This window comes from Phalangium opilio, unplaced genomic scaffold (genome assembly GCF_054372755.1).
Source record: "Phalangium opilio isolate 3A_F unplaced genomic scaffold, DU_Popi_V2 ptg000077l_1, whole genome shotgun sequence".
NCBI classification, from domain to species: domain Eukaryota; kingdom Metazoa; phylum Arthropoda; class Arachnida; order Opiliones; family Phalangiidae; genus Phalangium; species Phalangium opilio.
Window position 1 is genome coordinate 218,125 of NW_028324185.1, and position 513,562 is coordinate 731,686.

The 513,562-nt window shown below is 39.1% G+C and overlaps 6 protein-coding genes, 4 long non-coding RNA genes, 612 other non-coding genes and 1 pseudogene across 623 annotated transcripts; 394 read left to right on the forward strand and 229 right to left on the reverse strand.

The window, feature by feature from the left end:
- Positions 1–5,931: 5,931 nt before the first annotated feature.
- On the reverse strand, positions 5,932–6,687 carry LOC149656070 (uncharacterized). The gene is made up of 2 exons (XR_016370009.1): positions 6,578–6,687; positions 5,932–6,252 (listed from the first exon to the last, which is right to left on the reverse strand). It is a non-coding gene; the product is annotated as an uncharacterized LOC149656070 (long non-coding RNA).
- Positions 6,688–7,144: 457 nt separating this feature from the next.
- LOC149656071 (ral GTPase-activating protein subunit alpha-1-like) lies at positions 7,145–7,773 on the reverse strand. Its single transcript, XM_089844775.1, has 4 exons — positions 7,657–7,773; positions 7,525–7,593; positions 7,332–7,439; positions 7,145–7,244 (listed from the first exon to the last, which is right to left on the reverse strand). Exons 1-4 carry the CDS (start codon positions 7,729–7,731, stop codon positions 7,194–7,196), a joined length of 303 nt encoding a protein of 100 aa, XP_089700901.1. The 5' UTR covers positions 7,732–7,773; the 3' UTR covers positions 7,145–7,193.
- Positions 7,774–34,446: 26,673 nt separating this feature from the next.
- LOC149656072 (uncharacterized) lies at positions 34,447–36,180 on the forward strand. The gene is made up of 2 exons (XR_016370010.1): positions 34,447–34,579; positions 35,001–36,180. It is a non-coding gene; the product is annotated as an uncharacterized LOC149656072 (long non-coding RNA).
- Positions 36,181–161,895: 125,715 nt separating this feature from the next.
- Positions 161,896–162,693, reverse strand: LOC149656073 (uncharacterized; annotated as a pseudogene).
- A 13,589-nt stretch (positions 162,694–176,282) lies between these two features.
- LOC149656074 (uncharacterized) lies at positions 176,283–176,902 on the forward strand. Its single transcript, XR_016370011.1, has 3 exons — positions 176,283–176,490; positions 176,555–176,779; positions 176,861–176,902. It is a non-coding gene; the product is annotated as an uncharacterized LOC149656074 (long non-coding RNA).
- A 460-nt stretch (positions 176,903–177,362) lies between these two features.
- LOC149656075 (uncharacterized) lies at positions 177,363–180,825 on the forward strand. The gene is made up of 8 exons (XM_089844496.1): positions 177,363–177,483; positions 177,949–178,004; positions 178,068–178,106; positions 178,283–178,509; positions 178,599–178,758; positions 179,680–179,784; positions 179,859–180,048; positions 180,741–180,825. Exons 2-8 carry the CDS (start codon positions 177,992–177,994, stop codon positions 180,823–180,825), a joined length of 819 nt encoding a protein of 272 aa, XP_089700622.1. The 5' UTR covers positions 177,363–177,483; positions 177,949–177,991.
- A 22,722-nt stretch (positions 180,826–203,547) lies between these two features.
- Positions 203,548–212,822, forward strand: LOC149656076 (uncharacterized). Of its 2 annotated transcripts, none has more exons than XM_089844515.1 (14): positions 203,548–203,953; positions 208,052–208,254; positions 208,690–208,890; positions 209,101–209,154; positions 209,461–209,538; positions 209,599–209,685; positions 209,835–209,900; positions 210,573–210,611; positions 210,670–210,735; positions 210,806–210,847; positions 210,900–210,950; positions 211,760–211,998; positions 212,405–212,564; positions 212,628–212,822. In XM_089844515.1, the coding sequence occupies exons 2-14, from the start codon at positions 208,056–208,058 to the stop codon at positions 212,774–212,776; spliced, it is 1,431 nt and encodes a 476-aa protein (XP_089700641.1). In that variant the 5' UTR covers positions 203,548–203,953; positions 208,052–208,055; the 3' UTR covers positions 212,777–212,822. The 2 variants fall into 2 exon arrangements, with proteins under 2 accessions (XP_089700641.1, XP_089700642.1); XM_089844516.1 differs by having other exon boundaries at positions 203,549–203,953; positions 210,909–210,950.
- On the forward strand, positions 203,971–207,960 carry LOC149656077 (uncharacterized). The gene has a single exon (XM_089844513.1). The coding sequence runs from the start codon at positions 205,338–205,340 to the stop codon at positions 207,516–207,518; it is 2,181 nt and encodes a 726-aa protein (XP_089700639.1). The 5' UTR covers positions 203,971–205,337; the 3' UTR covers positions 207,519–207,960.
- A 651-nt stretch (positions 212,823–213,473) lies between the features above and the next one.
- On the forward strand, positions 213,474–215,453 carry LOC149656078 (uncharacterized). Its single transcript, XR_016369957.1, has 2 exons — positions 213,474–213,581; positions 213,675–215,453. It is a non-coding gene; the product is annotated as an uncharacterized LOC149656078 (long non-coding RNA).
- A 14,848-nt stretch (positions 215,454–230,301) lies between these two features.
- Positions 230,302–230,928, reverse strand: LOC149656079 (uncharacterized). Its single transcript, XM_089844517.1, has one exon. It carries the CDS (start codon positions 230,926–230,928, stop codon positions 230,302–230,304), a length of 627 nt encoding a protein of 208 aa, XP_089700643.1.
- A 16,667-nt stretch (positions 230,929–247,595) lies between these two features.
- Positions 247,596–248,906, reverse strand: LOC149656080 (uncharacterized protein F54H12.2-like). Its single transcript, XM_089844519.1, has one exon. The coding sequence runs from the start codon at positions 248,904–248,906 to the stop codon at positions 247,596–247,598; it is 1,311 nt and encodes a 436-aa protein (XP_089700645.1).
- A 2,573-nt stretch (positions 248,907–251,479) lies between these two features.
- On the forward strand, positions 251,480–251,552 carry TRNAV-AAC (transfer RNA valine (anticodon AAC)). The gene has a single exon. It is a non-coding gene; the product is annotated as a tRNA-Val (tRNA).
- Positions 251,553–251,617: 65 nt separating this feature from the next.
- TRNAV-AAC (transfer RNA valine (anticodon AAC)) lies at positions 251,618–251,690 on the forward strand. The gene has a single exon. It is a non-coding gene; the product is annotated as a tRNA-Val (tRNA).
- Positions 251,691–252,188: 498 nt separating this feature from the next.
- On the forward strand, positions 252,189–252,261 carry TRNAF-AAA (transfer RNA phenylalanine (anticodon AAA)). Its single transcript has one exon. It is a non-coding gene; the product is annotated as a tRNA-Phe (tRNA).
- An 84-nt stretch (positions 252,262–252,345) lies between these two features.
- Positions 252,346–252,418, forward strand: TRNAV-AAC (transfer RNA valine (anticodon AAC)). Its single transcript has one exon. It is a non-coding gene; the product is annotated as a tRNA-Val (tRNA).
- Positions 252,419–252,483: 65 nt separating this feature from the next.
- On the forward strand, positions 252,484–252,556 carry TRNAV-AAC (transfer RNA valine (anticodon AAC)). Its single transcript has one exon. It is a non-coding gene; the product is annotated as a tRNA-Val (tRNA).
- A 65-nt stretch (positions 252,557–252,621) lies between these two features.
- On the forward strand, positions 252,622–252,694 carry TRNAV-CAC (transfer RNA valine (anticodon CAC)). The gene has a single exon. It is a non-coding gene; the product is annotated as a tRNA-Val (tRNA).
- A 517-nt stretch (positions 252,695–253,211) lies between these two features.
- Positions 253,212–253,284, forward strand: TRNAF-AAA (transfer RNA phenylalanine (anticodon AAA)). Its single transcript has one exon. It is a non-coding gene; the product is annotated as a tRNA-Phe (tRNA).
- A 91-nt stretch (positions 253,285–253,375) lies between these two features.
- Positions 253,376–253,448, forward strand: TRNAV-AAC (transfer RNA valine (anticodon AAC)). Its single transcript has one exon. It is a non-coding gene; the product is annotated as a tRNA-Val (tRNA).
- Positions 253,449–253,513: 65 nt separating this feature from the next.
- On the forward strand, positions 253,514–253,586 carry TRNAV-AAC (transfer RNA valine (anticodon AAC)). Its single transcript has one exon. It is a non-coding gene; the product is annotated as a tRNA-Val (tRNA).
- A 65-nt stretch (positions 253,587–253,651) lies between these two features.
- TRNAV-CAC (transfer RNA valine (anticodon CAC)) lies at positions 253,652–253,724 on the forward strand. The gene has a single exon. It is a non-coding gene; the product is annotated as a tRNA-Val (tRNA).
- A 655-nt stretch (positions 253,725–254,379) lies between these two features.
- Positions 254,380–254,452, forward strand: TRNAV-AAC (transfer RNA valine (anticodon AAC)). Its single transcript has one exon. It is a non-coding gene; the product is annotated as a tRNA-Val (tRNA).
- Positions 254,453–254,555: 103 nt separating this feature from the next.
- TRNAV-AAC (transfer RNA valine (anticodon AAC)) lies at positions 254,556–254,628 on the forward strand. The gene has a single exon. It is a non-coding gene; the product is annotated as a tRNA-Val (tRNA).
- A 65-nt stretch (positions 254,629–254,693) lies between these two features.
- TRNAV-CAC (transfer RNA valine (anticodon CAC)) lies at positions 254,694–254,766 on the forward strand. The gene has a single exon. It is a non-coding gene; the product is annotated as a tRNA-Val (tRNA).
- Positions 254,767–255,992: 1,226 nt separating this feature from the next.
- TRNAV-AAC (transfer RNA valine (anticodon AAC)) lies at positions 255,993–256,065 on the forward strand. Its single transcript has one exon. It is a non-coding gene; the product is annotated as a tRNA-Val (tRNA).
- Positions 256,066–256,168: 103 nt separating this feature from the next.
- Positions 256,169–256,241, forward strand: TRNAV-AAC (transfer RNA valine (anticodon AAC)). The gene has a single exon. It is a non-coding gene; the product is annotated as a tRNA-Val (tRNA).
- A 65-nt stretch (positions 256,242–256,306) lies between these two features.
- Positions 256,307–256,379, forward strand: TRNAV-CAC (transfer RNA valine (anticodon CAC)). The gene has a single exon. It is a non-coding gene; the product is annotated as a tRNA-Val (tRNA).
- A 222-nt stretch (positions 256,380–256,601) lies between these two features.
- On the forward strand, positions 256,602–256,674 carry TRNAV-AAC (transfer RNA valine (anticodon AAC)). Its single transcript has one exon. It is a non-coding gene; the product is annotated as a tRNA-Val (tRNA).
- Positions 256,675–256,739: 65 nt separating this feature from the next.
- TRNAV-AAC (transfer RNA valine (anticodon AAC)) lies at positions 256,740–256,812 on the forward strand. The gene has a single exon. It is a non-coding gene; the product is annotated as a tRNA-Val (tRNA).
- A 65-nt stretch (positions 256,813–256,877) lies between these two features.
- Positions 256,878–256,950, forward strand: TRNAV-CAC (transfer RNA valine (anticodon CAC)). The gene has a single exon. It is a non-coding gene; the product is annotated as a tRNA-Val (tRNA).
- Positions 256,951–257,172: 222 nt separating this feature from the next.
- Positions 257,173–257,245, forward strand: TRNAV-AAC (transfer RNA valine (anticodon AAC)). The gene has a single exon. It is a non-coding gene; the product is annotated as a tRNA-Val (tRNA).
- A 240-nt stretch (positions 257,246–257,485) lies between these two features.
- Positions 257,486–257,558, forward strand: TRNAV-AAC (transfer RNA valine (anticodon AAC)). The gene has a single exon. It is a non-coding gene; the product is annotated as a tRNA-Val (tRNA).
- Positions 257,559–257,623: 65 nt separating this feature from the next.
- Positions 257,624–257,696, forward strand: TRNAV-AAC (transfer RNA valine (anticodon AAC)). The gene has a single exon. It is a non-coding gene; the product is annotated as a tRNA-Val (tRNA).
- A 517-nt stretch (positions 257,697–258,213) lies between these two features.
- Positions 258,214–258,286, forward strand: TRNAF-AAA (transfer RNA phenylalanine (anticodon AAA)). The gene has a single exon. It is a non-coding gene; the product is annotated as a tRNA-Phe (tRNA).
- Positions 258,287–258,527: 241 nt separating this feature from the next.
- On the forward strand, positions 258,528–258,600 carry TRNAV-AAC (transfer RNA valine (anticodon AAC)). Its single transcript has one exon. It is a non-coding gene; the product is annotated as a tRNA-Val (tRNA).
- Positions 258,601–258,665: 65 nt separating this feature from the next.
- TRNAV-AAC (transfer RNA valine (anticodon AAC)) lies at positions 258,666–258,738 on the forward strand. The gene has a single exon. It is a non-coding gene; the product is annotated as a tRNA-Val (tRNA).
- Positions 258,739–258,822: 84 nt separating this feature from the next.
- TRNAV-AAC (transfer RNA valine (anticodon AAC)) lies at positions 258,823–258,895 on the forward strand. The gene has a single exon. It is a non-coding gene; the product is annotated as a tRNA-Val (tRNA).
- Positions 258,896–259,136: 241 nt separating this feature from the next.
- Positions 259,137–259,209, forward strand: TRNAV-AAC (transfer RNA valine (anticodon AAC)). Its single transcript has one exon. It is a non-coding gene; the product is annotated as a tRNA-Val (tRNA).
- Positions 259,210–259,274: 65 nt separating this feature from the next.
- Positions 259,275–259,347, forward strand: TRNAV-AAC (transfer RNA valine (anticodon AAC)). Its single transcript has one exon. It is a non-coding gene; the product is annotated as a tRNA-Val (tRNA).
- An 84-nt stretch (positions 259,348–259,431) lies between these two features.
- Positions 259,432–259,504, forward strand: TRNAV-AAC (transfer RNA valine (anticodon AAC)). The gene has a single exon. It is a non-coding gene; the product is annotated as a tRNA-Val (tRNA).
- Positions 259,505–259,745: 241 nt separating this feature from the next.
- Positions 259,746–259,818, forward strand: TRNAV-AAC (transfer RNA valine (anticodon AAC)). Its single transcript has one exon. It is a non-coding gene; the product is annotated as a tRNA-Val (tRNA).
- A 222-nt stretch (positions 259,819–260,040) lies between these two features.
- TRNAV-AAC (transfer RNA valine (anticodon AAC)) lies at positions 260,041–260,113 on the forward strand. The gene has a single exon. It is a non-coding gene; the product is annotated as a tRNA-Val (tRNA).
- A 103-nt stretch (positions 260,114–260,216) lies between these two features.
- Positions 260,217–260,289, forward strand: TRNAV-AAC (transfer RNA valine (anticodon AAC)). The gene has a single exon. It is a non-coding gene; the product is annotated as a tRNA-Val (tRNA).
- A 65-nt stretch (positions 260,290–260,354) lies between these two features.
- On the forward strand, positions 260,355–260,427 carry TRNAV-CAC (transfer RNA valine (anticodon CAC)). Its single transcript has one exon. It is a non-coding gene; the product is annotated as a tRNA-Val (tRNA).
- A 793-nt stretch (positions 260,428–261,220) lies between these two features.
- On the forward strand, positions 261,221–261,293 carry TRNAV-AAC (transfer RNA valine (anticodon AAC)). The gene has a single exon. It is a non-coding gene; the product is annotated as a tRNA-Val (tRNA).
- Positions 261,294–261,810: 517 nt separating this feature from the next.
- On the forward strand, positions 261,811–261,883 carry TRNAF-AAA (transfer RNA phenylalanine (anticodon AAA)). Its single transcript has one exon. It is a non-coding gene; the product is annotated as a tRNA-Phe (tRNA).
- A 241-nt stretch (positions 261,884–262,124) lies between these two features.
- TRNAV-AAC (transfer RNA valine (anticodon AAC)) lies at positions 262,125–262,197 on the forward strand. The gene has a single exon. It is a non-coding gene; the product is annotated as a tRNA-Val (tRNA).
- Positions 262,198–262,262: 65 nt separating this feature from the next.
- On the forward strand, positions 262,263–262,335 carry TRNAV-AAC (transfer RNA valine (anticodon AAC)). Its single transcript has one exon. It is a non-coding gene; the product is annotated as a tRNA-Val (tRNA).
- An 84-nt stretch (positions 262,336–262,419) lies between these two features.
- Positions 262,420–262,492, forward strand: TRNAV-AAC (transfer RNA valine (anticodon AAC)). Its single transcript has one exon. It is a non-coding gene; the product is annotated as a tRNA-Val (tRNA).
- A 241-nt stretch (positions 262,493–262,733) lies between these two features.
- TRNAV-AAC (transfer RNA valine (anticodon AAC)) lies at positions 262,734–262,806 on the forward strand. The gene has a single exon. It is a non-coding gene; the product is annotated as a tRNA-Val (tRNA).
- A 65-nt stretch (positions 262,807–262,871) lies between these two features.
- TRNAV-AAC (transfer RNA valine (anticodon AAC)) lies at positions 262,872–262,944 on the forward strand. Its single transcript has one exon. It is a non-coding gene; the product is annotated as a tRNA-Val (tRNA).
- An 84-nt stretch (positions 262,945–263,028) lies between these two features.
- TRNAV-AAC (transfer RNA valine (anticodon AAC)) lies at positions 263,029–263,101 on the forward strand. The gene has a single exon. It is a non-coding gene; the product is annotated as a tRNA-Val (tRNA).
- Positions 263,102–263,342: 241 nt separating this feature from the next.
- TRNAV-AAC (transfer RNA valine (anticodon AAC)) lies at positions 263,343–263,415 on the forward strand. Its single transcript has one exon. It is a non-coding gene; the product is annotated as a tRNA-Val (tRNA).
- A 222-nt stretch (positions 263,416–263,637) lies between these two features.
- Positions 263,638–263,710, forward strand: TRNAV-AAC (transfer RNA valine (anticodon AAC)). Its single transcript has one exon. It is a non-coding gene; the product is annotated as a tRNA-Val (tRNA).
- A 103-nt stretch (positions 263,711–263,813) lies between these two features.
- On the forward strand, positions 263,814–263,886 carry TRNAV-AAC (transfer RNA valine (anticodon AAC)). Its single transcript has one exon. It is a non-coding gene; the product is annotated as a tRNA-Val (tRNA).
- Positions 263,887–263,951: 65 nt separating this feature from the next.
- On the forward strand, positions 263,952–264,024 carry TRNAV-CAC (transfer RNA valine (anticodon CAC)). Its single transcript has one exon. It is a non-coding gene; the product is annotated as a tRNA-Val (tRNA).
- Positions 264,025–264,955: 931 nt separating this feature from the next.
- On the forward strand, positions 264,956–265,028 carry TRNAF-AAA (transfer RNA phenylalanine (anticodon AAA)). Its single transcript has one exon. It is a non-coding gene; the product is annotated as a tRNA-Phe (tRNA).
- Positions 265,029–265,112: 84 nt separating this feature from the next.
- TRNAV-AAC (transfer RNA valine (anticodon AAC)) lies at positions 265,113–265,185 on the forward strand. The gene has a single exon. It is a non-coding gene; the product is annotated as a tRNA-Val (tRNA).
- Positions 265,186–265,426: 241 nt separating this feature from the next.
- Positions 265,427–265,499, forward strand: TRNAV-AAC (transfer RNA valine (anticodon AAC)). The gene has a single exon. It is a non-coding gene; the product is annotated as a tRNA-Val (tRNA).
- Positions 265,500–265,564: 65 nt separating this feature from the next.
- Positions 265,565–265,637, forward strand: TRNAV-CAC (transfer RNA valine (anticodon CAC)). The gene has a single exon. It is a non-coding gene; the product is annotated as a tRNA-Val (tRNA).
- A 379-nt stretch (positions 265,638–266,016) lies between these two features.
- On the forward strand, positions 266,017–266,089 carry TRNAV-AAC (transfer RNA valine (anticodon AAC)). Its single transcript has one exon. It is a non-coding gene; the product is annotated as a tRNA-Val (tRNA).
- A 65-nt stretch (positions 266,090–266,154) lies between these two features.
- Positions 266,155–266,227, forward strand: TRNAV-AAC (transfer RNA valine (anticodon AAC)). The gene has a single exon. It is a non-coding gene; the product is annotated as a tRNA-Val (tRNA).
- Positions 266,228–266,292: 65 nt separating this feature from the next.
- TRNAV-CAC (transfer RNA valine (anticodon CAC)) lies at positions 266,293–266,365 on the forward strand. The gene has a single exon. It is a non-coding gene; the product is annotated as a tRNA-Val (tRNA).
- A 222-nt stretch (positions 266,366–266,587) lies between these two features.
- Positions 266,588–266,660, forward strand: TRNAV-AAC (transfer RNA valine (anticodon AAC)). Its single transcript has one exon. It is a non-coding gene; the product is annotated as a tRNA-Val (tRNA).
- Positions 266,661–266,900: 240 nt separating this feature from the next.
- TRNAV-AAC (transfer RNA valine (anticodon AAC)) lies at positions 266,901–266,973 on the forward strand. Its single transcript has one exon. It is a non-coding gene; the product is annotated as a tRNA-Val (tRNA).
- Positions 266,974–267,038: 65 nt separating this feature from the next.
- Positions 267,039–267,111, forward strand: TRNAV-AAC (transfer RNA valine (anticodon AAC)). The gene has a single exon. It is a non-coding gene; the product is annotated as a tRNA-Val (tRNA).
- Positions 267,112–267,176: 65 nt separating this feature from the next.
- TRNAV-CAC (transfer RNA valine (anticodon CAC)) lies at positions 267,177–267,249 on the forward strand. The gene has a single exon. It is a non-coding gene; the product is annotated as a tRNA-Val (tRNA).
- A 517-nt stretch (positions 267,250–267,766) lies between these two features.
- On the forward strand, positions 267,767–267,839 carry TRNAV-CAC (transfer RNA valine (anticodon CAC)). The gene has a single exon. It is a non-coding gene; the product is annotated as a tRNA-Val (tRNA).
- Positions 267,840–268,061: 222 nt separating this feature from the next.
- TRNAV-AAC (transfer RNA valine (anticodon AAC)) lies at positions 268,062–268,134 on the forward strand. Its single transcript has one exon. It is a non-coding gene; the product is annotated as a tRNA-Val (tRNA).
- A 240-nt stretch (positions 268,135–268,374) lies between these two features.
- On the forward strand, positions 268,375–268,447 carry TRNAV-AAC (transfer RNA valine (anticodon AAC)). The gene has a single exon. It is a non-coding gene; the product is annotated as a tRNA-Val (tRNA).
- A 65-nt stretch (positions 268,448–268,512) lies between these two features.
- On the forward strand, positions 268,513–268,585 carry TRNAV-AAC (transfer RNA valine (anticodon AAC)). The gene has a single exon. It is a non-coding gene; the product is annotated as a tRNA-Val (tRNA).
- Positions 268,586–268,650: 65 nt separating this feature from the next.
- Positions 268,651–268,723, forward strand: TRNAV-CAC (transfer RNA valine (anticodon CAC)). Its single transcript has one exon. It is a non-coding gene; the product is annotated as a tRNA-Val (tRNA).
- A 517-nt stretch (positions 268,724–269,240) lies between these two features.
- Positions 269,241–269,313, forward strand: TRNAF-AAA (transfer RNA phenylalanine (anticodon AAA)). Its single transcript has one exon. It is a non-coding gene; the product is annotated as a tRNA-Phe (tRNA).
- Positions 269,314–269,554: 241 nt separating this feature from the next.
- Positions 269,555–269,627, forward strand: TRNAV-AAC (transfer RNA valine (anticodon AAC)). The gene has a single exon. It is a non-coding gene; the product is annotated as a tRNA-Val (tRNA).
- A 65-nt stretch (positions 269,628–269,692) lies between these two features.
- TRNAV-AAC (transfer RNA valine (anticodon AAC)) lies at positions 269,693–269,765 on the forward strand. The gene has a single exon. It is a non-coding gene; the product is annotated as a tRNA-Val (tRNA).
- Positions 269,766–269,830: 65 nt separating this feature from the next.
- TRNAV-CAC (transfer RNA valine (anticodon CAC)) lies at positions 269,831–269,903 on the forward strand. The gene has a single exon. It is a non-coding gene; the product is annotated as a tRNA-Val (tRNA).
- A 222-nt stretch (positions 269,904–270,125) lies between these two features.
- Positions 270,126–270,198, forward strand: TRNAV-AAC (transfer RNA valine (anticodon AAC)). Its single transcript has one exon. It is a non-coding gene; the product is annotated as a tRNA-Val (tRNA).
- Positions 270,199–270,282: 84 nt separating this feature from the next.
- On the forward strand, positions 270,283–270,355 carry TRNAV-AAC (transfer RNA valine (anticodon AAC)). The gene has a single exon. It is a non-coding gene; the product is annotated as a tRNA-Val (tRNA).
- A 65-nt stretch (positions 270,356–270,420) lies between these two features.
- Positions 270,421–270,493, forward strand: TRNAV-AAC (transfer RNA valine (anticodon AAC)). The gene has a single exon. It is a non-coding gene; the product is annotated as a tRNA-Val (tRNA).
- Positions 270,494–270,558: 65 nt separating this feature from the next.
- TRNAV-CAC (transfer RNA valine (anticodon CAC)) lies at positions 270,559–270,631 on the forward strand. The gene has a single exon. It is a non-coding gene; the product is annotated as a tRNA-Val (tRNA).
- Positions 270,632–270,715: 84 nt separating this feature from the next.
- TRNAV-AAC (transfer RNA valine (anticodon AAC)) lies at positions 270,716–270,788 on the forward strand. The gene has a single exon. It is a non-coding gene; the product is annotated as a tRNA-Val (tRNA).
- A 65-nt stretch (positions 270,789–270,853) lies between these two features.
- TRNAV-AAC (transfer RNA valine (anticodon AAC)) lies at positions 270,854–270,926 on the forward strand. The gene has a single exon. It is a non-coding gene; the product is annotated as a tRNA-Val (tRNA).
- Positions 270,927–270,991: 65 nt separating this feature from the next.
- On the forward strand, positions 270,992–271,064 carry TRNAV-CAC (transfer RNA valine (anticodon CAC)). The gene has a single exon. It is a non-coding gene; the product is annotated as a tRNA-Val (tRNA).
- Positions 271,065–271,286: 222 nt separating this feature from the next.
- TRNAV-AAC (transfer RNA valine (anticodon AAC)) lies at positions 271,287–271,359 on the forward strand. Its single transcript has one exon. It is a non-coding gene; the product is annotated as a tRNA-Val (tRNA).
- A 498-nt stretch (positions 271,360–271,857) lies between these two features.
- Positions 271,858–271,930, forward strand: TRNAF-AAA (transfer RNA phenylalanine (anticodon AAA)). Its single transcript has one exon. It is a non-coding gene; the product is annotated as a tRNA-Phe (tRNA).
- Positions 271,931–272,447: 517 nt separating this feature from the next.
- TRNAF-AAA (transfer RNA phenylalanine (anticodon AAA)) lies at positions 272,448–272,520 on the forward strand. The gene has a single exon. It is a non-coding gene; the product is annotated as a tRNA-Phe (tRNA).
- A 222-nt stretch (positions 272,521–272,742) lies between these two features.
- TRNAV-AAC (transfer RNA valine (anticodon AAC)) lies at positions 272,743–272,815 on the forward strand. Its single transcript has one exon. It is a non-coding gene; the product is annotated as a tRNA-Val (tRNA).
- Positions 272,816–272,880: 65 nt separating this feature from the next.
- TRNAV-AAC (transfer RNA valine (anticodon AAC)) lies at positions 272,881–272,953 on the forward strand. Its single transcript has one exon. It is a non-coding gene; the product is annotated as a tRNA-Val (tRNA).
- Positions 272,954–273,018: 65 nt separating this feature from the next.
- TRNAV-CAC (transfer RNA valine (anticodon CAC)) lies at positions 273,019–273,091 on the forward strand. The gene has a single exon. It is a non-coding gene; the product is annotated as a tRNA-Val (tRNA).
- Positions 273,092–273,313: 222 nt separating this feature from the next.
- On the forward strand, positions 273,314–273,386 carry TRNAV-AAC (transfer RNA valine (anticodon AAC)). The gene has a single exon. It is a non-coding gene; the product is annotated as a tRNA-Val (tRNA).
- Positions 273,387–273,627: 241 nt separating this feature from the next.
- Positions 273,628–273,700, forward strand: TRNAV-AAC (transfer RNA valine (anticodon AAC)). The gene has a single exon. It is a non-coding gene; the product is annotated as a tRNA-Val (tRNA).
- Positions 273,701–273,765: 65 nt separating this feature from the next.
- Positions 273,766–273,838, forward strand: TRNAV-AAC (transfer RNA valine (anticodon AAC)). The gene has a single exon. It is a non-coding gene; the product is annotated as a tRNA-Val (tRNA).
- A 65-nt stretch (positions 273,839–273,903) lies between these two features.
- TRNAV-CAC (transfer RNA valine (anticodon CAC)) lies at positions 273,904–273,976 on the forward strand. Its single transcript has one exon. It is a non-coding gene; the product is annotated as a tRNA-Val (tRNA).
- Positions 273,977–274,060: 84 nt separating this feature from the next.
- TRNAV-AAC (transfer RNA valine (anticodon AAC)) lies at positions 274,061–274,133 on the forward strand. The gene has a single exon. It is a non-coding gene; the product is annotated as a tRNA-Val (tRNA).
- Positions 274,134–274,198: 65 nt separating this feature from the next.
- On the forward strand, positions 274,199–274,271 carry TRNAV-AAC (transfer RNA valine (anticodon AAC)). Its single transcript has one exon. It is a non-coding gene; the product is annotated as a tRNA-Val (tRNA).
- Positions 274,272–274,336: 65 nt separating this feature from the next.
- Positions 274,337–274,409, forward strand: TRNAV-CAC (transfer RNA valine (anticodon CAC)). The gene has a single exon. It is a non-coding gene; the product is annotated as a tRNA-Val (tRNA).
- A 636-nt stretch (positions 274,410–275,045) lies between these two features.
- On the forward strand, positions 275,046–275,118 carry TRNAV-CAC (transfer RNA valine (anticodon CAC)). The gene has a single exon. It is a non-coding gene; the product is annotated as a tRNA-Val (tRNA).
- Positions 275,119–275,183: 65 nt separating this feature from the next.
- TRNAV-CAC (transfer RNA valine (anticodon CAC)) lies at positions 275,184–275,256 on the forward strand. The gene has a single exon. It is a non-coding gene; the product is annotated as a tRNA-Val (tRNA).
- A 65-nt stretch (positions 275,257–275,321) lies between these two features.
- On the forward strand, positions 275,322–275,394 carry TRNAV-AAC (transfer RNA valine (anticodon AAC)). Its single transcript has one exon. It is a non-coding gene; the product is annotated as a tRNA-Val (tRNA).
- A 65-nt stretch (positions 275,395–275,459) lies between these two features.
- On the forward strand, positions 275,460–275,532 carry TRNAV-AAC (transfer RNA valine (anticodon AAC)). The gene has a single exon. It is a non-coding gene; the product is annotated as a tRNA-Val (tRNA).
- Positions 275,533–275,597: 65 nt separating this feature from the next.
- TRNAV-CAC (transfer RNA valine (anticodon CAC)) lies at positions 275,598–275,670 on the forward strand. The gene has a single exon. It is a non-coding gene; the product is annotated as a tRNA-Val (tRNA).
- Positions 275,671–275,754: 84 nt separating this feature from the next.
- Positions 275,755–275,827, forward strand: TRNAV-AAC (transfer RNA valine (anticodon AAC)). Its single transcript has one exon. It is a non-coding gene; the product is annotated as a tRNA-Val (tRNA).
- A 65-nt stretch (positions 275,828–275,892) lies between these two features.
- TRNAV-AAC (transfer RNA valine (anticodon AAC)) lies at positions 275,893–275,965 on the forward strand. Its single transcript has one exon. It is a non-coding gene; the product is annotated as a tRNA-Val (tRNA).
- A 65-nt stretch (positions 275,966–276,030) lies between these two features.
- Positions 276,031–276,103, forward strand: TRNAV-CAC (transfer RNA valine (anticodon CAC)). Its single transcript has one exon. It is a non-coding gene; the product is annotated as a tRNA-Val (tRNA).
- Positions 276,104–276,739: 636 nt separating this feature from the next.
- Positions 276,740–276,812, forward strand: TRNAV-CAC (transfer RNA valine (anticodon CAC)). Its single transcript has one exon. It is a non-coding gene; the product is annotated as a tRNA-Val (tRNA).
- Positions 276,813–282,137: 5,325 nt separating this feature from the next.
- On the forward strand, positions 282,138–282,210 carry TRNAV-AAC (transfer RNA valine (anticodon AAC)). Its single transcript has one exon. It is a non-coding gene; the product is annotated as a tRNA-Val (tRNA).
- A 65-nt stretch (positions 282,211–282,275) lies between these two features.
- On the forward strand, positions 282,276–282,348 carry TRNAV-AAC (transfer RNA valine (anticodon AAC)). The gene has a single exon. It is a non-coding gene; the product is annotated as a tRNA-Val (tRNA).
- Positions 282,349–282,413: 65 nt separating this feature from the next.
- TRNAV-CAC (transfer RNA valine (anticodon CAC)) lies at positions 282,414–282,486 on the forward strand. The gene has a single exon. It is a non-coding gene; the product is annotated as a tRNA-Val (tRNA).
- Positions 282,487–283,088: 602 nt separating this feature from the next.
- On the forward strand, positions 283,089–283,161 carry TRNAV-AAC (transfer RNA valine (anticodon AAC)). Its single transcript has one exon. It is a non-coding gene; the product is annotated as a tRNA-Val (tRNA).
- A 65-nt stretch (positions 283,162–283,226) lies between these two features.
- TRNAV-CAC (transfer RNA valine (anticodon CAC)) lies at positions 283,227–283,299 on the forward strand. The gene has a single exon. It is a non-coding gene; the product is annotated as a tRNA-Val (tRNA).
- Positions 283,300–284,092: 793 nt separating this feature from the next.
- TRNAV-AAC (transfer RNA valine (anticodon AAC)) lies at positions 284,093–284,165 on the forward strand. The gene has a single exon. It is a non-coding gene; the product is annotated as a tRNA-Val (tRNA).
- Positions 284,166–284,387: 222 nt separating this feature from the next.
- TRNAV-AAC (transfer RNA valine (anticodon AAC)) lies at positions 284,388–284,460 on the forward strand. Its single transcript has one exon. It is a non-coding gene; the product is annotated as a tRNA-Val (tRNA).
- Positions 284,461–284,525: 65 nt separating this feature from the next.
- On the forward strand, positions 284,526–284,598 carry TRNAV-CAC (transfer RNA valine (anticodon CAC)). Its single transcript has one exon. It is a non-coding gene; the product is annotated as a tRNA-Val (tRNA).
- An 84-nt stretch (positions 284,599–284,682) lies between these two features.
- Positions 284,683–284,755, forward strand: TRNAV-AAC (transfer RNA valine (anticodon AAC)). Its single transcript has one exon. It is a non-coding gene; the product is annotated as a tRNA-Val (tRNA).
- Positions 284,756–285,115: 360 nt separating this feature from the next.
- Positions 285,116–285,188, forward strand: TRNAV-AAC (transfer RNA valine (anticodon AAC)). The gene has a single exon. It is a non-coding gene; the product is annotated as a tRNA-Val (tRNA).
- Positions 285,189–285,253: 65 nt separating this feature from the next.
- Positions 285,254–285,326, forward strand: TRNAV-CAC (transfer RNA valine (anticodon CAC)). Its single transcript has one exon. It is a non-coding gene; the product is annotated as a tRNA-Val (tRNA).
- Positions 285,327–285,704: 378 nt separating this feature from the next.
- On the forward strand, positions 285,705–285,777 carry TRNAV-AAC (transfer RNA valine (anticodon AAC)). The gene has a single exon. It is a non-coding gene; the product is annotated as a tRNA-Val (tRNA).
- Positions 285,778–286,629: 852 nt separating this feature from the next.
- TRNAV-AAC (transfer RNA valine (anticodon AAC)) lies at positions 286,630–286,702 on the forward strand. Its single transcript has one exon. It is a non-coding gene; the product is annotated as a tRNA-Val (tRNA).
- Positions 286,703–286,767: 65 nt separating this feature from the next.
- TRNAV-AAC (transfer RNA valine (anticodon AAC)) lies at positions 286,768–286,840 on the forward strand. The gene has a single exon. It is a non-coding gene; the product is annotated as a tRNA-Val (tRNA).
- Positions 286,841–286,905: 65 nt separating this feature from the next.
- On the forward strand, positions 286,906–286,978 carry TRNAV-CAC (transfer RNA valine (anticodon CAC)). Its single transcript has one exon. It is a non-coding gene; the product is annotated as a tRNA-Val (tRNA).
- Positions 286,979–287,062: 84 nt separating this feature from the next.
- On the forward strand, positions 287,063–287,135 carry TRNAV-AAC (transfer RNA valine (anticodon AAC)). Its single transcript has one exon. It is a non-coding gene; the product is annotated as a tRNA-Val (tRNA).
- Positions 287,136–287,357: 222 nt separating this feature from the next.
- Positions 287,358–287,430, forward strand: TRNAV-AAC (transfer RNA valine (anticodon AAC)). The gene has a single exon. It is a non-coding gene; the product is annotated as a tRNA-Val (tRNA).
- Positions 287,431–287,495: 65 nt separating this feature from the next.
- Positions 287,496–287,568, forward strand: TRNAV-AAC (transfer RNA valine (anticodon AAC)). The gene has a single exon. It is a non-coding gene; the product is annotated as a tRNA-Val (tRNA).
- A 65-nt stretch (positions 287,569–287,633) lies between these two features.
- On the forward strand, positions 287,634–287,706 carry TRNAV-CAC (transfer RNA valine (anticodon CAC)). The gene has a single exon. It is a non-coding gene; the product is annotated as a tRNA-Val (tRNA).
- Positions 287,707–288,084: 378 nt separating this feature from the next.
- TRNAV-AAC (transfer RNA valine (anticodon AAC)) lies at positions 288,085–288,157 on the forward strand. Its single transcript has one exon. It is a non-coding gene; the product is annotated as a tRNA-Val (tRNA).
- An 852-nt stretch (positions 288,158–289,009) lies between these two features.
- On the forward strand, positions 289,010–289,082 carry TRNAV-AAC (transfer RNA valine (anticodon AAC)). Its single transcript has one exon. It is a non-coding gene; the product is annotated as a tRNA-Val (tRNA).
- A 65-nt stretch (positions 289,083–289,147) lies between these two features.
- TRNAV-AAC (transfer RNA valine (anticodon AAC)) lies at positions 289,148–289,220 on the forward strand. Its single transcript has one exon. It is a non-coding gene; the product is annotated as a tRNA-Val (tRNA).
- A 65-nt stretch (positions 289,221–289,285) lies between these two features.
- Positions 289,286–289,358, forward strand: TRNAV-CAC (transfer RNA valine (anticodon CAC)). Its single transcript has one exon. It is a non-coding gene; the product is annotated as a tRNA-Val (tRNA).
- Positions 289,359–289,442: 84 nt separating this feature from the next.
- Positions 289,443–289,515, forward strand: TRNAV-AAC (transfer RNA valine (anticodon AAC)). The gene has a single exon. It is a non-coding gene; the product is annotated as a tRNA-Val (tRNA).
- A 222-nt stretch (positions 289,516–289,737) lies between these two features.
- TRNAV-AAC (transfer RNA valine (anticodon AAC)) lies at positions 289,738–289,810 on the forward strand. The gene has a single exon. It is a non-coding gene; the product is annotated as a tRNA-Val (tRNA).
- A 65-nt stretch (positions 289,811–289,875) lies between these two features.
- Positions 289,876–289,948, forward strand: TRNAV-AAC (transfer RNA valine (anticodon AAC)). The gene has a single exon. It is a non-coding gene; the product is annotated as a tRNA-Val (tRNA).
- A 65-nt stretch (positions 289,949–290,013) lies between these two features.
- On the forward strand, positions 290,014–290,086 carry TRNAV-CAC (transfer RNA valine (anticodon CAC)). The gene has a single exon. It is a non-coding gene; the product is annotated as a tRNA-Val (tRNA).
- A 673-nt stretch (positions 290,087–290,759) lies between these two features.
- Positions 290,760–290,832, forward strand: TRNAV-AAC (transfer RNA valine (anticodon AAC)). The gene has a single exon. It is a non-coding gene; the product is annotated as a tRNA-Val (tRNA).
- A 222-nt stretch (positions 290,833–291,054) lies between these two features.
- On the forward strand, positions 291,055–291,127 carry TRNAV-AAC (transfer RNA valine (anticodon AAC)). Its single transcript has one exon. It is a non-coding gene; the product is annotated as a tRNA-Val (tRNA).
- A 65-nt stretch (positions 291,128–291,192) lies between these two features.
- Positions 291,193–291,265, forward strand: TRNAF-AAA (transfer RNA phenylalanine (anticodon AAA)). The gene has a single exon. It is a non-coding gene; the product is annotated as a tRNA-Phe (tRNA).
- Positions 291,266–291,939: 674 nt separating this feature from the next.
- Positions 291,940–292,012, forward strand: TRNAD-AUC (transfer RNA aspartic acid (anticodon AUC)). Its single transcript has one exon. It is a non-coding gene; the product is annotated as a tRNA-Asp (tRNA).
- Positions 292,013–292,549: 537 nt separating this feature from the next.
- On the forward strand, positions 292,550–292,622 carry TRNAV-AAC (transfer RNA valine (anticodon AAC)). Its single transcript has one exon. It is a non-coding gene; the product is annotated as a tRNA-Val (tRNA).
- A 65-nt stretch (positions 292,623–292,687) lies between these two features.
- On the forward strand, positions 292,688–292,760 carry TRNAV-AAC (transfer RNA valine (anticodon AAC)). Its single transcript has one exon. It is a non-coding gene; the product is annotated as a tRNA-Val (tRNA).
- Positions 292,761–292,825: 65 nt separating this feature from the next.
- TRNAV-CAC (transfer RNA valine (anticodon CAC)) lies at positions 292,826–292,898 on the forward strand. Its single transcript has one exon. It is a non-coding gene; the product is annotated as a tRNA-Val (tRNA).
- A 793-nt stretch (positions 292,899–293,691) lies between these two features.
- Positions 293,692–293,764, forward strand: TRNAV-AAC (transfer RNA valine (anticodon AAC)). Its single transcript has one exon. It is a non-coding gene; the product is annotated as a tRNA-Val (tRNA).
- Positions 293,765–293,986: 222 nt separating this feature from the next.
- Positions 293,987–294,059, forward strand: TRNAV-AAC (transfer RNA valine (anticodon AAC)). The gene has a single exon. It is a non-coding gene; the product is annotated as a tRNA-Val (tRNA).
- Positions 294,060–294,124: 65 nt separating this feature from the next.
- Positions 294,125–294,197, forward strand: TRNAV-CAC (transfer RNA valine (anticodon CAC)). The gene has a single exon. It is a non-coding gene; the product is annotated as a tRNA-Val (tRNA).
- A 398-nt stretch (positions 294,198–294,595) lies between these two features.
- On the forward strand, positions 294,596–294,668 carry TRNAV-AAC (transfer RNA valine (anticodon AAC)). Its single transcript has one exon. It is a non-coding gene; the product is annotated as a tRNA-Val (tRNA).
- A 65-nt stretch (positions 294,669–294,733) lies between these two features.
- Positions 294,734–294,806, forward strand: TRNAV-AAC (transfer RNA valine (anticodon AAC)). The gene has a single exon. It is a non-coding gene; the product is annotated as a tRNA-Val (tRNA).
- Positions 294,807–294,871: 65 nt separating this feature from the next.
- Positions 294,872–294,944, forward strand: TRNAV-CAC (transfer RNA valine (anticodon CAC)). The gene has a single exon. It is a non-coding gene; the product is annotated as a tRNA-Val (tRNA).
- Positions 294,945–295,322: 378 nt separating this feature from the next.
- On the forward strand, positions 295,323–295,395 carry TRNAV-AAC (transfer RNA valine (anticodon AAC)). The gene has a single exon. It is a non-coding gene; the product is annotated as a tRNA-Val (tRNA).
- Positions 295,396–296,680: 1,285 nt separating this feature from the next.
- On the forward strand, positions 296,681–296,753 carry TRNAV-AAC (transfer RNA valine (anticodon AAC)). The gene has a single exon. It is a non-coding gene; the product is annotated as a tRNA-Val (tRNA).
- A 65-nt stretch (positions 296,754–296,818) lies between these two features.
- TRNAV-CAC (transfer RNA valine (anticodon CAC)) lies at positions 296,819–296,891 on the forward strand. Its single transcript has one exon. It is a non-coding gene; the product is annotated as a tRNA-Val (tRNA).
- Positions 296,892–297,113: 222 nt separating this feature from the next.
- Positions 297,114–297,186, forward strand: TRNAV-AAC (transfer RNA valine (anticodon AAC)). Its single transcript has one exon. It is a non-coding gene; the product is annotated as a tRNA-Val (tRNA).
- A 65-nt stretch (positions 297,187–297,251) lies between these two features.
- Positions 297,252–297,324, forward strand: TRNAV-AAC (transfer RNA valine (anticodon AAC)). The gene has a single exon. It is a non-coding gene; the product is annotated as a tRNA-Val (tRNA).
- Positions 297,325–297,389: 65 nt separating this feature from the next.
- Positions 297,390–297,462, forward strand: TRNAV-CAC (transfer RNA valine (anticodon CAC)). Its single transcript has one exon. It is a non-coding gene; the product is annotated as a tRNA-Val (tRNA).
- A 379-nt stretch (positions 297,463–297,841) lies between these two features.
- TRNAV-AAC (transfer RNA valine (anticodon AAC)) lies at positions 297,842–297,914 on the forward strand. The gene has a single exon. It is a non-coding gene; the product is annotated as a tRNA-Val (tRNA).
- An 84-nt stretch (positions 297,915–297,998) lies between these two features.
- Positions 297,999–298,071, forward strand: TRNAV-AAC (transfer RNA valine (anticodon AAC)). The gene has a single exon. It is a non-coding gene; the product is annotated as a tRNA-Val (tRNA).
- Positions 298,072–298,136: 65 nt separating this feature from the next.
- TRNAV-AAC (transfer RNA valine (anticodon AAC)) lies at positions 298,137–298,209 on the forward strand. The gene has a single exon. It is a non-coding gene; the product is annotated as a tRNA-Val (tRNA).
- Positions 298,210–298,274: 65 nt separating this feature from the next.
- Positions 298,275–298,347, forward strand: TRNAV-CAC (transfer RNA valine (anticodon CAC)). The gene has a single exon. It is a non-coding gene; the product is annotated as a tRNA-Val (tRNA).
- Positions 298,348–299,021: 674 nt separating this feature from the next.
- Positions 299,022–299,094, forward strand: TRNAV-AAC (transfer RNA valine (anticodon AAC)). The gene has a single exon. It is a non-coding gene; the product is annotated as a tRNA-Val (tRNA).
- A 222-nt stretch (positions 299,095–299,316) lies between these two features.
- On the forward strand, positions 299,317–299,389 carry TRNAV-AAC (transfer RNA valine (anticodon AAC)). Its single transcript has one exon. It is a non-coding gene; the product is annotated as a tRNA-Val (tRNA).
- A 65-nt stretch (positions 299,390–299,454) lies between these two features.
- Positions 299,455–299,527, forward strand: TRNAF-AAA (transfer RNA phenylalanine (anticodon AAA)). Its single transcript has one exon. It is a non-coding gene; the product is annotated as a tRNA-Phe (tRNA).
- A 674-nt stretch (positions 299,528–300,201) lies between these two features.
- TRNAV-AAC (transfer RNA valine (anticodon AAC)) lies at positions 300,202–300,274 on the forward strand. Its single transcript has one exon. It is a non-coding gene; the product is annotated as a tRNA-Val (tRNA).
- Positions 300,275–300,495: 221 nt separating this feature from the next.
- TRNAV-AAC (transfer RNA valine (anticodon AAC)) lies at positions 300,496–300,568 on the forward strand. Its single transcript has one exon. It is a non-coding gene; the product is annotated as a tRNA-Val (tRNA).
- A 241-nt stretch (positions 300,569–300,809) lies between these two features.
- Positions 300,810–300,882, forward strand: TRNAV-AAC (transfer RNA valine (anticodon AAC)). The gene has a single exon. It is a non-coding gene; the product is annotated as a tRNA-Val (tRNA).
- Positions 300,883–301,261: 379 nt separating this feature from the next.
- Positions 301,262–301,334, forward strand: TRNAA-AGC (transfer RNA alanine (anticodon AGC)). Its single transcript has one exon. It is a non-coding gene; the product is annotated as a tRNA-Ala (tRNA).
- Positions 301,335–301,418: 84 nt separating this feature from the next.
- On the forward strand, positions 301,419–301,491 carry TRNAV-AAC (transfer RNA valine (anticodon AAC)). The gene has a single exon. It is a non-coding gene; the product is annotated as a tRNA-Val (tRNA).
- A 1,264-nt stretch (positions 301,492–302,755) lies between these two features.
- TRNAV-CAC (transfer RNA valine (anticodon CAC)) lies at positions 302,756–302,828 on the forward strand. The gene has a single exon. It is a non-coding gene; the product is annotated as a tRNA-Val (tRNA).
- A 1,226-nt stretch (positions 302,829–304,054) lies between these two features.
- On the forward strand, positions 304,055–304,127 carry TRNAV-CAC (transfer RNA valine (anticodon CAC)). The gene has a single exon. It is a non-coding gene; the product is annotated as a tRNA-Val (tRNA).
- Positions 304,128–305,058: 931 nt separating this feature from the next.
- Positions 305,059–305,131, forward strand: TRNAV-AAC (transfer RNA valine (anticodon AAC)). Its single transcript has one exon. It is a non-coding gene; the product is annotated as a tRNA-Val (tRNA).
- A 65-nt stretch (positions 305,132–305,196) lies between these two features.
- Positions 305,197–305,269, forward strand: TRNAV-CAC (transfer RNA valine (anticodon CAC)). The gene has a single exon. It is a non-coding gene; the product is annotated as a tRNA-Val (tRNA).
- Positions 305,270–306,062: 793 nt separating this feature from the next.
- On the forward strand, positions 306,063–306,135 carry TRNAV-AAC (transfer RNA valine (anticodon AAC)). The gene has a single exon. It is a non-coding gene; the product is annotated as a tRNA-Val (tRNA).
- A 222-nt stretch (positions 306,136–306,357) lies between these two features.
- TRNAV-AAC (transfer RNA valine (anticodon AAC)) lies at positions 306,358–306,430 on the forward strand. The gene has a single exon. It is a non-coding gene; the product is annotated as a tRNA-Val (tRNA).
- A 65-nt stretch (positions 306,431–306,495) lies between these two features.
- Positions 306,496–306,568, forward strand: TRNAV-CAC (transfer RNA valine (anticodon CAC)). Its single transcript has one exon. It is a non-coding gene; the product is annotated as a tRNA-Val (tRNA).
- Positions 306,569–306,652: 84 nt separating this feature from the next.
- On the forward strand, positions 306,653–306,725 carry TRNAV-AAC (transfer RNA valine (anticodon AAC)). The gene has a single exon. It is a non-coding gene; the product is annotated as a tRNA-Val (tRNA).
- A 241-nt stretch (positions 306,726–306,966) lies between these two features.
- On the forward strand, positions 306,967–307,039 carry TRNAV-AAC (transfer RNA valine (anticodon AAC)). The gene has a single exon. It is a non-coding gene; the product is annotated as a tRNA-Val (tRNA).
- A 65-nt stretch (positions 307,040–307,104) lies between these two features.
- Positions 307,105–307,177, forward strand: TRNAV-AAC (transfer RNA valine (anticodon AAC)). Its single transcript has one exon. It is a non-coding gene; the product is annotated as a tRNA-Val (tRNA).
- A 65-nt stretch (positions 307,178–307,242) lies between these two features.
- Positions 307,243–307,315, forward strand: TRNAV-CAC (transfer RNA valine (anticodon CAC)). The gene has a single exon. It is a non-coding gene; the product is annotated as a tRNA-Val (tRNA).
- Positions 307,316–308,579: 1,264 nt separating this feature from the next.
- On the forward strand, positions 308,580–308,652 carry TRNAV-CAC (transfer RNA valine (anticodon CAC)). Its single transcript has one exon. It is a non-coding gene; the product is annotated as a tRNA-Val (tRNA).
- Positions 308,653–309,878: 1,226 nt separating this feature from the next.
- On the forward strand, positions 309,879–309,951 carry TRNAV-CAC (transfer RNA valine (anticodon CAC)). Its single transcript has one exon. It is a non-coding gene; the product is annotated as a tRNA-Val (tRNA).
- Positions 309,952–310,882: 931 nt separating this feature from the next.
- On the forward strand, positions 310,883–310,955 carry TRNAV-AAC (transfer RNA valine (anticodon AAC)). Its single transcript has one exon. It is a non-coding gene; the product is annotated as a tRNA-Val (tRNA).
- A 65-nt stretch (positions 310,956–311,020) lies between these two features.
- Positions 311,021–311,093, forward strand: TRNAV-CAC (transfer RNA valine (anticodon CAC)). Its single transcript has one exon. It is a non-coding gene; the product is annotated as a tRNA-Val (tRNA).
- A 793-nt stretch (positions 311,094–311,886) lies between these two features.
- Positions 311,887–311,959, forward strand: TRNAV-AAC (transfer RNA valine (anticodon AAC)). The gene has a single exon. It is a non-coding gene; the product is annotated as a tRNA-Val (tRNA).
- Positions 311,960–312,181: 222 nt separating this feature from the next.
- On the forward strand, positions 312,182–312,254 carry TRNAV-AAC (transfer RNA valine (anticodon AAC)). The gene has a single exon. It is a non-coding gene; the product is annotated as a tRNA-Val (tRNA).
- A 65-nt stretch (positions 312,255–312,319) lies between these two features.
- On the forward strand, positions 312,320–312,392 carry TRNAV-CAC (transfer RNA valine (anticodon CAC)). Its single transcript has one exon. It is a non-coding gene; the product is annotated as a tRNA-Val (tRNA).
- An 84-nt stretch (positions 312,393–312,476) lies between these two features.
- On the forward strand, positions 312,477–312,549 carry TRNAV-AAC (transfer RNA valine (anticodon AAC)). The gene has a single exon. It is a non-coding gene; the product is annotated as a tRNA-Val (tRNA).
- A 241-nt stretch (positions 312,550–312,790) lies between these two features.
- On the forward strand, positions 312,791–312,863 carry TRNAV-AAC (transfer RNA valine (anticodon AAC)). The gene has a single exon. It is a non-coding gene; the product is annotated as a tRNA-Val (tRNA).
- Positions 312,864–312,928: 65 nt separating this feature from the next.
- Positions 312,929–313,001, forward strand: TRNAV-AAC (transfer RNA valine (anticodon AAC)). The gene has a single exon. It is a non-coding gene; the product is annotated as a tRNA-Val (tRNA).
- Positions 313,002–313,066: 65 nt separating this feature from the next.
- On the forward strand, positions 313,067–313,139 carry TRNAV-CAC (transfer RNA valine (anticodon CAC)). Its single transcript has one exon. It is a non-coding gene; the product is annotated as a tRNA-Val (tRNA).
- Positions 313,140–314,875: 1,736 nt separating this feature from the next.
- Positions 314,876–314,948, forward strand: TRNAV-AAC (transfer RNA valine (anticodon AAC)). Its single transcript has one exon. It is a non-coding gene; the product is annotated as a tRNA-Val (tRNA).
- A 65-nt stretch (positions 314,949–315,013) lies between these two features.
- TRNAV-CAC (transfer RNA valine (anticodon CAC)) lies at positions 315,014–315,086 on the forward strand. The gene has a single exon. It is a non-coding gene; the product is annotated as a tRNA-Val (tRNA).
- Positions 315,087–315,465: 379 nt separating this feature from the next.
- On the forward strand, positions 315,466–315,538 carry TRNAV-AAC (transfer RNA valine (anticodon AAC)). Its single transcript has one exon. It is a non-coding gene; the product is annotated as a tRNA-Val (tRNA).
- Positions 315,539–315,603: 65 nt separating this feature from the next.
- On the forward strand, positions 315,604–315,676 carry TRNAF-AAA (transfer RNA phenylalanine (anticodon AAA)). The gene has a single exon. It is a non-coding gene; the product is annotated as a tRNA-Phe (tRNA).
- Positions 315,677–316,350: 674 nt separating this feature from the next.
- Positions 316,351–316,423, forward strand: TRNAV-AAC (transfer RNA valine (anticodon AAC)). Its single transcript has one exon. It is a non-coding gene; the product is annotated as a tRNA-Val (tRNA).
- Positions 316,424–316,644: 221 nt separating this feature from the next.
- Positions 316,645–316,717, forward strand: TRNAV-AAC (transfer RNA valine (anticodon AAC)). The gene has a single exon. It is a non-coding gene; the product is annotated as a tRNA-Val (tRNA).
- A 241-nt stretch (positions 316,718–316,958) lies between these two features.
- Positions 316,959–317,031, forward strand: TRNAV-AAC (transfer RNA valine (anticodon AAC)). Its single transcript has one exon. It is a non-coding gene; the product is annotated as a tRNA-Val (tRNA).
- A 379-nt stretch (positions 317,032–317,410) lies between these two features.
- On the forward strand, positions 317,411–317,483 carry TRNAF-AAA (transfer RNA phenylalanine (anticodon AAA)). Its single transcript has one exon. It is a non-coding gene; the product is annotated as a tRNA-Phe (tRNA).
- Positions 317,484–318,157: 674 nt separating this feature from the next.
- Positions 318,158–318,230, forward strand: TRNAV-AAC (transfer RNA valine (anticodon AAC)). The gene has a single exon. It is a non-coding gene; the product is annotated as a tRNA-Val (tRNA).
- A 221-nt stretch (positions 318,231–318,451) lies between these two features.
- TRNAV-AAC (transfer RNA valine (anticodon AAC)) lies at positions 318,452–318,524 on the forward strand. Its single transcript has one exon. It is a non-coding gene; the product is annotated as a tRNA-Val (tRNA).
- A 241-nt stretch (positions 318,525–318,765) lies between these two features.
- Positions 318,766–318,838, forward strand: TRNAV-AAC (transfer RNA valine (anticodon AAC)). Its single transcript has one exon. It is a non-coding gene; the product is annotated as a tRNA-Val (tRNA).
- Positions 318,839–319,217: 379 nt separating this feature from the next.
- On the forward strand, positions 319,218–319,290 carry TRNAA-AGC (transfer RNA alanine (anticodon AGC)). The gene has a single exon. It is a non-coding gene; the product is annotated as a tRNA-Ala (tRNA).
- An 84-nt stretch (positions 319,291–319,374) lies between these two features.
- Positions 319,375–319,447, forward strand: TRNAV-AAC (transfer RNA valine (anticodon AAC)). Its single transcript has one exon. It is a non-coding gene; the product is annotated as a tRNA-Val (tRNA).
- Positions 319,448–320,692: 1,245 nt separating this feature from the next.
- Positions 320,693–320,765, forward strand: TRNAA-AGC (transfer RNA alanine (anticodon AGC)). The gene has a single exon. It is a non-coding gene; the product is annotated as a tRNA-Ala (tRNA).
- Positions 320,766–320,849: 84 nt separating this feature from the next.
- Positions 320,850–320,922, forward strand: TRNAV-AAC (transfer RNA valine (anticodon AAC)). Its single transcript has one exon. It is a non-coding gene; the product is annotated as a tRNA-Val (tRNA).
- Positions 320,923–322,186: 1,264 nt separating this feature from the next.
- On the forward strand, positions 322,187–322,259 carry TRNAV-CAC (transfer RNA valine (anticodon CAC)). The gene has a single exon. It is a non-coding gene; the product is annotated as a tRNA-Val (tRNA).
- A 1,697-nt stretch (positions 322,260–323,956) lies between these two features.
- On the forward strand, positions 323,957–324,029 carry TRNAF-AAA (transfer RNA phenylalanine (anticodon AAA)). The gene has a single exon. It is a non-coding gene; the product is annotated as a tRNA-Phe (tRNA).
- Positions 324,030–324,408: 379 nt separating this feature from the next.
- TRNAF-AAA (transfer RNA phenylalanine (anticodon AAA)) lies at positions 324,409–324,481 on the forward strand. Its single transcript has one exon. It is a non-coding gene; the product is annotated as a tRNA-Phe (tRNA).
- A 969-nt stretch (positions 324,482–325,450) lies between these two features.
- Positions 325,451–325,523, forward strand: TRNAV-AAC (transfer RNA valine (anticodon AAC)). Its single transcript has one exon. It is a non-coding gene; the product is annotated as a tRNA-Val (tRNA).
- Positions 325,524–325,607: 84 nt separating this feature from the next.
- TRNAF-AAA (transfer RNA phenylalanine (anticodon AAA)) lies at positions 325,608–325,680 on the forward strand. The gene has a single exon. It is a non-coding gene; the product is annotated as a tRNA-Phe (tRNA).
- Positions 325,681–325,902: 222 nt separating this feature from the next.
- Positions 325,903–325,975, forward strand: TRNAV-AAC (transfer RNA valine (anticodon AAC)). The gene has a single exon. It is a non-coding gene; the product is annotated as a tRNA-Val (tRNA).
- Positions 325,976–326,059: 84 nt separating this feature from the next.
- On the forward strand, positions 326,060–326,132 carry TRNAF-AAA (transfer RNA phenylalanine (anticodon AAA)). Its single transcript has one exon. It is a non-coding gene; the product is annotated as a tRNA-Phe (tRNA).
- Positions 326,133–326,511: 379 nt separating this feature from the next.
- Positions 326,512–326,584, forward strand: TRNAF-AAA (transfer RNA phenylalanine (anticodon AAA)). The gene has a single exon. It is a non-coding gene; the product is annotated as a tRNA-Phe (tRNA).
- A 2,425-nt stretch (positions 326,585–329,009) lies between these two features.
- TRNAF-AAA (transfer RNA phenylalanine (anticodon AAA)) lies at positions 329,010–329,082 on the forward strand. Its single transcript has one exon. It is a non-coding gene; the product is annotated as a tRNA-Phe (tRNA).
- Positions 329,083–329,461: 379 nt separating this feature from the next.
- TRNAF-AAA (transfer RNA phenylalanine (anticodon AAA)) lies at positions 329,462–329,534 on the forward strand. Its single transcript has one exon. It is a non-coding gene; the product is annotated as a tRNA-Phe (tRNA).
- A 1,126-nt stretch (positions 329,535–330,660) lies between these two features.
- On the forward strand, positions 330,661–330,733 carry TRNAV-CAC (transfer RNA valine (anticodon CAC)). Its single transcript has one exon. It is a non-coding gene; the product is annotated as a tRNA-Val (tRNA).
- Positions 330,734–331,288: 555 nt separating this feature from the next.
- Positions 331,289–331,361, forward strand: TRNAV-CAC (transfer RNA valine (anticodon CAC)). Its single transcript has one exon. It is a non-coding gene; the product is annotated as a tRNA-Val (tRNA).
- A 498-nt stretch (positions 331,362–331,859) lies between these two features.
- On the forward strand, positions 331,860–331,932 carry TRNAV-AAC (transfer RNA valine (anticodon AAC)). The gene has a single exon. It is a non-coding gene; the product is annotated as a tRNA-Val (tRNA).
- A 379-nt stretch (positions 331,933–332,311) lies between these two features.
- Positions 332,312–332,384, forward strand: TRNAV-CAC (transfer RNA valine (anticodon CAC)). The gene has a single exon. It is a non-coding gene; the product is annotated as a tRNA-Val (tRNA).
- A 103-nt stretch (positions 332,385–332,487) lies between these two features.
- On the forward strand, positions 332,488–332,560 carry TRNAV-CAC (transfer RNA valine (anticodon CAC)). Its single transcript has one exon. It is a non-coding gene; the product is annotated as a tRNA-Val (tRNA).
- Positions 332,561–333,214: 654 nt separating this feature from the next.
- Positions 333,215–333,287, forward strand: TRNAV-AAC (transfer RNA valine (anticodon AAC)). Its single transcript has one exon. It is a non-coding gene; the product is annotated as a tRNA-Val (tRNA).
- An 84-nt stretch (positions 333,288–333,371) lies between these two features.
- On the forward strand, positions 333,372–333,444 carry TRNAV-CAC (transfer RNA valine (anticodon CAC)). The gene has a single exon. It is a non-coding gene; the product is annotated as a tRNA-Val (tRNA).
- A 655-nt stretch (positions 333,445–334,099) lies between these two features.
- Positions 334,100–334,172, forward strand: TRNAV-AAC (transfer RNA valine (anticodon AAC)). The gene has a single exon. It is a non-coding gene; the product is annotated as a tRNA-Val (tRNA).
- A 239-nt stretch (positions 334,173–334,411) lies between these two features.
- On the forward strand, positions 334,412–334,484 carry TRNAV-CAC (transfer RNA valine (anticodon CAC)). Its single transcript has one exon. It is a non-coding gene; the product is annotated as a tRNA-Val (tRNA).
- Positions 334,485–335,001: 517 nt separating this feature from the next.
- Positions 335,002–335,074, forward strand: TRNAV-CAC (transfer RNA valine (anticodon CAC)). The gene has a single exon. It is a non-coding gene; the product is annotated as a tRNA-Val (tRNA).
- Positions 335,075–335,591: 517 nt separating this feature from the next.
- Positions 335,592–335,664, forward strand: TRNAV-AAC (transfer RNA valine (anticodon AAC)). Its single transcript has one exon. It is a non-coding gene; the product is annotated as a tRNA-Val (tRNA).
- Positions 335,665–335,903: 239 nt separating this feature from the next.
- TRNAV-CAC (transfer RNA valine (anticodon CAC)) lies at positions 335,904–335,976 on the forward strand. The gene has a single exon. It is a non-coding gene; the product is annotated as a tRNA-Val (tRNA).
- Positions 335,977–336,512: 536 nt separating this feature from the next.
- On the forward strand, positions 336,513–336,585 carry TRNAV-CAC (transfer RNA valine (anticodon CAC)). Its single transcript has one exon. It is a non-coding gene; the product is annotated as a tRNA-Val (tRNA).
- A 517-nt stretch (positions 336,586–337,102) lies between these two features.
- On the forward strand, positions 337,103–337,175 carry TRNAV-AAC (transfer RNA valine (anticodon AAC)). Its single transcript has one exon. It is a non-coding gene; the product is annotated as a tRNA-Val (tRNA).
- Positions 337,176–337,240: 65 nt separating this feature from the next.
- TRNAV-AAC (transfer RNA valine (anticodon AAC)) lies at positions 337,241–337,313 on the forward strand. The gene has a single exon. It is a non-coding gene; the product is annotated as a tRNA-Val (tRNA).
- A 1,087-nt stretch (positions 337,314–338,400) lies between these two features.
- On the forward strand, positions 338,401–338,473 carry TRNAV-AAC (transfer RNA valine (anticodon AAC)). The gene has a single exon. It is a non-coding gene; the product is annotated as a tRNA-Val (tRNA).
- Positions 338,474–338,712: 239 nt separating this feature from the next.
- Positions 338,713–338,785, forward strand: TRNAV-CAC (transfer RNA valine (anticodon CAC)). The gene has a single exon. It is a non-coding gene; the product is annotated as a tRNA-Val (tRNA).
- A 536-nt stretch (positions 338,786–339,321) lies between these two features.
- TRNAV-CAC (transfer RNA valine (anticodon CAC)) lies at positions 339,322–339,394 on the forward strand. Its single transcript has one exon. It is a non-coding gene; the product is annotated as a tRNA-Val (tRNA).
- A 517-nt stretch (positions 339,395–339,911) lies between these two features.
- Positions 339,912–339,984, forward strand: TRNAV-AAC (transfer RNA valine (anticodon AAC)). The gene has a single exon. It is a non-coding gene; the product is annotated as a tRNA-Val (tRNA).
- Positions 339,985–340,049: 65 nt separating this feature from the next.
- Positions 340,050–340,122, forward strand: TRNAV-AAC (transfer RNA valine (anticodon AAC)). The gene has a single exon. It is a non-coding gene; the product is annotated as a tRNA-Val (tRNA).
- A 654-nt stretch (positions 340,123–340,776) lies between these two features.
- Positions 340,777–340,849, forward strand: TRNAV-AAC (transfer RNA valine (anticodon AAC)). Its single transcript has one exon. It is a non-coding gene; the product is annotated as a tRNA-Val (tRNA).
- An 84-nt stretch (positions 340,850–340,933) lies between these two features.
- Positions 340,934–341,006, forward strand: TRNAV-CAC (transfer RNA valine (anticodon CAC)). Its single transcript has one exon. It is a non-coding gene; the product is annotated as a tRNA-Val (tRNA).
- Positions 341,007–341,523: 517 nt separating this feature from the next.
- On the forward strand, positions 341,524–341,596 carry TRNAV-AAC (transfer RNA valine (anticodon AAC)). The gene has a single exon. It is a non-coding gene; the product is annotated as a tRNA-Val (tRNA).
- A 258-nt stretch (positions 341,597–341,854) lies between these two features.
- TRNAV-CAC (transfer RNA valine (anticodon CAC)) lies at positions 341,855–341,927 on the forward strand. The gene has a single exon. It is a non-coding gene; the product is annotated as a tRNA-Val (tRNA).
- A 536-nt stretch (positions 341,928–342,463) lies between these two features.
- Positions 342,464–342,536, forward strand: TRNAV-CAC (transfer RNA valine (anticodon CAC)). The gene has a single exon. It is a non-coding gene; the product is annotated as a tRNA-Val (tRNA).
- Positions 342,537–343,053: 517 nt separating this feature from the next.
- TRNAV-AAC (transfer RNA valine (anticodon AAC)) lies at positions 343,054–343,126 on the forward strand. The gene has a single exon. It is a non-coding gene; the product is annotated as a tRNA-Val (tRNA).
- A 65-nt stretch (positions 343,127–343,191) lies between these two features.
- TRNAV-AAC (transfer RNA valine (anticodon AAC)) lies at positions 343,192–343,264 on the forward strand. Its single transcript has one exon. It is a non-coding gene; the product is annotated as a tRNA-Val (tRNA).
- Positions 343,265–343,643: 379 nt separating this feature from the next.
- On the forward strand, positions 343,644–343,716 carry TRNAV-CAC (transfer RNA valine (anticodon CAC)). Its single transcript has one exon. It is a non-coding gene; the product is annotated as a tRNA-Val (tRNA).
- A 103-nt stretch (positions 343,717–343,819) lies between these two features.
- TRNAV-CAC (transfer RNA valine (anticodon CAC)) lies at positions 343,820–343,892 on the forward strand. Its single transcript has one exon. It is a non-coding gene; the product is annotated as a tRNA-Val (tRNA).
- Positions 343,893–344,546: 654 nt separating this feature from the next.
- Positions 344,547–344,619, forward strand: TRNAV-AAC (transfer RNA valine (anticodon AAC)). The gene has a single exon. It is a non-coding gene; the product is annotated as a tRNA-Val (tRNA).
- Positions 344,620–345,293: 674 nt separating this feature from the next.
- Positions 345,294–345,366, forward strand: TRNAV-AAC (transfer RNA valine (anticodon AAC)). Its single transcript has one exon. It is a non-coding gene; the product is annotated as a tRNA-Val (tRNA).
- Positions 345,367–345,431: 65 nt separating this feature from the next.
- Positions 345,432–345,504, forward strand: TRNAV-AAC (transfer RNA valine (anticodon AAC)). The gene has a single exon. It is a non-coding gene; the product is annotated as a tRNA-Val (tRNA).
- A 360-nt stretch (positions 345,505–345,864) lies between these two features.
- On the forward strand, positions 345,865–345,937 carry TRNAV-CAC (transfer RNA valine (anticodon CAC)). Its single transcript has one exon. It is a non-coding gene; the product is annotated as a tRNA-Val (tRNA).
- A 103-nt stretch (positions 345,938–346,040) lies between these two features.
- TRNAV-CAC (transfer RNA valine (anticodon CAC)) lies at positions 346,041–346,113 on the forward strand. Its single transcript has one exon. It is a non-coding gene; the product is annotated as a tRNA-Val (tRNA).
- A 635-nt stretch (positions 346,114–346,748) lies between these two features.
- TRNAV-AAC (transfer RNA valine (anticodon AAC)) lies at positions 346,749–346,821 on the forward strand. Its single transcript has one exon. It is a non-coding gene; the product is annotated as a tRNA-Val (tRNA).
- Positions 346,822–346,905: 84 nt separating this feature from the next.
- Positions 346,906–346,978, forward strand: TRNAV-CAC (transfer RNA valine (anticodon CAC)). Its single transcript has one exon. It is a non-coding gene; the product is annotated as a tRNA-Val (tRNA).
- A 655-nt stretch (positions 346,979–347,633) lies between these two features.
- TRNAV-AAC (transfer RNA valine (anticodon AAC)) lies at positions 347,634–347,706 on the forward strand. The gene has a single exon. It is a non-coding gene; the product is annotated as a tRNA-Val (tRNA).
- A 258-nt stretch (positions 347,707–347,964) lies between these two features.
- TRNAV-CAC (transfer RNA valine (anticodon CAC)) lies at positions 347,965–348,037 on the forward strand. Its single transcript has one exon. It is a non-coding gene; the product is annotated as a tRNA-Val (tRNA).
- An 812-nt stretch (positions 348,038–348,849) lies between these two features.
- On the forward strand, positions 348,850–348,922 carry TRNAV-CAC (transfer RNA valine (anticodon CAC)). The gene has a single exon. It is a non-coding gene; the product is annotated as a tRNA-Val (tRNA).
- Positions 348,923–349,282: 360 nt separating this feature from the next.
- TRNAV-CAC (transfer RNA valine (anticodon CAC)) lies at positions 349,283–349,355 on the forward strand. Its single transcript has one exon. It is a non-coding gene; the product is annotated as a tRNA-Val (tRNA).
- A 360-nt stretch (positions 349,356–349,715) lies between these two features.
- Positions 349,716–349,788, forward strand: TRNAV-AAC (transfer RNA valine (anticodon AAC)). The gene has a single exon. It is a non-coding gene; the product is annotated as a tRNA-Val (tRNA).
- Positions 349,789–349,891: 103 nt separating this feature from the next.
- Positions 349,892–349,964, forward strand: TRNAV-CAC (transfer RNA valine (anticodon CAC)). Its single transcript has one exon. It is a non-coding gene; the product is annotated as a tRNA-Val (tRNA).
- A 398-nt stretch (positions 349,965–350,362) lies between these two features.
- On the forward strand, positions 350,363–350,435 carry TRNAV-CAC (transfer RNA valine (anticodon CAC)). The gene has a single exon. It is a non-coding gene; the product is annotated as a tRNA-Val (tRNA).
- A 2,342-nt stretch (positions 350,436–352,777) lies between these two features.
- Positions 352,778–352,850, forward strand: TRNAL-GAG (transfer RNA leucine (anticodon GAG)). Its single transcript has one exon. It is a non-coding gene; the product is annotated as a tRNA-Leu (tRNA).
- An 812-nt stretch (positions 352,851–353,662) lies between these two features.
- On the forward strand, positions 353,663–353,735 carry TRNAV-CAC (transfer RNA valine (anticodon CAC)). Its single transcript has one exon. It is a non-coding gene; the product is annotated as a tRNA-Val (tRNA).
- Positions 353,736–354,547: 812 nt separating this feature from the next.
- TRNAV-CAC (transfer RNA valine (anticodon CAC)) lies at positions 354,548–354,620 on the forward strand. The gene has a single exon. It is a non-coding gene; the product is annotated as a tRNA-Val (tRNA).
- Positions 354,621–355,137: 517 nt separating this feature from the next.
- Positions 355,138–355,210, forward strand: TRNAV-CAC (transfer RNA valine (anticodon CAC)). Its single transcript has one exon. It is a non-coding gene; the product is annotated as a tRNA-Val (tRNA).
- Positions 355,211–356,001: 791 nt separating this feature from the next.
- On the forward strand, positions 356,002–356,074 carry TRNAV-GAC (transfer RNA valine (anticodon GAC)). Its single transcript has one exon. It is a non-coding gene; the product is annotated as a tRNA-Val (tRNA).
- A 1,422-nt stretch (positions 356,075–357,496) lies between these two features.
- On the forward strand, positions 357,497–357,569 carry TRNAV-AAC (transfer RNA valine (anticodon AAC)). The gene has a single exon. It is a non-coding gene; the product is annotated as a tRNA-Val (tRNA).
- Positions 357,570–357,634: 65 nt separating this feature from the next.
- TRNAV-CAC (transfer RNA valine (anticodon CAC)) lies at positions 357,635–357,707 on the forward strand. Its single transcript has one exon. It is a non-coding gene; the product is annotated as a tRNA-Val (tRNA).
- A 241-nt stretch (positions 357,708–357,948) lies between these two features.
- Positions 357,949–358,021, forward strand: TRNAV-AAC (transfer RNA valine (anticodon AAC)). Its single transcript has one exon. It is a non-coding gene; the product is annotated as a tRNA-Val (tRNA).
- A 988-nt stretch (positions 358,022–359,009) lies between these two features.
- Positions 359,010–359,082, forward strand: TRNAV-CAC (transfer RNA valine (anticodon CAC)). The gene has a single exon. It is a non-coding gene; the product is annotated as a tRNA-Val (tRNA).
- Positions 359,083–359,360: 278 nt separating this feature from the next.
- On the forward strand, positions 359,361–359,433 carry TRNAV-CAC (transfer RNA valine (anticodon CAC)). Its single transcript has one exon. It is a non-coding gene; the product is annotated as a tRNA-Val (tRNA).
- Positions 359,434–360,162: 729 nt separating this feature from the next.
- On the forward strand, positions 360,163–360,235 carry TRNAV-AAC (transfer RNA valine (anticodon AAC)). Its single transcript has one exon. It is a non-coding gene; the product is annotated as a tRNA-Val (tRNA).
- An 84-nt stretch (positions 360,236–360,319) lies between these two features.
- Positions 360,320–360,392, forward strand: TRNAV-CAC (transfer RNA valine (anticodon CAC)). Its single transcript has one exon. It is a non-coding gene; the product is annotated as a tRNA-Val (tRNA).
- A 259-nt stretch (positions 360,393–360,651) lies between these two features.
- TRNAV-CAC (transfer RNA valine (anticodon CAC)) lies at positions 360,652–360,724 on the forward strand. Its single transcript has one exon. It is a non-coding gene; the product is annotated as a tRNA-Val (tRNA).
- Positions 360,725–360,807: 83 nt separating this feature from the next.
- Positions 360,808–360,880, forward strand: TRNAV-CAC (transfer RNA valine (anticodon CAC)). Its single transcript has one exon. It is a non-coding gene; the product is annotated as a tRNA-Val (tRNA).
- Positions 360,881–361,295: 415 nt separating this feature from the next.
- Positions 361,296–361,368, forward strand: TRNAL-CAA (transfer RNA leucine (anticodon CAA)). The gene has a single exon. It is a non-coding gene; the product is annotated as a tRNA-Leu (tRNA).
- Positions 361,369–361,783: 415 nt separating this feature from the next.
- TRNAV-CAC (transfer RNA valine (anticodon CAC)) lies at positions 361,784–361,856 on the forward strand. Its single transcript has one exon. It is a non-coding gene; the product is annotated as a tRNA-Val (tRNA).
- Positions 361,857–361,940: 84 nt separating this feature from the next.
- TRNAV-CAC (transfer RNA valine (anticodon CAC)) lies at positions 361,941–362,013 on the forward strand. Its single transcript has one exon. It is a non-coding gene; the product is annotated as a tRNA-Val (tRNA).
- An 83-nt stretch (positions 362,014–362,096) lies between these two features.
- TRNAV-CAC (transfer RNA valine (anticodon CAC)) lies at positions 362,097–362,169 on the forward strand. The gene has a single exon. It is a non-coding gene; the product is annotated as a tRNA-Val (tRNA).
- Positions 362,170–362,447: 278 nt separating this feature from the next.
- On the forward strand, positions 362,448–362,520 carry TRNAV-CAC (transfer RNA valine (anticodon CAC)). Its single transcript has one exon. It is a non-coding gene; the product is annotated as a tRNA-Val (tRNA).
- Positions 362,521–362,953: 433 nt separating this feature from the next.
- TRNAV-CAC (transfer RNA valine (anticodon CAC)) lies at positions 362,954–363,026 on the forward strand. Its single transcript has one exon. It is a non-coding gene; the product is annotated as a tRNA-Val (tRNA).
- Positions 363,027–363,109: 83 nt separating this feature from the next.
- TRNAV-CAC (transfer RNA valine (anticodon CAC)) lies at positions 363,110–363,182 on the forward strand. The gene has a single exon. It is a non-coding gene; the product is annotated as a tRNA-Val (tRNA).
- A 415-nt stretch (positions 363,183–363,597) lies between these two features.
- Positions 363,598–363,670, forward strand: TRNAL-CAA (transfer RNA leucine (anticodon CAA)). Its single transcript has one exon. It is a non-coding gene; the product is annotated as a tRNA-Leu (tRNA).
- A 415-nt stretch (positions 363,671–364,085) lies between these two features.
- On the forward strand, positions 364,086–364,158 carry TRNAV-CAC (transfer RNA valine (anticodon CAC)). Its single transcript has one exon. It is a non-coding gene; the product is annotated as a tRNA-Val (tRNA).
- An 84-nt stretch (positions 364,159–364,242) lies between these two features.
- Positions 364,243–364,315, forward strand: TRNAV-CAC (transfer RNA valine (anticodon CAC)). Its single transcript has one exon. It is a non-coding gene; the product is annotated as a tRNA-Val (tRNA).
- A 396-nt stretch (positions 364,316–364,711) lies between these two features.
- TRNAV-CAC (transfer RNA valine (anticodon CAC)) lies at positions 364,712–364,784 on the forward strand. Its single transcript has one exon. It is a non-coding gene; the product is annotated as a tRNA-Val (tRNA).
- An 83-nt stretch (positions 364,785–364,867) lies between these two features.
- TRNAV-CAC (transfer RNA valine (anticodon CAC)) lies at positions 364,868–364,940 on the forward strand. The gene has a single exon. It is a non-coding gene; the product is annotated as a tRNA-Val (tRNA).
- An 83-nt stretch (positions 364,941–365,023) lies between these two features.
- Positions 365,024–365,096, forward strand: TRNAV-CAC (transfer RNA valine (anticodon CAC)). The gene has a single exon. It is a non-coding gene; the product is annotated as a tRNA-Val (tRNA).
- Positions 365,097–365,493: 397 nt separating this feature from the next.
- On the forward strand, positions 365,494–365,566 carry TRNAV-CAC (transfer RNA valine (anticodon CAC)). Its single transcript has one exon. It is a non-coding gene; the product is annotated as a tRNA-Val (tRNA).
- An 84-nt stretch (positions 365,567–365,650) lies between these two features.
- On the forward strand, positions 365,651–365,723 carry TRNAV-UAC (transfer RNA valine (anticodon UAC)). The gene has a single exon. It is a non-coding gene; the product is annotated as a tRNA-Val (tRNA).
- Positions 365,724–366,119: 396 nt separating this feature from the next.
- Positions 366,120–366,192, forward strand: TRNAV-CAC (transfer RNA valine (anticodon CAC)). The gene has a single exon. It is a non-coding gene; the product is annotated as a tRNA-Val (tRNA).
- Positions 366,193–366,275: 83 nt separating this feature from the next.
- On the forward strand, positions 366,276–366,348 carry TRNAV-CAC (transfer RNA valine (anticodon CAC)). The gene has a single exon. It is a non-coding gene; the product is annotated as a tRNA-Val (tRNA).
- Positions 366,349–366,431: 83 nt separating this feature from the next.
- Positions 366,432–366,504, forward strand: TRNAV-CAC (transfer RNA valine (anticodon CAC)). Its single transcript has one exon. It is a non-coding gene; the product is annotated as a tRNA-Val (tRNA).
- A 397-nt stretch (positions 366,505–366,901) lies between these two features.
- On the forward strand, positions 366,902–366,974 carry TRNAV-CAC (transfer RNA valine (anticodon CAC)). Its single transcript has one exon. It is a non-coding gene; the product is annotated as a tRNA-Val (tRNA).
- An 84-nt stretch (positions 366,975–367,058) lies between these two features.
- Positions 367,059–367,131, forward strand: TRNAV-UAC (transfer RNA valine (anticodon UAC)). The gene has a single exon. It is a non-coding gene; the product is annotated as a tRNA-Val (tRNA).
- A 396-nt stretch (positions 367,132–367,527) lies between these two features.
- On the forward strand, positions 367,528–367,600 carry TRNAV-CAC (transfer RNA valine (anticodon CAC)). Its single transcript has one exon. It is a non-coding gene; the product is annotated as a tRNA-Val (tRNA).
- An 83-nt stretch (positions 367,601–367,683) lies between these two features.
- On the forward strand, positions 367,684–367,756 carry TRNAV-CAC (transfer RNA valine (anticodon CAC)). The gene has a single exon. It is a non-coding gene; the product is annotated as a tRNA-Val (tRNA).
- Positions 367,757–367,839: 83 nt separating this feature from the next.
- On the forward strand, positions 367,840–367,912 carry TRNAV-CAC (transfer RNA valine (anticodon CAC)). Its single transcript has one exon. It is a non-coding gene; the product is annotated as a tRNA-Val (tRNA).
- Positions 367,913–368,272: 360 nt separating this feature from the next.
- On the forward strand, positions 368,273–368,345 carry TRNAV-CAC (transfer RNA valine (anticodon CAC)). Its single transcript has one exon. It is a non-coding gene; the product is annotated as a tRNA-Val (tRNA).
- Positions 368,346–368,428: 83 nt separating this feature from the next.
- Positions 368,429–368,501, forward strand: TRNAV-CAC (transfer RNA valine (anticodon CAC)). The gene has a single exon. It is a non-coding gene; the product is annotated as a tRNA-Val (tRNA).
- Positions 368,502–368,585: 84 nt separating this feature from the next.
- TRNAL-CAA (transfer RNA leucine (anticodon CAA)) lies at positions 368,586–368,658 on the forward strand. The gene has a single exon. It is a non-coding gene; the product is annotated as a tRNA-Leu (tRNA).
- Positions 368,659–369,469: 811 nt separating this feature from the next.
- On the forward strand, positions 369,470–369,542 carry TRNAV-CAC (transfer RNA valine (anticodon CAC)). Its single transcript has one exon. It is a non-coding gene; the product is annotated as a tRNA-Val (tRNA).
- A 222-nt stretch (positions 369,543–369,764) lies between these two features.
- TRNAV-CAC (transfer RNA valine (anticodon CAC)) lies at positions 369,765–369,837 on the forward strand. Its single transcript has one exon. It is a non-coding gene; the product is annotated as a tRNA-Val (tRNA).
- An 83-nt stretch (positions 369,838–369,920) lies between these two features.
- TRNAV-CAC (transfer RNA valine (anticodon CAC)) lies at positions 369,921–369,993 on the forward strand. Its single transcript has one exon. It is a non-coding gene; the product is annotated as a tRNA-Val (tRNA).
- A 278-nt stretch (positions 369,994–370,271) lies between these two features.
- On the forward strand, positions 370,272–370,344 carry TRNAV-CAC (transfer RNA valine (anticodon CAC)). Its single transcript has one exon. It is a non-coding gene; the product is annotated as a tRNA-Val (tRNA).
- Positions 370,345–370,603: 259 nt separating this feature from the next.
- On the forward strand, positions 370,604–370,676 carry TRNAV-CAC (transfer RNA valine (anticodon CAC)). The gene has a single exon. It is a non-coding gene; the product is annotated as a tRNA-Val (tRNA).
- An 84-nt stretch (positions 370,677–370,760) lies between these two features.
- Positions 370,761–370,833, forward strand: TRNAV-CAC (transfer RNA valine (anticodon CAC)). Its single transcript has one exon. It is a non-coding gene; the product is annotated as a tRNA-Val (tRNA).
- A 396-nt stretch (positions 370,834–371,229) lies between these two features.
- TRNAL-CAA (transfer RNA leucine (anticodon CAA)) lies at positions 371,230–371,302 on the forward strand. Its single transcript has one exon. It is a non-coding gene; the product is annotated as a tRNA-Leu (tRNA).
- A 240-nt stretch (positions 371,303–371,542) lies between these two features.
- On the forward strand, positions 371,543–371,615 carry TRNAV-CAC (transfer RNA valine (anticodon CAC)). The gene has a single exon. It is a non-coding gene; the product is annotated as a tRNA-Val (tRNA).
- A 259-nt stretch (positions 371,616–371,874) lies between these two features.
- Positions 371,875–371,947, forward strand: TRNAV-CAC (transfer RNA valine (anticodon CAC)). Its single transcript has one exon. It is a non-coding gene; the product is annotated as a tRNA-Val (tRNA).
- Positions 371,948–372,031: 84 nt separating this feature from the next.
- TRNAV-CAC (transfer RNA valine (anticodon CAC)) lies at positions 372,032–372,104 on the forward strand. The gene has a single exon. It is a non-coding gene; the product is annotated as a tRNA-Val (tRNA).
- A 396-nt stretch (positions 372,105–372,500) lies between these two features.
- On the forward strand, positions 372,501–372,573 carry TRNAV-CAC (transfer RNA valine (anticodon CAC)). Its single transcript has one exon. It is a non-coding gene; the product is annotated as a tRNA-Val (tRNA).
- Positions 372,574–372,656: 83 nt separating this feature from the next.
- Positions 372,657–372,729, forward strand: TRNAV-CAC (transfer RNA valine (anticodon CAC)). The gene has a single exon. It is a non-coding gene; the product is annotated as a tRNA-Val (tRNA).
- A 278-nt stretch (positions 372,730–373,007) lies between these two features.
- On the forward strand, positions 373,008–373,080 carry TRNAV-CAC (transfer RNA valine (anticodon CAC)). Its single transcript has one exon. It is a non-coding gene; the product is annotated as a tRNA-Val (tRNA).
- A 259-nt stretch (positions 373,081–373,339) lies between these two features.
- TRNAV-CAC (transfer RNA valine (anticodon CAC)) lies at positions 373,340–373,412 on the forward strand. Its single transcript has one exon. It is a non-coding gene; the product is annotated as a tRNA-Val (tRNA).
- Positions 373,413–373,496: 84 nt separating this feature from the next.
- On the forward strand, positions 373,497–373,569 carry TRNAV-CAC (transfer RNA valine (anticodon CAC)). The gene has a single exon. It is a non-coding gene; the product is annotated as a tRNA-Val (tRNA).
- Positions 373,570–373,965: 396 nt separating this feature from the next.
- On the forward strand, positions 373,966–374,038 carry TRNAL-CAA (transfer RNA leucine (anticodon CAA)). The gene has a single exon. It is a non-coding gene; the product is annotated as a tRNA-Leu (tRNA).
- Positions 374,039–374,278: 240 nt separating this feature from the next.
- Positions 374,279–374,351, forward strand: TRNAV-CAC (transfer RNA valine (anticodon CAC)). The gene has a single exon. It is a non-coding gene; the product is annotated as a tRNA-Val (tRNA).
- Positions 374,352–374,629: 278 nt separating this feature from the next.
- TRNAV-CAC (transfer RNA valine (anticodon CAC)) lies at positions 374,630–374,702 on the forward strand. The gene has a single exon. It is a non-coding gene; the product is annotated as a tRNA-Val (tRNA).
- An 84-nt stretch (positions 374,703–374,786) lies between these two features.
- Positions 374,787–374,859, forward strand: TRNAV-CAC (transfer RNA valine (anticodon CAC)). The gene has a single exon. It is a non-coding gene; the product is annotated as a tRNA-Val (tRNA).
- A 396-nt stretch (positions 374,860–375,255) lies between these two features.
- TRNAL-CAA (transfer RNA leucine (anticodon CAA)) lies at positions 375,256–375,328 on the forward strand. The gene has a single exon. It is a non-coding gene; the product is annotated as a tRNA-Leu (tRNA).
- A 240-nt stretch (positions 375,329–375,568) lies between these two features.
- Positions 375,569–375,641, forward strand: TRNAV-CAC (transfer RNA valine (anticodon CAC)). Its single transcript has one exon. It is a non-coding gene; the product is annotated as a tRNA-Val (tRNA).
- An 84-nt stretch (positions 375,642–375,725) lies between these two features.
- On the forward strand, positions 375,726–375,798 carry TRNAV-CAC (transfer RNA valine (anticodon CAC)). The gene has a single exon. It is a non-coding gene; the product is annotated as a tRNA-Val (tRNA).
- Positions 375,799–376,353: 555 nt separating this feature from the next.
- On the forward strand, positions 376,354–376,426 carry TRNAV-CAC (transfer RNA valine (anticodon CAC)). Its single transcript has one exon. It is a non-coding gene; the product is annotated as a tRNA-Val (tRNA).
- Positions 376,427–376,704: 278 nt separating this feature from the next.
- On the forward strand, positions 376,705–376,777 carry TRNAV-CAC (transfer RNA valine (anticodon CAC)). Its single transcript has one exon. It is a non-coding gene; the product is annotated as a tRNA-Val (tRNA).
- An 84-nt stretch (positions 376,778–376,861) lies between these two features.
- TRNAV-CAC (transfer RNA valine (anticodon CAC)) lies at positions 376,862–376,934 on the forward strand. Its single transcript has one exon. It is a non-coding gene; the product is annotated as a tRNA-Val (tRNA).
- Positions 376,935–377,330: 396 nt separating this feature from the next.
- Positions 377,331–377,403, forward strand: TRNAL-CAA (transfer RNA leucine (anticodon CAA)). Its single transcript has one exon. It is a non-coding gene; the product is annotated as a tRNA-Leu (tRNA).
- A 240-nt stretch (positions 377,404–377,643) lies between these two features.
- Positions 377,644–377,716, forward strand: TRNAV-CAC (transfer RNA valine (anticodon CAC)). Its single transcript has one exon. It is a non-coding gene; the product is annotated as a tRNA-Val (tRNA).
- Positions 377,717–377,800: 84 nt separating this feature from the next.
- TRNAV-CAC (transfer RNA valine (anticodon CAC)) lies at positions 377,801–377,873 on the forward strand. The gene has a single exon. It is a non-coding gene; the product is annotated as a tRNA-Val (tRNA).
- Positions 377,874–378,252: 379 nt separating this feature from the next.
- TRNAV-CAC (transfer RNA valine (anticodon CAC)) lies at positions 378,253–378,325 on the forward strand. Its single transcript has one exon. It is a non-coding gene; the product is annotated as a tRNA-Val (tRNA).
- Positions 378,326–378,603: 278 nt separating this feature from the next.
- TRNAV-CAC (transfer RNA valine (anticodon CAC)) lies at positions 378,604–378,676 on the forward strand. The gene has a single exon. It is a non-coding gene; the product is annotated as a tRNA-Val (tRNA).
- Positions 378,677–379,072: 396 nt separating this feature from the next.
- On the forward strand, positions 379,073–379,145 carry TRNAL-CAA (transfer RNA leucine (anticodon CAA)). The gene has a single exon. It is a non-coding gene; the product is annotated as a tRNA-Leu (tRNA).
- Positions 379,146–379,385: 240 nt separating this feature from the next.
- Positions 379,386–379,458, forward strand: TRNAV-CAC (transfer RNA valine (anticodon CAC)). Its single transcript has one exon. It is a non-coding gene; the product is annotated as a tRNA-Val (tRNA).
- Positions 379,459–379,542: 84 nt separating this feature from the next.
- TRNAV-CAC (transfer RNA valine (anticodon CAC)) lies at positions 379,543–379,615 on the forward strand. The gene has a single exon. It is a non-coding gene; the product is annotated as a tRNA-Val (tRNA).
- Positions 379,616–379,994: 379 nt separating this feature from the next.
- On the forward strand, positions 379,995–380,067 carry TRNAV-CAC (transfer RNA valine (anticodon CAC)). Its single transcript has one exon. It is a non-coding gene; the product is annotated as a tRNA-Val (tRNA).
- Positions 380,068–380,482: 415 nt separating this feature from the next.
- On the forward strand, positions 380,483–380,555 carry TRNAV-CAC (transfer RNA valine (anticodon CAC)). Its single transcript has one exon. It is a non-coding gene; the product is annotated as a tRNA-Val (tRNA).
- Positions 380,556–381,008: 453 nt separating this feature from the next.
- TRNAV-CAC (transfer RNA valine (anticodon CAC)) lies at positions 381,009–381,081 on the forward strand. Its single transcript has one exon. It is a non-coding gene; the product is annotated as a tRNA-Val (tRNA).
- An 84-nt stretch (positions 381,082–381,165) lies between these two features.
- TRNAV-CAC (transfer RNA valine (anticodon CAC)) lies at positions 381,166–381,238 on the forward strand. Its single transcript has one exon. It is a non-coding gene; the product is annotated as a tRNA-Val (tRNA).
- Positions 381,239–381,653: 415 nt separating this feature from the next.
- Positions 381,654–381,726, forward strand: TRNAL-CAA (transfer RNA leucine (anticodon CAA)). The gene has a single exon. It is a non-coding gene; the product is annotated as a tRNA-Leu (tRNA).
- Positions 381,727–381,966: 240 nt separating this feature from the next.
- Positions 381,967–382,039, forward strand: TRNAV-CAC (transfer RNA valine (anticodon CAC)). The gene has a single exon. It is a non-coding gene; the product is annotated as a tRNA-Val (tRNA).
- Positions 382,040–382,123: 84 nt separating this feature from the next.
- On the forward strand, positions 382,124–382,196 carry TRNAV-CAC (transfer RNA valine (anticodon CAC)). Its single transcript has one exon. It is a non-coding gene; the product is annotated as a tRNA-Val (tRNA).
- Positions 382,197–382,436: 240 nt separating this feature from the next.
- Positions 382,437–382,509, forward strand: TRNAV-CAC (transfer RNA valine (anticodon CAC)). Its single transcript has one exon. It is a non-coding gene; the product is annotated as a tRNA-Val (tRNA).
- Positions 382,510–382,593: 84 nt separating this feature from the next.
- TRNAV-CAC (transfer RNA valine (anticodon CAC)) lies at positions 382,594–382,666 on the forward strand. Its single transcript has one exon. It is a non-coding gene; the product is annotated as a tRNA-Val (tRNA).
- Positions 382,667–383,045: 379 nt separating this feature from the next.
- On the forward strand, positions 383,046–383,118 carry TRNAV-CAC (transfer RNA valine (anticodon CAC)). Its single transcript has one exon. It is a non-coding gene; the product is annotated as a tRNA-Val (tRNA).
- A 278-nt stretch (positions 383,119–383,396) lies between these two features.
- Positions 383,397–383,469, forward strand: TRNAV-CAC (transfer RNA valine (anticodon CAC)). Its single transcript has one exon. It is a non-coding gene; the product is annotated as a tRNA-Val (tRNA).
- A 259-nt stretch (positions 383,470–383,728) lies between these two features.
- Positions 383,729–383,801, forward strand: TRNAV-CAC (transfer RNA valine (anticodon CAC)). The gene has a single exon. It is a non-coding gene; the product is annotated as a tRNA-Val (tRNA).
- A 415-nt stretch (positions 383,802–384,216) lies between these two features.
- TRNAL-CAA (transfer RNA leucine (anticodon CAA)) lies at positions 384,217–384,289 on the forward strand. The gene has a single exon. It is a non-coding gene; the product is annotated as a tRNA-Leu (tRNA).
- A 240-nt stretch (positions 384,290–384,529) lies between these two features.
- TRNAV-CAC (transfer RNA valine (anticodon CAC)) lies at positions 384,530–384,602 on the forward strand. The gene has a single exon. It is a non-coding gene; the product is annotated as a tRNA-Val (tRNA).
- An 84-nt stretch (positions 384,603–384,686) lies between these two features.
- Positions 384,687–384,759, forward strand: TRNAV-AAC (transfer RNA valine (anticodon AAC)). Its single transcript has one exon. It is a non-coding gene; the product is annotated as a tRNA-Val (tRNA).
- A 259-nt stretch (positions 384,760–385,018) lies between these two features.
- TRNAV-CAC (transfer RNA valine (anticodon CAC)) lies at positions 385,019–385,091 on the forward strand. The gene has a single exon. It is a non-coding gene; the product is annotated as a tRNA-Val (tRNA).
- Positions 385,092–385,175: 84 nt separating this feature from the next.
- TRNAV-CAC (transfer RNA valine (anticodon CAC)) lies at positions 385,176–385,249 on the forward strand. Its single transcript has one exon. It is a non-coding gene; the product is annotated as a tRNA-Val (tRNA).
- A 379-nt stretch (positions 385,250–385,628) lies between these two features.
- On the forward strand, positions 385,629–385,701 carry TRNAV-CAC (transfer RNA valine (anticodon CAC)). Its single transcript has one exon. It is a non-coding gene; the product is annotated as a tRNA-Val (tRNA).
- Positions 385,702–385,979: 278 nt separating this feature from the next.
- TRNAV-CAC (transfer RNA valine (anticodon CAC)) lies at positions 385,980–386,052 on the forward strand. The gene has a single exon. It is a non-coding gene; the product is annotated as a tRNA-Val (tRNA).
- Positions 386,053–386,311: 259 nt separating this feature from the next.
- On the forward strand, positions 386,312–386,384 carry TRNAV-CAC (transfer RNA valine (anticodon CAC)). The gene has a single exon. It is a non-coding gene; the product is annotated as a tRNA-Val (tRNA).
- Positions 386,385–386,468: 84 nt separating this feature from the next.
- On the forward strand, positions 386,469–386,541 carry TRNAV-CAC (transfer RNA valine (anticodon CAC)). The gene has a single exon. It is a non-coding gene; the product is annotated as a tRNA-Val (tRNA).
- A 415-nt stretch (positions 386,542–386,956) lies between these two features.
- TRNAL-CAA (transfer RNA leucine (anticodon CAA)) lies at positions 386,957–387,029 on the forward strand. Its single transcript has one exon. It is a non-coding gene; the product is annotated as a tRNA-Leu (tRNA).
- A 240-nt stretch (positions 387,030–387,269) lies between these two features.
- TRNAV-CAC (transfer RNA valine (anticodon CAC)) lies at positions 387,270–387,342 on the forward strand. Its single transcript has one exon. It is a non-coding gene; the product is annotated as a tRNA-Val (tRNA).
- An 84-nt stretch (positions 387,343–387,426) lies between these two features.
- On the forward strand, positions 387,427–387,499 carry TRNAV-AAC (transfer RNA valine (anticodon AAC)). The gene has a single exon. It is a non-coding gene; the product is annotated as a tRNA-Val (tRNA).
- Positions 387,500–387,896: 397 nt separating this feature from the next.
- TRNAV-CAC (transfer RNA valine (anticodon CAC)) lies at positions 387,897–387,969 on the forward strand. Its single transcript has one exon. It is a non-coding gene; the product is annotated as a tRNA-Val (tRNA).
- Positions 387,970–388,210: 241 nt separating this feature from the next.
- Positions 388,211–388,283, forward strand: TRNAV-AAC (transfer RNA valine (anticodon AAC)). The gene has a single exon. It is a non-coding gene; the product is annotated as a tRNA-Val (tRNA).
- Positions 388,284–388,348: 65 nt separating this feature from the next.
- On the forward strand, positions 388,349–388,421 carry TRNAV-CAC (transfer RNA valine (anticodon CAC)). Its single transcript has one exon. It is a non-coding gene; the product is annotated as a tRNA-Val (tRNA).
- A 241-nt stretch (positions 388,422–388,662) lies between these two features.
- On the forward strand, positions 388,663–388,735 carry TRNAV-AAC (transfer RNA valine (anticodon AAC)). The gene has a single exon. It is a non-coding gene; the product is annotated as a tRNA-Val (tRNA).
- An 84-nt stretch (positions 388,736–388,819) lies between these two features.
- On the forward strand, positions 388,820–388,892 carry TRNAV-CAC (transfer RNA valine (anticodon CAC)). The gene has a single exon. It is a non-coding gene; the product is annotated as a tRNA-Val (tRNA).
- A 278-nt stretch (positions 388,893–389,170) lies between these two features.
- Positions 389,171–389,243, forward strand: TRNAV-CAC (transfer RNA valine (anticodon CAC)). Its single transcript has one exon. It is a non-coding gene; the product is annotated as a tRNA-Val (tRNA).
- Positions 389,244–389,329: 86 nt separating this feature from the next.
- Positions 389,330–389,399, forward strand: TRNAV-CAC (transfer RNA valine (anticodon CAC)). Its single transcript has one exon. It is a non-coding gene; the product is annotated as a tRNA-Val (tRNA).
- Positions 389,400–389,638: 239 nt separating this feature from the next.
- TRNAL-CAA (transfer RNA leucine (anticodon CAA)) lies at positions 389,639–389,711 on the forward strand. The gene has a single exon. It is a non-coding gene; the product is annotated as a tRNA-Leu (tRNA).
- An 84-nt stretch (positions 389,712–389,795) lies between these two features.
- TRNAV-CAC (transfer RNA valine (anticodon CAC)) lies at positions 389,796–389,868 on the forward strand. The gene has a single exon. It is a non-coding gene; the product is annotated as a tRNA-Val (tRNA).
- A 535-nt stretch (positions 389,869–390,403) lies between these two features.
- TRNAV-CAC (transfer RNA valine (anticodon CAC)) lies at positions 390,404–390,476 on the forward strand. The gene has a single exon. It is a non-coding gene; the product is annotated as a tRNA-Val (tRNA).
- A 65-nt stretch (positions 390,477–390,541) lies between these two features.
- Positions 390,542–390,614, forward strand: TRNAV-CAC (transfer RNA valine (anticodon CAC)). The gene has a single exon. It is a non-coding gene; the product is annotated as a tRNA-Val (tRNA).
- An 83-nt stretch (positions 390,615–390,697) lies between these two features.
- On the forward strand, positions 390,698–390,770 carry TRNAV-CAC (transfer RNA valine (anticodon CAC)). The gene has a single exon. It is a non-coding gene; the product is annotated as a tRNA-Val (tRNA).
- A 65-nt stretch (positions 390,771–390,835) lies between these two features.
- Positions 390,836–390,908, forward strand: TRNAL-CAA (transfer RNA leucine (anticodon CAA)). The gene has a single exon. It is a non-coding gene; the product is annotated as a tRNA-Leu (tRNA).
- Positions 390,909–391,148: 240 nt separating this feature from the next.
- Positions 391,149–391,221, forward strand: TRNAV-CAC (transfer RNA valine (anticodon CAC)). Its single transcript has one exon. It is a non-coding gene; the product is annotated as a tRNA-Val (tRNA).
- A 559-nt stretch (positions 391,222–391,780) lies between these two features.
- On the forward strand, positions 391,781–391,853 carry TRNAL-CAA (transfer RNA leucine (anticodon CAA)). The gene has a single exon. It is a non-coding gene; the product is annotated as a tRNA-Leu (tRNA).
- Positions 391,854–392,093: 240 nt separating this feature from the next.
- On the forward strand, positions 392,094–392,166 carry TRNAV-CAC (transfer RNA valine (anticodon CAC)). The gene has a single exon. It is a non-coding gene; the product is annotated as a tRNA-Val (tRNA).
- Positions 392,167–392,250: 84 nt separating this feature from the next.
- Positions 392,251–392,323, forward strand: TRNAV-CAC (transfer RNA valine (anticodon CAC)). The gene has a single exon. It is a non-coding gene; the product is annotated as a tRNA-Val (tRNA).
- A 398-nt stretch (positions 392,324–392,721) lies between these two features.
- On the forward strand, positions 392,722–392,794 carry TRNAV-CAC (transfer RNA valine (anticodon CAC)). Its single transcript has one exon. It is a non-coding gene; the product is annotated as a tRNA-Val (tRNA).
- Positions 392,795–392,897: 103 nt separating this feature from the next.
- TRNAV-AAC (transfer RNA valine (anticodon AAC)) lies at positions 392,898–392,970 on the forward strand. Its single transcript has one exon. It is a non-coding gene; the product is annotated as a tRNA-Val (tRNA).
- Positions 392,971–393,073: 103 nt separating this feature from the next.
- On the forward strand, positions 393,074–393,146 carry TRNAV-CAC (transfer RNA valine (anticodon CAC)). Its single transcript has one exon. It is a non-coding gene; the product is annotated as a tRNA-Val (tRNA).
- An 83-nt stretch (positions 393,147–393,229) lies between these two features.
- Positions 393,230–393,302, forward strand: TRNAG-ACC (transfer RNA glycine (anticodon ACC)). Its single transcript has one exon. It is a non-coding gene; the product is annotated as a tRNA-Gly (tRNA).
- Positions 393,303–393,405: 103 nt separating this feature from the next.
- TRNAV-AAC (transfer RNA valine (anticodon AAC)) lies at positions 393,406–393,478 on the forward strand. The gene has a single exon. It is a non-coding gene; the product is annotated as a tRNA-Val (tRNA).
- A 240-nt stretch (positions 393,479–393,718) lies between these two features.
- On the forward strand, positions 393,719–393,791 carry TRNAV-CAC (transfer RNA valine (anticodon CAC)). The gene has a single exon. It is a non-coding gene; the product is annotated as a tRNA-Val (tRNA).
- An 83-nt stretch (positions 393,792–393,874) lies between these two features.
- TRNAV-CAC (transfer RNA valine (anticodon CAC)) lies at positions 393,875–393,947 on the forward strand. Its single transcript has one exon. It is a non-coding gene; the product is annotated as a tRNA-Val (tRNA).
- Positions 393,948–394,306: 359 nt separating this feature from the next.
- TRNAV-CAC (transfer RNA valine (anticodon CAC)) lies at positions 394,307–394,379 on the forward strand. Its single transcript has one exon. It is a non-coding gene; the product is annotated as a tRNA-Val (tRNA).
- Positions 394,380–394,462: 83 nt separating this feature from the next.
- On the forward strand, positions 394,463–394,535 carry TRNAV-CAC (transfer RNA valine (anticodon CAC)). The gene has a single exon. It is a non-coding gene; the product is annotated as a tRNA-Val (tRNA).
- An 829-nt stretch (positions 394,536–395,364) lies between these two features.
- Positions 395,365–395,437, forward strand: TRNAV-AAC (transfer RNA valine (anticodon AAC)). Its single transcript has one exon. It is a non-coding gene; the product is annotated as a tRNA-Val (tRNA).
- An 84-nt stretch (positions 395,438–395,521) lies between these two features.
- TRNAV-AAC (transfer RNA valine (anticodon AAC)) lies at positions 395,522–395,594 on the forward strand. The gene has a single exon. It is a non-coding gene; the product is annotated as a tRNA-Val (tRNA).
- A 1,107-nt stretch (positions 395,595–396,701) lies between these two features.
- TRNAV-AAC (transfer RNA valine (anticodon AAC)) lies at positions 396,702–396,774 on the forward strand. The gene has a single exon. It is a non-coding gene; the product is annotated as a tRNA-Val (tRNA).
- Positions 396,775–397,172: 398 nt separating this feature from the next.
- On the forward strand, positions 397,173–397,245 carry TRNAV-AAC (transfer RNA valine (anticodon AAC)). The gene has a single exon. It is a non-coding gene; the product is annotated as a tRNA-Val (tRNA).
- Positions 397,246–397,957: 712 nt separating this feature from the next.
- On the forward strand, positions 397,958–398,030 carry TRNAA-CGC (transfer RNA alanine (anticodon CGC)). Its single transcript has one exon. It is a non-coding gene; the product is annotated as a tRNA-Ala (tRNA).
- Positions 398,031–398,547: 517 nt separating this feature from the next.
- Positions 398,548–398,620, forward strand: TRNAV-AAC (transfer RNA valine (anticodon AAC)). Its single transcript has one exon. It is a non-coding gene; the product is annotated as a tRNA-Val (tRNA).
- Positions 398,621–399,765: 1,145 nt separating this feature from the next.
- Positions 399,766–399,838, forward strand: TRNAV-AAC (transfer RNA valine (anticodon AAC)). Its single transcript has one exon. It is a non-coding gene; the product is annotated as a tRNA-Val (tRNA).
- Positions 399,839–399,903: 65 nt separating this feature from the next.
- TRNAV-CAC (transfer RNA valine (anticodon CAC)) lies at positions 399,904–399,976 on the forward strand. Its single transcript has one exon. It is a non-coding gene; the product is annotated as a tRNA-Val (tRNA).
- Positions 399,977–400,493: 517 nt separating this feature from the next.
- Positions 400,494–400,566, forward strand: TRNAV-AAC (transfer RNA valine (anticodon AAC)). Its single transcript has one exon. It is a non-coding gene; the product is annotated as a tRNA-Val (tRNA).
- Positions 400,567–400,650: 84 nt separating this feature from the next.
- Positions 400,651–400,723, forward strand: TRNAV-AAC (transfer RNA valine (anticodon AAC)). Its single transcript has one exon. It is a non-coding gene; the product is annotated as a tRNA-Val (tRNA).
- A 65-nt stretch (positions 400,724–400,788) lies between these two features.
- Positions 400,789–400,861, forward strand: TRNAV-CAC (transfer RNA valine (anticodon CAC)). The gene has a single exon. It is a non-coding gene; the product is annotated as a tRNA-Val (tRNA).
- An 811-nt stretch (positions 400,862–401,672) lies between these two features.
- TRNAV-CAC (transfer RNA valine (anticodon CAC)) lies at positions 401,673–401,745 on the forward strand. Its single transcript has one exon. It is a non-coding gene; the product is annotated as a tRNA-Val (tRNA).
- Positions 401,746–401,829: 84 nt separating this feature from the next.
- TRNAF-AAA (transfer RNA phenylalanine (anticodon AAA)) lies at positions 401,830–401,902 on the forward strand. Its single transcript has one exon. It is a non-coding gene; the product is annotated as a tRNA-Phe (tRNA).
- A 359-nt stretch (positions 401,903–402,261) lies between these two features.
- Positions 402,262–402,334, forward strand: TRNAV-AAC (transfer RNA valine (anticodon AAC)). The gene has a single exon. It is a non-coding gene; the product is annotated as a tRNA-Val (tRNA).
- An 834-nt stretch (positions 402,335–403,168) lies between these two features.
- On the forward strand, positions 403,169–403,241 carry TRNAV-AAC (transfer RNA valine (anticodon AAC)). The gene has a single exon. It is a non-coding gene; the product is annotated as a tRNA-Val (tRNA).
- Positions 403,242–404,229: 988 nt separating this feature from the next.
- Positions 404,230–404,302, forward strand: TRNAV-AAC (transfer RNA valine (anticodon AAC)). Its single transcript has one exon. It is a non-coding gene; the product is annotated as a tRNA-Val (tRNA).
- Positions 404,303–404,386: 84 nt separating this feature from the next.
- TRNAV-AAC (transfer RNA valine (anticodon AAC)) lies at positions 404,387–404,459 on the forward strand. Its single transcript has one exon. It is a non-coding gene; the product is annotated as a tRNA-Val (tRNA).
- A 65-nt stretch (positions 404,460–404,524) lies between these two features.
- Positions 404,525–404,597, forward strand: TRNAV-CAC (transfer RNA valine (anticodon CAC)). The gene has a single exon. It is a non-coding gene; the product is annotated as a tRNA-Val (tRNA).
- Positions 404,598–405,114: 517 nt separating this feature from the next.
- On the forward strand, positions 405,115–405,187 carry TRNAV-AAC (transfer RNA valine (anticodon AAC)). The gene has a single exon. It is a non-coding gene; the product is annotated as a tRNA-Val (tRNA).
- Positions 405,188–405,271: 84 nt separating this feature from the next.
- Positions 405,272–405,344, forward strand: TRNAV-AAC (transfer RNA valine (anticodon AAC)). Its single transcript has one exon. It is a non-coding gene; the product is annotated as a tRNA-Val (tRNA).
- Positions 405,345–406,470: 1,126 nt separating this feature from the next.
- Positions 406,471–406,543, forward strand: TRNAV-CAC (transfer RNA valine (anticodon CAC)). The gene has a single exon. It is a non-coding gene; the product is annotated as a tRNA-Val (tRNA).
- A 360-nt stretch (positions 406,544–406,903) lies between these two features.
- On the forward strand, positions 406,904–406,976 carry TRNAV-AAC (transfer RNA valine (anticodon AAC)). Its single transcript has one exon. It is a non-coding gene; the product is annotated as a tRNA-Val (tRNA).
- A 1,302-nt stretch (positions 406,977–408,278) lies between these two features.
- TRNAV-CAC (transfer RNA valine (anticodon CAC)) lies at positions 408,279–408,351 on the forward strand. The gene has a single exon. It is a non-coding gene; the product is annotated as a tRNA-Val (tRNA).
- A 730-nt stretch (positions 408,352–409,081) lies between these two features.
- On the reverse strand, positions 409,082–409,154 carry TRNAR-GCG (transfer RNA arginine (anticodon GCG)). Its single transcript has one exon. It is a non-coding gene; the product is annotated as a tRNA-Arg (tRNA).
- An 86-nt stretch (positions 409,155–409,240) lies between these two features.
- TRNAR-UCG (transfer RNA arginine (anticodon UCG)) lies at positions 409,241–409,317 on the reverse strand. The gene has a single exon. It is a non-coding gene; the product is annotated as a tRNA-Arg (tRNA).
- Positions 409,318–409,892: 575 nt separating this feature from the next.
- On the reverse strand, positions 409,893–409,965 carry TRNAR-ACG (transfer RNA arginine (anticodon ACG)). Its single transcript has one exon. It is a non-coding gene; the product is annotated as a tRNA-Arg (tRNA).
- Positions 409,966–410,861: 896 nt separating this feature from the next.
- On the reverse strand, positions 410,862–410,934 carry TRNAR-ACG (transfer RNA arginine (anticodon ACG)). Its single transcript has one exon. It is a non-coding gene; the product is annotated as a tRNA-Arg (tRNA).
- Positions 410,935–411,024: 90 nt separating this feature from the next.
- TRNAR-UCG (transfer RNA arginine (anticodon UCG)) lies at positions 411,025–411,097 on the reverse strand. The gene has a single exon. It is a non-coding gene; the product is annotated as a tRNA-Arg (tRNA).
- An 86-nt stretch (positions 411,098–411,183) lies between these two features.
- On the reverse strand, positions 411,184–411,256 carry TRNAR-GCG (transfer RNA arginine (anticodon GCG)). Its single transcript has one exon. It is a non-coding gene; the product is annotated as a tRNA-Arg (tRNA).
- A 570-nt stretch (positions 411,257–411,826) lies between these two features.
- On the reverse strand, positions 411,827–411,899 carry TRNAR-UCG (transfer RNA arginine (anticodon UCG)). The gene has a single exon. It is a non-coding gene; the product is annotated as a tRNA-Arg (tRNA).
- Positions 411,900–412,153: 254 nt separating this feature from the next.
- On the reverse strand, positions 412,154–412,226 carry TRNAR-ACG (transfer RNA arginine (anticodon ACG)). The gene has a single exon. It is a non-coding gene; the product is annotated as a tRNA-Arg (tRNA).
- A 412-nt stretch (positions 412,227–412,638) lies between these two features.
- Positions 412,639–412,711, reverse strand: TRNAR-ACG (transfer RNA arginine (anticodon ACG)). The gene has a single exon. It is a non-coding gene; the product is annotated as a tRNA-Arg (tRNA).
- Positions 412,712–412,801: 90 nt separating this feature from the next.
- Positions 412,802–412,874, reverse strand: TRNAR-UCG (transfer RNA arginine (anticodon UCG)). Its single transcript has one exon. It is a non-coding gene; the product is annotated as a tRNA-Arg (tRNA).
- An 86-nt stretch (positions 412,875–412,960) lies between these two features.
- TRNAR-ACG (transfer RNA arginine (anticodon ACG)) lies at positions 412,961–413,033 on the reverse strand. Its single transcript has one exon. It is a non-coding gene; the product is annotated as a tRNA-Arg (tRNA).
- Positions 413,034–413,441: 408 nt separating this feature from the next.
- TRNAR-ACG (transfer RNA arginine (anticodon ACG)) lies at positions 413,442–413,514 on the reverse strand. The gene has a single exon. It is a non-coding gene; the product is annotated as a tRNA-Arg (tRNA).
- Positions 413,515–413,604: 90 nt separating this feature from the next.
- TRNAR-UCG (transfer RNA arginine (anticodon UCG)) lies at positions 413,605–413,677 on the reverse strand. The gene has a single exon. It is a non-coding gene; the product is annotated as a tRNA-Arg (tRNA).
- An 86-nt stretch (positions 413,678–413,763) lies between these two features.
- Positions 413,764–413,836, reverse strand: TRNAR-ACG (transfer RNA arginine (anticodon ACG)). The gene has a single exon. It is a non-coding gene; the product is annotated as a tRNA-Arg (tRNA).
- A 255-nt stretch (positions 413,837–414,091) lies between these two features.
- TRNAR-UCG (transfer RNA arginine (anticodon UCG)) lies at positions 414,092–414,164 on the reverse strand. The gene has a single exon. It is a non-coding gene; the product is annotated as a tRNA-Arg (tRNA).
- Positions 414,165–414,250: 86 nt separating this feature from the next.
- On the reverse strand, positions 414,251–414,323 carry TRNAR-UCG (transfer RNA arginine (anticodon UCG)). The gene has a single exon. It is a non-coding gene; the product is annotated as a tRNA-Arg (tRNA).
- An 86-nt stretch (positions 414,324–414,409) lies between these two features.
- Positions 414,410–414,482, reverse strand: TRNAR-UCG (transfer RNA arginine (anticodon UCG)). The gene has a single exon. It is a non-coding gene; the product is annotated as a tRNA-Arg (tRNA).
- A 904-nt stretch (positions 414,483–415,386) lies between these two features.
- On the reverse strand, positions 415,387–415,459 carry TRNAR-UCG (transfer RNA arginine (anticodon UCG)). Its single transcript has one exon. It is a non-coding gene; the product is annotated as a tRNA-Arg (tRNA).
- Positions 415,460–415,703: 244 nt separating this feature from the next.
- On the reverse strand, positions 415,704–415,776 carry TRNAR-ACG (transfer RNA arginine (anticodon ACG)). The gene has a single exon. It is a non-coding gene; the product is annotated as a tRNA-Arg (tRNA).
- A 91-nt stretch (positions 415,777–415,867) lies between these two features.
- TRNAR-ACG (transfer RNA arginine (anticodon ACG)) lies at positions 415,868–415,940 on the reverse strand. The gene has a single exon. It is a non-coding gene; the product is annotated as a tRNA-Arg (tRNA).
- A 570-nt stretch (positions 415,941–416,510) lies between these two features.
- TRNAR-ACG (transfer RNA arginine (anticodon ACG)) lies at positions 416,511–416,583 on the reverse strand. The gene has a single exon. It is a non-coding gene; the product is annotated as a tRNA-Arg (tRNA).
- Positions 416,584–416,673: 90 nt separating this feature from the next.
- Positions 416,674–416,746, reverse strand: TRNAR-UCG (transfer RNA arginine (anticodon UCG)). Its single transcript has one exon. It is a non-coding gene; the product is annotated as a tRNA-Arg (tRNA).
- A 244-nt stretch (positions 416,747–416,990) lies between these two features.
- Positions 416,991–417,063, reverse strand: TRNAR-ACG (transfer RNA arginine (anticodon ACG)). Its single transcript has one exon. It is a non-coding gene; the product is annotated as a tRNA-Arg (tRNA).
- A 91-nt stretch (positions 417,064–417,154) lies between these two features.
- On the reverse strand, positions 417,155–417,227 carry TRNAR-ACG (transfer RNA arginine (anticodon ACG)). Its single transcript has one exon. It is a non-coding gene; the product is annotated as a tRNA-Arg (tRNA).
- A 569-nt stretch (positions 417,228–417,796) lies between these two features.
- TRNAR-ACG (transfer RNA arginine (anticodon ACG)) lies at positions 417,797–417,869 on the reverse strand. Its single transcript has one exon. It is a non-coding gene; the product is annotated as a tRNA-Arg (tRNA).
- A 90-nt stretch (positions 417,870–417,959) lies between these two features.
- TRNAR-UCG (transfer RNA arginine (anticodon UCG)) lies at positions 417,960–418,032 on the reverse strand. Its single transcript has one exon. It is a non-coding gene; the product is annotated as a tRNA-Arg (tRNA).
- Positions 418,033–418,118: 86 nt separating this feature from the next.
- TRNAQ-UUG (transfer RNA glutamine (anticodon UUG)) lies at positions 418,119–418,191 on the reverse strand. Its single transcript has one exon. It is a non-coding gene; the product is annotated as a tRNA-Gln (tRNA).
- An 86-nt stretch (positions 418,192–418,277) lies between these two features.
- On the reverse strand, positions 418,278–418,350 carry TRNAR-ACG (transfer RNA arginine (anticodon ACG)). The gene has a single exon. It is a non-coding gene; the product is annotated as a tRNA-Arg (tRNA).
- A 248-nt stretch (positions 418,351–418,598) lies between these two features.
- Positions 418,599–418,671, reverse strand: TRNAR-ACG (transfer RNA arginine (anticodon ACG)). Its single transcript has one exon. It is a non-coding gene; the product is annotated as a tRNA-Arg (tRNA).
- A 90-nt stretch (positions 418,672–418,761) lies between these two features.
- TRNAR-UCG (transfer RNA arginine (anticodon UCG)) lies at positions 418,762–418,834 on the reverse strand. Its single transcript has one exon. It is a non-coding gene; the product is annotated as a tRNA-Arg (tRNA).
- Positions 418,835–418,919: 85 nt separating this feature from the next.
- On the reverse strand, positions 418,920–418,992 carry TRNAR-ACG (transfer RNA arginine (anticodon ACG)). The gene has a single exon. It is a non-coding gene; the product is annotated as a tRNA-Arg (tRNA).
- A 90-nt stretch (positions 418,993–419,082) lies between these two features.
- TRNAR-UCG (transfer RNA arginine (anticodon UCG)) lies at positions 419,083–419,155 on the reverse strand. Its single transcript has one exon. It is a non-coding gene; the product is annotated as a tRNA-Arg (tRNA).
- An 86-nt stretch (positions 419,156–419,241) lies between these two features.
- TRNAR-UCG (transfer RNA arginine (anticodon UCG)) lies at positions 419,242–419,314 on the reverse strand. Its single transcript has one exon. It is a non-coding gene; the product is annotated as a tRNA-Arg (tRNA).
- Positions 419,315–419,400: 86 nt separating this feature from the next.
- TRNAR-ACG (transfer RNA arginine (anticodon ACG)) lies at positions 419,401–419,473 on the reverse strand. Its single transcript has one exon. It is a non-coding gene; the product is annotated as a tRNA-Arg (tRNA).
- Positions 419,474–419,564: 91 nt separating this feature from the next.
- TRNAR-ACG (transfer RNA arginine (anticodon ACG)) lies at positions 419,565–419,637 on the reverse strand. The gene has a single exon. It is a non-coding gene; the product is annotated as a tRNA-Arg (tRNA).
- Positions 419,638–419,728: 91 nt separating this feature from the next.
- TRNAR-UCG (transfer RNA arginine (anticodon UCG)) lies at positions 419,729–419,801 on the reverse strand. Its single transcript has one exon. It is a non-coding gene; the product is annotated as a tRNA-Arg (tRNA).
- Positions 419,802–419,887: 86 nt separating this feature from the next.
- Positions 419,888–419,960, reverse strand: TRNAR-UCG (transfer RNA arginine (anticodon UCG)). The gene has a single exon. It is a non-coding gene; the product is annotated as a tRNA-Arg (tRNA).
- A 570-nt stretch (positions 419,961–420,530) lies between these two features.
- Positions 420,531–420,603, reverse strand: TRNAR-ACG (transfer RNA arginine (anticodon ACG)). The gene has a single exon. It is a non-coding gene; the product is annotated as a tRNA-Arg (tRNA).
- Positions 420,604–420,694: 91 nt separating this feature from the next.
- On the reverse strand, positions 420,695–420,767 carry TRNAR-ACG (transfer RNA arginine (anticodon ACG)). The gene has a single exon. It is a non-coding gene; the product is annotated as a tRNA-Arg (tRNA).
- A 91-nt stretch (positions 420,768–420,858) lies between these two features.
- On the reverse strand, positions 420,859–420,931 carry TRNAR-ACG (transfer RNA arginine (anticodon ACG)). Its single transcript has one exon. It is a non-coding gene; the product is annotated as a tRNA-Arg (tRNA).
- Positions 420,932–421,022: 91 nt separating this feature from the next.
- TRNAR-ACG (transfer RNA arginine (anticodon ACG)) lies at positions 421,023–421,095 on the reverse strand. Its single transcript has one exon. It is a non-coding gene; the product is annotated as a tRNA-Arg (tRNA).
- Positions 421,096–421,186: 91 nt separating this feature from the next.
- TRNAR-ACG (transfer RNA arginine (anticodon ACG)) lies at positions 421,187–421,259 on the reverse strand. Its single transcript has one exon. It is a non-coding gene; the product is annotated as a tRNA-Arg (tRNA).
- Positions 421,260–421,350: 91 nt separating this feature from the next.
- TRNAR-UCG (transfer RNA arginine (anticodon UCG)) lies at positions 421,351–421,423 on the reverse strand. Its single transcript has one exon. It is a non-coding gene; the product is annotated as a tRNA-Arg (tRNA).
- Positions 421,424–421,509: 86 nt separating this feature from the next.
- Positions 421,510–421,582, reverse strand: TRNAR-UCG (transfer RNA arginine (anticodon UCG)). The gene has a single exon. It is a non-coding gene; the product is annotated as a tRNA-Arg (tRNA).
- A 248-nt stretch (positions 421,583–421,830) lies between these two features.
- Positions 421,831–421,903, reverse strand: TRNAR-UCG (transfer RNA arginine (anticodon UCG)). The gene has a single exon. It is a non-coding gene; the product is annotated as a tRNA-Arg (tRNA).
- Positions 421,904–421,989: 86 nt separating this feature from the next.
- TRNAQ-UUG (transfer RNA glutamine (anticodon UUG)) lies at positions 421,990–422,062 on the reverse strand. The gene has a single exon. It is a non-coding gene; the product is annotated as a tRNA-Gln (tRNA).
- An 86-nt stretch (positions 422,063–422,148) lies between these two features.
- TRNAR-ACG (transfer RNA arginine (anticodon ACG)) lies at positions 422,149–422,221 on the reverse strand. Its single transcript has one exon. It is a non-coding gene; the product is annotated as a tRNA-Arg (tRNA).
- A 248-nt stretch (positions 422,222–422,469) lies between these two features.
- On the reverse strand, positions 422,470–422,542 carry TRNAR-ACG (transfer RNA arginine (anticodon ACG)). Its single transcript has one exon. It is a non-coding gene; the product is annotated as a tRNA-Arg (tRNA).
- Positions 422,543–422,632: 90 nt separating this feature from the next.
- Positions 422,633–422,705, reverse strand: TRNAR-UCG (transfer RNA arginine (anticodon UCG)). Its single transcript has one exon. It is a non-coding gene; the product is annotated as a tRNA-Arg (tRNA).
- Positions 422,706–422,790: 85 nt separating this feature from the next.
- On the reverse strand, positions 422,791–422,863 carry TRNAR-ACG (transfer RNA arginine (anticodon ACG)). The gene has a single exon. It is a non-coding gene; the product is annotated as a tRNA-Arg (tRNA).
- A 90-nt stretch (positions 422,864–422,953) lies between these two features.
- On the reverse strand, positions 422,954–423,026 carry TRNAR-UCG (transfer RNA arginine (anticodon UCG)). The gene has a single exon. It is a non-coding gene; the product is annotated as a tRNA-Arg (tRNA).
- Positions 423,027–423,112: 86 nt separating this feature from the next.
- TRNAR-UCG (transfer RNA arginine (anticodon UCG)) lies at positions 423,113–423,185 on the reverse strand. Its single transcript has one exon. It is a non-coding gene; the product is annotated as a tRNA-Arg (tRNA).
- Positions 423,186–423,271: 86 nt separating this feature from the next.
- On the reverse strand, positions 423,272–423,344 carry TRNAR-ACG (transfer RNA arginine (anticodon ACG)). Its single transcript has one exon. It is a non-coding gene; the product is annotated as a tRNA-Arg (tRNA).
- Positions 423,345–423,435: 91 nt separating this feature from the next.
- TRNAR-ACG (transfer RNA arginine (anticodon ACG)) lies at positions 423,436–423,508 on the reverse strand. Its single transcript has one exon. It is a non-coding gene; the product is annotated as a tRNA-Arg (tRNA).
- Positions 423,509–423,599: 91 nt separating this feature from the next.
- Positions 423,600–423,672, reverse strand: TRNAR-UCG (transfer RNA arginine (anticodon UCG)). The gene has a single exon. It is a non-coding gene; the product is annotated as a tRNA-Arg (tRNA).
- Positions 423,673–423,758: 86 nt separating this feature from the next.
- Positions 423,759–423,831, reverse strand: TRNAR-UCG (transfer RNA arginine (anticodon UCG)). The gene has a single exon. It is a non-coding gene; the product is annotated as a tRNA-Arg (tRNA).
- Positions 423,832–424,401: 570 nt separating this feature from the next.
- TRNAR-ACG (transfer RNA arginine (anticodon ACG)) lies at positions 424,402–424,474 on the reverse strand. The gene has a single exon. It is a non-coding gene; the product is annotated as a tRNA-Arg (tRNA).
- Positions 424,475–424,565: 91 nt separating this feature from the next.
- On the reverse strand, positions 424,566–424,638 carry TRNAR-ACG (transfer RNA arginine (anticodon ACG)). Its single transcript has one exon. It is a non-coding gene; the product is annotated as a tRNA-Arg (tRNA).
- Positions 424,639–424,729: 91 nt separating this feature from the next.
- TRNAR-ACG (transfer RNA arginine (anticodon ACG)) lies at positions 424,730–424,802 on the reverse strand. The gene has a single exon. It is a non-coding gene; the product is annotated as a tRNA-Arg (tRNA).
- A 91-nt stretch (positions 424,803–424,893) lies between these two features.
- Positions 424,894–424,966, reverse strand: TRNAR-ACG (transfer RNA arginine (anticodon ACG)). Its single transcript has one exon. It is a non-coding gene; the product is annotated as a tRNA-Arg (tRNA).
- Positions 424,967–425,057: 91 nt separating this feature from the next.
- TRNAR-ACG (transfer RNA arginine (anticodon ACG)) lies at positions 425,058–425,130 on the reverse strand. The gene has a single exon. It is a non-coding gene; the product is annotated as a tRNA-Arg (tRNA).
- Positions 425,131–425,221: 91 nt separating this feature from the next.
- On the reverse strand, positions 425,222–425,294 carry TRNAR-UCG (transfer RNA arginine (anticodon UCG)). Its single transcript has one exon. It is a non-coding gene; the product is annotated as a tRNA-Arg (tRNA).
- An 86-nt stretch (positions 425,295–425,380) lies between these two features.
- On the reverse strand, positions 425,381–425,453 carry TRNAR-UCG (transfer RNA arginine (anticodon UCG)). The gene has a single exon. It is a non-coding gene; the product is annotated as a tRNA-Arg (tRNA).
- A 569-nt stretch (positions 425,454–426,022) lies between these two features.
- TRNAR-ACG (transfer RNA arginine (anticodon ACG)) lies at positions 426,023–426,095 on the reverse strand. Its single transcript has one exon. It is a non-coding gene; the product is annotated as a tRNA-Arg (tRNA).
- A 91-nt stretch (positions 426,096–426,186) lies between these two features.
- On the reverse strand, positions 426,187–426,259 carry TRNAR-ACG (transfer RNA arginine (anticodon ACG)). The gene has a single exon. It is a non-coding gene; the product is annotated as a tRNA-Arg (tRNA).
- A 91-nt stretch (positions 426,260–426,350) lies between these two features.
- TRNAR-ACG (transfer RNA arginine (anticodon ACG)) lies at positions 426,351–426,423 on the reverse strand. The gene has a single exon. It is a non-coding gene; the product is annotated as a tRNA-Arg (tRNA).
- A 91-nt stretch (positions 426,424–426,514) lies between these two features.
- TRNAR-ACG (transfer RNA arginine (anticodon ACG)) lies at positions 426,515–426,587 on the reverse strand. The gene has a single exon. It is a non-coding gene; the product is annotated as a tRNA-Arg (tRNA).
- Positions 426,588–426,678: 91 nt separating this feature from the next.
- TRNAR-ACG (transfer RNA arginine (anticodon ACG)) lies at positions 426,679–426,751 on the reverse strand. The gene has a single exon. It is a non-coding gene; the product is annotated as a tRNA-Arg (tRNA).
- A 91-nt stretch (positions 426,752–426,842) lies between these two features.
- Positions 426,843–426,915, reverse strand: TRNAR-UCG (transfer RNA arginine (anticodon UCG)). The gene has a single exon. It is a non-coding gene; the product is annotated as a tRNA-Arg (tRNA).
- An 86-nt stretch (positions 426,916–427,001) lies between these two features.
- On the reverse strand, positions 427,002–427,074 carry TRNAR-UCG (transfer RNA arginine (anticodon UCG)). Its single transcript has one exon. It is a non-coding gene; the product is annotated as a tRNA-Arg (tRNA).
- A 570-nt stretch (positions 427,075–427,644) lies between these two features.
- Positions 427,645–427,717, reverse strand: TRNAR-ACG (transfer RNA arginine (anticodon ACG)). Its single transcript has one exon. It is a non-coding gene; the product is annotated as a tRNA-Arg (tRNA).
- A 91-nt stretch (positions 427,718–427,808) lies between these two features.
- On the reverse strand, positions 427,809–427,881 carry TRNAR-ACG (transfer RNA arginine (anticodon ACG)). The gene has a single exon. It is a non-coding gene; the product is annotated as a tRNA-Arg (tRNA).
- A 91-nt stretch (positions 427,882–427,972) lies between these two features.
- On the reverse strand, positions 427,973–428,045 carry TRNAR-ACG (transfer RNA arginine (anticodon ACG)). Its single transcript has one exon. It is a non-coding gene; the product is annotated as a tRNA-Arg (tRNA).
- Positions 428,046–428,136: 91 nt separating this feature from the next.
- TRNAR-ACG (transfer RNA arginine (anticodon ACG)) lies at positions 428,137–428,209 on the reverse strand. The gene has a single exon. It is a non-coding gene; the product is annotated as a tRNA-Arg (tRNA).
- Positions 428,210–428,300: 91 nt separating this feature from the next.
- On the reverse strand, positions 428,301–428,373 carry TRNAR-ACG (transfer RNA arginine (anticodon ACG)). Its single transcript has one exon. It is a non-coding gene; the product is annotated as a tRNA-Arg (tRNA).
- Positions 428,374–428,464: 91 nt separating this feature from the next.
- TRNAR-UCG (transfer RNA arginine (anticodon UCG)) lies at positions 428,465–428,537 on the reverse strand. Its single transcript has one exon. It is a non-coding gene; the product is annotated as a tRNA-Arg (tRNA).
- An 86-nt stretch (positions 428,538–428,623) lies between these two features.
- On the reverse strand, positions 428,624–428,696 carry TRNAR-UCG (transfer RNA arginine (anticodon UCG)). The gene has a single exon. It is a non-coding gene; the product is annotated as a tRNA-Arg (tRNA).
- An 85-nt stretch (positions 428,697–428,781) lies between these two features.
- TRNAR-ACG (transfer RNA arginine (anticodon ACG)) lies at positions 428,782–428,854 on the reverse strand. The gene has a single exon. It is a non-coding gene; the product is annotated as a tRNA-Arg (tRNA).
- Positions 428,855–429,266: 412 nt separating this feature from the next.
- Positions 429,267–429,339, reverse strand: TRNAR-ACG (transfer RNA arginine (anticodon ACG)). The gene has a single exon. It is a non-coding gene; the product is annotated as a tRNA-Arg (tRNA).
- Positions 429,340–429,430: 91 nt separating this feature from the next.
- Positions 429,431–429,503, reverse strand: TRNAR-ACG (transfer RNA arginine (anticodon ACG)). The gene has a single exon. It is a non-coding gene; the product is annotated as a tRNA-Arg (tRNA).
- A 91-nt stretch (positions 429,504–429,594) lies between these two features.
- Positions 429,595–429,667, reverse strand: TRNAR-ACG (transfer RNA arginine (anticodon ACG)). The gene has a single exon. It is a non-coding gene; the product is annotated as a tRNA-Arg (tRNA).
- A 91-nt stretch (positions 429,668–429,758) lies between these two features.
- TRNAR-ACG (transfer RNA arginine (anticodon ACG)) lies at positions 429,759–429,831 on the reverse strand. The gene has a single exon. It is a non-coding gene; the product is annotated as a tRNA-Arg (tRNA).
- A 91-nt stretch (positions 429,832–429,922) lies between these two features.
- Positions 429,923–429,995, reverse strand: TRNAR-ACG (transfer RNA arginine (anticodon ACG)). Its single transcript has one exon. It is a non-coding gene; the product is annotated as a tRNA-Arg (tRNA).
- Positions 429,996–430,086: 91 nt separating this feature from the next.
- TRNAR-UCG (transfer RNA arginine (anticodon UCG)) lies at positions 430,087–430,159 on the reverse strand. Its single transcript has one exon. It is a non-coding gene; the product is annotated as a tRNA-Arg (tRNA).
- Positions 430,160–430,245: 86 nt separating this feature from the next.
- TRNAR-UCG (transfer RNA arginine (anticodon UCG)) lies at positions 430,246–430,318 on the reverse strand. The gene has a single exon. It is a non-coding gene; the product is annotated as a tRNA-Arg (tRNA).
- Positions 430,319–430,403: 85 nt separating this feature from the next.
- Positions 430,404–430,476, reverse strand: TRNAR-ACG (transfer RNA arginine (anticodon ACG)). The gene has a single exon. It is a non-coding gene; the product is annotated as a tRNA-Arg (tRNA).
- Positions 430,477–430,888: 412 nt separating this feature from the next.
- On the reverse strand, positions 430,889–430,961 carry TRNAR-ACG (transfer RNA arginine (anticodon ACG)). The gene has a single exon. It is a non-coding gene; the product is annotated as a tRNA-Arg (tRNA).
- A 90-nt stretch (positions 430,962–431,051) lies between these two features.
- On the reverse strand, positions 431,052–431,124 carry TRNAR-UCG (transfer RNA arginine (anticodon UCG)). The gene has a single exon. It is a non-coding gene; the product is annotated as a tRNA-Arg (tRNA).
- A 250-nt stretch (positions 431,125–431,374) lies between these two features.
- On the reverse strand, positions 431,375–431,447 carry TRNAR-ACG (transfer RNA arginine (anticodon ACG)). Its single transcript has one exon. It is a non-coding gene; the product is annotated as a tRNA-Arg (tRNA).
- A 413-nt stretch (positions 431,448–431,860) lies between these two features.
- Positions 431,861–431,933, reverse strand: TRNAR-ACG (transfer RNA arginine (anticodon ACG)). The gene has a single exon. It is a non-coding gene; the product is annotated as a tRNA-Arg (tRNA).
- A 91-nt stretch (positions 431,934–432,024) lies between these two features.
- Positions 432,025–432,097, reverse strand: TRNAR-ACG (transfer RNA arginine (anticodon ACG)). Its single transcript has one exon. It is a non-coding gene; the product is annotated as a tRNA-Arg (tRNA).
- A 91-nt stretch (positions 432,098–432,188) lies between these two features.
- On the reverse strand, positions 432,189–432,261 carry TRNAR-ACG (transfer RNA arginine (anticodon ACG)). Its single transcript has one exon. It is a non-coding gene; the product is annotated as a tRNA-Arg (tRNA).
- A 91-nt stretch (positions 432,262–432,352) lies between these two features.
- On the reverse strand, positions 432,353–432,425 carry TRNAR-UCG (transfer RNA arginine (anticodon UCG)). The gene has a single exon. It is a non-coding gene; the product is annotated as a tRNA-Arg (tRNA).
- An 86-nt stretch (positions 432,426–432,511) lies between these two features.
- On the reverse strand, positions 432,512–432,584 carry TRNAR-UCG (transfer RNA arginine (anticodon UCG)). Its single transcript has one exon. It is a non-coding gene; the product is annotated as a tRNA-Arg (tRNA).
- An 85-nt stretch (positions 432,585–432,669) lies between these two features.
- Positions 432,670–432,742, reverse strand: TRNAR-ACG (transfer RNA arginine (anticodon ACG)). The gene has a single exon. It is a non-coding gene; the product is annotated as a tRNA-Arg (tRNA).
- Positions 432,743–433,154: 412 nt separating this feature from the next.
- TRNAR-ACG (transfer RNA arginine (anticodon ACG)) lies at positions 433,155–433,227 on the reverse strand. Its single transcript has one exon. It is a non-coding gene; the product is annotated as a tRNA-Arg (tRNA).
- Positions 433,228–433,317: 90 nt separating this feature from the next.
- TRNAR-UCG (transfer RNA arginine (anticodon UCG)) lies at positions 433,318–433,390 on the reverse strand. The gene has a single exon. It is a non-coding gene; the product is annotated as a tRNA-Arg (tRNA).
- Positions 433,391–433,640: 250 nt separating this feature from the next.
- On the reverse strand, positions 433,641–433,713 carry TRNAR-ACG (transfer RNA arginine (anticodon ACG)). The gene has a single exon. It is a non-coding gene; the product is annotated as a tRNA-Arg (tRNA).
- Positions 433,714–434,125: 412 nt separating this feature from the next.
- On the reverse strand, positions 434,126–434,198 carry TRNAR-UCG (transfer RNA arginine (anticodon UCG)). The gene has a single exon. It is a non-coding gene; the product is annotated as a tRNA-Arg (tRNA).
- An 86-nt stretch (positions 434,199–434,284) lies between these two features.
- TRNAR-ACG (transfer RNA arginine (anticodon ACG)) lies at positions 434,285–434,357 on the reverse strand. Its single transcript has one exon. It is a non-coding gene; the product is annotated as a tRNA-Arg (tRNA).
- A 91-nt stretch (positions 434,358–434,448) lies between these two features.
- TRNAR-UCG (transfer RNA arginine (anticodon UCG)) lies at positions 434,449–434,521 on the reverse strand. Its single transcript has one exon. It is a non-coding gene; the product is annotated as a tRNA-Arg (tRNA).
- An 86-nt stretch (positions 434,522–434,607) lies between these two features.
- On the reverse strand, positions 434,608–434,680 carry TRNAR-UCG (transfer RNA arginine (anticodon UCG)). Its single transcript has one exon. It is a non-coding gene; the product is annotated as a tRNA-Arg (tRNA).
- Positions 434,681–434,930: 250 nt separating this feature from the next.
- TRNAR-UCG (transfer RNA arginine (anticodon UCG)) lies at positions 434,931–435,003 on the reverse strand. The gene has a single exon. It is a non-coding gene; the product is annotated as a tRNA-Arg (tRNA).
- Positions 435,004–435,089: 86 nt separating this feature from the next.
- Positions 435,090–435,162, reverse strand: TRNAR-UCG (transfer RNA arginine (anticodon UCG)). Its single transcript has one exon. It is a non-coding gene; the product is annotated as a tRNA-Arg (tRNA).
- Positions 435,163–435,248: 86 nt separating this feature from the next.
- Positions 435,249–435,321, reverse strand: TRNAR-UCG (transfer RNA arginine (anticodon UCG)). The gene has a single exon. It is a non-coding gene; the product is annotated as a tRNA-Arg (tRNA).
- Positions 435,322–435,571: 250 nt separating this feature from the next.
- On the reverse strand, positions 435,572–435,644 carry TRNAR-UCG (transfer RNA arginine (anticodon UCG)). The gene has a single exon. It is a non-coding gene; the product is annotated as a tRNA-Arg (tRNA).
- Positions 435,645–435,730: 86 nt separating this feature from the next.
- TRNAR-UCG (transfer RNA arginine (anticodon UCG)) lies at positions 435,731–435,803 on the reverse strand. The gene has a single exon. It is a non-coding gene; the product is annotated as a tRNA-Arg (tRNA).
- Positions 435,804–436,375: 572 nt separating this feature from the next.
- Positions 436,376–436,448, reverse strand: TRNAR-UCG (transfer RNA arginine (anticodon UCG)). Its single transcript has one exon. It is a non-coding gene; the product is annotated as a tRNA-Arg (tRNA).
- Positions 436,449–436,534: 86 nt separating this feature from the next.
- On the reverse strand, positions 436,535–436,607 carry TRNAR-UCG (transfer RNA arginine (anticodon UCG)). Its single transcript has one exon. It is a non-coding gene; the product is annotated as a tRNA-Arg (tRNA).
- Positions 436,608–436,693: 86 nt separating this feature from the next.
- On the reverse strand, positions 436,694–436,766 carry TRNAR-GCG (transfer RNA arginine (anticodon GCG)). The gene has a single exon. It is a non-coding gene; the product is annotated as a tRNA-Arg (tRNA).
- Positions 436,767–436,857: 91 nt separating this feature from the next.
- On the reverse strand, positions 436,858–436,930 carry TRNAR-UCG (transfer RNA arginine (anticodon UCG)). Its single transcript has one exon. It is a non-coding gene; the product is annotated as a tRNA-Arg (tRNA).
- Positions 436,931–437,016: 86 nt separating this feature from the next.
- On the reverse strand, positions 437,017–437,089 carry TRNAR-UCG (transfer RNA arginine (anticodon UCG)). The gene has a single exon. It is a non-coding gene; the product is annotated as a tRNA-Arg (tRNA).
- Positions 437,090–437,175: 86 nt separating this feature from the next.
- TRNAR-ACG (transfer RNA arginine (anticodon ACG)) lies at positions 437,176–437,248 on the reverse strand. Its single transcript has one exon. It is a non-coding gene; the product is annotated as a tRNA-Arg (tRNA).
- Positions 437,249–437,334: 86 nt separating this feature from the next.
- On the reverse strand, positions 437,335–437,407 carry TRNAR-UCG (transfer RNA arginine (anticodon UCG)). The gene has a single exon. It is a non-coding gene; the product is annotated as a tRNA-Arg (tRNA).
- A 250-nt stretch (positions 437,408–437,657) lies between these two features.
- Positions 437,658–437,730, reverse strand: TRNAR-UCG (transfer RNA arginine (anticodon UCG)). Its single transcript has one exon. It is a non-coding gene; the product is annotated as a tRNA-Arg (tRNA).
- An 86-nt stretch (positions 437,731–437,816) lies between these two features.
- TRNAR-UCG (transfer RNA arginine (anticodon UCG)) lies at positions 437,817–437,889 on the reverse strand. The gene has a single exon. It is a non-coding gene; the product is annotated as a tRNA-Arg (tRNA).
- Positions 437,890–439,105: 1,216 nt separating this feature from the next.
- TRNAR-ACG (transfer RNA arginine (anticodon ACG)) lies at positions 439,106–439,178 on the reverse strand. Its single transcript has one exon. It is a non-coding gene; the product is annotated as a tRNA-Arg (tRNA).
- A 91-nt stretch (positions 439,179–439,269) lies between these two features.
- On the reverse strand, positions 439,270–439,342 carry TRNAR-ACG (transfer RNA arginine (anticodon ACG)). The gene has a single exon. It is a non-coding gene; the product is annotated as a tRNA-Arg (tRNA).
- Positions 439,343–439,593: 251 nt separating this feature from the next.
- TRNAQ-UUG (transfer RNA glutamine (anticodon UUG)) lies at positions 439,594–439,666 on the reverse strand. Its single transcript has one exon. It is a non-coding gene; the product is annotated as a tRNA-Gln (tRNA).
- Positions 439,667–439,752: 86 nt separating this feature from the next.
- TRNAR-ACG (transfer RNA arginine (anticodon ACG)) lies at positions 439,753–439,825 on the reverse strand. The gene has a single exon. It is a non-coding gene; the product is annotated as a tRNA-Arg (tRNA).
- Positions 439,826–440,074: 249 nt separating this feature from the next.
- On the reverse strand, positions 440,075–440,147 carry TRNAR-ACG (transfer RNA arginine (anticodon ACG)). The gene has a single exon. It is a non-coding gene; the product is annotated as a tRNA-Arg (tRNA).
- A 411-nt stretch (positions 440,148–440,558) lies between these two features.
- TRNAR-ACG (transfer RNA arginine (anticodon ACG)) lies at positions 440,559–440,631 on the reverse strand. The gene has a single exon. It is a non-coding gene; the product is annotated as a tRNA-Arg (tRNA).
- Positions 440,632–440,721: 90 nt separating this feature from the next.
- Positions 440,722–440,794, reverse strand: TRNAR-UCG (transfer RNA arginine (anticodon UCG)). The gene has a single exon. It is a non-coding gene; the product is annotated as a tRNA-Arg (tRNA).
- An 86-nt stretch (positions 440,795–440,880) lies between these two features.
- TRNAR-ACG (transfer RNA arginine (anticodon ACG)) lies at positions 440,881–440,953 on the reverse strand. Its single transcript has one exon. It is a non-coding gene; the product is annotated as a tRNA-Arg (tRNA).
- Positions 440,954–441,044: 91 nt separating this feature from the next.
- Positions 441,045–441,117, reverse strand: TRNAR-ACG (transfer RNA arginine (anticodon ACG)). The gene has a single exon. It is a non-coding gene; the product is annotated as a tRNA-Arg (tRNA).
- A 251-nt stretch (positions 441,118–441,368) lies between these two features.
- Positions 441,369–441,441, reverse strand: TRNAQ-UUG (transfer RNA glutamine (anticodon UUG)). The gene has a single exon. It is a non-coding gene; the product is annotated as a tRNA-Gln (tRNA).
- An 86-nt stretch (positions 441,442–441,527) lies between these two features.
- TRNAR-ACG (transfer RNA arginine (anticodon ACG)) lies at positions 441,528–441,600 on the reverse strand. Its single transcript has one exon. It is a non-coding gene; the product is annotated as a tRNA-Arg (tRNA).
- A 249-nt stretch (positions 441,601–441,849) lies between these two features.
- TRNAR-ACG (transfer RNA arginine (anticodon ACG)) lies at positions 441,850–441,922 on the reverse strand. Its single transcript has one exon. It is a non-coding gene; the product is annotated as a tRNA-Arg (tRNA).
- Positions 441,923–442,333: 411 nt separating this feature from the next.
- TRNAR-ACG (transfer RNA arginine (anticodon ACG)) lies at positions 442,334–442,406 on the reverse strand. Its single transcript has one exon. It is a non-coding gene; the product is annotated as a tRNA-Arg (tRNA).
- Positions 442,407–442,496: 90 nt separating this feature from the next.
- Positions 442,497–442,569, reverse strand: TRNAR-UCG (transfer RNA arginine (anticodon UCG)). Its single transcript has one exon. It is a non-coding gene; the product is annotated as a tRNA-Arg (tRNA).
- Positions 442,570–442,655: 86 nt separating this feature from the next.
- On the reverse strand, positions 442,656–442,728 carry TRNAR-ACG (transfer RNA arginine (anticodon ACG)). Its single transcript has one exon. It is a non-coding gene; the product is annotated as a tRNA-Arg (tRNA).
- Positions 442,729–442,819: 91 nt separating this feature from the next.
- TRNAR-ACG (transfer RNA arginine (anticodon ACG)) lies at positions 442,820–442,892 on the reverse strand. Its single transcript has one exon. It is a non-coding gene; the product is annotated as a tRNA-Arg (tRNA).
- Positions 442,893–443,141: 249 nt separating this feature from the next.
- TRNAQ-UUG (transfer RNA glutamine (anticodon UUG)) lies at positions 443,142–443,214 on the reverse strand. Its single transcript has one exon. It is a non-coding gene; the product is annotated as a tRNA-Gln (tRNA).
- Positions 443,215–443,300: 86 nt separating this feature from the next.
- On the reverse strand, positions 443,301–443,373 carry TRNAR-ACG (transfer RNA arginine (anticodon ACG)). Its single transcript has one exon. It is a non-coding gene; the product is annotated as a tRNA-Arg (tRNA).
- A 249-nt stretch (positions 443,374–443,622) lies between these two features.
- TRNAR-ACG (transfer RNA arginine (anticodon ACG)) lies at positions 443,623–443,695 on the reverse strand. The gene has a single exon. It is a non-coding gene; the product is annotated as a tRNA-Arg (tRNA).
- A 410-nt stretch (positions 443,696–444,105) lies between these two features.
- Positions 444,106–444,178, reverse strand: TRNAR-ACG (transfer RNA arginine (anticodon ACG)). The gene has a single exon. It is a non-coding gene; the product is annotated as a tRNA-Arg (tRNA).
- Positions 444,179–444,268: 90 nt separating this feature from the next.
- Positions 444,269–444,341, reverse strand: TRNAR-UCG (transfer RNA arginine (anticodon UCG)). The gene has a single exon. It is a non-coding gene; the product is annotated as a tRNA-Arg (tRNA).
- Positions 444,342–444,425: 84 nt separating this feature from the next.
- Positions 444,426–444,498, reverse strand: TRNAR-ACG (transfer RNA arginine (anticodon ACG)). The gene has a single exon. It is a non-coding gene; the product is annotated as a tRNA-Arg (tRNA).
- A 90-nt stretch (positions 444,499–444,588) lies between these two features.
- TRNAR-UCG (transfer RNA arginine (anticodon UCG)) lies at positions 444,589–444,661 on the reverse strand. The gene has a single exon. It is a non-coding gene; the product is annotated as a tRNA-Arg (tRNA).
- Positions 444,662–444,745: 84 nt separating this feature from the next.
- TRNAR-ACG (transfer RNA arginine (anticodon ACG)) lies at positions 444,746–444,818 on the reverse strand. The gene has a single exon. It is a non-coding gene; the product is annotated as a tRNA-Arg (tRNA).
- Positions 444,819–444,908: 90 nt separating this feature from the next.
- TRNAR-UCG (transfer RNA arginine (anticodon UCG)) lies at positions 444,909–444,981 on the reverse strand. Its single transcript has one exon. It is a non-coding gene; the product is annotated as a tRNA-Arg (tRNA).
- Positions 444,982–445,067: 86 nt separating this feature from the next.
- On the reverse strand, positions 445,068–445,140 carry TRNAR-UCG (transfer RNA arginine (anticodon UCG)). The gene has a single exon. It is a non-coding gene; the product is annotated as a tRNA-Arg (tRNA).
- Positions 445,141–445,226: 86 nt separating this feature from the next.
- Positions 445,227–445,299, reverse strand: TRNAR-ACG (transfer RNA arginine (anticodon ACG)). The gene has a single exon. It is a non-coding gene; the product is annotated as a tRNA-Arg (tRNA).
- A 91-nt stretch (positions 445,300–445,390) lies between these two features.
- On the reverse strand, positions 445,391–445,463 carry TRNAL-AAG (transfer RNA leucine (anticodon AAG)). Its single transcript has one exon. It is a non-coding gene; the product is annotated as a tRNA-Leu (tRNA).
- A 91-nt stretch (positions 445,464–445,554) lies between these two features.
- On the reverse strand, positions 445,555–445,627 carry TRNAR-UCG (transfer RNA arginine (anticodon UCG)). The gene has a single exon. It is a non-coding gene; the product is annotated as a tRNA-Arg (tRNA).
- An 86-nt stretch (positions 445,628–445,713) lies between these two features.
- TRNAR-UCG (transfer RNA arginine (anticodon UCG)) lies at positions 445,714–445,786 on the reverse strand. The gene has a single exon. It is a non-coding gene; the product is annotated as a tRNA-Arg (tRNA).
- An 85-nt stretch (positions 445,787–445,871) lies between these two features.
- TRNAR-ACG (transfer RNA arginine (anticodon ACG)) lies at positions 445,872–445,944 on the reverse strand. Its single transcript has one exon. It is a non-coding gene; the product is annotated as a tRNA-Arg (tRNA).
- A 90-nt stretch (positions 445,945–446,034) lies between these two features.
- On the reverse strand, positions 446,035–446,107 carry TRNAR-UCG (transfer RNA arginine (anticodon UCG)). The gene has a single exon. It is a non-coding gene; the product is annotated as a tRNA-Arg (tRNA).
- An 84-nt stretch (positions 446,108–446,191) lies between these two features.
- On the reverse strand, positions 446,192–446,264 carry TRNAR-ACG (transfer RNA arginine (anticodon ACG)). Its single transcript has one exon. It is a non-coding gene; the product is annotated as a tRNA-Arg (tRNA).
- A 90-nt stretch (positions 446,265–446,354) lies between these two features.
- On the reverse strand, positions 446,355–446,427 carry TRNAR-UCG (transfer RNA arginine (anticodon UCG)). The gene has a single exon. It is a non-coding gene; the product is annotated as a tRNA-Arg (tRNA).
- Positions 446,428–446,511: 84 nt separating this feature from the next.
- Positions 446,512–446,584, reverse strand: TRNAR-UCG (transfer RNA arginine (anticodon UCG)). Its single transcript has one exon. It is a non-coding gene; the product is annotated as a tRNA-Arg (tRNA).
- A 570-nt stretch (positions 446,585–447,154) lies between these two features.
- TRNAR-ACG (transfer RNA arginine (anticodon ACG)) lies at positions 447,155–447,227 on the reverse strand. The gene has a single exon. It is a non-coding gene; the product is annotated as a tRNA-Arg (tRNA).
- A 91-nt stretch (positions 447,228–447,318) lies between these two features.
- TRNAR-ACG (transfer RNA arginine (anticodon ACG)) lies at positions 447,319–447,391 on the reverse strand. The gene has a single exon. It is a non-coding gene; the product is annotated as a tRNA-Arg (tRNA).
- A 91-nt stretch (positions 447,392–447,482) lies between these two features.
- TRNAR-ACG (transfer RNA arginine (anticodon ACG)) lies at positions 447,483–447,555 on the reverse strand. The gene has a single exon. It is a non-coding gene; the product is annotated as a tRNA-Arg (tRNA).
- Positions 447,556–447,646: 91 nt separating this feature from the next.
- On the reverse strand, positions 447,647–447,719 carry TRNAR-ACG (transfer RNA arginine (anticodon ACG)). Its single transcript has one exon. It is a non-coding gene; the product is annotated as a tRNA-Arg (tRNA).
- Positions 447,720–447,810: 91 nt separating this feature from the next.
- Positions 447,811–447,883, reverse strand: TRNAR-ACG (transfer RNA arginine (anticodon ACG)). Its single transcript has one exon. It is a non-coding gene; the product is annotated as a tRNA-Arg (tRNA).
- A 91-nt stretch (positions 447,884–447,974) lies between these two features.
- TRNAR-UCG (transfer RNA arginine (anticodon UCG)) lies at positions 447,975–448,047 on the reverse strand. Its single transcript has one exon. It is a non-coding gene; the product is annotated as a tRNA-Arg (tRNA).
- Positions 448,048–448,133: 86 nt separating this feature from the next.
- On the reverse strand, positions 448,134–448,206 carry TRNAR-UCG (transfer RNA arginine (anticodon UCG)). Its single transcript has one exon. It is a non-coding gene; the product is annotated as a tRNA-Arg (tRNA).
- An 85-nt stretch (positions 448,207–448,291) lies between these two features.
- TRNAR-ACG (transfer RNA arginine (anticodon ACG)) lies at positions 448,292–448,364 on the reverse strand. The gene has a single exon. It is a non-coding gene; the product is annotated as a tRNA-Arg (tRNA).
- A 412-nt stretch (positions 448,365–448,776) lies between these two features.
- On the reverse strand, positions 448,777–448,849 carry TRNAR-UCG (transfer RNA arginine (anticodon UCG)). The gene has a single exon. It is a non-coding gene; the product is annotated as a tRNA-Arg (tRNA).
- Positions 448,850–448,935: 86 nt separating this feature from the next.
- Positions 448,936–449,008, reverse strand: TRNAR-ACG (transfer RNA arginine (anticodon ACG)). The gene has a single exon. It is a non-coding gene; the product is annotated as a tRNA-Arg (tRNA).
- A 90-nt stretch (positions 449,009–449,098) lies between these two features.
- On the reverse strand, positions 449,099–449,171 carry TRNAR-UCG (transfer RNA arginine (anticodon UCG)). The gene has a single exon. It is a non-coding gene; the product is annotated as a tRNA-Arg (tRNA).
- An 84-nt stretch (positions 449,172–449,255) lies between these two features.
- Positions 449,256–449,328, reverse strand: TRNAR-ACG (transfer RNA arginine (anticodon ACG)). The gene has a single exon. It is a non-coding gene; the product is annotated as a tRNA-Arg (tRNA).
- Positions 449,329–449,418: 90 nt separating this feature from the next.
- On the reverse strand, positions 449,419–449,491 carry TRNAR-UCG (transfer RNA arginine (anticodon UCG)). Its single transcript has one exon. It is a non-coding gene; the product is annotated as a tRNA-Arg (tRNA).
- An 86-nt stretch (positions 449,492–449,577) lies between these two features.
- On the reverse strand, positions 449,578–449,650 carry TRNAR-UCG (transfer RNA arginine (anticodon UCG)). Its single transcript has one exon. It is a non-coding gene; the product is annotated as a tRNA-Arg (tRNA).
- An 86-nt stretch (positions 449,651–449,736) lies between these two features.
- Positions 449,737–449,809, reverse strand: TRNAR-ACG (transfer RNA arginine (anticodon ACG)). The gene has a single exon. It is a non-coding gene; the product is annotated as a tRNA-Arg (tRNA).
- Positions 449,810–449,899: 90 nt separating this feature from the next.
- TRNAR-UCG (transfer RNA arginine (anticodon UCG)) lies at positions 449,900–449,972 on the reverse strand. Its single transcript has one exon. It is a non-coding gene; the product is annotated as a tRNA-Arg (tRNA).
- Positions 449,973–450,058: 86 nt separating this feature from the next.
- TRNAR-UCG (transfer RNA arginine (anticodon UCG)) lies at positions 450,059–450,131 on the reverse strand. The gene has a single exon. It is a non-coding gene; the product is annotated as a tRNA-Arg (tRNA).
- An 86-nt stretch (positions 450,132–450,217) lies between these two features.
- On the reverse strand, positions 450,218–450,290 carry TRNAR-ACG (transfer RNA arginine (anticodon ACG)). The gene has a single exon. It is a non-coding gene; the product is annotated as a tRNA-Arg (tRNA).
- Positions 450,291–450,381: 91 nt separating this feature from the next.
- Positions 450,382–450,454, reverse strand: TRNAL-AAG (transfer RNA leucine (anticodon AAG)). Its single transcript has one exon. It is a non-coding gene; the product is annotated as a tRNA-Leu (tRNA).
- A 91-nt stretch (positions 450,455–450,545) lies between these two features.
- TRNAR-UCG (transfer RNA arginine (anticodon UCG)) lies at positions 450,546–450,618 on the reverse strand. Its single transcript has one exon. It is a non-coding gene; the product is annotated as a tRNA-Arg (tRNA).
- Positions 450,619–450,704: 86 nt separating this feature from the next.
- On the reverse strand, positions 450,705–450,777 carry TRNAR-UCG (transfer RNA arginine (anticodon UCG)). Its single transcript has one exon. It is a non-coding gene; the product is annotated as a tRNA-Arg (tRNA).
- An 85-nt stretch (positions 450,778–450,862) lies between these two features.
- On the reverse strand, positions 450,863–450,935 carry TRNAR-ACG (transfer RNA arginine (anticodon ACG)). The gene has a single exon. It is a non-coding gene; the product is annotated as a tRNA-Arg (tRNA).
- Positions 450,936–451,025: 90 nt separating this feature from the next.
- Positions 451,026–451,098, reverse strand: TRNAR-UCG (transfer RNA arginine (anticodon UCG)). Its single transcript has one exon. It is a non-coding gene; the product is annotated as a tRNA-Arg (tRNA).
- Positions 451,099–451,182: 84 nt separating this feature from the next.
- Positions 451,183–451,255, reverse strand: TRNAR-ACG (transfer RNA arginine (anticodon ACG)). The gene has a single exon. It is a non-coding gene; the product is annotated as a tRNA-Arg (tRNA).
- A 90-nt stretch (positions 451,256–451,345) lies between these two features.
- TRNAR-UCG (transfer RNA arginine (anticodon UCG)) lies at positions 451,346–451,418 on the reverse strand. Its single transcript has one exon. It is a non-coding gene; the product is annotated as a tRNA-Arg (tRNA).
- Positions 451,419–451,504: 86 nt separating this feature from the next.
- TRNAR-UCG (transfer RNA arginine (anticodon UCG)) lies at positions 451,505–451,577 on the reverse strand. The gene has a single exon. It is a non-coding gene; the product is annotated as a tRNA-Arg (tRNA).
- Positions 451,578–451,663: 86 nt separating this feature from the next.
- On the reverse strand, positions 451,664–451,736 carry TRNAR-ACG (transfer RNA arginine (anticodon ACG)). Its single transcript has one exon. It is a non-coding gene; the product is annotated as a tRNA-Arg (tRNA).
- Positions 451,737–451,826: 90 nt separating this feature from the next.
- TRNAR-UCG (transfer RNA arginine (anticodon UCG)) lies at positions 451,827–451,899 on the reverse strand. The gene has a single exon. It is a non-coding gene; the product is annotated as a tRNA-Arg (tRNA).
- Positions 451,900–451,983: 84 nt separating this feature from the next.
- On the reverse strand, positions 451,984–452,056 carry TRNAR-UCG (transfer RNA arginine (anticodon UCG)). The gene has a single exon. It is a non-coding gene; the product is annotated as a tRNA-Arg (tRNA).
- Positions 452,057–452,626: 570 nt separating this feature from the next.
- On the reverse strand, positions 452,627–452,699 carry TRNAR-ACG (transfer RNA arginine (anticodon ACG)). The gene has a single exon. It is a non-coding gene; the product is annotated as a tRNA-Arg (tRNA).
- A 91-nt stretch (positions 452,700–452,790) lies between these two features.
- On the reverse strand, positions 452,791–452,863 carry TRNAR-ACG (transfer RNA arginine (anticodon ACG)). Its single transcript has one exon. It is a non-coding gene; the product is annotated as a tRNA-Arg (tRNA).
- Positions 452,864–452,954: 91 nt separating this feature from the next.
- Positions 452,955–453,027, reverse strand: TRNAR-ACG (transfer RNA arginine (anticodon ACG)). Its single transcript has one exon. It is a non-coding gene; the product is annotated as a tRNA-Arg (tRNA).
- Positions 453,028–453,118: 91 nt separating this feature from the next.
- TRNAR-ACG (transfer RNA arginine (anticodon ACG)) lies at positions 453,119–453,191 on the reverse strand. Its single transcript has one exon. It is a non-coding gene; the product is annotated as a tRNA-Arg (tRNA).
- Positions 453,192–453,282: 91 nt separating this feature from the next.
- Positions 453,283–453,355, reverse strand: TRNAR-UCG (transfer RNA arginine (anticodon UCG)). Its single transcript has one exon. It is a non-coding gene; the product is annotated as a tRNA-Arg (tRNA).
- Positions 453,356–453,441: 86 nt separating this feature from the next.
- TRNAR-UCG (transfer RNA arginine (anticodon UCG)) lies at positions 453,442–453,514 on the reverse strand. The gene has a single exon. It is a non-coding gene; the product is annotated as a tRNA-Arg (tRNA).
- Positions 453,515–453,599: 85 nt separating this feature from the next.
- TRNAR-ACG (transfer RNA arginine (anticodon ACG)) lies at positions 453,600–453,672 on the reverse strand. The gene has a single exon. It is a non-coding gene; the product is annotated as a tRNA-Arg (tRNA).
- Positions 453,673–454,084: 412 nt separating this feature from the next.
- TRNAR-UCG (transfer RNA arginine (anticodon UCG)) lies at positions 454,085–454,157 on the reverse strand. Its single transcript has one exon. It is a non-coding gene; the product is annotated as a tRNA-Arg (tRNA).
- An 86-nt stretch (positions 454,158–454,243) lies between these two features.
- On the reverse strand, positions 454,244–454,316 carry TRNAR-ACG (transfer RNA arginine (anticodon ACG)). Its single transcript has one exon. It is a non-coding gene; the product is annotated as a tRNA-Arg (tRNA).
- Positions 454,317–454,406: 90 nt separating this feature from the next.
- On the reverse strand, positions 454,407–454,485 carry TRNAR-UCG (transfer RNA arginine (anticodon UCG)). Its single transcript has one exon. It is a non-coding gene; the product is annotated as a tRNA-Arg (tRNA).
- Positions 454,486–454,563: 78 nt separating this feature from the next.
- On the reverse strand, positions 454,564–454,636 carry TRNAR-ACG (transfer RNA arginine (anticodon ACG)). The gene has a single exon. It is a non-coding gene; the product is annotated as a tRNA-Arg (tRNA).
- A 90-nt stretch (positions 454,637–454,726) lies between these two features.
- TRNAR-UCG (transfer RNA arginine (anticodon UCG)) lies at positions 454,727–454,799 on the reverse strand. Its single transcript has one exon. It is a non-coding gene; the product is annotated as a tRNA-Arg (tRNA).
- An 86-nt stretch (positions 454,800–454,885) lies between these two features.
- Positions 454,886–454,958, reverse strand: TRNAR-UCG (transfer RNA arginine (anticodon UCG)). The gene has a single exon. It is a non-coding gene; the product is annotated as a tRNA-Arg (tRNA).
- An 86-nt stretch (positions 454,959–455,044) lies between these two features.
- Positions 455,045–455,117, reverse strand: TRNAR-ACG (transfer RNA arginine (anticodon ACG)). Its single transcript has one exon. It is a non-coding gene; the product is annotated as a tRNA-Arg (tRNA).
- A 577-nt stretch (positions 455,118–455,694) lies between these two features.
- Positions 455,695–455,767, reverse strand: TRNAR-UCG (transfer RNA arginine (anticodon UCG)). The gene has a single exon. It is a non-coding gene; the product is annotated as a tRNA-Arg (tRNA).
- A 571-nt stretch (positions 455,768–456,338) lies between these two features.
- TRNAR-UCG (transfer RNA arginine (anticodon UCG)) lies at positions 456,339–456,411 on the reverse strand. Its single transcript has one exon. It is a non-coding gene; the product is annotated as a tRNA-Arg (tRNA).
- Positions 456,412–456,497: 86 nt separating this feature from the next.
- Positions 456,498–456,570, reverse strand: TRNAR-ACG (transfer RNA arginine (anticodon ACG)). Its single transcript has one exon. It is a non-coding gene; the product is annotated as a tRNA-Arg (tRNA).
- A 90-nt stretch (positions 456,571–456,660) lies between these two features.
- TRNAR-UCG (transfer RNA arginine (anticodon UCG)) lies at positions 456,661–456,739 on the reverse strand. Its single transcript has one exon. It is a non-coding gene; the product is annotated as a tRNA-Arg (tRNA).
- Positions 456,740–456,817: 78 nt separating this feature from the next.
- On the reverse strand, positions 456,818–456,890 carry TRNAR-ACG (transfer RNA arginine (anticodon ACG)). Its single transcript has one exon. It is a non-coding gene; the product is annotated as a tRNA-Arg (tRNA).
- Positions 456,891–456,980: 90 nt separating this feature from the next.
- On the reverse strand, positions 456,981–457,053 carry TRNAR-UCG (transfer RNA arginine (anticodon UCG)). The gene has a single exon. It is a non-coding gene; the product is annotated as a tRNA-Arg (tRNA).
- Positions 457,054–457,139: 86 nt separating this feature from the next.
- TRNAR-UCG (transfer RNA arginine (anticodon UCG)) lies at positions 457,140–457,212 on the reverse strand. The gene has a single exon. It is a non-coding gene; the product is annotated as a tRNA-Arg (tRNA).
- An 86-nt stretch (positions 457,213–457,298) lies between these two features.
- Positions 457,299–457,371, reverse strand: TRNAR-ACG (transfer RNA arginine (anticodon ACG)). Its single transcript has one exon. It is a non-coding gene; the product is annotated as a tRNA-Arg (tRNA).
- A 577-nt stretch (positions 457,372–457,948) lies between these two features.
- Positions 457,949–458,021, reverse strand: TRNAR-UCG (transfer RNA arginine (anticodon UCG)). The gene has a single exon. It is a non-coding gene; the product is annotated as a tRNA-Arg (tRNA).
- Positions 458,022–458,271: 250 nt separating this feature from the next.
- Positions 458,272–458,344, reverse strand: TRNAR-ACG (transfer RNA arginine (anticodon ACG)). The gene has a single exon. It is a non-coding gene; the product is annotated as a tRNA-Arg (tRNA).
- Positions 458,345–458,756: 412 nt separating this feature from the next.
- TRNAR-UCG (transfer RNA arginine (anticodon UCG)) lies at positions 458,757–458,830 on the reverse strand. Its single transcript has one exon. It is a non-coding gene; the product is annotated as a tRNA-Arg (tRNA).
- Positions 458,831–458,915: 85 nt separating this feature from the next.
- Positions 458,916–458,988, reverse strand: TRNAR-ACG (transfer RNA arginine (anticodon ACG)). Its single transcript has one exon. It is a non-coding gene; the product is annotated as a tRNA-Arg (tRNA).
- A 91-nt stretch (positions 458,989–459,079) lies between these two features.
- On the reverse strand, positions 459,080–459,152 carry TRNAR-UCG (transfer RNA arginine (anticodon UCG)). Its single transcript has one exon. It is a non-coding gene; the product is annotated as a tRNA-Arg (tRNA).
- Positions 459,153–459,239: 87 nt separating this feature from the next.
- TRNAR-UCG (transfer RNA arginine (anticodon UCG)) lies at positions 459,240–459,312 on the reverse strand. Its single transcript has one exon. It is a non-coding gene; the product is annotated as a tRNA-Arg (tRNA).
- A 409-nt stretch (positions 459,313–459,721) lies between these two features.
- TRNAR-UCG (transfer RNA arginine (anticodon UCG)) lies at positions 459,722–459,794 on the reverse strand. The gene has a single exon. It is a non-coding gene; the product is annotated as a tRNA-Arg (tRNA).
- An 86-nt stretch (positions 459,795–459,880) lies between these two features.
- On the reverse strand, positions 459,881–459,953 carry TRNAR-ACG (transfer RNA arginine (anticodon ACG)). The gene has a single exon. It is a non-coding gene; the product is annotated as a tRNA-Arg (tRNA).
- Positions 459,954–460,039: 86 nt separating this feature from the next.
- Positions 460,040–460,112, reverse strand: TRNAR-UCG (transfer RNA arginine (anticodon UCG)). The gene has a single exon. It is a non-coding gene; the product is annotated as a tRNA-Arg (tRNA).
- A 250-nt stretch (positions 460,113–460,362) lies between these two features.
- Positions 460,363–460,435, reverse strand: TRNAR-UCG (transfer RNA arginine (anticodon UCG)). Its single transcript has one exon. It is a non-coding gene; the product is annotated as a tRNA-Arg (tRNA).
- A 730-nt stretch (positions 460,436–461,165) lies between these two features.
- Positions 461,166–461,238, reverse strand: TRNAR-ACG (transfer RNA arginine (anticodon ACG)). Its single transcript has one exon. It is a non-coding gene; the product is annotated as a tRNA-Arg (tRNA).
- A 412-nt stretch (positions 461,239–461,650) lies between these two features.
- On the reverse strand, positions 461,651–461,723 carry TRNAR-UCG (transfer RNA arginine (anticodon UCG)). Its single transcript has one exon. It is a non-coding gene; the product is annotated as a tRNA-Arg (tRNA).
- A 250-nt stretch (positions 461,724–461,973) lies between these two features.
- Positions 461,974–462,046, reverse strand: TRNAR-UCG (transfer RNA arginine (anticodon UCG)). The gene has a single exon. It is a non-coding gene; the product is annotated as a tRNA-Arg (tRNA).
- Positions 462,047–462,777: 731 nt separating this feature from the next.
- Positions 462,778–462,850, reverse strand: TRNAR-ACG (transfer RNA arginine (anticodon ACG)). The gene has a single exon. It is a non-coding gene; the product is annotated as a tRNA-Arg (tRNA).
- A 412-nt stretch (positions 462,851–463,262) lies between these two features.
- On the reverse strand, positions 463,263–463,335 carry TRNAR-UCG (transfer RNA arginine (anticodon UCG)). Its single transcript has one exon. It is a non-coding gene; the product is annotated as a tRNA-Arg (tRNA).
- An 86-nt stretch (positions 463,336–463,421) lies between these two features.
- TRNAR-ACG (transfer RNA arginine (anticodon ACG)) lies at positions 463,422–463,494 on the reverse strand. Its single transcript has one exon. It is a non-coding gene; the product is annotated as a tRNA-Arg (tRNA).
- Positions 463,495–463,585: 91 nt separating this feature from the next.
- TRNAR-UCG (transfer RNA arginine (anticodon UCG)) lies at positions 463,586–463,658 on the reverse strand. The gene has a single exon. It is a non-coding gene; the product is annotated as a tRNA-Arg (tRNA).
- An 87-nt stretch (positions 463,659–463,745) lies between these two features.
- On the reverse strand, positions 463,746–463,818 carry TRNAR-UCG (transfer RNA arginine (anticodon UCG)). The gene has a single exon. It is a non-coding gene; the product is annotated as a tRNA-Arg (tRNA).
- A 568-nt stretch (positions 463,819–464,386) lies between these two features.
- TRNAR-ACG (transfer RNA arginine (anticodon ACG)) lies at positions 464,387–464,459 on the reverse strand. Its single transcript has one exon. It is a non-coding gene; the product is annotated as a tRNA-Arg (tRNA).
- Positions 464,460–464,545: 86 nt separating this feature from the next.
- TRNAR-UCG (transfer RNA arginine (anticodon UCG)) lies at positions 464,546–464,618 on the reverse strand. Its single transcript has one exon. It is a non-coding gene; the product is annotated as a tRNA-Arg (tRNA).
- A 250-nt stretch (positions 464,619–464,868) lies between these two features.
- TRNAR-UCG (transfer RNA arginine (anticodon UCG)) lies at positions 464,869–464,941 on the reverse strand. The gene has a single exon. It is a non-coding gene; the product is annotated as a tRNA-Arg (tRNA).
- An 86-nt stretch (positions 464,942–465,027) lies between these two features.
- On the reverse strand, positions 465,028–465,100 carry TRNAR-UCG (transfer RNA arginine (anticodon UCG)). Its single transcript has one exon. It is a non-coding gene; the product is annotated as a tRNA-Arg (tRNA).
- Between the last annotated feature and the right edge of the window lie 48,462 nt (positions 465,101–513,562).

Consider the following 513,562-nt stretch of genomic DNA (forward strand, 5'->3'; position numbering starts at 1 on the left):
TCTTTTACAGTCCACTTTACGATTGCAATTATCCATGACATTGCGTGCACTGCCCTTGTACGTTTACAGTGATTGGCACCGTGGACAGTTATTTTAATTAAAATACCTAGGCCACAGGTACAGTTTTAAAAATGTCCTTATTTCCAACACTGATCCATCTATCCTTCCAGCTTTTACAATCACCCATTGCATAGACTCACTCAATAGTCTGCCTAAGCATGGATTTATAATAGAAGCTTACGCTTCCTGGATATTTGACTCACCTTAAAACGCGCACAACATTTATTCCTCGTCTGAAATAGTACCAGCCTGGCACGCGTGTTTGTGACGAAGAATTTGAGGCAAATTCAGAGGGGGGGGTTGAAGTTTTTCACGTGATCGTGTTCTAATTTTGAATAGCGCCTGCGCGCCAAAAGAAAAAAGTTTGCCTCAATTTCTACGTCATCAGCCCCCCAGTCCCCACCCGCGCGAATTTTTGTGACATAAATGTGTTTAAAATCAAAATGCCTTACTGAAGGCTACAGGGAAATATCCATGAAGCGTAAGCTTCTATTATAAATCCATGGCCTAAGTAAGGCAACTTAAGCCTTGGTCGAAACTAACATCAAAAATATAAATTAAAAAGGTATCTTAAGTATAGAATTTCAACCGAGACACATAATTAAACGAAAATTAGACCCGCCAGAGAAGTTTTTAATAAATATAGTGTTATATTTATTGAAATATATCAAGTTAAAGTTTCAAGGCGGTGAAATGGCAAACACAAACACCAAATAACAAGTCGTGGGCGTAACCCCGGGGTTCAATGCTATCAATTACCATTTTAATTGATACATCGTCATTATTGCTTATCAGTTGAACAAAGATTTCGTGCAACCTCGTTAAATCAGGATCATACATAGCTTTATTTAATTCTTCTTTTGGGAATCTAGTCCAACAATATCTGAACAAAATTTTATGGTTGTAACGACTGACATACCCTAAGGATCCATCAGCTAGTTTTAACAAATCATTGTCATTTGTAGCTGGCATTGTGCCTTTCATCTTGCATACGTGGTGGTCAAATGCCTTTACAAACTCAGTATTTGGCCATGCAAAGCAATGAATATTCGTGAATAACGTTAGAATATTGAACCTAGATATGACATCGCACATTTCCATAAAATTTTATTGACTGAACAGATAAGCAAACACCGTTTGCTCGCAGAGGTCATAAGAACCGTTTACAGGCCATGATTTGAAAATATTCAAGGCCTCAATTTTATCTTCGTCACTTAAACTGTTAAACAGAAACTTCACTGTTTCAATATTATAATAATCAGAAGCAACCCTAAGGAAAAACTTGACATCGATAGACGTCCATCACGATCTAACACAGCTTTTTCTACAAATGAATTTATGTCTAGCAATTGTCCGTCTATTTTATAAATCCATTCCATAAATTTTAAACTATCATAATACTGCAGTTTTTCTCTGATTCTTGGCCACAGTTCCCTAACTTTATCCTCCAAACAGTAATTGCATGCCATTTTAAAACTGAATGACAAATCGAGGTCACTTTGATTCTCTAGTAGTAATCTGGCCATCTTGGGTCGATTCAATGAGCCTTCAACCGTCTAACTCAAATTGGCGACTTGGTGTTCCAGGGTAGTGTCGGTGACCTCGAATTGCATTACTTTAAGCCACTTAATTATTTCATGTCCTACATCAGTCAATATTATCATGGTCATTTCTTTAAACAGTGTTGGTATGTTGGAGCGATTTAGCTCGGCAATTGCTTGGTGGTTCATTGAGTTGTGGCTGGAGTTATATTTAATTTCTTCCAGAACAGATCGTAAGGATTGTTTATTTGCCCTAACCCAAACTGACGAGGCGAAATTAGTCAGGGCTTGACGTTGCAAAGAAATCATAGGCAGTTTGAGTTATTCAATAAGAATTTCAACACAAGTGAACTATTTCAATAAATGAACTTAAATCGTACGCAGTAATACTGGATATATCAACTCTTCAAAGTTCTCAAAAGCGAGTAATGTTCACTGGATTTTGAATCTACACCAAATCCAGTGAGTCTTCTCGATATTGTTGAAATGCACCTAACCTAAAAACCATAAAAAAATTTGTATGAGTTAAAAGCTAATATCAAAAAAATATAAAATTTTTTACAATACGAAATACCATTATTTTTGCTAATATGAATTGTTTAAACGCAAAAGCAAAACACCGTGAATTCATGTAGGCATAACAAAATAAAACATGAATTCATTCATATTATCCTCGTATTGACTCAATTCATCTCGATATTTACGGCAAAACTCACGTTACGACTACTTGAGCCGCGTTTACACGAGACACTTAACTTTGGAACCGTTTTCAACCGTTTTGGAAAGGCCTAACACTTTTTAAAAAATAGTATTTGCATTTTCTCGTGAAAGATCTCTGGTTTTTATCAACTTAAAATTCTTTTTTGTACATTCCAAAACGGTTTAAAACGGTTTCAAAGTGTCTCGTGTAAACGCGGCTTTAGTTTAAAATACAAAACGAGTCATCTTTCGAAGATAACAATCTTTTATTTTTTCGTCTTTAAAAAATACAGATTAAAATTACTGAAAGAATGTTACAACCGCAATTGCAATTCTAAAGTACTTATTTAAAATTGCGTAGATTTTGTATGTAGGATAAGTAAAATTAATTGGGAACTTTGTTGTTACAAGAAAGGATTCATTAAATTGGTAAAAACCTTTTACCAAAAACCCGATAATAAAAGTAATCAAACCAAGTGTAATTAATCCTTAAACAGTCTTTATATAAGGAATTAACTACAACTGCATGCAATATTAAATTAATATTTAAACCTGAGCAGTTTTTGAAAGACAATTCTTGAGACCGAAATTCGATGAAAATTAACATGTTTAGAAAAATAAAGTGAGATAAACTGTAAATTGGAAAAAAATAAAAAAGCTTTGAAAAAACACAAAACATTAACAGTTTAAGAAGCTAATCAATGCAATTAAGATTCCAATGCGGAAAAAGCTGAATTAAAATATCAGCAAGTGGTTTAAGAAAAAAACCTTCTTTGATTTCTTAAGGAGCCTTTCGGCTATAAATTCTTACTGACAACAGTTTGAGCGAGGAAAAATTTCAAAAGATTGGCATCGTAATTAGCCAACCGTGAGATAATGAAAGTACCATCAAAAGATAACAAGTATTGGGCGTAAACCCGGGGTTCAATGCTATCAATTACCATTTTAATTGATACATCGTCATTATTGCTAATCAGTTGAACAAAGATTCCGCGCCACCCTGTTGAAGTACGATCTAGCATAGCTTCATTTAAAGCTTCCTTTGGGAATCTGGTCCAACAATATCTAAACAAAATCATATTGTTGTAACATCTGACAAACCCGAATGATCCTTCAGCTTGCTTTAACAAATCATTCCCATTTGTGGCTTCCATTTTGCCTTTCATCTTGCATACGTGGTGGTCAAATGCCTTTACGAACAAAGTATTTGGCCAAAGTAACGAATTTTCGTGAATAACGTTGGATTATCGTATCTAGATATCACATCACACATTTCCATAACATTTAATTGACTCAACAGATAAGCAAACACCGATTCGTCGCAGAACAAATAATCTTTTACATGAAATGATTTGAAAATCGTCAGGGCCTCAATTTTTCTTCGTCATTTAACATATTAAATAGAAATTTCACTGTATCTACATTACAAAAATTATAAATAATCCTAAGAAAAAACTTGACATCAATAGACGCGTCATCACTTTTAAATACACGGTCTAGTAAGGTAACTGATATGTCCTGCAAGTGTCCATCTAGTTTATAAATCCAGTATTGTACCATCAAATCTTCAGCATCGAAATCGTTTAACAGCCTTTCTTCTCTGACTCGTGGCCATAGTTCCCTAATTTTATCCTCCAAACAGTAAGTGCATGCATGAATTTATTAATTAACATGAATATATATCTGCATTGACTAGTTAAACTACATATTCAGGGATGGGAGGGGCTTAGTTTGAGTGACGTCAGAGGATTTCTGTCGGTTTGTTTTTAAAGCTAAAGCTCTTGTCACGCGGGAGGCTAATTATGCTTGTAAATTGATCAACTACCGCATTAATTTAATTCCAACAGCAGTGAAAAACCAGCATCATCAATTCTCACGATTTAAAATGTTAGTAGTTTACTTTCAACCGTTACATTAATTTTCATAATGGCCAAGGCTTAGCACTTTACCAACAGTTTTCAGTTTCAGATTAGGAAAAACATTGCAGGCACTTTTTATAATCGCTTCGTCGCCTCTTTCTTGTTAGGTAACTTCTCACTAACAATACTGTTAAAGCCATAATATACCAAGCCCTAAAATATCTTCGTTAACTATACTATTTAGTTATTTACAAAGGGAGGGGATGGGTTTAACAATGAAATAAAATAATAATATATAAATTAACCAGTGTAAATTTCTAAATATCCACTGAAATATAAAGCAATCATTTTTAAACATTCTCTTTTCAAAATATTCCGCGTTTCATAAACAATTTACAATTATTTGAAGTTTAGATGATGGGAAAACCGTGTTTACTTTAATATTTACAAGCCTCAGAATTCCAGAATCATTCTTGCTTAATTTAGAAGTACTGGCGTATGTACAGGTTCCAATTTGTCAAATATTTGTCTTGAATTATGTTTAGGCCTACTTTATTTTTTTTTGGCGAATTTCAAAACATAGTCTTTCATAGTTATTTCCTCTCTCTCTCTTACCACGGCTTAATTATGGCTATTTTTAAATTAATTAAGAACAAAACAACAAATAGACCAATAAGCAGGATGATTTGAAAAACGTAATTTAGGGGCATGTCTTCTTTACCATCCTATGGTGACCTTTCCCAAAGAATTTCATCCCTATGGCCACAAAATCTAGTATCCCTTAAAAGTTGATTTTATTTTATCCTACAGATTGCAGTTAAGAAACATTGTGCGCCAATTGTTGTTAATTCGTAAATTTTGGAACTATAGTCAGTTGCCCAGTCCAGAACTAACCAAAGCGGCAATAGAGGGGGGGAGGGGCTGGCACAAACGAAAGCTTACAATAATCTCCATAAATATGGGTCTAAAGGTTATTTGCCATGAACATGTATCCTTTACTAAAAGGTACTCAAAAGAAAGCAACGGCGGATGGGAAGAATTGTTTGAAACATGTCAGGGGCACGTAACCAAGGACTTTGAGAGGCGTAGTATAAAGAAACTTGGTTCGTTTCATTTCAAAAACTAGCACTACAATCTCGAGAAAAACCAAGGACTCCACATCTTAGCACGTGTTGCCTGTGACGTTTTCCAAATAATTTTTATCTAACCACCACTGCTTACTTTGCAGTCCCTTTAATTGATATTCCTTGTAGACCAGCATCTCTTAGTGGCGGATTTGCCAAGACCAGAAACCATGGCATACAGTGATCTCTATCACTGCCTTCTCTAATCATTAACCCACCTCACCCATAGAAGGAAATCACAGTATTCAAAGTATCTATAGAGTAATTTCTTCACCATTTATGGCAACGTCATAACCGTCTATCTCTTACCTTAGTGATATCCCCCTTCCGGGCGCGATTAGTATTCTCTATTACAAAGTTACCCCCAACTCAGGGGATTAACAGTTCACTCCCCCTCTCTACCGAAATTACTCTATTGTTTAGCAAACATTTAAATGAAGAAGGCACCAGCTTCTTTAATTTTAATAACAGCGCCATCAGTAAGCAAAGTGTTATTAAATGAACCCCTTTTTTCTATGACGCGATACCAACAACCAGTATAGTATAGTTCCTTGCGAAATGGTATGACGTAATAAAAAGTGCGTAATAAAGTCATAACGTGTATTTCATCCTACCTTTCCTTCAATTAATCCTGAACCAATGGGCGTATTTTAATTTTACGTTTGTTTTCTTAATTTAATAAATTACAAATGATTTTCTCAACATGTGCATGCAATGCATAGATTTCATCTAGACCCTATATTCTTGCGGCAGATTTCGTTCGTCCTCTCGGTACTTTCTAAATAGATATCTTTATGTACGATTTATTCAATAAATGAATTTCAGTTCTTTTTCATTATTAATCTGGGTTAAATAAAAGTGCTTAAAGTTTATGAACGGATTTGCATCATCCGACGATGCAATCACCTAAATGTCAGTGCTGAGACAGAGTAGAGGAACTGTGACTTTGAGAGGCTGATAAAGGTCGCTCTGAAAATCGGACAGAATAATTACAATTACAGAAAAGTAATCTGCTTCTATCCTATTCATGTCCTATGGTGTCAATTATTATGACGCGTAGCATAATTTGATAAGATTTGTTCCATAGGTTTGTCACAGGTTACAGAGCTTGAGATGAAAAATTCCTAGTGCTACTAATGTTTCTTTTTAACCTGTCCACATCTCATGTTAAAGCTCCCAGTGGATTAAAAAAGTAAAACTAAGTTCAAATAACGTGCGTTTGTGCTTGATAATGGAAACTAAGCTTGAAGTTTGTCTAGAAAATTCCTCAAACCAGTGTTAATTACGTTAATACCTCTATGCGCTCTGGCAGGAGGCTGCGGAGAACTTTTATTGGACAGACTTTCGTTACTAGGCGTAGAGACTCTGAGATTAGAGGAATGGGAGACGTGGTGGGAATCCAAATCTACTTCCCATCCGAGCCCAGAGACAAACTGCTCAAAGGCCAAACTTCCGCCAGTGTTTAAATGCAAAGAGTTTTTATCCTCTTGTCCCTTAGCCACATAAATAACAGCAATTTTGTGCGTTTCTCGACTGAAAATAAAAAGCAAGTAATCTTTAGGGGCGCCACGAAGTAATCTCGAGCCCCGTCTCGATGTAATCTCTAAAGGTTCAAAGACATTCAAGCTTAACATACCATTTTTGATTATCCAAATTTCGTAACTCTCTGATGAGCTTTTCATTTTTCAACAGTAAATCTATCTGCGGCCTTTTCTCCCACGATAAGAAGCACAATTGATTGAGCAAAATTCGGCAATATTGAAAATCAGATTCGGGGGTTTTAACAGAAGGAGGTTGAACTGGTTTGGCAACAAAACTAGAACTCTTAGAATGTTTGTCTATATGGGACATTTCGTTATTTCTTTGATTCAAAATGGCGTGAACCGTTGCTGTTTCTAATTCAATAGTTTCTAATCGCGATCAGTTTCATCATTACTTCCAGATATTATAGAATTTAGAACCTGCAAGCATCCGAAATGTTTCCTTTATCCCTTAACGTACTTCGCAATACTTCCAATCTCGTTTCCCAAACTTTAAAAGTCTCTTACACTAAACACCAATGATAGTAGTTCCTTTTCTGTACTATTATTTGACAGTAAAGATGACTGAACATTTATGCACCATTCTCCCAAACAAAATATCAGTGCCAGAAGAAGCTGAAATAGTCCCAATTATATGAAATTTGGCATTATAACACTCCCTCTCTCTCTAGTCGGCAATCCAATTCAATTTTTCCATTACCCTTTTTTCTTCATCTGAAAGAGGTGCATCTGGACCAGGCATTAACGTCATCAAAGTCCCGGCAACCACCTTGAAAATACCTAATTACCAACTGCATCTAATTAAAGTTAATTTATTATCACATGACAATACCTCGATAATTTTATTTGGAATTTCGGGATAATGTTTCAACAGGTACTTAGCGTGATCACACAGAAGCAGGAGCATATCAGAAGCCACTTGCGATACGGCGCGACTGTTAAACTATATAAAAAACTAGCCATTACCCGCGGCGTCGCTCGCGTGTAATAAGAACTTCCATCTAAAATGATATAAAGAATGTGTAGATTTTACTGATGACTAATATTTTTGTAGCACCCTAGGAGCGAAGGCACTCGGCACAGTCCGTCAGCCCGTCGGGATATTTTTTATTACTTTTCACGCGGACATTATTCCATAAAGATGGGTTTTTAAGTTTTTGGCCGCCATTTAAAAAGATGGCAACAAATCGAACCCAAAATACCATTCAACCTGTCTATAGGTTAAAGGAAACCATTGTACTAAATATTTGTGAAATCGTTTAAAACGCGCGGACTTTATTGCATAGAGAATATTTTCTTACATTTCTGGGCGCCATTTTAAAAGATAGCGAAAAATCGAACCCGAAAGACCATTCAGCCCGTCTATAGGTTAAAGCAAACCAGTGTACTAAATATTTGTGAAATCGGTTGAAACGCGTGTACTTAAATGCATAGAGAATATTTTTTACATTTCTGGGCGCCATTTTTTAAGATGGCGGCGGATTGAAAAAATCTTTCTTAGTACGCGCCTACTACTTATGAGTAACGTTCCTGCAAATTTTCAGCCTTCTAGGGCAAGCGGTTTGGGCTGGGCGTTGATTATCAGTCAGTCTGTCATTCAGTCAGTCAGTCAGTCAGTCAGGACTTTGATTTATATAGATATAGATTTTCAGCCATGTCTAGTCAATACAATTGCCCAAAGAGCCATCTGAGTGGTTTAAGCATGAGCAGCGATAATATTAGGCGTTTTCTATGAGAGATAACAGACTTTTTTAAAGAAAACAATTAAGTAACAAGTTGGGAAAACCAAAATATTACCTCTCCGAGTCAAGACGACTACTTACAAACTTATTTACCCAGATATGGAAATGTTTTTTAAGTTAAAATTTATGAAATATTAAAGCAGTATACAAAGCACGCCATTTAAATAGCTATAGTCCCATATAGCTATTTGTATTAATTCCTCCATGGTTTTTTCGCCAAGCTGAGAACTACGCGTTTTACGTCACGTTATCCAAAGAGCCGACTATTTTCTTTGAAGACCGCGCTAGCTCAGCGCTAAGCACCGTGACGTCAAAATTCAAAAACAGAATCCCGTTATGCAGAACACTGCTAACAGCACTGGGCTCTGCTGAACGCGGCCCAGATTACCACCATAGATTTTAAAATCTAAGCCTATTTGTTTAAAAGTGTATTTAACTTTCGGCTCACTCTGAACCGTTAATGTCTCTGCATAACAGAAACGAAAAACAAACCCAAGCTTTTAGTTTTCGGTTCACTAGGCCTTTTGACAAATAAAAGTTTTTTTGACCAACATAGTAGCGTTGAACTTGTATTCACTTTAGAAAGGATTATGCTATAAACAGATGTAGTATAGCTTAAGTAATATATAAACATCCATTTTAAATAATAATATTAAAAAAATTCTTTGGAAAATCAAAATGAAATAGAGCTTTAAAGCTACAAAAGTACTAAATGCATCATAGTTACGAAAAATATTTCCACATATTCACTTTATATTAAGGATAAAGGGAATATTATGGTTCTGTAGGATTCCTTTACACATCAAAACAAAACGAACTTCTAACGCAGCGCACTACTGTAACAACGGACGGACACACACAAACAACAAGTTGGGAAACCAAAATGAACCTCTCCGAGCCGAGACGAATTTACTTTCTAAACACAGGTCCACCAGCCAATGAGAAAAACCGGAAATACATAGTTCAAATTGGCGAAATATTGCCAAGCTCTTTAGCAAAGGCTTAAGCGTTTAACAATTTCCTTTGTATCCTCAATAATTCTAATGACGACCTAAATTGTATCACTGAAGGGTGTATTTAACTTTCGGCTCACTCTGAACCGTTAACACCTCCTATAAGAGGAGGCGAAACAAGGTCAATTCTAGTTTAAATCTAGGGTATCTTATTTCACAGACCCAATCGATTCAACACTTTTGGATAGATGAAGAATTAACATCCATATTATCTAACGAATATAAAAAAATGCGATTACACTATATATAAATGTAGTAAAGCTGAATTAAAAAGTAAACACCAAATTTGAAATGTTAATATCTAAAGATGTTCTTGGAATATTAAGATGAAACACAGCTTTATAGCTACACAACTACTTAAAGAATCGTAATGCCGAAAAATATTTAAAATATTTCCATTTAATATTCTGCAAAAAGGAAATGTTATCGTTTTGTAAGAGATCTTATCATCCTACTCGCTTTATATTAACTTTGATATGCGTGTAGTGTTTTGATTCGGATGCAATCTTCATTACTCGTTCTATATAAACTCTCACTTGTGTCATTACATAGAAATAAGTTTTTCTTAAATAATTAATTAAATATAAATGATATTAATTATTTTAATCGCCAGTAAATAACTTTAAAAATAGTTAAATCGTTTAAAATAAAGTTGTTCCAATTATCTTTCGAAACTTTGCTAATATTGACGTTTAAAGTGAAGGGTACCCCTCTTGCCCGCTTTCTTCAAATTTTGGGGTATATATACAATTCGTTTCCATTATAATAATAGATAAAAACGCATTCGCGTGAACCTTTGGTGGAAGCCCTACCATTGGGAGGCTAGACGTTTCTCGTAACCCTAGCCGATCGCCGCGTATATCTTAAAACCGAACGATAACGATGGAGAAGAAGCCGGAATGGACAAAGACCTGAAGATGGTGGTGCATAGAAGCTGGTGTCAATGTGGGATTGACGAAGAACAGAAGATGGTGGTGCTTACGAGCCAGCAAGTACAGGCTGGTGTCAATGTGGGATTGACGAAGAACAGAAGATGGTGGTGCTTCCGAGCCAGCAAGTACAGGCTAGTGTCCATGTGGGATGGACAAAGACTAGCATATTGTGGTGCTTAGAAGCCAGTTAGTAAAGACTGGTGTTGGTAGATGAATGGCCAAATTTCCGTGAACCGCGAACGCGTTCCGGAAATCGGGTCTTTGTTTGCTCCGATTTGTAAACTGCGAACGCGGTCACGTGGGGTCTGACAGACAGACAGACACACAGACAAACACACAGACAGACAGACAGACAGACACGGCCGGTGTAATACCTCTCCGTGACGTCATCGTCACTCGGAGAGGTAAAAACATAGACTGCTTTTTAACTCTTTCCGTATTAATTTTGAATTGAGAAACAAGATTATCTTAAATTATAAGATAAATATAATTAATATTTTCTTCGTTTGTTATTCGCCTTATTGAACGTTACATCGTTTTAAAAAAGAACAATTAAACATTCTTGAGAGACTTGACTAATATTGGCGTTTGAAATGAAGCATACGCCGGTTGCTTCGCCTTAATCAAATAGGTAGTATATAAGGGTGTCGAACTACAGTTAAGAGCAAGAACAACCGCAATTGCGAAAACCTATCGTGGACAACCCACCCTAGGGAGGCTAGACGTTTCTCGTAACCCTAGCTGATCGCCGCGAATGTCTTAAACCCAACAATGACGATGGAGTAGAAACCAGGTGTGCAGACTGGTGTCCATGTGGAATGGACAAAAACATAGACCAGAAGATGGTGGTGTAGAAGCCAGGTGTACAGACTGGTGTCCATGTGGGATGGACAAAAACAAAGACCAGAAGATGGTGGTGTTAGAAGCCAGTGTGTACAGACTGGTGTCCATGTGGGATGGACAATGAACAGAAGATGGTGGTGTTAGAAGCCAATAAGTACAGACTGGTGCCCATGTGGGATGGACAATGACCAGAAGATGGTGGTGGTTAGAAGTCAGTATGTACAGACTGGTGTCCATTTGGGATGGGTGAAGGCCATAAGTTGGTGGTGATTAGAAGCCAGTAAGTACAGACTGGTGTCCATCTGGGATGGACGAAGGCCATAAGTTGGTGGTGATTAGAAGCCAGTAAGTACAGACTGGTGTCCGTGTGGGATGGACAAAGACCAGAAGATGGTGGTGTGAGAACTCAAGTAGAGTAGCCATTTCCGTGACTGTGAAAGCAGTTCGGAAATGGCGAACACGTTTGCTCCGATTTGGAAACTGCGAACGCGGTCACGTGGGTGTAACAACAGACACACAGACACACAGACACACACGATCGTTACAGAACCTCTCCGTGACATACGTCACTCGGAGAGGTAAAAATTGGATGTAGGGGGCCCAGTGTGAGGGGGGAGAGAAAAGCAGGGTGAACAAAACGATTTAAAAACTTAGCTAAGGAAGAGACTTAAAATAATCAGACAGTTTGCGTCGAAATTGGGACTTATTGGTAGTAACAACGAGGTCTGGGAAATAAGAATATTTTTTAAACTACTCCTTGGGACCAGTGACCCCCTAGTGTCCGAAATAATGAACCAGTAGTGGAAGAACCCAAGAGGTCCGTCGTGACCATGTAGAGAGCCTACCAAATTCACCGTACTCTAATACCAGCAGCGGACGAGACCAAGAGGTGCTTTCTCCATCGTCAATTTTGTACGTCCAATGCGGTAATTGATGAGGGTCCCTTTTTGGGGAGAAACTTTATTTGGGAATAAATTAGTTCTGGAATTGTCAAACTCAATCGTCCAATTTTTATGACTAATTATATAGTATTTCACTAAATCGTAACTTACATTTGGAAATTGGAATGGTCGGATAATACATGAGCGGCTAAATGTGCGCCTGTTTTTGTTATTATCAAGTTTTATCAATTGAATAAATTTCCCCTTTTCCAAAATTTTACTAAATAGAATATGTTTTTACCCTTAATTATTGATACCTTTCCAAATTATGGCTAATTAGCTTGTTTATTGCCACCTTTTCCAAAAAATTATTATTTTTAGTTTCTTTTGACCATAAAAAGAGGCGCACTTTTAGCCATTCGTGATAATACTATGCACTGTATAAAAACTCACTATGCTAAATATTCGTTGAAACCATGTGAAAATTATAAAAATTCTCCAACTATTTCTTTGTGATCATTTAACCTAGGCTTAGAAAGACAAAAAATAGGCCCAAAAAGTTTTAAAAAAATCACGTGAACTTAATTAGGGAATCAAAATGGTGAAATTAAGCGCGAGATTTGAATTGAAACTTTTATTGAAATGCAGCGCGTGCTGGCGCGTGAGCTAGCGCGTGGTTTAAAAATTTTTTTTTTTCAAAACCTATAAAAAAACGCCAAGTTAACCTTACACTACGAGAAATGAGATACTATACCTTTTCAGCCTTTGCTAGTGCTGTAAAGTTAGGCTGTGAAAAAAGTGTACCCCCTTGGTCGCGAAAATTATTCCACCTCATAATGTTAAGCTCCATAGAGTTTAACATTAGGATTTCAGATTGAGTATAAATAGAAAATCCCTGACGGGATTTTCTTAATTAATGCCAGCAGAAAGGTGTTAACTTATTTCCCCCCATTAAATTGAAAATGGCGCCTAAAAACCACGAGAACGAACCATTTTTATCACGTGATATTATTGTTTACAAATCGAATTGTTCCTATATTTTCACGTCTACCGACATTTTAAATGTATTACAGTTGGTAAGTAAACGACATTTTGATCATTTAAGTTGAAATTAAAGTTATAAAAATCAATTCTGAACTTCAGATTGGAAATATTGCATGTGTTGCGACAACATTATTTCATTGTCAACCGAAATATAAGGGAAAATATGGGGCATTCTTAGGAAATTACCAAGAACTATTCTTTCTTCTTACAAACTTTAGTTGTATTACTTCTGTCACTTTGATGTTTTTGTCCAATACATTTTAAATGAAAACTTGCAATGATGCCGGCAGAACAGTACTGGTATTGTTTTTAATTTAAATAAATAAATAAAAACAAAGAATAGGGACTTGGTAATTTGGGCTTAACTCCGCCCCCAGCGCCATTATGGTATGTTTTTTTAACAGAATGAAAGCTATATAAGCCCCTCCTCCTGGTATGTTTTTTAGCACTAATGGAAGGTAGCCTGACGTTGCATGACGTAGTACTGCCAAGTCCCTATTCTTAATAAATATTAGGTTTAAATAGTTATTAATGATAATATTTAATTTCAGGGTATTATTTTTAATGGTGGATTATGTCTAATGAGTATTAGGGACCGTCCATAAACTACGTCACACTCTTATGGGGGGGAGGGGGTTTCTAAATTTGTGACGGTCCGTGACAAGGGGGAGGGAGGGGTTCTTGGATGCGTAACGTCACATTTAGCATTGATTTTGTTACGAAGTCAGTAAGAGGCCGATTGGCTCTCTTATGTTATAGAAGAAGAAGAAAGACAGCATAGTACACCGTTACAATAGTTACCAAAATTGTTATTCCATCATCGCTTAAATAGTAGAAAATTTAAGCAATTATCTACTATTTACACCTTTTTATAGCGAATTTAAATAGCGCATTTAAAATTAACAGCGTAAACTCTCTTATGTCTGTTTATTCGCCCCTATTATTTGTGAGGATGAATCAAATCCTCCTGCCGATTGAAATAGTTTCGTTTCTTTGGCAAATTTTCTAAATCTCAAGCCCGATTAGTCTGTTTTCGGTGACAGTGTCGAAACCAAAAAATGTACCCCTTTAACTGAGCTTTATGGAACTTTTTTGAAGCTTATAAAAAGCACATCCAGACATTAAAATTCTAAAGGTCAATCAGAGGGAAAAAGCTTAAAACGGAAGAGAACTTCGAATTTTCAGCCGAGCAAAACATTTCTGAGGGGGCGGCATATAACTCAAGAAATTATTCAAATTAAATTTGTAAATTAAGACAAATCATAGTGCGGAGGGGGGGGGGGTTAAAGAAATGTGACGTGGTTTTTAGGGGAGGGGTCTGAGAAAAGCGTGACGAAGTGTGATCTGGGGGGACGGGGGGGGGGTCAGAAAATGCTCTTTTTCGCGTGACGTAGTTTATGGACGGTCCCCTTAAGGCTTTAGTGGTTGCATTCCCTTTAAAGCATTCCAAGCGAGCCTTTTCTTGTACAAACCAATGAAGTTTACTTTGTTCGAAAATTTTGTTCACTTTTGCTGGAAAATTTTGAAATTGAAGTTAGGCCTAGCAATTTTGTCATTATTCCACTTACGGGAAAAAACCTGAAAAACGCACCAAAATATATGGGGAAATTCATGGGTCTAGTTCCATATCAGAGCTTGGGCCTGGCTGTTCCTTTTCATTAATTTCTTCTTTTTTTTCGCCACTTTTTTAAAAAATAAAACTTCATTACCATTAACTTATAGCAGAAGTTAGATTTTAATCAATAACAGTTGCGCCGAGAAACGTTAGGAATAGCCGGGAGTGTGGCGCACTCCTGTAAGCCAGGCTTCTGGGTTTAAGGGCATACGACACATGTCGGCGATCCTACCCTATAGGTGCCGACTGCCCCGTGTCCGCCGGAGGTGACTTGACCCCCACACCCCTTCCGTCACCTCCCAAGTAAACCTCATTTCCTTCCCTGATTATTCACATACTGAAACCTAAATAATCGCATCTTTGTCGCGGACGTAAGAGCCCAATTCACATTGAAACCCCCTCCAAAAAAAAAACGTTAGGAATCAGCGATAAGTTTAAATAAGTATTTAACTCACATTTTTTTCCGGGAAATTCCCCATTTTTTTGCCACTTGTACAAATGTTTCTTTCCTCGGTGCCATTGTTCCGGCGGCCTCCAACGTAAAAATTTATCGTTACCTGGGACACCTGGCATCCTTGGAAACTTATGTTTCCTCAATTTTTTTGAGGTTTTCCCCATATTTCTTAATTCTTTCACCATTTTTGTAAGCCTAAATCAATAAAGGAAAAATAATTTTTTTTTAAATTTAAAGTCATTACTTCCCAAGTATTTTGGAAAAGGTGGCAATAAACAAGCTAATTAGCAATTATTTTGAAGTAAAACATACAATTTTGGAAAAGGGGGAAATTTATTCAGTTGATTTAACTTGATAATAACAAAAACAGGCGCACATTTAGCCGCTCCGCTCATATAAAAACTTGAAGGTCTTACCTTTACTGGAAAATTTTACTTAAAATAGTTACTTTTTTTGCACATAATATACAACAAATAAGATGTTTTTAGTTACTTATCACAGTACAGTCATTTTGCAAATTGTTTTGCCATGGTAAGACTCTCGATATGAGATGTTGAAATGCCGCATACAGTCACTTCACGTTTGTGCAACGTCAGGTTGCGACGATTCGGGTAAACCGAGTTCTGAAGAACAACCTGTAGCCATTAACCAAGGTCTACATGCACTAATATTCCGAAACACTAGTACCACCGTGCACGACCACCCGAGTGACCCGTCAGATCATTATAAACTGACAGTTGAAAATCCGTGTTAATGCATCAGCTTGCAGATAACGGATTAAGAAACTTCTTGCTGATACGAAATATGCCTAAAAGTTGAAAATGTGAAAATGAAATTATCATTAAAAAATTTAATTTTGGCATCAGCCGCTAAATATATAATTAAAGCAAGTCGCGGTTGAGGTTTAGTTTAAAGAAATGCCACTAGGTGGCTCTCACTCTTTTATAGTCGAGGATTGGAGGTCAGTTAGCTCGCGCGGGTAGCGTAGCGGTCCTATAATTCCTATAAAATTCTATATTTTTGAACCTGTCGTCTATTATTCTGTAATTTTATGAAAGGTCCTATAATTTTTACTTAATTATAGTAAAATTTTAAAATCCTATAAGGAATTTAAATTTGGATAAAAAATTTTGTAGGAAAAATAATACGTTTGATGAAATTGGAGCTTGTCACGAAGTGAGTGACGTAGGTCATAGATTCAGGGTAGAGCGCCGCCTGGCGAGGCGCTGTCAAAGGCTTAGTACAGACTCAATAATAATAAGATAGGCTGCAAAATTAAGCACCGAGTGTAGTTAATCAATTCTCGAACTAGCTCGAGCTGTAAGTCTCTCAGTAGCAGTGATGGGCGCTCTCATCTCCTACTCCTAATTTTGAGTAATTTCTGAGTAAAAGAGAGGGCTTTTTTGAGCTTGTGATATGAGCAGGAGAGGAGAGGTACTAAAATTTGAAATTGGAGGTGAGTTTGAGTTGAGAGGTGGTTTTTCAACCTCCACGAGTAACTTTAGTGGTGAGATATATTATTTTCAAAACTCGGAGAGATAACCTAGTGTTGAGAGCAATTGTTTTCGATCATGAAGAGAGTAGTTGGATGTGAGATATGATTTTTCGGTAGTCCATGAGTGGAGTGATAGGTGAGAGGCTATTTTTTGAGCGTTTTTTCTTGAAGTGAGTCTGTGATATACGTTTTGGGTTTCCCATGGAATGAGTGGTTGATATGAAATAGGTTTTTTTTATGTGTCATGAAATGAGTGGTTGATGAGAAGTTTTTAAGCTCGATGAAAGGAGAGGTTGACGAGATGTCGTTATACTTGATGATAGAAGTTGCTTGGTGAGATACTGGATGAAAGGAGTGGTTGATGGGAGACATATTTTGGGCAGTATGTAAAAAATACTTGTTTCTAACTGAAAAATAGAAAAGAGAAACTTTGCACCGCCTGAAACTTAATTGAGTTACTTTCAAAGGCGAAACCCTACTATCTCAACCATAAAAAAGGTTTATTTAATTATGTTGTGGCTGTCAGTTTTTTTTCAGCTAAACGGAAATTACGGGATAACGTGTTTTGAGTTTGTACTTTTGATAAATTTTGAGATTATCTTTGAAGCGACTTATGTTATTTATAGGTGTTCAAAGAATTTAAAACACGCGTTAATAAGAAAAGCTTTAGTATTCTAAGAGAGCGGTAGATTACCAACTACTGGTAATGAAGCTAGATTACCGACTACTGGTAATGAAGCTAGATTACCGATGGACGCGCAACGCCCTAATACGTTTTCTTTCCAATGATTCTAAACAATATTAAATAATATTAAGACTGAATTAGAAGATATTAATAAAAGCTGCATTTGTAGACAGGGAAAGTGTAAAAGATAAGTGCAGAAAATTAATTGCCTGAAGCACAGATGTTCAAATTTTCCTTTTTGAAGAAATGATTATAAATCATCAATTATCTGAAAAAATTCTTATCCTAGTTTTTTCACCTAAATTTCATTTGCAAAAAAATTTAAACACAGTATTTTTCTAGTAGTTCTAGAAAATACGTCACCTTCAAGAATTTTTAAGGGATACAATGCACTACTTTATACTTTGCTTATAGAAGATTCAAATACTCAGATATCGGAAAAAAATGTAGCTTGATCAGATTAAAGTTTTATATTATAAAATTGGAAATATTGATATGGTATATATATCAGTTTAAATTTTTAGATTTTAAAATTGGAAATATTACTAAGCGGAAAATAACATAGGCATTTTTATTGTGATTTCACTATTAGTGTCGAAAAAATCGGTAGATTGATCGTGATTAGGGTTCTAAATCGGTAAATTACCATCGTAATTTACACGGTAATTTACCAGGGTAACTGTAAATTACGATTTTCCCGGGTAAATTACGAAAACGGTAATTACCCTGGTAATTACCGTGGTAATTTACCGTCGTAAATTACCACGATGGTAATTTACCACCGAATTCTCATGTCTTTCTCTTGGAAAATGGTCTAAAAGCTCCATATTTTGCTCTAGCCGCGCATGCACACTTATTTCTTTTCATGAGACATGAGTAAGTCATAGAAATCGAACAGTAAGCGTGGAAAAAATTTGATTAAGGAAATGAAATTTTATTTTCTGGTCTATTCTTGTCGTCGAGTTCCTTTGCGTCAGCTGGAAACCCTGTAGTTGTTAGAATTTTGTAGAGATGGGCCGATACCAATATCTGTATCGGTACCGATATATAGGTTTAAACTGGTATCGGCCCATCTCTAGAATTTTGTTCTAAAAAGGTGAAATAGCAATAATTCACAAAATGGGTAAGAAGAAGAAAGTGGATGTAGCTGTTCAAAAGTATTATGTGAACTGCAAACATCAAAACTCGGTATTTAAATAATGTACGACACTATGCTTTGAAAGGTATAGCTATATTCAAGTGGTATTTTTCAATATTTAGCTTAGAAACGATCAATATAATTTATTTTTGATTTTCGTAAATTACCATGAACGGCAATTTACGCGGTAAATTACCGCGTAATTTACCATTTTCCAAAATTACCGTAATTTTCGAACCCTAATCGTGATATCTTGAGAGCTACACAACACGTAAATTTTTAAAACTTCGAAAACTTTACAATTAACGGAAACGTTTTTCTGTCCATTTCATTCTCCTTTTAGGGCCGAATTCTCAACCTAATTGTAAATGTTTGAGAGAAAATAAAATGCAAACGTGTTCTTTTTTAAAATTATGCACATCTTTCATGTTAAATTATATTTACTGAAGTAAATTTGGCGAAAAAAATTAAGATAAGAATTTTATCAAATAATTGATGTTTTATAATCATGTTTTCAAAATGGAAAATTTGAATATCTCTTATTTCAGGCAATTAATTTTCTACACTTATATTTTACACTTTTCCCGTTTTTGTAAACAATGACATGTTTATTAACAATGTTTGAATTCACCTCTTTGCTGAGAACAAGTACTTTGCGCCTTATTTTATAGCATTGGTGCATAAACGAACAGCAAATGCTCATACATGAAAACAAAAAAGTACACTTCATTGAAGCTTGCTCAAGCCATGTAATATAATAAAACACCCTTTTACAATGAGATAAGTGCTTATTTAAAAATGAGATGAGCGCTAAAAATAAAATGATGTGAGATTGAAGAAATAGTTTTGAGTTCAAAACTAAGACTTCATGAGTGTTTAAATGAGATGAGTGAATAATACCAGATAACATTGCAGGTGCTTAAAATGAGATGATATACAAAACCCGGGATAAACTCACCGATAGATATATCAACCAGAAAAAAAACTGAAAGAAGAGGAGGAGAGGAGAGGAGAGCCAAACTAAGGCTCTGATTTGAGGGCTGCCACGAAATGAGAGAAAATGTATATTACTGAAAGGAGAGGACTCAAAAATGAGTTTTCAATAACACTGTCGAACAGTAGTGCGCTTGATATTTGGTTACATTTTACAAAATAAAAGAGGTGAGCCATTTTTTTTTTTTTTTTGTTCCTTTAATAAAAGTCGAGCTAGGGCTGAGTCAGCCATACAGCTCCCTACATACAAAACAGGTTTATATCACATTATCGCATATCACATTGTCATATCACAGTAAAAAATAGGTAGTTAATTTTTTTTTTTTTTTTTTTTTAAATAGGTAGTGAACTCTTAAAGTTGCAAGTGAGCCCTTAGTCGGGTTTTAAATAGAGCAATGGACCGGACTGATATCACATCCTCGGGGAGGGCGTTCAAAAGGGGAATTGTGCGACGGAAGAATGAATGTTTTAATACATCGGTCTTGAAAGGTTTCAGAAACAATTTGTGGGAGTGACCTCTAGTGTTAATGGAACGGGGTGCTTGAATAAAATGATATTGGGAGGGGTCAATTAAAATTTTGAATAGACTAATAAGATCCAGGTAAGAACGTCGAAGAGTAAGGGAGGGCCAACCGAGGGCTGACACGCGTTGTGCCCTTGGGCGGGATTTCAAACTGTAAGGAAGCCGAGAAGCACGGCTTTGGACCCTATCGAGAGACGCTATATCCTGGATGTGGGAGGGGTTCCAGACTTGGGAGCCAAATTCTAGAATAGGGCGCACATAACAGCTAAAGAGGCGAGAGATAAGAGCGGGTGAAATATTGGGGAAGTTAGCATTGATTACAGCTAAAAGACCATTAGCTCGCGCACAAGACTTCAAAATGTGAGAGTGGAAGGACAGGTTATGAGTAAGATGCACTCCGAGGTCCCGACAATCGTTTACCCGTTGGATGTTACAACCGTATAGAAAGTAAGGGGAAGGGGCAGAGAGATCTGAGGGTTTTCGTTGCATTGTAAGAACTAGGGATTTTTCTTCATTGAATATGAGACCATTTGATAGGGACCAAGCCTCTAGTTGAGAAAGGTCCGCCTGAAGAAGACTAACATCTTCGTAAGTACGGATCTCCCTAAACAGTTTGAGGTCATCCGCGAACAAGCGAAGGGAGGAAGAGACTACCCTTGGGAGATCATTAATGTATAGGATGAATAATAAGGGGCCTAGAACACTACCTTGGGGGACACCACTAACAACTTGAAGGGGTAAACTTAAAGAATTACCGACACGTACAGCCTGGTAGCGGTTGGATAGGTAGCTTTCAAGCCAAGCGTATATATTGTTTGTGATTCCATAAGCGCGAAGCTTAGCCAAGAGACGCTTGTGTGGGACCGAATCAAACGCCTTAGCGATATCGAGGTAAATAACATCTACTCGGCCGCCTTTATCAAGAGCCTCTACCCAAACGCTAAGAGCAGACAGTAGGTTGGTCTCCACTGACTTATTGGAAAGGAAACCGTGTTGATAATCGCTGAGATACGGGGTTACATGACGAAGTAGGGCAACTCGGAGACTTTTCTCAAGGACCTTACATACGACTGAGGTGAGACTTATAGGCCTATAGTTTTTGGCATTACACTTTTCCCCTTTCCCTTTATAAATCGGTGTTACATGAGCAAGCCGCCAAGCCCCCGGGACTGAATCATGCACGAGAGTGTTAGTGTAAATTAAGTTTAAAGGAAAGGCTAGAGAACCGGCACAGTTTTTAAGGAGACGAGAAGTGATGCCATCCGGTCCTGAGGCACTCTTAATATCGAGGGTCTTAAGAGAATTCATAATGTCCTCAGTTGAAGGAAAGAAGTCTTCCATTTCAGGGGCGATAGTGGGAAAAATGTCATTTAAATTTGTAGGAGCTTGGTTAAAGTTTTTGAATAGTGTCTCATTAAGGCTCTGAGCCATGAGGAAATTAGAGTCTGTGCTGTCACCGTTTGGCAGTTTTACATTAAGACGGGTTGGTAGCGATTTAATTTGTTTGCGAACAAATCGATAAAACGCGCGAGGATTTTTCTTTAGGTTTTTGAATTTGCGATCCGTCATATTAGATTTGGCACGAAAGATGAGGGATTTTACACTGGATACTTGGGCTTTGTACTGGGGCTGGAGGTGAGAAAAAGTGCGGTGGTCACCAGTGGAGCTAGCTTTACGGAGCTTTTTCCATAGTCTTTCTTTCTTCCGCATTGCACGTTTAGTGGATAAAGGGATCCAAGCACGCTTATCACGAGTCGAAGTATCGTAGATAGGCACATGGCGCGAGATGCAATCAAATAGATTGACCGTAAAGAGAGTCCATGCCTCATCAATGGGGAGAGAGCCCAGGGGGGACCAGTCTATTCTGGCAAGAGCGGTGTTGAGGGCCGGGAAGTCAGCTCGTGTGTAGTCATAATTGTTTTCAAATGGAATTGGAGAATCAAGAACGCACTGCAGTGGGTAGGCAATTTGAAGTATCACATGGTCACTGCCTCCAAGAGGGGGTAGATGGCTAATACATGGCACGACTGTTGCGGAGGTAAGGACGAGATCAAGTACATTACTGCCCATTGCCTGACTCTGGCTAAACCTGGTAGGAAAGTCTACGTGCTGGGTAAGGGCGGAATTGTGGATGAGGTCGAGAAGGAGCTCATGTTCTGGTGATGCGGGCCGATTTACGGTACAAGTTGACCAGACAATTTTTGGGAGGTTAAAGTCGCCCACTATCAGAAGGTTTGAGGTAATTGACGAGCGATCGCGAATATTATTAAAGAGATTAGTAGATTGCATAAGAGGGGTGTTCGGGGCACGATATATACATCCTAGAGTTACCCATAGCGAGGAGGTGGGTAGGTAGATTTCCAACCAAAGCGATTCTGGGAATTGATCTGGTAAACGTATTTCATGAAAAATAATGTCGGATTTGAGGTAGATCAATATTCCACCACCATGACGGTCAATTCTATCCTTCCGTAGGAAGGTGTAGCCGGGAAGATTAAAAACAGCGTCAAGCTGGGAAGGAGAGGCCCATGTTTCCGTGACGCAAATACAGTCTGCATCCCAGGTTGACGATATCGTGATAAGTTCGTTTCTTTTGTTAAATAAACTTTGGGCATTGAGGTAGAAAATCTTGAGTTTAGCTTTAGTTAGTGGAGTCGCATTTGTTGCTACCGGTAGTAAGGATGTGGAGGGGCAGAGAGGCTGGTCACATTTTTTGAGGCCTGATTTCCTGGACCAGTGTTGGTGGAGGCGGGGCCCGAGTTTGCGACTTGGTAATAATCATTAGACACGGGGGACCCATCGTGAAAGATACGGCCCTGACGAATATAGAGACCAGTTTCACCCCTCGCCTGCCTCTGGCGGAGCTCCGCAACTAGAGATTTATGCCGCTGTCGTTGAGGAGCCGTACGATCAGGGGATACTGGGTATAGAGGAGAGGTTTCTATGGAAAAGCGCCATTTTGATCACGCGAGATGAGATGGCATTAAATTTGAATTTCATAAAATAAGGAGAGGAGAGGTTTAAAAATATTTCACCATCTTACGAGATGGAAGAGGAGAGCGGCGCTTTGATCAATATTTGAAAAAAGATGTGGGTGGGAGAGGGAATAAAAATATCAAAAATGTCCATCACTGATCTCTAGGCACTGATTGGCGATTGAGTTTCTAGTAATTAATTATGGCTTTAAAAATTATTTAAACGCTTCAATTTGCCTAATTTATTATGAATACGAATTGTTACTAATTAATATTTTAAATCCACCATAAGGTCATAAGATATGTTCCATAAGTTTGTCACTGGTTACTGAGAGCTTGTCTTGAAGTGACGTTGACAAAGGATTAACACAGACTAAATAGGAAGATGGACTGGAAAACCGAGTGTACTCAATTCTAGCGTCCATCTCAATAGCTCTCAGTTAGTCTCTAGCGTAAGTTTCATACTAACGGAACATATCTTATTAACTTATGATCCACCTTATTCCCTATCGCCAGAAAATAGGCTTATCTTGTGATTCGTGGAGGAGAGGCACGGGAAGAAATTCGTCTGTCGGCTGCTACTGTAACATACCACAGACGAATTTCTTGATTTTCTTCCCGTTAATCCCCTCCACGAATCCCGAGATAGCCCCAGCTTAAGACGATAGGGAATAAGGTGGATTAGCTGTCATAACCGAGAAAAAATAACTTCCCCACTGTTTTCTCATTTGAGAATGATTCGCCATCTAAAAGTAATTAATCTAACCTTGATATCTCACAAATGTCTTGCGGTAATTCAAATTACGCTTGGAACCAGTTTACATTTAAACGACACTTTAATTAGGATTATTTTAAATTTGTGTAATTAGTCCAAAATTAACATGTTGTGAGGGAATTGCAAAATAAATGCGAACAAACCAGAAGCCTTCCAGAAGCTATATCAAACCCATAATAGGGACTTGGCAGTACTACATCATGCAACGTCAGTCTACCTTCAGTAGTGCTAAAAAACCTACCAGGAGGAGGGGCTTATATAGCTTTCATTCTGTTAAAAAACATACCATAATGGCGCTGGGGGCGGAGTTAAGCCCGAATTGCCAAGTTCCTATTCTTCCAATTAGTTGCAACAATTAATTCTCCTTTTCAACAGAGATTAACGCCGATAACGATGAAGACACTTGTACGCGACTCTTAAGTCACATAACACAAGCCTGCAGTGTACCACATGACCACGTCCACGTTTTTAGTTATTCGTAAACCTTCGGTATAGTAACCCATAATGTACCCAAAGAGAAACGAAGAGTGAAATTTTCTTGTCCACTTTTAAAAATATATTTAGCCCAAGTCCCAAAGGCCCCTCGTCAAGTGATGCTATCTGTCTCTGTTATCCGATCTATTTTATCCCTTTCATGCATTATCATTATATATAAATCCGCCTACAATTCGTCACGTAGATTTTCTTGTCAGAAGTAAATGAACTTAAAGCTACAACTCTATGTTAAATTTTATTTTCAACAAGCCGTTAATATAATTTTAAACATATTTAGCCTTATCAAACACAATTAGAAACTCTCCCAGATAATAATAAATACATTTCAACCATAAGATTTCTGGAAATCAGAGGCAAAATTCAAAAATAAACTTTTCGCGCCACGGTAATCTACTTCTGTCTCCTTTTTACCAGTCTTTGAACAACACTCCTACCCCGAACCCGATTTTCATCTGTTTCTTTCATGTACATGTAAAGAACCAACAGTAGTTGGCAGAACAAAACAGAAGGTGTATAATTCTCCCCTAGATTCTCTGCACTGTCATAATGGATGGCAACCAGACGAGATTCTCCTCTCCTCTCGTTTTGTTGTGAAATCATAAACGCGCGAGGAAATTTTTTTCTCGCTATAGGATAGGCGACTCCGAGGGGTCGGTCATTCACGAAATCCAACTCAAGAAATAAGAAATCAATAACAAAATCAGAAATCCGGAATGAAATCAAACTTATTTCGCTGATTTCGAAATTTTACAAAAATCCGAAATCAGTAACGAAATAACAAAATCAGTAAAGAAAAAACAAAATAAAAAAATCTTTAAAAAAATCACAAAATCAGTAAAGACATCGCGAAATTCATTAAAACAATCACAAAATCCAAGAAAAAATCTCAGAATCCAACGAAATCAACAGAAAAATCTGAAAATACGAGGAAATCACAGGAAATACCTCAAAATCCGTGGAAATATAATCCGACGAAATCCGTGGGAATTTATCGAATCTTGAAATGAATCAAAATCCGACGAAATCAAACGATACACGAAGAAATCAAATTGGATTTCGAAATCCCCTACATTTTATCCAAAATATCCAACCCCTCGCTCTACTCCTTACCTCCGACGGCAGCTGACGCGATATATACACTGTTCCAGCTTCGGTGGTCAGTTCGAGCAATGCTAGGTCTCTATGGGTGGTAGGTTTTTGCGTACTGCCATCAGAAGAAAGCAATACTGATATTTAGGATTTTAAAACGCGATATTCTGTATAATGAAACAAAATATTTGTTCGTCGTTACATAGAGACCTATTTTTGCTTGTGCTGAAAGCCACTGCTGATAACCAATACTGGAACAAAGTATATAAGTCTATAAATCCACAGGAAAAAACAACAAAATAAATCCTCCTCTCACAAAGACTTTAATAACTCACTCTAATACAAGAAACTTTTTCTGTTATAGTTAAAATATTGATTATTAGAATGAAATTTAAGTAATCAGTCCTATTTCTAGCTTAACACTTAAGTTTTGAGCTAATTTCAGGTTTACAAGTGGGGACCTAAACCGTCTTCCAACCTTATATCTGGGGACATTTGTGTATAAATTATTAGATTTTGAATTAGTGTCGAAGCCTATATGGTTCCATCAAGTATTTCAATTTTCACACTCGATAAATTTACAAGTGGGGACCTTCACTGTCATTTCAACAGACAAGTGGGGTCTTTTAAACACACATTTTCTAATTTCATGTATATTTTAATTTTATAGTTTAAATATTGATTATCAGAATGAAATTTAAGTAATCAGTCCTATTTCTAACTTAACACTCAAGTTTTGAGCTAATTTCAGGATTACAAGTGGGGACCTAAACAGTCTTCCAACCTTATATCTGGGGACATTTGTGTATAAATTATTAGATTTTGTACTAGTGTCGAAGCCTATATGGTTCCATCAGGTATTTCAATTTCATTTTTCACACTCGATAAATTTACAAGTGGGGACCTTCACCGTCATTTCAACAGACAAGTGGGGTCTTTTAAACACACATTTTCTAATTTCAGGTATATTTTAATTTTATAGTTTTAATATTGATTATTATAATGAAATTTAGGTAATAAGACCTTTTAAAGGCTTAACACTTAAGTTTTCAGCTGATTTCAGGTTTACAAGTGGGGACCTAAACAGTCTTCCAACCTTATATCTGAGGACATTTGTGTATAAATTATTATGTTTTAAATTAGTGTCAAAGCCTATATGGTTCAATCAAGTATTTCAATTTCATTTTTCACACTCGATAAATTTACAAGTGGGGACCTTCACCGTCATTTCAACAGACAAGTGGGGTCTTTTAAACACACATTTTCTAATTTCATGTATATTTTAATTTTATAGTTTAAATATTGATTATTATAATGAAATTTAGGTAATCGGACCTTTTAAAGGCTTAACACTTAAGTTTTGAGCTGATTTCAGGTTTACAAGTGGGGACCTAAACAGTCTTCCAACCTTATATCTGGGGACATTTGTGTATAAATTAAGAGATTTTGAATTAGTTTCAAAGCCTATATGATTCCATCAAGTATTTCATTTTTCACACCCGATACATTTACAAGTGGGGACCTTCACTGTCATTTCAACTGACAAGTGGGGTCTTTTAAACACACATTTTCAAATTTCATGTATATTATAATTTTATAGTTAAAATATTGATTATCAGAATGAAATTTATGTAATCAGTCCTATTTCTAGCTTAACTTTTAAGTTTTGAGCCAATTTCAGGTTTACAAGTGGGGACCTAAACCATCTTCCTACCATATATCTGGGGACATTTGTGTATAAATTTTTAGATTTTGAATTATTGTCAAAGCCTATATGGTTACATCAAGTATTTCAAGATAATTTTTCACACTCGATAAATTTACAAGTGGGGACCCTGGCTGTCATTTCAACAGACAAGTGGGGTCTTTTATACACACATTTTCTAAATACATGTATATTATACTTTTGTAATTAAAATGTAGATTATTATGATGAAATTTTAGAAATAGGATTTTTACGGTTCCTTCAAATATTTGAAGATATTTTTTTAAACTAGATAATTTTACAAGTGGGGACCTTCGCTGTCATTTCAACGGACAAGTGGGGTCGTTAATATACATGTTTTCAAAATTCATTTTAATTCACTTTTTTTAATTAAAATATTGATAATTATGATGAAATTTACATTATATGTAACGTTAGTCCCATTTTAAAATGTGGGGAACTTGGCCATCTTTTTAATGTACATCTGGGGACATACAGTTTTTTAAATCGAGTTAATGTTTTAAACGAAGTTAATTTAATGACGCCTAAAGAATTAGGAAAAGTAGTTTTCGTACGTCAAGTGTAATTAAATTATGAAAAAATCACCGTTCGCTCTGTGAGATACAAGATTTTATATTGTTATCGCTGAATAATGTATATTTTGTATTTCTAAAGTAGCGACATCTATCTGTGCTTATTTTAATGAAAACCCATTTTTGAGCCCCCACATGTACGCCGAAGAGACCATATGGTCCTCATTTCGTACAACTGGGTACCCGGGTGTGTGAAAACCTCTGGCGACATCTCTCGGATATGTGTTAATTTCCATGGTCCCCACTTGTAATGTGAAAAGACCAAGTACCTTACAAGTGGGGACTTTTTTAAAAAAATTAATTTGGGCTCTAATTAGTCTAATTATATCATTTATCTAATTACTTACATGTGAGGACTTTAAAATGTCCCCACATGTAAGTCGGGTCCCCACTATGTGGGTGAAAAGATTGTCAGAATCCCCACATGTCAATCGTATACAGACACATAGAAACACAAAGAAACACATAGAAACTCATAGAAACACATAGAAACACATAGAAACACAAAGAAACACATAGAAACTCATAGAAACACATATAAACACATAGAAAGACATATAAACACATAGAAAGACATAAACTCATAGAAAGTCATAGAAACACATAGAAACACATAGAAACACATAGAAACACAAAGGAACACAACGAAACACATAGAAACACATAGAAACACAAAGAAAGTCATAGAAACACATAGAAACACAAAGAAACACATAAAAACACATAGAAACAAAGAAACACATAGAAACACAAAGAAATACATAGAAACACATAGAAAAACATAGAAACACAAAGAAACACAAAGAAACACAAAGAAACACATAGAAACTCATAGAAACACATATAAACACATAGAAAGACATAAACTCATAGAAAGTCATAGAAACACATAGAAACACATAGAAACACATAGAAGCACATAGAAGCACTTAGAAACACATAGAAAGACATAGAAACTCATAGAAAGTCATAGAAACACATAGAAACTCATAGAAACACATATAAACACATAGAAAGACATAAACTCATAGAAAGTCATAGAAACACATAGAAACACATAGAAACACATAGAAACACAAAGGAACACATAGAAACACATAGAAAGTCATAGAAACACATAGAAACACAAAGAAACACAAAGAAACACATAAAAACACATAGAAACAAAGAAACACATAGAAACACAAAGAAATACATAGAAACACATAGAAACACATAGAAAAACATAGAAACACAAAGAAACACATAGAAACACAAAGAAACACAAAGGAACACAAAGAAACACATAGAAACACATAGAAACACAAAGAAAGTCATAGAAACACATAGAAACACAAAGAAACACAAAGAAACACATAAAAACACATAGAAACAAAGAAACACATAGAAACACAAAGAAATACATAGAAACACATAGAAACACATAGAAACACAAAGAAACACAAAGAAACACACACAAACACATAGAAACACATAGAAACACATAGAAACTCATAGAAACACATATAAACACATAGAAAGACATATAAACACATAGAAAGTCATAGAAACACATAGAAACACATAGAAACACATAGAAAAACATAGAAACACAAAGAAACACATAGAAACACAAAGAAACACAAAGGAACACAAAGAAACACATAGAAACACATAGAAACACAAAGAAAGTCATAGAAACACATAGAAACACAAAGAAACACAAAGAAACACATAAAAACACATAGAAACAAAGAAACACATAGAAACACAAAGAAATACATAGAAACACATAGAAACACATAGAAAAACATAGAAACACAAAGAAACACATAGAAACTCATAGAAACACATATAAACACATAGAAAGACATAAACTCATAGAAAGTCATAGAAACACATAGAAACACATAGAAACACATAGAAGCACTTAGAAGCACATAGAAGCACTTAGAAACACATAGAAAGACATAGAAACTCATAGAAAGTCATAGAAACACATAGAAACTCATAGAAACACATATAAACACATAGAAAGACATAAACTCATAGAAAGTCATAGAAACACATAGAAACACATAGAAACACATAGAAACACAAAGAAACACAAAGAAACACAAAGAAACACATAGAAACACATAGAAACACAAAGAAACACATAGAAACTCATAGAAACACATATAAACACATAGAAAGACATAAACTCATAGAAAGTCATAGAAACACATAGAAACACATAGAAACACAGAAACACATAGAAACACATAGAAGCACATAGAAGCACTTAGAAGCACTTAGAAACTCATAGAAAGTCATAGAAACACATAGAAACACAGAAACACATAGTAACACAAAGAAACACATAGAAACACAAAGAAACACAAAGAAACACATAGAAAGTCATAGAAACACATAGAAACTCATAGAAACTCATAGAAACACATATAAACACATATAAACACATATAAACACATAGAAAGACATAGAAACTCATAGAAAGTCATAGAAACACATAGAAACACATAGAAACACATATAAACACATAGAAAGACATAAACTCATAGAAAGTCATAGAAACACACCCCTACGGGCACACGATTGACACTTGGGGACCGGTAAGGAGTGATTGACATCTGAGGACCCAATTAACTATAGTTCATTAAAAAGAGGATTTAATAATTAGTTGAGCGCCGTAAAGCATATAATTAAACACTCGCTGTGGAAAAAGAACCCAAGACATTTATATGTAGGGACCTGAAAACACACGATATTTTCACCGCATAAATGGGGACCTTAATTCCAGATTACTTTCAAATTTCAGATATAGATGTCGCTAGGTGAAAGTCCCCACTTGTCAATGAAGTCACTGCGTGGATCTTGAAAGTGTATAATCAAAAAATGTCCCCAGATATAAGGTTGGAAGACTGTTTAGGTCCCCACTTGTAAACCTGAAATCAGCTCAAAACTTAAGTGTTAAGCCTTTAATAGGTCCGATTACCTAAATTTCATTATAATAATCAATATTTAAAATATAAAATTAAAATATACATGAAATTAGAAAATGTGTGTTTAAAAGACCCCACTTGTCTGTTGAAATGACTGTGAAGGTCCCCACTTGTAAATTTATATCGAGTGTGAAAAATGAAATTGAAATACTTGATTGAACCATATAGGCTTTGACACTAATTTATAACCTAATAATTTATACACAAATGTCCCCAGATATAAGGTTGGAAGATTGTTTAGGTCCCCACTTGTAAACCTGAAATCAGCTCAAAACTTAAGTGTTAAGCCATTAAAAGGTCCGATTACCTAAATTTCATTATAATAATCAATATTTAAAATATAAAATTAAAATATTCATGAAATAAGAAAATGTGTGTTTAAAAGACCCCACTTGTCTGTTGAAATGACTGTTAAGGTCCCCACTTGTAAATTTATCGAGTGTGAAAAATGAAATTGAAATACCTGATGGAACCATATAGGCTTCGACACTAGTACAAAATCTAATAATTTATACACAAATGTCCCCAGATATAAGGTTGGAAGACTGTTTAGGTCCCCACTTGTAAACCTGAAATTAGCTCAAAACTTAAGTGTTAAGCTTGAAATAGGACTGATTACTTAAATTTCAATATAATAATCAATATTTAAAATATAAAATTAAAATATACATGAAATTAGAAAATGTGTGTTTAAAAGACCCCACTTGTCTGTTGAAATGACGGTGAAAGTCCCCACTTGTAAATTTATCGAGAGTGAAAAATGAAATTGAAATACCTGATGGAACCATATAGGCTTCGACACTAGTGCAAAATCTAATAATTTATACACAAATGTCCCCAGATATAAGGTTGGAAGACTGTTTAGGTCCCCACTTGTAAACCTGAAATTAGCTCAAAACTTAAGTGTTCAGCTAGAAATAGGACTGATTACTTAAATTTCATTCTGATAATCAATATTTACACTATAAAATTAAAATATACATGAAATTAGAAAATGTGTGTTTAAAAGACCCCACTTGTCTGTTGAAATGACTGTGAAGGTCCCCACTTGTAAATTTATCGAGTGTGAAAAATGAAATTGAAATAACTGATGGAACCATATAGGCTTTGACACTAATTTAAAACCTAATAATTTATACACAAATGTCCCCAGATATAACGTTGGAAGACTGTTTAGGTCCCCACTTGTAAACCTGAAATTAGCTCAAAACTTAAGTGTTAAGCTAGAAATAGGACTGATTACTTAAATTTCAATATAATAATCAATATTTAAAATATAAAATTAAAATATACATGAAATTAGAAAATGTGTGTTTCAAAGACCCCACTTGTCTGTTGAAATGACGGTGAAGGTCCCCACTTGTAAATTTATCGAGTGTGAAAAATGAAATTGAAATACTTGATTGAACCATATAGGCTTTGACACTAATTTAAAACCTATTAATTTATACACAAATGTCCCCAGATATAAGGTTGGAAGACTGTTTAGGACCCCACTTGTAAACCTGAAATCAGCTCAAAACTTAAGTGTTAAGCCATTAAAAGGTCCGATTACCTAAATTTCATTATAATAATCAATATTTAAAATATAAAATTAAAATATACATGAAATAAGAAAATGTGTGTTTAAAAGACCCCACTTGTCTCTTGAAATGACTGTGAAGGTCCCCACTTGTAAATTTATCGAGTGTGAAAAATGAAATTGAAATACCTGATGGAACCATATAGGCTTCGACACTAGTACAAAATCTAATAATTTATACACAAATGTCCCCAGATATAAGGTTGGAAGACTGTTTAGGTCCCCACTTGTAAACCTGAAATCAGCTCAAAACTTAAGTGTTAAGCTTGAAATAGGACTGATTACTTAAATTTCATTCTGATAATCAATATTTAAAATATAAAATTAAAATATACATGAAATTAGAAAATGTGTGTTTAAAAGACCCCACTTGTCTGTTGAAATGACGGTGATAGTCCCCACTTGTAAATTTATCGAGAGTGAAAAATGAAATTGAAATACCTGATGGAACCATATAGGCTTCGACACTAGTGCAAAATCTAATAATTTATACACAAATGTCCCCAGATATAAGGTTGGATGACTGTTTAGGTCCCCACTTGTAAACCTGAAATCTGCTCAAAACTTAAGTGTTCAGCTAGAAATAGGACTGATTACTTAAATTTCATTCTGATAATCAATATTTAAACTATAAAATTAAAATATACATGAAATTAGAAAATGTGTGTTTCAAAGACCCCACTTGTCTGTTGAAATGACTGTGAAGGTCCCCACTTGTAAATTTATCGAGTGTGAAAAATGAAATTGAAATACCTGATGGAACCATATAGGCTTTGACACTAATTTAAAACCTAATAATTTATACACAAATGTCCCCAGATATAAGGTTGGAAGACTGTTTAGGTCCCCACTTGTAAACCTGAAATTAGCTCAAAACTTAAGTGTTAAGCTTGAAATAGGACTGATTACTTAAATTTCATTCTGATAATCAATATTTAAAATATAAAATTAAAATATACATGAAATTAGAAAATGTGTGTTTAAAAGACCCCACTTGTCTGTTGAAATGACGGTGAAGGTCCCCACTTGTAAATTTATCGAGAGTGAAAAATGAAATTGAAATACCTGATGGAACCATATAGGCTTCGACACTAGTGCAAAATCTAATAATTTATACACAAATGTCCCCAGATATAAGGTTGGAAGACTGTTTAGGTCCCCACTTGTAAACTTGAAATCTGCTCAAAACTTAAGTGTTCAGCTAGAAATAGGACTGATTACTTAAATTTCATTCTGATAATCAATATTTAAACTATAAAATTAAAATATACATGAAATTAGAAAATGTGTGTTTCAAAGACCCCACTTGTCTGTTGAAATGACTGTGAAGGTCCCCACTTGTAAATTTATCGAGTGTGAAAAATGAAATTGAAATACCTGATGGAACCATATAGGCTTTGACACTAATTTAAAACCTAATAATTTATACACAAATGTCCCCAGATATAAGGTTGGGAGACTGTTTAGGTCCCCACTTGTAAACTAGAAATCAGCTCAAAACTTAAGTGTTAAGCTTTTAAAAGGTCCGATTACCTAAAATTCATTATAATAATCAATATTTAAACTATAAAATTAAAATATACATGAAATTAGAAAATGTGTGTTTCAAAGACCCCACTTGTCTGTTGAAATGACTGTGAAGGTCCCCACTTGTAAATTTATCGAGTGTGAATAATTAAATTGAAATACTTGATGGAACCATATAGGCTTTGACACTAATTCAAAATCTAATAATTTATACACAAATGTCCCCAGATATAAGGTTGGGAGACTGTTTAAGTCCCCACTTGTAAACCAGAAATTACGTCAAAACTTAAGTGTTAAGCTATAAGTAGGAATGATTACTTAAATTTCATTCTGATAATCAATATTTTAGCTATAATATTATAATATACATGAAATTTGAAAATTTTGTTTAAAAGACCCCACGTATCTGTTGAAATGACAGTGAAGGCCCCACTTGTAAGTTTTTTGAGTGTTAAAAATACTTAAGAAAATTTTCCATTTATTCTATTAGTTGACTCTCACAACTTTCCTGAAGCACCGAAATATCGGTATGTTATCGATTAGGCGTGTTATCAAAACAGCATTGTCCAAAACGGCTTTTTCATAAACGCGTTTGCCATTATAGCCATTTCTCGTTTCAGCGCATTTTGATTACAGCGTTTACATCTTGAGCGTTGTTTCGTATTGTTGAAGGTATAAGTATTAGAGCTCGGCAATATCTATCCATCATCCACGTTATTTTATCCATAATCCATAATTATCAACAGAAGTTGTATATTAAATCGAATTATTTCTACAACATTTACCTATAAATAATCGATTATTCACTAATTTACGGATAACGGATGGATAATGCCGAGCTCTAATTAGTATTGATTTCAGCTTTAGGTTTGAATTTTAATGGTTGTCAAACAAACAATTTCGTGGTCTAGTTTGTTAATGCGTTTTAATGTTTGGTTGGGATGGATTATTTGAACTCCTATAAATTACCTTCCACCTTATCCAAAATATCCTCCTATTAATTAGCTGCCACCTTTTCCAAAATATCCTCCTAATAGTTAGCTGCCACCTTTTCCAAAATATTTTCCTATTAATTTGCTGCCACCTTTTCCAGAATATATTCCGCGAACCAGTCCATAACCTGAGGATCACAAACGGTTATGAAACGCTGTAGCGCTAAACCGCTGGTTGGGAAAATAGCGCTATATTGAGAAACGCGGAAATAGCAGCCGCTGTTTTGGGAAATAGCACTGTATTGAGAAACGCGGAAACAGAAACTGCGGTTTTGCTTCAACGCGGTTTTGCAAACCGCTGATTTGGGCATTGCTTTATTCCAAAACGCTCTTTTGAAAACCGGTCAACTACCCGTGAACCCGAAATATCAAGGTAATTACGTGAGAAATGTATGTCAGTTTTTACCCTAAATCAGAAAATGATGAATCGTTGGTTACGTTAATTTCAAAAATATATTGATAATTTCCAAACCGAGATTTCTTGAGATTTCGCTCAAACTCTGAGTATAGTTGCTAAACAAAGATTTTACTCGGGGGAAAGAGATACAAGAAATCCGAGCCGTGCTAATTAGTTAGTTAGCTATTTAAAAATCTAATTAATTGGCATTTTTCACTAATTGAAAATGGTAATTGAATTTTAATTAATTTACAGCTAATTGGGAAATAATTATAATAACTAAGTGTGCATCGGAAAGGCATTTATCTATTTTAAAATTAATTAGATTTAGTTTTGGTTTATTAGCCAATTGGATTTTCAATTAATCTCTTTCGCCGATTTGTAGTAAAAAATCGAGTTTCATCTAAACGGGAGAGAATGCGTCCCACTACCAGTAGTGAGGGGGGAACAAAATTGTTAACCCACCCACTGTTTCCTCTCTCTCCGTTTCACAGTGAAAACTATGACTCTTTCGTAAATCGTAACTCCCGTATTTCGATCACTATTTTTCCCTCTTGAATAAATAGCAGTGCGCATGGATTTAAAACTCCGGAGCCCGTTTTAGGAACAGTGGCAAGAAAAATGATGAAATGAAACTAAATTTAGCATGATGGAAGTTTCGAGGCTTTTCTCATTTCTCGAGAATAATACATGTTAGGCTTTCATACCCCTTTATCGAAAACAATAAATGCATAACCAAAGGCGGAGTAGGAAGTCCATGGGCACTTTCATGGTGTTATTTTTTACTTACGGTTAATTTTTTGACCTTAATTATACAGGTAATTAATTAGAAATTTGTAATTGAAATTAATTAATTTAAAAATAAATGACTAATTTCTTATTGAATTGAATTAGTTTATATGTCAAATTACTAATTGGCTAATTAATTAGTTTAAAACGTTTTTCTTACTGCTAATTGTAATTATTTAGTTGCCAGCTTAATAGCATAGCTAGGCAAGAAATTAACATATTAGAAGTATTCGGATTTTTTTGTGATTTTGAAAGATGCAAACAGTTTTCACAAGAGCGATTGCGCTGAAATTTTCCTACTATTGAAGCGTTTTGTTATTACAGCCCAATAAAAGAAACCTTTATTAATTCTGTGATGCTAGAACAGATCAAATTAAGACTACAGATTTTAAAGAAGCTAAATACGAATGATATTGCCAAGAAATTCGAGAAGAATTGGTTCGGCATTGTATTTTAATAACGTTGTGTTACTTATTTATAACAAATTTCTTTATAACGTTGTTTTCGTTCCTAAATTTATCGATATTTCAAAATAAAAAATGGCTTGAAAAGAAAATAATTTTAACCACTTAATATTTTACCTTAATACTGATATTTAAATTTAACTCTTTTTTTTCTGAGGTACTAACCGAGCCCTAGTGGCTTATATGTACTATTAGTAGCAAATAAATAAAATAAATACTAGGTTTTATATGGAATACACTCCGCATGGCTTTGCCATTATATACAAAACGCGCCAAAACGCTATAAAGCTTTAAAATTCTCAAAATATGCTACTCTTTTTCCAGTCTCAGATTTACAATCAACGAATTTATTTCATAACATCACTTGCAATTATTTAAACGAGCAAAATTTTCGAAAATGGACTAATTTTAATTGCACTTTTAAGACTTCAATGTCTTCTTCTGATGTAAGCCGTTCACCTATGGAACGAGAATCCAAAATATTGGCTGCGAAATGTATTGGCCTAATTGACATATTTTTACGCTTTTCTAAGGCTTTCATTAAGATTCCCATACTTCTAATTGGCACATTGAAAGACTTTTTTTCAAAATGACGAAACACTCAATGACTAGTGAAATGAAAAGTTTCCGATTCAAAGAGAGTAATCCATTTAGAAATTGGTTCAAGGTAATCATAGGCGGATTTTACATCATTCCAAAACACTTCATTATCCAAGATCAGCGATTTCCCCGAATTACTCAAAATCAGACTACTATCTTTGTGCACGGCCAATAGCTGCAGAATGGATTTGTTGACCATAAGACTATTCAAGCAATGAGAAGAAGATCCCCAACGTGTTTTTACAGGTAGTTTTAGAGATATCGAAGCAGAGTCAGTATCTTTTAACTCTTGTTTTTGTAATTTTTCGAACTGCCCTTTCAGCATGTGGCTGTTTTTAACTTCTTTGATGATTTCTTTAGCCTCATTTAGGGTTTTTTTGAAACTCGAGATTTCTTGAATGTCCTTAGCAAGTATATTGAGTATGTGCGCTACACAGCCATAGCAAGCAAAATATGAGTCCGGGTAGCGTTCTTTAAGGACACGCCAAAATTTCTTCATATTGCTAGCGTTGTCAGTAACTACAGACATTACTTTGTTTGCACCATACTTTTCAATAACTTCTGATACCAACTCAGCCATATACTCTCCAGTGTGAGGTTTCAGGGTAGTATCCACAACTTTGTAAATAACAGGGTTTGGAGTCGTTAAAACTATGTTTATAATTGGCTCATTTCTAGAAGGAAATTGATAAACAAAATTGAAGTGATCTTAAAAGAAAAGTTACGTTATCAAATAGAACAGTACCGAATGTTACTCCAACCATCCAACTGAATTCCTACAGTTACAGCCTCCGCAATAGAAACTAAAACGTTCTCATTAACTCGTTGGTACTCAGCATTCAGTAGCGAGTTTGAAAGATGGTAAGCTGAAGGCAGCTTCAAACTTGGACGTATTTTTTGGAATGCTGCAATCCAGTACTCATTCTCAGTAAAGTTAAGAGGCGTTCCTGTAGCGTAACAAGCTCTGGCCAGAGCCTCCCAAATTTCATCCTAAGATAAATTAAATGTTACTTTTTGTTCAAAAACTATGGACTAACATTGAATACCTGCTCAGTTTCGCAAACCATTCTATCTATGTACGAGTCTAGTGAGCGTTGGGAATCAAGATTAGTTCGGATGGATAATGATGAATCTGGTCGTGTTATTGAACTAACAGTGCTTGCGCTTTCATGTGACAATACTTGGGGGTCTTGGCTATCTTCATTCCCATCGCTTTCTTTTTCAGTCCCAATATCCTTAAAAGCTTCATAATTAACGTCTGGAGCCAAGGTTATGGGAGTTGTAAGCTTCAACTGGTTGGTTTCTAGACCAACATTTTTCTTGATATATTTTTTATCGAGTCTGGACACTTTATATTTTTCAAGGAGATGTGAAGTCATTCTTGTAACATTTCTTGCATATGTCTGTCCACAAAACTTACATCCATACACATCAAATTTACCGGGTTTTGACGTTTAAAGCTCAAAATACTTTTGAACTGCTGCATCTACTTTCTTCTTTTTACCCATTCCGCGAATTATTGTTATTTCACGAATTTAGAGTAACAACACGACGTTTTTAGCGGCCGCAAAAGAACGCGTCTAAACAGAACAAGATAGACGAGAAAATAAAATTCTATTTCCTTTTTCAATTTTTTTCCCACGCTTGCCGTTCGACTTACTCGTGAATTCCACTGTTTCAGCGTTACACGATTTTAAACATGGAGCTTTTATACTGTTTCCCACGGGAAAAAGATGAGAATTCGGTGGTAAATTACCATCGTAAATTACCACGGTAATTACCAGAGTAATTACCGTTTTCGTAATTTACCCGAGAAAATCGTAAATTACAGTTACCCTGGTAAATTACCGTGTAAATTACAATGGTAATTTACCTATTTAGAACCCTAGGTTGGCCTTACAATATTTTGCATTTTCCGTAGAGTACTAGCATTTTATACCATGGAGTGGTATAAAATGATCCTAAGAGAGAATTGAGGTATTTTTAAAGGAACTTTCGTTTACACGACAATAAATCTACCCCACGCAAAATAGCCCACGGAAAACAATATTCAAGCTCAGCCTCGAGCCTAAGCGGTCGTATTAAAAGGCATACAAATTTCTTCGATAACATTTCAAACTAAACTGAACTGAAACAATGCTAGCTGGAAATCTTACAACAGTGACGTTAACAGTACACGTTGATACGTGCTCGTGTTTGGCTCGAGGGCAGATAATTTCTGGAATTTTTGAATTTATTTGACGAATTCAGGCTTATTTGATAGGTCTACTTTTCTCCAAACTCTCAATTAGTTTTGCTTCAAGGGCTGCTTGGGGCTTACGCTTTTTAACGGGCTTTACTATTGAAAGTTGACCAAGGCCTAGAATCCGCGGTATAATTGCGGATTCTAAGCCCTGCTCCTGGTTGTATTGATAAGTATATTCTTCGTATATAATCAATTGAATCTCGGTGTGAGAAGTCGCAAAATCACAAATTCCCTTGAAACTAGAGTCGCCTCCTTGGAATTTCAACAACCAAGGATTCGATTGAGCTGTCAGGAATTCCTGAAACAACCAGCGAAAACCCTATCTTAATCATACAAGTAATTGGAAACTTTTGAAACATTGAACTCTCGCAGCAAGACATCGTAAAATGCTATCGAAAAACTACGCCCACCACTAATAGGCCTAAAAAGTCAGTAACCGTATCATTGTCAAGTTTAGAGATTGCAAAATTCGTGATAATCTTTTTGGTATCCTCCTAATGTATCGAATTCCCAATGAACCGAAATCTCATTCAACCGAAATACGCCAAACTAGATAAGAAACTAGCGGAACGGCGGGTTTTAGAACCACTGGGATTTGCGTAAGATAAGGAGATCCCATCGATTCGAATGCAACGGGGTGACGTTGATTTAGGACAGGTTAGGTTAGGGTCGGTTTAGTTTAGGTTAGGTTAGGTTAGTAATATTTTATAAATCATTTAACAATGTTACGCCTTTTCCAAAATATTGATGTTTCGCTTCATTGACTTCTCAAATAATATGCCTCTTCCAAAACATTACTGTTATATTAGGTTTGCTTTGGTTAGGAGGACGTCTCTTCCTCGATTCTGTTGCTGGAAACTTGTATTACAAGCAAAACATAAAATAAAGTTTTAGAATCAACAATATAGTGGAATATGTATATTCACCTTGATATAAATATAAATCTCTCGTTTTTAAGTATCATTTTAAAGTAACATTAAAGAAAATGTTGCGGTTTACGGCTTATTTTAGCTTTCCCTTTAATTTACATAAGCCTTTAAAACCATTTCCACGGTTAAATCATTGCTACTTCGTTTTATCGGAGATAACTAGGCAATGTACACTAACGTTAAGTGCAGCCATTCATGGCTATCTCCACTTTTCGTAAACAGCCCAAGGTGCGGGATTTCGGTCCAATGGGACCTCCCTTCTTTGCTATCGGTTGAATGGGATTTCGGTCCAATGGGAGGGAATCTGTTTTTTAAGGAAACTAAAGAAAATAGGAGTCTCCTGTATCGCAATAACATACACAAAAACTTTAAAAATTAGCGGTTTTTCGCTAATGAAGTGCTTCCTCCGTATACAAAGAATATGAAACTTGGAAACTCGCTAAAGAGAAGGACTTTAAATATACCTGGGTCAAGGAAGGGAATGTGCTATAACGAAAAGAAGAAGGCTCGAAAATTTATAAAATTACAAATCTGAGAGATTTGAAATCCTTATAATATCCCCTAACTAAAATGAAGAGTAGTTTAAACGTCCATTAATGGCTTCCTTTATCGAAAATTTACCACCAAACGAACTTTACCCTATTAATAATAATTTAGCAACTTGTGAAAAAATAATTAACACCCACGTAAATGGCTTAAAAATATTTCATACTAATGTTAGAAGTATTGCAAAAAATTTTGATGAGCTATGTCTAATATTAGGAAATTTACAAACCGAATTTGATTTAATCATATTATCCGAATGCTGGCTTGAAGATAAAAATGGTCAGGTTTTCAAAATAAATGGATACAACAACTATTTTACTTCTAATTATGCAAATACAAGTGACGGAGCTATGATTTTTGCTAAAGAAACACTAGATACCAAATGTAACGAGATTAACATCGGTGGAGCAAACTCCATTTACTTAGATGTAAAAGGGAAAAATAATAACTCAATATAGATTTTTCTGTATTTATCGTTCTCTAAATAATGATATACAGAACTTTCTGGCCGACTTTCATGAAGTACTAGAAGATTTTGATAAACTAAACATAGAAAATATAATTATTTTGGGGGATAAAAATATTAATATAATTAATGGGACTGCTTTTTAATTAGAAGTTTTAGAGAACAATTCAGGCTTACAAAAATGACGTTTCCTACCCGTTACCGTTACCACAAATATTGATGAAAGACTAAATATTCACACGAAAGAGAATAAACACAAAAATATGATAGGGAAAAACTGCGTTTATAGAGGTTGTCAAAATGACTGACGCGATGTAATGTAAGAATCGGGAGTTTATGGAAGGTCTATACATTTACCTACAAGACGATGCATTTTAAATTGCGAAACCCCGCCAACCCTATGGCAAGAAAAACATAAAGAGCTAAGCCTTTTTGGCTATCGATACATCTTTAAAATAACCTAACATCAACATCACCTCAGACTACCGGAGAGAAAATTGAAAGTTATCTCTGGTTTTGGGACTGCTGCAATGCAACAATTGTCACCCTCTCGATACTCGAAAGGGAGGTGCTGTGCGACAAACTCCCAACAGTAATCGGTCCCGCCACGAACCATTTGGTCCTACCATATAAAGGAAAGGCACTAAAAAATAACTACTAAAATACGGTGTAGCAATTAATGTTAAAGTAAAAATTAATTTAACAAATTTTAAAAAGTAGACAAATTGAGTACGTTTTTTGACAATCATAGACAAATTAACAAACGGTTTTAATAAATGCTTTCCACCAGGGGGTGCACATAGACGCGGGAATAGAAAATTATTTAAATCCACGCATCCACATATATTTGCCAACGTTTTAAAAGTTGTGTGTGGAAATTATTGGAAACCTATTTTAGACTAATTCATATTAATTGGTTTATCATGCGAAATCTCCCACTAATAATGCTTGTCCATTTGTCCCATAGTTCAGCGCCTTATGGCACAATAAAGAACAAAAATAGTTTTCGTTCTAATTTACATCAGAACGAGATCGTTGTGAAATGACATAGGCTATACCGACAGAATGCCGACCGAAATAGGGCAATCGTGAAACCTAGTCGGTGTTGCCAACTATATAAAGAACGTTATATCGTACTAGTTAGACAGCCGTATATGCCGACAAGATGCCAACTACATATTAACAATGTGTTCGGCACTGCCGACCCTTTACCAGACATATTTAGTTTCGATTGGTAGGTCTCCTATTCCAACTTAATGCCGACTCTAAAATGAACTCATACCAAAAATGTACGGTTTTGCCGTAATCACGCCACGGCATGTAACGTTATTTATTATATAGTCGGCTTCCCCACCCATCTGTAAGATTAAGATTTCAAGTTGGCACAGGGTTGGCAAATACAACTAGACCCCTTCCCGACCGACAGACCTGTTGTCGACCAATTATCCGATGCCTCGTGCTACAGGGGTGACTCTTGCTTTGGATGATGAATACAAGAAAATCATCGAATATGAGACGTCGGCTAAGGCAATTTGGGATAGTCTTAGTGACCTGTATCAACCCAAGTCCTTGGCTAGGATAGCAAAACTACGATCTCAATTTATATCAATTAAGTACACACCCCCGGAGACGATGGCAGCATATCTTGCCAGGGTAAAGGCAGTTGCTAACCAACTATCATTGGCTGGGAAACCATTGGATGATGATGACGTAGCATTTTAAATGGTAAATGATCTACCACCAGAATATGGCACTATTGTTAGTGGATTATATAATCTTGGGAGAACCGGCTTCACTATTATGAAAGTCAAGGAAACACTCTTAGCAGAGTATGATCGACTAAAGCATATGACATCAACGGATGAGACGCAACTTACAACGGCCATGGTAGCTTATAGAGGGAATAAGCTGAAAAATCATACGAAATCATCACCCGCAATAATAGATCAGAAGAATCGCTGTCACAAATGCCACAAGATCGGTCACTTCGCCAGAGATTGTCGTATAACAGAAAGATGTCACAACTGCAACTTGATAGGCCATTGGGCACGGAACTGTCGCAAAGCTCGCCACCCTAATCAACAGAGAAGAGGGAGATATTTAAGAGATTCAATGCCATCACATCATGCGATATTATCCAGTAGCCAGGACGTTACCTATGAAGTAGACGGGACAACAAACGGAGGCGCACACACACACATTACGCTGCAGCGACAACTATGATTACCCAAGCATCGAACGAAGAAGGATGGGTGTATGACTCTGCCGCAACGCATCATTTTTGTAATACGAAGGGATGGCTGTATAACTATTATGAAATCGAAACACCCATAACAATTGCGCAAGGAACAGTTAAGGCGGTTGGGAAAGGTGACGTGGTATTATCATCTCAGCTCAATAATAGAGAAGTGCGGCTAATTCTTGGAGACGTCATATACGTTCCACTATACACAAGAAACCTGATATCCGCAAGACTAATAGATGAAACTGGATCATAAAGGATGGTAACATACGAGTCTACGCCAAGAACTATGATCTGGTACTGAAAGCGACGTTAGTTTCAGACAGCAACTTATATGTGGTAGAAGCTGTGACTAGAACCGATATACCTCATGAATCACAATCACAAGCAAGGAAAGGACGAGAAAAACGACTCGCAGAATGTAATCTCAACACTGCAGAAGATTTAAACCTTTGGCATGAACGACTTGGACATCCTAATCCTAGAAGAATTGCGCTACTGGTCTCGAAACAATTAGTCCTTGGAATTCCGAAGCTAATAACTACATTCGATTTATGCGTCCCCTGCGAAGTATCCAAAGCAACTAAAGCAAAATCATCGGCTATTAAAGGTATACAGTCTTCTGATGTACTTCAACTCGTTCATTTAGATGTTTGGGGACCAGCCCCCGTTGCTTCGCTGGTGGGAGCCAAGTACATAATAACATTTATTGACGACTATTCTCGACATGTCAAGCTATACTTAATGAAGCACAAGAACGAAGCTTTCGAGAAGTTTAAAGAATATCTTGTATGGGCGGAAAGACAAACTGGTAGAAAACTAAAACAACTTCGAACGGACAACGGCCTGGAGTATGTTGCGAAATATTTTGAAGACACCTGTAAGAAACAAGGGATCCAAGTCCAACGTACCAATATGTATTATATGAAATAAACGGCGTTGCCGAAAGGTATAACAGGTCCTTGCTTGATGGCATCCGGACGTTATTGGAAGAATCTCAGTTACCTCAATACTTATGGGGTGAAACTGCCTGTACTTTTGAATATCTATCTAATCGTTTACCTCATGCTCAACTACATGAAGACGTTCCAAAGACTAGATGGGCTGGAAAGAAGTCATCTGTTCGTCACTTTAAGAAATTCGGATGTTTAGCGTTTGCACATAAACCTAAACCACATCGAAATAAATTCAAGAATAGAGCAAAAATTGGTATTATGGTTGGCTATCGTTACTAGAAGCAAAACCGCTGAAATACGAAACAAAACAACACCCGTTGTAACTGAGGAAACTCGACCCGTGATTGATAGACTGACCAAACGACAAGAACGAGAAAAACAGCTTCAGAGGGGACTACCACATGGATGGACCCGAGTGGAAAATAAACAGAAAGAGGGAGAGTTCGCAGGGCATGTCGACGTTTACTACTATGATGAGAAAAAACCAAAGTTACGTTCACGACTTGATCTACGACGCTATTTCACGTTAAACAAATTACCTTATGATGCAGACGACAAAGAAAAGTTCTCTTTTCGACCTAAAAACCGCTCATGGATAACATCACAACCCTAAGAAGAACAACAACAGTCAGAAAATATGGAAGCTCATTGCGTAGATATACCAACTTCTTTTGAGGACGCAATACAGAGTCCACAGAGTGACTCATGGGAAAAGGCCATGGAAACGGAATACGATACCATTCAAGAAAGAGAGGTGTGGACTGTTGTTCCCACACCGAAAAATAGAAAAATAATTGGTTTTACGTGGATATATGTTCTTAAACGAAAAGCCAGTGGAGAAATAGCAAGATTCAAGGCTCGATTAGTAGCTCTAGGCTTTGCACAGCGTTACGGATTCCATTATCAACACACCTATGCATCTGTAGTCAATTTTACCATCATTCGGTTACAACTACTGATTTTTGTAACTTGTCTTGGATGGTCACATCGCGACTTGGATTTGAAATGTGGCTACTTATACGGGAATTTAAATGAAGAGGTCTACATGCGACAACCCAAAGGATTCGAAATACCTGGCAGAGAAACCGATGTATTACAATTGAAGAAATCATTGTATGGTTTAAAACAAAGTGGACGACAATGGTTCTCTGAGCTTGACCAACGTTTAATCACGCTGGGTTGTACCCGATTAAGTGGCTGCAACTGCGTATATAGCTATAATTCAACCTGTATTATCATAGTCCGTGTTGATGAAATTATCATCTTAGCGAAAGAACATCTACACATGAATGATTTACTACAGCTATTGAAGAGCACGTTTGATATAACCGACTTGGGACCGTTAACCTACTTTCTTGGTATTGAATTTGAATGGTCTGAACTGAACAACGTGAAATTTCACCAACGAAGATGCATCGAAAAATTAGAGAAGGAAATGAACATCAAGATAGATAAAAAGAACTATGATATACCACTACCTGTTGGCACGGTCCTATCTAAGAAGGATTCAGCTCTCAATTATGAACCCGAAGCATCATATATAAAACTAATTGGGAGTTTATTGTCCCTTGCCTAACGAACTCGTCCCGATTTAGCATTTGTAGTGGCTAAACTATCAAGATTTTCATCATCTCCTGGACCACACCATTTCAAATGCTTAATGAATGTCCTCAAGTATACATGTTGTAACGGCCATATCGCAAACGCGAAATGGCGTTACCCCTGGTAGGCCGTTGATCCTCATAACGTTATAATTAGCGAGCTTGGGGTGGCAGCGGAACGAGCATACGCTTGTAAAACTATCAGGGGGGTCTAAGAAAGTATCCCGACAGAGACTTAACCCCTTGACTTTTTTAACCCCTTGACCAAAAGTCAAGGGGGAAGGAACTCTTAGACCCGACTCGAGACCCTGTGTCTATAAAAGGAGGGGCCGGGGACCAGGAGGATATCTTTATCTTTCGGCTGCTGACGGAGGAGAGGAAGCTCACCTTTTTATTTGTAATTTTTTGTTACGTTTTACTTTTTTACTTTAAACGATGACTGGGTTAGTGAGAATAAATTATTGTATTGAAAACCATTGCTGTATTACTCTAGGGTAAGCCTATCTGTTTTGTGGGGCTTACAATGTGCAACGAAACAATACGGATTGAAATATCGTCCAACCAAGGAATTGCGATTAGAAGCTTTTTCTGATGCGTCATATATTTCTGATCCTGACGATGGCAAATCCACAAGCGGTTACATAATCCTTTTAGGAGGGAATCCCATCGACTGGCGATCTATCAAGCAAACCAGCGTTGCACAATCGACCATGGAATCAGCATAGGTAGCATTAGCTGAAGCGGCGAAAGAAGTATCGTGGGTCAACCGTATTTTGATTGAGGTGTTGCCTTTATGTGGACAGCTCAACAACGAGGCACTTCAACCTATATTACGTTGTGACAATCAAGCAGCTATACACTACGCAGAGAACTGTATAGAAAACAACCGATCCAAACACATCGAAGTGAATTACCATTATATCAGAGACTGTATAGCTAAGAAACAATTTCAATTGTTATTTGTTAGTAGTGAATGGGTCAATGTAATTTGGCAGACATATTTACAAAATTATTATCGAAACAAAAATTTATTAATGCAGTCGAAAAATTAACTCTGTCAATATATAATAATAATATTTTTTTAACTTATTAAATTACCTAATTAATGTATTAATAAATGAACTGTGATAATGCCTATGTGGGGGGAGTGTTGGTGAGACATATACATTATATACATTGAGATAGGGCATCACTATCCAGATGCACCATAAGGGATGCTACGTGTAATAAATATATTTAGATCGGATAGACCCAATGCGGGTTGGTGCTCTTGATATTGATCCCGATGTTAGTATAAAAGAAAATAATTGTACGAAAGATTTAACTTTGTTTCTTAACTAAGTAAATTAACTAAAACGGATCTCCACTAAATATCGCCCTTATACATTAACATTTTTGTTTATGCCTATATGGAACCGACAATAAATTTACAGCTACAGATGTAACTTTTCGATGGAAAACCATTTTGAACAGTGCCGAGAAACACGGGATAGAAGTGTTAGGAGTGTCTTCGGACGGAGACAGTCGCCTTTTCAAATCAATGAGGTTTAAGACGAAGTTATTCCTAACAAACCGTTGTAACGAGAACGATAGAAACTGGTTTGAAGCAGACACTGACCCGGAAATACTTTGCGTTCAAGATACTGTACACGTAGGAACAAAATTGAGAACCAAATTACTTAAAAATTCCAACATGTTACCATGTGGTGAATAAATAATTTCACTGACGCATCCCTATGTCCTCATGGAAACATTTCCAAAAGATGAACATGGGCTTTCAAAGAGTGACCTCGAGCCCAAAGATAAAATGAATTTTCGAGCGGTAGAGAGAATATGTTCTCCGAGAGTTTTAGCTAATCTAAGAAATCTACCAGAAACCGAAGGCACCGCCCAATACACTGTATTAATGCAAAGATCTTCGAATCCATTTTTATGCAGAGAACTTTCGTCCAACGAAAGAATATTTGATATTTGGTATGTTGTTTTCTTTCTCCGGATTTGGAGGGCCTGGTTTTTGCAGCATACCGAATATACGCTTAAGGATAACTTTATAACGTATAACATATATGCCTGTTTGGAACTTAATGCCCATGCCTTGATCATTTTAATTGAAAGACTTAGGGATCGCAATGATGAAGAGTCTTTTCTTCCCTGGCTGTTTAGCAGCCAAACCTGTGAAAGCGTTTTTAGACTTACGCGGTCTATGACAACAACACAATCAACTGTCGTGAATTTCAGTCTACTGGAGATTTTGCACAGACTAAAAAGAATACAATATTTCCAACAAATAAAGTTTTTGACCCACGTCCGTCCAAAAAATTACCCACCAAGGAAATAATTCACAGTACAGTCAGAAGGGCTCAATCTTTAGCCATCGAAGACGCCGCTCAGTTGGGAATGTTTTCTACTGCGGAAATTAACTGTACGCTACCTCAAGTCCTGTTGATAGGGAATCAACGCTTTGAAGAAGAAAACATTGAGGGCTTTAGTGACAACGAAGAGAATCCGAGGCTAGGCGTTACTAGCGTTCTGGAATACGAGATCGAAAATGTTAACGGCGATGTTGGGAAGATTTGAGTTTAATTTTGTCATTAGGCGGCTCGAATTTAAAGGACTAGTCCAGTGAATCTAATGCCTTTCTGCTTCCGAAGGAAAGTAGGTTCGTCCCTTTAAGAAGTAACACTTATTGTTGCTCTTAAGACATCTCTGTGTTGGCTCTTGCGCGCAACTGATAATCAGCTGAGTAGTGATCGGCTACAACGTGTTTCAAAAACACTATGCCAAAAACAAATTCCGTCACTTCCAAAAGCGAATACTAACCCAAGTCCGAAAAGCGACATTTCTATAGGCGAATGGGTTGTCTTTCGAAAGAGTGATTATTCTGGGTTGTTAATCGGGTTAACCCTGGGATTTACCTATCTTAAGGGAAGTGGCAAAGATCGAGAGTACTCAAAAGTCAGTGCACCTGTTGAAAGCCCCTCCAAAAATGCTAAAGGTTTGGGGATTTTGTGCAACTGGTTCGATTCTGTTTGAATCAGAAGAAATGTTAGCGCATGGATTGAACAATATTGACTATTACGTTTTTACAATTCAACGCACCGAGTTATCAAAAACAGACTGTGGTTGCCCCCAACTACTTTAACGCCATTAAAAATGAATCTAAGAAAATCGCGTGTAAGCGCAAAGCTCGAGGAAGACCTAAGCAAGCCAAGAATAAAGTAAGATAAGTAAATGAATGTACCAGCTAAATAAATTTATAGTATGCCCACAATTTTTATTTTCAGTCTTGCAAACTACAAACTAACTTTCAATAAATATATAGAGCCCTACAAAGATTGCAACCGAATAAATCTCTGATTTTTTTACAACAAACTGCAAGAAATCTTTAAAGTCTGTAAAATATACACAAAATTTTATGAAGTCGCCAATTGTTCATGCGCAGTCCCGATTTTTCATGCCTTAGTCCTAATTTTGATGCCTTAGTCCCGTATTTCAAGCCTCACTCCCGTATTTCAAGCCTCAGTCCCGATTTTTCATGCGTAGTCCCGAATTTTTGAAGTGTACTCTCGAATTTTTGAAGTGTAGTCCCGAATTTTTGAGGTGTAGTCCCGAATTTTTGAGGTGTAGTCCCGAATTTTTGAGGTGTAGTCCCGAATTTTTGAGGTGTAGTCCCGAATTTTTGAGGTGTAGTCCCAAGTTTTTGAGGTGTAGTCCCAAATGTTTGTAGTGTAGTCCCGAATTTTTTCGTAGTCTCGTAAATGTGAGCGAAGTCTACAAATTATGGGTGAAGTCGCGGAAATTACGCGTAGTCTGGAAAAATTCGGGGAAATAAAGTGTAGTCTGTAATCTGGTGTACAGTTCTTATCCCAGTGGTAAGCCCCTCGCTGTATTCTTTAGAAGTAAATGATTAGACTAGCTCAATAAATAAATTAAGATTAAAATTGCATGCAATTCGTGTTAAAAAATGTTTAAATAATGTAATAATCATAAAAGGTAATATTATTTAGCTAAAAATTTGATTTGAAATCTATGTATATAAAAAACTCTGTAATATTGATATAATTTTTTAATTTGTAATAGTTTAATAGTGTAATTGAATGTAAAAAAAGTCCTTTGTGGGGAGTGTTAAAAAATTAAATGGAACCCCTCATCCCTTTGTATTATAACACCCAACGTTCAAAAAACACCCTTTAAAATTTAAAAACATGTTGTTGAAAAACTGAAAAACCCGTAAGTGAAAAATATTTTTGTAAGATTTGGGTACCTTGCAAAAACCCTCAAATCGAAAACAACCTGTGACGTGGGTGATACGCACGGGGTTTTTAATCTGGGGAAAACAATTTAAAGGAAAACAACTTTATCTATGTATAAAATTCTACAAATAAAATCACTTGCTTTTAAGAATTCAAACCCTTAAGATCTCGCCACTTTAGTACGGCAAAAAAGTGGTAAAATTTAGAACCTAGCCAAATAGGTAAAATACTTAGAAAACATTTAGCGCCAAATAGACAAAAATCACTTAGAAGTTTTTCAGTCGGTTTTTAAGTGTAAGCTTTAAATTAAATAAGGTCTCCCTTCAATAATAATAAGAGTATTCCGCAATAGGCCTATACAAAATGTATCATCTTTTCCAACACCCCCAATTCATTTCTAGATATTAAACGTTAATGCAAATATACGTTATATTTGAGAGATAAACATTTGGAAGCGCGCGGTGTTGATTGATTTTCCTATCACTACTCATTTGAAGTATTCCTAAAATCTCCCGTCGCGTTAAGAGACTTCCATATGTTAACTGATCACTTGAAATCGACGGTAGATCCTCCCCCACATTCGCGTTCAAAAACCGGGGAAATGTGAACCACCCCACATTCGACGGTAGACAATATATCCACACCCGTGCTTCAAGGCATAAACTGGCCCTGAAATAGCCGTCGAGGTGAAAACCCCATCTTATTCCTATGGGATTTTTTCACCCCGTTATGCCAAACTGTCATTATTACATTACTGCCGGCGAAAGGTAAAATTTCTACCGTTGGCTGTGTGATTTCCGCCGGTTTTTTTCGGTCAAGTGGGAACCTAGCTTTAAGCATTTGAACCACTAATTATCGTTGAGATAGCTATTTTCCTAATATTGAGCCATCATTACCAAAGCCATAATTGCAGCTTTTTGCCAGTAAACGGAGATTATATTGTTATGGAATAATATTTTACTAGTAAGTAATTGCATTCTTGTAACCTTACTATATATTCTTGTAGCCTTACTATATATTCTTGTAAATAAACACGGGTCAGTCGTGTCTAGCTTAGGTTTTCTCCGTACTTAATAGGCCGACGCTCTAGCGAAGGACCAAACAAAGAGGGTCCACAGCATATAAAAGGGTGACCCTGAGTTAGAAAGGCCAGTCTTGGCTACTCCTTCTCGGGCGAACCACTACCAAGGACCCACGTACAACTAGAAACGAGGCCTAAGTCTTGCCTAGATTTAGTAAGTGACCCTTAGAGTACGTGTACATACCGAGTAACGGCTAAACTGTCCGTAAACGACCGTTCTTTTTCCTAACAATATCCCTTTCTTTAAATTAATTGCCATTTTCAATTAACGTTTTCCTATCTTTTCCCTTTGGCCTTTTCTTTCGAACTTTTGACGCGCTTCCGAAGATAACAAAAAACGAAAATCGAAAAGCTGCAACTCGGACCGTTTTAAAACAAGCATTAAAATAATAAAATTGACTACAGAGAGAGTAACTCAATTACTTTTACTTTGAGCGGTTAAAACTTCAAGAAAATGAGAGACAAATATCAAACTCATTTAGATATCCGCTTTCGAAGGTTTAAAGCCTGAAAAGACGTTAAACTGATTTTGACTGAACATTAATACCGGTATTGTCGCGAAAGCTTATTTTTAATCTAGAAAATTATGATTTAAAATTCGCCTTTAAAAATTAACATTTTAACTTCGTGGCATCAAAATGCTGTCGACATTCTGTTTTAGATATAGCAAATGTGCGTGCAAAACTTAGTGGACTCTATAATGACTTTAATAACAAACTGTGATTGCTTCTTGTAAATGCCATTATTTCAAAATGTTATTTTTCCAACCTCGCGTCGAGGAGCCAGCCACTCATTGTAATCAGTGAACGAGGCTGCACCCTTGATTGTTTTTTACAAAAATGATTATGCGTTATCTTTAAAGGCCTACTCTTGACAGCCCTAAAATTACAAAGCGTAATCCTTAATAGTTGGACCGGGAATCTGAGAGTGATGAACTCCTCGATTGGCGCTGATGATCCAAGTCAGTTTTCGTGATTAGAAATGCAAATTTTAACAAAACGGTGTCGAAACACTAACAAGGCTCTGTTTTGACATGATAATGATGTCAACAAAATGAGCGTGCGGAAATAATTGGACTCTTTAGTCGATTCCGCAGGTAAAACTCGTTTTGACTTCTCATGGTGAGGACACGCTGTAGATACGATCATTTTGTGACTTGAAATCCGAACCTAAATTTCCTGTTGGACAAGGCTACTCTTTCTTTAACATATGGAAGAAGAGGTCTATAACGTAAGCGTATTGAGTGAAGCTGCAGACGTAAGTTATCAACAGGCCGTCTCCAGGCTAAAATTTTAGGAAGGGCCGCGCTAGGTTACATGTTTGGTCGAATCTACCTTATTCTCGATACCAAGTCTTAACGCGAGACTTTGACTTGACAAAACTGGGTCGAACTGTTGAGTAGTCTGCTTCATATTAGAAACAAGGGAAAAAAAGGTTTTGCAATACTCCTTGTGATTTTCAATACGCTAAGGTTGTACAGCACCCTACAACAGTGACTCGCACGAGGGGTCCGACATTGCCGAAAAACGCTTACGGGATTTAGTGACTTATTCTTTGATTTCGCGATTTCAGTAAACATTTCGCAATTTTTAAAAAGGTTGCGACATTTTTTCTTTGATTTTGCTATTTCGTGAGATATCATTCGTGATTTTGCCAAATATTTCCGATTTTTGTAGGGCTGTGCGAATACTCGAATTTTCGAATAGTATTCATTTATTTAGAATCGATTTATCGATTCGACGAATCGAATTTGCCTTTTCAGAAAAACGATTATTTGAATTACAAAACAATTATTCGAAAAGAAAGTCTAATAACTGTTATGAATATGAAATACAGTTACCTAAACCGAGTTATCGTTTTCAAGAGGTTAAAATGTTTTTTAGCCACATCGTAGTATACGATGAGGCTCTTAGTTTGACCCGAGCCGTAGTAGTAACAGTAGTAACCGTAGTGGCCGGAGTTTTCGCTATCGTTATCGTTATATTTTAGCTTAAAAGAAACTCGATAGTACCAAAACCCACCAATAGAGGTAGCTGAGCTCTGTTAGAGATTTTATTTTAATTAAAATATCTTCACGTCGCACCCGGGAACTGAACCCTGGTCGCTGACGCAGCAGTAAGGCTCGCTACCACTGAGCCATAGTGACTTCATAAAACAGTCGAGTTTTTATCCTTAAGTTTATCTCTAAAGTGTCGGGGATGGGGGAGGGTACCTCTCTATCTGTGGGGTCGTATACTTTTGAATTTTTATCTGTGGAGTCGGATACTATTGAATTTTTTCTTTTAGGTTTTTATATTTATTTTCTTTTTATTTATGTGCTAATTAAATAGATAACGATTTTCCCCGTTTCCTACTGCGCTCTTCGTGTGTTTCGTTCTCGTTCGGTAGCTTTAGCGGTTAATTCAAATGTGTCTCAAGAGTCGAGGATAGGGGCGAAGCCCTCTTATTTGTGGGGTCGGATACTTCTGAACAACTCATTAGGGTAGGGTATAGAGGGGTTATCCACACATTAGGGTAGGGTATAGAAGGGTTATCCACTCATTAGTGTAGGGTATAGAGGGGTTATCCACTCTTTAGGGTAGGGTATAGAGGGGTTATTCACTCGTACGATGCGGCTACTATTACGAGCCCTTGGACCGTCTTGTTATATATTTCAACACCAATGCACAGTTCGCGGCATTATGTTTTTCTCTCACGCCATACTCAGTGTTAGCGTGGGAACCAGAGTGAAAGAAAAACTTCCATTCTATGCGGGAACTACAGTATTTTTTGTCTGCTACATTTTTCAAAAGAACGACTAATGGTTTTGAAAAGAATATTCGTCTGATACAGTGTAAAAATGGTTTTTAAGTACTCGTTTTGAAGAAATTCGCTCTGCTAGGCTTATTTAGAAAACGATTAATCGTTTTGAAACGAATATTTTTCAAAACGAGCACTCTAACTAGATTTTTTAAAAAACGAGTAATATTCGTTTGAACGAATACTCGATTCGGATTTCGAAAAGGTGATTTACTATTCGATTCGATTCGGTTCAAAAATTCACTATTCGCAAAGCCCTAGAATTTTGTAATTTCTTCAATGATTCGAAATGCAATCAAAAACATTAACATGTTCCTCTCCACCGTATAACGTTCTGAGATTTTATGTAGAGCCAAGTCTGCCTTTTTATTCTTATTCAATCGCCCATTGAACAATTATTTTATAAATTAAGTCCTTTTCCTAATTAATAACCAATATTCTTTGACTCCATCATTATTATACATCTTTGTTCGTATCAAAAATATCGTGACCTGGAATCTTATAGACTTGTACATAGGGTTATGCCTAACTCACATTATAAACATGTACATAGGGCTATGTCTTACTCACCTTATAAACTTGTACATATCCCCTCGACCATGAACGATTTAGTGAATATCCCTTCGATTATTTTAAAATCGGCAATGATTTAATGAATATCCCTAGGGCTGTGCTTGCCTTGATTTTTTGTGTTCGAGCCGAGATTCGAGCTTTGCTTTTTTTAATTAGGGACCGTCCATAAACTACGTCACACTCTTATGGGGGGAGGGGGTTTCTAAATTTGTGACGGTCCGTGACAAGGGGAGGGAGGGGTTCTTCGATGCGTGACGTCACATTTAGCATTGATTTTGTTACGAAGTCAGTAAGAGGCCGATTGGCTCTCTTATGTTATAGAAGAAGAAACATAACATTCCAAAGTCCACCGTTACAATAATTTACCAAAATTGTTATTCCATCATCGCTTAAATAGTTGAAAATTTATGCAATTATCTACTATTTACACTTTTATAAAGCCTATTTAAATAGCGCATTTAAAATAGACAGCGTAAACACTCTTATGTCTCTGTTTATTCGGCCCTATTATTTGTGACGATAAATCAAATTCCCCTGCCGATTGAAATGGTTTCGTTTCTTTGGCAAATTTTCTAAATCTCAAGCACGATTAGTCTGTTTTCGGTGACAGTGTCGAAACCTAAAAAGTGAGCCCCTTTAACTAAGCTTTATGGAACTTTTTTGAAGCTTATAAAAAGCACATCCAGACATTAAAATTCTAAGGTCAATCAGAGGGAAAAAGCTTATAACGGTAGAGAACTTGAATTTTCAGCCGAGCAAAATATTTCTGAGGTGGCGGCATATCACTCAAGAAATTAATCAAATTTAATTTGAAAATTAAGACAAATCATAGTGCGGAGGGGGGGAGGTTAAAGAAATGTGACGTGGTTTTTAGGGGAGGGGTCTGAGAAAAGCGTGACGAAGCGTGATCTGGGGGGACGGGGGGGTCAGAAAATGCTTTTTTTCGTGTGACGTAGTTTATGGACGGTCCCTTATCGAGCTTCGAGCCCAGCCTCGAGTTTTTTTATCGAGCTTCGAGCTTTTATCGAGCCTCTAATTTCTATGCCTAGCCTTAAAAAGAATCAATTTTATCTCTTAATTTGCAATGATATTCCTTTATACATTCAACTATTGTCCTTAGTGCACTAACGTGTACTATAAATCGCATTGTTAAAACAAAGCAATTGTATTTTTGAATACCCAAAAGTAAAAGTAAAACTAAAACTTCGAGAATGATTTTTTTCAATTTTTCTTACTCAAAAGTGAAAGTAAAATTTACATAATCAAATTTGGGCTTACAAAAAGGATACGAACCTTACTAATAACAACCAAAATAGTTTCCTATTTCGGGGGTAACTGCAGCGTCTCAACATTCAGCAGTTGTTTTAGATGGTAATTCCTGACCTTTAACTTTATTTAGAATCTCACCGCCCACAAATGTTAGCTCGATAACCTTAATCCTTGGTTCGAGCTTTTAACGAGCATTTTCCTGAGGCTCGAAAACTTGTCGAGCCTTTCAAAAGTTGCTTATCGAAAGCTCGCACAGGCCTAAATATTCCATCGTCTCCCTTTTAATATTACTTACCTGCGATGGCCGAGTCACGATATTTTTGATAAGAACAAAGATGAATAATAACGATAGAGTCAAAGAATATTGGGTATTAATTTAGGAAAAGGACTTAATTTATAACATAATTGTTCAATTCTAGATTGAACGAGAACAAAATGACAGACTTGGCTATACATGGGATCTCAGAACGTTTTACGGCTTAGAAGGCAGGAAGCGATGCTTGGCCCATTTTTGTATATGTTAATGTTTTTGATAGGATCTGACTTCTTTCCGTAGGAAGCCCTTCATTTTTAGCAACATTGTAAAACAAGACCCTCTCGTTATTCTGAGCCTTTGAAGCTGGGATGATAAAGTTGCTTTAGGTAAATCAGTTAGGTTTTTGGCGTAAGCAATTATTTTGTGAACATGACTTGGTAAAAATCTAAACTTTGTTTTGTTCTTATAATATGGCCCATACATTACTATTGCGTCTTTGTCATCGAAAACACCAGAATTTGGAGTGATAAACTCTTCAAGTTTTTGAATTGATTTTAAACTTAACAGAATCATAGGAATCATATCCGGTATTTATGAGGCATATCTATCTTTGAGCTGAGAGTTCTTCTTTTATAGAGATCACAAAAGTTCTTGGGAACTTGTCTCAACAACATCCATTATTTTAGTTACTGACAGTAGCCTTAAATTTTAAAACAATGATTCTCGGTGCACAAAATATCCAAAGTTAATCTTAGAAAACACAATACGACCGGAAATATTTCATCATTACCTTGGGTTATTATTAAAATGATGCAGACTTATTAGTACATTTTGAACCGAACACTATTACAAGATATAACATTTCAACATTCTTCAACCTTAGACATCTCGTTTAGCATTTAGCCCGATTTGGTATTTGAGAGCGCGAAGCGAGAGATTTCGCGAAATATTTCTTGATTTAGCCAAAGATTGCGTGATTTAACAAAAAATTGCGTGATTTAGCCAAGGATTTCTTGATTTCACCAAAGATTTCGTGATTTCTCGATTTCGCCAAAGATTTCATGATCTAGCCTAGGATTTCGTGTTTTCCTCAAAGATGTCACCATTCTTCAAATATTTCGTGATTTTTGCAAAAGATTTCATGATTTCTCCAAAGATTTCGTGATTTCGCCAACGATATTGTGACTTCGACAAAGATTTCGTCATTTCATGAGAGATTTCCTGATTTCGCCGAAGATTTCCTGATTTCGTGAGATATTTCGCGACTTTTTCAACAATTTCTTAATTTCGTGATTTGTTCATAAATTTCGTAATTTCTTCAAAGATTTCGTAATTTTGTGTGAAAGATTTCACGATCTCGCCCGAAGCGTACGCGATATCGTCTAAATGTCGGACCCCTTGGACTCCCATGCACTATAAAACTACGAATCGTGCCACAGACTTGTGAAATTCATGCTAAATTCTATTCTCGCGGCACTTTAAGGTGCCATTTCTACTTAAGCATACATATTTTCTCTTTCCGTAAATCGTAGAAAATCAACACAATCAGAAATGAACCGTTGAAGTAACCAACTATATAATTTCATTTGCCTAAAAACTAAGTCTATCAGCTTTATTGTAAACTAAAGGTGTTTCTGATATTTATGCAATTTCGAAAGACGCGCCACCGTATCCCAGTGAGAGAAGTCTTTATTTACATGTATATGTAAACTAAAACTGGCTCTTAAGTCGTAAAACTGGTGGGTCAGGGAAAATATATATTCATAGGGGACTAGCAAACAATGCAAAAATATTAATTTCTAGAAAAGTTTGCAAATGCTTCTACACTTCTACAAACTTTTATAAGATACGTTTCTCCTTTTAGAACACTATCATTAGACCTCAGACCACCTACCCATGGACAGGCATCCCCGTGTTAAACCGTGGGTTTCAAATTGAGACGCGTAGCACGCGCCCTCATGTGTCGGCGGACCGCAATATATCTTCACAATAAATTAGTAAGAAAAATTTTTTGGCCAAGGCTTAATATTATATTCGTCTCATTATGTAACCCAGAGCTATATTTACAATACTATTATAAATATAACGTTTATAAATTTTTAATGAGATGAACTAAAAATAAACTAATGATAAAGGTTTACTCTCTTTGTCACATTTATAAGATTTTTGCGTCTATTGACGCATATTAGGCCACTGTTCTAGAGGGAGGAAGAATTAATACATTTCACGTGACTCCGTGAGTCTGTTTGTGGAGATGAATTTCCAGTAGCCGCCACCGCGGCGCTTTCGTCAAGCATTACCCTTTGCTAACGTATCTCCCTATCCGCATGCCTGTCCATGGGTAGGTGGTCTGAGATTATACTGAACCATAACACCGTTTTCATCCCGCGATTTTGGAACATAAAAGCTGTCATTTTCACCAGTCCCCTTTAAGCCCCGTTTTCATGAGAGCGAGATTTGAAGCGATTTGGGAAAGCGAGAGCGAGTTTCCAAACAGCGATATCGCTTCAAGACTTTAGCGAGACTTAGTTCAAGTTCTCGCTTGTACTTTTTCGTTTTCATGAAGAGCGATTTTTTATAAGAATGTGATTTTACGCCCGATTTTTAAACATATTAAGCCGACATGAAATGGCGGTTCTACATAAATTCAAGGATCTACTTCTGAGAGAGAAGCTTTTGCTTTGGCAAATTTTATTCAGATTGAACAGAAATTAAAAGCGTACGTAATCAAAAAGGAGATGGTGGGTTCAGCCAGTGTGGCGAACCAGAAAATCCGAGCGACATTATGAAACGTTGGTTAGTAGTATCTAAAGCTTCAACACAGATGAAAATTTGACATTACCGCCATTCCCAGGTTTATATTTTATTAATTATAAGGTTCAAAGTTTCGATAAAAGGCTTGAAATATTCATTATTAGTAGGCTTTTTTCCCGACAGATTTAGGATTGTAATCAAAAAATAAAGAAATATCTAAATGGTTTCTGAAAACTTAAGCCTAATGTTAATAACCGTTTCTATCCTGCACGCGCTCAAAGAGAAAAACGTTCTTTCCCGCAGTTTTAAATATTAGGCCTAATGCTGGTAAATATTTAACAAAAAGCGCGTGACAATTTTTATTCAGTTTTATTGGCTGATTAACTTTAGCCAAGTTGTGACGTAGCGAAATGTTATAAAAATCGCTGATGCGAGAGCGAAGAAATCAAAACCGGACAGACGTTTGCGAAATCGCTAAAATCGATCTCGCAGGCTCTTTCTCGCTATTGTCTCAAAGTTCTCACAAAAATGAAAACAGGCGAGAAAAATTCTCGAGCGATTTTTTCAGGTTTTTTTCTCGCAAATCGCTGTATTTTTCTCGCAAATCGCTCTCATGAAAACGGGGCTTTAGGCTTGAAATATCCAAGGAATCGCGTACACTGCCTTTGTTCGTGCATCACGGGTCTACTAAATAACTAAATAAATAACAAGGTATCAGCGCATTACTCCGTGTGGTTATGTAATAACGTTCTACTCTGAAGCAGATTACGCATCGTTTTGACACAGATTACTCGGTTCAAATTATATTGATACTAATCCACCTTATTCATCGGAAATAGGGCAGATTAGCATCAATATCGTGTATTTACAAGATATTAATTAGAATTAAAAAAATGTCTTGGTTTAAAGCAAGTCCAAAAAAAACAAACGATATGAGTGAGGTTAATCAATTGACTAAAGATTTAGATATTGCAATTTTTTTAATTATTTTTATTAATTTAATCCTTAATCACTATTTAATTCAATCAACTATTTTTACTGTCAATCAATCTATTCCCTCTAAATTAATTTAAAAAACTAAAAATCTACGCTTTTTCAAGAAAAATTCAATTTTTTTCCCGAAAACATTTTATCTACCGCTCTCTTAGAATTTAATGCTCTTACTTGAATGATACCGTAATTTTAAATTAAAATTTAATTTTATAACAAATTTCAATTTCCTAGCCGAAATTTGATCATTTATATGCCAACCGAATTATAAATTACGTTTTTGAAAACAATAAACGACTCCGGTAAAGCATGAAAGGAAACAGTTAACCAAGAGCAAATGTAGGTGGAGTACAATTCTCAGATGTTAAAAATTCCCTTGAATACGCGTCTAAGCGAAAACATATTTAATCTTGTCGGTATTTAAGGGCGTGTCTTAGTAAGTGTTCTTCTTAACATAATACTAGAAAAGTACTATTTTCTGACGAGGCTACAATTGCAAGGGCCGGTACGATAGACCGGCATAATGAACATCACTGGACCCAACGAATTTTTTACTGGTTTCGACCCCATTACCATCAATATCGATGGGAGGTAAATGTTTGGTGGGCATTCTTGGAAACCCAATTATCGGACCCTTCTTCAATGAGAACATCACTGAAGACATTTACTTGGACTTCCTGCTCCATGAGCTTAATGTTTGCAAATGGACAGTCGTTCTGAAGAGCGCCTCCACTACGATGGTAGACACATAGAACATTAACTTTGAGGTGTTTACCTAACAGATTAGAGGTTGTAATTTGAAGTATAAGTTTTAAGACTAATATTTAAAACATTTTTTGCCACTCAGAATATTCCCCAATATTTCTTTTGTGCCTTCTCACTTGCATACAATAAAACTTGTATTCTAAACTTATATTTACAACCTGTATTAGGGGTCTCTAATTTAGCATAGTGACGTCATCCGTTGGCAGTATTGGGGGTTGTCCACAAAAGAATGTGTTGGTCTGATCTAGTCCCCAATTTGGTCTGATCGGACAAGCTTCATAATTTTGTTGCATCAAAGTTTTATGTTCCTTGTTTGTGCAAGTTGAGACAGTTTATCTTTAGTATTGAGAAAAGCGAACAATCATTCTCGATAGCAAAGAATATTGCCGAGGCTTAAAGAGAGGGTGCTGTTTACAGGCCAATCAAGTTGTCAATGGAACTCTTAATAATGCTTGAATAATTGCTTAAAACCTCAATGGCTGTTAATGATTATCAAAACCTTGGAGGAATCAGCTTGACTGGAGGCGAAAGAGGGTGTGACATGCTCAGCATCTTTAGTTACCAATATGCTTTAGTGTACTTTGGCCTAAGATTGCATCGCCATCTATGGCGTACCTCAGTTTTTAGTCACATTTTGTCCACTTGATTCCACCTGAGATGTAGGCTAACGCGAAGTTTGCTGGGTACTTTATACTGCCTAGCATTGGTGCTAAACCCCTCTGAAAGGTCCTAGGATTTTAGCCTCCAGTCAAGCTGGTTGCTCCAAGTCAAAACAAGTTGGAAAACCAAAATTAATCTCTACGAGTCGAGACGAGGGCTATCTAAGCGCATTTGTAACATTTATATTAAAGATTTTCTTGGAATATTGAAATGAAACAGAGCTTTATAGTTAAGTAAATACCAAAAGAATCGTAATGCCAAAACAAATTACCATATTTTCAAATAATATTTCGCAAAAAGAAAATTTTATGGTTCTGAAAGAGTTTTTTTCATGCCATCACAAGGTAAAAACAAGAAAGGAGTAGAATCTAGAAGCTCCTTTTGAAATATGAAACGTTATTGTTTATTCCTATACTTTGCATCTCATCAATTTTTTAAATGATTTCTAGTTTTTTTTTGTCTTTCGAATATTGTCTGTCCGATGTTTAACCTAAAATGACGTTATGAATGGCCTAGACTTATGCGTTTCCCGACTGAAAAATTTTCGAAAACACTGTTACCCGACAATAATTTCTGCTTTTAAATCAGCATGCAATAGGCCTTTTATAATTATAATATCCTTCTCATTTCTGTAGGTGTCTATTGAAGCGCGTAGCTGTTGAAGGTGGCAACGACGCACTTGTAAGGATTCCCTACAATAGTGAAGAAATCCCATTCGGCGACGAGTACATATATTCACTAAAATAAACTTGGCTTAAATATCCCCGATTGACTGTTCACGTGTATTTAATATCACGGGGACGCAATGATAGAATCATATTTTATAGCAATTATAAAATACGCCGTAAATTTAAATAGTTTATTCATTATTTATTCTGAAATGATAAAAATTAAACTAATAAGTTATCTAAGCGAATAAACCTAATGTAGGACACTGTTGATTTTATTCGCATTTTTATTGAAAATCTTTAAATTATTAAACAATTAGCAATAGCCGATTTGTCTTTATTTTTTTATTCCCTATATCATTCAAATTAATGACTGAACACCCAACAATCAACCGCTACCTAACCAAATCTTACGCACTCAAAAAAAAACAGAATATATTACTATTTTGTCCCATTTATTTGGTAAACCTTCCTTCAACGGAAGAGTGTTTCGTAAACCACAGTTAAGTCTACAAACCTACAAACCTACAACACAAGTCCGGTCCAATTAATTTTACTACGGCATTTCGAAATCTGAAACAAGGTTAGATTTCACCTAGGAGGATATAGGGGTGAAGGAGTCTTTGACTGCCCAATTTCTCATTGAAACGCGCTTACAGATTATCGGCCGTGGTTTCCCCCCCGTTCTCTCTCGTTCTGGGAGATTCATAGCCGCACAACTAGTTCCGCGCACATCGTCATCGGGCGTCTTCTTCTGATTTCATTTTTGGTAAAGGCTCCATTTTTTAGAGCTTTAACGGAACATTTATCATTATTTCATTTTTTATTAATTGTAAATTATTTGTTCTTTGATAAAACTGCTGTAGAGGGAACGCTTTTTTACTCTACCCCTAAACCAAAAATTTAAGTAAAAATGTGTTTAAGATGGATTAAAGCCCTTGGGAGAGTAGAGTTAACACCCGATAACATTAAAAAATGTCATTCTTTCCCCAAATCTCTTACTTTTCACAACGCCGCCTACGTATAGGCGGTGTTGCTTCTAAGGCCTAAGCTAGCATGAAAAACCCGATCTTGTTTGAATTGGGATTTGCGTGCTCACGTGATGCGCGTAACCAAGGTCACTAGGTGCGCGTGAACGAATCTCCCATGGGAGAGGCCGAAACCTGAGCTCTAAGAACGGGCAGTCGAAGACTCCTTCACCCCTAGATCCTCCTAGATTTCACCATCGGTCGGCTGATCTAAGAAAATAAAGTCGGTTTATTAAACCTTTCGCTTCGATAGATGGAATCACTTAACTATTGTAATTCTCTTCGGACAACACGACAGTTAAAAGAAGGACGATGGTCGGTTTTTTTCTTGCTATAAGAAGTCGGTTGACTGTGGGAGCGTGTAGGACATTGTTAAGCGGCACCGACAATTCACATGATCCATCGCGTACCGATCGTTGGAATGTTGGGTAGAATGCCAACTAACTAGTCAATACATCGAGTGATCAACTTCGGTGAACCAGCGGTCAAACAAACTTCTATACGCCAAGCGGGTTATCTATCTAATTCAAAGATAGTAATAAGAAAATTGAACAGTGATGAAATCGACCAATTGTCGCGGTTATTGTCTCTTAATTTTCTATGAAATTTGTATTATATTGAAATTTTTTCTAAGTTTATGGTGGGGTACTCCTGCTTCGTTTGCTCTTGGTCTTATAAAAGTCGTTTAACTAATTGAGCTTATATTTTAAGGTACATACACGTGAAAGGGGAAGAAGTATATAATATGGTAAATAACTATAAATAAAATATTTTAGCTCTAAGATTAAAAAAAGTACCCCACCCTCGGTTTCCTTGAGTACTATTAAAGTTGCCAAGCAGATCTATTCCACACAAGAGAGGAAAATTTGAGAATTGGCACAACTCCCCTGGGCAGTCTGACTTTATTTTTCTGGCAAACGATAATTTGTCCATATAGCACGCTATCGTCATCGTGATTGCAACAAGCAACATTTTCCCCCGCACTGCAGGAAACATTTGCACAGAGTAATCCAAATTTGGATAGCAAGTGATATAAGGGTCCAAAAATGGTAGCTTTAATCCAAAAATTGATGCCTTTGACTCTTGGTGCGAAACCCATCCATACTTTCTCAACATAAACACCCTAGAATCGAACAAAGAGGGGTTAGTATAATCAGAAGGGGATAATGGAAGAAGGATGACACTCTGTATCCTCTTAATGCTTTAGTTATGTAACGTCATTCTTCCCAGGCTCCCCCTTTTAGTTTGCTTTCCCGCTCATCAAACTACAAATGGGCATCGCACCGTAAGGTGAATTCAATAGTTGTTGGGCACTAAATCCCCAGCAATCATCCCAAAAACCTCGTCTTGATGCGGGACAAAATGCACAAGCGCGTCTTGCCAAATATTTAAACGCTAATAGTGTAATGATGAGGGAACTATTTATCGCGCATTGATTCGGTTTAGTAACCTTGCTCTAAGTGTTCCAATGTTGGGAAGAGTGACGTTACACTCACCCAGCTTTGTGGTACACTTCTCTCGAAGAGAAGTATTATATACTTCTGGTACAATATAAAAGGGTTAAGGAAAAGGGGTGAAAATATTTGAGGATGACCTACATACCTATTAACCTGTTTCTCATCAATTATTTCTCTTTGTTGACAAAACACAGACACGTTAGATACAGAGCCTCTCTGTGGAGAGATAAAAATCCACACGTTCCTACCCCCTACAAGATTTCAAAGAGCCACACTTGAAACATCTTTTGATAATTTACCTGAAAACGACTTCTCTATTCTGCTTTTATTAGGTAACGATATCAATACTCGTCCTATATTAACTATGGATAGATTTTGATGGTACAGTGTAGTAATGTCTTAATTACTCGCTTTATATTAACTATGAAATGGATCCAATCTATCTACTTCACACACAATCTTCGTTACTCGTCCTATATAAACTTTGACTACAGATGTTTTGGTTAAGAGAGGTTTTTCTCAAATATTTTATTAAAATTATTTGATATTAATTATTTTTATCGGGAGTTACTTATCATACTTCTAGTTGTATCGTTTTAAAAGACGTTTTTCATATTATCATTTGAACCAAGCTATTATCGACGTTTGACACCTAGAGTGTCTTTTTCGTGAGTGTCTAAAAGACCATAAAATGGCGTAGTTGGATTGGGGATGACAGACAAAGGAATAGACGTCAGTGTACCTGTAGCAGTACAGTTTTCCACAATTTCGTGAAATCTGAATACGGTCAGGAAATTGAGAACACTTTTGTTTAGATTAGGAAACTTTGAACGCAATCCCTTGGGTGTAACAGGCAGACAGAAACACACACACACATACCCACGATCATACGTTAAGAACAGAACCTCTCCACTGCATTCATCACTCGGTGAAGTAAAAAAATCTAGCCTCTATATTGGCTTCATTCGAGTCCAATATTATTCGACATTAGTCGAATGTAGGTTAGATATTACACCAATATGGGTTCGATACTAGTCCAATATTGGGAGGGTACCAGTTCATTTTTCCCACTTGCGTAAATTTGCATAATATCCTGACCATTTTAGGGTAATAATGGATCCCTTAATAGATGACTCTGGGTCCAATTTTGGATGAGACTCCAAATCATTCGACCGTCCATTTTTGGGCACTGTTACGTTATTTCAAAAATAGACGAAAAACTGTGCTGTGTCAGAGTCAGCCGTTTGGATCCATTTACATCCAATTTTCGACAACATTTTTTAACAGTGCATGTGCTAACGCCTTGATAAATAAAGTTAGTGCTAAAATATTGTACTAAAGCGTCTATTCAACGCCTGGTCTATTAACTAATTTTATTCTCACTTCGCTAATCGATTAAGAAGTTTATAAAGAACGTGAAAGGTTGAAGAAAGGAAAGTTAAAAACAAGCTATTTCTGGCATCATAAAAATTGTTTAAAAATTAAAGCAATATCTTTCATTAACGTTTTTGATTTCACTGCATTGTTTTAAAACGATTGAGTTCAACTTGCTTCAACCTTTATGCTCCCATTAACGTCTAACTACTGACTGTTTTTCACATACGCATTTTCAGAAATGGGACCTGGCACCAATGCCAATGACTTACAGAACAATAGAGTATGACTTTCATCTCTCAGCGTCGACAGTGCCGTTCACGTACGACCATCAAAGATTACTGTCTGCAAAAAATCTGACTTTCGACGTTGCTCCAGTCGGAGCGTTCGACGATTTAAAAACTATTTCCACGGGTGTAAGTTCTTTTCCTACTTTTCTTACGACATGATTAGTGTTGTGTGGGTGTGTGTGGGTGTCTGTCTGGGTGCGTTTGAGGGTGTCAGAATGCGAAGAAGTAATCCCGAGGGGTGGGATTTCGGCCAAAATCTCGTACAATTACCCTGAAATCTCTTTGAAAAACCTAAAATCTCACTGAGAATCCTAAAATCTCTTCGAAATTCTAAAATCTCTTCGAAATTCTAAAATCTCTTCGAAATTCTAAAATCTCTTCGAAATTCTAAAATCTGAAAATAATTTTCAAAATAGCAAAATCCATGTAAAAATCCTATTAAAAATCACAAATTCCCCACTTTAAAATCGCGAAATTCGTATTAAAATCTAAAATAGCTTCTTGCTAAAAACTCAGAGGCGACGGAGCATGCGCGAACACAACGTTAGAAGTGCTAGTCCAGCTCCGGGAAAGAATTTTACACAGCGCCGTCACCAGCTTAAAATTTTAGGTTGGGCCACGGGAGGGCCAAAGAAAATGGACTTTATTTGCGGCCAGAGCTTTTAGACAATTTTCCATAAAAATGGAGAATTCGGAGGTAAATTACCACGGTAATTACCTTTTCGTAATTTACCGAGAAAATCGAAAATGAAGTTACGCAGGTAAATTACCATGGTAATTAACCGATTTAGAACCCTAGTTTCTCTATTAAACCCCTGTGAAAGTGTGACTACAGAGTCCATCTGGGTAGGATTGCACTTTACGATACCCCATTAACTAACACTGGTTTCTGACTAGTTAGTCCAAGGGGAGTTCATAAAAAATAAAAAACAATTCCAAGCCTGCCGCAAATTTTAAATTTTAGGTTCTTACCACTATTGAGGGCTCTCGAAGTTGGGGACGCAAGCTAGATGGGGTGTTTCTTTTTCCCCCACTTGCTTTGGCTTCCCGCTCGCGTTTTTAACTTCACACACGCTAGCTTGGGTCCTCATCGATGCGGAGTATCACACCTCCTCGGTGGTGAGAGCTGGTTAACCACTACGTTGTGTGGGCTAAGCGGATACGCGCCCTTCCCAAGCCAAGGTGTTGAGGCATCGTGCCGAGGGCTGCATGGTACTGGGGAAGTAAAACTTCGGTATCGCTAACGATCCCCTCGGGGCACCGGGCGACACCCCGTTGTATCTAGCCTTCCACCCGGGTGGGGGACTACCGGGTGGTGACCTTTTACTTGCCCCCTTACTCGTGGGATTCCCATGGATAAATCAAATCAAAACAACTCTAACACTACCAAACCTACGGTGCAGGGGTCTGCTCAAGGCAGAACCCACACTGATACCACTTCACAAGGGCTTGTATCCAGCGATACTCGTGCCGATTTATCGGTGCGTGTGTCTGGCAAGCCCTCGAAAAGTACCGTGCGTCGTCGTCTCAAACGACGGATTGCTCGGCAAAAGGTCAAATCGGGGTCTGAAACGGTCTCCACCGCCGCTGGGGGTGCGATGGCTCGTGACAACCCAATGAAGAGGCCCAGAGCGGAGGATTCGACTCCCTCACCAAGTACCTCGCAGGCGGCGTCGAAAAAGGCTAAGTCCTATAGTGACGCCGCCAGCTCAGAAAAGATGGCCATTGTCAAAAAGGGCTATCCGACGGCGGTCATCACGGAGGAAGACGTGGGCCCAATTCAGAAGGCGATTCTAAGGGCGCTGGATGGGATACCTTCGGGGAGCCCTCTACCGCGCCTTGCGAACTTTAGCCTGACGACCGGGGCCCTAGTATACTCCTGTGAGGATTCGTTCACTGGGCAATGGTTGAAGGACAACTTAGCCTACTCGGTGGTGGGGGATGCGGTGCTCTCAGTAATGAGAGCTAGCGAACTCCCTAAGCCGTTTAAGGTAATGTTCCGCACCAAGGACCAGATCACCAAGGAGCCGGCGGTGCTGTTTCGGCGCCTAAAGGTCCTTAATGCAGGTTTTGCCACTGAACGCTGGAAATGTATCCGGACGTACGTGGACAGGGCCGTACGGTACTGGGTACTGCTAATTGATGGCTCCTCATTGGAAGCCATTAAGAATGCTGGTTTCGTGGGCTATACTGGAGTGGACAAGGGTTCCTTCAAACTCCTTCAGAACACGGAAACCACTAAAACCACTGTAGCCGAGTCTGCGGCGGGGGGTGGGACTAGCGAGATGGGGGATCTCGCGGAGGATCTCTCTGGTGTCGCTCTAGGCACAGAGGGGGAGGGGGGGGTGGCTCATTCGGAAGTCTGTTCTTCCATGGATGAGTCCACCCTACTGGAAGAATCGGATGGGACCCTTCGGGGTTCAGCCGATGAGCGTTCTAGTGGTCCTGGTGAGGGGGAGGATCTTGGGACTGGGAGCTCGCCTGTCGGGGGGGAGGTGCCATTAGCCCTCTCGGGACCGATGAGGTGTAGCTAGGTCCCTTCTGAACCCCTCTCTTAGGGACCATGGGGACGCTACGTGCAATTCAAATCAATTTGCACCATAGTAAGGCGGCCTCTGCGGTACTCTGCAGGAGGTTTGCTATAGAGGGTCTTGATCTGGCCCTCATACAAGAACCGTGGATTTGCCATGGCAAAATCCTCGGTCTTGACGCGGCGGGGTCACTATTCTATGACCAAACTGCTGCTAGACCTAGGGCGTGTATTTTGGTTCGGAGGGATCTTTGTTGTATCTCTCTACCGCTGTACACGTCCCAGGACACGGCGGCCGTGAATCTAGTCCTGGCCACTGGGCATGCCAAGTTGACTATCACGGCTGCCTCCGCATACTTTGCCCACGACGCGGACTCTCTCCCGACAATTGAGGTGATCAATTTGGTCAATCAATGTGAAAAGAGAGGGGACAAACTAATCATTGGCTGCGATGCCAATGCTCATCACATCACGTGGGGCAGCTCTGACTGCAACAAGAGGGGTGATGATTTACTAGAATATTTAGTTGGTTGTAAACTCTATATTCTTAATCAAAACAATGAACCTACTTTTGTTACTTCTAATAGAAGGGAGGTCATTGACCTCACGCTAGCCACAGAAAACCTCGTGTCTTCCGTGTCTAACTGGCATGTGTCAAATGAACCGTCTCTGTCGGATCATAGGCACATCTGCTTTACTGTCGCGATTACTTCTGTCCTGGCGGGGACGGAGATACGCAACCCAAAACGGACTAATTGGGCCGGCTATAGGGAAGACCTAATCCTACGCTACGGAGGGGGTCACACTCTTAAACTTACTTCACCTAAGGATCTTGATCGGGCTGCTGGTGATTTACAGTGCTCCATCATGGAGTCGTTCCACCGGAACTGCCCACTTAAGACCGTCAACCGCTCGAGGCTTGTCCCTTGGTGGAACGCGGATCTCAGCCGGCTTCGTAAATACACGCGCAGGCTCTTTAACAAAGCCAAGCGCACGGGTGACTGGGCTGGATACAGGCAGTCCCTTAACGCCTACAACAGGGCCATTAGAGCTGCTAAGAAGGACTCCTGGCGGACCTTCTGTGAGCAAATCTCCAATGTCCCTGCCACGGCTAGGGTCATGAAGATTCTAGCGCACGACAGCACACATCGACTTAATGCTATTAAGCTACGCGAGGGTGTGTACACTAAATCTGGGGCTGAGACTCTCAAGCATATGCTGGAGGTCCATTTTCCTGATTCTACTTTATTAATCCAACAAACCCTGACTCTCTCTACCCTGTCCTGCACAGGGCTAAGAGGGAAGACTGGCTTGTAGCCAGACAGGTTGTCACGATTCCCAAGCTTCGGTGGGCTGTCAACTGTTTTGAGCCCTACAAGTCTCCGGGACCCGATGGGGTCTTCCCTCTGCTTTTGCAGGAGGGCTTAGACCACATCGCCTCTCCGCTATGCAAGATCTACAGACTTTGCATTGCTCTCGGTCACATACCTCGTGACTGGAAACGCTCTAGGGTCATCTTTATTCCCAAGCCCGGGAAGGCTTCCTATCTCGAGGCGAAAGCATTTAGACCCATATGCCTGACCTCCTTCTTCCTCAAAATTTTGGAGAAGTTGGTGGACAGGTACATCAGAGACGAGGTACTTTCGGTAACTCCTCTCTCTTCTTCACAATTTGCCTACCAAAAAGGCAAATCCACTGAGACGGCCCTTCACGGCCTTACGAATTGCCTGGATAGGGCATTCGAGTTTCAGGAAATTTCACTGGCTGTCTTCCTCGATATCGAGGGGGCCTTTGACAAGGTCTCTAGCTCGGTTATTACTGAAGCTGTTGAGAGATTTGGCATCAGCGCCACTCTTGGCCGCTGGATCAAGTCCATGCTTACCGACCGCGAGGTGTCGGCGTCCCTCCTTGGGGACTCTCTAGGGGTGACTACCAGCAGGGGCTGCCCTCAGGGTGGAGTGCTCTCCCCCCTGTTGTGGTGCCTGGTGGTGGACGAGCTCCTGGGGAGGCTCGGGGGTGCTGGGGGCTGTTGCTGCTTCGGGTATGCGGACGATGTAGCGATAGTCTTTACGGGGAAGTTCCCGGATACTGTCACCGCGCTTATGAGATCTGCTCTCTCTAGCGTGGAGCAATGGTGCCAGGCGGTTAACCTCACCGTTAATCCTGATAAAACTGTCCTTGTTCCTTTTACGAGGAAGAATACTAAGGATCTGTTCAATGATATCTCTTTCTTTGGCCAGGTCCTGACAAAGTCCTCCGAGGTGAAATACCTGGGGGTGACTTTTGATTGTAGGCTCACATGGAAGCCGCATCTTGATCGGTGTATTAAGAAGGCCAAGATGCTCTTCTGGAGGACCAGGAGCTCTGTCGGCCAGACTTGGGGCCTCAACCCCAAGGCTGTACACTGGCTCTATACTGGGATCATCAGACCCATACTATCTTACGGGGCACTTGTCTGGTGGACAAGGGTCCGGCTTAAGACGGTGCAGGCTGCCCTGCGCAAGCTTCAAAGGCTTGCCTGCATTGGTGTTACGGGGGCCATGACATCGACCCCAACTGCTTCCCTGGAGGTGCTCCTTGACATGCTTCCTCTTCATCTCTTCATTGAGGAGGAGGCTGTCATGGGAGCCTACAGGCTCAACATTAGTGGCTGTTGGGTTCCAAGACTTTGGGATTACAGCCATACGAAGCTCTTTCGGGAGTACGCCGCACTTGAGCCGTCGCTCACGATGTGCTCTGACAAAACCGTTACCAGTTTTGATTTCACTAAGCCATTCAGCATCCACTTCCGCAGTCGGGCAGAGTGGACTAACCTGCTGCCTTTTGGCACTGGGGGTGAAACCATTTGGTTCACCGATGGCTCCAAGACTGATTCCGGCGCTGGCGCCGGCTATTACTGTCAAACCACAAGGGTCGGCTTTTCTGCTTGCCTGGGCACCTTCGCTAGTGTGTTCCAGGCTGAAATTGCCGCGATCTGTTATTGCGCAGATTACTGTATTAACAAAGGGTATACCGGACGGACTGTGAGAATTTATTCTGACAGTCAGGCTGCCCTGAACGCTCTGAACCAGTGTCAGATTACTTCTCAACTGGTGCGTAGCTGCCTCGACCTGCTAGCGCGACTGGCATCCTGCAACAGGGTTCTGCTGTACTGGGTGCCAGGGCATAGCGGATATTATGGCAATGAGCAAGCCGATAGATTTGCGAAAAGGGGTGCGGAGGCCAAGCTCTTGGGGCCGGAGCCGGCCGTCCCCATCCCCTACAGGCACGTCAAACGGTGTCTGCATGACAGGTTGACTGTCATGCAAAATCAGCTCTGGCACAGCATGGAGGGCCAGAGACAGACAAAGTTGTTTGTCGATGGTCCCTGCAGGTCTCGTGCTAGGGACCTGATTTCGCTCGGCAGATGGGATATTAGGCTGGCCACCGGTCTTTTGACCGGGCATTGCCGGCTTAATAGGCACCTCCATCTGATGGGTTTTGCCGACGACCCTCTCTGTAGGTCGTGTCAGGAGATGGAAGAAACATCCGCCCATGTACTTTGCGAGTGCGACTACTTCGCCTCGCTTAGATTAGAATATTTTGATTCACACACCCTGGAACCCTCGAGGGTCTCCTCTCTCACGGTGGAGCGAATTCTTCGCTACGCTGCAGCTACAGGCCTATTCAAGGCCTGATTACGAGGATGCACAATATGCCTTTGGCATCGGTGCTAGGGCGCGTACCCTCCTCATCAACAATAATAATAATACCACTATTGAGACTAGTGGCATTCTGCACTCAATATTGTAATAATAGTAAAGGGGAAGCTTCAACAAATTGAAGGACTCGCGACGGTAGTATAACTATGAAATAAATATTAAAGAACTACTGAAACAATTCATCTCTGATAGACAATAGAAACAATATTTCGAAAGAGGGGTCAAATTCTTGGTGGAAGAAACAAAATTTAAGCAAAATATTCAGGAAAGGTGTCATTTTTTGCTTTAAGTAACGATATGTAGCATAGGCAACAATATTTTGGGAAAGGTGTTAACCTAACCTAACTTATTTTTGCTTACATATGGTTACTTAAACCAATAATTTGACACCTTTTCCAAATTTGTTTCCCAACATATTGTTTGGGAAAGGTGTCAAATTATTGGTTTAAGTAACGATATGTTAGCAAAAATAAGTTAGGTTGACACCTTTTCCAAAGTGTTGTTGCTTACATATTGTTACTTTGAGCAATAACTTACAGCTTACCTAAATATTTTTGCTTACATTTTGTTAATTTTCCCAAGAATTTGACCCCTTTTTCAAAATATCTTTTCTATGGTTTATGTGGGTCTTTAATATTCTATGGTCATACTACCGTCGCGAGTTCTTCAATTAGTTGAAGTCCCCTTTGCAATATTGAATGAAATTTAAAAGTTTAAAAACTTTTCAAAATACTTGCGACGTACTAGAAATTTTTTCAGTATATTTTATGAATTCCCCGTGATCTAATTAGTCAAAAACCATTGATAGTTGATGAGGTGTCGCAAAGTGAAATCCTACCGTACAGGTTACTTGATGAATTTCCGTGCTTTTTTATTACAAATATGGTTACCAATTTTTAATATCATTTGTACCACATATCGAGCTTGAAATAGGGGATTCACCATCATGGCTCAATCCTTTTTCGGGTTTAGTTTTATTCGGAAAGAGTCTTGTCATGACTAAGGCCCGTTAGTGATTAGAGTCTGCTTTCTGTTTAGATTTTAAAGCGGGTTTCGTTTTTAGTTGGATTTTACAACTATTAAGACTCATGTCTAAAATTGACGGCTATCCACGCAACTATTCAATTTGATCGCACTATGAACCCGCACGATATTTATTCACTGCAATGTTTCACTAACAGCTGCATACGCCGATTTTCGGATTTGGAATATTTCTTTTTCGAAGGGATGATGACGACGATAATACGATTCTGATCTGTATACTTAGATAGAGACTTGTTTAGAAATTACCTCCTATTACGTCTGTTTTCATATCTTAACCTTTCAAAGTGCTTATACATTAGCTATGCACATATTGTCAAGAAAATATAATTTGACCCTTAATTATAAAAGCCCGAATTTGAAAGTTAAAAATGGCAAGCGACCAGCTTTTAACTACCTTGGCTCTGCAGACCACGGATCCAGTTTAAAATAAAATTGCTTATTTCTCAGCCTGATATAGCTGCTTTTCACACATGGAGGATTCATATCACTCATAGAAGGAAAAAAAGCTGCCTGGAGGGCAATAAGAACATTTTCTGTGCTCTCCTCCCTCCAGGCAAATAGCAAATTCTTCTAGTGAAAATTGTATTTTGGTAAAAATCTTCTAAGCATCTATAGCAGAATTAAAATTACTTTTAAAAATTCCAAGACTTCACACCAGTCACATCGCATTTAACTTTTTATCGCAGAAACTACTTGCTCTGTCTTTTACCAAACGTATATTTAGGCCCATATTTCCCCCCTTGAATTTCATAGGGAGGGCCAAACCAACTGCAGAGTGGGCCGGGCCCACCTGGACCCCCCTCTGGTGACGGCCCTGATTTTACACGGATACGGTTCTCGCTTTTTGAACCCAACGCATCCGCCCGTCGATGGTGGGAGTTCGCATTACCAGGAATATATTAGATTTCAGAAACATCTAATAACTCTGGCCTTGCAATTTTCATATCCCCTCCCACTATCCTTTATACCCATTACTCTTCCACAATCAGATCTACACATGCGCAAGACGCTCGACACCAGCTTGATAGTTCAGATAAATGTATTACACTGGGCGTATCTGTGTGTCTGTCACCGCGTTTGCAGTTGGCAATCGGATTATCGGAGCAAACGTATTCGCAATATCCGGACCGCGTTCGCATTTCTCCAGCATCATCGTAAGGGTTAAGATGCACGCGGTGATCAGCTACGGTTACGAGGATCGTCTAGCCTCCCGATGCTAGGGCTTCCACCAAAGGTTCACGCAATTTCGGCTTTTCCTCTCATTTACTGTGAATACAAACGTTATCAATATCTGTGATTAAAATGATTTTCATAAAACGACTTAATTAGAATTAAGATGAATTTCTGACAAATAAAATATCAATTATATATATTTATTTAAGAAAACCTTCTTAACTGGATAGATCTCGACTCGGATGGATTTATTTCGGTTTCCCAACTTGATATATTTTTCTACAGATAACTCTCGGACAACTTTCTACTTGTTAATTTTTTGAACATGTTTTGATGAAAACTAATAGATAGGCCCAGTGTTAAAAGAAATACTAGTTGGAAAACCAAAATATTACCTCTCCGAGTCAAGAGGACTACTTACAACCTTATTTACTTAGATAAGGAATTATATCTCTCTTTTTTGAAGTAAAAATTTACGAATTATTAAAGCAGCGTTCCAAGTATAGAGAATATATAGTAAAGCAGATAACATTTTACATCCAATAAGAATGTGCCTTGGACACATGAAATCAGTCAATGGGGAAAAAACAGGAAATTAAGTGTATAACTTTGGGAGAAATATAACCTTTATGTGTTTGAAAAGGCTCAGTTGAATAAACTTCAAAACTATATTCTCATAGCTACATTCACAACTGATTTTGCACTATAAACACTATTGTCTCGTTTCACCTCATATATATTCTTAGTTTGCTAACGCGAGTGTTAACGTTAAATATCACCAAAGCTCATTTGTGGTTAGACGCAATAACGTCAATGCGAACCATAACAAGAATGAAAACTCCGAAGCTACAACCCGATTACGATTAGCCCTTTCACTGATCTAATTGCCACCAAGATGCTTACTTCTATTGTAAAAACTAGACCTTATTTAAACGTGTCTTTAACTTTCGGTTCACTCTGAAAAATTAATGTTACTTAATTATAGGCAAGACAATCAAAACCAAATTTACTAAATCTCGGGTCTCAATTATTTCCTCATTAGCTCACTAAGCCTATAACGGATAATCCTTGATTTACCCGCTTTAGATTGCTTTTTGTAATCATTGTAGCACGAATTATTCTATATACAGATGTAGTATAGCTTAAGTAATATATAAACAGCCATTTAAAATAAAAATATTAAAAAATATCCTTGGAATATCCAAATGAAACAGAGCTTTAAAGCTACAAAACTACTAAAGGCATCGTAATTACGAAAAATATTTCTACACATTCATTTTATGTTATGAGAAAAGGGAATATTAAGGTTCTGTGGGATTTCTTTACACATCAACACCATGCGAACTGCTAACGTAGCGCACTAGTGTAACAACGGACGGACACACACAGATAATCACATAGACTGCTTTTTAACCCCTTTCGTATTAACTTTGATTTGAGAAACAAGATTATCTAAATACTAAAATAAATATTATTAAAATTAAACATTTTATTCGTTAGTTATACGCCTTATTGAGCGTTACATTGTTTTAAAAAAGAACAATTAATCATTCTTGAGAGACTGGACTAATATTGACATTTGAAATGAAGCATACGACTGCTGCTTCGCCTTACTCAAATAGGTAGTATATAAAGGATTCGAATCGCAGCTATAGGTAAGAACAGCGCAATTGCGTGAACCTTTGGTGGAAGCCCCGCCATTGGGAGGCAAGACGTTTCTCGTAACCCTTGCCGACCGACGCGTATGTCTTAACCTTAACGATGATGATGGAGATAGAAGCCAGTATGTACAGACTGGTGTCCATGTGGGATGGACAAAGTGACCAGAAGATGGTGGTGTTTAGAAGCCAGTGCGTAAAGGCTGGCGTCCACGTGGGATGGACTAAAGGCCAAAAGATGGTGGTGTTTAGAAGCTAGTATGTACAGACTGGTGTTCATGTGGGATGGACTAAAGGCGAGATGATGGTGGTGTTTAGAAGTCAGTAAGTACAGACTTGTGTCCATGTTGGATGGACTAAAGGCGATATGATGGTGGTGTTTAGAAGCCAGTATGTACAGACTGGTGTCCATGTGGGATGGACAAAATCCTGGTCTAAATTCCTAACTCCCACACAAAATCCGAAAATCCGTACAAAGTTCTGAAATCCTGGTCAAAAGTTCAAGATCAGTTTGAAAATCCGAAAATTTTGAAATCCCGCACACAAAGTTGCTCCATGTCCGACCCCTCGAAAAAGATTTACTTGTCGAGTAGCGAGTTACAATTCGGGGCAAACATTTTCCTTCGGTTCCAAAATAATGATGTAGAATGGAGTGTTAAAATATGTAGAATTATGTCTTCGTTTAAATCTGTACAATGTCAATCAATTAGGATGTGCAGCGTATAGACCAGGACTTAAATAGTTTGACGTAGAACATTTGAACATCAAGATGAAAATTAGTACATAGGTTGATTTTGACCTATCAAAAAATATACTAAAAATCCCCTGCTGTAGAATGCGAGCTGTCACCGCCATCTTGGAAAATGGCCGCCGGGAATGCCAGCTACAATGTTTTTACATTCTTCAAAAATTTAAATATTAGTGCACATTATGATTGGAGCCACATGAACATCATGGTAAAATTTTACATTTCTGTGTTTGATAGATTGGTCGCTATATTGGAAAATGGCCGCCATGAGTACTACGTACAGTATATTTCACCATGTTTTTGGAAAATTATGTAAATTGATATGTATTATAATGAGTGCTGTGTGAACCTCATACTAGAATATTAAAGCCATTAATCACATAGATTGGCGGCCATTTTGGAAAATGGCCGCCGGAAATATCATTTAGATACAGTACATTCTTCAAAAACTATGAAAATGTGTTAATATGATGTTGAAGTCCGTCTAAGCATCATACAAAAATATTGAAGACGTACTACTGATACTTTGGGCACCATCTTGGAAAAAGGCTGTGGGAAATGTCAAATATATTTCAAATATATAAATCTTTTCGAAATTCATATATGGAGTAGATAGTTTTCATTTACCTAACAAACACGTAGAATAATTATTTCCAAGTGTAAATTATCGGCGCCATGTTTAAAAATGGCCACTCTAAAAGGATTACCGTAAATTCTGAAAGAAACAAAAGTTATTCAAAGCTGTAATTCTCAACATGTTGATTAATTAATATCATTTAATATGGGGTTTATACATTTTAGTATTGTTAAAGATAAGAATTATGACAAATGTGTAACATTTCGTTCATGTTCATGGTAATGCTGAAGATCTCTTTACAATAATAGCAGGTAGTACTGCGACAATGTCGACGCATAACTGAGCAAACTAATTCGGATCGTCTACAATCACAGTTCTTTTCAGGTTCCGCAATTACTGTTAGTGAGTATTAAAAGTTGGTCTGAAGCCAAAACGACACCAAGCAGACAATCTCAAATCGAGACAATTGAGAAAAAAAAGGTCAAGAGAACACTTCCTTCATCTACATGCTCTAACTGGGTGTGGTTATAATAAGGTGGGGGTTGAAATTATTCGGAAAGAATCAACATCTTAGAAATAGTGAGTTTTTTAATGATCATATTGCATCTAAGGAAGCCATAGCTGCTACCGAAGAGAGACTTCATGTCGCTTTTTTGGTGTTAACTCACATGTCACTGTAGAACTATGTAGATATTACATGTATAACAGAACCGTTTCCAGATTTAGAGTCAAGTCCTCGATCTCGCTAACCTTAGTCCAGAAACAGACACTTAAAAAACCACATTCTTTCCGAGAGTATCTTGGCTATGAAACGATTTAAACCCCAAGGAATGTGGATAGGTTCGAAATCGCGGCAGTCTAAAACCCATTCAAAACACTCTCCCTCCTGCTTCAGATGAATTTTTAACACTCATAACATGTACCAGCATAACATCTTGTGTAAAGAACTGTGAATGTAGACGATCCCAATTAGCTCACAAATGCATGCGGTATAGCTGTAATTATTTTGAAAAGATCTTCAGGCTGTCTATGATTATGTACGAAATGTTAAAGATTCGTCTTAAAACTAATCTTTAATAACACTATAATGTATAAACCCCATATTAAATGATATTCACTAATCATCATGTAGAAAATTACAGCTTTGAATAACTTTTCTTTCTTTGAGAATTTAGGGTAATCATTTTCGAGTGGCCATTTTCAAAGTTGGCGACGATAATTTGGACTTGGAAATTGTTATTTTCAAGGTGTCTAATACGTTCATGAAAATAAAACACTCAATAAAGAAAAATTGTAAAGATATTTACTTTTGAAATATATTTGGCATTTACAGCAGCCATTTTTCAAGATGGCGCGCAAACTATCTGTAGCACGTCTTCAATATTTTAGTATGATGCTCAGACGGTCTTAAGCAGCATATTTACCACTTATCATAGGTTTTAAAGAATATACTGTATCTAAAGGATATTTCCGGCAGCCATTTTCAAAAATGGCGGCCAAACTATGTGGTTAATGGCTTTAATATTTTACTAAGAGGTTCACACAGCTTTCATTATAATACATATCAAATTTCATAATTTGGGTCAAAAAACAACCCATGTACAAATTTTCATCTTTACGTTCAAATGTTCTTGGTCAAGCCCTTTTTTGGCCTATCTGTCCTTGCCTAGTATCCAAGAACTTGGATTACCTTCTTTCAGACACCAAAATCACTTCCGAAATATTTTCCCCATAGTAGGAGGAAAGCTGGGAGGGTAGCGCACCTAACGGCGAAATTTGGCACTAGGGGCGTTTTTGCTAGTCGTTTTTAACATGGGGCTGGAGTAAAGCTGAGAGACCTTCTACCGCCCAAAGAAGGTATTCCAAGTTCTCATTATTTTTGTACCCTTTCTATTGTTTTGCTCATCTTGTTAATAACAAATCAGTTTTAGTTCTCTTTTACTGTCATAAAGAAGTGTTGTGTCTTTACTCTGACGATAATTCTAGCAGTTGTTTGTGCCGATGATGTTAGGGTTAAGCCCTTTGTTTGAGAGCCATCTAGTTACGTCTATTTATTAGCAAAGAAATTTTTAATCTTTTCTTCTCTGAAAACAATTTTTCAGATTTGGACCGGGTTGCTTTGCGTCATGGGAGTCTTAACGATGGTTGACATCATTCACAAGCGAGTGAAGAGAAATCCAGGATCAATGATGTCCTTCGCTGCTCAAAAACTCTTTCTTTATTTCGGAGCCATTTTGGGAAAAGGTAGAGTCATGAATTTTTTCATTTAACATGAATATATATCTGCATTGACTAGTTAAACTACATATTCAGAGATGGGAGGGGCTTAGTTTGAGTGACGTCAGAGAATTTCCGGCTTTTTGTTTTTAATTAAACCTAAAGCTCTTGTAATGCGAAAGGCTATTTACGATTGTAAATTGATCAACTACCGCATTAATTTCACCTTCAACAGCAGGGAAAAAACCAGCAAGATCAATTCTCAGCATTTCATACGTTGGTTAATTTTCAACCGTTTCATTTTCTTTATGGCCAAGGCTTAGCACTTTACCAACAGTTTTCAGTTTTAGATTAGGAAAAACCTTGTACGCACTTAATATAATTTTCTTTCAAAGATTAATATCACCTTCGGACATCGTGTTGATATATTTATTCACGTATCGGCGATCATTTTTAATATTCAGTTGACACAGTTTGGTAAACCTAACCGAAAATTGTATCCTTCATACAATTTTGTTAAACTGGTCGTCTGCTGTTCGAACTTCCAGGTGTCTCGATTTTGATTGGCTACCGCGATGACGTTAAACGCATTTGTAATAGATAGGTCAGTCCCATCCCTGAATAACATGATAGAAAGGCTAATGATACACATATTTATTCATGTTAATGATTAAATTCATTTTAGAGTTAATGTCATTTCGCGGAAGCCAGAGTGAACACGATTTTTCTTTCCATATTGATGATAGAATAAGGCGCTTGGTTTAATTTTTCTCAGAGATGCAAAAGCACCGAATTCGAGTTTCGAAAGTGCTATTTCATGGGCGCCCGACACAATCTTTAATCTATTTTAAAGAAAAAATGTGCTCAATTCAGGTCAAATGCGAAAAGAACAAAGTTTGGCCATTAAAATATTAGCTTTCTGAGCTGAGTAGAATATCACTATTGACTTATCATCTAGATAAATTCGCAACTATCGCTATTTATCGACAAGCAAATGCAGGCGTTATAATTAAAATGCTGAATTATTCAAGCGATATAAAATGTTTTATTCGTAACTCGGTTGTCGTGTAAACAATACCCTCTCGATATACCTCAAATATCCTCATTTTGCAAACGACCCTATTAAGAGATATTTTCTTAAATAATTAAATAAATACAATTGATATTAATTATTTTAATCATCAGTAGTTTACCTTAATTCTAGTTAAGTCTTTTTAAGGAACGTTGCTCCTGAAATCATTTTAAACATAGCTACCGGCCGAAATAATCTTGGGCTAATTTGCCCGCAAAAATATATGGTGGTGATGACAGATATTGGAATAATGTCTCTTGTAAGTGTGTCATTATGTTTAAAGGAAATGACCATCATTATTAAAAGGGATAGATTGAATTTTAAAAGTAGAAATGGAGAACGGTTAATATTTATTTCAGTCCGACTCATAGCCCAGTAAAGAGCCTATCCCTCCCACACGTAACGAAAATTTGAAATGATCTTCTTAGCTCACTTGAACTACGTTTTGAAGACGTTGCTGACGGGGACGGTGAAAAATACGAAGTTACTTTTTACCTCTGTCGCTATGACCCGCCTCTTCTTTCATACCCCCCTCGTCTCGTAGAAGGGGGTCCAGAGTACTCTGTTCTGCATTCCTACTTCTTAAATTAAATCTATCCCTGCTATTACAGAACCTTTTTAAAGAAGTAGTATTAAGCTAGGTTCCCACTTGACCGAAAATATATATATATATATATATAACGACCGAAAACTTTAGTGCTGCGTCAAAAAATTTACTTTTACGCAGGCCTTTGACTGCAAAATTTTAGTTCGGTTCACACATACGACCGAATTCCGACTGAAAAGGGCGGTCGACGGTAGTTACCTGGCACGAGTTAGAATTGGGACTCGGAGCCACAAGAACTTAAGCCTTAGCCTTCGATTTTTTCTTGCAAATGCAGGTCAGAGAGACTCAAACTCAAATGTTTGCAACATACAAACACGGCATAAGCGACTGGCAATCAAATCTGGTTAGATAGTCCAAACTAAAATGTTCATAATATGCAAATGTGGCCATGGCGACTGGCGAGTTAAAAGAAAACTCAAAACGGGATATGACGTCAAAAGTAGCTTCATCCCGAAAAGAATTTTGATTGGTTATCAGAATAATTTTACGTCGCCCTTTGCAATAGAAAACCAATTCTGTCCGACCTGAAGCTGTTTCGGCCGTGTTCTGTGGTAGATTTTAAACCGCAGAGGTACTTACGCAGTGTTTCCGTTGTAATTTCGGTCAAGTGGGAACCAAGCTTTACGCGAAATACGAAAACAGTAACGAAAATTAATAATTTGTCATTATTTATATTATTATTTCTAACATTCCAAATAACCCATTTAGCTTCGCGCAATTTTTTAATAATTCAAATAGACTGCGATGTCACACTCATATGGCCAGAAACATATTACTTTGGTGTAAAGTAATATATTTCTGATATAGCGTATTGGTTCGCGAGCACTTCGTCTAATGACAAGAAAGAAGCGAACAGCTGGCCTCTCTCTGACACTTTTCGGCAGCCGTAGGCTCACCTTTCTCAATTTATACACTGTAAAAAAAAGGGGTTCTTCGAGGGTTTTCAATAGAACTCTTACGTTCTAGTTGGAACGCTACTGGTTCTCAGACGTGGTTGAAGGTTCACAGTAGAACAGGAAGGTTCTTAGGAGATCGTATCTAATTAAAAGGGTTCTTGTAATAACGTGTGGGGTTTTAATAGATCCTTGAATGTTCTTGAAAGAACATTCGGGTTCTTGAAAGATCCTTGAACGTTCTTGAAAGAACATTTGGGTTCTTGCGAGAGCCTTCACGGTTCGTGAGAGAACATTCAGGTTCTCGATAGATCCTTGAGGGTTCGTGAAAGAACATTTCGGTTCTTGATAGATTCTTGAGGGTTCATGAAAAAAATACGGGTTCTTGAAAGATCCTTAAAGGTTCGTGAAAGAATACTGTTAGAAAAAAAGGTTATTCATGGGTATTTGGAAATACCTTGAGGTGTTTATTTACTCTTTTTAGAGTGTTTTGTAACTGAGATGGTGTTTTCTCCGTAAAAAGGTGATAGTTGACTCTTTATAGGTAATTTTTAATGGAATTGGTGATTCACTGGTACTTAGAAACACCTTTAGGTTTTATTAACTCTTCCAGGTGTGCTGGGTGTTTTTGTTTCAGTTGGAAGGTGTTCTATCAATCGGTGCTTAGAAAAACGGCACGGTGTTAATTGACCCTTATTGAAATGTTTTTAAACGGAAATATAAGCCGCGTTTACACGAGCTTGCACAACCGTTGCCATCGCATTGGAAACGATTACACAACCGTTTATAACCGAATCAATTCCGAATCGCATTGTTGTTTGACATAAAACTGTTTGAATGGTGGGCATAAACACTTTTGGGCTTTACTTAACACTTTTTTGCTCATATGGTGTGTTTTTAAGTTAAAGGTTTTTCGATATGAACTTAGATCGTGAAGGGTGAAGAGAGAAATCATCTATTAATTCTACCTGCATAGTGAAACATTCCAAAAATATCCCAAAGATTTTAATAATCAAAATTAATTTATAATTCTTCGGACTACCTTATACTAAATATTTGAAGGAACTCACACTTATTTTGATTTTTAATTCATTGGGAAATAATTCTCGGAGAGTTCAATATGCTGGAATGTCTTCAAATTAGAGGAATTCATAAAATTACTAGAATTTTCCCTTAACACAGGTTTTTACCTCTCCGAGTGACGATGACGTCACGAAGAGGTATAACACTGGACGCGTCTGTATACGATTGACATGTGGGGATTCTGACAATCTTTTCACCCACATAGTGGGGACCCGACTTACATGTGGGGACATTTTAAAGTCCTCACATGTAAGTAATTAGATAAATGATATAATTAGACTAATTAGAGCCCAAATTAATTTTTTTAAAAAAGTCCCCACTTGTAAGGTACTTGGTCTTTTCACATTACAAGTGGGGACCATGGAAATTAACACATATCCGAGAGATGTCGCCAGAGGTTTTCACACACCCGGGTACCCAGTTGTACGAAATGAGGACCATATGGTCTCTTCGGCGTACATGTGGGGGCTCAAAAATGGGTTTTCATTAAAATAAGCACAGATAGATGTCGCTACTTTAGAAATACAAAATATACATTATTCAGCGATAACAATATAAAATCTTGTATCTCACAGACCGAACGGTGATTTTTTCATAATTTAATTACACTTGACGTACGAAAACTACTTTTCCTAATTCTTTAGGCGTCATTAAATTAACTTCGTTTAAAACATTAACTCGATTTAAAAAACTGTATGTCCCCAGATGTACATTAAAAAGATGGCCAAGTTCCCCACATTTTAAAATGGGACTAACGTTACATATAATGTAAATTTCATCATAATTATCAATATTTTAATTAAAAAAAGTGAATTAAAATGAATTTTGAAAACATGTATATTAACGACCCCACTTGTCCGTTGAAATGACAGCGAAGGTCCCACTTGTAAAATTATCTAGTTTAAAAAAATATCTTCAAATATTTGAAGGAACCGTAAAAATCCTATTTCTAAAATTTCATCATAATAATCTACATTTTAATTACAAAAGTATAATATACATGTATTTAGAAAATGTGTGTATAAAAGACCCCACTTGTCTGTTGAAATGACAGCCAAGGTCCCCACTTGTAAATTTATCGAGTGTGAAAAATTATCTTGAAATACTTGATGTAACCATATAGGCTTTGACAATAATTCAAAATCTAAAAATTTATACACAAATGTCCCCAGATATATGGTAGGAAGATGGTTTAGGTACCCACTTGTAAACCTGAAATTGGCTCAAAACTTAAAAGTTAAGCTAGAAATAGGACTGATTACATAAATTTCATTCTGATAATCAATATTTTAACTATAAAAATATAATATACATGAAATTTGAAAATGTGTGTTTAAAAGACCCCACTTGTCAGTTGAAATGACAGTGAAGGTCCCCACTTGTAAATGTATCGGGTGTGAAAAATGAAATACTTGATGGAATCATATAGGCTTTGAAACTAATTCAAAATCTCTTAATTTATACACAAATGTCCCCAGATATAAGGTAGGAAGACGGTTTAGGTCCCCACTTGTAAACCTGAAATTAGCTCAAAACTTAAGTGTTAAGCCTTTCAAAGGTCCGATTACCTAAATTTCATTATAATAATCAATATTTAAACTCTAAAATTAAAATATACATGAAATTAGAAAATGTGTGTTTAAAAGACCCCACTTGTCTGTTGAAATGACGGTGAAGGTCCCCACTTGTAAATTTATCGAGTGTGAAAAATGAAATTGAAATACTTGACGGAACCATATAGTCTTTGACACTAATTCAAAATCTAATAGTTCATACACAAATGTCCCCAGATATAAGGTTGGAAGACGGTTTAGGTCCCCACTTGTAAACCTGAAATCAGCTGAAAACTTAAGTGTTAAGCCTTTAAAAGGTCTTATTACCGAAATTTCATTATAATAATCAATATTAAAACTATAAAATTAAAATATACATGAAATTTGAAAATGTGTGTTTAAAAGACCCCACTTGTCAGTTTAAATGACAGTGAAGGTCCCCACTTGTAAATTTATCGAGTGTGAAAAATGAAATACTTGATGGAATCATATAGGCTTTGAAACTAATTCAAAATCTAATAGTTTATACACAAATGTCCCCAGATATAAGGTAGGAAGACGGTTTAGGTCCCCACTTGTAAACCTGAAATTAGCTCAAAACTTAAGTGTTAAGCTAGAAATAGGACTGATTACTTAAATTGCATTCTAATAATCAATATTTTAACTATAACAGAAAAAGTTTCTTGTATTAGAGTGAGTTATTAAAGTCTTTGTGAGAGGAGGATTTATTTTGTTGTTTTTTTCCTGTGGATTTATAGACTTATATACTTTGTTCCAGTATTGGTTATCAGCAGTGGCTTTCAGCACAAGCAAAAATAGGTCTCTATGTAACGACGAACAAATATTTTGTTTCATTATACAGAATATCGCGTTTTAAAATCCTAAATATCAGTATTGCTTTCTTCTGATGGCAGTACGCAAAAACCTACCTCCCATAGAGACCTAGCATTGCTCGAACTGACCACCGAAGCTGGAACAGTGTATATATCGCGTCAGCTGCCGTCGGAGGTAAGGAGTAGAGCGAGGGGTTGGATACTTTGGATAAAATGTAGGGGATTTCGAAATCCAATTTGATTTCTTCGTGTATCGTTTGATTTCGTCGGATTTTGATTCATTTCAAGATTCGATAAATTCCCACGGATTTCGTCGGATTATATTTCCACGGATTTTGAGGTATTTCCTGTGATTTCCTCGTATTTTCAGATTTTTCTGTTGATTTCGTTGGATTCTGAGATTTTTTCTTGGATTTTGTGATTGTTTTAATGAATTTCGCGATGTCTTTACTGATTTTGTGATTTTTTTAAAGATTTTTTTATTTTGTTTTTTCTTTACTGATTTTCTGATTTCGTTATTTCGTTACTGATTTCGGATTTTTGTAAAATTTCGAAATCAGCGAAATAAGTTTGATTTCATTCCGGATTTCTGATTTTGTTATTGATTTCTTATTTCTTAAGTTGGATTTCGTGAATGACCGACCCCTCGGAGTCGCCTATCCTATAGCGAGAAAAAAATTTCCTCACGCGTTTATGATTTCACAACAAAACGAGAGGAGAGGAGAATCTCGTCTGGTTGCCATCCATTATGACAGTGCAGAGAATGTAGGGGAGAATTATACACCTTCTGTTTTGTTCTGCCAACTACTGTTGGTTCTTTACATGTACATGAAAGAAACAGATGAAAATCGGGTTCGGGGTAGGAGTGTTGTTCAAAGACTGGTAAAAAGGAGACAGAAGTAGATTACCGTGGCGCGAAAAGTTTATTTTTGAATTTTGCCTCTGATTTCCAGAAATCTTATGGTTGAAATGTATTTATTATTATCTGGGAGAGTTTCTAATTGTGTTTGATAAGGCTAAATATGTTTAAAATTATATTAACGGCTTGTTGAAAATAAAATTTAACATAGAGTTGTAGCTTTAAGTTCATTTACTTCTGACAAGAAAATCTACGTGACGAATTGTAGGCGGATTTATATATAATGATAATGCATGAAAGGGATAAAATAGATCGGATAACAGAGACAGATAGCATCACTTGACGTGGGGCCTTTGGGACTTGGGCTAAATATATTTTTAAAAGTGGACAAGCAAATTTCACTCTTCGTTTCTCTTTGGGTACATTATGGGTTACTATACCGAAGGTTTACGAATAACTAAAAACGTGGACGTGGTCATGTGGTACACTGCAGGCTTGTGTTATGTGACTTAAGAGTCGCGTACAAGTGTCTTCATCGTTATCGGCGTTAATCTCTGTTGAAAAGGACAATTAATTGTTGCAACTAATTGGAAGAATAGGAATTTGGCAATTCGGGCTTAACTCCGCCCCCAGCGCCATTATGGTATGTTTTTTAACAGAATGAAAGCTATATAAGCCCCTCCTCCTGGTAGGTTTTTTAGCACTACTGAAGGTAGACTGACGTTGCATGATGTAGTACTGCCAAGTCCCTATTATGGGTTTGATATAGCTTCTGGAAGGCTTCTGGTTTGTTCGCATTTATTTTGCAATTCCTTCACAACATGTGAATTTTGGACTAATTACACAAATTTAAAATAATCCTAATTAAAGTGTCGTTTAAATGGAAACTGGTTCCAAGCGTAATTTGAATTCCCGCAGACATTTGTGAGATATCAAGGTTAGATTTATTACTTTAGGATCGCGAATCATTCTCAAATGAGAAAACCATAAGGATGCCAGCTAATCCACCTTATTCCCTATCGTCGGAAGTTGGGGCTATCTCGGGATTCGTAGAGAGGATTAACGGGAAGAAAATCAAGAAATTCGTCTGTCGTATGCTACAGTAGCAGCCGACAGATGAATTACTTCCCGTTCCTCTCCTCCACGAATCCCGAGATAAGACTATGTTCTGGCGATAGGGAATAAGGTGGATCATAAGTTAAGAAGATATGTTCCATAAGTATGAAACTTATGCTAGAGACTTACTTAGAGCTATCGCGAACGACGCGAGAATTGAGTGCACTCGGTTTTTCAGTCCATCTTCCTATTTAGTCTTTGTTAAGCCTTTTACAGAATCTATGACGTTTTGCCAGCGTCACTTCAAGACAAACTCTCAGTTACCGGTGACAAACTTATGGAACATACCTTATGACCTCATGGTGGATTGAAAATACTAGTAAGTAATAATTCGTATTCATAATAAATTAGGCAAATTCAATCGTTTAAATAGTTTTAAAAGCCATAATTAATTACTCGAGACTCAATCGCCACTCAGTGCCTAGAGATGGAAAGTTCAAACAGAGAGCTTCGAACGGTATGAGTCGTAGGATTTAAAAGGATTGTTATAAATGCTGGTGCGATTTATCTATTATGAATAATTGAGGATCCTACCTTTGTTTTCTATTATATTTTCACTCTGGAAGGTCTAGAAGAACAGTTCTAAATGAATAGACACAAAAGGTAGAAACACTTTGTTTCAATCGTATTAGAGAGTGTAATTTAAATATTGTTCAAACTACAAGGGAGGTTAATTAAAGGAACTAAGTCAATTTTAAAGCAAAATAAAATTATTTTCTTTTTTAGCCATTTTTTATTTTGAAATATCGATAAATTTAGGAATGAAAGAAATTTGTTATAAATAAGTAACACAACGTTATTAAAATACAATGCCGAACCAATTCTTCCCGAATTTCTTGGCAATATCATTCGTATTTTGCTTCTTTAAAATCTCTAGTCTTAATTTGATCTGTTCTAGCATCACAGAATTAATAAAGGTTTCTTTTTTTGGGCTGTATTAATAAAACGCTTCAATAGTAGGAAAATTTCAGCGCAATCGCTCTTGTGAAAACTGTTTGCATCTTTCAAAACCACAAAAAAATCCGAATACTTCTAATATGTTAATTTCTTGCTAAGCTATGCTAATTAGCTGGCAACTAAATAATTACAATTAGCAGTAAGAAAAATGTTTTAAACGAATTAATTAGCCAATTAGTAATTTGACATATAAAATAATTAAATTCAATAAGAAATTAGTCATTTATTTTTCAACTAATTAATTTCAATTACAAATTTCTAATTAATTACCTGGATAGTTAAGGTCAAAAAATTAACACCATGAAAGTGCCCATGGACTTCCTACTCCGCCTTTCGTAATGCATTTAATGCTTTCGATAAAGGGGTATGTAAGCCTAACATGTACTATTCTCAAGAAATTAGACAAGCCTCGATACTTCCGTCATGCTAATTTTAGTTTCATTTCATAACTTTTCTTGCCTCTGTTCCTAAAACGGACTCCGGGGTTATAAATCCATGCGCACTGCTATAAATTCAAGAGGGAAAAATCATGGAAACATCGAAATACGAGAGATACGATTCACGAAAGAGTCATAGTTTTCACTGTGAATCAGAGAGGAAACAGTGGGTGGATTAACAATTTTGTTCCCCCCTCACTACTGGTAGTGGGACGCATTCTCTACCGTTTAGATGAAACTCGATTTTTTTATTACAAATCGGCGAAAGAGATTAATTGAAAATCCAATTGGCTAATTAGCCAAAACTAAATCTAATTAATTTTAAAATAGATAAATGCCCTTCCGATGCATACTTATTTATTATAATTATTTCACAATTAGCTGAAAAGTTATTAAAATTCAATTACCATTTTCAATTAGTGAAAAATGCCAATTAATTAGATTTTTAAGTAGCTTACTAATTAATTAGCACAGCTCGGATTTCTTGTAACTCTTTCCCCCGAGTAAAATATTTGTTAAGCAACTATACTCAGAGTTTGAGCGAAATCTCAAGAATTCTCGGTTTGGAATTCATCAATATATTTTTGAAATTAACGTAACTAACGTTTCATCATAATTTTATAGTGAAAATATTGGTAATCAAAATGAAACTTAAGTAATCAGTCCTATTTCTAGCTTAACACCTAAGTTTTGAGCTAATTTCAGGTTTACAAGTGGGGGCCTAAACCGTCTTCCAACCTTATATCTGGGGACATTTGTGTATAAATTATTAGATTTTGAATTAGTGTCGAAGACCATATGGTTCCATCAAGTATTTCAATTTCATTTTTCACACTCGATAAATTTACAAGTGGGGACCTTCACCGTCATTTCAACTGACAAGGGGGGTCTTTTAAACACACATTTTCAAATTTCATGTATATTATAATTTTATAGTTAAAATATTGATTATCAGAATGAAATTTAAGTAATCAGTCCTATTTCTAGCTTAACACTTAAGTTTTGAGCTAATTTCAGGTTTACAAGTGGGGACCTAAACCGTCTTCCAACCTTATATCTGGGGACATTTGTTTATAAATTATTAGATTTTGAATTAGTGTCGAAGACTATATGGTTCCATCAAGTATTTCAATTTCATTTTTCACACTCGATAAATTTACAAGTGGGGACCTTCGCCGTCATTTCAACTGACAAGTGGGGTCTTTTAAACACACATTTTCAAATTTCATGTATATTATAATTTTATATTTAAAATATTGATTATCAGAATTAAATTTAAGTAATCAGTCCTATTTCTAGCTTAACACTTAAGTTTTGAGCTAATTTCAGGTTTACAAGTGGGGACCTAAACCGTCTTCCTACCTTATATCTGGGGACATTTGTGTATAAATTATTAGATTTTGAATTAGTGTCGAAGCCTATATGGTTCCATCAAGTATTTCAATTTAATTTTTCACACTCGATAAATTTACAAGTGGGGACCTTCGCCGTCATTTCAACTGACAAGTGGGGTCTTTTAAACACACATTTTCAAATTTCATGTATATTATAATTTTATAGTTAAAATATTGATTATCAGAATTAAATTTAAGTAATCAGTCCTATTTCTAGCTTAACACTTAAGTTTTGAGCTAATTTCAGGTTTACAAGTGGGGACCTAAACCGTCTTCCAACCTTATATCTGGGGACATTTGTGTATAAATTATTAGATTTTGAATTAGTGTCGAAGACCATATGGTTCCATCAAGTATTTCAATTTCATTTTTCACACTCGATAAATTTACAAGTGGGGACCTTCACCGTCATTTCAACTGACAAGGGGGGTCTTTTAAACACACATTTTCAAATTTCATGTATATTATAATTTTATAGTTAAAATATTGATTATCAGAATGAAATTTAAGTAATCAGTCCTATTTCTAGCTTAACACTTAAGTTTTGAGCTAATTTCAGGTTTACAAGTGGGGACCTAAACCGTCTTCCAACCTTATATCTGGGGACATTTGTTTATAAATTATTAGATTTTGAATTAGTGTCGAAGACTATATGGTTCCATCAAGTATTTCAATTTCATTTTTCACACTCGATAAATTTACAAGTGGGGACCTTCGCCGTCATTTCAACTGACTAGTGGGGTCTTTTAAACACACATTTTCAAATTTCATGTATATTATAATTTTATAGTTAAAATATTGATTATCAGAATTAAATTTAAGTAATCAGTCCTATTTCTAGCTTAACACTTAAGTTTTGAGCTAATTTCAGGTTTACAAGTGGGGACCTAAACCGTCTTCCTACCTTATATCTGGGGACATTTGTGTATAAATTATTAGATTTTGAATTAGTGTCGAAGCCTATATGGTTCCATCAAGTATTTCAATTTAATTTTTCACACTCGATAAATTTACAAGTGGGGACCTTCGCCGTCATTTCAACTGACAAGTGGGGTCTTTTAAACACACATTTTCAAATTTCATGTATATTATAATTTTATAGTTAAAATATTGATTATCAGAATGAAATTTAAGTAATCAGTCCTATTTCTAGCTTAACACTTAAGTTTTGAGCTAATTTCAGGTTTACAAGTGGGGACCTAAACCGTCTTCCAACCTTATATCTGGGGACATTTGTTTATAAATTATTAGATTTTGAATTAGTGTCGAAGACTATATGGTTCCATCAAGTATTTCAATTTCATTTTTCACACTCGATAAATTTACAAGTGGGGACCTTCGCCGTCATTTCAACTGACAAGTGGGGTCTTTTAAACACACATTTTCAAATTTCATGTATATTATAATTTTATAGTTAAAATATTGATTATCAGAATTAAATTTAAGTAATCAGTCCTATTTCTAGCTTAACACTTAAGTTTTGAGCTAATTTCAGGTTTACAAGTGGGGACCTAAACCGTCTTCCAACCTTATATCTGGGGACATTTGTGTATAAATTATTAGATTTTGAATTAGTGTCGAAGACTATATGGTTCCATCAAGTATTTCAATTTCATTTTTCACACTCGATAAATTTACAAGTGGGGACCTTCGCCGTCATTTCAACTGACAAGTGGGGTCTTTTAAACACACATTTTCAAATTTCATGTATATTATAATTTTATAGATAAAATATTGATTATCAGAATTAAATTTAAGTAATCAGTCCTATTTCTAGCTTAACACTTAAGTTTTGAGCTAATTTCAGGTTTACAAGTGGGGACCTAAACCGTCTTCCTACCTTATATCTGGGGACATTTGTGTATAAATTATTAGATTTTGAATTAGTGTCGAAGACCATATGGTTCCATCAAGTATTTTAATTTCATTTTTCACACTCGATAAATTTACAAGTGGGGACCTTCACCGTCATTTCAACTGACAAGTATGGTCTTTTAAACACACATTTTCAAATTTCATGTATATTATAATTTTATAGTCAAAATATTGATTATCAGAATGAAATTTAAGTAATCAGTCCTATTTCTAGCTTAACACTTAAGTTTTGAGCTAATTTCAGGTTTACAAGTGGGGACCCAAACCGTCTTCCTACCTTATATCTGGGGACATTTGTTTATAAATTATTAGATTTTGAATTAGTGTCGAAGCCTATATGGTTCCATCAAGTATTTCAATTTCATTTTTCACACTCGATAAATTTACAAGTGGGGACCTTCGCCGTCATTTCAACTGACAAGTGGGGTCTTTTAAACACACATTTTCAAATTTCATGTATATTATAATTTTATAGTTAAAATATTGATTATCAGAATTAAATTTATGTAATCAGTCCTATTTCTAGCTTAACACTTAAGTTTTGAGCTAATTTCAGGTTTACAAGTGGGGACCTAAACCGTCTTCCAACCTTATATCTGGGGACATTTGTGTATAAATTATTAGATTTTGAATTAGTGTCGAAGACTATATGGTTCCATCAAGTATTTCAATTTCATTTTTCACACTCGATAAATTTACAAGTAGGGACCTTCGCCGTCATTTCAACTGACAAGTGGGGTCTTTTAAACACACATTTTCAAATTTCATGTATATTATAATTTTATAGTTAAAATATTGATTATCAGAATTAAATTTAAGTAATCAGTCCTATTTCTAGCTTAACACTTAAGTTTTGAGCTAATTTCAGGTTTACAAGTGGGGACCTAAACCGTCTTCCTACCTTATATCTGGGGACATTTGTGTATAAATTATTAGATTTTGAATTAGTGTCGAAGCCTATATGGTTCCATCAAGTATTTCAATTTAATTTTTCACACTCGATAAATTTACAAGTGGGGACCTTCGCCGTCATTTCAACTGACAAGTGGGGTCTTTTAAACACACATTTTCAAATTTCATGTATATTATAATTTTATAGTTAAAATATTGATTATCAGAATTAAATTTAAGTAATCAGTCCTATTTCTAGCTTAACACTTAAGTTTTGAGCTAATTTCAGGTTTACAAGTGGGATCCTAAACCGTCTTCCAACCTTATATCTGGGGACATTTGTGTATAAATTATTAGATTTTGAATTAGTGTCGAAGACTATATGGTTCCATCAAGTATTTCAATTTCATTTTTCACACTCGATAAATTTACAAGTGGGGACCTTCGCCGTCATTTCAACTGACAAGTGGGGTCTTTTAAACACACATTTTCAAATTTCATGTATATTATAATTTTATAGTTAAAATATTGATTATCAGAATTAAATTTAAGTAATCAGTCCTATTTCTAGCTTAACACTTAAGTTTTGAGCTAATTTCAGGTTTACAAGTGGGGACCTAAACCGTCTTCCAACCTTATATCTGGGGACATTTGTGTATAAATTATTAGATTTTGAATTAGTGTCGAAGACTATATGGTTCCATCAAGTATTTCAATTTCATTTTTCACACTCGATAAATTTACAAGTGCGGACCTTCGCCGTCATTTCAACTGACAAGTGGGGTCTTTTAAACACACATTTTCAAATTTCATGTATATTATAATTTTATAGTTAAAATATTGATTATCAGAATTAAATTTAAGTAATCAGTCCTATTTCTAGCTTAACTCTTAAGTTTTGAGCTAATTTCCGGTTTACAAGTGGGGACCTAAACCGTCTTCCAACCTTATATCTGGGGACATTTGTGTATAAATTACTAGATTTTGAATTAGTGTCGAAGACTATATGGTTCCATCAAGTATTTCAATTTCATTTTTCACACTCGATAAATTTACAAGTGGGGACCTTCGCCGTCATTTCAACTGACAAGTGGGGTCTTTTAAACACACATTTTCAAATTTCATGTATATTATAATTTTATAGTCAAAATATTGATTATCAGAATGAAATTTAAGTAATCAGTCCGATTTCTAGCTTAACACTTAAGTTTTGAGCTAATTTCAGGTTTACAAGTGGGGACCTAAACCGTCTTCCTACCTTATATCTGGGGACATTTGTGTATAAATTATTAGATTTTGAATTAGTGTCGAAGCCTATATGGTTCCATCAAGTATTTCAATTTCATTTTTCACACTCGATAAATTTACAAGTGGGGACCTTCGCCGTCATTTCAACTGACAAGTGGGGTCTTTTAAACACACATTTTCAAATTTCATGTATATTATAATTTTATAGTTAAAATATTGATTATCAGAATTAAATTTATGTAATCAGTCCTATTTCTAGCTTAACACTTAAGTTTTGAGCTAATTTCAGGTTTACAAGTGGGGACCTAAACCGTCTTCCTACCTTATATCTGGGGACATTTGTGTATAAATTATTAGATTTTGAATTAGTGTCGAAGACCATATGGTTCCATCAAGTATTTCAATTTCATTTTTCACACTCGATAAATTTACAAGTGGGGACCTTCACCGTCATTTCAACTGACAAGTGGGGTCTTTTAAACACACATTTTCAAATTTCATGTATATTATAATTTTATAGTCAAAATATTGATTATCAGAATGAAATTTAAGTAATCTGTCCTATTTCTAGCTTAACACTTAAGTTTTGAGCTAATTTCAGGTTTACAAGTGGGGACCTAAACCGTCTTCCTACCTTATATCTGGGGACATTTGTGTATAAATTATTAGATTTTGAATTAGTGTCGAAGCCTATATGGTTCCATCAAGTATTTCAATTTCATTTCTCACACTCGATAAATTTACAAGTGGGGACCTTCGCCGTCATTTCAACTGACAAGTGGGGTCTTTTAAACACACATTTTCAAATTTCATGTATATTATAATTTTATAGTTAAAATATTGATTATCAGAATTAAATTTATGTAATCAGTCCTATTTCTAGCTTAACACTTAAGTTTTGAGCTAATTTCAGGTTTACAAGTGGGGACCTAAACCGTCTTCCTACCTTATATCTGGGGACATTTGTGTATAAATTATTAGATTTTGAATTAGTGTCGAAGACCATATGGTTCCATCAAGTATTTCAATTTCATTTTTCACACTCGATAAATTTACAAGTGGGGACCTTCACCGTCATTTCAACTGACAAGTGGGGTCTTTTAAACACACATTTTCAAATTTCATGTATATTATAATTTTATAGTCAAAATATTGATTATCAGAATGAAATTTAAGTAATCAGTCCTATTTCTAGCTTAACACTTAAGTTTTGAGCTAATTTCAGGTTTACAAGTGGGGACCTAAACCGTCTTCCTACCTTATATCTGGGGACATTTGTGTATAAATTATTAGATTTTGAATTAGTGTCGAAGCCTATATGGTTCCATCAAGTATTTCAATTTCATTTCTCACACTCGATAAATTTACAAGTGGGGACCTTCGCCGTCATTTCAACTGACAAGTGGGGTCTTTTAAACACACATTTTCAAATTTCATGTATATTATAATTTTATAGTTAAAATATTGATTATCAGAAGTAAATTTATGTAATCAGTCCTATTTCTAGCTTAACACTTAAGTTTTGAGCTAATTTCAGGTTTACAAGTGGGGACCTAAACCGTCTTCCAACCTTATATCTGGGGACATTTGTGTATAAATTATTAGATTTTGAATTAGTGTCGAAGACTATATGGTTCCATCAAGTATTTCAATTTCATTTTTCACACTCGATAAATTTACAAGTGGGGACCTTCGCCGTCATTTCAACTGACAAGTGGGGTCTTTTAAACACACATTTTCAAATTTCATGTATATTATAATTTTATAGTTAAAATATTGATTATCAGAATTAAATTTAAGTAATCAGTCCTATTTCTAGCTTAACACTTAAGTTTTGAGCTAATTTCAGGTTTACAAGTGGGGACCTAAACCGTCTTCCTACCTTATATCTGGGGACATTTGTGTATAAATTATTAGATTTTGAATTAGTGTCGAAGACCATATGGTTCCATCAAGTATTTCAATTTCATTTTTCACACTCGATAAATTTACAAGTGGGGACCTTCACCGTCATTTCAACTGACAAGTATGGTCTTTTAAACACACATTTTCAAATTTCATGTATATTATAATTTTATAGTCAAAATATTGTTTATCAGAATTAAATTTAAGTAATCAGTCCTATTTCTAGCTTAACACTTAAGTTTTGAGCTAATTTCAGGTTTACAAGTGGGGACCTAAACCGTCTTCCTACCTTATATCTGGGGACATTTGTGTATAAATTATTAGATTTTGAATTAGTGTCGAAGCCTATATGGTTCCATCAAGTATTTCAATTTCATTTTTCACACTCGATAAATTTACAAGTGGGGACCTTCGCCGTCATTTCAACTGACAAGTGGGGTCTTTTAAACACACATTTTCAAATTTCATGTATATTATAATTTTATAGTTAAAATATTGATTATCAGAATTAAATTTATGTAATCAGTCCTATTTCTAGCTTAACACTTAAGTTTTGAGCTAATTTCAGGTTTACAAGTGGGGACCTAAACCGTCTTCCAACCTTATATCTGGGGACATTTGTGTATAAATTATTAGATTTTGAATTAGTGTCGAAGACTATATGGTTCCATCAAGTATTTCAATTTCATTTTTCACACTCGATAAATTTACAAGTGGGGACCTTCGCCGTCATTTCAACTGACAAGTGGGGTCTTTTAAACACACATTTTCAAATTTCATGTATATTATAATTTTATAGTCAAAATATTGATTATCAGAATGAAATTTAAGTAATCAGTCCTATTTCTAGCTTAACACTTAAGTTTTGAGCTAATTTCAGGTTTACAAGTGGGGACCTAAACCGTCTTCCTACCTTATATCTGGGGACATTTGTGTATAAATTATTAGATTTTGAATTAGTGTCGAAGCCTATATGGTTCCATCAAGTATTTCAATTTCATTTCTCACACTCGATAAATTTACAAGTGGGGACCTTCGCCGTCATTTCAACTGACAAGTGGGGTCTTTTAAACACACATTTTCAAATTTCATGTATATTATAATTTTATAGTTAAAATATTGATTATCAGAAGTAAATTTATGTAATCAGTCCTATTTCTAGCTTAACACTTAAGTTTTGAGCTAATTTCAGGTTTACAAGTGGGGACCTAAACCGTCTTCCAACCTTATATCTGGGGACATTTGTGTATAAATTATTAGATTTTGAATTAGAGTCGAAGACTATATGGTTCCATCAAGTATTTCAATTTCATTTTTCACACTCGATAAATTTACAAGTGGGGACCTTCGCCGTCATTTCAACTGACAAGTGGGGTCTTTTAAACACACATTTTCAAATTTCATGTATATTATAATTTTATAGTTAAAATATTGATTATCAGAATTAAATTTAAGTAATCAGTCCTATTTCTAGCTTAACACTTAAGTTTTGAGCTAATTTCAGGTTTACAAGTGGGGACCTAAACCGTCTTCCTACCTTATATCTGGGGACATTTGTGTATAAATTATTAGATTTTGAATTAGTGTCGAAGACCATATGGTTCCATCAAGTATTTCAATTTCATTTTTCACACTCGATAAATTTACAAGTGGGGACCTTCACCGTCATTTCAACTGACAAGTATGGTCTTTTAAACACACATTTTAAAATTTCATGTATATTATAATTTTATAGTCAAAATATTGATTATCAGAATTAAATTTAAGTAATCAGTCCTATTTCTAGCTTAACACTTAAGTTTTGAGCTAATTTCAGGTTTACAAGTGGGGACCTAAACCGTCTTCCTACCTTATATCTGGGGACATTTGTGTATAAATTATTAGATTTTGAATTAGTGTCGAAGCCTATATGGTTCCATCAAGTATTTCAATTTCATTTTTCACACTCGATAAATTTACAAGTGGGGACCTTCGCCGTCATTTCAACTGACAAGTGGGGTCTTTTAAACACACATTTTCAAATTTCATGTATATTATAATTTTATAGTTTAAATATTGATTATCAGAATTAAATTTAAGTAATCAGTCCTATTTCTAGCTTAACACTTAAGTTTTGTGCTAATTTCAGGTTTACAAGTGGGGACCTAAACCGTCTTCCAACCTTATATCTGGGGACATTTGTGTATAAATTATTAGATTTTGAATTAGTGTCGAAGACTATATGGTTCCATCAAGTATTTCAATTTCATTTTTCACACTCGATAAATTTACAAGTGCGGACCTTCGCCGTCATTTCAACTGACAAGTGGGGTCTTTTAAACACACATTTTCAAATTTCATGTATATTATAATTTTATAGTCAAAATATTGATTATCAGAATGAAATTTAAGTAATCAGTCCGATTTCTAGCTTAACACTTAAGTTTTGAGCTAATTTCAGGTTTACAAGTGGGGACCTAAACCGTCTTCCTACCTTATATCTGGGGACATTTGTGTATAAATTATTAGATTTTGAATTAGTGTCGAAGCCTATATGGTTCCATCAAGTATTTCAATTTCATTTTTCACACTCGATAAATTTACAAGTGGGGACCTTCGCCGTCATTTCAACTGACAAGTGGGGTCTTTTAAACACACATTTTCAAATTTCATGTATATTATAATTTTATAGTTAAAATATTGATTATCAGAATTAAATTTATGTAATCAGTCCTATTTCTAGCTTAACACTTAAGTTTTGAGCTAATTTCAGGTTTACAAGTGGGGACCTAAACCGTCTTCCTACCTTATATCTGGGGACATTTGTGTATAAATTATTAGATTTTGAATTAGTGTCGAAGACCATATGGTTCCATCAAGTATTTCAATTTCATTTTTCACACTCGATAAATTTACAAGTGGGGACCTTCACCGTCATTTCAACTGACAAGTGGGGTCTTTTAAACACACATTTTCAAATTTCATGTATATTATAATTTTATAGTCAAAATATTGATTATCAGAATGAAATTTAAGTAATCAGTCCTATTTCTAGCTTAACACTTAAGTTTTGAGCTAATTTCAGGTTTACAAGTGGGGACCTAAACCGTCTTCCTACCTTATATCTGGGGACATTTGTGTATAAATTATTAGATTTTGAATTAGTGTCGAAGCCTATATGGTTCCATCAAGTATTTCAATTTCATTTCTCACACTCGATAAATTTACAAGTGGGGACCTTCGCCGTCATTTCAACTGACAAGTGGGGTCTTTTAAACACACATTTTCAAATTTCATGTATATTATAATTTTATAGTTAAAATATTGATTATCAGAAGTAAATTTATGTAATCAGTCCTATTTCTAGCTTAACACTTAAGTTTTGAGCTAATTTCAGGTTTACAAGTGGGGACCTAAACCGTCTTCCAACCTTATATCTGGGGACATTTGTGTATAAATTATTAGATTTTGAATTAGTGTCGAAGACTATATGGTTCCATCAAGTATTTCAATTTCATTTTTCACACTCGATAAATTTACAAGTGGGGACCTTCGCCGTCATTTCAACTGACAAGTGGGGTCTTTTAAACACACATTTTCAAATTTCATGTATATTATAATTTTATAGTTAAAATATTGATTATCAGAATTAAATTTAAGTAATCAGTCCTATTTCTAGCTTAACACTTAAGTTTTGAGCTAATTTCAGGTTTACAAGTGGGGACCTAAACCGTCTTCCTACCTTATATCTGGGGACATTTGTGTATAAATTATTAGATTTTGAATTAGTGTCGAAGACCATATGGTTCCATCAAGTATTTCAATTTCATTTTTCACACTCGATAAATTTACAAGTGGGGACCTTCACCGTCATTTCAACTGACAAGTATGGTCTTTTAAACACACATTTTCAAATTTCATGTATATTATAATTTTATAGTCAAAATATTGATTATCAGAATTAAATTTAAGTAATCAGTCCTATTTCTAGCTTAACACTTAAGTTTTGAGCTAATTTCAGGTTTACAAGTGGGGACCTAAACCGTCTTCCTACCTTATATCTGGGGACATTTGTGTATAAATTATTAGATTTTGAATTAGTGTCGAAGCCTATATGGTTCCATCAAGTATTTCAATTTCATTTTTCACACTCGATAAATTTACAAGTGGGGACCTTCGCCGTCATTTCAACTGACAAGTGGGGTCTTTTAAACACACATTTTCAAATTTCATGTATATTATAATTTTATAGTTAAAATATTGATTATCAGAATTAAATTTATGTAATCAGTCCTATTTCTAGCTTAACACTTAAGTTTTGAGCTAATTTCAGGTTTACAAGTGGGGACCTAAACCGTCTTCCAACCTTATATCTGGGGACAGTTGTGTATAAATTATTAGATTTTGAATTAGTGTCGAAGACTATATGGTTCCATCAAGTATTTCAATTTCATTTTTCACACTCGATAAATTTACAAGTGGGGACCTTCGCCGTCATTTCAACTGACAAGTGGGGTCTTTTAAACACACATTTTCAAATTTCATGTATATTATAATTTTATAGTCAAAATATTGATTATCAGAATGAAATTTAAGTAATCAGTCCTATTTCTAGCTTAACACTTAAGTTTTGAGCTAATTTCAGGTTTACAAGTGGGGACCTAAACCGTCTTCCTACCTTATATCTGGGGACATTTGTGTATAAATTATTAGATTTTGAATTAGTGTCGAAGCCTATATGGTTCCATCAAGTATTTCAATTTCATTTCTCACACTCGATAAATTTACAAGTGGGGACCTTCGCCGTCATTTCAACTGACAAGTGGGGTCTTTTAAACACACATTTTCAAATTTCATGTATATTATAATTTTATAGTTAAAATATTGATTATCAGAAGTAAATTTATGTAATCAGTCCTATTTCTAGCTTAACACTTAAGTTTTGAGCTAATTTCAGGTTTACAAGTGGGGACCTAAACCGTCTTCCAACCTTATATCTGGGGACATTTGTGTATAAATTATTAGATTTTGAATTAGTGTCGAAGACTATATGGTTCCATCAAGTATTTCAATTTCATTTTTCACACTCGATAAATTTACAAGTGGGGACCTTCGCCGTCATTTCAACTGACAAGTGGGGTCTTTTAAACACACATTTTCAAATTTCATGTATATTATAATTTTATAGTTAAAATATTGATTATCAGAATTAAATTTAAGTAATCAGTCCTATTTCTAGCTTAACACTTAAGTTTTGAGCTAATTTCAGGTTTACAAGTGGGGACCTAAACCGTCTTCCTACCTTATATCTGGGGACATTTGTGTATAAATTATTAGATTTTGAATTAGTGTCGAAGACCATATGGTTCCATCAACTATTTCAATTTCATTTTTCACACTCGATAAATTTACAAGTGGGGACCTTCACCGTCATTTCAACTGACAAGTATGGTCTTTTAAACACACATTTTAAAATTTCATGTATATTATAATTTTATAGTCAAAATATTGATTATCAGAATTAAATTTAAGTAATCAGTCCTATTTCTAGCTTAACACTTAAGTTTTGAGCTAATTTCAGGTTTACAAGTGGGGACCTAAACCGTCTTCCTACCTTATATCTGGGGACATTTGTGTATAAATTATTAGATTTTGAATTAGTGTCGAAGCCTATATGGTTCCATCAAGTATTTCAATTTCATTTTTCACACTCGATAAATTTACAAGTGGGGACCTTCGCCGTCATTTCAACTGACAAGTGGGGTCTTTTAAACACACATTTTCAAATTTCATGTATATTATAATTTTATAGTTAAAATATTGATTATCAGAATTAAATTTATGTAATCAGTCCTATTTCTAGCTTAACACTTAAGTTTTGAGCTAATTTCAGGTTTACAAGTGGGGACCTAAACCGTCTTCCTACCTTATATCTGGGGACATTTGTGTATAAATTATTAGATTTTGAATTAGTGTCGAAGACCATATGGTTCCATCAAGTATTTCAATTTCATTTTTCACACTCGATAAATTTACAAGTGGGGACCTTCGCCGTCATTTCAACTGACAAGTGGGGTCTTTTAAACACACATTTTCAAATTTCATGTATATTATAATTTTATAGTTAAAATATTGATTATCAGAATTAAATTTATGTAATCAGTCCTATTTCTAGCTTAACACTTAAGTTTTGAGCTAATTTCAGGTTTACAAGTGGGGACCTAAACCGTCTTCCAACCTTATATCTGGGGACATTTGTGTATAAATTATTAGATTTTGAATTAGTGTCGAAGACTATATGGTTCCATCAAGTATTTCAATTTCATTTTTCACACTCGATAAATTTACAAGTGGGGACCTTCGCCGTCATTTCAACTGACAAGTGGGGTCTTTTAAACACACATTTTCAAATTTCATGTATATTATAATTTTATAGTTAAAATATTGATTATCAGAATTAAATTTAAGTAATCAGTCCTATTTCTAGCTTAACACTTAAGTTTTGAGCTAATTTCAGGTTTACAAGTGGGGACCTAAACCGTCTTCCTACCTTATATCTGGGGACATTTGTGTATAAATTATTAGATTTTGAATTAGTGTCGAAGACCATATGGTTCCATCAAGTATTTCAATTTCATTTTTCACACTCGATAAATTTACAAGTGGGGACCTTCACCGTCATTTCAACTGACAAGTATGGTCTTTTAAACACACATTTTCAAATTTCATGTATATTATAATTTTATAGTCAAAATATTGATTATCAGAATGAAATTTAAGTAATCAGTCCTATTTCTAGCTTAACACTTAAGTTTTGAGCTAATTTCAGGTTTACAAGTGGGGACCTAAACCGTCTTCCTACCTTATATCTGGGGACATTTGTGTATAAATTATTAGATTTTGAATTAGTGTCGAAGCCTATATGGTTCCATCAAGTATTTCAATTTCATTTTTCACACTCGATAAATTTACAAGTGGGGACCTTCGCCGTCATTTCAACTGACAAGTGGGGTCTTTTAAACACACATTTTCAAATTTCATGTATATTATAATTTTATAGTTAAAATATTGATTATCAGAATTAAATTTATGTAATCAGTCCTATTTCTAGCTTAACACTTAAGTTTTGAGCTAATTTCAGGTTTACAAGTGGGGACCTAAACCGTCTTCCAACCTTATATCTGGGGACATTTGTGTATAAATTATTAGATTTTGAATTAGTGTCGAAGACTATATGGTTCCATCAAGTATTTCAATTTAATTTTTCACACTCGATAAATTTACAAGTGGGGACCTTCGCCGTCATTTCAACTGACAAGTGGGGTCTTTTAAACACACATTTTCAAATTTCATGTATATTATAATTTTATAGTTAAAATATTGATTATCAGAATTAAATTTAAGTAATCAGTCCTATTTCTAGCTTAACACTTAAGTTTTGAGCTAATTTCAGGTTTACAAGTGGGGACCTAAACCGTCTTCCTACCTTATATCTGGGGACATTTGTGTATAAATTATTAGATTTTGAATTAGTGTCGAAGCCTATATGGTTCCATCAAGTATTTCAATTTCATTTTTCACACCCGATAAATTTACAAGTGGGGACCTTCGCCGTCATTTCAACTGACAAGTGGGGTCTTTTAAACACACATTTTCAAATTTCATGTATATTATAATTTTATAGTTAAAATATTGATTATCAGAATTAAATTTAAGTAATCAGTCCTTTTTCTAGCTTAACACTTAAGTTTTGAGCTAATTTCAGGTTTACAAGTGGGATCCTAAACCGTCTTCCAACCTTATATCTGGGGACATTTGTGTATAAATTATTAGATTTTGAATTAGTGTCGAAGACTATATGGTTCCATCAAGTATTTCAATTTCATTTTTCACACTCGATAAATTTACAAGTGGGGACCTTCACCGTCATTTCAACTGACAAGTGGGGTCTTTTAAACACACATTTTCAAATTTCATGTATATTATAATTTTATAGTCAAAATATTGATTATCAGAATGAAATTTAAGTAATCAGTCCTATTTCTAGCTTAACACTTAAGTTTTGAGCTAATTTCTGGTTTACAAGTGGGGACCTAAACCGTCTTCCTACCTTATATCTGGGGACATTTTGTGATTATACACCTTCAAGATCCACGCAGTGACTTCATTGACAAGTGGGGACTTTCACCTAGCGACATCTATATCTGAATTTTGAAAGTAATCTGGAATTAGGGTCCCCATTTATGCGATGAAAATATCGTGTGTTTTCAGGTCCCTACAAATAAATGTCTTGGGTTCTTTTTCCACAGCGAGTGTTTAATTATATGCTTTACGGCGCTCAACTAATTATTAAATCCTCTTTTTAATGAACTATAGTTAATTGGGTCCTCAGATGTCAATCACTCCTTACCGGTCCCCAAGTGTCAATCGTGTGCCCGTAGGGGTGTGTGTGTGTGTGTGTGTGTGTCTGTCTGTCTGTCTGTCCGTTGTTACACCCACGTGACCGCGTTCGCAGTTTGCGTATCGGAGCAAACGTGTTCGCCATTTCCGAACTGCTTTCACAGTCACGGAAATGGCTCCTCTACTTGTGTTCTCACACCACCATCTTCTGATCTTTGTCCATCCCACATGAACACCAGTCTGGTATTTATCTGGCTTCCAACACCATCATCTTCTGTTCTTTGTCAATCCCACATTGACACCAGTCTGCACTTACACTGGCTTCTAACACCACCATCCACTGGTATGCCGTCTATTCCACATAGACACCAATCTGTATCATTGGCTTCTACTCCATTATCATCGTTTGGTTTTAGGATATACGCGGCGATCAGCTAGGGTTACGAGAAACGTCTAGCCTCCCTAAGGTAGGATCGGCCACCAAAGGTTTTCGCAATTGCGCTTTTTCCTTACTATTATAATGGAATCGAATCGTATATATACCCCAAAATTTGAAAAAAGCGGGAAGAGGGGTACCCTTCAATTTAAACGTCAATATTAGCAAAGTTTGAGAAGATAATAGGTATAACTTTATTTTAAACGATTTAACTATTATTAATGTTAATTATTGAAGATTAAAATAATTAAAAATAATTATATTTATTTAAATATTAAAGATAAACCTCTCGTACAAAGAGAGATTATCACTGCCTCCTGTATCAACCAAGGCCCGTGCATGCGATATATTTCCTTCATTGCCTCCTATATCTACCAAGGCCCGTGCATGCGATATATTTCCTTCATTGCCTCCTGTATCTATCAAGGCCCGTGCATTGTGATACATTTCATTCATTGCCTCCTATATATATAAAGGATGAGGGCAAAAGTGTTTTCATTGGATAATTTTGTTTATATAATCTTCTCGACACGGAGAGGTAATATTTTGGTTTTCCCAACTTGTTTATTGACGAGTTGATACTGGAGATTATGAAGGATATTAGCGTAGATACGCATATAAAAAACACCTCTATAGTTTAATATTAATATACGTTTATTCATATTTAAATCATGTTAAAAATAATTTCACTTCCTCCCAAAATAATTACTTTTAACCTTCATCAAAAAATTTTCCTATAAGGAAATCTTATACATATTATTCAAAATATATTATTCAAATCACACCCAGACAGGCTCAAACAAACTTTGCATACCAATAAAAAACCTACCCCCTCGGCCTTCTGTCAAGGTAACTCCTTCTTAACCTTCGCGCATAAATTTTTAATATCACACGATCTTATTTGAATTATTTAAATCGTGACTAGACAAGTTTTGCATATAGAAAAATAAACCTAGACCTTGGAGAGATTTCTCATTCTATGAATATATACCTAATTAACTTTTTCCTTATTATCGAAAAATAGTTTCTTAAGAATATTGAAAGCTAGACACTATTAGATTTAACCTCCATAATTTACTATATAAGCCCCGTGTTTCAAGGTGAAAGTTATCAGTTGTTTAACTTCTGTTACTTAAACACCAATTCCAACCACTTTAAGATGTCTTTCTCTACCGCTCCTTGATTACCCGCCCTGTCGTTTGTCAAAATTCATCCGGCAGCGCTTACTCCTCGTCGTGCCACTCCCCAGTCGGCCGGACTGGACTTATATTGTCCAGTAGATACCGTGATTGAACCGCATGGTGTCAAAATCTTGTCGACCGGGTTAGCCGTTATGCTACCGGCGAACAGCTACGGTCGCATTGTCGGCCGTAGTAGCTTAACGGTCCAAGGGCTGTTTGTCGCCGAAGGGACTATAGGTATGTTTATTAGTTATTTTATAATGCCCAACAGTATTATATTTCTAAAGAATAACAATAGACGCCGACTATCGGGGCCCCCTGAAAGTGGTCATAGCCAACGTAGGGGAAACCCCCTACACTGTCCGGCGGGGCGATAGAGTTGCCCAATTAATAGTTACACCGGTGCTATTGTTAAGGCCGGTGGAAGCAGCGGTAAATAACTTTAGTTTTTAATTTAGGATTCAGCGTGTAACACGTTTTATATGTTGTTTCTAGAATTTAACCCCAACGCTTCGTGGGAGTGGGGGGTTTGGCTCGACTGGTGTCTAGTCATTTTTTAATGGTGGTGGGTTCTTTTGTAAATATCTTTGTTATTATTATACATGTCTTTTTGCTAGTTATTGTACATACTTTATGTTATTAAAAAATTTTATTTGAAAATTTGTATTTTCTTTTCAGACTTATAATTATAGGCTTATTGTACTAGCTATTTAAATATCATTTACTATTGGAACCCTCCCAATATGCTGTGCCGCATTTTCTTTTTTTTGTTTACGGGTTCATAGTTAACGTTTCATTAACTCTTTACGAAATCGAGCCCCTTACTAGTAGGCCAGCGATGAATATAGTTTAAGTTTTGGTTTGAGTTAAGAAGATGACGTCATGGGGTTTGAAAATAGCCTGTAAGAGCTCGGGCCAGTCCGGACTTGTCTGAAAACTTTGGTTTGAAACCAATCTAGGGTTGGAAGTTTGGTTGGAGTTTGTCTGGATGGCGGCCATCTTGGGGTGGCGGCCATCTTGGATCCATGTCTATCTGGGTAGCTATCACTACTAATGGCTTCCAAATTCTCCAAACTGTAAAAAGAGTCCGGGTTGAGTTTGCGCAAGTTATTGTAGTCTAAACGCAAACCCTTGATGGTCCTGGCACCCAAGAAGGTACTCAAGGGTATCTTGCTGATACCGTTTCGACTCAAGTCCAATTCTTCCTGGTTTATAATGATACTGAAACTGGCACCCCCCAAGGAGTGAATTTTGTTCGAGTTCAGATTTAGTTTTCGCAGAAATTCCAGACGTTCCAATTCCATAACCGGCACTTGGGTTAGGAAGTTGTTGAACAAGTCCAGCTCTTGCAGATGAATGGAACCTTGAAAGGCAACCTGGTTGACTTGGCTGACACGGATCAGTAAAATTGATACTTTTCTTTCCATATTTTCCCACCAGTTAGTATCTCGCCTCCTACTGATAGTGCTAGACTGCCAGTGCAGCCAGTCTCCTTTGAGGTTTAGTAGGAAACCGAAGCGGTCTGGGAGTTTTTTCACTAGCCGCGGTAGTATTTGGTAGTATCCAGTCAGAAATATTATCTTAGACGGACTGAATTAGACACGCCTTCCCATAACAAACCAATGCATTATACCAGCCAATAACGGAGCCACCTCTCTTGACGTCAGATCTATACTGCACGTGTTCAATGTTTACAAAAGGGCTACGTTCAGTAACTGCTAGCGTACGCAGCGCTGCGCGTATCGGAGACCGATTTTTTTACTGTACGGTTTTTCGAACTTCCGGTTTCTACGTCACGCTACGCATCGATGTGACACCGATCGCAGCGGCTGGAAGAGCAGGTTTATTCGATGCGAATCGGATTTATGACGTCATAAATTGAAGTTCAACACGGCGAGAAATCCAGTCCAAAGCCACTAGCGAAACGATAACACATTTTTCTTTTATAGATCTTTTCAAATGAACTGGAATTAAGGTTATTTCCGATTTATCATCGTTAGATAGTTCATTTAATAACAAAAATAACAGTTTTCTCCTCAATCCAAAATCTCTAGCAGACGCCATCATGGAAAGTATCATCAAACGCAACAGAGAAAAAAAACGTTCAGTGACGTCTGACGTCACTCTGACGTAGCGTTCGGAAAAAAACACATCGGTAGCGGTAACGGCTTTTTCCGACTTCCAGTTACTGAACGTAGCCAAGGTGCCTTTTCTAAATCTCGTTTTGTTTTTCATTATTATTCAAAAACCGCTCGTCGGATTTTTATAAAACTTTAGAAATGAACATTTTTCACTTCATATTTACCAAACATGAAGGAATTAACCTTTCCAGGAAAATGTCTTTACTTGCTCTTTAAAAGCCGATTTCGACGGACAATCTTGAAGAAGTTATAATTCCCTCTCGTAAAATGTAGCTAGCTATCAAAGCGATTATCGCAACCATTTCGCCTTCACTTGCCCGGCCGAACTTATACGTATAGACCTGATTTTTTTACAATTAATCAAAGCCAATTTATAACTCTAGCGGGGCACGCTACAATACAATGCCGAAAATTATTTCAGTGAACTGGAATTATTTCGGCAATGGTTCGTCGAAACCCTGAAATAATTAAAGGATACTGTAGGTTTCATACCGTAATATAGTTGCTTAAATACTACTTTTATTCTTCGTCTTCTGGCCATGGAAGAGTTAATTAGCGCCTACCTAATTTTCAATGTTATATTACGACCCAAGATATTATACCCCTTCCCCCCCCCGGTTTCAAATATTATTATAGGAATACAAATTCGTAAACTGGTTTTTTTTTAAATTTGAGTTCTCCAAGATAAGGAATTAAGCAAAAGAAAAGCGCCCATAGACACGGAACGCGAAATAATGAAACATACCGGTATTCAACGAGAAAAGTACAAGTTTTTTTTAGATAAAAAGCATTATTTGGAAAAGCACACGCAAGGGTTGCCAGCTTTATATCGTGACTGCTAAGGGAGCCAGTTTCTCCTGTAGAAAAATTGTAGCTCGGGGCTGGAAGAGCGAGAGAGCGGGGGGGGGGGGTTATAATATGGAAGCTCCTGCAAGATTATTTTAATTATTGGAAATGATTTTATCGAGAACTTTCAAACCAGAAAAGGTTAGCTCTCGGTACTTAGACACCTTTAAGGAACAATTTACTCTTTGGCAAACGTAAGAGAAAGCGAGGTTTGATATTTTATTTAAAATTCAAATTATTAAATACTTCCTAGATAATTTAGGGTTATCATTTTTAACAAAGGGAAGGACGCGTCGGACGAACAACCTATAGAGCAGTGGCACTCCGTGTTAATTTCTCATAGAGCGTAACGTAGCCAATAAACAACAAATCTCGGATGAATGAAAGAATAGATATTTAAAAGAGAAACTGTAGACGAGTTTAATTAATCTATATTTCAAAGTAATGGCGGTTTTGGTTGTCATTAAAATGATTATAGATCGAACACCCTTCCCTAGTTCGTCCCACACACGTCATTTTCCTAACTCGATGGCGTCGTTACCACATTCTGATCCCTATTTAATTTCGCAATTAATTTATAAAGAATTTGATCGTGGGATAAAAAGTATAAAATTGAAATATTTACTATGTGAGAAAAACTAAGTTAAAGGGGGAGTTTCGAGTTAGACCCAATACCGCCCATTCAATTCAAAAAATATTTAACCGATTGGTTCTTGGGCTTTTAACGCCACGATGTCTTAGTTTGAATCATGCACTCGCTTAATAAAATATAGGGAAATTTAACTTGGCCTTTTAGTTAGATTGAAGTTGCGTAATTTAACTTGCAATTCCCGCTCTCGCCTTAATTTGATACACGGGGAAACTGGTTTGACCACAATTCGATTAATTTTCACGACAAAAAAGATATCTAATTTAATTGGAGCTTCCCGAGTTGAGCCGACGCGAGCTGGTGTAAGGCAGCGACGGAAATGCCATTTCCTACAAACCGATTTAACAAACATCGTAACCAAAAGTAATATCGTTGCAATTAACATAAAGCATAATTGCGTAAGAATATCGTTACGGTTCCTGAGGAACTCGGCATCTTTTGAAAGATTTGTATCCGCGCGTTTGTGTCGACTAAAATCTCGATGGAAATTAGATTGTTTTGGACTTGAAAAGTCATTCGGTCGGAGGATTGCCGAGACTTCCTCAATCCTATTTGTCTCTGTCGAAACAACCATTGTTTTCTTAACGAGACGAAATTCTATCCCCCTACGCCTCGTTTTAGCCTGGCTCGTCCGACAGAATGTTTTTAGGTTACTGCAGTCGCTATATTTTTCTTTCCTATTTCCGGAAGTGGACCACCACCACCACCTCCCGTTGTCTTTTCGTTTCAAATGTAAATAAGAAATCTATGGTAAATATAGGGTCCTTCGAGGAACCTTCTTAGGAATGATTCATTAACAGCGAATACATTCTTATTATTTTCATTTTTGACCTTGATGTATTAAATCTTCTCTTCCTATCGTTATTACGCGTATCCCAATATCGATAAAACTCTGGCCAAGTTAAAATTTTATTTTAGCCGAGTGTCGCCGCTTGTCAAATTGACCTTTGACTCGAGACGGTTTTAAAGTTCAACAAAAGTTTAAGCTTACCCGTAACGTGAACAAGGAGAATTATAAATCCAGTTGATGGACACTATCCACCGTCAGTCCTTTCCTAAATATTTTGCCGCGATTAAACCATGGACGGTTCTCGCCGCTCGCTGTTGAAACCACTTCTTTCGCTTCACACGCTGTTGAACTTTGCGAGAGCCCAAAATTGAAAGAATATTCGCTCGACTACTATAGCCTATGCCGCCTATTGAGGAACTGTGTTTCAACTTAGCGAGTCAAACCGTGGTCGAAGGCAGCGCCGTCCAAAACCGGTATTCAGTCGCCAGATGAAACTCCCCGTGTTTTTACCAGCGGCTATACTGAGTCGAATCTCTCATTTAATGTTCGCCAGTCCGGTGGTGGACTCTCCTCTCTCGAATCGAAGATACCGAACTTCTTTCTCGCCTCCCCCACCTCCATTATTCAAAAAAAGACAGTGCTGAACAAATGGCCAACGTCAAAGTTATGTTTTGCAAACCTTCCGGGCTACGAAGGTTACAATTTCTCTCTTTCGGTACGGGGATGTTGCGAATGTTTTTCTTGAGACCCAGACCAGTGTCAGGGAACCCGGGGATTTGTATCACGTGAGAGTTTCTTCGGGTAACGTGTGCTCCCCGAGGTGGTTTCTGAAATTATTGCAAATTTTGGATGGTGTGGAGTATTACGAATAGTGGCGTAGTTTTTGATTTCGCTTAGGTTCTCGGGCCCCGATTGATGTACCCATTATTATTTAGTATCCTTGGATAGGGAAGAAATTGAGCTGCAAGGTACTGAAAAGACTTGAGTGCTTAACCGTATCTCTTATAGAACCAACCAGAATTGCGAGCCTCCAAAGCCGCGTGTGGAAGGAGAGTCGGGAGAGAGTCGATTAAATTTGAATTTTTGAAACCTTTTGTTATAATTTTCATGGCTCGTATTTGTTACTTTTCGAGATACAACCAGAACGGGAAGATAATTTAAACTTTTTGATTTGCATTTTTACCGTAAACGCCGACGTGAAAATTCTATTTATTTATAGGAAACCGTAATCAATTATCTAGAACGAAATAGTTTTAAATTTAATATCTCGAGGAAATATTTGATAAATCAATCGGTACAAATATGAAAATTAGATCGAGACAAATTTAATTTAAAAAACTGCCATTTTCTCCCCAAAAATATCGATTTCAATTTTCGAGGAGAAAATTGTTTTAAAGGTGACTTTTCTATTTGAGGATGGACAGAACAATAACGGCCATTAACAATACTAGAATCTCGGTGGCGGCCTTCGAAGAGGCGAGACCGTAATGTCGCAAAAACTGGCAGTCGAAATCGTTCTTGAAAACTTCCATCAAAGGGCGATCTCTCTTGTTGGCGCATCGTGTTTGTCTCAAATTGGCCGTGACCCTTCTGAAGTTTTCCACGTCCTTGACGTTACGGGAATCAAAATCGCAGTTGTAAAGGTTTTAATACCATCTATCCAACCAGGACAAGTGACAATCGCAATTTAAGGGATTACCGATAACAGGACGGTTCGAACGCGCTCCAACGGCTCAATCTGAAATATAGTTCAATAAGTTCTAATGATTGGTATACGAAGAAACCAACTTACGTCGTTCATCACGACGGCTTTATGTCCGTGATCATATTGTCCCTGGCGTCCATCGTGAAATTTCTGATGAAACCCAATCGACCAAACATTTGACGTTGGTTCCGTACATGTTTAGAATCAATTTCGATCCTTGGAAACACTTGAAGAAATCCGAGTGCAAGTATCGCAATCCCGGACCTCGCAACGTCACTTCGCCCACGTTTTTATTCATTAAGCCCTGTAATAAATTGGCCAAGGACGCCTCTTCCAAATTGATGTCGATGCGATTCAAAACGTGGTTGTCCATTAACATAACTGGGAGGACGAAATCGGCTACCCTCGGGTAGGCGTCCACTTTCAAGTATCTCAAGGAGATCAAGGGTCTGTAGGCTCCCTTCTGGAGGAATTGCAACGGGATCCCCGTCATTTCCAGTACTCGCAATCGCTCGAGAGAGAGTAAGGATGTCCCTATAAACCCAAAAATTTTACCCCCCTTCTTTCCCCCCTTTGGGGGAGGGGTAAAATTTTTGGGTTTATAGAGACATCCCTGGGGTTGGGGGGAGGAGATGGGTGAGGGGGAATTGATGACGTCACGTGATGTTGTTGGCGGGAAATTTGAATTGTTGATCCACCTGGTGGTGGTTTTCTTGATGACGTCATGGCTAATTTTTGATGACGTCACGTGGCTGATACCTGTAGAGATAGGCTTATGCTATTGTAGGCTTATGCTATAGTAGATCCTGGTAAGCTTATGCTATAGTAGAGGAGGGGGTAAAACCCGGGTTATAAGGACATCCCTGGGGTTGGGGCGGAATAGGGGGTGAATTGATGACGTCACGTGATGGTGTTGGGGGAGGAGAGGGGGGAATTGATGACGTGACGCGGTTTTGTTGGCGGGAAATTTGAATTGTTGCGTCCTTGGTGGTGGATGTTTTGGGGCATATTTTAGCGTCCTTGGTGGTACATTTTGTTCATTGTTGCGCCACCTAGTGGTGGTTTTCTTGATGACGTCACGGTTAATTTTTGATGACGTCACTTGGCTGATACCTGTAGGGATAGGCTTATGCTATAATAGATTCTGAGAAAGATAGGCTTAAGCTATAATAGATTCTGAGAAAGATAGGCTTATGTTATAATAGATTCGGAGAAAGATAGGCCTATGCTATAACAGATTCTGAGAAAGATAGGCTTATGCTAGGTTATTCTAGGCTTATTATTATTACGAATCGGATTTTAAATCAAAAAACATTTAATTAGCGTGATAATAACATACATAATTAAGTTAAAATAATAATAAATTAAGGTTTATGCTATATTAGGTCCTGAAAGGTAGGCTTATGCTAGGTTTATTCTTCTATAAATGCTGAAAGAGAAAGGGTTTTGGTATTTTAGACTTATTCTATGGTAGATCCTGGTAGGCTTATGCTGAATTATCTTCTTTGGTAAATGCTGCAAAAATATACTCTTATGCTAGGTTATTCCATGGTAGATCCAAGGCGTTTTAAAATAGCTTCGTACATGCATTTTAAAACTTGATCCTTCAAAAGGTTGTAGTGAAATTTCATAAAACTAAATTTATCGTTCAGTTTCCCTGCCTCGGCCTTTGTTAGAGTGAAGACGCTACCCTCGTTGAATACTATCTCCCCTCCATAACGGTTGCTTTTATTTTCAAGTTTAAGTAACGATAATTACCCCAGTCGCTGAATAGATCTCCGTCCACTCCTCCATAAATACCATCAAAACGTTTTCCGAGACGGTAACAATGGTTCTATCCTTTTCTGTCAAAAGTAGGCTTGGCTCTTAACCAATCACCACGAAAACGGCATAACATTCATCCCCATAGTCTAACGAGTGTATTTGCGCGGTTTTATTGAGAGTTCGGGTTGATATTTAGCCTGAGGGTATATTGACAGATTCTTATCTTTTTTATTGTCCTTTCTTGGCTACATACCAGGTGATTTAGGACCTTAAAAGGGGGCGTGGCTAAAGCGTAACGAATGGAATTTATCCCCGTCTTCTTTTTATTTATAGGTAGAATAACCTTGTGGTGGTTTTCTTGATGGCGTCAGCACTAATTTTTGATGACGTCACGTGGCTGATACCTGTAGGGGTAGGCTTATGCTAGGCTTAAGGTATGGTAGATCCTGAAATATAGGCTTATTCTATGGTAGATCGTGAAAGATATGCTTATGCTTTGCTTATTCTATGGTAGATCATAAAGATATGCTTATGCAAGGTTATTCTATGGTAGATCCTAGTAGGTTTATACTATATTAGAGCTTGAAACATGGACTTTTGCTAGGTTTATTCTTGAGAAATGCTGAAAAATATAGTCTTATGCTAGGTTATTCTATGGTAGATCCTGGTAGGTTTATACTATACCAGTTCTTGAACCATAGGCTTATGCTAAGTTATTCTATGATAGATCCTGAAACACTGGCTTATGATAGGTTATTCTAGTTGTATAGGCGGAAGAATCAGAGTTTGTATTAGGTTTAGAACATTTAATGAGCGCGAAAATATGATTTTTCATAGTAATATTATTACCGTTTTTTCATACGAATACTACTAAAATACACATGAATATTGATTAAAATACTGGCATTTATATAATACTACCTTAAAAAACACCAATTTTACCATGCACAAGTGGCTTATTAGAAACTAATACCGATTTTCTATACGAATAATAATACTAAACTACATGGGATTAAAAGTTTCAAGTTAAAAGAATTACGGATGCCTATTAATTCAAGGATAAATTAATTCGGTTGACGTTACATTAAATTTTTCTCGCCAACGAATTGATTTCAATAGGAACTTATTTCAGCAGCGAGTTTTAATTATCTATCCCCAAATAGCGGTCAAGCTATAAGATTGAAAGGGCTATTGAGTTAGAAGGAGAAACCCGGTATCGGTTCTCGAAGCGAAACACCAAAATCCATTTACTTTAACGGTTCAAAAATAAACTTCCTCGTTTCAGATTGATCTATACGAGAGAGAGAGGAAGATGAGGAGGGAAAGCGCGAAGCGTGTCCTGGCCGCGCTACTAAGGATGCATCTCATGCTATTGGCAACCTTAGTCAGCTACAGTCAAGCGCAATTGACGGGAGCCGCCTATCCGTGCAAGGAGAGATATCGTAACATCAATCTACCCTATCAGTGCGTGGACGACGAGGAAAACGGGACTACCGTCAATTGCGATAACGTCACCTTTTTCGGCGACTTCCCACTCCTCCCATTTCAACAACGGGTGTTCAAGTTCAGTCAACGGAACGCTGGCGTTCAGAACTTTTAGGTCCAACTTTTCACGACCAGCCAAGTACCTTTGAGGAACGTCGACTTCTCCAATAACTTGTTGAGGAGACTGACTGAGAGAGTCTTCGACGGAATCGAAGGAACCGTCGAGGAAATTAATCTGGCCAATAATCAACTCGAACCCCATCTTTTCGACGGCCGTGTTTCAAAAATTGTCCAGATTACATCGACTTGATTTGTCGGTCAACGCATTAAGGGCTTTGGATTCCAATATCTTCGAAGGATTGCGACATTTAACCGTAAGGCATTTACGTAACTCGAGTTTAAACCCCAGATTAAATAATAATGCTCCCCAATCAAAACGCTTTGGTCCCATTGAACCGAATTCCCATTCGACAAAACGGCTTTTTTGTGGTGTCCCATTCGACTGAACGTAGCCAAAAGGTGCGATTTTTTTATAGTCCCATTGGACCGAAATTCTATTGAACTGGAAGAAGAAATACTGTATGGTTTTGCATTAAATATATTTTTAATTAATAGGAAAATAATTTGGAAAAGGTGGCAACTAATTAATAACAGAATATTTTAGAAAAGGTACTAGCTAATTAAAGGGAGAATATTTTGGAAAATGTGGCAGCTAATTAGTAGGAGAATGTTTTGGAAAAGGTTGCAGCTAATTAATAGGAGAATATTTTGGAAAAGGTGGCAGCTAATTAATAGGAGAATGTTTTGGAAAAGGTGGTAGCTATTTAAAAGGAGAATATTTTGGAAAAGGTGGCAGCTAATTAATAGGAAAATCTTTTGGAAAAGGTGGCAGCTAATTAATAGGAGAATGTTTTGGAAAGGTGGTAGCTATTTAAAGGGAGAACAATTTGGAAAAGTTAGTAGCTAATTAAAAGGAGCATATTTTAGAAAAGTTGGTAGCTAATTAAAAGGAGCATATTTTGGAAAAGGTGTCAACGAATTATTGGAACCAAACCTAACCTAACCCAACTGTACTTCATTTTAAGCACAATTTGTTTATTAATTCTATATATCTCTTGCATTGAAAGGAATGAAAGTGAACGTTTTAATTAGTATCATGAAACATTTACTTTTAATATTATTAACATACGTTTCGGAGATTCGATCCAACAACCTATCGCTTCGCAGTCCAACATTGTATCCACTACACCACCGATTCGCTGACGGCTACAGTGTTTCAAGTTATATTCATGTATTTTTAGGGGCATATTCGGACGATTGGGATTCGGTCCATCGGGAATATAGCCATTGGGCTGGAAATCTAAAATAATTGCGGGATAATCGGTCGAATGGGAATTCGGTTGAAAGGGACGATACCATCAAAACAAGACCTGAATCTGCAAGGGAACGAACTGGACCACGTCCCGTCGGACGGTCTTCGTAAGCTGCCATCGTTGCAATCGCTCCACCTTCAAGACAATCAAATCTCGCATTTGGCCGTCACTCACTTCCCGGACCACCAGAACCAGGTTTATTTGAACCTGAGCTCCAATTCCATCGAGGTTGTTGGAGACAACGCCTTCGACGGTCTGCCCTCCCTTCAGAGACTAATCCTATCGCGGAACCGCGTCAGCCAAGTCAACCAGGTTGCCTTTCAAGGTTCCAAGGCAATACGTTAATGGCCCTAATATAAATTTTGGTTTGAAACACTTAGCGATGTACAAATTACTAACTTCTACAGTGCAATTACCCGCAGGGTCATTAATTGACATGTTTGCTAGACCGTTTCCATGTATCATAAATAAGAAGGTTCATGAATTCAAATTGAAAGAATTTGCGGGGGATAGTATCCACGATTTTCCCGTACACCTCACACCGAACAAAATGTACGGAATGTCAACCCCAAATATTTGTTAGTTAGGTAGTTACCATCCTCGCAATAAGGAGGGATGTAAATTTCGTACCTTTTATTACGGAGAATACGAATTTCATTGTCCATACCAGTACTTAAGAGTTCTGAACTTTGCTCTTCATATCTGTATGTTTATGGTATATAAAACTGACAAAACCGTAAGGAAAAATTAGTGATGAAAACGACACAGCTACGCATTATACAGGGTGTTTCTGGAAAGTCTGGCACAAATTAACAGGCATGTTCCTTGGGTCAAAAGGAGTCCGAAAGGTCCTATGACGTTTTGGGGTAAAGCGCTCCGTTGCGACGTTATGGGCTCTCAAAAGTAGGCCGAAAAACAAGGAGATTTTGCAGAATTATAGCAATAGTATTGTGGTTTTGACCCAATTGTTTTCGATTATTGAGCATAAGGCAATGATCGAAATAAGTTCAAACCAAGTGGAAGACCGTGAATGTGTTAAACGGCCAAAAGCGTTAATCCCTTTGTTTTTATTAATGATTGTAATTAAAGGTAAGGAAAGTAGCTCAGATGTACTGGTAACTGACCAGTCTTTTATTCTTTATTTCAATTAGACACATTAACGTGCTTCATGGCGTACGTGCACATTCGGAAGTTTATCTGGAACTAATCATGGTCTACTTCACGAATGCAGAGTACTCAGACATGCATCTTATTTATGGACTGGCTCGGGGAAATGCGTTGGAAGCTCGACGCTAGTACCAGCAGGAGCACTTTCCTCAACGACAAGTTCCCAATCGACAAACATTTACGGCAGTCGACAGATGCTTGAGAGAATCCGGGAAACCTCAACCGTCGGGACCTGAACCTCGTGCAGCGATTGTTCCCGAGGATGTAGAGGACACCGTTTTGACTATTTTCGAAGATGATCCAACAACCAGTACCAGGAACGTCGGGCGGCAATTGGGCGTTAACCATGTACTCGTCTTGAAAATCCTTCTAGGACATCAGTTCCACCCATACCATTTGCAAAAGGTACAAGCTTTAATCGAAGCTGATTATCCGAGACGGGTCGATTTCTGCCAGTGGTTTGTGGCACGGGTAAATGACTTAGACTTTCCGCGTACTTTGCTACTTTCCGACGAGGCCAATTACTCGCGTGACGGGATACTTAATTTACATAACTATCACGAGTGGAAGCAACAAAACCCGCACGCGACCACTGTCATGAAACATCAAATTCGGTTTAGTTTGAACGTCTGGTGCCGAATTGTAGGAGATCACTTAATTGGACCTTATTTTTTTGAAACCGAGGCTAAATGGGGAGGCGTACTTGACCTTTCTGCGAGACAACTTATCGGAGCTTTTAGAGGACGTACCGTTACGACTGCGACAAATAATGTGGTTCATGCACGATGGCGCACCGCCCCATTTTAGTCTTCAAGTTAGAGCATATCTTGATGTCGCGTTTCCCCGGAGGTGGATAGGTCGAGGCGGAACTGTTGCGTGGCCAGCAAGATCTCCCTATCTCAAATCATGCGATTTTTTTCTTTGGGGCCATCTCAAGGACTTGGTATGCCGAAGTGAAGTTCGCGATGTCGAAGACTCACGACAAAGGATAATTGATGGATGTGATAGCATCCGTAACACGCCAGAAATCTTCGAACGTGTTCGTGAATCTTTCAAACGACGCGCAAGTTTGCTTAAACGTTGATGGTGCCCATTTTAAAAATTTTTGTAGAACAATGTAATTGGGTTTCATTCGAATTATTGTAAAAGTAATGGGGTTCGATTCGAATTATTGTAAAAGTAATGGGGTTCGATTCGAATTATTGTAAAAGTAATGGGGTTCGATTCGAATTATTGTAAAAGTAATGGGGTTCGATTCGAATTATTGTAAAAGTAATGGGGTTCGATTCGAATTATTGTAAAAGTAATGGGGTTCGATTCGAATTATTGTAAAGGTAATGGGGTTCGATTCGAATTATTGTAAAAGTAATGGGGTTCATTAGAATTATTGTAAAATTAATGGGGTTCATTAGAATTATTGTAAAAGTAATGGGGTTCGATTCGAATTATTGTAAATGTAATGGGGTTCATTCGAATTATTGTAATTGTAATGGGGTTCATTCGAATTAATGTAAATGTAATGGGTTCAATTCGAATTATTGTAAACGTAATGGGTTCAATTCGAATTATTGTAAACGTAATGGGTTCGATTCGAATTATTGTAAAATTAATGGGTTCGATTCAAATTATTGTAAAATTAATGGGTTCGATTCGATTTATTGTGAAATTTAAGGGGTTCATTCGAATTATTGTAAAACTTAAGGGGTTCATTCGAATTATTGTAAAATTTAAGGGGTTCATTCATCATTCGAATTATTGTAAAATTTAAGGGGTTCATTCATCATTCCAATTATTGTAAAGGTTAAGGGGTTCATTCGAATTATTGTAAAGGTTAAGGGGTTCATTCGAATTATTGTAAAAGTAACGTGTCTAATTGAAATAAAGAATAAAGGACTGGCCAGTTACCAGTACATCTGAACAAACAAGCAACCGATATCTGAGCTACTTTCCTTACCTTTAAATACAATCATCTTCGAAAATTGTCAAAACGGTGTCCTCTACATCCTCGGGAACAATCGCTGCACGAGGTTCAGGTCCCGACGGTTGAGGTTTCCCGGATTCTCTCAAGCGTCTGTCGACTGCCGTAAATGTTTGTCGATTGGGAACTTGTCGTTGAGGAAAGTGCTCCTGCTGGTACTAGCGTCGAGCTTCCAACGCATTTCCCCGAGCCAGTCCATAAATAAGATGCATGTCTGAGTACTCTGCATTCGTGAAGTAGACCATGATTAGTTCCAGATAAACTTCCGAATGTGCACGTACGCCATGAAGCACGTTAATGTGTCTAATTGAAATAAAGAATAAAAGACTGGTCAGTTACCAGTACATCTGAGCTACTTTCCTTACCTTTAATTACAATCATTAATAAAAACAAAGGGATTAACGCTTTTGGCCGTTTAATACGTTCATGATCTTCCACTAGGTTTGAACTTATTTCGATCGTTGCCTTATGCTCAATAATCGAAAACAATTGGGTCAAAACCACAATACTAGTGCTATAATTCTGCAAAATCTCCTTGTTTTTCGGCCTACTTTTGAGAGCCCATAACGTCGCAACGGAGCGCTTTACCCCAAAACGTCATAGGACCTTTCGGACTCCTTTTGACCCAAGGAACATGCCTGTTAATTTGTGCCAGGCTTTCCAGAAACACCCTGTATATTCAAGGCCCTGCGGATTTGCAGGTTAGCCGAGTGTCTGTGTGATAACACTCACAGTTTAATGTTTCATGAAGTTCATTATCACATGAGATCCAATGACGCGAATAATTATTTCGCGAATAAGTATTTCGCAGACTTTCTTTAATTAATAAAACGTTAGTAAGTTCTACATTTTGTAGGCGAGGAATAGTAAATAAACAATATTTGTAGAATCTCGAATAAAAAGAAAATGTTTGAATGATATGGGTTTCTAATTATTTTACGTAGGTTTAATATAATTAATATTTTAAGCCCATTTTAAAACCTTATCTTTTCACCATTTAAACAACTGCCTTATCTGGAAGTTCATATCTATATATAAATAACTATCTTGTTATAGATTTATATGGTTGTTGATCTGGAGGTTCATATCTACATATAAATAACTATCTTGCTATAGATTCAAATGGTTTTCGAAACCCCACCAATTACGTCAATAAATCTAACACATTCTAACTATATATATATATATATATATATATATATATATATATATATATATATAATTAGACATATTTAATTTGCTTAAAGCAAATGGACTTGCTTGATCTATTGAATTAAAGTGTTATAAAATTAGTTAAGGATAAAATATATTTTAAGATTAAATTTAATATCTTTTTAACATTGATTTAAAAAGGATATTTTCTCTGTGGAATTTAAAACACAGTAAAACACAATAAAATACACTAAAAGTACAATAAAACACTCTAAAACTACACTAAACCATAATAAAATACACTAAGGTAAAATAAAACTACAATAAAACACACTTAAATTATAATGAAAATTTTAAATTACACCAAAACACACTAAAACTGCAATAAATCACTCTAAAATTCACTTAAACTGTAATAAAACACACCAAAATTACATAAAAACACAATAAAACACACTTAAATTATGATTAAAAACTTAAATTACAACAAAGTACACCAAAATTACCGTAAAACACACTGAAATACAATAAAACTACAATAAAACACACCAAAACACAGTAAAATACAATAAAATACACTAAAAGTACAATAAAACACACTAACCTCGCGACATTCATGAACTACGTAGCGCCGGAGGTGGAAAGTCGTGGTCAGGTCGATGTTGTTTACCTCGACTTGGCCAAGGCTTTTGATCGGGTTTCCCATTTATATTTACTGGATAAGATGCGCATTTTGGGTGTGGGGGACCAACTGATAGGGTGGTTTCGCTCCTATTTGGAAATGAGAACCAACCGGATTAAATGTAATGGCGTACTAAGCTCTAATATTTACCAAGTGAACTGTGGTGTTCCCCAGGGTTCATCTCTTGGCCCTTTATTATTCAATTTGTATATATATGATTTGCAATTTTCAATTAAGCACTCGAAATTAATAGCTTTTGCTGATGTTCATAAAATCTGAAAAATTGTCAACTCACGTGACGACTGCCGCAAGCTCCTAGCTGACTTAACCGCACTGTCCTTGTGGTGTGACAAAAAACAATTTACCGATTAATCCCACCAAGTCATTACAAGTGGCCTTCACCAGGCGCATTAGTAGAGAAATTTGTGTCTCTTACACCATAGGGAATTCAGTTATTCCTACACGTTTGGAAGTAACTGATCTCGGTGTTACCTTCGATCGCGCTCTGCTCTTCCGAGCACACGTAACGCAAGCAGTAAATCGTGGTCGTAGGACACTGGGAGTGGCGTTAAAGCTATGTCGCTCGCTCAGATCTTTAAAACACTTTCGAATGCTATATCTCAGTCTTGTGCGATCGAGACTTCTCTACGGTTCAGTGGCTTGGAGTGGCTACAGCTCGTACTTAAGACAGCGTATAGAGGCCGTACAGCGTAAATTCATATCTTACAGTCACACTTTCTTTTTACGTCATGAAAATTACGATTACACACTTTTGCTAGCTCGCTTGGACTTTCCGTCCATTGAAAACCAATTAGATCTATTGGATATAAAATTTCTGCATAAATTAATAAATTATCAAATAACGCTTAGCGACCTATTGGCTAATTTAAACTATCTGGTTCCTCATACTCTCCGAAATAATGTCACCTTTTAGGTGCCATGTCAATTTTTAAATCCAATTTACTGCATTCAAAGAACGTATAATAAGTACTCATTAGTTTTTGATATTTTTTCCATTTCTATAAAACAAATTCGTTAGCTTACAAATGTTATTTATTCCACTGGACTAAAGTTACATGTCTATCCTTTACTTGTATACCTGAAAATTAATGTGTATATTTTCGTGAACTATATGTATAGTTTTTTATATGCACAATAAACATCCTATTCATTCAAAACACTCTAAAACTACACTATACCACAATAAAATACAATAAAACTACAATAAAACACACTTGAATTATAATGAAAAACTTAAATTACCCCAAAACACTCTAAAACTACACTAAACCATAATAAAATACACTGAAAATACAATAAAACACTCTAAAACTACACTATACCACAAAAAAATACACTAAGGTACAATAAAACACTCTTAAACTACACTATACCACAATAAAATACACTAAGGTACAATAAAACTACAATAATAATACAATAAAACACACTTAAATTATAATGAAAAACTTAAAATTACACCAAAACACACTAAAACTGTAATAAAACACTCTAAAACTACACTAAACCACAATAAAATACACTAAAAGTACAATAAAACACTCTAAACCACAAAAAATACACTAAAAATACAATAAAACACTAAAACTACACTATACCACAATAAAATACACTAAGGTACAATAAAAAATTATGATGAAAAACTTAAATTACACCAAAATGCACTAAAATTACGATAAAACACTCTAAAACTAAACCACAATAAAATACACTAATAGTACAATAAAACACTCTAAAACTACACTAAACCACAATAAAATACACTAAAAGTACAATAAAACACTCTTAAACTACACTATACCACAATAAAATACACTAAAAGTACAATGAAACACTCTAAAACTACACTAAACATAAATAAAATACACTAAGGTACAATAAAACTACAATAAAACACACCAATTCACACCCCCACCCACACACACACACACACACAGACATGCCTGTCGATTTTAGAACCTCTCCGTGACATACGTCACTCGGAGAGGTAATAACCCTTTTTTTTCAATCAAATTTAGGCTTATTAATATAATAGAACATCCACCAAGTGGTAATTAAGTGAAGTAATTAAAATTTAATTACTAAAACTAAGGTTAGTTAGCAATTTTGGTAACAAACTTACCTCAGCGCCCTCAGATGTATCTTTCACTGGACGTTTACGTATCTCAGACATGATTGCGCTGTAGATTGTTAAGAATTAAACACGCGTTTAATTATCATAAAATAACAACAAATATTTACACAAAAATAACAACCGGTCACCGGAAGCCTATCTTAACCAAGGCTTACAAACGTCCTTAAGAAGAAACCGAATTATAAACAAACAGAAAGGGAAAATTTCCTTAGCTTCTACCTCGGTCCTCAGCCAGCCTTCGCCGCAGCGAAACGTCTTACCATTTCAATGGTGATCGTGAATTTGCAGCTCGACCGTTGCCTCTTTTAATTAAGGCCTGTGCACAGTGCACTGTGCTATTTTAACAATAATAATAATTCTATCTTAAAAATAGGAGCTAGTTCTCCTCATACATATAAAATGGCGCTACGCGGCAGCACTTAGCAATCGCCTACCGAAGAGTGCGATTTTTCAATAAAATTTTTAGTCTAAAATGACGTTAAATAAGTTTTGAAACATGTCATTCATTTTTTAATAGAAAATAAGCGAATCTAAATAAGGCCAACTTAGCCAAGGCTTATGAAATTTAAATTTCGGCGAAATAATTAAGGATTTTTGCCACTCCTAATTTCATACATAGAGGTTTGCAAATTTTTTGGCAGTTCTAATTTACTACCAATAATTTTTGGAAAATTTTAACGATATTCAAATTAAGCTTATAACTTTGAGTGATTTAATTATTTAATCGAGCAAAACGAACATTTTCTAATGAATATATCCCCTTAGATAGATACTGCACGCGTTATCTCTGATTGAAATCACATAAACTTGTTTCTTTCCACGGAGCTGTATTGTAGAAGGAGTAGAGACTCGTAGCTTCCCCTCTATTAAAAAAAGCTAGACATATTTGTCCATAAAAAGGGGGTATGAATTTTGACCCTCCCTCCAAACCTAGGCGAGCCAATGTAAACAATAAAGATGGCCGCGAGCTACGAACGTTCAGGAGGGTTAAGCCTCGGTCTTTTGTGTTTCGACTTCCGAGTGACGGGACGGGAGTTTCTCAACGGTTTGCAAATCTTATTTAAATTTTTATTTTTACTATTATTTCTATTTATATTAACTATAATATGGAAAATATTCAAAGAATTAAGCCGGGAAAGAAGAAAACGACGCCTTCTTTAAAACACGGGACGTCAGAGATTGTTTATATTGGCTCGGTATGCGCGAAAATTGTGCGCGGAGCACTTATCTTTAAATTTTTTATCATTATTTTCAGAAAATTTAACGGAATACTTTTTGGCTTCATTATTTATTAATACGCTCAAAAAATACTGTCGATATAGCATTAGCGCTTGACAAAAATATACATAGCTATTTAAACGCAATAACGGTATTCATTATCCGTGGATTTTTCTTTTTCACGTACAATTATAATTAAAATTTAAGGATAGACTTAAAATATTTAATTTTAATCGCGTATAAAATAATGTTGATTATATTATAATACAGTTGAAAGAGTAAATTTTTTTTAAAGTAAAAGAAATTAACTTTTCCAAAAATTAAAAAGTGATTTTAATTTTGAAGAAAGAAAATAATAACGATCGAGGGTATAAAAATTAAAATGAAATTATTAAAATTTATCATAATTTTTTTTAAAACTTAAGCTTAGAGAGAGGAAAAAAAAGAGAGAAAAAATCCACTTACTCCTCTTTAAAAGGTAACTTATGATTATTTTAAATTTCTTTTAAAAACATAAGGGACGAGTCTTTTGGGGACTCTTTTCTTATATTGAGAGAAAGCTCTCCCGTATCTTTCTTCCATATGTTTCTCCACTTCAAAAGTTTTCAAAGCGTAAATCAATATTGCCGATGCAAATGGAACATAGGGAACTCCAGCGGCAAACTCTGTTAATAAAATTTACCAAAAGAAAGATTAAATGTAAGCATGGGCGAATACCACTTTTTTACTATCGAGACAAATATCGAATACCCGAAAATTTTCTTATCGAATACCGAGACGAATAATGATTTTTTAATCGAATATCGAATAGTTAGGCTTGACGAAAATATAGTCTTATCGAATACCCGTCAAATATTAGGCCTACTATTCGCGAATATTAAGCCTACTATTCGCGAATACTTGTCGAATATCAAGGCCTACTATATGCGAAGCACTAAAGGAGGTTGTTAGTAACAATTTTTTACAAAATATTTATTCGGAAATGAAAATGACTATGCTTTTAGTGAAAGTATACTTTTAGGGGTTAATATTTCACATTTTGTACACATCTTGGTACCTAAAATAGCGGAGTTAGGCCTTGGCCCTTTGCGAAGGAAATTGGTTCTCGAATATTTATCGAATATTAAAGTCGGTATTCGATATTCGTTCGAATAGTAAAAATGGGTTCAAACGAATACCGAGACACGGTTGGTTATTCGTCTCTATATTCGATCGAATTATTCGTTTTAGACGAGTATTCGCCCACCCTTAATTAAATGATTTAAATCATATCCAAAACAATCTGAAAAGACTTAAATAAATAAAAAAATCCATTAACTACCACAGGGTAATGACCAAGAAAGAAAGAGCAAAATATCTCCGAGGTAATTAGGGTGACGAACTAAACCCCAGAGTCCCGAACAAACCAAGTCCCCTTTATTAGATGAAATCGTTTCTATATCTGTTTAAAATTAAATCAATTCGTATTAAAATATCGACTAATTTAATTAAAAAATTAATTCCTCCTAAGGATTGTTTACTTTGTTTTTCTTGAGCGTGCGGGTTCTTCATAACCGAATATTTGACGGTGTTTGATTTTCGAGAGATATAGAATCCAATAAGCTCTTTGGAAACACCTCAGTCTCGCAGAATCGAGCAAAACTTACGATAAAGAACGACAATTCCAGCAAGACAGTAATAAGGCATTTCCGTTTCACGGTCGACGAGATACAAGACTGGTAAAGTGGCGGTGAAGGGAATCAAGGCGATAATTTGAAAAACATTGTAAAAACCAACTCCGTCGTATAACATGGCAGGCGTGGCCAAAATTTGTTCCTTAAAATAATTAAAACGCGTTGTTAATTAACAAAAAGAATGAATGAATTAAATGAACTTGGTACATACTTCACGCCAAAGTAGGTCGAAAATGTACGTGGCACCAGTCATGGCCAAAGTGCAGTGAATGGTATGGTTTACCGCGTACACTTAATTTGTACAGAAAATTAACAACTATCAAGGCCTAAATTTAATTAAATAATTTTGAAACTGGACGATTTATTAATTAGGAAGATAATTTTAAATTTACCCACGCTATAAGACCCAATTCTAAATAGCAAAAATTTCAAATCCAGATTCATTCCAATACGCGGGTTCAATTGACGACCAACAACAAAATTGTGATAGAAATATTCTGACAAAAAACATTTTTTGATTAGTTTTAAACCATTTAATTAATAGATTAATTATAATTACTCGTATCTCCGGATGGATTGACATCGTGAGGTGGCGCGTAAAACGATTTAACGTAAAGAGCCACGGATAAGATTATGCGAAAAACAATATCGGCGCTTTCCAAATGCAACAAATGAGCTCGGATAAACTCGGTCGGAAGTTTGTCGAAATATATGGCAACGGGAATCAAAGACAGCGTAATGATCAAGGCAATTAGATCTAAAAATTTGAAAGAAAAAAAGTTTAATTATAATGAAGTAATTAAAAATAATTACAATAAAGAAGCGAAGAAACGGACCATTTTTACGGTAAGTTAAGATTCCTCTTAGGTACTTTTGAAGCCTGAACAAAGCCTTCGACGATGGGGCCAATTGGAAGGATTTGAAGTAAACTTTGAAGCGAAACAAATCCAAAAAACGCGGCCGTTGGGATGGGGGTGATATAAAATCTCCAGTTTTTAGAAATCACGATTAAACTAAAGTAAACCGAATTTAAAACCCGGCGAAAAAAACTAATATTTATAATTTAATGTCCCCTGCTCGCTCCCTCAGAAGAGTCAGAAGGTCCGTTCAGCCGTAAGACTGTCTTCGGTAGTTGATGGTTCTGAATTCTCACTGTCTTGAACTAAATTCATAAACATCGTTTTGAGTCCTTCTTCTAATGGGTACTCGCTACTTTTGAAATTTGACATATATCGCCTACGAAACATTTTTGCTGCATTTTCTTGACTTCTAAGACTCACGCCCAATTCTATTGCGATTGCTCGAAAATGAACAATTTTATGAATCTCATCCAGGGGTACTTGTTCATTTATGAACCGTTCGAACAAGAACCTTGCTATTATCGTATTACTTATTTTTTTATGTTCGGCTTCGAAAACCATTCCGATCAACAGTCGCGCCCAAGTTATCAATGTTAGATATGAAACAATACTCTCGGCCTTCTTCAATGAATTCTTTAAGTAAACCGGATTGGTTAAAAGCTTCGTAGAAATATCCGTGACCAGGAGGGTACCAACTAAAAAATAAGCGTAACAAAGCTTCAAAAGTCGCGACATTAAATTGAATATTTAATATAATTACGATTCGTTATCTTCAGAGCTGACAGAATTGGCAATGGGTGTCAAACTTTCTCTGTTAATCCTTGGAAACCTAAATAAATATACGATTAAGTTGATGGCTGTGATAAAATAGACCTTGTAGACTTTGACCAGAATAGGCTAGATAAGATAAAGGGAGTAGTCAAGATGACGTCATCAGATAGCTAACATGGTTAGTCCATTTTGATTAATCATTCAGTTCGTTTTGCTCGCCCGGTCCATGGCCAACTTAGATTACCGGTGGTAGAAGGCCTGCCAACTTCACCCGAGCCCCATGTTAAAAAACGACTAGCAAAAGCGCCCCTAGTTCCGACTTTCGCCGCAACCCAGTTTTCCTCCTAATGCTTTTTCTATGGAAAAAAAACTCGGAAGTGGACTCGGTTTAAGAGCATTTTTAATATATTTACCGATATTTGTCGTGGCCGAATTTTAAATGAGAAGTCAAGTAAGTTTTAATTTATATTTTGAGACCAATTTCATAATTTTCCGTCTGCTATTTGACGAGTAATCAACATTCAAAGTTGGGGTTGTTTGAAAGGCGGAGAAATTAAATTTCTCGGAAAACCTAAGCCTTCGTCCAACTGGCGCCACTAAATTTTAATGTAAACTTCCTTCAAGACCGAGGCTTAACTCTAAACGGCGAGCAGCTTGCGTCGTGACGCGCGTGATCGAGTGGGCTATGACATGGGGCTCGGGTGAAGTTGGCAGGCCTTCTACCACCGGAAATCTAAGTTGGCCATGCCCGGTCTCTTCACTTAGCTCATCCCATACGACAGTATTAATATTATTATGTAATCTATTAATAGTTGATTGATGAGATAGTCGCGTTTTTGTTTTACTAATATAAACTAAATAAATACTAATTTTATTTATGAATAACGTGCATGATTAATTGTCGATTCAGAACGGTCTTAAACACAACATGGTAGCAGAGCGTGGTTCTGTAAAGACATAAGTGAAGTTAATGAACTCTCGTAATCTACCGCGGACACGGGACGGTGACTGTATAAGATGGCGGATGTTGGTGCATACAAGTTCGGGCAAGTTACAAAATTACACTCCGGGAATTATCGGCAATGGCGGTATGAAATTGAAATGACATTAAGATTAAACGGACTATGGAAGATTATAGACGGGACTGAAAGCCCGGTAGAAGTGGCATCACACGCGGTGAGAGAACGTTATGAACAAAGAGTCGAACAGACTTTCGCGACTATAGCATTAAGCCTTAGCGAAGAGGTACAAAGTATTATAGACGGTATAACGGATCCTGTGGAAGCGTGGGCAGCGATATTGCGGCGGTTTGAACCCAAGTCGCGTTTAAGAATCGGAGTATTAAGAAGCAAATTATACACCGCGACGTATAATACGCAAGAAACCATGGCATCATTTTTAGACGGGCTGTATAGCCTACGTAAACAGTTGGCAAACGCGGGGGAGGTGATAGCTGATAACGATTTGGCTTACATAATGATAGGATCATTACTTGATAAATATGGCCGACGCGTTATCTCAACAAATTTATCATTCAACTGATCAAAACTTCAAGCCCAACATCATTAAAGAGAAGTTGTTAGCAGAGTACGATAGACAATTGGAAAAGGAGAAGCAATCGGAGACGAGTGCAGCTTTTCATACCCGGTCAGGAGCACAAGGACATAAACCTTCGTCAAGCGCTAGACCACAACAATTCCTCGGTACATGTTACAACTGTGGACGAAAAGGTCATAAAGCATTAGAATGCAGATCTAAGAAGTTGAGGAATCCACCGAAACCAAATACGAAAAGGCAAGAAAAGGATAAGATGAATGCTTGCATAGCATCCGCCTGCTATACCTCAACGGCATCAAATGATTGGGTGCTTGACTCCGCGGCATCGCATCATTTTTGCAATAACCGGAGTTGGTTTCATACTTATACAAAGGGAGAATCAGATGTAACGCTTGGAGAAGGAAAGTCGAAAGCGCTGGGAAAAGGTGACATTATAATCCAAATGCACAATGGTGAAGAAGATACGTTCCTAAAATTAAAGGGAGTCATTTATACACCGGGAATGAGCAAGAATTTGTTATCGGTACGACTCATGGATAGGGATGGCAAAAATTCCGGAATTCCGGAACATATCCGGAATTTTCCAAAAAATTTCGGTACGGAATTTTCCAAGTTGAAAACCGGAATTCCGCATCATACGGAATACCGGTTTGTACGGAATTCCGGATCATACGGGATACCGGTTTGAACGGAATACCGGATCATACGGAATACCGGTTTGTACGGAATACCGGTTTGTACGGAATTTCGGATCATACGGAATGTTTTCAGCCAACATTACTCAAGAATCAAGAGTAAGACACACCACTATTGTCTTCAATCTTCATCTCTTCAAATAATACAAATGGAAACCTTCCATAAACGGCGTCACACTCTTAAAGGGGGAGTTTCTGAATTTGTGACAGTCCGTGACAAGGGGGAGGTTGGTGTAATGCTATTCGTGGCGTCACATTCAACTTTAATTTTGTTAGGAAGTCGGTGATTGGCTCTCTTTCGTGTAAAATAATAAAAACAAAATTCTAAATTCCACCGTGGGAAACAAACTCAACAATATACAATAATAGCTAATGGTGTTTAGCCTATTTGTCTGTCCATAATTTAACAAAATTTATTTTCCTTGCCTTAATTAGTTATACATATAGCTAATGTAAGTTATATCTATATAGTTAATGTTGATATCTCCGGTTTTGATATCGGTTAAATTCCGGATTTGGTGTCGGTGTAATTTTAGTTTTGATTCCGAAATTGAAGCCGGTTTGATTCCAGAATTGAAGCCGGTTTGATTCCGGAATTGAAACCGTTTTGATTCCGGAATTGAAACCGTTTTGATTCCGGAATTGAAACCGTTTTGATTCCGGAATTGAAACCGTTTTGATTCCGGAATTGAAACCGTTTTGATTCCGGAATTGAAACCGTTTTGATTCCGAAATTGAAACCGGATTGATTCCGGAATCAATACGGTTTGGTTCCGGAATTAAAACCGGATTGATTCCGGGATTTTTCAGAGTGTAAAAAGATTCCGGAATTCCGGTAAATTCCGGATTTGACATCGCCAAATACCGGTTTCGGAATTTTCTGAAAACCGCCATCCCTACTCATGGATAAAGCAGGATTCAAAAGCGTAGTAGAGCAACAGAAATTTAATGCGTACTTTCCAAGTGGAACAAAAATCTTCAAAGCCCATCTGAAGAACATCTTTTACGTCGTGGAGGCACAAGTTCTTGATGAGGAACCGGATCAAGAAGCAGAAGCTCATGTCAGCATATCGAATACAGAAAAATGGCACAGCCGTCTTGGTCACGTAAATGGGACAGATTTGCAATTTATGGAGCAAAATCAGATGTTGCAAGGTTTGGACAAGATAAACTTACCATTACCAACATGTGATTCCTGTAAACTCAGTAAGAGTACGGCACAGAGCCATAAAGGAGTTTCACGATAAAGAGTAAGGAGATCCCGGAATTGGTACACTCAGATGTATGGGGACCAGCACCAGTAAAAGCCATGGACGGATCAAGATACTACGTATCCTTCGTTGATGATTTCAGCAGATACTGCTTTATATATACGATGACAAGGAAAGACGAAGTCTTCGATCGCTTAAAGTCTTATAAAGCCCTGGTGGAAAAACAGACGGGAAAGAAGTTGAAGAAAATACGAACCGATAATGGATTAGAGTAGTGTTCTAAAAGGTTTGAAGAATTCTGCGACAGAGACGGCATCAAGATAGTACGGACGAATACATATTCGCCGGCCATGAACGGAGTCGCAGAAAGGATTAATAGGACGTTGATTGAAATGGTACGAATATATCTAGAAGAATCACGTTTACCATTGTCATTATGGGCCGAATTGTTACGCACAGCAACCTACATAAAGAACCGGCTGAAGCACTCAAAAATGGGTACCACTGTACCACTGTTCCAATGGAAATCCGGAACGGTACTAAACCTAGTGCCAGACACTTACGAAGAATAGGTTGTTTAGCCTACGTCCATATCCCCAAACCGCTAAGAAGAAGTAAACTACACAACAGAGCGAGGAAAGGAATCTTAGTCGGATATGCCGTGCAAACGAGGGGCTATCGTATATGGTATCCAGGAGACAAACGTGTCGTAGAGTCCAAACACGTGGAATTTGATGAAAACTCAATGGGAATGATGGCTCTGACCGACATGAAAGACCCAAGAGACCAGTATGGCCAACCTATAACAGGGTTCGCACGAAATTTTTACATTCAAAATCCCTGACTTTTCCAGGTTATCCCTGACCAAATTTTCGCAATATCCCTGACCATTTTAAGGTATTTACCATTGCCCAATTTTCACACCTGGCTCATATTTAGCATTACTCGAAGCATGGCTTGATATACCAAACAAAACCCCTGACATATCCCTAACTTTTTAGGAAAAACTTTTAAATCCCTGACTTTTTCCCCTATTTTCCATATCCCTGACTTATCCAGGTTATCCAGGTTCCGTACGAACCCTGTATAAGGCTGAGACGTCAGAATTGACTAATGATAATCAGGAACATATCGAAGAGGGAGCAATTATTAATACTGAAGCAGCTGAACAAGAGCAAGAGGAACTCAATCTTCCGCCAGAACAGAAGGAACCTACCGCGAAGATCACAAAAGGGACGATTATAATACCCGAGAATCCTCCTCTACCAAAGGGCTGGTGCAAGGACATAAGGATACGACAAGAAGGAAAATCAGCTAGGAAACTTGATATTTATTTTCGAAACCCTGACGGAAAATGGCTAAGATCCACCAAAGAAGTAAAAGAGTATATGAAGCGAAAGGGCCTAGACCATGACATGTCCCTGTTTGATTTTTCGACTAAGAAGATAAAGGCCAAGATTAGAACTACGGCAAATAAGCAAGAAGAATCTGAAGGATCGCAAGAACCAGAAAGATCGCAAGAACCAAAAAAACAGGACAAGACGAAGAAGACGAATTCTATGAAGCTCATTGCACAGAAGTCAGAATTCCAAAGAATTATAAAGAAGCTGTAAATGCACCCGAGGCGGAGTTGTGGAAAGCTGCCATGGACGATGAAATTAACACATTAATCGATCGCAAGGTTATGACTACTGTTCCCAGACCCCAGGGAAAGAAAATTACCGGATGCCGATGGGTATTTGTTACGAAAGAAGATAAGGACGGGAATGTCATTCGTTATAAAGCACGACTTGTGGCTCGTGGATTCAACCAAATACAAGGGATCGATTATAACGATACATTCGCACCAGTAGTCAACTTCTCGATTATTCGTTTATTAATGGCCATATTCATTGTAACATATGGATGGAAACATTGCCATCATGACGTAAAAAACGCTTATTTGTACGGGAATCTGGACAAGGAGGTCTACATGGATTTAATACCGGGTTATGAAAACGTCGCTGATCATTCCAAATTTTGTTTAAAATTAACGAAGTCGTTGTATGGACTACCACAAAGTGCGAAACAGTGGTTTGACGAACTAGACAGGACATTTCTTAAACTCGGATACAACAAATTGACGGGGACGAATTGCGTATACCATAAATACAAAAAGACTCTAATCATGGTTTACGTGGATGATTTGATCATCATGGCTAAAGATACCGCCACTATGAAACTAATCCACGGAGAACTTATGAAAATCTACGAATTGGACCACAACTTGGACCTTTGAAGACAATATTGGGAGTGGAAATCGAAGAATATCAAGATGGAATCAAATTACATCAAACTACTTATATCGAAAACAAAGCAAAAAAGTTCAAGATAACGGTTGAAAGCCCGGTTAGTCTACCAATAGCGCCCAGCGTCAATTTAACTAAGCAAGATTGTCCAGAAACCGAAGAAGAACAAGAAAAAATGAAAATATATCCGTATCAAGCCCTAATAGGAACGTTGCTCTTCTTGGCCCAGAGAACTCGTCCAGATATTCTCTACGCAGTCATAACGTTGTCTCAATTTAATTCCAATCCTGGACTTCCACACTGGCATAGATTAAAACAGTTGGCAAGATACGTTGTGACTACGATAGATTATGGACTACACTATCATAAAGAATATGTATCAAGATTACAATTCTATTCCGACAGCGACAGCGACTGGGCTGCAGACAAGGACACTAGAAGATCAACCTATGGATATATATGTTACTACGGTTCATCACCAGTATCATGGCGAGCCTTCAAGCAGAAGTCCGTCACCTTGTCTACAATGGAAAGTGAATACGTCGCGTTGTACGAGAGAATTAAAGAACTATTGTGGTTTAATAATATATTGAAAGATTTAAATGAAATATTTAAAATTAACTTATGTAAACCATATGTATTTTGTGATAATCAATCGGCTATATATTATGCAAAAAATTCAATCGAGAATCATAGATCTAGACATATTGATATAAAATATCATTTTATATCAATAGCATATAGTTCAAGAGTTATTTGAGTTAAAATATGTTAATACAAAAGCAAATGTAGCTGATATATTCACAAAAGCTTTGCATAAGATAAACTTTAAGAAATGTATAGTGTTACTAAAAATGTTAGAAAATTTATGAATGTATAACGTAGCTTTAACAATTCTGTCAAAGAGGGGGAGCTTGTGATAAAATAGACCTTGTAGACTTTGACCAGAATAGGCTAGATAAGATAAAGGGAGTAGTCAAGATGACGTCATCAGATAGCTAACATGGTTAGTCCATTTTGATTAATCATTCAGTTCGTTTTGCTCGCCCGGTCTCTTCACTTAGCTCACCCCATACGACAGTATTAATATTAATATTATTATGTAATCTATTAATAGTTGATTGATGAGATAGTCGTGTTATTGTTTTACTAATATAAACTAAATAAATACTAATTTTATTTATGAATAACGTGCATGATTAATTGTCGATACGAAACACACAGTCTAGTCGATTTTTGCATGTTAATATTAGCAAGTTCCCACCCCAACCCTCATCGACCCCAGCCAGAGCCCAGAAACACCCCGCCGGGGATAAATTTTAATAGACTAATGGCACCCCATGTTATTTTCCCATAGAGCTTAATACAGTCGAAGGCATGTAAACAAAAATTATTTCCATTATTTTAAAATTATCTTACGTTAATCCAGCTTGCCTCCAGTAAGTCATGGTGATATTATATTTTTGAAAATAGACGGGAAATTCGTCTAAATTGGATGACCTTTACGTTCCGCAGCAACCCGGCTTCCACAAAGCAGAGAAAACGAAAAGCACTCAATGGACGGTTTATACTAGCGTTTTCCTTTGGGTCCTCGCGAAGCGCTCCCAAGGAGCAATAAACATGGTAGTAGTAGTTTCCAGCTTCGTTAAAGACTGTTTTTGAAGAATAGGATCTCCTAGTTTTATTCCTCCATGGGAGCGCTCCGCGAGGACACAAAGGAAAACGCTATTAGTTACTAGTTAGTAAATTATAGTAATCCCTGAAATTGGCCATATGTCTAATCAGCGCCACTAGCGGATGGTCTGAAAACTACTCCCATAGAGTCTGGGTATATTTAAGCGGGTTTGCAGAATTTCCGTCAGATGGCGCGGCGTTCGAGCCACCTGGCGCAAATTCTGCAAACCCTCTTAAATATACCTAGTCTCTATGGGAGTAGTTCTAAGACCATCCGCTAGTGGCGCTGATTAGACATATGGCCAATTAGAAATGCCCTTCAAATCTGGCAGTCCACCAGTCCGAAACTAGCTTTTCGACAAGTATACCCTTTTTTGGGTAATCTGAAATCTTTATTTATGCTTGATTTATTTATAAAATATGATGTATAATTTTATAAATGTCATTTGATTCCTACAATCGTGCAAATATTTTTAAAACACAACCGTCGAGCGCGTGATCGAGTGGGTGCTGTCTACGTTAATCTTGAAGGAGAGAGAGGAATGGGGTGGAAACCTCCATAGTCCATATGGTCCATACCATGAATCTATATAACTATGAATATACAGCTGCATTACGCTGTCTTACCTCTCGATAAGGTTTGGGCGGGGCTTAGCGAAAGGAGGCGTCAGTCACGTGTCTGCTAGTGTTAGGAGCGGGAGAAGAGAGGGGGAGTCCGGGGGGAGTGTAAATTCGAAACGTTACTTCCTCTTGTCTTGTCATTGGCTACGCAAAACGCATCAAATCTAGGAGGGTAACATCCAAACCAAATCGACATGATAGAAGGGGCATATGATAGAGCTGTATATTCGTAGTTATATAGATTCATTTCCATACCTATAGCGTTGCCTCTACGGGTACGGAACCGTAGTCCTCCCAGCATCCTCAGCGGTTAGGTAGGGTCGTACCGGACGAAATTGTAAAGGACGCTCCCTCTATCTTAAAAATAGAAGCTAGTTCTCCTCATACATATAAAATTGCGCTACGCGGCAGCACTTAGCAATCGCCTACCGAAGGGTAGGGGCGTGCGCGAGGTACACTGGGAGAGATTCGGTGCCGCAAGTCGCCCTACATCATTTCCAATCCATCTCACCTCCCTTATCCCTGCTGTGAAAAGCCGCCATTGAGTTCGAGAAAATTACTTTTAGAGTGGCCTTTGCGTTAACCTGCCTATTGGGGTACGTGGGACACTTTTGAAAACATCGGGACGGACGGACAACAACCAGGTTTATCACGCCATGGTGTCGCCATCTCAAAGCCTAAATAAGGAATGTATAAAAACATGTATTCTTGAAATCAGTCAAATTTCTCGCCTTTTCTTTTAGTTCCCTTGGTTGCACCGGGATGGCGCCACAAGCGCGTGATATCGGGTCCATGTATCTCTATGATCGGGACTTATATCCTAGCGGTTTTTTTGCTCCGTTTTGTATGACGAGCTAGGGCTTTATACAAAGCCTTACAGCTCCAAATTCATCATGGGGATAAACTAAAGACCTAAAACTTTTTTTGATAGCCAGTTTGAATTGGGCAATCGAATGTAGGTAAACTACTTCATCAGGAAGGCCACTCTAGTGGTATTTTATCAACTCAATGAAAGCCGCCTTGGAGTTGGAGGAGGGAGGGAAGTGCAACTTTCGAGAACGCAAAAAATACCATACACGGGCCTCGATAGATAAAAGAGGCAATAGGTCGACTCCCATCCACCAATGAGGTTGCTGCCAATGAGATAGAATATACATATTAAACCTAGAGTAACAACGTGAGATCTCGAGTCGAGATCACGGAGCTTCTATTACTATTAATAGAAGCTCCGTGTCGAGATCGACGTTACGCGATACACCTTTTGTCGAGCATGAATCTTTATCAAATACGGGTGGCGCCACCTATTAGTCACTCGAATAACATTTTTTATTACCGTCTGCTGCTATAATCTGTGTAACAAGCTGTCAAGATAGTTTTTTAAATGTGTTAAATAAAATACGCGAGTTAAATAATAAAAACTCTAGTCCTTTTTAATCTAATAAATAGACGAAATAAAAATCATAACGATGTTTCTGATTGCCAAATAAGCAATTAAAAGTTGTAATTAGTTCCTAGCATCTTATAAATTTCTAACAAGGACTTTTGCCCAGAAACCTTTGAAAGAGAAAGTTTAGTTGTAGTGATTACGCATTTTAGTGATTATCCCCTCGAATTACCTTTAGCAATGCTAAAACGATCAAACGCATAACGCTCATTTAACACTATGTTAGCTCTATCTAAACCCACATTTGAATTAACCGCCAAAACGTTCCAGTCAAACATAACATAGATGACGATAGCTACCGAACGAGAACGAAAAACGGGGAAAATCGTTATCTATTTAATTAGCACATACATAAAATCAAAATAAATATAAAAACCCCAAACATACAAATTCATAAGTATCCGACTCCACAGATAAAAATTCAAAAGTTTCCGACCCCACAGATTAAGAGGTACCCCACCCCACATCACCCCGACATTTTAGAGATAAGAATAAATAATAAAAAACTCGGAGTTTCTATCAAGTCTCTATGGTTCATTGGTAGAGTGGCTGTTTACTACGCCAGCGACCCGGGTTCGATTCCCGGGTCTGACCTGAAAATTTTTTAATTAAAATTAAATCTCTAACCGAGCCCAGTAACCCCTATGGGTGGGTTGTGGTAATATAAAGTTCCTTTTAAGCTAAAATCTGACGATAACGAAGCGACAACCCCGGCCACTACTACTACTACTACTACTATTACGGACGGCTCGGGTCAAACTAAGAGCCTGGGGTGGGGTACCTCTTAATCTGTGGGGTCGGATACTTATGAATTTAAATGTTTGGGGTTTTTATATTTATTTTATTTTTATTTATGTACTAATTAAATAGATATCGATTTTCCCCGTTTCCTTCCGCGCTCCTCATGTGTTTCGTTCTCGTTCGGTAGCTATCGCCATCTATTTTATGTTTGACTGGAACGTTTTGGCGGTTAATTCGTTTGGCGGTCGGATACTTCTGAATTTGTCTCTTTGGGGTCGGATACTTCTGAATTTGTCTCTTTGGGGTCCGCGGTCTCCTGGGGTGTAAGTCAATAACAACAACCTGACACACCCACACCCCCACACACACAAACACACAGACGGACACACACGATCGTTACAGAACCTCTCCGTGACTTACGTCACTCGGAGAGGTAAAAATATGTAGATAGAGTAGAAGATTGAGATTTAAAAACGGGTTTGAGGTATGAAGAGAGAGAAAATAAAAGAGATGTTGCCTTGATTATAAAAAAGACTTGGTTTGCCCAAGTCTAAAAAACAAAACGATAAGAGTTTTACCAGTTGACTGAAGCGACGATATTTTTTTTCTCTATATAATTTTAAAGACAATCCTTATTTTACTAGTCTTTAGAATTCAATTCAATCTCATGATTTTACTGGTAATGGATTTATTTCCTATAAATTATTTGAAATAAAAAATTACTTATCTCATATTTTTCAACAATTCCATTTTAGGATATTTTATCATGAAATTTATTTTTTAAGGGATATCTTGTGTTAATTTTCAAATAATACATATTATAAGCGGTCTACTCGACTACAAAAGGAAGGACTTTTATCAGCTTTAATATATTTGATAAAGGAGTTTGTTTCTTCTTTATGCATGCACAGTCACGATTATTGGATGGTGTAGGAAAGATTATAGAAGTGTTGGTTGAGTTGCATAAAGCAACGCAGGGTAGCTTAGTTATTTCATCATAATGGTGAAACAAAGAGAGTAAAGCACACAAGAATTAAAATATTGGCTTTGTAACAGTTTTTTTAGAGGGGTCAAAGATTTCTAGAAATTAAACTTCAATAGCCAAATAATTTTTATTTTCAAGAGAGCTGAATTATGTACAGTTGAATAGTCATGTAATCCATAAGATCAAATTTTTTATATTCATCAGCCTTGAGGTTTGAAATAGAAATGTTCGTGTTTAGTTAAAAACAGTATGAAAACTTCTTGTGTTTAAAAACTTTTGAGAGGAAAATCTTCAGAAATTAGAAAACAATGTGTCAATTTGATTAAATTTACACGATATCCTTTAAAAATAAATTTCATGATAAAATGTTTTAGGAAAATGGAATTGTTGAAAAATCTGAGATAAGTAATTTTTGTTTCAATTAATTTATAGGAAATAAATCCATTACCATTAAAATCATGAGATTGAATTGAATTCTCAATAGTAGTAAAATACGGATTGTCTTTATAATTATATGAAAAAAAAAATATCCTCGCTTCAGTCAACTGGTAAAACTCTTATCGTTTTGTTTTTTAGTCTTGGGCAAACCAAGTCTTTTTTATAATATCTGTTCCTTCAGTCTTACTTTGTTATAAAAATAATTTTATGCTTGTCAAACGTCATTCATTGGAAGTTCCAGCAAGACGTTCGTGAGTATATTGGTTCGTACTGAGTGCCTGTCATTATTTTATGGCAAAGTTTAAATGACTTGGGAGGCGAGTGGTAAATAATTTCACAATTTATGTGCGGGTGGTAACATAATTAACCTGTAGTAGGCGTATGGTAACCTATTCACCACTGGCAGGCGGATGGTGACTCAAGTCACCATTGGTAGGCGGATGGTGACTCAATTCACCATTGGTGGGCGGATGGTGACTCAAATAATATGAAAGGGTAATGTGTCAACTTAACTTGTGAGCACGCACCAGAAGGAAAATTTGCAAAATACCTTTGAACTAGCCAACATTGTTCAATATTTGAATAGCTGCTTCATAATTCAAAAGTATTTCAAACCTTAACTTTAGAACGAACCAATGTTTTATTTTAATCAAAATTAGGTTAGTTGTCAATATATTCCTACTCGCTTTGCAGTTTATGAGCTTTTCCATGGTTATACCATACTTTTTAATAGGTATTTTTAGTGACATGTTACGTTGAAGTTCAACGACTAGTTCATAATACCCATTACCCTTTGAACGTTTAATGGATTTTTCTAGTCTATGAACTTCTAAAGACTGAGTGGCTATAGCATTATGGATCACTCGTCTCGACAAACGCCTACGTTAACGTAGGCAGCGATTTAACAATAGCCACGTCAGAATTTTTAGGCTGTCTGCCTAGTCACGTCATCTATGGGGCCATGGTCCTGCGGGACGATATCACAGTGCCCTCAAGTTCACAAAATCAACAGAAGAATTCAAAAAACGTGTTTCGAATACCAAATAATTTGGTCAATTGACTGACAAAAACATTCATTATTTAGTGGTTTTATTCGCTATAGAATAGTCGGTTTTTCGAAGCTCATTATTTGGTATTCTAGAATTTTGAAAACCATTATTTGATTCGTTAGTGCGAATAGTAATCCTCAATTTTGACCAAGTTATTTGATCCGACCAAATTGTAACGAATAGTCTGCACGGTCCTAGTGGTAACGAACGAACTAGATGTTTGGGGTCGAGGTAGTTACTTGACGGCAGCGGACTGAGTATAAACCAAAGGTCTAAAAATTGAAGCTTCGGTACACTGCAGAAATAAATATACAGCTGCAGAAATAAATATCAATGTGTTAAAGAAACAATGGGTCGAAAAACTTTTGTTTATTCCTGTCGCGTTTAGAGGTATTTATTGTAATGCTCTTGTGGATTGCGGAGCCAGCCACTCCATTACTGCGGGGGAATTCAAAGCTCATATCGCAAAGTCAGGGCATTCCCCTAACCATTCTAATGCCATTGTCAAACTTCTCAATAAACAGTTTGTACAAGTTTCTGGATCAGTTTCCCTTTCCTTACTAAACCCTGATGTAATGTTTGAATGGTCTGCCTACTATGTAAATAATATAAGTTTCCCCGCTATTTTAGGGCTAGACTTCTTAATTAAGGCTGGGATGAATATTAACTTCAACGAACGTAGCTATTACTGGCAACAATTTCCCACTGAAATACATTCCTTCCTCGATGAGAGCGGGAAAAGTAAAATGCATGTAAATAATTCTTTAGTAGATAAATATATGTTTTCTTCCAAGGATGATTCGGTTGACGCAGAAGATTTGAGCGGGGCCCTCAATAACGCCCCTTTAGATAACGAAAAGGAAAAGCGCCTTTGCGAGGTTGTACATCGACATCGAACCGATTTTAGTAAAATCGCAGGTAGAACCAAAACCACAGAGCATCGTATTGAAACCGAGGGTCCCCCTTATCGCTTGTCGTTTCTATAGGTACGCCCCCTCCTTTACAAAATAAAATTAATAGTTTAGTGGAGGATATGTTAGAAAAGGACCTCATAGAACCTGCCGATAGCCCCTGGTGTGCCCCTATATTCCTAGTACGGAAAGAAAATAAAGATGACCGATTAGTAGCCGATTATAGAGGTGTAAATGGAGTCACAAAGAGAGATCTGGGAGGCTATTCTCTAAAAATCGAAAATCATTATGATTCGGATCGGGCTCATTCGGAGTGGAGCGAAAAAACCGTATTCTCTAACCCCAACCCTTATCGTCATTCGGATACTTCGAAAATTTTCTCTCAATCCAAATGGACGTCAGTTCCTCTTAAGCCAAAGATCCTACTGGTAAGTTGACCAGATGGATGCTTCGTCTTCAAGCGTTTGAACCATTCCAGATAAACTATGTCCCTATACTCGTTACGGATTTCCATCTAGAGTTATTTCGGATAACGGTAGTGTCTTTGTGTCAAAAATTATGAAAACAACCTTCGACCAATTAGGAGTCAAACACAGGCTGACATCAATATATTCCCCTCAAGGAAACCCCGTAGAGAGAGTCAATCAGACCCTGGGCACAATGTTAGCCATGTATATCAAAGATACCCATCGTGATTGGGACCTCAGGCTTCAACAACTGGCGTTGAATCGACAGGTAACACCCCCGCATTCCTAAATTTCGGACGAGAATTGCGTCCCCCTCATTTCCCCATTCCAGACGATTTCGATATCGACGAAAATTTGTACTCAACTGCCCAGAAAATCCGTGCGTTGCGATTAGGTCACACCATTCGCCGGGTGCACGCCGATGCTCACGCCAAACTAATTAGAGCCCAGACCCGTCAAAAGAGATATGGGTATATGCGAAACGTAGCGGCGAATTGTGAACTAAACCAGAGGAATGATTTTGGCGCGAAATAAATTTTTAATAAGCGGGGCAAGGAAACAGAAGCAAGTGTTAGCCAATGAGGAAAGGTTTGAGAGAGAAGAGCGCGGAAGGAAACAAATTGTTTCATATATAGTGTTGGGTTGTAAATGTAATAGTAGAATTCCACTTTATTTTTCTGATTTTAAAAAATAATTGGCGGTCTATAGGTATTTCGCGATATTTTTAAACGCTTATGTTGAAAAGGAAACTATTATGAATTCAAATTATCAAAATAGCCTTCATCATCCTAGAACATTTTTAATGCATCCCTAATGCAGCACTGAGTTTCCACCTATTTAAAGGTTTTTAGCGGGATTGTTGGACCGATTTATTTCTAATTAAAGGTTATGTGCGTCAACATAGAAATTTGTTTTCCTTTTTTAAGTCTGACAAATTTTTACAATGTTTTAACGTTTTCCGTTTGCGAAAGATGCTGGTCAATATTTTTCAGATTTACTTAACGTTTTAGTCGTTTACGTGTTCAGATGTGTCTTTCATTTTGGGCATGCGACGATTGTAATTAGTTACATTGAACCTCGGCGTTTTTTTTCTCCAATTAGCAAAGAAACATAAGCCATTTTAAATGTAAGTTATAAGGCGATAACAAAAGTCAAACTAATCACGACACTGACGGCAGTCTGGCATCCATTGCCATCAACTGTAACTTCCGAAAGTTAACGTAACTCCATATCTGGATTAATGGGCAAACTAACCTTTTAAAACAGAGCTATAGATGGCGAGCTTGGATGTCTTGGAAGAAATCGCTGTTTTACAAAAGCATAACCTACGTCCAGTACTTATAGGGAGCTATAATATGATTAAATTATTGTAGAATTTTAAGAATGCGAAGGAGAAGAAAAGCTAGCCACATCGTAAAAAGACGGAGCGCTTGTCGAAGTTATTTGAATCTGTTTTGATGATTTAAACTTTTCGTTAGGTGTTGGATGGAGGGGACTCGAATATTGATCTTTCCCAATTTTTCTTTCTTCGCGAAACAATAAATATTGTATTTGTACTTTCCGAAGTCAAATATTAACCACGTAATAAGATAGAATTGGTTTGCAAAACGGGAAGGCACATTATCTACGAATATGACACGCAATTTGAAACAAGAGCAGCCACTTACTGTTTTATAAAACGGTTCAATAGGGGGAAAATCATATTTCCAGTAGTATTCCATGTTTTAACTTCGAGGTTTCGTGCTTTACGCGAAACTAGTTGCTACCATAAGTCTATTATGTAAGGTCCCCATAAGTATGAGTCCCCAATTAGGTCCTATACTACCCGCGGCATTGTACTCGTATTAACATTTTGAAAATTTGGCGGCTACGATAAAAGCGCCATTTATAATTCCTAGGCTGTTTGCTTATACCAGAAGTTAGGATAGGACTTTTAACTTTTTCACCAATAGGGGAATGGCGGGCGGCGGGTACCGTTTACATTGCTGTTTATTTGGTAAAATCATGTCACATACTTTTAATATAACGGCGGAGACAAATAAAAGCGGTCATTGTCAACTTTGCGTGGAGGATTAAGTTAAGTTACAAGATGAAAACAAGCTACGCTTTCAACTAACTGAAGATAATCTAATAATAAGACTAGATACTTTTCGTGCAAATTGTTTTCTACTAACCTTACATTACATTCTACCTACCTATTTATGTGTTAATTATACGCACTTGTTCGTTTAAATACTACTTTAGTTTAGGCTAATACCTCGCAGCTCCATTCCTGGCCGTCGCCATTTTTAAACCTGCCGACTATTCATTCTTTAAGACTAAGACACGCGCAATACGAAATTCGATGACGTCAGCTCCGCTTTGTGGTAGCTCCAGAGTTTACTTACCCGCTTCCTTCATGAGGGGCATTTGGTAAGGACTTAAATTGACATTGTTTCTGTTTTATGGGGATCTTACATAATAGAATTACGTTCCTACCCCTATACAGGGTGTTTTTCAAATATATAATATCTCCAAACATCACACACACATTCCACAACCACAACTCCCATGCATCAAAAATTTATGAGAAAAAAAACTGAAAATCTTAAGCAACGCAAGGTCTATTATTATATATGTTCAATATTAAAACGCCAATAGTTCTGAAAATTAGATTTACATGTAGCGTAAATTAACAATAACTTACAAGTTTATAATACTTAATTCAACCTTGGAGATGTCTTAGGGTGACGGAATTTGTGAAAACAAAAATTATGAGTCTAAAAATGCCGTAAATTTTATTTGCAATTTCGAACAATTATTGAAGTTATATAACATAATATTAAAGAACATCATAGAAAAGCAACGCAATTTATTCAATGTAAAAACACAACCGAGTCCTAAATATCAGAATATAGTTTACTTCTTATTTGGAGCTCCATTGGCTGGCGTTTTCTTGGAATTTACGGGTATACTCTCCGGAGTCTTGGCACTTTTCTTCTTCTCTTGCTTTTGAGAATCAAGACTCTGGTCCTGGGGTGTTTTGGATTGGCTCTTCCGATGGTTGGGTCGGCTCTCCCGATGGTTGGGACGGCTCTTCCGATGGCTGGGTCATTAGCAGACGAATATTTTAAAAAAACGAACCATTGTTGGGTGAGAAAATATATAATGCTCCATAGACGCCGAAGTGATGTGTCTGACACTTTCACGCCGACATATACGTTGAAACATAAGATCTATGTAGGTGAAAGTGCTGACTGGCGGATTGATATTCAACACACAGCCCAAACTGTTTGACCTAGAAGGCTGACATTTTTTCAAGGGACGTTATTCTTAAGTAGTAGCTGGAGCGCTAAAATAAAGGTGCTTTCCAATTTGTCTCCATCTTTTCTTAAACAATGGCGGCCCTGAAAGAAAAAGACCTTCTTATCCGTACATTTCAACAGATTCCTTTAGTACACGGGTCTTATGGCTTTTGGTTTTTAATTATCCGTGGCGAAAATTGTTTTACAGCGAAACGCCTTCATGATCAAGTGTCATACTTATCGGCTTTATTATACTCATAATTTAATACGCGCATACACCATGGTAGGTGACCCCTCCCGCACCATCGGGTGGTCAACCTGGTGGTGCAGAGCAAAAGGCCATGCCGTGGCGGAGGGGCCAGAGTTCGGTGTGCCGGTTAGGATGCTTCCTTGGGTTCGCCCTTGGTTCGGACCTTTCTATGCCCCGTTCCACGAACGTTTTGCTCGGCCGCTTCGCCTCCGCCCGGGTGTTGCTTTGGCTCATCCCCAGCTCTCTCTTACCCTCTGGGGGTCACGGATACATATTCGGACCGTATGGCAATGCTGTGCTCGGAGGGAAATCCTCCGTTCCCTCGAGCCTTCTGCTGCCTTAGTCCATCCCTGTCGTCGACCACCTCCTGGCTGGGCTCGCCACTGACGCGCCTCAGTCACCTGCTCAAGGGGCGTTGTCGGGCCCCGCTGGCCGAACCCATGTGCCTTGACGGCGGTTCCGCAGGCAAAATGATGAACGACAATTGGGGGGGGGGCAGCGCCGAATCAAATGTTCTGACAATAGTAGGTGGCTGATGTAGGTACACTGTGTATATGCAACCCTATAATGGTTAGGGCAGTTTTTACTCCTAAATAAAGTAATGATCATCATCTCTCTCTCTCTGTCTCTCTCAGATTCTAGGAAGAAGAATTTCTGCATCTAAAGCTATCTCTTCCCAATCCCTAAACGTTTCAAACGCGTTTTCAGTGACTCTCCTTATATCTGTAAGGGAAGGGCAAGCTTTATTCCATTCTTTTTTAAAGAGAAGGACCCGAAAAAGGATCAAAGAATTGCTTAAATATCTTAAATATGGCGCAATCTTACAATTCAAGTAGCAGACGATGTCTCAGTTTTCCAGTTTTCTCTTCTATCATTAAACAGTTAACGAAATATAATCACGAGTAACGCGAGCTAAAAAGAAATTCACGTGCATGCAGTTTATCGTCTGCTTTTTCAATTTTTAAGGATATTTTCGTTAAGCCTAATTCTCAGAAATAATTTATTAAAACCAGCACCATTAATTGTGTTGCATGCATTTTTTAATTAATAAGAAGTCTGGACACTTCTTAAAATGCAAAAAATACAAAACTACTAAATCATGGACAATCGGGTGCAATTGCAAAATTGCTAACGTATCGTCTACTTCTTCAATTTGAAACAAATTAGCTAAGCCTAATTCGAAGGAAGAAAACCTACTTCACGTATCTATGAATGAAAGGTGGCTCCTGGAAGAAAAATAGTTTCAAAAAACTTCCAAAGGGGATGGTATTTAGCCAAGGGAAGATAGAATTGAAGGAAATTAAAAATAAGGAAAAAACCCAGCGAAACGCCAAAGGAAAGGGAATAAAAAATAAAAACTAAATAGGGGATTGTAAAAAAGAAAGAGGTCACGTGAAAGTGTTTTCAGTACTGCCAGATAACTTTAAAAAGAAGGCTGGACATATTTAAAACGTCCTACTACACCCCCTCCCCCGCCCATAATCGTTTTTTTTTGGTGGGACAAGGCCTAACTGAAAACTTTATTTTGTGGATTTGGGCGCTGCAGATAATTAAACGTTTTAATTTAAAACTGAAGGTGAGTTTTTCTTTTACTACGTGCAATATGAAGTACGTTTGCATTACATTGATGTTCATTTTTTATAAATAAACGTCCAACTAAAGGAGCGTCTGCTCAAAGGTTCAAAGCAGCTGCACCACGTGACGAAACACTTTTTAGTGCCTTCCCCCCTATTTGTTTCCCCTCCTAATCTTTTTTACAATCCCCTATTCGAATATAGCACTGAAAGATCCGTTTTAGCTTTATGAGATTGGATATATATACGGGCAGGGGAGGGGGGTTGCCTATATACAGTTCCGATACAAACTATAGAGCTTTTCTCGGACCAGAATCTCGATCAGAGATTTCAGTACGCGCCAACGGAATCTTAGGAAGAGGAAAAAAACTGTTATTTTTACTCTTGCTTTTAAACCCATCGAAAACCAGGATGTTTTAAGGAATATGAAGATGATATTACAGCAAATAAAGTATACAACAGGATAGCGTTGAAGTGTATTTCTATCCTACCAAAAATATGGGTCAGTTTCAAGAAGAATTTTAACCTTAAGACGAATAACAATTTAAATGTCACGAAAATAACAAAAACAAAGTATCATTCGTCCAAGCTAAGATTGTATTTCTACTTAAAGGTACATTCCGGGATAAAAAAAACTCCACCTTAACTGAAAGGACGTACACTAAAATTATTAACACTACATCTCAAAAATTATAATAGTTCTTATATTTTAAAATATTTAAGTTTCTTATAATATCAAAATTGGTCTCTAACGAATTTCGTGTTTGGTGTGACGTGGCGTGTATAGGTTGCGCATATTGGTTTAATTCGGAGCCCATGTTACTTGACTATTTACTGGAAATGGGTTTAGGCACACGTCCGTTATTTGTTTAGAGTCAACCTATATTTTCTAGAAATGTGGGACACCAATAGAGGGAAGAACGCGTCGTCTGCTCGATGAATTATTTCGCTAAATCGCTGTTAGGGAAAGTAAGGCGTCTTAAGGCCCGTTTTCAATCAAGCTTTTCATGAAGCTTTTGCTTCAAAAACTGAAGCAAAACGCTAAAGCGAAATCGGAACCCGTTTTCAAACGCGCTTTTTTGGGCGCTTCTGAATCAGATTCGCGTGAAATAATCGAAAAGCTGGTATCTACCTCGGGTAGATATTTGCTTTCGCTTTTATCCGAAAAAGCGCTTGGCCTAGTAGTCACGTGGGTACGTTATTTCTCTCGAGCAATTTTTTTGCGCCGCGTGTTTTAAAGTGAGAATAGGCCTAATTTTCAAAAACAATATCGAGTGTTAAGGATATTTAGAAGTATATTAATGGTGTTTTTAACTATTTTAAGGATATTTAGAAGCATTTTAATGGTGTTTTTAACTATTTTAAGGATATTTAAGAGCATTTTTTAACTAGCCTAAATATTGAACAAAAGACAACTGATATAAACACGGGTCCTGACGAGCGTGGAGAGGCGAGAGAAGTGAATTTGAAAACGGGTGAAGTGTTTCGCTTTTGCTTCACCATTTGAATCGCGTTTTTGTCAGGCAAATCGCGATTTACTGTTGAAGCGAAGCTCCTAAAAAAAGCAACTAGAAAATCTTGATTGAAAACGGGCCTTTAGGGTTCCTGTTTCCTTAGTTTTGGAATACAAATAACAAAATTTAAAATTAAGGTAACTATTGCTCGCTGCTAGATTTAAAGATTTATATGTAAAACCTTTGATTTAAATTCTAGACGAAAATTCGACCTGATAACGACGTATTTCTTATTAAGGGTGCTACAGTTAATTAGAAAATACATATAAAGGTGCTCAAGCTCGGACGAAATACCAAAGTAATTTGTTAGTCTACTGCTAAGAAATTAGGAAAATCAGCAAGAAAGCCAACATTTACAATTAGTAAACGTAACTTGTTAGCACTCACAAACTTAGGACCTTCTAGTTGTCAACGAGAACGAAATGAAGAAAATAGGTTTAAGCGCGCTATAAGGTTAGGCTGACCTCTGACCCAAAAGTAATTTTTTGACGTACTATCTTAATTAGTTAAATTACAAAAATTAGACTTCATTAATTAAAAATCGAAACACGTAAGTTTCCCATTTAATAAATGCTTGTTAATTTAGAAGTATTCCGAAAACTAACTTCGCTATAGTTTTTCCGTATGGCCTGCCACAATTGCCTTAAAAAACTGAAAATTTTTTAATGCTTTTTCTATGGGACGCTAACCCTAAAAGGTGTGACTTTTTCTTTAACATTACGGAAGGGTGTCATGTCATATCTACAAGGGCCTACCGGCCCTGTAGAATAAAATAGTGCTATGGCTGGGGCTAGAAGGGTGGAAGGATACCAATTTGAACCAGAATACACCGAAGAGGAGGGCCTTGGCAATCGAAACGGAAAATAATAGTGCTAATGTAAACAATGTAGCACATATGGACATTGACAAGGTACGAGAAAATTGTTCATGTGCAGGCCGCACAACTGTAGTATTGGAAGAAGGTTTAACCCTAGAACAAGAGCTCCAAAAGTATTTCAGCATTCGTGACACGAGATTAGGGGTTATTTGTTGCAAACAAATAGGAAGAATTTCACGATTTATGAGAGAGAAACCAGACATGCTTCAGCCAGAATGCATAGGAAAGCATATGGGCTTCAAGTCCATGTGCTTAAACCGAATAGTTCTAGAAACTAATCGTAAATTAAACTTAAATTACCGGAGACGAAGACAAGATCTACCAGATGTCTTTACAAATCAATGAGTTCTAAATGACACAATCAAAAATATTTATATTTCAAATTTATAGTTGGAATTGCTTTAAGGTCAATTATTAACAGATAACGGAAATTGTAAAAGAACCAGGGAAAATATGTTTTTTTTTATTTTTCATAAATATGATAAAACCTTTTACTTTTATGTAGGGATATCAAATTTTCAACCCTAGGGAAGTTGATGTAGCGCTCAATGATTAAATCCCCATAACTAACGGAAAGTAATAATAATTTATTTTTAGTTAGGAAAAGTCAAATATTTTATGGTGTTTTTGTTTAGTAATATAAAGTGTCAAATATCCAACTGTCCCAGTTAAAATTACTAAGTAATTATTTGAATATGCAACCTTCACTAAAGTAAACATTTTAAAATGTTAATTTCTATTTAAAAATGCCAAAAAATAATTCATACTTTCAAAACATTCCTGTAATATATTTATTGCCAAATCTTAAGTATTCTCTAATCATAAAGGTTGTTGTTAACGTTAGTATTGTGATATTCAACCTTCATAAACAAATTAATTTGCAAGTATGTTTGATTACTTGAAAAATTAATTTATAGTTTCTAGCTGTGATATATATTAGAAAACAAATTAAGAAAGGTTGTCATTATTATTGTGATACTCCGTACAAAACATTAAACTTTATTTTTAGTCTTAATTGAAGGTTGATAAATACAACACTGTAAAATCAAAAATTTTGGTTTTTTTTTATTAAGTTTTTTGTAATGCAAATTAAAAACCATTACCAAAAACAAATCAGACTATACAATTTGTATTTGCTATGAGAGTTATGATTGTTAATTTAAATCTAACCTACGTCTCTTAGCCGCAGAAACAAGTTCCGTTTTATTGGGTCTGGAAATTGGTGCGATAGAACCCATCGATCTGATCTCTTTTCGTTTCTTTATATTATTATTCATCTGCCTATTTAAAATATTTTCGAGGATATTGTAGATATAATAGTAGCTTTTTTTTCTTTAAGAGGTCTCGCGTGCCACTCTCCAGTTGCTTTGGAATAGTAATAGGCGAATTTTTCCTTTTCAGTTTTGCTAGAGGCAATATCAGATAAGGTTTTCCTACCGAAATTAAAATTGTGGTCTAAAGCTGCCAGCTGAGTTCGCGTTTCCATATGTCAAAACGTTGCCTACGCTATATCAAGCCCCGAGTACGCTCTTCTGGCTAGGGGGGGACTTTTAAGGAACGCGCCACCTTGTTTTTTGCTCTTTCCTCTTCGAAAACGGCGGTCGTAGCAATCCCATTTTAAGGGATCTTCCATTTATTTGAAATTGGAGGGACCGTGCATAAATTTGATGGGCCAAATTTTTTAATAATATTTTCAGCGTTTCAATGCTAATAATACGTATTTATTATTCAAATATTCTAATATTATATATTTTTATTATTAGTTAGATTTATTATTATTATGATTTATTTGAGAAAAACCGAATCATTTTTAGAAATAACTATTTGAAAACTTTTCGTACAAATAAGAAATCTGACCTCTATTAATGCAACGCTAAAATTTGCTTCAAAATTTCTTAGTACACTCTGAGTAAATATGTATATAGAAGAGTACTCTTTTAAAATTGTATAAATAAATTCTAAAAATTGTATAAGGAAGTTTTAAATGTAATTAATATAATTTATCAAATCCTGTATTTCTGTAAAAAGTAACATCGTTATGTTGTAATACAGGATTTAAAAATAAACATCAATTTCAATTTCAATTATGATTAGAAAGATTAATAATTATCATTATTATGACTAGAAAGATTTATAATTATTATTATGATTAGAAAGATTTATAATTATTATTATTATGACTAGAAAGATTTATGATTATTATTTTGATTGGAAAGATATATGATTATTATTATTAATTTATTATGATTGGAAAGATCTATGATTATTATTAATTTATTATGATTGGAAAGATCTATGATTATTATTATTAATTTATTATGATTGGAAAGATCTATGATTATTATTATTAATTTGTTATGATTGGAAAGATTTATGATTATTATGATTAGAAAGATTTATGATTATTATTATGATTAGAAAGATTTATGATTTTTATTATTATGTTCAGAAAGATTTATAGTAATAATAATTCAATTCAATACAATTCAATAATAATAATGAATGAATGAATGAAATTGAAGTTTATTGTGTATAAAAAAAGTTGGTTCACAACTCACGAGATTATACACACTTAGTAGAATATTTCAAAGTATACAGTAAACAAATTATACATAATTACACAAAATTTTACAGAATTAAACGAAATTACTTAGAATGAATCCAAATTATATAGGATTATACGAAATTATTTACAATTATATAAAAGAATACAATAGCCACGACAGTACATTGAGATTAGGAAGTTATATTGTGAAATGTTCTATTTTATTATTATTAAACAATTGAAGACGGATTAGCCTCTTGGCATCATGCAGGGTATCAGAAAAATGTCTACAATATTAGCAAATTTATTGCATGTAATTTGCATGCGAACTATCGGGTTTAAACTTTTACGATTAATATAGAAGGTGTCCGGGCAACGCAAATTTTTACGAGTTGAAAATTTTAAGTTCATTAAGAGATTAGAGAGGGGGATTTTGTAATTTATCAATTTAAACAGAAAAGTAAAATCATTAATACTGACATAATCGTCAATTTTTAGGATATTAAGAATAGTTAACAGTAAGGTATAATTATATTTAGATCGTGGTATAAAGAATGTGTGGCAGAACTCAATAAATTTTCGTTGCACGCCTTCAATTTTATTTTTAAGATACTGGCTGCAGATAGCCCAGGCAACCCAACCGAATAGCAAACGCGAGCGAACGAGACTCAAATATAAAAGTCGAAAATGACGCTGAGAGCGTAACTTTCGACAAATCTTACGAGAAACAGCCAAGGTGCGGCGGCATGAATTAACCGTTCTCGAGATATGCTTGGAAAAGTGTAACTTGGCATCCAACAACGAACCCAGATCGTTAGTGTCCGTTGCTATGCGAATTAGATTAGCGTCAATGTTATTGGAGTAAATAATTGTTCTGCTAACTCTCCTAGTAACGGCAGGTGATCAAATCCCAGATATAAGAAGCCCCCAACGGCAGGTGATCAAATCCCAGATTTTAGAAGCTCCCAACGACAGGTATCAAATCCCAGATATTCACAGCCCCCAACGGTATGTTTCAAGTCTAAGTTATTCACAGCCCCCAACGGTATGTTTCAAGTCTAAGTTATTCACAGCCCCCAACGACAGGTTTCAAGTCTCAGATATTCCTAGCCCCCAACGGCAGGTTTCAAATCCCAGATATTCCTAGCCCCCAACGGCAGGTTTCAAATCCTAGCTATTAGAAGCCACCAACGGTAGGTGATCAAATCCCAGCTATTAAAAGCCAACAACGGCAGGTGATCAAATCCCAGATGTTAGAAGCCCCCAAGGGAAGGTATCAAATCGCAGATATTTCCAGCCACCAACGGCAGGTATCAAATCCCAGATATTCCTAGCCCCCAACGGCAGGAATCAAATCCCAGATATTCCCAGCCCCCAACGACAGGTTTCAAATCCCAGAAATTAGAAGCCACCAACGGCAGGTGATCAAATCCCAGAAATTAGAAGCCACCAACGGCAGGTGATCAAATCCCAGATATTAGAAGCCCCCAACGGCAGGTGATCAAATCCCAGATTTTAAAGCCACCAACGGTAGTTGATCAAATTCCAGCTATTAGAAGCCACCAACGGCAAGTGATCAAATCCCAGATAATAGAAGCCCCCCAACGGCAGGTGATCAAATTCCAGATATTAGAAGCCCCCAACGGCGAGTATTCAAATCCCAGATATTAGAAGCCCCCATCGGCGAGTGATCAAATCCCAGATATTAGAAGCCCCCAACGGCAAGTTTCATATCCAAGATATTAGCAGCCCCCAACGACAGGTTTCAATTCTAAGATATTGGCAGCCCCCAACGGCAGGTGATCAAATCTTAGATATTAGAAGCCACCAACGGCAGGTGATCAAATCCCAGATATTCGAAGCCACCAACGGCAGATCATCAAATCTTAGATATTAGAAGACACCAACGGCAGGTGATCAAATCCCAGATATTCCCCGCCAACAGCGGTGGGAATCAAATCCCAGATATTCACAGCCCCCAACGGCAGGTTTCAAATCTCAGATATTCCCAGCATCCAACGGCAGGTTTCAAATCTCAGATATTCCCAGCATCCAACGACAGGTTTCAAATCCCAGAAATTAGAAGGCACCAACGGCAGGTATCAAATCGCCCCCTACGGCAGGTTTCAATTCTAAGTTATTAGCAGCCCCCAAAAGCTGGCTCCAAATCACAGATATTAGAAGCCCCAAACGGCGTGTGATCAAATCCCAGCTATTAGAAGCCACCAACGGCAGGTGATCAAATCCCAGCTATTAGAAGCCACCAACGGTAGGTGATCAAATCCCAGCTATTAGAAGCCACCAACGGCAGGTGATCAAACACAGCTATTAGAAGCCACCAACGGCAGGTGATCAAATCCCAGCTATTAGAATCCACCAACGGTAGGTGATCAAATCCCAGCTATTAGAAGCCACCAACGGCAGGTGATCAAATCCCAGCTATTAGAATCCACCAACGGTAGGTGATCAAATCCCAGCTATTAGAATCCACCAACGGTAGGTGATCAAATCCCAGCTATTAGAATCCACCAACGGTAGGTGATCAAATCCCAGCTATTAGAAGCCCCCAACGGCAGGTATCAAATCCCAGAAATTTCCAGCTCCCAAAGACAGGTATCAAATCCCAGAAATTTCCAGCTCAAAAAGACAGGTATCAAATCCAAGATATATGAAGCCCCCAACGGCAGGTATCAAATCCCAGATATTTCCAGCCCCCAACGGCAAGTTTCAAATCCCAGATATTCCTATATTCATATCCAAGATATTAGCAGCCCCCAACGGCGGGGTTCAAATCTAAGATATTAGCAGCCCCCAACGGCGGGGTTCAAATCTAAGATATTAGCAGCCCCCAACGGCACGTGATCAAATCTAAGATATTACCAGCCCCCAACAGCACGTGATCAAATCCCAGATATTCACAGCCCCCAACGACAGGTTTCAAATCCCAGATATTAGAAGGCACCAACGGCAGGTGATCAAATCTTAGATATTAGAAGCCACCAACGGCAAAGGATCAAATCCCAGCTATTAGAAGCCACCAACGGCAGGTGATCAAATCCCAGCTATTAGAAGCCACCAACAGCAGGTGATCAAATCCCAGATATTAGAAACCCCCAACGGCAGGTGATCAAATCCCAGATTTTTGAAGCCCCCAACGGCAGGTATCAAATCCCAGATATTCACAGCCCCCAACGACAGGTTTCAAATCCCAGCTATTAGAAGTCACCAACGGCAGGTGATCAAATCCCAGCTATTAGAAGCCACCAACGGCAGGTGATCAAATCCCAGCTATTAGAAGCCACCAACGGCAGGTGATCTAATCCCAGATATACCCAGCCCCCAACGGCAGGAATCAAATCCCAGATGTTCACAGCCACCAACGGTAGGTGATCAAATCCCAGTTATTTCCAGCCACCAACGGCAGGTAGCAAATCCCAGATATTTCCAGCCCCCAACGGCAGGTATCAAATCGAGGATATATGCAGCCCCAAACAGCAGGTTTCAAATCAGTATTTGCCCATATGGCCCACAGCAAAGGAAGTTAACTTAAGAACTCCAGAATTTATAAAGAGACATTTTCCAAATTTGAGAGTCATAGATTGTACCGAATTTTACATTAATATGCCATCAGCTACTAATGCTCAACGCGAAGCTTTCAGTTCGTACAAACACAGCAACACTACTAAAGGTTTATTAGGCATTTCACCAGGCCCAAATGGTTATCTAACTTATTTTTCTAACATCTATGCTGGGCGAACCTCAGATTAGAAGCTAGCCAACCATTGTCACTTAAAAGACCAACTCGAAGAAGGTGATCTAGTTATGGCCGATAGTGGTTTTGATATATGGAAGGATTTGGACGCTAGAAAAATTAATCTAAGCATCCCAGATTATTTGGGTCACCGTGATCAGTTTACGGAAAAAGAAGTGAACAAAAGTAGGGATATTGCTAAAAATATAATTCATATTGAACGAGCTATAAGGAAGGTGAAAGAGTTTCAAATACTACAGGGTGTGATTCCTATTACTTTGTCTCCTGTTCTTGATAAAATTTACATCATTAGTTGTCACTTATCAAATTTCTGCGGACCTTTAATTCAAGAATAAAATTTTTGAAGTAATTATTTTACTTTACAAATCATTGTGAAGGTTTTCCTATATATATTTTTTTATTTATAACTTTGGATACCAGACGCCAACTCATCTGCAAAATATGGCAACAAATAGTCATAATAAGTTGTACAAAGTTTCGGATACATCACAGTATTAATAATGTTTTCATTTCTCTTAACAATAGCATACTCCAGATCGTGCACAAACAAAAAACATTGTTCAATATTAGAAACTAACATTTGACCCTGTATCTGATAATAATAATCATGAGTTTCGTTTATTTCATAAAGATTTAGTTCTCATTGAAGGTCAAGTAGAAATCCTTTTCTTGAGCTCTTTGAGCAATTGTCTTGTTTTTTTGGTATAGTGAAAATGGGCATTTTACCTCAACTAGGTATATTTTGTTTTCCTCTAAAATTATTCGGTCTGGGCTAGCACTTAGGAAGGGAAATTTTGGGTTTACAAGCAATCCAACTGTTGAGAGTTCTTCAAGTTTTATTTTGGAGACGAACAGTGCAAAAGCGGCGTCTTCATAAGCGATTCCATGTCGAACAGAGGGAGTGGTAAAAATTTTCCTTATTGATCGAAAGCATTGACTCTGTTTTTTCTTTCATTTTGGTGAAACATCCAAAATTCGAGGCTGTTAGTCTTAGTGCGCCTTGTTTAAACCAGAATGGGTTACGACTTTGTAATCTAGTTTTTTCTTCTATCATTTTAGATTCTTTTAAATTTACGCTTAATATTTTCAAAACATTAATTTCTTCGTCAGTTAAATTTATATGTTCTGAGGGTAAACAATAGTCCGCGGTATTTTCAATGGATTGCCAAGGTTTATAGTATAAATCTGTAGTTATGGGGCAGGTAACTCTTGGTAAAACTGGTACACAACCGTTACTTTCAATTGTATTGATAACGGGCAAGTTATCGATATTTTTAAATAAGTAAACAAGCTGCTCTATCTTCTTCTTGGTAACTGGTTGCGCCCAATCAGGCATTGGGTCATGTGTTCTAATAAGAGAACCTAGAGCAGCCTTTTGAGGCTTTTCTGGGTCAGGTTTGACAAATTGAATGTCACTGAAGAGCAACGGTTAACCGCACCATATCTAGGACTTCGTAAAGAACTGCAGCTGTGTGTTTACACTGACCATTAATTCCCGCAGGACACGAGCATGTGGCCCATTTTATTTTGCAACTGTCAGTTGCAAAGCATAAATGAAGCACGTAGTTCATTTTTCTCATGGAAGGCTCACACACTGCTCTAATAAAAGATAAAATGTCTTGTGCGTTTGTCTCTATACGAATGATGGCACCCTCGCGGAAGAGACCCCATCCTTGATTTTGATGTGACTTTGACTTGATGAATGCATTTATTGCACCATCTGTTATATATTTAAGAATGACTTTGTCACACCAGCCTTCCTTGGGAGAAACCCTTCCTTGAAGGCGTACCAGTCCTTGTTCAGATAATGATGGATTAATTCGTAGAACTTCCACACAAGATTCACACACGAAATCATCCATGCTTTTAGCCTTCTCTTCGTCCAATCCAATGCACATAGGATGATACCATTCACAACCTACGTCACACTGTATCATCATTATCATCGGGTCATTTGCCGTTCGGCAAATTCAATATAAACGTCTCTCAGAGTCTGCGTCTTTTGACTTTGACGTTGAAGGCCTTGTATCATTAAAAGTATCATCCTCATTATTTTTGGGAACATTTTTTCCCTGTAGTCGTTTTATCTTTAGCTTTCGGCATTTTCCTAAACTATTGAGAAGCGGCACTGTCTAAAGTTTTACCATCAACTCGCTATAGCAGAAAAAAACAAGAATTCATCATATTACATTGTTTGCTTACATATTTTTAAGCTTTAACTTTACATATATTTTACATACTTAAATGATGTCAAGTTTATAAACTTGTTTGAAATAAAAAAGGGCCCATCGAAGAAATGGCATAGAAAAATCAAAAGATATTACTGGCTTTAAACCTAAAAGAAGAGAAATATTTATACAACATAATGTTTTTCACTATACTTTTGAGATTTATTATCATTCCATACCTTGTGTTTTTCTAGTATTCAAACTAAAACAGACATCAACAACCTAACATCAAGCTACAGGTATAGCCATAGACATACTATAATAAGCTGGGTCGATCCAAAAAAGATACAACTATGTCAGACTAAAATCGGTTTTTTCAGTTATAAACAACAGTATATTGATAGGTTTATTAATAATTTTTATTTACCTGAATTATATCCAACCATTATTTTCAAGTAAAAAAATCTTAAAGTTGATAATCAAACGCGTTTATCCGCTTTAAAACAACTTCCCGAATCGCAGCCTTTGTAGCAGACGACGGACGACTTTCTTCCCGTTTCTCCCCTCCATGAATCCCGAGATAAGCCTAACTTCCGGCGATAGGAAATAAGGTGGATTGTGGGGTATCATAAGACTATTGAAGATGTACCCGAAATAACTAAAAATGATATAAAATCATTTTAAAGTCTAAAATCAAAACAACTCTACACTACCGTAGGAGCTATAAATTTCTTTTTGAAGAATACACTGTTTCCGATTCTTTAATGAGCAAAGCAGAACTGTAAGTGAAGGAAATTATTCATTATTATAAATTATAACTTAACTGACCAGAAATAAAAAAATTCAGTGAAAATGACAGAGTTTTCGTAAAGGCGACATGCTTCAAAAGTCAAAGGAACAACGAAAACCCCTACACAATTTGTGCACACTAAAAATATCAACAACTTCAATTTTGGATCAGTATTGTGGTTGTCCAGCCGGTATCTCAGGAGCATGCAACCATGGTATTGCTTTATTGAGGCTTCTTGCGCAGTTACGAAGTCAAAATGTTGTCAATCCACCAAAAGAACTTTCGTGTACAGATAAGCCACAACAGTGGAATCGTCCCAGAGGCCAAAAAACGACCCCCTTCTCAGTAATAGATGTTAATTTCCAAGCCTCGAAAGAAGATGGGAAAAATAAACCCATGCTATGTAAAATGTATGACGCAAGCTCAAATCTTGATAAAAAAGAAGTGTGCAAAGCTTCAAAGGCTTTCATTGAAAACCTTAGTTCCAACGGAGTAAAAGATGACTGGGCGAGTATTTTACCGAATCCAGAAGAATTTGTGTGGGTTAAAACCAGAATCGGAATCGGAGAAGCTCCTGAAGGTTCGCCTCTTGCTTTACAGCTTTCAATAAATGAAGATGGTTTGAAGTTATTCATAACCTTGACATCTACGAGAGCCACATCCTATTTGCCTATGCTAATGAACCTCAAGATAGGTTTAAAATCCCGATCCATTCTAATCCACGTACTCCTTGGAGCTCCAAGAATTTGCCAGGATACTTCGGTCCTCTGGAGTCTGTATTATTGAAGGTATGCATTTCGATTGTATAGAAGTTGGTCATTTTGGAGTTTAATTTTTCAAATGTTTATTTTAGAAAAATCAACTTTCAGTTCAAGAAGCTATTGAGCTTGAAGTTAATACTAGAGATGAATCTGAGTCACAAGAGTTTAAAGGAGGCGCGAACAACAAGATTGAACTCTTCAATTTTTGGGCTAGTTTGTAAAAGAAGAAATCAAAATTGGAGTGAAGCTGGTATCAAAAATATCGTAAAGCCCAAAGATATTGGACATTTGAATGCCATAAAGTACGGAAAAAGGTGGGAAATTGTTGCAAGAAATAAGTATAGAAAAAAATGCTCAGCTTGGGTCATGACGTTACGGTTCATCCTTCAGGATATATTGTTGATCCTAGTAAACCATGGTTGGGAACGTCTCCAGATGATCTAGTTCAAGACCCAAGTGAAGCGGAACCTTATGGACTTTTGGAAATAAAATGCCCCTGGTCCACAATAAATAAAAGTCCGACGGAAGTTTTGAATGAAGATTTTAGAGTAAAAATGATTAACGGAAAACCATTTTTATCAGGTTACTGGGCAGATGGCACTATCAGGTGTAACATGGTGTGATTATGTAACTTATTTTCCTTCCGGCTTGATAATAGTGAGAGTGAGATTCAATAAGAAGATGTGGGAAAAGATAGAATCGCTTTTGAAATCTTTTTTCTTTACTCATATGCTACCAACCTTAGCTAGTTCCTAATAACTCTTAAAGGGAAAGAACTTTTTAGTAGTGTGTTAAATTTCTTCTTTAATATCCCTTTCAATTTGATCTCATTTTCTCAGTGGACCAAGATGTTTTTGACTTTAAAAAAATTAAAAATTACTTGTTAAAATGAGTTGTTATGTAATACATTATGATTTGTTACATTTTTTATTTATGAATCGCTGAGGGAAGAATCCACATTAATTATAGGCATCTCTTGATCATCGCTGTCGTAGGAATTAAAATCACTTGGTTGGCATAGTTTATCTTCATCAGACATACTTTCATCAGGCGGTAGTATTTCTTCTTGAAAATCATCTTCAAAATCAGTTGCATTAGCTGGTTTTAAGATTTCATCATAAACTTCATCCGTGTCCATTGTTTAAATTTTCTTTATTCCTAACGAGAGGGGTTTGAAAGTTCGCAACAACTGTCCATAGTTGATTAATTACGGGTGCAAGAGTCAAGGGAACTGGACGGTCAAGAATATGGAATCCTCTTATTCTTGCAATTCGCCGCTCCACGTGTATGCGCAGAGCCGCATTCTTTTGGGATTTCTCCAACTCTTCTTTATTAAATTGGCCCTTTCCACTCAGAAACGGAGGAATATTCAGTTTAACACCTTTTTTTTTCTAACAAATCTTCAATCAAGAATCCATTATCAGCCATAACGCTATCATTAGGGGAGAATTTCAAATTACAAAAACCACTTCGCAGAGTTAATTCCCGGTCGGAGATGGACCCCGTGAATAGATGAGAAACAAATGTGACTTAGCCGTTTGGACTGGTTCCAATAAGTCCTTTATAAGTGTTTGTGGATTTATAGTTTGAATATGAGCCAGATTGCAATACTAAAAACTTGGAAGTCTCACATTTAAGTTCTGTAGCATCAAGTATAACACGAGTACTGGGATTACTAATTTTAAAATCATCCGGCATAGCTGCGTCAACTTATTCTCGCGTTGGCCAGATGTTAATTTGTTCTAAACGAAAATACATGAAATTTATCCATGTTTTGCAATAATTGGATGCTGTACTGGGTGCTATACAAAAGCGATCAGCTAAATCTCTCATTAAGACTAAAAGAAATTGATCTTTCACGTTGAGCTTCTTCGGACGTCCCTTGGGCGACGTTTTCTGCACAATGTTACCGCTATTCCAAAAAATAATATTTTCACCTTTTTCACCCGGATTCAGAACAATATATCCTTATCATTATTCTTAATTTTGTCTATGCTTGGTTTCATTTTATCATAGCAACTTTCAGCATCTTCTGCTTGCTTCTTCGCTTCTTTTAATTCCATTTGTGCTTGAAAGAGCTTGTAATTTGTGATGCCTATTTGTCTCTCTTGGATAAATACTTTTAGTTTCAGTTGTTCAAAAGTTGCTTCGAGCTCTTTTCCTTTTTTGTACATTGACAACAATCATAATCCGGAATACATTCCTCAGTTGAAGCCACAATTGTAACTATTTCGGATATAACATCTTTGGCAACAGATTGTAGATCTTCCGGTTCGGGAATTGCTAATACTTCATTTTCGGGATTGGCAAGCTTCACTTCCTGATCTTTTAGATTAGAGATCTTTAATCCGTGATATTCGGTTTTGGCAATTGTCTATTCCTGATCCTCAGGAATAGCAGTCGTCAAATCCTGGTCTCCGAGAGTGGTAATCGACAATTCCTGGTCTCCGAGAGTGGTAATCGACAATTCCTGGTCTCCGAGAGTGGTAATCGACAATTCCTGGTCTCCGAGAGTGGTAATCGACAATTCCTGGTCTCCGAGAGTGGTAATCGACAATTCCTGGTCTCCGAGAGTGGTAATCGACAATTCCTGGTCTCCGAGAGTGGTAATCGACAATTCCTGGTCTCCGAGAGTGGTAATCGACAATTCCTGGTCTCCGAGAGTGGTAATCGACAATTCCTGGTCTCCGTCAGTGGTAATCGACAATTCCTGGTCTCCGTCAGCGGAAATTGTCAATTCCTGGTCTCCGGGAGTGGAAATCGTCAGTTCCGGATCTCCGGGAGTGATAACCGTCAGTTCCGGATCTCCGGGAGTGGAAATCGTCAGTTACGGATCTCCGGGAGTGGAAATCGTCAGTTCCGGATCTCCGGGAGTAGAAATCGTCAGTTCCTGATCTTCGGGACTGGCAATCGTCAATTCCTGATCTTCGGGATTGGTAATCCTTAGTTCTTGATCTTCGAGATTTAACATCCCCATCGGGGTTGGCTCTGTTGTGGGACAAGCATCAAAATTCCACTTGAATATCGATGGAATCACTCCCGCCTTCAAACATTTCCTGCCATTTGCTCGATTTTGTAGAAACTCGGATGTCTTAAAATGATTTGAAGACACAAGAATACGATTGAGCGGGTTATAAAGATAGCCTCGGCGACGAATTTTTTAAAGCCAAATAAGTCGCATTCTCCCACAATTTAACGACGGGACTTTATGATATGAAACCTGAAAAACCTGTATAATTAATTAGGTTGGGAATATTAAAGTTGCTTTTAAACTCAATTACATTTTTCGAAGATCCTCTCTGCTTACAATCCAAAACACTGCATATTTTTCTTAATGGGCCCATATTTGACCAAGGCTTAGTAATTCTACATAAGAAATCAAACAATTTTCATCTATTTCCATAATATTTATATAATTAAAATATATTATACACACCCGACTTTGCAGAATCCACACTTCAGGAACAATAACTTAATGATATAACCCAATTTTCTTTTTAATAATGACTAAAAACGCTAATCGCTTGAAAAAGTTGCGCGCAAAAACTCTCGGTGGACGGAGCCATGCTTTTTTCACCCAGTGGGAAATGTTAGCCAATCAGAATTAGGGCTACGAGAGCGCCATCTCTTAACAACGCGTGACTGAGCTGAACGCGAAGGGCCACTACCCCTGTAATTTCCTCTTTATTGTTCCTATTTCCGAATTTGTCTATCAACAACAACTCTTCACCTTGGTCGTTTGACAGTCCTAAGGAATTAAAGAAAAAGTAGCATACACACGAAGGCAGATAAGTATTACAGAACAATCAGTAAAGGTGTTAGAAGAGTATTGAGCGGAGGAACGGGGGAAAGTAATTGAATGTATCAATTGTGACGAATTGGGGCATGAAGCAAAGGATTGCTATATGCCAAATCGTTATTTAAACTCTACCCATTCATGCTACGATTGCTACTAGTCGGGACATATTGCAACCAACTGTCCTTTTGATGAAGAGGATGTATTAATTTTAGAAGACACGAAGGAAGAAATGGGGAAATTGTCCCTGTGAGTTTTGGCCTCAACCCCGTCCGTCCAGGACCTCTCTTTCGGGTTAAACCCTTCAACCGATCCTCCTTCTTCATCTAATGCCGAGTCAGATCCTTGGTCCTTAGCGCGTTACCTGCTTCAACCTCTCCGCCAAACGGACGTAAATGTACCTATTACGGCATATCATAAGTTCAGGGCGCAAGTCCTTGTGAACCCTAAGCCAGCTATAAAAACCCATCTCCAATTCGCCCTTTCTCTCCGTGCCAGTGGAGACATCTTGAGGCCCCGACGAAGATGAGAAAAATTGGGAGCGCTTTGGGTCCATGGGAAGGACCCCAAGGAATTCGCTCCCAAAAATATTAATTCCGTTCAAAATCGCTAACGCGAAACATCCATTAATATGGAGCACTTCAGTCTGCTGGAGATGCCGCAAAATAGGACATCATGTTGTGTCGGACTGTCCGGGGAAGAGGAGCCAAGCAGCTGAACAATGACGGGAAGCCGGAGGGCTATCCTGCTTGGAGCAACGACGAAAGGAAGAAGTGAACAAGCAATGAAAATAAAACAACACATATAACTTCACTACCCCTGCCAATTTATCCTGGGTTCCTCGGGGTAACCCTTTCCTTTTTGTTCTTCTTAATGATTTTGTTAAATATAATGTCACATAGCTTCTAAAGAGGGGGGATGTAACATAGCTGCCAGATTCCTTGGAGTTTCCACTCCTTTGATTTGGCAGGGCATATTGCCTCCATGTTACATGCTCCTCCCCTTTTCAAATATTTTGCTGTGATATTTTTGTTCTATGATTTTTTTCATTCCGTAGTCGTCTCTTAGAGAGAGCACATTACTTAGAACCGCTAAGACGGAGTTTGATTGTAACGGAGGTTATTTTGGGTTTATCCCTATTATTGTTATTAATAAAAATAAAGAAGATTACTCTTCCATTTTGGAGTAAACAGTAAGTTGTCTTTATTTTATTTTATGGCCGTCTAGAAAATATTACCTTTCGTTTAAATATTCTATTGAGGGTTGCAATTCATTCCTTAAAATGGACTACAGCTTACAACACCCATTTAATGGTCTCATAGCCGGAGCGACACAATCGGGAAAATCATACTTTGTAGCTAACCTTATAAAGTATAAAGATATATGTATATCACCCCCTACAGATAGGATAATATGGTGTTACACTGAATATCAACAGAAATGATTTAATTCGGTATTAGATCACACGCCTTCCGTAGAAGGGGATATTAAATGTGAATATATTAGACCCCAATATCAAGAATTTTGTTATACTTGACGATTTACTTTGTGAAATATTTAATAACAAGGATGTAACTAACTTGTTCATAAGGGGCTCGCACCATATATCGACATACATTTGTCTCGCTATTATGTAACTCTGCAATTTGTCTCTAGGAGATTTCATAAGAATAAGGTAATGAGAGTTCAAAGAAAAAAACACTAGAGTCTTTGACTCGATGGAATACGTTTAAGGCGATATAAATTACGCTCAAGTTGCGATGATGCGTTCCCTTGGTTAAAAGAGACCCAACTTCTCCTTTGTTCTCGGTCATCAAGTCATCGATGATTAAAAGGCAAGGTTTGCCTCTTGTATATTCTGATAAGTCTGGCGTACCTTGTTTGAAAAAAAAATTTCTCAAACTTTCGAAAAAAGGTTGCCATTCACCGTAAAACCACTGTATTTCGCTTATATTAGGGGAAGACATGGTTTCCCTATTCTCTAATATTTTTAAAACTGATTTTTCCGCTTTGAGACGGGCCTGCTATCAACACGTTAAAAGGATGGTATAAAGGATGCACGACCTTACTCTTTGACTTTCAACGAACGAATGAGATAAATATTGTAAAGTGTTTTTATAAATGACTCGTTTTGTGTTTAAAATTAAGATGCATTGCAACTTTTTCAATACGAAAATACGGTGGGGTACGTTTGCTCTAACCTTAAAAACTATTATTTGGTAATCAACTAAATATGATTGAAATCTTGGTAGAGCACCCGCCCCCGCGCATTCGTACAATGGTATTTCCGACTCCACGGCTATAACCTCCGCCATCTTCCTAAGCCTCTCTCTCCTGCCTTCTTCCTAATATCGGGACGGCTTAGGGTTTGGAAATCCGCCTCGAGGCTTTTGTCAATGGGATGTATTTTATGCTACCTTTGTATTCTAGCTAAAACTAGAGCATGTGGGAGACATAGCCGGTCGTTGTTTTTGATCTGTATAATACATATCTTCTCCCTGGCAAAAGTCTCGAAGCTACAAATTACTAACCGTTTCGAACGGTAGGCGCCTTGGGGTAACCTCACGCGCTGTATGCTTATTCCAATTGGGCCGAAAAAAAAACTTGGACCCTCCTTTAGAATTATAGGCTTTATCAGCCAGTACTTCTAGTATGTATCCAATATCTATTTGGTCCCTTCTTCTAAAACTATAGTCTGCGGTTTGAATGCCTGGATTACTAATATTTGTCATCGAAATTGCAATCATATCATCTGGTAAAAAGTCATCCAAATCGTAATCTTGGAAATCGCTTACAGATTCGACCATGTTATTGTCAAACTGCACTTGCAATTCCCATTCATCAAGATTAAAATTGAGGAAGGACACTACCCCGCTAGAAATTACGTTCACACCTGGTGGTGGAACTAGCGGAGATGAACGTGGATCCCCTAGATCCATAGATTCATTTTGAAATGGAGCTATTGGAGGAGTAGAATAGCCGGCTAAGAAAGAATCGTCGGCGTTAATAATATCGGATCGGTAACATCTTCAGGCGCGGTAATTCTAGCCGAGAAAATCGCGTTATCGAGGGCGTTCAACTCCTCAATATCTGGATTGTTTTGTTCGGACTCACAGTGGTCCATAAACTCGCTCAAACCGAGGTCATCTTGGGAGAGCAAAGCATCATCATCCAGCCGTATCTAAAGGGTTGGTTCGAAAATTCAGCCCCGTTCGACTATCTTTTGGAAGAAACCAATGAAAATAAACGGCCGACATTTATACCGAAAGAATTATCCATCGCTACCGGAGAATCAAACCCCTCAGTCATACCACGTCGACCCAGATAACAGAAGAACTAATTTTTATACTACAAAATACATCCATGGCATTTCTTTCCGAGATGGTGACGTACCTTCTTATACTATCGGCATGTTTTAATTATGCAACGCAAGGTGTAGTCAAATATTTTTCTAAAGGGAAAGAAAAATGCGCGTTTTTAGATGAAACTTTTAATATCAAAGACGTTATTGATTTAATTGAAATTGGTTGCCCTAAGGCAACAGAAATTGAGGATGAGCCCCATTTAAATGCTTATTTCCGCATCGAATTCTTTCGCATCGCGTAAAACCATGCGTTTTTTTGAGAAGCGTGATGTACGCTTCATATTTGTATAAAAATATTCCTTTTTTTTAACTTTGTTGAGCATGACTAGAAGCACGAACGTCATCTCATGGTAGTCAAATAAATATAATTAATATTAATTATATGAAATATCATTAATTTAAGTTAAGTCTTTTAAGAAACGTTACTCTTAAAATCGTTTTAAACCTACTTCTTTTTGACGTTTGAATTAGAGCGTATGCTCTGAAGCGGTTTTGCCCCGAAACCGTTGCAGACGACAGAAGTTCGAACATATTCGCCGTCAATGTCACCCAGGGCCAGAAGTAAGAAATAATTCTAATAGGACATGTGTCCAGTGACCCCCTGTTTGACTGGAAAATTTATAGGACATTGTAACTGAAGTTTGCAAAAATACTGTCGCGTCTCCACTGTCAAGCTATCGAAACTTCGGGAAATTTATTGGTCAAACTGTCCAGTGACCCCCTTAGTTTTTCAAAAGATTATGGGACATTTTAAAATTTTATTGGACAATGTCCAGTGTCCTGTGCTTATGTCCGGGCCTGATGTCACATCCTTCTTCTTTCTCACCCCCCTTTTCACTTTGCAGCGGCCTCACCCCTGAAGCCGTTGCAGACGATGACGGAGGGCTGAGCATCCTCGTCCAACTTTGGGACTATGTTCAGCCCGCCGCCATCTAAGCTCCTCCTCCTTTCTCATCCCAAACCCTCGTCCGAAAACAAACCAAGGCGATTAGAAACGCCAGTTGCTTCTACAAGTGCAGTTAGCTTTTTGTTTTCCATTTGACCAGGCACGGGTCAGTTATTCGGTCTAAGAACGCTTTTTTTTAATTCCGAAAATTGAAGAAATATTTTTGTACTCCGCGAATTGTCGCGAATCCAAACTTGGATCCGGTTATTTTTGAGAATTTAAAATACGTCGCAATTAATAAAATTATTCAAAGTTTAAGAAAAGGTATATTTGTTTTCTTTGGATTGGATTCCCTTACGGGACGATAGTGACGGCTTCAAGTTAGGCTTACTATTGAATCTAAGGGACTTGTAACAACCCCCAGACGACCGGCCATATAGTACTTTCACGATGGGGACCTGTTACAAATGGTGCCGTGCCCTTTGTTTTGAGCCTCGGTCTTTTTCCGTCCCGTCGCTTTCTTTTCCGACGGGGTGGTCGGGCCCGATTCGAGCACTTAGTTCTAAGTTAGCCAGATCGCCGCCATATTGGGTCCCTTCCCAGCGCCGTCACCAGCTAAAAATTTTAGGTTGGGCAACGGGAGGGCCAAAGAAAATGGACTTTATTTGCATGCGCGGCCAGAGCTTTTAGACCATTTTTCACAAAATTCGAAATTTGAGTTACGCGGGTAAATTACCATGGTAATTTACCGATTTAGAACCCTAATCTCCTTGTTAAACCCCTGTGAAAGTGTGAATACAGAGTCCAGAAGGTAGGATTTCACTTGAAGATACCCCATCAACAAACAGTGGTTTCTGACTAATTAAACCATAAAAAATACTGAAACAATTCCTAGCGTGCCGCAAGTATTTTTAAATTTTTTAAAATTTTAAATTTTATGTACTAACCACTAATGAGACTAAAGACATACTGCACTCAATAATGCAATAAACGTAGGGGGGACTTTACAAATTGGAGGACTCGCGACGGTAGCATAGCGGTACATTATATTCAGCTTGTTTCTGTAGTTTGATAAAGATCCGCGGGTCGAAAGCTCACGCTTTAATTTATTGATCTTTTACATCAATAAAAGTTTTTTATTTTATCCGCGTGTCTCCTCCGTTAAAATTATTATTGTATTTCACCATATTATTGAAAAATAAAGTTGTTATTTTTTGATTTTGAAGGTTAGAGATGGTAAAAGACCAGCTTTTAAATTCAACTACCAAGTTTAAAAAAATGCATATTACTCAGCCTGACACTGCTGCTTTTCACACATGGAGGATTCATACCATTCACACAAGGTAGAAAAGCTGACTGGAGGACAAAAGGTGATTTTTTGTGCCCTCTTCTTTCCAGGTAATAGCTCAGTCTCCTAGTGAAAATGATATTTTGGTAAGAATCTTCTAAGCTTCTATAGTAGAATAGCAATAACATAAATAAATTCCATTTCCAAGTCACATCAAATTTAACATTTTATTGCAGAAATTAGTTGTTCTGTCTTCTACCAAAAGTATAATTAGGGCCATCTATTCAATATTTTCTCCCCACGAATTTCACAGGGAGGGCCAAACCAAATGCAGAGTGGGCCGGGCCCACCTGGACCCTCCTCTGATGACAACCCTGTCCCTTCCTTCTCGAACATTCGAGGCAGAATTTTCCGATTTTTATTTCAAGCGGGTTGAATCACATATTTTATTAAATCTACCATTGATATCATGGGTTCAAATTAAATTGAAATAATCGGATTAATTTAATTTGGAATTAAACGCTTGTTAGAGGATATTATTTTCCAGGACCGATAATTTTGAATTAAATTATTTTTAAATTTAAATGAACCCTCCCGAATCGTGCCCAAATTCAAATTTATACCGTGAAAGACACGATACAGAATCCTCCTCAGCTTCGGGAAATATTTCGGAATCCTCAGGATCAACGTTATCGATAGCTAAGCCTAACCTCGTGGCAGCGGATATTATACGCCCCCTCGATTAAGTGATTTAAACATGGCATATGCCCAAAACCCAAATGAAGATTCCCCGTGGAATGATAACTTAGATTTAACCCCGTATTTTCATCAAAGGGACGAAAGGGAAGAACAGGCCTCCCCCAATTGTAGGTTTAATAATTCAAAAGAGAAACAAAGAATAAGACATGAGAATAATTTAGCCCTATTCGAAAGCATGAGTCAAAGTTTAGACTCCCAGGGGAGTAGCCTCGTTAGAAACAGACACAAGGGGAGTACCCCCGATTTAGTCAAGTTAAGCGGGACGTCTAGACCCAGTCCTCCCAAACAAAAGGCAGAGGCTGCAGTAAACTCATATGCAAGGGCAAAGCAATTTACGAATAGCTGGGGTCCCCAAAGCAAGCTGTACCTAAGACCACACCAACTACGAACTTTCCGACAATGCCAGTACCAATTTCCTCCCCCAATCGGGCTATCCCACGTAGAAGCTCGGTTGTATATACAAGTGCTCCTAGTAGGCCAAATAGACCCAGTTCAGTAAACCCTGGACAACCCCAGACCCCTATAGAACATATTCTACAGGGCATTCCTCAGTCCCCACCTAGTGTTCAACCTCAAGGTACACAAGGTTCTAGTCAACCCCTCGGGACATCAAACCCTCAACCACCTCCAAATACTGGAGGTGCCCAACAAGCAGCCTTCCTAGCGGCAGTCTTGCAATCCTTTTCGAACCTGGCGGTAGCTAACCAGGGCAATGTGAAAGGTTTAGAACCCCCTGAGAGGTTAGCATTTTATGGTAGAAAAAACGAAAGCGTCCCCGAATTCATTAGAAAATTCGAGGAATACGTAAGCTTCCATAAAATCAGTGAGGATGATGAAATGCTTTTCATGCCCCTCCTGTTAAGAGACAATGCTCTATATTCGAATCGTTCCCTCCCCCAAGGAGTTGATTGGGCAAAATTTAAGGGACGACTAAAACGTCATTATAGGATTAAGGATGAGGGAGCCAAGGCCCGAATAGCTTTACATAATAGAAGACAAAAACAAAATGAATTCAACGACGAGTTTTTTGGCTATTTCGTGAGGGTAAATCAGAATTTACACCCCCCAATACCAAAAGATGAACTACTCCTCATAATTAAACAAAATTTAAGGATGGAATATAAAGGGTTACTTATGGTTCTCCCAGCGCAACGATTTCAGACTTGCACGATGTATGCCTACAGATAGAACAAACTTTTGAGCTAGACCAACCTCTCTCATCCCACGATAACCAAAATCCTATCGCGCAGCAAAATATTGATGTGAGAGAGCCACCCATACAACAGGCCCTGCGGTATATAGCACCCAAACCTAAAGTAAATTCTCAACAAGTAGTTCCTCAGCCTTCGGGTGTACAACTGGTTATTCCCAGACGGGAACGAATCAAGGGTACATCCCGAACATGGGAACTCATACTAACATGGACATCCCGCATGGGAACAATAACAATCCCCATCAAGAAGGATATTACCATCCTACCCTCGTCCAAAATTATCCTCAAACCTACCCGGTTCAAAATTGTCGAGCTCCTTTCCCGAGGCCCAGTTCCCAACCAAGTCCCCAGCAAACGCTAATCTCCTTCTCTAAGGCACTCATATCCCGTGAATGTGCTATCCCTTTTTATGTCCCCAGGATGTATAATTATGTGCAAAGCTTGTAGGTTTTCCTTTATATCATCCCTTGTACATTGAGTGGAAATACGATTTTAATTGCTCCCGTATATATCTCTGAAATGTGTCCGTAGTATTTATTGAAGGGTTTATCTCTTGTAGATGCGTTTATTTGCAATGATTGCACATCCATGGTATGTCGACACGTTAATTAATTAATATTTAATGTTATAATTAACTAATTAATTTTCATTTAGTGTTATAATTAGTATACTAATTTACACTTAATGTTACAGTTAAAGTTATATTTAATTTAATTTACATTTAGTTTTATTTTTAACCTAATTAATTTACACTTAATGTTACATTTAAAATTTTATTTATTTTAATTTACATTTAGTTTTATTTTAAACCTACTTAATTTACATTTTTCACACTCACATTCAAAACCGACATTTCCGCTATTGCATGCATATCATACATGTCATAAATACTCTAAAATTAAGAAACGGAATCATGACGTCATGCAACGACGTCATTGAGTTGTTTAGAGAAAGCAGGGGTGAAGTAGTGAAAGACGATTGGCTCTCTCTATCACATGATCAAACACACCCTCTTTCGGCATCTCTCTCTACCCAACCTTGCAGTTAGAAATGACTCGAACCGCTGCCTTTCTTTCTTCCTCGGACTCTGGAGAGTGAAGATCTCCTTGTATTGTCGTCGACTCGTATCCAGTATCGTAGATCGTAGCAGAGACGCGTTCCATCGAGGATTCGTCACCGTGTTAGTTAATTAGTACGTACGTACGTAACTAGTTTTTATCTGTGTACATTTGAGGTAGTGTCGCGAATTTTATTTTAATTGACGAGCGCGTACATCGGGCGGTAGAAAAATATATAGTTCGCGGCATCGTGTTATTGTGATTGCCTTGCACCTCTGCAACGTGAAAGCTAGGATCGTTGAAAATCTGTTTAACTACGAAAAGTAAGTTGTTTTTTTAGCGTCTTTGTAGTGTAAAAGTAGGACTAGAAATTTGTGTTAGAGCGAATTACATTGGATTTATTGAGATATATTTTGCAAACAACCCTTCGTATCGGGGCTGCTAGGAGTTGGGATCGAAGCGGGAAAATGGCGGACGCCGAAGCTTCGGGAGCCTCGGAACTTGTCGGAACCGGTCGGAAGAAAGGAGCGCCGAACCACGGAAGAAACGAGGGCGGAATTTGGGAGTTGGGACTAGGGAGTGAAGCGGGGAAAAAAGATGGCGGCATTCATTCACTGTAATTCGAATCGAAGCCTTGGTGCGTTGAGGTTAAAGTCTACGATATAATTGACCTAGGCTTCGATTGGATTATTGATTGGATAAAAAATTATTTAAACGTAATATTGAGAATAGCGCTTCATTACATTAACACTTCCCATTTAAGCAAAAATATTTCAAGATAAATCAATGGGTATTAGGTCTCGAGATTTTTTCCAAAAGTGTAATGGGTATTGAAGCATCTGTAAGAAATGTGAGACTGAGGTTGATATATTTTTAAGGCTGAAACCTTTAGATTTACAATAGTTTCTGGTGTTTAGGTGATAGACGAAGATTGACATGCGAAACAACGTCTTTCATTTTCTTCTCGTCATAAATCAAGAATTCTTAGAAATCGGTTGTCACAAAATATTGTTCGTGACACGGAACAAAATTATGATTAGATTGTTGATAATGTTAGAAATAACGAATCGTCAGTTGAGGTTCCTACACCTGAAGCGCAAAATGAAGAGATTAATACTACTGATTTGGATATTCAAAATGACCTAAACTGTGTATCAGAAAACAACATTAAGCCTGAAATTCATCTTCCAGAACAATGCTCAGAGGATAATGAAGATAGTACACCTAGTTTCCGCTATAGTTTAGCTGTATGGGCAACTGAAAATCGAATTAAGAAGTCATCTGTTAACAAGTTACTATCGCTATTGAAAACAAATGACTGTCATAAAGATTTGCCCAAAGATTACTGTTCCTTACTAGGCACACCAAGATATATCAATGTAGAAAACGTTAGCACTGGACAATATTTCCACTTCGCAATAGAATCTGGTGTTGCTCACACCATTAAAAAAAATTGACTCGCCCATTCATAATATAGAAATGTTAGTCAGTATTGATGGAATTCCTCTGAAAAACAGTTCAAACAGTCAGTTTTGGCCGATATTGGGTATGATAACTTCAATTAAGAACAGTAAGCCCTTTGTAATTGGTATATATCAGGGGAAATCTAAACACAATTGTTGTAATGTCTTCCTAACACGTTTCGTGGAAGAAATGCTATCAAATAGTGATAAAGGCCTTAATGTCGATCATAATACTTTTATTCCATTGAAAATAACCGGATTTATTTGTGATATATGTCAAACGAAGGGTCATTCCGGGTATTATGGGTGTGATAAGTGTATGGTTAGAGGGGAGCATTTACAAGGGAGAGTTTGTTTTAATGAAAATGATTCCGGGCTAAGAAGTAACAGAAGTTTTAGGGAAAAAATTCAAAAACCGCATCATAATGGTTTTTCAATTCTAGAAGATATTCCAAACTTGAAAATGGTTAAACATTTTCCTCTAGAGTATATGCATCTAGTTTGTCTTGGGGTTATGAGAAAGATGCTAAACTTATGGATTTCTGGGAAAAATACCACATTTAAATTAAGACCTGAGCAGACATCAGCGGTATCTGTAGCGTTACTGTCTCTTTCCGGGTTGACATGTGCAGAATTTGTTAGAAAATCACGCTCTCTCTTAGAAACTAGTCATTGGAAAGCAACTGAGTTTAGACAGTTTCTTTTGTACTCGGGCATTTTGTTTTAAAAAATGTTCTACCAAAAATATTTATGAACATTTCCTTTGCCTACACGTTGCTATACGTATCTTGGCATCTCCAAACCTCTATGTAACAATGATGACCTTTGCTGAAGAACTTCTACGTTACTTCGTTGAATATTTTGCAATAATTTATGGGAAACACTTAGTGTCATATAATGTTCATGCGCTCGTTCATCTTCCAAATGATGTTAAGAATTATGGCCCTCTAGATACGTTCAGTGCTTTCGAATTTGAAAACCATTTACAAACAATTAAAAATAAAATGAGCAATTCCGGGCAACCTCTGAAGCAAATTATTAGTTTCATTTACGAAGAAAGAAATTTAGAAAACGATAAAGTTAATTCAACTCGCAATACATTTTCACAAAAGTTAAAAATCTTCAAAATGATACACAGTAATGGTCCTCTACTCCCTGGGTGTAGTTGCCCACAATATAGAAAAGTGGAAATGGATGGATTTACAATTGGCACCAACGAAAGCAACAGTTGCATCATTTTGAAGAACAAATCCTACGTAACCGTCTACAACATAGCCACATTGAAGGAAGGGGGAAACCGTGTTATAATTGGGCGAAACTTTGAAAAGATTGAAAACTTTCATTCAAAGCCATGTTTATCAAGTGATGTTGGAGTTGTCAAAGCCAGTAACCTTTCCAAAACTCTTAAAATTTGGAAGCTTTCTGATGTAGTAGGAAAAGACCAAAAACACAGTCTTGGAACCTCAAATGAATTTCTCTAGTTAAATCTACTGCATCAGAGAAACAATGATTAGGTATGGATGGCATGATATGTTATCCTAATAACCGCTTTACACCCATATCCCATTTTCCAATTAATTTGTTTTTTTTTAGTTTTGCATGATTTTATTCTAATAAACGCTTACATCCATATCCCATTTTGCAATAATTATTTTGTTTTATTAATTCATTTTTAATTTAATAAAAATATTTTTATCTTGTTGCAGGAATTAATATGTCGGCTTCTGAAGATAGCCGTTTTTGTGGTTGAATTCAAGGGAACTAACAGTCTCGCTGTAGTACCCTACACCTGGGTTGACGAACTTGATGCAACTAGCGTCTTTCCATCAAATCAAAAAGAAGCATCTAAACTAGCCAAAAAGATAACACAGCCAATCGAAACGTGGGAATCATATTAAATCGACATTATTTTTCGTTGCTGTATGATTAAATGCTTATGCTTTCATAAAATCACGGAATTAATAAAAAATCATTTATTCAATAGCTTCATATGAAGCAGCGTTAAAGAAAATGAAGCGTGTGGAGAATGAAGAGTCCGGCAGTACTGGAAAAGAAAGGGGGCGTGGACAAAGACGAAAAAGGCAAGCAAAGAATTTTGGTGCCAGTTCTGACGACAGTACTGATGAAACTGGTAGCTCAAGTGGTGAACAAAGTACACCAAAAATGCCAATATTTAGGCGGAACACAAACGGAAAAGAAACTTCTAAAAGTAAGATTGAAAATGGCGTCAATCTTTATTTTACCGTTATTAAAAGAAAGTGTGAATTTATTTCATCCTCATTTTTAACAGGCAACGTAAAGAGAGCCAGGACACCTAAAGTCTTCTATCCAGGTATGTTATTGTTAAAAGGCTTTCTAAGTAGCACTCGAAAAATATGTTTGCCATTCGCTTTCTCGTAAGTCGAGATTAATTACTTAACATATATATTTTAGATGAAGACTCTGAATTGGAAGTAAGAAATAAAATTAAAAAACCTGAAAATCAAACCCCTAAGCCTATCGAAATCCTGAATACAAGTCAAGGTACATATAAAAGGGCTGTGCGGTCCTGATCTTTGGGTACCCGCACACCCCTGATTTAAACGATTGTGACTATAGCAATTTAGACAGCTTAATTTTCTGACGGTTTTCTTATTATTTCCTATTTATAAATTAAACCAGATTTTGAAGAAGAAATACTGGAACCAGAAAGAAGCAAAGAACAGTGTGCCATGTGTAAAAATAAAGAACAGCATGCCGCGAGCTTCAATAAAGGTATTTTTGGCATATATATTTTTTCTCATTGAATTCTGAAGAGCTCTTTTAAGTTTCCCTTTAAAAAGAATTTTACTTATAGTAGTTACCCATTTTGTACCAGATGAAGAAAATCAGGATGACAGAGCCCAGAGAATCATGCAAAGAGTATCAATAAAGGTAATTAGACATTAAACTCCGCCCTTTTATTAACACTTATAAATCTTAATCTAAAACACAAATGACAATACCCCTTTAAAGGAAAAGTTCAACCAACATAACATTATATTTTAAAGATCTGCCTTTTTCTAAATATAAAAAGGAAATATAAAAAAATAATTGGACTCTTATTTAAAAGTAATTGCCATTTAATTTGTCTTTAAAAAGAGGACTACCGCGCCATGGCAAGACTTACAGTAGTCATCGTTTTTAAGACAAATTAAAAGGTATTTACTTTGAAATGAGTGCTCTAAAGTTTTTTTAATATTTTGATTTAATATTTATATTTAGAAAAAGACAGTTCTTTTAAGATATAATGTTATGTTGGGTGAACGTTTCTTTTAAGCGTTTTTAACACCTCAAAAACTGTGAAAATTCTTTTTAACTCCATGCATTTGTAACCAAAGAATCTTAATTTTCATTCAGAGCAAAAAAAGGCAAACTCACTAACGAAAATTATTCACAAGGAATGAATACCAAAGGTATTTGTAAAGTAACTATATTTCAAATACAATTTTTGATACAATTTCCTCTTTTTTTACTAGATTTTGTAGTTCCGGATGGCATGATGTTGATCAAAGAAGGTACAATTAATCAAATAACAGTTCAAAGCAGATTTTGTAGGACACAAATTTAATTGATATAAGTTGAATCAAATTTAAGGTGTTCAAACGAAACTGCAAAATCGGCTTTCAGTAGTTTTTTATTTGCGTGTATTAAATAATTGGACGTAACATTAAATTCGTATTTTTTATCGCAGATTGGTATCGTAGCGTTAATAGGAATTTAGAAATTATAAAAATCAACGGAAACGACATGATGTCATTAATGGAAGCCATCATGAAGCGCATGGACGCAAACGGAGCAAAAACTACACTCCCAACTTCACCCGTAGTGGAATTTGATTTTTCCTTTCCAATTCAATCGCTAGAGGATCTTAAAAATCTCGAGACTAAACTCGAATCAATCGAATCAAAGGCTCAATTCGTAAGTATAATTTGTAAAATAATAGAGTAATAACTAATAAGTAAATACTAAATAGACATTTATATATGTTTGTGATATTTCTATTTTAGCTTCAATATTTGAAAAATATTGGTGGATCAAATGTAAAAAGTTTTGTCAAAAGAATATTTTTACAAATTTTGACTGATGAAGTCTTAGTTTTATTTAATTGGGAAGGACGCAAAACTAAGCAAATGTTTAAAAGTTTCATAATGATGTCACAAATTATTGGTGAGTTTAAATATGGAAATTTAACGCTATTAAACTATGCAGGCGTGCGTGAGTCGAGCCTTGAGCCTTAAGTCTGTGTTAACCTGTTTTTAACCGAAACTTTACGTGGTTGATGTATATTAACTAGTATCATTTTCAATAATATAGAAGCAACCATGGCCTCTGACGCATTTCAATGCACCAAAAAAGACGTAGAAGATGAGATGAAATCACGACTGAGACATGCAAAAGGAAATCTCGATAAAAAAGGCCTAAACTTTATTCTATACTTAATATTAATTATTAAGTATAGAAAAAATTAATATTTAACCTCGAATACTTATAAAAATATTGCCATTTTTGATATGAAAATAGACAGCATCTGAAAATCAATTTATTTAGGTTAACTTATTTTTATCAGATCAAACATCGGTTAATATTTAACTGTCATGTTCGCGGTATTTCATATTATTTAGCTTTTAACCAGAAAGGGACTTTAAGTGAGCGATTTTTTTAGGAGAATGTAACAAACTTAAAATGTGCAATAAAACTTTACATGAAATTTATATTTTTTATCCAATTTTTTTCATGTCGCTCTAAGCACAAAATGTATTCTTTGTACGTCCAAAGAAAATTCCTTTTAATCTCCAACGAATATTAGTATGAACATTTTATGGATGCCTCAGGGATATTCTGCGTTCAAACAATAGTATCTTTAGGATATCCTTGATATATTTCATGGATGTTTCAGGGATATTGTGGGGACAAACAATAACATCTTTAGGAGGTCCTAGAGATATCCCCAGAAATATCCGAGGGACATAAGCCCTCCCAAATTCGAGAACCTGGCGACGCCACTGTTTAAATGTTTGTTCTTAATGAGTGAAATCTTTAATGGATTGAATGAAATCCAGGAATTGTTTTTAAACAGCTTAACTTTAGCTGGAATTGACTCTCTGCATACCATGGCGCGCCCAACATCCGAAAAAGTGGTTGAATTTTTGACAACTGATATTGACGAATATGCTTTAACAATCAGGATACTACGTTGTTTTTCTTGAAAAACTACTTAAGAAATCTTAGTGTCAAGGATTTATCCACTTTCCTGAAATACGATACAGGAACGTCATCTTTGCCAAAACAAATATCGGTGTCATTTAAACGTGGTGAAGGATTGGGAAGAGCTCCTTATGCCAAAGCATGTACTGAAAATATTATTGTGTCCGAGAACTTTTCAACTTTCCAAGAATTTGCCGACTTATTTGATGCGGTTCTCCAAGAGAAAGATAATTTTATTTTGTCTTTGGCTTGGTATGTATTTGAATTGTGTTTAGGAAAGTAATATTTTTTGTAACAAAATCATTATATTTAGAAACGACGTCTTGTTCTTACTTGCTAAAGGAAGTCTTAAAAGTTAAAACCTTCAATTTCATTTATCCGAACATATTTAATATTCTTAAAGATGCAATTAGAGTTCGAACAGTTTATAATTGTTCAAGTAATGTTATAACCAAAGCTTCAGTTTTAGATAATGTCAATTAGAGATGTGCAGTGAATTCGATCGAAAACCGAACCAAATAATTTGATCTGGTATTCGATAAGCCCATTTTCACTATTCGATACGAATATCGAATACCGAACTGTTTATTCGATTAAAGTTCGACTACCAAAAATTTAGGTCCTTGGTACTAGCTCAGATTAATAACCCCTGGATATGAAAGGCAAGCAAAACCGGGCGTTTTCAAATAGTATCGCCATGTGGCGCCCTCAGGCGGCAAAACGTAGAACTTTGTCACCCCATGCAGACGACACAGTATGAATTGTACGGTTGTACCGGCAAGGCCTAGTAAACGTAAACGGTTTCTTTTGCGTCTTCGATATTAAGTTAAAGACATTAAATATTTTCAAAAAATGTCTAGCAAACTCTGTTCTTACGCAAGTTGTCATTTGACTTATCAAATTTATAGTTTAATCTAATTTTTACATAAATAAAAAATCAAAAGCCTACTTAATTTAGTGACCAAAACCTCCGGACCAGGTACCGGGATGAGAAGAGAAAAAGAAACGGGAACGGCGGATAAAATGTAGCCGAGGCTTAAAAAGCATGGAGTAGCACGCGCTTACTGAGTCTGTTTGGGGTAATTTTTTTCCAAGTTTTGACTATAGGGGCGCTAGAGATGCCGATGCCCTATTCAAGTATGCCTCCCTATTTCCTTTCATATCCAGGGGTTATTAATCTGAGGTACTAGCGAAACCCACCTTATTATATTAAATATCATCCCATTTTTGATTGTCTCCCATCAAAAACTACCAGCAAGTGCATAGGAATATTTTAGGAAATACCAGGCCACCAATTAGGAGAGGTATTTGTAATTTAGGAGCTACAAATTGTTTTTCTCCTTGCTTTGTATTAACTATTCACGAATATTAGGTTTACTACCCGATAAATCGCGAATAGTTAAGCCAAGCACTGGCGAGTATTAGGGTTAACTATACGCGATTAATCGGTTTGTAAAAAAACTACTAAGGCCTAACCATTCGGTATTCGATCTGGACTGAAATACGTTTCGGTATTTGATGAGGAAAAAGTTTTTGGTATTCGGTAACCGTTTCGATACTCAAAAAGTGGTATTCGCACACCCCTATTAAAAATGATATGCATGTAAATGTTGGGGCATTGCCATTTTTTGTTTGATTTTGATTCTGAAAGCAATCTCTGTTTGGCTAGTAAAATAATAATTTTTAATTTCAATATTTGACTTTTTTCTAATGACGTCACAGAAACTGGACATAGCGATTGCACGATTTGAATTTAAAAGTCATGGTGTACGTCCTTTCGAGCAAAGAAAACCATTGGGAACAGGCTTGAGATTGTAGAAGGAAAACTTGGATTACTTTTAGGCGAAGCATCAAATAGATTTCTTTTTCACCTCGTTTTAAGATTTTACTCCACGCTATTGAAGGTCTAACAGATTATTACTCTTCAACTTGTAAAACTATTTCAGACGTAATTTTAATAATAAAAATCATTGCGCTTATGCACGTTAAAGGTATAGTGAAGTAGGAAAAAAATTATTTCTAAGGAGTTTGCCGTTTAAGTATGCATAAAAACCATTAGGATTACTCACCAAAACGTTCGTGTTAATTTACGAGTAAAAACCAAAGTGGGATTTTAACTCGCCAGGCCTAAGGGACCGTCCATAAACTACGTCACACTCTTATGGGGGGAGGGGGTTTCTAAATTTGTGACGGTCCGTGACAAGGGGGAGGGAGGGGTTCTTCGATGCGTGACGTCATATTTAGCATTGATTTTGTTACGAAGTCGGTAAGAGGCCGATTGGCTCCCTTATGTTATAGAAGAAGAAAGACAACATTCCATAGTCCACCGTTACAATAATTTGCCAAAATTGTTATTCCATCATCGCTTAAATAGTAGAAAATTTAAGCAATTATCTACTATTTACACCTTTATATAGCCAATTTAAATAGCGCATTTAAAATAAACAGCGTAAACTCTCTTATGTCTCTGTTTATTCGCCCCTATTATTTGTGAGTATGAATCAAATCCCCCTACCGATTGAAATGGTTTCGATTCTTTGGCAAATTTTCTAAATCTCAAGCTCGATTAGTCTGTTTTCGGTGACAGTGTCGAAACCTAAAAAGTGTGCCCCTTTAACTAAGCTTTATGGAACTTTTTTGAATCATATAAAAAAGCACATCCAGACATTAAAATTCTAAAAGTCAATCAGAGGGAAAAAGCTTAAAACGGAAGAGAACTTGAAATTTCAGCCGAGCAAAATATTTCTGAGAGGGCGGCATATCACTCAAGAAATTAATCAAATTAAATTTGTAAATTAAGACAAATCATAGTGCGGAGGGGGGGAGGTTAAAGAAATGTGACGTGGTTTTCAGGGGAGGGGTCTGAGAAAAGCGTGACGAAGCGTGATCTGGGGGGACGGGGGGGTCAGAAAATGCTTTTTTTCGCGTGACGTAGTTTATGGTCGGTCCCTAGGTACTTGTGGGTGCTTGTAGGTACTTGTGGGTGCTTGTAGGTACTTGTGGGTGCTTGTGGGTACTTGTGGGTGCTTGTGGGTACTTGTGGGTGCTTGTGGGTACTTGTGGGTGCTTGTAGGTACTTCAGGGTGCTTGTGGGTACTTGTGGGTGCTTGTAGGTACTCGTGGGTGCTTGTGGGTTCTTGTTGGTACTTGTCGGTGCTCGTAGATACTTGTGGGTGCTCGTAGGTACTTGTGGGTACTTGTGGGTACTTGTGGGTGCTTATGGGTACTTGTGGGTGCTTGTAGATCCTTGTGGGATGTTTGTGGGTGCTTGTGGGATGTTTGTGGGTACTTGTGGGTGCTTGTAGGTACTTGTGGGTGCTTGTGGGTGCTTGTGGGTACTTGTGGGTACTTGTGGGCGCTTGTAGGTACTTGTGGGTGCTTGTAGGTGCTTGTGGGTGCTTGTAGGTACTTGTGGGTACTTGTGGGTACTTGTGGGTGCTTGAGGGTGCTTTTGGGTACTTGTGGGTACTTGTGGATGCTTTTGGGTACTTGTGGGTACTTGTGGATGCTTGTTGGTACTTGTGGATGCTTGTAGGTACTTGTGGGAACATGTGGGTGCTTGTAGGTACTTGTGGGTACTTGTAGGTTCTTGTGGGTGCTTTAAGGTACTTGTGGGAAATTGTGGGTGCTTGTAGGTACTTGTGGGTGCTTGTAGGTACTTGAGGGTGCTTGTAGGTACTTGAGGGTGCTTCTAGGTACTTGTGGGTGCTTCTAGGTACTTGTGGGTGCTTCCAGGTACTTGTGGGTGCTTCTAGGTACTTGCGGGTGCTTGTGGGTGCTTCTAGGTACTTGTGGGTGCTTGTGGCTGCTTGTGGGTACTTGTGGGTACTTGTGGGCGCTTGTAGGTACTTGTGGGTGCTTGTAGGTACTTGTGGGTACTTGTGGGTACTTGTGGGTGCTTGTGGGTGCTTGAGGGTGCTTGAGGGTGCTTTTGGGTACTTGTGGGTACTTGTGGATACTTGTTGGTACTTGTGGATGCTTGTAGGTACTTGTGGGAACATGTGGGTGCTTGTAGGTACTTGTGGGTACTTGTAGGTTCTTGTGGGTGCTTTAAGGTACTTGTGGGAAATTGTGGGTGCTTGTAGGTACTTGTGGGTGCTTGTAGGTACTTGAGGGTGCTTGTAGGTACTTGAGGGTGCTTCTAGGTACTTGTGGGTGCTTCTAGGTACTTGTGGGTGCTTCTAGGTACTTGCGGGTGCTTGTGGGTGCTTCTAGGTACTTGTGGGTGCTTGTGGCTGCTTGTAGGTACTCGTGGGTGCTTGTGGGTTCTTGTTGGTACTTGTCGGTGCTCGTAGGTACTTGTGGGTGCTCGTAGGTACTTGTGGGTACTTGTGGGTGCTTATGGGTACTTGTGGGTGCTTGTAGATGCTTGTGGGATGTTTGTGGGTGCTTGTGGGATGTTTGTGGGTACTTGTGGGTGCTTGTGGGTACTTGTGGGTGCTTGTAGGTACTTGTGGGTGCTTGTGGGTGCTTGTAGGTACTTGTGGGTGCTTGTAGGTACTTATGGGTGCTTGTAGGTACTTGTGGGTGCTTGTAGGTACTTGTGGGTTCTTGTTGGTACTTGTCGGTGCTCGTAGGTACTTGTGGGTGCTCGTAGGTACTTGTGGGTGCTTATGGGTACTTGTGGGTGCTTGTAGATGCTTGTGGGATGTTTGTAGGTACTTGTGGGTGCTTGTGGGTACTTGTGGGTGCTTGTAGGTACTTGTGGGTGCTTGTGGGTGCTTGAAGGTACTTGTGGGTGCTTGTAGGTACTTATGGGTGCTTGTAGGTACTTGTGGTTGCTTGTAGGTACTTGTGGGTGCTTGTAGGTACTTGTGGGTACTTGTGGGTACTTTTGGGAGATTGTAGGTACTTGTGGGTGCTTGTAGGTACTTGTGGATGCTTGTAGGTACTTGTGGATGCTTGTAGGTACTTGTGGATGCTTGTAGGTACTTGTGGGAACATGTGGGTGCTTGTAGGTACTTGTGGGTACTTGTAGGTTCTTGTGGGTGCTTGTAGGTACTTGTGGGAACTTGTGGGTGCTTGTAGGTACTTGTGGGTGCTTGTAGGTACTTGAGGGTGCTTGTAGGTACTTGTGGATGCTTGTAGGTACATGCGGGTGCTTCTAGGTACTTGCGGGTGCTTCTAGGTACTTGCGGGTGCTTGTGGGTGCTTGCGGGTGCTTGTAGGTACTTGTGGGTGCTTGTGGGTACTTGTGGGTGCTTGTAGGTACTTGTGGGTGCTTGTAGGTACTTGTGGGTACTTGTGGGTACTTGTGGGTGCTTGTAGGTACTTGTGGGTTCTTGTTGGTACTTGTCGGTGCTCGTAGGTACTTGTGGGTGCTTGTAGGTACTTGACCCCGGTGCTTGTAGGTACTTGTGGGTGCTTGTAGGTACTTGCCCCGGGTGCTTGTAGGTACTTGACCCCGGTGCTTGTAGGTACTTGTTGGTGCTTGTAGGTACTTGCTCCGGGTGCTTGTAGGTACTTTCTCCGGGTGCTTGTAAGTACTTGCTCCGGGTGCTTGTAAGTACTTGGTCCGGGTGGTTGTAGATACTTGCTCCGGGTGCTTGTAGGTACTTGCCCCGGGTACTTGTAGGTACTTGCTCCGGGTGCTTGTAGGTACTTGCCCCGGGTACTTGTAGGTGCTTGTGAGTGCTTGTAGGTACTTGCCCCGGGTGCTTGTAGGTACTTTGCCTCATCCATAGGATTAATATTACACTAAATTTTTGAAGCTCATAACTCTGGTTATATTAGAGATACGGGGATATCCTTTGATTATGTAATAGTCCTACTTGCCCCTTAGGATACTCCATATACGAGAAAAACCTGGAAAACTCAGAGAAGTATATGGGGAAAAGCCTGGAAATCTAAGGGAAAATTTTTTTCGAAAAGTTTTATGAACCTTGTTATGGAACATATCTTATAAACTTATGGTTTTAGTTATATAAAGTTTTACCAAGAAGCGATATCTAGTTTACTAGGGAGAAGGTATAAGATGCCTAAGTATTCGCGCGCCATAGTCCCAGTCCCACTTTCAAAATACAATGGGGGGACGTAAAAGGAGGCCGGGCTATTTCGCCTCTCGTCAGTCGGAAAATACGTAGTTTTCGTCATTCGCGTCGCGTTTACGTGAGTTTTCTGGTCCGTGACCCAATAAGGATTTTTTAAACTGGACATTAGGCCAGCGACTTTCCTGACTTGGAATAAGTAAACTGGTCCGTGACCATTGACCAGAGCATGTCGTCTGCTAAACCAAAGAAGTGGATAATTAAAATATTAGAATTTTAATGTGTGAAGTCTGGTTACCCTTGAACTTTCTTAGTAGTCTCGTGGACCACTGACCGCCCTCCGATTTAATTTTTGAACTGGACCAGGCAATTTTTAAACTGGTCATTTTCCCTGTGTCACCGCCCCATTTCCCACGCTGGTGCGGGTTGCTTTGCGTTGTAGAGTGCGTGATGGAGTCGGCTATGCCTGGAGTCCCAACCTTGAAGGAGAGAGGAATGAAGTGGAAACCCTCATACCTATTGCGTTGCCCGTGTACCCCACCTACGGCACCATAGTCCTCCAAGCATCCTCAGTGCTTAGGTAGGGTCGTACTGGACGAAATTGTAAAAGGGTGCTCCCTCTATCTACAAAATAGAAGCTAGTTCCCATACAAATAAAATGGCGCTACGCGGCAGCACTTAGCAATCGCCTACCGAAGGGTAGGGGCGTGCGCGAGGTACATTGGGAGAGATACGGTGCCGCAGGTCGCCCATCATCATTTTCAATCCATGAGGAATTTCGGTTCTTACGTTTTACAACCTCTCAGACACACCCTCTGTTCTTATAGGCTCCCTTATGTTCGGAAAATTCAAATGCAAAAAGAAACACCACTTATGAGACAATTTTTCTCTCTTGTGACCACCACAATCGCAACGGCTCTCTCAGAGACGAGAATTTGAGTGGTGATGCTAGCGTCACGGCGTTTGGGTGAATTAAGCCCTAAAGAGGGTAAGGGGAAAAGCTTTATTTTTGTACTCCAAGTGTGATTAAATCTGGCCATGGTAAAATCAACGTTTAGGCTATCTATAAATGGAGTATGGCTAAATGAAAACGTAAGAACTCCGTCCGAAATACTAATATCTAAAGATTTTCTTGGAATATCGAAATGAACTGCTAGAAGTATCGAAATGCTGAAATACTTAGTTACCACATTTTCATTTAATATATAACAAAAAAAATATTATAGTTTTGTTATAGTTTTTAACATGCCAAACCAACCTTTTTGAAAACAAAAAGGGAGTATAAACCAAGGAGTAGAAGCTGGGTACTTTTTAAGAAATATGAAGTGTTATCGCTTAGGTCTATGCTTTTCGTCTCCACAGTTCTGTAAATAAGCTTTAAGTGTATCGAACTATTCGTCTTTACCCTAATTTAGAGTCATACCGGAAACTTTATTTTTTATTTATCTATTCTCTACTGAATCTTTATTAACTTTTCGTTGCAACGATACCCTTACTCGTTCTGTATAAAGTTTTAATAGAGTTTACATGATTTGTATGTAAGTGGAGACACGTCTTAATTAATCGCTTTACAATGACAATTCACTTCATAAGCAATCTTCATTACTAGTCTTATGTAAACTTTGACGGGTGTCGTTCCAAAGAACGAGGTTTATTTTAATAGTTTAAAAAATGTAGTAAATATTAATTATTTTATTAGTCAGTATTTTACTATAATTCTAGTTTAATGGTATTAAGAAACTCAATTCTTACAATAATTTTAAACATAGCTAATGTTTACGTTAGACATCTAGCGTAAGCCTTTTTCGTGAGGATTCAAGTTTGGGTATATAACACGATTGATACACAAAAGAATGAAAAGAACAAGCGCAATTGCGTGACCCTTTGTTGGAAGCGTTGCCATTGGGAGGCTAGACAATTCTCTTAATTCTAGTCTATTGCCGCATACATTTTAACTCTAACGATAAAGCTCATGTTGTAGATTGGTGTCTACTTGATATAGACTGAGCACCAGACGAATTGGTGTTGCTTAAACCAGTAGATATAGAGTGGTCTCTGTGGTCTAGACGGAAGATTCATTTATGGTGGTGTTGTCTAAAGTCAACAAGTACAGATTGGTGTTCTAGGCTGGGGATACAACAACAACTGCATCGAAAAATTGGCAGATAGCTTGCATATGAAGGGTTAATATTTAGTTAGTGATTCACTCTTAAGTGAGATCGATTTGCCACCTGCAAACGCAGTGAGAGAGACCCACAAAGACACCCAGACACGTTTATAAGAAATTAGTACGGACCTCAGTTGGAGGTTTTCGTGCGCTTGTGGTGAGTGTCTCAACCAAGAGGTGTTGAAAATGATGTGTAAATACTCGAAGCCAAATTCGTTTTGAGAAAAGTAAAGTCCTCCGATTTCTGCGAAGAATCTTTTGCTCTCGGGATCAGTTGTCAGGAATTCTCCCATTATCCATGTCAGATAGATGTCCTCTACGATTAGAGCTTTTTCCCCCAGAAGAATAGGAAGGTATCCATCAAGCGACAGATAATACTGAACATTTTTTCATGATCGAATGCGTCTAGCCATCTTAACAGCTGGATCCTGCGCTGCCTGTAGATACGCACGAATGACATCGGATGAATAGAGGACTTAACATTGAAACGCCTATTTACCAAATATTTCAGATAGTCGTAAGCTCCGCTTTCTTTCACCACTGTAGCTGGAATTCCTGATTTGATCAAGTCCAAGAGAGTGTCGATGCAGTTGTAACTTTCCGTCGTGAACTCCGTACGTAAGAAAGAACCCAAGAAAAACAGAATGAAAGTCACTCCGATTAACCACGACGAAGTAAGCAAACGACCAGTAATGTGGGTCGAAATAGAGGGAATCGCTACGGGACATAATTAAATCTGATTACAGGGCTCGCCATCTTTCGTTATTACAAGAATGACCGCGATGCATAAAAAACACAAGTATAGAAAATAGAATCTGGATATAGATAAAAAAACAACCGGTATTATCTCTAATTTACAACAGTCCCTCTTAATATCGGTGGTTTCAATCTTCTATCCAGGGGGGTGGTCATTTAATTATTTCCAGTCCAAGGGCTTTGACGCAGAAGAGGTGCTTCGGACGAAACAGGCTCTTTTTACAGATGTTGGCTGGCATTTCCTCTGTTGGTAGATACCGCAAGGCTATATGTCCCTTGTCGTAGGTGTCTCGAATGAAGTGGTGCCGGATATCAATGTGCTTCGTTCTGGCATGGAAAACAGGATTCTGAACGAGTTTCTGGGCACCCTGGTTGTCGTTGTACAGCTCGATCGCCTGAACTGATACTCCAAGTTCGTTGAGAAGTCCCTTGAAATATATGGCTTCTTTGGTTGCGTCGGACATTGCCATATATTCTGCTTCTGTACTGGACAAGGCAACAGTTCGCTGTTTCCGGGCTTCCCAGGATACTGCAGCGCCGGCTAGTTTGAAGACACATCCAGTATTGACTTCTTATCTTTCGGACAGCCTCCATAGTCCGCGTCAACGAAACCCTGGATTAGCAATCCGGTCATCTGATAAAGCAACCCATGATGAAGAGTTCCCTTTAGGTATCTTAGAACTCTTTTCCCGGCAATCCAATGAGTTTCGTCATAACTTGTGTTGAACTGGCTCAATGCGCTGACTGAATACGCCATATCCGGTCGTGATGACACTACCAGGTACATGAGAGAGCCGACCAGAGATTGATACGGAATACGACTAATGTCTTCTGCTACTCGGTGTTCCGGATTTTGCAACTTGTTGTTGGCATCCATTGGAGTCGCTATTGCTTTGGAGTCTTGCATGTTGAAACGTTTCAGGATCGTTTCTGCATATTTCGCTTGGGAAATCCGAATGTTATTTTGTTTTAAATCTTGGTGAAATTTCATTCCGAGACAGTGATGGATTGGCCCCAGGTCCTTCATATCGAATTTTCTCCCAAGTTCAAGCTTTACATCAGTCATCCAATCCGGGTTGTTGCTTGCAAGGATCAGATCGTCTACGTAGACTCCAATGATCATAACATCTTCCGTGACTCTTAAAACGTATAAGCATGGGTCGCTCTTCAATGGTGTCATTCCAATCTCCGAAAGTTTTTGATGTAAGTTCTTGTACCATTGGTGGCCCGATTGTTTTAGGCCGTAGAGGGATTTCTTGATACGACAGACTTTATGTCCCTCTTCTTCCAGGTCGCTGGTCCATTTCTTTGCTCTGGCAATGATTGACTTGTCGAACCGGGTTGACTTGACGATTTCTTCGAGGGATTCTGTTAATCCTTCCGGGACGACCATATATATTTCCTCCTCGAGTTCGCCATTAAGATAAGCCCTGACGACATCCATTTGGTGGACTTCCAAACCGATTTCTACAGCAAGGGCCATAAGCCGTCTTATGGAGCTGGATCTAATGACGGGTGCGAACGTCTCTTGGTAGTCGATCCCTGGTCTCTGGGCAAAACCTTTCGCTACGAGCCTGGCTTTCCTTTTCTCTACTTCTCCACTGGGTAAGTACTTCGTTCGGAAGACGAGACGATTTCCAAGGACCTTCTGGTTTTCCGGACAGTCAACGATATCCCAGGTTTCGCACTTGATAAGCGAAACGAACTCTTCCGTTACTGCTTTCCTCCAATCGTTTGCGTACGGAGAAGCCAGGGCTTGCTTCATGGACTAAGGTTCTGATAAGATGGCTAGGTTTGCTGACTCATCGGACAGGGTTTCTTGCTCGTCAGTAGCCTCTTCAGTAGACTCTTCTGAGACGCTCGGAATCATGTTGAATGATTTCTTCGGTCGTCCGGGTACTCCAGTTCTTATTTTCTTCGGTCTTCCTGGACCTTTTTTCAGAACGAGGGTTTCTGAGGGTTCTTCGAAGACGTCCTCGTTTTCTTGGTCATTAGATTCTTCCGGGGTTCCATCTTTGAACTCCTTTTTGACTTCTTTGAATTCTTCTCTGCCTGGCGGTTTTGCAGCGTGTGTAGTGGCCGGGACTTCGATTTCGCCTTTAGCTTTGCTTCCGTTTTTCAGGTTGACTTCTGGAGTGACGAAATCATCATATCCGCCTTGTTTATTAAATTCTCCCAGGAACTTGACATTTCGACTTCGGTAAATTTGCGTCTCGGACGGAACCCAGAGTCGATAGGCCTTCGAGACTTCAGAATAGCCGATGAAAACGCATTCTTTGCTCCTGGCTGCAAACTTCCCCTTCCTTTTATTTTCGTCGCCGAAAATCTTCAAATGTTGAAGGGATGGCTTCATTCCGGTCCATCTGGTAAATGGTACTTCTACATTTATGCTCCGGGAAGAACAACGGTTTCGAATGTAATTAGCCGTGGCCATCGCTTCTGCCCAGAATGATGGTGGAAATTGCGCTTGTATCATCATACATCGGGGCATATCCAGGAGTGTTCTGTTCTTTCATTCAGCAATGCCATTCTGTTCCGGGGTGTATGGTACGGTGAGTCTTCTTTTTATTCCAGAGTCTTTCAGGAATCTGTCGATTTCATTGTTGCAGTATTTGGTTCCGTTGTCGGACTGCAAGGTCTTGATTTTTCTCCCGGTTTCCACTTCAGCTCGATGCTTGAATTCTTTGAAGGCTTTCAACACTTCGCTCTTGTGTTTTAAAAACTGACTTCACTCCACCGGGAATAATCATCAGTGAAAACGACGATGTACTTGGCTCCGCTCATCGACGTTACTCTCATCGGCCCGCATACGTCAGAGTGTACAATTTCCAGGACATGCAAGGTTCGGCTATCTTCGGTTTTCGGGAACGGCTCCTTCGATTGCTTTCCTTTGATACAGATTTGGCAGATTCCCAGGCTCCCATCTTTTTCAATGTTGAGTCCCGTAGCCAAATTCTTCCGGGCCATTTCCTTTAAACTTCTCTCGTTCAAGTGACCGAGTAGGAAATGCCAGTTCTCCAGGTTGCTTCTAGGCTTTATTTCCGCTTGCACTGCATGGACCGTTTCTTCAGCCTTTCTCAGGAAATAAAGGTCTCCAACTCTGTCAGCAACTGCAATCACTTCCCCGGTTGCCGTTTTAATCCAGGCCTGCGACTTCGTGAATGTGACCTCATGTCCTTTGTCTGTCATCTTGGCAATGGATAGGAGATTTGTTCTTAAATCCGCACTGTAAAAAATAATGGTTTACTTCTATTCCATTAATGGATATATCACTTTTTTCAGAAAACCAAACCCTATCCGGTTTGGTTTTGAACCCTTATGGTCATATGTAATGGATCGGTACAGCACCAATATCATTCCCATCATGGATGTTATTTAAACCATTATGGGCATATGTAATGGATCGGTACAGCACCAATATCATTCTCATAATGGATGTTATTTAAACCATTATGGGCATATGTAATGGATCGGTACAGCACCAATATCATTCTCATTATGGATGTTATTTAAAACCATCATTATTCCCATCATGGATGTTTTTTAAACCATCATTATTCCAACCATGGATGTTTCTTAACCCGTTATTATTCCCACCATGGATGTTATTTAACCCGTTATTATTCCCATCCTGGATGTTTTTTAAACCGTTATTATTCCCATAATCGATGATATTTTAACCGTTATTATTCCCACCATGGATGATATTTATACCCTTTATGATGAAAGCTACATAAACTTCTCGATTGCCGTGTAAACACCATCCTCTCGTTTCACCCCAACTATATTCATAGTAGCTAGAAACCGATTACGACCGGACCTTTCAATAATCTGATGGCCACCATAATGCTTTATTTTAGTTTAAAATCTAAACCCGATTATTTAAATGTATATTTGACTTTCGGCTCACTCTGAACCGTTAATGCCTCTTCATTACAGAGACGAACGAATAACAAAACCCATATTTTAATTCACCTCGGGCCTCAATTGTCTACTCTTTGATTCTCTAGGCCTAATATGGATAATGGTTGAGTTTTCCGACGAAGTATAAGCCTTCGCGTTCTTTTTGTATAATCTAAAGCAAGGATTATTCTATATACAGATGTAGTATAGCTTAAGTAATATATAAACAGCCATTTCAAATAATAGTATTTAAGAATATCATTGGAATCTCAAAATGAAACAGAGCCTTAAAACTACCTAACTACTAAAGGAATCGAAATTACGAAAATATTTCCATATAATCACTTTATATTACGAAAAAAGGAAATATTAAAGTTTTGTAAGATTTCTTTACACAAGCGAACTGCTAACGAGGTGCATTAGTATAGTAACGGACAGACACACACAGACAAACACATATACTTCTGTTTAACTCTTTCTGTATTAATTTTGAGTTGATAAACCAGATTATCTTAAATTCTAAAATAAATATAATTAATATTATATATTTTCTTCGTTAATTATTCACCTTGTTGAGCGTTACATCGTTTAAAAAATATAATTAGACATTCTTGAGAGACTTGACTAATATTGACGTTTGAAATGAAGGATACGCCTGCTGTTTTGCCCTACTCAAATCGGTAGTATATAAATGTTTCAAATCTCAGGTATAAGAACAGCACAATTGCGTGAACTTTTGGCGGAAGCCCCACCACTGGGAGGCTAGACGGTTGTCGTAACCCTAGCTGATCACTGCGTCTGTCTTAACCTTAACGATGACGATGGAGATAGAAGCCAGTACGTATAGACTGGCGTCCATGTGGGATGGACAAATTACTGGATGATGGTGGTGTTTAGAAGCCAGTAAGTACGGACTGGTGTCCACGTTGGACGGACAAAAGACCGGATAATCGTCGTGTATAGAAGCCAGTAAGTACGGACTGGTGTCCGTGTGGGATGGACAAAAAGCAGAAGTTGGTAGTGTTAGACAGACAATAGAGTAATAGCCAGTGTAAGAGGAATACAATTTTACAAATTTCCGGGAACTGTATTTGCGGTTCGGAAATTGAGAACACATTTGCTCCGATTTGCAAACTGAGAACGCGGTCCCCTGGGGTGTAGCAACAGACACACACGTCGAAATTGGGACTCTCCGTGACATAATTCACTCGGATAGGTAATAAAAAATAAATTGTTTCATTAAAAGTTGGGAAACCAAAATAAACGTCTCCGAGTTAAGACGGGGGCGTACTCTTTCAAACAAAAAATTACTTTCTAAACACAGGTCCATTAGCCAATGAGAAAAACCGGAAATACATAGTTCAAATTTGGCGAGTTATTGCCAAGGGCATTTGTAAAGGTTAAAGCGTATAATCATTTTCTATGTATCCTCAATTCTAATGCGAACCTAATATCTATCACTTAAATGTGGATTTAACTTTCGGCTCACTCTTAACCGTAAAGACCTCCTAAAAGAGGACACGAAACAAGGTCAATTTTCGTTTTTATCTAAGGTATATTACTTCATAGGCCCAATCGTTTCAACACTGGAGAAATGAAGCAATAACATACACATTATCTATTAAAGTTCCCATTTACGTTTACACTATATATAAATGCAGTAAAGCTGATTTAAAAATTTAACACCAAATTTGAAATGTTACTATCAAAAGATGTTCTTGAATATTGACATGAAACAGAGTTTTATACCTACACCACTACTAAAAGAATCGTAATGCCGAAAATATTTAAAATATTTCCATTCAATATTCTGCAAAAAGAAAATTTTACCGTTTTGTAAGAGATCTTTTCATCCTACTCGCTTCATATTAACATGATATTAACTTTGATGTGCGTGTAGTGTTTCGATTCAGATGCAATCTTCAATACTCGTTCTATATAAACTCTCACTTGTGTCATTCTAAAGAAAGAGGTTTATCTTAAATAATTAAATAAATGTAACTGATATTAAATATTTTAATCGTCAGTAATTTCTGTTAATTATTGTTAAGTCGGTTTATGAAACTTAATTCCTACAATAATTTTAAACATAGCTATCTTTAACGTTATACTTCTAGCGAACACCCATATCAGAACTTTTGTACATTTAGGGTATATAAGGCGACTGATTCACACCAAGGAATGAGAAAATGCGCAATTGCGTGAACCTTTGGTGGACACCCTGCCATTGGGAGGCTAGACGTTTATCTTAACCCTAGACCCTCGCCGCGTACATTTTAAGCCTAACGACGACGATGGAGTAGAAGCCAATGTTGCAGATTGGTGTCTATGTGGTATAGACGAAAGACCAGTAGATGGTAGTGTTAGAAGACAATAAGAACAGATTATTGTGTTTGTGGTGTACACGAAAGGCGAGTGCACAGTGTTGTTGTTTGGCGAAACAATGGCGGCTAGACAGCAGATGAAGGTGTTACGGATATTTAATGATTGGCGTTAAATTAGATAGATAAAGCAAGGAAGCAAACATTTTCTGAATTTCTGTATACTGCGAACTCGGTCCGGAAATTGCGAACACGTTAGCTCCGATTTGCCAACTGCGAACGCGGTGACAGACAGACACAAACAGACACATCCAGTGTAATACCTCTCCGTGACGTCATCGTCACTCGGAGAAGAAAAAACTATGGCTGTGTCAACAGTTTAAATTTAAACTAATGTGCCAACGTTTCAATTTTATGCTTGCTATGGAATAGAGTAAAAATTGTTAACTATTTTTAAACCAAATTTTAACCATATACCCAAATTTACCATTATGAAACCTAATATGGAATATAGAAAAATGTTTAACTATGTTTATACCATATTTTAACCATATATCCTGACTTTCCATTACCAAACCCTATATGGAATAGAGAAAAAATGGTTAAATATTTTTAAACCAAATTCGAACCATATATCCAACTTTCCATTATCAAACCATATATGGAATGGTCAAAAGTTTTTAACATAAACCATTTCTTAACCATATTTTAACCACTTATCCTAACATGTCATTATCAAACCATATATGGAATAGTTCAACATTTAAGATAAACCATTCATACACCAATGGTTTGCCAATCAAAGTAAACCATAATCACACCATTGTCTAGCTAAATTAAAACCATTAATGGTGCAGCGGGAGAGGATATACCCTTTTTATACCATTCATGAACCATTATTTTTAACAGTGTATATTGGAAAGAGCATTTTAAATTTTAATTGTTACAAGTTAATAATTGAAAGGTTAATACTTTTAAAATTTGCAGTATTAAAGGAGCAACGGTAGTATTAGCTAGCATTTCTCGTATTGTAATTTGGCGTATCCCATTCCCTTAATCAAGCGTCGATATTTTCATTATTAAATCTTTGTTTTGCCCACAGTGTCGTAAGAATATTTGAGACAAGTCTGCTTTCCACACATTTGTTTAATGCTAAGTATAAAGCTCAGAATTACCTGCACGAGCTTGACAGTTTGATATTGGACGAACCCATGGACTTGATCTTTCTCTGTTCCGTGTTTCGAGTCTTTGTTGTTGGAAACACTTTGGCTGCATTGGCTTTCAATTTTGAAGTGGTACTGTATGTAGTGAAATTTTGCCCGACCGATCTAAAATAGGTACATAAACATTTAAGTCTTATTTAAACTTACAATGGGAATAAATACAGCAATTTCTTTTTCAATTACAGGGTCATAAGAAATTTTACGTAAAATCGTCCTTATCAATCTTTGAAAGATTTTTATGATCTTCAAGATCGACTCACATTTATCTAAATGATATTCAGCTTTGATAGAATTAAAGAAATTGCGTTCAACTATCGAAAATTATGCTCTTGTATTAATGGTAACGTAAGCCCATTAATTTTCGACAACATAATGCCGCTCCTAAATTTCGGGCTGCAACTAGCGCAACCAAGCAATTTTTTACAATTTAATATAGCGTAAAATGTTACATCTCTTCATTTTAAACCACTATAACGTATAATTTGACCTATTATGTAATACTGTTTTCGTACCATCGCGAAAAAGGAATTTTATAATCGTTATTTGCAAACGAATAAGTGATCCTGATGAATAGTTGTTAGTACTTTTTACTTTTCTATGGCATTACAGGAATGGACAATATCCTTTCAGTAATATTTATTTTGTTTAACCGTCAAAAGATTGTCTTACTTGACATAAGATACAGAATTTTCAACCATCGCGCTTATTACGTACACTTTAGCTGCTCATTTTTATGATGCATACGTAATACATGAATGTAATGTAGTTTTTTGAATAATCAAAATATTTCTAACAGTAAAAAATTAATATTGAAATGTCACCTTAAAATAAATTTTGCAGCTGAGTTTTCCTTGCAAAGTATGCTCGGTCATTATCACCGTCTAAAACTAAATTCATTTACTCTTAGTAACACGAATGAATTCATGATAAAATTCTATATTAGAAGAGGTACTGTTAATTATTATAGAACATCTAGATGGTTTCACCTACGATGGCATAGGACTCATTTTTGCAAATTTTACATCCAATTTTTTTATCCGTTCACAATAAGCAATTTATTGAAATAAAAAGCTCATGAATGCTTTGTTCAAATAATCTATATCTATATCAGAAGTAATAGAAGGGACTAGAAGTATCTAAGCTAACCAAATTCTTCACTTGGTGAAAGTGAATATTCTTGATAACACACCAACGGTTTGCCCTTCGGTAGTGGTTTCTGAATTCTCCCTCCAAAACGTGAGACGTTCACGGCGGGAGACGGTCGAACTAGATTCAAGCACCCGCGTTCTTGTTCCACGGTTTTAGGTTGAGGGGCAGGGGGTAGGAATTTTTTTTTTTCGGAACTCGACCAATTTTTTTCTCTCTAGTGTAGGAGCGATGGAAGCGGCATAAAATCCTCAAATTTGTTCACTAGTGCCAGGATCTACTACAAATGCTAGAGCTCTTTTCTTCTAGTCCCTTATTTTACTTCTGTCTATATAAATATAAGTCCTGACTGAGTGACTGACTGACAGGATGACTGATAGTCAACGCTCAGCCCAAACCACTTGCCCTAGAAGGCTGAAAATTTGCAAGAACGTTACTCATAAGTATAGTAGGCGGGTACTAAGAAAGATTTTTCCAATACGCCGCCATCTTAAAAAATGGCGCTCAGAAATGAAAATGATCTTCTCTATGCAACAGTGTTCGCGCGTTTCAACCGATTTCACAAATTTAGTACACAGGTTTCCTTTAACCTATAGACGGGCTGAATGGTCTTTCGGGTTAGATTTCTTGCCATCTTTTTAAATGGCGGCCAGAAATTTAAAACCCTTCTTTGTGGAAAAATGTCCGCGTGAATAGTAATAAAAACTATCCTGACGGGCTGACGGGCAACGCCGAGTGCCTTCGCTCCTAGGGTGCTACAAAAATATTAGTCATCAGTAAAATCTACCCATTGTTTGTATCATTTTGATGGAAGTTCTTATTACACGCGAGCGACGCCGTGCGGGTAGCAGCTACCCACATAACACACATTGTCTAGAAGATATCCATGAAGGGTCCAGATATCCCTAGTTCATCCAAACCTAAAATCGTATACCCAAGGATGTCTTATGGAGTAAGAAAACGGAAGAAACTTTTTTGCCAGTATTTGAAGTCTGTATGATATCCCATGGTTTAAAAGAAAAGGCCGAAAAGTTGGTACTTTTCTGGATGTGATCTGGTTATCCCATGGTTTAGGCTGTAGTGGATATTAGCTAATTAAGAGCTAGTAATTAAGAAAACCTAGGAAAAGTAGTTTTTATAAGGGGAAATTTTATAATCTAGTGTTTTTATTCGATATTGAGCGGTGTAGAGAAAAATAACGTTCCACAAACTTTTGTCTCTTGTTTGATCTTATGTGGAACAAATATTGAATATACAAGTCGGATAGACCAATAGGTGCTACAAGGTACTTCCGGTTTTCCACTGACGTGTTACGGAATATTAAGCATAGTTTGATCTCGAATTTACACCTATAATATACAGGAAAATCTTTCATCATGGTGTATAGCAGTGAAATATATTTCAATTAGTTCAACGATAAATTAGGCCAAAAATATCAATGATGTTAAAATGTAAATTTCTAACTTTATATATCTCTTAATAAGTAAAGAAAAGTATCATAATGCTTGAATCTAAATAATATCTACTAGGTGTCACTGCTTTTGCAAAAACCGAAATTATAGTTTTCTTGAAAAATTTAAAGTGGTACAGTAAAAGACGTGGTATATTTTAATTAAAGTTAGTTCTGTCAGTATTTTCTGAAAACTCAAAATTTTTACTTAGCAAAGTAAGTTTTAATTACAGTTTATTTTTAATTTACTCTTCATATTTAAAATGACAAATCAGATGGCGCTTGCCGCTTTGTAAAGCTAGGTTAACTTCAGGGGAGTTAAGTTAGGCACGATGAAACCTTGAACCCTCATACCTCTAACGTTGCCTCTGTACCCCCACCTACGGCACCGTAGTCCTCCCAGTATCCTTAGCGTTTAAGCAGGGTCGTACGGTACGAAATCGTAAAGGACGCCCTCTGTCTTAAAAATATAAGCTAGTTCTCATACAAATACAATGGCGCTGCGTGGCAGCACTTAACAATGGTGCGAGGTACCGTGGGAGATTTACAGTGTCACAGGTTGCTCGTCATCATTTCCAACACATCTTACCTTATTTTATCTTTTGATGAAATAGGCAAACGTAAGATCAAGGATGCCATATTGGGCAGGATAGCAACCAATTGGGCTCTAAAATGTTGGCTGGAAATAAAAGAGTTGGCTTAAAACTGAGCTTTTCGGCGGTTACATTTTTGCTCTTAATTGTTGGCTTGTTTTAGGTCTGGGTAGTCTAGATCTTATTCAGTTTTTGGGCTTTATTGCGAAATATCGATTGGCGGGTTTTTTCGGACTTCTTTCCAATTTTATTTTGGAGGGTTGAAGGTTTTAATCTGGCATATCTGCCTAAGATGTGCTTACTTAAGTAATTTCTGAAATTTTATGTGAAACTATATCTCAATTTAAAATTTTTTTATCATTTTTCTGCTACTAGAATAAATGTTTGCTAAATTTTGAAAAGAGTTGAAGCATTGAATTATATTCAACCAGTTTAGTCGATCATTAATTTACACCTTTTCTGAAATGCTCAATTAAGCAATGTTTAACAACAGATCTAGCTGAACTATGATTGAAGTTGTTTAACCACAGATTTAGCTGAAATATGATTGAAGTTGTTTAACCACAGATATAGCTGAACTATGATTGAAGTTATTAATATAATATACGCCCGATTTTCATGCTTCATACATTTAGGAGTGATCTTAATCGGAAATAATGCTCCCCTAAATCATATTATATGACTTATGAATAAATTGTTTTTGTAAACTAAACAGGTATTCAAAGTTTTCAGACTAGGAGGATTCATACCATTTACACAAGGAGGGCGGGCTATCGACTCCACCACGGAGTCTGCCCTCCTTGTGTAAATGGTATGAATCCTCCTAGTCTGAAAACTATGCATAACGAGTCGTCAAATATAACATCAAATTAACAGTATCCATTTAAATATAGCCACACAATCGATCACCATGATGAATTTTTGAATTGGGACATCCATAATATTTGAAAATTTTTCAAAAGTTTTATAAAAAAACTAGCAACCTTTAATTTTCGAATAAATTAAAACTTAAGGGTTTACAAATATTATGTATGACAGCTGATTTTGAAAAGGTGGAAAAATTTACCCTCCTTTCCTCTCCTCTCCCCCCCCCACCAGAACTAACACATCTAAAAGCAGCTCAGGAGACTGGATTTCGCTTATTCTAGGAATCGTACAAAGGGCATCAAGGACATTGAGGAGAGAATTTTCGAGGGGGTTATTATGGGGAGGACTGTCCGATGTCCGATAACGATTTTAACCCCACCAAGCCCGTTTCTATAGAAAACTCAAAAGGCTCCCTTTTTCTGTAAAAACCGAGAGGCAATTTAGTCTCATCGATTCAGATTTCTCCAATGGAAGTTAGTAAGGCTGATTTTGAACTACAATTTAGAATGATGTGCCCCTCGTTTAGAACCTTGAAACTAGGCTTAGCAACCACCAACAACACTGAAAAATATTTTTAGGACTTAGTGGTATACTCTTTAAGTTATTTTCTTGATTTGCACTTAAAGTACTGGTGCATATGGTTCAAATTTCCGCGACCATCAAAATTAGTGATTTAAAAAGAGTCAATCCACAAAGTGGATAAATGTTGTAACGAGTCTTTACAGCTAATTTAAGAGCACTATTTTACCGAATATTATTTGCAATTGTTCCATAGTACTTGAAGAGCTGCAGTCTTAACCCACAAAAAACCAATAAATAAATAAAATAAAAATCAAAACACGTCAAATTAGTTTTCGTTGTATTCTACAATATACACTATTATTTGAATACGCCTTGTGTTTCAGACTCCTTAGCATCTTGGGAAGATGATATATCTTTAAATTTTGCAAAGCCTAGCTTTAGAAGCGGGGTTTGATGAGGTTTTTCCAAAATTTATTAAAGAGCTGGTGGATTCGGACAGTCCTAGCAATGCTCGTTTGTGATCGCCCCCTTACATGGCTCAATAGTTTGATTCCAAAGTCTTTCTAGAACCTAGTTCAATTTAACGGTCACAATTGTTGATTCAGGCACGCAAAAATATTTCTAACCATTTTTATAATAGTTTTCTAACAATTTTTATAATAGTTTTTTTAACATTTTTTATAAACGGTTTTCAAACAAAATTTATAAAAGTTTTTCAAACTAATTTTACAAAAGTTTTTCAAACAACATTTATAAGTTTTTCAAACTAATTTTATAAAAGATTTTCAAACAACATTCCCCAAACCCTTTTTGGAACCTAGGCCTATCGTACTTCATCTCCCTCCAGCTAAAAGGTACATTAAAGGACTAGTACCAAAGATCATGTTCTGGCTTTACTTGGAAGCGTGCAAAAATATAGGTGAGTTGGCACGATCTAGAACCTTTTCAATGTCACTTGGCCTTTAAATCGTTACCTGTCAAATATTCTCCCGACACTGGAATATGTGTCGTTCTATCTCCTCCTTCCTGAAAATGGACCAAGCCTTATTTTTCGCTCTATTTAATGATGTGGTTCTTATTTGGAATGTGATGTACCAGATAAGTAGTAGTGGAGCCTCTAGGTGGGGTCGAAGTATTTTCAAAATTAATTTTCAACTTTCTGGGTGGTTGATTGATATAAGGGCCAAGCAGTGAGCTTATATATTAGCCGTTATCAAGTAAAGGAATATATAAAATCATTAGAAAATAACACCGGCAGCTGAGGGTAAAGTTCGGAAAAGAGTCGGAATTAATGAATCTTCCACCCGATATCTAAAATTTGTGTATATTTGAATATTTATAAACAAGGCTGAAGATATAATAGGAATGAATTAACACAAAACCCACGACAAAACCATCGTTCTTATATTCCATTTTGAGTAAAGATAAAATAACACGAAACACATAGATAATCTAGAGTTTTAATCTCTCACGCGGGCATTCAAAAAAGCGTAAGGGATTTCGTGATATTCCCTAAATTTTTCTCTTTCATTCGACTTCCGTTTAAATTTTGGACTCGGACCTCTCACCGGCCACTATCTTAATGTGTAGCGAGCTTGTGGCGACGTTATTATGGACTTGACAATCTAGTTTTCTTCAACGGAATAGGGAAAGTAGGGTTAAGGTTTTAAAATGATACAACAGGTTATTATTAATCTATAAATGCTATTGCAACGAAGTTTTAATAAGTATAACTTCTGTAGGACAAGGATTTTTCCGCGAGCAATCACTGACCGTTTATCAAAGTCAATTTCAAATGGAAGGCCACTGATTGGTTAGGGGAAAATCTCCTTAATCGAAAAATTGAACGCATCCAAAACCGTTTTGCGAAATGGTGTTAGGCTAAACGATTTAAAATCACAAATTTCAACAAAATTATAAATTGACAAGAAAGTTTTTGGCGAAATGCTATTGTTTGTAGCAGTTGAATGATATAAAATCCCGTTATAATATTTTTTTACCCTCCTTAACGGATTTCGGAAGTTCCTACAGAGTTAATAGAACGTTAGAGTCAAGAGTTTTAAAACTTATTCAAACTGAATTAAAATATGGTCTGAGAGAACTGCGCATAATTAAAAAATATACATATAATCACTAATAATTTAACAATCTCGGTTTGCTTGTTATTAGTAATCAAGATTGATTGTCAAGCGTATATTATATTTGTGCAGGATGAAACTGTTAACGCTTTTTTTAACTTTTCTTGTCAAATTCCGAGTTTTTTTTCTTTCGTTAGGTCAAGTTAATATGGGGTAAAACAAAGACATTCTCCCGGAGAGATATAATTTATGAATGCAAGATTTTGTAGAAATATAACACACTAAAAAATCAGAACCAACTGAAATGCTTAGCAAAACAATTTAAAATAAAAATATTCCGAGGTACACCTCACCAAATTATATTACATTTGTGGAATTTCACCAATCATACTATATTGATTTTTCCTTTAATATATTGTTTCATATTGGTCCTTTGAGTGCCATGTGTACTTTTTTAGTTGCTAAATTTTCTTGTTTCACAAGAAAGTATTTATGTTTAGTCATACTGAATGTGGTCGAATAGGGAGAGGGCAAACCCATTCTTGCCACGTCATAGGCTTATATCTCTTACCTCGATTCCATCCCCCTAACGGGGGAATTTCAGTATCGTGCCTACAAACGCTCCCCTAAGTAGAGGTATAAAATGACGTCGGATGTTCTTTCCCTCCCTGTCAAACGCCCTCTCCCTATTGGATTTTCGTGAAGTTTTACAGTTTCTCACTCTCTACAGTCTAGAACGATGAACAAGGTAGGGAACGTAACTTTAACCCTCCCCTCACTATACAAATACATCGGGGGAGAAGCTTTACAATCACAGTTCCACGAATGTCCCTTCTACATTGCTTATTGAATCCTACCGAAAAGAAACGGTCCCATATCTTTAGTGACGTCTTAGTATTTTGCGCGCCAAAACTTACACGGCGCGGTGGTAATCTGCGTTTCATAGGTCATAGCTATTCGCGAGGAACTCGGACGCGGCGGAAAATAGACAGACAGGCTGCTGGACTTCGTATTTCTGTGTTTGAATTTTTGGATTCAAGAGGTTAGGTCAGTTATTGCAAACTAGATCGTCACTAATAAGTTGCCTACAACCAGTGCCTTTTTCTTTGGATTTATTGTTGTTCATAACTGGAGACTACTCAAGGTAAGGTAATTTTTATATATAACTAAATAATTTATTGGTCAACCTTCATTATAAATTTAATTTAGCATATAATAATTAAAGAGAAAAAATAGTAATGGTAAAGGTGCTTGTCGCATAGAAAGGATCTGAAAATCTTGAACAATTGTATTTGTAATTCCACAACTAGATTGTAGAACATCCTAGCTTTCTCCACCCGCTTTACGTTTTGGTTAGAAACATTCAGAAAGTACAACTAATTATATTAAAAATTTACCAAAACATTTTTGTGTAGAATTGTAAAATATCAACCGTTCACGCTAATAATGCATGATTATTAATAATGCTTTTGAAGTGCAAATTAATGCGATTTTATCAAGGATAATATAGTTAATTGGAGAATGAAATGCACAGAGGTGTCGGTTCTATTTAGTTCCAAGTTTTAAACCCGTTTTCATAAAAACGTCTTCGATTTTATAATAAACTAAAATATTCCATTATGTTATATTAGTGATTTCGATGTTATTTTATCAGGGATAAGTGAGGTCAGATAGATTGGAAATGATGATGGCGCACCGCGGCACCGTAACTCTCCAGGTGCACCTCGCGCACGCCCCCACCGTAGGCGATTGTTAAGCGGCCCCGTAGCTCCATTGTATTTGCATGAGAACTAGCTTCTATTTTTAGAAAGAGAGAGCGTCCTTTACAAGTTCGTACTGAACGACTCTACCTAACCGTTGAGGATACTGGGAGAATTACCGTGCAGTAGGTGGGAGTACAGAGGCAACGTTGAGGTATTGGGGTTCCACTCCATTCCTCTCTCCTTGAAGATTTTATCAACGTGAATAAAAAAATGGTCTGACCATTTCATTCTCCCTTTAAGTAGTTTCAAGTTTTGAAAGGAGTACATAGTTTATGGCAGAAAACCGGCTTTTCATGGGAAGATGTACCTTTTCTAAGGCTGGATTCTATCGATAGTTCGATACTATATAGGGAGCTAACAGTTCTGACCCTAAAACGTCACACCCTTCTATCCCTTACTGGAGTTTCATCCCCCCTAACGGTTGGAAACAGTATTCTACGCGCAAAAATGCCAACCAGAGAGGGGCTGAGTGACGTCAGACTATCTCTTCCCCCTAGCCAGTTGTTAGCTCCCTATTCCCAAGAAACGGTTATGTCTGGGTTATATAAAGTACGCGAGGTCCTATTGTGAAACAACTAGTTTTACACAAAAACAATACTGCGTGTTGCATTTTTTTTAGTAGAGGAAATGGAATTTTTTTGTCGGGAAGTTTCTCGGAGAAATGTTTGAGAATTGAAAATTCAATATTTTTATATTCTTTTAAAAAATGTTCAATAATTTTGCCCTGTTTCATTTCCAACTTCTGTTCACTTATACCTTACGTACATGGTTTCAGGTTTATGCAAAAAGGTGTTAAAAATGCCTAAACGTTCTTACAAAAGCTTATCTACAATATCATCGAGGCATAAATCCCGGTTGATCAAAAATGCTCTCAACTCCAATTCCTTTGCTGATTCGGTGATCATGTATAATGATGATGTATTAGGAAGTTCTAAATCAAATGATATAGTTTTGGCGGATGAAACGCGGGAATTTCCTAGAACTGAACATTTTTCTCGAAATGAAAATTTCGAACCATATCCGCGTCAGCCTGTTCAGCCTGAAATAATAAATGGGTGTAAATTCAATTCTGATAATGATAGTGAATCGGATACCATTTCGGACTCTTCAGATAACGAAGAAATAAGGAACCTCCCTTATGAAGGCAATCTAGAAACCAGTGAAGTTCCAGAAAGCTTTAAATATGAGCTAGCATTGTGGGCCATCGAAAATAAAGTGGACAAAACTATCGTTAACAAGTTGCTTGCTGTTTTAAGAAAACATAATTGTCATACGAGCCTTCCATCTGATTCTAGAACGCTTCTCAAAACACCCAGATATGCAGCAGTTAGAACTGTTGAACCTGGTGAATACTATCATTTTGGGTTAGGAAACGCTATTCGGTCAGAAATCGATAAATGGGCTCGATGTTTTGATATAGCGATTCCAAATAATTTGAAGTTACTATTCAATATAGACGGAATTCCATTGACAAAAAGTTCTAGCAATCAGTTCTGGCCTATATTAGGTTCTTTATCATATTCATTGAAAGAATCTAAGCCATTCATTATTGGAATATATTGTGGAGTTAAAAAACCAGCTTGCCCCAATGAGTTTTTGAAAGACTTTGTTGGAGAAGTTATGGAATTACTTCGTGATGGAATCAAAGTCAACAATGGTTTAAAAACGTTAGAAATTGTTGGATTTATTTGTGACGCTCCGGCTCGAGCGTACATAACACAGATAAAATATCACTCTGGTTATTATGGGTGCGGAAAATGTTCTTATAAAGGCGAGTATATAATGGGGCGAGTGGCGTATCCTGGAGGGTTTAATCGTCCTTTGAGGTCTGATGAAGATTTCACAAATAAACTTACACCCGAACATCACACAGGGACTTCTATATTGCAAAACATTCCAGGACTGAAAATGGTTACTCATTTCCCATTTGAATATATGCATTTAGTTATTTTAGGCGTGATGAAAAAAATTATGCAATCTTGGATTGGTTCAAAGAAAACTAGATCGAAATTCAGACTAAAAAAACGGGAAATAACAGAAATATCTAGGCAACTTGAGTCACATAAAGAGTACACTTGCTCGGAGTTTGCCCGAAAACCGAGGGGATTGGACGAACTTGATAGATGGAAGGCTACTGAATTCAGACAGTTCCTTCTCTATTCAGGTCCGTTAATCCTAAAAACGATTTTGCCAAAAAAGTATTTTCAACACTTTCTTAGCCTTCATGTGGCAATTAGAATTCTATCAGTGACAGACCAAAGAGAAGATCTTATTAACTTTGCTTCGGAGTTATTAGTTTTTTTTGTTAAAGAATTCAAGTCTTTATATGGATCACACCTAGTTAGTTATAACGTTCATGGTCTTTTACATTTATGTGGTGATGTGAATGAGTTTGGGGCTTTAAATAAGTTTAGCGCATTTCAATTTGAAAACCACCTCCAATTTTTGAAAAATTTACTGAAAAAAAACGACAAACCGTTAAAACAAATAATATATAGAATTTCCGAAAGAAATAATATTCCAGTAAATTTCTTAAAGGTTAAAAAATCTCACTCTTTGCATAATCCACATCAGAATGGTGCTTTACCGGAAGGTTTTTTCGGGGAGCAGTTCAAAAAAATTAAACTTGGTACAGAACAGTATTCTATATCCGATTCCAAAAATGACCACTGTTGCATATTAAATGATAATACGGTTGTTCAAGTTGAAAATGTAGTCCGAAGTGAATCATGCAATCTATTTATTGTTGGCCGACAATTCACCAAAGTTGAAAATGTTTACCGAGAGCCGTGCGAGTCAGTTATAGTTGGTGAATATGTAGTTGAATTACTTGATCAGGAATTAAAGAAATGGCCAATAGAATTAATATCAAAAAAGGCTCAAAAATATCCAATTGTACAATCAAATGCATGGTATATAGTTGAACTTATTCATAAAGAGATTTGAAAAAAGATTGGAAAGACGCAAGCCTGCAAACCTATTATGATAATCACTATCCGGGTTTTAATTTTGGCACGTACAATGGCAGTCTTTCTCTTATCTTTTAAAACATAAACTGTTGAAATAAGATGGAAATTAGCTTTGAAGTTCTGTATTTTAAAGCTTGTACTTTTTCTCTGCAAATAGAATGTAATTTTCTCAATTTCATATAATTACAGGCTGTATTTCAGACCAAACCTACTTTAACAATAATGTTACAAAATCGTTTTGAAATAAATAGAACCTTTTAGCAGGATATTGTTTGCAATAGATCAAAAATGCAATTATATGAAAACAAGCTTCCATTAATACACAAGCATGCACTGATTAAATCGATTTGCATTAGGTCTTACGATATTTTATTTTTGTACACTATTCTACACAAAATAAACTTTTCGGAGGAATTTATTACTAGCCTTTATGAAGACAACTAATCGAAGATTGACCAAATTTTAAAAGAATTTTTTAATACTGTGATAACATCTAATTTATATTTCCAGAACTATGGATCGTGGATATTATGTTGTAGAATTTACAAAATCTAACAGTGGTGCTATAGTACCGAAGTCGTGGGTTGATTTACATGGACCCGAGAAAGAAGCCAGTTCGTGGCCAGATAAAAATGCCTCAAAACTTTCAAAGACAGGGGCTGATCCAGACGACAAGTGGCCAATTTATGAAATCAAATGCAAATATACATGTGGTAATTTTTTGTTTAATATATTAATTTTCATGGTAGTACACGTTACCATGAGTTAATCATATATTAGCTCACTAGGGACCTAATATGATTCACTCATAGGAATATAAATAATAATAAATAATAATAATAAAAAGGTCCTCAACGAGTTCCAACATGGATAACTTTTATTCTAGGTTGTTTATTAGTATTTCAAGTTAATTTTTAAACCAGTATAAATATATAAAGGTGAAAGCGTACTCCAATGAAATTTTTCCAAAATATTTCTAACACTTTCATTTATCTTTGAGGGTTTGATATGTAGATGCGATTATGTTTTTGTGCTTATTGAAAAATTTCATCTTAGGTCTTCATTCCTTTGCCTTAACTGCTAACACAGAAAATGAAGAGGCGCTAATTTGTAAAATCTAATTTTTACCAATCTTTATATTCTTCCAGATACATATGAAATAGCGGATAAAAAATTGAACAGGTATTTGGAGGGAAAGGAGACAGCGAGTTCCAGCAATGAGGACATAAACAATAAAAATAGTAGGAAACCAACTAATAGTCCATTATCATCAGAGGACGAAGCGGATGAGCCTCCTTCAAAAATGCCTGTTTTCGACGCTACATTTCACAAGAACAAAAAAAATAATGGTATTGGAAGTATTTTGCATTGAAGCAAGGGGCCAGTCAGTCACGAACCATAATATATGTATCTGCTGTAATTTAGACTTCAGCAAAGAGAATAGGCGAAAGTACAAAAATGACTAAAATATCCCATAATTAATAAGCAAGGAATATGAAAATGATTAGCCCCTTTCTTTTAAGTGTATCAAATATTATCTAAACCTTTTTTAACCGCAGCTAAAATTATTAAGTCATTCTCAACTAATTCGTCAAAAAGTTCAAAAAAATCAAGTAAGAATATTTGTATTACATTGAAGATTAATTATCACAGTAGTCTAAAAAATTTTATTATGAGTCCCTTTGACTTTCGGGAACCTCTAGTATAGCATGTTAATAAAACGCTCCTATTGGCGTCGGAATAAATAGGTGTGCTATCTTATATTAGATAACACAGGAGATTTTTTTTGCGATAATTAAATAATAAAAATCACAAATATAAAACATTTCATGAAATGGTTTTTAGACGTCTGTTTTATGCAAATTATTTGAAATGATTATATGAAATAAATTAAATCCTTGTTTTTTCCTATATTTTAGGTAAAAGTCCCAGAAAAACCTTGAAAAAAAGAAATTTATTTGGGTTAGAAAGATCAAAAGAATTAGTTGTAAATAATGGTATACAAATATGAATTTGTAAAATTATTGAAAGCTAACCATGTGGATTTTCTTTCAAAGACCCTTGTACTGAGTTGGAAGATTTCGATAGACCCACGTCATCATTTTTTCCAGAAGAGATTCTAGAGCCAGGCACAAGTGATGAAGGTAAGTTGTTTTATAACTTTAATTAAGTGTTCGTGGTGAATGGTATTTACTAGGAATTCAGTGAATATTTACAAAGGTTATTCTAACACGTTAAGATATATTTCTAACAAATAAACTGGTAAAATTAAAGTTTTTATATTTTCATTTAGAAATTGTAATTAAAAATAAAAATAAAATCGATGTGGGAGAAAATAACAAAACGGACGCAAATGAAGGTAAATAATCTTCGAGCTATTCTTTGAAAAACAATGCAAGGAAGAATTGGTATACTAGGCTTTGAATTCGATCCCACAAGCCAATATGGCTTTTAAAAGGAAGAGAGTTGGTTAATTTTACCGGTAAATTACCTATTTTCACATACCGTATTTTAAATTACCGCAGTAAATAGCCATAAATTACCACCGAACGGCGAAAGGAACTTAGTACCAAAAGTTTACTAATTTTCAAGTTTACTGAATAATTATTTACATTAGTGTAGCGTCTTCATAGTCACACATTGGTGGACCGTTTCATTTTATATCGAATTATGTTCAGTTACCGTTTGCCGTTATTTGAAAATTTATCCTGTAATTTACCCGCTTAATTACTTATTTTTAAGATACGGTATTTTTACATCCCTGGGCTTTTATTTCTTTGAATTTCTGATAACAATTTGGCAATTCATTGACCACCGTTAAAATCTGCTTTCCACTTGGTGAACTAGTGAACCAGATCTGTGCACACCCGTTTCATTTCTCAGTAAAAATTCCAAATAAACACCAAGTGGGATACTGCAGGCAAACCGACCTGTAACTTATAATAGCAACGAAAACTATTTAACCGTTATCGAAATTTTTAACCTAAACTGTAAATAATATTAAATAAGCGAAAATATTTGTTTTTTATAGATCCTAACTCGCTCAGTCGAGATAACGATATTTCTGCAGGTACTGTTTGTAAGCTTCTGGCGTTCTTAGTTTTATAGTATATTCTGCTTTTTACTAGGGATCATAGAAAAGTCTCCTTTTTGTACTCCTGTAAACACAAAACAAATTCGTCCTGTAACTCTAGGTGATCAAAAAGATAATTTTATTGTTTCTATAAATTCGTTAATAGAAGCAGAAACCATATTATTTTACAGATCGCTTATCTGCTGTCAGTGTTGATCGCGACAATTCCACAGGTAATGTTAAGAATTTGTAAATAACAAGAGCCAAAAATTTATATGCTGTTAGTTATTTCAGATTCAATTCAATGCAGAGATAAATTGGTCATGGTTCATAAAGGTAAATATTGGAATGAAACTAAACGTTGGCAATTTTCGTAGAGGATTAAATATGCAAAGGTTTCGAAGGGTTGAACATATAGTAAAATCTTATTAGATGGATAAGAACTTAGTTTTGAATATTTAAACAAAAAACTTTGAATGAAAATTTGAAACGATGACTCTAGCTCCATTTATTTCATATTTAAAGGGAGGGTGAAATGGAAAATTAAGTGATTTTTTATCGTTTCTTCTACTAATTGTTAGACCAATCACCATCGTGAAACATCCAAGAAATAACACCTAATGATCTTAAAACTTCAATTAATTGGAAATTTTATGGATAATTTCAAATAAGTACCTCCGACCAATCGCGTAACGCCCTGCCTTTTTATTAACCAAATTTCTGAGGCACGCTCCGTGTCTAATGAAATTTATCGGCAGATTTGAGAAAATTTGCGCACGATATGACAATCGTGGTGTGAGACATTTAGTTTGCCTTGAAAATTTTGTTAACAAAAAGGCAGGGAGTCACGCGATTCCTTGGGGGTACTTATTTAAAATTATATATAAAGTTTCAGACTAATTGTAATTTTAAAATCATTCGGTGCTAGTTGTTGGCTGTTTCAGTATGCAGATTGGTCGTATAATTAGTAGAATAATGTATAAAAAATTACTTGATTTTCCTTATCATCCTCCCTTTCATAGAGTTTATAGTTTAGCTTAAGGTCTATCTTCAGAGTTTCTTCAATATAGATCTATGGTGAAATTAAATATTCCTATTTTTCGCAAGTAAATTATGCATGAAAACGTCCTATTTGATTTTTTTAGCAACAATTAACCGGCTTGACAGAAATATGGAGTTACTAAAAATGGAAAATGCTCAAATTATCCAAACACTTGGAACAATTTTAAGAAAATTGAATGCCAAAGATGCACCAGCAACTGAAATAAATGAACAATTTAATAATGAAACAAGGAAGAAGAGTTTTAAACTACCGTTAATCACGACAAGTGATCTTTCAGAATTAGAAGAAAAACTAACTTCAGAAAGTCACAGAGCCCAAATGGTGAGACCCATATTATTTATCTTATTTTATGATGGAGATATGAAATAAGTATTATCATGCTATAGCAATTTCCTTAAGGGATTTCTTGTGGTGTTAGATTTAAGTTGATTTAGAAAACTTCAGAGTGAAAATCCTAACTTTAATTTAGTGGTCGCAAGTGTAAATATTTAATTAAATTTAGCAGAGGCTAAGACTTATTATTCACGAACATTTGTTCAATTTGCTTGGAGGGCTTTATTATTATTTAGAAATTCTGATGAGAAAGACAAATAAAGTAGTTGCTGCATCAGAATTTCAATAAAATATATATAATTTTTTGCTTACAAATATATCAAATATATATGACAAGAGGTCATTGTCCGGGCCGTAAAATTAAAAAACAATTTAACTTATATTTTTGTTATAGGCAAATATTCTGAAACAAATTGGAGGAACTCATTTATCTGACTGCATTAAACGAATTCTTAGGATAACATTTAGTGATCGTTTGGCATCTCAGTTCTCTTGGGAAGGAAAGAAGGGAAAGAAACCACTGAAAGGGCTAAATTTAATTAATTTAATTATAGGTACATATTTTTAAAATAAGTAACATTTATTTCAGCATAATTATTTTTAATATTTTTTATTAGATGTTGCCTTAAACGATAAAACTCTGAAAGATGTTACTGAAAAAGCCATAGAACGCGAAGTTAAAGAATGGTTTAGACACGCGAAAGGTCGTGCCGACCAAAGGGATAAAAAAAACGCTGAAAAAAATAAAGAAATTGAAACATTGTAAAATTTTACTTTCAATGTGGAAATCAAAAATAATTAAAGAAAACCATTATTCTATGAGAGCGATAGCTCTCTTAGATAAGACCTCATACCGACTTCAATGTATAAGGATGGTTTTTTGATTGGTTATAACTTTTTTTGTATCGTATTAACTGCTTTGAAAAAATTCCACAGAACTACAATTCGGGCCCTAAATATGTGGTTAAAATTTCAAAAAGATCCATCCATTAGTTTTTCTTATAAAAAATAAAGTTGCTAAGGGTGGTTTTCATTTCCATAAAAATTTTACGATATTTTGATGAAAATCCTGAAATTTTCCATAGAAATAACATGGGAAAAATTTAACAGATAGCCTTTTTGTGGAAGCCGTCATGAAATAACTATACGTTTGTTTGATTTGAAAACGGTTTCAAATGAAAGCCTCATATTTAGTATTTGTGCTTTCTAGCTTTCATTGATTAATTTTAAGTTTAAGTATGTTTAATTTTAAATTTTCAAAATTACCCCAATCTGCGTTATTTAAGCATGGATAGACTGATTTACTAGAAAATATCAGCGCGACCAAAATTGGCCTTTTTTTGCGTTTAGTTGCGTCATATTAATCCGATTGTTTTTTCTTAATGCCTTTTGGTTGAAATGGCCTATCGATAGTGAAATAAGACTGCTTTAATAGCTCTTTTCCCCTTTTTCACCCCGTTTGTGGCCGCCATTTTTTTAAGGTGAAAAAATTTGAGAGTGGGTCCTTTTTCGTTGTCATTTTCATATATTTTGAGGATTTGCTCATGGATGGATTTTAAATATAATATAAAGTAGGTTTCAAGCTTTAATATAAGCCCAATTTCATAATTTTCCAACTTTTTATTGTCCCACAATCTATTTCTAAACTTGGCACTTTTTTTAAGGCGGTGAAACCCGTGAAATTGCGCTAAGCCTTGGCTTACCGTTAATTTTGCCATTTAAAAAAATTGTTTACCTCTCGTTGCCCGTTACTTCGCCTTCTCGTATCGTCGAATTTTTAAAGTTAAGACTTTGAAAGTAGTGCTTAGTTTTCTTAAATATTATTTAATTGTATAAAATTTTAATATTATAATTGCGTAAAACGAATTCAATGTTTTTTGTTGATGGAACGCGCCTTGCATTTGAATTTCGTTCCCTCGAAACTACCCCCTTTAAGTTACTGGCCGGACTCCGCTGGAGGCTTTTCCTTTATCGCCGCGGTCGCTCCTTCAGCCTCGAAAACAGCTGTAGTGAGAATTGTTATTTACTAAAATGTATACGCTCAGTGTGTTGTTGTGTTTGCATTTTAATGCTTCTAATCGTAGTACGTGTCGAGGTTTACGAATCCAACGTGTGTTGCGAAATGAAAATCAAGGGTGGATACTATATGATCTATGCTTTAAAAGGAATTTGACGGCGACATGCAGCCAAGCAAAACGGTATTAGGCCTTGCCAAAACTTGACTGAGCTATTGCGCCTTGTCATATTATCACCTATCAATGATATAATAAATTCACCCTCGGATATCCTGTGACGAGGAGATGGTTTTAAAGTTACTAACACTCGATTTTGGAGTAGATATTGTCTTGTGACACTTGAAGTAACGATTTAATCTTATAAACAAACTAACATCATGAGCCCATATCGTAAATTAACCGATGTTGATATTAAAGCTTAATTGAAATACTGATACCAATTTTTTTAACTCAATGAATTTTAATATCAACATCAACAATTATCTTCTGAAAGAGATAACTACTTATATTCCATTCAAATTTCTCGCAACATTTCAAATTAACGAGTAGAAATGTGCAAATGAAGTTCAAACTGATTAATTGGGCAAATTGCTATATTGTTCACCGTTACCGATGACAGATAGATTTGCGTCCTTCAGTAGTGTTTATTATGCTTGTAAAATGGTAAGCGAAATCTGTGATTAAAGTTTAAAATAGACATGAGCAAAAACAGCTTTATTCATATCAACTCGGTTACCGAATATCTAAAATTTGACCAAAATTAAAAAAATATTCTCTTCGTGATTAAAAATCTTGTTTGAAGCAGCAAGCGGCCATCTAATCCTTATTTACCTTCTTTTGAAAAAAATAATAGGTTGATACCTCTTTCAGTAGATTGTTCATTGATATTTCAGTTTCATTGAGTTTAAAAAAAAATTAGTTCCACCATTGGTTGATTTTCAATATTGACCAATCAATAATCACAAATTTTAATAACTAAATCACAAAAACCGGTTCAAAACCATATTAGTTTTGAAACGATTAAATTATAATTTTAACCATATATACTAGTTAATTCCTCGTAGGTAATTAGTTAATTGTCTTAGTCAAATTAATGCTGAATATTACATACAAAAAGTAAATAATAAATTAACTTCTAAAATTTAAATGTAAGTGTGTGCATTATTTCCCAATTAATAAAAGATATCCACCTATTTTCACTCAAATTAATTACTAATTTGTGGATAATGGATAGAAAATGTCGAGCTCTAATTGCGATATAGCTAAAATCAATCCCACTGGCTATTTATAATACAATATAACCTTTGCCCTATGTTTACTATATTGAATTTTATTTGTAAAATTTAAAACATAAAATAGTATTACAATTTATTTAATTAAATAATTATTAATAAATTTCAATAAAATAAATTCTGGTTAAATACATAACACTACTTTTTATTAATTTTCTGAAATTATCAGAGCTAAATATCAAAGACACATATTTAATTGCTCTCATTTTGACACAACTGCAACCGTATAGATTTATTCATTTAATAACATTTCTCATTTCTAATTATTTAAATTCAAAGGGCTGTATTAACTTTTAAAGGTGAAAACCCAGCTGACTTAGAAGTAAAAAAATACCAGGCTGCCAGGCTGTCTCTAACACAACAAAGTTGGCCATTCTCGCTTATGAGAAATGAATCCTTGTCATATGCATCTCTGGACTTTAGGAGCTCCAGGACTCCCAACTGAAGCAGGGTGGGAAATAGGGATTTTTTTAAAACTAGACATTGGGCCAGCGACCCCCCTGCCCTGGAATAAAGAACTGGTCCATGACCATTGACCAGGGCGCGGCGTCTGCTAAACTAAAGAAGTGGGTAATTAAAATAGTTGAGATAATGTCTGGACCCTGGTTACCCTAGAATTTCCTTAGTGGTCCTGTGGACCACTGCTCACCCTCCGATTTAATTTTTAAACTGGTCATTTTCCCTGTGCCACCGCCTTATTTACAACGCTGAACTGAAGATTTCTTTTGACCGGACCATAGCCTACTCGATCACGCGCAACACGTCGCAAGCTGCTTGCGCTATAGCGCGAGTCAGGGTGGGAAATAAGGATTTTTTTAAACTGGACATTAGGCCAGAGACCCTCCTGACTTGGAATAAATAAACTAGTCCGTGACCATTGGCCAGAGCACGTCGTCTGCTAAGCTAAAGAAGTGTGTAATTAAAATAGTTGAGTTAATGTCTGGACTCTGGTTACCCTTGAATTTTTTAGTAGTCTCGTGGACCACTGACCCCCCTCCGATTTAATTTTTGAACTGTACCAGGCAATTTTTAAACTCGTCATTTGCCCTGTGTTACCGCCTTATTTCCCACGCTGGCGCGAGTTGCTTTGCGTTGTCGAGTGCGTGATGGAGCGGGCTATGCCTGGAGTCCCAACCCCCGTTCTTGGAAGAGGGAAGTAACCCCTAGGAGGATGGAACTCGTTCCTCCTAGGTAACCCGTTACTTACTACCAAAATACCCACTAGCATAGCTCACTCGATCACGCTCTCTTTTCCCCGGCTACATATTTTGAAGAGGGCACTTTTTAGGCGTATTAACAATCTTGGATCACCTTTGTGGACTTTTATGGTAGCCCTTATAAATTGAGTCGGCATTGCCCTGACTATATTGTGTTTAAGGTTTATAAGCTTAATATCAAACAGACGTTAGTTAATGCTACAAAAAAGTTCGAAATTGATAATCTCGGATCGTCTTTGAGAAGTTTTAAGGATATCCTAATTTCATATTGGGCTTATGAAAAGTTTGAGCTAAAGGTTAAACAGACATAAATCAGCGTTTTAAAAAATTGTGTAAAACTGTCAATTTGGTCCGATTTGTGGAATTTTTAGGGGAGCGCCTCGCGTTTCAATAAAGGGTTGTAAAAAATTGTATTATGTTAATTACAATAAGAATACAATGAGTTACGTTTTTATTTTTTGGAGTATCATTATAAATAAATGACTGTTGAGCTAAAGTTACGGTCCCCTTTATATATGTTTCTGCTTAGTGTAGATTTTGAAAATGTAAAACAGTTTCTTAACAATCTTAATTAAAATGAAGACTGAAGGAGCAGATATTAATCAAAAATGTCTTGATTAGAATCAAGTCCTAAAAAGTATCGATAAGACTGAGGTTATCACTTGACTGAAGGATCAGATATTAATTTTTCTTTTAATTGAAACTTAAAGGCATGCTTAAGAAAAAGCAACGTTCCATTACCGTTTTCCGTTGAAATAACTTATTTTACAGGTAATCAATTTCAAAAATTTACTTATCTCGGGTTTTCGGGCACAATTCCATTCTCCCAAAACATTTTATCATTACATTAATTACTTTTGAGAGATAACGTGTCAAAATAAGCTTTAAAACAATAAAAAACTGAATGAGCGGTCTGTTTAGCCATGACCAAAACCTTCAAATCAGTGTTGCTAATGTTAGAAAGTGGATGTTCCCACTTCCATTTTAAAAATTTGCCGCATTTCCCACACCCCCTTTTTTACAGTCATATTTATCTGGACTATTTTATCATACTAAGTTTAATATGGAATATCACTCCGCATGGCTTTGACAATATGTACAAATGCTATAAAGCTTTAAAATTCTCAAAATATGCTTTCTTTTTTTTTTCAGTGCCAAACTTAAAATCACCGAATTTATTTCAAAATGTCGCTTGAAATTATTAAACCGGATAAAATTTTCGAAAATGCACTAATTTTAACTGTGCAGTTAAAAATTAGTGCATTTTTGAAAATTTTGCAGAAAATTCCGACATTTGATTAATTTCGGAAAAATATTACTTTTTCCCCACAGAGCCTAAAACCAAACCTAAATCTCCCACGATGTGGAAAATTACCCACACATTGTCAAAACTGCTTTAAAAACTTACAACAAGCACACTTTCGAGACATGTTCTGAACAAATTAGTGCTTAACCCGCTAATAGTACGACCACGGAGAATTGATGTAAACTGTAGTTGAAATATATTCATGTGCGAACTGCGGCACTGAATGGTCTCTAACCATTGTTTGAAACTAGAGAGAGAAATAGTGAGCAGCATTAATCATGTCCTGAGCTATGAGAATGAACAGTATGACTGTTGACTGAAGTACACTAGACATTACATCATTTTGCATAACCACGAGTAAAAATCTAACTGTCCCTACTTAATTTTCCGCCATTTTTTTAAAACGTATCCACTGCGAAGCATGCCGGGCACAAATGAGGGAACCTTTTAAAACTCAATGTCATACACATACTCTCTCAAAAGTAATTAATGTAATGATAAAATGTTTTGGGGGAATGGAATTGTGCCCGAAAACCCGAGATAAGTAAATTTTTGAAATTGATTACCTGTAAAATAAGTTATTTCAACGGAAAACGGTAATGGAACGTTGCTTTTTCTTAAGCATGCCTTTAAGTTTCAATTAAAAGAAAAATTAATATCTGATCCTTCAGTCAAGTGATAACCTCAGTCTTATCGATACTTTTTAGGACTTGATTCTAATCAAGACATTTTTGATTAATATAATAATAGTTTTTATCATTTCATAATTTCCTATAAAAATCCTTACAGCGTCCTTGGTTAATCCATTGGATGTAAGCCTTAAATCCATGATACATCTGTATTAAATCCAACCATTATCTCGTTAAAGTGAATAGAAAGTAGATAATACGTCTATTGCTAGTTGTAAATAAGTACAAAACAAAGATTACTAAAATCCCAAGTTCATCCACGCTATATCCTAACAAACTCCAAAAATACCTCCCACGGATATAGTTTGGATGTTAGGTGGACGGACATATGGAGAGTCAGATGATGTCCATAATACGTTTTTACCGAAAATCTGGATATCCGAGGGATATGACTTTAATCCATAACATATGTCTGTCGTACGTATTATGGACGTATTTGTGTTGGGTGGGTAGTGTTATATAAGAATAAAATGTCGCCCTTTCCATAATTTTTAGTGTTTCCTATTTGACGTAAAAGCCAGTTTTACGTCTATACTCAACAGTTTATACTCTGGTGGTCTTCAGCTATAGTAAACGATCCCGTACGTTTAACCATGAATCTTTTTAAGCACATTTAATTAATCTCACTAAGTATTAAATCAATTTTCAAATTATTCATGTCCATTCTTAAATTATTAATGTATTTTTTTTTCAAAATTATTAATATTGTAACTTGTATTGTAATCAAAGTCGGTACTGTGGCATTACTACTGTGACGAAGGTCAGTTAAAAACTATTAGCATAATCGTCGCAGTTGCCAAAATAAACGTCTCCGAGTTAAGACGAGGGCGTACTCTTTCAAACAAAAAATTACTTTCTAAACACAGGTCCATTAGCCAATGAGAAAAACCGGAAATACATAGTTCAAATTTGGCGAGTTATTGCCAAGGGCATTTGTAAAGGTTAAAGCGTATAATCATTTTCTATGTATCCTCAATTCTAATGCGAACCTAATATCTATCACTTAAATGTGGATTTAACTTTCGGCTCACTCTTAACCGTAAAGACCTCCTAAAAGAGGACACGAAACAAGGTCAATTTTCGTTTTTATCTAAGGTATATTACTTCATAGGCCCAATCGTTTCAACACTGGAGAAATGAAGCAATAACATACACATTATCTATTAAAGTTCCCATTTACGTTTACACTATATATAAATGCAGTAAAGCTGATTTAAAAATTTAACACCAAATTTGAAATGTTAATATCAAAAGATGTTCTTGAATATTGACATGAAACAGAGTTTTATACCTACACCACTACTAAAAGAATCGTAATGCCGAAAATATTTAAAATATTTCCATTCAATATTCTGCAAAAAGAAAATTTTACCGTTTTGTAAGAGATCTTTTCATCCTACTCGCTTCATATTAACATGATATTAACTTTGATGTGCGTGTAGTGTTTCGATTCAGATGCAATCTTCAATACTCGTTCTATATAAACTCTCACTTGTGTCATTCTAAAGAAAGAGGTTTATCTTAAATAATTAAATAAATGTAACTGATATTAAATATTTTAATCGTCAGTAATTTCTGTTAATTATTGTTAAGTCGGTTTATGAAACTTAATTCCTACAATAATTTTAAACATAGCTATCTTTAACGTTATACTTCTAGCGAACACCCATATCAGAACTTTTGTAAATTTAGGGTATATAAGGCGACTGATTCACACCAAGGAATGAGAAAATGCGCAATTGCGTGAACCTTTGGTGGACACCCTGCCATTGGGAGGCTAGACGTTTATCTTAACCCTAGACCCTCGCCGCGTACATTTTAAGCCTAACGACGACGATGGAGTAGAAGCCAATGTTGCAGATTGGTGTCTATGTGGTATAGACGAAAGACCAGTAGATGGTAGTGTTAGAAGACAATAAGAACAGATTATTGTGTTTGTGGTGTACACGAAAGGCGAGTGCACAGTGTTGTTGTTTGGCGAAACAATGGCGGCTAGACAGCAGATGAAGGTGTTACGGATATTTAATGATTGGCGTTAAATTAAATAGATAAAGCAAGGAAGCAAAAATTTTCTGAATTTCTGTATACTGCGAACTCGGTCCGGAAATTGCGAACACGTTAGCTCCGATTTGCCAACTGCGAACGCGGTGACAGACAGACACAAACAGACACATCCAGTGTAATACCTCTCCGTGACGTCATCGTCACTCGGAGAAGAAAAAACTATGGCTGTGTCAACAGTTTAAATTTAAACTAATGTGCCAACGTTTCAATTTTATGCTTGTTATGGAATAGAGTAAAAATTGTTAACTATTTTTAAACCAAATTTTAACCATATACCCAAATTTACCATTATGAAACCTAATATGGAATATAGAAAAATGTTTAACTATGTTTATACCATATTTTAACCATATATCCTGACTTTCCATTACCAAACCCTATATGGAATAGAGAAAAAATGGTTAAATATTTTTAAACCAAATTCGAACCATATATCCAACTTTCCATTATCAAACCATATATGGAATGGTCAAAAGTTTTTAACATAAACCATTTCTTAACCATATTTTAACCACTTATCCTAACATGTCATTATCAAACCATATATGGAATAGTTCAACATTTAAGATAAACCATTCATACACCAATGGTTTGCCAATCAAAGTAAATCATAATCACACCATTGTCTAGCTAAATTAAAACCATTAATGGTGCAGCGGGAGAGGATATACCCTTTTTATACCATTCATGAACCATTATTTTTAACAGTGTATATTGGAAAGAGCATTTTAAATTTTAATTGTTACAAGTTAATAATTGAAAGGTTAATACTTTTAAAATTTGCAGTATTAAAGGAGCAACGGTTGTATTAGCTAGCATTTCTCGTATTGTAATTTGGCGTATCCCATTCCCTTAATCAAGCGTCGATATTTTCATTATTAAATCTTTGTTTTGCCCACAGTGTCGTAAGAATATTTGAGACAAGTCTGCTTTCCACACATTTGTTTAATGCTAAGTTTAAAGCTCAGAATTACCTGCACGAGCTTGATAGTTTGATATTGGACGAACCCATGGACTTGATCTTTCTCTGTTCCGTGTTTCGAGTCTTTGTTGTTGGAAACACTTTGGCTGCATTGGCTTTCAATTTTGAAGTGGTACTGTATGTAGTGAAATTTTGCCCGACCGATCTAAAATAGGTACATAAACATTTAAGTCTTATTTAAACTTACAATGGGAATAAATACAGCAATTTCTTTTTCAATTACAGGGTCATAAGAAATTTTACGTAAAATCGTCCTTATCAATCTTTGAAAGATTTTTATGATCTTCAAGATCGACTCACATTTATCTAAATGATATTCAGCTTTGATAGAATTAAAGAAATTGCGTTCAACTATCGAAAATTATGCTCTTGTATTAATGGTAACGTAAGCCCATTAATTTTCGACAACATAATGCCGCTCCTAAATTTCGGGCTGCAACTAGCGCAACCAAGCAATTTTTTACAATTTAATATAGCGTAAAATGTTACATCTCTTCATTTTAAACCACTATAACGTATAATTTGACCTATTATGTAATACTGTTTTCGTACCATCGCGAAAAAGGAATTTTATAATCGTTATTTGCAAACGAATAAGTGATCCTGATGAATAGTTGTTAGTACTGTTTACTTTTCTATGGCATTACAGGAATGGACAATATCCTTTCAGTAATATTTATTTTGTTTAACCGTCAAAAGATTGTCTTACTTGACATAAGATACAGAATTTTCAACCATCGCGCTTATTACGTACACTTTAGCTGCTCATTTTTATGATGCATACGTAATACATGAATGTAATGTAGTTTTTTGAATAATCAAAATATTTCTAACAGTAAAAAATTAATATTGAAATGTCACCTTAAAATAAATTTTGCAGCTGAGTTTTCCTTGCAAAGTATGCTCGGTCATTATCACCGTCTAAAACTAAATTCATTTACTCTTAGTAACACGAATGAATTCATGATAAAATTCTATATTAGAAGAGGTACTGTTAATTATTATAGAACATCTAGATGGTTTCACCTACGATGGCATAGGACTCATTTTTGCAAATTTTACATCCAATTTTTTTATCCGTTCACAATAAGCAATTTATTGAAATAAAAAGCTCATGAATGCTTTGTTCAAATAATCTATATCTATATCAGAAGTAATAGAAGGGACTAGAAGTATCTAAGCTAACCAAATTCTTCACTTGGTGAAAGTGAATATTCTTGATAACACACCAACGGTTTGCCCTTCGGTAGTGGTTTCTGAATTCTCCCTCCAAAACGTGAGACGTTCACGGCGGGAGACGGTCGAACTAGATTCAAGCACCCGCGTTCTTGTTCCGCGGTTTTAGGTTGAGGGGCAGGGGGTAGGAATTTTTTTTTTCGGAACTCGACCAATTTTTTTCTCTCTAGTGTAGGCGCGATGGAAGCGGCATAAAATCCTCAAATTTGTTCACTAGTGCCAGGATCTACTACAAATGCTAGAGCTCTTTTCTTCTAGTCCCTTATTTTACTTCTGTCTATATAAATAGAAGTCCTGACTGAGTGACTGACTGACAGGATGACTGATAGTCAACGCTCAGCCCAAACCACTTGCCCTAGAAGGCTGAAAATTTGCAAGAACGTTACTCATAAGTATAGTAGGCGGGTACTAAGAAAGATTTTTCCAATACGCCGCCATCTTAAAAAATGGCGCTCAGAAATGAAAATGATCTTCTCTATGCAACAGTGTTCGCGCGTTTCAACCGATTTCACAAATTTAGTACACAGGTTTCCTTTAACCTATAGACGGGCTGAATGGTCTTTCGGGTTAGATTTCTTGCCATCTTTTTAAATGGCGGCCAGAAATTTAAAACCCTTCTTTGTGGAAAAATGTCCGCGTGAATAGTAATAAAAACTATCCTGACGGGCTGACGGGCAACGCCGAGTGCCTTCGCTCCTAGGGTGCTACAAAAATATTAGTCATCAGTAAAATCTACCCATTGTTTGTATCATTTTGATGGAAGTTCTTATTACACGCGAGCGACGCCGTGCGGGTAGCAGCTAGTGTTATATAAGAATAAAATGTCGCCCTTTCCATAATTTTTAGTGTTTCCTATTTGACGTAAAAGCCAGTTTTACGTCTATACTCAACAGTTTATACTCTGGTGGTCTTCAGCTATAGTAAACGATCCCGTACGTTTAACCATGAATCCTTTTAAGCACATTTAATTAATCTCACTAAGTATTAAATCAATTTTCAAATTATTCATGTCCATTCTTAAATTATTAATGTATTTTTTTTTCAAAATTATTAATATTGTAACTTGTATTGTAATCAAAGTCGGTACTGTGGCATTACTACTGTGACGAAGGTCAGTTAAAAACTATTAGCATAATCGTCGCAGTTGCTTGATACGATGTTACTAAGAACTGTTCATATTGTCTATTTGTCTCACTTATACCATACAGTATTGGTAAACTTATGGTTAAAAGTGTTTAACAGTTTCTGAAAATATTTATACAGCTTGTGCGACTTGAAATTGTTTCTTTAAATGATGCGAAGAAATATTGAAACACTCATTTAAAATATGAAAATACAAGTAGGATGTCAAAACAAACCAAGTAATGAAGCGTGGTAATAGTTCCTAAAAGGCCATTATCTTTTCCCTGAAGTTTGGTTTTAATATTTCCTTCTGCTAAGCTAAGGTGAGCTATATTTGTTTCGAAATATATTTTAGGATTGGATAAAGTGATAGCTACACGCAAGAACATGCTTAAACATGCTTGACTTTGATAACCTTAACATGGATATAACACCTATTGCTCTAGTTAAGAAAAATAACTATGAGTTTTTCAATTTGATAATTAAGATGTAATTAACGAAAAACGTTCTCGTAGCCCAATTATTTATTTGTAGCAGTTCTTAACGACTGAAGGAAACTTGTTAAATTAGTTTATATCTTTACTGACGAAAACGTTAGTTAGTTCTGCTTACTTCCAGTATGCGGTTATTTGCATCTTGCGAGATGAACATCATGTCGAACTGCCATGAATGCAACATACAGATAGTTTACAACCCCCTTTCTTTCTATCGTAATGGTCACGAAAGGAGAGATATAATATTATTTAAAGGCAAGGGCGATATCAGTGGCGTCCCTTGATGATTGCTTTTCTTCTGCCTATATCTGTATGGCATCCATTTTAGCTCCACCCTCCTCCAACAATGTCATTGGTTCCTGCTGTTTGCAGGGTCAAATATGTGTGTGAAAGATTGGCTGAAATTCTGAGGACTCCAATCAGCCGCCTCTTGTTTTAGAAACTGCTTTTGACATATGGGAGTTTAAAATACCATCTCCTTTTGTTTCTCGTTTTCGTTGAATCAAATATGAACAACGAAATGACCTTCCACATTTAAAATTGAAATGTTCTGCCTTGTATTAATAATAGTTGCGAAGAGAAGTCTGATTAGAAGCTACGAGTCGATTTACTGAAGGAATGCTTCAATCGCCATTCGAGTTTATCCCATAGGAGAGGACGCTAAAAAATTCGTGGCTTTTGATCATACCAGGAAAAAACTCTTGAGCCAAAAATTAAATTTTAACTGAAAAAAACCAAATGGAAGAACTATTTAACTCGAGCAATCGGTACAACTTGACTTTTGCATTTTCGGATGAGGTAGAAATTAAGCACTTTCCTAAGAATTAAGTGTAGCATTTATTACGAAATTACACATTTATATATTTTATTACCTTCATTTTACCCAGAATATTATCACCACTAAGTTTTATATTTTTTGTTTTGTAACTTTACCAATTTATTTCATATCACTACTACTATTTAAGTTATAAAGATTAAATTTTAATACATCGCACTGTACTCTACGTCGTTTGCAGAATTTTGAGTCGGCAAATAAAATTCACAGTGTTTCAGTTTAAAGATCACTCAATTTAAAGAGCATATTCAGCAACTTTTTCATGTCGAAAGACACTTGTTGGAAAACAGTAAACTAAATCCCCTTTATAATTTGACTACTTACATCAATTTGAGAAATAATTCATTTCAGAGTTAATAAATATAGAGCAAATAGGAAGATAGTTTTCAAATATCGACCAATTTTTTATAAAAGCTACGTGTCTGGATAAATTTCAAAGTTATAAAATTATTAATCAAAAATGTCTTGATTAGAATCAAGACCTAAAAAGCAGGGTTGTTGATTTTTTTGATTTTTTCCAAAAAAATCCAAAAAATCCATTTTTTTGATTTAAATCGGATTTTTTTGATTTTAATTGATTTATTTGATTTTTATTGAACTACTAGATAGTAAATTACCAACATGAAAACTTTTGAGTCAAAATGAACCAAAAGTAAAATAATCATGACATTTAAGCAGCTATTGGATATTGTTACTATTCAAATTCTTGTATAAAAAGACTAGCTTGGCCGCAATTTCATTTCCTAGCCTATCCAGCAAGACAAACTGGAGTTCTGGGAAAAACTTAAACTAAAATATACCAAAACCAAGAATATTTTTAATTTTAGGTCTTTTCTATTTAAATTTCTTCTCGAGTTTCTTAAACCACTTGTTGGGATCTAAGAAAACATTTTTTAAAAGTAAAAATATATTCTTGATTTTAATCAAATGATTTTTTTAAAAAAATCGCTTGATTTAAATCATGATTTAAATCAGTGATTTAAATCAAACTGATTTAAATCAAACAACCCTGCTAAAAAGTATCGATAAGACTGAGGGTATCACTTGTCTGAAGGATCAGATATTAATTTTTCTTTTTAATTGAAACTTAAATGCATGCTTAAGAAAAAGAACGTTCCATTACCGTTTTCCGTTGAAATAAATTATTTTACTGGTAATCAATTTCAAAAATTTACTTATCTCGGCTTTTCGACCACAATTCCATTCCCCGAAAACATTTTATCATTACATTAATTACTTTTGGGAGAGTACGTGTATGGTTTTTGCGTTTTAAAAGGTTCCTAAAGACGTTACATCCCCATTCGTGACCGGCACGCTTCGCAGTGGAACATTTTAATTATTCTAAAACCGATGGCGCCAAATTCAATAGGGACAGTAAGATTTTTACTCGCGGTTTTGAAAAATGATGTAATATCAAGTGTACTTTAGTCAACCGTCGTATTGTTCTTTCTCATAGTTCAGGGCATGATCAGTGTTACTGCCCAATTTCTCTCTCGAGTTTCTAACAATGGTTAGAGACTATTTGATATGTCACGGACAACATTTGTAAATTCTTAGTAGCACAAAAGGAAAAAAATCCAATTTTTTTATATTTTGGTTTGAAATAAATAAACTCATCATAGTAGTTATAACGAACAGAAAGTCAAGAGAATGGCACCGGTAATGAGCAGCAAAAAAAGAGGAATGTTTGCTTCAAGTTAGCAGAGGGACATGGTAGTGAAAATGGTAATCTAGAATTTTGTTCGTTCAAACCTTAATATATCGTGAAAAATTCAAGTGAGGAGGCGGCACTGCCAAGAAAGATTGATTTTGGCAGATAACAGCGAAAAAATTATGTTCTACACACACTCGGACTATGGGAGAGTTTCAAGGTCGAGGTCGCACATGATGAAATTTCAACTCCAGTTTTCATCAGTTCTCCCTAGTCGTACTAGTAGCAGGTTAAGCTATAGTTTGCTCAGGTCCTGTTAGTCTCGAAAGGGTTATATAGTGCTTGAAACTTTTAAAAGGTTCTTGTCATGGCTAAACAGACCGCTATTACAGTTTTTTATTGTTTTATAGGCTATTTTGACACGTTATCTCCCAAAAGTAATTAATGTAATGATAAAATGTTTTCGGGGAATGGAATTGTGGTCGAAAAGCCGAGATAAGTAAATTTTTGAAATTGATTACCAGTAAAATTATTTATTTCAACGGAAAACGGTAATGGAACGTTGTTTTTTCTTAAGCATGCATTTAAGTTTCAATTAAAAAGAAAAATTAATATCTGATCCTTCAGACAAGTGATAACCTCAGTCTTATCGAAACTTTTTAGGTCTTGATTCTAATCAAGACATTTTTGATTAATATCTGTTCCTTCAGTCTTCATTTTAATTAAGAATGTTAAGAAACTGTTTTACATTTTCAAAATCTGCACAAGCACCCACAAGTACCTACAAGCACTCGGGGCAAGTACCTACAAGCACCCACAATTACCTACAAGCACTCACAAGTACCCACAAGCAACCAAAAGTACCCACAAGTACCCACAAGCAACCACAAGCACCTACAAGCACCCACAAGCACCCACAAATACCTACATGCACCCACAAGTACCTACAAGCACCAACTAGTGTCTTTTCGGTAATGAATGTTTGGGTGTCTTTTCAGTAATGAATGTTTGGGTGTCTTTTCGGTAATAAATGTTTGGTTGGATTTTGTTAGGAAATGTTTTAAGTGCTTGGAGAATAAATATCGTGGCAGAACTCCAGTTTGCAGAATAGGTGACGTGTCTACCATGGAAATGTAGCGGAGAATCGGGAATGAAGATTCACGATGACATGAATTAGAGAAGAATGTAACAACGACAAATTCTTGAAGAAGGATGCGAATATTAATTCTCATTGTGAAATGGATGGTAATCTCCGAAGATAATGGTTCGAATTATTATATTATTGAAATTAAAAAGAGTCACTTGTCCTAAAGACATGAAAATATTGATATTCGAATACTTCTTCTTTTGTCTGGAAGTTTAATTTTTCCACCACTTTTGAAATTAGACAACCATCTCTTTAAATTTTAGAATGCCATATATTTTTTGTTAAATCTAAGGTTAATTATAGAACGTTGTATTTAAAAAAGTAGTCTTCAAATAATGAATGAAATGGATTTTTAATGTGTATATAAAAACTATATAAGTAGTTCACTGGAATACGCGCTTAAAACTAATCGTTCAAAAATCCCAACGGCTTTTCCAGTAGCCGCAGAGCTTGCTGAGAAAAGACAACGCCTATGAGGAACCTGATTGGTTCCTTAAACTGCGTTCAGTCAACTGCAATCGATAAAACCGAAGTCTTATAGTATACGGCGTTGACGTTTATGGTTAATATTCCTGAACGCAGGTTACAATATTCAGTGCTGAACATAACACAGCACTGTTTTTTGTCTTTGGTTGATGCTTGATGGTGGGTTTGTGGAAATTTGTGCAGACAACCTTTACTTCGATGGAATCGAGGTGGTAAATATTATGGTAAAACATCAAATTAATTATATTGTTAACGTGTCTTGACTTATATTTAGATTTACTTAATGTTGTGAACGAGAAAATATGGACGAAAAAATCCCCGGTGAGAGGTAAGGAAGAAAACCATTTCTTTGAGAAATGTTATTTCGATTTAAAATATTGTTAGTTAAGCCAAGGCTTATGAAATAATATATTGTTTGTAATGTTTGTTTCTTATAGATCAGGGCCATTGTCGGACGTCACAAATGAATTGAAATTACCAAATGGGAATTGGACGAAGCTATTAAAAGCCATTCCACTCAGCTTTAGTGATAAGATTATCCATGATCACCATAATGCGAGGAAAAGTAGCAAACACAAAATTAAAGGGTATCGCATGTTTAAAGCGAAGCGAGTTACAAATGTGTTTATTTCACTTGAAAGCTCGAAAAACATTACACATGTGAAATCAAAAGTACATGCTTCGTTCAAAGCGCATAAAATATACAATGTACATGTTGCGTTAAATGCAAAGAGTGGAGATGTCAAGGCTGGATGTTGGGATTGTAAATCAAGAAGATGTGGTGTATGTTGCCATGTAGCTGCGACTCTGTGGTTTATCCTGGATTGTACTTTAGAACGCTTAACATTCGTACCAAATGACGTCTCCCCCACTGATGTTGCCCAGAAATGGGGTAAGTTAAACGTTAAAAAACGTTGTCTACGACACGTTTCAGCATTTAACATTTCTTAAAACACAACCCTGGGGAGAAGAAAAGTACCAGGAGGGCAAGATAGATGTGCGTTTGTAATTATATATCAGTAACTCGGGGATCAAACGTGGCTGGCCATAAGGCGCAAATTAAACGTTTGCGGGAAGAATTTAAATCCACGAAAAGAAGGCCAATGTGGCAACAAATATTAATGGAGACGCAATATACTCCGTTGGATTTCAAACCAATAAAGTACACAAATAGCTTCCGAAACTGGAAAGGTTTTACTTTCAACATTATTCGACATCTGAGTTACCTGATTCTCAATATAGTGTTTGTAGTTAAATTTATTAATTCAAACTACGCTAAGAATGCTGACTGTATAGAAATGTTAAGTTTAGTTTTCTTTATTTATTATATTTATGGCGCAATATGGTTTATTTTGCCAATATTTAAGAATTAAGATAACCGAGTGTACCTGATGTTTTAGTTTAGTTTTTTAGTTTAACTGTTCCTGATTTTAGTTTTCGTTTTTTATTATTTTTATAATTTCAAATCACGCGATGAAACTTTCATTTTATTTTACGACGTGTAGGAATAGGTTCCTATGACGATTGCAATTTTCAAACGTCTGTAATATTAATTATTATTGTGGTTTTGTAAAGAAATGTTGATAGCCAAAGTAGTGGGGCACGATGCAATAATGTCTTATAGTCCTAGACTTGCTTTATAAAATTGAGTATCAACTGGGTAGCAATAACTAAGTATAAGAGTATAATTTTGAACATTTTCTGATCTCAAAAGCAAATTTAAGTCATGAAAACAAAAAACACATCTACGTTACTTTATTGTGAAAAAGCAGTTAACAATTTGACACACAATTTAAAACTGTCATCAGTAACTGTTGTGTTTTGTTCGTTTCTGTTCAGAAGTGGTTCGTTTAAAAAGTTTAGCAAATAACAACATACAACCCAGATTTTGTCCAAACTTGCAGCCATAGAATTTGGAAATGTATATTTCAGGATTCTAAAATTTTTCAGTTCTTTGATGACTCTCTCAATGTGTATTCTTACACTGGCAATGTCTCTTGTTCGCTGTTCTTCAATGACGGACAGCTGTTTTTCGTCCCCTAAGAAAGGAGGCATATTTAATTCTACCCCTTTCGCAGCTAGAATGTCGTGGATCAAAAAACCTCTATCTGCCATAACAGAGTCTCCATTTTCTAATAGTTCGACGAGCCCACTATTTGTTGTCAATTCTGTGTCTGATTCTCTGCCCGGAGCCAAAGGGGCGACAAAAGAGACAAAACCATTAGGAGTTGCTCCAATCAGCCCTTTCGCGGTAGTATGTCTCTTATAATTAGAAAATGTATCACACTGGGTAATGTAATCTGAGGGCCTTTCGATAAAAAATTCGGTACAATCAATTATAACGCGGGTAGTTGGGAACTTCTCTTTGAATTCTTGAGGCATGTACTTATTTACGATGTCTTTCGATGGCCAAATTGGAAGGATAGTTAGTTTTCGGTATAGTAGATCCAACCAGGTCGTTATGTGATTGCTAACAGTCGTGTGTGAAATGCTAAGTATTGGTTTAATAGCCCAACTCTCAATTTACAGAGAGTTAGAAATAATTGTTCCCTAAATCTTAACGTCATTGACCTCCCACGAGATGATTCCTTCCTATCTGTGGATCTTTCGTATCCTTTGCCATTGTTGTAAAGAGAAATTGTTGATAATTCAGGCTCAATCTGATGATAGAGAACATTGAAATCTTCTACACATGAAAATCCGGTGTAAAATTTGAGGACATCTTTTTTAAGTGACACATTTTCCAGTGTGAATGTTTGCTTTTGGTTCTCTTCTTCTTTATTTTTGACAGCCTCTTGCAGACGAATGATCTCTCTCTTTAACTGATTATTCTCCGTCTCGAAAAATGTTACACTCTTTCGAAGTTGCTTCAACTCCTCTGTTAATGTTTTCTCATTCTTTCGCATTAAATCCATCCGATTTAGAAGTTGAACCTCTTTACTTTCAGGAAAGCGGTATGTGTGTTCTAGAAACAATTACGTAAATATACATTTCCACTCTTATTAATATCCTTCGAAATATAACATAACCAAATGAACCAAATTGTCGGAAGCTGGGCATGCTGATACTGCAATTTTGCTTGGTGGATCAACCTCTACTGGCTCTATTCCGACGGTAACATCTGCTGCTATATTTAGTAACATTCCATGCGGATCCTCATCAAGCCTAACGATGTTTGAAATAAAAACCGTTCTGGCGAGATGATGATCCATTATGATGACAGGAACTTTGTCGTCATAGCTTTTTTCCCGTTAGCATTGAAATGCAAGCCGCATACCATACTCCTTGTTTTCAGGTGAAACTGGATGTTTTGACTATCGTAACTCAGTTGTACTCTTGCAATCCATTCATTGCGAAGACAAAAATCATTTGGAAACTTATAAAATCCATTCTTATTGCTTGTCAAATCACGATGCGTACGAGAGAAACTATTGCAGTTGTTGACGCAACATTTCGAACCACGTCTTAAGTTCCCCATTTACAAAATATCTCAAATATAATATACAATATTGCGAGGGTAAACTCGGCATTAAGTAAAGATCGCTAAATCAACAAGCTTAAGCCTAATGTTTGGATTTTGGTCGAGCCGACGATATTATGATTTGGGAAATTGGGAGTGGGACTCGGGAGGTGAAAAATAACGTATTTCATTGGTCAAAGAACTGAACTGAACCGAACTGCCCTCCCTTTTCATCCCCCCTTTCGTGGCGGTTGTTCCTCTAAGCTTTTGACTGCCCATCTTGTTTTTTTATTTTAGGGTCTATCGGCACTATTGGAATTCTTGATATATCTTCTTCTTTAGTGAAAAACCTCTCATCATTCTCTTTGAAGATAGTAAGAATTAAAAGTACTGAAAAGTAGCATTTGGCACCTAAAAAAGGTTTTAATTTAAGGAGTGAATTATCAAAATTCCCATTTCCAATATATATTACATTGTGTTCCTTCTGAGTCTTTTTCCTTTTAAGCTAGGTGCGTGATTTCTGATTTTAAATGTGTTACATCTTTTTTTTTGCCATATTCCAGATTTTGTCGGCATATAGTTTTAAAGAATCTTTCAGCTTCTCTTCTATATTCATATTCGTATTTCTATGAAATTCCATGTTAAACTTAAAAATTAATGGTTCAAATTAGTTTATTTAATAAATCAAAATATTAACTGTTATATCTACATGTCTGGCATCGTGAAGGGCAAGATATTCTTTAAAAATGTTACATAAATTTTCAGATTGAATTATTACTCTTCGATCTGCCATTGTTTTATACATTTTTAAGTCAATTAAAACTTAATCAATCTCTTTTTTGTTCATTTTCGTAACCATCACTGCTTTATGAGCTGAAATCCGTGGGTAGACCTGATGATGCATCTGTAAGATGCGAAACTAGTCGTCGGAGCTCGGTAAATTTTTCCTAGTTTTTAAAATTTTATTAAGTAAATAAAGTTGAATTATTTGTAAATACCTAGTATTTTATACACAAGTAGTTCGGTAATAAATTTTTGTTAATTACAATGGTTTCATATAGTTGTAATTGGGCGCAACAACCTACACTGCGATTCAAATTCACAAGTCCACAGCCTTTATTTTTCTTTTAATACATCCGTTTTATAGCTAATTGTTTCTTTATAATATTTTTGGATTCAGCCATTTTCATAGTTATCGTGCTTCACAGCTAGGTCTCCGTAAGTTTCGGGTTTTCCTGCTCTTTTGCAATAATAACGAACACAGCCTAATGGATAAAAAGTTAATTTGGAAAAGTTCAGTTTATACGTAGAATTAAGAAAATGTCATTTAATATTGATTGAACTTTTTGTGATTTTAGGGCTTTCTTCGATTGAAAACGACTGTTTCTGGTAAGGCTACGTTCTGCCAAAGTGGCTATACCCCAAATTGCCACTGCCAGGTTCCTCACTAGAGTAGTTTCCCATTTGTCCTTTTCCATGGCAATACCATTTCCTAAATGCACCTAAAATAGTATTAAATATTAAAAATAACTGCTTGAAAATATGTTGAAAGAGGTATATCAACATTTCATCCTCTTCGTGAAGGAATGGTTTGCCCAAAAACTCTCAGTCAACGACTGTATTTAATACTATAAATATCAAACCAAAATTTACATTTAGGACACCGGAAATCAGATAAACTATGTTTACTTACCAGAGGAAGCTGGCGATTTATTTTTAAGTTCCTCTAATTCATTCTTCATTTCTAAAGCCGTAGCTAAACGTCTAGTGTACCTCCCTAACATACTATTGTACTTCATCTGATGCTAAACTGACATCTTCATCTTTGTCCGGTGGTCCATTCGCATCTCCATCTAATTTTGTACTTCCGGTTTTAATCGATGAACTCAAACTCACGCCAAAAATACCCACATCCAACAATCAGAGACACAAGCGGATTTTGAAGAGGCAAGTCGCACTGCTTTTAGCTCCGCTAAGCCTTAACTATAAATTTTTAAACTTTTAACGTTTGTACGGTAGATCGTTCTAGATCTTATTATTCTAATTGACAATTATTTATTCTAAATATTTTATTATTAAGTCTTTTTATTTTATTATTAAATAAATAAATAAATAAGTCTTAAACTTTCTAACGCGGCATGAATAGCAGCCAGCTAAGCGGACGACGTTCCGGTACCCCAAGCCCAGGTCTAATCGGTACAAGACAAAAGCTAAAAAAATATTGCCTAACATCAGGCTGCAAGTACGACCGTAAAGATGAAAAATCAAGTCGCGTGGCAATGGTAACATGTGACTTATGTTTACAATTGTTTCACCTTCCCTGCGCAAATATCACGGCCTCAGAAGCGAAGAGATTCTTCCTCTGCAGTATGTGTAGAAAAAACCTAAAAAACCCGTGTCAGTGCCAAGGCTTAGATGTACAACTATCGGAAGAATTGAATACTTTACGGCAGGAAACAAAAAGGGATATTACTAATCTTTTTAACGAACTCAAGCAAATCCCCTCTTCTAAAGACTTCTCTGACCAGATCTCCGCCTTTCGTGATAGCCATACATCTGTGCTTAATATCTTAGACGTAAATCTAATTAAGCTAAAGACTAGCATTCTTAGTGAACTGGATTCAAGACTAGAAACTGAACTCTTAACTGTGAAAGAATCTTTTGAAATATTAGAAACCAAACTAAGTACTAATCTGGAAACTATCCAAGCAGCTACTGCCCCAGTCGCATTTCGTTGTCCGCCAGAGGTGACTTCGGCCTCTAAACAGCAGATGGAAACTCAAAGACCACTCATTGAAAAACGCCCAGGTAGACCGATGCCTCCACAGCAAGCCACCTTCTCCAAAACCTCCTATACTGATATCATACAGCGACTAATGCCACAAACTGGTGAGACAATTGCACCACAATCTAAACAACCTAAGCCTCCTCAACTAAATTCCCTTGGAAAGCCTAATCCTCAGACTAGACAGGGCCCTCGGAGATCACGCATCGGTAAAATGCCCCTTGATCGCGCCACCACCTGCAAGATTAAGGTCACAAAATCCTATAATGACTTTTTCATTGGAAATTGCTCTTCTAAAGCCACGGAACAACAAATACGAGCTCACTTAGTATCGATTAACGTCTCCGACATTAGCATACGTCAAACCTACAAGTCAACTTTAAATAACAACTATAAGGCTTTTCTGCTACGAACAACTACAGACTGCAAAGAAATCCTAAACCCTAATGTCTGGCCCACGGGAGTCTCCTGCCGTCGCTTAACTAGCCATGCTGCCTCTACCCCTTGTGAGTCCCTCAAAATTTGGGGAACCAACGAAAATGAAGAACTCTTGACATGGTCAAATACCCCGAGTTCAAGATACATACTGGCATTGGCGGAAGCGAAATCACTATCGAGGCTCTTACCTCACATCTTGCTGACTTAGGCGTCCAGGATGCAAAACTTACATTAAAGAATACAAAAGACAATTGGTCTACCGTCTTTATCATTGAATGTAGCGGCAAACATGACAAAACTATCCTGGATCTGGGAAACTGGCCATCTCCCCTTTCTATTAGAAGATACATTGGCAAGTTTGACTCCCAACCAACGGAACTTCTAGAGCATGAAGTTTGACTTCAGCGACCTTTAAGCCGTCAAGGCAATGACAGCATCACTGACCACCCAACCTCTGGGCTGAAAATCGCCCATCTAAACATACGTAGTCTCAAATTTAAAATTACGGAGATTGAATACATTTTAACAAGAAATAATATCGACATCCTGGGCATTACTGAAACATGGCTAACGGACGACCTACCTACAGATATATGTAATATAAATGGCTACCTTTTCTGGAGACAGGATCGCCAGGGAAAAATTGGAGGAGGTGTGGGCATCTATTTCAAACCACACCTACCAATCCAGCGTATTCTTATCGAACAAAAGGATCGTCCGGAAAACTCGCAACTGGAATCTATGTGGGCTGAAATTACTTATACAAACTCTAGTAAACTATTCATTGGTTTTCTGTATATTCCACCTTCACCCCAGATCGCAGACTCTATAACTGACCTCCAAGCCACCATAACCTGCTTAAAAATAAAACCTAACGTTGAAATTATCATTCTTGGGGATACAAATTGCGATCTGTTAGCCCATCCACTTACCCCCAAAACCAACATGCTTACTAAAGCCCTCGACACCTTTAAGCAGCTGATCCAGTCTGCTACCAGGACTACCTTGAGCTCGAAGACTCTTATCGACCACATTTACTCTAATTTTCCTAACAGAATTACCGAAACCCGGGTACTAACCTGTGGTGTATCCGACCACGACTTAACCTGGGCCGTACGACAAAAAATCACTCCGAAAAGACATCATATACAATGCTATACCAGAAATCTTAGAGTAATGAACACCGACGCTTTTGTTCATGACCTACAGACAAGACTAGCAACAATTGAACCTATGTTAACTGACCCAGATACCGGCCTAGCAGCATTACAAGCTGAAATCACGAACTGTCTAAGTAAATTTGCTCCGCTACGTAGGAAGTTTGTCCGTACAAAAAACTCTCCATGGTTAACCTCGTTTATTAAACAACAAATGCATTTACGCGATAAACTGAAAACAAAGTCTCACCACAGCTACAAAAATGGCTCATATCTAGAACTTTATCGGACCCAGCGAAACCTGGTCACCAGGCTGATTCGTGAAAGTAAAATAAACTACTTTAAAAATAAACTCTCAAAGGACCCATCAACCGCTAACTTTTGGCGAACCCTCAAGCCCTTCCTGAAACCTAAACTAAATAATACAATTAGTCAATTAAAATTTAATAATGAGACAATAGTGAACCCCCATGACATTGTAAATACCCTTAACTATCACTATAGCACTATTGCGGAGATCTTGGTAGATAATCTGGACGAAATACGTTTATGCAACCCCCAAGTAGGGATATCCAATCCTCCACCTTGTCCTAAAATAACTCATGAAAAACTTTCTGAATTTCCGCTAGTAACAGATAGTGAAATATTTAACATATTAAAAACTATCAATGTTAACAAAGCCTGTGGGATCGATGGGCCATAATCTCAAAACCAATCTCACAAATTTTCAATTTAATCTTTACTACCGGTATCTTCCCGTCTCAATGGAAAGTGGCCAAAATAGTTCCTATCTACAAAGATGGTGACACAAAGGACCCAAAGAATTACCGCCCTATTTCGATCCTACCAGCTCTGTCTCTTACTTGCGAAAAAATAGTTCATGCTAATTTATACAATTACTTAAACCATAATCGGTTTCTCTACGAACTTCAGTCTGGGTTTAGAAAACAGCATTCTACCATATCCTGTATCTTTCACCTATTCGAAACCGCCTTAGAGCATTTAAATGAAGATAAATTTGTCCTATTGCTTTTCCTGGACCTCTCCAAAGCCTTTGATACGGTCCAGCACCATGTCCTATTGTCGGACCTCAGTAGATATGGTGTTGACGGTCCCGCTATGGCATGGTTCCAATCTTATCTCTCTGATAGACAGCATCAAGTTTCCCATGGTGGCTATACTTCTGGTATGCTTCCTGCTAATCATGGGGTCCCCCAGGGCAGTGTCCTTGGCCCCCTGTTATTTAATGTCTATACTGCTGGTCTACACCATACCCTTACCCATTCTCAGGCAAATGAGTACGCTGATGACACAGCCTTAATCTCGGCTGACCTAAACCCTCAGACGTTGATTCTAAATGCCGAAATCGACCTAGAAAACTTAATAACCTCCCTGGAGCACAGAGGTCTAATACTCAATAGGAACAAATCCAACTTCATGATCCTAGCCCCTAACCGACAAGGTGTAACTCTAACAAGCACAATTTCAACCATGTGCAACGGTTCAATTAAAAGGGTCGCTAACTATAAATACCTGGGTATCTGGTTGGATGAAACCCTAGACTGGCGTAGACAGACCGATTATGTCTCAAAGAAAGTTAATTCCCGCCTGTGGTTACTCCGTCCATTACAAAACCACTTAGACATCGGGACACTTAGAATGCTTTATAAAGCTTGTGTACAGCCAATCTTACAATATGGCAATATCTTTTACTACAACTTTCCAAGAGGCAATCAAGCAAAATTATTCTCAGTACACACCCGTTGCTCTAAGCAAATTGTCAATTTTAGCAAATACTCCTCTGCCACCAAGGCTAGAGAAATAGCTAAAATAGATTCCCCTGCGTTCATGTACCACATGAGCTTGCTAATCTTTATGTTTAAAGTTCACAAAGGCCAATTACCGGAATACGTTTTAAACTGGTTCCCAATCCTAAATTCAAATCGCAAAGTCCAAACCCGTAGCTGTGATAAAAATTTTCTAACAGAAACATGTTTAACGAAGTTCAGATCTAAGAGTGTTAAACACCAGGGTGTCAAGCTCTGGAATTCTCTACCAGGGCAAATTAAAACTATTGATTCACTAAAAACTTTTAAAAAAGAGGTTACACCTTTTATCAATCAACTGTTAACGACAACGTAAACACCACGTTAATCTTTTACTTAATTTAATTAAACTATCGGACTCTATTGTAAACAAGACAGTAGTCTTAATAGATGTTCCAAATAAAAAGCAAATTATTATTATTATTATTAAAGAAAGAAATGCGCCTGTGCCGTGATTGCAGCCTCGTGTTTGGGCAAAGCCAACTCAATAAAGAGAGCGTGATCGACTGGGCAATGTTTCGGGTCGATGCGTTCAACCGTTAATGGAAAATGTTTTGAAAAGGGGTAGCTTGACAGAGATAGGGAAGATGATGGAATTTGAAAGGACTTCGGTGCCGAGACTGGTACAGAGGGTTTCCACTCCAATTTCCAATTTAAATGGAAACGACAAAATAGGTGCGTTCAACAACACTCATAATTCAAACGCCAGAGTCGCGAGGCACAGAGATAGGAGGGTGCTTTTGATACCCGGTGAAAGCAATTTTTGGTTATTGAACAGGTTTTTAAATTTCATTTTGCAGATATGACACCTTTAATATTCCTCCATGGCCGCAAATTTTGTATATTCACGTTTTGAAATCCCGTGATGTGACTTCCCGTCATTGTAGGAAAACAAGCGAGCACTGTACTTTTGATTGATTTGTCAATATAAAAACAATTTCAAGAAGTATTTTTTTAAATTTATGATTAAGTTAAAGGAATGGTTCACTCATAAACTTTTTTAGCTGTGATCATTTTAATTACACCCAAAACCAAAATTTCGAGAGTTGAAAAAATTTTACATTAAGTATATTTTAAATTGAAACAGAAAAACTAACTGTATTGAGGACCTTTTGGCGCCTGTATGTTGTTTTTCCGCAAAGCCAGAGAGAGTGCGATACGTCACTCTCCTATATTAATTCAGTCCTCCATCTTATTGGCCGAGGTATTTTTAGGACAAGCTACTACTAAAAAGTAAACTCGACTATTACGCGGTTGAGCGCTAGACCGGCGACAAGTTACGTTGTTAGCGCCTGTAGAGATACTATGGTAGCGCCGTAGCCAATTCCTTGTACACTAGCGAATCGTGGCATATCGTAACCATTTTGATGCAATATCAGGGTACTTAAAGTGATCGAGAACAGTATAAAAACTAACCGCACAAATAGAGTTAACACTCTGACAGTATTTTATAATATAACATGGCATTTCGGCAATTAATTTGATTCAAATTGATCAACGAAACGATTAACGAGAGCAAAACATACTTGAAGACAAAGTTGCCAGACTCAAAAAAAACCCTACCTAAATTCTTCTGCTTGGAGTGCTAAAATCTCATTGGCTAAACGTTTATTTAATCCAGCCAGTCATTTGGCAGGTCTTGCCAAGCACGACAGTAAAGTTTAGAGATAGGGGTTAATGGTGATATCTATATAAAATTTTATTTTAATTATAAAATAAACTATCGCTACTAATTTAATTTCAGTAGTACCACTATCTTTATAAAAGTACTATTGAGCTAAGAGACAAAAAGGTTTACGGGTGAACCATTCCTTTAAATACCCGTGGTAAAGTCCTTGTAAAAGATGTACTAGAGCAGTACCAAAATGACTCAAAAGAGTCTCTCAAAGCTAAAAAAGCACTTAGAAAATCACTTAAACATAGAAGTGATGCAGCTGCTTCAAAACTTAAAGAGATAACCAACTATACGGAACAATGTCCCTGCAATTCGGAAATACTTTTGTCGAAGCAAAAAACCGTAAAGTTAACGAATCTTGTAAACAACAAGAAAACATTCAGCCGGAAGTAAATAATTTAGAGACTAATGACCATCATTGTTAAACTAGTCAGGTTTCAACTCCGGGATGTGAAAGCAATAACAAAAGGGTCTTGTCAATGATCTCAAACTTAAATCAAAATAAAAGCGTGGATGACCCCATCAACAATACCTCCAAAACCACTAACTTCAGAAGTAAACTAGAATCTGATCAGTATACGATTGACAAAAAATTCAAGAAAGAAACACCAACTCCTATTTTTCAAGTGACCAAAATGGTAACCCGTGCTAGCGCCAAGAAATCTGCAATAGAATTGGAAAAGAAGACAAAATGAAGATCTCATTAAGGGCTTTTAATTACTAAATTTAGAAACTTTTCATTTTTGTTCTAAGTGATATTTCAATGTGATCTCTTTCAAAGTGATATTTCAATTTAATATTTTAATTTTCTATTAAAATAAAATATTAAATTTCCTGATAACTTCATTCAGTTTCAACTTCGGTGTTTCCTCCTAACGCATCCAAAGCAAATCCTTTTAACGATTCGAGTTTGTCTATGTTTGACTTATAAAGCCATATAGATGGGTTGTTATTTCTTCCTCCAGCGGATCTCATGGATCTTGATTCAAATGACGTGTTAGAACATATTTAGCACCTTTATTTAAAAGGAATTTGATAATCGTCGCTATTGACATAGCTGCAATAAAAAAGCATTAATGGCAAATTTTGAAATGTTTAGGTAATATCATTACGCATTTAATACCTGACATCTTCAAACCTTCAATAATCTCCTTAGTTAGTAGCATTTTAGCCCGTTCTGTAGCAGAAGATTTGCCAGGCCGATAAAAGACTTCAGTTTCCCAATCATCCAGATATTTTATGAAATCACATTCTAACTACTAAAATATTTGAATATTAGAGGACACGATTATTCAAAAGCATTAAGAGTAGGTATATACCTTTATCCTTGCGTCATTAACAGATCTGAATGGACCTTTGATCTTTTCCCTTTTCAGGTAACTTTCTTTACAGTTTTTGATGTTGCAAACGTCGAAGAATTTGTTAAAAATGCGTATAAATTTAACAGTTTCAGGATATGCTTCTTTTCCAAAACAGTGTTCGATAGCACAGGCTACAGTTTTACTGAGCACTTACACAGCATAATTAACTTTCATTTTAGAATAACAAGTCAAATAGACATGAGAGTAGATCAGTTAGACAGAATGTTCGAATTCCCCCTTCCTTCGCAACTGATGATAGTAAAGTTTGATAATGACATCCCAAGAAATTTGTTCATTCTGCTTCCACATTTGCCTTATCTTCGAATCTTTTGAACTATTATTAAATCAATTCCTTGTAGTTTTTATGGGGCGAGGAACGTCCGATATAAAATATATATTCCGCTCTTCATCATTCGCAAACAAATTAGGCGCAGAAAAATGCACTGTCCAAGGCTTCGTCTTCCACTCCATATGTGTAAAATTCTCTCTGGCTCTATCAAAGGGTAAAAAATGAATTGTGGTTCTTACTATGAGATCTTTTTTGTTTTCGTTGTTTTTTGGCTTTTCGTTGCTGCCTAAAATTGTATATAAGAATTTCTCAATTTATTCTAATTATTTTAAAAGTTTAGTTCGAACGTAGACTCGAGGCTAAACAAAGGAATGTATATTTCCAAACTACTTTTTCTATCCAGGGTGAAAAATACTTTGGAAAGTTCCCAGTCGATGCTTATTGTCCCGATCCTGAAATTATTCTCCAATATCATAATGATTTTTTTCATGGATGCGTTAGACACACAAAACAGTCTAGCTAGAATTCATTTCTTGGAAAAACCAACAAATCGTTATACGAAAGAACTCTAGACATTGAAGAATACATCAAAAACGCCGCTCCGAATGCCGAATTTAAAACCATGTGGAGTTGTGATTTTGAAGAGTATCTTCGAAACCATCAGGAAGATAAATCTTATCGCGATACCTTATCATTTCCTTCTTCTATAGGATCGAGAGAAATGATTGTCGGGGGTAGGGTAGAAAACTTCAAATTGTTGCATATCTGTCAACCGGGTGAAAAGATACTGTATCGAGACGTCTGCAGTCTTTATAGTTTCGTCATGAAATTTTAAGACTTCCCAAAAGGACACCCTACTATATTTACGCGAAATTGTAGTTTAGAAAAAGATAAATATTTTGGCGTGTTAAAATGCAAGGTTCTAGCCCAAAAAGAAACTATACATTCCGATTCTTGCATTTAAATCTAATTCAAAATTACTGTTTAGTCTATGTCGCACCTGCGCGGAAAAAAGCTTATCAAACCCTTGTCAGCATTCGAGAGAGCAGCGTATATTCGAAGGTGTGTTCAATACTCCCGAAATTTATTTGGCAAAGGAATTCGGTTACGAGCTGATTTCTATATACGAAGTTTGGCATTACCCTGAGCGATTCAGATACCTGAAAAACCAAAGTTCTGGATTGTTTGGGGATTACATTGACAAGTTTTTGGAATTAAAACTTTGTTATAGCGGTTGGCCTGACAATGTAGAGACTGAAAGTCAGAAAAAGGATTATTTACAATCCATTTACGAAAAAGAAGGCATCTCGATATCAATCGAAGAAGTGACTAACAATCCAGCTTTAAGGAATATTTGCAAGCTAACGTTAAACTCGCTTTTCGGTAAAATGTGTCAAAATCTGGACAGAGGGAAGACTGTTATTATACGAAGAACTAGTGGCTATATTAACCGATGAGACTAAAGTTCTGGAAGATATTCGGCCTCTGAACGATTCATTGGCTTTGCTAACTTACAAACATAAGAAACCTTTCGTTCCTTCTTTACGAAGTGGCAGTCCTGTTATTGGAGGTTTTATCACAACCTACGCTCGAATAGAGCTATTTAACGTTATTCACAAGCCTGGGAAACGTTTGCTTTATATCGATACTGATGGTGCCATATTTTTAGGAGGGAAAGATGATTGGATCCCTTCCGAAGGAAGTAGTTTGGGAGAGTGGAAATCCGAAATAGGCAATTCGCATATAACAGAATTTGTCAGTACAGTACCAAAATCGTACGCTTATAAAACATCAGACAATCAATGCGTGGTGAAGTCGAAAGGTATCACGCTTTCTCGCGAAAATGAAAAAATTATAAATTTTGAATCTATGGTAGACGCCTTACAAAATCCAGAAAAACGGTATACGGCAGATATCCCGTTTAACGTTGTTCGACGCAAGCGGGACTTAACTTTACTCTTAGGAAACTTAAAAAAACAATTTGGAGTCACCTTCTCTAAAAGGGTTCTTCTAGATGACTTTACTACATTACCCTTTGGGTATTGCCAAGAAGAAGAAGCAAGTGATTGCCAAGAAGAAGAAGCAAGTGATTGCCAAGAAGAAGAAGCAAGTGATTGCCAAGAAGAAGAAGCAAGTGATTGCCAAGAAGAAGAAGCGAGTTACCTTTCATCACATTGTTAAAGTTCATTGGCTACCCGATAGCGAAGATAGAAGGAACGAGTGGCTGTACACCGCCGCGCGATTTAAAGATAGAGTATTTCTTTTGAACACCCTTTTGAAACAAATTTTTGAACGAAAATTAAAAGAATCATAGTCGACAATGTCCTGTCGGTTGAAGTTCGTAGCACCCTTTCAAATGATTGTTTCCGGCGCGTCTATGAGCGGAAAGACGAATTTTGTTTTGGAGTTATTGAAAAATCGTCAAAAAATGATAGACCCACCCCCTCACAGGATCGTATATTGCTACTCTCTATTTCAAGAAAAGTTTCACGAAATACCAGAAATTGAATTCCTGGAAGGATTGCCGCCTGATGATACGGATTTCTTTAACCCCAAAGTTAATAACCTGCTAGTGTTGGACGATTTAGCCCCTGTTGCTAATGCTAGTTCGTTCATTTCTTACCTTTTTACGGTTGGCTGTCATCATTTAAATTTAAGTTTAATTTTAATTACTCATAATCTATTCTCTATGGGGAAGGAATCTAGAGTTATAAGTTTGAATACTTCTTATTTTGTAATATTTAAAAATTTAAGGTCTCGGAGTCAGATTTCCCACTTGGAAAGACAGATATTTCCGGGTAAAAAAATAATGTCAAAAGCGTATGAAATGGCTACATCTGACAAACCGTATAGTTACATAATTTGCGATTTGCGTCAAACTTGCGACGACTCTTTGAGATTAAGAACAAATGCACTTCCCAATGAAGGAAACATGATATTTTTTGTGGAATAATAAATATTTTTTTAAAACAAAGTCCCTGATGGAGATTCAATTCATTGTAGTGAAAGATGCCATCCAAGTCATTTCGGAAACATTATCCTTACCTTAAACTACTGAGAGATATTAATCCTCAACAAAGGAAAACTTTAATATCGTTATCTAGCAAAGATCAGTTAAAATCTATTTGCACTATATGTTACAACTTGAAAAGAAACGCCATCGCTCTTCCGCAAAGCAAGAAAAGAAATTTGAGGCGGTACGAAAAAATTATAAAATCGCTATCTAATAAACACCGAAGCCCAAATCAGGTTCGACAGTTGTTGTACAAGCAGACTGGATGATTTTTTCTACCTAGCCTGATTGGTGCTATAATTCCAACTCTTTTGTCAGCTATAACCGGTGGAGAATGAAGAAAATGATTCTAGTTCCGGCGTCCTCGATTATGACCGATGTTGAAAAACAGGTTTCTTCGTTGGATAATGAAATTACCACCATTCTCAACCAACCTGGGAATCCCGATGATAAAGCCAGACAATATCTAAAATCTCTTCAACAATACCTTACAATGAAAAACTTGGTTGAACCTCCCGAAGTTAGAATAGCTCCTCAGCCAACGCCTGTATCGTCAACACCCATGCCTTCATCAAGCTATCTAAAATCTCACCAATATACCGGACAATCGTACGAACCACCGGTTCTCAAAAGATGAAGAAAAAGAAAATTAAGCTTTCAAATCCATCTCTAGAAGCAGCAAAATCGTCTCCTGTTCTGAAAGAGATAAAAACACCAAGGACTGTCAAGAGATCCCCGTATGAATTAAGGCGAGAGAAAGGAAAAAAACCCAACAAATGGCTAGAATTTTGATTTTATTCATTACAATATCGAAACTCGTGATTTAACAAATGTGTACACAAATTTAACAATGATATGCTATCGTTATAATAAAGGTTTTTCTTATAAAGCAAATGGATTATTTCTTTCATACTGTAACCCTCGCATTTGGCGAAACAGTACATTAAAGTATGCAAACCGCAAAAATCGCTATCGATAGGCTGAATTACACAATCGTTGTAGATCCATTCTGAAGCGTAGGGGGTCAAATCAAATCCGTAATGGGTAGGATTTCTTCCAAATGAGCAAAAGAATTCCGCTCTTTCTCGGTTGACGAAGAAAGCAACCCAGTGTCCATCGGCGATATAAGAAGGTGAAGTATTAACGACGAAAAGATAAACATTTTTCTCTAGAGGGGGTGGTGGTAGCTTGTCCGAAGGAAAACCACCGATAAAAAATGGTGAAGTTCGAGGATCGCAGTGCAAGACTTCGGAGAGTTGTTGCGTATTCATGGCCTCACTTGTAATAATTGCGGTTCGTAAAAAGCACCTCTGATTGATACACCTTGACCATCTTTAACGTTGTACGCTGGAGGACTCCGATGCAGGACTTTATCTATGATGAAATTCTCTTTGGTCCAGTTGGCAGTTCCTCCCTTTTCGAATCTAGTTTTCGAAGTTGCTAATTTAACTATCATGCCTGGTTTGAGAGCGGGTTTCTTCCCCTTCTTCTTATCTCCGTATAATCTAAACCAAACTAAATGCTCGTTGTTGATATTAACATCTTTTGGTTTAAAACCAGTTGTCGAATGGACGCTCGAATTGTAACTTTTAACCAAGTTTGGCAAAACTTTAACGTAATCATACTTCCCGCTTCTGGTAAAGTATTTGTATATCTTTGACGACAGTGTAGCATTGAATCTCTCTACTAAGGACGCTTTTGTATCATTTACTAAAGCGAATGAACTGACGTTGTGTTTCTTTAAAAAATTGTCAAACCTTTTATTTACAAATTCTCCGCCTTGATCGAAAGTGAAATTGGAAGGTTTGCGAGATTTAAAAATACTAGAGAAAGCTTTAACAATACTTTCCGGTTTTTTATCTCGAAGAGGGATAGCCCAAGCGAAGCGCGACAACACGTCGATGATAGTTAATACGTAGCGTTTTTTATTATTATACCGCTTAAACCGGTTGAAATCCATAAGATCGCACATCCATTGTTCATCTTTAGAAGTTACATAGACTTGATTTCTGGGGAATTTGAGTTTTCTAGGTCGGTGAGTTATGTAGGTATTCTGAGCTAACAACCAATTTCTAGTCTCCTTTTTCGAAATTCCTTTAACACTATTTTGTAATTTCTTTATACTTCCTAACCCAGCCGGGTGAGAGAGATTGTAATAAATTTTCGCCAACTCATCGAGTCTCGACATTGGTGTGGAAAATGAGTAAATAACTTTCAATCAGGTGAAATTTATATTTCTTTATTCAGAACATTTATCCGTACACAATCATATTTCTCAAATTGGTTAAATTATTAATAATTTCGCTATAAAGGATGTACACGTCTTCTAATTTCGTTCCATCCATTTCTTCGTAAAATTCAACCAAAACCTCGTCGTAATTCATCCGCGGAAGCGCTTGTTCGATATTCTGTTCCACCGCTTGACACCAGTTGATATTATCGGCTCCGCAGGAAATATCGTGAGCTAACTTGTGATGACAAGAACTGTTTTCGAATTTGATGGTAATTGAATAAAGTATGTTCGTCAATTTTTCCAAAACGATCCTTTTCATATCATCCTTAGCGTCGAGTAAAACTTTGACTTCGCGATCGATGGTACTTTTCAAAGACTTTAAACTTTTCCACGATTCTTGATTCAGGGAGAATCCGCGAGCGGAAGAGTACATAATGTGATAGCTATGATTCGCGCCGCGAACGTATTGTCTAAGGTCCAACTGCTTTTCCTTTCCAACGGTGAGACACTCTAGCAGAATATTATCTTTACTCATCCAAGTGTGAAACCTTTCAGATTCCCCATCGAAGTGAGAATCAATTTCGGGTTGCACCTTCCAAAGATCGTTCCAAATAGAATGATGAAACGAAACTTCCGAGTCGTTGTCTCGTCTTCGAATGGTAACGTAAGGATCGACGATATTTCTTACTACGATCTCCTGATCGCTGGAAAGATTGTGACTGACGAACATCTTGAAGATTAATGAAGAATTGGTCGAGATTTTTTTCCATTTATAGTCGCTATTTTCTCAATTAGATGCTGACATCTGTGTTTTAATCAAGTGGATAAATAACGCTTCTATCTCTGGTCACGTAGAGCTCTTTGTTAAATACAGCATAAATTACGCAAGTGGTGTTGGTGTTGAGTGGTTTAGCAAACTTCATATTAAGACGAAGATTTCCCTGCTTAGGAGGGTTGATAAAATCACCTTGACAATCGCCGGCAGCTGTTAAATCGTACGCGAATATGGTATAACCGTTACCATAATCTTCGTAAGAAATATAATTGCCTTTGTTTTTACCTAGTATATCTAACACGTCGAACAGTGAGGCGTATTCTCTGATATATTGTCTTTTGTCAAAGTTGGGTTCGAAAGGAATGTCTGGAAAATTTGTCGAGCCAATAGCGACCGACATATGTCTCAAATCATTATGAGTGAGATGATAAGGATTGGTATCTAACGTACCGTTGAAAGCGTTCGTGGGTACGAAGAAAACTATCATAAGATCGGGCATTCTCCCAATGAAAACATTTTCCCTAGTGCAATCGACTTCGCCTTTAGATATTGGGAAATGTTTAATAACCGTTTGCTTAATCGGATATCGAGCTGGGTATTGCTCTAAAACTTTAGCGTGAGCCAAAAGAATTTCAGGGCGTACCTTAACCAATTTAACTATGAGAACAGCTTCATCAATAACAACATGGTACGTCTTATTGGGTACTTTGGAAATAATAGGGAAATGTTTAGGAGATCGGAGAAGTCGAATCATAAGGTCAACTCCAGGAAGCATGTACTTATTCGTACGAAATAAATCTGCCGGTAAATGCCCAATCATTTCAATTTGATTTGATAATTTTGTTCTAGCGGCTCTTTTCAACATTCCGTTTTCATTTGTTTTGTTTTGTTGAGTAAACATTTCGTCCGGGGAAGTTGGCGAGTCTTTGTAAAAACATTGTAAACCGAGTTGAGATTTTTTAGCATCTTCGGAACAGCTTAAAACTGTTTCAATAAGGGGTCCGTATTGAGCGCAGTTGCTCGATGCTTGAGTCGGTGTATTTTGAGCCAAAACATCGATTTGACTGAATAGGGAGAATAAAAACAGATTGACTGGTCCAACGTTAACCTCGTTAGGTTCGAGTACCGTTCCGTCTTCGTGAAGAATTCTAGCTTTGACTTTAAGCTTTGTCTCGGCAAGATCCATATACTCTTCTTCGTTCGATTTAACGTAAAAGGTTATCGGTCCAGAGTCTGTAATCGCGCTAATCGGTTGATAGGTTACTTCGGTAGATGATACGACATTGCTGTTTTCCGTTGGAATTTCAAAAATGTCTAGCTCGTTACGCATCCCCTCTCTCACCTCCATGGTTTTTCATTATGGTAGAAAATCTCTCTAACTGCGATTCTTCTTAAGGCGTTTACTTTGCTTTTTAGCTCCGCCTTGTGAATTTCTTTTCCTTTTTCGACGAGCACCAGAACCGAACTGCGAAGTAGCTACGTGATCACCAGCTTTAAGTAAAAGATTACCTCCAGCTAGTTTTAGATTCTTTTTAAAAGCTTTTTCGGGTCTTCTCCAGACTGGATATCGGTATACATTCTGGTACCGATACCTAAAGCTTCGCGTCCGACGGCCTTAGGCCCTTAGCCACGGGTTTTACAATTGGTGTAGTGAATTTAATTAGCTTGCGAAATAAATTTCCAAGACCCCTCCCGCGTTGGAAAAGAGGTCCAGAAAATGTTGGAAAGCTGCCAGCACCTGATTGCTGCAGGTAATACTGTAGATAACTATCCCTTTGAACCATCTTTTACGAAATGTAGCTTGAGGATAGTCTTACCTAGTTTAAATGGTACGTGTAAATTTGCGTCGGTTTTTATTTCTACCTCGATAATTTCAAGTTCGTTAAGTCTTAGCGGGTAGTAATCAATATTAGTAAACGTTTGAATGAACTTTTTCTTGTCAGCGTTATCCGGTCTAGCAACGATTCGTAAAAGAGGAGCAGCGACGTCACCCACAAATTGATATTGAATAATATTCGTATACACGAACAGGGCTTCGATACCTCTGTTTAAATCCGCAATGTATTCTCCGGTAGTATGATCTTTAAGCTGAACCCCGAGTTGACTCTTCGCGAAGCCTAACATTAAACCAAGACCCGGAAACCCAGTGGGAAAAGCCAGGCTATACCCTTTGTCGCACCAAATAGTAACGGTTTGGTCTTCATTAACGAAAAATCTAAATTTTTCTCTATAAGCATCGGGAATCGTTTTTTTCATAGCTCTTAAAATATCTTCAATATCGTGATAAACACCCGCGGGTATGATATGCGTCAATTGATTAATCTTTGGCTTGATGGCTTGATCATTTGGCAAATCGTCGTCGCTGGAATCCATCATAGGCTGATCGTCAAGTAATTCATCCTTAAACGTATCACCCTCTTTAGCGGGTTTGATCATTAGAGGGATGATCATCAGGTAGATCACCTTTGGCATCGTTAAGAGCTACATCTTTTTCTCTAAGACCTCTATTTCTAATCGGTATTACGTTAATATCAATCGCTTTGAGCTCGTCAGCGACAGTTTTGGGTGCATTTATCGGATGGTCATCTTCATCGTCTACCCTTCCCGTTCTTTGTAGATTTACGGCTTTGAAATCCTTTTTTCTGGACCTTATTTCGATATAATTATCCTTGTAAGAAATGGATAAAGTTTTGGCGTGACGCGATAAGGGGAACCGAGAAACGTACCGACCCGAGACGAAATTTTTCTCTCGAAACTCTAGCACGAGAGAGAGAGGTCCTTCCGGGATTCTTACTTGCACATCCGGGTGTATATTCATCAAAAGAAACCTTTCTTCCGATTTTCGACCAACGACATTCGGATGGCGATCCACCTTCATTTGCAATAAATCTCTATATTTGGGTTTTATTTGATCGCGCAGGATATCAATTAAAGTTTTATGTAAAGAATATTTAACCGTATGACCTTTTTTCGTTCTTTTGCACTCATAATCACCTGGTGGTATTTCTAACTTGTAAGTAAACCAATTAGCATCATCGTCGATAGAGGGTGCCATGGTTAAAAATCTATCATAACCCTGAGTAACATTATCCCAAACTGGTGGTAAAACCACTTCAGCCAAACCAACCTTCCAGTTTGATAAGAGTTTAATAGGTTGCGGTAACTTCACCTTAAAAGATGATTGGTTGTTCTCGGGGAAATCGTCCATAGACGCATTACTGGGCAAAGTGACGTAAAACGAGTCTTCCATAATTAAGAGATTTGAAGAATACTGAGTCAGAATGGTGAAAGAGTGAAGGTTTTATAGTCGGGGTAGTAGTATTTAACCATTTCACCCCCAGCGGCGCGCTGCGGCGCGGTTTCTCCCCCATGTTGAATAATGTTAACAGTAAATTTGAACTTATATGCGTATTTTTCTTAAATGAATCTCAAATATTACATTTGTGTATTATTTATCACATAGTTAAGAAGAAGAAATTGAAGTACTTATATTTAGACGTAAAGATATTGTGGTACAAATACCTACGACATTTTTTGATCACTGATTGGCTAAAAAAATTAATTCGACTCGAATCTTACAAGCTACATAATTCAGGAAGTAAATATATCTCGAACGTCGCTTAAATAAACATGAAGGAGCAAAGGTTATTATAGATAGTCGACTAAGATCCTTTCGGTGTTGTTGTTTTACATATAAAGTGCATACTTTATAGTCGGGGAAAATATCTACACCGGGGAGGTGGGCTCGCTAACACGACACTTGTTTATTTTGGGGGCGTGGTTGTTTACTTTTCTCTTAAAGTACAGGGTTTAACTACTCGAGACCTGGTAGATACATGTTTTGACCATCGTGATTGAGCATAAAAATAAGCTAGATCTCTTGAAAAACTCAGAATTACTACGTATCTATGGTGTAGTTACGTATCTATGGTGTAGTGGTTATCACGTCCGCCTAACACGCGGAAGGTCCCAGGTTCGAGACCTGGTAGATACATGTTTTGACCATAGTGATTGGGCATAAAAATAAGCTAGGTCTCTTGAAAAACTCAGAATTACTACGTATCTATGGTGTAGTGGTTATCACGTCCGCCTAACACGCGGAAGGTCCCAGGTTCGAGACCTGGTAGATACATGTTTTGACCATAGTGATTGGGCATAAAAATAAGCTAGATCTCTTGAAAAACCCAGAATTACTACGTATCTATGGTGTAGTGGTTATCACGTCCGCCAAACACGCGGTAGGTCCCAGGTTCGAGACCTGGTAGATACATGTTTTGACCATAGTGATTGGGCATACAAATAAGCTAGATCTCTTGAAAAACTCTGAATTACTACGTATCTGTGGTGTAGTTACGTATCTATGGTGTAGTGGTTATCACGTCCGCCTAACACGCGGAAGGTCCCAGGTTCGAGACCTGGAAGATACATGTTTTTACCATCGTGATTGGGCATAAAAGTAAGCTAGATGTTTTAGAAAAATCAGTTTGACCATGTTTATATGGTGTTGTGGTTATCACGTCCGTTTCACACGCGGAAGGTCCCAGGTTCGAGCCCTGGTAGATACATGTTTTGACCACCTTGATTGAGCATAAAAATAAGCTAGATCTCTTTAAAAACCCAGAATTACTACGTATCTATGGTGTAGTGGTTATCACGTCCGCCAAAAACGCGGAAGGTCCCAGGTTCGAGACCTGGTAGATACATGTTTTGACCATCGTGATTGAGCATAAAAATAAGCTAGATCTCTTGAAAAACTCAGAATTACTACGTATCTATGGTGTAGTTACGTATCTATGGTGTAGTGGTTATCACGTCCGCCTAACACGCGGAAGGTCCCAGGTTCGAGACCTGGTAGATACATGTTTTGACCATAGTGATTGGGCATAAAAATAAGCTAGGTCTCTTGAAAAACTCAGAATTACTACGTATCTATGGTGTAGTGGTTATCACGTCCGCCTAACACGCGGAAGGTCCCAGGTTCGAGACCTGGTAGATGCATGTTTTGACCATAGTGATTGGGCATAAAAATAAGCTAGATCTCTTGAAAAACCCAGAATTACTACGTATCTATGGTGTAGTGGTTATCACGTCCGCTTCACACGCGGAAGGTCCCAGGTTCGAGCCCTGTTAGATACATGTTTTGACCATCGTGATTGAGCATAAAAATAAACTAGATCTCTTGAAAAACCCAGAATTACTACGTATCTATGCTGTAGTTACGTATCTATGGTGTAGTGGTTATCACGTCCGCCAAACACGCGATAGGTCCCAGGTTAAAGACCTAGTAGATACATGTTTTGACCATAGTGATTGGGCATAAAAATAAGCTAGATCTCTTGAAAAACTCAGAATTACTACGTATCTGTGGTGTAGTTACGTATCTATGGTGTATTGGTTATCACGTCCGCCTAACACGCGGAAGGTCCCAGGTTCGAGACCGGGAAGATACATGTTTTTACCATCGTGATTGGGCATAAAAATAAGCTAGATGTTTTAGAAAAATCAGTGTGATCTTGTTTATATGGTGTTGTGGTTATCACGTCCGCTTCACACGCGGAAGGTCCCAGGTTCGAGCCCTGGTAGATACAAGTTTTGACCATCGTGATTGGGCATAAAAATAAGCTAGATCTCTTGAAAAACCCAGAATTACTACGCATCAATGGTGTAGTGGTTATCACGTCCGCCAAAAACGCGGAAGGTCCCAGGTTCGAGACCTGGTAGATACATGATACATGTTTTGACCATCGTGATTGAGCATAAAAATAAGCTAGATCTCTTGAAAAACTCAGAATTACTACGTATCTATGGTGTAGTTACGTATCTATGGTGTAGTGGTTATCACGTCCGCCTAACACGCGGAAGGTCCCAGGTTCGAGACCTGGTAGATACATGTTTTGACCATAGTGATTGGGCATAAAAATAAGCTAGGTCTCTTGAAAGACTCAGAATTACTACGTATCTATGGTGTAGTGGTTATCACGTCCGCCTAACACGCGGAAGGTCCCAGGTTCGAGACCTGGTAGATACATGTTTTGACCATAGTGATTGGGCATAAAAATAAGCTAGATCTCTTGAAAAACCCAGAATTACTACGTATCTATGGTGTAGTGGTTATCACGTCCGCTTCACACGCGGAAGGTCCCAGGTTCGAGCCCTCGTAGATACAAGTTTTGACCATCGTGATTGGGCATAAAAATAAGCTAGATCTCTTGAAAAACCCAGAATTACTATGCATCAAGGGTGTAGTGGTTATCACGTCCGCCAAACACGCGGTAGGTCCCAGGTTCGAGACCTGGTAGATACATGTTTTGACCATAGTGATTGGGCATACAAATAAGCTAGATCTCTTGAAAAACTCTGAATTACTACGTATCTGTGGTGTAGTTACGTATCTATGGTGTAGTGGTTATCACGTCCGCCTAACACGCGGAAGGTCCCAGGTTCGAGACCTGTAAGATACATGTTTTTACCATCGTGATTGGGCATAAAAGTAAGCTAGATGTTTTAGAATAATCAGTTTGATCATGTTTATATGGTGTTGTGGTTATCACGTCCGTTTCACACGCGGAAGGTCCCAGGTTCGAGCCCTGGTAGATACATGTTTCGACCATCTTGATTGAGCATAAAAATAAGCTAGATCTCTTTAAAAACTCAGAATTTCTACGTATCTATGGTGTAGTGGTTATCACCTCCGCCTAACACGCGGAAGGTCCCAGGTTCGAGACCTGGTAGATGCATGTTTTGACCATAGTGATTGGGCATAAAAATAAGCTAGATCTCTTGAAAAACTCAGAATTACTACGTATCTATGGTGTAGTTACGTATCTATGGTGTAGTGGTTATCACGTCCGCCTAACACGCGGAAGGTCCCAGGTTCGAGACCTGGTAGATACATGTTTTGACCATCGTGATTGAGCATAAAAATAAGCTAGATCTCTTGAAAAACTCAGAATTACTACGTATCTATGGTGTAGTTACGTATCTATGGTGTAGTTACGTATCTATGGTGTAGTGGTTATCACGTCCGCCTAACACGCGGAAGGTCTCAGGTTCGAGACCTGGTAGATACATGTTTTGACCATAGTGATTGGGCATAAAAATAAGCTAGATCTCTTGAAAAACCCAGAATTACTACGTATCTATGGTGTAGTGGTTATCACGTCCGCTTCACACGTGGAAGGTCCCAGGTTCGAGCCCTGGTAGATACAAGTTTTGACCATCGTGATTGGGCATAAAAATAAGCTAGATCTCTTCAAAAACCCAGAATTACTATGCATCAATGGTGTAGTGGTTATCACGTCCGCCTAACACACGGAAGGTCCCAGGTTCGAGACCTGGTAGGTACATGTTTTGACCATCGTGATTGAGCATAAAAATAAACTAGATCTCTTGAAAAACCCAGAATTACTACGTATCTATGCTGTAGTTACGTATCTATGGTGTAGTGGTTATCACGTCCGCCAAACACGCGATAGGTCCCAGGTTAAAGACCTGGTAGATACATGTTTTGACCATAGTGATTGGGCATAAAAATAAGCTAGATGTTTTAGAAAAATCAGTGTGATCATGTTTATATGGTGTTGTGGTTATCACGTCCGCTTCACACGCGGAAGGTCCCAGGTTCGAGCCCTGGTAGCTACAAGTTTTGACCATCGTTATTGGGCATAAAAATAAGCTAGATCTCTTCAAAAACCCAGAATTACTATGCATCAATGGTGTAGTGGCTATCACGTCCGCCTAACACACGGAAGGTCCCAGGTTCGAGACCTGGTAGGTACATGTTTTGACCATCGTGATTGAGCATAAAAATAAACTAGATCTCTGGAAAAACCCAGAATTACTACGTATCTATGCTGTAGTTACGTATCTATGGTGTAGTGGTTATCACGTCCGCCAAACACGCGATAGGTCCCAGGTTAAAGACCTGGTAGATACATGTTTTGACCATAGTGATTGGGCATAAAAATAAGCTAGATGTTTTAGAAAAATCAGTGTGGTCATGTTTATATGGTGTTGTGGTTATCACGTCCGCTTCACACGCGGAAGGTCCCAGGTTCGAGCCCTGGTAGATACAAGTTTTGACCATCGTTATTGGGCATAAAAATAAGCTAGATCTCTTGAAAAACCCTGAATTACTACGCATCAATGGTGTAGTGGTTATCACGTCCGCCTAACACGCGGAAGGTCCCAGGTTCGAGACCTGGTAGATACATGTTTTTACCATCGTGATTGGGCATAAAAATAAGCTAGATGTTTTGGAAAAATCATTGTGATCATGTATCTATGGTGTTGTGGTTATCACGTCTGCCTAACACGCGGAAGGTCCCAGGTTCGAGACCTGGTAGATACATGTTTTGACCATCGTGATTGAGCATAAAAATAAGCTAGATCTCTTGAAAAACTCAGAATTACTACGTATCTATGGTGTAGTTACGTATCTATGGTGTAGTGGTTATCACGTCCGCCTAACACGCGGAAGGTCCCAGGTTCGAGACCTGGTAGATACATGTTTTGACCATCGTGATTGAGCATAAAAATAAGCTAGATCTCTTGAAAAACTCAGAATTACTAAGTATCTATGGTGTAGTTACGTATCTTTGGTGTAGTTACGTATCTATGGTGTAGTGGTTATCACGTCCGCCTAACACGCGGAAGGTCCCAGGTTCGAGACCTGGTAGATACATGTTTTGACCATAGTGATTGGGCATAAAAATAAGCTAGATCTCTTGAAAAACCCAGAATTACTACGTATCTATGGTGTAGTGGTTATCACGTCCGCTTCACACGCGGAAGGTCCCAGGTTCGAGCCCTGGTAGATACAAGTTTTGACCATCGTGATTGGGCATAAAAATAAGCTACATCTCTTCAAAAACCCAGAATTACTATGCATCAATGGTGTAGTGGTTATCACGTCCGCCTAACACACGGAAGGTCCCAGGTTCGAGACCTGGTAGGTACATGTTTTGACCATCGTGATTGAGCATAAAAATAAACTAGATCTCTTGAAAAACTCAGAATTACTACGTATCTATGGTGTAGTTACGTATCTATGGTGTAGTGGTTATTACGTCCGCCTAACACGCGGAAGGTCCCAGGTTCGAGACCTGGTAGATACATGTTTTGACCATAGTGATTGGCCATAAAAATAAGCTAGGTCTCTTGAAAAACTCAGAATTACTACGTATCTATGGTGTAGTGGTTATCACGTTCGCCTAACACGCGGAAGGTCCCAGGTTCGAGACCTGGTAGATACATGTTTTGACCATAGTGATTGGGCATAAAAATAAGCTAGATCTCTTGAAAAACCCAGAATTACTACGTATCTATGGTGTAGTGGTTATCACGTCCGCTTCACACGCGGAAGGTCCCAGGTTCGAGCCCTGGTAGATACAAGTTTTGACCATCGTGATTTGGCATAAAAATAAGCTAGATCTCTTGAAAAACCCAAAATTACTACGCATCAATGGTGTAGTGGTTATCACGTCCGCCTAACACGCGGAAGGTCCCAGGTTCGTGACCTGGTAGATACATGTTTTGACCATCGTGATTGAGCATAAAAATAAGCTAGATCTCTTTAAAAACTCAGAATTACTACGTATCTATGGTGTAGTTACGTATCTATGGTGTAGTGGTTATCACGTCCGCCTAACACGCGGAAGGGCCCAGGTTCGAGACCTGGTAGATACATGTTTTTACCATAGTGATTAGGCATACAAATAAGCTAGATCTCTTGAAAAACTCTGAATTACTACGTATCTGTGGTGTAGTTACGTATCTATGGTGTAGTGGTTATCACGTCCGCCAAACACGCAAAGGTCCCAGGCTCGAGACCTGGTAGATACATGTTTTGACCATAGTGATTGGGCATAAAAATAAGCTAGATCTCTTGAAAAACTCAGAATTACTACGTATCTATGGTGTAGTTACGTATCTATGGTGTAGTGGTTATCACGTCCGCTTAACACGCGGAAGGTCCCAGGTTCGAGACCTGGTAGATACATGTTTTGACCATAGTGATTGACCATAAAAATAAGCTAGGTCTCTTGAAAAACTCAGAATTACTACGTATCTATGGTGTAGTGGTTATCACGTCCGCCTAACACGCGGAAGGTCCCAGGTTCGAGACCTGGTAGATACATGTTTTGACCATAGTGATTGGGCATAAAAATAAGCTAGATCTCTTGAAAAACCCAGAATTACTACGTATGTACGGTGTAGTTACGTATCGATGGTGTAGTGGTTATCACGTCCGCCTAACACACGGAAGGTCCCAGGTTCGAGACCTGGTAGGTACATGTTTTGACCATCGTGATTGAGCATAAAAATAAACTAGATCTCTTGAAAAACCCAGAATTACTACGTATCTATGCTGTAGTTACGTATCTATGGTGTAGTGGTTATCACGTCCGCCAAACACGCGATAGGTCCCAGGTTAAAGACCTGGTAGATACATGTTTTGACCATAGTGATTGGGCATAAAAATAAGCTAGATGTTTTAGAAAAATCAGTGTGATCATGTTTATATGGTGTTGTGGTTATCACGTCCGCTTCACACGCGGAAGGTCCCAGGTTCGAGCCCTGGTAGATACAAGTTTTGACCATCGTTATTGGGCATAAAAATAAGCTAGATCTCTTGAAAAACCCTGAATTACTACGCATCAATGGTGTAGTGGTTATCACGTCCGCCTAAAACGCGGAAGGTCCCAGGTTCGAGACCTGGTAGATACATGTTTTGACCATCGTGATTGAGCATAAAAATAAGCTAGATCTCTTGAGAAACTCAGAATTACTACGTATCTATGGTGTAGTTACGTATCTATGGTGTAGTGGTTATCACGTCAGCCTAACACGTGGAAGGTCCCAGGTTCGAGACCTGGTAGATACATGTTTTGACCATAGTGATTGGGCATAAAAATAAGCTAGATCTCTTGAAAAACTCAGAATTACTACGTATCTATGGTGTAGTTACGTATCTATGGTGTAGTGGTTATTACGTCCGCCTAACACGCGGAAGGTCCCAGGTTCGAGACCTGGTAGATACATGTTTTGACCATAGTGATTGGCCATAAAAATAAGCTAGGTCTCTTGAAAAACTCAGAATTACTACGTATCTATGGTGTAGTGGTTATCACGTCCGCCTAACACGCGGAAGGTCCCAGGTTCGAGACCTGGTAGATACATGTTTTGACCATCGTGATTGAGCATAAAAATAAGCTAGATCTCTTTAAAAACTCAGAATTACTACGTATCTATGGTGTAGTTACGTATCTATGGTGTAGTGGTTATCACGTCCGCCTAACACGCGGAAGGGCCCAGGTTCGAGACCTGGTAGATACATGTTTTTACCATAGTGATTAGGCATACAAATAAGCTAGATCTCTTGAGAAACTCAGAATTACTACGTATCTATGGTGTAGTTACGTATCTATGGTGTAGTGGTTATCACGTCAGCCTAACACGTGGAAGGTCCCAGGTTCGAGACCTGGTAGATACATGTTTTGACCATAGTGATTGGGCATAAAAATAAGCTAGATCTCTTGAAAAACTCAGAATTACTACGTATCTATGGTGTAGTTACGTATCTATGGTGTAGTGGTTATTACGTCCGCCTAACACGCGGAAGGTCCCAGGTTCGAGACCTGGTAGATACATGTTTTGACCATAGTGATTGGCCATAAAAATAAGCTAGGTCTCTTGAAAAACTCAGAATTACTACGTATCTATGGTGTAGTGGTTATCACGTCCGCCTAACACGCGGAAGGTCCCAGGTTCGAGACCTGGTAGATACATGTTTTGACCATCGTGATTGAGCATAAAAATAAGCTAGATCTCTTTAAAAACTCAGAATTACTACGTATCTATGGTGTAGTTACGTATCTATGGTGTAGTGGTTATCACGTCCGCCTAACACGCGGAAGGGCCCAGGTTCGAGACCTGGTAGATACATGTTTTTACCATAGTGATTAGGCATACAAATAAGCTAGATCTCTTGAAAAACTCTGAATTACTACGTATCTGTGGTGTAGTTACGTATCTATGGTGTAGTGGTTATCACGTCCGCCAAACACGCGGAAGGTCCCAGGCTCGAGACCTGGTAGATACATGTTTTGACCATAGTGATTGGGCATAAAAATAAGCTAGATCTCTTGAAAAACTCAGAATTACTACGTATCTATGGTGTAGTTACGTATCTATGGTGTAGTGGTTATCACGTCCGCTTAACACGCGGAAGGTCCCAGGTTCGAGCCCTGGTAGATACATGTTTCGACCATCTTGATTGAGCATAAAAATAAGCTAGATCTCTTTAAAAACTCAGAATTTCTACGTATCTATGGTGTAGTGGTTATCACCTCCGCCTAACACGCGGAAGGTCCCAGGTTCGAGACCTGGTAGATGCATGTTTTGACCATAGTGATTGGGCATAAAAATAAGCTAGATCTCTTGAAAAACTCAGAATTACTACGTATCTATGGTGTAGTTACGTATCTATGGTGTAGTGGTTATCACGTCCGCCTAACACGCGGAAGGTCCCAGGTTCGAGACCTGGTAGATACATGTTTTGACCATCGTGATTGAGCATAAAAATAAGCTAGATCTCTTGAAAAACTCAGAATTACTACGTATCTATGGTGTAGTTACGTATCTATGGTGTAGTTACGTATCTATGGTGTAGTGGTTATCACGTCCGCCTAACACGCGGAAGGTCTCAGGTTCGAGACCTGGTAGATACATGTTTTGACCATAGTGATTGGGCATAAAAATAAGCTAGATCTCTTGAAAAACCCAGAATTACTACGTATCTATGGTGTAGTGGTTATCACGTCCGCTTCACACGTGGAAGGTCCCAGGTTCGAGCCCTGGTAGATACAAGTTTTGACCATCGTGATTGGGCATAAAAATAAGCTAGATCTCTTCAAAAACCCAGAATTACTATGCATCAATGGTGTAGTGGTTATCACGTCCGCCTAACACACGGAAGGTCCCAGGTTCGAGACCTGGTAGGTACATGTTTTGACCATCGTGATTGAGCATAAAAATAAACTAGATCTCTTGAAAAACCCAGAATTACTACGTATCTATGCTGTAGTTACGTATCTATGGTGTAGTGGTTATCACGTCCGCCAAACACGCGATAGGTCCCAGGTTAAAGACCTGGTAGATACATGTTTTGACCATAGTGATTGGGCATAAAAATAAGCTAGATGTTTTAGAAAAATCAGTGTGATCATGTTTATATGGTGTTGTGGTTATCACGTCCGCTTCACACGCGGAAGGTCCCAGGTTCGAGCCCTGGTAGCTACAAGTTTTGACCATCGTTATTGGGCATAAAAATAAGCTAGATCTCTTCAAAAACCCAGAATTACTATGCATCAATGGTGTAGTGGCTATCACGTCCGCCTAACACACGGAAGGTCCCAGGTTCGAGACCTGGTAGGTACATGTTTTGACCATAGTGATTGGGCATAAAAATAAGCTAGATCTCTTGAAAAACTCAGAATTACTACGTATCTATGGTGTAGTTACGTATCTATGATGTAGTGGTTATCACGTCCGCTTAACACGCGGAAGGTCCCAGGTTCGAGACCTGGTAGATACATGTTTTGACCATAGTGATTGACCATAAAAATAAGCTAGGTCTCTTGAAAAACTCAGAATTACTACGTATCTATGGTGTAGTGGTTATCACGTCCGCCTAACACGCGGAAGGTCCCAGGTTCGAGACCTGGTAGATACATGTTTTGACCATAGTGATTGGGCATAAAAATAAGCTAGATCTCTTGAAAAACCCAGAATTACTACGTATGTACGGTGTAGTTACGTATCGATGGTGTAGTGGTTATCACGTCCGCCTAACACACGGAAGGTCCCAGGTTCGAGACCTGGTAGGTACATGTTTTGACCATCGTGATTGAGCATAAAAATAAACTAGATCTCTTGAAAAACCCAGAATTACTACGTATCTATGCTGTAGTTACGTATCTATGGTGTAGTGGTTATCACGTCCGCCAAACACGCGATAGGTCCCAGGTTAAAGACCTGGTAGATACATGTTTTGACCATAGTGATTGGGCATAAAAATAAGCTAGATGTTTTAGAAAAATCAGTGTGATCATGTTTATATGGTGTTGTGGTTATCACGTCCGCTTCACACGCGGAAGGTCCCAGGTTCGAGCCCTGGTAGATACAAGTTTTGACCATCGTTATTGGGCATAAAAATAAGCTAGATCTCTTGAAAAACCCTGAATTACTACGCATCAATGGTGTAGTGGTTATCACGTCCGCCTAAAACGCGGAAGGTCCCAGGTTCGAGACCTGGTAGATACATGTTTTGACCATCGTGATTGAGCATAAAAATAAGCTAGATCTCTTGAGAAACTCAGAATTACTACGTATCTATGGTGTAGTTACGTATCTATGGTGTAGTGGTTATCACGTCAGCCTAACACGTGGAAGGTCCCAGGTTCGAGACCTGGTAGATACATGTTTTGACCATAGTGATTGGGCATAAAAATAAGCTAGATCTCTTGAAAAACTCAGAATTACTACGTATCTATGGTGTAGTTACGTATCTATGGTGTAGTGGTTATTACGTCCGCCTAACACGCGGAAGGTCCCAGGTTCGAGACCTGGTAGATACATGTTTTGACCATAGTGATTGGCCATAAAAATAAGCTAGGTCTCTTGAAAAACTCAGAATTACTACGTATCTATGGTGTAGTGGTTATCACGTCCGCCTAACACGCGGAAGGTCCCAGGTTCGAGACCTGGTAGATACATGTTTTGACCATCGTGATTGAGCATAAAAATAAGCTAGATCTCTTTAAAAACTCAGAATTACTACGTATCTATGGTGTAGTTACGTATCTATGGTGTAGTGGTTATCACGTCCGCCTAACACGCGGAAGGGCCCAGGTTCGAGACCTGGTAGATACATGTTTTTACCATAGTGATTAGGCATACAAATAAGCTAGATCTCTTGAGAAACTCAGAATTACTACGTATCTATGGTGTAGTTACGTATCTATGGTGTAGTGGTTATCACGTCAGCCTAACACGTGGAAGGTCCCAGGTTCGAGACCTGGTAGATACATGTTTTGACCATAGTGATTGGGCATAAAAATAAGCTAGATCTCTTGAAAAACTCAGAATTACTACGTATCTATGGTGTAGTTACGTATCTATGGTGTAGTGGTTATTACGTCCGCCTAACACGCGGAAGGTCCCAGGTTCGAGACCTGGTAGATACATGTTTTGACCATAGTGATTGGCCATAAAAATAAGCTAGGTCTCTTGAAAAACTCAGAATTACTACGTATCTATGGTGTAGTGGTTATCACGTCCGCCTAACACGCGGAAGGTCCCAGGTTCGAGACCTGGTAGATACATGTTTTGACCATCGTGATTGAGCATAAAAATAAGCTAGATCTCTTTAAAAACTCAGAATTACTACGTATCTATGGTGTAGTTACGTATCTATGGTGTAGTGGTTATCACGTCCGCCTAACACGCGGAAGGGCCCAGGTTCGAGACCTGGTAGATACATGTTTTTACCATAGTGATTAGGCATACAAATAAGCTAGATCTCTTGAAAAACTCTGAATTACTACGTATCTGTGGTGTAGTTACGTATCTATGGTGTAGTGGTTATCACGTCCGCCAAACACGCGGAAGGTCCCAGGCTCGAGACCTGGTAGATACATGTTTTGACCATAGTGATTGGGCATAAAAATAAGCTAGATCTCTTGAAAAACTCAGAATTACTACGTATCTATGGTGTAGTTACGTATCTATGGTGTAGTGGTTATCACGTCCGCTTAACACGCGGAAGGTCCCAGGTTCGAGCCCTGGTAGATACATGTTTCGACCATCTTGATTGAGCATAAAAATAAGCTAGATCTCTTTAAAAACTCAGAATTTCTACGTATCTATGGTGTAGTGGTTATCACCTCCGCCTAACACGCGGAAGGTCCCAGGTTCGAGACCTGGTAGATGCATGTTTTGACCATAGTGATTGGGCATAAAAATAAGCTAGATCTCTTGAAAAACTCAGAATTACTACGTATCTATGGTGTAGTTACGTATCTATGGTGTAGTGGTTATCACGTCCGCCTAACACGCGGAAGGTCCCAGGTTCGAGACCTGGTAGATACATGTTTTGACCATCGTGATTGAGCATAAAAATAAGCTAGATCTCTTGAAAAACTCAGAATTACTACGTATCTATGGTGTAGTTACGTATCTATGGTGTAGTTACGTATCTATGGTGTAGTGGTTATCACGTCCGCCTAACACGCGGAAGGTCTCAGGTTCGAGACCTGGTAGATACATGTTTTGACCATAGTGATTGGGCATAAAAATAAGCTAGATCTCTTGAAAAACCCAGAATTACTACGTATCTATGGTGTAGTGGTTATCACGTCCGCTTCACACGTGGAAGGTCCCAGGTTCGAGCCCTGGTAGATAAAAGTTTTGACCATCGTGATTGGGCATAAAAATAAGCTAGATCTCTTCAAAAACCCAGAATTACTATGCATCAATGGTGTAGTGGTTATCACGTCCGCCTAACACACGGAAGGTCCCAGGTTCGAGACCTGGTAGGTACATGTTTTGACCATCGTGATTGAGCATAAAAATAAACTAGATCTCTTGAAAAACCCAGAATTACTACGTATCTATGCTGTAGTTACGTATCTATGGTGTAGTGGTTATCACGTCCGCCAAACACGCGATAGGTCCCAGGTTAAAGACCTGGTAGATACATGTTTTGACCATAGTGATTGGGCATAAAAATAAGCTAGATGTTTTAGAAAAATCAGTGTGATCATGTTTATATGGTGTTGTGGTTATCACGTCCGCTTCACACGCGGAAGGTCCCAGGTTCGAGCCCTGGTAGCTACAAGTTTTGACCATCGTTATTGGGCATAAAAATAAGCTAGATCTCTTCAAAAACCCAGAATTACTATGCATCAATGGTGTAGTGGCTATCACGTCCGCCTAACACACGGAAGGTCCCAGGTTCGAGACCTGGTAGGTACATGTTTTGACCATCGTGATTGAGCATAAAAATAAACTAGATCTCTGGAAAAACCCAGAATTACTACGTATCTATGCTGTAGTTACGTATCTATGGTGTAGTGGTTATCACGTCCGCCAAACACGCGATAGGTCCCAGGTTAAAGACCTGGTAGATACATGTTTTGACCATAGTGATTGGGCATAAAAATAAGCTAGATGTTTTAGAAAAATCAGTGTGGTCATGTTTATATGGTGTTGTGGTTATCACGTCCGCTTCACACGCGGAAGGTCCCAGGTTCGAGCCCTGGTAGATACAAGTTTTGACCATCGTTATTGGGCATAAAAATAAGCTAGATCTCTTGAAAAACCCTGAATTACTACGCATCAATGGTGTAGTGGTTATCACGTCCGCCTAAACCGCGGAAGGTCCCAGGTTCGAGACCTGGTAGATACATGTTTTGACCATCGTGATTGAGCATAAAAATAAGCTAGATCTCTTGAAAAACTCAGAATTACTACGTATCTATGGTGTAGTTTCGTATCTATGGTGTAGTGGTTATCACGTCCGCCTAACACGCGGAAGGTCCCAGGTTCGAGACCTGGTAGATACATGTTTTTACCATCGTGATTGGGCATAAAAATAAGCTAGATGTTTTGGAAAAATCATTGTGATCATGTATCTATGGTGTTGTGGTTATCACGTCTGCCTAACACGCGGAAGGTCCCAGGTTCGAGACCTGGTAGATACATGTTTTGACCATCGTGATTGAGCATAAAAATAAGCTAGATCTCTTGAAAAACTCAGAATTACTACGTATCTATGGTGTAGTTACGTATCTTTGGTGTAGTTACGTATCTATGGTGTAGTGGTTATCACGTCCGCCTAACACGCGGAAGGTCCCAGGTTCGAGACCTGGTAGATACATGTTTTGACCATAGTGATTGGGCATAAAAATAAGCTAGATCTCTTGAAAAACCCAGAATTACTACGTATCTATGGTGTAGTGGTTATCACGTCCGCTTCACACGCGGAAGGTCCCAGGTTCGAGCCCTGGTAGATACAAGTTTTGACCATCGTGATTGGGCATAAAAATAAGCTACATCTCTTCAAAAACCCAGAATTACTATGCATCAATGGTGTAGTGGTTATCACGTCCGCCTAACACACGGAAGGTCCCAGGTTCGAGACCTGGTAGGTACATGTTTTGACCATCGTGATTGAGCATAAAAATAAACTAGATCTCTTGAAAAACCCAGAATTACTACGTATCTATGCTGTAGTTACGTATCTATGGTGTAGTGGTTATCACGTCAGCCTAACACGTGGAAGGTCCCATGTTCGAGACCTGGTAGATACATGTTTTGACCATAGTGATTGGGCATAAAAATAAGCTAGATCTCTTGAAAAACTCAGAATTACTACGTATCTATGGTGTAGTTACGTATCTATGGTGTAGTGGTTATTACGTCCGCCTAACACGCGGAAGGTCCCAGGTTCGAGACCTGGTAGATACATGTTTTGACCATAGTGATTGGCCATAAAAATAAGCTAGGTCTCTTGAAAAACTCAGAATTACTACGTATCTATGGTGTAGTGGTTATCACGTTCGCCTAACACGCGGAAGGTCCCAGGTTCGAGACCTGGTAGATACATGTTTTGACCATAGTGATTGGGCATAAAAATAAGCTAGATCTCTTGAAAAACCCAGAATTACTACGTATCTATGGTGTAGTGGTTATCACGTCCGCTTCACACGCGGAAGGTCCCAGGTTCGAGCCCTGGTAGATACAAGTTTTGACCATCGTGATTTGGCATAAAAATAAGCTAGATCTCTTGAAAAACCCAAAATTACTACGCATCAATGGTGTAGTGGTTATCACGTCCGCCTAACACGCGGAAGGTCCCAGGTTCGTGACCTGGTAGATACATGTTTTGACCATCGTGATTGAGCATAAAAATAAGCTAGATCTCTTTAAAAACTCAGAATTACTACGTATCTATGGTGTAGTTACGTATCTATGGTGTAGTGGTTATCACGTCCGCCTAACACGCGGAAGGGCCCAGGTTCGAGACCTGGTAGATACATGTTTTTACCATAGTGATTAGGCATACAAATAAGCTAGATCTCTTGAAAAACTCTGAATTACTACGTATCTGTGGTGTAGTTACGTATCTATGGTGTAGTGGTTATCACGTCCGCCAAACACGCAAAGGTCCCAGGCTCGAGACCTGGTAGATACATGTTTTGACCATAGTGATTGGGCATAAAAATAAGCTAGATCTCTTGAAAAACTCAGAATTACTACGTATCTATGGTGTAGTTACGTATCTATGGTGTAGTGGTTATCACGTCCGCTTAACACGCGGAAGGTCCCAGGTTCGAGACCTGGTAGATACATGTTTTGACCATAGTGATTGACCATAAAAATAAGCTAGGTCTCTTGAAAAACTCAGAATTACTACGTATCTATGGTGTAGTGGTTATCACGTCCGCCTAACACGCGGAAGGTCCCAGGTTCGAGACCTGGTAGATACATGTTTTGACCATAGTGATTGGGCATAAAAATAAGCTAGATCTCTTGAAAAACCCAGAATTACTACGTATCTATGGTGTAGTGGTTATCACGTCCGCTTCACACGCGGAAGGTCCCAGGTTCGAGCCCTGGTAGATACATGTTTTGACCATAGTGATTGGGCATAAAAATAAGCTAGATCTCTTGAAAAACCCAGAATTACTACGTATGTACGGTGTAGTTACGTATCGATGGTGTAGTGGTTATCACGTCCGCCTAACACACGGAAGGTCCCAGGTTCGAGACCTGGTAGGTACATGTTTTGACCATCGTGATTGAGCATAAAAATAAACTAGATCTCTTGAAAAACCCAGAATTACTACGTATCTATGCTGTAGTTACGTATCTATGGTGTAGTGGTTATCACGTCCGCCAAACACGCGATAGGTCCCAGGTTAAAGACCTGGTAGATACATGTTTTGACCATAGTGATTGGGCATAAAAATAAGCTAGATGTTTTAGAAAAATCAGTGTGATCATGTTTATATGGTGTTGTGGTTATCACGTCCGCTTCACACGCGGAAGGTCCCAGGTTCGAGACCTGGTAGATACATGTTTTGACCATAGTGATTGGGCATAAAAATAAGCTAGATCTCTTGAAAAACCCAGAATTACTACGTATCTATGGTGTAGTGGTTATCACGTCCGCTTCACACGCGGAAGGTCCCAGGTTCGAGCCCTGGTAGATACAAGTTTTGACCATCGTGATTTGGCATAAAAATAAGCTAGATCTCTTGAAAAACCCAAAATTACTACGCATCAATGGTGTAGTGGTTATCACGTCCGCCTAACACGCGGAAGGTCCCAGGTTCGTGACCTGGTAGATACATGTTTTGACCATCGTGATTGAGCATAAAAATAAGCTAGATCTCTTTAAAAACTCAGAATTACTACGTATCTATGGTGTAGTTACGTATCTATGGTGTAGTGGTTATCACGTCCGCCTAACACGCGGAAGGGCCCAGGTTCGAGACCTGGTAGATACATGTTTTTACCATAGTGATTAGGCATACAAATAAGCTAGATCTCTTGAAAAACTCTGAATTACTACGTATCTGTGGTGTAGTTACGTATCTATGGTGTAGTGGTTATCACGTCCGCCAAACACGCAAAGGTCCCAGGCTCGAGACCTGGTAGATACATGTTTTGACCATAGTGATTGGGCATAAAAATAAGCTAGATCTCTTGAAAAACTCAGAATTACTACGTATCTATGGTGTAGTTACGTATCTATGGTGTAGTGGTTATCACGTCCGCTTAACACGCGGAAGGTCCCAGGTTCGAGACCTGGTAGATACATGTTTTGACCATAGTGATTGACCATAAAAATAAGCTAGGTCTCTTGAAAAACTCAGAATTACTACGTATCTATGGTGTAGTGGTTATCACGTCCGCCTAACACGCGGAAGGTCCCAGGTTCGAGACCTGGTAGATACATGTTTTGACCATAGTGATTGGGCATAAAAATAAGCTAGATCTCTTGAAAAACCCAGAATTACTACGTATCTATGGTGTAGTGGTTATCACGTCCGCTTCACACGCGGAAGGTCCCAGGTTCGAGCCCTGGTAGATACATGTTTTGACCATAGTGATTGGGCATAAAAATAAGCTAGATCTCTTGAAAAACCCAGAATTACTACGTATGTACGGTGTAGTTACGTATCGATGGTGTAGTGGTTATCACGTCCGCCTAACACACGGAAGGTCCCAGGTTCGAGACCTGGTAGGTACATGTTTTGACCATCGTGATTGAGCATAAAAATAAACTAGATCTCTTGAAAAACCCAGAATTACTACGTATCTATGCTGTAGTTACGTATCTATGGTGTAGTGGTTATCACGTCCGCCAAACACGCGATAGGTCCCAGGTTAAAGACCTGGTAGATACATGTTTTGACCATAGTGATTGGGCATAAAAATAAGCTAGATGTTTTAGAAAAATCAGTGTGATCATGTTTATATGGTGTTGTGGTTATCACGTCCGCTTCACACGCGGAAGGTCCCAGGTTCGAGCCCTGGTAGATACAAGTTTTGACCATCGTTATTGGGCATAAAAATAAGCTAGATCTCTTGAAAAACCCTGAATTACTACGCATCAATGGTGTAGTGGTTATCACGTCCGCCTAAAACGCGGAAGGTCCCAGGTTCGAGACCTGGTAGATACATGTTTTGACCATCGTGATTGAGCATAAAAATAAGCTAGATCTCTTGAGAAACTCAGAATTACTACGTATCTATGGTGTAGTTACGTATCTATGGTGTAGTGGTTATCACGTCAGCCTAACACGTGGAAGGTCCCAGGTTCGAGACCTGGTAGATACATGTTTTGACCATAGTGATTGGGCATAAAAATAAGCTAGATCTCTTGAAAAACTCAGAATTACTACGTATCTATGGTGTAGTTACGTATCTATGGTGTAGTGGTTATTACGTCCGCCTAACACGCGGAAGGTCCCAGGTTCGAGACCTGGTAGATACATGTTTTGACCATAGTGATTGGCCATAAAAATAAGCTAGGTCTCTTGAAAAACTCAGAATTACTACGTATCTATGGTGTAGTGGTTATCACGTCCGCCTAACACGCGGAAGGTCCCAGGTTCGAGACCTGGTAGATACATGTTTTGACCATAGTGATTGGGCATAAAAATAAGCTAGATCTCTTGAAAAACCCAGAATTACTACGTATCTATGGTGTAGTGGTTATCACGTCCGCTTCACACGCGGAAGGTCCCAGGTTCGAGCCCTGGTAGATACAAGTTTTGACCATCGTGATTGGGCATAAAAATAAGCTAGATCTCTTGAAAAACCCAAAATTACTACGCATCAATGGTGTAGTGGTTATCACGTCCGCCTAACACGCGGAAGGTCCCAGGTTCGAGACCTGGTAGATACATGTTTTGACCATCGTGATTGAGCATAAAAATAAGCTAGATCTCTTTAAAAACTCAGAATTACTACGTATCTATGGTGTAGTTACGTATCTATGGTGTAGTGGTTATCACGTCCGCCTAACACGCGGAAGGGCCCAGGTTCGAGACCTGGTAGATACATGTTTTTACCATAGTGATTAGGCATACAAATAAGCTAGATCTCTTGAAAAACTCAGAATTACTACGTATCTATGGTGTAGTTACGTATCTATGGTGTAGTGGTTATCACGTCCGCTTAACACGCGGAAGGTCCCAGGTTCGAGACCTGGTAGATACATGTTTTGACCATAGTGATTGGCCATAAAAATAAGCTAGGTCTCTTGAAAAACTCAGAATTACTACGTATCTATGGTGTAGTGGTTATCACGTCCGCCTAACACGCGGAAGGTCCCAGGTTCGAGACCTGGTAGATACATGTTTTAACCATAGTGATTGGGCATAAAAATAAGCTAGATCTCTTGAAAAACCCTGAATTACTACGTATCTATGGTGTAGTGGTTATCACGTCCGCTTCACACGCGGAAGGTCCCAGGTTCGAGACCTGGTAGATACATGTTTTGACCATCGTGATTGAGCATAAAAATAAGCTAGATCTCTTGAAAAACTCAGAATTACTACGTATCTATGGTGTAGTTACGTATCTATGGTGTAGTGGTTATCACGTCCGCCTAACACGCGGAAGGTCCCAGGTTCGAGACCTGGTAGATACATGTTTTGACCATAGTGATTGGGCATAAAAATAAGCTAGGTCTCTTGAAAAACTCAGAATTACTACGTATCTATGGTGTAGTGGTTATCACGTCCGCCTAACACGCGGAAGGTCCCAGGTTCGAGACCTGGTAGATACATGTTTTGACCATAGTGATTGGGCATAAAAATAAGCTAGATCTCTTGAAAAACCCAGAATTACTACGTATCTATGGTGTAGTGGTTATCACGTCCGCTTCACACGGGGAAGGTCCCAGGTTCGAGCCCTGGTAGATACAAGTTTTGACCATCGTGATTGGGCATAAAAATAAGCTAGATCTCTTGAAAAACCCGGAATTACTATGCATCAATGGTGTAGTGGTTATCACGTCCGCCAAACACGCGGTAGGTCCCAGGTTCGAGACCTGGTAGATACATGTTTTGACCATAATGATTGGGCATACAAATAAGCTAGATCTCTTGAAAAACTCAGAATTACTACGTATGTATGGTGTAGTTACGTATCTATGGTGTAGTGGTTATCACGTCCGCCTAACACGCGGAAGGTCCCAGGTTCGAGACCTGGTAGATACATGTTTTGACCATAGTGATTGGGCATAAAAATAAGCTAGATCTCTTGAAAAACCCAGAATTACTACGTATCTATGGTGTAGTGGTTATCACGTCCGCCTAACACACGGAAGGTCCCAGGTTCGAGACCTGGTAGGTACATGTTTTGACCATCGTGATTGAGCATAAAAATAAACTAGATCTCTTGAAAAACCCAGAATTACTACGTATCTATGCTGTAGTTACGTATCTATGGTGTAGTGGTTATCACGTCCGCCAAACACGCGATAGGTCCCAGGTTAAAGACCTGGTAGATACATGTTTTGACCATAGTGATTGGGCATAAAAATAAGCTAGATGTTTTAGAAAAATCAGTGTGATTATGTTTATATGGTGTTGTGGTTATCACGTCCGCTTCACACGCGGAAGGTCCCAGGTTCGAGCCCTGGTAGATACAAGTTTTGACCATCGTTATTGGGCATAAAAATAAGCTAGATCTCTTGAAAAACCCTGAATTACTACGCATCAATGGTGTAGTGGTTATCACGTCCGCCTAAAACGCGGAAGGTCCCAGGTTCGAGACCTGGTAGATACATGTTTTGACCATCGTGATTGAGCATAAAAATAAGCTAGATCTCTTGAGAAACTCAGAATTACTACGTATCTATGGTGTAGTTACGTATCTATGGTGTAGTGGTTATCACGTCCGCCTAACACACGGAAGGTCCCAGGTTCGAGACCTGGTAGGTACATGTTTTGACCATCGTGATTGAGCATAAAAATAAACTAGATCTCTTGAAAAACCCAGAATTACTACGTATCTATGCTGTAGTTACGTATCTATGGTGTAGTGGTTATCACGTCCGCCAAACACGCGATAGGTCCCAGGTTAAAGACCTGGTAGATACATGTTTTGACCATAGTGATTGGGCATAAAAATAAGCTAGATGTTTTAGAAAAATCAGTGTGATTATGTTTATATGGTGTTGTGGTTATCACGTCCGCTTCACACGCGGAAGGTCCCAGGTTCGAGCCCTGGTAGATACAAGTTTTGACCATCGTTATTGGGCATAAAAATAAGCTAGATCTCTTGAAAAACCCTGAATTACTACGCATCAATGGTGTAGTGGTTATCACGTCCGCCTAAAACGCGGAAGGTCCCAGGTTCGAGACCTGGTAGATACATGTTTTGACCATCGTGATTGAGCATAAAAATAAGCTAGATCTCTTGAGAAACTCAGAATTACTACGTATCTATGGTGTAGTTACGTATCTATGGTGTAGTGGTTATCACGTCAGCCTAACACGTGGAAGGTCCCAGGTTCGAGACCTGGTAGATACATGTTTTGACCATAGTGATTGGGCATAAAAATAAGCTAGATCTCTTGAAAAACTCAGAATTACTACGTATCTATGGTGTAGTGGTTATTACGTCCGCCTAACACGCGGAAGGTCCCAGGTTCGAGACCTGGTAGATACATGTTTTGACCATAGTGATTGGCCATAAAAATAAGCTAGGTCTCTTGAAAAACTCAGAATTACTACGTATCTATGGTGTAGTGGTTATCACGTCCGCCTAACACGCGGAAGGTCCCAGGTTCGAGACCTGGTAGATACATGTTTTGACCATAGTGATTGGGCATAAAAATAAGCTAGATCTCTTGAAAAACCCAGAATTACTACGTATCTATGGTGTAGTGGTTATCACGTCCGCTTCACACGCGGAAGGTCCCAGGTTCGAGCCCTGGTAGATACAAGTTTTGACCATCGTGATTGGGCATAAAAATAAGCTAGATCTCTTGAAAAACCCAAAATTACTACGCATCAATGGTGTAGTGGTTATCACGTCCGCCTAACACGCGGAAGGTCCCAGGTTCGAGACCTGGTAGATACATGTTTTGACCATCGTGATTGAGCATAAAAATAAGCTAGATCTCTTTAAAAACTCAGAATTACTACGTATCTATGGTGTAGTTACGTATCTATGGTGTAGTGGTTATCACGTCCGCCTAACACGCGGAAGGGCCCAGGTTCGAGACCTGGTAGATACATGTTTTTACCATAGTGATTAGGCATACAAATAAGCTAGATCTCTTGAAAAACTCTGAATTACTACGTATCTGTGGTGTAGTTACGTATCTATGGTGTAGTGGTTATCACGTCCGCCAAACACGCGGAAGGTCCCAGGCTCGAGACCTGGTAGATACATGTTTTGACCATAGTGATTGGGCATAAAAATAAGCTAGATCTCTTGAAAAACTCAGAATTACTACGTATCTATGGTGTAGTTACGTATCTATGGTGTAGTGGTTATCACGTCCGCTTAACACGCGGAAGGTCCCAGGTTCGAGACCTGGTAGATACATGTTTTGACCATAGTGATTGGCCATAAAAATAAGCTAGGTCTCTTGAAAAACTCAGAATTACTACGTATCTATGGTGTAGTGGTTATCACGTCCGCCTAACACGCGGAAGGTCCCAGGTTCGAGACCTGGTAGATACATGTTTTGACCATAGTGATTGGGCATAAAAATAAGCTAGATCTCTTGAAAAACCCAGAATTACTACGTATCTATGGTGTAGTGGTTATCACGTCCGCTTCACACGCGGAAGGTCCCAGGTTCGAGACCTGGTAGATACATGTTTTGACCATCGTGATTGAGCATAAAAATAAGCTAGATCTCTTGAAAAACTCAGAATTACTACGTATCTATGGTGTAGTTACGTATCTATGGTGTAGTGGTTATCACGTCCGCCTAACACGCGGAAGGTCCCAGGTTCGAGACCTGGTAGATACATGTTTTGACCATAGTGATTGGGCATAAAAATAAGCTAGGTCTCTTGAAAAACTCAGAATTACTACGTATCTATGGTGTAGTGGTTATCACGTCCGCCTAACACGCGGAAGGTCCCAGGTTCGAGACCTGGTAGATACATGTTTTGACCATAGTGATTGGGCATAAAAATAAGCTAGATCTCTTGAAAAACCCAGAATTACTACGTATCTATGGTGTAGTGGTTATCACGTCCGCTTCACACGGGGAAGGTCCCAGGTTCGAGCCCTGGTAGATACAAGTTTTGACCATCGTGATTGGGCATAAAAATAAGCTAGATCTCTTGAAAAACCCGGAATTACTATGCATCAATGGTGTAGTGGTTATCACGTCCGCCAAACACGCGGTAGGTCCCAGGTTCGAGACCTGGTAGATACATGTTTTGACCATAATGATTGGGCATACAAATAAGCTAGATCTCTTGAAAAACTCTGAATTACTACGTATCTGTGGTGTAGTTACGTATCTATGGTGTAGTGGTTATCACGTCCGCCTAACACGCGGAAGGTCCCAGGTTCGAGACCTGGAAGATACATGTTTTTACCATCGTGATTGGGCATAAAAGTAAGCTAGATGTTTTAGAAAAATCAGTTTGATCATGTTTATATGGTGTTGTGGTTATCACGTCCGTTTCACACGCGGAAGGTCCCAGGTTCGAGCCCTGGTAGATACATGTTTTGACCATCTTGATTGAGCATAAAAATAAGCTAGATCTCTTTAAAAACTCAGAATTTCTACGTATCTATGGTGTAGTGGTTATCACCTCCGCCTAACACGCGGAAGGTCCCAGGTTCGAGACCTGGTAGATGCATGTTTTGACCATAGTGATTCGGCATAAAAATAAGCTAGATCTCTTGAAAAACCCAGAATTACTACGTATCTATGGTGTAGTGGTTATCACATCCGCTTCACACGCGGAAGGTCCCAGGTTCGAGCCCTGGTAGATACATGTTTTGACCATCGTGATTGAGCATAAAAATAAACTAGATCTCTTGAAAAACCCAGAATTACTACGTATCTTTGGTGTAGTGGTTATCACGTCCGCTTCACACGCGGAAGGTCCCAGGTTCGAGACCTGGTAGATACATGTTTTGACCATCGTGATTGAGCATAAAAATAAGCTAGATCTCTTGAAAAACTCAGAATTACTACGTATCTATGGTGTAGTGGTTATCACGTCCGCTTAACACGCGGAAGGTCCCAGGTTCGAGACCTGGTAGATACATGTTTTGACCATAGTGATTGGCCATAAAAATAAGCTAGGTCTCTTGAAAAACTCAGAATTACTACGTATCTATGGTGTAGTGGTTATCACGTCCGCCTAACACGCGGAAGGTCCCAGGTTCGAGACCTGGTAGATACATGTTTTGACCATAGTGATTGGGCATAAAAATAAGCTAGATCTCTTGAAAAACCCAGAATTACTACGTATCTTTGGTGTAGTGGTTATCACGTCCGCTTCACACGCGGAAGGTCCCAGGTTCGAGACCTGGTAGATACATGTTTTGACCATCGTGATTGAGCATAAAAATAAGCTAGATCTCTTGAAAAACTCAGAATTACTACGTATCTATGGTGTAGTTACGTATCTATGGTGTAGTGGTTATCACGTCCGCCTAACACGCGGAAGGTCCCAGGTTCGAGACCTGGTAGATACATGTTTTGACCATAGTGATTGGGCATAAAAATAAGCTAGGTCTCTTGAAAAACTCAGAATTACTACGTATCTATGGTGTAGTGGTTATCACGTCCGCCTAACACGCGGAAGGTCCCAGGTTCGAGACCTGGTAGATACATGTTTTGACCATAGTGATTGGGCATAAAAATAAGCTAGATCTCTTGAAAAACCCAGAATTACTACGTATCTATGGTGTAGTGGTTATCACGTCCGCTTCACACGGGGAAGGTCCCAGGTTCGAGCCCTGGTAGATACAAGTTTTGACCATCGTGATTGGGCATAAAAATAAGCTAGATCTCTTGAAAAACCCGGAATTACTATGCATCAATGGTGTAGTGGTTATCACGTCCGCCAAACACGCGGTAGGTCCCAGGTTCGAGACCTGGTAGATACATGTTTTGACCATAATGATTGGGCATACAAATAAGCTAGATCTCTTGAAAAACTCTGAATTACTACGTATCTGTGGTGTAGTTACGTATCTATGGTGTAGTGGTTATCACGTCCGCCTAACACGCGGAAGGTCCCAGGTTCGAGACCTGGAAGATACATGTTTTTACCATCGTGATTGGGCATAAAAGTAAGCTAGATGTTTTAGAAAAATCAGTTTGATCATGTTTATATGGTGTTGTGGTTATCACGTCCGTTTCACACGCGGAAGGTCCCAGGTTCGAGCCCTGGTAGATACATGTTTTGACCATCTTGATTGAGCATAAAAATAAGCTAGATCTCTTTAAAAACTCAGAATTTCTACGTATCTATGGTGTAGTGGTTATCACCTCCGCCTAACACGCGGAAGGTCCCAGGTTCGAGACCTGGTAGATGCATGTTTTGACCATAGTGATTCGGCATAAAAATAAGCTAGATCTCTTGAAAAACCCAGAATTACTACGTATCTATGGTGTAGTGGTTATCACGTCCGCTTCACACGCGGAAGGTCCCAGGTTCGAGCCCTGGTAGATACATGTTTTGACCATCGTGATTGAGCATAAAAATAAACTAGATCTCTTGAAAAACCCAGAATTACTACGTATCTATGCTGTAGTTACGTATCTATGGTGTAGTGGTTATCACGTCCGCATGGATTCGCGTTTTGGTTTTCGTCGAGTGCGGTCGCGTTTTTCTCTCGCTCCGTCCTCGGCTTCTCCTCTTGCTCGCGGGTTTTTTTTCGGCCTTTTGACTTTTTTATTCGTTTCCTTGCGTGAGTTTCTTTTTTGCTGTCTATTTTGAGTCGGGTTTCTCGCGTTTTGGGCTCTGCCTCGGGCAGAGTCCCGTTATTTTTTCAACTAATCTATTATTATTCCTAATCTACTTACACGATGGAAGTTTTGAAACGTTCGGTTTTTGTAGAATATCAGGAGCGCGTTGTTTCGAAGATTGAAGAGGCTTTGTCATTGACTTTTGGTGCGGATTCTTATTCGTCGGTGGTGAGTACGAAAGGCGGATTTTTCGTAACATTTGTGTCGTTGGAAGATGCGGATAATTGCGCAGAATTAGGTCTTGGGCTCGAGGCGGAAGACTGCGTGGTGCGTAAAGTCGGGAGTCGCGAGATCATTGCTACCTTTTTTGATCTCCCGGAGTTTGTATCGGATGACGTTTTAAAGGCAAAGTTGCTGAGTTATAATTGCGAGTTACAAAGTGAGGTGGTTTGGGAGCGTACAAATGGCAAGTATTACGGGCAACGATCGATAAAGGTTTCGCTACCCGAGGGTGTCTCTAGCTTACCTTATAGTTTGCGTTTGGTCGTCGTCATGGGGCTCGAAAGCTCCTACCGCGTTCGGCATGATCGGCAGGGCAAAGTTTGTAATAAGTGTCTGTCTAACTCTCACCTCTACAAGGACTGTCCTCTCTTCGTTTGCCGCCGGTTTGACGCTCAGGGGCATATCGCGCGGGTTTGCCCCAATGTTGATATACCTCGTCGCTTGCCTCCTGCTGCACCTTCTGTCGACTTGCCCGTTGGTGTTTCGTCCGCCGGGGTTATCCCGGAGGGCGGGTCACCAGTTGCAGCGCCTGGAGACTCTGAAGTACTGGTTGCGGCTCAGAAACGTCCAGTTTCTAGTAGTGAGGGTGAACCTTCTGTTTCGCCCGAGGATGGCCAGGGCGACTGGCGTGTTGTCGGTGGTAAGCAGGGGCTGAAACGACCTAAGTCAGACCTCCCCTTGCTTGGTCGGCCCCCTTCTCCACGTCTTTTCGCTGACCCGGTAACCCCTCCGCTGCTCTCGCCCTTCAATGATAAAAATCGTTTCTCTTAACGTCCGCGGTTTGCGGGCTCTGGCGAAGATGAAAGAACTGGTTGAATGGAGCAAGGGTTTCGACGTTTTGTGTCTCCAAGAGACTCACTGGTCGGGCTCCCATGTCGCGGTTTTTCGGTCTCTTTGGCGCGGTCCCATTTATTTTGATAATGACCCTGTTTCCGGTTTTCGCGGTGTTGCCATTTGCATTCGGGCGGGTCTTGACGTTTTGCCTTCCCGCGTCCTACGTAGTGGGGAGGGCCGGTTTATTTTGGCGTCTTTGTCCATTGACAGCGAACCTCTGGATATCGTGAACGTGTATCTTCCGAATGTCGCGCCCGATCGTTTGCCCTTTTATGACCGCTTGCGGGGGGTGGTCTCGCGCTGTTCGCGGCCCCTAGTCGTTGGGGACTTTAACGACGTAGCGCAGCCGGGTCTGGATCGCCGACCATTGTCTGGTTCCTCTTCGCGTTTGGGCTCGACTGCCTTATTCCGATTTCTACGTGATACCCACCTCATTGACGTTTGGCGCGCAACACATGCGGACAACTTTGACTGGACCTGGTCCGGTCCCGTGTATGGCTCTTATCTTCAATCGCGCATCGACTATGTTCTCCTTGCCGGGGAGGATCGTCAGAATGTTACGACCTGTCAGATCTTACCGTGTCCCCTTTCGGACCATCGCGCCCTTGAACTCCGTCTCGTCTTGGACGGCGTTAAGATGGGCCCAGGTACGTGGTCTTTTAATGCGCGTCTCTTGCAGTTCGACGCCTACCGCCAGGCGGTCTTACGCATTCTTCACCGGAGTCGCCAACGCTTTCGCGAATCGCCGGACAAATTTGCATGGTACGAAGCTTTAAAGCAGTCCCTACGCGAACATGCCATGTTGTACGGGAAGGTTCAAGCCTCGCGTGATCGCGCCGAACGAACTCGCTTACGCGAAGCCTTGTCCAAGACTCAGCTGGCCGCATCTAATTCCTCGGTTGGTCTCGCGGACTTTCTTGTGGCGAAGGAGGCCTTAAACGACTTCGACAGGGGGGTGCTGCAGGGGGCAGTAGTTCGGGCTAACCAGCAATGGCGCTCGGCCGGTGAGCGTCCTACGTCCTTTTTTCTCCGCCTGGACCGTCATCGGCAGTCTTCTAAGTCGATCAAATGTGTCTTCGCGCCTGACGCGCAGCTCCTCACGGAACCGGGGGCCGTTCGGCAGCGCTATTTTGAACACTTCGCGGCGATGTCTCGTAGACGTCCTACGGACCGGGCTGTAATTGACTTTTACGCGTCTTTCGTTACTAACAGACTTTGTGCGGCCGACGCGCAGGTTTGTGATGCCCCGATACGGTGGGCGGACATTTCAATGGTCTTAAATTGCGCTCCCGCCGGCAAAAGCCCGGGTACTGACGGTTTCACGAATGAGTTCTGGCGATTCGTGCTGCCACATATTCAGGAAGAATTTGTTGCACTCCTTTCCCATTGTCATTCGGAGGGTCGCCTTCCTCCTTCTATGAAGGAAGGGCTCATTATCTTGCTGCCTAAAGCCGGTGATTTAAGAGACGTCAAGAACAGACGCCCCATCACGTTGCTAAACGCGGACTATAAGCTCGTCGCGAAAGTACTCGGTTCACGGCTATCTTCCATTTTTCCATCGTTAAATCATGGTTCGCAAACGGGCGCCGTTCGATCACGTTCCGCGACCAGTACTCCCGCCCTTTTCTCCGACATCATGGACTATCTGCAGCGGTCTCGCGGGCCGGGTATCCTCGTTAAATTAGATCTCGCGAAAGCGTTTGATCAGGTTTCGTGGGACTACCTCTTTGCGGTACTTCGCGCTTTTGGCTTCGGTGAGCCTTTTCGCAAGTGGATTCAATTATTTCTCGTTGGCAGCAAGTCTTGCCTGAAAATAAATGGATATTTAACAGACTTTTTTCAGCTCGGTCGATCGGTCCGCCAGGGCTGTCCGCTTAGTCCCTTGCTTTACGTTCTCTCTTCCGAACCCCTATGCTACGCCTTGGAATGCCGTCCCGCTATCGACCGGATTCTTTGGCCGACCTCTCAGCCTCCTCCCTTGTTACGGGTTCATGTCGATGACAATGCCTTGGTGGTCCGTGATACAGCGTCCGTCTTGGAAGTTGTGCGGGAATATCAGCGGTATGGCCTCGCGTCGGGTTCCGACTTGAACATCTCCAAGTGTCGAGGTATGTGGTTGGGTTGCGACCGGGGTCGAGCCCCATCCACCGTTGCGGACCTCACTATCTCGTCCGACCCGCTCGAGATTTTGGGCATCTTTCTCAGTACGGATGGCGCGGTATCGGACGATCTTAACTGGACCCCGCGTTTGGCTAAATTCCGTCGTGTCCTTCGCATTTGGAAAGGTCGGCGCCTTTCCTTGTCGGGCAAGATCGTGGTGGTGAACACTTTGGCCATGTCATTACTGGGGCATTCGCTGCGGTCCCTCGCGTTACCTAATCGGTTTGAGGACGACTTTCGCCGGGAAACCCTGGGTTTTTTGTGGGGTGAACGCGCCCATACGGTCGCTTATTCTTTGCTTACGCGTCCGAAGAAGGTCGGCGGCTTCGGTCTGGTTGACTTGCGCACGAAGAAACTTACTGTTCGCTTGCAAGAACTGTTACGGTATATTACGGGCGCCGACGCGTAACGTACGTACGAACTGGCTCCGTATTTGTTGTGTCCTTCTTTGCATGCCTCGGACCCGGGATTTGACATTTTGCAGTGCACGCTCCCTGCCTCGTATGTCGCGAGGCTCTCACCCCGGTATCGTGAGCTTTGGCTCGCTTGGTCTGAATTCTGTGCCACTCAGAATCTGCATTTTAGAGACCCGCCCGATTTATTAAATTCGGTTTTATTCTTCAACCCGCGTATTGACATGTCCGGTCTCAGTCCGCGTGCTCGTGCGTGTTTTCTTTTTCACGGTCTGTATCGCTTACGGGATTTTACTTACGAAGTGGTTCCGGGTTTTTTAGCCAGTCCCGCGATTGCTGACCTGTGTGGGCTAGCTTCGGACGCCCCTTGCCCGCCGTGGCTTACAACTGCGGTTCAATATATCCATTCTGTTCTCCCGGAGACTTGTCTTTCCCGCGTTCGGTCGCGGCGCCGCTTCTGCCGTACGGTCAGTGTGACACTAGTCGATAATACGGGTGCGGATTTCGACTTGACTGCCCTGACCAGCAAGGTCATCTACGGTCGTTTTGCGCTCTCCACCGTTGCTGAGTCCCCAGGTGAGCATGCCTGGCGCCGGTTCTTTGGGGGTCCCCTGCCTCGCCCTGCCTGGTCAACGTTACACTCGTCTTTGCTTCGTCCTTCTCATCGCGACGTCAACCTTCAAGTGGTGCATGGGGCTATCTTTACGTCTGAGCGTCTTTTCGCCATCGGTCTTTCGTCTAACCCCACGTGCGTGTTTTGCTTCAACAATGTCGAAACTTTAGAGCACATTTTCTTGCGCTGCCCCTTTACGATTCGGCTCTGGCAGTCCCTCTTTGTCACTAAATTAGGCTTGGCCCTTGACAGTGTGCTGGGCAGTTGTACGCCCGGCAGGGACTCTTTTATCATCTTTCAACATTATTCGGCTGGCATTCGCCCTAAATCCCGTGTGAAATTCGTTCATTTCTTAACGTCACTCTTTAAATGGCTGGTTTTAAATGCACGTTCGTTTTTAATTAGTACTGCCAAAGTCTCGTTAGCTATTTTAGAAAAACGTTGTTACGCTATTTTAAAACGCGAACTACGTCTAACCTTAAGCTCCCATTTTTGTTATTGAATCGTGATGAACAATTTTTAAAGCATATAAAACAATTCTTAGACTGGTTGTAATTGTTCGATATTTCCTGATGTGTACAAAGTACCATTGATTATCTTTGACGTTTGTATCAATTTTGTTTTATAATAAAAAAAAAAAAAAAAAAAAAAAAAAACGTCCGCCTAAAACGCGGAAGGTCCCAGGTTCGAGACCTGGTAGATACATGTTTTGACCATCGTGATTGAGCATAAAAATAAGCTAGATCTCTTGAAAAACTCAGAATTACTACGTATCTATGGTGTAGTTACGTATCTATGGTGTAGTGGCTATCACGTCCGCCTAACACGCGGAAGGTCCCAGGTTCGAGACCTGGTAGATACATGTTTTGACCATAGTGATTGGGCATAAAAATAAGCTAGGTCTCTTGAAAAACTCAGAATTACTACGTATCTATGGTGTAGTGGTTATCACGTCCGCCTAACACGCGGAAGGTCCCAGGTTCGAGACCTGGTAGATACATGTTTTGACCATAGTGATTGGGCATAAAAATAAGCTAGATCTCTTGAAAAACCCAGAATTACTACGTATCTATGGTGTAGTGGTTATCACGTCCGCTTCACACGCGGAAGGTCCCAGGTTCGAGCCCTGGTAGATACAAGTTTTGACCATCGTGATTGGGCATAAAAATAAGCTAGATCTCTTGAAAAACCCGGAATTACTATGCATCAATGGTGTAGTGGTTATCACGTCCGCCAAACACGCGGTAGGTCCCAGGTTCGAGACCTGGTAGATACATGTTTTGACCATAGTGATTGGGCATACAAATAAGCTAGATCTCTTGAAAAACTCTGAATTACTACGTATTTGTGGTGTAGTTACGTATCTATGGTGTAGTGGTTATCACGTCCGCCTAACACGCGGAAGGTCCCAGGTTCGAGACCTGGAAGATACTTAGAATTTCTACGTATCTATGGTGTAGTGGTAATCACCTCCGCCTAACACGCGGAAGGTCCCAGGTTCGAGACCTGGTAGATGCATGTTTTGACCATAGTGATTGGGCATAAAAATAAGCTAGATCTCTTGAAAAACCCAGAATTACTATGCATCAATGGTGTAGTGGTTATCACGTCCGCCTAACACGCGGAAGGTCCCAGGTTCGAGACCTGGTAGATACATGTTTTGACCATCGTGATTGAGCATAAAAATAAGCTAGATCTCTTGAAAAACTCAGAATTACTACGTATCTATGGTGTAGTTACGTATCTATGGTGTAGTGGTTATCACGTCCGCCTAACACGCGGAAGGTCCCAGGTTCGAGACCTGGTAGATACATGTTTTGACCATAGTGATTGGGCATAAAAATAAGCTAGATCTCTTGAAAAACCCAGAATTACTACGTATCTATGGTGTAGTGGTTATCACGTCCGCTTCACACGCGGAAGGTCCCAGGTTCGAGCCCTGGTAGATACAAGTTTTGACCATCGTGATTGGGCATAAAAATAAGCTAGATCTCTTGAAAAACCCGGAATTACTATGCATCAATGGTGTAGTGGTTATCACGTCCGCCAAACACGCGGTAGGTCCCAGGTTCGAGACCTGGTAGATACATGTTTTGACCATAGTGATTGGGCATACAAATAAGCTAGATCTCTTGAAAAACTCTGAATTACTACGTATCTGTGGTGTAGTTACGTATCTATGGTGTAGTGGTTATCACGTCCGCCTAACACGCGGAAGGTCCCAGGTTCGAGACCTGGAAGATACATGTTTTTACCATCGTGATTGGGCATAAAAGTAAGCTAGATGTTTTAGAAAAATCAGTTTGATCATGTTTATATGGTGTTGTGGTTATCACGTCCGTTTCACACGCGGAAGGTCCCAGGTTCGAGCCCTGGTAGATACATGTTTCGACCATCTTGATTGAGCATAAAAATAAGCTAGATCTCTTTAAAAACTTAGAATTTCTACGTATCTATGGTGTAGTGGTAATCACCTCCGCCTAACACGCGGAAGGTCCCAGGTTCGAGACCTGGTAGATGCATGTTTTGACCATAGTGATTGGGCATAAAAATAAGCTAGATCTCTTGAAAAACCCAGAATTACTATGCATCAATGGTGTAGTGGTTATCACGTCCGCCTAACACGCGGAAGGTCCCAGGTTCGAGACCTGGTAGATACATGTTTTGACCATCGTGATTGAGCATAAAAATAAGCTAGATCTCTTGAAAAACTCAGAATTACTACGTATCTATGGTGTAGTTACGTATCTATGGTGTAGTGGTTATCACGTCCGCCTAACACGCGGAAGGTCCCAGGTTCGAGACCTGGTAGATACATGTTTTTACCATCGTGATTGGGCATAAAAATAAGCTAGATGTTTTGGAAAAATCATTGTGAACATGTATCTATGGTGTTGTGGTTATCACGTCTGCCTAACACGCGGAAGGTCCCAGGTTCGAGCCCTGGTAGATACATGTTTTGACCATCGTGATTGAGCATAAAAATAAGCTAGATCTCTTGAAAAACTCAGAATTACTACGTATCTATTGTGTAGTTACGTATCTATGGTGTAGTGGTTATCACGTCCGCCTAACACGCGGAAGGTCCCAGGTTCGAGACCTGGTAGATACATGTTTTGACCATAGTGATTGGGCATAAAAATAAGCTAGATCTCTTGAAAAACCCAGAATTACTACGTATCTATGGTGTAGTGGTTATCACGTCCGCTTCACACGCGGAAGGTCCCAGGTTCGAGCCCTGGTAGATACAAGTTTTGACCATCGTGATTGGGCATAAAAATAAGCTAGATCTCTTGAAAAACTCAGAATTACTACGTATCTATGGTGTAGTTACGTATCTATGGTGTAGTGGTTATCACGTCCGCCTAACACGCGGAAGGTCCCAGGTTCGAGACCTGGTAGATACATGTTTTTACCATCGTGATTGGGCATAAAAATAAGCTAGATGTTTTGGAAAAATCATTGTGAACATGTATCTATGGTGTTGTGGTTATCACGTCCGCCAAACACGCGGAAGGTCCCAGGTTCGAGACCTGGTAGATACATGTTTTGACCATAGTGATTGGGCATAAAAATAAGCTAGATCTCTTGAAAAACTCAGAATTACTACGTATCTATGGTGTAGTTACGTATCTATGGTGTAGTGGTTATCACGTCCGCTTAACACTCGGAAGGTCCCAGGTTCGAGACCTGGTAGATACATGTTTTGACCATAGTGATTGGCCATAAAAATAAGCTAGGTCTCTTGAAAAACTCAGAATTACTACGTATCTATGGTGTAGTGGTTATCACGTCCGCCTAACACGCGGAAGGTCCCAGGTTCGAGACCTGGTAGATACAGGTTTTGACGATAGTGATTGAGCATAAAAATAAGCTAGATCTCTTGAAAAACCCATAATTACTACGTATCTATGGTGTAGTGGTTATCACGTCCGCTTCACACGCGGAAGGTCCCAGGTTCGAGCCCTGGTAGATACATGTTTTGACCATAGTGATTGGGCATAAAAATAAGCTAGATCTCTTGAAAAACCCAGAATTACTACGTATGTACGGTGTAGTTACGTATCGATGGTGTAGTGGTTATCACGTCCGCCTAACACGCGAAAGATCCCAGGTTCGAGACCTGGTAGATACATGTTTTGACCATAGTGAATGGGCATAAAAAAAGCAAGATCTCTTGAAAAACTCAGTGAGAGCACTTATATATGGTGTAGTGGTTATCACGTCCGCCGAACACGCGGAAGGTCCCAGGTCCGAGCCCTGGTAGATACATGTTTTGACCATCGTGATTGGGCATAAAAATAAGCTAGATCTCTTGAAAAACCCAGAATTACTACGTATCTATGGTGTAGTTACGTATCTATGGTGTAGTGGTTATCACGTCCGCCTAACACGTGGAAGGTCCCAGGTTCGAGACCTGGTAGATACATGTTTTGACCATGGTGATTGGGCATAAAAATAAGCTAGATGTTTTGGAAAAATCAGTGTGATCATGTATCTATGGTGTTATGGTTATCACGTCCGCTTCACACGCGGAAGGTCCCAGGTTCGAGGCCTGGAAGATACATGTTTTTACAATCGTGATTGGGCATAAAAAGAAGCTAGATCTCTTGAAAACCCCAGAATTACTACGTATCTATGGTGTAGTTACGTATCCTTGGTGTAGTGGTTATCACGTCCGCCTAACACGCGGAAGGTCCCAGGTTCGAGACCTGGTAGATACATGTTTTTGACCATAGTGATTGGGCATAATAATAAGCTAGATCTCTTGAAAAACTCAGAATTACTACGTATCTATGGTGTAGTTACATATCTATGGTGTAGTGGTTATCACGTCCGCCTAACACGCGGAAGGTCACAGGTTCGAGACCTGGTAGATACATGTTTTGACCATCGTGATTGGGCATAAAAATAAGCTAGATCTCTTGAAAAACCCAGAATTACTACGTATGTACGGTGTAGTTACGTATCGATGGTGTAGTGGTTATCACGTCCGCCTAACACGCGGAAGATCCCAGGTTCGAGACCTGGTAGATACATGTTTCGACCATAGTTATTGGGCATAATAATAAGCTAGATCTCTTGAAAAACCCAAAATTGAAACGTATCTATGTTGTAGTTACGTATCCTTGGTGTAGTGGTTATCACGTCCGCCTAACACGCGGAAGGTGCCAGGTTCGAGACCTGGTAGATACATGTTTTTGACCATAGTGATTGGGCATAATTATAAGCTAGATCTCTTGAAAAACTCAGAATTACTACGTATCTATGGTGTAGTTACGTATCTATGGTGTAGTGGTTATCACGTCCGCCTAACACGCGGAAGGTCCCAGGTTCGAGACCTGGTAGATACATGTTTTAACCATAGTGATTGGGCATAAAAATAAGCTAGGTCTCTTGAAAAACTCAGAATTACTACGTATCTATGGTGTAGTGGTTATCACGTCCGCCTAACACGCGGAAGGTCCCAGGTTCGAGACCTGGTAGATACATGTTTTGACCATAGTGATTGGGCATAAAAATAAGCTAGATCTCTTGAAAAACCCAGAATTACTACGTATCTATGGTGTAGTGGTTATCACGTCCGCTTCACACGCGGAAGGTCCCAGGTTCGAGCCCTGGTAGATACATGTTTTGACCATAGTGATTGGGCATAAAAATAAGCTAGATCTCTTGAAAAACTCAGAATTACTACGTATCTATGGTGTAGTTACGTATCTATGGTGTAGTGGTTATCACGTCCGCCTAACACGCGGAAGGTCCCAGGTTCGAGACCTGGTAGATACATGTTTTTACCATCGTGATTGGGCATAAAAATAAGCTAGATGTTTTGGAAAAATCATTGTGAACATGTATCTATGGTGTTGTGGTTATCACGTCCGCCAAACACGCGGAAGGTCCCAGGTTCGAGACCTGGTAGATACATGTTTTGACCATAGTGATTGGGCATAAAAATAAGCTAGATCTCTTGAAAAACTCAGAATTACTACGTATCTATGGTGTAGTTACGTATCTATGGTGTAGTGGTTATCACGTCCGCTTAACACGCGGAAGGTCCCAGGTTCGAGACCTGGTAGATACATGTTTTGACCATAGTGATTGGCCATAAAAATAAGCTAGGTCTCTTGAAAAACTCAGAATTACTACGTATCTATGGTGTAGTGGTTATCACGTCCGCCTAACACGCGGAAGGTCCCAGGTTCGAGACCTGGTAGATACAGGTTTTGACCATAGTGATTGAGCATAAAAATAAGCTAGATCTCTTGAAAAACCCATAATTACTACGTATCTATGGTGTAGTGGTTATCACGTCCGCTTCACACGCGGAAGGTCCCAGGTTCGAGCCCTGGTAGATACATGTTTTGACCATAGTGATTGGGCATAAAAATAAGCTAGATCTCTTGAAAAACCCAGAATTACTACGTATGTACGGTGTAGTTACGTATCGATGGTGTAGTGGTTATCACGTCCGCCTAACACGCGAAAGATCCCAGGTTCGAGACCTGGTAGATACATGTTTTGACCATAGTGAATGGGCATAAAAAAAGCAAGATCTCTTGAAAAACTCAGTGAGAGCACTTATATATGGTGTAGTGGTTATCACGTCCGCCGAACACGCGGAAGGTCCCAGGTCCGAGCCCTGGTAGATACATGTTTTGACCATCGTGATTGGGCATAAAAATAAGCTAGATCTCTTGAAAAACCCAGAATTACTACGTATCTATGGTGTAGTTACGTATCTATGGTGTAGTGGTTATCACGTCCGCCTAACACGTGGAAGGTCCCAGGTTCGAGACCTGGTAGATACATGTTTTGACCATGGTGATTGGGCATAAAAATAAGCTAGATGTTTTGGAAAAATCAGTGTGATCATGTATCTATGGTGTTATGGTTATCACGTCCGCTTCACACGCGGAAGGTCCCAGGTTCGAGGCCTGGAAGATACATGTTTTTACAATCGTGATTGGGCATAAAAAGAAGCTAGATCTCTTGAAAACCCCAGAATTACTACGTATCTATGGTGTAGTTACGTATCCTTGGTGTAGTGGTTATCACGTCCGCCTAACACGCGGAAGGTCCCAGGTTCGAGACCTGGTAGATACATGTTTTTGACCATAGTGATTGGGCATAATAATAAGCTAGATCTCTTGAAAAACTCAGAATTACTACGTATCTATGGTGTAGTTACATATCTATGGTGTAGTGGTTATCACGTCCGCCTAACACGCGGAAGGTCACAGGTTCGAGACCTGGTAGATACATGTTTTGACCATCGTGATTGGGCATAAAAATAAGCTAGATCTCTTGAAAAACCCAGAATTACTACGTATGTACGGTGTAGTTACGTATCGATGGTGTAGTGGTTATCACGTCCGCCTAACACGCGGAAGATCCCAGGTTCGAGACCTGGTAGATACATGTTTCGACCATAGTTATTGGGCATAATAATAAGCTAGATCTCTTGAAAAACCCAAAATTGAAACGTATCTATGTTGTAGTTACGTATCCTTGGTGTAGTGGTTATCACGTCCGCCTAACACGCGGAAGGTGCCAGGTTCGAGACCTGGTAGATACATGTTTTTGACCATAGTGATTGGGCATAATTATAAGCTAGATCTCTTGAAAAACTCAGAATTACTACGTATCTATGGTGTAGTTACGTATCTATGGTGTAGTGGTTATCACGTCCGCCTAACACGCGGAAGGTCCCAGGTTCGAGACCTGGTAGATACATGTTTTAACCATAGTGATTGGGCATAAAAATAAGCTAGGTCTCTTGAAAAACTCAGAATTACTACGTATCTATGGTGTAGTGGTTATCACGTCCGCCTAACACGCGGAAGGTCCCAGGTTCGAGACCTGGTAGATACATGTTTTGACCATAGTGATTGGGCATAAAAATAAGCTAGATCTCTTGAAAAACCCAGAATTACTACGTATCTATGGTGTAGTGGTTATCACGTCCGCTTCACACGCGGAAGGTCCCAGGTTCGAGCCCTGGTAGATACATGTTTTGACCATAGTGATTGGGCATAAAAATAAGCTAGATCTCTTGAAAAACTCAGAATTACTACGTATCTATGGTGTAGTTACGTATCTATGGTGTAGTGGTTATCACGTCCGCCTAACACGCGGAAGGTCCCAGGTTCGAGACCTGGTAGATACATGTTTTTACCATCGTGATTGGGCATAAAAATAAGCTAGATGTTTTGGAAAAATCATTGTGAACATGTATCTATGGTGTTGTGGTTATCACGTCCGCCAAACACGCGGAAGGTCCCAGGTTCGAGACCTGGTAGATACATGTTTTGACCATAGTGATTGGGCATAAAAATAAGCTAGATCTCTTGAAAAACTCAGAATTACTACGTATCTATGGTGTAGTTACGTATCTATGGTGTAGTGGTTATCACGTCCGCTTAACACGCGGAAGGTCCCAGGTTCGAGACCTGGTAGATACATGTTTTGACCATAGTGATTGGCCATAAAAATAAGCTAGGTCTCTTGAAAAACTCAGAATTACTACGTATCTATGGTGTAGTGGTTATCACGTCCGCCTAACACGCGGAAGGTCCCAGGTTCGAGACCTGGTAGATACAGGTTTTGACCATAGTGATTGAGCATAAAAATAAGCTAGATCTCTTGAAAAACCCATAATTACTACGTATCTATGGTGTAGTGGTTATCACGTCCGCTTCACACGCGGAAGGTCCCAGGTTCGAGCCCTGGTAGATACATGTTTTGACCATAGTGATTGGGCATAAAAATAAGCTAGATCTCTTGAAAAACCCAGAATTACTACGTATGTACGGTGTAGTTACGTATCGATGGTGTAGTGGTTATCACGTCCGCCTAACACGCGAAAGATCCCAGGTTCGAGACCTGGTAGATACATGTTTTGACCATAGTGAATGGGCATAAAAAAAGCAAGATCTCTTGAAAAACTCAGTGAGAGCACTTATATATGGTGTAGTGGTTATCACGTCCGCCGAACACGCGGAAGGTCCCAGGTCCGAGCCCTGGTAGATACATGTTTTGACCATCGTGATTGGGCATAAAAATAAGCTAGATCTCTTGAAAAACCCAGAATTACTACGTATCTATGGTGTAGTTACGTATCTATGGTGTAGTGGTTATCACGTCCGCCTAACACGTGGAAGCTCCCAGGTTCGAGACCTGGTAGATACATGTTTTGACCATGGTGATTGGGCATAAAAATAAGCTAGATGTTTTGGAAAAATCAGTGTGATCATGTATCTATGGTGTTGTGGTTATCACGTCCGCTTCACACGCGGAAGGTCCCAGGTTCGAGGCCTGGAAGATACATGTTTTTACAATCGTGATTGGGCATAAAAAGAAGCTAGATCTCTTGAAAACCCCAGAATTACTACGTATCTATGGTGTAGTTACGTATCTATGGTGTAGTGGTTATCACGTCCGCCTAACACGCGGAAGGTCCCAGGTTCGAGACCTGGTAGATACATGTTTTGACCATAGTGATTGAGCATAAAAATAAGCTAGATCTCTTGAAAAACCCAGAATTACTACGTATCTATGGTGTAGTGGTTATCACGTCCGCCTAACACGCGGAAGGGCCCAGTTTCGAGACCTGGTAGATACATGTTTTTACCATAGTGATTGGGCATACAAATAAGCTAGATCTCTTGAAAAACTCTGAATTACTACGTATCTGTGGTGTAGTTACGTATCTATGGTGTAGTGGGTATCACGTCCGCCTAACACGCGGAAGGGCCCAGGTTCGAGACCTGGTAGATACATGTTTTTACCATCGTGATTGGGCATAAAAATAAGCTAGATGTTTTGGAAAAATCATTGTGATCATGTATCTATGGTGTTGTGGTTATCACGTCCGCCTAAAACGCAGAAGGTCCCAGGTTCGAGACCTGGTAGATACATGTTTTGACCATAGTGATTGGGCATAAAAATAAGCTAGATCTCTTGAAAAACCCAGAATTACTACGTATGTACGGTGTAGTTACGTATCGATGGTGTAGTGGTTATCACGTCCGCCTAACACGCGAAAGATCTCAGGTTCGAGACCTGGTAGATACATGTTTTGACCATAGTGAATGGGCATAAAAATAAACAAGATCTCTTGAAAAACTCAGTGAGAGCACTTATATATGGTGTAGTGGTTATCACGTCCGCCGAACACGCGGAAGGTCCCAGGTCCGAGCCCTGGTAGATACATGTTTTGACCATCGTGATTGGGCATAAAAATAAGCTAGATCTCTTGAAAAACCCAGAATTACTACGTATCTATGATGTAGTTACGTATCTATGGTGTAGTGGTTATCACGTCCGCCTAACACGTGGAAGCTCCCAGGTTCGAGACCTGGTAGATACATGTTTTGACCATGGTGATTGGGCATAAAAATAAGCTAGATGTTTTGGAAAAATCAGTGTGATCATGTATCTATGGTGTTGTGGCTATCACGTCCGCTTCACACGCGGAAGGTCACAGGTTCGAGGCCTGGAAGATACATGTTTTTAAAATCGTGATTGGGCATAAAAAGAAGCTAGATCTCTTGAAAACCCCAGAATTACTACGTATCTATGGTGTAGTTACGTATCTATGGTGTAGTGGTTATCACGTCCGCCTATCACGCGGAAGGTCCCAGGTTCGAGACCTGGTAGATACATGTTTTTACCATCGTGATTGGGCATAAAAATAAGCTAGATGTTTTGGAAAAATCATTGTGATCATGTATCTATGGTGTTGTGGTTATCACGTCCGCCTAACACGCGGAAGGTCACAGGTTCGAGACCTGGTAGATACATGTTTTGACCATCGTGATTGGGCATAAAAATAAGCTAGATCTCTTGAAAAACCCAGAATTACTACGTATGTACGGTGTAGTTACGTATCGATGGTGTAGTGGTTATCACGTCCGCCTAACACGCGGAAGATCCCAGGTTCGAGACCTGGTAGATACATGTTTCGACCATAGTTATTGGGCATAATAATAAGCTAGATCTCTTGAAAAACCCAAAATTGAAACGTATCTATGTTGTAGTTACGTATCCTTGGTGTAGTGGTTATCACGTCCGCCTAACACGCGGAAGGTGCCAGGTTCGAGACCTGGTAGATACATGTTTTTGACCATAGTGATTGGGCATAATTATAAGCTAGATCTCTTGAAAAACTCAGAATTACTACGTATCTATGGTGTAGTTACGTATCTATGGTGTAGTGGTTATCACGTCCGCCTAACACGCGGAAGGTCCCAGGTTCGAGACCTGGTAGATACATGTTTTGACCATAGTGATTGGGCATAAAAATAAGCTAGGTCTCTTGAAAAACTCAGAATTACTACGTATCTATGGTGTAGTGGTTATCACGTCCGCCTAACACGCGGAAGGTCCCAGGTTCGAGACCGGGTAGATACATGTTTTGACCATAGTGATTGGGCATAAAAATAAGCTAGATCTCTTGAAAAACCCAGAATTACTACGTATCTATGGTGTAGTGGTTATCACGTCCGCTTCACACGCGGAAGGTCCCAGGTTCGAGCCCTGGTAGATACAAGTTTTGACCATCGTGATTGGGCATAAAAATAAGCTAGATCTCTTGAAAAACCCGGAATTACTATGCATCAATGGTGTAGTGGTTATCACGTCCGCCAAACACGCGGTAGGTCCCAGGTTCGAGACCTGGTAGATACATGTTTTGACCATAGTGATTGGGCATACAAATAAGCTAGATCTCTTGAAAAACTCTGAATTACTACGTATCTGTGGTGTAGTTACGTATCTATGGTGTAGTGGTTATCACGTCCGCCTAACACGCGGAAGGTCCCAGGTTCGAGACCTGGAAGATACATGTTTTTACCATCGTGATTGGGCATAAAAGTAAGCTAGATGTTTTAGAAAAATCAGTTTGATCATGTTTATATGGTGTTGTGGTTATCACGTCCGTTTCACACGCGGAAGGTCCCAGGTTCGAGCCCTGGTAGATACATGTTTCGACCATCTTGATTGAGCATAAAAATAAGCTAGATCTCTTTAAAAACTTAGAATTTCTACGTATCTATGGTGTAGTGGTAATCACCTCCGCCTAACACGCGGAAGGTCCCAGGTTCGAGACCTGGTAGATGCATGTTTTGACCATAGTGATTGGGCATAAAAATAAGCTAGATCTCTTGAAAAACCCAGAATTACTATGCATCAATGGTGTAGTGGTTATCACGTCCGCCTAACACGCGGAAGGTCCCAGGTTCGAGACCTGGTAGATACATGTTTTGACCATCGTGATTGAGCATAAAAATAAGCTAGATCTCTTGAAAAACTCAGAATTACTACGTATCTATGGTGTAGTTACGTATCTATGGTGTAGTGGTTATCACGTCCGCCTAACACGCGGAAGGTCCCAGGTTCGAGACCTGGTAGATACATGTTTTTACCATCGTGATTGGGCATAAAAATAAGCTAGATGTTTTGGAAAAATCATTGTGATCATGTATCTATGGTGTTGTGGTTATCACGTCTGCCTAACACGCGGAAGGTCCCAGGTTCGAGACCTGGTAGATACATGTTTTGACCATCGTGATTGAGCATAAAAATAAGCTAGATCTCTTGAAAAACTCAGAATTACTACGTATCTATTGTGTAGTTACGTATCTATGGTGTAGTGGTTATCACGTCCGCCTAACACGCGGAAGGTCCCAGGTTCGAGACCTGGTAGATACATGTTTTGACCATAGTGATTGGGCATAAAAATAAGCTAGATCTCTTGAAAAACCCAGAATTACTACGTATCTATGGTGTAGTGGTTATCACGTCCGCTTCACACGCGGAAGGTCCCAGGTTCGAGCCCTGGTAGATACAAGTTTTGACCATCGTGATTGGGCATAAAAATAAGCTAGATCTCTTTAAAAACTCAGAATTACTACGTATCTATGGTGTAGTTACGTATCTATGGTGTAGTGGTTATCACGTCCGCCAAACACGCGGAAGGGCCCAGGTTCGAGACCTGGTAGATACATGTTTTTACCATAGTGATTAGGCATACAAATAAGCTAGATCTCTTGAAAAACTCTGAATTACTACGTATCTGTGGTGTAGTTACGTATCTATGGTGTAGTGGTTATCACGTCCGCCAAACACGCGGAAGGTCCCAGGTTCGAGACCTGGTAGATACATGTTTTGACCATAGTGATTGGGCATAAAAATAAGCTAGATCTCTTGAAAAACTCAGAATTACTACGTATCTATGGTGTAGTTACGTATCTATGGTGTAGTGGTTATCACGTCCGCTTAACACGCGGAAGGTCCCAGGTTCGAGACCTGGTAGATACATGTTTTGACCATAGTGATTGGCCATAAAAATAAGCTAGGTCTCTTGAAAAACTCAGAATTACTACGTATCTATGGTGTAGTGGTTATCACGTCCGCCTAACACGCGGAAGGTCCCAGGTTCGAGACCTGGTAGATACAGGTTTTGACCATAGTGATTGAGCATAAAAATAAGCTAGATCTCTTGAAAAACCCATAATTACTACGTATCTATGGTGTAGTGGTTATCACGTCCGCTTCACACGCGGAAGGTCCCAGGTTCGAGCCCTGGTAGATACATGTTTTGACCATAGTGATTGGGCATAAAAATAAGCTAGATCTCTTGAAAAACCCAGAATTACTACGTATGTACGGTGTAGTTACGTATCGATGGTGTAGTGGTTATCACGTCCGCCTAACACGCGAAAGATCCCAGGTTCGAGACCTGGTAGATACATGTTTTGACCATAGTGAATGGGCATAAAAAAAGCAAGATCTCTTGAAAAACTCAGTGAGAGCACTTATATATGGTGTAGTGGTTATCACGTCCGCCGAACACGCGGAAGGTCCCAGGTCCGAGCCCTGGTAGATACATGTTTTGACCATCGTGATTGGGCATAAAAATAAGCTAGATCTCTTGAAAAACCCAGAATTACTACGTATCTATGGTGTAGTTACGTATCTATGGTGTAGTGGTTATCACGTCCGCCTAACACGTGGAAGGTCCCAGGTTCGAGACCTGGTAGATACATGTCTTGACCATGGTGATTGGGCATAAAAATAAGCTAGATGTTTTGGAAAAATCAGTGTGATCATGTATCTATGGTGTTATGGTTATCACGTCCGCTTCACACGCGGAAGGTCCCAGGTTCGAGGCCTGGAAGATACATGTTTTTACAATCGTGATTGGGCATAAAAAGAAGCTAGATCTCTTGAAAACCCCAGAATTACTACGTATCTATGGTGTAGTTACGTATCCTTGGTGTAGTGGTTATCACGTCCGCCTAACACGCGGAAGGTCCCAGGTTCGAGACCTGGTAGATACATGTTTTTGACCATAGTGATTGGGCATAATAATAAGCTAGATCTCTTGAAAAACTCAGAATTACTACGTATCTATGGTGTAGTTACATATCTATGGTGTAGTGGTTATCACGTCCGCCTAACACGCGGAAGGTCACAGGTTCGAGACCTGGTAGATACATGTTTTGACCATCGTGATTGGGCATAAAAATAAGCTAGATCTCTTGAAAAACCCAGAATTACTACGTATGTACGGTGTAGTTACGTATCGATGGTGTAGTGGTTATCACGTCCGCCTAACACGCGGAAGATCCCAGGTTCGAGACCTGGTAGATACATGTTTCGACCATAGTTATTGGGCATAATAATAAGCTAGATCTCTTGAAAAACCCAAAATTGAAACGTATCTATGTTGTAGTTACGTATCCTTGGTGTAGTGGTTATCACGTCCGCCTAACACGCGGAAGGTCCCAGGTTCGAGACCTGGTAGATACATGTTTTTGACCATAGTGATTGGGCATAATTATAAGCTAGATCTCTTGAAAAACTCAGAATTACTACGTATCTATGGTGTAGTTACATATCTATGGTGTAGTGGTTATCACGTCCGCCTAACACGCGGAAGGTCACAGGTTCGAGACCTGGTAGATACATGTTTTGACCATAGTGATTGGGCATAAAAATAAGCTAGATCTCTTGAAAAACTCAGTGAGAGCACTTATATATGGTGTAGTGGTTATCACGTCCGCCGAACACGCGGAAGGTCCCAGGCCCGAGCCCTGGTAGATACATGTTTTGACCACTGTGATTGGGCATTAAAATAAGCTAGATCTCTTGAAAAACCCAGAATTACTACGTATGTACGGTGTGGTTACGTATCGATGGTGTAGTGGTTATCACGTCCGCCTAACACGCGGAAGGTCCCAGGTCCGAGCCCTGGTAGATACATGTTTTGACCATCATGATTGGGCATAAAAATAAGCTAGATCTCTTGAAAAACTCAGAATTACTACGTATCTATGGTGTAGTGGTTATTACGTCCGCCTAACACGCGGAAGGTCCCAGGTTCGAGACCTGGTAGATACATGTTTTGACCATAGTGATTGGGCATAAAAATAAGCTAGATCTCTTGAAAAACCTAGAATTACTACGTATCTATGGTGTAGTGGTTATCACGTCCGCTTCACACGCGGAAGGTCCCAGGTTCGAGCCCTGGTAGATACAAGTTTTGACCATCGTGATTGGGCATAAAAGTAAGCTAGATCTCTTGAAAAACCCAGAATTACTACGCATCAATGGTGTAGTGGTTATCACGTCCGCCTAACACGCGGAAGGTCCCAGGTTCGAGACCTGGTAGATACATGTTTTGACCATCGTGATTGAGCATAAAAATAAGCTAGATCTCTTTAAAAACTCAGAATTACTACGTATCTATGGTGTAGTTACGTATCTATGGTGTAGTGGTTATCACGTCCGCTTAACACGCGGAAGGTCCCAGGTTCGAGACCTGGTAGATACATGTTTTGACCATAGTGATTGGCCATAAAAATAAGCTAGGTCTCTTGAAAAACTCAGAATTACTACGTATCTATGGTGTAGTGGTTATCACGTCCGCCTAACACGCGGAAGGTCCCAGGTTCGAGACCTGGTAGATACAGGTTTTGACCATAGTGATTGAGCATAAAAATAAGCTAGATCTCTTGAAAAACCCATAATTACTACGTATCTATGGTGTAGTGGTTATCACGTCCGCTTCACACGCGGAAGGTCCCAGGTTCGAGCCCTGGTGGATACATGTTTTGACCATAGTGATTGGGCATAAAAATAAGCTAGATCTCTTGAAAAACCCAGAATTACTACGTATGTACGGTGTAGTTACGTATCGATGGTGTAGTGGTTATCACGTCCGCCTAACACGCGAAAGATCCCAGGTTCGAGACCTGGTAGATACATGTTTTGACCATAGTGAATGGGCATAAAAATAAACAAGATCTCTTGAAAAACTCAGTGAGAGCACTTATATATGGTGTAGTGGTTATCACGTCCGCCGAACACGCGGAAGGTCCCAGGTCCGAGCCCTGGTAGATACATGTTTTGACCATCGTGATTGGGCATAAAAATAAGCTAGATCTCTTGAAAAACCCAGAATTACTACGTATCTATGGTGTAGTTACGTATCTATGGTGTAGTGGTTATCACGTCCGCCTAACACGCGGAAGGTCCCAGGTTCGAGACCTGGTAGATACATGTTTTGACCATCGTGATTGAGCATAAAAATAAGCTAGATCTCTTTAAAAACTCAGAATTACTACGTATCTATGGTGTAGTTACGTATCTATGGTGTAGTGGTTATCACGTCCGCTTAACACGCGGAAGGTCCCAGGTTCGAGACCTGGTAGATACATGTTTTGACCATAGTGATTGGCCATAAAAATAAGCTAGGTCTCTTGAAAAACTCAGAATTACTACGTATCTATGGTGTAGTGGTTATCACGTCCGCCTAACACGCGGAAGGTCCCAGGTTCGAGACCTGGTAGATACAGGTTTTGACCATAGTGATTGAGCATAAAAATAAGCTAGATCTCTTGAAAAACCCATAATTACTACGTATCTATGGTGTAGTGGTTATCACGTCCGCTTCACACGCGGAAGGTCCCAGGTTCGAGCCCTGGTGGATACATGTTTTGACCATAGTGATTGGGCATAAAAATAAGCTAGATCTCTTGAAAAACCCAGAATTACTACGTATGTACGGTGTAGTTACGTATCGATGGTGTAGTGGTTATCACGTCCGCCTAACACGCGAAAGATCCCAGGTTCGAGACCTGGTAGATACATGTTTTGACCATAGTGAATGGGCATAAAAATAAACAAGATCTCTTGAAAAACTCAGTGAGAGCACTTATATATGGTGTAGTGGTTATCACGTCCGCCGAACACGCGGAAGGTCCCAGGTCCGAGCCCTGGTAGATACATGTTTTGACCATCGTGATTGGGCATAAAAATAAGCTAGATCTCTTGAAAAACCCAGAATTACTACGTATCTATGGTGTAGTTACGTATCTATGGTGTAGTGGTTATCACGTCCGCCTAACACGTGGAAGCTCCCAGGTTCGAGACCTGGTAGATACATGTTTTGACCATGGTGATTGGGCATAAAAATAAGCTAGATGTTTTGGAAAAATCAGTGTGATCATGTATCTATGGTGTTGTGGTTATCACGTCCGCTTCACACGCGGAAGGTCCCAGGTTCGAGGCCTGGAAGATACATGTTTTTACAATCGTGATTGGGCATAAAAAGAAGCTAGATCTCTTGAAAACCCCAGAATTACTACGTATCTATGGTGTAGTTACGTATCTATGGTGTAGTGGTTATCACGTCCGCCTAACACGCGGAAGGTCCCAGGTTCGAGACCTGGTAGATACATGTTTTGACCATAGTGATTGAGCATAAAAATAAGCTAGATCTCTTGAAAAACCCAGAATTACTACGTATCTATGGTGTAGTGGTTATCACGTCCGCCTAACACGCGGAAGGGCCCAGTTTCGAGACCTGGTAGATACATGTTTTTACCATAGTGATTGGGCATACAAATAAGCTAGATCTCTTGAAAAACTCTGAATTACTACGTATCTGTGGTGTAGTTACGTATCTATGGTGTAGTGGGTATCACGTCCGCCTAACACGCGGAAGGGCCCAGGTTCGAGACCTGGTAGATACATGTTTTTACCATCGTGATTGGGCATAAAAATAAGCTAGATGTTTTGGAAAAATCATTGTGATCATGTATCTATGGTGTTGTGGTTATCACGTCCGCCTAAAACGCAGAAGGTCCCAGGTTCGAGACCTGGTAGATACATGTTTTGACCATAGTGATTGGGCATAAAAATAAGCTAGATCTCTTGAAAAACCCAGAATTACTACGTATGTACGGTGTAGTTACGTATCGATGGTGTAGTGGTTATCACGTCCGCCTAACACGCGAAAGATCTCAGGTTCGAGACCTGGTAGATACATGTTTTGACCATAGTGAATGGGCATAAAAATAAACAAGATCTCTTGAAAAACTCAGTGAGAGCACTTATATATGGTGTAGTGGTTATCACGTCCGCCGAACACGCGGAAGGTCCCAGGTCCGAGCCCTGGTAGATACATGTTTTGACCATCGTGATTGGGCATAAAAATAAGCTAGATCTCTTGAAAAACCCAGAATTACTACGTATCTATGATGTAGTTACGTATCTATGGTGTAGTGGTTATCACGTCCGCCTAACACGTGGAAGCTCCCAGGTTCGAGACCTGGTAGATACATGTTTTGACCATGGTGATTGGGCATAAAAATAAGCTAGATGTTTTGGAAAAATCAGTGTGATCATGTATCTATGGTGTTGTGGTTATCACGTCCGCTTCACACGCGGAAGGTCACAGGTTCGAAGCCTGGAAGATACATGTTTTTACAATCGTGATTGGGCATAAAAAGAAGCTAGATCTCTTGAAAACCCCAGAATTACTACGTATCTATGGTGTAGTTACGTATCTATGGTGTAGTGGTTATCACGTCCGCCTAACACGCGGAAGGTCCCAGGTTCGAGACCTGGTAGATACATGTTTTGACCATAGTGATTGAGCATAAAAAGAAGCTAGATCTTTGGGAAACTCAGTTATATCACTTATATATGGTTTAGTAGTTATCAAGTCCGTTTCACACGCGGAAGGTCCCAGGTTCGAGCCTTGGTAGAAACATGTTTTGACCATCGTGATTGGGCATAAAAATAAGCTAGATCTCTTGAAAAACTCAGAATTACTACGTATCTATGGTGTAGTTACGTATCCATGGTGTAGTGGTTATCACGTCCGCCTAACACGCGGAAGGTCCCAGGTTCGAGACCTGGTAGATACATGTTTCGACCATAGTTATTGGGCATAATAATAAGCTAGATCTCTTGAAAAACCCAAAATTAAAACGTATCTATGTTGTAGTTACGTATCCTTGGTGTAGTGGTTATCACGTCCGCCTAACACGCGGAAGGTCCCAGGTCCGAGCCCTGGTAGATACATGTTTTGACCATCGTGATTGGGCATAAAAATAAGCTAGATCTCTTGAAAAACCCAGAATTACTACGTATCTATGGTGTAGTTACGTATCTATGGTGTAGTGGTTATCACGTCCGCCTAACACGTGGAAGGTCCCAGGTTCGAGACCTGGTAGATACATGTTTTGACCATCGTGATTGGGCATAAAAATAAGCTAGATCTCTTGAAAAACCCAGAATTACTACGTATGTACGGTGTAGTTACGTATCGATGGTGTAGTGGTTATCACGTCCGCGTAACACGCGGAAGATCCCAGGTTCGAGACCTGGTAGATACATGTTTTGACCATAGTGATTGGGCATAATAATAAGCTAGATCTCTTGAAAAACCCAAAATTACCACGTATCTATGTTGTAGTTACGTATCCTTGGTGTAGTGGTTATCACGTCCGCCTAACACGCGGAAGGTCCCAGGTTCGAGCCTTTGTAGATACATGTTTTGACCATCGTGATTGGGCATAAAAATAAGCTAGATCTCTTGAAAAAGTCAGAATTACTACGTATCTATGGTGTAGTGGTTATCACGTCCGCCTAGCACGTGGAAGGTCCCAGGTTCGAGACCTGGTAGATACATGTTTTGACCATAGTGATTGGGCATAAAAATAAGCTAGATCTGTTGAAAAACCCAGAATTACTACGTATCTACGGTGTAGTTACGTATCTATGGTGTAGTGGTTATCACGTCCGCCTAACACGCGGAAGGTCCCAGGTTCGAGACCTGGTAGATACATGTTTTGACCATAGTTATTGGGCATAAAAATAAGCTAGATCTGTTGAAAAACCCAGAATTACTACGTATCTGCGGTGTAGTTACGTATCGATGGTGTAGTGGTTATCACTTCCGCCTAACACGCGGAAGGTCTCAGGTTCGAAACCTGGTAGATACATGTTTTTACAATCGTGATTGAGCATAAAAAGAAGCTAGATCTTTTGGAAAACTCAGTTATATCACTTATATATGGTTTAGTGGTTATCAAGTCCGTTCCACACGCGGAAGGTCCCAGGTTCGAGCCTTGGTAGATACATGTTTTGACCATCGTGATTGGGCTTAAAAATAAGCTAGATCTCTTGAAAAACTCAGAATTACTACGTATCTATGGTGTACTTACGTATCCATGGTGTAGTGGTTATCACGTCCGCCTAACACGCGGAAGGTCCCAGGTTTTAGACCTGGTAGATACATGTTTTGACCATAGTGATTGGGCATAAAAATAAGCTAGATCTCTTGAAAAACTCAGAATTACTACGTATCTATGGTGTAGTTACGTATCTATGGTGCAGTGGTTATCACGTCCGCCTAACACGCGGAAGGTTCCAGGTTCGAGACCTGGTAGATACATGTTTTGACCATAGTGATTGGGCATAAAAATAAGCTAGATCTCTTGAAAAACTCAGTGAGAGCACTTATATATGGTGTAGTGGTTATCACGTCCGCCTAACACGCGGAAGGTCCGAAGTTCTAGACCTGGAAGATATAAGTTTTGACCATCGTGATTGGGCATAAAAATAAGCTAGATCTCTTGAAAAACCCAGAATTACTACGTATCTACGGTGTAGTTACGTATCGATGGTGTAGTGGTTATCACGTCCGCCTAACACGCGGAAGGTCCCAGGTTCGAGACCTGGTAGATACATGTTTTGACCATAGTGATTGGGCATAAAAATAAGCTAGATCTCTTGAAAAACTCAGTGAGAAACCTTATATATGGTGTAGTGGTTATCACGTCCGCCTAACGTGCGGAAGGTCCGAAGTTCGAGACCTGGAAGATAAATGTTTTTACCATCGTGATTGGACAATAAAATAAGCTAGATCTCATGGAAAACTCGCTATTACTATGTATCTTTGGTGTAGTGGTTATCAAGTCCGCGTAACTCGCGGAAGGTCCCAGGTTCGAGGCCTGGAAGATACGTGTTTTGACCATAGTGATTGGGCATAATAATAAGCTAGATCTCTTGAAAAACTCAGAATTACTACGTATCTATGGTGTAGTTACGTATCTATGGTGTAGTGGTTATCACGTCCGCTTCACACGCGGAAGGTCCCAGGTTCGAGCCCTGGTAGATACATGTTTTGACCATAGTGATTGGGCATAAAAATCATCTAGATCTCTTGAAAAACTCAGTGAGAGCACTTATATATGGTGTAGTGGTTATCACGTCCGCCTAACACGCGGAAGGTCCCAGGTTCGAGACCTGGAAAATACATGTTTTGACCATAGTGATTGGGCATAAAAATCAGCTAGATCTCTTGAAAAACTCAGTGAGAGCACTTATATATGGTGTAGTGGTTATCACGTCCGCCTAACACGCGGAAGGTCCCAGGCCCGAGCCCTGGTAGATACATGTTTTGACCATCGTGATTGGGCATAAAAATAAGCTAGATCTCTTGAAAAACCCAGAATTACTACGTATGTACGGTGTGGTTACGTATCGATGGTGTAGTGGTTGTCACGTCCGCCTAACACGCGGAAGGTCCCAGGTTCGAGACCTGGTAGATACATGTTTTGACCATAGTGATTGGGCATAAAAATAAGCTAGATCTCTTGAAAAACTCAGTGAGAGCACTTATATATGGTGTAGTGGTTATCACGTCCGCCAAACACGCGGAAGGTCCCAGGTCCGAGCCCTGGTAGATACATGTTTTGACCATCGTGATTGGGCATAAAAATAAGCTAGAACTCTTGAAAAACCCAGAATTACTACGTATCTATGGTGTAGTTACGTATCTATGGTGTAGTGGTTATCACGTCCGCCTAACACGTGGAAGGTCCCAGGCTCGAGACCTGGTAGATACATGTTTTGACCATAGTGATTGGGCATAAAAATAAGCTTGATCTCTTGAAAAACTCGGTGAGAGCACTTATTTATGGTGTAGTGGTTATCACGTCCGCCTAACACGCGGGAGGTCCCAGGTTCAAGATCTGGTAGATACATGTTTTGACCATAGTGATTGGGCATAAAAATAAGCTAGGTCTCTTGAAAAACTCAGAATTACTACGTATCTATGGTGTAGTGGTTATCACGTCCGCCTAACACGCGGAAGGTCCCAGGTTCGAGACCTGGTAGATAAATGTTTTTACCATCGTGATTGGACAATAAAATAAGCTAGATCTCATGGAAAACTCGCTATTACTATGTATCTTTGGTGTAGTGGTTATCAAGTCCGCGTAACTCGCGGAAGGTCCCAGGTTCGAGGCCTGGAAGATACGTGTTTTGACCATAGTGATTGGGCATAATAATAAGCTAGATCTCTTGAAAAACTCAGAATTACTACGTATCTATGGTGTAGTTACGTATCTATGGTGTAGTGGTTATCACGTCCGCTTCACACGCGGAAGGTCCCAGGTTCGAGCCCTGGTAGATACATGTTTTGACCATAGTGATTGGGCATAAAAATCATCTAGATCTCTTGAAAAACTCAGTGAGAGCACTTATATATGGTGTAGTGGTTATCACGTCCGCCTAACACGCGGAAGGTCCCAGGTTCGAGACCTGGAAAATACATGTTTTGACCATAGTGATTGGGCATAAAAATCAGCTAGATCTCTTGAAAAACTCAGTGAGAGCACTTATATATGGTGTAGTGGTTATCACGTCCGCCTAACACGCGGAAGGTCCCAGGCCCGAGCCCTGGTAGATACATGTTTTGACCATCGTGATTGGGCATAAAAATAAGCTAGATCTCTTGAAAAACCCAGAATTACTACGTATGTACGGTGTGGTTACGTATCGATGGTGTAGTGGTTGTCACGTCCGCCTAACACGCGGAAGGTCCCAGGTTCGAGACCTGGTAGATACATGTTTTGACCATAGTGATTGGGCATAAAAATAAGCTAGATCTCTTGAAAAACTCAGTGAGAGCACTTATATATGGTGTAGTGGTTATCACGTCCGCCAAACACGCGGAAGGTCCCAGGTCCGAGCCCTGGTAGATACATGTTTTGACCATCGTGATTGGGCATAAAAATAAGCTAGAACTCTTGAAAAACCCAGAATTACTACGTATCTATGGTGTAGTTACGTATCTATGGTGTAGTGGTTATCACGTCCGCCTAACACGTGGAAGGTCCCAGGCTCGAGACCTGGTAGATACATGTTTTGACCATAGTGATTGGGCATAAAAATAAGCTTGATCTCTTGAAAAACTCGGTGAGAGCACTTATTTATGGTGTAGTGGTTATCACGTCCGCCTAACACGCGGGAGGTCCCAGGTTCAAGATCTGGTAGATACATGTTTTGACCATAGTGATTGGGCATAAAAATAAGCTAGGTCTCTTGAAAAACTCAGAATTACTACGTATCTATGGTGTAGTGGTTATCACGTCCGCCTAACACGCGGAAGGTCCCAGGTTCGAGACCTGGTAGATACATGTTTTGACCATAGTGATTGGGCATAAAAATAAGCTAGATCTCTTGAAAAACCCAGAATTACTACGTATCTATGGTGTAGTGGTTATCACGTCCGCTTCACACGCGGAAGGTCCCAGGTTCGAGCCCTGGTAGATACAAGTTTTGACCATCGTGATTGGGCATAAAAATAAGCTAGATCTCTTGAAAAACCCGGAATTACTATGCATCAATGGTGTAGTGGTTATCACGTCCGCCAAACACGCGGTAGGTCCCAGGTTCGAGACCTGGTAGATACATGTTTTGACCATAGTGATTGGGCATACAAATAAGCTAGATCTCTTGAAAAACTCTGAATTACTACGTATCTGTGGTGTAGTTACGTATCTATGGTGTAGTGGTTATCACGTCCGCCTAACACGCGGAAGGTCCCAGGTTCGAGACCTGGAAGATACATGTTTTTACCATCGTGATTGGGCATAAAAGTAAGCTAGATGTTTTAGAAAAATCAGTTTGATCATGTTTATATGGTGTTGTGGTTATCACGTCCGTTTCACACGCGGAAGGTCCCAGGTTCGAGCCCTGGTAGATACATGTTTCGACCATCTTGATTGAGCATAAAAATAAGCTAGATCTCTTTAAAAACTTAGAATTTCTACGTATCTATGGTGTAGTGGTAATCACCTCCGCCTAACACGCGGAAGGTCCCAGGTTCGAGACCTGGTAGATGCATGTTTTGACCATAGTGATTGGGCATAAAAATAAGCTAGATCTCTTGAAAAACCCAGAATTACTATGCATCAATGGTGTAGTGGTTATCACGTCCGCCTAACACGCGGAAGGTCCCAGGTTCGAGACCTGGTAGATACATGTTTTGACCATCGTGATTGAGCATAAAAATAAGCTAGATCTCTTGAAAAACTCAGAATTACTACGTATCTATGGTGTAGTTACGTATCTATGGTGTAGTGGTTATCACGTCCGCCTAACACGCGGAAGGTCCCAGGTTCGAGACCTGGTAGATACATGTTTTTACCATCGTGATTGGGCATAAAAATAAGCTAGATGTTTTGGAAAAATCATTGTGATCATGTATCTATGGTGTTGTGGTTATCACGTCTGCCTAACACGCGGAAGGTCCCAGGTTCGAGACCTGGTAGATACATGTTTTGACCATCGTGATTGAGCATAAAAATAAGCTAGATCTCTTGAAAAACTCAGAATTACTACGTATCTATTGTGTAGTTACGTATCTATGGTGTAGTGGTTATCACGTCCGCCTAACACGCGGAAGGTCCCAGGTTCGAGACCTGGTAGATACATGTTTTGACCATAGTGATTGGGCATAAAAATAAGCTAGATCTCTTGAAAAACCCAGAATTACTACGTATCTATGGTGTAGTGGTTATCACGTCCGCTTCACACGCGGAAGGTCCCAGGTTCGAGCCCTGGTAGATACAAGTTTTGACCATCGTGATTGGGCATAAAAATAAGCTAGATCTCTTTAAAAACTCAGAATTACTACGTATCTATGGTGTAGTTACGTATCTATGGTGTAGTGGTTATCACGTCCGCCTAACACGCGGAAGGGCCCAGGTTCGAGACCTGGTAGATACATGTTTTTACCATAGTGATTAGGCATACAAATAAGCTAGATCTCTTGAAAAACTCTGAATTACTACGTATCTGTGGTGTAGTTACGTATCTATGGTGTAGTGGTTATCACGTCCGCCAAACACGCGGAAGGTCCCAGGTTCGAGACCTGGTAGATACATGTTTTGACCATAGTGATTGGGCATAAAAATAAGCTAGATCTCTTGAAAAACTCAGAATTACTACGTATCTATGGTGTAGTTACGTATCTATGGTGTAGTGGTTATCACGTCCGCTTAACACGCGGAAGGTCCCAGGTTCGAGACCTGGTAGATACATGTTTTGACCATAGTGATTGGCCATAAAAATAAGCTAGGTCTCTTGAAAAACTCAGAATTACTACGTATCTATGGTGTAGTGGTTATCACGTCCGCCTAACACGCGGAAGGTCCCAGGTTCGAGACCTGGTAGATACAGGTTTTGACCATAGTGATTGAGCATAAAAATAAGCTAGATCTCTTGAAAAACCCATAATTACTACGTATCTATGGTGTAGTGGTTATCACGTCCGCTTCACACGCGGAAGGTCCCAGGTTCGAGCCCTGGTAGATACATGTTTTGACCATAGTGATTGGGCATAAAAATAAGCTAGATCTCTTGAAAAACCCAGAATTACTACGTATCTGCGGTGTAGTTACGTATCGATGGTGTAGTGGTTATCACTTCCGCCTAACACGCGGAAGGTCTCAGGTTCGAAACCTGGTAGATACATGTTTTTACAATCGTGATTGAGCATAAAAAGAAGCTAGATCTTTTGGAAAACTCAGTTATATCACTTATATATGGTTTAGTGGTTATCAAGTCCGTTCCACACGCGGAAGGTCCCAGGTTCGAGCCTTGGTAGATACATGTTTTGACCATCGTGATTGGGCTTAAAAATAAGCTAGATCTCTTGAAAAACTCAGAATTACTACGTATCTATGGTGTACTTACGTATCCATGGTGTAGTGGTTATCACGTCCGCCTAACACGCGGAAGGTCCCAGGTTTTAGACCTGGTAGATACATGTTTTGACCATAGTGATTGGGCATAAAAATAAGCTAGATCTCTTGAAAAACTCAGAATTACTACGTATCTATGGTGTAGTTACGTATCTATGGTGCAGTGGTTATCACGTCCGCCTAACACGCGGAAGGTTCCAGGTTCGAGACCTGGTAGATACATGTTTTGACCATAGTGATTGGGCATAAAAATAAGCTAGATCTCTTGAAAAACTCAGTGAGAGCACTTATATATGGTGTAGTGGTTATCACGTCCGCCTAACACGCGGAAGGTCCGAAGTTCTAGACCTGGAAGATATAAGTTTTGACCATCGTGATTGGGCATAAAAATAAGCTAGATCTCTTGAAAAACCCAGAATTACTACGTATCTACGGTGTAGTTACGTATCGATGGTGTAGTGGTTATCACGTCCGCCTAACACGCGGAAGGTCCCAGGTTCGAGACCTGGTAGATACATGTTTTGACCATAGTGATTGGGCATAAAAATAAGCTAGATCTCTTGAAAAACTCAGTGAGAAACCTTATATATGGTGTAGTGGTTATCACGTCCGCCTAACGTGCGGAAGGTCCGAAGTTCGAGACCTGGAAGATAAATGTTTTTACCATCGTGATTGGACAATAAAATAAGCTAGATCTCATGGAAAACTCGCTATTACTATGTATCTTTGGTGTAGTGGTTATCAAGTCCGCGTAACTCGCGGAAGGTCCCAGGTTCGAGGCCTGGAAGATACGTGTTTTGACCATAGTGATTGGGCATAATAATAAGCTAGATCTCTTGAAAAACTCAGAATTACTACGTATCTATGGTGTAGTTACGTATCTATGGTGTAGTGGTTATCACGTCCGCTTCACACGCGGAAGGTCCCAGGTTCGAGCCCTGGTAGATACATGTTTTGACCATAGTGATTGGGCATAAAAATCATCTAGATCTCTTGAAAAACTCAGTGAGAGCACTTATATATGGTGTAGTGGTTATCACGTCCGCCTAACACGCGGAAGGTCCCAGGTTCGAGACCTGGAAAATACATGTTTTGACCATAGTGATTGGGCATAAAAATCAGCTAGATCTCTTGAAAAACTCAGTGAGAGCACTTATATATGGTGTAGTGGTTATCACGTCCGCCTAACACGCGGAAGGTCCCAGGCCCGAGCCCTGGTAGATACATGTTTTGACCATCGTGATTGGGCATAAAAATAAGCTAGATCTCTTGAAAAACCCAGAATTACTACGTATGTACGGTGTGGTTACGTATCGATGGTGTAGTGGTTGTCACGTCCGCCTAACACGCGGAAGGTCCCAGGTTCGAGACCTGGTAGATACATGTTTTGACCATAGTGATTGGGCATAAAAATAAGCTAGATCTCTTGAAAAACTCAGTGAGAGCACTTATATATGGTGTAGTGGTTATCACGTCCGCCAAACACGCGGAAGGTCCCAGGTCCGAGCCCTGGTAGATACATGTTTTGACCATCGTGATTGGGCATAAAAATAAGCTAGAACTCTTGAAAAACCCAGAATTACTACGTATCTATGGTGTAGTTACGTATCTATGGTGTAGTGGTTATCACGTCCGCCTAACACGTGGAAGGTCCCAGGCTCGAGACCTGGTAGATACATGTTTTGACCATAGTGATTGGGCATAAAAATAAGCTTGATCTCTTGAAAAACTCGGTGAGAGCACTTATTTATGGTGTAGTGGTTATCACGTCCGCCTAACACGCGGGAGGTCCCAGGTTCAAGATCTGGTAGATACATGTTTTGACCATAGTGATTGGGCATAAAAATAAGCTAGGTCTCTTGAAAAACTCAGAATTACTACGTATCTATGGTGTAGTGGTTATCACGTCCGCCTAACACGCGGAAGGTCCCAGGTTCGAGACCTGGTAGATAAATGTTTTTACCATCGTGATTGGACAATAAAATAAGCTAGATCTCATGGAAAACTCGCTATTACTATGTATCTTTGGTGTAGTGGTTATCAAGTCCGCGTAACTCGCGGAAGGTCCCAGGTTCGAGGCCTGGAAGATACGTGTTTTGACCATAGTGATTGGGCATAATAATAAGCTAGATCTCTTGAAAAACTCAGAATTACTACGTATCTATGGTGTAGTTACGTATCTATGGTGTAGTGGTTATCACGTCCGCTTCACACGCGGAAGGTCCCAGGTTCGAGCCCTGGTAGATACATGTTTTGACCATAGTGATTGGGCATAAAAATCATCTAGATCTCTTGAAAAACTCAGTGAGAGCACTTATATATGGTGTAGTGGTTATCACGTCCGCCTAACACGCGGAAGGTCCCAGGTTCGAGACCTGGAAAATACATGTTTTGACCATAGTGATTGGGCATAAAAATCAGCTAGATCTCTTGAAAAACTCAGTGAGAGCACTTATATATGGTGTAGTGGTTATCACGTCCGCCTAACACGCGGAAGGTCCCAGGCCCGAGCCCTGGTAGATACATGTTTTGACCATCGTGATTGGGCATAAAAATAAGCTAGATCTCTTGAAAAACCCAGAATTACTACGTATGTACGGTGTGGTTACGTATCGATGGTGTAGTGGTTGTCACGTCCGCCTAACACGCGGAAGGTCCCAGGTTCGAGACCTGGTAGATACATGTTTTGACCATAGTGATTGGGCATAAAAATAAGCTAGATCTCTTGAAAAACTCAGTGAGAGCACTTATATATGGTGTAGTGGTTATCACGTCCGCCAAACACGCGGAAGGTCCCAGGTCCGAGCCCTGGTAGATACATGTTTTGACCATCGTGATTGGGCATAAAAATAAGCTAGAACTCTTGAAAAACCCAGAATTACTACGTATCTATGGTGTAGTTACGTATCTATGGTGTAGTGGTTATCACGTCCGCCTAACACGTGGAAGGTCCCAGGCTCGAGACCTGGTAGATACATGTTTTGACCATAGTGATTGGGCATAAAAATAAGCTTGATCTCTTGAAAAACTCGGTGAGAGCACTTATTTATGGTGTAGTGGTTATCACGTCCGCCTAACACGCGGGAGGTCCCAGGTTCAAGATCTGGTAGATACATGTTTTGACCATAGTGATTGGGCATAAAAATAAGCTAGGTCTCTTGAAAAACTCAGAATTACTACGTATCTATGGTGTAGTGGTTATCACGTCCGCCTAACACGCGGAAGGTCCCAGGTTCGAGACCTGGTAGATACATGTTTTGACCATAGTGATTGGGCATAAAAATAAGCTAGATCTCTTGAAAAACCCAGAATTACTACGTATCTATGGTGTAGTGGTTATCACGTCCGCTTCACACGCGGAAGGTCCCAGGTTCGAGCCCTGGTAGATACAAGTTTTGACCATCGTGATTGGGCATAAAAATAAGCTAGATCTCTTGAAAAACCCGGAATTACTATGCATCAATGGTGTAGTGGTTATCACGTCCGCCAAACACGCGGTAGGTCCCAGGTTCGAGACCTGGTAGATACATGTTTTGACCATAGTGATTGGGCATACAAATAAGCTAGATCTCTTGAAAAACTCTGAATTACTACGTATCTGTGGTGTAGTTACGTATCTATGGTGTAGTGGTTATCACGTCCGCCTAACACGCGGAAGGTCCCAGGTTCGAGACCTGGAAGATACATGTTTTTACCATCGTGATTGGGCATAAAAGTAAGCTAGATGTTTTAGAAAAATCAGTTTGATCATGTTTATATGGTGTTGTGGTTATCACGTCCGTTTCACACGCGGAAGGTCCCAGGTTCGAGCCCTGGTAGATACATGTTTCGACCATCTTGATTGAGCATAAAAATAAGCTAGATCTCTTTAAAAACTTAGAATTTCTACGTATCTATGGTGTAGTGGTAATCACCTCCGCCTAACACGCGGAAGGTCCCAGGTTCGAGACCTGGTAGATGCATGTTTTGACCATAGTGATTGGGCATAAAAATAAGCTAGATCTCTTGAAAAACCCAGAATTACTATGCATCAATGGTGTAGTGGTTATCACGTCCGCCTAACACGCGGAAGGTCCCAGGTTCGAGACCTGGTAGATACATGTTTTGACCATCGTGATTGAGCATAAAAATAAGCTAGATCTCTTGAAAAACTCAGAATTACTACGTATCTATGGTGTAGTTACGTATCTATGGTGTAGTGGTTATCACGTCCGCCTAACACGCGGAAGGTCCCAGGTTCGAGACCTGGTAGATACATGTTTTTACCATCGTGATTGGGCATAAAAATAAGCTAGATGTTTTGGAAAAATCATTGTGATCATGTATCTATGGTGTTGTGGTTATCACGTCTGCCTAACACGCGGAAGGTCCCAGGTTCGAGACCTGGTAGATACATGTTTTGACCATCGTGATTGAGCATAAAAATAAGCTAGATCTCTTGAAAAACTCAGAATTACTACGTATCTATTGTGTAGTTACGTATCTATGGTGTAGTGGTTATCACGTCCGCCTAACACGCGGAAGGTCCCAGGTTCGAGACCTGGTAGATACATGTTTTGACCATAGTGATTGGGCATAAAAATAAGCTAGATCTCTTGAAAAACCCAGAATTACTACGTATCTATGGTGTAGTGGTTATCACGTCCGCTTCACACGCGGAAGGTCCCAGGTTCGAGCCCTGGTAGATACAAGTTTTGACCATCGTGATTGGGCATAAAAATAAGCTAGATCTCTTTAAAAACTCAGAATTACTACGTATCTATGGTGTAGTTACGTATCTATGGTGTAGTGGTTATCACGTCCGCCTAACACGCGGAAGGGCCCAGGTTCGAGACCTGGTAGATACATGTTTTTACCATAGTGATTAGGCATACAAATAAGCTAGATCTCTTGAAAAACTCTGAATTACTACGTATCTGTGGTGTAGTTACGTATCTATGGTGTAGTGGTTATCACGTCCGCCAAACACGCGGAAGGTCCCAGGTTCGAGACCTGGTAGATACATGTTTTGACCATAGTGATTGGGCATAAAAATAAGCTAGATCTCTTGAAAAACTCAGAATTACTACGTATCTATGGTGTAGTTACGTATCTATGGTGTAGTGGTTATCACGTCCGCTTAACACGCGGAAGGTCCCAGGTTCGAGACCTGGTAGATACATGTTTTGACCATAGTGATTGGCCATAAAAATAAGCTAGGTCTCTTGAAAAACTCAGAATTACTACGTATCTATGGTGTAGTGGTTATCACGTCCGCCTAACACGCGGAAGGTCCCAGGTTCGAGACCTGGTAGATACAGGTTTTGACCATAGTGATTGAGCATAAAAATAAGCTAGATCTCTTGAAAAACAAATAATTACTACGTATCTATGGTGTAGTGGTTATCACGTCCGCTTCACACGCGGAAGGTCCCAGGTTCGAGCCCTGGTAGATACATGTTTTGACCATAGTGATTGGGCATAAAAATAAGCTAGATCTCTTGAAAAACCCAGAATTACTACGTATGTACGGTGTAGTTACGTATCGATGGTGTAGTGGTTATCACGTCCGCCTAACACGCGAAAGATCCCAGGTTCGAGACCTGGTAGATACATGTTTTGACCATAGTGAATGGGCATAAAAAAAGCAAGATCTCTTGAAAAACTCAGTGAGAGCACTTATATATGGTGTAGTGGTTATCACGTCCGCCGAACACGCGGAAGGTCCCAGGTCCGAGCCCTGGTAGATACATGTTTTGACCATCGTGATTGGGCATAAAAATAAGCTAGATCTCTTGAAAAACCCAGAATTACTACGTATCTATGGTGTAGTTACGTATCTATGGTGTAGTGGTTATCACGTCCGCCTAACACGTGGAAGGTCCCAGGTTAGAGACCTGGTAGATACATGTTTTTACCATGGTGATTGGGCATAAAAATAAGCTAGATGTTTTGGAAAAATCAGTGTGATCATGTATCTATGGTGTTATGGTTATCACGTCCGCTTCACACGCGGAAGGTCCCAGGTTCGAGGCCTGGAAGATACATGTTTTTACAATCGTGATTGGGCATAAAAAGAAGCTAGATCTCTTGAAAACCCCAGAATTACTACGTATCTATGGTGTAGTTACGTATCCTTGGTGTAGTGGTTATCACGTCCGCCTAACACGCGGAAGGTCCCAGGTTCGAGACCTGGTAGATACATGTTTTTGACCATAGTGATTGGGCATAATAATAAGCTAGATCTCTTGAAAAACTCAGAATTACTACGTATCTATGGTGTAGTTACATATCTATGGTGTAGTGGTTATCACGTCCGCCTAACACGCGGAAGGTCACAGGTTCGAGACCTGGTAGATACATGTTTTGACCATCGTGATTGGGCATAAAAATAAGCTAGATCTCTTGAAAAACCCAGAATTACTACGTATGTACGGTGTAGTTACGTATCGATGGTGTAGTGGTTATCACGTCCGCCTAACACGCGGAAGATCCCAGGTTCGAGACCTGGTAGATACATGTTTCGACCATAGTTATTGGGCATAATAATAAGCTAGATCTCTTGAAAAACCCAAAATTGAAACGTATCTATGTTGTAGTTACGTATCCTTGGTGTAGTGGTTATCACGTCCGCCTAACACGCGGAAGGTCCCAGGTTCGAGACCTGGTAGATACATGTTTTTGACCATAGTGATTGGGCATAATTATAAGCTAGATCTCTTGAAAAACTCAGAATTACTACGTATCTATGGTGTAGTTACATATCTATGGTGTAGTGGTTATCACGTCCGCCTAACACGCGGAAGGTCACAGGTTCGAGACCTGGTAGATACATGTTTTGACCATAGTGATTGGGCATAAAAATAAGCTAGATCTCTTGAAAAACTCAGTGAGAGCACTTATATATGGTGTAGTGGTTATCACGTCCGCCGAACACGCGGAAGGTCCCAGGCCCGAGCCCTGGTAGATACATGTTTTGACCACTGTGATTGGGCATTAAAATAAGCTAGACCTCTTGAAAAACCCAGAATTACTACGTATGTACGGTGTGGTTACGTATCGATGGTGTAGTGGTTATCACGTCCGCCTAACACGCGGAAGGTCCCAGGTCCGAGCCCTGGTAGATACATGTTTTGACCATCATGATTGGGCATAAAAATAAGCTAGATCTCTTGAAAAACTCAGAATTACTACGTATCTATGGTGTAGTGGTTATTACGTCCGCCTAACACGCGGAAGGTCCCAGGTTCGAGACCTGGTAGATACATGTTTTGACCATAGTGATTGGGCATAAAAATAAGCTAGATCTCTTGAAAAACCCAGAATTACTACGTATCTATGGTGTAGTGGTTATCACGTCCGCTTCACACGCGGAAGGTCCCAGGTTCGAGCCCTGGTAGATACAAGTTTTGACCATCGTGATTGGGCATAAAAGTAAGCTAGATCTCTTGAAAAACCCAGAATTACTACGCATCAATGGTGTAGTGGTTATCACGTCCGCCTAACACGCGGAAGGTCCCAGGTTCGAGACCTGGTAGATACATGTTTTGACCATCGTGATTGAGCATAAAAATAAGCTAGATCTCTTTAAAAACTCAGAATTACTACGTATCTATGGTGTAGTTACGTATCTATGGTGTAGTGGTTATCACGTCCGCCTAACACGCGGAAGGGCCCAGTTTCGAGACCTGGTAGATACATGTTTTTACCATAGTGATTGGGCATACAAATAAGCTAGATCTCTTGAAAAACTCTGAATTACTACGTATCTGTGGTGTAGTTACGTATCTATGGTGTAGTGGGTATCACGTCCGCCTAACACGCGGAAGGGCCCAGGTTCGAGACCTGGTAGATACATGTTTTTACCATCGTGATTGGGCATAAAAATAAGCTAGATGTTTTGGAAAAATCATTGTGATCATGTATCTATGGTGTTGTGGTTATCACGTCCGCCTAAAACGCAGAAGGTCCCAGGTTCGAGACCTGGTAGATACATGTTTTGACCATAGTGATTGGGCATAAAAATAAGCTAGATCTCTTGAAAAACCCAGAATTACTACGTATGTACGGTGTAGTTACGTATCGATGGTGTAGTGGTTATCACGTCCGCCTAACACGCGAAAGATCTCAGGTTCGAGACCTGGTAGATACATGTTTTGACCATAGTGAATGGGCATAAAAATAAACAAGATCTCTTGAAAAACTCAGTGAGAGCACTTATATATGGTGTAGTGGTTATCACGTCCGCCGAACACGCGGAAGGTCCCAGGTCCGAGCCCTGGTAGATACATGTTTTGACCATCGTGATTGGGCATAAAAATAAGCTAGATCTCTTGAAAAACCCAGAATTACTACGTATCTATGGTGTAGTTACGTATCTATGGTGTAGTGGTTATCACGTCCGCCTAACACGTGGAAGCTCCCAGGTTCGAGACCTGGTAGATACATGTTTTGACCATGGTGATTGGGCATAAAAATAAGCTAGATGTTTTGGAAAAATCAGTGTGATCATGTATCTATGGTGTTGTGGTTATCACGTCCGCTTCACACGCGGAAGGTCCCAGGTTCGAGGCCTGGAAGATACATGTTTTTACAATCGTGATTGGGCATAAAAAGAAGCTAGATCTCTTGAAAACCCCAGAATTACTACGTATCTATGGTGTAGTTACGTATCTATGGTGTAGTGGTTATCACGTCCGCCTAACACGCGGAAGGTCCCAGGTTCGAGACCTGGTAGATACATGTTTTGACCATAGTGATTGAGCATAAAAAGAAGCTAGATCTTTGGGAAACTCAGTTATATCACTTATATATGGTTTAGTAGTTATCAAGTCCGTTTCACACGCGGAAGGTCCCAGGTTCGAGCCTTGGTAGAAACATGTTTTGACCATCGTGATTGGGCATAAAAATAAGCTAGATCTCTTGAAAAACTCAGAATTACTACGTATCTATGGTGTAGTTACGTATCCATGGTGTAGTGGTTATCACGTCCGCCTAACACGCGGAAGGTCCCAGGTTCGAGACCTGGTAGATACATGTTTCGACCATAGTTATTGGGCATAATAATAAGCTAGATCTCTTGAAAAACCCAAAATTAAAACGTATCTATGTTGTAGTTACGTATCCTTGGTGTAGTGGTTATCACGTCCGCCTAACACGCGGAAGGTCCCAGGTCCGAGCCCTGGTAGATACATGTTTTGACCATCGTGATTGGGCATAAAAATAAGCTAGATCTCTTGAAAAACCCAGAATTACTACGTATCTATGGTGTAGTTACGTATCTATGGTGTAGTGGTTATCACGTCCGCCTAACACGTGGAAGGTCCCAGGTTCGAGACCTGGTAGATACATGTTTTGACCATCGTGATTGGGCATAAAAATAAGCTAGATCTCTTGAAAAACCCAGAATTACTACGTATGTACGGTGTAGTTACGTATCGATGGTGTAGTGGTTATCACGTCCGCGTAACACGCGGAAGATCCCAGGTTCGAGACCTGGTAGATACATGTTTTGACCATAGTGATTGGGCATAATAATAAGCTAGATCTCTTGAAAAACCCAAAATTACCACGTATCTATGTTGTAGTTACGTATCCTTGGTGTAGTGGTTATCACGTCCGCCTAACACGCGGAAGGTCCCAGGTTCGAGCCTTTGTAGATACATGTTTTGACCATCGTGATTGGGCATAAAAATAAGCTAGATCTCTTGAAAAAGTCAGAATTACTACGTATCTATGGTGTTGTGGTTATCACGTCCGCCTAAAACGCAGAAGGTCCCAGGTTCGAGACCTGGTAGATACATGTTTTGACCATAGTGATTGGGCATAAAAATAAGCTAGATCTCTTGAAAAACCCAGAATTACTACGTATGTACGGTGTAGTTACGTATCGATGGTGTAGTGGTTATCACGTCCGCCTAACACGCGAAAGATCTCAGGTTCGAGACCTGGTAGATACATGTTTTGACCATAGTGAATGGGCATAAAAATAAACAAGATCTCTTGAAAAACTCAGTGAGAGCACTTATATATGGTGTAGTGGTTATCACGTCCGCCGAACACGCGGAAGGTCCCAGGTCCGAGCCCTGGTAGATACATGTTTTGACCATCGTGATTGGGCATAAAAATAAGCTAGATCTCTTGAAAAACCCAGAATTACTACGTATCTATGGTGTAGTTACGTATCTATGGTGTAGTGGTTATCACGTCCGCCTAACACGTGGAAGCTCCCAGGTTCGAGACCTGGTAGATACATGTTTTGACCATGGTGATTGGGCATAAAAATAAGCTAGATGTTTTGGAAAAATCAGTGTGATCATGTATCTATGGTGTTGTGGTTATCACGTCCGCTTCACACGCGGAAGGTCCCAGGTTCGAGGCCTGGAAGATACATGTTTTTACAATCGTGATTGGGCATAAAAAGAAGCTAGATCTCTTGAAAACCCCAGAATTACTACGTATCTATGGTGTAGTTACGTATCTATGGTGTAGTGGTTATCACGTCCGCCTAACACGCGGAAGGTCCCAGGTTCGAGACCTGGTAGATACATGTTTTGACCATAGTGATTGAGCATAAAAAGAAGCTAGATCTTTGGGAAACTCAGTTATATCACTTATATATGGTTTAGTAGTTATCAAGTCCGTTTCACACGCGGAAGGTCCCAGGTTCGAGCCTTGGTAGAAACATGTTTTGACCATCGTGATTGGGCATAAAAATAAGCTAGATCTCTTGAAAAACTCAGAATTACTACGTATCTATGGTGTAGTTACGTATCCATGGTGTAGTGGTTATCACGTCCGCCTAACACGCGGAAGGTCCCAGGTTCGAGACCTGGTAGATACATGTTTCGACCATAGTTATTGGGCATAATAATAAGCTAGATCTCTTGAAAAACCCAAAATTAAAACGTATCTATGTTGTAGTTACGTATCCTTGGTGTAGTGGTTATCACGTCCGCCTAACACGCGGAAGGTCCCAGGTCCGAGCCCTGGTAGATACATGTTTTGACCATCGTGATTGGGCATAAAAATAAGCTAGATCTCTTGAAAAACCCAGAATTACTACGTATCTATGGTGTAGTTACGTATCTATGGTGTAGTGGTTATCACGTCCGCCTAACACGTGGAAGGTCCCAGGTTCGAGACCTGGTAGATACATGTTTTGACCATCGTGATTGGGCATAAAAATAAGCTAGATCTCTTGAAAAACCCAGAATTACTACGTATGTACGGTGTAGTTACGTATCGATGGTGTAGTGGTTATCACGTCCGCGTAACACGCGGAAGATCCCAGGTTCGAGACCTGGTAGATACATGTTTTGACCTTAGTGATTGGGCATAATAATAAGCTAGATCTCTTGAAAAACCCAAAATTACCACGTATCTATGTTGTAGTTACGTATCCTTGGTGTAGTGGTTATCACGTCCGCCTAACACGCGGAAGGTCCCAGGTTCGAGCCTTTGTAGATACATGTTTTGACCATCGTGATTGGGCATAAAAATAAGCTAGATCTCTTGAAAAAGTCAGAATTACTACGTATCTATGGTGTAGTGGTTATCACGTCCGCCTAGCACGTGGAAGGTCCCAGGTTCGAGACCTGGTAGATACATGTTTTGACCATAGTGATTGGGCATAAAAATAAGCTAGATCTGTTGAAAAACCCAGAATTACTACGTATCTACGGTGTAGTTACGTATCTATGGTGTAGTGGTTATCACGTCCGCCTAACACGCGGAAGGTCCCAGGTTCGAGACCTGGTAGATACATGTTTTGACCATAGTGATTGGGCATAAAAATAAGCTAGATCTGTTGAAAAACCCAGAATTACTACGTATCTACGGTGTAGTTACGTATCGATGGTGTAGTGGTTATCACTTCCGCCTAACACGCGGAAGGTCTCAGGTTCGAAACCTGGTAGATACATGTTTTTACAATCGTGATTGAGCATAAAAAGAAGCTAGATCTTTTGGAAAACTCAGTTATATCACTTATATATGGTTTAGTGGTTATCAAGTCCGTTCCACACGCGGAAGGTCCCAGGTTCGAGCCTTGGTAGATACATGTTTTGACCATCGTGATTGGGCTTAAAAATAAGCTAGATCTCTTGAAAAACTCAGAATTACTACGTATCTATGGTGTACTTACGTATCCATGGTGTAGTGGTTATCACGTCCGCCTAACACGCGGAAGGTCCCAGGTTTTAGACCTGGTAGATACATGTTTTGACCATAGTGATTGGGCATAAAAATAAGCTAGATCTCTTGAAAAACTCAGAATTACTACGTATCTATGGTGTAGTTACGTATCTATGGTGCAGTGGTTATCACGTCCGCCTAACACGCGGAAGGTTCCAGGTTCGAGACCTGGTAGATACATGTTTTGACCATAGTGATTGGGCATAAAAATAAGCTAGATCTCTTGAAAAACTCAGTGAGAGCACTTATATATGGTGTAGTGGTTATCACGTCCGCCTAACACGCGGAAGGTCCGAAGTTCTAGACCTGGAAGATATAAGTTTTGACCATCGTGATTGGGCATAAAAATAAGCTAGATCTCTTGAAAAACCCAGAATTACTACGTATCTACGGTGTAGTTACGTATCGATGGTGTAGTGGTTATCACGTCCGCCTAACACGCGGAAGGTCCCAGGTTCGAGACCTGGTAGATACATGTTTTGACCATAGTGATTGGGCATAAAAATAAGCTAGATCTCTTGAAAAACTCAGTGAGAAACCTTATATATGGTGTAGTGGTTATCACGTCCGCCTAACGTGCGGAAGGTCCGAAGTTCGAGACCTGGAAGATAAATGTTTTTACCATCGTGATTGGACAATAAAATAAGCTAGATCTCATGGAAAACTCGCTATTACTATGTATCTTTGGTGTAGTGGTTATCAAGTCCGCGTAACTCGCGGAAGGTCCCAGGTTCGAGGCCTGGAAGATACGTGTTTTGACCATAGTGATTGGGCATAAAAATAAGCTAGATCTCTTGAAAAAGTCAGAATTACTACGTATCTATGGTGTAGTGGTTATCACGTCCGCCTAGCACGTGGAAGGTCCCAGGTTCGAGACCTGGTAGATACATGTTTTGACCATAGTGATTGGGCATAAAAATAAGCTAGATCTGTTGAAAAACCCAGAATTACTACGTATCTACGGTGTAGTTACGTATCTATGGTGTAGTGGTTATCACGTCCGCCTAACACGCGGAAGGTCCCAGGTTCGAGACCTGGTAGATACATGTTTTGACCATAGTGATTGGGCATAAAAATAAGCTAGATCTGTTGAAAAACCCAGAATTACTACGTATCTACGGTGTAGTTACGTATCGATGGTGTAGTGGTTATCACTTCCGCCTAACACGCGGAAGGTCTCAGGTTCGAAACCTGGTAGATACATGTTTTTACAATCGTGATTGAGCATAAAAAGAAGCTAGATCTTTTGGAAAACTCAGTTATATCACTTATATATGGTTTAGTGGTTATCAAGTCCGTTCCACACGCGGAAGGTCCCAGGTTCGAGCCTTGGTAGATACATGTTTTGACCATCGTGATTGGGCTTAAAAATAAGCTAGATCTCTTGAAAAACTCAGAATTACTACGTATCTATGGTGTACTTACGTATCCATGGTGTAGTGGTTATCACGTCCGCCTAACACGCGGAAGGTCCCAGGTTTTAGACCTGGTAGATACATGTTTTGACCATAGTGATTGGGCATAAAAATAAGCTAGATCTCTTGAAAAACTCAGAATTACTACGTATCTATGGTGTAGTTACGTATCTATGGTGCAGTGGTTATCACGTCCGCCTAACACGCGGAAGGTTCCAGGTTCGAGACCTGGTAGATACATGTTTTGACCATAGTGATTGGGCATAAAAATAAGCTAGATCTCTTGAAAAACTCAGTGAGAGCACTTATATATGGTGTAGTGGTTATCACGTCCGCCTAACACGCGGAAGGTCCGAAGTTCTAGACCTGGAAGATATAAGTTTTGACCATCGTGATTGGGCATAAAAATAAGCTAGATCTCTTGAAAAACCCAGAATTACTACGTATCTACGGTGTAGTTACGTATCGATGGTGTAGTGGTTATCACGTCCGCCTAACACGCGGAAGGTCCCAGGTTCGAGACCTGGTAGATACATGTTTTGACCATAGTGATTGGGCATAAAAATAAGCTAGATCTCTTGAAAAACTCAGTGAGAAACCTTATATATGGTGTAGTGGTTATCACGTCCGCCTAACGTGCGGAAGGTCCGAAGTTCGAGACCTGGAAGATAAATGTTTTTACCATCGTGATTGGACAATAAAATAAGCTAGATCTCATGGAAAACTCGCTATTACTATGTATCTTTGGTGTAGTGGTTATCAAGTCCGCGTAACTCGCGGAAGGTCCCAGGTTCGAGGCCTGGAAGATACGTGTTTTGACCATAGTGATTGGGCATAATAATAAGCTAGATCTCTTGAAAAACTCAGAATTACTACGTATCTATGGTGTAGTTACGTATCTATGGTGTAGTGGTTATCACGTCCGCTTCACACGCGGAAGGTCCCAGGTTCGAGCCCTGGTAGATACATGTTTTGACCATAGTGATTGGGCATAAAAATCATCTAGATCTCTTGAAAAACTCAGTGAGAGCACTTATATATGGTGTAGTGGTTATCACGTCCGCCTAACACGCGGAAGGTCCCAGGTTCGAGACCTGGAAAATACATGTTTTGACCATAGTGATTGGGCATAAAAATCAGCTAGATCTCTTGAAAAACTCAGTGAGAGCACTTATATATGGTGTAGTGGTTATCACGTCCGCCTAACACGCGGAAGGTCCCAGGCCCGAGCCCTGGTAGATACATGTTTTGACCATCGTGATTGGGCATAAAAATAAGCTAGATCTCTTGAAAAACCCAGAATTACTACGTATGTACGGTGTGGTTACGTATCGATGGTGTAGTGGTTGTCACGTCCGCCTAACACGCGGAAGGTCCCAGGTTCGAGACCTGGTAGATACATGTTTTGACCATAGTGATTGGGCATAAAAATAAGCTAGATCTCTTGAAAAACTCAGTGAGAGCACTTATATATGGTGTAGTGGTTATCACGTCCGCCAAACACGCGGAAGGTCCCAGGTCCGAGCCCTGGTAGATACATGTTTTGACCATCGTGATTGGGCATAAAAATAAGCTAGAACTCTTGAAAAACCCAGAATTACTACGTATCTATGGTGTAGTTACGTATCTATGGTGTAGTGGTTATCACGTCCGCCTAACACGTGGAAGGTCCCAGGCTCGAGACCTGGTAGATACATGTTTTGACCATAGTGATTGGGCATAAAAATAAGCTTGATCTCTTGAAAAACTCGGTGAGAGCACTTATTTATGGTGTAGTGGTTATCACGTCCGCCTAACACGCGGGAGGTCCCAGGTTCAAGATCTGGTAGATACATGTTTTGACCATAGTGATTGGGCATAAAATTAAGCTAGATCTCTTGAAAAACTCAGAATTACTACGTATCTATGTTGTAGTTACGTATCCTTGGTGTAGTGGTCATCACGTCCGCCTTACACGCGGAAGGTCCCAGGTTCGAGACCTGGTAGATACATGTTTTGACCATAGTGATTGGGCATAATAATAAGCTAGATCTCTTGAAAAACCCAGAATGACTTCGTAACTATGGAGTAGTGGTTATCACGTCCGCCTAACACGCGGAAGGTCCCAGATTCGAGACCTGGTAGATACATGTTTTGACCATAGTGATTGGGCATAAAAATAAGCTAGATCTGTTGAAAAACCCAGAATTACTACGTATCTACGGTGTAGTTACGTATCGATGGTGTAGTGGTTATCACTTCCGCCTAACACGCGGAAGGTCTCAGGTTCGAAACCTGGTAGATACATGTTTTTACAATCGTGATTGAGCATAAAAAGAAGCTAGATCTTTTGGAAAACTCAGTTATATCACTTATATATGGTTTAGTGGTTATCAAGTCCGTTCCACACGCGGAAGGTCCCAGGTTCGAGCCTTGGTAGATACATGTTTTGACCATCGTGATTGGGCTTAAAAATAAGCTAGATCTCTTGAAAAACTCAGAATTACTACGTATCTATGGTGTACTTACGTATCCATGGTGTAGTGGTTATCACGTCCGCCTAACACGCGGAAGGTCCCAGGTTTTAGACCTGGTAGATACATGTTTTGACCATAGTGATTGGGCATAAAAATAAGCTAGATCTCTTGAAAAACTCAGAATTACTACGTATCTATGGTGTAGTTACGTATCTATGGTGCAGTGGTTATCACGTCCGCCTAAAACGCGGAAGGTTCCAGGTTCGAGACCTGGTAGATACATGTTTTGACCATAGTGATTGGGCATAAAAATAAGCTAGATCTCTTGAAAAACTCGGTGAGAGCACTTATATATGGTGTAGTGGTTATCACGTCTGCCTAACACGCGGAAGGTCCCAGGTTCGAGACCTGGTAGATACTTGTTTTGACCATAGTGTTTGGGCATAAAAATAAGCTAGATCTCTTGAAAAACTCAGAATTACTACGTATCTATGGTGTAGTTACGTATCTATGGTGCAGTGGTTATCACGTCCGCCTAACACGCGGAAGGTTCCAGGTTCGAGACCTGGTAGATACATGTTTTGACCATAGTGATTGGGCATAAAAATAAGCTAGATCTCTTGAAAAACTCAGAATTACTACGTATCTATGGTGTAGTTACGTATCTATGGTGCAGTGGTTATCACGTCCGCCTAAAACGCGGAAGGTTCCAGGTTCGAGACCTGGTAGATACATGTTTCGACCATAGTGATTGGGCATAAAAATAAGCTAGATCTCTTGAAAAACTTGGTGAGAGCACTTATATATGGTGTAGTGGTTATCACGTCTGCCTAACACGCGGAAGGTCCCAGGTTCGAGACCTGGTAGATACTTGTTTTGACCATAGTGATTGGGCATAAAAATAAGCTAGATCTCTTGAAAAACTCAGAATTACTACGTATCTATGGTGTAGTTACGTATCTATGGTGCATTAGTTATCACGTCCGCCTAACACGCGGAAGGTTCCTGGTTCGAGACCTGGTAGATACATGTTTTGACCATAGTGATTGGGCATAAAAATAAGCTAGATCTCTTGAAAAACTCAGTGAGAGCACTTATATATGGTGTAGTGGTTATCACGTCTGCCTAACACGCGGAAGGTCCGAAGTTCGAGACCTGGAAGATACAAGTTTTGACCATAGTGATTGGGCATAAAAATAAGCTAGATCTGTTGAAAAACCCAGAATTACTACGTATCTACGGTGTAGTTACGTATCGATGGTGTAGTGGTTATCACTTCCGCCTAACACGCGGAAGGTCTCAGGTTCGAAACCTGGTAGATACATGTTTTTACAATCGTGATTGAGCATAAAAAGAAGCTAGATCTTTTGGAAAACTCAGTTATATCACTTATATATGGTTTAGTGGTTATCAAGTCCGTTCCACACGCGGAAGGTCCCAGGTTCGAGCCTTGGTAGATACATGTTTTGACCATGGTGATTGGGCTTAAAAATAAGCTAGATCTCTTGAAAAACTCAGAATTACTACGTATCTATGGTGTACTTACGTATCCATGGTGTAGTGGTTATCACGTCCGCCTAACACGCGGAAGGTCCCAGGTTTTAGACCTGGTAGATACATGTTTTGACCATAGTGATTGGGCATAAAAATAAGCTAGATCTCTTGAAAAACTCAGAATTACTACGTATCTATGGTGTAGTTACGTATCTATGGTGTAGTGGTTATCACGTCCGCCTAACACGCGGAAGGTTCCAGGTTCGAGACCTGGTAGATACATGTTTTGACCATAGTGATTGGGCATAAAAATAAGCTAGATCTCTTGAAAAACTCAGAATTACTACGTATCTATGGTGTAGTTACGTATCTATGGTGCAGTGGTTATCACGTCCGCCTAAAACGCGGAAGGTTCCAGGTTCGAGACCTGGTAGATACATGTTTTGACCATAGTGATTGGGCATAAAAATAAGCTAGATCTCTTGAAAAGCTCGGTGAGAGCACTTATATATGGTGTAGTGGTTATCACGTCTGCCTAACACGCGGAAGGTCCCAGGTTCGAGACCTGGTAGATACTTGTTTTGACCATAGTGTTTGGGCATAAAAATAAGCTAGATCTCTTGAAAAACTCAGAATTACTACGTATCTATGGTGTAGTTACGTATCTATGGTGTAGTGGTTATCACGTCCGCCTAACACGCGGAAGGTTCCAGGTTCGAGACCTGGTAGATACATGTTTTGACCATAGTGATTGGGCATAAAAATAAGCTAGATCTCTTGAAAAACTCAGAATTACTACGTATCTATGGTGTAGTTACGTATCTATGGTGCAGTGGTTATCACGTCCGCCTAAAACGCGGAAGGTTCCAGGTTCGAGACCTGGTAGATACATGTTTTGACCATAGTGATTGGGCATAAAAATAAGCTAGATCTCTTGAAAAACTCGGTGAGAGCACTTATATATGGTGTAGTGGTTATCACGGCTGCCTAACACGCGGAAGGTCCCAGGTTCGAGACCTGGTAGATACTTGTTTTGACCATAGTGTTTGGGCATAAAAATAAGCTAGATCTCTTGAAAAACTCAGAATTACTACGTATCTATGGTGTAGTTACGTATCTATGGTGCAGTGGTTATCACGTCCGCCTAACACGCGGAAGGTTCCAGGTTCGAGACCTGGTAGATACATGTTTTGACCATAGTGATTGGGCATAAAAATAAGCTAGATCTCTTGAAAAACTCAGAATTACTACGTATCTATGGTGTAGTTACGTATCTATGGTGCAGTGGTTATCACGTCCGCCTAAAACGCGGAAGGTTCCAGGTTCGAGACCTGGTAGATACATGTTTCGACCATAGTGATTGGGCATAAAAATAAGCTAGATCTCTTGAAAAACTCGGTGAGAGCACTTATATATGGTGTAGTGGTTATCACGTCTGCCTAACACGCGGAAGGTCCCAGGTTCGAGACCTGGTAGATACTTGTTTTGACCATAGTGATTGGGCATAAAAATAAGCTAGATCTCTTGAAAAACTCAGAATTACTACGTATCTATGGTGTAGTTACGTATCTATGGTGCATTAGTTATCACGTCCGCCTAACACGCGGAAGGTTCCTGGTTCGAGACCTGGTAGATACATGTTTTGACCATAGTGATTGGGCATAAAAATAAGCTAGATCTCTTGAAAAACTCAGTGAGAGCACTTATATATGGTGTAGTGGTTATCACGTCTGCCTAACACGCGGAAGGTCCGAAGTTCGAGACCTGGAAGATACAAGTTTTGACCATAGTGATTGGGCATAAAAATAAGCTAGATCTCTTGAAAAACCCAGAATTACTACGTATCTACGGTTTAGTTACGTATCGATGGTGTAGTGGTTATCACGTCCGCCTAACACGCGGAAGGTCCCAGGTTCGAGACCTGGTAAATACATGTTTTGACCATAGTGATTGGGCATAAAAATCAGCTAGATCTCTTGAAAAACTCAGTGAGAAAACTTATATATGGTGTAGTGGTTATCACGTCCGCCTAACACGCGGAAGGTCCGAAGTTCGAGACCTGGAAGATAAATGTTTTTACCATCGTGATTGGAAAATAAAATAAGCTAGATCTCATGGAAAACTCGCTATTACTATGTATCTATGGTGTAGTGGTTATCAAGTCCGCGTAACTCGCGGAAGGTCCCAGGTTCGAGACCTGGAAAATACATGTTTTGACCATAGTGATTGGGCATAAAAATCAGCTAGATCTCTTGAAAAACTCAGTGAGAGCACTTATATATGGTGTAGTGGTTATCACGTCCGCCTAACACGCGGAAGGTCCCAGGCCCGAGCCCTGGTAGATACATGTTTTGACCATCGTGATTGGGCATAAAAATAAGCTAGATCTCTTGAAAAACCCAGAATTACTACGTATGTACGGTGTGGTTACGTATCGATGGTGTAGTGGTTGTCACGTCCGCCTAACACGCGGAAGGTTCCAGGTTCGAGACCTGGTAGATACATGTTTTGACCATAGTGATTGGGCATAAAAATAAGCTAGATCTCTTGAAAAACTCAGTGAGAGCACTTATATATGGTGTAGTGGTTATCACGTCCGCCAAACACGCGGAAGGTCCCAGGTCCGAGCCCTGGTAGATACATGTTTTGACCATCGTGATTGGGCATAAAAATAAGCTAGAACTCTTGAAAAACCCAGAATTACTACGTATCTATGGTGTAGTTACGTATCTATGGTGTAGTGGTTATCACGTCCGCCTAACACGTGGAAGGTCCCAGGCTCGAGACCTGGTAGATACATGTTTTGACCATAGTGATTGGGCATAAAAATAAGCTTGATCTCTTGAAAAACTCGGTGAGAGCACTTATTTATGGTGTAGTGGTTATCACGTCCGCCTAACACGCGGGAGGTCCCAGGTTCAAGATCTGGTAGATACATGTTTTGACCATAGTGATTGGGCATAAAATTAAGCTAGATCTCTTGAAAAACTCAGAATTACTACGTATCTATGTTGTAGTTACGTATCCTTGGTGTAGTGGTCATCACGTCCGCCTTACACGCGGAAGGTCCCAGGTTCGAGACCTGGTAGATACATGTTTTGACCATAGTGATTGGGCATAATAATAAGCTAGATCTCTTGAAAAACCCAGAATGACTTCGTAACTATGGAGTAGTGGTTATCACGTCCGCCTAACACGCGGAAGGTCCCAGATTCGAGACCTGGTAGATACATGTTTTGACCATAGTGATTGGGCATAAAAATAAGCTAGATCTGTTGAAAAACCCAGAATTACTACGTATCTACGGTGTAGTTACGTATCGATGGTGTAGTGGTTATCACTTCCGCCTAACACGCGGAAGGTCTCAGGTTCGAAACCTGGTAGATACATGTTTTTACAATCGTGATTGAGCATAAAAAGAAGCTAGATCTTTTGGAAAACTCAGTTATATCACTTATATATGGTTTAGTGGTTATCAAGTCCGTTCCACACGCGGAAGGTCCCAGGTTCGAGCCTTGGTAGATACATGTTTTGACCATCGTGATTGGGCTTAAAAATAAGCTAGATCTCTTGAAAAACTCAGAATTACTACGTATCTATGGTGTACTTACGTATCCATGGTGTAGTGGTTATCACGTCCGCCTAACACGCGGAAGGTCCCAGGTTTTAGACCTGGTAGATACATGTTTTGACCATAGTGATTGGGCATAAAAATAAGCTAGATCTCTTGAAAAACTCAGAATTACTACGTATCTATGGTGTAGTTACGTATCTATGGTGCAGTGGTTATCACGTCCGCCTAAAACGCGGAAGGTTCCAGGTTCGAGACCTGGTAGATACATGTTTTGACCATAGTGATTGGGCATAAAAATAAGCTAGATCTCTTGAAAAACTCGGTGAGAGCACTTATATATGGTGTAGTGGTTATCACGTCTGCCTAACACGCGGAAGGTCCCAGGTTCGAGACCTGGTAGATACTTGTTTTGACCATAGTGTTTGGGCATAAAAATAAGCTAGATCTCTTGAAAAACTCAGAATTACTACGTATCTATGGTGTAGTTACGTATCTATGGTGCAGTGGTTATCACGTCCGCCTAACACGCGGAAGGTTCCAGGTTCGAGACCTGGTAGATACATGTTTTGACCATAGTGATTGGGCATAAAAATAAGCTAGATCTCTTGAAAAACTCAGAATTACTACGTATCTATGGTGTAGTTACGTATCTATGGTGCAGTGGTTATCACGTCCGCCTAAAACGCGGAAGGTTCCAGGTTCGAGACCTGGTAGATACATGTTTCGACCATAGTGATTGGGCATAAAAATAAGCTAGATCTCTTGAAAAACTCGGTGAGAGCACTTATATATGGTGTAGTGGTTATCACGTCTGCCTAACACGCGGAAGGTCCCAGGTTCGAGACCTGGTAGATACTTGTTTTGACCATAGTGATTGGGCATAAAAATAAGCTAGATCTCTTGAAAAACTCAGAATTACTACGTATCTATGGTGTAGTTACGTATCTATGGTGCATTAGTTATCACGTCCGCCTAACACGCGGAAGGTTCCTGGTTCGAGACCTGGTAGATACATGTTTTGACCATAGTGATTGGGCATAAAAATAAGCTAGATCTCTTGAAAAACTCAGTGAGAGCACTTATATATGGTGTAGTGGTTATCACGTCTGCCTAACACGCGGAAGGTCCGAAGTTCGAGACCTGGAAGATACAAGTTTTGACCATAGTGATTGGGCATAAAAATAAGCTAGATCTCTTGAAAAACCCAGAATTACTACGTATCTACGGTTTAGTTACGTATCGATGGTGTAGTGGTTATCACGTCCGCCTAACACGCGGAAGGTCCCAGGTTCGAGACCTGGTAAATACATGTTTTGACCATAGTGATTGGGCATAAAAATCAGCTAGATCTCTTGAAAAACTCAGTGAGAAAACTTATATATGGTGTAGTGGTTATCACGTCCGCCTAACACGCGGAAGGTCCGAAGTTCGAGACCTGGAAGATAAATGTTTTTACCATCGTGATTGGAAAATAAAATAAGCTAGATCTCATGGAAAACTCGCTATTACTATGTATCTATGGTGTAGTGGTTATCAAGTCCGCGTAACTCGCGGAAGGTCCCAGGTTCGAGGCCTGGAAGATACGTGTTTTGACCATAGTGATTGGGCATAATAATAAGCTACATCTCTTGAAAAACTCAGAATTACTACGTATCTATGGTGTAGTTACTTATCTATGGTGTAGTGGTTATCACGTCCGCCTAACACGCGGAAGGTCCCAGGTTCGAGACCTGGTAGATACATGTTTTGACCATAGTGATTGGGCATAAAAATAAGCTAGATCTCTTGAAAAACTCAGAATTACTACGTATCTATGGTGTAGTTACGTATCTATGGTGTAGTTACGTATCTATGGTGTAGTGGTTATCACGTCCGCTTCACACGCGGAAGGTCCCAGGTTCGAGCCCTGGTAGATACAAGTTTTGACCATCGTGATTGGGCATAAAAATAAGCTAGATCTCTTCAAAAACCCAGAATTACTACGTATCTACGGTGTAGTTACGTATCGATGGTGTAGTGGTTATCACGTCCGCCTAACACGCGGAAGGTCCCAGGTTCGAGACCTGATAAAAACATGTTTTGACCATAGTGATTGGGCATAAAAATCAGCTAGATCTCTTGAAAAACTCAGTGAGAAAACTTATATATGGTGTAGTGGTTATCACGTCCGCCTAACACGCGGAAGGTCCGAAGTTCGAGACCTGGAAGATAAATGTTTTTACCATCGTGATTGGACAATAAAATAAGCTAGATCTCATGGAAAACTCGCTATTACTATGTATCTTTGGTGTAGTGGTTATCAAGTCCGCGTAACTCGCGGAAGGTCCCAGGTTCGAGGCCTGGAAGATACGTGTTTTGACCATAGTGATTGGGCATAATAATAATCTAGATCTCTTGAAAAACTCAGAATTACTACGTATCTATGGTGTAGTTACGTATCTATGGTGTAGTTACGTATCTATGGTGTAGTTACGTATCTATGGTGTAGTGGTTATCACGTCCGCTTCACACGCGGAAGGTCCCAGGTTCGAGCCCTGGTAGATACAAGTTTTGACCATCGTGATTGGGCATAAAAATAAGCTAGATCTCTTGAAAAACCCAGAATTACTACGTATCTACGGTGTAGTTACGTATCGATGGTGTAGTGGTTATCACGTCCGCCTAACACGTGGAAGGTCCCAGGTTCGAGACCTGGTAAATACATGTTTTGACCATAGTGATTGGGCATAAAAATCAGCTAGATCTCTTGAAAAACTCAGTGAGAAAACTTATATATGGTGTAGTGGTTATCACGTCCGCCTAACACGCGGAAGGTTCGAAGTTCGAGACCTGGAAGATAAATGTTTTTACCATCGTGATTGGACAATAAAATAAGCTAGATCTCATGGAAAACTCGCTATTACTATGTATCTATGGTGTAGTGGTTATCAAGTCCGCGTAACTCGCGGAAGGTCCCAGGTTCGAGGCCTGGAAGATACGTGTTTTGACCATAGTGATTGGGCATAATAATAAGCTACATCTCTTGAAAAACTCAGAATTACTACGTATCTATGGTGTAGTGGTTATCACGTCCGCCTAACACGCGGAAGGTCCCAGGTTCGAGACCTGGTAGATACATGTTTTGACCATAGTGATTGGGCATAAAAATAAGCTAGATCTCTTGAAAAACCCAGAATTACTACGTATCTACGGTGTAGTTACGTATCGATGGTGTAGTGGTTATCACGTCCGCCTAACACGTGGAAGGTCCCAGGTTCGAGACCTCGTAAATACATGTTTTGACCATAGTGATTGGGCATAAAAATCATCTAGATCTCTTGAAAAACTCAGTGAGAGCACTTATATATGGTGTAGTGGTTATCAAGTCCGCGTAACTCGCGGAAGGTCCCAGGTTCGAGGCCTGGAAGATACGTGTTTTGACCATAGTGATTGGGCATAATAATAATCTAGATCTCTTGAAAAACTCAGAATTACTACGTATCTATGGTGTAGTTACGTATCTATGGTGTAGTGGTTATCACGTCCGCTTCACACGCGGAAGGTCCCAGGTTCGAGCCCTGGTAGATACAAGTTTTGACCATCGTGACTGGGCATAAAAATAAGCTAGATCTCCTGAAAAACTCAGAATTACTACGTATCTATGGTGTAGTTACGTATCTATGGTGTAGTTACGTATCTATGGTGTAGTGGTTATCACGTCCGCTTCACACGCGGAAGGTCCCAGGTTCGAGCCCTGGTAGATACAAGTTTTGACCATCGTGATTGGGCATAAAAATAAGCTAGATCTCTTGAAAAACCCAGAATTACTACGTATCTACGGTGTAGTTACGTATCGATGGTGTAGTGGTTATCACGTCCGCCTAACACGTGGAAGGTCCCAGGTTCGAGACCTGGTAAATACATGTTTTGACCATAGTGATTGGGCATAAAAATCATCTAGATCTCTTGAAAAACTCAGTGAGAGCACTTATATATGGTGTAGTGGTTATCACGTCCGCCTAACACGCGGAAGGTCCCAGGTTCGAGACCTGGTAAATACATGTTTTGACCATAGTGATTGGGCATAAAAATCAGCTAGATGTCTTGAAAAAATCAGTGAAAAAACTTATATATGGTGTAGTGGTTATCACGTCCGCCTAACACGCGGAAGGTCCGAAGTTCGAGACCTGGAAGATAAATGTTTTTACCATCGTGATTGGACAATAAATAAGCTAGATCTCATGGAAAACTCGCTATTACTATGTATCTATGGTGTAGTGGTTATCAAGTCCGCGTAACTCGCGGAAGGTCCCAGGTTCGAGGCCTGGAAGATACGTGTTTTGACCATAATGATTGGGCATAATAATAAGCTACATCTCTTGAAAAACTCAGAATTACTACGTATCTATGGTGTAGTTACGTATCTATGGTGTAGTGGTTATCACGTCCGCCTAACACGCGGAAGGTCCCAGGTTCGAGACCTGGTAGATACATGTTTTGACCATAGTGATTGGGCATAAAAATAAGCTAGATCTCTTGAAAAACTCAGAATTACTACGTATCTATGGTGTAGTTACGTATCTATGATGTAGTGGTTATCACGTGCGCTTCACACGCGGAAGGTCCCAGGTTCGAGCCCTGGTAGATACAAGTTTTGACCATCGTGATTGGGCATAAAAATAAGCTAGATCTCTTGAAAAACCCAGAATTACTACGTATCTACGGTGTAGTTACGTATCGATGGTGTAGTGGTTATCACGTCCGCCTAACACGTGGAAGGTCCCAGGTTCGAGACCAGGTAAATACATGTTTTGACCATAGTGATTGGGCATAAAAATCATCTAGATCTCTTGAAAAACTCAGTGAGAGCACTTATATATGGTGTAGTGGTTATCACGTCCGCCTAACACGCGGAAGGTCCCAGGTTCGAGACCTGGTAAATACATGTTTTGACCATAGTGATTGGGCATAAAAATCAGCCAGATCTCTTGAAAAACTCAGTGAGAAAACTTATATATGGTGTAGTGGTTATCACGTCCGCCTAACACGCGGAAGGTCCGAAATTCGAGACCTGGAAGATAAATGTTTTTACCATCGTGATTGGACAATAAAATAAGCTAGATCTCATGGAAAACTCGCTATTACTATGTATCTATGGTGTAGTGGTTATCAAGTCCGCGTAACTCGCGGAAGGTCCCAGGTTCGAGGCCTGGAAGATACGTTTTTTGACCATAGTGATTGGGCATAATAATAAGCTACATCTCTTGAAAAAGTCAGAATTACTACGTATCTATGGTGTAGTTACGTATCTATGGTGTAGTGGTTATCACGTCCGCCTAACACGCGGAAGGTCCCAGGTTCGAGACCTGGTAGATACATGTTTTGACCATAGTGATTGGCCATAAAAATAAGCTAGGTCTCTTGAAAAACTCAGAATTACTACGTATCTGGTGTAGTGGTTATCACGTCCGCCTAACACGCGGAAGGTCCCAGGTTCGAGACCTGGTAGATACATGTTTTGACCATAGTGATTGGGCATAAAAATAAGCTAGATCTCCTTAAAAACTCAGAATTACTACGTATCTATGGTGTAGTTACGTATCTATGGTGTAGTTACGTATCTATGGTGTAGTGGTTATCACGTCCGCTTCACACGCGGAAGGTCCCAGGTTCGAGCCCTGGTAGATACAAGTTTTGACCATCGTGATTGGGCATAAAAATAAGCTAGATCTCTTCAAAAACCCAGAATTACTACGTATCTACGGTGTAGTTACGTATCGATGGTGTAGTGGTTATCACGTCCGCCTAACACGCGGAAGGTCCCAGGTTCGAGACCTGATAAAAACATGTTTTGACCATAGTGATTGGTCATAAAAATCAGCTAGATCTCTTGAAAAACTCAGTGAGAAAACTTATATATGGTGTAGTGGTTATCACGTCCGCCTAACACGCGGAAGGTCCGAAGTTCGAGACCTGGAAGATAAATGTTTTTACCATCGTGATTGGACAATAAAATAAGCTAGATCTCATGGAAAACTCGCTATTACTATGTATCTTTGGTGTAGTGGTTATCAAGTCCGCGTAACTCGCGGAAGGTCCCAGGTTCGAGGCCTGGAAGATACGTGTTTTGACCATAGTGATTGGGCATAATAATAATCTAGATCTCTTGAAAAACTCAGAATTACTACGTATCTATGGTGTAGTTACGTATCTATGGTGTAGTGGTTATCACGTCCGCTTCACACGCGGAAGGTCCTAGGTTCGAGCCCTGGTAGATACAAGTTTTGACCATCGTGATTGGGCATAAAAATAAGCTAGATCTCTTGAAAAACCCATAATTACTACGTATCTACGGTGTAGTTACGTATCGATGGTGTAGTGGTTATCACGTCCGCCTAACACGTGGAAGGTCCCAGGTTCGAGACCTGGTAAATACATGTTTTGACCATAGTGATTGGGCATAAAAATCAGCTAGATCTCTTGAAAAACTCAGTGAGAAAACTTATATATGGTGTAGTGGTTATCACGTCCGCCTAACACGCGGAAGGTTCGAAGTTCGAGACCTGGAAGATAAATGTTTTTACCATCGTGATTGGACAATAAAATAAGCTAGATCTCATGGAAAACTCGCTATTACTATGTATCTATGGTGTAGTGGTTATCAAGTCCGCGTAACTCGCGGAAGGTCCCAGGTTCGAGGCCTGGAAGATACGTTTTTTGACCATAGTGATTGGGCATAATAATAAGCTACATCTCTTGAAAAACTCAGAATTAATACGTATCTATGGTGTAGTTACGTATCTATGGTGTAGTGGTTATCACGTCCGCCTAACACGCGGAAGGTCCCAGGTTCGAGACCTGGTAGATACATGTTTTGACCATAGTGATTGGCCATAAAAATAAGCTAGGTCTCTTGAAAAACTCAGAATTACTACGTATCTGGTGTAGTGGTTATCACGTCCGCCTAACACGCGGAAGGTCCCAGGTTCGAGACCTGGTAGATACATGTTTTGACCATAGTGATTGGGCATAAAAATAAGCTAGATCTCCTTAAAAACTCAGAATTACTACGTATCTATGGTGTAGTTACGTATCTATGGTGTAGTTACGTATCTATGGTGTAGTGGTTATCACGTCCGCTTCACACGCGGAAGGTCCCAGGTTCGAGCCCTGGTAGATACAAGTTTTGACCATCGTGATTGGGCATAAAAATAAGCTAGATCTCTTCAAAAACCCAGAATTACTACGTATCTACGGTGTAGTTACGTATCGATGGTGTAGTGGTTATCACGTCCGCCTAACACGCGGAAGGTCCCAGGTTCGAGACCTGATAAAAACATGTTTTGACCATAGTGATTGGTCATAAAAATCAGCTAGATCTCTTGAAAAACTCAGTGAGAAAACTTATATATGGTGTAGTGGTTATCACGTCCGCCTAACACGCGGAAGGTCCGATGTTCGAGACCTGGAAGATAAATGTTTTTACCATCGTGATTGGACAATAAAATAAGCTAGATCTCATGGAAAACTCGCTATTACTATGTATCTTTGGTGTAGTGGTTATCAAGTCCGCGTAACTCGCGGAAGGTCCCAGGTTCGAGGCCTGGAAGATACGTGTTTTGACCATAGTGATTGGGCATAATAATAATCTAGATCTCTTGAAAAACTCAGAATTACTACGTATCTATGGTGTAGTTACGTATCTATGGTGTAGTTACGTATCTATGGTGTAGTGGTTATCACGTCCGCTTCACACGCGGAAGGTTCCAGGTTCGAGCCCTGGTAGATACAAGTTTTGACCATCGTGATTGGGCATAAAAATAAGCTAGATCTCTTGAAAAACCCAGAATTACTACGTATCTACGGTGTAGTTACGTATCGATGGTGTAGTGGTTATCACGTCCGCCTAACACGTGGAAGGTCCCAGGTTCGAGACCTGGTAAATACATGTTTTGACCATAGTGATTGGGCATAAAAATCAGCTAGATCTCTTGAAAAACTCAGTGAGAAAACTTATATATGGTGTAGTGGTTATCACGTCCGCCTAACACGCGGAAGGTTCGAAGTTCGAGACCTGGAAGATAAATGTTTTTACCATCGTGATTGGACAATAAAATAAGCTAGATCTCATGGAAAACTCGCTATTACTATGTATCTATGGTGTAGTGGTTATCAAGTCCGCGTAACTCGCGGAAGGTCCCAGGTTCGAGGCCTGGAAGATACGTGTTTTGACCATAGTGATTGGGCATAATAATAAGCTACATCTCTTGAAAAACTCAGAATTACTACGTATCTATGGTGTAGTTACGTATCTATGGTGTAGTGGTTATCACGTCCGCCTAACACGCGGAAGGTCCCAGGTTCGAGACCTGGTAGATACATGTTTTGACCATAGTGATTGGCCATAAAAATAAGCTAGGTCTCTTGAAAAACTCAGAATTACTACGTATCTATGGTGTAGTGGTTATCACGTCCGCCTAACACGCGGAAGGTCCCAGGTTCGAGACCTGGTAGATACATGTTTTGACCATAGTGATTGGGCATAAAAACAAGCTAGATCTCTTGAAAAACCCAGAATTACTACGTATCTACGGTGTAGTTACGTATCGATGGTGTAGTGGTTATCACGTCCGCCTAACACGTGGAAGGTCCCAGGTTCGAGACCTGGTAAATACATGTTTTGACCATAGTGATTGGGCATAAAAATCATCTAGATCTCTTGAAAAACTCAGTGAGAGCACTTATATATGGTGTAGTGGTTATCACGTCCGCCTAACACGCGGAAGGTCCCAGGTTCGAGACCTGGTAAATACATGTTTTGACCATAGTGATTGGGCATAAAAATCAGCTAGATGTCTTGAAAAACTCAGTGAGAAAACTTATATATGGTGTAGTGGTTATCACGTCCGCCTAACACGCGGAAGGTCCGAAGTTCGAGACCTGGAAGATAAATGTTTTTACCATCGTGATTGGACAATAAATAAGCTAGATCTCATGGAAAACTCGCTATTACTATGTATCTATGGTGTAGTGGTTATCAAGTCCGCGTAACTCGCGGAAGGTCCCAGGTTCGAGGCCTGGAAGATACGTGTTTTGACCATAATGATTGGGCATAATAATAAGCTACATCTCTTGAAAAACTCAGAATTACTACGTATCTGTGGTGTAGTTACGTATCTATGGTGTAGTGGTTATCACGTCCGCCTAACACGCGGAAGGTCCCAGGTTCAAGACCTGGTAAATACATGTTTTGACCATAGTGATTGGGCATAAAAATCAGCTAGATCTCTTGAAAAACTCAGTGAGAAAACTTATATATGGTGTAGTGGTTATCACGTCCGCCTAACACGCGGAAGGTTCGAAGTTCGAGACCTGGAAGATAAATGTTTTTACCATCGTGATTGGACAATAAAATAAGCTAGATCTCATGGAAAACTCGCTATTACTATGTATCTATGGTGTAGTGGTTATCAAGTCCGCGTAACTCGCGGAAGGTCCCAGGTTCGAGGCCTGGAAGATACGTTTTTTGACCATAGTGATTGGGCATAATAATAAGCTACATCTCTTGAAAAACTCAGAATTAATACGTATCTATGGTGTAGTTACGTATCTATGGTGTAGTGGTTATCACGTCCGCCTAACACGCGGAAGGTCCCAGGTTCGAGACCTGGTAGATACATGTTTTGACCATAGTGATTGGCCATAAAAATAAGCTAGGTCTCTTGAAAAACTCAGAATTACTACGTATCTGGTGTAGTGGTTATCACGTCCGCCTAACACGCGGAAGGTCCCAGGTTCGAGACCTGGTAGATACATGTTTTGACCATAGTGATTGGGCATAAAAATAAGCTAGATCTCCTTAAAAACTCAGAATTACTACGTATCTATGGTGTAGTTACGTATCTATGGTGTAGTTACGTATCTATGGTGTAGTGGTTATCACGTCCGCTTCACACGCGGAAGGTCCCAGGTTCGAGCCCTGGTAGATACAAGTTTTGACCATCGTGATTGGGCATAAAAATAAGCTAGATCTCTTCAAAAACCCAGAATTACTACGTATCTACGGTGTAGTTACGTATCGATGGTGTAGTGGTTATCACGTCCGCCTAACACGCGGAAGGTCCCAGGTTCGAGACCTGATAAAAACATGTTTTGACCATAGTGATTGGTCATAAAAATCAGCTAGATCTCTTGAAAAACTCAGTGAGAAAACTTATATATGGTGTAGTGGTTATCACGTCCGCCTAACACGCGGAAGGTCCGATGTTCGAGACCTGGAAGATAAATGTTTTTACCATCGTGATTGGACAATAAAATAAGCTAGATCTCATGGAAAACTCGCTATTACTATGTATCTTTGGTGTAGTGGTTATCAAGTCCGCGTAACTCGCGGAAGGTCCCAGGTTCGAGGCCTGGAAGATACGTGTTTTGACCATAGTGATTGGGCATAATAATAATCTAGATCTCTTGAAAAACTCAGAATTACTACGTATCTATGGTGTAGTTACGTATCTATGGTGTAGTTACGTATCTATGGTGTAGTGGTTATCACGTCCGCTTCACACGCGGAAGGTTCCAGGTTCGAGCCCTGGTAGATACAAGTTTTGACCATCGTGATTGGGCATAAAAATAAGCTAGATCTCTTGAAAAACCCAGAATTACTACGTATCTACGGTGTAGTTACGTATCGATGGTGTAGTGGTTATCACGTCCGCCTAACACGTGGAAGGTCCCAGGTTCGAGACCTGGTAAATACATGTTTTGACCATAGTGATTGGGCATAAAAATCAGCTAGATCTCTTGAAAAACTCAGTGAGAAAACTTATATATGGTGTAGTGGTTATCACGTCCGCCTAACACGCGGAAGGTTCGAAGTTCGAGACCTGGAAGATAAATGTTTTTACCATCGTGATTGGACATTAAAATAAGCTAGATCTCATGGAAAACTCGCTATTACTATGTATCTATGGTGTAGTGGTTATCAAGTCCGCGTAACTCGCGGAAGGTCCCAGGTTCGAGGCCTGGAAGATACGTGTTTTGACCATAGTGATTGGGCATAATAATAAGCTACATCTCTTGAAAAACTCAGAATTACTACGTATCTATGGTGTAGTTACGTATCTATGGTGTAGTGGTTATCACGTCCGCCTAACACGCGGAAGGTCCCAGGTTCGAGACCTGGTAGATACATGTTTTGACCATAGTGATTGGCCATAAAAATAAGCTAGGTCTCTTGAAAAACTCAGAATTACTACGTATCTATGGTGTAGTGGTTATCACGTCCGCCTAACACGCGGAAGGTCCCAGGTTCGAGACCTGGTAGATACATGTTTTGACCATAGTGATTGGGCATAAAAACAAGCTAGATCTCTTGAAAAACCCAGAATTACTACGTATCTACGGTGTAGTTACGTATCGATGGTGTAGTGGTTATCACGTCCGCCTAACACGTGGAAGGTCCCAGGTTCGAGACCTGGTAAATACATGTTTTGACCATAGTGATTGGGCATAAAAATCATCTAGATCTCTTGAAAAACTCAGTGAGAGCACTTATATATGGTGTAGTGGTTATCACGTCCGCCTAACACGCGGAAGGTCCCAGGTTCGACACCTGGTAAATACATGTTTTGACCATAGTGATTGGGCATAAAAATCAGCTAGATGTCTTGAAAAACTCAGTGAGAAAACTTATATATGGTGTAGTGGTTATCACGTCCGCCTAACACGCGGAAGGTCCGAAGTTCGAGACCTGGAAGATAAATGTTTTTACCATCGTGATTGGACAATAAATAAGCTAGATCTCATGGAAAACTCGCTATTACTATGTATCTATGGTGTAGTGGTTATCAAGTCCGCGTAACTCGCGGAAGGTCCCAGGTTCGAGGCCTGGAAGATACGTGTTTTGACCATAATGATTGGGCATAATAATAAGCTACATCTCTTGAAAAACTCAGAATTACTACGTATCTGTGGTGTAGTTACGTATCTATGGTGTAGTGGTTATCACGTCCGCCTAACACGCGGAAGGTCCCAGGTTCAAGACCTGGTAGATACATGTTTTGACCATAGTGATTGGGCATAAAAATAAGCTAGATCTCTTGAAAAACTCAGAATTACTACGTATCTATGGTGTAGTTACGTATCTATGATGTAGTGGTTATCACGTGCGCTTCACACGCGGAAGGTCCCAGGTTCGAGCCCTGGTAGATACAAGTTTTGACCATCGTGATTGGGCATAAAAATAAGCTAGATCTCTTGAAAAACCCAGAATTACTACGTATCTACGGTGTAGTTACGTATCGATGGTGTAGTGGTTATCACGTCCGCCTAACACGTGGAAGGTCCCAGGTTCGAGACCAGGTAAATACATGTTTTGACCATAGTGATTGGGCATAAAAATCATCTAGATCTCTTGAAAAACTCAGTGAGAGCACTTATATATGGTGTAGTGGTTATCACGTCCGCCTAACACGCGGAAGGTCCCAGGTTCGAGACCTGGTAAATACATGTTTTGACCATAGTGATTGGGCATAAAAATCAGCCAGATCTCTTGAAAAACTCAGTGAGAAAACTTATATATGGTGTAGTGGTTATCAAGTCCGCGTAACTCGCGGAAGGTCCCAGGTTCGAGGCCTGGAAGATACGTTTTTTGACCATAGTGATTGGGCATAATAATAAGCTACATCTCTTGAAAAACTCAGAATTACTACGTATCTATGGTGTAGTTACGTATCTATGGTGTAGTGGTTTTCACGTCCGCCTAACACGCGGAAGGTCCCAGGTTCGAGACCTGGTAGATACATGTTTTGACCATAGTGATTGGCCATAAAAATAAGCTAGGTCTCTTGAAAAACTCAGAATTACTACGTATCTGGTGTAGTGGTTATCACGTCCGCCTAACACGCGGAAGGTCCCAGGTTCGAGACCTGGTAGATACATGTTTTGACCATAGTGATTGGGCATAAAAATAAGCTAGATCTCCTTAAAAACTCAGAATTACTATGTATCTATGGTGTAGTTACGTATCTATGGTGTAGTTACGTATCTATGGTGTAGTTACGTATCTATGGTGTAGTGGTTATCACGTCCGCTTCACACGCGGAAGGTCCCAGGTTCGAGCCCTGGTAGATACAAGTTTTGACCATCGTGATTGGGCATAAAAATAAGCTAGATCTCTTCAAAAACCCAGAATTACTACGTATCTACGGTGTAGTTACGTATCGATGGTGTAGTGGTTATCACGTCCGCCTAACACGCGGAAGGTCCCAGGTTCGAGACCTGATAAAAACATGTTTTGACCATAGTGATTGGTCATAAAAATCAGCTAGATCTCTTGAAAAACTCAGTGAGAAAACTTATATATGGTGTAGTGGTTATCACGTCCGCCTAACACGCGGAAGGTCCGAAGTTCGAGACCTGGAAGATAAATGTTTTTACCATCGTGATTGGACAATAAAATAAGCTAGATCTCATGGAAAACTCGCTATTACTATGTATCTTTGGTGTAGTGGTTATCAAGTCCGCGTAACTCGCGGAAGGTCCCAGGTTCGAGGCCTGGAAGATACGTGTTTTGACCATAGTGATTGGGCATAATAATAATCTAGATCTCTTGAAAAACTCAGAATTACTACGTATCTATGGTGTAGTTACGTATCTATGGTGTAGTTACGTATCTATGGTGTAGTGGTTATCACGTCCGCTTCACACGCGGAAGGTCCCAGGTTCGAGCCCTGGTAGATACAAGTTTTGACCATCGTGATTGGGCATAAAAATAAGCTAGATCTCTTGAAAAACCCAGAATTACTACGTATCTACGGTGTAGTTACGTATCGATGGTGTAGTGGTTATCACGTCCGCCTAACACGTGGAAGGTCCCAGGTTCGAGACCTGGTAAATACATGTTTTGACCATAGTGATTGGGCATAAAAATCAGCTAGATCTCTTGAAAAACTCAGTGAGAAAACTTATATATGGTGTAGTGGTTATCACGTCCGCCTAACACGCGGAAGGTTCGAAGTTCGAGACCTGGAAGATAAATGTTTTTACCATCGTGATTGGACAATAAAATAAGCTAGATCTCATGGAAAACTCGCTATTACTATGTATCTATGGTGTAGTGGTTATCAAGTCCGCGTAACTCGCGGAAGGTCCCAGGTTCGAGGCCTGGAAGATACGTGTTTTGACCATAGTGATTGGGCATAATAATAAGCTACATCTCTTGAAAAACTCAGAATTACTACGTATCTATGGTGTAGTTACGTATCTATGGTGTAGTGGTTATCACGTCCGCCTAACACGCGGAAGGTCCCAGGTTCGAGACCTGGTAGATACATGTTTTGACCATAGTGATTGGCCATAAAAATAAGCTAGGTCTCTTGAAAAACTCAGAATTACTACGTATCTATGGTGTAGTGGTTATCACGTCCGCCTAACACGCGGAAGGTCCCAGGTTCGAGACCTGGTAGATACATGTTTTGACCATAGTGATTGGGCATAAAAATAAGCTAGATCTCTTGAAAAACCCAGAATTACTACGTATCTACGGTGTAGTTACGTATCGATGGTGTAGTGGTTATCACGTCCGCCTAACACGTGGAAGGTCCCAGGTTCGAGACCTCGTAAATACATGTTTTGACCATAGTGATTGGGCATAAAAATCATCTAGATCTCTTGAAAAACTCAGTGAGAGCACTTATATATGGTGTAGTGGTTATCAAGTCCGCGTAACTCGCGGAAGGTCCCAGGTTCGAGGCCTGGAAGATACGTGTTTTGACCATAGTGATTGGGCATAATAATAATCTAGATCTCTTGAAAAACTCAGAATTACTACGTATCTATGGTGTAGTTACGTATCTATGGTGTAGTGGTTATCACGTCCGCTTCACACGCGGAAGGTCCCAGGTTCGAGCCCTGGTAGATACAAGTTTTGACCATCGTGACTGGGCATAAAAATAAGCTAGATCTCTTGAAAAACTCAGAATTACTACGTATCTATGGTGTAGTTACGTATCTATGGTGTAGTTACGTATCTATGGTGTAGTGGTTATCACGTCCGCTTCACACGCGGAAGGTCCCAGGTTCGAGCCCTGGTAGATACAAGTTTTGACCATCGTGATTGGGCATAAAAATAAGCTAGATCTCTTGAAAAACCCAGAATTACTACGTATCTACGGTGTAGTTACGTATCGATGGTGTAGTGGTTATCACGTCCGCCTAACACGTGGAAGGTCCCAGGTTCGAGACCTGGTAAATACATGTTTTGACCATAGTGATTGGGCATAAAAATCATCTAGATCTCTTGAAAAACTCAGTGAGAGCACTTATATATGGTGTAGTGGTTATCACGTCCGCCTAACACGCGGAAGGTCCCAGGTTCGAGACCTGGTAAATACATGTTTTGACCATAGTGATTGGGCATAAAAATCAGCTAGATGTCTTGAAAAACTCAGTGAGAAAACTTATATATGGTGTAGTGGTTATCACGTCCGCCTAACACGCGGAAGGTCCGAAGTTCGAGACCTGGAAGATAAATGTTTTTACCATCGTGATTGGACAATAAATAAGCTAGATCTCATGGAAAACTCGCTATTACTATGTATCTATGGTGTAGTGGTTATCAAGTCCGCGTAACTCGCGGAAGGTCCCAGGTTCGAGGCCTGGAAGATACGTGTTTTGACCATAATGATTGGGCATAATAATAAGCTACATCTCTTGAAAAACTCAGAATTACTACGTATCTATGGTGTAGTTACGTATCTATGGTGTAGTGGTTATCACGTCCGCCTAACACGCGGAAGGTCCCAGGTTCGAGACCTGGTAGATACATGTTTTGACCATAGTGATTGGGCATAAAAATAAGCTAGATCTCTTGAAAAACTCAGAATTACTACGTATCTATGGTGTAGTTACGTATCTATGATGTAGTGGTTATCACGTGCGCTTCACACCCGGAAGGTCCCAGGTTCGAGCCCTGGTAGATACAAGTTTTGACCATCGTGATTGGGCATAAAAATAAGCTAGATCTCTTGAAAAACCCAGAATTACTACGTATCTACGGTGTAGTTACGTATCGATGGTGTAGTGGTTATCACGTCCGCCTAACACGTGGAAGGTCCCAGGTTCGAGACCTGGTAAATACATGTTTTGACCATAGTGATTGGGCATAAAAATCAGCTAAATCTCTTGAAAAACTCAGTGAGAAAACTTATATATGGTGTAGTGGTTATCACGTCCGCCTAACACGCGGAAGGTTCGAAGTTCGAGACCTGGAAGATAAATGTTTTTACCATCGTGATTGGACAATAAAATCAGCTAGATCTCATGGAAAACTCGCTATTACTATGTATCTATGGTGTAGTGGTTATCAAGTCCGCGTAACTCGCGGAAGGTCCCAGGTTCGAGGCCTGGAAGATACGTGTTTTGACCATAGTGATTGGGCATAATAATAAGCTACATCTCTTGAAAAACTCAGAATTACTACGTATCTATGGTGTAGTTACGTATCTATGGTGTAGTGGTTATCACGTCCGCCTAACACGCGGAAGGTCCCAGGTTCGAGACCTGGTAGATACATGTTTTGACCATAGTGATTGGCCATAAAAATAAGCTAGGTCTCTTGAAAAACTCAGAATTACTACGTATCTATGGTGTAGTGGTTATCACGTCCGCCTAACACGCGGAAGGTCCCAGGTTCGAGACCTGGTAGATACATGTTTTGACCATAGTGATTGGGCATAAAAATAAGCTAGATCTCTTGAAAAACCCAGAATTACTACGTATCTACGGTGTAGTTACGTATCGATGGTGTAGTAGTTATCACGTCCGCCTAACACGTGGAAGGTCCCAGGTTCGAGACCTCGTAAATACATGTTTTGACCATAGTGATTGGGCATAAAAATCATCTAGATCTCTTGAAAAACTCAGTGAGAGCACTTATATATGGTGTAGTGGTTATCAAGTCCGCGTAACTCGCGGAAGGTCCCAGGTTCGAGGCCTGGAAGATACGTGTTTTGACCATAGTGATTGGGCATAATAATAATCTAGATCTCTTGAAAAACTCAGAATTACTACGTATCTATGGTGTAGTGGTTATCACGTCCGCTTCACACGCGGAAGGTCCCAGGTTCGAGCCCTGGTAGATACAAGTTTTGACCATCGTGACTGGGCATAAAAATAAGCTAGATCTCTTGAAAAACTCAGAATTACTACGTATCTATGGTGTAGTTACGTATCTATGGTGTAGTTACGTATCTATGGTGTAGTGGTTATCACGTCCGCTTCACACGCGGAAGGTCCCAGGTTCGAGCCCTGGTAGATACAAGTTTTGACCATCGTGATTGGGCATAAAAATAAGCTAGATCTCTTGAAAAACCCAGAATTACTACGTATCTACGGTGTAGTTACGTATCGATGGTGTAGTGGTTATCACGTCCGCCTAACACGTGGAAGGTCCCAGGTTCGAGACCTGGTAAATACATGTTTTGACCATAGTGATTGGGCATAAAAATCATCTAGATCTCTTGAAAAACTCAGTGAGAGCACTTATATATGGTGTAGTGGTTATCACGTCCGCCTAACACGCGGAAGGTCCCAGGTTCGAGACCTGGTAAATACATGTTTTGACCATAGTGATTGGGCATAAAAATCAGCTAGATGTCTTGAAAAACTCAGTGAGAAAACTTATATATGGTGTAGTGGTTATCACGTCCGCCTAACACGCGGAAGGTCCGAAGTTCGAGACCTGGAAGATAAATGTTTTTACCATCGTGATTGGACAATAAATAAGCTAGATCTCATGGAAAACTCGCTATTACTATGTATCTATGGTGTAGTGGTTATCAAGTCCGCGTAACTCGCGGAAGGTCCCAGGTTCGAGGCCTGGAAGATACGTGTTTTGACCATAATGATTGGGCATAATAATAAGCTACATCTCTTGAAAAACTCAGAATTACTACGTATCTATGGTGTAGTGGTTATCACGTCCGCCTAACACGCGGAAGGTCCCAGGTTCGAGACCTGGTAGATACATGTTTTGACCATAGTGATTGGGCATAAAAATAAGCTAGATCTCTTGAAAAACTCAGAATTACTACGTATCTATGGTGTAGTTACGTATCTATGATGTAGTGGTTATCACGTGCGCTTCACACGCGGAAGGTCCCAGGTTCGAGCCCTGGTAGATACAAGTTTTGACCATCGTGATTGGGCATAAAAATAAGCTAGATCTCTTGAAAAACCCAGAATTACTACGTATCTACGGTGTAGTTACGTATCGATGGTGTAGTGGTTATCACGTCCGCCTAACACGTGGAAGGTCCCAGGTTCGAGACCAGGTAAATACATGTTTTGACCATAGTGATTGGGCATAAAAATCATCTAGATCTCTTGAAAAACTCAGTGAGAGCACTTATATATGGTGTAGTGGTTATCACGTCCGCCTAACACGCGGAAGGTCCCAGGTTCGAGACCTGGTAAATACATGTTTTGACCATAGTGATTGGGCATAAAAATCAGCCAGATCTCTTGAAAAACTCAGTGAGAAAACTTATATATGGTGTAGTGGTTATCACGTCCGCCTAACACGCGGAAGGTCCGAAGTTCGAGACCTGGAAGATAAATGTTTTTACCATCGTGATTGGACAATAAAATAAGCTAGATCTCATGGAAAACTCGCTATTACTATGTATCTATGGTGTAGTGGTTATCAAGTCCGCGTAACTCGCGGAAGGTCCCAGGTTCGAGGCCTGGAAGATACGTTTTTTGACCATAGTGATTGGGCATAATAATAAGCTACATCTCTTGAAAAACTCAGAATTACTACGTATCTATGGTGTAGTTACGTATCTATGGTGTAGTGGTTATCACGTCCGCCTAACACGCGGAAGGTCCCAGGTTCGAGACCTGGTAGATACATGTTTTGACCATAGTGATTGGCCATAAAAATAAGCTAGGTCTCTTGAAAAACTCAGAATTACTACGTATCTGGTGTAGTGGTTATCACGTCCGCCTAACACGCGGAAGGTCCCAGGTTCGAGACCTGGTAGATACATGTTTTGACCATAGTGATTGGGCATAAAAATAAGCTAGATCTCCTTAAAAACTCAGAATTACTACGTATCTATGGTGTAGTTACGTATCTATGGTGTAGTTACGTATCTATGGTGTAGTTACGTATCTATGGTGTAGTGGTTATCACGTCCGCTTCACACGCGGAAGGTCCCAGGTTCGAGCCCTGGTAGATACAAGTTTTGACCATCGTGATTGGGCATAAAAATAAGCTAGATCTCTTGAAAAACCCAGAATTACTACGTATCTGCGGTGTAGTTACGTATCGATGGTGTAGTGGTTATCACGTCCGCCTAACACGTGGAAGGTCCCAGGTTCGAGACCTGGTAAATACATGTTTTGACCATAGTGATTGGGCATAAAAATCATCTAGATCTCTTGAAAAACTCAGTGAGAGCACTTATATATGGTGTAGTGGTTATCACGTCCGCCTAACACGCGGAAGGTCCCAGGTTCGAGACCTGGTAAATACATGTTTTGACCATAGTGATTGGGCATAAAAATCAGCTAGATCTCTTGAAAAACTCAGTGAGAAAACTTATATATGGTGTAGTGGTTATCACGTCCGCCTAACACCCGGAAGGTCCGAAGTTCGAGACCTGGAAGATAAATGTTTTTACCATCGTGATTGGACAATAAAATAAGCTAGATCTCATGGAAAACTCGCTATTACTATGTATCTATGGTGTAGTGGTTATCAAGTCCGCGTAACTCGCGGAAGGTCCCAGGTTCGAGGCCTGGAAGATACGTGTTTTGACCATAGTGATTGGGCATAATAATAAGCTACATCTCTTGAAAAACTCAGAATTACTACGTATCTATGGTGTAGTGGTTATCAAGTCCGCGTAACTCGCGGAAGGTCCCAGGTTCGAGGCCTGGAAGATACGTGTTTTGACCATAGTGATTGGGCATAATAATAATCTAGATCTCTTGAAAAACTCAGAATTACTACGTATCTATGGTGTAGTTACGCATCTATGGTGTAGTTACGTATCTATGGTGTAGTGGTTATCACGTCCGCTTCACACGCGGAAGGTCCCAGGTTCGAGCCCTGGTAGATACAAGTTTTGACCATCGTGATTGGGCATAAAAATAAGCTAGATCTCTTGAAAAACTCAGTGAGAAAACTTATATATGGTGTAGTGGTTATCACGTCCGCCTAACACCCGGAAGGTCCGAAGTTCGAGACCTGGAAGATAAATGTTTTTACCATCGTGATTGGACAATAAAATAAGCTAGATCTCATGGAAAACTCGCTATTACTATGTATCTATGGTGTAGTGGTTATCAAGTCCGCGTAACTCGCGGAAGGTCCCAGGTTCGAGGCCTGGAAGATACGTGTTTTGACCATAGTGATTGGGCATAATAATAAGCTACATCTCTTGAAAAACTCAGAATTACTACGTATCTATGGTGTAGTTACGTATCTATGATGTAGTGGTTATCACGTGCGCTTCACACGCGGAAGGTCCCAGGTTCGAGCCCTGGTAGATACAAGTTTTGACCATCGTGATTGGGCATAAAAATAAGCTAGATCTCTTGAAAAACCCAGAATTACTACGTATCTACGGTGTAGTTACGTATCGATGGTGTAGTGGTTATCACGTCCGCCTAACACGTGGAAGGTCCCAGGTTCGAGACCTGGTAAAGACATGTTTTGACCATAGTGATTGGGCATAAAAATCATCTAGATCTCTTGAAAAACTCAGTGAGAGCACTTATATATGGTGTAGTGGTTATCACGTCCGCCTAACACGCGGAAGGTCCCAGGTTCGAGACCTGGTAGATACATGTTTTGACCATAGTGATTGGCCATAAAAATAAGCTAGGTCTCTTGAAAAACTCAGAATTACTACGTATCTATGGTGTAGTGGTTATCACGTCCGCCTAACACGCGGAAGGTCCCAGGTTCGAGACCTGGTAGATACATGTTTTGACCATAGTGATTGGGCATAAAAATAAGCTAGATCTCCTTAAAAACTCAGAATTACTACGTATCTATGGTGTAGTTACGTATCTATGGTGTAGTTACGTATCTATGGTGTAGTGGTTATCACGTCCGCTTCACACGCGGAAGGTCCCAGGTTCGAGCCATGGTAGATACAAGTTTTGACCATCGTGATTGGGCATAAAAATAAGCTAGATCTCTTGAAAAACCCAGAATTACTAAGTATCTACGGTGTAGTTACGTATCGATGGTGTAGTGGTTATCACGTCCGCCTAACACGTGGAAGGTCCCAGGTTCGAGACCTGGTAAATACATGTTTTGACCATAGTGATTGGGCATAAAAATCATCTAGATCTCTTGAAAAACTCAGTGAGAGCACTTATATATGGTGTAGTGGTTATCACGTCCGCCTAACACGCGGAAGGTCCCAGGTTCGAGACCTGGTAAATACATGTTTTGACCATAGTGATTGGGCATAAAAATAAGCTAGATCTCTTGAAAAACTCAGAATTACTACGTATCTATGGTGTAGTTACGTATCTATGGTGTAGTTACGTATCTATGGTGTAGTGGTTATCACGTCCGCTTCACACGCGGAAGGTCCCAGGTTCGAGCCCTGGTAGATACAAGTTTTGACCATCGTGATTGGCAGAAAAATAAGCTAGATCTCTTGAAAAACCCAGAATTACTACGTATCTACGGTGTAGTTACGTATCGATGGTGTAGTGGTTATCACGTCCGCCTAACACGTGGAAGGTCCCAGGTTCGAGACCTCGTAAATACATGTTTTGACCATAGTGATTGGGCATAAAAATCATCTAGATCTCTTGAAAAACTCAGTGAGAGCACTTATATATGGTGTAGTGGTTATCACGTCCGCCTAACACGCGGAAGGTCCCAGGTTCGAGACCTGGTAAATACATGTTTTGACCATAGTGATTGGGCATAAAAATCAGCTAGATCTCTTGAAAAACTCAGTGAGAAAACTTATATATGGTGTAGTGGTTATCACGTCCGCCTAACACCCGGAAGGTCCGAAGTTCGAGACCTGGAAGATAAATGTTTTTACCATCGTGATTGGACAATAAAATAAGGTAGATCTCATGGAAAACTCGCTATTACTATGTATCTATGGTGTAGTGGTTATCAAGTCCGCGTAACTCGCGGAAGGTCCCAGGTTCGAGGCCTGGAAGATACATGTTTTGACCATAGTGATTGGGCATAAAAATAAGCTAGGTCTCTTGAAAAACCCAGAATTACTACGTATCTACGGTGTAGTTACGTATCGATGGTGTAGTGGTTATCACGTCCGCCTAACACGTGGAAGGTCCCAGGTTCGAGACCTCGTAAATACATGTTTTGACCATAGTGATTGGGCATAAAAATCATCTAGATCTCTTGAAAAACATAGTGAGAGCACTTATATATGGTGTAGTGGTTATAAAGTCCGCGTAACTCGCGGAAGGTCCCAGGTTCGAGGCCTGGAAGATACGTGTTTTGACCATAGTGATTGGGCATAATAATAATCTAGATCTCTTGAAAACTCAGAATTACTACGTATCTATGGTGTAGTTACGTATCTATGGTGTAGTTACGTATCTACGGTGTAGTTACGTATCGATGGTGTAGTGGTTATCACGTCCGCCTAACACGTGGAAGGTCCCAGGTTCGAGACCTGGTAAATACATGTTTTGACCATAGTGATTGGGCATAAAAATCATCTAGATCTCTTGAAAAACTCAGTGAGAAAACTTATATATGGTGTAGTGGTTATCACGTCCGCCTAACACGCGGAAGGTCCGAAGTTCGAGACCTGGAAGATAAATGTTTTTACCATCGTGATTGGACAATAAAATAAGCTAGATCTCATGGAAAACTCGCTATTACTATGTATCTATGGTGTAGTGGTTATCAAGTCCGCGTAACTCGCGGAAGGTCCCAGGTTCGAAGCCTGGAAGATACGTGTTTTGACCATAGTGATTGGGCATAATAATAAGCTACATCTCTTGAAAAACTCAGAATTACTACGTATCTATGGTGTAGTTACGTATCTATGGTGTAGTGGTTATCACGTGCGCGTAACTCGCGGAAGGTCGCAGGTTCGAGGCCTGGAAGATACATGTTTTGACCATAGTGATTGGGCATAAAAATAAGCTAGGTCTCTTGAAAAACCCAGAATTACTACGTATCTACGGTGTAGTTACGTATCGATGGTGTAGTGGTTATCACGTCCGCCTAACACGTGGAAGGTCCCAGGTTCGAGACCTCGTAAATACATGTTTTGACCATAGTGATTGGGCATAAAAATCATCTAGATCTCTTGAAAAACATAGTGAGAGCACTTATATATGGTGTAGTGGTTATAAAGTCCGCGTAACTCGCGGAAGGTCCCAGGTTCGAGGCCTGGAAGATACGTGTTTTGACCATAGTGATTGGGCATAATAATAATCTAGATCTCTTGAAAAACTCAGAATTACTACGTATCTATGGTGTAGTTACGTATCTATGGTGTAGTTACGTATCTACGGTGTAGTTACGTATCGATGGTGTAGTGGTTATCACGTCCGCCTAACACGTGGAAGGTCCCAGGTTCGAGACCTGGTAAATACATGTTTTGACCATAGTGATTGGGCATAAAAATCATCTAGATCTCTTGAAAAACTCAGTGAGAAAACTTATATATGGTGTAGTGGTTATCACGTCCGCCTAACACGCGGAAGGTCCGAAGTTCGAGACCTGGAAGATAAATGTTTTTACCATCGTGATTGGACAATAAAATAAGCTAGATCTCATGGAAAACTCGCTATTACTATGTATCTATGGTGTAGTGGTTATCAAGTCCGCGTAACTCGCGGAAGGTCCCAGGTTCGAAGCCTGGAAGATACGTGTTTTGACCATAGTGATTGGGCATAATAATAAGCTACATCTCTTGAAAAACTCAGAATTACTACGTATCTATGGTGTAGTTACGTATCTATGGTGTAGTGGTTATCACGTGCGCCTGAGACGCGGAAGGTCCCAGGTTCGAGACCTGGTAGATACATGTTTTGACCATAGTGATTGGGCATAAAAATAAGCTAGATCTCTTGAAAAACCCAGAATTACTACGTATCTACGGTGTAGTTACGTATCGATGGTGTAGTGGTTATCACGTCCGCCTAGCACGTGGAAGATCCCAGGTTCGAGACCTGGTAAATACATGTTTTGACCATAGTGATTGGGCATAAAAATCATCTAGATCTCTTGAAAAACTCAGTGAGAGCACTTATATATGGTGTAGTGGTTATCACGTCCGCCTAACACGCGGAAGGTCCCAGGTTCGAGACCTGGTAAATACATGTTTTGACCATAGTGATTGGGCATAAAAATCAGCTAGATCTCTTGAAAAACTCAGTGAGAAAACTTATATATGGTGTAGTGGTTATCACGTCCGCCTAACACGCGGAAGGTCCGAAGTTCGAGACCTGGAAGATAAATGTTTTTACCATCGTGATTGGACAATAAAATAAGCTAGATCTCATGGAAAACTCGCTATTACTATGTATCTTTGGTGTAGTGGTTATCAAGTCCGCATAACTCGCGGAAGGTCCCAGGTTCGAGGGCTGGAAGATACGTGTTTTGACCATAGTGATTGGGCATAATAATAAGCTACATCTCTTGAAAAACTCAGAATTACTACCTATCTATGGTGTAGTGGTTATCACGTCCGCCTAACACGCGGAAGGTCCCAGGTTCGAGACCTGGTAGATACATGTTTTGACCATAGTGATTGGGCATAAAAATAAGCTAGATCTCTTGAAAAACTCAGAATTACTACGTATCTATGGTGTAGTTACGTATCTATGGTGTAGTTACGTATCTATGGTGTAGTGGTTATCACGTCCGCTTCACACGCGGAAGGTCCCAGGTTCGAGCCCTGGTAGATACAAGTTTTGACCATCGTGATTGGGCATAAAAATAAGCTAGATCTCTTGAAAAACCCAGAATTACTACGTATCTACGGTGTAGTTACGTATCGATGGTGTAGTGGTTATCACGTCCGCCTAACACGTGGAAGGTCCCAGGTTCGAGACCTGGTAAATACATGTTTTGACCATAGTGATTGGGCATAAAAATCATCTAGATCTCTTGAAAAACTCAGTGAGAGCACTTATATATGGTGTCGTGGTTATCACGTCCGCCTAACACGCGGAAGGTCCCAGGTTCGAGACCTGGTAAATACATGTTTTGACCATAGTGATTGGGCATAAAAATCAGCTAGATCTCTTGAAAAACTCAGTGAGAAAACTTATATATGGTGTAGTGGTTATCACGTCCGCCTAACACGCGGAAGGTCCGAAGTTCGAGACCTGGAAGATAAATGTTTTTACCATCGTGATTGGACAATAAAATAAGCTAGATCTCATGGAAAACTCGCTATTACTATGTATCTATGGTGTAGTGGTTATCAAGTCCGCGTAACTCGCGGAAGGTCCCAGGTTCGAGGCCTGGAAGATACGTGTTTTGACCATAGTGATTGGGCATAATAATAAGCTACATCTCTTGAAAAACTCAGAATTACTACGTATCTATGGTGTAGTTACATATCTATGGTATGGTGGTTATCACGTCCGCCTAACACGCGGAAGGTCCCAGGTTCGAGACCTGGTAGATACATGTTTTGACCATAGTGATTGGGCATAAAAATAAGCTAGATCTCTTGAAAAACTCAGAATTACTACGTATCTATGGTGTAGTTACGTATCTATGGTGTAGTGGTTATCACGTCCGCTTCACACGCAGAAGGTCCCAGGTTCGAGCCCTGGTAGATACAAGTTTTGACCATCGTGATTGGGCATAAAAATAAGCTAGATCTCTTGAAAAACCCAGAATTACTACGTATCTACGGTGTAGTTACGTATCGATGATGTAGTGGTTATCACGTCCGCCTAACACGTGGAAGGTCCCAGGTTCGAGACCTGGTAAATACATGTTTTGACCATAGTGATTGGGCATAAAAATCAGCTAGATCTTTTGAAAAACTCAGTGAGACAACTTATATATGGTGTAGTGGTTATCACGTCCGCCTAACACGCGGAAGGTCCGAAGTTCGAGACCTGGAAGATAAATGTTTTTACCATCGTGATTGGACAATAAAATAAGCTAGATCTCATGGAAAACTCGCTATTACTATGTATCTATGGTGTAGTGGTTATCAAGTCCGTTTAACTCGCGGAAGGTCCCAGGTTCGAGGCCTGGAAGATAAGTGTTTTGACCATAGTGATTGGGCATAATAATAAGCTACATCTCTTGAAAAACTCAGAATTACTACGTATCTATGGTGTAGTTACGTATCTATGGTGTAGGGGTTATCACGTCCGCTTCACACGCGGATGGTCCCAGGTTCGAGCCCTGGTAGAGACATGTTTTGACCATCGTGATTGGGCATAAAAATAAGCTAGATCTCTTGAAAAACAAAGAATTACTACGTATCTATGATATAGTTACGCATCTATGGTGTAGTGGTTATAACGTCCGCCTAACACGCGGAAAGTCCCAGGTTCGAGACCTGGAAGATACATGTTTTTACAACGTGATTGGACAGTAAAATAAGCTAGATCTCATGGAAAACTCGCTATTACTATGTATCTATGGTGTAGTGGTTATCAAGTCCGCGTAACTCGCGGAAGGTCCCAGGTTCAGGCCTGGAAGATACATGTTTTTACAATCGTGATTGGGCATAAAAAGAAGCTAGATCTTTTGGAAAACTCAGCGTGAGGTCTTATATATGGTGTAGTGGTTATCACGTCCGCTTCACACGCGGATGGTCCCAGGTTTGAGCCCTGGTAGATACATGTTTTGACCATCGTGATTGGGCATAAAAATAAGCTAGATCTCTTGAAAAACAAAGAATTACTACGTATCTATGATATAGTTACGTATCTATGGTGTAGTTGTTATCACGTCCGCCTAACACGCGGAAAGTCCCAGGTTCGAGACCTGGAAGATACATGTTTTTACCATCGTGATTGGGCATAAAAATAAGCTAGATGTTTTGGAAAAATCAGTGTGATCATGTATCTATGGTGTTGTGGTTATCACGTCCGCTTCACACGCAGAAGGTCCCAGGTTCTAGCCCTGGTAGATACATGTTTTGACCATCGTGATTGGGCATAAAAATAAGCTAGATCTCTTGAAAACCCCAGAATTACTACGTATCTATGGTGTAGTGGTTATCACGTCCGCCTGACACGCGGAAGGTCTCAGGTTCGAGACCTGGTAGATACATGTTTTTACAATCGTGATTGAGCATAAAAAGAATCTAGATCTTTTGGAAAACTCAGTTATATCACTTATATATGGTTTAGTGGTTATCAAGTCCGTTTCACACGCGGAAGTTCCCAGGTTCGAGCCTTGGTAGATATATGTTTTGACCATCGTGATTGGGCATAAAAATAAGCTAGATCTCTTGAAAAACTCAGAATTACTACGTATCTATGGTGTAGTGGTTATCACGTCCGCCTAACACTCGGAAGGTCCCAGGTTCGAGACCTGGTAGATACATGTTTTGACCATAGTGATTGGGCATAATAATAAGCTAGATCTCTTGAAAAACCCAGAATTACAACGTATCTATGTTGTAGTTACGTATCCTTGGTGTAGTGGTAATCCCGTCTGCCTAACACGCGGAAGGTCCCAGGTTCAAGACCTGGTAGATACATGTTTTGACCATAGTGATTGGGCATAAAAATAAGCTAGATCTCTTGAAAAACTCAGAATTACTACGTATCTATAGTGTAGTTACGTATCTATGATGTAGTGGTTATCACGTCCGCCTAACACGCGGAAGGTCCCAGGTTCGAGACCTGGTAGATACATGTTTTTGACCATAGTGATTGGGCATAATAATAAGCTAGATCTCTTGAAAAACTCAGGATTACTACGTATCTAAGGTGTAGTCACGTAGCTATGGTGTAGTGGTTATCACGTCCGCCTAACACGCGGAAAGTCCCAGGTTCGAGCCCTGGTAGATACATGTTTTGACCATCGTGATTGGGCATAAAAATAAGCTAGATCTCTTGAAAACCCCAGAATTACTACGTATCTATGGTGAAGTGGTTATCACGTCCGCCTAACACGCGGAAGGACTCAGGTTCGAGACCTGGTAGATATATGCTTTTACAATCGTGATTGAGCATAAAAAGAAGCTAGATTTTTTGGAAAACTCACTTATATCACTTATATATGGTTAAGTGGTTATCAAGTCCGTTTCACACGCGGAAGGTCCCAGGTTCGAGCCTTGGTAGATACATGTTTTGACCATCGTGATTGGGCATAAAAATAAGATAGATCTCTTGAAAAACTCAGAATTACTACGTATCTATGGTGTAGTTACATATCTATGGTGTAGTGGTTATCACGTCCGCCTAACACGCGGAAAGTCCCAGGTTCGAGACCTGGTAGATGCATTTTTTGACCATCGTGATTGGACATAAAAATAAGCTAGATCTCTTGAAAAACTCAGAATTACTACGTATCTATGGTGTAGTTACGTATCTATGGTGCAGTGGTTATCACGTCCGCCTAACACGCGGACGGTCCCAGGTTCGAGACCTGGTAGATACATGTGTTGACCATAGTGATTGGGCATAATAATAAGCTAGATCTCTTGAAAAACTCAGAATTACTACGTATCTATGGTGTAGTTACGTATCTATGGTGTAGTGGTTATCACGTCCGCCTAACACGCGGAAGGTCCCAGGTTCGAGACCTGGTAGATACATGTTTTGACCATAGTGATTGGGCATAAAAATAAGCTAGATCTCTTGAAAAACCTAGAATTACTACGTATCTATTGTGTAGTGGTTATGACGTCCGCTTCACACGCGGAAGGTCCCAGGTTCGAGCCCTGGTAGATACAAGTTTTGACCATAGTGATTGGGCATAAAAATAAGCTAGATCTCTTGAAAAACTCAGAATTACTACGTATCTATGGTGTAGTTACGTATCTATGGTGTAGTGGTTATCACGTCCGACTAACACGCGGAAAGTCCCAGGTTCGAGACCTGGTAGATACATGTTTTGACCATAGTGATTGGGCATAAAAATAAGCTAGATCTCTTGAAAAACTCAGAATTACTACGTATCTATGGTGTAGCTACGTATCTATGGTGTAGTGGTTATCACGTCCGCCTAACACGCGGAAGGTCCCAGGTTCGAGACCTGGTAGATACATGTTTTGACCATAGTGATTGGACAATAAAATAAGCTAGATCTCTTGAAAAACTCAGAATTACTACGTATCTATAGTGTAGTTACGTATCTATGATGTAGTGGTTATCACGTCCGCCTAACACGCGGAAGGTCCCAGGTTCGAGACCTGGTAGATACATATTTTTGACCATAGTGATTGGGCATAATAATAAGCTAGATCTCTTGAAAAACTCAGGATTACTACGTATCTAAGGTGTAGTCACGTAGCTATGGTGTAGTGGTTATCACGTCCGCCTAACACGCGGAAAGTCCCAGGTTCGAGCCCTGGTAGATACATGTTTTGACCATCGTGATTGGGCATAAAAATAAGCTAGATCTCTTGAAAACCCCAGAATTACTACGTATCTATGGTGAAGTGGTTATCACGTCCGCCTAACACGCGGAAGGTCTCAGGTTCGAGACCTGGTAGATATATGCTTTTACAATCGTGATTGAGCATAAAAAGAAGCTAGATTTTTTGGAAAACTCACTTATATCACTTATATATGGTTTAGTGGTTATCAAGTCCGTTTCACACGCGGAAGGTCCCAGGTTCGAGCCTTGGTAGATACATGTTTTGACCATCGTGATTGGGCATAAAAATAAGATAGATCTCTTGAAAAACTCAGAATTACTACGTATCTATGGTGTAGTTACATATCTATGGTGTAGTGGTTATCACGTCCGCCTAACACGCGGAAAGTCCCAGGTTCGAGACCTGGTAGATGCATTTTTTGACCATCGTGATTGGACATAAAAATAAGCTAGATCTCTTGAAAAACTCAGAATTACTACGTATCTATGGTGTAGTTACGTATCTATGGTGCAGTGGTTATCACGTCCGCCTAACACGCGGACGGTCCCAGGTTCGAGCCTGGTAGATACATGTGTTGACCATAGTGATTGGGCATAATAATAAGCTAGATCTCTTGAAAAACTCAGAATTACTACGTATCTATGGTGTAGTTACGTATCTATGGTGTAGTGGTTATCACGTCCGCTTCACACGCGGAAGGTCCCAGGTTCGAGCCCTGGTAGATACAAGTTTTGACCATCGTGATTGGGCATAAAAATAAGCTAGATCTCTTGAAAAACCCAGAATTACTACGTATCTACGGTGTAGTTACGTATCTATGGTGTAGTTACGTATCTATGGTGTAGTGGTTATCACGTCCGCCTAACACGCGGAAGGTCCCAGGTTCGAGACCTGGTAGATAATGTTTTGACCATAGTGATTGGGCATAAAAATAAGCTAGATCTCTTGAAAAACTCAGAATTACTACGTATCTAAGGTGTAGTTGCGTATCTATGGTGTAGTTACGTATCTATGGTGTAGTGGTTATCACGTCCGCTTCACACGCGGAAGGTCCCAGGTTCGAGCCCTGTTAGATAAAAGTTTTGACCATCGTGATTGGGCATAAAAATAAGCTAGATCTCTTGAAAAACCCAGAATTACTACGTATCTACGTGTAGTTACGTATCGATGGTGTAGTGGTTATCACTTCCGCCTAACACGCGGAAGGTCCCAGGTTCGCAACCTGGTAGATACATGTTTTGACCATAGTGATTGGGCATAAAAATAAGCTAGATCTCTTGAAAAACCCAGAATTACTACGTATCTACGTGTAGTTACGTATCGATGGTGTAGTGGTTATCACTTCCGCATAACACGCGGAAGGTCCCAGGTTCGAGACCTGGTAGATACATGTTTTGACCATAGTGATTTTTCATAAAAATAAGCTAGATCTCTTGAAAAACTCAGAATTACTACGTATCTATGGTGTAGTTACGTATGTATGGTGTAGTTACGTATCTATGGTGTAGTGGTTATCACGTCCGCCTAACACGCGGAAGGTCCCAGGTTCGAGACATGGTAGATACAAGTTTTGACCATAGTGATTGGGCATAAAAATAAGCTAGATCTCTTGAAAAACTCAGAATTACTACGTATCTATGGTGTAGTTACGTATCTATGGTGTAGTGGTTATAACGTCCGACTAACACGCGGAAAGTCCCAGGTTCGAGACCTGGTAGATACATGTTTTGACCATAGTGATTGGGCATAAAAATAAGCTAGATCTCTTGAAAAACTCAGAATTACTACGTATCTATGGTGTAGTTACGTATCTATGGTGTAGTGGTTATCACGTCCGCCTAACACGCGGAAGGTCCCAGGTTCGAGACCTGGTAGATACATGTTTTGACCATAGTGATTGGACAATAAAATAAGCTAGATCTCTTGAAAAACTCAGAATTACTACGTATCTATGGTGTAGTTACGTATCTATGGTGTAGTGGTTATCACGTCCGCTTCACACGCGGAAGGTCCCAGGTTCGAGCCCTGGTAGATACAAGTTTTGACCATCGTGATTGGGCATAAAAATAAGCTAGATCTCTTGAAAAACCCAGAATTACTACGTATCTACGGTGTAGTTACGTATCTATGGTGTAGTTACGTATCTATGGTGTAGTGGTTATCACGTCCGCCTAACACGCGGAAGGTCCCAGGTTCGAGACCTGGTAGATAATGTTTTGACCATAGTGATTGGGCATAAAAATAAGCTAGATCTCTTGAAAAACTCAGAATTACTACGTATCTATGGTGTAGTTACGTATCTATGGTGTAGTGGTTATCACGTCCGCTTCACACGCGGAAGGTCCCAGGTTCGAGCCCTGGTAGATAAAAGTTTTGACCATCGTGATTGGGCATAAAAATAAGCTAGATCTCTTGAAAACCCCAGAATTACTACGTATCTACGTGTAGTTACGTATCGATGGTGTAGTGGTTATCACATCCGCTTCACACGCGGAAGGTCCCAGGTTCGAGCCCTGGTAGATACAAGTTTTGACCATCGTGATTGGGCATAAAAATAAGCTAGATCTCTTGAAAAACCCAGAATTACTACGTATCTACGTGTAGTTACGTATCGATGGTGTAGTGGTTATCACTTCCGCCTAACACGCGGAAGGTCCCAGATTCGAGACTTGGTAGATACTTGTTTTGACCATAGTGATTGGGCATAAAAATAAGCTAGATCTCTTGAAAAACTCAGAATTACTACGTATCTATGGTGTGGTTACGTATCTATGGTGTAGTTACGTATCTATGGTGTAGTGGTTATCACGTCCGCCTAACACGCGGAAGGTCCCAGGTTCGAGACATGGTAGATAATGTTTTGACCATAGTGATTGGGCATAAAAATAAGCTAGATCTCTTGAAAAACTCAGAATTACTACGTATCTATGGTGTAGTTACGTATCTATGGTGTAGTGGTTATCACGTCCGCTTCAAACGCGGAAGGTCCCAGGTTCGAGCCCTGGTAGATACAAGTTTTGACCATAGTGATTGGGCATAAAAATAAGCTAGATCTCTTGAAAAACCCAGAATTACTACGTATCTACGTGTAGTTACGTATCGATGGTGTAGTGGTTATCACTTCCGCCTAACACGCGGAAGGTCCCAGGTTCGAGACCTGGTAGATACAAGTTTTGACCATAGTGATTGGGCATAAAAATAAGCTAGATCTCTTGAAAAACCCAGAATTACTACGTATCTACGTGTAGTTACGTATCGATGGTGTAGTGGTTATCACTTCCGCCTAACACGCGGAAGGTCCCAGGTTCGCGACCTGGTAGATACATGTTTTGACCATAGTGATTGGGCATAAAAATAAGCTAGATCTCTTGAAAAACTCAGAATTACTACGTATCTATGGTGTAGTTACGTATCTATGGTGTAGTTACGTATCTATGGTGTAGTGGTTATCACGTCCGCTTCACACGCGGAAGGTCCCAGGTTCGAGCCCTGGTAGATACAAGTTTTGACCATCGTGATTGGGCATAAAAATAAGCTAGATCTCTTGAAAAACCCAGAATTACTACGTATCTACGGTGTAGTTACGTATCTATGGTGTAGTGGTTATCACATCCGCTTCACACGCGGAAGGTCCCAGGTTCGAGCCCTGGTAGGTACAAGTTTTGACCATCGTGATTGGGCATAAAAATAAGCTAGATCTCTTGAAAAATCCAGAATTACTACGTATCTACGTGTAGTTACGTATCGATGGTGTAGTGGTTATCACGTCCGCTTCACACGCGGAAGGTCCCAGGTTCGAGCCCTGGTAGATACAAGTTTTGACCATCGTGATTGGGCATAAAAATAAGCTAGATCTCTTGAAAAACCCAGAATTACTACGTATCTACGGTGTAGTTACGTATCTATGGTGTAGTTACGTATCTATGGTGTAGTGGTTATCACGTCCGCCTAACACGCGGAAGGTCCCAGGTTCGAGACCTGGTAGATAATGTTTTGACCATAGTGATTGGGCATAAAAATAAGCTAGATCTCTTGAAAAACTCAGAATTACTACGTATCTAAGGTGTAGTTGCGTATCTATGGTGTAGTTACGTATCTATGGTGTAGTGGTTATCACGTCCGCTTCACACGCGGAAGGTCCCAGGTTCGAGCCCTGTTAGATAAAAGTTTTGACCATCGTGATTGGGCATAAAAATAAGCTAGATCTCTTGAAAAACCCAGAATTACTACGTATCTACGTGTAGTTACGTATCGATGGTGTAGTGGTTATCACTTCCGCCTAACACGCGGAAGGTCCCAGGTTCGCAACCTGGTAGATACATGTTTTGACCATAGTGATTGGGCATACAAATAAGCTAGATCTCTTGAAAAACCCAGAATTACTACGTATCTACGTGTAGTTACGTATCGATGGTGTAGTTACGTATGTATGGTGTAGTTACGTATCTATGGTGTAGTGGTTATCACGTCCGCCTAACACGCGGAAGGTCCCAGGTTCGAGACCTGGTAGATAATGTTTTGACCATAGTGATTGGGCATAAAAATAAGCTAGATCTCTTGAAAAACTCAGAATTACTACGTATCTATGGTGTAGTTACGTATCTATGGTGTAGTGGTTATCACGTCCGCTTCACACGCGGAAGGTCCCAGGTTCGAGCCCTGGTAGATAAAAGTTTTGACCATCGTGATTGGGCATAAAAATAAGCTAGATCTCTTGAAAACCCCAGAATTACTACGTATCTACGTGTAGTTACGTATCGATGGTGTAGTGGTTATCACATCCGCTTCACACGCGGAAGGTCCCAGGTTCGAGCCCTGGTAGATACAAGTTTTGACCATCGTGATTGGGCATAAAAATAAGCTAGATCTCTTGAAAAACCCAGAATTACTACGTATCTACGTGTAGTTACGTATCGATGGTGTAGTGGTTATCACTTCCGCCTAACACGCGGAAGGTCCCAGATTCGAGACCTGGTAGATACTTGTTTTGACCATAGTGATTGGGCATAAAAATAAGCTAGATCTCTTGAAAAACTCAGAATTACTACGTATCTATGGTGTGGTTACGTATCTATGGTGTAGTTACGTCTCTATGGTGTAGTGGTTATCACGTCCGCCTAACACGCGGAAGGTCCCAGGTTCGAGACATGGTAGATAATGTTTTGACCATAGTGATTGGGCATAAAAATAAGCTAGATCTCTTGAAAAACTCAGAATTACTACGTATCTATGGTGTAGTTACGTATCTATGGTGTAGTGGTTATCACGTCCGCTTCAAACGCGGAAGGTCCCAGGTTCGAGCCCTGGTAGATACAAGTTTTGACCATAGTGATTGGGCATAAAAATAAGCTAGATCTCTTGAAAAACCCAGAATTACTACGTATCTACGTGTAGTTACGTATCGATGGTGTAGTGGTTATCACTTCCGCCTAACACGCGGAAGGTCCCAGGTTCGAGACCTGGTAGATACAAGTTTTGACCATAGTGATTGGGCATAAAAATAAGCTAGATCTCTTGAAAAACCCAGAATTACTACGTATCTACGTGTAGTTACGTATCGATGGTGTAGTGGTTATCACTTCCGCCTAACACGCGGAAGGTCCCAGGTTCGCGACCTGGTAGATACATGTTTTGACCATAGTGATTGGGCATAAAAATAAGCTAGATCTCTTGAAAAACTCAGAATTACTACGTATCTATGGTGTAGTTACGTATCTATGGTGTAGTTACGTATCTATGGTGTAGTGGTTATCACGTCCGCTTCACACGCGGAAGGTCCCAGGTTCGAGCCCTGGTAGATACAAGTTTTGACCATCGTGATTGGGCATAAAAATAAGCTAGATCTCTTGAAAAACCCAGAATTACTACGTATCTACGGTGTAGTTACGTATCTATGGTGTAGTGGTTATCACATCCGCTTCACACGCGGAAGGTCCCAGGTTCGAGCCCTGGTAGGTACAAGTTTTGACCATCGTGATTGGGCATAAAAATAAGCTAGATCTCTTGAAAAATCCAGAATTACTACGTATCTACGTGTAGTTACGTATCGATGGTGTAGTGGTTATCACTTCCGCCTAACACGCGGAAGGTCCCAGGTTCGAGACCTGGTAGATACATGTTTTGACCATAGTGATTGGGCATAAAAATAAGCTAGATCTCTTGAAAAACTCAGAATTACTACGTATCTATGGTGTGGTTACGTATCTATGGTGTAGTTACGTATCTATGGTGTAGTGGTTATCACGTCCGCCTAACACGCGGAAGGTCCCAGGTTCGAGACATGGTAGATAATGTTTTGACCATAGTGATTGGGCATAAAAATAAGCTAGATCTCTTGAAAAACTCAGAATTACTACGTATCTATGGTGTAGTGGTTATCACGTCCGCTTCACACGCGGAAGGTCCCAGGTTCGAGCCCTGGTAGATACAAGTTTTGACCATAGTGATTGGGCATAAAAATAAGCTAGATCTCTTGAAAAACCCAGAATTACTACGTATCCACGTGTAGTTACGTATCGATGGTGTAGTGGTTATCACGCCCGCTTCACACGCGGAAGGTCCCAGGTTCGAGCCCTGGTAGATACAAGTTTTGACCATCGTGATTGGGCATAAAAATAAGCTAGATCTCTTGAAAAACCCAGAATTACTACGTATCTACGTGTAGTTACGTATCGATGGTGTAGTGGTTATCACGCCCGCTTCACACGCGGAAGGTCCCAGGTTCGAGCCCTGGTAGATACAACTTTTGACCATCGTGATTGGGCATAAAAATAAGCTTGATCTCTTGAAAAACCCAGAATTACTACGTATCTACGGTGCAGTTACGTATCGATGGTGTAGTGGTTATCACGTCCGCCTAACACGCGGAAGGTCCCAGGTTCGAGACCTGGTAAATACATGTTTTGACCATAGTGATTGGGCATAAAAATAAGCTAGATCTCTTGAAAAACTCAGAATTACTACGTATCTATGGTGTGGTTACGTATCTATGGTGTAGTTACGTATCTATGGTGTAGTGGTTATCACGTCCGCCTAACACGCGGAAGGTCCCAGGTTCGAGACATGGTAGATAATGTTTTGACCATAGTGATTGGGTATAAAAATAAGCTAGATCTCTTGAAAAACTCAGAATTACTACGTATCTATGGTGTAGTGGTTATCACGTCCGCTTCACACGCGGAAGGTCCCAGGTTCGAGCCCTGGTAGATACAAGTTTTGACCATAGTGATTGGGCATAAAAATAAGCTAGATCTCTTGAAAAACCCAGAATTACTACGTATCTACGGTGTAGTTACGTATCTATGGTGTAGTGGTTATCACATCCGCTTTACACGCGGAAGGTCCCAGGTTCGAGCCCTGGTAGGTACAAGTTTTGACCATCGTGATTGGGCATAAAAATAAGCTAGATCTCTTGAAAAATCCAGAATTACTACGTATCTACGTGTAGTTACGTATCGATGGTGTAGTGGTTATCACTTCCGCCTAACACGCGGAAGGTCCCAGGTTCGAGACCTGGTAGATACATGTTTTGACCATAGTGATTGGGCATAAAAATAAGCTAGATCTCTTGAAAAACTCAGAATTACTACGTATCTATGGTGTGGTTACGTATCTATGGTGTAGTTACGTATCTATGGTGTAGTGGTTATCACGTTCGCCTAACACGCGGAAGGTCCCAGGTTCGAGACATGGTAGATAATGTTTTGACCATAGTGATTGGGCATAAAAATAAGCTAGATCTCTTGAAAAACTCAGAATTACTACGTATCTATGGTGTAGTGGTTATCACGTCCGCTTCACACGCGGAAGGTCCCAGGTTCGAGCCCTGGTAGATACAAGTTTTGACCATAGTGATTGGGCATAAAAATAAGCTAGATCTCTTGAAAAACCCAGAATTACTACGTATCTACGTGTAGTTACGTATCGATGGTGTAGTGGTTATCACGCCCGCTTCACACGCGGAAGGTCCCAGGTTCGAGCCCTGGTAGATACAAGTTTTGACCATCGTGATTGGGCATAAAAATAAGCTAGATCTCTTGAAAAACCCAGAATTACTACGTATCTACGTGTAGTTACGTATCGATGGTGTAGTGGTTATCACGCCCGCTTCACACGCGGAAGGTCCCAGGTTCGAGCCCTGGTAGATACAACTTTTGACCATCGTGATTGGGCATAAAAATAAGCTTGATCTCTTGAAAAACCCAGAATTACTACGTATCTACGGTGCAGTTACGTATCGATGGTGTAGTGGTTATCACGTCCGCCTAACACGCGGAAGGTCCCAGGTTCGAGACCTGGTAAATACATGTTTTGACCATAGTGATTGGGCATAAAAATAAGCTAGATCTCTTGAAAAACTCAGAATTACTACGTATCTATGGTGTGGTTACGTATCTATGGTGTAGTTACGTATCTATGGTGTAGTGGTTATCACGTCCGCCTAACACGCGGAAGGTCCCAGGTTCGAGACATGGTAGATAATGTTTTGACCATAGTGATTGGGTATAAAAATAAGCTAGATCTCTTGAAAAACTCAGAATTACTACGTATCTATGGTGTAGTGGTTATCACGTCCGCTTCACACGCGGAAGGTCCCAGGTTCGAGCCCTGGTAGATACAAGTTTTGACCATAGTGATTGGGCATAAAAATAAGCTAGATCTCTTGAAAAACCCAGAATTACTACGTATCTACGGTGTAGTTACGTATCTATGGTGTAGTGGTTATCACATCCGCTTTACACGCGGAAGGTCCCAGGTTCGAGCCCTGGTAGGTACAAGTTTTGACCATCGTGATTGGGCATAAAAATAAGCTAGATCTCTTGAAAAATCCAGAATTACTACGTATCTACGTGTAGTTACGTATCGATGGTGTAGTGGTTATCACTTCCGCCTAACACGCGGAAGGTCCCAGGTTCGAGACCTGGTAGATACATGTTTTGACCATAGTGATTGGGCATAAAAATAAGCTAGATCTCTTGAAAAACTCAGAATTACTACGTATCTATGGTGTGGTTACGTATCTATGGTGTAGTTACGTATCTATGGTGTAGTGGTTATCACGTTCGCCTAACACGCGGAAGGTCCCAGGTTCGAGACATGGTAGATAATGTTTTGACCATAGTGATTGGGCATAAAAATAAGCTAGATCTCTTGAAAAACTCAGAATTACTACGTATCTATGGTGTAGTGGTTATCACGTCCGCTTCACACGCGGAAGGTCCCAGGTTCGAGCCCTGGTAGATACAAGTTTTGACCATAGTGATTGGGCATAAAAATAAGCTAGATCTCTTGAAAAACCCAGAATTACTACGTATCTACGTGTAGTTACGTATCGATGGTGTAGTGGTTATCACGCCCGCTTCACACGCGGAAGGTCCCAGGTTCGAGCCCTGGTAGATACAAGTTTTGACCATCGTGATTGGGCATAAAAATAAGCTAGATCTCTTGAAAAACCCAGAATTACTACGTATCTACGTGTAGTTACGTATCGATGGTGTAGTGGTTATCACGCCCGCTTCACACGCGGAAGGTCCCAGGTTCGAGCCCTGGTAGATACAACTTTTGACCATCGTGATTGGGCATAAAAATAAGCTTGATCTCTTGAAAAACCCAGAATTACTACGTATCTACGGTGCAGTTACGTATCGATGGTGTAGTGGTTATCACGTCCGCCTAACACGCGGAAGGTCCCAGGTTCGAGACCTGGTAAATACATGTATTGACCATAGGGATTGGGCATAAAAATCAGCTAGATCTCTTGAAAATATCAGTGAGAGCACTTATATATGGTGTAGTGGTTATCACGTCCGCCTAACACGCGGAAGGTCCGAAGCTCGAGACCTGGAAGATACATGTTTTTACCATCGTGATTGGACAATAAAATAAGCTAGATCTCATGGAAAACTCGCTATTACTATGTATCTATGGTGTAGAGGTTATAACGTCCGCTTCACACGCGGAAGGTCCCAGGTTCGAGCCCTGGTAGATACAAGTTTTAACCATAGTGATTGGGCATAAAAATAAGCTAGATCTCTTGAAAAACCCAGAATTACTACGTATCTACGTGTAGTTACGTATCGATGGTGTAGTGGTTATCACGCCCGCTTCACACGCGGAAGGTCCCAGGTTCGAGCCCTGGTAGATACAAGTTTTGACCATCGTGATTGGGCATAAAAATAAGCTAGATCTCTTGAAAAACTCAGAATTACTACGTATCTATGGTGTAGTTACGTATCTATGGTGTAGTGGTTATCACGTCCGCTTCAAACGCGGAAGGTCCCAGGTTCGAGCCCTGGTAGATACAAGTTTTGACCATAGTGATTGGGCATAAAAATAAGCTAGATCTCTTGAAAAACCCAGAATTACTACGTATCTACGTGTAGTTACGTATCGATGGTGTAGTGGTTATCACTTCCGCCTAACACGCGGAAGGTCCCAGGTTCGAGACCTGGTAGATACAAGTTTTGACCATAGTGATTGGGCATAAAAATAAGCTAGATCTCTTGAAAAACCCAGAATTACTACGTATCTATGGTGTAGTTACGTATCGATGGTGTTGTGGTTATCACGCCCGCTTCACACGCGGAAGGTCCCAGGTTCGAGCCCTGGTAGATACAAGTTTTGACCATCGTGATTGGGCATAAAAATAAGCTAGATCTCTTGAAAACCCCAGAATTACTACGTATCTATGGTGAAGTGGTTATCACGTCCGCCTAACACGCGGAAGGTCTCAGGTTCGAGACCTGGTAGATATATGCTTTTACAATCGTGATTGAGCATAAAAAGAAGCTAGATGTTTTGGAAAACTCACTTATATCACTTATATATGGTTTAGTGGTTATCAAGTCCGTTTCACACGCGGAAGGTCCCAGGTTCGAGCCTTGGTAGATACATGTTTTGACCATCGTGATTGGGCATAAAAATAAGATAGATCTCTTGAAAAACTCAGAATTACTACGTATCTATGGTGTAGTTACATATCTATGGTGTAGTGGTTATCACGTCCGCCTAACACGCGGAAAGTCCCAGGTTCGAGACCTGGAAGATACATGTTTCTACCATCGTGATTGGACAATAAAATAAGCTAGATCTCATGGAAAACTCGCTATTAATATGTATCTATGGTGTAGTGGTTATCCCGTCCGCTTCACACGCGGATGGTCCCAGGTTCGAGCCCTGGTAGATGCATTTTTTGACCATCGTGATTGGACATAAAAATAAGCTAGATCTCTTGAAAAACTCAGAATTACTACGTATCTATGGTGTAGTTACGTATCTATGGTGCAGTGGTTATCACGTCCGCCTAACACGCGGACGGTCCCAGGTTCGAGACCTGGTAGATACATGTGTTGACCATAGTGATTGGGCATAATAATAAGCTAGATCTCTTGAAAAACTCAGAATTACTACGTATCTATGGTGTAGTGGTTATCACGTCCGCTTCACACGCGGAAGGTCCCAGGTTCGAGCCCTGGTAGATACAAGTTTTGACCATAGTGATTGGGCATAAAAATAAGCTAGATCTCTTGAAAAACCCAGAATTACTACGTATCTACGTGTAGTTACGTATCGATGGTGTAGTGGTTATCACGCCCGCTTCACACGCGGAAGGTCCCAGGTTCGAGCCCTGGTAGATACAAGTTTTGACCATCGTGATTGGGCATAAAAATAAGCTAGATCTCTTGAAAAACCCAGAACTACTACGTATCTACGGTGTAGTTACGTATCTATGGTGTAGTTACGTATCTATGGTGTAGTGGTTATCACGTCCGCCTAACACGCGGAAGGTCCCAGGTTCGAGACCTGGTAGATAATGTTTTGACCATAGTGATTGGGCATAAAAATAAGCTAGATCTCTTGAAAAACTCAGAATTACTACGTATCTATGGTGTAGTTGCGTATCTATGGTGTAGTTACGTATCTATGGTGTAGTGGTTATCACGTCCGCTTCACACGCGGAAGGTCCCAGGTTCGAGCCCTGGTAGTTAAAAGTTTTGACCATCGTGATTGGGCATAAAAATAAGCTAGATCTCTTGAAAACCCCAGAATTACTACGTATCTACGTGTAGTTACGTATCGATGGTGTAGTGGTTATCACTTCCGCCTAACACGCGGAAGGTCCCAGGTTCGCGACCTGGTAGATACATGTTTTGACCATAGTGATTGGGCATAAAAATAAGCTAGATCTCTTGAAAAACTCAGAATTACTACGTATCTATGGTGTAGTTACGTATCTATGGTGTAGTTACGTATCTATGGTGTAGTGGTTATCACGTCCGCTTCACACGCGGAAGGTCCCAGGTTCGAGCCCTGGTAGATACAAGTTTTGACCATCGTGATTGGGCATAAAAATAAGCTAGATCTCTTGAAAAACCCAGAATTACTACGTATCTACGGTGTAGTTACGTATCTATGGTGTAGTGGTTATCACATCCGCTTCACACGCGGAAGGTCCCAGGTTCGAGCCCTGGTAGATACAAGTTTTGACCATCGTGATTGGGCATAAAAATAAGCTAGATCTCTTGAAAAACCCAGAATTACTACGTATCTACGTGTAGTTACGTATCGATGGTGTAGTGGTTATCACTTCCGCCTAACACGCGGAAGGTCCCAGATTCGAGACCTGGTAGATACATGTTTTGACCATAGTGATTGGGCATAAAAATAAGCTAGATCTCTTGAAAAACTCAGAATTACTACGTATCTATGGTGTGGTTACTTATCTATGGTGTAGTGGTTATCACGTCCGCCTAACACGCGGAAGGTCCCAGGTTCGAGACATGGTAGATAATGTTTTGACCATAGTGATTGGGCATAAAAATAAGCTAGATCTCTTGAAAAACTCAGAATTACTACGTATCTGTGGTGTAGTTACGTATCTATGGTGTAGTGGTTATCACGTCCGCTTCAAACGCGGAAGGTCCCAGGTTCGAGCCCTGGTAGATACAAGTTTTGACCATAGTGATTGGGCATAAAAATAAGCTAGATCTCTTGAAAAACCCAGAATTACTACGTATCTACGTGTAGTTACGTATCGATGGTGTAGTGGTTATCACTTCCGCCTAACATGCGGAAGGTCCCAGGTTCGAGACCTGGTAGATACAAGTTTTGACCATAGTGATTGGGCATAAAAATAAGCTAGATCTCTTGAAAAACCCAGAATTACTACGTATCTATGGTGTAGTTACGTATCGATGGTGTAGTGGTTATCACGCCCGCTTCACACGCGGAAGGTCCCAGGTTCGAGCCCTGGTAGATACAAGTTTTGACCATCGTGATTGGGCATAAAAATAAGCTAGATCTCTTGAAAACCCCAGAATTACTACGTATCTACGTGTAGTTACGTATCGATGGTGTAGTGGTTATCACTTCCGCCTAACACGCGGAAGGTCCCAGGTTCGCGACCTGGTAGATACATGTTTTGACCATAGTGATTGGGCATAAAAATAAGCTAGATCTCTTGAAAAACTCAGAACTACTACGTATCTATGGTGTAGTTACGTATCTATGGTGTAGTTACGTATCTATGGTGTAGTGGTTATCACGTCCGCTTCACACGCGGAAGGTCCCAGGTTCGAGCCCTGGTAGATACAAGTTTTGACCATCGTGATTGGGCATAAAAATAAGCTAGATCTCTTGAAAAACCCAGAATTACTACGTATCTACGGTGTAGTTACGTATCTATGGTGTAGTGGTTATCACATCCGCTTCACACGCGGAAGGTCCCAGGTTCGAGCCCTGGTAGATACAAGTTTTGACCATCGTGATTGGGCATAAAAATAAGCTAGATCTCTTGAAAAACCCAGAATTACTACGTATCTACGTGTAGTTACGTATCGATGGTGTAGTGGTTATCACTTCCGCCTAACACGCGGAAGGTCCCAGATTCGAGACCTGGTAGATACATGTTTTGACCATAGTGATTGGGCATAAAAATAAGCTAGATCTCTTGAAAAACTCAGAATTACTACGTATCTATGGTGTGGTTACTTATCTATGGTGTAGTGGTTATCACGTCCGCCTAACACGCGGAAGGTCCCAGGTTCGAGACATGGTAGATAATGTTTTGACCATAGTGATTGGGCATAAAAATAAGCTAGATCTCTTGAAAAACTCAGAATTACTACGTATCTATGGTGTAGTTACGTATCTATGGTGTAGTGGTTATCACGTCCGCTTCACACGCGGAAGGTCCCAGGTTCGAGCCCTGGTAGATACAAGTTTTGACCATAGTGATTGGGCATAAAAATAAGCTAGATCTCTTGAAAAACCCAGAATTACTACGTATCTACGTGTAGTTACGTATCGATGGTGTAGTGGTTATCACGCCCGCTTCACACGCGGAAGGTCCCAGGTTCGAGCCCTGGTAGATACAAGTTTTGACCATCGTGATTGGGCATAAAAATAAGCTAGATCTCTTGAAAAACCCAGAACTACTACGTATCTACGGTGTAGTTACGTATCTATGGTGTAGTTACGTATCTATGGTGTAGTGGTTATCACGTCCGCCTAACACGCGGAAGGTCCCAGGTTCGAGACCTGGTAGATAATGTTTTGACCATAGTGATTGGGCATAAAAATAAGCTAGATCTCTTGAAAAACTCAGAATTACTACGTATCTATGGTGTAGTTGCGTATCTATGGTGTAGTTACGTATCTATGGTGTAGTGGTTATCACGTCCGCTTCACACGCGGAAGGTCCCAGGTTCGAGCCCTGGTAGTTAAAAGTTTTGACCATCGTGATTGGGCATAAAAATAAGCTAGATCTCTTGAAAACCCCAGAATTACTACGTATCTACGTGTAGTTACGTATCGATGGTGTAGTGGTTATCACTTCCGCCTAACACGCGGAAGGTCCCAGGTTCGCGACCTGGTAGATACATGTTTTGACCATAGTGATTGGGCATTAAAATAAGCTAGATCTCTTGAAAAACTCAGAATTACTACGTATCTATGGTGTAGTTACGTATCTATGGTGTAGTTACGTATCTATGGTGTAGTGGTTATCACGTCCGCTTCACACGCGGAAGGTCCCAGGTTCGAGCCCTGGTAGATACAAGTTTTGACCATCGTGATTGGGCATAAAAATAAGCTAGATCTCTTGAAAAACCCAGAATTACTACGTATCTACGGTGTAGTTACGTATCTATGGTGTAGTGGTTATCACATCCGCTTCACACGCGGAAGGTCCCAGGTTCGAGCCCTGGTAGATACAAGTTTTGACCATCGTGATTGGGCATAAAAATAAGCTAGATCTCTTGAAAAACCCAGAATTACTACGTATCTACGTGTAGTTACGTATCGATGGTGTAGTGGTTATCACTTCCGCCTAACACGCGGAAGGTCCCAGATTCGAGACCTGGTAGATACATGTTTTGACCATAGTGATTGGGCATAAAAATAAGCTAGATCTCTTGAAAAACTCAGAATTACTACGTATCTATGGTGTGGTTACTTATCTATGGTGTAGTGGTTATCACGTCCGCCTAACACGCGGAAGGTCCCAGGTTCGAGACATGGTAGATAATGTTTTGACCATAGTGATTGGGCATAAAAATAAGCTAGATCTCTTGAAAAACTCAGAATTACTACGTATCTATGGTGTAGTTACGTATCTATGGTGTAGTGGTTATCACGTCCGCTTCAAACGCGGAAGGTCCCAGGTTCGAGCCCTGGTAGATACAAGTTTTGACCATAGTGATTGGGCATAAAAATAAGCTAGATCTCTTGAAAAACCCAGAATTACTACGTATCTACGTGTAGTTACGTATCGATGGTGTAGTGGTTATCACTTCCGCCTAACATGCGGAAGGTCCCAGGTTCGAGACCTGGTAGATACAAGTTTTGACCATAGTGATTGGGCATAAAAATAAGCTAGATCTCTTGAAAAACCCAGAATTACTACGTATCTATGGTGTAGTTACGTATCGATGGTGTAGTGGTTATCACGCCCGCTTCACACGCGGAAGGTCCCAGGTTCGAGCCCTGGTAGATACAAGTTTTGACCATCGTGATTGGGCATAAAAATAAGCTAGATCTCTTGAAAACCCCAGAATTACTACGTATCTACGTGTAGTTACGTATCGATGGTGTAGTGGTTATCACTTCCGCCTAACACGCGGAAGGTCCCAGGTTCGCGACCTGGTAGATACATGTTTTGACCATAGTGATTGGGCATAAAAATAAGCTAGATCTCTTGAAAAACTCAGAATTACTACGTATCTATGGTGTAGTTACGTATCTATGGTGTAGTTACGTATCTATGGTGTAGTTACGTATCTATGGTGTAGTGGTTATCACGTCCGCTTCACACGCGGAAGGTCCCAGGTTCGAGCCCTGGTAGTTACAAGTTTTGACCATCGTGATTGGGCATAAAAATAAGCTAGATCTCTTGAAAAACCCAGAATTACTACGTATCTACGGTGTAGTTACGTATCTATGGTGTAGTGGTTATCACATCCGCTTCACACGCGGAAGGTCCCAGGTTCGAGCCCTGGTAGATACAAGTTTTGACCATCGTGATTGGGCATAAAAATAAGCTAGATCTCTTGAAAAACCCAGAATTACTACGTATCTACGTGTAGTTACGTATCGATGGTGTAGTGGTTATCACTTCCGCCTAACACGCGGAAGGTCCCAGATTCGAGACCTGGTAGATACATGTTTTGACCATAGTGATTGGGCATAAAAATAAGCTAGATCTCTTGAAAAACTCAGAATTACTACGTATCTATGGTGTGGTTACTTATCTATGGTGTAGTGGTTATCACGTCCGCCTAACACGCGGAAGGTCCCAGGTTCGAGACATGGTAGATAATGTTTTGACCATAGTGATTGGGCATAAAAATAAGCTAGATCTCTTGAAAAACTCAGAATTACTACGTATCTATGGTGTAGTTACGTATCTATGGTGTAGTGGTTATCACGTCCGCTTCAAACGCGGAAGGTCCCAGGTTCGAGCCCTGGTAGATACAAGTTTTGACCATAGTGATTGGGCATAAAAATAAGCTAGATCTCTTGAAAAACCCAGAATTACTACGTATCTACGTGTAGTTACGTATCGATGGTGTAGTGGTTATCACTTCCGCCTAACATGCGGAAGGTCCCAGGTTCGAGACCTGGTAGATACAAGTTTTGACCATAGTGATTGGGCATAAAAATAAGCTAGATCTCTTGAAAAACCCAGAATTGCTACGTATCTATGGTGTAGTTACGTATCGATGGTGTAGTGGTTATCACGCCCGCTTCACACGCGGAAGGTCCCAGGTTCGAGCCCTGGTAGATACAAGTTTTGACCATCGTGATTGGGCATAAAAATAAGCTAGATCTCTTGAAAAACCCAGAATTACTACGTATCTACGGTGTAGTTACGTATCTATGGTGTAGTGGTTATCACATCCGCTTCACACGCGGAAGGTCCCAGGTTCGAGCCCTGGTAGATACAAGTTTTGACCATAGTGATTGGGCATAAAAATAAGCTAGATCTCTTGAAAAACTCAGAATTACTACGTATCTATGGTGTAGTTACGTATCTATGGTGTAGTGGTTATCACGTCCGACTAACACGCGGAAAGTCCCAGGTTCGAGACCTGGTAGATACATGTTTTGACCATAGTGATTGGGCATAAAAATAAGCTAGATCTCTTGAAAAACTCAGAATTACTACGTATCTATGGTGTAGTTACGTATCTATGGTGTAGTGATTATCACGTCCGCCTAACACGCGGAAGGTCCCAGGTTCTAGACCTGGTAGATACATGTTTTGACCATAGTGATTGGACAATAAAATAAGCTAGATCTCTTGAAAAACTCAGAATTACTACGTATCTATGGTGTAGTTACGTATCGATGGTGTAGTGGTTATCACTTCCGCCTAACATGCGGAAGGTCCCAGGTTCGAGACCTGGTAGATACAAGTTTTGACCATAGTGATTGGGCATAAAAATAAGCTAGATCTCTTGAAAAACCCAGAATTACTACGTATCTATGGTGTAGTTACGTATCGATGGTGTAGTGGTTATCACGCCCGCTTCACACGCGGAAGGTCCCAGGTTCGAGCCCTGGTAGATACAAGTTTTGACCATCGTGATTGGGCATAAAAATAAGCTAGATCTCTTGAAAACCCCAGAATTACTACGTATCTACGTGTAGTTACGTATCGATGGTGTAGTGGTTATCACTTCCGCCTAACACGCGGAAGGTCCCAGGTTCGCGACCTGGTAGATACATGTTTTGACCATAGTGATTGGGCATAAAAATAAGCTAGATCTCTTGAAAAACTCAGAATTACTACGTATCTATGGTGTAGTTACGTATCTATGGTGTAGTTACGTATCTATGGTGTAGTTACGTATCTATGGTGTAGTGGTTATCACGTCCGCTTCACACGCGGAAGGTCCCAGGTTCGAGCCCTGGTAGATACAAGTTTTGACCATCGTGATTGGGCATAAAAATAAGCTAGATCTCTTGAAAAACCCAGAATTACTACGTATCTACGGTGTAGTTACGTATCTATGGTGTAGTGGTTATCACATCCGCTTCACACGCGGAAGGTCCCAGGTTCGAGCCCTGGTAGATACAAGTTTTGACCATCGTGATTGGGCATAAAAATAAGCTAGATCTCTTGAAAAACCCAGAATTACTACGTATCTACGTGTAGTTACGTATCGATGGTGTAGTGGTTATCACTTCCGCCTAACACGCGGAAGGTCCCAGATTCGAGACCTGGTAGATACATGTTTTGACCATAGTGATTGGGCATAAAAATAAGCTAGATCTCTTGAAAAACTCAGAATTACTACGTATCTATGGTGTGGTTACTTATCTATGGTGTAGTGGTTATCACGTCCGCCTAACACGCGGAAGGTCCCAGGTTCGAGACATGGTAGATAATGTTTTGACCATAGTGATTGGGCATAAAAATAAGCTAGATCTCTTGAAAAACTCAGAATTACTACGTATCTATGGTGTAGTTACGTATCTATGGTGTAGTGGTTATCACGTCCGCTTCAAACGCGGAAGGTCCCAGGTTCGAGCCCTGGTAGATACAAGTTTTGACCATAGTGATTGGGCATAAAAATAAGCTAGATCTCTTGAAAAACCCAGAATTACTACGTATCTACGTGTAGTTACGTATCGATGGTGTAGTGGTTATCACTTCCGCCTAACATGCGGAAGGTCCCAGGTTCGAGACCTGGTAGATACAAGTTTTGACCATAGTGATTGGGCATAAAAATAAGCTAGATCTCTTGAAAAACCCAGAATTGCTACGTATCTATGGTGTAGTTACGTATCGATGGTGTAGTGGTTATCACGCCCGCTTCACACGCGGAAGGTCCCAGGTTCGAGCCCTGGTAGATACAAGTTTTGACCATCGTGATTGGGCATAAAAATAAGCTAGATCTCTTGAAAAACCCAGAATTACTACGTATCTACGGTGTAGTTACGTATCTATGGTGTAGTGGTTATCACATCCGCTTCACACGCGGAAGGTCCCAGGTTCGAGCCCTGGTAGATACAAGTTTTGACCATAGTGATTGGGCATAAAAATAAGCTAGATCTCTTGAAAAACTCAGAATTACTACGTATCTATGGTGTAGTTACGTATCTATGGTGTAGTGGTTATCACGTCCGACTAACACGCGGAAAGTCCCAGGTTCGAGACCTGGTAGATACATGTTTTGACCATAGTGATTGGGCATAAAAATAAGCTAGATCTCTTGAAAAACTCAGAATTACTACGTATCTATGGTGTAGTTACGTATCTATGGTGTAGTGATTATCACGTCCGCCTAACACGCGGAAGGTCCCAGGTTCGAGACCTGGTAGATACATGTTTTGACCATAGTGATTGGACAATAAAATAAGCTAGATCTCTTGAAAAACTCAGAATTACTACGTATCTATGGTGTAGTGGTTATCACGTCCGCTTCACACGCGGAAGGTCCCAGGTTCGAGCCCTGGTAGATACAAGTTTTGACCATCGTGATTGGGCATAAAAATAAGCTAGATCTCTTGAAAAACCCAGAATTACTACGTATCTACGGTGTAGTTACGTATCTATGGTGTAGTTACGTATCTATGGTGTAGTGGTTATCACGTCCGCCTAACACGCGGAAGGTCCCAGGTTCGAGACCTGGTAGATAATGTTTTGACCATAGTGATTGGGCATAAAAATAAGCTAGATCTCTTGAAAAACTCAGAATTACTACGTATCTATGGTGTAGTTGCGTATCTATGGTGTAGTTACGTATCTATGGTGTAGTGGTTATCACATCCGCTTCACACGCGGAAGGTCCCAGGTTCGAGCCCTGGTAGATACAAGTTTTGACCATCGTGATTGGGCATAAAAATAAGCTAGATCTCTTGAAAAACCCAGAATTACTACGTATCTACGTGTAGTTACGTATCGATGGTGTAGTGGTTATCACTTCCGCCTAACACGCGGAAGGTCCCAGATTCGAGACCTGGTAGATACATGTTTTGACCATAGTGATTGGGCATAAAAATAAGCTAGATCTCTTGAAAAACTCAGAATTACTACGTATCTATGGTGTGGTTACTTATCTATGGTGTAGTGGTTATCACGTCCGCCTAACACGCGGAAGGTCCCAGGTTCGAGACATGGTAGATAATGTTTTGACCATAGTGATTGGGCATAAAAATAAGCTAGATCTCTTGAAAAACTCAGAATTACTACGTATCTATGGTGTAGTTACGTATCTATGGTGTAGTGGTTATCACGTCCGCTTCAAACGCGGAAGGTCCCAGGTTCGAGCCCTGGTAGATACAAGTTTTGACCATAGTGATTGGGCATAAAAATAAGCTAGATCTCTTGAAAAACCCAGAATTACTACGTATCTACGTGTAGTTACGTATCGATGGTGTAGTGGTTATCACTTCCGCCTAACATGCGGAAGGTCCCAGGTTCGAGACCTGGTAGATACAAGTTTTGACCATAGTGATTGGGCATAAAAATAAGCTAGATCTCTTGAAAAACCCAGAATTGCTACGTATCTATGGTGTAGTTACGTATCGATGGTGTAGTGGTTATCACGCCCGCTTCACACGCGGAAGGTCCCAGGTTCGAGCCCTGGTAGATACAAGTTTTGACCATCGTGATTGGGCATAAAAATAAGCTAGATCTCTTGAAAAACCCAGAATTACTACGTATCTACGGTGTAGTTACGTATCTATGGTGTAGTGGTTATCACATCCGCTTCACACGCGGAAGGTCCCAGGTTCGAGCCCTGGTAGATACAAGTTTTGACCATAGTGATTGGGCATAAAAATAAGCTAGATCTCTTGAAAAACTCAGAATTACTACGTATCTATGGTGTAGTTACGTATCTATGGTGTAGTGGTTATCACGTCCGACTAACACGCGGAAAGTCCCAGGTTCGAGACCTGGTAGATACATGTTTTGACCATAGTGATTGGGCATAAAAATAAGCTAGATCTCTTGAAAAACTCAGAATTACTACGTATCTATGGTGTAGTTACGTATCTATGGTGTAGTGATTATCACGTCCGCCTAACACGCGGAAGGTCCCAGGTTCGAGACCTGGTAGATACATGTTTTGACCATAGTGATTGGACAATAAAATAAGCTAGATCTCTTGAAAAACTCAGAATTACTACGTATCTATGGTGTAGTGGTTATCACGTCCGCTTCACACGCGGAAGGTCCCAGGTTCGAGCCCTGGTAGATACAAGTTTTGACCATCGTGATTGGGCATAAAAATAAGCTAGATCTCTTGAAAAACCCAGAATTACTACGTATCTACGGTGTAGTTACGTATCTATGGTGTAGTTACGTATCTATGGTGTAGTGGTTATCACGTCCGCCTAACACGCGGAAGGTCCCAGGTTCGAGACCTGGTAGATAATGTTTTGACCATAGTGATTGGGCATAAAAATAAGCTAGATCTCTTGAAAAACTCAGAATTACTACGTATCTATGGTGTAGTTGCGTATCTATGGTGTAGTTACGTATCTATGGTGTAGTGGTTATCACGTCCGCCTAACACGCGGAAGGTCCCAGGTTCGAGACATGGTAGATAATGTTTTGACCATAGTGATTGGGCATAAAAATAAGCTAGATCTCTTGAAAAACTCAGAATTACTACGTATCTATGGTGTAGTGGTTATCACGTCCGCTTCACACGCGGAAGGTCCCAGGTTCGAGCCCTGGTAGATAAAAGTTTTGACCATCGTGATTGGGCATAAAAATAAGCTAGATCTCTTGAAAACCCCAGAATTACTACGTATCTACGTGTAGTTACGTATCGATGGTGTAGTGGTTATCACTTCCGCCTAACACGCGGAAGGTCCCAGATTCGAGACCTAGTAGATACATGTTTTGACCATAGTGATTGGGCATAAAAATAAGCTAGATCTCTTGAAAAACTCAGAATTACTACGTATCTATGGTGTGGTTACTTATCTATGGTGTAGTTACGTATCTATGGTGTAGTGGTTATCACGTCCGCCTAACACGCGGAAGGTCCCAGGTTCGAGACATGGTAGATAATGTTTTGACCATAGTGATTGGGCATAAAAATAAGCTAGATCTCTTGAAAAACTCAGAATTACTACGTATCTATGGTGTAGTTACGTATCTATGGTGTAGTTACGTATCTATGGTGTAGTTACGTATCTATGGTGTAGTGGTTATCACGTCCGCTTCACACGCGGAAGGTCCCAGGTTCGAGCCCTGGTAGATACAAGTTTTGACCATCGTGATTGGGCATAAAAATAAGCTAGATCTCTTGAAAAACCCAGAATTACTACGTATCTACGGTGTAGTTACGTATCTATGGTGTAGTGGTTATCACATCCGCTTCACACGCGGAAGGTCCCAGGTTCGAGCCCTGGTAGATACAAGTTTTGACCATCGTGATTGGGCATAAAAATAAGCTAGATCTCTTGAAAAACCCAGAATTACTACGTATCTACGTGTAGTTACGTATCGATGGTGTAGTGGTTATCACTTCCGCCTAACACGCGGAAGGTCCCAGATTCGAGACCTAGTAGATACATGTTTTGACCATAGTGATTGGGCATAAAAATAAGCTAGATCTCTTGAAAAACTCAGAATTACTACGTATCTATGGTGTGGTTACTTATCTATGGTGTAGTTACGTATCTATGGTGTAGTGGTTATCACGTCCGCCTAACACGCGGAAGGTCCCAGGTTCGAGACATGGTAGATAATGTTTTGACCATAGTGATTGGGCATAAAAATAAGCTAGATCTCTTGAAAAACTCAGAATTACTACGTATCTATGGTGTAGTTACGTATCTATGGTGTAGTGGTTATCACGTCCGCTTCAAACGCGGAAGGTCCCAGGTTCGAGCCCTGGTAGATACAAGTTTTGACCATAGTGATTGGGCATAAAAATAAGCTAGATCTCTTGAAAAACCCAGAATTACTACGTATCTACGTGTAGTTACGTATCGATGGTGTAGTGGTTATCACTTCCGCCTAACACGCGGAAGGTCCCAGGTTCGAGACCTGGTAGATACAAGTTTTGACCATAGTGATTGGGCGTAAAAATAAGCTAGATCTCTTGAAAAACCCAGAATTACTACGTATCTATGGTGTAGTTACGTATCGATGGTGTAGTGGTTATCACGCCCGCTTCACACGCGGAAGGTCCCAGGTTCGAGCCCTGGTAGATACAAGTTTTGACCATCGTGATTGGGCATAAAAATAAGCTAGATCTCTTGAAAAACCCAGAATTACTACGTATCTACGGTGTAGTTACGTATCTATGGTGTAGTGGTTATCACATCCGCTTCACACGCGGAAGGTCCCAGGTTCGAGCCCTGGTAGATACAAGTTTTGACCATAGTGATTGGGCATAAAAATAAGCTAGATCTCTTGAAAAACCCAGAATTACTACGTATCTACGTGTAGTTACGTATCGATGGTGTAGTGGTTATCACTTCCGCCTAACATGCGGAAGGTCCCAGGTTCGAGACCTGGTAGATACAAGTTTTGACCATAGTGATTGGGCATAAAAATAAGCTAGATCTCTTGAAAAACCCAGAATTACTACGTATCTATGGTGTAGTTACGTATCGATGGTGTAGTGGTTATCACGCCCGCTTCACACGCGGAAGGTCCCAGGTTCGAGCCCTGGTAGATACAAGTTTTGACCATCGTGATTGGGCATAAAAATAAGCTAGATCTCTTGAAAAACCCAGAATTACTACGTATCTACGGTGTAGTTACGTATCTATGGTGTAGTGGTTATCACATCCGCTTCACACGCGGAAGGTCCCAGGTTCGAGCCCTGGTAGATACATGTTTTGACCATAGTGATTGGACAATAAAATAAGCTAGATCTCTTGAAAAACTCAGAATTACTACGTATCTATGGTGTAGTGGTTATCACGTCCGACTAACACGCGGAAAGTCCCAGGTTCGAGACCTGGTAGATACATGTTTTGACCATAGTGATTGGGCATAAAAATAAGCTAGATCTCTTGAAAAACTCAGAATTACTACGTATCTATGGTGTAGTTACGTATCTATGGTGTAGTGATTATCACGTCCGCCTAACACGCGGAAGGTCCCAGGTTCTAGACCTGGTAGATACATGTTTTGACCATAGTGATTGGACAATAAAATAAGCTAGATCTCTTGAAAAACTCAGAATTACTACGTATCTATGGTGTAGTTACGTATCTATGGTGTAGTGGTTATCACGTCCGCTTCACACGCGGAAGGTCCCAGGTTCGAGCCCTGGTAGATACAAGTTTTGACCATCGTGATTGGGCATAAAAATAAGCTAGATCTCTTGAAAAACCCAGAATTACTACGTATCTACGGTGTAGTTACGTATCTATGGTGTAGTTACGTATCTATGGTGTAGTGGTTATCACGTCCGCCTAACACGCGGAAGGTCCCAGGTTCGAGACCTGGTAGATAATGTTTTGACCATAGTGATTGGGCATAAAAATAAGCTAGATCTCTTGAAAAACTCAGAATTACTACGTATCTATGGTGTAGTTGCGTATCTATGGTGTAGTTACGTATCTATGGTGTAGTGGTTATCACGTCCGCTTCACACGCGGAAGGTCCCAGGTTCGAGCCCTGGTAGATAAAAGTTTTGACCATCGTGATTGGGCATAAAAATAAGCTAGATCTCTTGAAAACCCCAGAATTACTACGTATCTACGTGTAGTTACGTATCGATGGTGTAGTGGTTATCACTTCCGCCTAACACGCGGAAGGTCCCAGGTTCGCGACCTGGTAGATACATGTTTTGACCATAGTGATTGGGCATAAAAATAAGCTAGATCTCTTGAAAAACTCAGAATTACTACGTATCTATGGTGTAGTTACGTATCTATGGTGTAGTTACGTATCTATGGTGTAGTGGTTATCACGTCCGCTTCACACGCGGAAGGTCCCAGGTTCGAGCCCTGGTAGATACAAGTTTTGACCATCGTGATTGGGCATAAAAATAAGCTAGATCTCTTGAAAAACCCAGAATTACTACGTATCTACGTGTAGTTACGTATCGATGGTGTAGTGGTTATCACTTCCGCCTAACACGCGGAAGGTCCCAGATTCGAGACCTGGTAGATACATGTTTTGACCATAGTGATTGGGCATAAAAATAAGCTAGATCTCTTGAAAAACTCAGAATTACTACGTATCTATGGTGTGGTTACTTATCTATGGTGTAGTTACGTATCTATGGTGTAGTGGTTATCACGTCCGCCTAACACGCGGAAGGTCCCAGGTTCGAGACATGGTAGATAATGTTTTGACCATAGTGATTGGGCATAAAAATAAGCTAGATCTCTTGAAAAACTCAGAATTACTACGTATCTATGGTGTAGTTACGTATCTATGGTGTAGTGGTTATCACGTCCGCTTCAAACGCGGAAGGTCCCAGGTTCGAGCCCTGGTAGATACAAGTTTTGACCATAGTGATTGGGCATAAAAATAAGCTAGATCTCTTGAAAAACCCAGAATTACTACGTATCTACGTGTAGTTACGTATCGATGGTGTAGTGGTTATCACTTCCGCCTAACATGCGGAAGGTCCCAGGTTCGAGACCTGGTAGATACAAGTTTTGACCATAGTGATTGGGCATAAAAATAAGCTAGATCTCTTGAAAAACCCAGAATTACTACGTATCTATGGTGTAGTTACGTATCGATGGTGTAGTGGTTATCACGCCCGCTTCACACGCGGAAGGTCCCAGGTTCGAGCCCTGGTAGATACAAGTTTTGACCATCGTGATTGGGCATAAAAATAAGCTAGATCTCTTGAAAAACCCAGAATTACTACGTATCTACGGTGTAGTTACGTATCTATGGTGTAGTGGTTATCACTTCCGCCTAACACGCGGAAGGTCCCAGGTTCGAGACCTGGTAGATACATGTTTTGACCATAGTGATTGGGCATAAAAATAAGCTAGATCTCTTGAAAAACTCAGAATTACTACGTATCTATGGTGTGGTTACGTATCTATGGTGTAGTTACGTATCTATGGTGTAGTGGTTATCACGTCCGCCTAACACGCGGAAGGTCCCAGGTTCGAGACATGGTAGATAATGTTTTGACCATCGTGATTGGGCATAAAAATAAGATAGATCTCTTGAAAAACTCAGAATTACTACGTATCTATGGTGTAGTTACGTATCGATGGTGTAGTGGTTATCACGCCCGCTTCACACGCGGATGGTCCCAGGTTCGAGCCCTGGTAGATACAAGTTTTGACCATCGTGATTGGGCATAAAAATAAGCTAGATCTCTTGAAAAACCCAGAATTACTACGTATCTACGGTGTAGTTACGTATCTATGGTGTAGTGGTTATCACATCCATTTTCACACGCGGAAGGTCCCAGGTTCGAGCCCTGGTAGATACATGTTTTGACCATAGTGATTGGACAATAAAATAAGCTAGATCTCTTGAAAAACTCAGAATTACTACGTATCTATGGTGTAGTGGTTATCACGTCCGACTAACACGCGGAAAGTCCCAGGTTCGAGACCTGGTAGATACATGTTTTGACCATAGTGATTGGGCATAAAAATAAGCTAGATCTCTTGAAAAACTCAGAATTACTACGTATCTATGGTGTAGTTACGTATCTATGGTGTAGTGATTATCACGTCCGCCTAACACGCGGAAGGTCCCAGGTTCTAGACCTGGTAGATACATGTTTTGACCATAGTGATTGGACAATAAAATAAGCTAGATCTCTTGAAAAACTCAGAATTACTACGTATCTATGGTGTAGTTACGTATCTATGGTGTAGTGGTTATCACGTCCGCTTCACACGCGGAAGGTCCCAGGTTCGAGCCCTGGTAGATACAAGTTTTGACCATCGTGATTGGGCATAAAAATAAGCTAGATCTCTTGAAAAACCCAGAATTACTACGTATCTACGGTGTAGTTACGTATCTATGGTGTAGTTACGTATCTATGGTGTAGTGGTTATCACGTCCGCCTAACACGCGGAAGGTCCCAGGTTCGAGACCTGGTAGATAATGTTTTGACCATAGTGATTGGGCATAAAAATAAGCTAGATCTCTTGAAAAACTCAGAATTACTACGTATCTATGGTGTAGTTGCGTATCTATGGTGTAGTTACGTATCTATGGTGTAGTGGTTATCACGTCCGCTTCACACGCGGAAGGTCCCAGGTTCGAGCCCTGGTAGATAAAAGTTTTGACCATCGTGATTGGGCATAAAAATAAGCTAGATCTCTTGAAAACCCCAGAATTACTACGTATCTACGTGTAGTTACGTATCGATGGTGTAGTGGTTATCACTTCCGCCTAACACGCGGAAGGTCCCAGGTTCGCGACCTGGTAGATACATGTTTTGACCATAGTGATTGGGCATAAAAATAAGCTAGATCTCTTGAAAAACTCAGAATTACTACGTATCTATGGTGTAGTTACGTATCTATGGTGTAGTTACGTATCTATGGTGTAGTGGTTATCACGTCCGCTTCACACGCGGAAGGTCCCAGGTTCAAGCCCTGGTAGATACAAGTTTTGACCATCGTGATTGGGCATAAAAATAAGCTAGATCTCTTGAAAAACCCAGAATTACTACGTATCTACGGTGTAGTTACGTATCTATGGTGTAGTGGTTATCACATCCGCTTCACACGCGGAAGGTCCCAGGTTCGAGCCCTGGTAGATACAAGTTTTGACCATCGTGATTGGGCATAAAAATAAGCTAGATCTCTTGAAAAACCCAGAATTACTACGTATCTACGTGTAGTTACGTATCGATGGTGTAGTGGTTATCACTTCCGCCTAACACGCGGAAGGTCCCAGATTCGAGACCTGGTAGATACATGTTTTGACCATAGTGATTGGGCATAAAAATAAGCTAGATCTCTTGAAAAACTCAGAATTACTACGTATCTATGGTGTGGTTACTTATCTATGGTGTAGTTACGTATCTATGGTGTAGTGGTTATCACGTCCGCCTAACACGCGGAAGGTCCCAGGTTCGAGACATGGTAGATAATGTTTTGACCATAGTGATTGGGCATAAAAATAAGCTAGATCTCTTGAAAAACTCAGAATTACTACGTATCTATGGTGTAGTTACGTATCTATGGTGTAGTGGTTATCACGTCCGCTTCAAACGCGGAAGGTCCCAGGTTCGAGCCCTGGTAGATACAAGTTTTGACCATAGTGATTGGGCATAAAAATAAGCTAGATCTCTTGAAAAACCCAGAATTACTACGTATCTACGTGTAGTTACGTATCGATGGTGTAGTGGTTATCACTTCCGCCTAACATGCGGAAGGTCCCAGGTTCGAGACCTGGTAGATACAAGTTTTGACCATAGTGATTGGGCATAAAAATAAGCTAGATCTCTTGAAAAACCCAGAATTACTACGTATCTATGGTGTAGTTACGTATCGATGGTGTAGTGGTTATCACGCCCGCTTCACACGCGGAAGGTCCCAGGTTCGAGCCCTGGTAGATACAAGTTTTGACCATCGTGATTGGGCATAAAAATAAGCTAGATCTCTTGAAAAACCCAGAATTACTACGTATCTACGGTGTAGTTACGTATCTATGGTGTAGTGGTTATCACTTCCGCCTAACACGCGGAAGGTCCCAGGTTCGAGACCTGGTAGATACATGTTTTGACCATAGTGATTGGGCATAAAAATAAGCTAGATCTCTTGAAAAACTCAGAATTACTACGTATCTATGGTGTGGTTACGTATCTATGGTGTAGTTACGTATCTATGGTGTAGTGGTTATCACGTCCGCCTAACACGCGGAAGGTCCCAGGTTCGAGACATGGTAGATAATGTTTTGACCATCGTGATTGGGCATAAAAATAAGATAGATCTCTTGAAAAACTCAGAATTACTACGTATCTATGGTGTAGTTACATATCTATGGTGTAGTGGTTATCACGTCCGCCTAACACGCGGAAAGTCCCAGGTTCGAGACCTGGAAGATACATGTTTCTACCATCGTGATTGGACAATAAAATAAGCTAGATCTCATGGAAAACTCGCTATTAATATGTATCTATGGTGTAGTGGTTATCACGTCCGCTTCACACGCGGATGGTCCCAGGTTCGAGCCCTGGTAGATGCATTTTTTGACCATCGTGATTGGACATAAAAATAAGCTAGATCTCTTGAAAAACTCAGAATTACTACGTATCTATGGTGTAGTTACGTATCTATGGTGCAGTGGTTATCACGTCCGCCTAACACGCGGACGGTCCCAGGTTCGAGACCTGGTAGATACATGTGTTGACCATAGTGATTGGGCATAATAATAAGCTAGATCTCTTGAAAAACTCAGAATTACTACGTATCTATGGTGTAGTTACGTATCTATGGTGTAGTGGTTATCACGTCCGCCTAACACGCGGAAGGTCCCAGGTTCGAGACCTGGTAGATACATGTTTTGACCATAGTGATTGGGCATAAAAATAAGCTAGATCTCTTGAAAAACCTAGAATTACTACGTATCTATTGTGTAGTGGTTATGACGTCCGCTTCACACGCGGAAGGTCCCAGGTTCGAGCCCTGGTAGATACAAGTTTTGACCATAGTGATTGGGCATAAAAATAAGCTAGATCTCTTGAAAAACTCAGAATTACTACGTATCTATGGTGTAGTTACGTATCTATGGTGTAGTGGTTATAACGTCCGACTAACACGCGGAAAGTCCCAGGTTCGAGACCTGGTAGATACATGTTTTGACCATAGTGATTGGGCATAAAAATAAGCTAGATCTCTTGAAAAACTCAGAATTACTACGTATCTATGGTGTAGTTACGTATCTATGGTGTAGTGGTTATCACGTCCGCCTAACACGCGGAAGGTCCCAGGTTCGAGACCTGGTAGATACATGTTTTGACCATAGTGATTGGACAATAAAATAAGCTAGATCTCTTGAAAAACTCAGAATTACTACGTATCTATGGTGTAGTTACGTATCTATGGTGTAGTGGTTATCACGTCCGCTTCACACGCGGAAGGTCCCAGGTTCGAGCCCTGGTAGATACAAGTTTTGACCATCGTGATTGGGCATAAAAATAAGCTAGATCTCTTGAAAAACCCAGAATTACTACGTATCTACGGTGTAGTTACGTATCTATGGTGTAGTTACGTATCTATGGTGTAGTGGTTATCACGTCCGCCTAACACGCGGAAGGTCCCAGGTTCGAGACCTGGTAGATAATGTTTTGACCATAGTGATTGGGCATAAAAATAAGCTAGATCTCTTGAAAAACTCAGAATTACTACGTATCTATGGTGTAGTTGCGTATCTATGGTGTAGTTACGTATCTATGGTGTAGTGGTTATCACGTCCGCTTCACACGCGGAAGGTCCCAGGTTCGAGCCCAGGTAGATAAAAGTTTTGACCATCGTGATTGGGCATAAAAATAAGCTAGATCTCTTGAAAACCCCAGAATTACTACGTATCTACGTGTAGTTACGTATCGATGGTGTAGTGGTTATCACGTCCGCTTCACACGCGGAAGGTCCCAGGTTCGAGCCCTGGTAGATAAAAGTTTTGACCATCGTGATTGGGCATAAAAATAAGCTAGATCTCTTGAAAACCCCAGAATTACTACGTATCTACGTGTAGTTACGTATCGATGGTGTAGTGGTTATCACTTCCGCCTAACACGCGGAAGGTCCCAGGTTCGAGACATGGTAGATAATGTTTTGACCATAGTGATTGGGCATAAAAATAAGCTAGATCTCTTGAAAAACTCAGAATTACTACGTATCTGTGGTGTAGTTACGTATCTATGGTGTAGTGGTTATCACGTCCGCTTCAAACGCGGAAGGTCCCAGGTTCGAGCCCTGGTAGATACAAGTTTTGACCATCGTGATTGGGCATAAAAATAAGCTAGATCTCTTGAAAAACCCAGAATTACTACGTATCTACGGTGTAGTTACGTATCTATGGTGTAGTGGTTATCACATCCGCTTCACACGCGGAAGGTCCCAGGTTCGAGCCCTGGTAGGTACAAGTTTTGACCATCGTGATTGGGCATAAAAATAAGCTAGATCTCTTGAAAAACCCAGAATTACTACGTATCTACGGTGTAGTTACGTATCGATGGTGTAGTGGTTATCACGTCCTCCTAACACGTGGAAGGTCCGAAGTTCGAGACCTGGAAGATAAATGTTTTTACCGTCGTGATTGGACAATAAAATAAGCTAGATCTCATGGAAAACTCGCTATTACTATGTATCTATGGTGTAGTGGTTATCAAGTCCGTTTAACTCGCGGAAGGTCCCAGGGTCGAGGCTTGGAAGACACGTGTTTTGACCATAGTGATTGGGCATAATAATAAGCTAGATCTCTTGAAAAATTCAGGATTACTACGTATCTATGATGTAGTTACGTATCTATGGTGTAGTGGTTATCACGTCCGCCTAACACGCGGAAGGTCCCAGGTTCGAGACATGGTAGATAATGTTTTGACCATAGTGATTGGGCATAAAAATAAGCTAGATCTCTTGAAAAACTCAGAATTACTACGTATCTATGGTGTAGTTACGTATCTATGGTGTAGTGGTTATCACGTCCGCTTCACACGCGGAAGGTCCCAGGTTCGAGACCTGGAAGATACATGTTTTTACCATCGTGATTGGACAATAAAATAAGCTAGATCTCATGGAAAACTCGCTATTACTATGTATCTATGGTGTAGTGGTTATAACGTCCGCTTCACACGCGGAAGGTCCCAGGTTCGAGACCTGGTAGATACAAGTTTTAACCATAGTGATTGGGCATAAAAATAAGCTAGATCTCTTGAAAAACCCAGAATTACTACGTATCTACGTGTAGTTACGTATCGATGGTGTAGTGGTTATCACGCCCGCTTCACACGCGGAAGGTCCCAGGTTCGAGCCCTGGTAGATACAAGTTTTGACCATCGTGATTGGGCATAAAAATAAGCTAGATCTCTTGAAAAACTCAGAATTACTACGTATCTATGGTGTAGTGGTTATCACGTCCGCTTCAAACGCGGAAGGTCCCAGGTTCGAGCCCTGGTAGATACAAGTTTTGACCATAGTGATTGGGCATAAAAATAAGCTAGATCTCTTGAAAAACCCAGAGTTACTACGTATCTACGTGTAGTTACGTATCGATGGTGTAGTGGTTATCACTTCCGCCTAACACGCGGAAGGTCCCAGGTTCGAGACCTGGTAGATACAAGTTTTGACCATAGTGATTGGGCATAAAAATAAGCTAGATCTCTTGAAAAACCCAGAATTACTACGTATCTATGGTGTAGTTACGTATCGATGGTGTAGTGGTTATCACGCCCGCTTCACACGCGGAAGGTCCCAGGTTCGAGCCCTGGTAGATACAAGTTTTGACCATCGTGATTGGGCATAAAAATAAGCTAGATCTCTTGAAAAACTCAGAATTACTACGTATCTATGGTGTAGTTACGTATCTATGGTGTAGTGGTTATCACTTCCGCCTAACACGCGGAAGGTCCCAGATTCGAGACATGGTAGATAATGAGATAGTGATTGGGCATAAAAATAAGCTAGATCTCTTGAAAAACTCAGAATTACTAGGTATCTATGGTGTAGTTACGTATCGATGGTGTAGTGGTTATCACTTCCGCCTAACACGCGGAAGGTCCCAGATTCGAGACATGGTAGATAATGAGATAGTGATTGGGCATAAAAATAAGCTAGATCTCTTGAAAAACTCAGAATTACTACGTATCTATGGTGTGGTTACTTATCTATGGTGTAGTTACGTATCTATGGTGTAGTGGTTATCACGTCCGTCTAACACGCGGAAGGTCCCAGGTTCGAGACATGGTAGATAATGTTTTGACCATAGTGATTGGGCATAAAAATAAGCTAGATCTCTTGAAAAACTCAGAATTACTACGTATCTATGGTGTAGTTACGTATCTATGGTGTAGTGGTTATCACGTCCGCTTCAAACGCGGAAGGTCCCAGGTTCGAGCCCTGGTAGATACAAGTTTTGACCATAGTGATTGGGCATAAAAATAAGCTAGATCTCTTGAAAAACCCAGAATTACTACGTATCTACGTGTAGTTACGTATCGATGGTGTAGTGGTTATCACTTCCGCCTAACATGCGGAAGGTCCCAGGTTCGAGACCTGGTAGATACAAGTTTTGACCATAGTGATTGGGCATAAAAATAAGCTAGATCTCTTGAAAAACCCAGAATTACTACGTATCTATGGTGTAGTTACGTATCGATGGTGTAGTGGTTATCACGCCCGCTTCACACGCGGAAGGTCCCAGGTTCGAGCCCTGGTAGATACAAGTTTTGACCATCGTGATTGGGCATAAAAATAAGCTAGATCTCTTGAAAAACCCAGAATTACTACGTATCTACGGTGTAGTTACGTATCTATGGTGTAGTGGTTATCACATCCGCTACACACGCGGAAGGTCCCAGGTTCGAGCCCTGGTAGGTACAAGTTTTGACCATCGTGATTGGGCATAAAAATAAGCTAGATCTCTTGAAAAACCCAGAATTACTACGTATCTACGGTGTAGTTACGTATCGATGGTGTAGTGGTTATCACTTCCGCCTAACACGCGGAAGGTCCCAGGTTCGAGACCTGGTAGATACATGTTTTGACCATAGTGATTGGGCATAAAAATAAGCTAGATCTCTTGAAAAACTCAGAATTACTACGTATCTATGATGTAGTTACGTATCTATGGTGTAGTGGTTATCACGTCCGCCTAACACGCGGAAGGTCCCAGGTTCGAGACCAGGTAGGTACATGTTTTGACCATAGTGATTGGACAATAAAATAAGCTAGATCTCTTGAAAAACTCAGAATTACTACGTATCTATGGTGTAGTTACGTATCTATGGTGTAGTTTTTATCACGTCCGCTTCACACGCGGAAGGTCCCAGGTTCGAGCCCTGGTAGATACAAGTTTTGACCATCGTGATTGGGCATAAAAATAAGCTAGATCTCTTGAAAAACCCAGAATTACTACGTATCTACGGTGTAGTTACTTATCTATGGTGTAGTTACGTATCTATGGTGTAGTGGTTGTCACGTCCGCCTAACACGCGGAAGGTCCCAGGTTCGAGCCCTGGTAGATACAAGTTTTGACCATAGTGATTGGGCATAAAAATAAGCTAGATCTCTTGAAAAACTCAGAATTACTACGTATCTATGGTGTAGTTGCGTATCTATGGTGTAGTTACGTATCTATGGTGTAGTGGTTATCACGTCCGCTTCACACGCGGAAGGTCCCAGGTTCGAGCCCTGGTAGATAAAAGTTTTGACCATCGTGATTGGGCATAAAAATAAGCTAGATCTCTTGAAAACCCCAGAATTACTACGTATCTACGTGTAGTTACGTATCGATGGTGTAGTGGTTATCACTTCCGCCTACCACGCGGAAGGTCCCAGGTTCGCGACCTGGTAGATACATGTTTTGACCATAGTGATTGGGCATAAAAATAAGCTAGATCTCTTGAAAAACTCAGAATTACTACGTATCTATGGTGTAGTTACGTATCTACGGTGTAGTTACGTATCTATGGTGTAGTGGTTATCACATCCGCTTAACACGCGGAAGGTCCCAGGTTCGAGCCCTGGTAGATACAAGTTTTGACCATCGTGATTGGGCATAAAAATAAACTAGATCTCTTGAAAAACCCAGAATTACTACGTATCTACGGTGTAGTTACGTATCGATGGTGTAGTGGTTATCACTTCCGCCTAACACGCGGAAGGTCCCAGGTTCGAGACCTGGTAGATACATGTTTTGACCATAGTGATTGGGCATAAAAATAAGCTAGATCTCTTGAAAAACCCAGAATTACTACGTATCTACGTGTAGTTACGTATCGATGGTGTAGTGGTTATCACGCCCGCTTCACACGCGGAAGGTCCCAGGTTCAAGCCCTGGTAGATACAAGTTTTGACCATCGTGATTGGGCATAAAAATAAGCTAGATCTCTTGAAAAACCCAGAATTACTACGTATCTACGTGTAGTTTCGTATCGATGGTGTAGTGGTTATCACGCCCGCTTCACACGCGGAAGGTCCCAGGTTCGAGCCCTGGTAGATACAAGTTTTGACCATCGTGATTGGGCATAAAAATAAGCTTGATCTCTTGAAAAACCCAGAATTACTACGTATCTACGGTGCAGTTACGTATCGATGGTGTAGTGGTTATCACGTCCGCCTAACACGCGGAAGGTCCCAGGTTCGAGACCTGGTAAATACATGTTTGACCATAGGGATTGGGCATAAAAATCAGCTAGATCTCTTGAAAATATCAGTGAGAGCACTTATATATGGTGTAGTGGTTATCACGTCCGCCTAACACGCGGAAGGTCCGAAGTTCGAGACCTGGAAGATACATGTTTTTACCATCGTGATTGGACAATAAAATAAGCTAGATCTCATGGAAAACTCGCTATTACTATGTATCTATGGTGTAGTGGTTATCACGTCCGCTTCACACGCGGAAGGTCCCAGGTTCGAGCCCTGGTAGATACAAGTTTTAACCATAGTGATTGGGCATAAAAATAAGCTAGATCTCTTGAAAAACCCAGAATTACTACGTATCTACGTGTAGTTACGTATCGATGGTGTAGTGGTTATCACGCCCGCTTCACACGCGGAAGGTCCCAGGTTCGAGCCCTGGTAGATACAGGTTTTGACCATCGTGATGGGGCATAAAAATAAGCTAGATCTCTTGAAAAACCCAGAATTACTACGTATCTACGTGTAGTTACGTATCGATGGTGTAGTGGTTATCACTTCAGCCTAACACGCGGAAGGTCCCAGGTTCGAGCCCTGGTAGATACAAGTTTTGACCATCGTGATTGGGCATAAAAATAAGCTAGATCTCTTGAAAAACCCAGAATTACTACGTATCTACGTGTAGTTACGTATCGATGGTGTAGTGATTATCACTTCCGCCTAACACGCGGAAGGTCCCAGGTTCGAGCCCTGGTAGATACAAGTTTTGACCATCGTGATTGGGCATAAAAATAAGCTTGATCTCTTGAAAAACCCAGAATTACTACGTATCTACGGTGCAGTTACGTATCGATGGTGTAGTGGTTATCACGTCCGCCTAACACGCGGAAGGTCCCGGGTTCGAGACCTGGTAAATACATGTTTTGACCATAGGGATTGGGCATAAAAATCAGCTAGATCTCTTGAAAAACTCAGTGAGAGCACTTATATATGATGTAGTGGTTATCACGTCCGCCTAACACGAGGAAGGTCCGAAGTTCGAGACCTGGAAGATACATGTTTTTACCGTCGTGATTGGACAATAAAATAAGCTAGATCTCATGGAAAACTCGCTATTACTATGTATCTGTGGTGTAGTAGTTATCAAGTCCGCGTAACTCGCGGAAGGTCCCAGGTTCGAGACCTGGTAGATACATGTTTTGACCATAGTGATTGGGCATAAAAATAAGCTAGATCTCTTGATAAACTCAGAATTACTACGTATCTATGGTGTAGTTACGTATCTATGGTGTAGTGGTTATCACGTCCGCCTAACACGCGGAAGGTCCCAGGTTCGAGACCTGGTAGATACATGTTTTGACCATAGTGATTGGGCATAAAAATAAGCTAGATCTCTTGATAAACTCAGAATTACTACGTATCTATGGTGTAGTTACGTATCTATGGTGTAGTGGTTATCACGTCCGCCTAACACGCGGAAGGTCCCAGGTTCGAGACCTGGTAGATACATGTTTTGACCATAGGGATTGGGCATAAAAATCAGCTAGATCTCTTGAAAAACTCAGTGAGAGCACTTATATATGGTGTAGTGGTTATCACGTCCGCCTAACACGAGGAGGGTCCGAAGTTCGAGACCTGGAAGATACATGTTTTTACCATCGTGATTGCACAATAAAATAAGCTAGATCTCATGGAAAACTCGCTATTACTATGTATCTATGGTGTAGTGGTTATCAAGTCCGCGTAACTCGCGGAAGGTCCCAGGGTCGAGGCGTGGAAGATACGTGTTTCGACCATAGTGATTGGGCATAATAATAAGCTAGATCTCTTGAAAAACTCAGAATTACTACGTATCTATGGTGTAGTTACGTATCTATGGTGCAGTGGTTATCACGTCCGCCTAACACGCCGAAGGTCCCAGGTTCGAGACCTGGTAGATACATGTTTTGACCATAGTGATTGGGCATAAAAATAAGCTAGATCTCTTGAAAAACTCAGAATTACTACGTAACTATGGTGTAGTTACGTATCTATGGTGTAGTGGTTATCACGTCCGCCAAACACGCGGAAGGTCCCAGGTTCGAGACCTGGTAGATACATGTTTTGACCATCGTGATTGGGCATAAAAATAAGCTAGATCTCTTGAAAGACCCAGAATTACTACGTATCTACGGTGTAGTTACGTGTCGATGGTAAAGTGGGTATCACTTCCGCCTAACACGCGGAAGGTCCCAGGTTCGAGACCTGGTAGATACATGTTTTGACCATAGTGATTGGGCATAAAAATCAGCTAGATCTCTTGAAAAACTCAGTGAGAGCACTTATATATGGTGTAGTGGTTATCACGTCCTCCTAACACGTGGAAGGTCCGAAGTTCAAGACCTGGAAGATACATGTTTTTACCGTCGTGATTGGACAATAAAATAAGCTAGATCTCATGGAAAACTCGCTATTACTATGTATCTATGGTGTAGTGGTTATCAAGTCCGTTTAACTCGCGGAAGGTCCCAGGTTCGAGCCCTGGTAGATACAAGTTTTAACCATAGTGATTGGGCATAATAATAAGCTAGATCTCTTGAAAAATTCAGGATTACTACGTATCTATGATGTAGTTACGTATCTATGGTGTAGTGGTTATCACGTCCGCCTAACACGCGGAAGGTCCCAGGTTCGAGACCTGGTAGATACATGTTTTGACCATAGTGATTGGGCATAAAAATAAGCTAGATCTCTTGATAAACTCAGAATTACTACGTATCTATGGTGTAGTTACGTATCTATGGTGCAGTGGTTATCACGTCCGCCTAACACGCCGAAGGTCCCAGGTTCGAGACCTGGTAGATACATGTTTTGACCATAGTGATTGGGCATAAAAATAAGCTAGATTTCTTGATAAACTCAGAATTACTACGTATCTATGGTGTAGTTACGTATCTATGGTGTGGTTGTTATCAAGTCCGCGTAACTCGCGGAAGGTCCCAGGGTCGAGGCCTGGAAGACACGTGTTTTGACTATAGTGATTGGGCATAATAATAAGCTAGATCTCTTGAAAAACTCAGAATTACTACGTATCTATGGTGTAGTTACGTATCTATGGTGTAGTGGTTATCACGTCCGCCTAACACGCGGAAGGTCCCAGGTTCGAGCCCTGGTAGATACAAGTTTTGACCATCGTGATTGGGCATAAAAATAAGCTAGATCTCTTGAAAAACCCAGAATTACTACGTATCTACAGTGTAGTTACGTATCGATGTTGTAGAGGTTATCACTTCCGCCTAACACGCGGAAGGTCCCAGGTTCGAGCCCTGGTAGATACGAGTTTTGACCATCGTGATTGGGCATAAAAATAAGCTAGATCTCTTGAAAAACCCAGAATTTCTGCGTATCTACGGTGTAGTTACGAATCGATGGTGTAGTGGTTATCACGTCCGCCTAACAAGCGGAAGGTCCCAGGATCGAGACCTGGTAAATACATGTTTTGACCATAGTGATTGGGCATAAAAATAAGCTAGATCTCTTGAAAAACTCAGAATTACTACGTATCTATGGTGTAGTTACGTATCTATGGTGCAGTGGTTATCACGTCCGCATAACACGCCGAAGGTCCCAGGTTCGAGACCTGGTAGATACATGTTTTGACCATAGTGATTGGGCATAAAAATAAGCTAGATCTCTTGAAAAACTCAGAATTACTACGTATCTATGGTGTAGTGGTTATCACGTCCGCCTAACACGCGGAAGGTCCCAGGTTCGAGACCTGGTTCATACATGTTTTGACCATAGTGATTGGGCATAAAAATATGCTAGATCTCTTGAAAAACTCAGAATTACTACGTATCTATGGTGTAGTTACGTATCTATGGTGTAGTTACGTATCTATGGTGTAGTGGTTATCACGTCCGCTTCGCACGCGGAAGGTCCCAGGTTCGAGCGCTGGTAGATACAAGTTTTCACCATCGTGATTGAGCATAAAAATAAGCTAGATCTCTTGATAAACCCAGAATTACTACGTATCTACGGTGTAGTTACGTATCGATGTTGTAGAGGTTATCACTTCCGCCTAACACGCGGAAGGTCCCAGGTTCGAGCCCTGGTAGATACAAGTTTTGACCATAGTGATTGGGCATAAAAATCAGCTAGATCTCTTGAAAAACTCAGTGAGAGCACTTATATATGGTGTAGTGGTTATCACGTCCGCCTAACACGAGGAAGGTCCGAAGTTCGAGACCTGGAAGATACATATTTTTACCGTCGTGATTGGACAATAAAATAAGCTAGATCTCATGGAAAACTCGCTATTACTATGTATCTGTGGTGTAGTGGTTATCAAGTCCGCGTAACTCGCGGAAGGTCCCAGGGTCGAGGCCTGGAAGATACGTGTTTTGACCATAGTGATTGGGCATAATAATAAGCTAGATCTCTTGAAAAACTAAGAATTACTACGTATCTATGGTGTAGTTACGTATCTATGGTGTAGTGGTTATCACGTCCGCCTAACACGCGGAAGGTCCCAGGTTCGAGACCTGGTAGATACATGTTTTGACCATAGTGATTGGGCATAAAAATAAGCTAGATCTCTTGATGAACTCAGAATTACTACGTATCTATGGTGTAGTTACGTATCTATGGTGCAGTGGTTATCACGTCCGCATAACACGCCGAAGGTCCCAGGTTCTAGACCTGGTAGATACATGTTTTGACCATAGTGATTGGGCATAAAAATAAGCTAGATCTCTTGATAAACTCAGAATTACTACGTATCTATGGTGTAGTTACGTATCTATGGTGTCGTTGTTATCAAGTCCGCGTAACTCGCGGAAGGTCCCAGGGTCGAGGCCTGGAAGACACGTGTTTTGACCATAGTGATTGGGCATAATAATAAGCTAGATCTCTTGAAAAACTCAGAATTACTACGTATCTATGGTGTAGTTACGTATCTATGGTGTAGTGGTTATCACGTCCGCCTAACACGCGGAAGGTCCCAGGTTCGAGACCTGGTTCATACATGTTTTGACCATAGTGATTGGGCATAAAAATAAGCTAGATCTCTTGAAAAACTCAGAATTACTACGTATCTATGGTGTAGTTACGTATCGATGTTGTAGAGGTTATCACTTCCGCCTAACACGCGGAAGGTCCCAGGTTCGAGCCCTGGTAGATACAAGTTTTGACCATCGTGATTGGGCATAAAAATAAGCTAGATCTCTTGAAAAACCCAGAATTTCTACGTATCTACGGTGTAGTTACGTATCGATGGTGTAGTGGTTATCACGTCCGCCTAACAAGGGGAAGGTCCCAGGATCGAGACCTGGTAAATACATGTTTTGACCATAGTGATTGGGCATAAAAATCAGATAGATCTCTTGAAAAACTCAGTGAGAGCACATATATATATTGTAGTGGTTATCACGTCCGCCTAACACGAGGAAGGTCCGAAGTTCGAGACCTGGAAGATACATGTTTTTACCATCGTAATTGGACAATAAAATAAGCTAGATCTCATGGAAAACTCGCTATTACTATGTATCTATGGTGTAGTGGTTATCAAGTCCGCGTAACTCGCGGAAGGTCCCAGGGTCGAGGCCTGGAAGATACGTGTTTTGACCATAGTGATTGGGCCCAATAATAAGCTAGATCTCTTGAAAAACTCAGAATTACTACGTATCTATGGTGTAGTTACGTATCTATGGTGTAGCGGTTATCACGTCCGCCTAACACGCGGAAGGTCCCAGGTTCGAGACCTGGTAGATACATGTTTTGACCATAGTGATTGGGCATAAAAATAAGCTAGATCTCTTGAAAAACCCAAAATTACTACGTATCTATTGTGTAGGGGTTATGACGTCCGCTTCACACGCGGAAGGTCCCAGGTTCGAGCCCTGGTAGATACAAGTTTTGACCATCGTGATTGGGCATAAAAATAAGCTAGATCTCTTGAAAAACCCAGAATTACTACGTATCTACGGTGTAGTTACGTATCGATGGTGTAGTAGTTATCACTTCCGCCTAACACGCGGAAGGTCCCAGGTTCGAGACCTGGTAGATGCATGTTTTGACCATAGTGATTGGGCATAAAAATCAGCTAGATCTCTTGAAAAACTCAGTGAGAGCACTTATATATTGTGTAGTGGTTATCACGTCCTCCTAACACGTGGAAGGTCCGAAGTTCGAGACCTGGAAGATACATGTTTTTACCGTCGTTATTGGACAATAAAATAAGCTAGATCTCATGGAAAACTCGCTGTTACTATGTATCTATGGTGTAGTGGTTATCAAGTCCACGTAACTCGCGGAAGGTCCCAGGGTCGAGGCCTGGAAGACACGTGTTTTGACCATAGTGATTGGGCATAATAAGAAGCTAGATCTCTTGAAAAACTCAGGATTACTACGTATCTATGGTGTAGTTACGTATCTATGGTGTAGTGGTTATCACGTCCGCCTAACACGCGGAAGGTCCCAGGTTCGAGACCTGGTAGAGACATGTTTTGACCATAGTGATTGGGCATAAAAATAAGCTAGATCTCTTGAAAAACTCAGAATTACTACGTAACTATGGTGTAGTTACGTATCTATGGTGTAGTGGTTATCACGTCCGCCTAACACGCGGAAGGTCCCAGGTTCGAGACCTGGTAGATACATGTTTGGACCATCGTGATTGGGCATAAAAATAAGCTAGATCTCTTGAAAGACCCAGAATTACTACGTATCTATTGTGTAGTGGTTATGACGTCCGCTTCACACGCGGAAGGTCCCAGGTTCGAGCCCTGGTAGATACAAGTTTTGACCATCGTGATTGGGCATAAAAATAAGCTAGATCTCTTGAAAACCCAGAATTACTACGTATCTACGGTGTAGTTACGTATCGATGGTGTAGTAGTTATCACTTCCGCCTAACACGCGGAAGGTCCTAGGTTCGAGACCTGGTAGATGCATGTTTTGACCATAGTGATTGGGCATAAAAATCAGCTAGATCTCTTGAAAAACTCAGTGAGAGCACTTATATATTGTGTAGTGGTTATCACGTCCTCCTAACACGTGGAAGGTCCGAAGTTCGAGACCTGGAAGATACATGTTTTTACCGTCGTGATTGGACAATAAAATAAGCTAGATCTCATGGAAAACTCGCTGTTACTATGTATCTATGGTGTAGTGGTTATCAAGTCCAGGTAACTCGCGGAAGGTCCCAGGGTCGAGGCCTGGAAGACACGTGTTTTGACCATAGTGATTGGGCATAAAAATAAGCTAGATCTCTTGAAAAACTCAGAATTACTACGTAACTATGGTGTAGTTACGTATCTATGGTGTAGTGGTTATCACGTCCGCCTAACACGCGGAAGGTCCCAGGGTCGAGACCTGGTAGATACATGTTTGGACCATCGTGATTGGGCATAAAAATAAGCTAGATTTCTTGAAAGACCCAGAATTACTACGTATCTACGGTGTAGTTACGTATCGATGGTGTAGTGGTTATCACTTCCGCCTAACACGCGGAAGGTCCCAGGTTCGAGACCTGGTAGATACATGTTTTGACCATAGTGATTGGGCATAAAAATAAGCTAGATCTCTTGAAAAACCCGAAATTACTACGTATCTATTGTGTAGTGGTTATGACGTCCGCTTCACACGCGGAAGGTCCCAGGTTCGAGCCCTGGTAGATACAAGTTTTGACCATCGTGATTGGGCATAAAAATAAGCTAGATCTCTTGAAAAACCCAGAATTACTACGTATCTACGGTGTAGTTACGTATCGATGGTGTAGTAGTTATCACTTCCGCCTAAAACGCGGAAGGTCCCAGGTTCGAGACCTGGTAGATGCATGTTTTGACCATAGTGATTGGGCATAGAAATCAGCTAGATCTCTTGAAAAATTCAGTGAGAGCACTTATATATGGTGTAGTGGTTATCACGTCCTCCTAACACGTGGAAGGTGCGAAGTTCGAGACCTGGAAGATACATGTTTTTACCGTCGTGATTGGACAATAAAATAAGCTAGATCTCATGGAAACTCGCTATTACTATGTATCTATGGTGTAGTGGTTATCAAGTCCGCGTAACTCGCGGAAGGGCCCAGGATCGAGGCCTGGAAGACACGTGTTTTGACCATAGTGATTGGGCATAATAATAAGCTAGATCTCTTGAAAAACTCAGGATTACTACGTATCTATGGTTTAGTTACGTATCTATGGTGTAGTGGTTATCACGTCCGCCTAACACGCGGAAGGTCCCAGGTTCGAGACCTGGTAGATACATGTTTTGACCATAGTGATTGGGCATAAAAATAAGCTAGATCTCTTGATAAACTCAGAATTACTACGTATCTATGGTGTAGTTACGTATCTATGGTGCAGTGGTTATCACGTCCGCTCTACACGCCGAAGGTCCCAGGTTCGAGACCTGGTAGATACATGTTTTGACCATCGTGATTGGGCATAAAAATAAGCTAGATCTCTTGAAAAACTCAGAATTACTACGTAACTATGGTGTAGTTACGTATCTATGGTGTAGTGGTTATCACGTCCGCCTAACACGCGTAAGGTCCCAGGTTCGAGACCTGGTAGTTACATGTTTTGACCATCGTGATTGGGCATAAAAATAAGCTAGATCTCTTGAAAGACCCAGAATTACTACGTATCTACGGTGTAGTTACGTATCGATGGTGTAGTGGTTATCACTTCCGCCTAACACGCGGAAGGTCCCAGGTTCGAAACCTGGTAGATACATGTTTTGACCATAGTGATTGGGCATAAAAATCAGCTAGATCTCTTGAAAAACTCAGTGAGAGCACTTATATATGGTGTAGTGGTTATCACGTCCTCCTAACACGTGGAAGGTCCGAAGTTCGAGACCTGGAAGATACATGTTTTTACCGTCGTGATTGGACAATAAAATAAGCTAGATCTCATGGAAAACTCGCTATTACTATGTATCTATGGTGTAGTGGTTATCAAGTCCGCGTAACTCGCGGAAGGTCCCAGGGTCGAGGCATGGAAGACACGTGTTTTGACCATAGTGATTGGGCATAATAATAATAAGCTAGATCTCTTGAAAAATTCAGGATTACTACGTATCTATGATGTAGTTACGTATCTATGGTGTAGTGGTTATCACATCCGCCTAACACGCGGAAAGTCCCAGGTTCGAGACCTGGTAGATACATGTTTTGACCATAGTGATTGGGCATAAAAATAAGCTAGATCTCTTGATAAACTCAGAATTACTACGTATCTATGGTGTAGTTACGTATCTATGGTGCAGTGGTTATCACGTCCGCCTAACACGCCGAAGGTCCCAGGTTCGAGACCTGGTAGATACATGTTTTGACCATAGTGATTGGGCATAAAAATAAGCTAGATCTCTTGATAAACTCAGAATTACTACGTATCTATGGTTTAGTTACGTATCTATGGTGTAGTTGTTATCAAGTCCGCGTAACTTGCGGAAGGTCCCAGGGTCGAGGCCTGGAAGACACGTGTTTTGACCATAGTGATTGGGCATAATAATAAGCTAGATCTCTTGAAAAACTCAGAATTACTACGTATCTATGGTGTAGTTACGTATCTATGGTGTAGTGGTTATCACGTCCGCCTAACACGCGGAAGGTCCCAGGTTCGAGACCTGGTTCATACATGTTTGGACCATAGTGATTGGGCATAAAAATAAGCTAGATCTCTTGAAAAACCCAGAATTACTACGTATCTACGGTGTAGTTACGTATCGATGGTGTAGTGGTTATCACGTCCGCCTAACAAGGGGAAGGTCCCAGGATCGAGACCTGGTAAATACATGTTTTGACCATAGTGATTGGGCATAAAAATCAACTAGATCTCTTGAAAAACTCAGTGAGAGCACTTATATATTGTGTAGTGGTTATCACGTCCTCCTAACACGTGGAAGGTCCGAAGTTCGAGACCTGGAAGATACATGTTTTTACCGTCGTGATTGGACAATAAAATAAGCTAGATCTCATGGAAAACTCGCTGTTACTATGTATCTATGGTGTAGTGGTTATCAAGTCGACGTAACTCGCGGAAGGTCCCAGGGTCGAGGCCTGGAAGACACGTGTTCTGACCATAGTGATTGGGCATAATAATAAGCTAGATCTCTTGAAAAACTCAGGATTACTACGTATCTATGGTGTAGTTACGTATCTATGGTGTAGTGGTTATCACGTCCGCCTAACACGCGGAAGGTCCCAGGTTCGAGACCTGGTAGATACATGTTTTGACCATAGTGATTGGGCATAAAAATAAGCTAGATCTCTTGAAAAACTCAGAATTACTACGTAACTATGGTGTAGTTACGTATCTATGGTGTAGTGGTTATCACGTCCGTCTAACACGCGGAAGGTCCCAGGTTCGAGACCTGGTAGATACATGTTTGGCCCATCGTGATTGGGCATAAAAATAAGCTAGATCTCTTGAAAGACCCAGAATAACTACGTATCTATTGTGTAGTGGTTATGACGTCCGCTTCACACGCGGAAGGTCCCAGGTTCGAGCCCTGGTAGATACAAGTTTTGACCATCGTGATTGGGCATAAAAATAAGCTAGATCTCTTGAAAAACCCACAATTACTACGTATCTACGGTGTAGTTACGTATCGATGGTGTAGTAGTTATCACTTCCGCCTAACACGCGGAAGGTCCCAGGTTCGAGACCTGGTAGATGCATGTTTTGACCATAGTGATTGGGCATAAAAATCAGCTAGATCTCTTGAAAAACTCAGTGAGAGCACTTATATATTGTGTAGTGGTTATCACGTCCTCCTAACACGTGGAAGGTCCGAAGTTCGAGACCTGGAAGATACATGTTTTTACCGTCGTTATTGGACAATAAAATAAGCTAGATCTCATGGAAAACTCGCTGTTACTATGTATCTATGGTGTAGTGGTTATCAAGTCCACGTAACTCGCGGAAGGTCCCAGGGTCGAGGCCTGGAAGACACGTGTTTTGACCATAGTGATTGGGCATAATAAGAAGCTAGATCTCTTGAAAAACTCAGGATTACTACGTATCTATGGTGTAGTTACGTATCTATGGTGTAGTGGTTATCACGTCCGCCTAACACGCGGAAGGTCCCAGGTTCGAGACCTGGTAGAGACATGTTTTGACCATAGTGATTGGGCATAAAAATAAGCTAGATCTCTTGAAAAACTCAGAATTACTACGTAACTATGGTGTAGTTACGTATCTATGGTGTAGTGGTTATCACGTCCGCCTAACACGCGGAAGGTCCCAGGTTCGAGACCTGGTAGATACATGTTTGGACCATCGTGATTGGGCATAAAAATAAGCTAGATTTCTTGAAAGACCCAGAATTACTACGTATCTACGGTGTAGTTACGTATCGATGGTGTAGTGCAAGGGGGGCCCATACGCGCTTTTCGCGCGTCGAGTTTTCGATTTTCCAGACAACCAGCGCATTGGTTTACAAAGCTAGCACGGAGTGGCTTATAAAATATCTTATGTATGTCTGTCAGCCATCCAGTCTTTTCAGAAACAGCGTTATAGTTTAAATGTTGTACAAATAATTTTTGTGCGAGTATTTTTTAATTATGAATTTTAGTTGATCGGTTAATGTGTTTATAAGAGTAAAAATAACTATAAATATAGGCACAGTAAATTTAGTAGTAGTTAGAATAAAGTTTTATTTCAGGTGCCTGCACATGGTACAAAATAACAATAACTATTCTAGTATATTAATTAGTGCAAACTATTGTTTATAATAATTATAATTGATTATTATTAATATTGTCATTATTCTATCTCGTGATACATGACAAGCTGAATCGACCGGTGCCCAAGCCAAAGCCGAGGCTTACCGGATATTTTAATACGTGACAAATTATAGTCAAAACAAAATCACTGGCCGTTAGCTTCAAAGCCAAAAATAATATTAATGGTAGTCTTAAATAACTATTATATTATTTACTTGAGATTCTCGTGTATATTTACCCGGAACAACTCTTACCGACCAGGGCCGTGACTCACTCACCCGACTCCCGAAGTATGTTGTCGGAGCCTCGGACTCTAGATCTCGCGGAGGATATTTGCCGTTTCGCGCCCAAAAGTATCGGCCAGGAACCGTTAACCGTTTAGCGAAAGATTTCTCTCTCCCCACTTTCATCACACGTGACACTTCGCCCTCTCAATCCTCAAGCGGTACGCGTCGCCTTGTTTCGTATGTTTTGAGATATTTCTACCTCTCGCGCCTAGCTCCGAAAAACCGAGATTTTTTGCGCATATACAGACCTTGGGTGTAGTGGTTATCACTTCCGCCTAACACGCGGAAGGTCCCAGTTTCGAGACCTGGTAGATACATGTTTTGACCATAGTGATTGGGCATAAAAATAAGCTAGATCTCTTGAAAAACCCGAAATTACTACGTATCTATTGTGTAGTGGTTATGACGTCCGCTTCACACGCGGAAGGTCCCAGGTTCGAGCCCTGGTAGATACAAGTTTTGACCATCGTGATTGGGCATAAAAATAAGCTAGATCTCTTGAAAAATTCAGTGAGAGCACTTATATAAGGTGTAGTGGTTATCACGTCCTCCTAACACGTGGAAGGTCCGAAGTTCGAGACCTGGAAGATACATGTTTTTAACGTCGTGATTGGACAATAAAATAAGCTAGATCTCATGGAAAACTCGCTATTACTATGTATCTATGGTGTAGTGGTTATCAAGTCCGCGTAACTCGCGGAAGGTCCCAGGGTCGAGGCCTGGAAGACACGTGTTTTGACCATAGTGATTGGGCATAATAATAAGCTAGATCTCTTGAAAAACTCAGGATTACTACGTATCTATGGTTTAGTTACGTATCTATGGTGTAGTGGTTATCACGTCCGCCTAACACGCGGAAGGTCCCAGGTTCGAGACCTGGTAGATACATGTTTTGACCATAGTGAATGGGCATAAAAATAAGCTAGATCTCTTGATAAACTCAGAATTACTACGTATCTATGGTGTAGTTACGTATCTATGGTGCAGTGGTTATCACGTCCGCTTTACACGCCGAAGGTCCCAGGTTCGAGACCTGGTAGATACATGTTTTGACCATCGTGATTGGGCATAAAAATAAGCTAGATCTCTTGAAAAACTCAGAATTACTACGAAATTTTAGTGTAGTTACGTATCTATGGTGTAGTGGTTATCACGTCCGCCTAACACGCCGAAGGTCCCAGGTTCGAGACCTGGTAGATACATGTTTTGACCATAGTGATTGGGCATAAAAATAAGCTAGATCTCTTGATAAACTCAGAATTACTACGTATCTATGGTGTAGTTACGTATCTATGGTGTAGTTGTTATCAAGTCCGCGTAACTCGCGGAAGGTCCCAGGGTCGAGGCCTGGAAGACACGTGTTTTGACCATAGTGATTGGGCATAATAATAAGCTAGATCTCTTGAAAAACTCAGAATTACTACGTATCTATGGTGTAGTTACGTATCTATGGTGTAGTTACGTATCTATGGTGTAGTGGTTATCACGTCCGCCTAACACGCGGAAGGTCCCAGGTTCGAGACCTGGTTCATACATGTTTGGACCATAGTGATTGGGCATAAAAATAAGCTAGATCTCTTGAAAAACCCAGAACTACTACGTATCTACGGTGTAGTTACGTATCGATGTTGTAGAGGTTATCACTTCCGCCTAACACGCGGAAGGTCCCAGGTTCGAGCCCTGGTAGATACAAGTTTTGACCATCGTGATTGGGCATAAAAATAAGCTAGATCTCTTGAAAAACCCAGAATTTCTACGTATCTACGGTGTAGTTACGTATCGATGGTGTAGTGGTTATCACGTACGCCTAACAAGCGGAAGGTCCCAGGATCGAGACCTGGTAAATACATGTTTTGACCATAGTGATTGGGCATAAAAATCAGCTAGATCTCTTGAAAAACTCAGTGAGAGCACTTATATATGGTGTAGTGGTTATCACGTCCACCTAACACGATGAAGGTCCGAAGTTCGAGACCTGGAAGATACATGTTTTTACCATCGTGATTGGACAATAAAATAAGCTAGATCTCATGGAAAACTCGCTATTACTATGTATCTATGGTGTAGTGGTTATCAAGTCCGCGTAACTCGCGGAAGGTCCCAGGGTCGAGGCCTGGAAGATACGTGTTTTGACCATAGTGATTGGGCATAATATTAAGCTAGATCTCTTGAAAAACCCAAAATTACTACGTATCTATTGTGTAGTGGTTATCACGTCCGCTTCACACGCGGAAGGTCCCAGGTTCGAGCCCTGGTAGATACAAGTTTTGACCATCGTGATTGGGCATAAAAATAAGCTAGATCTCTTGAAAAACCCAGAATTACTACGTATCTACGGTGTAGTTACGTATCGATGGTGTAGTGGTTATCACGTCCGCCTAACACGAGGAAGGTCCGAAGTTCGAGACCTGGAAGATGCTCTCTAATATAAAAAACTTTTCCAAACATTGTATTTATGCATTTTTAATGACGCATAAAAGATCTTTTACTAAAACAAACACCGAGCTTGGCAGGACTCGAACCTGGAATGTTCTGCTCCGTAGGCAAACGCGTTATCCATTGCGCCACAAGCCCGTTAGCTGTTTATCTAGATGCTATTGAAGTATTGCAATATTATAAATTTCCCTTCCGTTATACTCTAATTACCATCTTTAAATGTTAATACCGAGCTGGCCACGACTCGAACCTGGAATTTTCTGCTACGTAGGCAGACGCGTTATCCATTGCGCCACAAGCCCGTTAGCTTTTTATCTAGATGCTATTGAAGCATTGCAATATTATAAATTTCCCTTTCGTTATACTCTAATTCCAATCTTTAAATGTTAATACCGAGCTTGCCAGGACTCGAACCTGGAATTTTTTGCTCCGTAGGCAGACGCGTTATCCATTGCGCCACAAGCCCGTTAGCTGTTTATCTATATGCTATTGAAGCATTGCAATATTATAAATTTCCCTTCCGTTATACTCTAATTATCATCTTTAAATGTTAGTACCGAGCTCGCCAGGACTCGAACCTGGAATCTTCTGCTCCGCAGGCAGACGCGTAATCCATTACGCTACAAGCACTTGCTTTCTACCATAAAAAACTTTTCCAAACATTGTATTTATGCATTTTTTATGACGCATAAAAGACCTTTCACTAAAATAAACACCGAGCTTGCCAGGACTCGAACCTGGAATCTTCTGCTTCGAAGGCAGATGCTCGCGTTATCCATTGCGCCACAAGCCCGTTAGCTGTTTATCTAGATGCTATTGAAGCATTGCAATATTATAAATTTCCCTTCCGTTATACTCTAATTATCATCTTTAAGTGTTAATACCGATCTCGCCAGGACTCGAACCTGGAATTTTCTGCTCCGTAGGCAGACGCGTTATCCATTACGCTACAAGCTCGTTAGCTGTTTACCTAGATGCTATTGAAGCATTCCAATATTATAAATTTCCCTTCCGTTATACTCTAATTATCATCTTTAAATGTTAATACCGAGCTCGCCAGGACTCGAACCTGGAATCTTCTGCTCCGTTACAGACGCGTAATCCATTGCGAGACAAGCCCGTTAGAGGTCGATCAAAATGCTATTGAGGCATTGCAATATTATAAATTTCTCCTACGTTGTACTCTAATAATCATCTTTAAATTTTTATTCCGAGATTGCCAAGACTCGAACCTGGAACCCTCTGCTTCGAAGCCATACGCTTTATCCATAACGCTACAAGCTCTTGCTCCGTATTATAAACAACTTTTCCAAACATTGCATTTATGCATTTTTTATGACGCATAAAGATCTTTTACAAAACAAACACCGAGCTTGCCAGGACTCGAACCTGGAATCTTCTGCTCCGTAGGCAGACCCGTTATCCATTGCGCCACAAGCCCGTTAGCTGCTTATCTAGATGCTATTGAAGCATTGCAACATTATAAATTTCCCTTCCGTTATACTCTAATTATATTCTTTAAATGATAATACCGATCTCGCCTGGACTCGAACCTGGAATTTTCTGCTCCGTAGGCAGACGCGTTATCCATTGCGCCACAAGCCCGTTAGCTGTTTATCTAGATGCTATTGAAGCATTGCAATATTATAAATTTCCCTTCCGTTATACTCTAATTATCATCTTTAAATGTTAATACCGAGCTCGCCAGGATTCGAACCTGGAATCTTCTGCTCCGTTGCAGACGCGTAATCCATTGTGCTACAAGCCCGTTAGAGGTCGATCAAAATGCTATTGAGGCATTGCAATATTATAAATTTCTCCTACGTTGTACTCTAATAATCATCTTTATGTGTTTATTCCGAGATTGCCAAGAGTCGAACCTGGAACCTTCTGCTTCGAAGCCAGACGCTTTATCAATTACGCTACAAGCTCTTGCTCCGTATTATAAACAACTTTTCCAAACATTGTATTTATGCATTTTTTATGACGCATAAAGATCTTTTACTAAAACAAACACCAAGGTTGCCAAAACTCGAACCTGGAATCTTCTGCTCTGTTGCAGACGCGTAATCCATTGTGCTACAAGCCCGTTAGAGGTCGATCAAAATGCTATTGAGGCATTGCAATATTATAAATTTCTCCTACGTTGTACTCTAATAATCATCTTTAAATGTTTATTCCGAGATTGCCAAGACTAGAACCTGGAATCTCTGCTTCGAAGCCAGACGCTTTATTCATTACGCTACAAGCTCTTGCTCCGTATTATAAACAACTTTTCCAAACATTGTATTTATGCATTTTTTATGACGCATAAAGATCTTTTACTAAAACAAACACCGAGCTTGCCAGGACTCGAACCTGGAATCTTCTGCTCCGTAGGCAGACGCGTTATCCATTGCGCCACAAGCCCGTTAGCTGTTTATCTAGATGCTATTGAAGCATTGCAACATTATAAATTTCCCTTCCGTTATTCTCAATTATCATCTTTAAATGTTAATACCGAGCTCGCCAGGACTCGAACCTGGAATCTTCTGCTTCGAAGGCAGACGCGTTAGCCATTACGCTACAAGCCCTTGCTTTCTACTATAAATAACTTTTCCAAACATTGTATTTATGCATTTTTTATGACGCATAAAAGATCTTTCACTAAAACAAACACCGAGCTCGCCAGGACTCGAACCTGGAATCTTCTGCTTCGCAGGCAGACGCGTTATCCATTGCGCCACAAGCCTGTTAGCTGTTTATCTAGATGCTATTGAAGCATTTCAATATTATAAATTTCCCTTCCGTTATACTCTAATTATCATCTTTAAATGTTAATACCGAGCTCGCCAGGACTCGAACCTGGAATCTTCTGCTCCGTTGCAGACGCGTAATCCATTGTGCTACAAGCCCGTTAGAGGTCGATCAAAATGCTATTGAGGCATTGCAATATTATAAATTTCTCCTACGTTGTACTCTAATAATCATCTTTAAATGTTTATTCCGAGATTGCCAAGACTCGAACCTGGAACCTCTGCTTTGAAGCCAGACGCTTTATCCATTACGCTACAAGCTCTTGCTCCGTATTATAAACAACTTTTCCAAACATTGTATTTATGCATTTTTTATGACGCATAAAGATCTTTTACTAAAACAAACACCAAGGTTGCCAAAACTCGAACCTGGAATCTTCTGCTTCGAAGGCAGACGCGTTATCCATTACGCTAAAAGCCATTTCTTTCTACTATAAAAAACCTTTCCAAACATTGTATTTATGCATTTTTTATGACGCATAAAAGATCTTTCACTAAAACAAACACCGAGCTTGCCAGGACTCGAACCTGGAATCTTCTGCTTCGAAGGCAGACGCGTTATCCATTACGCTACAAGCCCGTTAGCTGTTTATATAGATGCTATTGAAGAATTGCAATATTATAAATTTCCCTTCCGTTATACTCTAATTATCATCTTTAAATGTTAATACCGAGCTCGCCAGGACTCGAACCTGGAATCTTCTGCTCTGTTGCAGACGCGTTATCCATTGCGCCACAAGCCCGTTAGCTGTTTATCTATATGCTATTGAAGCATTGCAATATTATAAATTTTCCTTCCGTTATACTCTAATTATCATCTTTAAATGTTAATACCGAGCTCGCCAGGACTCGAACCTGGAATTTTCTGCTCCGTAGGCAGACGCGTTATCCATTGCGCCACAAGCCCGTTAGCTGTTTATCTATATGCTATTGAAGCATTGCAATATTATCAATTTCCCTTCCGTTATACTCTAATTATCATCTTTAAATGTTAATACCGAGCTCGCCAGGACTCGAACCTGGAATCTTCTGCTCCGTTGCAGACACGTAATCCATTGTGCTTCAAGCCCGTTAGAGGTCGATCAAAATGCTATTGAGGCATTGCAATATTATAAATTTCTCCTACGTTGTACTCTAATAATCATCTTTATGTGTTTATTCCGAGATTGCCAAGAGTCGAACCTGGAACCTTCTGCTTCGAAGCCAGACGCTTTATCAATTACGCTACAAGCTCTTGCTCCGTATTATAAACAACTTTTCCAAACATTGTATTTATGCATTTTTTATGACGCATAAAGATCTTTTACTAAAACAAACACCGAGCTTGCCAGGACTCGAACCTGGAATCTTCTGCTCCGTAGGCAGACGCGTTATCCATTGCGCCACAAGTCCTTTAGCTGTTTATCTAGATGCTATTGAAGCATTGCAACATTATAAATTTCCCTTCCGTTATACTCAATTATCATCTTTAAATATTAATACCGAGCTCGCCAGGACTCGAACATGGAATCTTCTGCTTCGAAGGCAGACGCGTTATCCATTACGCTACAAGCCCTTGCTCTCTAACATAAACAACTTTTCCAAACATTGTATTTATGCATTTTTAATGACGCATAAAAGATCTTTTTCTAAAACAAACACCGAGCTTGCCAGGACTCGAACCTGGAATCTTCTGCTCCGTAGGCAGACCCGTTATCCATTGCGCCACAAGCCCGTTAGCTGTTTATCTAGATGCTATTGATGCATTGCAATATTATAAATTTCCCTTCCGTTATACTCTAATTATCATCTTTAAATGTTAATACCGAGCTCGCCAGTACTCGAACCTGGAATCTTCTGCTTCGAAGGCAGACGCGTAATCCATTACGCTACAAGCCCCTGCTTTCTACTATAAAAAACTTTTCCAAACATTGTATTTATGCATTTTTGTGACGCATAAAAGATCTTTCACTAAAACAAACACCGAGCTTGCCAGGACTCGAACCTGGAATCTTCTGCTTCGAAGGCATACGCGTTATCCATTACGCTTCAAGCCCTTGTTCTCTAACATAAAAAACTTTTCCAAACATTGTATTTATGCATTTTTAATGACGCATAAAAGATCTTTTACTAAAACAAACACCGAGCTTGCCAGGACTCGAACCTGGAATCTTCTGCTCCGTAGGCAGACGCGTTATCCATTGCGCCACAAGTCCGTTAGCTGTTTATCTAGATGCTATTGAAGCATTGCAACATTATAAATTTCCCTTCCGTTATACTCAATTATCATCTTTAAATATTAATACCGAGCTCGCCAGGACTCGAACATGGAATCTTCTGCTTCGAAGGCAGACGCGTTATCCATTACGCTACAAGCCCTTGCTCTCTAACATAAACAACTTTTCCAAACCTTGTATTTATGCATTTTTAATGACGCATAAAAGATCTTTTACTAAAACAAACACCGAGCTTGCCAGGACTCGAACCTGGAATCTTCTGCTCCGTAGGCAGACCCGTTATCCATTGCGCCACAAGCCCGTTAGCTGTTTATCTAGATGCTATTGATGCATTGCAATATTATAAATTTCCCTTCCGTTATACTCTAATTATCATCTTTAAATGTTAATACCGAGCTCGCCAGTACTCGAACCTGGAATCTTCTGCTCCGTAGGCAGACGCGTTATCCATTGCGCGACAAGCCCGTTAGAGATCGATCAAAATGCTATTGAGGCATTGCAATATTATAAATTTCTCCAACGTTGTACTCTAATAATCATCTTTAAATGTTTATTCCGAAATTGCCAAGACTCGAACCTGGAATCTTCTGCTTCGAAGGCAGACGCGTTAACCATTACGCTACAAGCCCTTCCTTTCTACTATAAAAAACTTTTCCAAACATTGTATTTATGCATTTTTTATGACGCATAAAAGACCTTTCACTAAAATAAACACCGAACTTGCCAGGACTCGAACCTGGAATCTTCTGCTTCGAAGGCAGACGCGTTATCCATTACGCCACAAGCCCTTGCTTTCTACTATAAAAACCTTTTCCAAACATTGTATTTATGCATTTTTTATGACGCATAAAAGATCTTTCACTAAAACAAACACCGAGCTTGCCAGGACTCGAACCTGGAATCTTCTGCTTCGAAGGCAGACGCGTTATCCATTGCGCCACAAGCCCGTTAGCTGTTTATCTAGATGCTATTGAAGCATTGCAATATTATAAATTTCCCTTCCGTTATACTCTAATTATCATCTTTAAATGTTAATACCGATCTCGCCAGGACTCGAACCTGGAATTTTCTGCTCCGTAGGCAGACGCGTTATCCATTGCGCCACAAGCCCGTTAGCTTTTTATCTAGATGCTATTGAAGCATTGCAATATTATAAATTTCCCTTCCGTTATACTCTAATTCCAATCTTTAAATGTTAATACCGAGCTCGCCAGGACTCGAACCTGGAATTTTTTGCTCCGTAGGCAGACGCGTTATCCATTGCGCCACAAGCCCGTTAGCTGTTTATCTATATGCTATTGAAGCATTGCAATATTATAAATTTCCCTTCCGTTATACTCTAATTATCATCTTTAAATGTTAATACCGAGCTCGCCAGGACTCGAACCTGGAATCTTCTGCTCCGTTGCAGACGCGTAATCCATTGCGCGACAAGCCCGTTAGAGGTCGATCAAAATGCTATTGAGGCATTGCAATATTATAAATTTCTCCTACGTTGTACTCTAATAATCATCTTTATGTGTTTATTCCGAGATTGCCAAGAGTCGAACCTGGAACCTTCTGCTTCGAAGCCAGACGCTTTATCAATTACGCTACAAGCTCTTGCTCCGTATTATAAACAACTTTTACAAACATTGTATTTATGCATTTTTTATGACGCATAAAGATCTTTTACTAAAACAAACACCGAGCTTGCCAAACCTCGAACCTGGAATCTTCTGCTCCGTAGGCAGACGCGTTATCCATTGCGCCACAAGCCCGTTAGTTGTTTATCTAGATGCTATTGAAGCATTGCAACATTATAAATTTCCCTTCCGTTATACTCTAATTATATTCTTTAAATGATAATACCGAGCTCGCCAGGACCCGAACCTGGAATCTTCTGCTTCGAAGGCAGACGCGTTATCCATTACGCTACAAGCCCTTGCTTTCTACTATAAAAAACTTTTCCAAACATTGTATTTATGCATTTTTACGACGCATAAAAGATCTTTCACTAAAACAAACACCGAGCTTGCCAGGACTCAAACCTGGAATCTTCTGCTTCGAAGGCAGACGCGTTATCCATCACGCTACAAGCCATTGCTCTCTAATATAAAAAACTTTTCCAAACATTGTATTTATGCATTTTTAATGACGCATAAAAGATCTTTTACTAAAACAAACACCGAGCTTGCCAGGACTCGAACCTGGAATCTTCTGCTCCGTAGGCAGACGCGTTATCCATTGCGCCACAAGCCCGTTAGCTGTTTATCTAGATGCTATTGAAGCATTGCAATATTATAAATTTCCCTTCCGTTATACTCTAATTATCATCTTTAAATGTTAATACCGAGCTCGCCAGGACTCGAACCTGGAATCTTCTGCTCCGTAGGCAGACGCGTTATCCATTGCGCCACAAGCCCGTTAGCTGTTTCTCTAGATGCTATTGAAGCATTGCAATATTATCAATTTCCCTTCCGTTATACTCTAACTATCATCTTTAATTGTTAATACCGAGCTCGCCAGGACTCGAACCTGGAATCTTCTGCTCCGTTGCAGACGCGTAATCCATTGTGCTACAAGCCCGTTAGAGGTCGATCAAAATGCTATTGAGGCATTGCAATATTATAAATTTCTCCTACGTTGTACTCTAATAATCATCTTTAAATGTTTATTCCGAGATTGCCAAGACTCGAACCTGGAACCTTCTGCTTCGAAGCCAGACGCTTTATCCATTACGCTACAAGCTCTTGCTCCGTATTATAAACAACTTTTCCAAACATTGTATTTATGCATTTTTTATGACGCATAAAGATCTTTTACTAAAACAAACACCGGGGTTGCCAAAACTCGAACCTGGAATCTTCTGCTTCGAAGGCAGACGCGTTATCCATTACGCTAAAAGCCCTTTCTTTCTACTATAAAAAACCTTTCCAAACATTGTATTTATGCATTTTTTATGACGCATAAAGATATTTTACTAAAACAAACACCGAGCTTGCCAGGACTCGAACCTGGAATCTTCTGCTCCGTAGGCAGACGCGTTATCCATTGCGCCACAAGCCCGTTAGCTGTTTATCTAGATGCTATTGAAGCATTGCAACATTATAAATTTCCCTTCCGTTATTCTCAATTATCATCTTTAAATGTTAATACCGAGCTCGCCAGGACTCGAACCTGGAATCTTCTGCTTCGAAGGCAGACGCGTAATCCATTACGCTACAAGCCCCTGCTTTCTACTGTAAAAAACTTTTCCAAACATTGTATTTATGCATTTTTGTGACGCATAAAAGATCTTTCACTAAAACAAACACCGAGCTTGCCAGGACTCGAACCTGGAATCTTCTGCTTCGAAGGCATACGCGTTATCCATTACGCTTCAAGCCCTTGTTCTCTAACATAAAAAACTTTTCCAAACATTGTATTTATGCATTTTTAATGACGCATAAAAGATCTTTTACTAAAACAAACACCGAGCTTGCCAGGACTCGAACCTGGAATCTTCTGCTCCGTAGGCAGACGCGTTATCCATTGCGCCACAAGCCCGTTAGCTGTTTATCTAGATGCTATTGAAGCATTGCAATATTATAAATTTCCCTTCCGTTATACTCTAATTATCATCTTTAAATGTTAATACCGAGCTCGCCAGGACTCGAACCTGGAATCTTCTGCTCCGTAGGCAGACGCGTTATCCATTGCGCCACAAGCCCGTTAGCTGTTTCTCTAGATGCTATTGAAGCATTGCAATATTATCAATTTCCCTTCCGTTATACTCTAACTATCATCTTTAATTGTTAATACCGAGCTCGCCAGGACTCGAACCTGGAATCTTCTGCTCCGTTGCAGACGCGTAATCCATTGTGCTACAAGCCCGTTAGAGGTCGATCAAATGCTATTGAGGCATTGCAATATTATAAATTTCTCCTACGTTGTACTCTTATAATCATCTTTAAATGTTTATTCCGAGATTGCCAAGACTCGAACCTGGAACCTTCTGCTTCGAAGCCAGACGCTTTATCCATTACGCTACAAGCTCTTGCTCCGTATTATAAACAACTTTTCCAAACATTGTATTTATGCATTTTTTATGACGCATAAAGATCTTTTACTAAAACAAACACCGGGGTTGCCAAAACTCGAACCTGGAATCTTCTGCTTCGAAGGCAGACGCGTTATCCATTACGCTAAAAGCCCTTTCTTTCTACTATAAAAAACCTTTCCAAACATTGTATTTATGCATTTTTTATGACGCATAAAGATATTTTACTAAAACAAACACCGAGCTTGCCAGGACTCGAACCTGGAATCTTCTGCTCCGTAGGCAGACGCGTTATCCATTGCGCCACAAGCCCGTTAGCTGTTTATCTAGATGCTATTGAAGCATTGCAACATTATAAATTTCCCTTCCGTTATTCTCAATTATCATCTTTAAATGTTAATACCGAGCTCGCCAGGATTCGAACCTGGAATCTTCTGCTTCGAAGGCAGACGCGTAATCCATTACGCTACAAGCCTTTGCTTTCTACTATAAAAAACTTTTCCAAACATTGTATTTAGGCATTTTTTATGACGCATAAACGATCTTTCACTAAAACAAACACCGAGCTTGTCAGGACTCGAACCTGGAATCTTCTGCTTCAAAGGCAGACGCGTTATCCATTACGCTACAAGCCCTTGCTCTCTAATATAAAAAACTTTTCCAAACATTGTATTTATGCATTTTTAATGACGCATAAAAGATCTTTAACTAAAACAAACACCGAGCATGCCAGGACTCGAACCTGGAATCTTCTGCTCCGTAGGCAGACGCGTTATCCATTGCGCCACAAGCCCGTTAGCTGTTTATCTAGATGCTATTGAAGCATTGCAATATTATAAATTTCCCTTCCGTTATACTCTAATTATCATCTTTAAATGTTAATACCGAGCTCGCCAGGACTAGAACCTGGAATCTTCTACTTCGAAGGCAGACGCGTTATCCATTACGCTACAAGCCCTTGCTCTCTAACAAAAACAACTTTTCCAAACATTGTATTTATGCATTTTTTATGACGCATAAAGATCTTTTACAAAACAAACACCGAGCTTGCCAGGACTCGAACCTGGAATCTTCTGCTCCGTAGGCAGACGCGTTATCCATTGCGCCACAAGCCCGTTAGCTGTTTATCTAGATGCTATTGAAGCATTGCAACATTATAAATTTCCCTTCCGTTATACTCAATTATCATCTTTAAATATTAATACCGAGCTCGCCAGGACTCGAACCTGGAATCTTCTGCTTCGAAGGCAGACGCGTTATCCATTACGCTACAAGCCCTTGCTCTCTAATATAAAAAACTTTTCCAAACATTGTATTTATGCATTTTTTTTGACGCATAAAGATCTTTTACTAAAACAAACACCGAGCTTGCCAGGACTCGAACCTGGAATCTTCTGCTCCGTAGGCAGACGCGTTATCCATTGCGCCACAAGCCCGTTAGCTGTCTATCTAGATGCTATTGAAGCATTGCAACATTATAAATTTCCCTTCCGTTATACTCAATTATCATCTTTAAATATTAATACCGAGCTCGCCAGGACTCGAACCTGGAATCTTCTGCTTCGAAGGCAGACGCGTTATCCATTACGCTACAAGCCCTTGCTTTCTACTATAAAAAACTTTTCCAAACATTGTATATATGCATTTTTTATGACGCATAAAAGACCTTTCACTAAAACAAACAACGAGCTTGCCACGACTCGAACCTGGAATCTTCTGCTTCGAAAGCAGACGCGTTATCCATTACGCTACAAGCCCATGCTCTCTAATATAAAAATCTTTTCCAAACATTCTATTTATGCATTTTTAATAACGCATAAAAGATCTTTTACTAAAACAAACACCGAGCTTGCCAGGACTCGAACCTGGAATCTTCTGCTCCGTAGGCAGACGCGTTATCCATTGCGCCACAAGCCCGTTAGCGGTTTATCTAGATGCTATTGAAGCATTGCAATATTATAAATTTCCCTTCCGTTATACTCTAATTATCATCTTTAAATGTTAATACCGAGCTCGCCAGGACTCGAACCTGGAATCTTCTGCTCCGTAGGCAGACGCGTTATCCATTGCGCGACAAGCCCGTTCGAGGTCGATCAAAATGCTATTGAGGCATTGCAATATTATTAATTTCTCCTACGTTGTACTCTAATAATCATCTTTAAATGTTTATTCCGAGATTGCCAAGACTCGAACCTGGAACCCTCTGCTTCGAAGGCAGACGCGTTATCCATTACGCTACAAGCCCTTGCTTTCTACTATAAAAAACTTTACCAAACATTGTATTTATGCATTTTTTATGACGCATAAAAGACCTTTCACTAAAACAAACAACGAGCTTGCCAGGACTCGAACCTGGAATCTTCTGCTTCGAAGGCAGACGCGTTATCCATTACGCTACAAGCCCTTGCTCTCTAATATAAAAAACTTTTCCAAACATTGTATTTATGCATTTTTTTTGACGCATAAAGATCTTTTACTAAAATAAAGACCGAGCTTTCCAGGACTTCAACCTGGAGTCTTCTGCTCCGTAGGCAGACGCGTTATCCATTGCGCCACAAGCCCGTTGGCTGTTTATCTAGATGCTATTGAAGCATTGCAATATTATAAATTTCCCTTCCGTTATACTCTAATTATCATCTTTAAATGTTAATACCGAGCTCGCCAGGACTCGAACCTGGAATCTTCTGCTCCGTAGGCAGACGCGTAATCCATTGCGCGACAAGCCCGTTAGAGGTCGATCAAAATGCTATTGAGGCATTGCAATATTATAAATTTTTCCTACGTTGTACTCTAATAATCATCTTTAAATGTTTTTTCCGAGATTGCCAAGACTCGAACCTGGAACCCTCTGCTTCGAAGCCATACGCTTTATCCATTACGCTACAAGCTCTTGCTCCGTATTAAAAACAACTTTTCCAAACATTGTATTTATGCATTTTTTATGACGCATAAAGATCTTTTACAAAACAAACACCGAGCTTGCCAGGACTCGAACCTGGAATCTTCTGCTCCGTAGGCAGACGCGTTATCCATTGCGCCACAAGTCCGTTAGTTGTTTATCTAGATGCTATTGAAGCATTGCAATATTATAAATTTCCCTTCCGTTATACTCTAATTATCATCTTGAAATGTTAATACCGAGCTCGCCAGGACTCGAACCTGGAATCTTCTGCTCCGTAGGCAGACGCGTTATCCATTGCGCCACAAGCCCGTTAGCTGTTTATCTAGATGCTATTGAAGCATTGCAACATTATAAATTTCCCTTCCGTTATACTCTAATTATATTCTTTAAACGATAATACCGAGCTCGCCAGGACTCGAACCTGGAATCTTCTGCTCCGTAGGCAGACGCGTTATCCATTGCGCCACAAGCCCGTTAGTTGTTTATCTAGATGCTATTGAAGCATTGCAACATTTTAAATTTCCCTTCCGTTATACTCTAATTATCATCTTTAAATGTTAATACCGAGCTCGCCAGGACTCGAACCTGGAATCTTCTGCTCCGTAGGCAGACGCGTTATCCATTGCGCCACAAGCCCGTTAGCTGTTTATCTAGATGCTATTGAAGCATTGCAATATTATAAATTTCCCTTCCGTTATACTCTAATTATCATCTTTAAATGTTAATACCGAGCTCGCCAGGACTCGAACCTGGAATCTTCTGCTCCGTAGGCAGACGCGTTATCCATTGCGCCACAAGCCCGTTAGCTGTTTATCTAGATGCTATTGAAGCATTGCAATATTATAAATTTCCCTTCCGTTATACTCTAATTACCATCTTTAAATGTTAATACCGAGCTCGCCAGGACTCGAACCTGGAATCTTCTGCTTCGAAGGCAGACGCGTTATCCATTACGCTACAAGCCCTTGCTTTCTACTATAAAAAACTTTACCAAACATTGTATTTATGCATTTTTTATGACGCATAAAAGACCTTTCACTAAAACAAACAACGAGCTTGCCAGGACTCGAACCTGGAATCTTCTGCTTCGAAGGCAGACGCGTTATCCATTACGCTACAAGCCCTTGCTCTCTAATATAAAAAACTTTTCCAAACATTGTATTTATGCATTTTTTTTGACGCATAAAGATCTTTTACTAAAATAAAGACCGAGCTTTCCAGGACTTCAACCTGGAGTCTTCTGCTCCGTAGGCAGACGCGTTATCCATTGCGCCACAAGCCCGTTAGCTGTTTATCTAGATGCTATTGAAGCATTGCAACATTATAAATTTCCCTTCCGTTATTCTCAATTATCATCTTTAAATGTTAATACCGAGCTCGCCAGGATTCGAACCTGGAATCTTCTGCTTCGAAGGCAGACGCGTAATCCATTACGCTACAAGCCTTTGCTTTCTACTATAAAAAACTTTTCCAAACATTGTATTTAGGCATTTTTTATGACGCATAAACGATCTTTCACTAAAACAAACACCGAGCTTGTCAGGACTCGAACCTGGAATCTTCTGCTTCAAAGGCAGACGCGTTATCCATTACGCTACAAGCCCTTGCTCTCTAATATAAAAAACTTTTCCAAACATTGTATTTATGCATTTTTAATGACGCATAAAAGATCTTTAACTAAAACAAACACCGAGCATGCCAGGACTCGAACCTGGAATCTTCTGCTCCGTAGGCAGACGCGTTATCCATTGCGCCACAAGCCCGTTAGCTGTTTATCTAGATGCTATTGAAGCATTGCAATATTATAAATTTCCCTTCCGTTATACTCTAATTATCATCTTTAAATGTTAATACCGAGCTCGCCAGGACTAGAACCTGGAATCTTCTACTTCGAAGGCAGACGCGTTATCCATTACGCTACAAGCCCTTGCTCTCTAACAAAAACAACTTTTCCAAACATTGTATTTATGCATTTTTTATGACGCATAAAGATCTTTTACAAAACAAACACCGAGCTTGCCAGGACTCGAACCTGGAATCTTCTGCTCCGTAGGCAGACGCGTTATCCATTGCGCCACAAGCCCGTTAGCTGTTTATCTAGATGCTATTGAAGCATTGCAACATTATAAATTTCCCTTCCGTTATACTCAATTATCATCTTTAAATATTAATACCGAGCTCGCCAGGACTCGAACCTGGAATCTTCTGCTTCGAAGGCAGACGCGTTATCCATTACGCTACAAGCCCTTGCTCTCTAATATAAAAAACTTTTCCAAACATTGTATTTATGCATTTTTTTTGACGCATAAAGATCTTTTACTAAAACAAACACCGAGCTTGCCAGGACTCGAACCTGGAATCTTCTGCTCCGTAGGCAGACGCGTTATCCATTGCGCCACAAGCCCGTTAGCTGTCTATCTAGATGCTATTGAAGCATTGCAACATTATAAATTTCCCTTCCGTTATACTCAATTATCATCTTTAAATATTAATACCGAGCTCGCCAGGACTCGAACCTGGAATCTTCTGCTTCGAAGGCAGACGCGTTATCCATTACGCTACAAGCCCTTGCTTTCTACTATAAAAAACTTTTCCAAACATTGTATATATGCATTTTTTATGACGCATAAAAGACCTTTCACTAAAACAAACAACGAGCTTGCCACGACTCGAACCTGGAATCTTCTGCTTCGAAAGCAGACGCGTTATCCATTACGCTACAAGCCCATGCTCTCTAATATAAAAATCTTTTCCAAACATTCTATTTATGCATTTTTAATAACGCATAAAAGATCTTTTACTAAAACAAACACCGAGCTTGCCAGGACTCGAACCTGGAATCTTCTGCTCCGTAGGCAGACGCGTTATCCATTGCGCCACAAGCCCGTTAGCGGTTTATCTAGATGCTATTGAAGCATTGCAATATTATAAATTTCCCTTCCGTTATACTCTAATTATCATCTTTAAATGTTAATACCGAGCTCGCCAGGACTCGAACCTGGAATCTTCTGCTCCGTAGGCAGACGCGTTATCCATTGCGCGACAAGCCCGTTCGAGGTCGATCAAAATGCTATTGAGGCATTGCAATATTATTAATTTCTCCTACGTTGTACTCTAATAATCATCTTTAAATGTTTATTCCGAGATTGCCAAGACTCGAACCTGGAACCCTCTGCTTCGAAGGCAGACGCGTTATCCATTACGCTACAAGCCCTTGCTTTCTACTATAAAAAACTTTACCAAACATTGTATTTATGCATTTTTTATGACGCATAAAAGACCTTTCACTAAAACAAACAACGAGCTTGCCAGGACTCGAACCTGGAATCTTCTGCTTCGAAGGCAGACGCGTTATCCATTACGCTACAAGCCCTTGCTCTCTAATATAAAAAACTTTTCCAAACATTGTATTTATGCATTTTTTTTGACGCATAAAGATCTTTTACTAAAATAAAGACCGAGCTTTCCAGGACTTCAACCTGGAGTCTTCTGCTCCGTAGGCAGACGCGTTATCCATTGCGCCACAAGCCCGTTGGCTGTTTATCTAGATGCTATTGAAGCATTGCAATATTATAAATTTCCCTTCCGTTATACTCTAATTATCATCTTTAAATGTTAATACCGAGCTCGCCAGGACTCGAACCTGGAATCTTCTGCTCCGTAGGCAGACGCGTAATCCATTGCGCGACAAGCCCGTTAGAGGTCGATCAAAATGCTATTGAGGCATTGCAATATTATAAATTTTTCCTACGTTGTACTCTAATAATCATCTTTAAATGTTTTTTCCGAGATTGCCAAGACTCGAACCTGGAACCCTCTGCTTCGAAGCCATACGCTTTATCCATTACGCTACAAGCTCTTGCTCCGTATTAAAAACAACTTTTCCAAACATTGTATTTATGCATTTTTTATGACGCATAAAGATCTTTTACAAAACAAACACCGAGCTTGCCAGGACTCGAACCTGGAATCTTCTGCTCCGTAGGCAGACGCGTTATCCATTGCGCCACAAGTCCGTTAGTTGTTTATCTAGATGCTATTGAAGCATTGCAATATTATAAATTTCCCTTCCGTTATACTCTAATTATCATCTTGAAATGTTAATACCGAGCTCGCCAGGACTCGAACCTGGAATCTTCTGCTCCGTAGGCAGACGCGTTATCCATTGCGCCACAAGCCCGTTAGCTGTTTATCTAGATGCTATTGAAGCATTGCAACATTATAAATTTCCCTTCCGTTATACTCTAATTATATTCTTTAAACGATAATACCGAGCTCGCCAGGACTCGAACCTGGAATCTTCTGCTCCGTAGGCAGACGCGTTATCCATTGCGCCACAAGCCCGTTAGTTGTTTATCTAGATGCTATTGAAGCATTGCAACATTTTAAATTTCCCTTCCGTTATACTCTAATTATCATCTTTAAATGTTAATACCGAGCTCGCCAGGACTCGAACCTGGAATCTTCTGCTCCGTAGGCAGACGCGTTATCCATTGCGCCACAAGCCCGTTAGCTGTTTATCTAGATGCTATTGAAGCATTGCAATATTATAAATTTCCCTTCCGTTATACTCTAATTATCATCTTTAAATGTTAATACCGAGCTCGCCAGGACTCGAACCTGGAATCTTCTGCTCCGTAGGCAGACGCGTTATCCATTGCGCCACAAGCCCGTTAGCTGTTTATCTAGATGCTATTGAAGCATTGCAATATTATAAATTTCCCTTCCGTTATACTCTAATTACCATCTTTAAATGTTAATACCGAGCTCGCCAGGACTCGAACCTGGAATCTTCTGCTTCGAAGGCAGACGCGTTATCCATTACGCTACAAGCCCTTGCTTTCTACTATAAAAAACTTTACCAAACATTGTATTTATGCATTTTTTATGACGCATAAAAGACCTTTCACTAAAACAAACAACGAGCTTGCCAGGACTCGAACCTGGAATCTTCTGCTTCGAAGGCAGACGCGTTATCCATTACGCTACAAGCCCTTGCTCTCTAATATAAAAAACTTTTCCAAACATTGTATTTATGCATTTTTTTTGACGCATAAAGATCTTTTACTAAAATAAAGACCGAGCTTTCCAGGACTTCAACCTGGAGTCTTCTGCTCCGTAGGCAGACGCGTTATCCATTGCGCCACAAGCCCGTTGGCTGCTTATCTAGATGCTATTGAAGCATTGCAATATTATAAATTTCCCTTCCGTTATACTCTAATTATCATCTTTAAATGTTAATACCGAGCTCGCCAGGACTCGAACCTGGAATCTTCTGCTCCGTAGGCAGACGCGTAATCCATTGCGCGACAAGCCCGTTAGAGGTCGATCAAAATGCTATTGAGGCATTGCAATATTATAAATTTTTCCTACGTTGTACTCTAATAATCATCTTTAAATGTTTTTCCGAGATTGCCAAGACTCGAACCTGGAACCCTCTGCTTCGAAGCCATACGCTTTATCCATTACGCTACAAGCTCTTGCTCCGTATTAAAAACAACTTTTCCAAACATTGTATTTATGCATTTTTTATGACGCATAAAGATCTTTTACAAAACAAACACCGAGCTTGCCAGGACTCGAACCTGGAATCTTCTGCTCCGTAGGCAGACGCGTTATCCATTGCGCCACAAGTCCGTTAGTTGTTTATCTAGATGCTATTGAAGCATTGCAATATTATAAATTTCCCTTCCGTTATACTCTAATTATCATCTTGAAATGTTAATACCGAGCTCGCCAGGACTCGAACCTGGAATCTTCTGCTCCGTAGGCAGACGCGTTATCCATTGCGCCACAAGCCCGTTAGCTGTTTATCTAGATGCTATTGAAGCATTGCAACATTATAAATTTCCCTTCCGTTATACTCTAATTATATTCTTTAAACGATAATACCGAGCTCGCCAGGACTCGAACCTGGAATCTTCTGCTCCGTAGGCAGACGCGTTATCCATTGCGCCACAAGCCCGTTAGTTGTTTATCTAGATGCTATTGAAGCATTGCAACATTTTAAATTTCCCTTCCGTTATACTCTAATTATCATCTTTAAATGTTAATACCGAGCTCGCCAGGACTCGAACCTGGAATCTTCTGCTCCGTAGGCAGACGCGTTATCCATTGCGCCACAAGCCCGTTAGCTGTTTATCTAGATGCTATTGAAGCATTGCAATATTATAAATTTCCCTTCCGTTATACTCTAATTATCATCTTTAAATGTTAATACCGAGCTCGCCAGGACTCGAACCTGGAATCTTCTGCTCCGTAGGCAGACGCGTTATCCATTGCGCCACAAGCCCGTTAGCTGTTTATCTAGATGCTATTGAAGCATTGCAATATTATAAATTTCCCTTCCGTTATACTCTAATTATCATCTTTAAATGTTAATACCGAGCTCGCCAGGACTCGAACCTGGAATCTTCTGCTTCGAAGGCAGACGCGTTATCCATTACGCTACAAGCCCTTGCTTTCTACTATAAAAAACTTTACCAAACATTGTATTTATGCATTTTTTATGACGCATAAAAGACCTTTCACTAAAACAAACAACGAGCTTGCCAGGACTCGAACCTGGAATCTTCTGCTTCGAAGGCAGACGCGTTATCCATTACGCTACAAGCCCTTGCTCTCTAATATAAAAAACTTTTCCAAACATTGTATTTATGCATTTTTTTTGACGCATAAAGATCTTTTACTAAAATAAAGACCGAGCTTTCCAGGACTTCAACCTGGAGTCTTCTGCTCCGTAGGCAGACGCGTTATCCATTGCGCCACAAGCCCGTTGGCTGTTTATCTAGATGCTATTGAAGCATTGCAATATTATAAATTTCCCTTCCGTTATACTCTAATTATCATCTTTAAATGTTAATACCGAGCTCGCCAGGACTCGAACCTGGAATCTTCTGCTCCGTAGGCAGACGCGTAATCCATTGCGCGACAAGCCCGTTAGAGGTCGATCAAAATGCTATTGAGGCATTGCAATATTATAAATTTTTCCTACGTTGTACTCTAATAATCATCTTTAAATGTTTTTTCCGAGATTGCCAAGACTCGAACCTGGAACCCTCTGCTTCGAAGCCATACGCTTTATCCATTACGCTACAAGCTCTTGCTCCGTATTAAAAACAACTTTTCCAAACATTGTATTTATGCATTTTTTATGACGCATAAAGATCTTTTACAAAACAAACACCGAGCTTGCCAGGACTCGAACCTGGAATCTTCTGCTCCGTAGGCAGACGCGTTATCCATTGCGCCACAAGTCCGTTAGTTGTTTATCTAGATGCTATTGAAGCATTGCAATATTATAAATTTCCCTTCCGTTATACTCTAATTATCATCTTGAAATGTTAATACCGAGCTCGCCAGGACTCGAACCTGGAATCTTCTGCTCCGTAGGCAGACGCGTTATCCATTGCGCCACAAGCCCGTTAGCTGTTTATCTAGATGCTATTGAAGCATTGCAACATTATAAATTTCCCTTCCGTTATACTCTAATTATATTCTTTAAACGATAATACCGAGCTCGCCAGGACTCGAACCTGGAATCTTCTGCTCCGTAGGCAGACGCGTTATCCATTGCGCCACAAGCCCGTTAGTTGTTTATCTAGATGCTATTGAAGCATTGCAACATTTTAAATTTCCCTTCCGTTATACTCTAATTATCATCTTTAAATGTTAATACCGAGCTCGCCAGGACTCGAACCTGGAATCTTCTGCTCCGTAGGCAGACGCGTTATCCATTGCGCCACAAGCCCGTTAGCTGTTTATCTAGATGCTATTGAAGCACTGCAATATTATAAATTTCCCTTCCGTTATACTCTAATTATCATCTTTAAATGTTAATACCGAGCTCGCCAGGACTCGAACCTGGAATCTTCTGCTCCGTAGGCAGACGCGTTATCCATTGCGCCACAAGCCCGTTAGCTGTTTATCTAGATGCTATTGAAGCATTGCAATATTATAAATTTCCCTTCCGTTATACTCTAATTATCATCTTTAAATGTTAATACCGAGCTCGCCAGGACTCGAACCTGGAATCTTCTGCTTCGAAGGCAGACGCGTTATCCATTACGCTACAAGCCCTTGCTTTCTACTATAAAAAACTTTTCCAAACATTGTATTTATGCATTTTTTATGACGCATAAAAGACCTTTCACTAAAATAAACACCGAGCTTGCCAGGATTCGAACCTGGAATCTTCTGCTTCGAAAGCAGACGCGTTATCCATTACGCTACAAGCCCTTGCTCTCTAATATAAAAACTTTTCCAAACATTGTATTTATGCATTTTTAATGACGCATAAAAGATCTTTTACTAAAAAAAACACCGAGCTTGCCAGGACTCGAACCTGGAATCTTCTGCTCCGTAGGCAGACCCGTTATCCATTGCGCCACAAGCCCGTTGGCTGTTTATCTAGATGCTATTGAAGCATTGCAATATTATAAATTTCCCTTCCGTTATACTCTAATTATCATCTTTAAATGTTAATACCGAGCTCGCCAGGACTCGAACTTGGAATCTTCTGCTCAGTAGGCAGACGCGTAATCCATTGCGCGACAAGCCCGTTAGAGGTCGATCAAAATGCTATTGAGGCATTGCAATATTATAAATTTGTCCTACGTTGTACTCTAATAATCATCTTAAAATGTTTTTTCCGAGATTGCCAAGACTCGAACCTGGAACCCTCTGCTTCGAAGCCATACGCTTTATCCATTACGCTACAAGCTCTTGCTCCGTATTAAAAACAACTTTTCCAAACATTGTATTTATGCATTTTTTATGACGCATAAAGATCTTTTACAAAACAAACACCGAGCTTGCCAGGACTCGAACCTGGAATCTTCTGCTCCGTAGGCAGACGCGTTATCCATTGCGCCACAAGTCCGTTAGTTGTTTATCTAGATGCTATTGAAGCATTGCAATATTATAAATTTCCCTTCCGTTATACTCTAATTATCATCTTGAAATGTTAATACCGAGCTCGCCAGGACTCGAACCTGGAATCTTCTGCTCCGTAGGCAGACGCGTTATCCATTGCGCCACAAGCCCGTTAGCTGTTTATCTAGATGCTATTGAAGCATTGCAACATTATAAATTTCCCTTCCGTTATACTCTAATTATATTCTTTAAACGATAATACCGAGCTCGCCAGGACTCGAACCTGGAATCTTCTGCTCCGTAGGCAGACGCGTTATCCATTGCGCCACAAGCCCGTTAGTTGTTTATCTAGATGCTATTGAAGCATTGCAACATTTTAAATTTCCCTTCCGTTATACTCTAATTATCATCTTTAAATGTTAATACCGAGCTCGCCAGGACTCGAACCTGGAATCTTCTGCTCCGTAGGCAGACGCGTTATCCATTGCGCCACAAGCCCGTTAGCTGTTTATCTAGATGCTATTGAAGCATTGCAATATTATAAATTTCCCTTCCGTTATACTCTAATTATCATCTTTAAATGTTAATACCGAGCTCGCCAGGACTCGAACCTGGAATCTTCTGCTCCGTAGGCAGACGCGTTATCCATTGCGCCACAAGCCCGTTAGCTGTTTATCTAGATGCTATTGAAGCATTGCAATATTATAAATTTCCCTTCCGTTATACTCTAATTATCATCTTTAAATGTTAATACCGAGCTCGCCAGGACTCGAACCTGGAATCTTCTGCTTCGAAGGCAGACGCGTTATCCATTACGCTACAAGCCCTTGCTTTCTACTATAAAAAACTTTTCCAAACATTGTATTTATGCATTTTTTATGACGCATAAAAGACCTTTCACTAAAATAAACACCGAGCTTGCCAGGATTCGAACCTGGAATCTTCTGCTTCGAAAGCAGACGCGTTATCCATTACGCTACAAGCCCTTGCTCTCTAATATAAAAACTTTTCCAAACATTGTATTTATGCATTTTTAATGACGCATAAAAGATCTTTTACTAAAAAAAACACCGAGCTTGCCAGGACTCGAACCTGGAATCTTCTGCTCCGTAGGCAGACCCGTTATCCATTGCGCCACAAGCCCGTTAGCTGTTTATCCCGATGCTATTGAAGCATTGCAATATTATCAATTTCCCTTCCGTTATACTCTAATTATCATCTTTAAATGTTAATACCGAGCTCGCCAGGACTCGAACCTGGAATCTTCTGCTCCGTTGCAGACGCTTTATCCATTGCGCGACAAGCCCGTTAGAGGTCGATCAAAATGCTATTGAGGCATTGCAATATTATAAATTTCTCCTACGTTGTACTCTAATAATCATCTTTAAATGTTTATTCCGAGATTGCCAAGACTCGAACCTGGAACCCTCTGCTTCGAAGCAAGACGCTTTATCCATTACGCTACAAGCTCTTGCTCCGTATTATAAACAACTTTTCCAAACATTGTATTTATGCATTTTTTATGACGCATAAAGATCTTTTACTAAAACAAACACCGAGCTTGCCAGGACTCGAACCTGGAATCTTCTGCTCCGTAGGCAGACGCGTTATCCATTGCGCCACAAGCCCGTTAGCTGTTTATCTAGATGCTATTGAAGCATTGCAACATTATAAACTTCCCTTCCGTTATACTCAATTATCCTCTTTAAATATTAATACCGAGCTCGCCAGGACTCGAACCTGGAATCTTCTGCTTCGAAGGCAGACGCGTTATCCATTATGCTACAAGCCCTTGCTCTCTAATATAAAAAACTTTTCCAAACATTGTATTTATGCATTTTTAATGACGCATAAAAGATCTTTTACTAAAACAAACACCGAGCTTGCCAGGACTCGAACTTGGAATCTTCTGCTCCGTAGGAAGACGCGTTATCCATTGCGCCACAAGCCCGTTAGCTGTTTATCTAGATCCTATTGAAGCATTGCAATATTACAAATTTCCCTTCCGTTATACTCTAATTATCATCTTTAAATGTTATTACCGAGCTCGCCAGGACTCGAACCTGGAATCTTCTGCTCCGTAGGCAGACGCGTTATCCATTGCGCGACAAGCCCGTTAGAGGTCGATCAAAATGCTATTGAGGCATTGCATTATTATAAATTTCTCCTACGTTGTACTCTAATAATCATCTTTAAATGTTTATTCCGAGATTGCCAAGACTCGAACCTGGAACCCTCTGCTTCGAAGCAAGACGCTTTATCCATTACGCTACAAGCTCTTGCTAAGTATTATAAACAACTTTTCCAAACATTGTATTTATGCATTTTTTTTGACGCATAAAGACCTTTTACTAAAATAAAGACCGAGCTTTCCAGGACTTGAACCTGGAATTTTCTGCTCCGTAGGCAGACGCGTTATCCATTGCGCCACAAGCCCGTTAGCTGTTTATCTAGATGCTATTGAAGCATTGCAACATTATAAATTTCCCTTCCGTTATACTCTAATTATATTCTTTAAACGATAATACCGAGCTCGCCAGGACTCGAACCTGGAATCTTCTGCTCCGTAGGCAGACGCGTTATCCATTGCGCCACAAGCCCGTTAGTTGTTTATCTAGATGCTATTGAAGCATTGCAACATTTTATATTTCCCTTCCGTTATACTCTAATTATCATCTTTAAATGTTAATACCGAGCTCGCCAGGACTCGAACCTGGAATCTTCTGCTCCGTAGGCAGACGCGTTATCCATTGCGCCACAAGCCCGTTAGCTGTTTATCTAGATGCTATTGAAGCATTGCAATATTATAAATTTCCCTTCCGTTATACTCTAATTATCATCTTTAAATGTTAATACCGAGCTCGCCAGGACTCGAACCTGGAATCTTCTGCTCCGTAGGCAGACGCGTTATCCATTGCGCCACAAGCCCGTTAGCTGTTTATCTAGATGCTATTGAAGCATTGCAATATTATAAATTTCCCTTCCGTTATACTCTAATTATCATCTTTAAATGTTAATACCGAGCTCGCCAGGACTCGAACCTGGAATCTTCTGCTTCGAAGGCAGACGCGTTATCCATTACGCTACAAGCCCTTGCTTTCTACTATAAAAAACTTTTCCAAACATTGTATTTATGCATTTTTTATGACGCATAAAAGACCTTTCACTAAAATAAACACCGAGCTTGCCAGGATTCGAACCTGGAATCTTCTGCTTCGAAAGCAGACGCGTTATCCATTACGCTACAAGCCCTTGCTCTCTAATATAAAAACTTTTCCAAACATTGTATTTATGCATTTTTAATGACGCATAAAAGATCTTTTACTAAAAAAAACACCGAGCTTGCCAGGACTCGAACCTGGAATCTTCTGCTCCGTAGGCAGACCCGTTATCCATTGCGCCACAAGCCCGTTAGCTGTTTATCCCGATGCTATTGAAGCATTGCAATATTATCAATTTCCCTTCCGTTATACTCTAATTATCATCTTTAAATGTTAATACCGAGCTCGCCAGGACTCGAACCTGGAATCTTCTGCTCCGTTGCAGACGCTTTATCCATTGCGCGACAAGCCCGTTAGAGGTCGATCAAAATGCTATTGAGGCATTGCAATATTATAAATTTCTCCTACGTTGTACTCTAATAATCATCTTTAAAAGTTTATTCCGAGATTGCCAAGACTCGAACCTGGAACCCTCTGCTTCGAAGCAAGACGCTTTATCCATTACGCTACAAGCTCTTGCTCCGTATTATAAACAACTTTTCCAAACATTGTATTTATGCATTTTTTATGACGCATAAAGATCTTTTACTAAAACAAACACCGAGCTTGCCAGGACTCGAACCTGGAATCTTCTGCTCCGTAGGCAGACGCGTTATCCATTGCGCCACAAGCCCGTTAGCTGTTTATCTAGATGCTATTGAAGCATTGCAACATTATAAACTTCCCTTCCGTTATACTCAATTATCCTCTTTAAATATTAATACCGAGCTCGCCAGGACTCGAACCTGGAATCTTCTGCTTCGAAGGCAGACGCGTTATCCATTATGCTACAAGCCCTTGCTCTCTAATATAAAAAACTTTTCCAAACATTGTATTTATGCATTTTTAATGACGCATAAAAGATCTTTTACTAAAACAAACACCGAGCTTGCCAGGACTCGAACTTGGAATCTTCTGCTCCGTAGGAAGACGCGTTATCCATTGCGCCACAAGCCCGTTAGCTGTTTATCTAGATCCTATTGAAGCATTGCAATATTACAAATTTCCCTTCCGTTATACTCTAATTATCATCTTTAAATGTTATTACCGAGCTCGCCAGGACTCGAACCTGGAATCTTCTGCTCCGTAGGCAGACGCGTTATCCATTGCGCGACAAGCCCGTTAGAGGTCGATCAAAATGCTATTGAGGCATTGCATTATTATAAATTTCTCCTACGTTGTACTCTAATAATCATCTTTAAATGTTTATTCCGAGATTGCCAAGACTCGAACCTGGAACCCTCTGCTTCGAAGCAAGACGCTTTATCCATTACGCTACAAGCTCTTGCTAAGTATTATAAACAACTTTTCCAAACATTGTATTTATGCATTTTTTTTGACGCATAAAGACCTTTTACTAAAATAAAGACCGAGCTTTCCAGGACTTGAACCTGGAATTTTCTGCTCCGTAGGCAGACGCGTTATCCATTGCGCCACAAGCCCGTTAGCTGTTTATCTAGATGCTATTGAAGCATTGCCACATTATAAGTTTCCCTTCCGTTATACTCAATTATCATCTTTAAATATTAATACCGAGCTCGCCAGGACTCGAACCTGGAATCTTCTGCTTCGAAGGCAGACGCGTTATCCATTACGCTACAAGCCCCTGCTCTGTAATATAAAAAACTTTTCCAAACATTGTATTTATGCATTTTTAATGACGCATAAAAGATCTTTTACTAAAACAAACTCCGAGCTTGCCAGGACTCGAACCTGGAATCTTCTGCTCCGTAGGCAGACGCGTTATCCATTGCGCCACAAGCCCGTTAGCTGTTTATCTAGATGCTATTAAAGCATTGCAATATTATAAATTTCCCTTCCGTTATACTCTAATTATCATCTTTAAATGTTAATACCGAGCTCGCCAGGACTCGAATCTGGATTCTTCTGCTTCGAAGGCAGACGCGTTATCCATTGCGCTACAAGCCCTTGCTTTGTACTATAAAAAACTTTTCCAAACATTGTATTTATGCATTTTTTATGACGCATAAAAGACCTTTCACTAAAACAAACAACGAGCTTGCCAGGACTCGAACCTGGAATCTTCTGCTTCGAAGGCAGACGCGTTATCCATTACGCTACAAGCCCTTGCTCTCTAATATAAAAAACTTTTCCAAACATTGTATTTATGCATTTTTAATGACGCATAAAAGATATTTTACTAAAACAAACACCGAGCTTGCCAGCACTCGAACCTGGAATCTTCTGCTCCGCAGGCAGACGCGTCATCCATTGCGCCACAAGCCCGTTAGCTGTTTATCTAGATGCTATTGAAGCATTGCAATATTATAAATTTCCCTTCCGTTATACTCTAATTATCATCTTTAAATGTTAATACCGAGCTCGCCAGGACTCGAACCTGGAATCTTCTGCTTCGAAGGCAGACGCGTTATCCATTACGCGACAAACCCTTGCTTTCAACTATAAAAAACTTTTCCAAACATTGTATTTATGCATTTTTTATGACGCATAAAAGACCTTTCACTAAAACAAACAACGAGCTTGCCAGGACTCGAACCTGGAAACTTCTGCTTCGAAGGCAGACGCGTTATCCATTACGCTACAACCCCTTGCTCTCTTGTATAAAAAACTTTTCCAAACATTGTATTTATGCATTTTTTATGACGCATAAAAGACCTTTCACTAAAACAAACAACGAGCTTGCCAGGACTCGAACCTGGAATCTTCTGCTTCGAAGGCAGACGCGTTATCCATTACGCTACAAGCCCTTGCTCTCTAATATAAAAAACTTTTCCAAACATTGTATTTATGCATTTTTAATGACACATAAAAGATCTTTTACTAAAACAAACACCGATCTTGCCAGCACTCGAACCTGGAATCTTCTGCTCCGCAGGCAGACGCGTTATCCATTGCGCCACAAGCCCGTTAGCTGTTTATCTAGATGCTATTGAAGCATTGCAATATTATAAATTTCCCTTCCGTTATACTCTAATTATCATCTTTAAATGTTAAAACCGAGCTCGCCAGGACTCGAACCTGGAATCTTCTGCTTCGAAGGCAGACGCGTTATCCATTACGCTACAAGCCCTTGCTTTCAACTATAAGAAACTTTTCCAAACATTGTATTTATGCATTTTTTATGACGCATAAAAGACCTTTCACTAAAACAAACAACGAGCTTGCCAGGACTCGAACGTGGAATCTTCTGCTTCGAAGGCAGACGCGTTATCCATTACGCTACAAGCCCTTGCTCTCTAATATAAAAAAACTTTTCCAAACATTGTATTTATGCATTTTTAATGACGCATAAAAGATCTTTTACTAAAACAAACACCGAGCTTGCCAGGACTCGAACCTGGAATCTTCTGCTCCGTTGCAGACGCGTAATCCATTGCGCGACAAGCCCGTTAGAGGTCAATCAAAATGCTATTGAGGCATTGCAATATTATAAATTTCTCCTACGTTGTACTCTAATAATCATCTTTAAATGTTTATTCCGAGATTGCCAAGACTCGAACCTGGAACCTTCTGCTTCGAAGCCAGACGCTTTATCCATTACGCTACAAGCTTTTGCTAAGTATTTTAAACAACTTTTCCAAACATTGTATTTATGCATTTTTTTTGACGCATAAATATCTTTTACTAGAATAAAGACCGAGCTTTCCAGGACTTGAACCTGGAATCTTCTGCTCCGTAGGCTGACGCGTTATCCATTGCGCCACAAGCCCGTTAGCTGTTTATCTAGATGCTATTGAAGCATTGCAATATTATAAATTTCCCTTCCGTTATACTGTAATTATCATCTTTAAATGTTAATACCGAGCTCGCCAGGACTCGAATCTGGATTCTTCTGCTTCGAAGGCAGACGCGTTATCCATTGCGCTACAAGCCCTTGCTTTTTACTATAAAAAACTTTTCCAAACATTGTATTTATGCATTTTTTATGACGCATAAAAGACCTTTCACTAAAACAAACAACGAGCTTGCCAGGACTCGAACCTGGAATCTTCTGCTTCGAAGGCAGACGCGTTATCCATTACGCTACAAGCCCTTGCTCTCTAATATAAAAAACTTTTCCAAACATTGTATTTATGCATTTTTAATGACGCATAAAAGATCTTTTACTAAAACAAACACCGAGCTTGCCAGCACTCGAACCTGGAATCTTCTGCTCCGCAGGCAGACGCGTTATCCATTGCGCCACAAGCCCGTTAGCTGTTTATCTAGATGCTATTGAAGCATTGCAATATTATAAATTTCCCTTCCGTTATACTCTAATTATCATCTTTAAATGTTAATACCGAGCTCGCCAGGACTCGGACCTGGAATCTTCTGCTTCGAAGGCAGACGCGTTATCCATTACGCTACAAGCCCTTGCTTTCAACTATAAAAAACTTTTCCAAACATTGTATTTATGCATTTTTTATGACGCATAAAAGACCTTTCACTAAAACAAACAACGAGCTTGCCAGGACTCGAACCTGGAAACTTCTGCTTCGAAGGCAGACGCGTTATCCATTACGCTACAACCCCTTGCTCTCTTGTATAAAAAACTTTTCCAAACATTGTGTTTATGCATTTTTAATGACGCATAAAAGATCTTTTACTAAAACAAACACCGAGCTTGCCAGGACTCGAACCTGGAATCTTCTGCTCCGTAGGCAGACGCGTTATCCATTGCGCTACAAGCCCTTGCTTTTTACTATAAAAAACTTTTCCATACATTGTATTTATGCATTTTTTATGACGCATAAAAGACCTTTCACTAAAACAAACAACGAGCTTGCCAGGACTCGAACCTGGAATCTTCTGCTTCGAAGGCAGACGCGTTATCCATTACGCTACAAGCCCTTGCTCTCTAATATAAAAAACTTTTCCAAACATTGTATTTATGCATTTTTAATGACGCATAAAAGATCTTTTACTAAAACAAACACCGATCTTGCCAGCACTCGAACCTGGAATCTTCTGCTCCGCAGGCAGACGCGTTATCCATTGCGCCACAAGCCCGTTAGCTGTTTATCTAGATGCTATTGAAGCATTGCAATATTATAAATTTCCCTTCCGTTATACTCTAATTATCATCTTTAAATGTTAATACCGAGCTCGCCAGGACTCGAACCTGGAATCTTCTGCTTCGAAGGCAGACGCGTTATCCATTACGCTACAAGCCCTTGCTTTCAACTATAAGAAACTTTTCCAAACATTGTATTTATGCATTTTTTATGACGCATAAAAGACCTTTCACTAAAACAAACAACGAGCTTGCCAGGACTCGAACGTGGAATCTTCTGCTTCGAAGGCAGACGCGTTATCCATTACGCTACAAGCCCTTGCTCTCTAATATAAAAAAACTTTTCCAAACATTGTATTTATGCATTTTTAATGACGCATAAAAGATCTTTTACTAAAACAAACACCGAGCTTGCCAGGACTCGAACCTGGAATCTTCTGCTCCGTTGCAGACGCGTAATCCATTGCGCGACAAGCCCGTTAGAGGTCGATCAAAATGCTATTGAGGCATTGCAATATTATAAATTTCTCCTACGTTGTACTCTAATAACCATCTTCATGTGTTTATTCCGAGATTGCCAAGACTCGAACCTGGAACCTTCTGCTTCGAAGCCAGACGCTTTATCCATTACGCTACAAGCTCTTGCTCCGTGTTATAAACAACTTTTCCAAACATTGTATTTATGCATTTTTTATGACGCATAAAGATCTTTTACTAAAACAAACACCGAGCTTGCCAAAACTCGAACCTGGAATCTTCTGCTCCGTAGGCAGACGCGTTATCCATCGCGCCACAAGCCCGTTAGCTGTTTATATAGATGCTATTGAAGCATTGCAATATTATAAATTTCCCTTCCGTTATACTCTAATTATCATCTTTAAATGTTAATACCGATCTCGCCAGGACTCGAACCTGGAATTTTCTGCTCCGTAGGCAGACGCGTTATCCATTGCGCCACAAATCCGTTAGCTGATTATCTAGATGCTATTGAAGCATTGCAATATTATAAATTTCCCTTCCGTTATACTCTAATTATCATCTTTAAATGTTAATACCGAGCTCGCCAGGACTCGAACCTGGAATCTTCTGCTCCGTTGCAGACGCGTAATCCATTGCGCGACAAGCCCGTTAGAGGTCGATCAAAATGCTATTGAGGCATTGCAATATTATAAATTTCTCCTACGTTGTACTCTAATAATCATCTTTATGTGTTTATTCCGAGATTGCCAAGAGTCGAACCTGGAACCTTCTGCTTCGAAGCCAGACGCTTTATCAATTACGCTACAAGCTCTTGCTCCGTATTATAAACAACTTTTCCAAACATTGTATTTATGCATTTTTGTGACGCATAAAAGATCTTTCACTAAAACAAACACCGAGCTTGCCAGGACTCGAACCTGGAATCTTCTGCTTCGAAGGCATACGCGTTATCCATTACGCTTCAAGCCCTTGTTCTCTAACATAAAAAACTTTTCCAAACATTGTATTTATGCATTTTTAATGACGCATAAAAGATCTTTTACTAAAACAAACACCGAGCTGGCCAGGACTCGAACCTGGAATCTTCTGCTCCGTAGGCAGACGCGTTATCCATTGCGCCACAAGCCCGTTAGCTGTTTATCTAGATGCTATTGAAGCATTGCAATATTATAAATTTCCCTTCCGTTATACTCTAATTATCATCTTTAAATGTTAATACCGAGCTCGCCAGGACTCGAACCTGGAATTTTCTGCTCCGTAGGCAGAAGCGTTATCCATTGCGCCACAAGCCCGTTAGCTGTTTATCTATATGCTATTGAAGCATTGCAATATTATAAATTTCCCTTCCGTTATACTCTAATTATCATCTTTAAATGTTAATACCGAGCTCGCCAGGACTCGAACCTGGAATCTTATGCTCCGCTGGCAGACGCGTAATCCATTACGCTACAAGCCTTTGCTTTCTACTATAAAAAAACTTTTCCAAACATTGTATTTAGGCATTTTTTATGACGCACAAACGATCTTTCACTAAAACAAACACCGAGCTTGTCAGGACTCGAACCTGGAATCTTCTGCTTCAAAGGCAGACGCGTTATCCATTACGCTACAAGCCCTTGCTCTCTAATATAAAAAACTTTTCCAAACATTGTATTTATGCATTTTTAATGACGCATAAAAGATCTTTAACTAAAACAAACACCGAGCATGCCAGGACTCGAACCTGGAATCTTCTGCTCCGTAGGCAGACGCGTTATCCATTGCGCCACAAGCCCGTTAGCTGTTTATCTAGATGCTATTGAAGCATTGCAATATTATAAATTTCCCTTCCGTTATACTCTAATTATCATCTTTAAATGTTAATACCGAGCTCGCCAGGACTAGAACCTGGAATCTTCTACTTCGAAGGCAGACGCGTTATCCATTACGCTACAAGCCCTTGCTCTCTAACATAAACAACTTTTCCAAACATTGTATTTATGCATTTTTTATGACGCATAAAGATCTTTTACTAAAACAAACACCGAGTTTGCCAGGACTCGAACCTGGAATCTTCTGCTCCGTAGGCAGACGCGTTATCCATTGCGCCACAAGCCCGTTAGCTGTTTATCTAGATGCTATTGAAGCATTGCAACATTATAAATTTCCCTTCCGTTATACTCAATTATCATCTTTAAATGTTAATACCGAGCTCGCCAGGACTCGAACCTGGAATCTTCTGCTCCGTTGCAGACGCGTAATCCATTGCGCGACAAGCCCGTTAGAGGTCGATCAAAATGCTATTGAGGCATTGCAATATTATAAATTTCTCCTACGTTGTACTCTAATAATCATCTTTAAATGTTTTTTCCGAGATTGCCAAGACTCGAACCTGGAACCTTCTGCTTCGAAGCCAGACGCGTTATCCATTACGCTAAAAGCCCTTTCTTTCTACTATAAAAAACCTTTCCAAACATTGTATTTATGCATTTTTTATGACGCATAAAGATATTTTACTAAAACAAACACCGAGCTTGCCAGGACTCGAACCTGGAATCTTCTGCTCCGTAGGCAGACGCGTTATCCATTGCGCCACAAGCCCGTTAGCTGTTTATCTAGATGCTATTGAAGCATTGCAACATTATAAATTTCCCTTCCGTTATTCTCAATTATCATCTTTAAATGTTAATACCGAGCTCGCCAGGACTCGAACCTGGAATCTTCTGCTTCGAAGGCAGACGCGTAATCCATTACGCTACAAGCCCTTGTTCTCTAACATAAAAAACTTTTCCAAACATTGTATTTATGCATTTTTAATGACGCATAAAAGATCTTTTACTAAAACAAACACCGAGCTTGCCAGGACTCGAACCTGGAATCTTCTGCTCCGTAGGCAGACGCGTTATCCATTGCGCCACAAGCCCGTTAGCTGTTTATCTAGATGCTATTGAAGCATTGCAATATTATAAATTTCCCTTCCGTTATACTCTAATTATCATCTTTAAATGTTAATACCGAGCTCGCCAGGACTCGAACCTGGAATTTTCTGCTCCGTAGGCAGAAGCGTTATCCATTGCGCCACAAGCCCGTTAGCTGTTTATCTATATGCTATTGAAGCATTGCAATATTATAAATTTCCCTTCCGTTATACTCTAATTATCATCTTTAAATGTTAATACCGAGCTCGCCAGGACTCGAACCTGGAATCTTATGCTCCGCTGGCAGACGCGTAATCCATTACGCTACAAGCCTTTGCTTTCTACTATAAAAAAACTTTTCCAAACATTGTATTTAGGCATTTTTTATGACGCACAAACGATCTTTCACTAAAACAAACACCGAGCTTGTCAGGACTCGAACCTGGAATCTTCTGCTTCAAAGGCAGACGCGTTATCCATTACGCTACAAGCCCTTGCTCTCTAATATAAAAAACTTTTCCAAACATTGTATTTATGCATTTTTAATGACGCATAAAAGATCTTTAACTAAAACAAACACCGAGCATGCCAGGACTCGAACCTGGAATCTTCTGCTCCGTAGGCAGACGCGTTATCCATTGCGCCACAAGCCCGTTAGCTGTTTATCTAGATGCTATTGAAGCATTGCAATATTATAAATTTCCCTTCCGTTATACTCTAATTATCATCTTTAAATGTTAATACCGAGCTCGCCAGGACTAGAACCTGGAATCTTCTACTTCGAAGGCAGACGCGTTATCCATTACGCTACAAGCCCTTGCTCTCTAACATAAACAACTTTTCCAAACATTGTATTTATGCATTTTTTATGACGCATAAAGATCTTTTACTAAAACAAACACCGAGTTTGCCAGGACTCGAACCTGGAATCTTCTGCTCCGTAGGCAGACGCGTTATCCATTGCGCCACAAGCCCGTTAGCTGTTTATCTAGATGCTATTGAAGCATTGCAACATTATAAATTTCCCTTCCGTTATACTCAATTATCATCTTTAAATGTTAATACCGAGCTCGCCAGGACTCGAACCTGGAATCTTCTGCTCCGTTGCAGACGCGTAATCCATTGCGCGACAAGCCCGTTAGAGGTCGATCAAAATGCTATTGAGGCATTGCAATATTATAAATTTCTCCTACGTTGTACTCTAATAATCATCTTTAAATGTTTTTTCCGAGATTGCCAAGACTCGAACCTGGAACCTTCTGCTTCGAAGCCAGACGCGTTATCCATTACGCTAAAAGCCCTTTCTTTCTACTATAAAAAACCTTTCCAAACATTGTATTTATGCATTTTTTATGACGCATAAAGATATTTTACTAAAACAAACACCGAGCTTGCCAGGACTCGAACCTGGAATCTTCTGCTCCGTAGGCAGACGCGTTATCCATTGCGCCACAAGCCCGTTAGCTGTTTATCTAGATGCTATTGAAGCATTGCAACATTATAAATTTCCCTTCCGTTATTCTCAATTATCATCTTTAAATGTTAATACCGAGCTCGCCAGGACTCGAACCTGGAATCTTCTGCTTCGAAGGCAGACGCGTAATCCATTACGCTACAAGCCCTTGTTCTCTAACATAAAAAACTTTTCCAAACATTGTATTTATGCATTTTTAATGACGCATAAAAGATCTTTTACTAAAACAAACACCGAGCTTGCCAGGACTCGAACCTGGAATCTTCTGCTCCGTAGGCAGACGCGTTATCCATTGCGCCACAAGCCCGTTAGCTGTTTATCTAGATGCTATTGAAGCATTGTAATATTATAAATTTCCCTTCCGTTATACTCTAATTATCATCTTTAAATGTTAATACCGAGCTCGCCAGGACTCGAACCTGGAATTTTCTGCTCCGTAGGCAGAAGCGTTATCCATTGCGCCACAAGCCCGTTAGCTGTTTATCTATATGCTATTGAAGCATTGCAATATTATAAATTTCCCTTCCGTTATACTCTAATTATCATCTTTAAATGTTAATACCGAGCTCGCCAGGACTCGAACCTGGAATCTTATGCTCCGCTGGCAGACGCGTAATCCATTACGCTACAAGCCTTTGCTTTCTACTATAAAAACTTTTCCAAACATTGTATTTAGGCATTTTTTATGACGCATAAACGATCTTTCACTAAAACAAACACCGAGCTTGTCAGGACTCGAACCTGGAATCTTCTGCTTCAAAGGCAGACGCGTTATCCATTACGCTACAAGCCCTTGCTCTCTAATATAAAAAACTTTTCCAAACATTGTATTTATGCATTTTTAATGACGCATAAAAGATCTTTAACTAAAACAAACACCGAGCATGCCAGGACTCGAACCTGGAATCTTCTGCTCCGTAGGCAGACGCGTTATCCATTGCGCCACAAGCCCGTTAGCTGTTTATCTAGATGCTATTGAAGCATTGCAATATTATAAATTTCCCTTCCGTTATACTCTAATTATCATCTTTAAATGTTAATACCGAGCTCGCCAGGACTAGAACCTGGAATCTTCTACTTCGAAGGCAGACGCGTTATCCATTACGCTACAAGCCCTTGCTCTCTAACATAAACAACTTTTCCAAACATTGTATTTATGCATTTTTTATGACGCATAAAGATCTTTTACTAAAACAAACACCGAGTTTGCCAGGACTCGAACCTGGAATCTTCTGCTCCGTAGGCAGACGCGTTATCCATTGCGCCACAAGCCCGTTAGCTGTTTATCTAGATGCTATTGAAGCATTGCAACATTATAAATTTCCCTTCCGTTATACTCAATTATCATCTTTAAATGTTAATACCGAGCTCGCCAGGACTCGAACCTGGAATCTTCTGCTCCGTTGCAGACGCGTAATCCATTGCGCGACAAGCCCGTTAGAGGTCGATCAAAATGCTATTGAGGCATTGCAATATTATAAATTTCTCCTACGTTGTACTCTAATAATCATCTTTAAATGTTTTTTCCGAGATTGCCAAGACTCGAACCTGGAACCCTCTGCTTCGAAGCCATCCGCTTTATCCATTACGCTACAAGCTCTTGCTCCGTATTATAAACAACTTTTCCAAACATTGTATTTATGCATTTTTTATGACGCATAAAGATCTTTTACAAAACAAACACCGAGCTTGCCAGGACTCGAACCTGGAATCTTCTGCTCCGTATGCAGACGCGTTATCCATTGCGCCACAAGCCCGTTAGCTGTTTATCTAGATGCTATTGAAGCATTGCAACATTATAAATTTCCCTTCCGTTATACTCAATTATCATCTTTAAATATTAATACCGAGCTCGCCAGGACTCGAACCTGGAATCTTCTGCTTCGAAGGCAGACGCGTAATCCATTACGCTACAAGCCCTTGCTCTCTAATATAAAAAACTTTTCCAAACATTGTATTTATGCATTTTTTTGACGCATAAAGATTTTTTACTAAAACAAACACCGAGCTTGCCAGGACTCGAACCTGGAATCTTCTGCTCCGTAGGCAGACGCGTTATCCATTGCGCCACAAGCCCGTTAGCTGTTTATCTAGATGCTATTGAAGCATTGCAACATTATAAATTTCCCTTCCGTTATACTCAATTATCATCTTTAAATATTAATACCGAGCTCGCCAGGACTCGAACCTGGAATCTTCTGCTTCGAAGGCAGACGCGTTATCCATTACGCTACAAGTCCTTGCTCTCTAATAAAACAACTTTTCCAAACATTGTATTTATGCATTTTTTATGACGCATAAAGATCTTTTACTAAAACAAACACCGAGCTTGCCAGGACTCGAACCTGGAATCTTCTGCTCCGTAGGCAGACGCGTTATCCATTGCGCCACAACCCCGTTAGCTGTCTATCTAGATGCTATTGAAGCATTGCAACATTATAAATTTCCCTTCCGTTATACTCAATTATCATCTTTAAATATTAATACCGAGCTCGCCAGGACTCGAACCTGGAATCTTCTGCTTCGAAGGCAGACGCGTTATCCATTACGCTACAAGCCCTTGCTTTCTACTATAAAAAACTTTTCCAAACATTGTATATATGCATTTTTTATGACGCATAAAAGACCTTTCACTAAAACAAACAACGAGCTTGCCACGACTCGAACCTGGAATCTTCTGCTTCGAAAGCAGACGCGTTATCCATTACGCTACAAGCCCATGCTCTCTAATATAAAAATCTTTTCCAAACATTGTATTTATGCATTTTTAATAACGCATAAAAGATATTTTACTAAAACAAACACCGAGCTTGCCAGGACTCGAACCTGGAATCTTCTGCTCCGTAGGCAGACGCGTTATCCATTGCGCCACAAGCCCGTTAGCGGTTTATCTAGATGCTATTGAAGCATTGCAATATTATAAATTTCCCTTCCGTTATACTCTAATTATCATCTTTAAATGTTAATACCGAGCTCGCCAGGACTTGAACCTGGAATCTTCTGCTCCTTAGGCAGACGCGTTATCCATTGCGCGACAAGCCCGTTCGAGGTCGATCAAAATGCTATTGAGGCATTGCAATATTATTAATTTCTCCTAGGTTGTACTCTAATAATCATCTTTAAATATTTATTCCGAGATTGCCAAGACTCGAACCTGGAACCCTCTGCTTCGAAGGCAGACGCGTTATCCATTACGCTACAAGCCCTTGCTTTCTACTATAAAAAGTTTTACCAAACATTGTATTTATGCATTTTTCATGACGCATAAGAGACCTTTCACTAAAACAAACAACGAGCTTGCCAGGACTCGAACCTGGAATCTTCTGCTTCGAAGGCAGACGCGTTATCCATTACGCTACAAGCCCTTGCTCTCTAATATAAAAAACTTTTCCAAACATTGTATTTATGCATTTTTTATGACGCATAAAGATCTTTTACTAAAACAAACACCGAGCTTGCCAGGACTCGAACCTGGAATCTTCTGCTCCGTAGGCAGACGCGTTATCCATTGCGCCACAAGCCCGTTAGCTGTCTATCTAGATGCTATTGAAGCATTGCAACATTATAAATTTCCCTTCCGTTATACTCAATTATCATCTTTAAATATTAATACCGAGCTCGCCAGGACTCGAACCTGGAATCTTCTGCTTCGAAGGCAGACGCGTTATCCATTACGCTACAAGTCCTTGCTCTCTAATAAAACAACTTTTCCAAACATTGTATTTATGCATTTTTTATGACGCATAAAGATCTTTTACTAAAACAAACACCGAGCTTGCCAGGACTCGAACCTGGAATCTTCTGCTCCGTAGGCAGACGCGTTATCCATTGCGCCACAAGCCCGTTAGCTGTCTATCTAGATGCTATTGAAGTATTGCAACATTATAAATTTCCCTTCCGTTATACTCAATTATCATCTTTAAATATTAATACCGAGCTCTCCAGGACTCGAACCTGGAATCTTCTGCTTCGAAGGCAGACGCGTTATCCATTACGCTACAAGCCCTTGCTTTCCACTATAAAAACTTTTCCAAACATTGTATTTATGCATTTTTATGACGCATAAAAGACCTTTCACTAAAGCAAACACCGAGCTTGCCAGGACTGGAACCTGGAATCTTCTGCTTCGAAGGCAGACGCGTTATCCATTACGCTACAAGCCCTTGCTCTCTAATATAAAAAACTTTTCCAAACATTGTATTTATGCATTTTTTTTGACGCATAAAGATCTTTTACTAAAATAAAGACCGAGCTTTCCAGGACTTCAACCTGGAGTCTTCTGCTCCGTAGGCAGACGCGTTATCCATTGCGCCACAAGCCCGTTGGCTGTTTATCTAGATGCTATTGAAGCATTGCAATATTATAAATTTCCCTTCCGTTATACTCTAATTATCATCTTTAAATGTTAATACCGAGCTCGCCAGGACTCGAACCTGGAATCTTCTGCTCCGTAGGCAGACGCGTAATCCATTGCGCGACAAGCCCGTTAGAGGTCGATCAAAATGCTATTGAGGCATTGCAATATTATACATTTTTCCTACGTTGTACTCTAATAATCATCTTTAAATGTTTTTTCCGAGATTGCCAAGACTCGAACCTGGAACCCTCTGCTTCGAAGCCATACGCTTTATCCATTACGCTACAAGCTCTTGCTCCGTATTAAAAACAACTTTTCCAAACATTGTATTTATGCATTTTTTATGACGCATAAAGATCTTTTACGAAACAAACACCGAGCTTGCCAGGACTCGAACCTGGAATCTTCTGCTCCGTAGGCAGACGCGTTATCCATTGCGCCACAAGCCCGTTAGTTGTTTATCTAGATGCTATTGAAGCATTGCAATATTATAAATTTCCCTTCCGTTATACTCTAATTATCATCTTGAAATGTTAATACCGAGCTCGCCAGGACTCAAACCTGGAATCTTCTGCTCCGTAGGCAGACGCGTTATCCATTGCGCCACAAGCCCGTTAGCTGTTTATCTAGATGCTATTGAAGCATTGCAACATTATAAATTTCCCTTCCGTTATACTCTAATTATATTCTTTAAACGATAATACCGAGCTCGCCAGGACTCGAACCTGGAATCTTCTGCTCCGTAGGCAGACGCGTTATCCATTGCGCCACAAGCCCGTTAGTTGTTTATCTAGATGCTATTGAAGCATTGCAACATTTTAAATTTCCCTTCCGTTATACTCTAATTATCATCTTTAAATGTTGATACCGAGCTCGCCAGGACTCGAACCTGGAATCTTCTGCTCCGTAGGCAGACGCGTTATCCATTGCGCCACAAGCCCGTTAGCTGTTTATCTAGATGCTATTGAAGCATTGCAATATTATAAATTTCCCTTCCGTTATACTCTAATTATCATCTTTAAATGTTAATACCGAGCTCGCCAGGACTCGAACCTGGAATCTTCTGCTCCGTAGGCAGACGCGTTATCCATTGCGCCACAAGCCCGTTAGCTGTTTATCTAGATGCTATTGAAGCATTGCAATATTATAAATTTCCCTTCCGTTATACTCTAATTATCATCTTTAAATGTTAATACCGAGCTCGCCAGGACTCGAACCTGGAATCTTCTGCTTCGAAGGCAGACGCGTTATCCATTACGCTACAAGCCCTTGCTTTCTACTATAAAAAACTTTTCCAAACATTGTATTTATGCATTTTTTATGACGCATAAAAGACCTTTCACTAAAATAAACACCGAGCTTGCCAGGATTCGAACCTGGAATCTTCTGCTTCGAAGGCAGACGCGTTATCCATTACGCTACAAGCCCTTGCTCTCTAATATAAAAACTTTTCCAAACATTGTATTTATGCATTTTTAATGACGCATAAAAGATCTTTTACTAAAAAAAACACCGAGCTTGCCAGGACTCGAACCTGGAATCTTCTGCTCCGTAGGCAGACCCGTTATCCATTGCGCCACAAGCCCGTTAGCTGTTTATCCCGATGCTATTGAAGCATTGCAATATTATCAATTTCCCTTCCGTTATACTCTAATTTTCATCTTTAAATGTTAATACCGAGCTCGCCAGGACTCGAACCTGGAATCTTCTGCTCCGTTGCAGACGCTTTATCCATTGCGCGACAAGCCCGTTAGATGTCGATCAAAATGCTATTGAGGCATTGCAATATTATAAATTTCTCCTACGTTGTACTCTAATAATCATCTTTAAATGTTTATTCCGAGATTGCCAAGACTCGAACCTGGAACCCTCTGCTTCGAAGCAAGACGCTTTATCCATTACGCTACAAGCTCTTGCTCCGTATTATAAACAACTTTTCCAAACATTGTATTTATGCATTTTTTATGACGCATAAAGATCTTTTACTAAAACAAACACCGAGCTTGCCAGGACTCGAACCTGGAATCTTCTGCTTCGAATGCAGACGCGTTATCCATTATGCTACAAGCCCTTGCTCTCTAATATAAAAAACTTTTCCAAACATTGTATTTATGCATTTTTAATGACGCATAAAAGATCTTTTACTAAAACAAACACCGAGCTTGCCAGGACTCGAACTTGGAATCTTCTGCTCCGTAGGCAGACGCGTTATCCATTGCGCCACAAGCCCGTTAGCTGTTTATCTAGATGCTATTGAAGCATTGCAACATTATAAACTTCCCTTCCGTTATACTCAATTATCCTCTTTAAATATTAATACCGAGCTCGCCAGGACTCGAACCTGGAATCTTCTGCTTCGAAGGCAGACGCGTTATCCATTACGCTACAAGTCCTTGCTCTCTAATAAAACAACTTTTCCAAACATTGTATTTATGCATTTTTTATGACGCATAAAGATCTTTTACTAAAACAAACACCGAGCTTGCCAGGACTCGAACCTGGAATCTTCTGCTCCGTAGGCAGACGCGTTATCCATTGCACCACAAGCCCGTTAGCTGTTTACCTAGATGCTATTGAAGCATTGCAACATTATAAATTTCCCTTCCGTTATACTCAATTATCATCTTTAAATATTAATACCGAGCTCGCCAGGACTCGAACCTGGAATCTTCTGCTTCGAAGGCAGACGCGTTATCCATTACGCTACAAGCCCTTGCTTTCTACTATAAAAAACTTTTCCAAACATTCTATATATGCATTTTTTATGACGCATAAAAGACCTTTCACTAAAACAAACAACGAGCTTGCCACGACTCGAACCTGGAATCTTCTGCTTCGAAGGCAGACGCGTTATCCATTACGCTACAAGCCCTTGCTTTCTAATATAAAAAACTTTTCCAAACATTGTATTTATGCATTTTTAATGACGCATAAAAGATCTTTTACTAAAACAAACACCGAGCTTGCCAGGACTCGAACCTGGAATCTTCTGCTCCGTAGGCAGACGCGTTATCCATTGCGCCACAACCCCGTTAGCTGTCTATCTAGATGCTATTGAAGCATTGCAACATTATAAATTTCCCTTCCGTTATACTCAATTATCATCTTTAAATATTAATACCGAGCTCGCCAGGACTCGAACCTGGAATCTTCTGCTTCGAAGGCAGACGCGTTATCCATTACGCTACAAGCCCTTGCTTTCTACTATAAAAAACTTTTCCAAACATTGTATATATGCATTTTTTATGACGCATAAAAGACCTTTCACTAAAACAAACAACGAGCTTGCCACGACTCGAACCTGGAATCTTCTGCTTCGAAAGCAGACGCGTTATCCATTACGCTACAAGCCCATGCTCTCTAATATAAAAATCTTTTCCAAACATTGTATTTATGCATTTTTAATAACGCATAAAAGATCTTTTACTAAAACAAACACCGAGCTTGCCAGGACTCGAACCTGGAATCTTCTGCTCCGTAGGCAGACGCGTTATCCATTGCGCCACAAGCCCGTTAGCGGTTTATCTAGATGCTATTGAAGCATTGCAATATTATAAATTTCCCTTCCGTTATACTCTAATTATCATCTTTAAATGTTAATACCGAGCTCGCCAGGACTTGAACCTGGAATCTTCTGCTCCTTAGGCAGACGCGTTATCCATTGCGCGACAAGCCCGTTCGAGGTCGATCAAAATGCTATTGAGGCATTGCAATATTAATAATTTCTCCTAGGTTGTACTCTAATAATCATCTTTAAATATTTATTCCGAGATTGCCAAGACTCGAACCTGGAACCCTCTGCTTCGAAGGCAGACGCGTTATCCATTACGCTACAAGCCCTTGCTTTCTACTATAAAAAACTTTACCAAACATTGTATTTATGCATTTTTTATGACGCATAAAAGACCTTTCACTAAAACAAACAACGAGCTTGCCAGGACTCGAACCTGGAATCTTCTGCTTCGAAGGCAGACGCGTTATCCATTACGCTACAAGCCCTTGCTCTCTAATATAAAAAACTTTTCCAAACATTGTATTTATGCATTTTTTATGACGCATAAAGATCTTTTACTAAAACAAACACCGAGCTTGCCAGGACTCGAACCTGGAATCTTCTGCTCCGTAGGCAGACGCGTTATCCATTGCGCCACAAGCCCGTTAGCTGTCTATCTAGATGCTATTGAAGCATTGCAACATTATAAATTTCCCTTCCGTTATACTCAATTATCATCTTTAAATATTAATACCGAGCTCGCCAGGACTCGAACCTGGAATCTTCTGCTTCGAAGGCAGACGCGTTATCCATTACGCTACAAGTCCTTGCTCTCTAATAAAACAACTTTTCCAAACATTGTATTTATGCATTTTTTATGACGCATAAAGATCTTTTACTAAAACAAACACCGAGCTTGCCAGGACTCGAACCTGGAATCTTCTGCTCCGTAGGCAGACGCGTTATCCATTGCGCCACAAGCCCGTTAGCTGTCTATCTAGATGCTATTGAAGTATTGCAACATTATAAATTTCCCTTCCGTTATACTCAATTATCATCTTTAAATATTAATACCGAGCTCTCCAGGACTCGAACCTGGAATCTTCTGCTTCGAAGGCAGACGCGTTATCCATTACGCTACAAGCCCTTGCTTTCTACTATAAAAAACTTTTCCAAACATTGTATATATGCATTTTTTATGACGCATAAAAGACCTTTCACTAAAACAAACAACGAGCTTGCCACGACTCGAACCTGGAATCTTCTGCTTCGAAGGCAGACGCGTTATCCATTACGCTACAAGCCCTTGCTCTCTAATATAAAAAACTTTTCCAAACATTGTATTTATGCATTTTTAATGACGCATAAAAGATCTTTTACTAAAACAAACACCGAGCTTGCCAGGACTCGAACCTGGAATCTTCTGCTTCGTAGGCAGACGCGTTATCCATTGCGCCACATGCCCGTTAGCTGTTTATCCAGATGCTATTGAAGCATTGCAATATTATAAATTTGCCTTCCGTTATACTCAATTATCATCTTTAAATATTAATACCGAGCTCGCCAGGAGTCGAACCTGGAATCTTCTGCTTCGAAGGCAGACGCGTTATCCATTACGCTACAAGCCCTTGCTTTCCACTATAAAAACTTTTCCAAACATTGTATTTATGCATTTTTATGACGCATAAAAGACCTTTCACTAAAGCAAACACCGAGCTTGCCAGGACTGGAACCTGGAATCTTCTGCTTCGAAGGCAGACGCGTTATCCATTACGCTACAAGCCCTTGCTCTCTAATATAAAAAACTTTTCCAAACATTGTATTTATGCATTTTTTTTGACGCATAAAGATCTTTTACTAAAATAAAGACCGAGCTTTCCAGGACTTCAACCTGGAGTCTTCTGCTCCGTAGGCAGACGCGTTATCCATTGCGCCACAAGCCCGTTGGCTGTTTATCTAGATGCTATTGAAGCATTGCAATATTATAAATTTCCCTTCCGTTATACTCTAATTATCATCTTTAAATGTTAATACCGAGCTCGCCAGGACTCGAACCTGGAATCTTCTGCTCCGTAGGCAGACGCGTAATCCATTGCGCGACAAGCCCGTTAGAGGTCGATCAAAATGCTATTGAGGCATTGCAATATTATACATTTTTCCTACGTTGTACTCTAATAATCATCTTTAAATGTTTTTTCCGAGATTGCCAAGACTCGAACCTGGAACCCTCTGCTTCGAAGCCATACGCTTTATCCATTACGCTACAAGCTCTTGCTCCGTATTAAAAACAACTTTTCCAAACATTGTATTTATGCATTTTTTATGACGCATAAAGATCTTTTACAAAACAAACACCGAGCTTGCCAGGACTCGAACCTGGAATCTTCTGCTCCGTAGGCAGACGCGTTATCCATTGCGCCACAAGCCCGTTAGTTGTTTATCTAGATGCTATTGAAGCATTGCAATATTATAAATTTCCCTTCCGTTATACTCTAATTATCATCTTGAAATGTTAATACCGAGCTCGCCAGGACTCAAACCTGGAATCTTCTGCTCCGTAGGCAGACGCGTTATCCATTGCGCCACAAGCCCGTTAGCTGTTTATCTAGATGCTATTGAAGCATTGCAACATTATAAATTTCCCTTCCGTTATACTCTAATTATATTCTTTAAACGATAATACCGAGCTCGCCAGGACTCGAACCTGGAATCTTCTGCTCCGTAGGCAGACGCGTTATCCATTGCGCCACAAGCCCGTTAGTTGTTTATCTAGATGCTATTGAAGCCTTGCAACATTTTAAATTTCCCTTCCGTTATACTCTAATTATCATCTTTAAATGTTAATACCGAGCTCGCCAGGACTCGAACCTGGAATCTTCTGCTCCGTAGGCAGACGCGTTATCCATTGCGCCACAAGCCCGTTAGCTGTTTATCTAGATGCTATTGAAGCATTGCAATATTATAAATTTCCCTTCCGTTATACTCTAATTATCATCTTTAAATGTTAATACCGAGCTCGCCAGGACTCGAACCTGGAATCTTCTGCTTCGAAGGCAGACGCGTTATCCATTACGCTACAAGCCCTTGCTTTCTACTATAAAAAACTTTTCCAAACATTGTATTTATGCATTTTTTATGACGCATAAAAGACCTTTCACTAAAATAAACACCGAGCTTGCCAGGATTCGAACCTGGAATCTTCTGCTTCGAAGGCAGACGCGTTATCCATTACGCTACAAGCCCTTGCTCTCTAATATAAAAACTTTTCCAAACATTGTATTTATGCATTTTTAATGACGCATAAAAGATCTTTTACTAAAAAAAACACCGAGCTTGCCAGGACTCGAACCTGGAATCTTCTGCTCCGTAGGCAGACCCGTTATCCATTGCGCCACAAGCCCGTTAGCTGTTTATCCCGATGCTATTGAAGCATTGCAATATTATCAATTTCCCTTCCGTTATACTCTAATTTTCATCTTTAAATGTTAATACCGAGCTCGCCAGGACTCGAACCTGGAATCTTCTGCTCCGTTGCAGACGCTTTATCCATTGCGCGACAAGCCCGTTAGATGTCGATCAAAATGCTATTGAGGCATTGCAATATTATAAATTTCTCCTACGTTGTACTCTAATAATCATCTTTAAATGTTTATTCCGAGATTGCCAAGACTCGAACCTGGAACCCTCTGCTTCGAAGCAAGACGCTTTATCCATTACGCTACAAGCTCTTGCTCCGTATTATAAACAACTTTTCCAAACATTGTATTTATGCATTTTTTATGACGCATAAAGATCTTTTACTAAAACAAACACCGAGCTTGCCAGGACTCGAACCTGGAATCTTCTGCTTCGAATGCAGACGCGTTATCCATTATGCTACAAGCCCTTGCTCTCTAATATAAAAAACTTTTCCAAACATTGTATTTATGCATTTTTAATGACGCATAAAAGATCTTTTACTAAAACAAACACCGAGCTTGCCAGGACTCGAACTTGGAATCTTCTGCTCCGTAGGCAGACGCGTTATCCATTGCGCCACAAGCCCGTTAGCTGTTTATCTATATGCTATTGAAGCATTGCAACATTATAAACTTCCCTTCCGTTATACTCAATTATCCTCTTTAAATATTAATACCGAGCTCGCCAGGACTCGAACCTGGAATCTTCTGCTTCGAAGGCAGACGCGTTATCCATTACGCTACAAGTCGTTGCTCTCTAATAAAACAACTTTTCCAAACATTGTATTTATGCATTTTTTATGACGCATAAAGATCTTTTACTAAAACAAACACCGAGCTTGCCAGGACTCGAACCTGGAATCTTCTGCTCCGTAGGCAGACGCGTTATCCATTGCACCACAAGCCCGTTAGCTGTTTACCTAGATGCTATTGAAGCATTGCAACATTATAAATTTCCCTTCCGTTATACTCAATTATCATCTTTAAATATTAATACCGAGCTCGCCAGGACTCGAACCTGGAATCTTCTGCTTCGAAGGCAGACGCGTTATCCATTACGCTACAAGCCCTTGCTTTCTACTATAAAAAACTTTTCCAAACATTCTATATATGCATTTTTTATGACGCATAAAAGACCTTTCACTAAAACAAACAACGAGCTTGCCACGACTCGAACCTGGAATCTTCTGCTTCGAAGGCAGACGCGTTATCCATTACGCTACAAGCCCTTGCTTTCTAATATAAAAAACTTTTCCAAACATTGTTTTTATGCATTTTTAATGACGCATAAAAGATCTTTTACTAAAACAAACTCCGAGCTTGCCAGGACTCGAACCTGGAATCTTCTGCTCCGTAGGCAGACGCGTTATCCATTGCGCCACAAGCCCGTTAGCTGTTTATCTAGATGCTATTGAAGCATTGCAATATTATAAATTTCCCTTCCGTTATACTCTAATTATCATCTTTAAATGTTATTACCGAGCTCGCCAGGACTCGAATCTGGAATCTTCTGCTCCGTAGGCAGACGCGTTATCCATTGCGCGACAAGCCCGTTAGAGGTCGATCAAAATGCTATTGAGGCATGGCAATATTATAAATTTCTCCTACGTTGTACTCTAATAATCATCTTTAAATGTTAATACCGAGATTGCCAAGACTCGAACCTGGAACCCTCTGCTTCGAAGCAAGACGCTTTATCCATTACGCTACAAGCTCTTGCTACGTATTATAAACAACTTTTCCAAACATTGTATTTATGCATTTTTTATGACGCATAAAGATCTTTCACTAAAACAAACACCGAGCTTGCCAGGACTCGAACATGGAATCTTCTGCTCCGTAGGCAGAAGCGTTATCCATTGCGCCACAAGCCCGTTAGCTGTTTATCTAGATGCTATTGAAGCATTGCAATATTATAAATTTCCCTTCCGTTATACTCTAATTATCATCTTTAAATGTTAATACCGAGCTCGCCAGGACTCGAACCTGGAATCTTCTGCTTCGAAGGCAGACGCGTTATCCATTACGCTACAAGCCCTTGCTCTCTAATATAAAAAACTTTTCCAAACATTGTATTTATGCATTTTTAATGACGCATAAAAGATCTTTTACTAAAACAAACACCGAGCTTGCCAGGACTCGAACTTGGAATCTTCTGCTCCGTAGGAAGACGCGTTATCCATTGCGCCACAAGCCCGTTAGCTGTTTATCTAGATGCTATTGAAGCATTGCAATATTATAAATTTCCCTTCCGTTATACTCTAATTTTCATCTTTAAATGTTAATACCGAGCTCGCCAGGACTCGAACCTGGAATCTTCTGCTCCGTTGCAGACGCTTTATCCATTGCGCGACAAGCCCGTTAGATGTCGATCAAAATGCTATTGAGGCATTGCAATATTATAAATTTCTCCTACGTTGTACTCTAATAATCATCTTTAAATGTTTATTCCGAGATTGCCAAGACTCGAACCTGGAACCCTCTGCTTCGAAGCAAGACGCTTTATCCATTACGCTACAAGCTCTTGCTCCGTATTATAAACAACTTTTCCAAACATTGTATTTATGCATTTTTTATGACGCATAAAGATCTTTTACTAAAACAAACACCGAGCTTGCCAGGACTCGAACCTGGAATCTTCTGCTTCGAATGCAGACGCGTTATCCATTATGCTACAAGCCCTTGCTCTCTAATATAAAAAACTTTTCCAAACATTGTATTTATGCATTTTTAATGACGCATAAAAGATCTTTTACTAAAACAAACACCGAGCTTGCCAGGACTCGAACTTGGAATCTTCTGCTCCGTAGGCAGACGCGTTATCCATTGCGCCACAAGCCCGTTAGCTGTTTATCTATATGCTATTGAAGCATTGCAACATTATAAACTTCCCTTCCGTTATACTCAATTATCCTCTTTAAATATTAATACCGAGCTCGCCAGGACTCGAACCTGGAATCTTCTGCTTCGAAGGCAGACGCGTTATCCATTACGCTACAAGTCGTTGCTCTCTAATAAAACAACTTTTCCAAACATTGTATTTATGCATTTTTTATGACGCATAAAGATCTTTTACTAAAACAAACACCGAGCTTGCCAGGACTCGAACCTGGAATCTTCTGCTCCGTAGGCAGACGCGTTATCCATTGCACCACAAGCCCGTTAGCTGTTTACCTAGATGCTATTGAAGCATTGCAACATTATAAATTTCCCTTCCGTTATACTCAATTATCATCTTTAAATATTAATACCGAGCTCGCCAGGACTCGAACCTGGAATCTTCTGCTTCGAAGGCAGACGCGTTATCCATTACGCTACAAGCCCTTGCTTTCTACTATAAAAAACTTTTCCAAACATTCTATATATGCATTTTTTATGACGCATAAAAGACCTTTCACTAAAACAAACAACGAGCTTGCCACGACTCGAACCTGGAATCTTCTGCTTCGAAGGCAGACGCGTTATCCATTACGCTACAAGCCCTTGCTTTCTAATATAAAAAACTTTTCCAAACATTGTTTTTATGCATTTTTAATGACGCATAAAAGATCTTTTACTAAAACAAACTCCGAGCTTGCCAGGACTCGAACCTGGAATCTTCTGCTCCGTAGGCAGACGCGTTATCCATTGCGCCACAAGCCCGTTAGCTGTTTATCTAGATGCTATTGAAGCATTGCAATATTATAAATTTCCCTTCCGTTATACTCTAATTATCATCTTTAAATGTTATTACCGAGCTCGCCAGGACTCGAATCTGGAATCTTCTGCTCCGTAGGCAGACGCGTTATCCATTGCGCGACAAGCCCGTTAGAGGTCGATCAAAATGCTATTGAGGCATGGCAATATTATAAATTTCTCCTACGTTGTACTCTAATAATCATCTTTAAATGTTAATACCGAGATTGCCAAGACTCGAACCTGGAACCCTCTGCTTCGAAGCAAGACGCTTTATCCATTACGCTACAAGCTCTTGCTACGTATTATAAACAACTTTTCCAAACATTGTATTTATGCATTTTTTATGACGCATAAAGATCTTTCACTAAAACAAACACCGAGCTTGCCAGGACTCGAACATGGAATCTTCTGCTCCGTAGGCAGAAGCGTTATCCATTGCGCCACAAGCCCGTTAGCTGTTTATCTAGATGCTATTGAAGCATTGCAATATTATAAATTTCCCTTCCGTTATACTCTAATTATCATCTTTAAATGTTAATACCGAGCTCGCCAGGACTCGAACCTGGAATCTTCTGCTTCGAAGGCAGACGCGTTATCCATTACGCTACAAGCCCTTGCTCTCTAATATAAAAAACTTTTCCAAACATTGTATTTATGCATTTTTAATGACGCATAAAAGATCTTTTACTAAAACAAACACCGAGCTTGCCAGGACTCGAACTTGGAATCTTCTGCTCCGTAGGAAGACGCGTTATCCATTGCGCCACAAGCCCGTTAGCTGTTTATCTAGATGCTATTGAAGCATTGCAATATTATAAATTTCCCTTCCGTTATACTCTAATTATCATCTTTAAATGTTATTACCGAGCTCGCCAGGACTCGAACCTGGAATCTTCTGCTCCGTAGGCAGACGCGTTATCCATTGCGCGACAAGCCCGTTAGAGGTCGATCAAAATGCTATTGAGGCATTGCATTATTATAAATTTCTCCTACGTTGTACTCTAATAATCATCTTTAAATGTTTATTCCGAGATTGCCAAGACTCGAACCTGGAACCCTCTGCTTCGAAGCAAGACGCTTTATCCATTACGCTACAAGCTCTTGCTAAGTATTATAAACAACTTTTCCAAACATTGTATTTATGCATTTTTTTTGACGCATAAAGACCTTTTACTAAAATAAAGACCGAGCTTTCCAGGACTTGAACCTGGAATTTTCTGCTCCGTAGGCAGACGCGTTATCCATTGCGCCACAAGCCCGTTAGCTGTTTATCTAGATGCTATTGAAGCATTGCCACATTATAAGTTTCCCTTCCGTTATACTCAATTATCATCTTTAAATATTAATACCGAGGTCGCCAGGACTCGAACCTGGAATCTTCTGCTTCGAAGGCAGACGCGTTATCCATTACGCTACAAGCCCCTGCTCTCTAATATAAAAAACTTTTCCAAACATTGTATTTATGCATTTTTAATGACGCATAAAAGATCTTTTACTAAAACAAACTCCGAGCTTGCCAGGACTCGAACCTGGAATCTTCTGCTCCGTAGGAAGACGCGTTATCCATTGCGCCACAAGCCCGTTAGCTGTTTATCTAGATGCTATTAAAGCATTGCAATATTATAAATTTCCCTTCCGTTATACTCTAATTATCATCTTTAAATGTTAATACCGAGCTCGCCAGGACTCGAACCTGGAATCTTCTGCTTCGAAGGCAGACACGTTATCCATTACGCTACAAGCCCTAGCTTTCTACTATAAAAAAACTTTTCCAAACATTGTATTTATGCATTTTTTATGACGCATAAAAGACCTTTCACTAAAGCAAACAACGAGCTTGCCAGGACTCGAACCTGGAATCTTCTGCTTCGAAGGCAGACGCGTTATCCATTACGCTACAAGCCCTTGCTCTCTAATATAAAAAACTTTTCCAAACATTGTATTTATGCATTTTTAATGACGCATAAAAGATCTTTTACTAAAACAAACACCGAGCTTGCCAGGACTCGAACCAGGAATCTTCTGCTCCGTAGGCTGACGCGTTATCCATTGCGCCACAAGCCCGTTAGCTGTTTATCTAGATGCTATTGAAGCATTGCAATATTATAAATTTCCCTTCCGTTATACTGTAATTATCATCTTTAAATGTTAATACCGAGCTCGCCAGCACTCGAATCTGGATTCTTCTGCTTCGAAGGCAGACGCGTTATCCATTGCGCTACAAGCCCTTGCTTTTTACTATAAAAAACTTTTCCAAACATTGTATTTATGCATTTTTTATGACGCATAAAAGACCTTTCACTAAAACAAACAACGAGCTTGCCAGGACTCGAACCTGGAAACTTCTGCTTCGAAGGCAGACGCGTTATCCATTACGCTACAACCCCTTGCTCTCTTGTATAAAAAACTTTTCCAAACATTGTGTTTATGCATTTTTAATGACGCATAAAAGATCTTTTACTAAAACAAACACCGAGCTTGCCAGGACTCGAACCTGGAATCTTCTGCTCCGTAGGCAGACGCGTTATCCATTGCGCTACAAGCCCTTGCTTTTTACTATAAAAAACTTTTCCAAACATTGTATTTATGCATTTTTTATGACGCATAAAAGACCTTTCACTAAAACAAACAACGAAATTGCCAGGACTCGAACCTGGAATCTTCTGCTTCGAAGGCAGACGCGTTATCCATTACGCTACAAGCCCTTGCTCTCTAATATAAAAAACTTTTCCAAACATTGTATTTATGCATTTTTAATGACGCATAAAAGATCTTTTACTAAAACAAACACCGATCTTGCCAGCACTCGAACCTGGAATCTTCTGCTCCGCAGGCAGACGCGTTATCCATTGCGCCACAAGCCCGTTAGCTGTTTATCTAGATGCTATTGAAGCATTGCAATATTATAAATTTCCCTTCCGTTATACTCTAATTATCATCTTTAAATGTTAATACCGAGCTCGCCAGGACTCGAACCTGGAATCTTCTGCTTCGAAGGCAGACGCGTTATCCATTACGCTACAAGCCCTTGCTTTCAACTATAAGAAACTTTTCCAAACATTGTATTTATGCATTTTTTATGACGCATAAAAGACCTTTCACTAAAACAAACAACGAGCTTGCCAGGACTCGAGCGTGGAATCTTCTGCTTCGAAGGCAGACGCGTTATCCATTACGCTACAAGCCCTTGCTCTCTAATATAAAAAAACTTTTCCAAACATTGTATTTATGCATTTTTAATGACGCATAAAAGATCTTTTACTAAAACAAACACCGAGCTTGCCAGGACTCGAACCTGGAATCTTCTGCTCCGTTGCAGACGCGTAATCCATTGCGCGACAAGCCCGTTAGAGGTCAATCAAAATGGTATTGAGGCATTGCAATATTATAAATTTCTCCTACGTTGTACTCTAATAATCATCTTTAAATGTTTATTCCGAGATTGCCAAGACTCGAACCTGGAACCTTCTGCTTCGAAGCCAGACGCTTTATCCATTACGCTACAAGCTTTTGCTAAGTATTTTAAACAACTTTTCCAAACATTGTATTTATGCATTTTTTTGACGCATAAATATCTTTTACTAAAATAAAGACCGAGCTTTCCAGGACTTGAACCTGGAATCTTCTGCTCCGTAGGCTGACGCGTTATCCATTGCGCCACAAGCCCGTTAGCTGTTTATCTAGATGCTATTGAAGCATTGCAATATTATAAATTTCCCTTCCGTTATACTGTAATTATCATCTTTAAATGTTAATACCGAGCTCGCCAGGACTCGAACCTGGAATCTTCTGCTCCGTAGGCAGACGCGTTATCCATTGCGCGACAAGCCCGTTAGAGGTCGATCAAAATGCTATTGAGGCATTGCATTATTATAAATTTCTCCTACGTTGTACTCTAATAATCATCTTTAAATGTTTATTCCGAGATTGCCAAGACTCGAACCTGGAACCCTCTGCTTCGAAGCAAGACGCTTTATCCATTACGCTACAAGCTCTTGCTAAGTATTATAAACAACTTTTCCAAACATTGTATTTATGCATTTTTTTTGACGCATAAAGACCTTTTACTAAAATAAAGACCGAGCTTTCCAGGACTTGAACCTGGAATTTTCTGCTCCGTAGGCAGACGCGTTATCCATTGCGCCACAAGCCCGTTAGCTGTTTATCTAGATGCTATTGAAGCATTGCCACATTATAAGTTTCCCTTCCGTTATACTCAATTATCATCTTTAAATATTAATACCGAGCTCGCCAGGACTCGAACCTGGAATCTTCTGCTTCGAAGGCAGACGCGTTATCCATTACGCTACAAGCCCCTGCTCTCTAATATAAAAAACTTTTCCAAACATTGTATTTATGCATTTTTAATGACGCATAAAAGATCTTTTACTAAAACAAACACCGATCTTGCCAGCACTCGAACCTGGAATCTTCTGCTCCGCAGGCAGACGCGTTATCCATTGCGCCACAAGCCCGTTAGCTGTTTATCTAGATGCTATTGAAGCATTGCAATATTATAAATTTCCCTTCCGTTATACTCTAATTATCATCTTTAAATGTTAATACCGAGCTCGCCAGGACTCGAACCTGGAATCTTCTGCTTCGAATGCAGACGCGTTATCCATTACGCTACAAGCCCTTGCTTTCAACTATAAGAAACTTTTCCAAACATTGTATTTATGCATTTTTTATGACGCATAAAAGACCTTTCACTAAAACAAACAACGAGCTTGCCAGGACTCGAGCGTGGAATCTTCTGCTTCGAAGGCAGACGCGTTATCCATTACGCTACAAGCCCTTGCTCTCTAATATAAAAAAACTTTTCCAAACATTGTATTTATGCATTTTTAATGACGCATAAAAGATCTTTTACTAAAACAAACACCGAGCTTGCCAGGACTCGAACCTGGAATCTTCTGCTCCGTTGCAGACGCGTAATCCATTGCGCGACAAGCCCGTTAGAGGTCAATCAAAATGCTATTGAGGCATTGCAATATTATAAATTTCTCCTACGTTGTACTCTAATAATCATCTTTAAATGTTTATTCCGAGATTGCCAAGACTCGAACCTGGAACCTTCTGCTTCGAAGCCAGACGCTTTATCCATTACGCTACAAGCTTTTGCTAAGTATTTTAAACAACTTTTCCAAACATTGTATTTATGCATTTTTTTTGACGCATAAATATCTTTTACTAAAATAAAGACCGAGCTTTCCAGGACTTGAACCTGGAATCTTCTGCTCCGTAGGCTGACGCGTTATCCATTGCGCCACAAGCCCGTTAGCTGTTTATCTAGATGCTATTGAAGCATTGCAATATTATAAATTTCCCTTCCGTTATACTGTAATTATCATCTTTAAATGTTAATACCGAGCTCGCCAGGACTCGAACCTGGAATCTTCTGCTCCGTAGGCAGACGCGTTATCCATTGCGCGACAAGCCCGTTAGAGGTCGATCAAAATGCTATTGAGGCATTGCATTATTATAAATTTCTCCTACGTTGTACTCTAATAATCATCTTTAAATGTTTATTCCGAGATTGCCAAGACTCGAACCTGGAACCCTCTGCTTCGAAGCAAGACGCTTTATCCATTACGCTACAAGCTCTTGCTAAGTATTATAAACAACTTTTCCAAACATTGTATTTATGCATTTTTTTTGACGCATAAAGACCTTTTACTAAAATAAAGACCGAGCTTTCCAGGACTTGAACCTGGAATTTTCTGCTCCGTAGGCAGACGCGTTATCCATTGCGCCACAAGCCCGTTAGCTGTTTATCTAGATGCTATTGAAGCATTGCCACATTATAAGTTTCCCTTCCGTTATACTCAATTATCATCTTTAAATATTAATACCGAGCTCGCCAGGACTCGAACCTGGAATCTTCTGCTTCGAAGGCAGACGCGTTATCCATTACGCTACAAGCCCCTGCTCTCTAATATAAAAAACTTTTCCAAACATTGTATTTATGCATTTTTAATGACGCATAAAAGATCTTTTACTAAAACAAACTCCGAGCTTGCCAGGACTCGAACCTGGAATCTTCTGCTCCGTAGGCAGACGCGTTATCCATTGCGCCACAAGCCCGTTAGCTGTTTATCTAGATGCTATTAAAGCATTGCAATATTATAAATTTCCCTTCCGTTATACTCTAATTATCATCTTTAAATGTTAATACCGAGCTCGCCAGGACTCGAACCTGGAATCTTCTGCTTCGAAGGCAGACACGTTATCCATTACGCTTCAAGCCCTAGCTTTCTACTATAAAAAAACTTTTCCAAACATTGTATTTATGCATTTTTTATGACGCATAAAAGACCTTTCACTAAAACAAACAACGAGCTTGCCAGGACTCGAACCTGGAATCTTCTGCTTCGAAGGCAGACGCGTTATCCATTACGCTACAAGCCCTTGCTCTCTAATATAAAAAGCTTTTCCAAACATTGTATTTATGCATTTTTAATGACGCATAAAAGATCTTTTACTAAAACAAACACCGAGCTTGCCAGGACTCGAACCAGGAATCTTCTGCTCCGTAGGCTGACGCGTTATCCATTGCGCCACAAGCCCGTTAGCTGTTTATCTAGATGCTATTGAAGCATTGCAATATTATAAATTTCCCTTCCGTTATACTGTAATTATCATCTTTAAATGTTAATACCGAGCTCGCCAGGACTCGAATCTGGATTCTTCTGCTTCGAAGGCAGACGCGTTATCCATTGCGCTAAAAGCCCTTGCTTTTTACTATAAAAAACTTTTCCAAACATTGTATTTATGCATTTTTTATGACGCATAAAAGACCTTTCACTAAAACAAACAACGATCTTGCCAGGACTCGAACCTGGAAACTTCTGCTTCGAAGGCAGACGCGTTATCCATTACGCTACAACCCCTTGCTCTCTTGTATAAAAAACTTTTCCAAACATTGTGTTTATGCATTTTTAATGACGCATAAAAGATCTTTTACTAAAACAAACACCGAGCTTGCCAGGACTCGAACCTGGAATCTTCTGCTCCGTAGGCAGACGCGTTATCCATTGCGCTACAAGCCCTTGCTTTTTACTATAAAAAACTTTTCCAAACATTGTATTTATGCATTTTTTATGACGCATAAAAGACCTTTCACTAAAACAAACAACGAGCTTGCCAGGACTCGAACCTGGAATCTTCTGCTTCGAAGGCAGACGCGTTATCCATTACGCTACAAGCCCTTGCTCTCTAATATAAAAAACTTTTCCAAACATTGTATTTATACATTTTTAATGACGCATAAAAGATCTTTTACTAAAACAAACACCGATCTTGCCAGCACTCGAACCTGGAATCTTCTGCTCCGCAGGCAGACGCGTTATCCATTGCGCCACAAGCCCGTTAGCTGTTTATCTAGATGCTATTGAAGCATTGCAATATTATAAACTTCCCTTCCGTTATACTCTAATTATCATCTTTAAATGTTAATACCGAGCTCGCCAGGACTCGAACCTGGAATCTTCTGCTTCGAAGGCAGACGCGTTATCCATTACGCTACAAGCCCTTGCTTTCAACTATAAGAAACTTTTCCAAACATTGTATTTATGCATTTTTTATGACGCATAAAAGACCTTTCACTAAAACAAACAACGAGCTTGCCAGGACTCGAACGTGGAATCTTCTGCTTCGAAGGCAGACGCGTTATCCATTACGCTACAAGCCCTTGCTCTCTAATATAAAAAAACTTTTCCAAACATTGTATTTATGCATTTTTAATGACGCATAAAAGATCTTTTACTAAAACAAACACCGAGCTTGCCAGGACTCGAACCTGGAATCTTCTGCTCCGTTGCAGACGCGTAATCCATTGCGCGACAAGCCCGTTAGAGGTCAATCAAAATGCTATTGAGGCATTGCAATATTATAAATTTCTCCTACGTTGTACTCTAATAATCATCTTTAAATGTTTATTCCGAGATTGCCAAGACTCGAACCTGGAACCTTCTGCTTCGAAGCCAGACGCTTTATCCATTACGCTACAAGCTTTTGCTAAGTATTTTAAACAACTTTTCCAAACATTGTATTTATGCATTTTTTTTGACGCATAAATATCTTTTACTAAAATAAAGACCGAGCTTTCCAGGACTTGAACCTGGAATCTTCTGCTCCGTAGGCAGACGCGTTATCCATTGCGTCACAAGCCCGTTAGCTATTTATCTAGATGCTATTGAAGCATTGCAATATTATAAATTTCCCTTCCGTCATACTCTAATTATCATCTTTAAATGTTAATACCGAGCTCGCCAGGACTTGAACCTGGAATCTTCTGCTCCGTTGCAAACGCGTAATCCATTGCGCGACAAGCCCGTTAGAGGTCGATCAAAATGCTAGTGAGGCATTGCAATATTATAAATTTCTCCTACGTTGTACTCTAATAATCATCTTTAAATGTTTATTCCGAGATTGCCAACACTCGAACCTGGAACCCTCTGCTTCGAAGCCAGACGCTTTATCCATTACGCTACAAGCTCTTGCTCCGTATTATAAACAACTTTTCCAAACATTGTATTTATGCATTTTTGAACTTGCCATTACTCGACCCTGGAATCTTCTGCTTCAAAGGTAGACGCGTTATACATTACGCTACAAGCCCTTGCTCTCTAATATAAAAACTTTTCCAAACATTGTATTTATGCATTTTTTATGACGCATAAAAGATCTTAAGATTTTAATTATAGTGATCCTTCTTGATCTTCACTCTTTAGGATAGTAACAGTATGTTGTATAAAAAGAGCTGCTGCTTGAAGGACTTATCTTTATTTTATTTTAGAAGTATTTTTAAAATTTCAGAAGCTCCGCAACCGTTACAATAACTGTTTCTATTGCAGTTAATTCAACATTCCTTTGAGGTATACAGGGTTTTATTATTTGTTAATCTCACTACAATGCTACTAATTGTGAAGGTAAGTGGTATAATTCCTGAAACTCAACCTATGTAGAGGACAACATCATTCGTTTTAACAATTTTTCCTGTTGCAACAGTCCGTAAATGATATTTCATTTTATAAATTATTTGTTACCAAGAGTGGATTGTTTAATTTAGAAATATAAGTAACAGTGGTGCTGGTTAATCCAGGAGAACATTGTCTTTACGTAATTAGTCAAATAAATTCCATATGCAGATTTTTTCAATGTAACCACGTGGGAAACAGAGGGTTACGTTCGCTATTTCCTTAGTCCTCATTGCCGTTTGTTTATATGTCAGAATTGCTATGAATTGTTTAGGTATTTGATTAAATTACTGGTATTTAAGTGAAACTATGGAATCACATCGTTCATTAACATTGTAACCTTTGTAGTGATCCGTTGTAACGGGCTCCCCGGTACAACATATTTAATTGTTAATCTTCACGTTACCGGAAATTTAGCACGGGGCAAGATAAAAATTGAACGCAATGTGTTGGAACTAATCAAAAACTCATCTAAACATTAAAATTAAGGTTAATAATTTTTTGAAGCTCAATTTATAAGCTAAATCAATACTGCCAAACCACAATCCTTCATAAATTTCAACATAATTAAGTATAATTAGGGTGAATTTAAACATAAAATATACATATTTTGGATAAAAACTCGAATAAATTTTAAATGGACTACTTAATTAATATTTAAAATGTATAGCTGTTGATAAAGCCTCGTATTTCTATTTCACACTTAATCAGGATAAACCTTTAAATTATACTTAATTAGGATAAACTTTTAATTAAACTTAATCCGGATAAACATTTAATTAAACTTAATCCGGATAAACATTTAATTAAACTTAATCTGGATAAACCTTTAATTAAAGTATTAAACTTAATCCGGATAAACCCTTGATCTAAACTTAACCGAGATAAACCTTTGAACTAAACTTAATCGAGATAAACCTTTGAACTAAACTTAATCGAGATAAACCTTTGAACTAAACTTATTGCTCATTTTATATAACCACTCAAGTTAATCAGATGTTAATGGGCGTAGAAAGAATTATAAATTAAGCCAAGATGTTTGTCCCATTAGACCAAATCCAAAACCACCCAATTGCGGTAGTTTTCAGCCGAATTGGAATTCGGTCGTAAGGCAGGCAAGCTGTAAATTACCATAGTACAATTATCTTAAAATGGGTCAATAGGGCCTTAAAACGGGGGAAATATGGTCTTTAAATGGGTAAACAGGGACTTGAAATGGTGTATTGACCGGTTTGTTTTACACCATAAACGTGGTGCTAAATATGGAAAAAATAAAAATTTAACAACTATTTCACTTCACTTGGTTTAATAATGTGACAGAGGTAGCGTACCTTTTCCATACTTTTAGCACCATTAAACTAAGTAATATTAGAAGTTCAACAGATTGCCTAACAAAAATGTTACAAACCACTGTAAATGGTGCATAAATGCCTAATATTTCCTTAATACTTTCAAATAGTATTAGCAAATGGCGTGAATTGATCATAAAAATGGGGCTAAAGTACAACCTAAATGATGTCTTTTTGGCACTGGAAAAAACAGCATATATGGTGTTTGAATGCACCGTTATATTTTAGAGTGCAAATGTATGACGGTGAAGCAAACATGATTATTCAAAATTTAATTACATTAAGACTGAAGTGACAGATATTATAAAAAACCGTCTTGGTTTGGACCAAGGCCGAAAAAACAAACGATATGTTTGAGGTTTATCAATTGACTGAAGTTCAGATATTGAAATTTTTTTCTAGTTATTTTGATACACTCAATCCTTAATCTTTATTTAATTCAATCAACTGATTTTACTGTTAATCGATCTAGTCCCTCTAAATTAATTGAAAAAATTACATATCTACGCTTTTTCAAGAACAATTACATTTTCCGAAAACATTTTATCATGAAATTAATTATTTTGAAGGGATTTCGTGTCGATGCTCACTAACTTGTAAGCACCTTGACCAACATAGTTTTAATTGTTGCTGGCTTGACAAATTTTCAAGTTTGCACCAAAAGAAGTTTAAATCTGTTTTAAGATGTTGGTAAGACTGTCGTTTACAGTGAATGTCGTCTACTTAAGACAAAGCAACAAAGTTTATCCTGCGTGGTTAAGGGTAAAGATCACATAAACAGAAATACTTCTCAGTACCAATGACTCGTTATATTCAATTCCTGCGGATATAATATGGTTAGACACATCATTCATTACTAGTTATGCCAAGAAGTTCACATTTAACTCCGACACCCCCTCCCTTCCTCTATTTTCCCAATATATTGCATTTTATAATCACCAGTGGTTCCAGTGTATGGGTCATCTGAGCCGTCGCAACACACTATATTATATTACCATATAGATCGAAACCTTTTCACATTAGTAAACGGTACATGACACTCCGGACTTGCCCGCCAACCTTATTAACCTAACACTATAAAACATTCGTGTACATGAATGGTTATGGTTATGGCTTGACACTCGCTAGCGCCCGAACGACCGATCACTCAGTGTAATCGGTGTACAGTACATTTGTAAGTGAGTTTGGAAATTACATACTGAGAAACTAAAACACAGGTGTGATCCCGCCATTGGGGTGATTTCTCTCTTTTATTTTCTCGCTCGCTTAGAAGCACCGCTATAGGCAGTGCTAGTTGACTAGCCTCCTGCCCGTAGTGAACTTTGGCACCGTCTGGCGATGACCCTTGGTGCGAGGGAGAATACACCCCAATGGTGGCCTCACCCCTGTGTTTTCCGAAATGATCTTTACGCTTGCTAAAATGATTACGCGTAATACGTAACCGGTATAAAGTAGGGGGGTGACGTTTCAATTGAAGACTGAGTTATGACCAAGAAATTCTAAAGTACGGAAATGGAAGTTCCAGTGCAACTTTACCTTCATAGTGGCGACAATAGAAATGTAGCATTTCGATATACGAAATTAAATGTATAAATTCGCGCAACACCCTGGTTTGGCATCTATTAAATATTTACATACACCACTCGAGTTATACCAAAGTTCGCTTGCTCGTTTTAGACATCCAGTAAAACATTTCAAAAATTCAATACTGATCCCTCAACACGTACTCCCTTCAAAATAATTAATTTCATGATAAAATGTTTTCGGAAAATGTAATTGTTCTTGAAAAAGCGTAGATATGTAATTTTTTCAATTCATTTAGAGGGACTAGATCGATTAAAAGTAAAATCAGTTGATTGAATTTAATATTGATTAAGGATTAAATGGATAAAAATAACTAAAAAATTGCAATATCTGAACTTCAGCCAATTGATAAACCTCACACATATCGTTTGTTTTTTCGGCCTTGATCCAAACCAAGACGTTTTTTTATAATGGGTACAATGGGATTGGTTCTGGTAATGGATGAAGGAGCGATCCGGTCCTGATGGAACGTAGTGGGCGCCTCTGCGGTGTAAAAAATATGGGTCACTGGGGTGTCGTGAAAGTGAACTTTCTTCTGAAAGCGTAGTCGGGGATGGTATGGTTTCAAACGTTCCGCCGAGACAATATCTTTCTTCTTCCCACTCGGCCCTGTCAGTGATGAGCTCGCGGGGGGAGCCATAATTTAATAGTACGCCTTTCAAAAGAAAGGGTGCTTCTTCCTCAGCGGTCCCACGAGGCGCCGCGGCGGCAACGACCATCTTTGTACAATAGTCGGTACATACGAAAATGTGTTTATTGCCAGAAGTCGAGTCGGGGAATGGGCCCAATTTATCTAATCCAATTCGTTCGAATGGCTTTGTAGTGGGGGGTATTGGTTGTAAAAACCCAGCCGGTCGGAATGGGTAGGTTTTCGGTTTGTTGCATGGAATGCATGAACTGACATAGTTGTCAACGTGTTTTAACATTTTCGGCCAAAAGAAGCGCTGTTTTACTCGCTCCCAGGTACGGCGAAAGCCTAAGTGGCCCGAGGTGGCGTCGTCGTGTAGTGCTTTTAAAATCAGGGAACGGATTTCTTTGGGAGCGACCATTACTAGATTGAACCCTTCGTCAGTTTTTACTTGGCGATGGAGGAGATCTCCCACCAACTTGTAGGGCTTAGCTGCTTTCGCGACGATCTTCGTATTGTGTCCCCAGGATTTTCTAAGTATTAGATAATAGGTCCGAAGAAAGGTTCTTCCCGTTGAAGTTTAGCGATATCGAAGGCTCGAAGTTGGTTCATTGTGTTGGCTTGATTGACGGCAGCTATTAGGAGGGGTATCTCCTCTTGGGGGGCCCCACTAAAAGGGGCTCGCGATAGAGCATCGGCGTCCTTGTGTATCCTTCCATTTTTATGGGTTAGAACGGAGTCGAATTCTTGAAATTGAAGCGCCCACCTGGCCAATCTTCCATAAGGGTTACGAACGGATTTCAACCAGCATAAGGCGTGGTGATCCGTGACAACTTTGAAGGGTCGTCCATAAAGGTACGGCCGGAATTTTTGCGTACCATATACTATTGCCAAGCATTCCCGTTCGGTGGGACTGTAATTTTGCTCTGCTTTATTTCAAAGACGACTAGCGAAGCCGATGACATGCTCCTTCCCCAGACGTCGTTGTTTAAGGATTGCTCCAATCCCATCGGCGGAAGCGTCAGTATTGAGTTCGAACTGATCTTCAAAAATCGGATGAGCCAAGATAGGCGATGATGTTAGTTTTCCCCGAAGTGTGTTGAATGCTGTTTCCACCTCGGAGGTCCATTCAAACGGTGCATTTTTAATGGTGAGGTCCGACAGGGGCTTGGCTATGGACGAAAAGCCTTTTATAAACCTCCGGTAATAGCCGGCGAGGCCCATAAAGCGTTGGACTGCCTTGACGTTTTCTGGACGTGGGAAATGAGCCACGGCATCTATCAAATGAGGGTCGGGGTAGACTCCGTGGCCGTCAATAATGTGGCCAAGGTATTTAATACGAGTTCGGGCAAAAGAGCACTTTTCCGGCTTTATTTTCAAGCCAGTTTCTTCGAGGCGCTTTAAGACTACCTCCAGATGTATGAGGTGTTCGTCGAAGGAGCGGGAAAAAACAAGTTGGGAAAGCCAAAATATTACCTCTCCGAGTGGAGATGACTATCACTACCCCTTAAACAACCTAAATATATGCATCTATCGCTTTTTTTTAATTCTTTGCAAGTGCAGGAATTGAATTTTAAAATAGTCAATTGTTCAAGCCTTTTCAATATCTCTCACTTGCTTTGGAAACTCTTTTCTCTCGCTATGCCTCAACCGTATTCTTAGTCTACCAGTACGATTTGTAACATTTGTCCATATAAAAGCTGAATCATACCTCGCCACACAAAAAGCAAATGTCCCCAAAACATGGAAGCCACAACCCAATCACACATAAGCTAGGCTCCTAAGGAAAGTCTCTTCAAAAATGTAAAATCTTCTTCTGATCTTGGTTTTCTTATATTTCTTGTGAAACCATGAGCATATGAAAACATATAATATAGGGACGATGTCATTTATTTTAACGTTCACTTTATTTACTTTTCATTTAATTCAAGACCATAACATTCTGAAAGTACATTAGGCTCAGAAGACGGTATTTATAATATTACATTAGGCTCAGAAGACAGTATTTATAACACTTCAACAATACTTCAATATATACAAAGCAATAAATGACATAATACATTAAACTGTACAGTAAAAGTTAAATATAACCTAATTAAAACCATAAAACCCACAATACATATGGGAACAAAAGGTTATTGAAAAACCATTAACAGAACAGTATTTATAATACTTCAACGTTTCTATCTATATACAACATTGAATAGTTATTTAACATTATATATTGGAACCTTCAGTATAATTTAACATTAAACAAATTCGAACCATAAAAACCCACAGCGCATATGGGAAAAAAGGTTCTGGGAAAACCCATTTGGGAAAAAACCATAATCACAGTTGAATTATTAATACAGGGCTGATACTGAGTCACTTTTTTCACTAAAAGTTACTATTTTTGAAATTGGTTACTTAAAGTTACTTTTTTTGAATTTTGGTTACTATAAGTTGATTAATTTAAAATTTGATAGGCCATCTCTTAAAAAAATATGTTTTCCTTATAATTTCCGAGTGAATGAAGGGTGAAAAAACTAAAAAGCAATTTTTTTAAACGATCAGACATTTATTCCCATCGAGGTAGCCGTATTATTTCCAGCCCCTTTAAAAATCTGCCTGTGTGATCGAATGGGCTATGCTGCAACTGAAGGACCAGCCGCGCCCGCCAGCGCGTTACCGTAGGCTCCGTAGCCAGGGGGCCGCGGCCGTTTAGTACGTTTTTCGGCTTTCGCGCAGTCTGCTATTTTTTCAAGAGCGGTTCTAGTTACAGAATGGTTACAAGTCAGGGTACAATTTCGGTATGAGTGAATAAGGTCAAAAATCATTTTAGAGCAAAATCAAGCACACCATTCGATAGAGCGTAAAATTTAGATCTAAAATGGCCGCCGCTTTTTTCAAATTTCCAAAAAAAAAAAAAAAAAAAAGTCTTATCCCTCATAAGAATTGCCACCTTTTCCAAAATATTGATGTTTAATGTTAGGCCGAATAGAGTAGTGGCACTCCATGTTAACTACCCATAGAGCTTAATACAGTCAAAGGCAAGTAGGTGCCATTATTCTATAGGTTAGGTTAGGTTAGGTTAGGCTACCCTAAAGTATTAAACACCTGTGTGTACAATTTTAAACTGAGTTTTACTTCAATTGTGCATGTTAAATATTTAAATTAAGTTACTATTTAGTTACTTTTTTCAAAGTAGTTGGTTACTATTTCAACTTAAATTCAGGCGAGCTCTGAGTATCAGCCCTGTTAATATTAAAACCCTTATTTTTAAATTGTTAGTTGATTTTTCACTCTGACGTCTGAGCTATCCACGAATAAATTTATTAATAGCATTATCGATCGATGCAATGGATGTCAAATATTCATGTCATAATAAAAGTTAATTCGAGCCATAAAAACCCACAGCGCATGTGAGAAAAAAGGCTCTGGGAAAATCCATTTGGGAAAAAACCACAATCAAATTAGGACTATTAATATTAAAAACTTCTTCAGACTGTTTAAGGATGAATGTTTGATGGATAGCGTCCGAAAGAAAGCAATAACCTAGTAGATGAGGCGTAGTTCATAAAGTTTCGTTTTTTCGAAACTATTACATAAGTGTATTGGCGCTGTACGTTTCAGATAACAAAGACCAAGACGACTCCAGTTCCACAAAATAGGAAAACTCTGCCTCTTGGCGTTAAGTTTTTCTCCTTTCTGTATTTCCACTGCTAGACCGCTATGCAGCCCGCCCTTGTATTGCTCTACTTGCTGCTCCCATAACATTGAACGTGCTAGAACTATAGTTCTAGTCGATAAATTGCGGCGCAGTCCAACTTCCGCTTTGAGCGTTGGCCAACTTTTGAGGACGCTGCAGTGTTACCAACGGCAGATAACGCCGCCAGGAACATTTTCAAAATCACCTCGGCCGCGATTTGCCGAAAAAAGGGGATTTTCGACTAGGACTATTGAATTGTCGCCGATTATTCAGCCATTTCCGCTTCGCCATACCTAAAACATTTTTAAAGTACGCTATACAAAATTGCACCATTCTTCACCAAACCTATGAAACTTGGTGCAACACTTACACTTTCTTCAGTGGTTCGCCTTTACATGAACCCACAGTTGCCACTCCAGATCTCAGTCATCTGACGCAACCATTTTAAGGTTTTCAGAGTTGTATTTCACCTTTATTATGCCTAAGGATAAGCCTTGAGATATATTTGCCGACGTATTTTCTGAAAAACCACAATACATCCCTCAACGATTCTCCCCATTAACTAATTATCACTATTACATACCTTGTTTACAATTTCGTTGACCTGGTCCTCCATGGTTACCTAAGAACTAAACCAATGCTGTAGGGTTACTCATGAATCACTCCAATCCTCTAGGGTATTCATGAACTACGCATAACCACTATGGTATTCATTAACTACACAAATCCTCTAGGCTACACATGAACTACGCCAATCCTCCAGGTTACTCATAAAATATACCATAATTTTAAATGGATTAATACCAAACTTATATGACCGTCAATTCCAATAATGATACTTAACATTTTTTTTTCAAATCTTAAAGTCAGATGTGGGTTCTTTAGTCAAGGATCCCAAGCCTTAAGTGGGTCTCTTAGTCAAGGAACCCAAGCCTTAAATGGGTCTCTTAGTCCAGGATCCCAAGCCTTAAGTAGGTTTCTTAGTACAGGATCCCAAGCCTTAAGTAGGTTTCTTAGTACAGGATCCCAAGCCTTAAGTAGGTTTCTTAATACAGGATCCCCAGCCTTAAGTAGGTTTCTTAGTACAGGATCCCAAGCCATATGATGGGTTTCTTAGCCAAGGGTCCCAAGCCTATTTCTCGTAGTTTAGACCCTTAGAGCAACAGGTGGATCCATTGGCGCCCCTACCATGATGCCTAACCTCGTATATACATAAGCATTTTACCTTGCCGTAGGTAGGTAACAATGAGACTAATTGCATTAATAAAAACCGTCTTTGCCCCAGTAGCACAAGCCTTCCGCATAACAGTCGGTTAAAGGTCGAATAGTCGGTTTACGGTCCAGTCAGCTGTACCATGCTTATTCCGACACTTTTCCGACTCATGAAGCCGACTACTTCTTTTAGTTGGCAATGGCCACATCTATCTGACAGTTGGAACAGAGATGGTTTAAAGTAGGCTTGGCTACCGTCTAGAAAATTCCAACTTATTTTTTGCCAATTGATTACCGACTCTCTCGCGCTAGTCGGTATTGTGACGTTTAAAAAGAGTAAAATTAAAAGCAAAGTTGTGCTTAGGCCGTTTAGTAACCGACATTTATCCGACAGTTGGAACTGAGATCGTTTAAAGTAGGGTTGCCTACCGTCTAGAAAATTCCAACACATTTTTTGCCAATTGATGACCAACTCCCTCGCGCTAGTCGTTATTGTGACGTTTAAGAAGAGTAAAATTAAAAGCAAAGTTATTCTTAGGCCGTTTAGTAACCGACATTTATCCGACAGTTGCAACTGTGGTGGTTTGAAGTAGGCTTGCCTACCGTCCAAAACATGTAACCCATTTTTGCCAATTTATTACCAACTCATTCCCGCTAGTCGGTATGGTCACGTTTTAAAAGAGTAAAATGAAACCATGCACGTCATCATCGAAGAGGGCGCTGCTAGTGCGAAAGCAAGTTAGCCTTTCCAGTATCTCACACGCTGCTGGGTTGTTAGAATGTTTAAACGAGATTTTTGTGGTCGAAAATGATTAGTTATAGGCTTGCTAACTTTTAATTTCATCGCTAAGGTTCTTTGTCACACTATATAAACTAGAAACGTCTTCGTTTGTCACGTAAGGTTTGAATTTTGTTATTGAATTATCAATTTATCTACCTCTTAGAGCCAGTTTTATGCATAAGCCTTTGCTTTTTAACCAAGCTTCTCATCTGCTGGGAACCACACCCATAGAAAGTGAAACCAAAACTTAAACGTTTATGTATACCTTCAGTTTCTTTGTTTGAATATAAAAGAAGCAAGTGTTTTGGGGCGCTTGGAGTTCAAAAACCTTATGTATTAAGTATTTTAAAGATTTTTGGTTGTGAAAATAAAACTGAATTCCAAAATATATTTCAATTTGTTTTAATTTGAGAATTTTTATGCGGTTTCAAACATTTTAAGAGAAAAATGTGTCAAGTAATACCCTTTAGAATTGTATGTTTTTCTTTTTCCATAAAAAATCTGTAAGTGTATATTTTTCATAAAGTTTTTTGTAATTTAAGAGATAGTAACTGGCCACATCGAAGATATTAACAATGAATATTAATAAATGCTTTAATTGATGTAAATATTATACTCGCCCTGAAAAATTTAACTTTTTGTTAAAACCAATTAGCTAGGCAGCTAATATTTTCATTCGACTAGTCGTGTAATATCCAATACATTGTTTAATATTAGAAATTGTTATAATTGTTGCTCAACCTGTATGTTACTTGAAATATTCAAAGTACAAATTCTTAAGTGTTGTTCATTGAAAATGTATTAAAGAAATTTCAATACTAGGTATCAGTATCCTTTACTATAAGCGAATGAAGCCTCGAGTTAAGGCTTGATCGTCGCAAAAGCGTCGGACCTCTTGCTGACAGGCGGTTAAGTCGACTCTCAAACGTGCTGGATGAGGGTCGTATTTCATTCGTGTCGTATCTGTCGGTAAACCAGTGGGCCGTCGTCCCACCGGGCGGACACTTCGACTATCAAACCCTTACTCTACTAGCCCTTTACCGACGATTTACCGTTCCTATACTAAAAAGCCGCGAAATCGTCGGATTCAGCGCGACTTTAGGTAGGCATAATGACGCCGACATATAGTCGACCAACAGTCGTTTTATAGTAGCCTCAAAACAGTAGGAAAACTGGCGGGCCGTCGTCCCTCCAGGCGGACATTTCGACTTTCAAACTATTACTCTCCCGACTTATTAGTGACTTTTTACCAACTCGTCGGTAACACACAAAGCCGACCATGTAGGCCCTACGTCGGCAGTGCTACTAGGGTGTAGACAAAGACGGAAAAAGTAAGAGATAAGTGTTGAAACTTAATTGCCTGAAGTAACAGATATTCAATTTTCACTTTGAACACATGATTATAAAACATCAATTACTTGAAAAAATTCTTATCTTAGTTTTTTTTCACCAAAATTACATAAGTAAAAATATTTAAACATGACACATATATCATTTTTAAAACAATACGCGTTTTCCATTTATTTTCTCCCAAATATTTACAATTTGGTTGAGCCCTATGAGGGGAATAAATAAAATGAACAGAAAAATGTTAATAGCTGATAAATAAAAAACCGTATCAAAACAAAAAGTGTTCGTTAATTTGAAAGTTTTTAAATTTTTAAAATTCAAGTAATATATAGCTCTCAAAAGATCACGATCAATCTACAGATCTTTTCGACACTAGTATCAACATCACAATCAAACTGCCCACGTTACTTTCCGCTTCGCAATATTTCCCATTTAAAAATATAAAAATTAAACTCATAAATCTCATTTTTTTTAGATATGCAATATTTGAACCTTCTTAAAGACCATGTCAGTCGAAAGTAAAACCTAGTATCAAGCTAGTATCCCTTAAAAATTCTTGAAGAAGCCTTTTTCTAGAGCTAATATTGAGATCAAAATACTAGGGTAAATAATGTTGAAAAACATTTTTCGCACATGAAATTTTGGTGAAAAAAACTAAGATAAGAACTTTGTAAAATAATTGATGTTTTATAATCATGTGTTCAAAGTGAAAATTGAATATCTGTTACTTCAGGCAATTAAATTTCTACACTTATCTCTTACTTTTTCCGTCTTTGTCTACAAAGACAGTTTTTATTAATATCTGTTACTTCAGTCTTAATATTAATTAAAATAGTTTAGAAACCTTAGGAGAGAAGGTTTAAGGGCGTTACACTTTTATTAGTTAAAGCTTTTCAACTAACCAACCATCTATTACATATTTTCAATCCTGACTGCTTGACTTGATAATTAACGTCCAGTCAAACTCAAATTGCTTTCCCTTCATTTTCACAAGCACATCACAGAGCAAGCGGTAGTTATACCACAAAAAGATTAAGTAGGCCTGTGCACAAAAAGATTCCATAGATCTGAGCACCAACAAATGTCTTAGAATTGAGCACCAGCACAAGTCATATGCTTATCGGTAATCAGGCTTAATTACCTGTCATCGGTGATCTAGCTTAATTATCTGCCATCGGTAACCTAGCTTAATTACCTGCCATCGGTAACCTAGCTTAATTACCTGCCATCGGTAATCTAGCTTAATTACCGGCCATCGGTAATCTAGCTTAATTACCTGTCATCGGTAATCTAGCTTAATTACCTGCCATCGGTAATCTAGCTTAATTACCTGCCATCGGTAATCTAGCTTAATTACCGGCCATCGGTAATCTAGCTTAATTACCGGCCATCGGTAATCTAGCTTAATTACCTGCCATCGGTAATCTAGCTTAATTACCGTCCGTCGGTAATCTAGCTTAATTACAGACTATCGGTAATCTAGCTTAATTACCGTCCATCGGTAATCTAGCTTAATTACCTGCCATCGGTAATCTAGCTTAATTACCTGCCATCGGTAATCTTGCTTAATTACCTGCCATCGGTAATCTAGCTTAATTACCTGCCATCGGTAATCTAGCTCAATTACCTGCCATCGGTAATCTAGCTTAATTACCTGCCATCTGTAATCTAGCTTAATTAACTGCTATCGGTACTTTAGCTTAATTACCTGCTATCGGTAATCTAGCTTAATTACGGACCGACGGTAATCTAGCTCAATTACGAGCCATCGCTAATCTAGCTTAATTACCTGCCATCGGTAATCTAGCTTAATTGCCTGCCATCGGTAATCTAGCTTAATTACCTGTCATCGGTAACCTAGCTTAATTACCTGTCATCGGTAATCTTGCTTAACTACCTGCCATCGGTAATCTAGCTTAATTACCTGCCATCGGTAATCTAGCTTAATTTCCTGCAATCGTTTATCTAGCTTAATTACCTGCAATCGTTTATCTAGCTTAATTACCTGTAATCGTTACTATCCCTTCGAAATTATCAGCTAAATCGATTAATTATCACAAAAGATATTTGTTAATTCTGATTCCTTCCTTAAAATTGTTTCATATATCAATATCATCCAATTTTTGCAACGAAAGAGAGTAAAATCAGATGAACGTCCGCGGTAAAACAGCGTATGTGCAAGAGTGGCTTTCTCCTCGGCTTTATCCACGGTAAAACGCCGTAAGTCCAACAGTATGACATATAGGGTGCAACAACGTAAGTCAAAGCATGATTAAAAAACATGAAATTAGCACTTAAACTTAATTTTTCGCAAAAACCTTAAAAATGGTCCTAGAAAAAGGTTTATATTTTGATATAAAACCGTTCCCAAACGTAACAACCAAATATTTCATTTCGAAAGGGTGGCCACAAAATGGCTAAATTGGAGAAAAACTCCATGTTATTTCTATGGGAAAATTTAGCTTTTTCACCAAAAGGGCTGAATAATTTTATGGAAATGAAAACCACCCTTAGCAACTATATTTTTTATAAAATAAACTGATGGGTGGATCTTTTTGAAATTTTAACCACATATTGAGGGCCGGAATTGTAGTTCTGTGGAATTTTTTCGAAACAATTAATAAAATACAATAAAAACTACATCTAAACAAAAACCCTCCTTATACATTAAGAGCAGTATGAAGTCTTATATAAGAGAGCTATCGCTCTCCTAGAATGAGGTAATCTGTTTTATGTTTAACAATGGTTTGTTTTTCTATAGACGTGGGACTTATTACGAGTAATGGTGTATGGGATGGAAGGACTAGCTGATACTTTTTTCAAGAAATATAAAGGGTATTATTTAGCCCCTCTAAGATTGAATGGAAGTGCTGTTGAGAGTTTGTTTTCGTAGTATAAATTTAACGCTAATGGTAAGTTATCAAGTGTTAATTTTGCCTGTGCGCGAAAGTCACTTTTAACAAAACGTGATGTTCATGGTCAGCATAACTCTGGTGCTAGCTATAGGAATGAAACACTCTTAGTTAAAGAAAAATGAAGCTTTAACTGCTGTAAAAACACTTTTAGCATAAATAAAGTCTTTAATTGCATTCAAAATCACGGAGATACCGTGGGTTGATTCTTTGCCGCTTTGGACGTTTGTTGTAGTTATTATTCGAATCTTTCGTTTTTTCATTGGGACTCATTCTCCTTTTAGGTGTTGAACCATAGTTTCCATTACTCTTGGGGTAATTAGGAGCTTGGTAAGAATTTACTGCTCTTTGATTATTGAATCTTGGGTTTACTTGACTGACCACATTTCTTTCTCGGGGTTTGTTTTCCGATTCATAATTCGAGCATCTAATCATCAAAGCCTGAGCCTCTTGGGCTTTTTCTTGAACGTCGGACAACGTGGAATTATCCGGTAACCTCATATTTTGCAACAGTTTTGGATCCATTCCTTTGAATACTATTTCAACAATTTTGCTATTTCTCATTGTTTTGTTTAGCTGAGCGCATAATCTTTCAATTTACAGAATATAACTTAATACTGGCTCATTAAATTTTTGTTTATTATTCAATATTTTTCTTTTCAACTGTCTTTTATAATCGTTTCCTGAAAATGCTTTGCAACACGCGTCTCTAAATTCAAACCAAGTCGTTATGGTCGGACTTACTCTATTCCACCAGCAAATTAAATTGTTCCCTAACATCAGCGCAACAGTTTCTAGCTTTTTAGCTTCGGTTAACCTTCTCGTGGCAAGACATTGCTCTGCCTCATTCAAGAATCTAAGAGAGTCCTCTTCTGATTTTTCCTCAAATTTTGGCAATGATTCTCTATTAAATATTCCCGTGTTACTAACCGATTCATTTTCTCTCTGCCTATCTTCTTCGGAAATTATAGCTTCAGCCAGGATCTCTAAGAGATTGGCTTGGGCTCTTCTATCATCATTTTGTTGTTCTATTAATTGTTGTATAACGTCTATATGTGAAGCCATTGCTGCAGAGTTGCTTCGCGTTATAGGTCCTAAATTCTTATCCGCGGCTGGTGGGCTCATGTATATATCAAAACAAACTTAAATTTTCCGTTCTTCCACGCGGCGGTTTTGGCTCGGATGATGCAGTTTTATCCGTGGGCTATTTCCTTTCTTCCACGTCGATTTCGACTAGGAGAATGCGGGTACGTCGGTGGGCTTGGTCTGTTCTTCCACTCGGCGTATAGCGGTTTCGTCAGTGGGCTAATTCCGTTCTTCCACGGTGAAACCTTTTAAAATGTTTCTTGGGCACGGCGGTATGGTAGCAGTTTTTGGCCTGTGCCCGGTGCCTCCACCAAATATTGCAAGGGACGAGTTTACGGATCGCCGACTTACAATAATAACTCGCAAAACTTAGTTATATTAAAAGTAAAAACGTAAAACTATATTCCAAAAAAGTATTCTCCTTTAGCGACTTGTCGGACCCAAAGCTAAATCTTATCTCTTTAATTCTCTCGCTCGGACCTCGCCTCTGCATCTCCTCCTCACACAATTTTCTTTCTTTTTCCCCAAAAGGGTTTTTTCCAAAATAAACTTTTTACAAACAAAATACTGGATAAGGTGGGTTTTCACCTTTACAAAAATACTTACTACCAAAACAACTTCGAGTTTCTCGATAATCCTTTGCAGGTGGATTTTTGGGCGTTTTTCCATTCCACCTCTTACACAAGTTAAAAGGAAGGATTTATATTACCTTTCGATATATGGGGGAAATGCCTAGCACTTCTGCAAAAGCTAATTCTCCTTTTCTCGAAAGGTTATATTATAGCACGGGTGGGGCAATATTAGAATGAACTCCTCTTTTGTTATCGGAGTCCATCCACCCAATTTCCAACCCTACCACCATTTTCTTTCTTTGCCTTAGCTTTCTCCTTTTGAAGGGTAGGAAAAATTCAGGAGAATTCATCATTTTCAAGGGCAAGAAAATTATGTTCGATTTGGATGTATCGTCTTCTCTGGCAGAAACTGCAATCTTATCAAACGAAATTCGTGAATATAGAGCTATTTCAGAGGGGGTAATGGCTACGTCACCAAGGCTATTTGCCCATAGAGAAAACCCTCATAAAATGGCCGCCCTACACTCAAAGGCAGGCCCAATTTTCGTAGAAGACGAAATTTTTCCCCCACTGAAATAGCTCTATATAATTCAAGAAGTTAAAGGTAGCGCCACATGGAAAAATACTTCAGTTTTTGATGTTAGGCTTTGAACGAAAAACCTTGAAGAGCTGGGCGCATTCGTAGAGGACCAAATTTGAGATATTTGGAACTATTTTCAGACTACACAAAAATCAAGATATCATAAATTTGAATTGCTTTTGCAAAGAATTTAAGAGTCTGAAACGGCATGTAGCAAGTCAGTTTCCGAAGGAAAAAAATCTAGCATGTTCGAAGTTTTTCAGCTAGTTTGTGACTCCTTTAAAGATAGATTTCCAATTTTCAGTAGGCTTTTCAATGTGTTATTAATAACCAGTCCAACATTGCTGAAGCAGAATGTGGCTTTAGTGTCTGTAATATTACCAAAAATTCACATAGGGGTTACTCAATTCAAAATAACCTACAGAATTCTAGTAGAATTTAAATGGAAAAACTAGTTGTCAACGATTTTGACTGTCGGCCTGCCCTCAACCTTTGGTTTGAGGCTGCGAACAGAAGATTCAAATCCAGAAATAAAACACCCCTCGCTAAAATCCATTCTGTATCTAAAGAGGTCAATGATGATCATGAACTTGATGATGTACCCGATGAGTTAATAGACGAGTTTTGTGATATAATTAATTGTGAAGATTAGCGGTTTACTTTTAGTAAAAGATTTTGTAATATAATTAATTTTAATGATTAACTGTTTACTTATAGTCAAAACTTTTGTAATAAAATTAATTGTGATTAACAGTTTACTTATAGTCAAAACTTTTGTAATAAAATTAATTGTGATTAACTGTGTACTTATATTCAAAAGTTTTGATACTGGTAATTAATAGTTCTTAATTTTGTTAATGCTGCAAGCCTTAAAGCCAAATTCACAGAAACGAAAATTTTCCGTCTGACGCAATAGCGATAAAATTTAGTTCCTGGCTAAATGTAAACTAGTCAATGCTTTACAGACTAAGGGTATTGATACCAATTTTATGAATCCTATTTTGTAAATTATTGTAATTTTTGTAACTATGTAAAACCAAAGAGAATATACCAATTATCTTTGGTATAACAGAACAATAAAGCATTTTAATTAAAATATATGTAGTAAACTAGTAAGCTAATGACCAGAGTTCAGATATTAACTCAAATATTTTAATTATCCATTTCTGTAGTTTAGCAGACCTGGTCCAGGCCAGTGGGGGTCACTGGCTCAATATCCTGTTTAAAAAAATCCTTATTTTCCACCCTGGTAACGCGAGAAAGACAATTTTCCTAGCGTGACCAGTCTGGGAAATTGAACACTTCCTCTGGTCCAAAACCAGAATATTAATTGCTTGACTAGTTTTTTAATTCAAGTAGTGGGGGTTACTGGTCCTCGGGACCAGTTAAATAATTGCAAATCTATTGGAGAACAAAGGCTGGGACCAGTCTGGAGACCAGTTTATTATTTAGGTCACTAGGAGTGTCGATGGTCCCAAGGACTAGTTTAAAAATATCCTTATTTCCCAGACTGAGCGTGACACTTCCGCTCCGATGCAGGGATATTAGCAAAGGGATGAGACACCATAACTAGTAAATGCATTAAACCACAAGAGAATAAGTCACCACAATTGCACTTTTGTTCAATAATGAAATAAAATGGCAGAAGCTGATTTTTAGTGTTTCAATGAAATAAAAGTTGACCTTATTCCAACGATTGTCGGGACGAGCGGTTCCCCCCACCACGGACAGAAACCCCAAAGGATTAATCACGCTTTTCAGTTCCGAAACGGCTACAATAGCTCCGATGGAAAGACTTGCAATTACCACGGACTTAGCATTCGCCATACCGGACTTTTACGTGGGCATCGTCACGGGCCTTCAAGATCTCCTCGAGCAAGGCCTCCACATCGGGGGTGGCGTCATAGATCCGGATTACCGTGGCCCAGTCAAGGTCATTTTATTTAATCTTACGGAAAAACATTGCCACGTTACCCCAGGCATGCCGATCGCCAGGCTTCTTCTCACCCCCACATTCTCCGGTGTGGTGGAGGAAGCTACCGCTCTCCCCAGTACGGATCGCGCCGCGCAAGGGTTCGGGTCTACTGGACTCCAGTGACCAACCTACAGCGGGTTTTACAAAAATAAAAAAAAATCACTCATTGCAATGGATCTATATTTTCAAACTTTGTATCTCCCCCTTTTTTGTAACTCCCCTTACATGACGGGCCAGCGGACCACCGTCCCGAAAGGCCCAGACTTTACTTAATTAAAAAAAAAAGTTGACCTTACCTTGGTTTTCTGGTTAAAACTGAATTTTTATTTTCAATTAAAATGGAAGTGTGGGTTGAATAAAAATTATTATTTTTCATAAACAAAAACAAACTTATCTCGAAACGTTTTAGAATTTCGACAACTGCAAAGGCTTGGGGAAAATTCCAACTCCTTAGAAATCCAACTGACACCCCACATCATTTTTGTTGGGAGTTGGGGTTGGGTGAACAGAATTATTTGGGGTCAGGCGTGGCTTTGGAAATATTGTCTCTGAAGTGAACCGGAGTCGGGAGGGAGTGGAAATATATTTATATCTACTACGGAAGTCTGCTGGGATTGGATTCAGTTGCCTTTGGTTTGGCGTTGGTATAAATAGTTTCCAAATGGAATTGGTGACACTGACTGAAATCCAGGTCTAAGTTTTAGAAAAAGGGTTCTTTTGAACCATTGGTACGAATCATTGCAACCTGACAAACCATTGTTTCTATAAAAGTCCTTTCGCCAACTCTTTTCCTTGGTGGTTAGAGAGTATAGTCAACCGTATACGCCAGTGAACTGGCGTATACGGTCGACCTATTTGTAGGGGTTTCAGCACTTTTCCACCCCCACATGTGTGTGTCGTGCCGGATGGGTGGGTGTTGTATTGAGGGTGATGTACGACGATTGTTGCGCCCTCTAGTGGTGGCGGGAGATCTTGTCACTTATTACGGTGATGGCGCGAAATTTGATTATATTTTTGCTGTATTGGTATGACGTCACGTGACTTATTGATAGTGAAGACTTTCAGTGTCCCTTAGCCTTAGTGGTATTATTTTCGTGGATCTTTAGGATATCGTGCATATTTAGGGTATAATGTGTTGTAGTTCTATAGGTTCTGTATGTCCTTTCTAGACCCACCATTCCCGTAAGGTTATTATTTACATGATCTTGAGGTCTCTCCTGGTGTCTGAATATACCACTATAGACCTGTATTAAAAACTCACAACTTTTTGGAGAGCATTTAATTGAGATAAGGGTTACATTGTCAATTGCAAAAGGTACAAATTAAGCTACGTCGCGATCCTAAAGTAGGGTGTACTCATGTTTTACACTGGTTAGTAAACCAGTTACTGAGTTAAAACAATAATACATTTTAATATCATAAAAGGGGAATTACGGCCGTTTTTACACAAGTTTGTGGCAGATCAATAAGTATAATTAGTTAAAATGAACAAATATTATTACAAAACATAAATTCTGAGAGAGCGGTTGCTCTCTTAGATAAGACCTCATACTGCGTTTAATGTATAAGGGTGGTTTTTTGATTCGATGTAACTTTTTTCCTATCATGGTTACTGCTTCGAAAAAATTCCACTGAACTACAATTCGGACCCTTAATATGTGGTTAAAATTTCAAAGAGATCCCTCCATTAGTTTTTATTATAGAAAATAAAGTTGCTAAGGGTGGTTTTCATTTGCATAAAAAAATTCAGACATTTTGGCAAAAAAGGGAAATTTTCCCATAGGAATAACATGGGAAATGTTTGCTGTGATAGCCAAATGGTCTCGACCATTTTTTGAAGACTTTTTATTCGATAGGTCTGAAAATGGTTTTAAATGAAAGGTTGAACATTTTTCTGGTGCCTTTCGAAGTTTTATTGAAAACAATTAATATTAAGTATTACTTTTTGTACTTTTAAGCACATACTTAAACTTACGACCTTTTATTCTGTTGGACTTACGTGGTATAATCCTGGCTAAAATCATAGAGAAACGTACTGTTGGACTTACGCTGTTTTACCGCTAATAGAGCGAAGTTTTTTGTTTACTAAATGCGTCGTCCGCTCTGTTTATGGGCGAGCTTAAAGCGAATTTTTTCACTTTTCATCTAAAAGAAGGGGTTAATTAGTCCCAATTTTATTTTATTCTCGTAAGTTAAACTTCATTATAATTTAATACAAAAGAATTTAAAGTTAAGATTTAGCCGATAATTTTTAAATTCACTGATTTCACTAAGCCTCGGTGAAAAGTTCAAGACAGGCTGATTGTTCTATTGTAGACTAGAGACCAATTGGCCGTGTTGCGTTCGTTTTAAGGTGTTTCACCTGGTGCCATTGGCCAACGATAGCCGCTAATTAGGTAATTTGTTTAAATTAAATCAATTTTTGTTGTTTATAGTAGATCAATGCAAACTACGCACAAGGGTTCGTTCCCTGGTTTCTCGCGGCAGCACTTAGCAATCGCCTACCGAAGGGTGGGGGCGTGCGCGAGGTACATTGGGAGAGACACGGTGCCGTAGGTCGCCCATCATCATTTGCAATCCATCTCAATTCCCTTATCCCTGGTTACACAGCTACAACGAAAACCAAATACCAGCAACATAAGTCCAAGCCAGTCATCTGAAAGACTCAAAACGATGACTCTGATTCTTCTGAATTTAAAATATCAGTAGAAATGATTCTAGATAATCCTCAGAGTTATTTTAAATATTTTAATGCTCAAAGCCAGGGGATAAGGAAAGGCCAAAATAATTTTATTATGAAAATTTGATGTTTTCAGTGATAAATTAATCTCATTGGTGATAACTGATAAACTGGTACCTGAAAGCATTAGTAACTAACTAGCAATATTAGGTCCCTTATGCTTACGCTCCCTTATATTTATGTTTGTGCTTAGTGCAGATTTTAAAAATGCAACTGTTTCTTAACAATCTTAATTAAAATGAAGACTGAAGGAACAGATATTAATAAAAAATGTCTTCGTGGACAAAGACTAGTAAAAGTAAATGATAAGAGAACAAAATGGAATGACCGAAGTAACAGATATTAAACTTTTTCTTTAAAGACATGATTATAAAATATCAATTATTTGAAAAAAAAATACTTATCTTCGTTTTTTTCACCAAAGTTACATTTGCCCAAAAATTTTGTATCATTAAATTTTCCATTCTTTTCAAAATGGTTCGTGTCAAAGATTTACTATATAACAGAAACATGCGACATCGTTTATATTTACAGCTAGATTTCCAGTGTAGACCATGATAGAAACAGTTCCTCGTTAGTGATATTTAAAAGGATTGCAGCTTTTAATTTGAACTACAATGCGTTTTAATACTGGAAACTAAGCCCAATAGTGAAATAAATACGCAGCCCACCATTTGTCGGTGTCCATTTACGTGTTTCGTGTTATACGTTTGCTCTACAATGTGTTCCTCATAGCGAGTTGAAGTCATACCAAACTAATTCAATCACAACTTTTAAAACAGTTCTCACGCACTCAATAATATACCAAAGGTTTTTTGTTAATAATGTCTTTTATCCAGATTTTAATGATTCATTTATAAAACATTTTAAATCATCGACCCAAAAAATGGGACCCAAATTGAATCGTGGTCGTATAAATGCAGGCGCAAAACCAAAGCACCCTAAAGCGACGTTTAAAATGTCAATCATGATGAAAGATAAAATTTCTTCCTTCGGTTGAATTTAGTCGTTTTAAACAACGTTTTGCCTTATAGTTCGAAAAGAGAAACCTTTAAAAATAATCCATATCCATACTCGGATATTTATTCTAATCCTTTTCATTCGAAAACTGTTAATACCACAAAGGATATATAGAATGAATAATCTGTCTTTCGAAAACAATGCAAATGTAATTTTGGTGAAAAAAACGAAGATAAGTATTTTTTTTCAAATAATTGATGTTTTATAATCATGTCTTAAAAGAAAAAGTTTAATATCTGTTACTTCGGTCATTCCATTTTGTTCTCTTATCATTTACTTTTTCTAGTCTTTGTCCACGAAGACATTTTTTATTAATAAAATACTGATCTTAACATTTTTGAGTAACGTATAGACGAATATAGCTAGACTGTTTCATATTTTTTCTAATTATCACACATTTTGAGGGACATAATTACCAAAAAAAAGGAATTACATATACCCATAAGTGAATCATATTACAGCTCCCTATAAGTACTGGACGTAGGTTATGCTTTTTTAAACAGCGTTTATTTCCAAGACATCCAATGCCACCACCTATAGCTCAGTTTTACAAGTATAGTTTTCCCATTAACCCGGATCTGGAGTTACGTTAACTTATGCAAGTTCCGGTTGATGGTAATGGCTATCAGATCGCCGTCAGTGTCGTCATTAGTGTGAAGCTTGTTGTCGCTTTATGATTTTGATTAAGAATGGCTTATGGTTCTTTGCTAATTAGGAATCAATGTAACTAACTACAGTCGTCGCATTCCCAAATGAAAGACAGATCTGAACACGATTTATGTGATATTAAAAGCACTTAACCGTAAGCGACTAAAACGTTTTGTTAAACTGAAAAATATTGACCAGCATCTTTCGCAAACGGAAAACGTTAAAGCATTGAAGAAATTTCTCAGACTTAAAAAAGGAACAAATTTCTATGTCGACGCACATAACCTTTGATTAGTAATAAATCGGTCCAACTATCCCCGCTAAAAACCTTTAAATCGGTGAAAGCTCAGTGCTGTATTAGGCATGCATTAAAAATGTTCTAGCATGATAAAGGCTATTTTGTTCACTTGAATTCATATTAATTTCCTTTTCAACACTAGCGTTTAAAAATTGCGCGAAATACCTATACACCGCCAATTGTTTTTTAAAATCGGAAATATAAAGTGGACTTCTAATAATATATTCACAACCCAACAATATGAATGGAACAACTTGTTTCCATCCGCGCTCTTTTCTCTCAAACCTTTACTCATTGGCTATCACTTACTTCCGGTTGCTTGCCCCACTTATTAAAAATTTCTTTCGCGCCAAAATCATTCCTATGGCTTAGTTCACAAATTTGCCGCTGCGTTTCGCATATACCCTTTTCCCTTCAGTGCTGGGAGACAAAGCTGATGCACAGCGATGATATATCGACCAATACTTCTAGGGAGCTGTAATATGATGCACTTCTAGATAAGCATATATGCAAACAATAAGGTAAAAGTGCAAATGAGTTAATTTAGTTAAACATACAGCAATCATCTCGTTTACTACAAGGGCCCCGTGGCCTAGTGTCTAAAGTGCCTGCTAGTAGACAGGAGATCATGATTTCGATTATCGTCGGAGCCTAGTTGTTATGTTACTTGAACTAGTTTTCGTAGCTATAAAATTTAGAAAAACTCCAAAAATAGTAGTTGCTCGACATATGCATATATGCAAACAATAGGATTAAAGCGCAAATGAGTTAATTTAGTTAAATTACTAAAAAGACTATTTCAGTAATTTAACTAAATTAACTCATTTTAGGTGGTGTAATTGTTCAAGATTATCGTGGAAATGTGGGTGTCATAGTTTTTAATTTTGGTCAAAGCGAATTTCGAGTTAATAAAGGCATGATAATTGCTCTACTTATCTGCGAGAAAATCGCGTACCCAGATCTAGAAGAGTGTAAAGTAAGGTAACACATCCCATTAAATCGTCTAGAGTTAATAATTTCTGCAAACTGGGCAATTTAATATCGAAGAGGGTAACGTTATTTCAAGATAAGAGTTTCCCAATGGGAATTGTTTATTTGTTTTTGACTTGACTCCGGACTTCTCTCATTCCGTGGAACATTTTCAGTTGATAAAAAACGGAAGCGTACGCTAAGAGATAAAGTTCGAAAACGCTCTTACCCAGACTGTTTGCGTTATCTACTATAGCGAGTTTCAAAATTTGATTGAAATAAATAAATATCGCGCGTTTTTCATCGATTATTCGAGCTAAGATTATGGATACGCTACAATTAACCAAAATATTAAAGAAAGATTCCGCGACATAAATTTCTTTCGAGGCGTCTTCGCGGCCAATAAATTACATCGTCGTGTTGCTTCTTTTCCATCATTGTACGTGGTCAATACGGGATTAGCAAATACTCCGGGTGAACATTGGACAGTCATTTATTTCACGAGAAAGAAGAATTGCGAATTATTCGACAGTTTCGGCTACCCGCCGGATTTCTTCCGGTTTAACAATTTTGTCGAGAAAAATAGTTTAACCGTGACTTTCAATTCGAATCAACTGCAAAACAACACAGGAAAAAGGTGCGGGGGTTACTGCGTATATTTTACTTTAAATTGATGTCGAGGAATAAATTTGTACGATATCGTTAGTAAATTTTCCAACGATACGAATATTAACGACCTTATGATTTCCGAATTTATGGAGAGAAAGTTTTCAAAAAAATTTTATCGCAACAAATCGTTTTTTTTTTATTATTGTAATGTTGATATAGTATATTCGTACTTTGTAGTAAACAATAATTTTAAATTTGTGGCTGGATTTCTACTTTTCCATCACTTTTGCAGACCAGTAACATGTCTATAAATATGGTCAAATTGCAGTTTTAAATTTGCAGCTGGATTTCTGCTTTTCCATCCCCTTTGCAGACCCGTAACGTGTCTATAAATGTGATCAAATTACTGTTTTATACTAGCAGCTATTATTTCTACTTTTGCATCGCGTTTGGAGAATCGCGCTGCATATTTCTTCCAGTATAGACAATTAACAGTTAACAAACAGAAAATGTAGAAACGGCAGACAATTTGCAGTTCAGGAACTGCTGTGAAATTTTGGTGTTTTTTGAGCTGCAGAAAATGTAGCCTTAATGTATACCTATTACAGGGTGGTAGCGATAAACGCGCGTATGCAGATGAATTACAGCTTAAAATTTTTGTACGGGGAGGCAGTTCCAATTGCTTTTGCGTAACCACTAATCGTTGTGCAGATTTTACGCTTCGTCTAATGTACTTAGGATAGCTTTCACTGTATTCTTCATGTTATTTTTTACTTCATCTTTGATGACTTCTCTGACTACCAAATTTAGCTGATGGGTGAAGCATCTATGCCATTTTATATTAAGCTCTTTTGTTACCGGTGCATGTACATCACTGGCATGGTCCGTTGTAATTGATTTAACTCGGTCATTAATTTTCCAATCGGTCATTTCTTGGTCTAACACTTTGGCCAGGCCTTTTGCTGAGTGGTCGGTTATCTTTTCAGCAGTAAGAGTAGCTCGTTGTAGATTAAAATTTTTATCTCCGTAATGACAGGTAATACTCATGTAATTATCTGTCGCCCTGGACCCGTCGGTAGTCAAGCCAAAGGCAAGCGCCGCATAAATATCGTTTCGCATTTTTCCGGAAACGTGTTTTCACTTGTTTGGGATTAACGTGTTACTTAAATGTTTTCTCGTTGGCTATTTGTAGCCAGGGGCCACCTCTTTCAATAATTGAAGAAAACCATCGTCTTTAATGATACTGATCGGTTAGTAATCTTGACACACCATCCTTATGATACACTCATCTAAATTTTTTGATCTTTTCAGCAGAGATATGAATCGCTTTTATCTGCTTGGTAAACAAGCTTGAAACAGTTGGTTGTAAATTGAGTGATTTGAATTGGGGGCATCGGTCTCGCTACCGGTTGATGTCGAAGCTGAACAATCGAAATTTCGTTTCGTACTCGAAGCGCATTTCTTCGACACAATTTGAATTTAATGGATGTTATTTGAAATTTGATGTCGTTCCACTTTTAAATGAATATTGTTTTGAACAAACATTGCATAGGGCGTTATTTTTTCCGGTGTTTTAGAAATACTTCCAAACATCACTGCTTTTGTTTCCAACAGTTATTTCATCACTCAGAAGGACATGAAGTAGAGAATCTGAACCACTTTCACTAGCCATAAAAATAAATAACACAATAGTTTCGAGTTTTCGACCAAGGAGAAAAACATCTTTTTCATTACTTTTTGAAACTCAATAGAAACATTGAACTAAAACCGTATAAATGAAAAGGATGAATCTCACTGTGAAAAACCGAGAATAAAGTTCATAGAATTGAGAAACATGAGAGAAATTTAAGCAATATTTTTTTTATAACTTGAGAATAAAACGAAGAGGACGTGAAAAATATTCTTAATAATAATAATTTCTGTCTCATAATTCGAGTTGAGCGAAAACCAAAATTTTTTTCATGAAAATTTCGCTTTATATTTCAACAATACGAGGCAGTCAGAAGGACCAAAGGAAAGGGAAGGGTAAGAGTGTCTACCCCTGTCGGCCTGCCTTGTGGCAACTAGCGAGTGCCAAAATAATGTGTCGGCAAGACGGCATCGGCCCTCTATTCTCCCGTCTCCCCCCGCCCAGTATGCGGGATCCGAGTCCGACTACGATTACTTAAAAAAGATCCGAAACATTCTGAAAAGTATTCTATAAAGATCCGAGTTCGGAACTTCGGATTCGAACTAGGAGTTGTTGGAGTTCTATCCGAACATAAAAGTAATCGTTGAAAGTTATCGTCAAGGGCTCATAGAGATCCGAATACCGAATCCTGCCGCCGACTACTTTAAGAAGTAATCGGATCCGCCCAGCGCTAAGCAAATGGGGTTCAAAATTTGCGTGAAAGCATCTGGTATATTCTGGTCTGGGTCCATCGGAAATAATCTGCTTATACAATCTTTGTCATGGCATAACACCCTCGAATCTCTTACTTCGTCAGCTGAGGCCATACAATTTAGACTAAAAGATTGCTGTGACGTCCGCGTAGCTCCTTTCTACCAGTACCTCTCTATTGAATGATTAACTATTTCCTATTCTACAGCATGCGGAAATAAGCTTTGAAATAATCAAGATAAAATCACTAGGCCTACTGTGTACACAAAATTAATAAAAATTAACACAGAAGTCACAGATATTACCCAAGACCTAAAAGTATCGATAAGAAACAGGTTAGTCACGTGTCTGAAGGCCCAGAAATTGAATGAATTTTGCTTCAATTAAAACTTAAATGCTTAAGAAACAGGTACGATTATAGTTTGACGGTAATCAGCCATTCCTGACGTAAATCGCCGAGTATCAAGTGGAAACAATTTTTACAGTATATATCAGACCTCGGGGACTTCCGGATACTTTTTTTTGGGAAATAGCGTTGTTGAATAGACTGAATTCCAAAACCTAACCTAGCCTAGCCTCACCTAATGTGGTTAGGTTAGGTTTTTGGCATTAAGTTTATGCAACAACGTTATTACCCAAAAAAGGAAAGATTTTACTATGTTTAACTAATTAGACCACGGGGAGCTCGAAAAAATAGTGAAAAAATTCTTACCCCGCCACAAGTGTGACAAAAAATGTTTTCTAAAATTTTGAAATTGCACCATTAAGACCGCCGCGCGCCTAAACGCGTTCTGCACTCAATCTTGAAAATTTACTAGGATGGTAAACATAATAACAAGGACTCGCGACAAAAATATAGCCATGAAATTTTAAACTCCCGCTGAAACATTTACAATTTTCATACCAGGATAGAAAAATATTTAAAGAATGCTCCCATAAACAACGATATTTTGCTAAAATTCGTAAACTATTTCGGAAAAAATATGAAGATAAACAACAAAATTTTGGAAAAGGCGTAATATCATTTGGGAAACTAAATAAATGTAAACCTCAATATTTTGGAAAATGTATTATAATATTTGGGAAGTAAATAAAGCTAAAGAACAATACTTTGAAAAGGCTTAATATTATTTCGGAACCTACATGAAGTTAAACAACAAAAATTTGGAAAAGCCGGAATTTTATTTTGGAAAAATATTTTAATAAAATGCTTCATTTACTTCCCGAACAATATTATGCCTTTTCCAAAAAATTCCATACATTTATTTAGTTTCCCAAATAATATTACGCCTTTCCCATAATATTGTTGTTTATCTTCATTTACTTCCCATAGAATAATACGCCTTTTCCAAAATATTGTTCTTTAGCTTCATTTACTTCCCAATTAATGTTATGTGTTTTCCGAAATATTGTTGATTATCTTCACTTACTTGCAAAATATTGTTATCTTCATTTACTTCCAAAATATTGTTATCTTCATTTACTTCCAAAATATTGTTTTCTCCGCTAACTTCCCAAATAATATTATGCTATTTCCAAAATATTTATGCTCATAATTATTTGGTTTCCCAAATAATATTACACCTTTTCCAAAAATTTTTTTTCTTCATGCACGTCCCGAAATAACATTACGCCTTTTCCAAAGATTTGTACATCTTCATTTACTTCCCAAATAATATTATGTCTTTCCCAAAATCGTGTTGTTTATGTTCATTTACTTCCATGTAATATTATGCCTTTTCAAAAATATTAATGTATCCATTTATTTAGTTCCCAATTAATATTATTTCTGTTCCAAAATATTCTTACCTTCATTTACGTGCCAATATATGGTCAGTAGCCCTATCTTGGAACACTTTCTCAAGTTCTTTGGAAAGTCAGATTTTTTTCAGTACCAAATAAGTTACTGAAGTGAACAAGCAGACCAATACATAAAGTTTGAACTATTGCCGATCGATTGCACCCATTTTCAGATTGCTAAGACGCATACTTTTCCTGCAAAATGGGTTTTAAAAAGGTCGATTTCAGCCCTAACTTGGAACGGTCCGTCCTAAATTGGAACGGTCCGTCCTAAATTGGATCGCCTCCGTCCTAAATTGGAACACCCCGTTCTTATTTGGAACACCCTAATTTAAATACGAAAAATAGGAGTTTGACAACGAAAACTTATGAAACAAGTTTTAATGAAAAACAATATTGGGTATATAAGTACAGTGTTATCATAAGGTAGACAAACGCAGATTCAAATATTTTTGGAAAATTATCTCTCAAAGTTCTTTTTGAACGGTGGGACAAATTTCTTTTTCAATGGTCGCACAAATGTGTTGTCAGAATTTATGCCCACAAGGTTTTGCGACTGCGAGTCACAGTTTTCCCCGGGGGTTGCTGAAGCCATTGCGGTATTATGGCTACCCTTAGTTTTTTTCCTTTTGGGAGCCCTTTTTTTCCCTAATTCTTTTTCTCTCTGTTTTGCCAAACTAATAACTTTTCGGTTTTGTTTTTCTTGCTCTATTTTTTCTTTCTCTTATTCTTTTCTTTTCAAATGCTCCAGGAATTCCACACTGGTTAGATGTTGGGGAGTCTCTGTTTTTTCTTTGTTTTCACATTTTCCAGATTAATTCTTCTTGGATAAGTTAAAATACCACGAAAACTTGAAGAAGTGGATGGCTGCGGATCTAACAGGTTATTGATTTGTGCTGATGTCTCAGGAAGCACTGATGTTGAAGGATCATTTTGGGATTGCGTTTCTAGTACTTGAAATTTCATTCCATCTACGGTTTCAAAAATGTCGTTTACTTGGACTCGTTGAAGATCCGGATTAGTTTTTTGAGCTATCATTTCATTTGGAGGTGTTTCTGGTACAACATTCTCTTCGCTCCCTATTTCATTGCTTACGATGTCCCGATTTTTCCGCAAACAGTTCCACGAGTCGAAGAACGGGTCTGAGAGATCGTATCCTTCCTCGGCCATAACGACAAATTCTCTGATTTTATCCGCCCCCAGTGAACTTTCCATAGCTGCAAGGGCTTTTTCTAGAGGTTCAGCCTTTCTAACAATTTTGGGGTCAGTAGCTATTGGTGGTTCCTCGGGAGGTGTTAAATTAGCGAAGTTGTGCTCAAGGAATAGATCGTCTTGGTCTCCTCTAAATTCCTCTACTTCAGCCTCATACAACAAAGAAGGATTAAGTTTTGTTGCGTCGATCGCCTGAGGATTGCATGGATAAATTCCACTAGATCTAAAACCATTTAAAATAATCCTAGCTGACATTGTCCTTTCGAAACACTTCCGGAAGATTGAAGAAAAAGTTTTCTTGCTAATCACGTCGCCTGGATTTTCGACAAGGAATTCGTGGACGGCTTTTTTCCAATTTGATTTCATGGACTTGAAAACTGATACATCCAGGGGTTGTACGATGTGAGACGCGTGGGGTGGCAGACAGAACAATTCAATCTGGTTTTCCTCGCAAAGCCGACTAATTTCAAGGTCAATATGGCTAGTGTGTCCATCGACTAATAGAACTACTCGCCGCGCTGCTGAAAGAGACGGAATGAAGTGGTTGGCAATCCAGCCGTAGAATATTTCTGTTGTCATCCAGCCCGATTTGGAAATCGCAAAGCGAGCCCCTTCCACTCCGTTTTCTAAGGGATTAAAAGTCAAACGAGTGGCGCTGTAGACTTGGAATGGAGCGATGAAATTTCCACTAGCTGTAACGGCGCAAAAAACAGTGATTTGCGACTTCGTGTTGCCAGTTATTTGTAACACATTTCTTTGAGATCTTGAAGCCAGAATTTTTCCGGTTTTCGGGCAAAGAGCGAAACCAGACTCATCTCAGTTCCAGATTTGATCCCCACATCCTTGCAGCATGTTAACAGAATTCAGGAAGTCATGGTATCCCTTGAACCACCTCGCTATTGCGCTAGGAGTACACGCTTTGGCTCGTGATATTTGTAAGGGCTCGGGAGTTTTTAATTTTACTTCTGGATTCCGCTTAAGAAATCCTTTCCACCATCGATCACCCGGTATTCCATTACGAAAAGGTGTTTCTCGACCCTCCTTCAAGATCATCTCTTTCACCTTCTTCGTGATCTGCAATTTGGTTTGACCATATCCAATTTTCGACATTTTTACGGCCCATTTAGCCAAGTCAGTTTCGTTTTCAGCGGTCAATACAGTATCTCGGCCAGACGCCCGATCTAAATCGAACTTGCCAATCAGTTTTCTATGCAAAGTCCCTATGGGAATGTTGTATTCTCTGCCAGCCGCTCTAATGCTTTTGGCTTTCTTTTCCACATCATATAGGGCTTTTCTAAGGCTTTCATTGTTCCTCCATACTTTAAGGGGCCTTTTGATCTCATTAACGAAGCCGTCTAAGATAAATATTAATTATAAATAATGAGTCTACCTAGACATAAAGTTATAGGTTTTAAATAAGCAAAGGCTTAGGAAGGTAGCGTAATATTTTGCTGAGTTCTGTTTGGATATTGCTTCTTCCCTTCCCAGTGCCATTGCCTATGCCAAGTAATGAAACATTCCAAGGAAAAATAGTTTACCTGAATCGTAACAATCTGTATCGGACATCTCAGCTTCGGCCATCTCTGAATTTCAATTTTACGCGGCTATTTTTTCAGGGTAGGTTACAGCTTATGGTACTGCCATGTAGCAACCAATGTCTTCCAAAATATATATTTAAAAGGACACTGAATGTTGTCTGCTTAACGGTACGAAATTTGGTGCGCTGTAGCACTGGCTGAGTGGCTGTGCAGTTCATACCGTTAATTATGCTCAACTTCGTGTAACCGAACTCTTAATTTGTATACAAAAATTAAATAATTAGGTAAGCATAAATCAAAGTGCAACGATATGTTTTTGTGGCGGAAAAGTCCATTCTTAATTTAAATCAAGTATGATATGGTGTTTGGAAGGATAGTTAAACCCTATATCACTCGGCGAAACAGGCTAAATCAGCTAAAATTGACATCACGTTTATGACTAAATCTGGATACTGGGCTAATAATTCCGGTATCTTTTCCGCATTTTAATCTACTTGTACGGGACCAAAATCATTAAACAGGTAACGAATCTACGCATCTTTTAAGGTCTTTTTTTGTTGTCCTTTAGTGAGTAAAACATTAGTTATGGATGTAAAAGGATAGAGTAAATTTCCGTGTATCGGGGTGTTCCATTTTTGGCAAATGAGGACGTATTTTCTATTCGAGTTTTCTCAATAGTTTTTAGGCCTAACCTGGCTTTGAAAGTGTTTAATGTGAAGAGAAACCACCGAAATTTTCAATGGAGTTGTTTTCGTAAGCCTATGTTTTTCCTATTGGCCGTGAAAGGTTATTTCCCGAGACCCATGGGAGAACTTTCCCTTCATTTTGGAAAAAATAAATTATGCAAAATATGAGTTTGTCTAATTATGCTTGTGTCTTCTCTGGAATTTATGATATAGTCTAAATGCCGTGTTTTATGGATAGAGGGATGTTCAGTCTACAAAATGAACCGTTAAAATATTCATTCGAAGATCTCAAACTTAAGATATGACGATTTTAAGAAAAGTGTTCCAAATTAGGGCTGCTGACTCTAAAAGACTTTTAAAAAACACGGCCACAAATTGAAAGAGCTACCTCGGTATGTCGAAATTAAGAAAACGTGTTAGAGATCCAATGAACAGCAATGGTTTTTACCTTTAATATAGAATTTGAATTTAAATAATGGAAATGTAAAATGTTATTAGATGAAAGAATCAATACATTTCTATTTGTCATTATTTCCCTTGAAGAGTTATCGCCAAGGTTTAGTCAGCGGGGCTTCATCATTAAGGTGTAAAATTTACGTCAATGGCTTATTAACATGTCCCAGCTCTCACAGATAATAATGTAGTTATTGATTGATCTACCAGTAAGATTGTAAAAATATATTTATAAAACACTTCATAAAACCTGAACAATAAATTTCTTTGGAGGAAAAATTTCTACTAAGCGCTTACTTTTGATTTCATAACGCGACCATGCCTCGTGACGCTTGACTGTCCAATGAGTGAAAATCGTGGATTTCAAAGATGGTGTCGGGCTAGTCATGGCCAACATACATACTCGACAAGTATCTGAGTTGGCTAGTGTATTAGTACTTTCATAATTCGCTAAACTCCTTCAACTTTAGCGATTTAAAATCTCTTGTAATTTCCAAGGATATAATCTAAAATAGCTAGAAATTTGGTTTAACATTTTACTCAGTTTAAATATACATTAAAATTGAATGAAAAAGTCGCACGGTGATCTCTTTCTCCTATAAACGCAAGTGTTCACAAATTGTATTATAAATGCTAACAAGACTGTCTTTAGAACGATTTCTACGTGTTTTTAAGTTTGAAACGTGATATTAAAATAAAATAAGATAAAAACTTAAAATTGCGGCTTACACAGACATAGTAGCCAAGACCCTAAAGTGCGAAGTAAGCCTCGGCTTGCTTAATTGTCACCGTCACGTCACGGTGGTCTCGCGTTCCCCAATCGAGTTTTTATCCAAAACCTTATCAGTCACTTCAGACTTTCCAGTCAATACCCCATATTCACCACCTCTTGGTTCGGAAGACGGTTTAATTCATTCTGCTACTCCGATTACAAATTGTTCTAAACTCCTAGACTCTCACTCTAAACAACCTGTGAATTATCAGTCTTTTGGACTTAAGGAGATTTGCTCCGATTAATTACTAATTTTGTTTATTTCAAAATTTGTTCTTTATTTCCAAAAAAACCTTAAATTTAAATTCTAACGTAAACTCTCTTTTGGAGAGGACTCCTTACAACCTTCTTAGTCGATAAAATTTTAAAGAGTGATCTTTACCTTCGAATATTTTATGGCAGTTCTATTCCTACATCTACTGGTAGCTATATCCCTTATTGTAAGGAATTCATGATTTATAGCTATCAGGTGCTCTTTGCAAGAAGGAACGTTTTACTTTTGGTGAAACGTTAAAGTTTTCCTCTCGCGAACTCTTACATTTATTTTCAAAGAGTTGGGTTTTTTTGATGAGTCAAATAGAAATGCCTTTGAAAAGAATATTTTTGCCATATTGTTTATTTTATTTTATATTTTGGACTATTTTTTAGTAAAGACCTATTTTTAAGAATTAATTTTTTGCCCGTTCACCAATTATTTTAAAGAAAAAAATACAATCAAATTTAAAGTATTTTACAAATGCAATCAAAGTTAAAGTATTTGACACAACCTGACTCTCAATCCGAACCACCTGATCCAAATCCGAACAACCTGACTCTCAATCCGAACAACCTGATCCAAATCCGAACCACCTGATCCAAATCCGAACAACCTGACTCTTAATCCGAACAACCTGATCCAAATCCGAACAACCTGACTCTCAATCCGAAGAGCCAGACTCTCAATCCGAAGAGCCAGACTCTCAATCCGAAGAGCCAGACTCTCAATCCGAAGAGCCAGACTCTCAATCTAAACTACCTGACTCTCAATCTTTTTCTCGTCATTCTCCATCACCGAGGGTCAGTCCTGTCTTTGATCTGGAAACCAGCAATGTTGATCATACCAACAAAAAACGATCTCGTGCTAAACATGTAAGACTGTGCACTAAATAAACCACACCAACTCGTAAAGTTAACTCTACTTTATCTAAGCGCTCTAAAACTTTTTGCTCAATTTGTCAGCAGAAAGTGGTAGCCGCTCATATTACTTTGTCAATATTCCTGATGAAGTGTACTCTTTTCACGTTGGTACTGTACAACTTGTGACAACTTTCTTTTCTTCTGCCCAGCTTGTGCTTCAAAAAGTCCCCCTGTTCTTCGTTCAGTGTCACAAATTATGGTTGACCTTACTACACTTAAACAACTTTTGATCACATTCCAGAAGCAAGTCTCAGACATTCGCGCTCAATGTGTAGCGTTGGCTGATGAAATATAAGACTCTCGCTCTCTTCCCTTTGACAATCTTAACACCCAGAATACTAGTGACACCTAGCAGCGAGATACTGGAGACCTTGAATCTGGCCCTACTGATCTCACTGATATTAATTCTCAATTAGAAACCCTACTCTCCAATATGGCCTCTAGTCACGCTGAGATCGATACCCTAAGTGAGGGCTTAGACCGTATTTCGGCCATTACCACTGTCTTGAGGAAGTAAATTATACAGAACAGTGTTCGTAACGTTTTAACGGCTGAGCAAGTTTATACCCTGTCCAATGAACTGGAAAACAATTGCAACCTCACTACACCAATGGCTTTTGGCTTGCAGAAGGTTACGGGCCCCTCTCTTAATCATAAGTCTACAAATAACCCACCTCAACTAAACGTAGAGCCTCCACCACTGACAATGCGCCTCTCACAGGTTCTTCCTTAATATCTACCACAAGTCAAATTCACCGTATTGAACCCGCAAATACCCATACTGTTAACTACAGGGGTCCTGCAAAGGGGTCAATTTTTTATCCAACCGGATCTTGGAAATATCACTGACCAAACTTAGTCAAATCTCATACTAATCACCGCTACTAGCTCTTCTATGGGTCAAAGATCAAACAGCGTTCCCAGTCAAATGGGCACCAACAGTGGTTTTTTAGCCAACCCTGATCCTACTTCACTCTCTGTACCGCCAACTTACTCCGCTTCTCCACCTCACGTCACTGGCCTTCACCCTACAGTTTATGCCAAGGCAGCTTACGCACCTCCTCAATATCCCTCTAGTCAGGAACATGGCGCTCACTGGAGCTCTAATGCAAGGAAATATAATGCTTTAATCTTCAGGGTGGGTGCCTGGCAATGATAATTCCCAAGCTGACATGCGCTTTGCCCATCACATTCTTCGACACATGGGTTTTAAACCCTTTGAGTCCAACTCCGTCCGTATCTCCCTCATTGGACCTTTTCGCACGGGACATGTGTGCCCTTTGTGCCTTGCCTTTTGGTCTGTGACTCATCGCCAGTACTTCGTCCAGTGCATTCAGGATTGGTGCCACCATGGTCATTTTGACTTCCCTGGTTTGGATGACCGTACTGTCGCCCAACGCCACACACATCGCGAACTTGTTGAAAAACTGCGCCACCAGAGGGCTCAGGGTCAAATTGATCTCATTAATAGACAAGGTCAAATAGTGTCCTACTCTACTACCATAATGAATGCCCCAGCTCCGACCAATCAAAGTCATCCTTCTACAGCGACTCCAGACGTGTTAAACTACTCAAACCCCCCAGAATTTCCTTACCTCCCACACCGCTTACACCCACTCGTAACGAACGTTTAATTATTTATTCATTATATGCAAAGTTTTTGTTTAGTAGACGCGATGAACTTCTGACCCTCGTCTCTACTTGTAAACCTGACTGTGTCTGTATTTGTGAAACCTGGGCCTCTCCAAAACTTGATGACGCAATATTTAATTTACCTCAATATATATTCTACCACCAAGACCGTCTCTCTCGCCCTAAGGGTGGAACTTTAATTTATGTTAAAAACTCATTTACTTCTCATGAACTAACTGTACCTGACCAATATGATGAATCCCTTTGGATATAACTAAAACCGCTAAACTCAATATCGTGGACTATTTCGGTTGTATATACCGCGCTCCTAATACTCCTAGGGACCTAACTGACAAACTCTCTGACAAATCGGACTTAATCATTACCGGTGACTTCAACCTCCCTCTACTTCATTGGGATACTTTTACACCGCTACGCAATGCCTCCATGGTCAATTTTTGAAACTACTGGCTAACTCGGCGCTCATTCAACATGTTCGGTTCCCCACTCGGTACAGTCGATCAAGCAATCTTATAGCTCCAGCATTCTAGATCTGGTGATTACATCGTCCGTAAATTGCGGACCTTGCGCCGCTTGGTGGTAGTGATCATATCATACTTTGCACTATTTTTCCCCTCCCTCGAGCAACTCCCTTTCGACGCCACTTTCGTCACGACTATGATTACTCCCTTGCTGACTTCTCTGCACTAAACATCATGTTGGGGAAGGTCAATTGGCTGCCACTAGACTTCTTACCCACAGAAGCCTCTAGGGAGTATTTTAAAGATCAGTTGTTCCGTTGCATTGCCACAATCGTACCGCTGTAATCTCAAAAGCCCCTTCCAAGGATTTCACGTCAGACCAAACGAGCTCTCCGAAAAAAGTGCGGCTTTGGATGAACCTTTACTGGGAGACTTAGGCAACTACTCTCGGCTTCATCTAAAAAGCAAGTCAAGATAGTTCGTAAATGCATCTCTCGATTTCGTCACAATATGCATAATCGTCAAATCTCCAACATCAAAACCAACCCCCGTGCCTTGTACCGTTTTGCGCACTCTCGCGTGCGAACTCGACAGTCTCGACTCTCAATTCGGCTTCCCACAGGGGAAAAACTGACTCTGACTTTGCGATGGCGCAGTGCCTATATAATTCTCTAGTTCAAAACTTTATCACTACCCAAGTTGTTTCTTCTGAGTACCACCATCACATGCCTTTAGCGGCTGACTATTTTCCAACTTGCCACGATATTCAAAACGCGCTTAAATCCTTGGATGTTAAAAGTGCGTCCGGTCCTGATGGAAAACCAAACAGACTCCTAAAAAACTGTGGTCCTTCGTTAGCTACCCCTCTCTTGAAACTCTCTACCAAATCGCTTACAAAGAAAACCGTACCAAATGAACATCTATAAGGGTAAAGGTGCCAAATCGGACCCCGTTAACTATAGACCTATTAGTTTGACCAGCTCAATTTTTAAGGTCCTAGAAAAGTGTATTCGGACGGCTATTATTCACCACGTTAATCCTTATCTTAGCGAACACCATAACGGTTTTTTACACAAACGCTCAGTTGAAACTAACCTTCTATCGGCCTTCCATACTTGGACTACTTCCCTTGACTCTAACAAACGTGTTGACATTATTTATTTAGACTTAGCAAAGTCTTTTGACTCTGTTCCACATACACCCCTTTTAGCTAAGCTCACCGCTTTTTTTTGAAGACATTACACAGAACTACGATTCGGGTCCTTAATATGTGGTTAAAATTTCAAAGAGATCCATTGATTAGTTTATTTTATCTAAAATAAAGTGGCTAAGGGTGGTTTTCATTTCCATAAAATTAATCACATATTTTGGCCAAAAACTGGAAATTTTCCCATAGGAATAACATGGCAAAAATTTGCACTAATAGGTTTCTCGACCATTTTTTGAAAACTATTTGTTCGATGTCTGAAAACGGTTTTAAATGAAAGGTTTAACATTAAACTGGTGCCTTTGAAGTTTCATTAAAAACAATTAAGGTTTAGTATTGTTTTTCATAGTTTTAATTACATGCTCTGTCTTACGTGGTTTACCCTGAAATTATGGATCTTGCGACTTTTTAGCATGAGTTATGTATTGTATGAAGCCACTCTTGGACGTAAGTCGTTTTACCGCGGATATAGTCAAATTCTTAGAAAAACTAGCTAGCTTAATGAACATTTTAACTTTTCCCTGTACAGATTAAAGCTAATTAAACTGGATTGACAATAAAACAGTACATAAGGCCCGTTCACATTACCCAACTTTAGTCAGCTGACAAATCATAGACTTGTCAGGCCGACTTATCACCCAATTTAGTCCAGTCAGATCACTCGTTCACACCACCCAACCAGTCAGGCCACCACCTTCGAAACATAAGAGGGTGTACAAAGCGGTACACAATGATATTAATGATTGGTTTTGGATTATAAATGAATTCATATTCTCGAATAAATTCGACTACTTTACGAGCATCAAAAGCTTTTATCACTAAATTTCTGCAGTTCAGAACATAATAAAGGTCAATAATATCAAAAGTAGTATAGGTAACTTCCCTACTATATCTACAGGACCTACACTGTTAGAAAAAAACGACCAGAACTCATCCAAGTTTGGGCTTTTTCGAACAAGTTTGCACATATCCCAAAATGGCCTGTGCTTAAAGATTGCACAGATCGTGAAAAAAAGATCGTAAGAAAAAAGCGTTCAATGGGTGTTCAAACTTGAAAGCAATTGTTCATTCTTGAACAGTTTGGAAATATTAGGCGTTTTTTGGATTTAAAAACACAAATCTTTGGATTTAAAAAATACAAATTTTCGGATTAAAAAAAAAGGATTTAAAAAAATTGGATTTAAAAAAATTGGATTTAAAATTGGGATACTTTGATAAGACAACTTAAACTACTATATTACAAATTTACCAGTCTATAAGATTGAGGTTCACAGTATATATATAGTTACTAGTTTTAGATCAAATTTAGGTCAAGAAATGATAAGAGCCTTAACCAAAAAACTAACTTTGATATGTCTATATTTTGAAGTCTACTGTTTTTTTATGATCTATCGCTTCTTGCTGACTTTTTCGTTTCTGCCGGAAACAGGTTGATTTCACATAGGCTGAGAGGGGTAAGAGTAAGGTAGGGATGGGGTAATAGGTTCGGTTTAGCAGGAGAATCTAAACCCCTGGTGGCACAGTAGTCCGATTTTTAAGACTAGTACAATGCTAATTATTTTGTTATAAGAGATCATTTATTTTTCTCGTAGGTGTCTCGTGAGCTCAATCTGCTGGTAGTGGTGCTATGACTTGGGAATCGGGCTTTGCCTGGAAACGTTTACAGATATAACAGCGTCCAAGGACCTTCTTGACCAGTTTACGTCCTTGTAAAATCCAAAAGTCTTCTCGAAGTTGAGTAATGGTACTGTTCAAGCCCCCGTGCATTGTTCGCCAGTGACATTCCATTACAAGCAGTTCCGACAATCTGTGCTTCCCAGGAAGAAGGTAGGGATACTTGCCACCATAAGTCAGATTGGCAAATTGCAATCGTTCACCGAGTGGTATAAGGTCTTGGTCCAGAAATGGGCTGTACTGGAGGAGTTAAGATGAAGCTTGCAACTGGGTGCTTTCTTTCAAGGACTGATATTCCTGTGAAAAGGCCTCTGCTTGAGTGTTCTTTATCCAGAATCGTTTTTTTTTTCATTAATCTCGTCAGCTCCCAACGATCCTTGAATCCTTATTGGTTTTCTAGTGTTGTGGACAAATCGTAGGATTCAGGCATTAATTCTGAAGGCTCGGCTTGCTGTTTTACACTTCCGTAGTAATGGCTCTCGGTTCTTTGCAATGCACGTAAGTAGTGCGGTTGAGCGTCTTTCTTCAGGACTTCGCTCGATTCTGCCATTGAGTGGAACTTGCTTTTGGCCAACTTTCTTCTTGCTGGGAAAGCCATGATGGATCCTTCCACCAGGATTCATTGTGAATTATATCCTTGACCTTACCTCCTCGAGAAGGTAAGTCCGCTGGATTTTCATGCCCCGGGCAATGGCTCCACCGTAACGGTTCAGTTAGAGACTGAATTTCGGAATTCCGGTTTTCCACGAACGGTTTCCCTTGCTTGGAGACCCCTCTGATCCAATGTAATACGATTTCGGAGTCTGACCAACAACGATTCTCTGTAACGCTTTCATCGAAAACTCCCAGACTGTACTTCAGCAACCTTGCTCCGACGAATGCCGCCATCAGCTCCAGTAAATTTTTTTCATTGGTGCGACTCTGGTTTTGGACGTTACCAACGATACTCCCACGTTTCCGGATGCTGTTACGTAGCGTAAGTATATCACAGCACCGTATGCGTTTTTGCTCGCGTCGCAAAACATATGGATCCCTCGGCAAATTGGATTCTCGTCGTTCATGGCGTAGTACCTGGGAATGACTACATGAGGAATCATGGTTAGATCTTGGCACCATAGTTCCAATTCCGCTTGTAGATCGTCGGGAAGCTTCTCATCCCATTCGATTTCTTGAATAGGCATTTAACGGGTATGAGTACTGGAGATTACTGATTGGGTCGAATATTCTCAAAGTAGCTTGGAGGACGCCTCTCTTGGTTTCTTTTTTGTCCAGAAGAAAGTCGAGCAGGTCCGATGTGTCGAATGCGAATGCGTCGTTTCTAGGGTTCAATGATATACCCAATACCTTACTGTTATGGCTCTGGCTGTCTTATTTGAGCAGCGACATTGGTGTCATGGTTTCGTCTGCACAGATTCCATGAAGCTCCGGAGCTTTCGTCACCCATTTTCTTAAGTTCATGTTGGCTCCCTGAAGGATTAAGGTCGAAACTTAGTATATCTTATACGTTTGCCGCTCCGGTGATGAAATCGTCCACATAAAGCTGTTTCATAAGTAATGAGCTAACTTCTGGAAATTCGTCTTGATACTTCTCAAAATGATGCTTAAGTGTTGCGGTCAATAGGAAGGGGCTCGAGGTTACGCCGCACAGTACTCAGTTCTTAAGAAGATGGACAAACTCTGGCTTCTCATCGGCTCGTGGTAACTAATTAATCCATAAGAATCGTACGAAACGTCGGTCTTCTGGCTCTAGTGAAATCTGGAGGTATGCCTTCTCTACGTCCACCATCAGAGCTATACAATTCATTCTGAACCGAAGTAGGACTTGAAAGAGATCTGGATTAAGATTTGGACCGGGCATCAGACAATCGTTGAGTGACGGTGCACCCTTTTGACTGGCAGAAGCATCGTGAACCACTCGTATTTTGGTAGTTTTCTTTTGCTCCCGCAAAACTGCGAAGTGTGGTATGTAGAAGGCTTGTCCATCTTGGGAAGTTATATCGTCCGTTGGAGCTTCTTTGATGATTCCCGTGTCTAAATACTCCGATATGACGGCTTTGTATCCGTCCTAGAGTTGGAAGCGCTTGATTAAACCGCTCATTCTTTGCATGGCGATTTGTAAGTTAGCCTTGAGCGTAGGGTAACTTGCTTTCCAGGATAGCTGGACTTGGTATCGCCCTGCCCTGACTTGTATTGTGGATCTGTGCTTAGAAAGCATTTCGCTATCAGACATGGATAGTGACTGGTCTTTTTGGATCCCAATAGATTCTAGCTCCCAAAGCTGACGTAAACACGCGGACAGTCTCTGATCCTCTGCGACTGATAACATGATAGATGATTATCGATGATGATCAAACTGCTGCTACGTTGATAGATACTGGTATCGGCCTTTGGATAGACCAGCCGAACAGACTCTCGACTGCTGCTAATGATCCTCCTAGCCTTACGGTATTTCCAGGTACCAGTGACCAATAATGATAGGCACCGATTAGTATTCCTAGCTCGGTTGGAGCCACCACACATCCGTAATGTTAATGCCCCGTTCTTTCAATTGTTGTCGAATATTCTCTCCCGGAATGCTCACGAGCGCTCTACAGATATTCGGAACTTCCAGTACCTCCAACTGAACACAGTTGTAAGGAAGCAGAATACTTCTTAGCTTTATTTGGACTCGTCTTTGCTTGCGTATAACGCCCTCACTTGATCCAAATGAATTTACTCGAACGATGTCCTCGGCGATGACCGGTAAATTCAATGTTCTTGATAGTTCTTCTCGTATGAAGAATTGCTGGGCTCCGTTATCAAGAAGACATCTTGCCAAGACTTGATTGTTTTGATGCTCTAGATGCATAAGTACGGTTGCAGATATACTTGTAGGTAGAGTGATGAAACTGAGGTAGGACCGTCATTACCTTCTTTGGATTCTCCTATCTTCCACTCCGCTTCCGCTTGTGGACCAGTTTTACAAATGGACGTGTGATGCCTTTTTCCGCAGGTGCTGCACTTGAATTCATATTTACATCGTCGTGCCATGTGTCCCGTACCAAGACAGATAAAGCATCTGTTCTGTTGGTGAATGGCTTTCATCTTCAGCTGAAGTGTCGTCGACGTGCACTCTTCCGGTCTATGGCTGGATTCCTGGCAGTAGATGCATACTTTCGAGACCGCAGTACTCAAAGCGGCTGTGGTTGAAGTTCTTCTGGGATACCTTGACTCAAGTTGATTACTAGAACCCATCTTGCTCCTTGTGCTGTACTTCTCCTGGCGTCTGTCTTTTAGATGGCCGTTCTCTCTCTTCTCTCAACTTCTCTCCGTACGTGCGCAAGCAAGTCGGTGACACTCCAAATATCCTCGGCTTCCAGCTTCTTGGTATAATCCAGTTGGATATCCGAAGGTATCACGCTCAGAAGGATCGAATACAGCATGCTACAGTACGCTGATAGTTCGACTCCCAGTGACTCCAGACTTCTTCTTTGGGTGTCACAAGTGTCATACATCTGACGCAGACCCGCAACGTCGCTTGACCTCTTAACTGCTACAAGGCTTGTCAGCTTCTGCATGTGACTCTGCATGGCTACCGTCTTTCTTCTTGAACGATTCTTCAAGACTTCAACCGCTTTCTCATAACTTTGCGCGGTCATAGTAAGACCTGATATAGCGCTGGCTGCCATTCCCTCCATATAGGACTTTAGGACTTTAAGTAATTGGACTTATCCGTGTTCGCTAGACCAGCTGTGCTAATTAATTAGTTATCTAATTGAATTTCTAATTAATTAGCAACATTTACTAATTGAAAATAGTAATTGAATTTTAATTACCTTAGTGCTAATTGAGAAGTAATTCTAATTAATTGGTATGAATCGGAAAGGTAATTATCTAATTAAAATTTAACTGATTGGCTAAATAATTAGTTCATAAATATTTCCCTTATTGCTAATTGGCTAATTAATTAGTTCATAAATATTTCCCTAGTTGCTATTTCTAATTCAATTAGTTGTCAGCTAATTAGCACAGCTCTGCGCTAGACCCTCGTTCTCGTGGATGGTAGTCTTGAATTTTCCCCAAAAACTGTACCATCTTGTAACATCTCCAGAAAACGTTTGAAAAGTGAGCCTTGGTAACTTGACTTGTACTCTAGCCTCTCTCTGAACTCTAGACTCCCTTACTACGACTTATCTCAAAGAATCTCGTACCATTTGGCCACCGGATACTAACGAGTTCATTTCTCCGCCACCAGTCAATCGTCTAAGAACTTTTCTCTTGATAGCAATCACGGCTTCCCTATACTCCTCAACTGCCTCAATCTCATTTGCAATTTCGTCTTCGTTATCCTCAGGAATCAGGTTCATGACTTGTTTGTGTAATTCGTCTAGCTTCCTTTTCGGTAAGTTGATCAAGTAGCTGCTCCGCTTCTTCCGTTAGCCATTTCTCGTCCTCGACTATCTCCAACAACTAGTTTATAATTTTAGTTGTTCTAAAGCGTAAAGTTCTTCGTACTACCCGCAACTTCTTCATTTTGTCTCACGTACCGTATCTCTCAACACGACTCCTTAACACAACGTTCCGCTTACTTACTCCCAGGTTTCGGCACCAAGAAATATTGCGTGATATAAGTGTTGACTAACTAAAAGTTCCACGACGGCCAGTTAAAAATAAATAACTTTGTTTTCTGTCCGTTTGGACAACGTTTAACTTTATTAATATACAGGGTGTATCTGAAATGGACGTAGGAGCGAAAGTATTTGGGTTCCTGGGGCCAATATAAGGCGAAACTGTGGTATGACATTTTGTCGTACGCCAACCCATTTGGAAGTTACTTGAACCTCACACTTGCTAGTTTGCATAAATCACAGCATGTTGACTTCGTCTAAAACAATAGGAATTAAGTTCAAGATAGGATGATTATTGCAAATTAGTGGTTGCTAGCTAAAACAAAAAAAGCCTCATAGCCATAGAGTTTAGAGTCACTTTTTGAGGAGTAGAAAGTTGTACATTTGGTGACTCATAAAGAACATCAATGTAAAACAACATGTTACGATTAGTTTGTTGAAACAACTGACAGATACTAACGTGAAACTGACGGCGATAAGTAGCGCAAACTAATAAAAAACACCGACATTTTGCTTCATTCTTCAATCAATCGAAAGTTTGCATTTAGTTTAGAGATAAGGTTAATGTTGCAACTTATCGAAATCGGTATTCGTGAATAAATGTTAGTGGGCGAATATTTGGGATGGGATGTTGGGCAACGCCTGTTAAAACTGAGCAGTAAAATGCATAATTTGTAAAATTTAATCCTTATAAAAATCAACAAATAGTGAAGAGACCTAATACCTAGCCATAGTCAAAACAAATACGGATGGTTGAACAAGAAAATGTGAGAGAAATGAATGAAGTATAGTAGCATGCGAACGTTTTATTAGTGATTTTCAGACCACCCTAAAACTTTAGACTAATGACGTTTACTAACTGGTAGCAATCTGCCAGCGTTGAGAACGACAGGAGACATACGTGCAATTCGAAATGCAATGTAATGTACCCATAAGGAAATGTACACTCTTACTCCTTAGAATTATTCTATGAAACTTGCCAATAAAAACGGTAAAAAAGGTTGTTCTTTTTAATGTTCAAAGAGTTTTCAAGCATGTAAAAAATTAATTTGCTAGTTTAATGGAAACCAGACGTCGTCGGATATGTTGTCTTGTACACAAACCAAAATGAACGCTTTTGCAACCTTTCGTTTGTTTGAAGAGTGAAGCAAAATGTCGGTGTTCCTTATTAGTTTCCGCTACTTATCGCTGTCAGTTTCCCGTTAGTATCGGTCAGTTGTTTCAACAAACTAATCGTAACATGTTGTTTTACAATGATGTTCGTTATGAGTCACCAACTGTACAACTTTCTACTCCTTAAAAATTGACTCTATGGCTACGAGGCTTTTTTTTTGTTTTAGCTGTTAACCACTAATTTCCAATAATCATCCTATCTTGAACTTAATTCCTAATAATTTAGACGAAGTCAACATGCTGTGATTTATGCAAACTAGCAAGTGTGAGGTTCAAGTAACTTCCAAATGGGTCATACCACAGTTTCGCCTTATATTGGCCCCAGGAACCCAAATACTTTCGCTCCCTTTGTCCATTTCAGATACACCCTGTATAAGTTTGACCAACGAGGCTAAAGACTAGGGCTATTTTGATAAGACAACTTAAACTACGAGATTACAAGTGTACCAGTGATTAAGATTGAGATTCACAGTATATATAGTTACTAGTTTTAGATCAATTTTAGGTCCAAAAATTATAAGAGCCTTCACAAAAAAACTAACTTCGATAAGTCTATATTTTGAAGTCTACTGTTTTTTTATGATCTATCGCTTCTTGGTGACTTTTTCGTTTCTGCCGGAAACAGGTAGATTTCACACAGGCTGAGAGGGGTAAGAGTAAGGTAGGGACGGGGTAATAGGTTCGGTTTAGCAGGAGAATCTAAACCCCTGGTGGCACAGTAGTTCGGTTTTTAAGACTAGTAAAATGCTAATTATTTTGTTATAAGAGATCATTTATTTTTTAGAAGTAATTATCCTTTTTTATTTAGCAAAAGACCATTCTTTTGTGGTATAATGTTATGCTTGCTGAAGTTTCCTTTCAATGTCATGGATATTAGCTCCGTATCGACGCTCAAATTAGCAAGATTGTTGGCACAAAAGTAGCAGTGTTGTCTGTTTTAATTAACAATCGAGGCTCAATAGCGATAAAGTCGTCTCTAAAGCTACTGAGTCTAAAGAAGCCATGGGAAAAAAGTAGGAGGAACAAATATGAATCGTTCCGCCATGGAAAACGTTTAGAGAAATATTCTGTTCATAATTTCTCGTTTAAAAATATCTCTGCAACATAGGATATCCCGTTTAGTAGGTTCATCTCCAGGATATTGTAATGCTATCCATTTAGCGTATATTCACGTTATTGGACCGCAATCGTGTAAGTTACCTTGTGTTGGAAAATTTTCGGCTAATTTTTCAATTATCTAGGCTGGTTCGGTCGTTTTAAGAACTAGATTGAATCCTCGATAATGTTGAGTGCCTCTTAAAGGTGTGACCCTTCTTATATACCCCGTTGGTTATGTTTAATTTGGTTCCTATTTAAGTCGGGTATGGAATCGTAAATAGTTAATCGAATTGTTTCTAGATCTTTTTGTGGCAGAAGTTTGACTGTGAATATGAACAAATGGTTGTTAAGAACCATGATGATGTAGGTTATTTTTGATTCATGAATTTTTTGGTATGCCTTCTCTGCAACCATTTAGAAGTGGCTTTCTGTTCTAAACACTTTAGAACGTTTTAAAATAACCTCTAAGCATGTTGTCGTGAAACCACTTCGTACTATTGAGAATATTGATTTCCTGTAAACGAAACTTAAATTCATCTGAATTTTTCGGAAATGTTGGCTCGTTTGAAGATAAATTTCTTAGAGTTATACAATCTTCGCTCTTTGGGACAAAGGCTCGGGTTGAATTAATTTTCCGTTAACTACAGATCAATGACTTTATATTTTCATAATTTTTTCACAAAATCTAACTTCCTTCTCTTCGGTTTATCCAAAATGTCTGGTTCCTAAAACCTTTTTATTGATGGTGTTTGATCACCTTCGCACACTGTTGTGTTCTTGCTTGAGGTCTGGTCATTTTTTTCTTTCCTGTGTTTATTTTCGTACCTTTGGATTAATGATGCACGGGGACGTTGTTGGTATACACCTCTAGATCTTCCGGAAGCATCTTTCTTCTCCCTTGTTCTTGTTTTCTTAAAGGTTTTAGTAATTTCCTTGATTTCTCTATATGTTTTACGCCTATTTGAATTGGGAAGACTTATATGAGAACTAATAGCTGCGCGCTTGAATTGTTGTTAGTGGTAAGTTTCTAATTTTAACACAGCAAAGCCAACACGGTGTAGATGGTCCCTAGGAAGGCATTGTTCTTTCAAAACCTTATGGGGTCCTTATTCGTGAACTTAAGTATAAATCGGATTATCAATGTAATTAATCAGATAAGAGAATCTGACAAGCTTTAAAAATACTTGTTCCCAGAAAGTAAATCTTCTTCGTTTTTAGGCAGTTGAGGGCTGTAGCGTTCTTCTAATTCATCGTTTTCAGTTCTTTTGGGGTGTGATCCT

Bases quoted from the DNA above. Each gene is read 5' to 3' on its own strand.
- LOC149656071 (XM_089844775.1), bottom strand. From the start codon at position 7,731: ATGCTCCTGCTTCTGTGTGATCACGCTAAGTACCTGTTGAAACATTAT. The intron at 7,594-7,656 runs GTATTGTCATGT...GGTATTTTCAAG, and splicing joins TTCCAAATAAAATTATCGAG to GTGGTTGCCGGGACTTTGAT. The intron at 7,245-7,331 runs GTAAGAGACTTT...GGATGCTTGCAG, and splicing joins TACTATCATTGGTGTTTAGT to GTTCTAAATTCTATAATATC.
- LOC149656075 (XM_089844496.1), top strand. The intron at 178,510-178,598 runs GTAAGTATAATT...TTTCTATTTTAG, and splicing joins TCGAATCAAAGGCTCAATTC to CTTCAATATTTGAAAAATAT. The intron at 179,785-179,858 runs GTTGTTTTTCTT...AATACGATACAG, and splicing joins TTTAACAATCAGGATACTAC to GAACGTCATCTTTGCCAAAA.
- LOC149656077 (XM_089844513.1), top strand. From the start codon at position 205,338: ATGGTTTCAGGTTTATGCAAAAAGGTGTTAAAAATGCCTAAACGTTCT.
- LOC149656076 (XM_089844515.1), top strand. From the start codon at position 208,056: ATGGATCGTGGATATTATGTTGTAGAATTTACAAAATCTAACAGTGGT. The intron at 208,891-209,100 runs GTATTGGAAGTA...TTTTAACCGCAG, and splicing joins CAAGAACAAAAAAAATAATG to CTAAAATTATTAAGTCATTC. The intron at 210,951-211,759 runs GTAAATATTGGA...TGATTTTTTTAG, and splicing joins ATTGGTCATGGTTCATAAAG to CAACAATTAACCGGCTTGAC.
- LOC149656079 (XM_089844517.1), bottom strand. From the start codon at position 230,928: ATGCCTCAAGAATTCAAAGAGAAGTTCCCAACTACCCGCGTTATAATT.
- LOC149656080 (XM_089844519.1), bottom strand. From the start codon at position 248,906: ATGGAGGTGAGAGAGGGGATGCGTAACGAGCTAGACATTTTTGAAATT.